At 35.5% G+C, this 560,859-nt stretch overlaps 2 protein-coding genes and 2 long non-coding RNA genes across 7 annotated transcripts; all 4 read left to right on the forward strand.

Annotated features, from left to right (window-relative positions):
* Nucleotides 1-20,212: 20,212 nt before the first annotated feature.
* On the forward strand, nucleotides 20,213-433,023 carry LOC149795516 (cGMP-specific 3',5'-cyclic phosphodiesterase-like). 3 transcript variants are annotated; one of them, XM_089965316.1, is made up of 21 exons: nucleotides 20,213-20,640; nucleotides 90,537-91,158; nucleotides 120,258-120,416; nucleotides 127,472-127,561; nucleotides 180,738-180,878; nucleotides 198,393-198,449; nucleotides 225,991-226,055; nucleotides 226,436-226,550; nucleotides 237,358-237,501; nucleotides 248,196-248,339; nucleotides 272,420-272,566; nucleotides 312,316-312,423; nucleotides 322,253-322,362; nucleotides 327,789-327,876; nucleotides 334,690-334,790; nucleotides 349,233-349,310; nucleotides 368,680-368,818; nucleotides 370,194-370,277; nucleotides 370,669-370,783; nucleotides 417,907-418,034; nucleotides 425,632-433,023. In XM_089965316.1, exons 2-21 carry the CDS (start codon nucleotides 90,580-90,582, stop codon nucleotides 425,710-425,712), a joined length of 2,673 nt encoding a protein of 890 aa, XP_089821442.1. In that variant the 5' UTR covers nucleotides 20,213-20,640; nucleotides 90,537-90,579; the 3' UTR covers nucleotides 425,713-433,023. The 3 variants fall into 3 exon arrangements, with proteins under 3 accessions (XP_089821442.1, XP_089821441.1, XP_089821443.1); XM_089965315.1 differs by lacking the exon at nucleotides 20,213-20,640 and adding an exon at nucleotides 68,156-68,232; XM_089965317.1 differs by lacking the exons at nucleotides 20,213-20,640; nucleotides 370,669-370,783 and adding exons at nucleotides 68,156-68,232; nucleotides 402,331-402,436.
* Nucleotides 127,638-138,176, forward strand: LOC149795517 (uncharacterized). The gene is made up of 3 exons (XR_016422341.1): nucleotides 127,638-129,702; nucleotides 134,125-134,270; nucleotides 137,942-138,176. It is a non-coding gene; the product is annotated as an uncharacterized LOC149795517 (long non-coding RNA).
* On the forward strand, nucleotides 162,652-164,827 carry LOC149795518 (uncharacterized). Its single transcript, XR_016422340.1, has 3 exons — nucleotides 162,652-162,865; nucleotides 163,642-163,738; nucleotides 164,590-164,827. It is a non-coding gene; the product is annotated as an uncharacterized LOC149795518 (long non-coding RNA).
* Nucleotides 433,024-500,824: 67,801 nt separating the features above from the next.
* LOC149795519 (ubiquitin thioesterase zranb1-like) lies at nucleotides 500,825-558,963 on the forward strand. 2 transcript variants are annotated; one of them, XM_089965318.1, is made up of 8 exons: nucleotides 500,825-501,101; nucleotides 511,640-513,023; nucleotides 514,146-514,217; nucleotides 514,955-515,150; nucleotides 516,782-516,900; nucleotides 541,997-542,122; nucleotides 546,255-546,484; nucleotides 558,334-558,963. In XM_089965318.1, exons 2-8 carry the CDS (start codon nucleotides 511,655-511,657, stop codon nucleotides 558,547-558,549), a joined length of 2,328 nt encoding a protein of 775 aa, XP_089821444.1. In that variant the 5' UTR covers nucleotides 500,825-501,101; nucleotides 511,640-511,654; the 3' UTR covers nucleotides 558,550-558,963. The 2 variants fall into 2 exon arrangements, with proteins under 2 accessions (XP_089821444.1, XP_089821445.1); XM_089965319.1 differs by having other exon boundaries at nucleotides 500,825-501,025.
* Nucleotides 558,964-560,859: the final 1,896 nt, after the last annotated feature.

Consider the following 560,859-nt stretch of genomic DNA (forward strand, 5'->3'; position numbering starts at 1 on the left):
CCATGTTAATTCCCCTTGTACGTAAAGTGGTATACGATTTTTCTCCATGTTAAATTTCCATTGTACGTAAAGTGGCCCAGGGTGTATTTTAATGCTAATTTCCATTATACGTAAGGTGGCCCCCCTTACTACTCTCGCCGTTCCTAGTAACCACAAGTCCCCGAAGGGCATACAGTTTTTATCCATTCAACTTAAAATATCGAAACCATCTTCAGAAACTGACATGCCTCTAATAAGCATTCTTCTCAATTAGTCTGCAGCTGCATCATTCGCATGTTCCGTGGCCTTTACATAGATATGAAACCAATCACAACGGTGAGTCCCAAAGGTAGTACCACTTAAAGCATTTTTTCAGATTTAATATTTCTTGGAATGTGTATAATATAATGATGTGTTGGATTAAAATGTTTTAAAGACACTATTGTGTTTATTTTTCTTGATGACGAGGAGCTGAAAATTTGCCAGGCTCCCGAACCTATTTATTTAGCTAAATTTCAAAGATATTTGTAATACAAATAAGTATTAAAATAAGTTGCATTGGCAATGAATACATATTTATAAGTTTATCAGAAAGTGGCTAAAACTCATTAACTTTAGGTTGCCTAGGTATCAATAAAAAGCACCAAGTTCTGCAAAAGAAAAAAGATCAGAAACATCTAAATTGTTTAAAATGTTAGTAATCAAACCTTTTCCCTGAATCTCCCATTCAGGTAGTCGAGTGACAGCTCTGTTTACCTTGACCCCATTAGATGTCTTCTGCAGTTCTGCTAAGCTTTATCGTGTGCTATTGGATCACATATGATAACAGACAATTAATTCATGTGTATTACATTAATACCTATTTATGTGTGTTTAGTTCAGTTCTACATATCAATATGTTTCATTATATTTTTCATTTAACTGTTTCAATCCAGCCACTTACTGCTAAAGTCTTTTTATACACTTTGATTTTGGATTTTTTCGATTATAAACTTTTCTTCCAGGTCAGTAAAATCAAAGGTTCATCGTTTCACACTTTATATAAGTCGTCAATGCTTCACACTTATATTATTTAATTGTTCTTAATCATCATTTTATAAAAGTCTGGTTTTGATTTTTGTAATCCAGCAGTAACTTCATTTTAAGACTTGGAAAAGTCTGATTATCTATCATCTTAATTGTATTGATTAAAATAGTGATAGATAATTCGTATGCAGTTGTCACTGAACTAATCATGATTTTGCTCATATTTATTTGATTTTGTCGGTTATTTCTGTAAAATCATTATTTTTATAAAACTTTGACATAGTATTACTTTAAACTCAGTAATTAAAATACATCAATTCTTGGGCATTTTACTATACTTCATGTTTTGTTATATAAGTCATTCATTAACTGTTGAAGAATCCGTGAATGTAATATACTAAAATATTGAAGAAATGTTTTTATTTGCTCCATGTCGCTCTCTACTTCAAATATCTCTGAATTTCTCTTTTGTTCGGTTGGTTGCAAATATTGTTCTATTGTTCTTGCAAATCCAATGTTAAAATTATATATTCCAAGTGTTACGAGTAGTAAAGGGGGATACATTAGCGACAATGGAAATTAGCATTACAGACCCCCCTGGGACAGATTAGCGACAAGGGAAATTTAACATGGAGAAAAATCGTGGGTCAGATTAGCGACAAGGGAAATTAACATGGGAATAAATCGTGGGTCACTCTAGCGACAAGGGGAATTTAACATGGAACTATAGTGTGGGTCTGTCTAGCGACAAGGGGAAATTAACATGGGAATAGGGGACTGTATAGCGTCAAAGGAATTTAAACAGGGTGGGTCTGTCTAGCGACAAGGGGAAATTAACATGGGGAATAGAGTTTGGGCTTTTGGGATTTTTTTTTAAAATTTAAATTTAAATTTAAAAAAAGGGGTAGGCAATGGAAAGGCTATCTCTTTTCGAGAAATATGGGGGCCCTGAAAAGGGCCTTTGGATTTATGTTAATATGCCCTTAACATAAAGGGCATCTGTGGCATCTTCTTGTCCTCAAGCTGCGTCTTACAGCAGGGCCATACATCAGAGTCCTCTTGAGGCAACCTTGTCTCTCTATGTAGACTCTTCGTATCCACAAACTGCTGGTGGTCCTGTGGACAACGGTCCACTTGGATCGGACATACATGAGCATGTCCGTCCTGAACATCATTGAAGACACGAAGGTGGAAGATTCAACGTCAGTCCACATCTTGCGGCTACGAGAATAGCTGAGTGAGTGATTGCACTGAACTGCGCTTATTTATAGGTACAGGTAGGATTGAAACGGATTGAGTTCATTCACCAATCCAAACACGCGTTACAAAATTCAGTCAGCCCGCATCCAATCCGAAGAGAGCAGTCTGTGACGTCACGTAGTCTATATAGATTTGCTAGCGCTTGTGTGCAGTCAATCTATGCGACAGTGATTCAACATGACGGAAACTCAGAAAACGATCCATTGGGGTGCACCAGCAGGGGAGACTGCCCAAGGGAACCCGGACTTACTTTCAGAAGAGGTACATTGGGATTTTGTGGATTTTCTTACCTCGCAAGAATTTGTTCCGGAACCTTCGTTACCATCTTCATTACCGCAAGTGGAGAATTTTAGACAGAGACAGAAAGAAGAATTGGAGAAATTTATGCAACGACAAAAGGAAGCGGAACAAGCTTTTCTCCTACAGCAACAGCAACAGCAACAAGAAGAGGTAAGAAAAAAACAACAGCAACAACAGCAAGAAGAAGTAGCAGCAAAGAAACAAGAGGGTGAAAATCAAACGGCTACGGTACTGTTGGACATTTTAGCGGAGTTAAGAAGTCTGAAACAAATGTATCAGACTTCTTTATCACGACCGAAGAGAATACGACCTTCCCGAGCTAAACACGCCAACCCTGTGACTAAGCCTATCGTACCACCCTTAGTGATTTCAACCCAATCATCAGAAGTAGGCCTTGGCCGTGGCAAAGGCTTAAGGCAGTTAAAGTTGATTGGTTAAACTCACCCCTACACCAAAATAAAAAGGCCCTTTTCAGGGCCACCCACATTTCTCGAAAAGAAATACAATTTCAATTTGCCAATCACTCAAAAATAAACCCCACCCATTTTACCTTATAGTACGTGTCTGTGTATGAGTGCGTGAGTGTAGCTTCTTATTTTAAAATCAAAACTCAAAGACACTTACCTTATATCATTCATGTATTCTTTTATCCATTTTTTTACAATCCAATTCACAATTCACCACAGAACACTTTAATTAAAAGTTCATTGACTTCTTCTTTCTCCTTGTTTAGTCTCTCTGTTTTTTGAATTTCTTCACCGTTTTTTCCTCATTTTCTTCCCTTCTTCTTTTCTTCTCCTGTTTCTTTGCTTCTTTTAAATAGAATTGTCTTCTTTCTTCCTCTTCTTCCTCTGAAGAATCCCTCTCTTCTTTCGAAGAATCCCTCTCTTCTTCTGAAGAATCCTTCTTTTCTTCTGACTCCTCTTGTTTCTTTTTTGGGCAATCTGGAGACCAATGTCCTTTTTCTTTACAATAATAACAGGTATCTTGACTTTTGTCTTTTTTAGCCCCTGTTTTTTTTCTTTTTTGACGGTCTGGACACTCTGAAGACCAATGCCCTTTCTTCTGACAGATATAGCAAGTATCTTGACTTTTATCTCGAAAGGAAGGAGAGTAGTCCGTCGGCTGGTCTGAAGAGAATTTTCTAATGACCCCTCGCAAAGCTCTGACGAAACGTTCCATCTGGGTAGTCTCTTCCATCGTTGTGCTCGGCTTGAGAGTGAAATGAATAGTGAAAGGACAAGACACACACCCTTTTTATATACGCTGGTTTGCCAAGACTATAAATTAGTCTATGGTGTTTAAACTTGAGTCATTTGACGTTTTGCACTCAAGATGAAACGATCCCATTCATTCGAGAAGAAAGAAGAAGAAGAAGAAAGTAAGAGGCAGAAACGTGATCTATCTCCTCGTACCAGGGCTGAAATCTTGGCACAAATTCATGCCAGTGATTTTGAAGAGGACATGAGTGAACCAGAATCCGAACCCTCTAAACCAAGTTCACCACCCTTAGTCAACCCTGAAAAGTACTATTCCATTCGAGAGACGGAAAAGCGCTCCTCTAGAAAATTTAGAACCACGGCTTACACCTACACGGTGAAGTTTAAAGATTTCAAGGCCGACGTACCCTTGGAGAAAGCAGAAGGGTTTATCACCGAGATGTGGGATTCTTTGCTCACCGCACTCAAGCGACAATGTCAAGCCAAAGAAGACGATCGCTTGACACTATCGATAGATCACGACGGTTTGAAATCCCCTGTTTGGATCGAGTTTAGCAGACCCGCAGAACTGACCCCTTCCAAAGTCATGGACAAGATTCAACACGTACAACAATCTAATGACCAGTTTGACATCACCGATGGTAAAGCCACACTGAAAATGGCCCACGTCTCTCCTCCTCAAGGAACTGGATGCAAAAAGATGTTATTGGTGGACGACCTTCGCAACACCAAAAAGAGTCTCGTCCGAATTAACAACCCTCAAGACCAGATGTGTTCAGCCCGTGCCATCGTGGTGGGACGAACCTATGCCAACAAGAACGACACGGTAGAATGGAAAAGAACCTGGAAAACTATTCAACGATGCGATCGAGCCAAACAACGAAATGAAGCAGAACTCCTGTTGCAACAAGCCGGACTGTCCAAAGACACACCCTGTGGCATTCCTGAGATGCAAAAATTGCAAGATGCCCTAGCTCCACGCTACACCTTGAAAGTGCACTCTCAAGAAATGCGCGGGTCTCTGTTGTTTCGAGGCCAAGACTTTAAGGACGGAAAATACATTCATGTCTATCATCACGATGACCATTTCGATACCATTACCAGTATCACTGGATTCCTGGGATACGGTTATTATTGTGAGAAATGTGATTATGGTTATAACAATCGAGAGCAACACAAGCATTGTGGATTGAAATGCCCAGGATGTTTGGCCTCTCCACCCTGTCTGAGCGAAGAACCAGTGCCTTGTTCAACTTGTCTGCGTACGTTTGTCAGCCCTGCCTGTTACCAGCAACATCTGAAGACGCAAGGTTCACAGAAGAAATGTGCTTGTCAACTCCTGAGATTGTGCTCTACGTGTGAACAAGTCATACGTACCAATAATACCAAGGCACACGTATGTTCAGGAAAGAAAAAATGTCACATTTTGTCACCACATCGTGGACTTGGAACACCAATGCTACGTGCAAAAATACCAACCCCCACCAGAGAAAGAGGACGGTCACAAGAAGAAAGGCAATTTCATCTTTTTCGATTTCGAATGCATGCAAGAGACTGGCATTCACATTCCTAATTTCTGCGTGGCTCATCGAGCGTGCGAGAAGTGTATTCAAGAACCTATCTTCAGTCATTGCCCTCACTGCAGCAAGATTCCTGGAGGACGTGAAAAAATCTTTCGGGGACCAAACACGTTAGCCGATTTTGCCCAATGGGTCTTAGACCCCATCGACAAGACGTGGAGCCAAGAGGACATCGAACGTTACGGAGATTGTCATCGTCATGCCACGGTGATGGCTCACAATTTCTCCGGATACGATGGACAGTTTCTTCTCAGATACTATACGGAACAAGGCACCGAACGTCCTAAAGTGACTTTGAACGGAGCCAAAATCATTTTCATGCAAGTGGGACAAGTACAGTTTAAAGATTCGATGAGTTACTTGGCCATGCCTTTGAGCCGAATGCCTAAAACGTTTGGAATGACAGAAATGGCTAAAGGGTACTTTCCACACTTTTTCAATACGGAAGCCAATCAACACGCCGTTCTACCCCATTTGCCTGAGGCTCACTATTACGACCCCGACAACATGCGTACCGAACAACGAGAAGCTTTCTACGCTTGGTACCAGGCTCACGCCTCGGACCCTTTCGACTTTCAGGAAGAAATGCTAAAGTATTGTCGTTCTGACGTGGACATTTTACGGCGTTGCTGTGGAAAATTTCGAGAACTGTTCATGGAACACGGAGGGGTCGATCCTTTGAAAGAAGCTTGCACCATTGCCAAAGCGTGTTCCTTAGTGTACCGCCAACGATTCATGCCTGAAAACACCGTGGCTGTCATCAGTCCTCAAACGACCCACTATGTCAAGCGTCAATACTCGGTCAAAGCCCTACGTTGGTTACATTACTTGTGCGACAAGGAAGACAAATGGATTCAGCATGCCCGCAACGGAGGAGGCGAAAAGACCATCGGAACGTATTCGGTCGATGGCTGGGACTTAGAAAACCCCAAGATCGTGTACGAGTTTAACGGTTGCTTATTTCACTTATGTCCCGTCTGCTACCCTGACCGTGACACTAAAAATCAGTTTTTGCAACGAACCATGGAAGACTTGTACCAGGACACTTGTCAGCGACGCCTAAAGTTAGAACAGCAAGGATACCAAGTGGTGGAAATGTGGGAACACGAGTACGATCACCGTTTGAAAACCGATCCCGAGTTTAAACGCCTCGTGGAAAGTTACCAGTTCATGGACCCGCTGAACCCGAGGGATAGTTTGTACGGAGGAAGGACCAATGCCACCTGTTTGCTGTACCAAGCCAACGAAGAGAAAGGAGAAGAAATCAAATACTTGGACGTGTGTTCGCTGTATCCCTACGTGTGCAGATATTGTCGCTTTCCTGTAGGGCACCCGCAATTGTTGACGGAACACATCGACCTGAAAAACATTCGACAATACGAAGGCTTGATCAAGTGCAAAGTTTTGCCTCCCACGAACCTATACCATCCCGTCTTACCTCACCATTGTCAAGGCAAACTGATGTTTCCCTTGTGCCGTACTTGTGCCGAAACGTGCAACCAGGACCAACCTTGCCATCACAGCCAGGAAGAACGTGCCTTGACGGGAACCTGGGTCAGCGTGGAATTATTCAAAGCTCTGGACATGGGATACCAACTGTTAGAAGTGTACGAAATTTGCCACTTTCCCAAGACACAACAGTACCACAAGGGTGACCCTACTCAGAAAGGCATTTTCGCCGACTACGTGGATGCCTTTTTGAAACTGAAGCAAGAAGCCAGCGGCTATCCTTCCTGGTGTCACACTCCCGAAGACCAAATACAATTCAAAGAGAAATACTATGCACAAGAAGGCATCTCTTTAGACCACATCGAAAAAAACGAAGGCAGGCGATCGTTTGCCAAAGTGATGTTAAATTGCTTGTGGGGTAAAATGGCACAACGACCGTGTTTACCCAAGACGGAATATTTGACAGAACCTTCCCGCTACTTCCAGATGATTCACGACAAAACCAAATACATGAAACACGTGGACGTCGTTCGAGAGGATTTGATCTTGGTCAATTACGAAGAAGATCTGGACTTTGTACAAGACGACCCTTTTGGAAATGTCATCATTGCGGCTTACGTGACAGCTCATGCTCGCTTAAAATTGTACGAAGCTTTAGAACTGTTAGAAGAACGCGTCCTGTACTTTGACACGGACAGTTGCATTTACATCCATCACCCGATTCAACAGCACCCTGACATCGAAGGAGACCGTTTAGGAGCCTGGACAGACGAGCATCCCGACGACAAGATTCTAAGTTTCGTCAGTGGCGGTCCCAAAAATTACGGCTACGAATACCGGGACAAACAAGGAGAAGTGCACACGACGTGCAAAGTGAAAGGACTGACTCTGAATCATCGTACCAGTCGAGTGGTCAACTTTGGGGTATTGAAAGAAGCCTTGCAATCGGGAGAGGATGGAAACTTTAAAGTGACCACCTATCAACCGAACAAGATTGTACGTTTACCCACTCACCACATCGTCAGTCGACCCTTGGAAAAAGTCTATCAAATTGTATACCAGAAGCGAGTGCGACTTCCCAATCACTTCACCTTACCGTACGGTCACGTCGGTATTGGTCTGTATATGAAAAGGAACCCTAGGCAAGATCGATAGTTCATTGTTCATTGAAGTAACTTACCATGTCGTTGACGAAGAAGAAACCAGATTGGTTAGGAGTCAAATGTTGGACATCACCGAGACCAGGGTTTTGAGGCTTGGACACAAGAGGTGGCTCAGTATGCACGAGAGTTATTCAAGGAAAAAAGTTACTTTTCAACCTGTGTTAGTGACGGTGCCAGAAGAACCCGTCACCCAGGACAGGACTGTCGTGGACAGGCCTGAAAGACCCTTTCGGGAGGACACTTGTGTGACCTTACCCCTACTGTAGAACTGGTTAGAACTTTACCCAAAACATGTTGTACAGACACTTGTGTTTATTCCACGTTCATGGTTATCATGTGCCTTTTATTCTTGTACTTAAGCCTTTGGCTTTTATGCATTTTTGTCTTTCGTATTCATGTTTGAAAAAAAAAATTCAATAAACGTATTCTGAAAAAGTATATAAACTCTTGTCTTGTTTGTTTTTTTCGTGTCACAAGTGACATTTCTCACACCATGGCTACCTCTGCTGTCTCTGCTCCCTCTTCCTCTACTGTCAAAGTCATCGACGAACACTTAGATCGTGCCAGTTGGGAGGCTTTGTATCTTCGCCATCCCTTTAACATGCTCATTGCTGGACCTAGCGGTTCAGGCAAAACCGAATTCGTCAAACGTTTGATCGAACATAAACATCATTTGATCGATCGACCCCCTCAACGAATCGTGTGGTGTTACAAAGAGTGGCAATCGGCGTACAGCCTCTTGCGAGAAAGTCAAGACGATTCCATCGTGTTTATGGAAGGCATTCCTAAAGAAGACGACGGCATCGTCTCTGACTCCCGTCTAACCCATTTGGTCATTTTCGACGACATGTTAGGAGAAGACGAAGAAGAAATTAAACTGTGGTTCACGCGCAAAGGGCATCACCGTAATGCCAGTGTCGTTTACATCACCCAAAATTTGTTTCAACAAAGTAAAGCCCATCGCACCATCAGTCTCAATGCGCATTACGTGGTCTTGTTTAAAAGCCCTCGAGATAAATCGCAAGTGCAAGTCTTAGCCAAACAGTTAGGAACGCCTTGGCTGACTCAGGCGTACGACGATGCCACTCAAACACCACACGCCTATTTACTCGTCGATTTGAAACCTACGACTCCCGAGGATTTGCGATTTCGTACCCACTTGTTTCACCACTGGTGCCAAGACGGAGGGCCTGTCCTGTACACGTCTCCGTCCTCGACTTCATTTCACTCCCCATAAAAAAATCTATAAAAACCTCAGACCCTTTTTCGTCTGTCTCACTCTCAGTGCGAACATGACGTCCCTTCAGTCGCATCTTCCCGTCAAATTGATTCGTGCCTTGTATGGCATCAGTCGAGAAAAAGATCCACAAACACGAGCTCGTGTCTTAGAAGCTAGTCTCAAAGAAGTCTTACGATGGTTCACGGTGACGGCACGTCAATTACTCCAAGGAATCATTCAGATTCCTCATCAAACCCAACGCTTTTTCGATCGAAACAAAGTCGCTTTGGTCCAACTGGCCGATCCCCGCATCGACACTCAAACCAAAAAACAAATCATTTTGAAACCTGGAGGGAGCGGTACTCTAGGAGGGGTCATCATTCGCTCACTTTTAAGATGGGATCCTAATGCCCCCAAAGTTATCCCCAAGACAAAAGTCCAAGGAAGCCCCAAGAAGAAAAAGAAAAAGACCAGGTCCCCAAGAAGAATAACTTCTCCAGTGGCAGGACCCTCCTCTGACCAGACACCACCACCCCGGAAAAAGAAAAGAAGCCCCCAGAAAAAGAAACAGAGAAAAAGTCCCCAGAAAAAGAAAAGTCCACAGAAGAAAACTAGTCGCAAGAGAGGCACCTATAGTCCCCATCGTGTAAAGATGGAAATTAATAACTTAAAAAAGGTAAAGGACAAGATTAGTGGTGTCATGAAAGAGATAAAGGAGGAGAAGGAGGATGAAGAGGAAAGAATAAGAATAAGCAAATGGAACGAAAAGATTGAAAAAGAAGAAGAAAATGAGAAGAGGAAGAAAGAAGAGGAGGAAGAGAAGAAGAAAGAAGAGCAGGAGAAAAAGAAAGAGAAGAAGAGAAAGAGTGTTGGAGATAAAATAAGAACTTGGTGGAGAAAAAGAAGAAATTAGAAGCAGAAGAAGAAGAAGAAAACCCAAAGGCCCTTTTCAGGGCCAGCCATATTTCTCGAAAAGAGATAGCCTTTCCATTGCCTACCCCTTTTTTAAATTTAAATTTAAATTTAAATTTAAAAAAAAAATCCCAAAAGCCCAAACTCTATTCCCCATGTTAATTTCCCCTTGTCGCTAGACAGACCCACCCTGTTTAAATTCCTTTGACGCTATACAGTCCCCTATTCCCATGTTAATTTCCCCTTGTCGCTAGACAGACCCACACTATAGTTCCATGTTAAATTCCCCTTGTCGCTAGAGTGACCCACGATTTATTCCCATGTTAATTTCCCTTGTCGCTAATCTGACCCACGATTTTTCTCCATGTTAAATTTCCCTTGTCGCTAATCTGTCCCAGGGGGGTCTGTAATGCTAATTCCCATTGTCGCTAATGTATCCCCCTTTACTACTGTTACGTGTTTATGTCTTTTGCACACACAGCTTAGTAGGGACATTTTTTATTTTATTATAAGTTTAAAGTATGACGTTTTCCTCGTTTGCTTTTCTCGGTAAAATTGAGAATAAAATCTCTCGGGGTTCATTGTAAATATTTGTCAAGTGATTTTATTTACTTAACATGAGACAACAATTTTCTGAGCTTACCCTCCCTTCTCAAACTACGCGAGAATTATGTTACGGCCAATGTAGAACGTGATTACTTTTCTATCCTAATCTTTAATCACGATGTTCAGGCTATTTATGATATATCTTTGTAATTTATTGAAATTATCATTAACATTGTATAAAAATGTACCAAGAAGATAGTCTAGTAAATTTGAATAATATCCTTTAGAATTTTGGTGACTTATTGATCCGCTCTAGAATTCAACCAAATATTAAAGTTTCAAACATCCGCAAATTAATAAATGTTTGTATAGACATGCACAAGACAGTAGATATATGTATATCGAGGCACAAAACATTCGATGTTTGCATAGACATCTGATTATTAATTGTTAGCAATTTAGAGCTGTACATGGCTAAATGCACTGTGTAATTAAAGTTCGAAATTTGATTATTAATTTCGTTTTATTGGGGGGGGGGGTTGGTCACCAGACAGATTTCCCCTTTCCAATTGCCGAGAAAAAAATTATGGTTTTTATGTGTTGGTGTGTACCCACTAAGGTCTGTAATGTTGTATGTTTTAAATAAACATAATTTTGAGACAAATTTGATTAAATATGTTTTCGAAGCGTGGTATTTGCTAGTCTTGAGGAACTCAGGGTGATTCCTCTATCTAAGGGGTTGTTCATCCGACGAGAGACTTTTGTCCAAGGCGAATTCCATTCCCCTGATTTTTACTTATCTTTGCCGGAGATTTCCTAAGTCCTGTGTTTGATATATATGTATTGGCTATATTGTCTGTGTGCTATAGATGTTCTTGTAAGGATAGCAATATGTCAAATTGTTCCCCACGTTGTATATTCATGCTTTATTATTATAAAAAAAATCAGTTGAAAAAATTGTCCTTTTTGGTTCAAATTTTCCTTAGTTTTTATCTTGAAAGAGAAAAAGTTGTAATTGCTACGAAAATGAAAATAAAGCCTAATTTTTGTTTTTATTTATGTTGAAGGGTTTCTCATTCTTTTGCTAACTTATTCGAGGGTACTTCAGCTACGCCTTATGTAAAGAACCGCATTAACTTTATTAATTCTTCATCATGCAACTCTTTATCTGTGGACATAGCCTTGTGTGTCGCCTCGAGCTTTCGTTTAGAAACATGTACACTAACTTGGCCTCCAAAATTTAGATGTTGAATTCCGTGGTTTCTCTGGAGTTAATGTCCGTCGAATTTTTCAGGTTATTGATTTCTTATGCCGTTTTCTTCCAGATAGGGGAAAACGAATCCAGTACTATGTCCCTCAGTAATGTTATTTCTTCTATCCGTCGCTTGTGCGACAGATTGCTCCAAATTGACGTGCGCCTCGTGCTTGCTGGGGATTTCATTCCACGCACTCAGGTATGCAATACGACCCATAGGCGTTATCTTCGAGTCATCTCTGGTGTCAATTCTTTCCATCAGAATTTGTTCCTTCACATCCCACCAATGTATTTTGTTGCCATTCTGGATTCAGATTGTCATATCTATATCTAGATGGGGTCTATTTAAATGGGGTTGGTAATAATTGGCTCTTTTTAAAAATTTTATTTTGTTTCAGGCCCTTCTTAATGTAGATGTTCGCATTATTCCAATGCTTATTATGTCTAAAACAAGGCCGAAAAATCAAACAAAGAATAAAATTGTGTGTATATGTGTAATTGTTTTAAGGAAACATGGGTTAATGTTAGTATTATGTTTTTGTATTCCATGTGCCCTTGCATTCTCTGTCCATGTGCTGCATCTGGGGTTTTCTAGAGCTCCCCCACGGGGCTGTTCACTTCGCGTTGATCCATGTGACATAGCTAAATGGTATCTACGTTCCATACTTCTCCCGGTAAGCATGTTCCTCGTGTCCCGTCTGTAACTCTTTTGTGTATAAATCTGAAGAGAGACGAGAAGAAGAAAAAAAGGGGAGAGCACATATTAGTTCTTACGATTAGCAATTACTGTTTTAAGTTACTAGAACATTTGAAGTGTGCTTTAAGGATTCAATATAAGTATTTTCTTCATTGTGGTTATTAGCTTTTTTGTTTGAGACTGTATAGTTGATTTAACACAATTCGTTGTTATCGTCATCTGAAAGGTCTTAATATCAAATTAAATCTATTTTCTGAAATGAACTGGATAATTTACGATCTCTTTCATCAACTGGATTTGTACACTATGTTTCTTTTTTATGTTGACCTTCCATTGTAATATAACGTTCCAAATGTAGCATAAGTAAAACAGTTGTCATTTAAACACGCATTAGATCTATATTTTCCAGTTGCACCCCATTACTTTACTGTAGCTATAAACTGTTGTACCATTTCTTTCTCTTTCGTTGTTTTTCCTCCTCCAAAAAGGCTTCTGAAGCTCATCGATCTATAAGTTTTTTATTTTACCAGTTTTCTACCTTATTGTATTTTTTATTTCCTTGTATCTGTTGTAAACATTAACTATCAAAATTAAATCCCTGGTTACTTTTCATTATTTCTCATTGTCTTACTCATCAGTACTATTTAAGTTACTTATGGTGAGTACCGTGATGTACAGTTTTGTGAACTTCAGAGATATTAACAATAAGATATATTTTCATTAATGTATCACCAACCATGATAATGATTGAATATTAAGATATTACAGGTGGTGTTTAATTGTTTTATATTCATATTATTATTTGCTGGTTTATATGCTTGACCAACATCAGATGGTATTCAGCAAACAGACAGCAGATTTCTTATAAAAAAAATTACTCGTGAAATACATATTGATTTCATTGCCTCTTTAATACTTTGATGAGATAAATGTCACATGATACATCATGTTGTTGTTATCAATGCAGCCGAATTGAACCGAAACTACCAAACCTTCATATATCACACCGTGTTCTGTATCTGTTCATTGAATTATCATTCTTTAATTTTAAACTATACGTATAAAAAATGCATATTTGTATCTCATAAGATGTTGTGTGATGTCGTTATTAAATGGAGCTTAAAATTGTATTTCAAGATATGAATAATTTGGTGTCCATACCACTTTTTCAAATCTCAAGTTTATTATTTATTTACAACAAATTTTAATGCCTTAATTAAATCAATAATCCATGTGTTCTAGCGTGAATTTCTTCTCTCATACTTTTGCAGGATTTCTTTTTCACGATGATTTCATGTGTCACGCATATTTTACATCGCTATAAAATATTTATGAAATGAGTATGGAGTATGAAAGTTAATATTGGTTAGATTTGTTAATATTTGTTAGATTATATAATCGAAATTGTAATTTCTTTTTGTAATAGTAAATGTAGTTTCTAAGTACCGGGTGTTGACATAGAGAATCAGGGTCGGGCAGAGGGCGTCACAATAACTATATCATAACAACAAAACTAATACTTTCATGTTATATTGTTTAATTTATTGGACCTTAATTAATATACTCTTATATTTGTATTAATACAGTAATACATCTAAATGTTTTATTTGTATTTTTATTTGTATATTTTCATTAATACACTTGTATGTTTTCACTGGCATGTTTTTATTTACATGCTATTTTATTATTTCTTAGTACGAATTAACTCTATCAGCCACCGGTGCATCAAATGTTTGGGGCGGTTCATGACTATTTCAACCAGAGCAGAATTGTTATGTTACTTTGCAAGAATAATTTCAAGACTATATCTTAAAATTGTACCTTCCGCTTTTTTAAACTATACTGCAAACAAACTACTGGCCTCAGTTAATATATTGTATTATTTTATTAATTTTTATTTCAGTATTTGGGTGGGGACAAATTTTTGTTTTCTTGCTTTTTTTTAAAGAATAGTTGTCGGGTTTTGGTGACCGAAGGACTTTGTAAAAAAAATGGTGGGTGCAAGGAAGAGATGAGGCCAATGAAGTTTCCAAGAAAAAATATTTGGGTCGAAATTAGCCGAGTGTTTGACAGGTCATATCTTATGGTGGTGAGATATACATGGAATGGAGATTTTTATTTCCCATATTGACTTCAGCATTTGGATGAAAATTTACCTTTCTTTTTACTGAAAACATTTTTATTCGGTCTGATTGTTTATATTAGTGTTCCAGAATAATATTATGGTCCATAATTTTCCGAGAGTTACAGTCAGAATGTTTTGTAAATATGCCTTTGTAGTGGCATTGGAATCAGGAGTAAGGGCATGAGGACTACAAATGAAATCACCTCTTCATCGAACATAATCATTTCCAATAGCGGTTTATTTGAATACCTTTGACTACGTATTGATAAAGTCGTTCATGATGTGTAGAAACCTGAGAATTAGGTTCATCATTGCCAATACCGCTGTACCGTTTGAATGATTTTTATTGAAACTTGGCATGCTAAATTGGTAGTTGGTGCGTTTAGTAATAAGGTTTGTTTTCTTCTTGCCACAAATGATATTTATTTAAAAATTTAAAAACAAGTAGGTATGTTTTGCAATTAGTTAGTCATCGCTTCTTTTCCCGTACTCCCTGACAAATTTCGCTGACACTTTCGATGCAAGATATGTGGTCGGCGTACATGAACTATACCATTTTAGTCTTTTTACTGTTTCGAATGTAGGTGAACATTCTTTCAAGAGGTTTTTTAATTCTTTTATTTTAATTTTTCAGTTTAAGTTATTTAATTATGCAACTCAATGCAGTATTACCGTTGGACATTCGCATATGTACAGGAAACATTCTAATATTGCAACACTCCTGAAGTCTTGAGATTAGGGTACTATAATTAGTTTGCCATTAACCCAAGCCACCCTCCCCGAGAAAAAAAAATATTACAACTCGACGGCTTAAAACTAAGTAACAGATAGACAAAAATACACAACATTTTGTAAAACATAACAAATTAATTATCAAAGCAATGAATGATAATGTATGGAACTTACAATATTATGAAGTTCGTCCAAATGATCTTGAAAAAGTTTTATTAAAGTCCAAAAGTTCAGAACCGGAAATTTTCTGGCCCGCCAAGAATCGTGCCGTTGTCAAAATGGCGTTGTCCAGAAGTCATTTAAATAATTCACAATAGTTCCAGAATAATAGTATAGTTCAAACGAGCACTTTCTATTTCTACTAAACAGTCCAAAAAATATTTTTCCTCTCAAACAATAACTAAGTTCATCATAAACGACGTGTGCAGACTTCGTGTTACAATAGGAACACGTTAAATAACAATGACTAAAAAAAGGAATGAATAGGATTGCTCAGTTCTCTCCTTATAAACACAGTGAATTGTCAGTTATGACTGTATGTTGCAATATATTCCACGTGACAACTATTACTCAACTTAATATTTCAAAGTACCAGTTAATCTGACCTAACTCCTTTAATATGAATTAATGTAATTCTTCTAAGATACCACCTAATCGAAATATCCAATGGGGAAAAGGTCGGGTCTCGTAAAGGTATTTACTAATAGTTCTATTATTAATAATTGTCAGCTGGAAGGTTATAATTTATTTATATATCTTTTATTTATATATCCTATTCAGTTTAACATCAGACCTTGTGCGCGTACACAATTTCAGCTAATGATGATCATTACAATTTACAGCCATCAGTACAAATAACAAAAATCAGATGAAATTATGTACCAGGACTTACAAAAAATATAGATATACATAACAAACAAAAAAGGCTTACTGTACAGGGATTTACATGTCTGTGACTCTAGGAACATCTAGTTTACTATGCTATGCAGCGTAATTTGTGTTTTCTACGAATAGCACAGAAATAAAAGGAAATTCCATTATTTATATTTTAAAACAGTCAGGTCTAATTTGTTTAGATTAAATTCCTATTCCGGAAGCAATTTTCACAAATCTTATTTAGACAGTTAGGTGGGTATACGAAAAATGTAATACAATGGAATCCACACAAAGGATTATAACTCACGCATCTCTAAGTTATCAGTGCAGTAACTATCTTTTGTTCCAAGCTTGCACGCATCCGAACAAATATAAAATTTTAATAATATAATAGGGCGAAAGTGAATAAATTTGACTAAATGAAAAAATGAAACATTTGGGCACTCTTATACATGTTTAAAAATGTCTGCCGAAAGGGATTTGCCTTTGACGCGAACATGAGCATATGACATTTTATCACAACGTTCTACAGCACACGCTGAAAATAAAACGTTTCTGAATTATTTACAACAATTTTAGTAGTCCTCATCTAAGTAACTTCATACACTCCCATAATGAATAGGCGTCAGTTTTATTGTGGTCATTTGTTCTTTCTCGGGAGCTATATTGAATGGCATAGATTTTGCATTTTATGAGTCATATATCAAGGAAACGGAATTTTCCTCTTCAGTGTTAAATCATACCGTGGAAATGGCATTAGTTAAAAGTACGTACATAATGAATAGAAATGATGAACATTCTGCTGAGTAAATTTTATGAATTTCTTTCAACCAATAACGTTACATTAATGTTTACCTTCTTCTTGACCGATCTGTTTTAGTGTTGTTAAAACTATGTTGAACAGCGTTATTTCTTAGATTTTATTGCGTCTTTTGTTAAATAACTGATTTGGTGTTTGATAATAATGATGACAAATCAGTAATCTTCTTTATCTCACAAACTGGAACAATAATAGTATGTTTCCACAAATGTTCCCGCGTGGAATCGAACTTGCTTAAGTCCTAACATGTTTTTGAATTTAATTTCGCAGTTGAGCGAAACGACATACAAAGACAGTACCAGAGAACAAAACCACATTCGTGTTTTTGTTCTGAATGAGGGAAAACAATGCATTTAATACATCGTATTAATAATAATATTATATCCGTATACCATACTAAACTCATTGTTTCCGTAGATTTAGAATAAAACAGGATTTACCACTGTGTTTCGTGTACAAATTTTAATTGTGTTACTTCTATAACCTGGTTACAAAACTTTGTGGATATGATTTATCCAGATTTGAATGAACAGTAACAATTCCGAACAAGAATGTAAAAAAGTTGTTTGAAAAGAATACTTGAACAAAGTGTTCATTTGTAAGTGCCTGACATACTTTCCTTCATGATGGACGGACACAAGATAAATACCATTTACCGACAAGATCATATCAACTGTCCATTTCAGGTAGCTACCCTTCTTTATGGAAAACGATTTCATTCCACAAAAGTACCAAATATAGGGCACAAGTAGATCAATCGGTTTGCAAATGGGTTCAATAAATACAGTGCCAAATCCGTAATCCGCGATTTTCTAGTTGTCTCTCCCGAATCGTCAATAGATGGCGCGCTGATAGTTGTTTCAGTTGCGCTTAGAGAAAAATATTTTTCATTAATGCGTCTGTCAGTTTGTCTATACCAAATGTAATTTCAAGCTCTAAAGCACCGACTAAATACTGGACACGGTACCTACATAACCATTATCTGGTTAATGGATTCGAACTGTAGTAGGGTGTGTTTGTTTATGTTCATCACATTCATTCCATTTCTGTTTGCTCTTTAGTCTGGTTTTATGTATAAAACATATATAACAAAATCCCTTATTTTAGATTGTAATGCCTGCGGGGATTTTTGGGGTGAGTAAACTTCAAAGTTCTGTGCTTTCTTCTCACCCTCTGAATAGTGCTGAACGTCCTGAAAGACGTTAATGATTAAGACGCCGTTATATGAATAGATAACTCTATTGTGGAGTTGACATTCCCATATGACGAGGACTAACGTATATGATGTTAAAGAGGAACAATTTAAACAGTGCATTCGAAGCAACACCTTGACTCGTAAACTTAAAGGACACCATTAAACAATTCATTCATTTAATCCTTGAAAAATATCGACCAAGATAGAAGATTTTTACTAAATTAATATGGCCATGGTTAACGTCACAAAAATAATTTGTACGCGTATATCCACATTTTAAAATTTGCGAAAGTGTATTACTTTCGACGGCAGTCAGTAACACCAAAACAGGTATATATAATCAGCCACCAGGTAAATGGCTTACGTAAGGCACGAATCACCGAGAAATCTGACTAAGGGAGATCTGAATCTCCACAACATATGAAAACTACTTTCAGATTGCAAGCACGCACAGAAGGAAACAACTACACGTGCTTGAAATGAAATTATAACTTCTTATCCATTTTATTTTAACTCTCTTTTATTTATCGATTAAATGTCAACTCACCATATCAGTTTATCAGTCGCAGCATCTGTCTTTCCAATCTAGGCAGGAAAAAATCTGAATCATAGAGCATATTGCTGCTCATCTTCCATTCGATTGGGGGGGGGGGGCAGGAGGGAAGAAAGAAACAAAAACAGTCTTATGGTTTCAACGATGTTTGTTCCAACGAACTTGGATAAAGCAAAAAAGAATTCCTTAAACTTTATCGAGTGAAGCAATCCTCAATCAGCTGGATGTAGCTTTTGAACTTGAAACATTGTTCTTATAGAAAACGTTTCGATATCATGTCAAGAGAGATGTTCTTTTTAGTCACGTGATCCTGGCACGTGATAGGATCCTCGTTGAAAGTGAGTTTTGAAATCGCTGCCTCTGTGAAATAAAGAGTTTATTCATGGGAATGCCGAGAATGCGTGGATTAGTCTTATTATAACTAAATAATTACGTTTGCAGCCATTGAGGTGAAGGTCTACTGAAGAAAAAAAAATGAAGCCACCAACCGATATAGGCAACTACAGTCTTTTGCACGTGTCTGCATAAGGAATCGATCCCGGAGCCAAAAAGGCGCACAGCTAATGTATTCATATCCAGACCCAAAGTTGAACATATTATGAAAATCTATAAGCAATAAAGGAAGACAACTTAATGAACAAAACTTCTAAATGATAGATTAAAGCTCAACGATATGTCATAGGAATATTTATTAATATGTACAAGTTATGACATTCACATAACATATTTTACTCTTGGATTTTATTTTCTTTATTAATTTTTCTTTCTTTTCGTTGTACAAAACAGAAAACATCTCATGCATGTTCGAGATTGTTTCCAGTACTAATATAGGGACTCAGATAGTTTGCTCAATACTTGAATCAAAGTTTTCTCTGTATGTCTATTAATGTGATGAAAATGAAGTTCACGAATAAGTCTTGCTATAATCATTAATTTTCTAATCATCAATCCAACAAAATGCTGTTCCTTCGGTTTCCTTTTCCTGATTAATTTATCTTATGTATTACTTTAGTATTTATGTTTTCAGCTGTCTACACAACCGCCATGTGTGTTTCCTTTTTGTGCTCGCACTTACCATTTTTCAATTTTCCATTAAAACTTTACTCACGTACAGTTCTAGTTAACCCTAAATCTTCTCTCTCATTCGAACTTAGTTGATATGAGAAACATTAGCGACGGCGTGATATTAAAATTGATTGATCAGGCCTGAAGCGCCATACACTTGGTTAGGCGTTGCTGTGTTGAGTTTCTCCACTACATATTGTCAATACTCGAGGTTAGCGCAGCGAGTTGTGGGAGCTACAAAGAGACTTAATTTCTCGTGGTATACTGTGCATTCGTATTCTAATAACATCCTGTTTTATTCTTCTGTTCTTCCTGCACTTGTTCTTATTCAGCAATCTCTATTCACGTTGGTACTTTGCCTTGGCATTCGGATTACATAAGACATTGTCCTAAAAATCTTGGTTGACCAAACTGTGCTGGATACTAGTAACATGTTCTTTGTAGAAGCACTTGGCCTACAAATTGTAGTGTAAAGTCATCACATTATTTTTTACGACATCTATGCGTGCTCGTTTTAACTTTATTGCATTGGCTTGTGTAAACCACTGTATATAAAGGTTGATTGAACTGCAACACATTATTCCTACTATCTGCAAAACTTATCTATTCTTGACTTTCGTCTGACTTGACTTTACCCAGACGGTTCCCAGACATGGACTTCTAGAATGGTAAGTAAACTTGTAATATTTTTTTAAACAAATGTATATCCTATACGATTATAGTTATTTTGAAACTCTTCAAAAGATTTGAGATTACAAGAACTAGTTTTGCTAAGAGAAGTGCTTTATCAGTTGTGAAAGATTAAAATTTCCGCAGTCTGACTTCTCTGACATTTATGCTCAATTTAACCTTTCAGTGATGCGCAGACTTTACAGTTGTCCCAGTTCTTGGATATGCAAAATAAACTGATTCTGCTATTATTGCTAAGACTAAAAGAAAATCCACTTAAGGCTAATGATTATATCCTAAGTTTTGCAATCTAGCCTTTTTCCCATTAGTAAAATGTCACTACATAAATTTTACACAAGAATATTGGACAATATTTAATGCATTAAACTACCTCTACCAACACCAGCGGCAATATTGTCGTCGTTGTCGTCGTCGTTGTAGTAGTAGTAGGAGTTGTAGTCGTAGAATATTTACAGTTACTTAGGTTATACTTGTGATAAATGTGTCTCTTGACCCAGATCAGAAGGCAAACCTGTTGTAAATTAAAATCTCGCTAGTAAAATACCCATCTGAGCTTGTGTTTTATGTTTTAAACATATGCACCGACTGTAAACAAATATTACTTGACTTAATAATATTTCTGCGACAAACACTTGTGTATATCTCAGACCAATCCAGTGATACTGTTTATAGTTAGAAACCAGGCAGGCCAAAATCTGTTCAGATTTATTGTTATTAGAGCAATAAATGTGTTGAAAACAGTACGTCCTTCGTTTGCATATATTGACTATAATTACACAGTCGCTTCAGACGAATAAGACACCCAGACAGTTTTCGTACGTTAGCTTTACCTCGAGACGGATAAATTGTATGACAAATTAGTTTAGCACTTTAAGGGACCTTTTCCTTATATGGCGTCGAAATAGCGCTAACAAAGAACTTACTATTTCAATTCAAAAGATTAAGAGTCTAGTGTGCATATCTTTGACCTTCTAATCGTTCACAATGATGTAGTGTTTTTAAGTTTGTTATCAAGGAATTTTTACATTTTTGACGCAAAAGGCATATTAGTGAAGATGGATAATGTGTATCTTTCAAAATCTATGCTATAAAGTCTGGAAATGACAATCAGTTCCCTTTAGTAAACGTTAAGTGATCGTGTATTGCGTACATCATTTGAATAACTGATACATAAACAAGTATATACTGTCAAGATGTACAAAGCTTTATAAAGTATTTATATTGTGGTCAGATGAAGTCATGGTAAGATATCACTGTCTGATTTATTGATATGTATATGTAAATGTATATAGCTTTTAACGGCATGTCATCACAATCATGGCTATATAATGCCAGTTAAAAGGTTAATTCCAAAAATGTAAAGAGGCAGACATTGCAAACATATTTATAAAATAAACCCTAAACCCTTCCAAATAAATGTAAATATTATTGATTCACGAAAAAAGATACAATGTAAAAATGTCAGCAGTGTTTATATATATATATATATATATATATATATATATATATATATATATATATATATATATATATACACACACACACACAAGATACAAAAAATTAAAAATATACAATCCAAAATTTTCGTTAGTGGTACATCGTCAAAATGAAAATCAATGCACTTGATAAGAACATGTCAGTGGATACTGGCATGGTATGTACTCTAGTCAAAGTTCATCCGTCTGGATGGTATGGCGCTTTGTCCGACGTGTCTTATGTGTGAGCGGCACAATACCGCCTGTTCTCTATGATTCGTTATAAAGGAGCGATAATATTTTTAGATGATGAGTTCCGAAGCTGTTTGAAGATATTTATTTCAACGTATTTATCCAGCAATATAGCATATGCCGATTTATATAATATTTGAAGTCATTATATGTAATTTGCTATTCAGAAACGAGTGATTACAGGGCACCTTCATTTATTTATCTGCGTTTTCATTGCCATTAGTACCAAAGTGACTAAGCGGATAACAGTACAGAACACATTTTCCTGTTCATATGAGTAACCCGTTTTCTTTGAAAGTATTAAAACTTTAACAGTAAAAGAAAAATTTATTTAAATTAGGCTATCTCACTTTACTTAAGAAAGCAAGGTAAGACCGACAAGATCAGGTCAACTGTCCATTTTATTTTGGACACACACACACACGCACGCACGCAGACACACACTCACATAAGCTAACTATTCATGTTAGGGACTGTATTGCAAACATGGGCACTTCCAATTTCTTCAGTGTCTTACTCATTGTATTGTTTCTCCCAAAGTCCTGTATTTATTCAATAAATACTCAAAATTCAATATTAATAAACTTTACATTTGAATATTGAACAAACATATTAAAATCTGCATTTTCTTTATTTCTATGATATTATTACTTTCACTAGTGCCCAATGATAGTTTTAAAATTTTTTTTAAAAAGTCTGTCATAATTTATTTGCCTCAGTATGCAATTATGCGTGACCAGAATACGAAAGATAGAACTGGGTATTTTTTGAAGTCAGCAGCCGATGGAAAAATCTATTTGAACCGGAATCTAGTATATCCTTAAATAATTAATTAATGAAGATCAATAGCTTCAAAATCTCTCCAAGGAAGAAATACATTTTTGCACCAAGATGTCAAGAAAGAAGGTATGAATGTAGTTTACGAAGAGATAATGAAAGGTCTAAAATATATATTAATTTGACAACCAGTATGCCCTTAATAACGCGATCAGGCTAGCACGCAAGCAAACAATTATAAAGAAAAGCAAGAAATTTCCAAAGTATAAATAAATATACAAAAGTTAATGAGGAATTAGGCACCGAAAGTATTGTGCAGAAAAAATTAGTAGCAACCAGTTCGATCGCTTCCAATTTTTATGATTGAACATACACACACGCACGGATTCACGCAAAACAAGAACAACAATATAGAACCACACACACACACACACACATTTCTTTACTTCTAAACAGACTGCCGTATTCGCCTGTGAAAAAGGCGCATCACCATAACCCCGAAAAGCAAAGTAGGCCTCCATCTATCAGCACATTATACGGCAAAGGCGAGTGGCGCATGCGGAGAAATGCTCCAGCGAATGCGGTATGAACATTTAAACGGAGAGATTTACATCATTATTAGAAGTAAATTTGCATCCACATTTTTTTGTTACACGCAAGGGTCCCATACTAAGCGAATCAAACACCTGAGGGAGTCTTGCCCATTTTCCCCTTATTTCCAGGGGCCTTAAAACTACCGTTAATGTCAACTGAAGGGTTCTTAAACTTGCAAACACTACAACAATTCAACCCTAATCACCTAATGACCACACATAACGTAATTTTAATAATTTCATAATTGCATGTTTTTTCTTGTTTCACATTTGTATAATTCATTAGTAACACTTTCCTAACATAATATTAGTAATTCAGGCAATGCAGTGTAAACCACGACCCAAACACCCAATACAAAGAATTATTCACGTCGCAGATTAGTAAACGTTTATACCTGAATATATCAAAAGAATTTCCTATGTTAAAAAAATGTATGATCCGTTTTAAAAAACTAATCCATACTGTCATAAAGCCTTGTGAATGCTCTACATTATGATGTCTGATCCAAGAAACTGGCTAATTTGTGGAGCTGATAAAATTGTGAACAGTCAGTATAGGTACCAGCTGCAGGACGTGATGTTTTCTAATGAATCACAGGTCACTATCCTTCCCCAAAGTATGTATCTGGAAAGGATATATTCTGTTGCATACATGAATATCAGAGTATGCCACTAATAGTTTCGGTGCATATTGTTTCCATTCATGCATCCACTGTAAGTTTCATATTCTTTCTTTTCCGAGACAGTATCGTGAGACATGTTTGTAAACAAGAGAAGAATCAAACAGCAAAAAATACAATATCGCCATCCCTAAAGTAATTTCTTGCAAAAACGTATTGTTTTCAGTTCCTTGCCAGTTGCTTTATACATTAGTATATATTCATGGTTTCACACCGAAGGAAAGACACACTAGCTAATAGTATTCGTTTTCGTTTCTTACCACAAAAGACCCAAACGGCTACAATTCTACTTACACTGATGATGATGATGATGATGATGATGATATAGTAGTAGTATTAAAACATTGATTTCACCTAAGTTGTGAGATTGTAAGATTTCCAGAGTTACTAATACCTTATCTTATGTTACGTGTTTAGACTCTAATAAACAGTAACAAAAGAAGAGTAAAAAAAAAAACAAGCTTTGAAAAATTTAACAACTAATTTATTTCCCTGGAAACACATTGTAAAAAGGAAAACATAACTTACGGTTTTAAGAATCAAAATCCAAAAGTAATCCAACAATAATCCACGAATTAAAATTTAGAAGTCCCAGTAGTAGTATATGGGGCCACCTTAGAAACAAGGGGACTTCAACGTTAAAATAGGGGTTTGCACTTTTGGCGTCAATGGGAATTGAACATGGGAATGTCACTTTGCACTTTGGCGTCAATGGGAATTTAACATGGGAATGTCACGTGGATGTCAATGGGAATTGAACATTGGGTGACGTCATGAGGTTTATAGGGTCAAAACATTTTAAAGGGATTTTAATGTATTTGTAAGGACAAAGGGTAGATAGGGACAAACATACAAATATACATTTAAACACACAGAAAAGACGACAGAAATGTTCTAAAGAAAACCTCACAGAGAGAAAAGAGACTCAAAAAAGAAAAGTATATTGTATGGGTTCACAACATTTATTCAAGTATATACATGGGCTCTCTGGCCTGTGCTTTGGTCTAAGCACTATCCATTTAATACATAAGCATTTCTACATTAAACAAACCTGTTTACTACTTATTTAATTCTTGGCTCTAGTAAACCTGTTTACATTTAATGTTCATTTATAAGAAAAAGCTAACACAAAACAAGTAACATGCAATCAAATAGGACACAGTTCATGTTTCTCTCTCTATTCGTCTCACACGTTGTCAAAAATCTGGTCAGCTGGCACTTGTGTCCCAGCGTAGATGTTTCCCATCACTTAATGCGTTTCATTTGTAAATCGGCTGTTATATCCATTGTGCTAGGTACACTTATCAGTAAACAGATCAAGTGCAGTCATCGTCTTCTTCCCGTGGAGGTACAACGTATGCCATATGAATGGTTACTTTTCCTTCGGTGATGTCAAATTTTCCTCTCATCGACTGCACGTCTTCAATAGCCCTCAAAAGTTTGGGAGAAGTTATTTCTGCAGGTGTGCTAAATCCGAGACATACAGGTGAGTTCAAACTGTCGTGATACATAGATGGGCTCACGCGACCTCGATCTTTGACTTGGCAATGACATTTGAATTCCTCTAACAGTGAGTCAAGTAGGTCCGTAATGAAACCTGCTACTTCCTCGGCTGAAATGTCAGACGCGAAGTCTCTAAATTTCACCGTGTAGATATAAGTTGTCGTTCTAAATTTTCTCGAGGCTGCTGTCTGAGTCATTTGGATGCTAAGATACTCCTTTAGATCTACTGAATCTTTTCCCTTCTTGGACGCACTTTGCTGTGACGGTATGGTAGTGAAAGAGGTCAATGATGTTTGTTCCTTCTCTTTTTTCATCTGTGTAGAGTTATTCATCTTTCTCGTTGCTTGTCCTCGCAATGAAGTGTCGTTCTTGGAAGTCGTCCCTTTTTATACTGGGTGATATCAGTATGTCCATAAGGTAAAGTTTTGTGGTCTGGAAGTTTCACTGGTTGCACGTAGTTTGTCATGGTGTTAGTACATAAATAACTAAGATGTGTTACTGCATTGGTGATGTGATAGTGAGGCATAGAAGCACACCCGAGTTTCTCGTTGGACTTGAGTCTTACGCTCTATACTTGCTGTTTGAAAGGATTCATTTTTCTCGATTGGTCTTAGTAGTGACAATGAACTATTGGTCTTGGACGTTGTCCTTTTTTATATGCTGACCAATATCGATGTGACCGTAAGGCAAAGTAAAGTGGTTGGGAAGTCGCACTCGCTTCTGGTACACGATTTGATAGACTTTTTCCAAGGCTCCACTGACGATTTGGTGAGTGGGTAAACGTACAATCTTGTTTGGCTAGTAGGTGGTCACTTTAAAGTTTTCATCCTCTCCAGATTGCAATGCTTCTTTCAATACGCCAAAGTTGACCACACGACTGGTACGATAATTCAGAGTCATTCCTTTCACTTTACACTCCGTGTGCACTTCTCCTTGTGGGTCCCGGTATCCGTAGCCGTAATTTTTGGGACCGCCACTAGTGAAACTTAAAATCTTGTCGTCAGGATGTTCGTCTCTCCAGGCTCCTAAACGGTCTCCTTCGATGTTAGGGTGTTGCTGACCCGTGCGCTCGATGTAGATGCAACAGTGCATGTCAAAGTACAAGACGCGATCCCCTAACAGTTCTAAAGCTTCGTACAATTTTAATGTTTTATGAATTTAGTTTTGTCGTGAATCATCTGGAAGTAGCGGGAAGGTTCTGTCAAGTATTCCGTCTTGGGTAAACACGGTCGTCGTGCCATTTTTCCCCACAAGCAATTTAACATCACTTTGGCAAACGATCGCCTGCCTTCGTTTTTCTCGATGTGGTCCTAAAGTGATGCCTTCTTGTTCCCAGTATTTCTCTTTGAATTTAATTTGGTCTTCGGGAGTGTGACACCAGGACGGATAACCACTGGCTTCTTGCTTCAGTTTCAAAAAGGCATCCACGTAGTCTGCCTTTCTGAGTGGGGTCACCCTTGTGGTATTGTTGTGTCTTGGGAAAGTGGCAAATTTCGTACACTTCTAACAGTTGGTATCCCATGTCCATAACTTTAAACAATTCTACGCTGACCCAGGTTCCCGTCAAAGCGCGTTCTTCTTGGGTGTGATGACAAGGTTGGTCTTGGTTGCACGTTTCAGCACATGTACGACACAAGGGAAACATCAGTTTGCCTTGACAATGGTGAGGTAAGACGGGATGGTACAAGTCGGTGGGAGGCAAAACTTTGCACTTGATCAAGCCTTCGTATTGTCGAATGTTGGCCAGGTCGATGTGTTTCGTCAACAATTGCGGGTGCCCTGAAGGAAAGCGACAATATCTGCACACGTAGGGATACAGCGAACACACGTCCAAGTATTTAATTTCTTCTCCTTTCTCTTCGTCGGCTTGGTACAGCAAACAGGTGGCATTGGTCCTTCCTCCGTACAAACTATCCCTCGGGTTCAGGGGGTCCATCAGCTTGTAACTTTCCACGACACGTTTAAACTCGGGATCGGTTTTCAAACGGTGATGGTATTCTTGTTCCCACATTTCCACCACTTGGTATCCTTGCTGTTCTAACTTCAAACGTCGCTGACAAGTGTACTGGTACAAGTCTTCCATGGTCCGTTGTAAAAAAAAACTGATTTTTAGTGTCGCGATTAGGGTAGCAGACGGGACATCTGTGAAATAAGCAACCGTTAAACTCGTACACGATCTTGGGGTTTTCTAAGTCCCAGCCATCCGCCGAATACGTTCCGATGGTCTTTTCACCCCCTCCGTTGCGGGCATGTTGGATCGATTTGTCTTCCTTGTCGCACAAGTAATGTAACCAGCGTAGGGCTTTGACCGAGTATTGCCGTTTGACAAAGTTGGTTGTTTGAGGGCTGATGACAGCCACGGTGTTTTCAGGCATGAATTGTTGGCGGTACACTAAGGAACACGCTTTGGCAATGGTGCAAGCTTCTTTCAAAGGATCGACCCCTCCGTGTTCCATGAACAGTTCTCGAAATGTTCCACAGCAACGTCGTAAAATGTCCACGTCGGAACGACAATACTTTAACATTTCTTCCTGAAAGTCGAAAGGGAGGCATGAGCCTGGTACCAAGCGTAGAAATCTTCTCGTTATTCGGTACGCATGTTGTCGGGGTCGTAATCTTGAGCCTCAGGCAAATTGGGTAGAATGGCATGTTGATTGGCTTCGGTATTGAAAAAGTGAGGAAAATAACCGTTAGACATTTCTGTCATTCCAAACATTTTAGGCATTCGGCTCAAAGGCATGGCCAAATAGCTCATGGAATCTTTAAACTGTACTTGTCCCACTTGCATGGAAATGATTTTGGCTCCGTTCAAAATCACTTTAGGACGTTCGGTGCCTTGTTCCGTATAGTACCTCAAAAGAAACTGTCCATCGTATCCCGAGAAATTGTGGGCTATGATTGTGGCATGGCGATGACAATCTCCGTAACGTTCGATGTCCTCTTGGCTCCACGTCTCGTCAATGGGGTCTAAGATCCATCGGGCAAAATCGGCTAACGTGTTCGGTCCTCGAAAGATTTTTTCACGTCCTCCAGGAATCTTGTTGCAGTGAGGGTAATAACTCAAGATAGGTTCTTGAATGCACTTTTCGCACGCTCGATGAACCACGCAGAAATTAGGAATGTGAATGCCGGTCTCTTGCATGCATTCGAAATCGAAAAAGATGAAATTGCCTTTCTTCTTCTTCTTGTGGTCCTCATCTTTCTCTTGTTGAGATTGGTATTTTTGCATGTGGCATTGATGTTCCAAGTCCACGATGTGGTGACAAATGTGACATTTTTTCTTTCCTGAACATACGTGTGCCTTGGCACTGTTGGTACGTATCCCTTGTCCCCAAGTAGGGCACAATCTCAGCAGTTGACAAGCATATTTCTTCTGTGAACCTTGCGTTACGGCTACGAATACCGGGACCCACAAGGAGAAGTGCACACGGAGTGTAAAGTGAAAGGAATGACTCTGAATTATCGTACCAGTCGTGTGGTCAACTTTGGCGTATTGAAAGAAGCATTGCAATCTGGAGAGGATGAAAACTTTAAAGTGACCACCTACTAGCCAAACAAGATTGTACGTTTACCCACTCACCAAATCGTCAGTGGAGCCTTGGAAAAAGTCTATCAAATCGTGTACCAGAAGCGAGTGCGACTTCCCAACCACTTTACTTTGCCTTACGGTCACATCGATATTGGTCAGCATATAAAAAAGGACAACGTCCAAGACCAATAGTTCATTGTCACTACTAAGACCAACCGAGAAAAATGAATCCTTTCAAACAGCAAGTATAGAGCGTAAGACTCAAGTCCAACGAGAAACTCGGGTGTGCTTCTATGCCTCACTATCACATCACCAATGCAGTAACACATCTTAGTTATTTATGTACTAACACCATGACAAACTACGTGCAACCAGTGAAACTTCCAGACCACAAAACTTTACCTTATGGACATACTGATATCACCCAGTATAAAAAGGGACGACTTCCAAGAACGACACTTCATTGCGAGGACAAGCAACGAGAAAGATGAATAACTCTACACAGATGAAAAAAGAGAAGGAACAAACATCATTGACCTCTTTCACTACCATACCGTCACAGCAAAGTGCGTCCAAGAAGGGAAAAGATTCAGTAGATCTAAAGGAGTATTTTAGCATCCAAATGACTCAGACAGCAGCCTCGAGAAAATTTAGAACGACAACTTACATCTACACGGTGAAATTTAGAGACTTCGCGTCTGACATTTCAGCCGAGGAAGTAGCAGGTTTCATTACGGACCTACTTGACTCACTGTTAGAGGAATTCAAATGTCATTGCCAAGTCAAAGATCGAGGTCGCGTGAGCCCATCTATGTATCACGACAGTTTGAACTCACCTGTATGTCTCGGATTTAGCACACCTGCAGAAATAACTTCTCCCAAACTTTTGAGGGCTATTGAAGACGTGCAGTCGATGAGAGGAAAATTTGACATCACCGAAGGAAAAGTAACCATTCATATGGCATACGTTGTACCTCCACGGGAAGAAGACGATGACTGCACTTGATCTGTTTACTGATAAGTGTACCTAGCACAATGGATATAACAGCCGATTTACGGATGAAACGGATTAAGTGATGGGAAACATCTACGCTGGGACACAAGTGCCAGCTGACCAGATTTTTGACAACGTGTGAGACGAATAGAGAGAGAAACATGAACTGTGTCCTATTTGATTGCATGTTACTTGTTTTGTGTTAACTTTTTCTTATAAATGAACATTAAATGTAAACAGGTTTACTAGAGCCAAGAACTAAATAACTAGTAAATAGGTTTGTTTGATGTAGAAATGCTTATGAATCAAATGGATAGTGCTTAGACCAAAGCACAGGCCAGAGAGCCCATGTATATACTTGAATAAATGTTGTGAACCCATACAATAGACTTTTCTTTTTTGAGTCTCTATTCTCTCTGTGAGGTTTTCTTTAGAACATTTCTGTCGTCTTTTCTGTGTGTTTAAATGTGTATTTGTATGTTTGTCCCTATCTACCCTTTGTCCTTACAAATACATTAAAATCCCTATAAAATGTTTTGACCCTATAAACCTCATGACGTCACCCAATGTTCAATTCCCATTGACATCCAGGTGACATTCACATGTTAAATTCCCACTGATAAAAAAAATTAAAAAATAACTCCAGCTGGTCACAAACACACACTTTCCAGTGTAAAAGTCCAACTGAGAATTTTTTTTATAAACAAATGTTATACAGTAACTGGAGACGCAAAACATATTGCCGGATAAGGGTCACGTGACCACATTCTAGAATGATTTAGAATGTATCTACGAGTCTAATGGCACGTAGCACAGTACAGCCTCGAGTTCACACACAAAAAATTAATTTTTAAAAAAATGTTATTTGCTTGCTTCTCAATCAAGGCTATGAACAAGGTCAAAAATAGAAACAGTGTTTCTATTATTATGCGTCTACGAAAAAAGTCAGGTCAAACTGAATTTGCTTTAAAATATCAAATTCCTAGTCAATAAAATTACATTATTTTGACATGTAATTAAACAAAATGATTTTAAAACTTACAAAGAATTTAATTAAATCAAATAGAAATTAAATTAAATATACATATCACTTATAAAAATATAACACTGAATCTTATATTGTTTAATATAGCCAATATCCTGGCGATCAACTGTTAAACTACCTACCTACCTACATACATACATACATACATACATACATACATACATACACAGACACACGCACATACATACATACATACATACATACATACACAGACACACGCACATACATACATACATACATACATACATACAGTGGCAGAAAGTGACTGAAACTTTATGACCCCGCCATCTGGTACGCTAGTGCAAGAAAGGTTAATAACCCTCGTCCCAAAGTAATTACAAGAACCCATTTACAGACTAATGGTATGAAGCAATTAATGTCATGTGTGATGCTAAAGATTACAATCAGGGCCGGCCGACCATTTAGACCAATGGTTCCCAAACTTTTTCGGGCCCTTCCCCCTTTGGTTATCCTCAGCTCCCCCATCTTACCACTTAAAAAAACAAACCATATTCAATATTTGAGCTACCCTCGGTAATCCCACCGCCCCACATGGGGCCGCACCACCCACATTGGGAACCATTGATCTAGAGCGCCATGTTTTAATGAGCGCCAAATTAGACGGAAGTATTGTTTGTTCTCGGGGGGTTGGGGTGGGTGACAGGCAAAATCTTAGTTCACATATGGTGCCAAAATCCTTTGAACAGGCCCTGGCTTAATACCAAATGGGCACGACTCGACTTGAAATCACGTTCCTGCAATCCTTGGTCTGAAGTGAAGAATTCTAGGCAACGCTGCTTTCATTTTAAATAAAATGAAATATTATTTAAATAAATGCAACTAATTGGTATAATTAACAGAGAATCGGACGAAAAGTAAAAATGTCTGACCTGTTTTAAATGTTCTAGTCGTGTATAAGGATGAATATCTCCTTCTAAAACGTATGATTGAGCATGTTCGTTTCTCTTCAGAAAGACAAGAACTGTTCCAAATGGCCATATCTGTCTTGCATAATAATATATCTTAAGCCATTTACAACATGTAAGTGGCAGCTAGTTGCAGGGCACCCATGTTGGAATTAAATCTATAAATACCGATGAATTAGTTCGATCAAGAGAAGAAGAAAAAATCAACACTATTATGTCACGTATATCTGATGTAATTTATATATCTTTTTATTGTTTCTTTGTCAGCTTTAAAAATTTATTTATATTGTACATGCTATTATAATATAATCTAAGTGATTTGGAAATTTTTCAAGAAAATAGTTTGACCTTGACTGTTCATTTGTTAACTCCGAAAGCTGACCTAGTTCCCGACCTTTATTCAAAATTAGTAACATTCACGTGAACAAGTTCTTTTGTTATTTACTTTTATTGTTGGAATAATAGGGGCGAGATCGAGGCTGTATTGAATTGTGACTCCAGGCTTGTAAATAAGTGTTGTGAATTAAACAACTTTTTTTTTTATTCTCGGAGTAAAATGATTGTTTTTTTTTATCAAGGTGATACTAGGGCTACGTGATTTTTTATATGTAAACACGATCACGTGACCCTCTATTTCGCAATTCAGGCATTTCCGAAATTAGTTTGAATAGTGATGCTAAGAGAGAAATAATCTCAGTCTCGGCTAAAAAAAAAAACTTGATGTCAATGTGTTCTTATTTGTGTCAGTTTAGAGTTATTTTAATGTTTATTCGAATTATTTGGATTCAAAAGGATTAAGTCTTTTTTCCTGTAAATATGTGCTCATACAGTATTCTTGAACAAAGACATTTCTTAAAAATCTTATTCGGATTTCCAACACCGGAGTGCTATTTCTTGCGTTTCTGCAAGGAACTGTATATAACAGTACAGTACAGGATACAGCATACGTCATCACCTTCCCTCTAGGTTTCTTCGTCGGGATTTGAATTCATTAAAACATTCCATTATTAGGACTTCTACAATTGTATTCGTGGATTATTCTTTGAATATTTTTGGATTTGATTCTTAAAACCGTAAGTCCTTATTTTTTCATTTTTTCAGTATTTTTCCAGGGAAATAAATAATTTATTAAATTTTCCAAAGCTTGTTGTTTTCACTCTTTCTTGTGTTACTGCTTATTCGAGCCTAAATACGTAACATAAGAACTGACTAATGAGAATCCGTTACAAATGTACAAGTACATCACCCATAGTTACAGACTTTATTATTGTTATTTTGGTTACTAATGTTTCTCCTTGAGGTTACAGAGCACCGCGGAAAGTGTGGAAGGCATAACGTGTGTGTGTGTGTGTGTGTGTGTGTGTGTGTGTGTGTGTATGTGCCTGTGTGTGTGTGTGTACATTATGTCCCACCTAGTCACATTATCGTGACACCAGGTCAACCAGTCCTAACACTAACCTCCTAATGCTGAGCGCCTAACGAGGCAACTGTTAGTACCATTTTTGTGAGTCTTTGGAATAACCTGGCCGGAGTTCGAACCCACGACCTCCCGCTTCCGAGGCGGACGCTCTAACCACTAGACCACCGGAGCGGTCGGAAGGCATAATGTAAAGTTGTCTCACGTTGCAGATAAATCTTAGATACCTTGCATGGTTTCACTTACTTAGACTGAAATTATTTTCTATCACTGTTGAAAAAGCCGTTTACTCTCTGAATAAGATAACTAATGAATTAGAGAGTATATCAAGGTGTTACGTGTTTAGGCTCGAATAAACAGTAACACAGAAAGAGTGAAAATAACAAGTTTTTTTTTTAATTTTAACAAATAACGTATTTTCCTGGAAAAATTAATTCTGTAAAAATAAAAAAGGAGAAGAACTTACGGTTTCAAAAATCAAATCCAAAAATAATCCAAGAATAATCCACGAATTAAATTGCAAAAGTCCTAGTAATAAATGTGCTAATAATCTGAAGTTCGAATCCTGATGGAAAATCCAAGATGGATGACGATGACGTATACTGTAGTCAGTATTGTGCTTATCTACATTTGGAAATCCAAATTAAGTTTGCATGCAATGTCTTTCCAAATGTTCTATGTGAGCAATCCTCAAAATAGTTCCAGAGTTAAAAAGAATTAATCCTTTTGAAATCCAACTGATCTGAAGAAAACTATAACTCAAAATCTGGCTACAACAAAATAACTTGACATCAGTGTAAAAATCCTAAAACTGAGGAATCTCTCTCTAAGCATCTCTATTAAAACTAACTAATCCGCAGTAATGGAAAAACCAGAATTGCGAAATCGAACGGGGGGGGGGGGGGCTTATCGTGTTTATGTCACGTACACCAAAAATAAATCTGACGAAAAACAATCATTTTCAAATAAAATAGAACTTGTTTATGAAGGTTGCTACAAATTCTGAAACAAGGTCAAGATTTAGATCAACACCTAGTGTTTATGAAAGAATGATTCAGGTCAACTAATTTTCTGGAAAAATATCATCTCCAGTGAATAAATTTACATTATAATAGCATATAATAGAATACAAAATTTAAAACTGACAAACATTTAAATTAAAATAAATATGAATTAAATCGGATATATGTAACACAAAGGAAGTATCAAACGATAAAAATGAGGCAATCCGCTATTTTAAGAAAGAATGATTAGTTTTAGTGTTATCAGATTAAGAAAGATTGTAACTGTTTACACGATTAAGCAAATGATCACTATTATTTAAATATTGCATAATATTATGCAATACCTATTATTCATACTTTAGCTTTCGAATTTGAACAATATCATATTTAATGACTTTGTCGTTATTTATTTTTAACACAAACATTGTACAATGAACTTTAGACCTCAGCAGAATAGTGCCATTTCATAAGTTCTAGCATGCTATACATGTTATACAATTTTAGGCATTTAATTGAAACACTTATAATAATTATCTCCCTCCACACTGTCCAGACTTCAGCAATTTCCACCCAGTATAGTATATTTGCCAAGGACTTTCCTTTTGTCTCAAGGTATGTTCAGGTACAGGACGTCTTTATTTATTTGCTTGCTGACAATTATTTAATTAATTGTGTACAATTTTGTAAAACGTGTTCAGAATATGGCCCATTCATTCTCCGTGAATTTCTATAAAATAATAGCATGCTGTTAAAGAAAATATTATCAAACTTTCCAACATAAACCCAGCTACATGTGTACCATAGGACAGAGTGAACCATCATGGTTAGCCAGTGGTCGTCGATCCCTGTCTAGTCAAGATAGGTGTATCTATGTATATAACTAAAAAACTTTATGAAAAAATGAAGGATGTGTTTTGGATAAAAATAGACTAATATCGATTATTCATTTTTATTTAGAACTGTGTTGCATTTAGAGTAGCAGATAATATTGATTTTTAAGGCATTGTATTAACGTTAGACTAGTTCCTTGTAGAAATATAAGATATATATATATAATTTATTGAGGTATCAAAGGCCATTGATGCAAAGTAATTTATTTTCTTTTTCCAGACACGTGTATTTTTATGTTTGTTCTGCATCTCTTTGAGATGGTAGTAACAAATGCCTCGTGACTTAATGATTAATAGTTGACAATAAGAGTTTCAAATCCAGGGTTCAGGTGTGTGTGGTGTGGGGGTGGAATGGGATGAGGTGGGGGGAACGACAAAAATGTAAAAAGTGCATATATTTCTGATGACACCCATTTTTACCATTACTTTTTCCAGAGGTTATCTTCGGGGATTAGTTTGCTCAACTGTTCTCCATTAATGATTCCTTAGAAAATACAGAAGGGTTTTACAGAATTGGGTTTGATGACTGCATGGTTGCTACTTCTAAATGAAGTTTTCACAAGGTTACCTCGTGAAGCAATTTTATTTTTCTGTTCTCCCTTTCTGTTCAAAGGAAAATATAGTACTGTATGAACTGTTTTAAAAATTGCCCTTTATTAATGATATATATATATATATATATATATATATATATATATATATATATATATATATATATATATATATATATATATATATATATCTCGATAGATAGATAGGAGTTCCTTCAGGGGTAACTTTGACTTTTCATTATCCATTACATGCTCTCTCAAAAATGATATTAGCTATTGTGTTTCGTTATTGTTATCTCAGTCCTGTATCTTTATGCAGAATTCTTACTACGTTTCCTTATGGGAACAAGTTGAGAAACTGTTCTTCATTAATCATTATTACTTCAGGAAATGTAGACAGTTTTTCCAGATTTACTTTTATGATTTCTTGTTCACTATATAAGTTTGGGTGGGTGGGCTCATAACTGAGTTTACAGATTGTATTGTTATTGTTTCTACATGAGAATTAGCAGAATAGATATTGGCGATTGCATTGTTAACTATTTATGTAAATTTTGTTACATAGTTCCTTTAGCAATCGATTGGAGATAATGTTTTTCCATTTATGTTTACTTAGGATGTATAGACGGTTTTCGCAAAATTCAGTTTGATACTAGAAATAGTTTCTGCTTCCTGTGAATTGTTGTACGGATTTTACAAAGGAAATAAATTCCTGTTCTATTTTCCATGTTTAAGCTCTAAGAAAAGTCGGTTGCTACTAAACTGAGTTTGATAATCGTGTGGCCACTCTTTTTACATGAAATTTCCTCATAGTTTTCACAGGAAATAATTTTAATATTCTTCATTGCTGGTCATGTAGTAGGTTTATGAAGAATGGAGTTACTTGACTATATGTTTACTGTCTTTATACGATACTTTCACATGATGGCATTATTTGCTGCTTTTGCAATGATTTCCTTGAGGGAACAAGTTGAAAAAGTTCTCTCTATTACTATTTTGTCAGGAAAACCAAAACCAATTAATCAATGTAAGCAATGCCTAATGTAAGTATTTGATAATGCCTTGGACACAATCACAACACGAAAAATAATTATTATCTTCTTTACTATTTGTTGTAAACGTGACGGGGGATGCAGTATGTCCTAGTTATGCAAAGCTACAAATGATTCCCAGGTGAATACTACCGTTTGGGAAACAACGTAGCTTTGGCTCTGTCGCGCAGTCGGAATATACGTTTGCTAAGAAAACAACTAAATAAAGATAATTTCATTTTATGATCTTTCTCAGTTTAAGGGCAATTTTCCTAATATTTCAGAAAAAAGGAAGAAAAAATCGTATTTTACTGATATAATTTTGTAGACACTCATTTGATCAATTTTGTGTTGATTTTCACTCGAGAAATTGAAATTATGAATTCCTTTTTCACACCTCTGATGCCAATTAGCACAACTATACAAAGAATACTCTTTCCTCTTCAAAATTGATAGCATTATTTGTATATTACCTTAGAAAGTCATGTGATGTTAATTTAAAAAGCTACTCTATTTTGTCACACATCTTAGACCAGTTTGACTGCAGGGCGGAAGTGAAGACATTGTCCATAGTCATGAATCTTGCATGATTGAAATGCACGCCTCTAATGGATTTATTTAAAAACCGTTCGACATTTAAAACCTTAGACAATAAAATTGTTGAGGTGAATTCAATAGACGATTTCAGAAGTACCAACGGTGGCGTTTCCTATTTGACTCTTCTGTAAGCATTGGTTACAGAGAGAGAGAGAGAGAGAGAGCATACGTTGTATTGGAGGGATTGAGTTCCCCTGAACGTATATAGACTATAGTACAGGTCAATAGAACATATTCAAGATAAGAAATATAGTGCCAATTTAAAGTAACAGTTTAGTGATTTGCAACAAAAAAACCCCACAACAACAAATTAATACTTTAGTTTTCATATACAGATTTACGTAGTATTTGTTAACCTAATTCCATCAAGTAATAGGTCTCTTCGCGTGATAGGTTTCTTCCCGTGAGTTGTTGCCTCTGCTACATTATTTGTAGCCTACGTTGTACAGGAACATCTAGTCCCGACAAAAATAGCTGTGACAGTGTTGTCGGCAAGATTTGAGCCTTGCGTTTATGTAGAAACTAAATCGTTCTCGATTTCTTTTCAAGCGACAACCATACGGACTCTTGTTTAAGATATTGATAATGATATTACGTATGGTGATGTTTATATTGTGTTCGTCTGACCACATGGACTGTTGAGTACATAGCACTCGCCGTCTCTCGAAAAACATTTGAAAATAAACATTCTGCATAAAATTGAAAATTTCTTCACTCATTAGGTTTTTGTAAGGTAATTTATCTATATTTTTCTCTATTGGAGATCGGCAGAACGCCCCAAGGTCCTCATCACCCCCACCAACTTTTCGAACTTTCATAGAGTAATCAGTACTATGTAATGGCGACGATTCAATAACAGAATTACTGTTTATTTCATTAATAACATGAGATTTTAAAATATTTTCAGCGGAAGATAAATATAAATGATAATACAGAGTGACAGAACGCCCTTAATCAAAAGCTTCTATTTAATATAGATGAGAGACATGCAGCATGTGTGATTATTTCCCCTATTGTAACAATAGCGGCGTTACACAGAGTTGTTTTTTAAAGTATTAAAAAAGGGAAGTAATTTAAAAATAATTTATTGAACTGCAAAGTTCCGACACCTTAGACGAAGCACTCTTGGCAGATCAGTTGCTGGTGGAAATCAGGTAAAACTGAGTGGAATTTCTCAGTCACCAATTTAATAGACTCTTTTAGCAGCACAGAGGCTGTTTTCCTCTCTCTGAATGAGTTACCTTCCCAATGCATTTTAGTTCTATTTTATATAAATACATAAATGTATGTGAACTATATGAAAACTATTTCTTTACAATCAGTTTGCACTCATAAAGTGCTCCTTCGAATATATAGTGCGTTCGCAACTTGAGGTCAATCCTACGGATCATACCTTGAATGTATACCGAGAGCTGCCATCAGCTGTACCTTTGTTACAAACTGTCATTTGCAAACCAAAGGTCTGCTGAGAAGTTGTGAATATATTGAACTAATTTTTTCACTCGCAACTTTCCGGTCATTCCTATTGTCTATCCAATTGTATAAACAGCCAAGGTGATCTGCATAGATTGCGGTTTCTTTTTCTGAGGTGGTCCGGATGCTGTATACTCTATAGGTGGCACTCGACAGTTTCCTGTTTCACATATGGTAAGAACTTGAAAGAAAAAATGAATTTCCCCAGTTTTCCTCACTGGTTATCTTGGCTATTTAAAAAGACTGTTTGTTTATCTTAGGTCCTGTTAAAGCAACTGTTTTAATCACCCTTTTTTGGTGCATGTTTGGTTGGTGTAATATGGGTTATAGTATTTACAGCTTTTCCTTGGTTGAGATGTGCTCTTATACAACAACAACAACAACAACAACAAAAAAAAAAAAAAAAATTATAGCTCCTCTTGGTCATTTTTCGCTTCCTGGATTTAGAGGTCAATTGTGAAGGGAAAAACAAGATATGAGAAAAGTCACTTTGGTTAGTTGTGTGCTTAGATCATGTATAATATCCACAAGTACAATATCTAAACAATTTTTAGCCACATTACATAAAACGTGACATAGACGTATGCTAACATTCTATAATGCAAATGCAAAAAAAACTTCATCCTACACCTGTAACTCTCTCGTCAGTTCTTAATATGTAGAGCGCTCCCATAACAGAATACGGAGAGGTAATACCTATACAAAAGGAAGGTAACTTATAATACACATACTGGGGAATTTTTTAGAGAAAAGATATGAATTATTTTTTAACATCTTTCTAACTGCTCTCATTCTTTTCAAATTTATATAACACATTGGTATAACTTTCACCCCTTTTCATGAAAACGTTTTTTATTGGTATGTCCCTGCGCCAATTTCTTGCTTGTAACGTTAGAGGCTTAGATACCACGGCAAAATACTAATGCACCAAAAAGAGTGCAAATGGGTTGAAATTAATCTATTTATTGTCTTACGAGCCTAGATGTGGTGCACCATTGCCCCCGTATATCAAAAGTTACATGTCATTCCTTCTTATGAAATCCGTACGAATAGATCGATTTTTACCTGCTTAAGATAAACAGGGGTAAAAGCTGTGACAGATGTTATTACAGACTTGGACCAATGCATTTTCAAGTAGCCAGGAGAATTTCCAGTTGTTAAGAATTGTAATGCTGATTGCCTGTTACCCTGAATCCACGACATTATTTAGTAGAACACCGATTATAGCAAAATAAACCCGGGGATCAGTCTGTTCTGTATGATAACATATTGTCTTCGACCTATTTCTCTAAAAAACTTATGGTACATGGTAGCAATGTCTATCCATGCATTTGATTTGTGAGTGTACACGTTCCTGTCAATATGTAGATTCGCTGATCTCCTCGCTGATAGAAATCCTGGGGATGTGGCTGGGGATATTTTTAAGGGGTTCATAATGGTGATGATAATTTTGAATATCGTACTGAGGTGGAAATTCGGGTGGAGCTACATGAAGCAGAAAGATTACTAATCACCACAAAAGTAGGAAGATATGCTAGTAGTATTGTGGATGCACTCGGCAGCAGCTTCTATCGTGCCGCATGGTCTCCATTGTGGATCAGATTTTGCAACACAGAATTTATTGAGACCCGGTCCAATTTGTGACCCAGTAATAGAGTGGAAACGAAGAGGTCTCTTAATAACTCAATCTGTCTCTAGTGGGGTTTGGTCGGAACCCAGAATGACATAAAGTTACGTAGCTGATGGCCTCATAGTGGCCTCAGGATGAAGGACGGAAACACACCATGGACATAGACATGGATAGACGAACAAACACACCTGTTTACAAAGACAGATAGACCGACACGAACACATCATTAAAGAAACACATATACTTCCTCGCATACGAAATTAAATCATCCTTACAGACCAACACTTGTCCTTACAGCCAACAGTACATAGAAGTACACACCTTTTTGTACCAAGTAACATCCTTAAAGACAAGCAGACATTATTACAGACCAACACTCGTATTTACATTACACAATACCCAGCGTTACAAATAAACGTATAATGGGAAAGGGGTTTATGGTAAGGTGACAACTTTGGTTTGGGTTTGGTTACTTTTTGAAAATAAATATGAAAATGTATTTTAATAAAATGAAGCTGATAGTAAACGGCTAGTTTTGTTTTATCGGGATCTAGTTGGAGATTCCCCTGGGTCTGTGATTCTTCCCACTTTTTCTGCCTTGTTCGTCCTTCACCATTTAAACTTGCCGACATGTATCATGTGATGAAAAAATGACGTTAAACCATAAACCACCACCACCAACAACAACAACACATATTCCATTTTCTCCATCTGATGGACAAGATTCGCCAAATCAAATAAAGAGAATGATTCTTTACCCTATGCTTTCTTTCCAAGTAGATATCGTTTTATTTTCTTTTATTTGTGTGAACTTACAGCATATTTAAAAGACTATGTCCCTTTGAATTCATCCGTAAATCATGTTTGTCTCTATACTGCACAAGTATATACTATGAATTTCTAGAGTGGTACTCGGTTTCAGAAAGGTTTGCCAATGTGCACCAAAACATTTGTTAGCAATTACATCGTGATGACAAAATGTCCAAGTGTACAATATTTTAGCCTGCTTTACTCCCGCAAACCAGTATATGCTTCTTGTTCATATTTCATAAATATACATTCAGTTTAAAATTATGTTTTAGTTAGGAGGAATATAATATTGTGTGAATACAAACAGTTTAAGATAGCAAATGAATTTATATTGTTTTCACGCAAAAAGATGTAACCACACATTGCTCTTTTGGATGATATATGTGCACTATAGACCGTTTGAATCCCTGTTTCATAACTTTTGCTAATGATATTTAACGTAAAATCTATTGACGCAAAGGCAATTTTATAAACAGCGAACGACTGTTAATTTTTTCCCCGATGAGTTTTGAAAGTTTGAAAGAAGCAGATTGTATTCATATCGAGATGTCACATTTGGTGTCGGAAGAAAACAATTCGGGGCCCCGTTGGCCAAGTGGTCTAAAGCGCATTGCATATGTGGGCATGTGAGAATGCTTGCCAGTAGCTTCCCGCGGGTCGGTGGTTCTTCCCGTTTCTTTTTTTCCTGTTCTTCCCCCACCGTTTAAACAGCCGTCATGTATAGCCTATCGGGTGCTGCAAAATGGCGTTAAACCCACAATAACAACAACAAATAACATTTCCTTTTCTCCAGTGAACCTTTTAATTGTCTGCCATCTTAGATGAAGTATATTCTGTACATATAAGTATTAATGCAATACAAGTCTAACATGATATTAATGCAAACTGTAGCGCAACCTGCATGATATGAAAAACGCGGTAGCTAATCCATGTATTGAGTCACCTTCATAACATGTTAGTCACTTTGAATTTTTTTTTCTCAGAAATATATCTGTTGAGAAGGAATAGTAATGATATTTCTGACTGTCGGTAAAATATGCTTTATTTTAGAGCCAGACATTTGTAAAAGGTGAAGTAAACTTCAATTCAATTTTTTTTAAACACCATTGGTTTTATAACTACGTTCAGCTTTACCTCTGAGAAAGGAAAGTAGCAATATCCACAGGTACTTACTAATTCTGAGGCTAATGAGAACCTACAATGTCATACATTTCAACTATGCAGTAGATATTATATTTAAAAAAAATGTAAACCGATGCCATTATTAGAAAGTTATTCGTATCCTTTGTAAATCGTTTGAATTGCATACTTATATAAACATTCACTAATAAGATCAATCCATTATGAACGTTCTTCGCGTACTTTTTAAGGATATTACGTCAATTATCCTTACTAATAGTTTGCAATGGAAACCTTGAAGTCAATACAATCTGGATATTTAGCTGAGTTGTATGATTCTTTTTTTTTTTTTTTTAAAAAAAAATGTTTTTGGGATTATGTTGTTTAAAGTGGTATTCCTAAAATTGAGTTCGTATACAAATAAGGTCTCGTATAGCTTTTCCTATCTAAGCTAACAAGAAATTTGTTTGGGTTGGCATAGTGTATTACTAGCGTACGAGAGGTTACCTGTCAACATTAGCACTAAAATGAATCCGGAATACATCGAGTCTTATTTCCTTGCCGGGGAGTGGATGGGTGGGTGAATACTTCTGAATATCTTTTTTTCCGAATGCTCATGAATATACAACATACAGAGTATTGAATTTAGATTAGTGAATGATCTCATAATTCAATATAAATTAGCTCGTGCGATGAATATTAATATCTTGAAATAACAAGAAATGGTGCAAAGATCTGTCACAGATTATATGAGCGGTATTCTGCATGATATGGTATGGATGTTGCAGTATTTATACCGTGCCATATAACTGAGATGGAATGGGGTTCAAGATAAAGGGAGCTATAAAGAACATATTCGGGACATGCAGTTAAACTTGTGCAAAAATGCCTCAATTTCCTTTAATATTATTTTATTTCACAGATGTAGTTGGAAATTAGAAGAGGTACGAAGAGGTACTGGGAAATAATTAGAATCAAAGCCAATGGCTTATGATGTTCCTGTCCTTTTACGATAATAAGTTGTAAATATATATAAACGATGATAATAAGTTTTAGTGACAAAAAAAGCTAAAACTTGTAATAGTAAAAGTGTAAAGTCACTTTATTAAACATTAGCGTTTAACCAATGTATAAAGGCAGGAGGATGAACAACGAGGGAGTATGTGAAAGACGAAGATAAAGAGGAAAAAAAAAGAAGCTAATATGAGAAAATGTCGGTTAAAATGTCAAAGATTTTGTAATCAGCTGGGAAATTAAGAATACACTGCAGGGGAGAGACAAAGATAAATAAATAAATAAATAAATAAAAAACAAACATCGAGAACAAAAGTGAACAGTGCTTGCTTGCAGAGCGAGTCGATGCGAAGGTTACAGCAAATTACTTGGGAAAATTGCTGTTTACAGATGTTCATGACATACGAGATACTAACAAATGCGCATCAGTAAATGTTCTTTTACTTTTCAATACATATATGAAGGGGATAAAAAATACTAATGTTTTCTTCATACAGAAGCATTGCATTACCAGACTAGAAGGAATCTGACGTTAGCTTCCCATACGGTGTGAGGGACTGAAACATTTCCATGCATCGTCCTTGGTGTAGCACTTCAATATATACTCATTTTTTGTACCAATCAAAATTTTGACTGCCTCCTTTTGTATTTTGTCGAGTTTTTTTTTCTCGATTAATGTGCAGTTTTCCCAAACTATAACACATATTCAATGATGGGCTATGTTCGAGAATACGTAAATATAATTTTTTTTTTAGGATTTCCTGTCAAGCTGAAATTTAAGCTTACCTTCTGATTTATATAATCTAATTGTTTGTGACATACGCAGTCATTTGGGATAAAAACTCCCAAGGTGTTTCTGGTGTCAACTTCTTTAATTCCTTGGTTGAGCATATATAGTGTTGGTTATCCATAATAATTGTCAGGGATTCGGTTTTAGAAGGGTTGAAAGATGCAAGCCAATGATTTGCCCACTGAGAAAAAATGTTCACGTCAGAGTTGAGATTATTAGCGATTAAGACGGGATTATCTCGGATTAGAAAAAAATTGCAACATCTGCAAACTGACGTATATTGGACTGTAGATCATATACAATAAAATTTATGTATATCAAGAAATATAAGGGACCTAAAACGGATCATTGAGGCACACCAGCTCTATTATACCTCAATTCTGAAACCACGCCAAAAGTAACACTCGTTGTCTTCTGCTTTTAAAATAGCAAGATAATCATTGTATAAGGCGATCTGTGTTACCAGTTGATTTCACTTCGTGAAAGAGTCTTTTATGCCACGCTCGGTCAATTGTTTACCTAAATCGCAAAACACAAAGATAATTTCCTAACCGAAATCTACTGCCTTGCACAACGCATTACATAAGTATGTTAATTCATTCACTGCAGAATAGCCTGGAAAGTTACTATACTGGAAACGTGTACGTGATATCTTCGTCGAAGTAATTAATTATGTGTTTGAAAAGGTCTTTAAAAACGTTGCCATAAGTACTGAGAAGCTATATTGGTAATGTAATGAGATATAATGGAATAATCGCTTTTCTTTAAAATCGGACAAACGTTTGCTTTTTTCCAGTTGTCAGGAAATGTCGATTCTCTAAAAGACTGGTTACAAAGTGAACAAAATGGATGTATGAGTTCATTACACAGCTTACGCATTTATCTAGACTATCAGGACCAGAAGTTTTACCAAGAGGAAGGTTTCTGAAAATATTTCGTACTTCGTCAGGCGTTACTTCTTAAAATGTTGACCTTACATCCATATGTAAAAGTATATCCAGAAGTTTAACACTAGTTTCATCCAGTGCAGTTTACTCTATAACATATACCGTTAAATAAATCAGCTTTTTCAACTTCATCGGAATTTATCTAACCATTAAATTTGAAGGTATGGAATAGAACACGCACGAGATGGGCTGACAACTACCTTTAAGAAATGACTACCAGTCTTTGGATGATGTAGTGCATAATTTCAGATTTGTGCTAATTTGTCAGTATGTTGGTGTTTGGGTTCTCGAATCAATGAGATTGTTTTGTTCCGCAGGGAACGAAATTTAATCCAATTAGACGATATGTTAGATTGCTTGACCTTTTAAAGTCTCTTACGTTTGCCTCTTGGCTACCGTTGTGATCCATGGAGGTTCTAATGGTTTGACTTTAATAATTCCTTTCATAATACATTGGTGATATATCAAGACTATGTAGTGAGCGATATTTATTTTCCATATTTGTCAATATCGTCACATTTCAATTAATCGGTAGTGGATGCTTTATGTCTCAGGTGATTATTGTCACCATGGCCGTATATAGAGGATCTTAAATGGGCAATGATTTAATAGTATATTTATGAAACGAGCTGAAGAATGTCTAGCTTTTGCGAGCCTTGGAGGGCACAAGCAGGACATTCAACGACTTTCATAAATTTAATACTGAATCATTGCACATTTAAGATTCTGTTTATCGCATAGTTTTTATTTTGATGGAAAAAGGAGCAAAAGAGAAGAAATAATTGCATTCATTCTGACTCATAAGATGCAGCTTTCATTTGTTGCGAGTAAAAAACGGCTCTGGAAATTTTGTTACGCTGTTCTATAACTAGAAAAGCTGATTAGTTTTACTTTTACCAATTTTAATCCAAAGAGTAAGTGTCCTTCGAAATAAATTAAATATTTGACGTAAACAACATATTTTATCAACACAGAATGTATATGCAAGTTCAGCATGATGTAAGATAGTTTAAGTTCGGTTAGTGAATTGTTTACAGCGAGAGCGTGACACTATCAGTTTTAAGCATTCAAATTGTTGGATAAAAGCATTGTTGTAGAATGTATCTTGAAGTTGAGAGAGAGAGGGGGTGAGGATGCGTAGACAAAACGAAAACGATGAAGAAGCGCTGAATATAAATAGACTATGCTAAAACCTGTTAATGCTTTAAAAATATAATCTTGTTGGACTGGCTACTGGAAACTAGAAAAAAAAATCAATACTAGGAAGAAGGCATCGTTTTCCATTCTAAAATTTGTTACATGAGTCATTGCTCAAAGAAAATTATACATAATGATCAAGTTAGCCGAGTAACAGCGAATGATTTATGCGTTTTGTGCGACACTCAGACACATTTATCAATGAAGTACCACTCCAAAAAGCGTGATCAGAACTACTAAAAAGGCATATTGTTAATCAGTAAAATGAACTAAGGTAGTATTTCTATAACCCTGTGCATGGTCTTCATGTAACTGTTCATATTCCCATTTATATTTAATTTCTTCGTCATGACAAATTTGCTAATGTTTACAAAATGCAAAATACACAGGGGAATAAAATGCCGTTCTACTGGAGAAGTTATTTTCACATATACGTCAGACCACCTGCAACACTAACGCTATGTCCAAATCGGAAAGAACGGTATAAACAGATATGTTGGTTACATTGCGTTGAGACATGAAATTTCTTATACCTACGAGATTGCTGAGAATTTATTCTCGTCTTATAAGATATAACCATTATTGAAGAACTTCCAGAACGTAATCTGAGTGTATCTGAAATAATCTGACCAGATCTAAGGTCATACAGAAGAATCTATTACACACAAAATGTTAGAACTGAGGTGCAAATTGTGTGGAAAAGGCCACAGCTGGCCTCCTATGGAGTGACAGTTTAATTTTTTTTTTCATTTTATGCCTCGTTTTATGTTTTTCTTGTCGAGAAAATACATATCTACCTGACCATCGACATCATCATCGTTTCATAGTCAGATACTGAAGTAGAACACTGGTCATCTGTCAAAGCATCAATTGACTGTTTGACCATCTCTAACAAAGCACGTAAAGTATAAATGAACACCAATCTACCACTGGATAGCTTCTTATTAAAATACATATCATAGTGATGATGATGACTGACACTGAAGCGAAAGTGTTGAGTGCCATTATTAACATCATGTCACTGGGATTAAAAACGCAGCAAGGCTTACAGTCAGTGTGAACAGGCAAACTTTCTCTTGCGAAAGATTAATTCCAGCAGTACAAATAAACGGTAATTTGCTAAGAAGCAGCAGAGAGGGTGAACAGACCACTTAAGGGAATGGTCACCCTTGTGTTTAGACCAAAAAAAAAATAGTGACCCTTCATAGAGGTCAATACCACGTCTACGATTATTGTTTGTCCCAAACAGAATTGTAGACGAACCCCCTCTGCTGCTCAATAATCTTGGGAATCTTCATCTGAATCCTGGGAATCTTCATCTGAATCATGAGAATCTTTTGTTTTGTTCTTCAAGTAATATTCAAGTTCTGATGGTGGTTTTTCTATTTTTGGATTTATGTTCTTTCTTTTTCTGTAATATATCATCAAACTTCTGTATCGATCTCCACCGCAATTTTTGCAAATCTGATATAATCCTCTAACGCCGTTGTTACATCCAACACAACTTCGTGGACCAGCATGAGGATTTTTCTTTAAAATATAATTATGTTTTTTGCAATATTCTCCACGGCACCTTTTGTTGCATTTATTTGTTGTTCCTTGAATTAACCACGCACAGTTGTTCATTATATTAATGATATCTGTTTAATTAAATTTACACCCCTTCTGCTGATATCAATTAAAAAATTGTTACATTAAAAATAATGGTATATCCAGAATCTCATACTGCAAGAATAGCACGAGAACGATGATATCTGTTTAATTAAATTTATCCAAATATTTTCTCAAGACCCACACGATATCTTGTTCTAGGATCAAGTAAATTTATTGTTATAAATCCATGCGGAGTAGCTTGCGCTCGTGAAAAGAAATTTCTGAATTTAATTATATCCATGTCACCGCTGCACCAAGTTTGATGAATATTTCGCAGCGTGTGTGTGTCTATGCCATTAAACACAACTAAAATATTACAGTTGTCCCTGATCACTTTTGGTATTTGTGTATATCGTTGAATAACATAGACCACATCTGTATTTTTATGTCTGCCGCGAGAAAATATTCTGGCTGGATTTGATTGTTTATCCAGCATCACATCATCATACACAACTAATTTATTAATAAATCCGTCTAAAACATCAACGGACGGTGCTTCATCAATATCTGTTATAAACTCTATAACATCATTATCTTCGTCCAGTAATCTTGCATTTTCGTTAAAATCTTTTAATACTTCATAACATCGTTGATCATCAACGGATGGTGCTACTAAATATAATTTATCCCATTTCAACCATCTCATTATCAGATTAAGTAATAACTGCGTCTTACCCGATCCAGATGGTCCTATGATAATCATTCTGATGGAATTCGGTAGCGCATGATGATGCTTAACAGGTTCTCGTTTTCTTGTCGCTGAGAAATCAATTATATCCATATATATTATAACATGAATTTATATTGTTTACGCTGTAGAGTTAAAACTCCAACTACTGATTTAGCTACAGTTATAACAAAAAATAAAAAATAGCGTATGGTGGAAAATGTTCTGTGTGCAGTAGAAAGAAATTTTCGTTTTTACCTAATAAGCGCGGTGGTGATATTGCTAATTTGATATCAAAGTTTCCAGGTACTCCATGGGCTAAATAGCCAGGAGAAAAACATCTACCAGGATATAATTATTGCGGTCCTGGTACTCGACAAGATATCAGGCTCGATAATCAAGATCAACCAACACCAGGCGAGGAACCAGTAAACGCTATTGATCGAGCTTGTCATATTCATGATGTAGCTTATAAAAGTAAAAATCTACAGGATAGGCATATTGCAGATGTGAAATTAATTCACGCGTTAAATTCCATAAAAAATAAAAATATCAGAGAATCATTAGCTAATTGGTTAGTAAGATCTGCGATGAAAAGCAAATTAGCGTTTGGGTCTGGTAATATATAAAGGAATTAATTTATTATTCACCAAGAGGATATTGGAGAGGCAAAGCAGCAATTGGTAAACTCGCTGATGCAGCAGCGGTTAAACATTCTACTGCTAGCGCGTGGTTATCCAAACAGGCAATATGGCAAATTTATCTACAACCACCGAAATGAATTCAGTACACGTGTTTCGATGTTAGTGTTCCTAATGAAGTTCATCAAGCTGATATTTTATTTTTACCACATGATACTGTGCGTGGAAAAACGTACAAGTACGCGTTAACTGTAGTTGATGTTGGAAGTAGATATAAAGAGGCAGAGCCGCTATCAACGAAAACATCATCTGAAGTAGCCGATGCGTTTGAACGAATTTATCAACGAGGTGGTGGACCACAAAGTGGTCTCCGATGGCCACAGCTGCTACAGGTTGATCCTGGTAAGGAATTTCTTGGTCCACTATCATCGTTGATGAAACGACATAATACCAAAATACGACGAGGTCATCCTGCAATTCACCGTGATCAGGCAATTGTTGAGCGATTTAATCGAACACTTGCTGAGCGGTTATTCGGATATCAATATGCTAAGGAATTTATTCAAGATAAAAGATCTCGTGAATGGGTTGCAAGATTACCAAGCGTGATAGCTGCATTAAATAGCGAGATCACACGAACAACCAACATGAAACCCATTAGCGCAGTCACAAAACAAAATATACCAACACAGCGAGAAGATACTGAAAAACAAAAAATATTGGGTGATGTTACAGTTAGATATTTATATGAACCGGATGAACTTGAAAGTGGTAGCGCGAGAGCAACTGATCCTATTTTGGAGTGCTACCACACACAAAATATCCACCGTGACAAGATCGCCAGGTAGACCTGCAATATACAGATTAGATTCGGCTGCTCCTCAACGTGGATTTGTACGTGAGCAACTACAAAAAATTCCCACGGATACACAATTACCACCGCGATCACTTAACTAGCGCCTCTACGTCGATTACACTCGAGACAGGTCAACATGATATTTTCTCGTGTATGACCGCGACTGTTATCTTTTCTGTCTACGGTAAATTGTCTTGAATCATTACTCGAATACCTCCACGGCATTATACAATTGCAACTTGCGCAATGATTATTCTGCTGCTGTTTTAATTCAATAATAAATTCAACATCAAGATCAAAGTCGCGTTTATTTTTTTTATCAGATTGTTTGTATCCGATTAATTTTTTTCTTATTATATCATCATCAAGACGTTAAATTTATTAACGATTTCAGGAATTATAATTCTACGTAATTGAGATATATTTCTCACCCTCGATACCGCTAAATAAACTAAATTTGACAACTCGGTGATCGTCTACAATCCAAACTCGTGTATAAGAAATAGTTAATCCCTGATACGAGTGGATCGTCATAGCGTATCCCAACACCCATGGAGATTTGTCAGCGCATAATGCATCTTCAACCACACTGATATCAACAGCGACAATATCATTTAATACGAGATTTTGATTCTCAGTCTGCCCTGGAATATCAACATTAATATTCTGTTTTCGTGTATCTGATGGTCTATAACACAACGGTACGGGTAATTCTGAATATATTTCTTTATGCAGCTGAAATAACTGCTGTTGTAAATCGTCTCTGATTATTTTTCTGCTTGCTACCATCAAATCGTTGGGTCTCCATAAATTTAAAAAATCACTGATTGAGGTATCTGAGATTACTCCGCGTATTATTTCACACTGAATTTTGTTTGATTGTAATCTGATTAATTTTTTAAATTCCTTTAAATTTGCATCGAGAGCTCTATGATCATCGTCTATTTCTTCGTAATAATCGACAACACTTTTTAACCAATCATGTGGAGATGTTCCAACAAAAGGCGGAGGTTGACCATGATCGCCACACATTATTATAGCGGTATTTTTCGTCAACAACCAATCAAGAAACATTTTTAATGTATCCAATGACACCACACATATCTCGTCCCAAATCATTATTTTAGGTATATACTTTTCTCCCATTCGTTCAGGAGTCCATGTATCCCCGCGCCACCGAAAGAAACTATGATACGTGCACGATTGTGCTTGCCGTTCTTTCATCTCGCGTGCAAGTCTATGTGTGGGTGTCAGCACGATCATATCTGAATTTCTAAAAACATTAATCGCTCGAGTCGTCTTGCCGCATCCACGAGGTCCATTGAGATATACTGTCTTATATCTAGTTATTGGATCACTCAACGATGGCGCTTTCGACATTTCTGATATTTTATTACACTTACGATAAAAATGTCTCATCGGAACATCTGCTGATTCTGTATAATTGTGTAATATTTCCTTTTTTATTCTCCACGAACTGCATCGTTCATCATTACTTGTAAATTTCATAATAGACTCTAAATATTTACTCGAAATATAAAACGAATCTGTTGCGACTCTGACTGCGGTCTCAGGAAATCTATTAATCATCGATAATAAATTTATGGAAACATAAGCCAACATGGAAGATCTTAGATGAGTATACTGTGGGGAGATATCATTTATGTAACTAACGATCGTATCCAATTTTGTTCCGTCGGATAAATAAACACTTTCTCGATTTACAAATATAGTTTTCGCTGTTGTATCAGCAATTATAAAATCGTACTGGGCATCATCTAAAATTAATCGTGTGTGATGTCTTTTATGATCATATGCACCGCCTTGAGTAAATTTACCTATGATTTTTCAACCGAGATCTTTTGCGGTTTTAAGTTTAATCTCGAGAATTTAAGGAGCTTCTTTGATAATATCATCTTCGGAAACATCAGGACATTTTTCCTTAAACTTGCTAATAACTTCATCAACACTGATAGAATCTGACATGGGCAACCAAACTTCGGTCTGCGCGTGATATGATATAATTGCCTCACTGACAACCAACGATGTCAGTACCGCACAATCTAGCATATATCGTAATAAAACTATAGGCGCCCAACGTTTTTCACAAAAATGTCTACCAAACCAAACATAACAAATCTTGTGAAGATTTTCCTTAAGCTCGAATGATTCAACACAAGCGAATCCAGTCAGATCACAAAATCAGGTAATGGTCCATTAATTGCCACTCGCGTCATCTCGTTTGTAGGGTGACCGAATCTTTTAAAGTATACAGAACAATCTCCGTATCCTAGAAAACTTCCTGGATAACATGCAACCATATCAACCGAAATAACATCGTTGTAATTATATTTGGTATTCCACAATCCGCCGTGTCCGTATTCGACGCAACTTGCGCGTACATCTTCAAGTAAATCAAATCGTGTTGGTTTCCATGAATTTCTTTCTCTAGCGAAATGAGCCGCAACAGATGGAACGGTAAAACAATTAGTTAGTAATTTGTCAGTATTTTCCGCGTGTTTTTACTTGGAAAACTTCTCCGTGAGATTTTTCATCTCGTCATGGAGAGATTCTGTTCGATATATTTCACCGTTTGGTCTAACAAACTGATCAAATCCACCTTCCTCATTACTTTTAAATAACCATACCGATACAGGATCGTTTTTACTTATTTCGTTAATAAAATCAAACATATCTGGGGAGTAAAATCTAATAGTTCGATCACGTGGAAATATTGTTACTGCGCTGGTCCATGCGTGCGCGTTATGATCAATAATATTTATTGAAGTTCCTTTCTATTTATATTTCGATTCGTACAGTATTTCTCCCGTTACTGTCGCTAGGGTTATTGGAAATTTTAATATTTTTCCTAACTCAGCAACATCTTTTATTGTAGCACCAGTATCCTTAACTGAATCAGCCCACGAGTTTATTTTTTTACGTCTTAAATCAGTTAATCCATTTCCACGCATCGCGTTTGTAAAGTGTTCTATTACTCGTTCGGCTACACAATTTAACCTTGAAAATTTCATGGGTGTCAGTTTATCAACGTTGGTTTTTTTTATTTATCTCATAGATTCCATAAATAACCGCTGTTACAGGATACACTCGCTCATAATACGGTTTGTCAATACCCGTCCATAGACCTGGTCTGGAATTTTTACTTAATATGTCGATTTTTTTATTACCAAGTACAGGATCATATTTGTCACGGATAATCCAACTACCTGTTTCTGTTAATACAATAAATTTTACTCTGAAGAAATATTTTTGATTGCCCTCATACTCAGCGATATAGTTAATGATAGTTGCCTCTCGCTTGTCATTCATTGTGGCGTCCTTGACAGTACTGCGTATAATCTTGAACGTTGACCATGTATGAGATGCACCATCCGTGTAAAATTCTTTCTTGGAGTCGTGAACTTTATTGATCAAACTTTTATTTTTCGGATCAACCAAATCTCGTACTGGTAAATCAAAAGATAGCCTGTCGATGTTGAATTTATATTTAACAGGCCTAGTTTGGGATAATCTCTCAAACTCATTCATATAATTAAAACAAATATTTAAATAAAGAAAATTATATATATACAATGTCTCAATGCAGATGGCTCATGATCGGCTCAGCAAATCGATGCAACAAATCCTGCAGAAAGGAATTTTGTTGGATGCACTTACAAAGTATACGACGAGGAAGTCTAGGACCAATACCGTGTCTGCGATGTGGTATTGGAGTGCGAGGAAAAACAGGATTATGTGGAAAGTGCGGTGGAAAACGGTTCAGAGAACTTAAAAGATATTATGACAAAAAAATTAATAATAGTGAAAACGCTATAAAATCCGTGGAGGATTATATATCAAGAGTTCAGACAAACAATGATTTAAACAAATAATATTATTGCATATATGGAGCAAAATATATTTGTCCCACATCCCACAATAACAAACTATGAATCAGATCGTAATGGCATGATCAGACACTGCAGGTTGAAGAGACCGGTTGGCGTTGTTTCTAATACTGGCTATCTTAGATTTACAGTTGAGAAGAAAAGATATCTGTGTCATCGATTCACGTATGAGCGTTTCTTCGGAGTGATCAAAGATGATCTTGTTATTGATCATGTTGACGGGGATCCTCAGAACAACTCCTTATCCAACCTTCGTGTTGTCACACAAAGCATGAACTCTGCACGTGGTGATACTGGAAGATGTAAAACTATCGGAAAGAGGGCGGTAAATTCCACAAACACAGAAACTGGCGAAGTAATTATATTTCGTTCGATACGTTCTGCTGCGAAATACTTTGATATTAATCCGTCTTCAGTACAAAGAGTAGCAGAAAATATAACCAGATCTGCTTTCTCAAAAAAATATAAGCAGAAACAGATCTGCTTTCTCAAAAAAATATAAGCAGAAAATCACATTTCAGTACTGTTAACTATCATCACCACCTCGAATTATATTTATTTTTTAGGGGTCAGAAATTGTCAGTATTATACTACTTATTTTTTTACTCATGAAAGGGAGGTAATTTATGGTCATAATCATATACAACATCCAAGGTCTGTGATGCCTGGTGGAGCAAGTTGAACAGTATGCATTACAGAGAGGATTTATGATTTCTAACTTACAAAAATATACAGTTCATGTATTTTTCTGCGCAACACATATACATTACATCTAACCTACAGAAAACCGACATGTATCTTCCAGCCTACTGAGTGCAGAATCCAGCGTCTAGTCTGTATCGTGTGGCGGGTTAATTTTAGATCCAATGTACAATGTACTGACTCGTAGGTCCACGATGGTGTTTGGAATTAAAAATCAGTTGCATTTTCCTTGTTCAGTGCAGAAATATAATGCGAGATTGTGTATGTATGTGTGATTATGTATTTATCGAGTAAACTCCCTTTGACCAGTCATGGGGGGGGGGATGAAAAAATCTGGCAATTAGATGATCTAGACCGGATGTTCTATCATACATGGCGTGGTATAGTAAATAGGAAATTCCTTAATTTAGCTTTGTTTGGTGAAAAGATATCATATAAACGTATTTCTTGAATTCAGAATTGTATTTTGAGTAAATATATTCGAAATTAGTTCCTTTTCAATGATTATTAGCTATATATTAACTTTCGAAACATATGTTTGTAACAAGATTTGATAGCTCATTCGGTATCGTATTGGACTGTGACGCTCGCGGTCCAGGATCGAATCCCCATGGCTGACACCATGTCGGTGGTTTGCGCATAATTGAGATTTTTATAATAATTGGGGGCTCCGCCAAATCCCCCCGCTCAGCAAAACTCAACCACGTATATTTTCGCATCACCCACGGGCTTGATTATTGTGGGTGGGATTTTTCTGAGCGTATGTCCTTCATTCATTATATGTTTGTACTGTCCTTCATTCATTATATGTTTGTAATGTCCTTCATTCATTTTACATACCCATTTCATTTTACATACCTATTTCATTGATACTTAATGAACTTGCTAAAAAACTCGAATAGAAGTTCATTTCATAATATATGTTTGTGCCCTCATTCATTCAGTGTATATATCCATTTCATTGTATATATCCATTTCATTGTATATATCCAATTCATTGTATATACCCATTTCATTGTATATATCCATTTCATTGTATATCTTCACCAAACACACCCTCTTGGGCCTCTAGACCGTTGTTTGACGGGTTAGGGGCTCTCATAGCGGGGTAGTGTTTCGTGTACCTGTACCTTGAACTCGCTAAAGACTCGATAGGGGTTCTAGGGATAATTTTTTGTTTATTTTAAAGATTTATATATTATATAATGAACCATGAAAATATCAAAGACATTATTTTTGCTATTAAAAAACTAGAAGAAAACGGAATTAATATATCTGATGAACTAAATCCTGAAAAAATAATATCTGATTTTGAAACGTTAGAAGAACTTAAAAATGAAAATAAGTATGTTCTATCATCTCAATATAAGTTCATAAAGCGGATTCAGGCAGCTATGTTTCAGTCACTGGCTATGGTGAACGATGATCAAGTAAATGAATTTATTCCTCTTTCTGTTGCAATAGAAAAGATCAGGTCGGGATTATCCAGTGAATACGAAACAAAAAAAAAAAAACAATCAGTACCCGCATAAGATACTTAAGAAAAATTATGTCAGCGAGTAACGACTGAGTAGTAGTATAATTTCCCTCACTGTATATCACAACAGAATTAATTTACATAAAAAAATATAATATTTCAGAATAATAATAAAATATTTTTTGGAAAACTGATTGATTTCATTACTTTTGAGTAGCAACCACCCCATCAAAATTACAAAACTGATTGATTTGTATACTTTTAAGTGGCAATCACCCCATCAGAATTAGCACACTGATTGATTTGCATACTTTTAAGTACCAATTACCGCATCAGATTGATTCACAAAAAAAAATATTTCAGAATAATAATTAAAATATTTCAGAATAATAATACAATATTTTTTTGTAGTATTTTTTGGAAAACTGATTAATTTGTATAATTTTCAGTACCAATTACCCCATCAGAATTAGCAAACTGATTGATTTGTATAATTTTCAGTACCAATTACCCCATCAGAATTAGCAAACTGATTGATTTTGTATAATTTTCAGTACCAATTACCCCATCAGATTGATTCATTTCAGAATTATTTCAGATTGTACAAAATTGATTAATTTGTGTAATTTATCCCATCAGTGATTATATTTATTTATTCTGAAATATTATTTTTTAAGTTGATCGAGTTTAATACAGGAGTGTGTATAATTTAGAATCTGATCTTTGCATCAGATTATCTCGATAATATGTTCTCGACGGAGCTCATCTAACTGTTCTTGTGTTAATAAGAAATCCTCGCTTCCGTATTCATCAAGAACTAAATTAACGCTAAATTGCTCTGTGTTTTGAAAACACTGTTCTGATGGCGTTTTTCAAGTGCTTCTTTGTCATGTATAAAAAACAATCACGTGCTGGTACATTATATAACATTTACTGGATTAATTAAGATTTCACATACAGATTTATCACAAGCTCTTCTCCACGCATGTCAATTAAGCGATTAAGGTGGTCTGTGAGCTTAAAATTTATTCGTGTTAACATATTATTGTGACACCGCAGATACACAGGATTAGTTGGTTCTTGCACGATTAAACTTCCAGGGGGAACTTGTAGTGTAAATGTATATAAAATATATCCTTGTTGAGCCTGATTTGATTTTCCGAGGTCTATTTGATAGCTGCCATCGACTACGTCACAAACCAGATTGACCACAATCGTGCTGGTTATATTAACGATTCCCGGAGAAACGTGCATGCCGCCGCCATGTCGATCATTATTACGTCTGAGAACAGTTGGAGGTGGTGTTAGTTTTTTCCACGCATCGAGTATTTTAGAAAAATATTCATCAATGACATCATTGACAGATTTTCTCCGAGCGTCCGGGTCATAATCGGGAAATTTGAACGTCGGTATATCAGATTCCTTGATTTTATATTTATCAATTAAAAACTTTTTTGGAGCAGGAGATGATTTTAAAATTATGTCTATAATTTTGTTGTGAGTGCGTTCCATAGCTTCTGCGATATAATTCAGAATTTCTATTTGTTTGATAATTTCCCCTCGTGTCTCGTGAGATGTTATATCGAAAAGATACTCAGTGAGACGTTCACGTAGTTTATTTAGTTGATCTTTATGATCAAGATTGGAAACGTCAATAGTTCTTTCAATTTCGTGTTCATGAATATGGCCAAGTGTTTTATCTTCTCGTAAAGCTGAAAATATGTCACCACCATACCCAATTAAATCATCGAAACTATCATCCCAAGTTCGAGGTCCACGCCACCACCACCAAAAATCTCTCATTGTAACTTCGTGAAGAGATCTATTTGTTGACGTAAAATCAGATTTTTTCGGTTCTGGTGGTCCTTCATACACCGGGGAAACATCCGGCCAACCTAGTACGGATCTTATCGTGGATTGATAAATATCAACGGCATAATCAGGAGAATGTATCTCAACCGTCGAGGACAGCGTCGGTTCATGAACGTTAATTGATATTTTTGCTTCTTTTCCGGTTATTGATTTTATTCTACGTTGAAATTCCTCATTGATTTGTTCGATCTCATAAGTACCAGTGGGTATTCCAACATCTATCCAGTCAGGAGTACCATTTGGTTTGTTCTTGTTAGCAAATACAAGCAAATTATTTGCTGGTGTACCATTAAATGATTTTGATCTGATATTTGGCCAGCTGTAATATACCCGTAATTGAGCCAGTGCTATTTCCTTTACTGGAATTGCAGTAGGAAAGTTAATACTAAATTCAGGATTAGTTGAACTTACCGAGATCATCGTTATCTTTGGCGGAGTTGTGTTAGTCACGATCTGCTGGAGTAATTCTGTCATTATTAGTATTTATGTCTTTAATACCGATACCTTCATCGTATATTTTAGTCATCATTGAAAACTCGAAATCAGATATAATTCCATCACTGAGACTCTCTGATAACAACGAGGACAATTTCGAGTATGCGACCGTCGCTGTATGTAATCTTATCATGTAATCGGATAATTTTTCATTCGTGCAGGTGCATATTTTTTTTGTGATGATATTAAGCACACCTGCAATCGTTGTTGCTGCTGAAATACAAATAGTTACGGCTGCTGGTGCCATCATTGTCACCGCTGATAATATAACACCGGTTCCAGCAACAACAGCGGATACTGAATAAACAATCACGTCCACGATAACTAATCGTCGTCGATATGTATTTACTTTTACTGTATATTGTTCGACTTGATCTTTTAGCGCCGCCTGCCATTCACGCGCTTGATTGTATCTGTATTGTGCACCGTCCATATATTTTTATGCAGTAACCAACTGAGGTGTTTCAGCTACAAATTCCAAACACCACCAGTAAGATGTTGCGGTTAATTTCTTATCATCTGCTTCCAGGATAAATATTTCTTCGGTTCCGCTATTTAATATAAAAGATACAACCCCGGAAAACCTATCCGTTGAATGACGCCATGGATACGTTGTAAATATCTCAAATCGCGCACCACTGAACACAGACAACCTGTACACGCCAGTGACTGTTGCGGTATATTTGATGGTTTTATTTTGCTGCGACCATGTTGCGAATCCCGATGATACAGTGTATACGATGTTTGTGATATGCCCAGGAGTTATTCCGGCTGGAATTTTAATCAAATTGGTTTTATTAACGATATCAGGGATCCCCGCTACGACTTTTTGCTGTGTTTGTTTGATCGTGAGTAGGTTAATTTTGATATCAGCGAGTTTTATGTCAACGACAAACGGAGTGCCGAAGAATTCTTCTGTGGTTCTTTGATGGTTTCTACGAAATCTTGCAAAAGCGCCCACGTGAACGTCATACTCGGCCCGCAGCGTGGATAATTTACCATCTACGGTGTCGACGTATTTTTTTGTTGCTGCATCTTCGTCGGATGTTGGATCTCTTAAAACTACTATTTTATTTCCGTTCATGCTGAGTTCACCCGTCATTGTGTCACCGGTATTTTTCACGCGATTAGCAACGCTTCTTGCAACTTCATCTCTAATTGTTGTAAACGATATACTTGAATCTTTTATTCTACCACCGTCAGTAAACACAGGAATATTATCTGTAACTGCACCAAGTACTCGTCGAACTATATCATTCCATCTGATATTGCTCGTTTTTAGTTTACCATATCGATCTTGAAAAATAACGACCTCATCTGGATCAACTCCAGCCAGGCTCATGATATCAGCAAGTTCATCTTTAGTCGCATACTTCGACAGATCATCATCGCCGGATTTTCTCTTAACGCGGGAAGATCTTCTTCCGTAAATATCAACCATTATATAAGATCCTTCGGATCCAAGATCTATTTAAAACGCTTTACACGCAACGAATCGGTTGCTTGTATAATCATGCACAACTTTATATGGCGGTTTGGATGATTTTGATATAGCGTCGAGTACATTAATTACTTCACGGCCGCATATTGGCGGATCTGTCATTGTTTGAGTGGGTAGCGTTGAATACCAAACTTGCGCGTGGAGTGGTGCGACATACTTGATAAATTCAGCAGGTGGAGCTAACCCGTATGAATCAAAATAAACGATTCCAGGTGGATCAACCGCGTATGATACCCAATGAGTACCGGGTCCGGAACGTTCGTCGAGATTAATAATACCTGTTTCGAGTTTATTCGGTTGTTTTGGTAATTGATCTCGCATAAAAAACCTCTAAAGGCTTTTATTTTTAATCGTTTAGCAGCATCAAGTAAATCAAAATTTGATGCTGGAACATCTAACGTGGGAGCCTCAGACCGCTTCCACAGCGAGATCCCGGTAATCTTAGACCGCGTCCCTTTTTTTGTACCCATTTCTTGTTGCTTTCTAACACCTAACGCGGCTGCCTTTGCTACGGCTGGAGCGGCAGCAGCTATTAACGCTGAAATAGCCGCGAGAAGTGGAAATATACTACCCGTTTTAACCATGTCTTTGATGGCGCTCGGAGAAAGACGTAATTGAACTCCAGTTTTTGATTCTAGGGCTTTATTGAAATGTTTAATCTGATTATTTGTCAACGATAATTTGTTTGGACCACCACCCATCTGATCTCGTTTTAGTGATATTTTAGTTCCGCATTTGCTGGTGGTTTTTGATTGAAGCTTTTTGACTATATATTTTTATATAAATAATATTTTTCTGAATAATTAAAGATTTTCCACTGGTGCATCAACGACTCTCATTCGACCACTACCACCTTCAAGTAACATGGCTTTATAGCTGAGTATGACCGCGATTGTTCTATAATTAGCACCACCTGTATTCAATGTTGCTTTAAGATGTACATCAACGACAGATTGTTTTGATAGATCAAGATGTTCCAGTGAAAAATAATAAATCGGATACAAAGTTCTGAAATCATATTGTGATATTTGCAATCCAGTATCAACATTTTGATCACGTCCCATGAATGACATTAAACGATGATATGCACGTCCTATACGATTCTGTTCATAATTTAGTTGTATATTTTCTGTTGGTTCTTGTTGTCCGTTTATCCGTAAAGAAATATCTGTGATACCTAGTTTATCAAATATCATATGAGAGTGAACTTGTGAGCCTAATCGATTAGTTTCCTGATCGCAACAAAAATATGTCGCGGTGCAGAAACACCCTGTTGTGATGCTATATGCCATGTGAACTGACCGTTAACGTTAGTGTGCATACTATCTGTGCTTGTTGTTAACCATGACAACAAGGATTTACCACCAGTGTCCATGAAAGAAATTAATTTTTGTTCTACTGCGATCGTTGGAGTCATTACCGGCATCCATAGTGAAAGTTTAGACAATATTACTTTACCAGCATCACCAACAGGTCTCCACAGAGCATCGTTATCATCACCTTTTCGCACAAGAACAACCGTGTGTCTAGCTCCAAAAATAACCTTTCTAAAATTTCTACAAAATCCAAAAATATGCGATAGTGGAATTGCACATGAAAATCTTCTATTGTCTCCTAGTAACATACTTCTATGTGCTGCAAATCCCAAGTTGAAATTTTCGCTAGAACCATGAACCACTGGGGCCACATCAGCATCAGCGTTATTGGCAAAATTTCTTGGTCGTCTTATATTATACGGATCGCTTTCAGGGTATTGGAGTTATCTTTCACAAACATCATTGTAGGACCTGCTGATCTTGTATAATCATCAGAATATCTTGCTAATCCTATTATTGTTGTAGCAACGTCTACATCTTTCTGAATCGATTCAATATTTGTTCCATCAATCATATAAGTGGCGCTATCAAACAACGCTATAATCCCATTGTTGACAAAACCAACTTTTACTGTACCTCCGTAATTAGTATCATCCTTTTTTATAATTGTACCTTCTATCTCAAGAAAAGCCGCAGCGGATAAAAAGTATCTACTTGTATCATGAACTTGTAGTTCAATTCTTCCACGTTGATCTGGTATTCGTGCCTCATAAGAATAAAACTGATAATCACGCACCGATTCATCTTTAAGGACAGGTGCCTCCATATCAAATGCTTCATCGGATTCACGTTTAAACATTTTATTATAATTATTTTCGTCTAACACGAAAACTGTGTTTGGAAACTCCACTTCCTGATATCATGCTTGAAATACTATTTCCTGATTCACTGAGTCTTTGATCTGCTATCAAATTTGATGTTATATTTCTTTCTGCCTCTTTAGATAATTCCGCTAGTTTTTGATTTGCAGCCTGATTTATTATTTTACTTACGTCTGCGGGCATAATTTCAGTACTTGCCAGTTTCACTGGTGGTTGTTGTTTTCGTCGCAATAATCGTGCTAGTCTTTCTTTGATTGCCGAGAACGCCTTACCAGCAACATTGACAATTGCTCCAGGAGCTTTTTCACGAACAATATCGATAGCTTTCATCGATATTTGTTTTGCAACGGGTGCTGCTTTTGGAGCTATCTATGTGAATAATCCCCGCACAACATCACCAAGTCCATCTCCGTAAGTAGCTCTGTACATTGGTAATCGTGAGTTTACCGCTCTGACCTGTACAGGTTTACGATGATTATTATGTATGATCATCTTTTTTAATTTACCATTTATTTAACAACTAGTCATCAACAAGTTCATCGATAAGTTCTCGGTAAACTCCGATATCCATGATACCACCTTGAAATAATCGCCGACAAATATCAGCTGCTTCATTAATTATTTCTGGTGAATTATTTCCAGCACGTTTTCCTCCTATGAGAACTTCTAACCGTGACACGTCATTGAGGATATTATCAGGACAAATAAAATTATTTCCTTCTGATGTAGTCAGGAACCCACTTCCTACAGCGCTTGGAGGATCATCGTCAGGATCTCTTTCTTTACCCAGTGAACGTAATTTCTCCTGTTGTTTAGTTTCTATATCTCTAAATATTTCTTCTTCTTGTTTCCATTTTTCTTCTCTTTTCGCTTCATTTCCTTTGCCATCTGCTTCCTTTTCTCTCTAGATGGTTTTAACATCAATTGCTGTTGTTCTATTTGTTGTAAAGGTGGAGGAAGTTTCTGCTGGGCGAGTTGTTCTTGTTTTTGTTGTTTCAGTCTCTCTCTCTATAAAGTCTTTTTACTTCTTCATTAATAATTTCATATTCTTGACCTCTAGCTTGTTTTTTGTTGTAATATACGCGATATATATATATTTAATAAGATTATCATCATTTACTTTTTCATAATGGGGTTTTAAAATACTAGATTTATTAAATATAATATTTAATATTGCTTCGGGTAATTGTTCTCTTTTAGTATTTCTAATTTCTTCAACAACCCCCTTCCTAAATTTTGCAATCAATTCTAAGTTTTTTTCTACTAGTTCGGGTTCAGGTGTATGTTCTTTTTGCACGTCGGCGACTTCAGTACGAAGTTTTCCAATACTTTCAAGTATTTCCTCACCAACAGGTGGAGGTTGAGCCGCAGCTATTTCCTTGGCTATGCCAGGTGGAAGATCTCGTAAAATCTTCTTTGTCTGTTTAGTTCTTCTTGCTATTTTTTCAGTTTGTTCTGCTGTTTGTTTTGATACCGGAAAAAGATCTTCTTTGATGACAGCTGTAACCTTTTCAGTAGCTGCAGTGACGGGTTTAAACAGTTTTTTAGTTTCTTCTTCGTATTCAACTTGTGCTTCTTGCTGCGCTTGTAGATTTTTTCTAAATGAGTCTCTGACAGGAAGAAATTTTTTAATTGCTTCTAATCGTTCTCGTGCTATTCTTGCAGTATGAGATTCTGGATATACCATTATTTTTAATATAACAATTTTTTAATTGATATCAGCAGAAGGGGTGTAATTTTAATTAAACAGATATCATTAATATAATGAACAACTGTGCGTGGTTAATTCAAGGAACAACAAATAAATGCAACAAAAGGTGCCGTGGAGAATATTGCAAAAAACATAATTATATTTTAAAGAAAAATCCTCATGCTGGTCCACGAAGTTGTGTTGGATGTAACAACGGCGTTAGAGGATTATATCAGATTTGCAAAAATTGCGGTGGAGATCGATACAGAAGTTTGATGATATATTACAGAAAAAGAAAGAACATAAATCCAAAAATAGAAAAACCACCATCAGAACTTGAATATTACTTGAAGAACAAAACAAAAGATTCCCATGATTCAGATGAAGATTCCCAAGATTCAGATGAAGATTCCCAAGATTACTGAGCAGCAGAGGGGGTTCGTCTACAATTCTGTTTGGGACAAACAATAATCGTAGACGTGGTATTGACCTCTATGAAGGGTCACTATTTTTTTTTTGGTCTAAACACAAGGGTGACCATTTCCTTAAGTGGTCTGTTCACCCTCTCTGCTGCTTAAGATCTTAATGAATTAGTATAGCCAGTATTGACGCAAATCAATGTCTTATGCTTTGAATAACGTAAATAGCAGCATTTTTCTTTGGCATTGAATACAATTTACTTTAACAAAATAAGCCGTCTTTGAAAGACTCGTTGCAGTAAGCCCTCCACACACACACACACACACGATACTAAATTTAGTCAGAAATGTATTTACAGACCTAATTCTGTGTGAAAGTCTAAATTTGAAATCTATAACAACTGAGGACATTGTAAACATAAATACGTATCATATGTATCTAAAAATAGTTTTCTAGTTTTTTCCATTATCTAGAAATCCGAATTTATTTCCCATTTTCTTTTGCTAAAAATGACATAAATTATTTTCTATCAACCAGTACTAATCCATTATAGAAAATTTACGTTTGGATTAAAAAAGTTTGTAAATTCTCATAGGGTACATGTTCAAGGTTGTCTACATCGTATGTAATGAAAAAACTTTTTTAAAAACTATAGCTTTTGGTTTTGACAGATGAAAATAGGTTAAAAGTAGGTGCGTTACATCAGTTTCCATTTGGCCAATGAAAGGGAAGTATTCCGTTCATTGAATTGCTCTTATATATTAAGCGGGCACGATCATGATCATGTCAGTGGTTGCGTGGGAAAATAGGCTGGTAAGCCTTAAAGGTGAGAATGTAAGCCAAACTTCAGCCAGGCACACAAAGTCGAACGCCTGAGCTAAATATCGGTATAAAATTTTATTACGCTACGCGAAATCTAGCTTGAAATATGTGTGTTGATTTTTAAATGAGTTGCGCGAGAAAGTAGTGAAGTGTACCCCCTTGTATTGTCATATAGTACATGATGAGAAGTATATTGTAAGCAAAGATACTGTGACGCTGAATAAATGCACAGCAGCCAATACGCACGCAACACGAGCCTCGAATTGTACTCGTTATTCTGTGTCGCTCGCTATTGATGACTTTGATGGAAACTTGGAAACTTTTGTTTTGTTTTTGTTTCTTTAAAAATATTATTAACGGTTATCCGGTGGCCCGTTTTATTATCCGGGTTATTATCAACGGTCGGGTACCCGGGTAATCGGGTACCCATTGACACCTTTAAAGAAATATTAGATAATGGAAGGTGAAACTGCCTGAACATATCACACTGATGGAAAAAAAACCCGATCATACCATTTTAAAACGTACTTGATACATTATATGACCGGTATGCCGACAGGAGAAATGATTTTCGTCGTTGGGACCATCACTGATTATTCGTGTTATGTGAAACAGAGATCGCAATAAAATCACCCATATACCAGTGAAGTTTACATATTTCTGCCTGTTTGTCACGTCTTTTCCCCCATTTCGTCTGTATTGGTTTTAAATGAAAGAGTCTGGAGATTACACATTATCGAGAGAATGAAACAATTATTAGGAAGATTGGCTATTTATTCTTTTCTTGTTATGATTTATTACGACTCTATGGTCTTAAAATAAGTAATAGAAAAGAGTGAGAAGCAACAAACTTTGTAAAATTCAGATAATGTATTTCTCTAGAGTATAAATTAAATGTGAATTAAACCCCAAAATAAATCCAGTAATTACATACACAGATCCAAATCATCTAAGTTCTGAATAAATTTTAGTGGAAATCCAAATTAAATCCAACAACAGAAGTGTTGATGTGCCTGTGGTGTCCAGTGTAGTGGTGCTGTGCCAATTCTGTTGTTGGATCACAAGAATAAAATCCAAGAATATATCCTTATTTGAAATTTCACGATAAATTAAAAAGCTTCTGTTTCCAAGAATGCTATTTTTGAAGAGAACTTTGTAGTTCCAGTGCATAAATAATTTGAATACGTCAAATTCCAACCCAAATAAATTAATGAACACAACAATAATACAATTGATTCTGCGCAGAACTTATAGCACGAATGCAGTTTTTTTTTTTTTTTTTTTTTTTTTTTTTTTAAATAAAAAACCCAAACAAGATTATATAGTCCTGTACTTGACCTCAGGTCACAATTAACATTTTCTAATAAAAATTATTACCTAATGGAAAATAACCTTCTAATGAAGAAGGTCCTAATGTTTACAAGATAGTTATAATTAGAATATCAAACATTGTAAAAACAATGCCCTTAACTCCGGCAAAAATAATAATCCTAATAGTTAAACCATACACAAAGGTAAACTATTAAGCTATGTGTTAGTTGTTTAAAAAATATAATTAAAATCAATGGTTTGGGTCAAATAGAAAACGCACTCGATTTTGGACAATGTCAATTCCAACATACGATGTTACATTACTAATAGCATATAATTAAATTTTAAAAAAAGAAACTATCAACAATGCAAATCAAATGAATATTTTTTTTTAAAGAAGGTTTTACTGAAATTTCGTTGCGCATCGCTTCTGCAGGTGAAACTTCACTCAGCATCGCCGGATGATATCAGTAAATAAATCATGCCATAAAACTGTAAATGCCTTTATTAAAATTTATTTTGGATAAATACCTGTTATTTATTTTAATCCAGCCGCCAAGGATATTCGTCCCGCCATCGACTCTGACGAACATTATTTTTAGGGGCTAATAAATATTTGTGCTAAATGTAATCAACAATTTATACTTTTTAAAATATTAATTTTGTTTATTTAAATACATTACAAATCGTCGTTATCCCGACCGATTTAACGACATGGTTCAATTGGAACAGCTTGGGTGTAAATCCTTCATGTTTGCATTTACACGGAAATGTATAGTGAAGATCTGAAACTGTTTATAGATAAATATTATTATTACGTTACGAACATGTTATTATCTTGATCTGAATAAAATGAAGAAATCATGACATATCCACTCCATTTCCGTCATTATATTCGTCTCATATCTGTTGGAAAATCGTTATTTGTGGTTTGATATTGTTTGTCGGTGAAGCATTGATTAAAACTAGTTTGTTTATGCTCGGCAGCGCGCTAGAACTCCGCGAAGAATTGCAGTTTTATGACGTAATTTCCTCTTCCTGGAGCGTCTACGTGCGATCAGATGGAGACCAGCCAAATATTGGGCGATTTTTACTTGATTTGTGGATTATTTAAGTATATTTTTTTTGCGTATCTATTGAAAATAACAATGTAGAAATAATTACTTTTAAGAGCCGTTATGGTTAACGTAGTAACACCGCACTAAGTTCTGTCGTCTGCAGGTGGTTTTATTAACTTTTTTTGGGGGTGGTGGTGTTCTTGTTAGGATTACTTGAGCAATATCCTAACTTATTTGTGTGATTCAGGTGTGTACAGTTGTGAATAGAGGTGGTCAAACTTGTGAAATAAGCACACATTGAAGGGTGAAAGTGTATAGTTGCTGCGAATCGTTATCGGTTCCAATCTGGTTATTAGAAACACCGAAATGCCCTAAAAAGCCGAAACACACCGAAAAACACTATCCAACAATGACCTATGGCAGAAAAATGAGAATACTTTTACACTGAAGATAGAAATAAAAACAAACTAATGATTTTTGTAGAAAGCATGGCAACCAAAGCAAATTTAAAATTTAAAATTTTATAATTATTTATCATTTTCAGTATGATTAGTATTTGTTCCTTATCAATGAACTATACAAGTGAATATAATTATATTTTATATGGAGAAAAGATTTTAATAATGTTATGTATATTTGATTTAATTATATCTGATTTAGTATATATTCATTTCAATTTAATTGTCAGTTTTAAATTTTTTATTTTTCATTACATGATATTGTAATGTAAATTTATTCACTAGAGGTGATATTTTTTTTAGAAAATAGTTTGACCATGACGGTGAGTTTATAGACACCAGGTGTTGATCTAAATCCTGACCTTGTTTCAGAATTTGTAGAACCTTCGTAAACAAGTTCTATTTTATTTTAAAATGATTGGTTGCTTCCAAGGTCATGATGGGACCTTGTCTTTGAGATATAAACAATTTTTTCTATTTTTTATTTCTTAGAGTAAAAATGATTGGTTTTTGTCAGGGTCACACTGGGTAAACGTGATTGTCTTCCATCTTGGATTTTTTGTTGTGATTTAGACGTGAAATCAGTAGAATATTTTGTTAATAGGACTACTAAAATTTTATTCTGATTATTTTTGGATCATTTTTGGTTTTGATTCTATAAAACCACAAGTTCATATTTTATTTTTACAGAATTTTTCCAGGGAAATAAATTATTGTATTTTTAAAAGCTTGTTGTTTTCTTGTGTTACTGTTTATTTGAGCCTAAACAAGTGACATAAGAATAATTACATAAATATTGCATCATGTAAATATTGTGACGTACTGAAATGTAGAGACATGTTTGAAAGTAAAGTTTTAATTATTTAGCATAGGCCTAAAAGTAATAAACTGAGGATATGTGATGTGTAGAAAAAAATTAACTGTCCATGAACACATTCAGAATAACTATATTTGATGGAAAAGCATACTATATTTGATCTTTTTTGGTCAGAAATTACTTTTTACCCATTTTCTCTATTTATTTGCTATGGTACCCATGAACTCACATCAATTTCACCAACATTTTTAGTGTTTGCAATCTGCATGCATATATGCATCCCTTTTTACAATTTCACATTAATCTGATTTTTAATAATAGTTCTAAGCTGTTATATGAATTTGGCCCAAAAAGTCTGTATTGTTCTGAAACAATTCAGCATGCACAGATGGTGCAGTTAGAAACAAATCAGCACTGGTTTCAAGGTCAAGCAAAACAACGCAGCACTACCAGTGTTAAAAGATTTGGTTTGTATTTTTTTTTTTAACGTAGCTTTAACAATTTATCAGTCATATTGCTATGATGTCTGCAGTGTGGCAGTTTATGGTGATGTCTAAGCACCAGGGCATTATGCCGCAGACATGTAGCATGATGTCCCACCCAGTCACATTATCCTGACACCAGGCCAACCAGTCCTAACACTAACCTCTTAATGCTGAGCGCCAAGCGAGGCAAGTGTTAGTACCATTTTTGTAAGTCTTTGGTATGATTCGGCCAGGGGATCAAACCCACGACCTCCCGCATCCGAGGCGGACGCTGTAACCACTAGACCACCGGAGCGGTTGGTTAATAGAAGAAGTATGTAAATATGTTTATTTGGGTCAAAGTTTTATGAATTTCCTAAGTGTAATCCAGGTTGTGGTTTTGATTTTGTAAACATTAGGATCATTCTCAAAGGTTATTTTTCATTAGATAATTTTTTTATATAGAAAATGGTAATTGTGAACTGAGGTCAAGTTGGGAACTGTATAATTTTTTGGTAATTGTGAGGACTTGGTCATTCATGCTGGAACATTTGGCACTTTTAAGTTGTATTATGCTGCGTCCAGTTCGGATGAATCTTTTTCTTCAAATTATTGAATTAAAGTGATTATTTTCTCTGGAAATACAAAAGTGCTCTGATAAAATTCTTGGATAGAGATGTTCACTAGAGTTTGTACTGAATTCAAACCTGGAGTGATATTTATGTGATTCAGCAAAAGGCTGTTGACACATCAATACTCTGTAAGCTATAACAGACACATCATCGCCTTCAGGTTTTGGATTTCTTAGGACTATTGCTGAATTTTATTTAGGACTTTAAATTATTAGGACTTGAGTCTGTAATTCTTGGATTATTTTGGGGATTTAATTTGCAATACCACAAGTTCTGTTTTTCTCATTTTCACTTTGTATTCTAGGGAAATAAATTCTTTGTTAAATTTTACAAAGCTTGCTATCCTTTCACTCTTTCCTGTTAGTTATTTTAGCATAGACTCGTAACAAATGAGATGGGTTCACACAGTCATATTGTCTCTCTTTCTCTCATAAAATAAAAGAATTAAGGACGAGCCTTCTGTCTGTATATTTATATCACAGACATATACTCATCCCAGTTTCACCCAAAGTGCAAGTTTAATGTTGATAAATGATGCTGTATGGGAGGTAATTTTAGCATGAAAAAGCTAAACAGTTTGATCCACTGACATAGATAGCAAAGTAAATCCCACATACTGCCATTTGCAGTCAATAATAATAATCAATAATAATAATAATAATAAAGACTGCTTAGAGAAGGTAACTCAGTTACAGAACTAATCCCGTACAAAATAATTAGACCAATTCCACCTGGAACTTAAGCAGACTCCAGGCGGAATCTGCCTAAAATGTTAAAAATCTGGTTAACCCTTTACATCATAGAGCATAGTAACAAAGTGCAGCGTGCTATAAATAGAACACCTGTTACCTATTCAACTCAAATGCATAGGCCTGCCTGTTAACTGTTAAGCAATGTAGTGTATGTTAGTTTAACAGTAATTTTAACCATTTTACATTTTTGGTACACATCTATTATGTGTGGAAAAATTTAAGAGTAAAGTCCGATTCTTATAGCTGTGTAATTTTTTTCATGAAAGAATTTTTTATGTGCTTTAAAATCTTGAGTGAACTTGTTCACCGTCAAGTCAGTGAGACTGCATGACTAGCTGCCATTTCTCATACTCAAAATTTACAAGATTTTCGTCTGCGTCTACATCACTAAGTCATCTGAATTTGATAATTTATAAAAACTAATTGTTGCCTACATCAATATCAGAGCCTTTACCTAAGTTATTGAATCTTTCATAGTTGTGATTCTGATCGTGAAAACTTCATAAGTACTGAATGAAATCTGCGGCCGCCATTTTGAAGAGTGGAGATTACGACCCAGTTACTTTAAATAGCAGCTATCGACCAGAGCATAAACAGTGACCACGTGATCTGATGTAATTGTCGTTCGCAGAAATGAATGTAGTATCTAATAGGGGTTTTTCCCTGAAGGTGGCCCTATGAAAAACCGGCTTAAAATGGCTGATGTTTACAGCAGATGTCAAAAGGCGCTTCCATGTGAATAGAGTAGAGGCATCCAAAGGTGCTTGCATGAGGTAAAGGGTTAATACAAAGGCGGACATGGAAAATTGGAGAAGTCAAAGATGAATCCATCTAGAGTCCGTCTAACTCTAAGATGGACTTTTGTCAAAATTCCTGCTATATAATATATCTTTGAGCATAATTTTGGACTTGGTTGATTTTCCACCCACCATCTAGGTGGAATTAGGAACTTAGTCACTGGCATCTATTATATGAAAGGAGGAATCTGGACTTAGTTTATTTTCTAACCAACATCTAGGCAGAATGAAGAACTTAGTCATTTACATCAGTTAAATTAAAATTAAAGGCAGCATTAGGACTTGGCTTTTGTGTGTCTGTAAATTAAATGACTGAAAATATAGTGTTATTTTGTGATTGTAATATCACTGACATTTCAATAAAAATATCAATAAGATATAAAAAAATTTATTGTTTCTTGTGCAATTTAAATGATTTTCAACAGCATTTATATTTCCTGTTTCTGATAGCTGTAATTTTATTGTTTATTTTGGGTACAATTTGTAACTTCTTTCCACATCTTTCCTTGTTAAATTTCTTTTTCAAATTTTTTGTTGTTGTTGTATTTTTGTTTAACTTCAGTTGGATTTAACTGCCCTGAAGCAAGCTTTCATCTTGTTTTCCGTTTTAAAATAGAATTTCGCTTTTCTCCTGACCCACATTTCCTCGATATGGACCCATTTTTTAATATCATCTCCGAAACCTTTTTAAAATAATAATACTCTATCCGGTCCCATTCCGCAATGAGCTTTCTAATAAGTATTTGTTCTGTCTATTGTTTAACAGATGATCATTGTAAAAAGCTTTCTGATTGGTCAAAATTTTGTTCTTGTCCAATGAATCATCGCGTAACAGAAACTGATGGGAATGAGCATGTTTGCTAAACGAAGCAATTCAAATTTTCTAGTGGCATAAGAGATTGAATAACCATTTGAAAAATGTGCGGCAATGAGAATAGCTTGAATGCAAAGTCAATGGGAACATAATTGGTCAATATGTATGAAAACTGACTGCCAGGACTAGCAGTTTGCTTTCTGTGCTATAAATAGCTTTACAGTAGTGGCTAATGTGCTAAATAGGACAAGGAATTGAACCAGGAATCAGGATCATTTCTAAGTTATACAAGTCCAGACTGATTAACTTCAGAATTTAAGGAGGGACAATGCATAAATCACTGGTGGGAATTGTTGCCAGATACCCATGTCTATCAAAGATAGTCATATCTTTGCGGAATTTTCTTGGCCGAAAAGTAGGATCTACATTCAATGTCATGAGGCAAAATATTCTAGGTGTGTTAGAATTCAGTGTAAAATAAGAGTAATTATATCATGGTAAATGTTTGTCATGGCTGCTCATGGAACAAGGACTAATTTAAGAGACCACAACAGCATCATAGTTTGTACAATCAAAAATCAAGTCTACAGTACAAGTGACATAAGGCAGGCTCCTAGCTTTTCTTCTTTTCATAATTAATGTTTCAAATGGGTGCTTTTCTGTAATTTTGCATTATTTTCACAACTGAATTTTCAATGCAGATTAATATTTTATATTTATTATATGTTTATGTGTTCACAGATGTCTGTGCATATGTTCCAGGCTTGATACTTTGATTTTTAAAATCACTTAATTATTTAGTGTCAAGCCAGATTCTTCATATATTGTATATACTGTATATAAATAAGTACATCACAGATAGAAGGCCTCAAGGTAGATTAGTTCTGTAACTAATTGAATTACCTTCTCTAAATAAAGTCTTTATTATTATTATTATTATTAACTCCCATATCTCTTGCCTTGGATGTCATATAATTACAACATCAATATATTTGTTTTCATGCACACTTAAATGTCACCTTGGTTAATAAAGTCCTGTTTTATTCATATCCATTATTTCTTTGAAACCTTCTGAAATGTCTGAAACACTATTGAAACTTCAGTAAAATACTATATAATGATCAAAATATAAGTGAAATCTTACAGAAGTTTTAGTCAAATTTTTGTGAAACCTCACAAATATTTCAGAGAAATTTTAGTGAGATCTCACCATAATTTCAGTGAAAGTTTTGGTCAAAATATTTGTTTAGTTTCACCAAACTTTAAAGTGAAATGAAAAAGACTTAAGCGATGCCATCATGGATTAGGTTTTGTATGCAAGAAAAAAGTGAGGACAAGAAAAACCTAAATCTTATTTGATAATGTCTGTCAAAATAAAATTTATGATCCATTTTAAAAATTACTGAATATTTATCATTGATTCCCAATAATGTCTAAAAAAATCATTAGGCAGTTTAATATAAATCTGAAGTATATTTTTTATGGTTAGGCAGAAAGTGCTTAAAAAACCTGTCTGAAATCTGTCTTGACATTTTCATTATTGGATGGGGTTTCTGCAGGTATTTCCATCTAATTAGGCAGAAGTAAAGATTCTGCCTAGTAACAGACAGTAATTTGCATATTTCAAGCTATATTCCACCCTGAATCTGCCCAAAAGTGATAATAAGGGGAATCAAGGCTAAATAAGCGGAATAAACAGATTCTGCCTAGTGGACGGAATAAACAAATCCTAGTAGGCGGATGAACATTCCTTCTAATAGACGGAGTAATTTGCATATTTCGGGCCATATTCCACCCTGAATCTGCCCTGAATCCACCTAAAATTTATAATAAGTGGAATCTAGGCTTTAGGTGAAATCCGCTTTAAAATTCCACCTGGAATCTGGTTAAAGTCAGGGCGGAAGTTTTCATACAGGATCTACCTTGAGGCCTTCGATCTGTTATGTACAATATATGCAGTATATACAACATGATGTGAAGAATCTGCCTTGACACTAGATAATTAAGTGATTTTAAACATCAAAGTATCAAGCCTGAAACATATGCACAGGCATCTGTGAATGCATGAATGTGTATGAAATATAAAATATCAGACTGTATATGAAACTAAGAATAGATTCCTTTCTGTAATGTGATAGGTTATGACTCCTTAGTTTTTGACCTAATTATAAGGCCTTTATCAGATGAATGACTTCTTGAATGGAGTCACATGACCAACTAAATGTTGACCAAGTGAAGAAACCCTTCTGTACAATTGCAGACTCTCCTACCATTATGCATGAATACATTGGTATTGAAGAATTCATGGAGCACTTCAGTTCCATTGATGAAAATATCCAGTTCACTTATAAAGTGTAAGAGGATGGGAAGTTGCCATTTCTGGATCCCAGTACTTGTGTTCACATTTTAGATGATGGGGGAACAAAAGTTGCCATTTACCACAAACCTACCCACACAGACCAGTATCTGAACTTCAGTCACCAGCTTGAATAAAAGACATCAGTGGTGTTACATCGGATGAACAGCACTGTTAGTGTTAAGGAAGACTGGGTGTTGTAGGTTGATTATATTAAGAAAGTGTTGAGGGTCAATGGTTAACGAAGAGTGAATGTTGGTGTTTCCAGATAAAGTATGGAGAAAAGAGGAACATTGCAAGGAGAAGAGAGACCAATGTTTAACTGTATATTGGTAGACTTAATGAAAAGATTAGAAAACTTCTTCCAAAAACATGGAAACCCTTTAATACCATCTGCTCAATATTGATACATTCAAAAGACTGAATTTCTTTGAAAAAGTCATCTATGAACTCCAGTGTGATGATTGTTAAAGCTGTACTGATTAATCAGCCATACTTATAATCGGGCTGATTATTAGAACAGTCAGTATAATCGGTATAGGCAGAAATAATTGTTGCATATGTAAACAAATTTCCAAAATATAAATTCAGTCATAACATTCATCTTGACATGACTTGAATTTTAAATCAGAATTAAATAATGGAAATCGAGGAATAAAAAATTGATTTGGGGGGTTAATTAAAAGACAATATTTTCTGAAAAGTAAATACTTTATAACACACTTGCTGTAAACTACCGCTGATTATCAGCACACATATTATCAATACCATTCATGCACTCATCCCAATCACAGCAGCCAACCAGCCAATGAGGCTTCGTGTGACTGTTGAACTTCCAGCATACTCATTAGCAGATAGCTAGGCAGATTAGATAGCTAGCGAAATTTCCAACTACTGCGAAACTATGACTCGCTATAGTTAATCTCTCTTTACCCAGTCCTGTAATGCTGCTAATCAATGAATAGCGGTCGCACACTGAAGCAGCTGAACGCTGACATAAAAATATTATGCGCGTGTGTGTGTGTGTGTGATTTGAATTTTTAATGTAGCTTTAACAGTTTTTCACTCGTATTGCTATGATGTCTGCAGTGTGACAGTTTATAGTGATGTCTAGCACTGGGGTATCATGCCGCAGACATGTAGCATGATGTCCCACCCAGTCACATTATATCCTGACACCAGGCCGAGCAGTCCTAACACTAACCTCTTAATGCTGAGCCCCAAGCGAGGCAGCTGTTAATACCATTTGTGGAAGTCTTTGGTATGACTCGGCCAATGATCGAACCCATGACGTCGCACATCTGAGGCATACGCTCTAACCACTAGGCCACGGAGCGGCTGTTAATGACAATACACATTCCAATTCTCATATGCAAGCTCAATGACAATGCACATTCCAATTATGCAGCATCAATATTGGTATGCCAGCGCTAGCGACGTTACCTCAGCTGCTGAGCTGCTTCAGTGCATGACTCGCAGCATGGCTTGTGGATCCATCCAGCCACGTGGACAACTTATTAGTAACTTACTTGATTTAAAACATTATTTCAAAAGCACTAATTGATTGGATTATTACTATTGACTAGCAGTTGTACACTGTTAAATATACTACCAAGCCTATGCATAATTTCAAACTCGAAACACTCAAATTTACTCTGGAATTACTTAAAAGTAAATGCAGTCGAAGAATCTAAAGCAAATTGCACATTTTGCAAAGCATGCATTTCCAGAGGTGGAAAGAATTCTAAAAACTATATGACATCAAATCTTGTCCACCACATGTGCAGCAAGCACATCATCGAACGTGGCCTGTTTCTAGCAGATAAAAAAGAAAAGGATGCTGCGCAGTTAACCTCTGCAGCTGCAGCAACTCCTCATACTCTATTGATGCCATGCTGGACCGGAAGCAACCATTTGCATCTGACGACCCAAGAGATATTAGTTTACACCAAGCTATTGCAAAGTTCATGGCAGTAGATGTGCAGTCATTTTCCATTGTTGAAGACATTGGATTTCGAGGTCCGATAGCCAAGGCAGGACTGTGCTATAAATTTCCAAGTCAGAAGTACTTTTCCACATCTTTGAAACCTGACATGCACAAGACAATACAAGGCAAGATGTGTGATTTAGTTTCTGCTGAATCTGACCTTAGTTTAATCTCTGATGCGTGGTCAGACCTGCCCATTGGCGTAGCCTTGTTGAGTCTAATAGCATACAGTCTGAGGGAAGACTTTCAGTGGAAACATTTGATTTTAGCAGCAACGCCTCTCTATGAATCACACACAAGATAATATTTGGCAAGCAAACTGGACAAATAATGCGAGGTATACAACATTCCCAAAACTCGCATTCATATTTTTCTGCAGGACGGAGGTGCAAACATGGTTAAAGCAATGCGTCTGGCTGAACTCGACAGCATCAGCATTTTTGCACATGCTGCAACTTGTTCTCTGATGTCATTCTGTCGCAACGAGCTGTCAGAGATGTTTTGGCAATCTCGCAATCCATAGTCGGCAAGTTCTGGCACTCCATCCTTGCACAACAGCAGCTTGAAGAGCAGCAGGAAACATTTGGTGTTGTCCATGAGAAACTCGTAGATATCCAGACATGCTGAAACTCTGCATACAATATGTTGGTTTCATTATATGAACAGACCCAAGTCATGGGGGATTACGCTACTCTATAACCTGCCTAGTCTAAGAACCCAACAGTGGGTCTTAATTAACAATATTATGAACATGTTAGGCCCATTCGCAGACATTATCAAGGAAGTAATTGATAGCCACACATCAGTATCCTTCATTCATCCTATGCTGAAAATGCTCTGAATGTTGCTGGCTCGAGGGCATAAAGCGATTCAAGGTATTCAGACAATTCGCCGTGATATGTTGACGTCACTGAACACACGCTTTGCTGACTTTGCCAGCAACAAGAGGCTTGTCTTGGCCACCATCTTAGAACCACAATTCAAACAACATCTATTCAGCGAAGAATTACTTGTGACCAGATCCAAAGAATGGCTTAGAGCAGAATGCATAATAGTTGCATCAGCTGTCAAGTAGGAGGAACCCCTGACCAAGATAAAGAAAAACTGAAACTGAAACAAACGCCAATGGACCATCACCATCTCATCTCTGGAATTTGTTTTTTGTGGCTGTGATGAGCCTGTCCATACCGGCAATGAAACAGCCCACGTAGCTGACGCCGTTGGTGTGATGTTTGAATTGTATCTGGCCAGCCGTCTGTTGCCAGAAGAAGAAGACATGTATGGCTGGTGGAATGTTCACAGGTTTCAGTTCCCCTACTTGGCCAAATTAGCTAGACGCTCTTTGTCTGCACCAACTTCAAGCGTTCTAAGCAAGCATCTGTTTAGTGGCACAGGCCAGATTTTTTGGGATCGTCGTGGATCGTTACTTGGCGAGAAGGGAGAAATGTTAATGCTGCTTAATCCTTTACCTCATGCAAGCACCTTTGGATGCCTGTACTCCATTCGAATGGAAGTGCCTTTAGATGCCTCTACTCCATTTGCATGGAAGCGCTTTTTGACGCCTCTATTCCATTCGCATGGAAGCGCCTTTTGATGCCTGCTGTAGACATTGGCCATTTTTAGCGGGTTTTTGTATTGCCACCTTAGGGGAAAACCCCAATTAGTTACCACATTTATTGCTATGGATGACCTTTACATCAGATCATGTGGTTGCTGTTTATGCTCTGGTCGCAATCTGCTATTTAAAATAACTGGGTTGTATTCTCCACTTTCCAAAATGGAGGTCATGGATTTTGTTCAGTACTTTTCACAATTAGAATCACAACAGTTACTATGAAAGCTTCAATAACTTAGGTAAAAGCTCTGATATTGAAGTAAGTAGCAATTAGTTTTTATAAAATATCAAATTCAGATGACTTAGTGATGTAGACGCAGACAAATAAATTTCGAGTATGAGAAATGACAGCTACGGTTGGTCACGTGGCTTCACTGACTTGATGGTGAACAAGTTCTCTCAAGATTTTAAAGCACATAAAAAATTCTTCTGTGAAAAATAATTACACAGCTATAATGATCGGACTTTACTCTTAAATTTTTCCATACATGATAGATGTGTACCAAAATTGAAACTGGCTAAAATTGCTGTTAAACGTAACCTACAGTACACTGCTTAACACTTAGCAGGTAGGCCTATGTTTATGGAGTCAAATAGGTAACAGGTGTTCTATTTATAGTGCACTGTACTGGGTAACTTAGCTACATGTGTATTGGAGGGCTAAAAAGATATACAATCTGGTAAAGGGTTAAATACAACCTACCTCAACTAGGCTTTCAGTATTAGTTGCAGCCAGCATACATTGACATCTAACTTTAATCTTAAAGGATGCATATTATTAATTTTAATTATTATTAGGCTATTGTTATTAATACTTTCTAGTCATTTATTGAAATCTAGTAATGGCGAACTGTATCACTGAACATAAGTTAAAAGACTAGCTTAAAACATTTTCATTCATTTATATCTTGAATTGGCAGACCTAAGTTTTGACAGTGTTAGTTTGAACGTTTTTCAAGTTTTATGTTTGTGTGATTGTTGCTTTCTATAAATAGCAATGTACTTCTTATCCGGTTTCTGTTTGTTTTTGTATAGAAGTTCAAATTCACTTGCTGCTTAAACAACCTTGCTACAAATCATACAGCAAAATACCTGCTTACATTACACTAATAGGTTTATGTCTCTGAACCAGTCATTGTTATGAAACGAATAATAATGAAATAATCAGTCTCATAATCGGTAGTGGAAATTTTAAGAATCGGCTATACGTGGTATCTGCATAATCAGCAAAAAGTGACATCGGTACAGCTTTAATGATTGTGGAAAAGAGTACATTGAGGAAGTTGCCTGAAACCTTGAAACAAGTTTTAAAGAACACTTGTACACCAACAGAGAATCCCTGACAGTTATTAATGAACATTGCAAAGAATATGGGTTTGGTAGAGAGAACAATACCCTTAGGAGGAAAATAAGAGAAGTCATCGGGGTGGGGTGGGGGGGACCAGCGTTGAACTATGATTTGGATTAGAACTTCAGCCAGCCATTGTATAGAAGGGTTTTGTCAGTTGCTGAATATTTAGCTGATCATGTGACTCTAGTCCAGAAGTAATTCCACTGATGAAAGCTTTGTGATAAGGTTAAAAGCTAAGGAGTCATATCCTATTATGTCAAAGAAAGGTACATGTTGTTAGTTTCATCAATGGAAATATTTTGAAGAGATCAAAATTCTTTACTCTTTCCAGAAAGTATAATGAATTATCAGTGGGATAAACAAAACATACTTTCAAAAAACAAAACAAGTATGACTTGTTAAGCTTTGTTTGAATTAGCAGTAAAGAAAATTTAAATGTCAGCTGAGATTAAGCTTGGTACAGAGATTTTTTTTCTCTCCTGGTTGCATTAAACTCAAGGACTGTGAATTTAATTTGTGGTAAAAGAGCAGGTTATATCCATTTATATTAGTTGAAAAGAATTTAGATTTCTTGAGGTAATATAGAACAATATTTTTGGCTTGAAAATAATTCCAAGGTGCCCCCTGGAGGTGGAAAAGTTATGTTCCTCACTTGGCTATCATGGGTTCCAAGATACATTTCTTTGTAGATTATGACATCTCCAATACCTTGATAAAAATGTTTCAGGTTTTTTTTTTTTTTTGAGATGTGAAAACACATTTCTGCTTGGTTGCTATGAAGTTTTAATGGTTGCTATGGAAAGTTAAAAAAAAAAAACTTTCCTAAATATACTCCTTGAATGTTTAACTAAATATCATTCTTTATTTAGATGACAAAGTGTATTTTTGATATGATTGTTATGGGAACTAAAATGTTGTCACATATGTTAATGCAGGACAGATGATAAATTAATAATGTGGTATAACCAGTGAGGAAAGCCAGGGAAAATCTTTTTCTTTAAAATTCTAACCCTATGCAAAATGTGAAACTGTAGAGCGCCACCTTTAGTGGACAGCAAATGGATGTATTGTCTGCTAATTGCATGCAAGTGGTCTCCCTTTTACATGTGAGCTTGGGTTATACTCTCTGCTTGTCATAGTGTTTATTAATGGACAGAAATAGTTCAGAATAAACCTAAAACAATACAGAGTGAATACTTAATATAAAAAACTGCTAACTGCAAACAAGATGGATACAATGCACAGCCTGCACTTTAACATTTCGTAATTTTAGCACAATAAAATACAAATGATGAAACAGAGTAAAAGAGTAGAAGCATTATAAACTTTTTAAATTATGATTATTGCCTGCTTTCCCTCACATGTAAAGTGCTCTTCAAATGTAAGAATGGAATGGCTCGAGGTGTTGGCCTTCCAAAGTTAAGAGGAGGAATGCCAGAAGCTTTGGCGAGTTTGGTGGGGAATTCATGTGAGTGCCCTATCAGGCACTGCATTTGATCACTCTTTCAATCAGTTGTAACAAACACCCATTGGTCAGTACCCATTTACTTGACAACACACTAGACAGCAAATATAAATATTGGAACAGAACATATGTGAACTAAATATTACTCACAAAAGTGCAATATGGTGAAAGTTTGTATCCACCAACTATAAATTGGTATGTAACACCCGACCAGGATGACATGATTGTGTTGTTTGCTAATTGCATGCGAGTGGTCTCCCTGAAAACAACATCCGAGAACGTGCATTTTGGGAGTACAGCTTTTTTATTTCATCAAGGGTGTACCAAATGTTCATTTACTGTCAGATAACTGTTTTAAAAAGGGCCAGAAAGTTAACCAAAATGACTGATCAGTCATGAGCTGTCACTATAGATGGTGTTCTTGTTGCTTTCACAAAACATGGCTTGAAAGGGAGGAATATAGAGATTGGCTTAGAAAAAGCAACAAAGGTACTATGGAAGCATACTTCTTTCATTACATCATTCCCCCTCTTGAACGGTCCCCCACTCCTAACGACCAGAACCAACGAGTTTGTGTTCAGAAGTACCCCTTGCGAAAGGCTACCCGGCTAACGCGACCAGCAGCCAGCATATTAGTGCAATAATATAAAATTTACCCCTCACAAGCGGCCGCATTTTATTTGAATATGTATCCAGAACCAGTATTTTATTCATAACGTGTGTTAAGTAATCCGGTTTCTGTTTCCCCGATGTCAGGTTTTCGTTACTGAAAGAAGTATTGAGTAAAGTACCACTAAGATTAATATTATATAATTTACGCCTCACAAGAAGCCAAATTTATTCCATAAAAACCGGGAAAGGCTCAAATTTAATCCATACAAAAGGGTAAGTACATGTAATCCAATTAGCCTTACTGCTGTGTTATCATAAGATGTCCGGTTTAGTCACTGATAATTGTTAAGGTTACAATTATTGAACAGTAGTAACAGCTGAGAAGTGGCAGTATCGATGTACAATACCCAAGTCAGCAGGAAAATGGTTTGATAGCCTGTATGGCTTCCCTTAGTAAGATGTTGAGCTTGTTCACTTTGATAATCAGTGGCTATTACTACTAACAATAATTGTCAAAATTACGAATCCTAACGGCTGCGAGGTCAGATCTGCATGATGTTAATGGTACCTATCGAAGCCGGTTTGGCTTCTCTCACTTAATGTAAAGAAATGTATAAAAACAATAGGGTACCAGACTGCGACTAGCGAATCACATGACAAGATCACTTCCTTTAAAAACATGGCAATTTGTTTAGATGCATTCAAAATTGTTTTATCAGTACTGTAGTTGGCAACATGAATAACTTACTGCAAAAAGATCAACATGTCATCGAGGAAAAGAAAAATTCTCAGTTTAGAAGAGAAAAGTGAAAGTAATTCAACTGATGGGGGGGGGCGTCGAGGATCCTTGCAGAAAACTAATGTCGGGGAGACTGAGATAAACAATATCGTGAAAGATAATGAAACAATTCTGCAGAAGTGGGAAGGTGAAATGGACGGAGAAAGGAAGATTGTTTGAGCCAGGAGATGTTTGAATCCTGATTTGAATGACAAGAAAAGGCAACAATTTTGTCATTTGAAATGGGATATGACGACTTTACTGCAAGTAACGGATGGTTGCAAAGATTTCAAGTGTGACGCAATATTAAGTGCTCTGTCCTTAGTGGAGAATCAGCTGATGTTAATAATGAAGTTGTCGAAGATTGGAATAAAAGACTAAACGATATATGCAGGGGATATGACAGCAAGGATATTTTTAATGTGACGAGACTGGTTTGTTTCTTAGACTGTTACCAACAAAGTGACAGATGATGTGATCTGTAACATAATTATAAAGACAATTTTAAAACTATATCAATGGTTATTGATAGCATTCTTTTGAAAATGATGACACAGTTTGTTTTACATTTATTTCACATCATACATGAGATTTTTTAATGAAAATATTAAATATTTAAAATTAAATGTACTTGTGACTTATTTCATATGTATTAACTATTCGCATTTGTCATCCCCCTCTAGGAAGGCCACCCGCATTATAAGGTCACTTCCCTGCTGCATTAGGGGTGGCCTTATAAGATGGGGACTACTGTATATGAAGTTAGTTCTCCCCCCACCACATCATTCTTTTCCCTTTATATTTTCAGGACTTGAACAGGTTTTTGTCTAGTTTTCTGCTGTGGTACGGGTGTTGTACGCCATATCAGTTTGGATTACAGTATTTTTTATGACTTGTGGTTCCACTGAATTAATGGCAAAAAACAATTTGCGTTCCTGCATGAACCCTATATAACTTCATGCACAGAAAATTGATGAAAATTCAATGACAAAGGTTGCCAAGTTGCACATGCTGAAAGCACCCACTATTTCACACAATAGTGACTGGTAAGATGTTACTGCTATTAAAATGTATTTTTGGGGGGTTAAAACTAATGATGTGATACCCATTTCTAATGCTGAATGCCCGCTCACTCCACTCTGATCTGGCATAATAGTCTGTGAAAAAGATGACTGTTCTGTGCAAATCTTCATCATTGTAAATATCCAAGTAAAAGAATAATAACTAAGTATCATCCACTTTAAGTCATTGTATACCACAATCCTTTTAACTGAAATACCAATTTCTCCCCCAAATTGTTTATATTTTGATCAAAATCTGCATCTACATCACTGCTATCACTTGCTTTTTCATTACTAACTGCCATTTCGATCTCCCCATGAGAAGTTGAGTTTTGAAATAAAATTTCTGCTAACAATTTTGTCATGACCTGGATACATTTTGGCAAAGTGAAGATAACAATACCCAGTGCCTAAAATGTCAATTACCACATGAAAATGTCATGAGATTCAGCATGCATATTACTAGGGGTGATATAATTCATCGGTATATTGATGCATCAATACTTTGGCTGTAATGATACACATATTGAAACAAGAGATGGAGAATCAACACAATGCTTTTTCTACCGTATGCAAGTTATTTTAGTCTTCAACAGCCATGAATAATTATTGTTTGCCTAGTTATTCTTTAAATATAGAATTCATCTGAAACAGCATTTGCAGTCATAGGCACACATTTTTATTAATAAAAACGAAAAAGACTATTTAGAATAGATGCTTATCATCTGCAAATTAACTCGGTGATGTGTTTCATAATCTGACCCCCCCACCATTCCATACTAATTAGCTTAACGCAGCAGCATGTTTAGCTTATAGGTTACAATCCAAACATGTTCCACATGTACACCTCTCCCTCGATAACTCGCGCACAAAGGGGTCCACAAACATAGACCGCACTATAAGTGAGGTGTGAGTTACTGAGGGACCTCCAAATTTTGAAGAACGAAAAAATCGCTTTCTTGACATCGAGAAAACCATGGGGGGGGGGGGATGGCATTGGGGAACTGGGCTTTTTATTGACTAAATCACCATTATACAATCACGTCAATAAAAAGTTTTAATAATGTGCTTTTACTAACGAAGTTGTTCATTATTTTGTTTAAATAAAACTTATTTTCAAAATGTCCAACATATGAAAGATAGTTCCAACTGGTTTCAACAACTATCATGTGTAGGGAAGAAAAACCTGTGTATTATGTCACTGCTTTTTGTTTTCTTGTTGAGTCTGGTTCCCATAGTGGTGTTTAATATTATCCTGCCAAATAGGGAGTCCACAGTGCAGGGAACTAGTCTGTTGATACACCACCAAACAAGATTCCTTTTTTCAAAAACACGCGACATTTATTTCGTGAGACAATAGTCTACGTTGAAACTCAGTGTATTGCTCAATTAGTACACTATTGATGTCATGAATTAATTAATTGGAATTAATAATGAAACTTGTTATCATCTTTGAGAATATCTCTATGTGCCAGCTCAAGAATTCTCTGAAACTCGCTTGCCCACAATGGTCTGTAACTGAAATCAAACTCTTTATTTTACAAAGTATTTGTTTTGCTTGGCTGCCATGTTATCTTTAATCACAGTTATCAAAGAGTCGGTTAATTTAAGGTAGTTTATGTTACATACACATTAACATTTATAAGTGTTTGATCAAATGAAGCGAGTTCACCCGACATTCGATCAAGGCTGCTAGATTTTAAGTTTGTTGGATTTTTGCGCCGTTTTACTTTTTTTTTATTCCACCTCCTTTATTTGATTCAAAAGACATAATTAACATGCCAATACAAACGAGGCCATCTTTTAATTCAGTACAACAATACAACAAATACTTCCAGAAGTCAGTTATCAAAACAGTCCGCACTTAATTAGGTTCTCAGAGAAACGCTAGCAGACATAGCTGTTACGGTAGATTAACGCATTTTACGTTTAATTACAAGAGGAGACGTTGCATTTATGACGATTACACTTAAAAGGAACTGAAATATAGAACTAGACCCAAGTTTCAGTTGATAAAAACATTATTTAATTTGTACTTCTTAAAGTACTGCCTCCACTCGGTGTGAGTGACATTTTCATTGATCGAAATTTCCATACGTGTCGTTAATTGCGGTGTACTAGGAATGTCATTTGGAAAGAAAATGTAAAAAAAAATATTCGCCTATTTTTAAATGTGATATTTCATAGTGTTGATTACAATTTCTAGGTCTTATCTACCGTTTTTGACAATAAAATGAGCATTACATCAAAGTTTCCGTTGCCCATTTTGATCGCAATTTTCTTCAAGTTCAACAAATAGGGATCAATTTTTGGGGTATTTTCTGGTTTAAAAAATAGGATTAATGCCTGACCCTGCATTATAAGTGGGTTTGCGAGTTGTCAGGGTGCGAGTTATTGAGGGAGTGGTGTATAATGAAGGACTTGACTCGTCATTTGATAACCAATTTTACAAAACGTTTCTACATTGAATTTCATCTGGTCTACTATGGTCGATTTGAAAGTTACACTATGGGTGTGTCACACAGTGAAATATGTACAGTGAAATCTCATTGGTGGTTATTGCTTGTTCTGGTCAAGGTTAAATAATAACTACCAATCAAGAATTAGTGTAGCGTATTCCCTGCATGACAAACAGGAAATGCTAGCAAAGCAACAAATTGTGCACAAAAGCCATTGATATGTAGTTCTTAAAGAGACTGTCAGGGTGTGCGATTGCACGAATCATGCACAATTTGTACGAATTTGCATGCTTGGAGAACAATGATGAACAAGAACTCCAACAAATTTATTGAAAGTCCCACATGTGAAAATATGCTCAGCGAAGAATACAATTTTTATTTAATCTTTCTTGTTGCGACATCTTTTTTTCGGTTATGCTACTGTTTACACATCTGGGTATTTCAAGCATGACATGACTGATCACTAACCTAAATTTGATTGGCAGGTTGTGCCCTGGGATAATCATTATGGCACAGAATGTATGAGCATTTAGAGTATGGGTTACCTAGTAAATCCAAAATATCTGATTCTTGGAGAGGTTCATTATGTTTTCATTCAGCAAATACTGGCTGGTGATAGTGATGATGCCAACAGTTTTAAAATTATAAAGTATATTGGATTATTGGGGCTGGGAAATTGTTAATGGAGATAACAATGATTTTGAGCCAGAAAAGTTTGTTTTATACGAGTTAGCTATACATGTTTGATAGACAAAAATAGACAGTATGATGGTCAATCTCCTGTTCAGCGGTATGTGGAAATGTAGAAAGGGCAGAATATTGAGCATATTTAAAATACAGACAATTTAAAAGCAGAATGCAATTTTCATTTTTTTATCTTTCAGTTTAGCCCTGTAGATCATATGCTGCAGAACCATATATCCATACCAGGGTTAAGATAAACTGAATAAATAAGGATGGGAAAAAAATGCGCTTAAGAAATAAAGATATTTATCAGAATACCTCTGTCTGCACAAGCAGAGTATGGCATTGATAGGCTAAAAATCCTAATACAGCATTATGGAACAGATAAGAAATCTGGCATGGTACTCAGTAAACTACTGAGTCAAGGAAGTAAGTTTATCTCGATGACAAATCCTATTTTGGAGCAGATGTATCCAAAAGATAATATCTGTGAGCTCTGGATAGTTGTAAATAACAGCCATCTTCAAGCTGACAAGGCTAGATATGCATACACCCTCAGAAGGAAGCACAGAAAAATATTCATACACAGATAAGGAACAGAGTATGCTCAGAAATAATTAACATATTAATACTTATACAACTGGATATGAAATCTTTTAAAGATTTTGATTTCATTAGAGTTCAAAAAAAGTGGAGCAGGAAGAGCAAGACAGAGATTGAAGTGCTAGGTGAATATTGAACTAGGTTTGTTTCCTCCCCCTCCTTTTCTACTCTCCCATTCTTTCAGTGACAAAGTTGAAGTCCCCCCTCTGGATACAATCCAAGCAGCATCTCTCCTTAAATTGTACATGGGGAACAAATTTGGAATTTCTATTTTTTGCAGAGATATTTAATCAGTGAATGAAGCTGCTGACGGAATAAATAAAATTAGCACAGAATCAGCAAGGGGGCAGATTTTAAACTGCTCAAGTTTATCACCTTGTGTAATATTTTAAAAGAAATATGGAATAGGACTCGGTGTTGTCATTAGTTTTCCTTCTTCACTAACAAATACAAGTACCTGTGGCCACATCAGTCTTTAGCATCTGCAGGAAGTACAGTGTGATAGATTTTGTTGGCATTCATACTCATTCCCATGCCCAGATTTGTTCTGGATTAGATTTTCTTTGCATAAGGAAATTGCTTTATTTCTTCTGTTTTGAAGATAACATTGTAATGTCTTCCAAGTTTAAGTGAGAGATGAAATTGGTATTAAGGTGTCTTCAAAGCATTCATGAAGTCCAGAATAAAGGGCCTGGTGGCTAAAGTGCGTTATAGAGAGCCACCATTAAATGGCCTAAAACTTTGAATAAAACTCGCCGACAACCAACATGTAGTCTGTTTGAAAGTTTTTTTGTTTTCTTGTCATTGATGAGAATTGCATGTAAATATATGATAACTATATCTCGATCAATAATGTGCATACTTGAAATAGAACCAGTATGTCAACATACATAAAGGGGCACCACCTACCTTCCTAAGATGGAAAAACTGTCAAGTTCATATGTATGTGAACATGTAACATATTGCAGGTTGTGTTTCGTGAATCATATTGATATACGACACAGGTGTATCGTTTCACCCTCACACATTACTACCATTCATTGTGTCTAAAGTGCTGTGTATCATTTTGATCTCCATAAGTTAAAACTCCGGCTTTTATTTGAATTTTCACCATTTTTTCCTTCTTTTTTTAAAACTCATGGTATCACTGCAAGATGTAGCATTTGATGACCTTCTTTTATTTCCTTGGTTTCAAAGGAGTACACATAAAGTGATGATACACATAAAATAATGATGTATTACACAGCTAAAATAACAATTACACAAAATTCTTGAGGGAATTTAATGTGTGATCTGAATCACCCTGAATGAAAAGTTTAGGTACTACTGGAATCTCATTCCATATCAAATGGGTAAATTAGGATTGCATAAATGTATTTGGGTATTGCCATTACAGTTGTCTTTTTTTTACATTATTGATGATTACATTAAAACGGGTAAAAAAATGAATTTCATATAATGACACTTTTTTAATTGTAATTTATTTCGTAGTGTTGCAACCATGAGGCATTTTCATAGATCAGTTTTTCATCAGATATTGTAATATTTATTAGAAAAAATATATTTTTGAACCAAATCATAAAAGATATAATTTCTTAATAAAAATTTGTGAATTTCACATGTAATTCTGTGCACTAATCACTGTTCTTAATTTCATAATGAATGACAGAGCTTTTATTTATCAATTTTGATGAGGAGTTTTGGATGTTCAGCAAATGGGCGCCTATATATTTTGCCATTTCTATACAAGAAATAGTGAGAACCGCACTGGCCTCTAAATTATAAGTGGGTTTGCAAATTTTCAGTACATGCTTATTTGAGGATGCAGTTTAAGTGACCAGAGTATTTTCATGGATACTTGTGGTAAAAACAGTTTTATCTGTCAGACTTATTGCAACAAGGGTTTGTGCCAAAAGTGGGCCACAACTGTGCTGCTTCTGGAACATCTATCACACTAATTTGTGTGCTGCAACATTGTGTAACACTTCTCATGAAAGGACTGCATTTTAGCAGGTTGTGCTTGCATCTTTCATGCTTTAAATGTTAGTTCTAGAAGACAGCTTTCATGATTTTAAATTATGTTATTGATAGGTAAATCAGACAGGTTGAGTCCAAACAATTGGTAGATTTAGCTTTGCCTATTGACTGTAGAGGAAACAGATAGGTACTGTTAGGTACCTAGGGACTGGTTTGGAAACTTTATCTATGCGTGTATTTACACGTATTTTAACATTCTGTAACAATGGGGCTTCTGTCCTAACACCAGAGTTTGTGCAATCAGTCTGCTAATCACTGCCTTTGATTATAAGTTTCATCATATTTATTTTTCATGTGATGGAAGATGAAAAATTATCCTCTAAACATATTTAGAATTTCAGTGGTCTACATGTACAAGTCAAACAAGATTTTGCCCAGTGAATTCAATTTGTATGATACTGAAATGCTATAAATAAAAAAGTATGTTTAGAACCATCTTCATGTTCTACAGAATCTAATTTTTAATGGAATTGGATTGAAGGCATAAAATATTGTACATGTTGGTATTCTTGCTACTTGTGTCTGATTTGCAAAAACTTCTATACTATCTCAAATAAAATCTGTATTATTGCTGAGTCATATTTGGCTGTTCAGTAATAACTTGTTGCTTTATTTCAGGAATGAATGTTCTTGCTGAATAGTTTGTGCAGAATCTGCAACAATGGGGTCAGTGACTGAAGAGGCTGTTGCCCAATTCCTGCAGGGCAATCATCACTTTTTACAAAAATGGCTGAAGAACCAGGCATCTGAAAATATGAGAAAAGACATCATCAATTGGGCTATCCCACCCAACCCTGAACCAGATGAAACCTCTAAAATTTCACTGGATGCTAGGAATTCTATCTCGTCAAGCTATTTCAAAAGCTACGTGGATGGGGTGGCAAGAAAGCCGAAAGTTGTTGACAAGAACAGAAATAAATTGCTTGAGATGTCAGATAATGAGTTATTAATGGAGTTAATCAGGGACATTGCAAGTGAATTAGATGTTAGTGTTTTGTGCCATAAAATTTTACAGAATGTTAATATACTTACAGGGAGTGATAGGGGCAGTCTTTTTCTTGTAAGAGGAACCAAGGAGAATAAAATTCTTGTTTCAAAGCTGTTTGATGTGACAAACACATCAACACTTGAAGAATCTCTCCACACAGCTGCAAATGAAATTAAAGTGCCATTTGGGAGAGGGATAGTGGGATACGTTGCACAAACAAAAGGAACAGTGAATATTAAAGAGGCTTATGAGGTAATGTATATTTGTTAAAAAGTTAAAGTCAGTATACATGTAATATGTTGTTTTGTGCAGTCCAAGAATTTTTCTATTTGCGAAAAAAGTACCTAAGATTTTTTCTTTTGTTGTATTGTTTACAAACGAGTAAAAGAAAAGGATCATTTGATTTTATCAAAGGATATCAGAAAACAGTTGCCAGTTTTATATTTTGTCATGTCAAGGGAACGTTTCAATGCATCATAAAAGAATTCTGTCTTAGCAGCAGTACATCACCCATTGCTAATCCGCAGCTTATTTATGCTTTTTCATTACATTATATGATGATAACATTTTGTGCTGATAACATTTTTTTCCATTTTGGAAATTAGGTTTTTCAGTGACATACAGAACTACTGTCTCCACCAATTAGTGATTTGAGTACACCATCTTAATTTTAAAGATGCAACTAAGGTTTCTGGTAAATTCTTGTGTTTAAAGATCAGCAGCACGAATTGCCAGACATTGAAGGGCAAGGAGAGTTTTGTGTATTATTCTTTCTTCTTTCAAAAGCATCTTCTTGTCATTGTTATTGTTTCCCTCAACATATTGTTATTATTTCCTTTTGTTTCTAAAAATCTGAATAATGTCAGGACAGTCTGTAGGGCAGTGTGGCCACAAGAAGGGCCCTTGGGACATTCACCCAGACTGCATCTATTGGTCAAAGTACAAGATGGAAAAAATTGATGTGCACATTGCAGATTTTGGCGGTCTGAAACTTGGAATCAACTGATAACAGCCATACCTATGGGTAGCAGAGGAAACATTGTTCTGGGTGTCTGTGTGTGTGTGGATGTGAGAGTACTTAGCTCGTCAGCCCAGAAGAGCAGTCCAAGATCCAAGGGTCCCAGCCCTTTATGGCACTAACTTTGGTAGTATGTGAGGACCCTCCAAAAGAGCAACTGAATGTTCAAGGTGTTCACGGCCTGTTCCCAAAAAGGTGTACATGTTGAACAATCCTCGCATTCAGGACACTCGTGAGGAGTTGGTGTAACACTCACCTTGTGCCTCTTGAAACAATTGCATCCTTCTGTTATGGGAGTGGAGAACTGTACAAGTGTATTGCTGCTCTGGATAAGGAGAGATGGAGCCATAGCTGCCATACGTCCCTTTTTTCCTGTATATGTCCCGTTTTGGAGCTGAATATGAGTGTATATTTTTTGTGTTACAAATCTGTTTTTTTTAAAATAAATAAAAAATTTAAGATAAATTTCCTTGCACTTTTCTGTTTAGAAAGGGCAACTGGTTCCATTCAGAGGGTAAATGTATCATATAGGTATTAAAGCTGTACCGATTAATCAGCCATACTTATAATCAGTCCGATTATTAAAACAATTGGTATATTCTGTATTGGCAGAAATAATTGTTGCCGATGTAAACAAATTCCCAAAATATAAATTCAGTCAAAACATTCATCTTGACATGGTTTTAATTTTAAATCAGAATTAAATAGTGGTAAATAAGGAAAAAAAGTTGATTTGGGGGTTAATTGAAAGACAATATATTCTTAAAAGTAAATACTTTTTAACACATTTGCTGTAAACTACTGCTGGCTGCACACAAAAAATCATCAATACCATTCATGCATTTGTCCCAATCGCAGCAGCCAAGCAACCAATGAGGACTCGGGTGGCTATTGAACTTCAAGCATACACATTAGCAGATAGCTAAGCAGATTAGATAGCATGCGAAATTTCCAACTACTGTGAAACTATGACTCACTATAGTTAATCTGTTCTTAGCCTGTCATGCAGTCGCACGCTGAAGCAGCTGAATGCTGACATACACATATTATGCAGCATTGATATTGGCATGCCAGCGCCAGTAATGTTACCCCTGAATACCCCAAATGCAGAGCTGCTTCAGCACGTGACTCGCAGCATGGTGTGTGCAGCCATCCAGCTACGTGGACAACTTAGTAGGAACTTACTTGAGTTTAAACACTGTTTCAAGAGCGCGAATCAATTGGATTATCAATATTGACTAGTGTTTGTACGCTATTAAATATACTACCAAGCCTATGCATAATGTCGAACTCGAAATGCTCAAGTTTAGTCTGGAATTACTTCAAAGTAAATGCAGTCGACAAGTCCAAAGCAAATTGCATACTTTGCAAAGCTTGCATTTCCAGAGGTGGAAAAGATTCTAAAAACTATACAACATCAAATCTTGTCCAGCACTTGCACTGCAAGCACATTGTCAAACTTGGCCTGTTTCTGGCAGATAAAAAAGAAAAGGATGCTGCACAGTTAACCTCAGCAGCTCCTTTTACTCTGACTATTGACGCTGTGCAGAACCAAAAGCAGCCAATTGCATTTGATGACCCGAGAACTATTAGTTGGCACAAAGTTTTTGCAGAGTTCATGGCAGTAGATGTGCAAACATTATGCGTTGTTGAAGACATTGTATTTCGATGTCTGATGGTCAAGGCAGAAACGTGCTTTAAAATTCCAAGTCTGAAGTACTTTTCCATATCTTTGATAACTGACATGCATAAGGCGATAAAAAGCAAGATGCGTGATTTAGTTTCTGCCCAATCTGACGTAAGTTCGTTGAGTCTTACGGCCCACTGGCTGAGGGAAGACTTTCAGCGGAAACAAGTCATTTTATCAGCAATGCCTCTCGATGAATCACACACAGGATAAAATTTGGTGAGCAAACTGGACAAATTATGCGAGGTATACAACATTCCCAAAACTCATATCCATGTTCTTCTGCGTGACAGAGGTGCATACTAGCTTAAAGCAATGTGTCTGGCTGTAAATCAACAGCATTGGCAGTTTTGCACATGCTGCAGCTCGTTGTCAGTGATGGCATTCTGTTGCAGCGAGCTGTCAAAGATGGTTTTGGCGATCTCCCGATCCATAGTCAGCAAGTTCCGGCACTCCATCCTGGCACAACAGCAGCTCAAAGAGCAGCAGGAAACATTTGACGTTGTCCATAAAAAACTTGTCCAGGATGTCCAAACATGTTGGTTTCGTTATAGTTACTCTCTATTGACATGCCTAGCCTAACAGCTGAACAGTGGGTCTTGATTAACAATGTTGTGGACACTTTAGGCCCATTCGTGGACATTACCAAGGAAGTATGTGATAGCCAAACATTAGTATCATCATTCTTCCTATACTGAAAATGTTCCAAATGTTGCTGGCTCGAGAGGATGAAGCGAGTCAAGGTATTTAGACAATGCACTGTGATATGTTGACGTCCCTGAACACACACTTTGCTGACTTTCCAGCAACAAGAAGCTTGTGTTGGGCACCATCTCGGATCCACGATTCAAATATCGCCTATTCAGCGAAAAATTACTTGTGACCAGATCCAAAGAATGGCTTAGAACAGAATTCATCATAGTTGCATCAGCTGACAAACAGGAGGAACCCTGACCGAAAAAAAACAACTGATGCTGAAACATATGCCACTAGACCATCAACGTCGCTTCTCTGGGATTCGTTTTCTGTGGCTGTGACAATCCTGTCCATACCGTCAACAAAACAACCCACGTGGATGACACCATTGATGTGATGCTTGAATTGTATCTGGCCAGCCTTCTGTTGCCACAAAAAGAAGATGCGTACGGCTGGTGGAACGCTCACAGGTTTCAGTTCCCCTACCTGGCCAAATTAGCTAGATGCTATTTGTCTGTACCAGCTTCTAGCATTCCGAGTGAGCAGCTGTTTAGTGGCGTATTATTAATTTTAATTATTATTGGGCTATCATTATTAACATTCTTTAGTCACTTATTGAAATCTAGTAATGGCGACCTGCATCATTGAATGTAAGTTAAAAGACTAAGTTCAATACATTTTCATTCATTTATATCTTGAATTGGCAAACCATAAGTTTTATCAGTGTTAGTTTTAAAGTTTTTCAAGTTTTATGTTTGTGTGATCGTTGTTTTGTATAAATAGCAATGTATTTCTTATCCGGTTTCTGTTTGTTTTTGTATAGAAGTTCAAATTCACTTGCCGCATAGACAACCTTGTTATAACTCACACGGCAAAATACCTGCTTGCATTACACTAATAGGTTTATGTTTTGAACCAGTCATTGTTATAAAACAAATAATAATGAAATAATCGGTATCGGCAATTTTAATAATTAGCTGTACATGGTATTGGCATAATCAGCAAAAAGTGACATCAGTACAGCTTTAATAGGTATACAGAGTTCTAAAATTGATTGGTTCATTCAGAATTGAGGCTACCATGGCAGTCTTGAACCACTATATTGAATTGCACAAAGCAATTGCTGCTATCTCATCTTTGTAATATTCAACTTCTAGGAATGTGAAATAGGATAGTAGAAGATTCAGAATTTTCTCTGGTAAAGAAAAGAAAACAGAACTGGAAGGACAATTAAGATGCCATGTTTAGGTTTGTGAAACCATCCAGTAAAGGAGAACACTTTACATTTTGCAAATTGTGATTTTGCTATTGGGCATGGAATTGTCTATGACAAAAAACAGCTGGAAAAAGGTAATAAACATCAGCTTTCTGCTTCGTCATCAACAACACAGCCTGAACTTGCAACATTTTTAAATACCAGAGAGAACCTTGATGTAATTCAATCAGAAGTTTGTTTTACTAAATTTCTTTTCAAAATGAACCTTCCTCTTTAATTTGCTAGTGATTTATTTCGCATACTTTTCACAGACAGTAAAATTGCAAAGGTAAACAATATTGCACAGAATTCAGATCATCAATGAAAGATGGTACATTGGAATCAATAATGATTGAAAAAAACAAAATGTGGAAAAGGCTCCTATAAATAGCCTGGGTCTCAGGGGAAGTGTGTTGCACTCTTGCACCTTCTGAATGGGCACCCAAATGGAACAGGGTGCTCATTCAGAAGTGGCAAGAGTGCAAGATTTACATTTTTGACATTGAATAGTTATGTTACTTTCCTACTTTACTGATTTTTGTTGTAAATAGTTCCATATGCACTAAAGTTTTAAAATCAGTATTTGTTCCTGACAATACATTTGTCATAAGCAGTCTGTATTTTTGTACTCTGGGGTTGGCATCTATGTGGAGCTGTGAATAAGCATTTTGTTCTCTTCTGTTAGAAACATGGAGCACTACACAAGCCTGTTGCTCCCTTGCATTAGGAAGTGGTTTACTGCATACATCAAACCCACTGCCACAGCATATTGCTCCCTCATGTAAGGGTGGTAGTGCACCTCTCGTGTCTAGGGAAATATGTTTCGCCATCCCACATCGGAGATGGATCACTGCTTCCAACATTTTTAAGGGTAGTGTGTTGCACCCCACAGAAAGGAAGGACCAGCACTGCACCCATCTGAGAGATGAATCGGGGGACTGTAAACCCCACTTCTACTGTCTCATCATGTACACAACTGGGAGTCTGCCCACCAGAGTACGCTGATGCCCAAACAATCCCTGGTTTAGAGTATGCTAGTTGATAAAGATGATCTCTATCCTTGTAGGCAAGAATACTAATAATGACTTTATTTAAAAAAGCTAATTTGGGCAACTGACCAATCTTCCATGAGGCCTTTGACAATGACATTTATACAAATATATATACATGTATATAATGCTCAATTTTTACAAGATGAGGTGTCTTTACACAATAAATGCTGATAAAAACTAGATAGTTTGCTACCATAAAATATGTACGAGGCTTCAAGGATGAGTGCATACAGGATTCCTAAAAATTGTAGTAGCAAACGTGTAAAACTTAGGTGAGTACATGATAACAGTGTGGTAAAAAGTAGTGGTACTGAACTAAGCAAAATCATACAAATGATTGTTTCTGTAGATGTTGACTAAGAAACTTTTTAAAACCTCGGCACGAGTCAGCTGACTTTATATAAGGTGGTATGGAATTCCATATTTTGGCTCCATAAAACTGAAAACTCCTCTTTTAAAATTCTGAATTTGGCTTAGGTAAAATATAACTTGTTGTTTGACATGAATCTTAGTTATACGTATGTGCATTTTTAACAAATTTAAAATTACGTTTAAGATAATCAGGAGCCAAACCATATAAGGATTTTTAGACTAGTAAATTCTTCTGAAATTGAGTTCTCTGCTGAAATGGAAGCCACTTTAGGGTTTACAAAAGATTTGTTGATGGAGTATCTAAATCAGCATCAAGAACAACTTGAAATTTCAGTAATCTTTATTGATTTTCTGTACCATTCTACCCCCTCACCAAAAGAACAACAATATTCTAGGTGTGGCATGATATATGCATTGTATAATATCTTTCTCTGTTCTTGGGGGAGATAAGATTTTATTCTGTTTAAGAGATGAAGCAGTGAATTCACTTTTTTTTAATGACCTTATCAACTTGCATTTTCCAACACAAGATATTGTTTATCATGATGCAGTTTTTCATTTTCAGACTGTTGTATATCCATTCCTTTTATCATTTCTTTGAAATCATTTTTCTCAGCTTTTACTCTTGCTCGACTATTTATGATGATATGATGATGGCTTTTGATTTGACTGCATTTATCTTTGTACCATTGTGTTCACAACAGTTTTTTTTTTTTGCCAAATGTTTATTTAATTTAGTGCTAATCTCATGGCCTGTTGGTCCAATGTTATATAATGTATCATCTTCAAACATGTTGGTACTGGATAGCTCAGTGTGATATGGTAAATCGTTGACTTACAGCAGGAAGTAAAATGGTCCAAGGACTGATCCTTGTGGAACACCTGACATTATCACTTTCTTAAGTGAAAGTTTATATAAAATAGAAACTTTTGGTCTGCCTTCAAGATAGGACCAAAACCAAATCAAGCTTTCATGGTTAACTTCATATATTCTGCGCTTTTCCAGAAGGATTTTGTGATTTAGAAGGTCAGAAGGCTTTGTAAGGTTAAGAAACACTGTGTCTATAAGGTTACCTTGATTTATTGCTGTTAACCAATCAACCATCATTCTAGTTAGTGTAGTCTGGCATGAATGTCCTTCACGGAGGCCTGATTATTGTGAATGTACCAAATTAAATGATTCTAGCTAGTGTCTAAATTCATTGCAGTGTCTTCCTAATATCTTTGAAAGTGATGATGAAACTATTATAGAGCCATAGTTATTCATAGAAAGATTTCCCTTCTTATGTATTGGAGTTACTTTTGCAAGTTTTAGCCTGTTACGAAAAATACCCGTGGAAATACTAATATTCAAGATATACATAAATGAGGGCGCAATTTTATTTTCTAAGCCTATTGCTGTTTTGACATCAAGTTGGTCTAATTCATTTAAAGTGAATTTAAGACTTATTTTATGTATTTTGAAGCAATCTTCTCTGCTAAGTTTTGAAGAAATAAGTTCAATTAATTCATCACATTAGAATCTTTTATGAGTTGTGAGTTTCTCGTTTATATTCACAAAGTAATCATTGAGTGAATTTGCATTGCAAGAGTTTTTGCTAATCACCATTTTCATCGCTAATACATGTAAATGACAGTTTATTGATTGATTTGCCTCTGAAGTCATTGAAGGTTTTCCAGAATTTCAAGTATTGTCAATGCTTGCTGGTCTATATACACAGCCTAATCCAAATGGTTTTTGGACATTATGTCTCATTTGTAGCCAAATTTTTTCGATATTAATTTCCTCAAGATCATATCAACGTTTGAAAGAAATGCCATCTATAATGTAAACAAGAAGTCGACCACCCTTTTGGACAAGTTGGTATTTTCTGTGAAAACTATAGTTAGGAATTTCAAGTTTCAGTCGTTGAAATAAATGCAGTTTCACAAGAATTATCTTTTTGAAAGCCAATTTGATTTTCATTAAGTAGATTGTGATGATTTATATGAATTTGCTTAATTCAGTAATACTACCTTTTAAAATATGGCTATATCATGTACTCCCATGTTTTACACATGTTCACTACTAATCTTGATTTCTTTGATTGATTACTTGGGTTTACATTGCGTGCGCCCAAAAGGGCAGCATGTGTGACAGGTTTATTCCCGGACAGTGGGATGCTAAATGTTCCTGGGGGAAGGAATTAGTGCCACATCCCAAAGGCGTTTATGTGCTCAAGGAGCACTGCTAATTTAGCGATCAGGTCGTGGGACTATATGTCCCTAACGACCTGAATGAAGGGCTTTCATGAGTGGGAATGGGCCCAACACACACTCGTGTTAACAGAGAGTTGATTTCAGTCTGCTATTGACTGTACTAAGTGTCGACCCAAGCAGTATGTAATGCCTATTGCAATTGGTTGCAATGATGACATCACATTGGGACACCTAGCTTTAGGTAGATGGAAATTGTTCCACATCTCCGCTGTTATACGATGTCTGAGAGAGGCAAGAGGGCAAGGAACTTTGCAAGCCAGCCATGGATGTCATGCACTTCCAAGAACGCCAGCCCGTACTTAGTCAAATTTAGTCTAGTTGTACTAATGGACAATAAAAAATAATGTGTTAGCCACCTGTGCAATTGGGTCAAATCAGAACAAGTTGTAAAATTTTCCTACATCCTAACAATTGGAAAATTTCTAGTACATAGGGTATGTTGTAGATGCCCTACAAATTTTTAATTAATATGCCCGAGCGACATATAAAAAGTTTGGTCACTGTTAGATCATACAAGTTTTCAAGGATCAAGATAGTGTACATAATAGTTTTATCAAAATGGGATACCAAGCCAAAATGGTTCCTTGGATAAGAGGTAATATTGGTAGCCCTTAGAAAGGCTTTTTAAGCAAAAGTTCCCTGTTTTTCTTCTGCTTCTTTACATTTCTTCGCAGTCCTTTTTCCTCTCAGGTAATTTCGGGGAAACGGCAGCTGTGTAGCGTATAAATGTAGTTTGCTGCTTCTACTAGCTGCTGGACTTGGTAGTTCTTGTAGGCCTCTTGATAGAATTGTTTAAGGATTCTGACACCATAGTGCCACTCACTATTCACTTATATTTGCTTTGATTTATGTTAGGTGTTTCATGTGCGCATTGCATGCTTATTTGTGTCTGACTGAGGCAAGGGAGGAAGTGACCAGGAAGGCAGGCAACCATCTGCAGGCAGGGGTCCGCTCATTCCAGGGTACTGGTCTAAATGGATGTACTTGCACAAATTTTGAGTTTTGGTTCTTGTGTCCGAAATTGTTCTAAAGATGTGCTAAGTTGGATTCGATGGAAAACTCCGTGCTGCTTTAGTGTTAGTATGGTCTGTATCACAGAAGTAGGCCGCAGTATTACCTTGGCTGTCTTTCATGACAGGGATAGGTAGAGAGCAATATTGTTGATTTCAAAGGATATATTTGGGATTTAAGAAGACGGGAACCTTTGCTGAGTATTCAGGTCCCTAGGGACGTATGAAAAGCGCCCATCTGTTTATGTATATTAATCTGGTTTTAGAGAGTATTTGGGTGGGTTATATCTGTTTTACAGGTTGTTAGTTTTGAGCTAGAAAACACCCTTGCTGAGTACTTAGGTCCCCCAGGACATGTCGGGGGTGACAATTTGCTAGTGTAAATTTATTTTTAAGTGAGGTCGGTTTGTTTATTTTATGTTTTTAAAGTGTTTTATATTTTTTCTTTTAGCTTGGATGTGTCTAGGAATTTAAGTATAATTTGGTCAGTCAGATTTATGCTGGGGTTGTTATTTTTAAGGAAATCTGGGCAAGTGGTCGGGGTTTCAATTGGGGCTGGGGGTGCTTTTTGAAATTCCGTTCTAGCTACCTGATGTTTTGAGCAGCTATTGAATATATGTGGCAGGTCTTCATTGGTTTTGCAGTGATAGCAGTTGATATTAGCAGGCTTGTGTCCTAGATGTTTGCCAAAACTTCCTGCTAATTTTGTTTTTTCTGGTTATGATGCGATTGATAATTTTTTGGTCCAAGCTGTTTACTTTGGGTGGTTTGATGGACATATTGGTTTCTTTTATAATGGAGTAGAGTGTCCTGCCTTTGGTAGTGGAATTCAATGCTACTTCCATTTCTGGTTAATATAATTTCTTGTTATGCTTTGGGCTTCTGTTATGCTATATCTGAGTGGGGCAGGTTTAGTGTTCCCTAAAATGTTTTTTGCGATTTTGTTGGCTAGCTCATTACCAGGGATTCCTATATGCGAGGGTATCCACATGAATTCAACTATCCGATCCGCTGTGGATTATATATAATTCCTTAAGCATATAGAAAGCTCTAGCCAAGAATTGCTCTCTTGATTTGGTGCTGTGAGATTTGATGGATTCTATTACACTAAGCAAGTTGCTGATGATAACTGCTTTTGGAACTTTTGGTCTTTAATCCATTTTAATGATTCTGAACTCTGTGGTGAAAGTTGAGCAGTGGTCTGGTAATCTGGATTCCAGTTGTATGTTGAATTTAGGAATAACCACTACAGCTGCAGTTCTGGGGGTAATTCGGTTGTTTTGGACCCGTCAGTGAAAATTTTTACGAAACCAGAGTAGGTGTATTGTATTTTCATTGCTACGATGGTTTTGAGTTTAGATTCTTGTTTCAATTTGTGTCCATAATTGGTGACTCTAGTGTTGTTCCTAAGGATAGGGTTTGTCCAAGGGGCGGGGGCGGGGGAGTGAGTGTACTCTTCTTTTAGAGCAAGTGTTGGCAGCTTTTCCCCGAGTTCTAGGATTTGTTTGCCACCTGTTGGGTTAGGAACTAGTTTGCGGCTAAATGGTTTGTTGCAGTTGCTAATGGTTACTTTTGTAGGATGCAAGTCGGGGCAATTTGTTAATCGATTGGAGTATCGGAGGAGCATTTCCTGTCTTCTTATTTTTAATGGCAGTTTACCGGTGAGGACTTGAAGTTCGTCCAATGATGTCGATGGTAGAGCACCAATGCAACAGATAATGATTTCCTTTAGATGGTATCCAGTTTGTTCAGTAATGTTTGTTTTGCTGCATTTAGGGGAGAAGATTATTGCTACCGTTTTTTCATGTGAGATCTTAAAACCCCATTTATCTGCCCATCTCACTGTGTTATTTAGGCTTTTCTGGATTTCTTTGACTACTTGATTGCTAGCAGGGTTTCCTGCCCTCCAGATGCCGCTGTCATCAGCAAATTGGGAAATGTTGACCCGTTTTGTCACTAGGTTGAGGTGAAGGTCATTAATCATGATGTTGAATAGCATAGGATTGAGTACACTCCCTTGTGGGGTACCATTTTTTAGTGATTATTCTGCGACCTGTTAGGAAGTTTTCGATCCAGTTAAACATGTGTCCAGTAATTCTGAAATTGAGTTTTGCAATCAATCCTTTGGTCCAGACAAGAACAAATGCTTTTTCAAGGTCAAGAAAGACTGTTATAAGTTGTCTGTCGGATTTTCTTCTGGAGTTGAAAGCTAGTTTGATATCCGCTTCTAGTTTTAAAAGTTGATCGGTGGTGGAGCGCCTGTTACAGAAGACACATTGGTTTTCTGATAGGAGTTTGTTACTTTCTAGGTGGTGTTTTAATCTGTTGGCTAGGATTGTTTCCATCATTTTACATATGTTATTAGTAAGAGAGAAGGGAGGATATGAGTTAATATTATTAGGGCCTTTACCTGGTTTAGGGATTGGGATGACAATTGTTTCCAGCTGAGTGGTAGTTTTCCACTTTACCAAATTTGGTTGAGCAGTTTTATAATGGTTGTTGTAATGTTGTTTGGAAGATTTTTGTATATGATATATCCAATTTGATGTTTCCCAGGTGAGGTTTTTTTTTTTAGACCCTAGCGCTATTTTCCATTTGTATAGGGTGATTTCGGAATTTAAACCTGAGTTCTTGAACCCTAGGTCTTTAACTCATTCGGCCCCAGCACTGTTATCAGTATTTCTGCTGCTATGCCCCAGAAGCTCTAAGCTGTGTCTAGCTGCTTGTGCCTCAGAGTTTGTACCTGTTTGAAAATTTTTGGAAACATCGTGCACATGCATTCACTCTTACCTTAATTTCTCTTCTTATATCCAATTAAAATCCACAAAATTTTCACCATTTATTACAAATGAATTTGGCTACACAGTGATATATTTTTTTTCCTATTTGTCCAAGACTTTCACAACTTATACACTATTTACAAAATTATGTGCAACATTTATCCGCAAGAACTCTATCATCATCACTGTCAGCATCTTCAACTTCTGACGATTCAGTCTCAGAAACTTCTGTGTCCAAATATAAATCTCGCAAAATATCCAAAAGCCAAACATATCTCTCCTCAGCTTGCTCAGTATTTTCGAGATCAAACCAGAGAAACTCCTCATTTTTGCTCTTATCAAAAATCACTTTTACATCCACCGTCATTAACGATTTTTCATGAACAGAACATGTGTAGTGAAACTGCTCTCAAACAGTTACCCTTGGCTTCTGAACAATTCAAATTTCCACAAATGAAAGTAAAATCATTTCTGATTGGTTTAATAGTTATTTATATCTTGGAAAAAAGACCCATTTCTAACCAATCAGATACATTGTACCTAACACACATTCATCATGCCTGGAGACAGTATTGGCCATTGAATGCAGTAAACAATCCACGACTACAGGTGAAATCAGCCAATGAATGCAGAAACCGTAGACGGGATCGAGGCCGAATGAGTTAAAGAGGTTAGGAAGCGTGGTTTCAGTTTTCTGTCTGTTCTTGGAAGTTCCTAATATGGTTGGTATTACTGCTCATGGCCGAGAAGTTATTCAGCTTTGTCATGGTTGGTTGTAGCATTTTTCAGCTTAGGTGCTAAGTTAATAGCTTTCCCCTGGATAGATTTTATTTTGTCCCATACTTGTTTAGAGTTAGATTTGTGGTTCAATTTGGAGCAAAAGTGTGGCCATGTTTTTCTTTGGCTAGTTTTATGAGCCATTTAAGGTATTTTTCTTTGTCTTTATATTGGATGAAATCTGTTGAGTCCCTTGTTCGTTTATATTTGTTAAGTGCTTTTTAAAAAAATTTCTATGTGCTTTTTGACATTGATCATCTCACCATGGCACTGATTGTTTAGTTTGAGTGTTTGCTTTTTTGGGGAATATTTAGAGTACACCGCTCCCTCGATAACTCGCGCCCGGATAACTCGCGATCCTGCTTATAACGCAGTGTCTATCTTGGCTCCCGATTTTTTCCAGAGAAAATGTATTTAAAATATCTTTAAAATGTGCTGAACATGAAAAAATTACGATAAGAATTGATAAATTAAACCTTGATACATTGCTCATTTTATCATCGAAAATGGTGATTAATGCCCGTAAAAATTATAATTTGCAAGTTCTAAAGAATAACTAACTTCAGAGATCTCGAAAATGCTTAATTACGCGTATTTGGATGCCAGTTTTTGATCTGGGACGCAGAAAATCACTGAGGCAGGAGTCCTCCGTACGCATGTAATAGGTGCGCGGGAAAATTCAAAGATTTGCCGGTCCTGTTTCAGCCACCTGCTTTGTGGGAAAATGTGTTGATCAGTTAACTGTGCTGATATTTACAATGACAGAATTCAGTGACTGAAAGACTCTTTGATGTACTGTTGCCATTTTATAAGAGTACATTAAAAAAAAAAAGAACATGAAGCAAAAGCTAGGCGGCTAGTTCAAAGGCTTTGACTGGCGGCCGAGTGAGAAAATGTACTGATATTTAGTGATTGAATTCAGAGGCAGAAAATCCTAGCGAGACCGCTGTTTAAGGATATCATATATTATGTAAGTTTTTATGATAAATAGTTGTCAGTATACTGTAAATAAACAGTCTGGTGAAATAGCGATCAATGAAAACTTCTGATAAATGCTAACAGGTGGCAACAGAGAATGAAATAAACACCAATTAAACGTCTTCCTGTGTGAAAGTCACGTTCTAATCCTTTAATTCCGTTTCAATGTAAACATTATAATCACAACATATTCTGTTCATTGAAAACATGAAAAGAGTCAATCGACCATCACATCGAAACCCGTGAGTACTTCTGTGAGAACCTAATTACATGTACATTCCGGCTTTCTTTTGATCAACAACTTGGGGAAGTGTTTGTTGCATTAAAAAAAAAATCGATTACAAGAGACCTGGGGTGCTGGATTAAGGGTCTTGGAGCTGCCTTTGACGTAAAGCAAAACAGTAACAGAGACAGTGACGATGATAGTGACTTCGAATGTTTCAGTGAAACTGATGTCATTAATGCCGAGGCTGTTTGGGAGAAATTCGTACAGATTCATGGTCCTGAGATGGGCGTTTCTCTTGATGATATGGAGGAGTGGATTTGTGCTGACATTGATTGCCTCACAGCCGAATACATGTCAGATGAAACTACAATTAATTCTATAACGAACAAATTTGCAGCAGAAGACGATTCTAACTGGAGTAACACAAGTGTTGAAAGTGATGCAGACACAGATGTTGCACCCCCCCCCCCTGCACAGGAAGCAATCAAATATTTTGATATTGCCATAAGGTGGCTGGAGACCCAAAATGTTGACTACGTAAAGCTCATGCAGTTGAGAAATCTGAGGGATTTTGCTCAGCGGCAGAGAAACCAAGGAGTAACACACACAAAAAAAATTAACTGATTTTTTCAAAAAGTGAATTGATATTTGTCAAGCATGGCACAAACGGCAAGTATTAACTTGTTCTAATTTACGTTGTTTTAAATTTGTAGACCAATTAAATATGTTAGTACTGATTAACCCTTGTTTTTTTTGTTTTCCATTTTACTTCTATTGCATTCAAATATACCTATCTATCTATCGTTCGATCGACACTGTTTCTCAAAAAGAGTCGATCTTTTGTATATAAAAAAATGTCTAATTTGGATCAAACAATAAAACTAGAATGTTTCCAGTTCAACATAAAAATTAGTGACGTAGTACACAATGTGTGAAGTGGTACACATATTAAGCGAACGGAAACCACATGGAATAATGTTTTCGATGATCGCCTCAATATACTGTAATTTATCCTGAAATTAATGTTGTCCTATGAGGAAATAATAAAGTACACCGTTATGAAGAGATATTTATTCACAGTTAATCTCAGAACGATTATAAAGTGAGTATTCAACAGTATAATCTGCCTAGCCCCCCCCCCCCATATTTTTCCGTTAAGTCATTAATCACTTTATTGGTTTTGGGTTTATTTTATAGGTCCCTCGATAACTCGCGCCTCACTTATAGTGCGGTCGATGTTTCTGGACCCCGATGTGCACGAATTATCGAGGGAGTGGTGTAGTTGCATTAAGTACAGTATTAATTATGCTGTCATGGAATATTGTTATATCTGGATCTTCGAACTCTTTGGTATTAATAGCTGCTAGGGTGTTTCTAAAGTTATCCTGATCAGCTTTATCGTATCTCCATTTGGGTGGGGCTTCATGGGGATTGTGCTGAACTGATATTTAGAGGGAGATTATGATGGGGAAATGGTCGCTACCTAATGTGTTATCTTGATCAACCCACTAAGTTGATTGGGTTGTCATTGCCCCCTGGGTCATATATATTAGTTATTATGATATTATTTGATCCAATGTTGACTAATACAGTTTGAATTTCAATTTTGTTATTGATGTCTATTGGCATTGGAATCGTTAATGTTTCAGAGTAGGACAGGGAGTCAATTAGAAATATTGCAAGTCCTCCTCCCTTTTTCCCATTGCTAAGACTTTTGAATATGCATGGTGAGTATCCAGAAATTTTGGGTACATGTTTCGGATTCTCTGGTAAGTGTTTCCTGGAGGCAGATTATGTCGGGTTTATTGATTGCATTACGGATTTTGTGTATTAATTAGGTAGGATTTTGGATAGGCCCCTGCAATTCCATTGCCAGATAGTAAGTTTTTTTTAAGTTGTGTTATCCATTGATATTGGTAGTGGTTGTGGTTATGATGGTGGACTGAGGAGGAATTGTGAGTTTAGCATGATAATGTTTGGTAACACTTGAGTTCATATGTTCTGTTTTCTAATGTGGTTGGTCTGGTGCTGTTAGATTTAATTATCTCTTTGAACAGTTCAATCCACATCTGCCATGTGATGATGTTTTGATACCCTTGGTGGTGGGGTGTATGACTGTTTTTTTTGTGTATTGTTATGGCTTTGATTTTTTTCCTATTTGCATTCCTGCTGATTTGGTTTCAGATTTTGGTATAGTTTGGGACGGATTAGTTTTTTGTGGAGGTGTATTTTTTTAATTGTGGTTGGAGTTGAGAGGTGACTTTCTTTGTTCCAATTTGATGGAAGTTTTGTATCTGTTATCAATTTTTTTTTTTTTGCTGCCTGATATGTCAAATGTTTGGCATTCATGAGGTTAATTATTTGATTTTCTTTGATAGTATAGAGGCATTCAGATGCTCCGGGGTGGTGTGGTTCTCTGCAGTTGGGGCATTTGATAATTCTCTTTTTACATGTCTATGTTGGCCCCTGCAGCGGCCACATCTATATCTGTATTGACATTTGTTGGCTTAGTTTCCCCAATGTTGGCGCAGAATCGGGGTTAGTTGACAAAGATTCAGTCTGTGTCTTACTCCGGAGGGACCTAATTTTATCAAGGTTGTAAGTGGTTCTTTTGATATTATAACTGCTTTTGTGGGTGGTAGTCCTTTATGATTTTTAATTCGGTATGCTTTTTCTATTTTTGTACCATTCTTATTGAGTTTTTTAAGAAGTGTTCGGCCATTTAGATCCTTATTATATCCTTTGAGGGTTAGTACTGCTTTGAAGTTCATAATTAGGGGTGGTTTGGTAGTTTTTGTTGTCTGTTTTGGATTCAGAGGGGTTTTTGCCGTCAGGTTTAGTAGGTTTATTTTGTATTTTGTGGTGCCTTTCTATTTTCACTCTAATGTGGTATAGGTTTTCCAGTTGCAGGAATTTTTCCACTTGGTTGAGCGTGCTGCAGTGAACAGTTATGTAGTCAGTTTTTGGTCTAATTAACCTAAATTGCCCACAGTGTTCTCGGGAAAGGGCGCCTATAATGCCATTATTGCTTAGGTGGAGCAGTTGCTTGTCCCCACTGCTTATGTACAACTTATGTTCCAGTGAATGAAATCTTGGTTTACTTCCTGGTTGTTGCCTAGGGGAGAGTGTTAGTACTTGTATCCTGTTTCCCATTTTGGTTGGAGTGGTGGTGGGTTTTTTTTTTCCATTGGAAGCTTTCCTTTGCCTAAATAGGTTACTTGTTCCCTGTTGCTGTCTATAGTAGATGGGTAGTTGGGTTTATGGGCTTTAATTTTAGATGGTTGGCTGTTCGTTTTACTACCTTGATTGATCGCTGAGGGGCCTGGAGTTTGGCTGTTGTGGATATTTTATTTTTTTTTTGTTTATTCTATGAGACGTCCTGTTTTCCATTATTGCTGGATTTTGCTGTGTTGAGTGTGGAGGCGAGGGTAGTAGTTTGCTGTGTAGTTGTAGTTGGAGCTGTTCATTTAGATCGGTTGCTGGGTCATTTACATTGGGTTGGTTTAGCTATGGTTTGGGTGGGGTAATAGTCGTTTTTGGTTCTTTGCTTATCAGGATGCCAGTTGGTGTTTTGGATTGGGGAATTTTAAGTAGTTTGTATGTTGGTAGTGTTGTTTTGACATCTAAGTGTTGGTCCAATTCGGGGGAGGGTTTACGATTGTGTGTTCCACATATAATGTGGGTATTGTGTCATTTAATTCCTCATTTTTGTTTGTCTGATCAGGGCACTTGAAATCTCTAGGTGAGGTCGGGTCCAGGCTGTTTATTGCTGCGATTAACAGATTGTATGGGGGCTGGTAGTGAATGTTAGTTGTCTATCTTGTTTTTTTCTGGTGTTGAGCACCATTTTGTTTGTATACTTGTTTCGAGTCATATTGTCCCGTTGTTTGACTATGTGGGAATAATGATTTGTTACTATTAAGTTGAGACCTTTCTTTTGTCAATTCCTTAGGTTTGGATAGTTATAAATTTAGGTTAACTTTGTGTATAGATTGATTTCAGTTGAGGGTTTTAATTGTAAATTTGGTTTTATGGTATTGTTTTATTTAATTTCCAATGCAAGTTGGATTGCTTTTTAATACCCCGTACGAAATAATTAGGCAGATTCCACCTGGAACTTAAGCAGACTCCAGGCGGAATCTGCCTAAAATTTTAAAAATCTGGTTAATACAAAGGCGGACATGGAAAATTGGAGAAGCCCAAGATGAATCCATCTAAGAGTCTGTCTAACTCTAAGATGGACTTTTGTCAAATTCCTGCTATAAATACATCTTTCGGCATAATTTTGGACTTGGTTGATTTTCCACCCACCATCTAGGTGGAATTAGGAACTTAGTCACTGGCATCTATTATATGAAAGGAGGAATCTGGACTTAGTTTATTTTCTAACCAACATCTAGGCGGAATGAAGAACTTAGTCATTTACATCAGTTAAATAAAGGCATAATTAGGACTTGGCTTTTGTGTGTCTGTAAAGTTAAATGACCGAAAATATAGTGATATTTTGTGATTGTAATATCACTGACAGTTCAATAAAAATATCAATAAGATATAATAAAAATTATTGTTTCTGGTACAATTTGAATGATTTTCAGCAGCATTTATATTTCCTGTTTCTGATAGCTGTAAATTTTTATTGTTATTTTTGGCACAATTTATAACTTCTTTCCACAGCTTTCCTTGTTAAATTTCTTCTTTAAATTTGTTGTTGTTGTATTTTTATAAACTTCAATTGGATTTAACTGCCCTCAAACAAGTTTTCATCTTGTTTTCCATTTTAAAACATAATTTCGCTTTTCTCCTGACCTGAATTTCCTCGATATGGACCCATTTTTTAATATCGTCTCCGAAACTTTATTTAAAAATAATTCTCTATCCGGTCCCATTCCACAACGAGCTTTCAAATAAGTATTTGTTCCGTTTATTGTTTAACAGAGGATCGTTGTATAAAGCTTTCTGATTGGTCAACATTTTGTAATTGCCCAATGAATCGTCGCGTAACAGAAACTGGTGGGAAAGAGCATGTTTGCTAAACATGGTGATTCGAATTTTCGAGCGGGACGAGAGATTGAATAACCATTTGAAAAATGTGTGGCAATGAGAATACCTTGAACGCAAATTTGATGGGAACATAACTAGTCAATCTGTATGAAAACTGAACGCCAGGACAAGCATTTTGCTTTTTGTGCCATAAAGAGCTTTACAGTAGCGGCTAACATGTTAAATAGGACAGTGAATTGAATCAGGATGATTTCGAAGTAATATACAACTCCAAACTGATTAACTTCAGAATTTAAGGAGAGACAACGTGTAGATCACTGGTGGGAATTGTTGCCAGATATCCATGTCTATCAAAGATAGTCATATCTTTGCGGAATTTTCTTGGCTGAAAAGTAGAATCTACTTTCAATCTCGTGAGGCATTATTGTGTATATTATCAAAACATTCATGGTCTGTTGGAATTCAGTGTAAAATAAGAGTAATTATATCATGATAAACGTTTGTCATGGCTGCTTATGGAACAAGGACTAATTTGAGAGACCACAACAGCATCATAGTTTGTGCAATCAAAAATCCAGTCTACAGTACCAGTGACATATGGCAGGCTCCTAGCTTTTCTTCTTCTCATAAACAAATTGTCTCAAATGGATGCTTTTCTGTAATTTTGCATTATTTTCACGGCTGAATTTTTCAATGCAGATTAATATGTTATATTCTGTACATGTTAAATGTGTTCACAGATGCCTGTGCATATATGTTCCAGGCTTGATACTTTCATTTTTAAAACCACTTAATTATTTAGTGTCAGATACTTCACATCATGTTGTATATACTGTATATGTTGTACATCACAGATAGAAGGCCTCAAGGTAGATTAGTTCTGTAACTAATTGAATTACCTTCTCTAAATAAAGTCATTATTATTAGTATTAGTATTAACTCCCATTTCTCTTCCCTTGGATGTCATATAATTACAACATCAGTATAATTGTTTTCATGCACACTTAAATATCACCTTGGTTGATAAAGTCCTGTTTAATTCATATCCATTATTTCTTTGAAACCTGCTGAAATGTCTGAAACACTAAAAAAAACTTCAGTAAAATACTACATAATGATCAAAATTTTAGTGAAATCTTACAAAAGTTTTAGTCATTTTTTTTTGTGAAACCTCACAAATATTTCAAAGAAATTTGAGTTAGACCTCAACATAATTTCAGTGAAAGTTTTGGTCAAAATATGTGTGAAATCTCACCAAACTTTAAAGTGAAATGAAAAATACTAAGTGATGCCATGTTGGATTAGATTTTGTATGCAAGAAAGAAAACGGCATTCCCCCTTAGGACAAGTAAAACCTAAATCTTATTTGATAATGTCTGTCAAAATAAAATTTATGATCCATTTTAAATATTACTGTGAATATTTATCATTGATTCCCAATAATATCTAAAAATCATTAGACAGTTTAATACATAATTGAAATCTGAAGTATATTTTTTATGGTTTAGGCAGAAAATGCTTAAAAAACCTGTCTGAAATCTGCATTGACATTTTCATTATTGGATGGGGTTTCTGCAGGTATTTCCAAGTAATTAGGCAGAAATAAAGATTCCGCCTAGTAACAGTAATTTCAAGCAATATTCCACCCTAAATCTTCCTAAAAGTGATAATACGGGGAATCTAGGCTAAATAAGCTAAATAAACAGATTCCGCCTAGTAGACGGAATAAACATATTTCACCTAGTAATAGACGGACTAATTTGAATATTTCGGGCTGTATTCCACCCTGACTCCGCCCTGAACCCACCTAAAATTTATAATAAGTGGACTCTAGGCTTTAACCCTTTAAGCCCCGATCCCGTCTGTAGTCGTGATCCGGTTTCTGCATTCAATGGCCGATCCCGCCTGTACTCGTGATTTTTTTACTGCATTCAATGGCCGATCCCGTCTCCAGGCGTGATGAATGTGTGTTAGATTCAACGTCTCTAATTGGTTACAAATGTTGTTTATCCAAGAAGTAAACAACTATTAAACCAATAAGAAATGATTTTACTTTCATCTGTGTAAATTTGAATTGTTCAGAAGCCAAGGGTTACCGCTTGAGAGCAGTTTAACGCGGTCTGTTCATGAAAAGTCGAAAATGATGGCAGACGTAAGAGTAATTTTTGATGATGATGAGAGCGAAAATGAGGAGTTTCTCGGGTTTGATCTCGAAAATATTGAGCAAGCAGAGGAACGTTATGCTCGGCAGTTGGATATTTTGCGAAATGTAGATTTAGAATCGGATATAGAAATTTCTGAGATTGAATCGTCAGAAGAGGAGGATGCTGATAGCGATGATGATATATTTCTTGCTGATCTAGCAAATTGGAACGATCATCTTCGACCTGTCCAAATTGTTGATTTTATTGGGCCAAATCCCGGACCTACAACAAAAATGGACAAGGAAAAAAGAGAAATTGATTTTTTTCATTTGTTATTTCCAGAGGAACTGTACTCCGACATTGCAAATGAAACTAACGCATATGCCCAAAAATGCATATTAGTGTCACCAAACAAAACGTGGTATCCAACAACACCAGGCGAGATAAAAGCTTTGATTGGGGCTCATGTTGTTATGGGAGTTCTTCCAGCACCAGCCCAAGATATGTATTGGTTTAAGGATAAACTTTTCCATCCTTCCTGCATTGAACTGAAATTTAGTCGTACAAGATTTGAAAATCTGCAAAAATATTTTCATGTGACTGACACCAGCAGCAACCCACCACGAAGAGCACCTGGTTACGACAAACTGGCCCATGTTCGACCAATATTGGAGTGTATTCGCAAAACATGTGCTAGAGAATACAACCCACATCGTGAGGTGTCCATTGATGAAGCAATGATTGGATTTTCAGGACGACTGGGATTTAAGCAGTATGTTCCTTTAAAACCGACCAAGAGAGGCATCAAAGTATGGGTTCGAGCGGATCCTCATAATGGTTATGTTGGGGACTTTCAGGTTTACACTGGAAGGAATGACAACAATCCAGAATTGAATCTTGGACAAAGGGTTGTTCTTGATTTGATGGAGCCTTTGTTTCATCTTGGACATCATGTCTACATTGACAGTTTTTTTACATCTCCAGACCTATTTCTTGAGCTTCGACAAAAAGGTACGTATGGCTGCGGAACAGTTCGATCAAATCGAAAGGGTCTTCCATCTGGATTACACAAAATAAAGCTGAAGGAGCAGGGCCAAAGCATAATCAAACAGAAAGGAGACATGACAGTTACAGTTTGGCGTGACAAGAAGAATATCACTATACTGTGTACCAACTGTGACGGCGAGGCCACATCTGTTAGTCGGAAGCAGAAAGATGGTTCCATCAAGGATATTCCATGTCCACTGCCAGTCCGACTGTACAACATGTACATGAATGGAGTAGACCATGCGGATCAAATGCGAGCAACTTACAACACTGGTAGAAAGTCCATGAAATGGTGGAAGTATCTGTTTTTCTTCCTTTTTGACACTTCAATAGTAAATTCATATTTGCTGATGAAAGAATCAGGAAACCATAATATCGTCACCAAAAACAACAAGGAAAGAGCTAGAACCCAGTTGGATTTTAGAATGAATCTGGCACATCAACTACTTGGAGACTTTGTAGGTAAAAGGAAAAGGGAAGTATTAGTTCAATCCCCAATTCAGCAAGGTCAACATTGGCCAGTGGTCATGCCAAAGAAAAAAACCTGCAAAATGTGTACCCTTAACAAAATTCGATCTGAACCAACAACTGGATGTGAACAGTGCCAAATAAATTTATGTGCAAAATGTTTCAAACCATATCACAGTTTAAATTTTCCAGGTTTATTTCAATGAAATTAAGGGCTGGTGACGTGATATTTCTAAAAATGTGGCACATAATTTTGTAAATAGTATATAAATAAGTTGTGAAAGACCTGGACAAATCAGAAAGAAATAATCACTGTGTAGACAAATTCATTGGGAATAATTTGTGAAAATTGTTTGGATTTTTATTCGATACAAGAAGAGAAATTAAGGTAAGAGTGAATACATGTGCATGATATTTACAAAAAATACATCACTGTGTAGACAAATTCATTTGGAATAATTGGTGAAAATTTCATGGATTTGGATTGGATAGAAGAAGAGAAATTAAGGTAAGAGTGAATGCATGTGCATGATGTTTACACAATTTTCCAAACAGGTAAAATCTCTCTGGGGCACAAGCAGCTAGACACAGCTTAGTGCTGCTGGGGCATAGCAGCAGTGATACTGATAACAGGTCTGGGGCTGAATGAGTTAAGTGAAATCCGCTTTAAAATTCCACCTGGAATCTGGTTCAAGTCAGGGCGGAAGTTTTCGTACAGGACTGTAGTAAGGTAGAGCTATCAGTAATATGCTGTAGGTATTGATTGATTTTGTTTATTTAAGTAGATTTTAACTCTTGATTAAATACTTTATTTTTGCTTAGTGGAGATGAGGAAAAGTAGACTTGTTTTAGGATAATGGCGCCAATAGAATAAGATTGTTTGTTGTTAGTTAAGAGAAAATAGAAAGACATAAGGGTAGTGTTAACAGTAATGAGTTTAAATACTTCAAAACAGCACAGAGAATGCAATTGCCGTGGGCTTAAATTATATTACTATCTTACCGTGTGTTCCTATCGTTCCTTTGTTCGAGAGTTCCTTTGTTCTGTGCACTTGCTTTATTCACAGTTTGGCAGGTTGCTAATCTTTTCCTCCTCTTAGTATTATTTCTTTGTACTTGTTTTCCTGTTTCTTTATTCTAATTTTGGTAATTGGTGATTGTGGTGGCTGCATTCAGTAGAACTTTTAACATTGTACACCAAGCCGGTTTTACAGAGTAAACAAATCAAGCAAATTCAGAGATAGTGTTCAAACTTGACGTTGTGGGAATAACGTCACTAAAAAAAAAAACGTTAGTTTACATATGATAGTTTTCCATTCTATGTAATTCTGATTATATTTAAAGCATATTGAAACAATTGTCACAAAAACCCTACACAATTCTCTCTCGGCAACATGGTGTAATATTCGATAACAGAACTGTATCCATTTGTGAAGCAACTTAAATAAAATTTGCAAAAATGTCAGAGCTAAAATATACGTTTGTTCGCTGTGACATCAGAAACGAGACATCCTACTACTATTCTTTGTATGAATCTTTTATATACTAATTCTTTAAGTCCTGTGCATTTTAATTGTAGCAGTAGATCAGTTGTTCTTTTTTTTAAAAAAGAATTTGTTGTCCAAAGACATCTATCTTATATAAATTTTGCATTATGTATTTGTAGAAGGCTTAATGGAAGATTGGTCAGCTGACCAAATGAGCTTCTTTTAAGTCATCATTCTTATTCTTCTTCTTATTAATTCTGATAGTTCATAAAATAACTGTGTACATGCTTTTCTAGTAATTTGGAATGGAAGAATCGATATTGATCTATAATTATTTACATCCTCTTTTGATCGAGCCTTATGTAGGGATATTACATTGGCAGTTTTCCAAGATTTGGGCAACTGACTAGTTCTCAAACAGATAAATTGGCATTTTGTGAGTTCATTTCAGCATGGTATGCCTGATCTGACATGTTTTTGCTACTAAATACAATTTTCTTTTGATTTTCTTCTTTCATGTGCCTCAGATGTTAGGCAGCATGTGATTTCCTACATGTAATAAATCACAAACATCCCAGTAAATGCCTCATTCTTTAATTAGAAAAAAATTGGGCTTATCGTTATTTCAGTAAATCTATCACATTTACCAATGCAGTAGGGAATTTTGACATGGGTTAGCAAGTTTTGCAAATAACTGGTCTGTCTAACCAGAAGAATTAAGAAAATTATTTCTATCATTGCATGTATTATAATTATCCACAGCAGTGTTGTTTTTTTAAGGCAGAAATACTTCATTGTTACTGGCAAGTGCATGAACTCGTATTGTACCATAAATAATTTGATAAACTTAACTTTTTAAAGTTTTGTTTAAGGACATTAATTAGTCTTCATATTATTTAAAATATTATCCAAGAATCTTCGTTGTGGAAACCTCTGTTTTTTTATAACATAATATTTATTGAGCCCACTTTGATGATCACTTTGGCAGCAATGTTTGCCAGTCCTTCCATATATTTTCAATATGACCCGTACAAAATTTTCCACATGGAATGAATATGGAATCCATACGTACTTTTACAGAAATATCCATATGGACATTTCTATTCTATAGTTGAAATACTCTTATGGATTTCAGTGTATCCATATGGAAATGTTATGGACTCCGTACATACACCGTATGGAAAATCTCATGGAATATGCTAATTAGTCCATGAGATCTATAGCTTGTCCATTTGGAATAAAATTAAAATTCCATATGGAATCTGGGAATAATCCATATGGAATTTGTGAATAATTCATATGGAATTTGGCAATACTCCATATGGAATTTGTGAATAGTCCATATGGAATTGGCAAATATACCATATGGAATTTGTAAATAGTTCATATGGAATTTGGTAATAGTTCATTCCATAACAAAATTTCGAGGCCTACTTAACCCTTTACCTCATAGAGCATAGTGACAAAGTGCAGCACGCTATAAATAGAACACCTGTTACATTGTCGACAGCATATGCATAGGCCTGCCTGTGAACTATTAAGCAATGTAGTATATGTTACGTTTAACAGCAATTTGAACCATTTTACATTTTTGGTACACATCTATTATATGTGGAAAAATTTAAGAGTAAAGTCTGATTGTTATAGCTGTGCAATTATTTTTCACGGAAGAATTTTTTATGTGCTTTAAGATCTTGAGAGAACTCGTTCACCGTCATGTCAGTCAAGCTGCGTGACCAACCGTAGCTGCCATTTCCCATACTTGAAATTTACATGGTTTTCGTCTGCATCTACATCACTAAGTCATCTGAATTTGATAATTAATAAAAACTGATTGCTGTCTACATCAATATCAGAGCCTTTACCAAAGTTATTGAATCTTTCATAGTTGTGATTCTAATCGTGAAAACTTCGTAAGTACTGAATGAAATCCACGACCACCATTTTGGAGAGTGGAGATTACAACCCAGTTACTTTAAATAGCAGATATCGACCAGTGAATAAACAGCGACCACGTGATCTGGTGTAATTGTCATTCACAGAAATGATTGTAGTATATAATAGGGGGGTTTTCCCCAAAGGTGGCGCTATGAAAACCAACTCAAAATGGCTGATGTTTACAGCAGGCATCAAAAGTCGCTTCCATGTGAATGGAGTAGAGGCGTCAAAAGGTGCTTACATGCAAATGGAATAGAGGCGTCCAAAGACGCTTGCATGAGGTAAAAGGTTAAGGCGATTTCAAACGGGTTTTTTTTAAGCGTTTTGTCTAAGCCATAAAAAAATCTGCTTCAGTTTCTATTAAACTGCCTAATGATTCTTAGACATTATTGGGAATCAGTGATGAATATTCACCACAATTTTTAAAATGGATGATAAATTTTGACAGACATTATCAAATAAGATTTAGGTTTTTCTTGTCCTCATTTTCTTTCTCGCATACAAAGCCTAATCCATGATGGCATCACTTAAGTCTTTTTTTTATTTCAATGAAAAGGCTGGTGAGATTTCACAAATATTTGACTAAAACATTTGTGAGATTTCACTACAATTTTGATCATTATATAGTATTTTACTGAAGTTTCAGAAGTTTTTCATACATTTCAGAAGGTTTCAGATCAATAATGAAAATATGACTTAAACAGGACTTCACTAACCAAAGTGATATTAAATTTGCATGAATTTTTTTTACAGATGATGTAATTATATGACATCCAAGGCTAGAGATATGGGAGTTAATAATAATAATAAAAATAATAATAATGACTTTATTTAGAGAAGGTAACTTAATTACAGAACTAATCTACCTTGAGGTCTTCTATCTGTTATGTACAATATTTACAGTATATACAACATGTGAAGAATCAGGCTTGACACAAAAAAATTAAGTGATTTTAAAAATCAAAGTATCAAGCCTGGAATACATACACAGGCATCTGTGAACACATAAACATATATAAAATAATAATCTCCATTTAAAAATTCAACTGTGAAAATAATGCAAAATTACAGAAAAGCATCCGTTTGAGACATGAAAAGAAGAAATTCAAAAAGCCTGCCATGTCACTTGTACTGCAACTTGATTTTTGATTAATGATACTGTTGTGGTCTCTTGAATTAGTCCTTGTTCCATAAGCAGCCCTGACAAATGTTTATCATGATATAAGTACTCATATTTTACACTGAATTCCAACACACGTAGAATATTTTGATAATATACACAATAATGCCTCACAATACTGAACGATGATTTTAGGTGTGGACCAAGAAAATTCCGCAAAGATATAACAATCTTTGATAGACATGGGTATTTCGCAAGAATTCCCACCAGTGATCTATATGTTGTCCTCCTTAAATTCATCCTGGAAGTTAATCAGTTTTGAGTTATTGAAATCATCCTGGTTCAATTCCTTGTCCTATTTAGCACATTAGCCGCTACTGTAGAGCTGTTTATGGCACAAAAAGCAAAATGCTAGTCCTGGCGTTCACTTTTCATACAGACTGACTAATTTACGCTCCCATCGACTTTGCATTCAAGTTATTCTCTTTGCCGCACATTTTTTCAAATGGTTATTCAAACTCGTATCCTGCTCAAATCGCCATGTTTAGCATTCCCGTCAGTTTCCGTTAAGCAATGATTCATTGGGCAAGTACAAAATTTTGACCAATCAGAAAGCTCTTTACAACTATCATCCTTTAAATAATAAACGGAACAAATACTTATTAGAAAGCTTGTTGCGGAATGGGACCGGATAGAGCATTATTTCAAAAAAGTTTCGGAGACGATATTAAAAAAAGGGTCCATATTGAGGAAAATCAGATTCAGGTCAGGAGAAAAGCGAAATTCTGATTCAAAACAGAAAACAAGAACACTCGTTTTAGGGCAATTAAATCCAGTTGTAAGGTTTAAAAAAATACAACAACAATAACAAAATTTGATAAAGAAATATAATACACAAAGATGTGGAAAGAAGTTATTGTTCCCAAAATAAACAATACAATTACAGCTATCAGAAACAGGGAATATAAATGCTGCTGAAAATCAATCAAATTATACAAGAAACAAAAATAAATTTTATATCTTATTTATAATTTTTTACTAAAATGTCAGTGATATTACAATCACAAAATATCACTATATTTTTAGAATTGTTGACATGCTGTCAGTGAAATTTCAATCACAAATTCCCACTGATATTTTCAGAAATGTTGGCAGAGTCAGTGAAATTTCAATCACAAAATTTCACAGATATTTTCAGAAATTTTGGTAAAATCTCCTAAAATACCATAATTTTAGTGAAAAAGGACCTTTAAGAGAATGTCAAGAAATGTTCATTGATTTTGCTGAAATTTAAGTCACATTTTCACAAGGGTATGATTTTTGTAGAGCATATTGTAATAGGAAGCCAAGAAAATTACTTTTCAGCATAAACATTAGATCAAGCCCAAAATCCACCTTGCACCAAATTTTCTAAGTCCAAAGATTCATCTATACTTATACTACCAGATATTAATTTTCTGATCATGTTTACATTTTCCCTACTTTTTTGGTCATGTCTTTGTTTTTAAACATCTGTTGAAATAAATTAAAGAAAACTGACATTCATTTGTTTCTCCAAATTTGTACGAGTATATAGTCATCCTTCCACATCAGCTACACTGACATATACATGTGCTTTAACTCTCACCAATATTTCTATTTGAATCAGATAGTTTAGGTTATTAATTCTTCAGAGAGTATTTTCCATGATGCTGTAATACATGAGCCTGCTTTCCATATGGAAAAAAGTGCTTATGGATTAAAGTTGCAACTTTATTCCATATGGAATTTTCACTTGCTGTGAAGTACTTATGGAATTGATAGGGAATAAATTGTCTGATTCCATAAGTTTTTCAGTCCATATCTCTTCCATACGGATTCCGTAAGTATTCCATATGGAGTCCATGAGAAATTCCTGTACGGGGACAGATTAACCTCAAAATTGCATTTTTATTTTTAGTTTCCACTTTTGCTTTTTCTATTTAAATACTTACATTACTGGCTTGACAAAAGGAGGCCTTTTTGTGCACTACAACTCATTTACCTAATCATTTTTAGGATTCAAGGTTTAACCAAGACGTAGACAAGAGGACTGGGTATAGAACACACAGTATTCTTTGCATGCCAATTGTGAACCATGAGAATGAGGTAGTTGGTGTGGCACAAATAATCAACAAAACCAGTGGAACTCATGAGTTTACTGCACAGGATGAACAGGTACCATTAGTGATTAGTGATGAATTTGTATTATATTGATCACATATATAGGATACATGTATCTGGGTTGTAAAATCAGCTAAAACGACCCAGTCAGGTGAGTACTAAAAGTTTTACTCTCTCAAAATAAAAATTTCCTTGACCAGCAAGAAAGTTAAAGTTTGTGATGTTAATCAATGAAAGGACTAGGTTCCCTTTCCATTAAAACTAGTCCTGCATCAGGTTTTAATATTTTTCAAAAATGTATCTGCCTTGGTACTTGATAGAACTTATATATATATATATATATATATATATATATATATATATATATATAGAGAGAGAGATATTAGCCTATGCTGTATTTATTTGTGTGCAAAATGATGAATTACATAAAGTGGAAAAACTCAAGTGAGACACAAAAACCAATGTGTTTCCCATTGCACTGGTTTTAAGGTATTTAAAAAAAAAATGTTACATATATTTTAACATATATAATTTACATACAACCTCTAAATACTGAGCAAAACTGGCTCAAGTAGATGCAAAGATTAATTTCAGCAATGTTTTGTTGTTTTATTATGTTTTATTTCGAGCTTGGTGGAGATTAAAGGGTGGGTAATGAGAAATGGGGAGTCAGCCAGCCAGAAACACAGTATTTGTTTGCCCTGATGTGCATCATTGTTCTGTATACAGTGGTCCCCCCCCCCCCATGAAAGCCACCTCCTCTCAGACTAGTGGCCACCCACTTTTATGGCTAGAATCCCTTGTCTGACAAGTTTATGTTCACATTCAGTACCCTTCAAAAAAGGCTACCCCTGTAATGTGACCAGCAGGTCAGGATATTGGCACAAAACTATAAAATGTACCCCTTATAAGCAGCTATATTTTATTTTAGTACGTGTCCAGAACCAGTATTTAATTCATATGGTAAGGTAAGTAATCTTTACTGCTGTCTATTTCCTGATGTCAGGTTTTCGTTATTGAGGTGGTACTCTACAGTTGCGTGTTTTGCAGAGGGTTAGAATTATAAAGAAAAAGAATGTCCCTGGGTTTCCCCATTGGTTATACTGGCTATTAAAAAAGACGTGTCTCTTAGGTAATATTGTTCAAAGAACCTTTAATTCTCTTTGTTTTGGTGTATGATTGTTGGGTATAATATTGGTTATAGAGTATACAGCTTGGCCTTACGCAAGATGTGCACCTTTCAAAATTGCTAGCTCCGCTTGGTTGTTTTCACTTCCTTGATTTTATAGGTAAATTGTATATGAAAAAGCCAATAACTTTTTCACATTTGATATATTTAGTAATTCATCCATTGCACTTTCAGAACCTTGTATTGTTTAGTTGGGCAAAATTCATTTTCCTTATTTTTTAACAAGTGCTACAGATTGTGTACTTTAGAGTTATTCAGGCTGATTTTTTTTAGCATCAGGGAGCAGTCATTTTAGTTAGCAGTGTACTTAAATCATGTACAGTTTCCATAAGTACAATATCCAAAGAAATGTCAGCCACATTAAATCAAAGTAGCATAGAGGTATGCCAACATTCTCTCCAATGTGTATGTTTCAAATGCAAACAAATTCACCTTACATATGTCACCCTCTCAAAAGTACATAATAACTGGTGAGTGCCCCCTGAACCACTAAGGTTATATCATTAACCCTTACCTCATACAACCGTCTTTGGACGCCTCTACAAAAGTTGCATCGAAGCGACTTTTGACGCTTCTACAAAAGTCCCATAGAAGCGCCTTTTGACGTCTGCTGTAAACATCAGCCATTTTAAGCCGGTTTTCATAGCGCCACCTTTGGGGAAAACCCCTTATTAGATACTACATTCATTTCTGTGAATGACAATTACGTCAGATCACGTGGTCACTGTTTATGTACTGGTCGATATCTGCTATTTAAAGTAACTGGGTCGTAATCTCCACTCTCCAAAATGGCGGTCGCGGATTTCATTCAGTACTTACGAAGTTTTCATGATTAGAATCACAACTATGAAAGATTCAATAACCTAGGTAAAGGCTCTGATATTGATATAGGCTGCAATTAGTTTTTATAAATGATCAAATTTAGATGACTTAGTGATGTAGACACAGATGAAAAACGTAAATTTCGAGTATGAGAAATGGCAGCTCTACGGTTGGTGACACGGCCTCACTGACATGACGGTGAACGAATTCTCTCCAGATTTTAAAGCACATAACAAATTCTTCCGTGATAAATAATTACACAGCTATAACAATCGGACTTTACTCTTAAATTGTTCCACATGTAATAGATGTGTACCAAAAATGTAAAATGGTTAAAATTGCTGTTAAACGTAACATACACTACATTGCTTAATAGTTCACAGGCAAGCTATGCGTATGCGGTCGACTAGGTAACCTGTGTTCTATGTATAGCAAGTTGCACTTTGTCACTATGCTCTATGAGGTAAAGGGTTAATGCCAATGTGTACTGGAAATGGGGTCTGCAATGTTGTGATAGAGTTTGGGGCTTCACACAGTCAAGATTATAACATGGTCAACATAGGCTAAATATAGATATCAAAATGCTAGCCCTGGCGTTCAGTTTTCATACAGACTGACCACTTATGTTCCCATCGACTTTGCATTCAAGCTATTCTCATTGCCGCACATTTTTCAAATGGTTATTCAAACTCGTATCCTGCTTGAATCACCATGTTTAGCATTCCCATCAGTTTCCGTTACACAACGATTCATTAGGCAAGTACAAAATTTTGACAAATAAGAAAGCTCTTTACAGCAATCATCCTTTAAATAATAAACGTATCAAATACTTATAAGAAAGCTCGTTGTGCAATGGGACCGGATAAAGCATTAATTTTTTTAAAAATGTTTCATAGACGATATTCAAAAAAGGGTCTGTATCGAGAAAAATCAGATGGTCAGGTGAAAAGCAAAATTCTGATTTAAAACCAGTTTTAAATTAAACAAAAATACAACAACATTTAACAAAATTTGGTAAAGAAATGTAATAGAAAGATGTGGAAAGAAGTTACTGTGCCCAAAAATAAACAATAAAATTACAGCTATCAGAAACAAGGAATATAAATGCTGCTGAAAATCATTCAAATTTTACAAGAAACAAAAAATAAATTTTAATATATCTTATTGATACTTTTTACTGAATGTGAGTTATATTTCAATCACAAAATATCACTATATTTTTAGAAGGAGGTTCTCTGTGTTTGAGAAGCCATTCAACTTCCCCATTTAGGGAGATGATGGAAAGGTCCCTAACAGCATTCATGCTCAGGTAGTGGGTTGCTTCTTCCTGTTGGCAAGGTAGAGCACTGTAACCATGGTTTTGCTCCCTCCTGTTAAGGAGGTAGAGCACCATGATGACGTGTTGTGCCCTCCCATCAGGGAAGTAGTGCACTGCAATAGCAGGTTGCGCCCTCCCTCTAAGGAGGTTGGGTAATGTAATTGTTGGGTGCAACCTCCCTGTTGTTTTACTGCCCAAAATAACTACATAGTCACAGCTGCTCGCATGGCGTACATAATTAAGAGATTAGTGTAAGGAGTGGCTGGCTTTTTTGTCATGGTAATATGACTGGGTGGGACATCGAGCTACATGTCTGTAGCATGATGCCGAGTGTTGGACATTGCTTTAAACTGCCAAACTGCAGACATATCGATATGACTGAAAAATTGTTAAAGCTTTGTTATAATTCCTAATTACATACACACATGTACATCAGATTGCTATTTAACCCTTTACCTCATACCTTAACAGTGTTTCCCTTTACGCACATTTGTGCATCAGGGACACATGCATCAGAAAGTTGATGCACACGTTTTGTTGCGATGTGTTTTTTTTTGTGCAAAGGGTTCACATAATGTGATCAGGATTTATTTAATATCCAATGCTTTGGATGATGGATGGCATTGTGTATACTTCGAGCATAGGCATAGTCTGGTTCCCTGCTTTGTATGCTTTCAGCATTGCACTCTGCTATTCATAAGGCGGAGTGCAGTACAGGGAATATATAAAACATGTATGCTGCAGACTATCATAGGCAATGTTATGATGGAATAGCTTCCCCTAATCTCGCGAGCTCTCATGCAATTTCCATCGAGCTCAGCAAGATGTCGTCCAGATGTTCAGTCTCAATGCTTGTTGCACTAGATTGTGATCTCCAGATTAAAATGACGTGCACTAAGAATCATTAGCAAAGAAAGTGAAAGAAGCAGAACACAAAACGTTTTTCATAATCATGCTGGTTTTACTGAGAATTCTAACTAGAATATTTTGCTAATATAAACAACAACATTCACATCATTGAAGGATGAGTGTTCTTGTGGGCCATGACAACAACTCGGCAAAGCTATGACCATCATTTAAATATTGCTGCCTCATCTGTCACCAAAATTTGGGAAACTGCAGAAGTAACTCTTATTCACAAATCTGTTTGTAAGGATGAAGCTAATAACTACCAGCCAATCTCAATACTACCAAACTTGTCAAAATTGATTGAAAAACATGTCCATGACTCATTCATGTCATATTTAACCAAACACAATTGCTGTTGCACCCTAATCAATATAGCTTTATACAGAAACATTCATGTGAGCTTGCCTTGATCTACCTAACAGATAAATGGCTTCAAGCACTTGACCAAGCTAGAATAATAGGATCTGTATTTGTAGATTTCAGGAAAGCTTTTGACATGGTGGATCATGAAATTCTTTTGAAGAGACTGAAAATCTACTAATGTGATGAAAACACAGATGGTTTACTTCATACTTAAGTGAGAGAACACAACATGTATATATAAATAATGTTCTGTCTGAACCTGGAACAATTAGAGATGGAGTTACCACAAGGCTCAATTCTAGGTCCATTACTATTTATTTTATTGATTAATGACCTACCGCTTTTACTAAGCGACTCGATATCATCTACAGATCTCTATGCAGAGGACACAAAATTGTCAGACATCCAAAACAATTATGCATAACTTGAAATTTCTTTACAGAATGCACTAAACAAACTGTTTGGACAACTGGTGCACATGCAGTGGCATGGTGGTAACTGGTCAAACTAAAATATAACTTATCTCAACATAGCATAAAAAGGACAAATCTTGATAGTGATGGGCTATGTTTGACATGGAAGGATAAAAATTTGCAAATGGTCTGTCATGATAGACTACTTGGTGTTTTGGTAGATAAAAACCTATCCTCAATTGACTGAACATATCAAACATGTCATTAAAAAAAAGTCAATTCAAGTTTATGGCTTCTTGGTAGGATAATACATTTTCTCACTGAAAGGCACAGAAAACAATTTTATAACAATTACATACAACACTATTTAGATAACTGTAATACAGTATGGGGTAATTCAGATGATAACAACAGCAAAGCTGGCACATTTTCAAAAAAGAGCTTTTGGGCTAATATCAATCCAGAAAGAAAGCAATGAAAATTTACCTATTTAAGACCAAATCCATTTGAGAAAAGCCAAATTAATGTACAGGATATTCAATAATAGTGCTCCTGAATATGTATAATCACTATTCCAGTTCAGGCTACTTGGCAATACTCCCCACCTGTGATCCAAGTCTACCAAACAGCATAAAATTCCCAGAGCAAATAAGGAATTGTTTATAAAAAGTTTCCATACTATGGAACATTGTTCTGGAATTGTATTCCAGTTGAAATTAAAAATGCCCACTCTCTTTCCTTCTTCCAAACCCAACACATCCAGTGGCTTCAGAGATGCAGCTAAAATACATTAATGCCTTTGTATGAGGGCCTCAAGGTATATAGTTCTCAGCTAATTGTGTTAATCTCTTTACATAAAGTCATTATTATTATTATTATTATTATTATATACATGGGTATCTGGCAAAAATATCATCACTTCCCCAGCAGTGAGCTGTACATTGTCCCTCTTTAAATTTTAGAAGGGAATCAGTTTTGAATTGTATAACTTCCAAATTATTCTGGTCTAATTGCATCTCATTTGGTATCAGGCTGGTAATAGTAGTTAAATCTTAATGGGGAAAAGTCACAAAATGTTAGTCCTGGTATTCATTTTTCTGGTGTTCATTTTACTTAAAAATTGACAAATTACATTCCTATCAGCTTTGCATCATACCATTCTCATTTCCACACAGTATTCCGTGTCCTGCTTCAACATTTGAAATGCCATGATTGACAATCATGCTCATTCACATCAGTTTCCATTACATGAATATTCTTTGGGCAGATTCAAACTTTGACCACTTACTTATTGAAAGGCATTTATAGTGACCATTGGTTAAGTAATATATATTTGGGAATAATACTATTATAATGATCATAGCAATATGGTATGGACAGACTATTATTTGAAAACATGATGAGAGACAATATAAAAAATCAGTTCATATTGTGGAAAATTGGATTCAGGGCAAGGGAAAAATGGAATTCTGCTTCAAAATGGGAAACAGTTTTATACTTGGAGGGCAGTTAAATCCAATTCAAGTTAGGAAAAGGGGAAATGTAGAAACAACAATAAAATTGGAGCCATTGGAAATGAGAAATGTTAAGTTTTGCTGAAAATAGTTCAGAATCTACTAGAAACAAAAAATAAATTCTGTTAAGATGAATTTAAGTTATTTTTATATCATTAAAGTGCTGTTTCTAACTCGTACTTTTTCAGTGAAATTTCGTTGAAATTTTTATCCCAAAAATCAGTGATATTTTCAGAAATTTTGGCAGAAACTTTGAGAAACTTAGCTGAAATGTATTCACATTTTGAACTAAGGTAAGAAATATAAATACCCACTGCTATTCTCTGCTTTTTCACGGTGAATTTTCAGTAGAATATATTTTGTTTATTTGTATGTGCTCACTTTATGCTTATGCAATTACTGCAAGCTTGAAACTCTGATTATAAAATAAATCCTTCTTTCTAATTGAACTCGGATTGTGCATCATATACTGTAGATATTATACAAAACAGAAGGTCTCGTCGTTGATTGCTTTAACAAATGCAGTGACCATCTCTAAATAAATTTATTAATGTTATTATTATTGTTATTATTATTTTCAGGTCTTCAGGCAGTACCTAATGTTCTGTGGTATTGGATTAACTAATGCACAGTTGTTTGAAATGTCAGTCCAAGAGTACAAAAGAAATAAGGTAATCTTTGTAATAAAATTTTCTATCTTGAGCACCTGGCAAATAGAACATGCTTACAGCCCTTAACCCAAGTGAAATTTTATTGAAGGTTTTGGGCAAGATATTAGTGAGATTTCTCTGAAGTATTTGGTGAGAATTCAGAAAAGTATTGTAATATTTTTTGAGATTTCACTAAAATTATGGTGAGATTTCATAAATTTTGACCAGAACTTTCATTAAAAGTATGGTGAGATCTCAGAAAATTTTCACTGAAATTTTGGTGAGATTTTAAGGAGATTTCGGTGAGATCTCACTAACATTTTGACCAAAACATCCACTGAAATTTCAGTACTTTATTTCATTCAGTTTTGGGAGATGTGTTGAATATTTAGTTTGATTACTTGCATACCTCTTTTAATTCAAATTGATTCAAATTTGGATTTTCTCATGTGAGTTATCACATGAGCAATTTGGACTTAAATATTTTGTGCATATGTTGAATGTCGAGCATCCCGATTATTGTCAAATAGACATAATTTCTGTTTTGCACTTGCTGTTGCTTTTTTTTATTTTTTTTATTTTAAAACATCTGTCAATTTATTTTCTCATAGTGAGTTTTAGTCTTATTTTGACCCAACAGTCTCCTTGTATTTGAACATATTAAGGTTCATTTCACTGTTCATAAAATGAAACAATTCAGCATTAACATCTTGTATAACCAGATTACCCAATAAACGTTAACAGCTGTCCAAGAAAAGAGTTAATACCTTGCATAACTGATCATGGTTAATGTTTAATTCAGTAATCATAAAAGGTTTCTCTCCCAAAAATATGCAGTTTACAAATATAAAAAAGGAAATAAACTTTTTTTCCCAAAATGAATGCTATAATAAACTCATATCCTTTTCCAGAATATTTGGAGAACTACATATACTACATCATTTTCTTCCATACCTAACATCCATACAAAAGTCAATTAAATCTTTTCCTGACTAAATTGTGTAATTTGGCTTATTACAGGCAACGATGTGCTCCTTTAGTCTTTTTTCAGTGAATTTATTGTATGGAAATGCGATTCCAAATTCTCTATTAGCTGTCAGTGGATTCACTATTGCTAAAACTAAATTATCATTGCCATTGAACGATATGTACTGTACATAAAATTTCATAAATCTGTAAGAAACTGCCTAATCCTGTCGTGTTTGATTGTGTAGCTGTTTCGCACTCTATTGCACGTCTATATTCTTGGCAATGGGAAATCTTGTTTATTTGCAGACTTTTATATTCTCTGATTGAGTCATTTACAAGTTTATAAAAGAAGTTTGCTACTGAAATGATCACGAGACAAATCACTGACATTTCCATTAACTTGTCTGTGACCCAGGTTATCAGAGTACATGGTGGAAGAATCGGCTTGTTCGAACTATTAGAGTGTTCTGTGGGGCATGGCTCAGCCCAAGCTACTGTAAAAACATCAAAATGAACTAGATCTATATTAGTTAAATTATCAATAATATGATTTCACTTATAGCTCAGTTTTTATGAAACACCTGATAATAAAAATACCATTTGTTTGGTAATAAAAATATAACATTAAGAAATACATGAGTAAATATGTACAAAGGAGTGTAAAACCACAGGGGCTCATATCACTGCTTACAGTTTAACTGTTAGCCATACATTAGTATAAAATAATAAATATTATTTTATACTACATGTGTGAGTGACATTTATATTGTAATCAATGTAATCAATAATACCGGTACAAGCCCCTGTGCGTACAAGAAAATGTTTAGTAATAATTCACTCTTTTTGGCGCCTCAAATGAACTCAACAGATGCTGTATGCTGACCTACAATGTACATGTAGAATAGCACTTTAAAACCCAACAGGCAGAAATTTGCATGCAGGCCATGTTCACTTAGCAAGGACCATGCTATTTAGGAAGAAAGTTGTTTAATATTCTCCTGCAACATGTTTGCTGTTACATATTTCTGTTTCCACATGAGTGTGGACATTGTTAAGAAAAAGAAACCAATATCAAGATCTAGTGATGTCCACATTGATACTGATGTTAATGTCCAGTACGGAACAGAAGACATCGACGTGCGGTTATGGAAGATTCATGGATTATGAAGGACTGGTTCTTTGCCAAGAAAGAGGTAAGTTACATTTACTTTTTTTTCTTTTCAAAATTTTTGCATATGGAATGATCAAAGTGGATAGCCTGAATCATTGACATTATAAATGTAAGCATGCATTTGGTATAAGCCAAGGTTTTGCTTCAGATTTTACTTAAAGATATAATTCAACCTCATGTTGCTAAAAATGATATCTACACCACACAATCATCAAATACTTATTTATGCCTTCCACAATTCAACTGTGCAACCATGTCTGCCTCCCCCCCTCCCCAATAATTCTGTGGGCGCCTTAATTAGGAGCACTTGCATTACCAATTGAAACAATTAGTAACCCAGCCACTGAGAATTTTAAATCCTATCTGAATTTGGACAAACATAAATGTTCTTTGTATTATTTTATTGCTGATTGGGTGGAGCAACTTCAGCATACACGACTGAGAACCAAATGCAGTAGCTTAATTCATGATTTCATTCCTTAAAGACATTTGCCCTATCTGTCAAGTCTTTTCATTGGTAGATTTAAAATACCCAAACCAAAATTGCAAGCTTGTTTTAAAGCTTGCAGCAAGCTTGCCACAAGCTTATTTATAAAGCTTGCGGCAAGCTTGTATTTGGAACATTGCAGCAAGCTTGCGCAAGCTTATTTATAAAGCTTGCGGCAAGCTTGTATTTGGAACATTGCAGCAAGCTTGCGCAAGCTTATTTAACAAAAGTGTCATAAGCATGCACAAGCTTGCGAAAGCTTAAGCTTGCACAAGCTTGCGCAAGCTTAAGCTTGCACAAGCATGCGCAAGCTTGTTATTTATTTACCTAGTACAATAAGCATACACAAGCTTGTGCAAGCTTGTTACTAGCTTGCGCAAGCTTGTTACTAGCTTGTTGCAAGCTTGCAGAGATTTCTTGCTACAAGCATCTGGGCTTTCAAAAATCAGACATGATTGTGTTTTCCCCCCTTCCAAAAAACCCCCTGAAAATGTGAAAAAGGGGGGGGGGAGTCTGGGAGTCCGAAGGCCCCTGTCCAAAAATGCATTTTAGACTCAACTGCTCCTGGTGGACCAAATTATCATAATATATTGCAAAGTTTTACTTCATTCCAATGAAGTAATCTGCATATTTAATGATTAAATAATGCAATCTTATAGTTGCAATGCAGTGGAAAACAAATCTGTTCCGCCAAAACATTAAGTTTAATTCCATTGTTCAAGTTTATTCATTCACCGCAAGCTTACCCAAGGCTGCAGAAGCTTTATGTGTTCCCCTAGCTGCAAGTGTCACGCCCCTATGAAATGATCATGAATAATGAATGAACTGTTCATGAACTTGGTTCAAGAACCATTCATGAAAGTTCATCAAAAGGTTCATGAATTATTCTAGAATGTGCATGAATTGAAAACAGTCCACAAATTGGATCATCATCATTCATGAACAAGTGCATGAACATATTCATGAACTATGATGAACAAAGTTTCTCAATGATTCATGACTTCATGAACAGTGCCTATAAAACAAATATGATTACCTGACAAGTCACAAATACCTATTTATCCTGAATCATACAATAACCTTAGATGGGGGATGGGGTTAATACAGTATAAAATGCAACATATTATCTTAAAAACTGTATTTGATTTCAGATAAATTTAAACTAACAAGTGATATTCTTTTTTTTTACCCTTAGCAACACTTTTTGTATGTTCTGTAATTTTTCTTTGAAAAATGTTCAAGAGATATTGGGGCAGTTGCCTGCAATCAACTGTTGAAGCATATTTCATTGTCATGGGGCTGTCTTTCAGCTGGGGTTTCTCCTGACCAATCTTCTTCCAGAGACTGACCTGTCTGATAACTCTTTTGTGAAGATGTTCAGGGTCTATAATTTAATCAAATCCTGTCCATTGTCACTACTGAATGTCTCCTTCTGCAACTTAAGCTGTTCCATCTGATTACTGTTTGGATCTTTAACACTGTTGCAGCAGTCACAATTTAATGTCTCTTCCATCTTGAATCCTCCAGTTTTCAAATTTTCCTCCTTAACCTACAAACTTCATCCTCTAACAATTTTACTTTTCTGCTGTCTGGTCTGAAAAAAAGGTAAAGTTAGTTAATTACAGATAATCTCTGATCAACATTGTTTTTAGCTTTTAGCACATTATCATTGTACCCCACTTTACTTACTGGAATAATATGATCCAACTCAAAAATGATTTAATCCCTTACACATAATACTGAGCATTTATATTATTGCAGAATTTTGTCACTGTTTTATATTAACTGAATCTGTCTAGCCATAGGTATAGTCACAGGAGACGGATGTTTTATTCAGTAAAATATGACATTTGTTTTGACAACATCGTTACTAAATAACCGTATATATTACAGATAACGGTTATTTCATGCTTTCAAATATTTTCGCCATTTTTTATTGATAAAACGCCAGACTTGTGTGGTATAGGCCCTTAGTATGTCACTAATGCATCCACTCAGACTCCGCATGTTGCGTATAGCTGCTTCCGGTTTCATCACGTTGTTATTTGCACTTTTATTGTGAACAGTTTCACGCATTAACTATTTTCATAAGGTTTTTTTTTTTTAAATTACCAAATTACATCAGATTATAGAAATAGTGATGTCATGTAAAAGAAAACGATCTCGAACATCTCAACTCCTATCGATATCGAACCACGTCTGGTATCGAGAACTGGGGGGTGGGGGTGATAATGTTTAGTGATTTTCAAAACTTTGATGAGCAAGTTTAAATTAGGTCTGAACAAAATCGTGTCATTAGCTTGGTTATAAATAATATGATGACATATATAAACCAATAAAATATCCATATAACTTCTACTGAAATAATCACGAATGACCAAGAAAAAGATACTCACCGTAATTTTGGTCATCCGGGCTTGGTACGCTTTTCCGCCTAATTCTGCTCTCACCAAATCATTTCCTTCACATTCTTCAAAGTCGCTTCTCTGCACTTCTACTTACTTTAAAAAAATGATATTGAAAATATTCTCATCTGTCCATTCCACGGAGTCCACGGTTTTTGTTCGAGGTTTTTGCCTAACCATCTGCATGATCTTTGGTTTCTGAGGAAGCTTAACTGTTGAAATCGCGCGCGTATATTAACCAATCATATCACGTCTTTTTTCAAAGGCATCCAATCAGAATAATCGTTGTTAATATATTTCGGTTTTTACTGCAAATTGGCAACCAGTGACTAAGTCAGTAGAATATGCAGTTTATAACAGTAATGGAGAGAAGAAAAAAAACGTTAGGACAAAGTCATTGAAAGCTTTTTAAAGCAGATACATTTTGTTGATGCTGGCCAGAAAATATTTTCCCATATTAATCCAGAAATACTCAGGTTAAGTAAACAAGTATTGAATTAAAGATCTGTATGAACATTTATACAGTATATCATTTTAAAAAAAGAAGAAAAAATTTACCTTTATTTAAATTTCACTAATATTGTGAGAAGTTGGTATGACAAATTTTCATGAACATTTTATGAATATAATGATATAGATATTTAATATACATTTTTTTAAGAAATACCATGGTATTGCATCAAAGTACTTGAATTGTTCATGAACCATTAGTTCATGACATTTCAGGAACTTCAAAGATATTATAATAGTTCATAAAAATTCATCAGTGTGTTCATGAACTTCAAGTACATGATTCATCAAAATTCTTGAAGTTCATGAACTTACTTGAGGAACTTTCATGAACACTTCACGATTGTTCATAAAGTCATGAATTTGTTTTCATAGGGGCGTGACAGTGATGGTACCTGCTACTTGGATACATGGTCTCAAACTTTCACAAGCAATGGATATATATATATATATATATATATATATATATATATATATATATATATATATATGAAGAAACTTGTTGCAAGCTAGTTTAAATTTACTTTCTGAAACATACAAGAAAGCTTGCGCAAGCTAGTTTTACTTTCTGAAGAAAACAAGCTTGCGCAAGCTAATTTTACTTTCTGAAGAAAACAAGTAAGCTTGCGCAAGCTAGTTTTACTTTATGAAACGAACAAGAAAGCTTGTGCAAGCTAGTTTTAATTTCTGAAGCAAACAAGAAAGCTTGTACAAGCTTGCGCAAGCTTGTGCAAGCTTGCGGTTATATCCAGCTATCTTGCCTAAGCCTGCACTTGCTTGTACAAGCTTGCGCAAGCATCCATGTTAGCTTATAAACATCAAACTAGCTTATCGCAAGCTTACCGCAAGCTTGCCACAAGCTTTTAGCAAGGATGCATTTTGGTTTGGGTAAAGATTTAACTGGATAAGGATTACAGCTTTTCTTACTTATGTACACTAGGACTCTTTTGCCAACCAAATCTTTTCTTCATCTCATTGCATTCTTTATGTTCTGTATAGATTAGAAAAAGATCAGTTATACTAATCTCTGATCCTTTTACAGATTAAACTTCTTGAAGGTAACAAAATTTGAATCAACACAACAAAGTTAGCAGTCATTTGAAAGAAGTGCAAAACATCGACAGTAACACGAAGAAGTCAGACAAAACCCCATTGCCATGCCAGAGGAAATTCCAACTACAGTAAAGAGTATGTATAAGATGCTTCAACTTCTTTTTATGTAATAAACATGATACATATGCATTTCTGACTCTACATTTCGACCCCTAATACATTTTAAAAAAATAAAAATAAAAATTGGAAACCAGATTTTGAATTTCATTATATATTGCAAATGTCCATATTTTGGAAAAATGTATCCCAAAAGTTCTGGAGAAATCTCCCTGAGGACTGTTCCAGAAGTAGAGATGTAAATGTTTTGGGAAGTTTCTACTGGGTAACCATCATTCCTAATGATTGGTTACCAAGGTACATGATCAAAAGGAAATTGTATTAAATGTGAACCTGAACTGCATTGTAGTAGGTTCACAACTACTATGCCAACCCTGAAAATAGCTGTAAGTGTAATTATTACTAATATTGGTGGGAAAAAGCATAATCTGAGCATAAAAAGAGTATATATTATGTGCCACTATTTCAGAAAACTGATGGAAAATGTACATGTAGTAAAAAAATTTGTTAGAAATTGGCTAAATTCATGTGGATTAGTAGTAATTATGAGAATAGACAAAAGAAATTGATAAATTATTTGTGCATAACACTCACTTTGACTAGTGTACATGTCAACAGTAACTTTCGCGAGTAGTTGTAAAGTCCACAAATGATGATTGTTGTATTACGCTCAACCTGCCATGTTTCATCCCATAATGACGGTTGAGTGGAGCAGGTTTTTAAGCTTAACAAAATCCCTCTTTTCTAGCATTTTTCAGTCATATAACTTACGTCAGTTACATCAATACATCCTGGGGTTTCTTTTCTTGTCTTTTTTTTGTTGTTGTGTTTTTTTGGTTATTTTTTTTTTAAATGATATCTGGCGCCTTTTATTTATGTATGTAGTATCATAATAGAATGAGTCTAGGGCAAGCGGTTTCATATTCAAGAAGCCATCTGTTTCTTGGAACTGTTTCATGTAAAATTCATGCAGAAGTTACCACATTTGCACACGTTAATTTTTATTCAATTTTTTTTATATATAATGTTATCAAGTAACAAATGTTTTTTCCTTTATAATTAAATATTTCATTAAAAAAATGTCATTCTGTACAGTTGTCCATTTTGTTCATTTTTTTCCAACATGGTATAAAAAGTGTATGTTACGGTAGCCAAGTTTTTGTGTTGAATATGCATGACAAAAAATGTCTTGGGTTTCCCGCTAATAAAATGGGTCCAGTAAACAATCATGTGAACAGCGGCCCTGACTTGAACAGCAAACACTCGTTCCAGGGCCACAAACTGGAGGCAAAACTGGCATTAGTTAAACCGGATAATTATATTGTGCTTTCTTTTATTTGAATTGTAGTATGTATTTAAATTTTATTTTGTTGAATATTTTATAATCTGTACTTACTGTCACTGTTGACAAAAGGTATTGACCCAGTTAATGTCATCAGGATCTCAAAATGGGTGTTTTTAAGTCATGAGATAATTGGCACATGAACCATGGACAGGCACAAAGTTAGGACGATCAAGCTTGAAATATCGTCGATTCTTAAATAGGTCACTCGAGAAAGGATTGTACACCACTCCCTCGATAATTTTGCTTATAACACGGGGTCAGGCATGGATTCCATTTTTTGAACCAGAAAATACCAAAAAAATTGATCCCTATTTGTTGAACTTGAAGAAAATCGCGAACAAAATTGGTAACAAAAACTTTGATATATCGCTTGTTTTATCATCGAAAACGGTAGATAGGAACAGGAAATTTTAATCAACACTATGAAATATCAAATTTAAAAATAGGTCATACAGTTTTGTTACATGTTTTTTTCAAGCGACATTCTAGTACACTACAATTAACAATAAATAAGGAAATTTCGCTCATTGAAAATGTCACTTATACTGAACGGTTGCACTACTTTAGTAAATAAATGCAAATTAAATTTAACAAAATTATCAATTGAAATTTGTGTTCTAGATCTATCTTTTCATTCCTTTTAAGTGTATTCATCATAAATGCAATGGGTCCTCTTGTAATTAAACGTAAAATGCGTCAATCTACCATAACAGCTATGTCCACAAGTGTTTTTCTGAGAACCTAATTAAGTGCCGACTGTTTTGATAACTGACTTCTGGATGTATTTGTTGCATTGTTGCATTGAATTAAAAGCTGGCCTCATTTGTATTATCACTTTAATTATGTCTTTTGAATCAAAGAAAGGAGGTGGAATTTAAATAAAGTTAAAAGGCATGAAAATCTTACAAACTTAAAATCTAGCGGCCCTAGTTGTATGTCAGGTGAATTCACTTCATTTGATCAATCAAACACTGTTATAAATGTTATTGTGCATGTAACATAAACTACTTAAATTAACCGACTCTTTCATAAATGTGATGAAAGATAACAAGGCAGCCAAGCGAAATGAATACTTTGTAAAATAAAGAGCTTGATCTCACAGATACGGACCAATGTGGGCAAACGAGTTTTAGAGAATTCTTGAACTGGCACTTAGAGATATCCTCAATGATGATAAGAAATTTCATCCTTACTTCCAATGAAATCACGACATCAATATTGTACTAATTGAACAAATCAGAAATTGAGTTTCAGTGTAGATGATTGTCTCAGGAAATAAATGTTGCCTGTTTTTGAAAAAAATGAATCTTTTTTGGTGCTGTATCAACAGTTGGTCTAGTTTCTTGCTCTCTGGACTCCTGATTTGGCAAGATACTATTAAACACCTCTACAGGAACCAGACTTATCAAGAAAACAAAAAGCAGTGATGTAATACACAGATTTTTTGCGTACAGGTAATGGCTTTGAAAACAGTTGGAACGATCTTTCATATGTTGGAAATTTTGAAAATAAATGTTAATTAAACTGAATAACAAACAACTTCATTAGAAAAGGATAGTTATTAAAAATTATTATTGACATAATTGTAAAATGAGCATTCAGTCATTAAACAGCCCAGTTCCTTAATGCCGATCCCCCCCCCCATGGTTTTCTCGATGTTAAAGTGATTTTTTCAATTTGTGGAGGTCCCTTAGTAACTTGCGCCTCACTTATAGTGCGGTCTATGTTAGTGGACCCCGTTGTGCATGAGTTATCGAGGGAGAGGTGTATTATTATATAAAACACGTATGACAAGTAAATTGTAAGCAACCATATGAGCCCCTGTGATGATGAATAAATGCATACATGACATGAGCCTCGATCTGTAATCATTAGTCTTTCTCAATCTGAATTTGGAATACGTTTTTTAACGGGTACCTGATTGTTTGTTTTATTACCTGGGTTATTGTCAACGTGAAAATACCCGGGTACCCACTGGCATTTTTACCCAGAAGTATTCAAATTAGGAATATGCGGTGTGACTTCCAGGTATCTCATCAATAGTGCAGTTTATATGTTTGCTACTCAACTGTGGTGGCTCTATTGGTAGAGCAATTAGACTCGTAGTCCAAGGGATGCAATTTCAGGCTCGGTTGGCTGCCTAAGTGTGTCCTTGGGAAGATGGTTGGTTCCTATTTTCACAATGTGAGACAGACACTGTGTTAAACGTGCCATCTAATCCAAGCTACAATTATGTATTTTGTCTTTACCTTGTCAAATGAATCTACAAAAATCCACCTTACAGAATATCTCAAATGCCGTGATCAGAAATAAACTTCTACCAACTTTATCATTTCCATTTCAGGTTTCATTTTTCAACAGTTCAAAACAGAGCCTGCTAACTTAAATTCAGTGGTCAACAGGAAGTGCATTGATTCAAAGAGAACAATCTCTAAGTGAAATCCAGAAGCAGTAATGTTAATTACACATTTTGTTTGCTTTGAATATTCTGGAACAATGAAGAATGGTCTTCATGTGAAGCAAATTTCCTGCCGTATCTTTCATCATGACCTTAAAGTTTGTAGAATGAATGTGATGTATTAAATATAACAGGCATATACACACATACACTAGTTGTCTTTTTCTCATGAGAAACCTTATTGAAAGATCAATAATTGAACTCAAATATGCTTATGATTACTAGATTTGAATATCATCATATTCTGTTTAATTCATGTAAAAGTTGTTTGTATTTAATAAAAACTAAATACTATAGTTGTTACTTGTTGTTTTTGCCGAGTGGTCTAAAGCGCTCTTCGTTACGGATCACTGCCATCTCACCTCTGTCTGCGGTGGTTCGAGTCTAAGATTCAGCCAATGTGGGTATGTGAGAAAGCTTGCCAGTAGCTTCTCGTGGGTCGGTGGTTCTTTCCGAGGTTTTCCGGGTTCTTCCTCCATCATTAATACTGGCCGCCATGTATAGCCTATCGTGCTGAAAAATGGCGTTAAACCCCACAACAACAACAACAACAACGTACATTGCAACCCTTGAAAAATCCACATGGACATAAGAAATCAGCATGACTAAGAGGTGGCTTATTGACTGAAATATTTAAATTAGCCCATATGGGTTTCTAAAACCAGTTTCTTTATATGCTCAATGAATATAGACATTGATTCTGTTTGGACATGATTCTGTGTGAGCATGGGTTCCATTTAGACATGGATTCTTTGTCCATAAGATTTTCTTGCAGACTTTATGTTCTTGGCGATGTGATGGGTTCCTGTACCTGGCATGAATGAATTTCCTGTATTTGTAAATTTGTTGGACATCATACCAAGATGATAACGAAATTTAATGATATCGTATTTTACCTTTAGATAATAGATTCAGCTATATTCAACCTCTAAGGAATTGTAAAGTAGGTATATCACAGAATTCAATGCATTAGTTATTTTTGTTTAATGTGTCAACGAAAATCAAATTGCAACAATCTAAATTAATGGATTATATGTTAAAAATGACTCAGCACATACAATAAAAAGTCCATTTGCATTATTTTGTCTGCAGACTCTTTTTAACTATCTTTCTTGCATAACTGACTTACTGTCTCATTTATTTCTGTACCAGGGGCCTACTCTCTCATTTATTTCTGTACCAGGGGCCTTCAGGTTGTAAGTTTTGCACCAATATCTTATATATGGAACATGTTGCAATATGCATGTTTACTTGGGTAGATTTACCTGTACATGTATCATGAAAGATTTACCTGTACATGTATCATGAAAGTCAAGTCCCTTGTGAAAATGTGACCAAAAATTCATTGATATTTTTTTCTACTACTTCAATGTAATTGGGTGAGATTTCACAGGATTTTGCAGAAAGTTTGGCATGATTTTAATAAAAGTTTGATCATAACTTTTGCTGAAATTTTAGTGAGATTTCACTGAAATTTTCACAACTTTCACTGAATGTTTAGTTAGATCTCACTCAAATTTCATTGACAAATTGTTGAGAATTCTTAGAAATTTTCACAAAAACTTTGAAATCTCATTGAATTACCAGTGAATTTCAAGTAAAATAATGAAATTTCAGAGTTACTATTGAATATTTCAATGAAATTTTAGTACATTTTCAGACATTTCAAAAGGTTTCAAGTGAAATAATGGTTATGAATTATGCAGCACTTTATTAACCATAATACTGTTTCAATATAAATGATACAAAATTATACATCTGTCATGACATGAGATGTTGGAGGTTGTAGACTGACTTTTGAATGCTTCAACTGTGATTCTTTTGTGATTGCCTGAAGTTTAATGAGCCTTTGATCCATAAACAGCAGTGAAAAATGTTTATTGTAATATAATTACACTGATTTTTCCCAGAATTCTATCATAAGAAGAGTATTTTGCTAATATAAACAATTTTTAATGCCACTCATATCATGGATGATTCTAATTGTTGGCCATGAAAATAACTCAACAATGAAATGACCATCTTTGGTAGACATGGGTATTGAAGTTAAAATGCCATTACTTCCACACCAGTAATCTATATTTTGTTCCTTCTTAAGTTCTGGAAGGGAATCAATTTCATATTGTATAACTTCCAAATCGGATCCAATTCCTTTTACAAGAGTAGTTTACCAATTTTCGGTTATATATGGTAATGAAACAGCCCAAAATGCCAGTGTGCTACAAAGTTAGCACTTTGATCTTTACTGTCAAGTGAGGCGAAATAACAGTAGGAACACACTGAGATGGAGTTTAAAAACACTTGGGAGCTATTGTGTCCGGTACACATGTATGATAGTGGTATTGGTTATCAGGTATTCTTTAAAGTGGAGCTGTACATTTGAGAGGCCTGAAGGCATTATTATGAAAATTAAGATAAATATTTCTCATTGATTATAAATTATAGAGCAAGAGTTGTGAGGTTTTCAATGATAATTAATAATTGCGCTTGCCAAAAATATTTGAAATTAAATTTCTCAGCAACAATCTTAACATATCTTAACTTCTATGTTGTCAGACATTTGAGGGGAGATAAAAAAAAGAGATCAACCTTTTTATTCTCTTTGGCCTACCTCAGAAACTAGCTCTGTTAAAACGAAACAAAATGAACTGATGAGAAAGAAAAAAAGATTTCTACCGGGTCGAAAGTTCAAATGTTGGATGAAGGCCTTGATTATTACATTCAAAGACGCATACATTTCACATTGCTGTTGTAAGAGTGAGTTAAATTAAGAAGTGAATCTTTCTCTCTCTCTCTCTCTCTCTCGTCCATTTCTTTTTCAACTTGATGGTTGAGAGAGAGAGAGATAAAGAAGCAGAGCAAAAGGAACTTTATAATGCGATAGAAACATTGTGATTTTTTTCTTTTTAAATGATAGGCAAGGAAGGAATATATTGGAGTTGACACTCGACACCCCACCCAGCCTGTAAAATGAATGGTTGGTCCGTTTCAAGCTAGTCCAGTTCTCACTCCTGATGATAAAATGTATCACCCAATATAAGAAAAGGCTCTGCACATGACAGACTTCTTGATAAACTTTGCTACTACATAGTTTAAGCTCAATTTAGTGGAACTTTAAGTTGTTACTGAATGAGATGGCCATGTTAAAGCACTTGTATATCAACACACAATAGTGTCAGAGCACTTTCATATCAACATGTGGGATATTCCTGCATAAAATTCTCAAATTTGGAAAACTCTGCGTATTGCTATTTCTTCCTCAACAGAAAGCCCTAACAAACTTTATTCTAATTTGTACTATCCGATACATATATACAGTAATCAGCGCCAACTGAGAATGGGACAGCTGCGAGACTGCAACTACTTAACAGCCACCATATTGTTTACATCAACGTCCACTGTTGACAACATACTTTACTGGGCAAAAAAGTCTGTTTGAATATTTGTTTCACTTAAGTCTGTTACAGTGATACAGAGCAATGATCTTCGAGACAATTACATATGATATCTTACTGTTATTATTATTAGTATGCGATTAATGATTGGCCTAGATTGGACATCCATAGAATTCACTTCCCTGTGCCATTAAAATATGGTATCCGCACACAGAGCTAGGTGACATTTGACCATAAATATATAGTTCCCGCACACAGCCAGGTAACATCACCCATAAATATAAGGCTTCTGCACTACCAGGGTTAAAAGGATCATTACAGAATGGGACCAAAGAGACCATTATTTAAAAACCTATTCAAAAATGAAAAATATCCATATCGAGAAAATTGGATTCAGTTCAGGAGAAAAGCAGACTTCTGCTTTAAAAGATTAGATAATGTTTTCATCTGAGTGTAATTAAACCCAACTGATTTTATAATAAAGGAAACATAAGAAAAAATGTAGAAAGAAGTTATTGTTCCAAAAATGAACAATACATTTAATAACAGCAATAGCTTACTGGTGGCTAAACCTTTTTTGTGCTGAAAGAATGCACAGTCCATTTGATGTGCGTACATCATCCCTTAGGGTGAAGAATTGTCTGTACAACACAGTTCCTCTTGCAACTCACTTGTCCTCGGTATGTTATGTCCAAAACAAGCACAACTAGCTAGCTCATCTTTTTCAAGGATATTGATGCACTTAGATGTGTGCCAAACACCAGTGAAAATTTGTCTGTTGCAGAGCTTTTTAACTGCAATTGCAAACTGATCTACAATAATTATGTCTAATGGCCATAGAACACAATTAATTTTACTATATGTTCTCTACATTTGTTTCTCAGTACTGACCTTTCCACTGTGTGACAATCAATACAAATAGTATGTTAATCAAAAATACCTTCAAAGATGACTTCACGGTGTAGTTCTTGTCAAAGGATGACCTGCTCTTTTTTGAGATGCTGGACTGTCAACAGAGCAGCATGTAAACAAAACACAGATTGTACTTCTGGATCATCAGCAAGGCCTTATTATTCACTGTGCACCGTCGCCGAAATACACACGGACAACCACACCCTGAGCTCATATTCTCAAGAATAAACACTTTTAAACCCCTACCAAAAATGCATAAATAAAACTCCTATCACCACCAAAATGAGAGAGGAAAAAATGTTCTAAAAATAGACTAGAACTACATTCGTGGGTTCTGAACTGGAAGTACTAATTGTTGCCTGATTCCTGAAAGGCCCAATTTTTTATGACCAATTTTAGTCAAACTTTTATATTTGCATGCCACACCTATTTCAACTTTATACATGAAGTCTTTTTGAATTTCATTGCAAACAAGACATGACACCTGCCAGAAAGTGTGTAGTGCTGGTGTTCCACAGGGTGCAAGTTTTGGTCCAAGTGCTCTTGAGAAACCAAAACTAAATTTGCTATATCTTCCTTAATTATAGGAATATTTCAATGCAGTAAAAACCTAATTGTCATCCAAAATAAAGCCTGTCTGAAAATGTGTTTGAAATATTAAAATATTGATAAATTAACTTTTTAATGGAAATTTAAATAAACATTTAATTTTTAAAAACTGAATTATATTGATAAATTATATTTTCATACAAGTTTAAAAAAAAGGTTTGACATATTTCAGACAGAAAAGTTGACTAATGAATGGTATTTAAAACAAATTTTAGTTCGGGTCTGTACAACTGATAAAATTTTTCCCAGAGGTAGTGAAGTAACATAGGTCAGAGTAACTTTGGCAGCAAACTGCAATATGCCTGTCCAGATGGATATAGGTGTACACACTAAAGAAACAATGACAGATGCTATGTTCCACATTTATTGTGTCAGGTACTTAGACAGTTGTTTGCATAACTAATAGCACACTCAGATTTAAATTTCTGATGGGACCACTACCATGTTTTATAGCAAAAATGCATTCCATTTCAATGTCAGTAGCTACAAAAGGTGACAGTGGGATAGGGAGGCTCTACCTTACTGAAAAATGGTGCTAATCTCTCTTATGAAGACCTAAGCCATGTCTTTGAGGTGCTATATATCAGTTTGGTGATATTAACTAATCTTGGTCACTTATGGCAGTACACTGCACATGCCCTTATGAAACCTTGCTACTACCTCCAGACTATTGGAGAGCTTCCAAGCTGATCCAACTCTAAAACATTGTTCCAGATACCAGGCTAGAAATGAAAAGATACAATATGTTTCACTTAATTTTAGAAAACAGTAAGATATAGGTAAATGAATGTGTTACCCAAACCAAGATTGCAAGCTTGTTTTAAAGCTTGCAGCAAGCTTGCTGCAAGCTTATTTATAAAGCTTGTGGCAAGCTTGTATTTGAAACATTGCAGCAAGCTTATTTAACAAAAGTGTCATAAGCATGTACAAGCAATGTGCAATGTTCCAAATACAAGCTTGCTGCAGGCTTTATAAATATGCTTGTGGCAAGCTTGCTGCAAGCTTTAAAACAAGCTTGCAATTTTGGTTTGGGTAACACATTCATTTACCTATATCTTACTGTTTTCTAAAATGGAACATTGCAGCAAGCTTGCGCAAGCTTATTTATCAAGAGTGTCATAAGCATGCACAAGCTTGCGAAAGCTTAAGCTTGCACAAGCTTGCGCAAGCTTAAGCTTGCACAAGCATGCGCAAGCTTGTTATTTATTTATTTACCTAGTACAATAAGTATACACAAGCTTGTTACTAGCTTGCGCAAGCTTGTTACTAGCTTGTTGCAAGCTTGCAGAGATTTCTTGCTACAGGCATCTGGGCTTTCAAAAATCAGACATGATTGTGTTTTCCCCCCTTCCAAAAAAAACCCTGAAAATGTGAAGTGGGGGTCTGGGAGTCCGAAGGCCCCTGTCCAAAAATGCATTTTAGACTCAACTGCTCCTGGTGGACCATATTATCATAATATATTGCAAAGTTTAACTTCATTCCAATGAAGTAATCTGCATATTTAATGATTAAATAATGTAATCTTATAGTTGCAGTGCAGTAGAAAACAAATCTGTTCCACCAAAACAGTAAGTTTAATTCCATTGTTCAAGTTTATTCATTCACTGCAAGCTTACCCAAGGCTGCAGAAGCTTTATGTGTTCCCCTAGCTGCAAGTGTCACGCCCCTATGAAATGATCATGAATAATGAATGAACTGGCATGAACTGTTCATGAACTTGGTTCAAGAACCATTCATGAAAGTTCATCAAAAGGTTCGTGAATTATTCTAGAATGTGCATGAATTGAAAACAGTCCACAAATTGGATCATCATCATTCATGAACAAGTGCATGAACATATTCATGAACTATGATGAACAAAGTTTCTCAATGATTCATGACTTCATGAACAGTGCCTATAAAACAAAATATGATTACCTGACAAGTCACAAATACCTATTTCATCCTGAATCATACAATAACCTTTGATGGGGGATGGGGTTAATACAGTATAAAATGCAACATATTATCTTAAAAACTGTATTTGATTTCAGATAAATTTAAACTGACAAGTGATATTCTTTTTTTTTTCACCCTTAGCAACACTTTTTGTATGTTCTGTAATTTTTCTTTGAAAAATGTTCAAGAGATATTGGGGCAGTTGCCTGCAATCAACTGTTGAAGCATATTTCATCGTCATGGGGCTGTCTTTCAGCTGGGGTTTCTCCTGACCAATCTTCTTCCAGAGACTGACCTGTCTGATAACTCTTTTGTGAAGATGTTCAGGGTCTATAATTTAATCAAATCCTGTCCATTGTCACTACTGAATGTCTCCTTCTGCAACTTAAGCTGTTCCATCTGATTACTGTTTGGATCTTTAACACTGTTGCAGCAGTCACAATTTAATGTCTCTTCCATCTTGAATCCTCCAGTTTTCAAATTTTCCTCCTTAACCTACAAACTTCATCCTCTAACAATTTTACTTTTCTGCTGTCTGGTCTGAAAAAAAGGTAAAGATTGTTAATTACAGATAATCTCTGATCAACATTGTTTTTAGCTTTTAGCACATTATCATTGTACCCCACTTACTGGAATAATATGATCCAACTCAAAAATGATTTAATCCCTTACACATAATACTGAGCATTTATATTATTGCAGAATTTTGTCACTGTTTTATATTAATTGAATCTGTCTAGCCATAGGTATAGTCACAGGAGACGGAGGTTTTATTCAGTAAAATATGACAATTTTTTTTACAACATCGTTACACTAAATAACCGTATATATTACAGATAAGTTATTTCATGCTTTCAAATATTTTCGCCATTTTTTATTGATAAAACGCCAGACTTGTGTGGTATAGGTCCTTAGTATGTCACTAATGCATCCACTCCAACTCCGCATGTTGCGTATAGCTGCTTCCGGTTTCATCATGTTGTTATTTGCACTTTTATTGTGAACAGTTTCATGCATTAACTATTTTCTTAAGTTTTTTTTTTAAATTACCATATTACATCAGATTATAGAAATAGTGATGTCATGTAAAAGAAAACGATCTCGAACATCTCAACTCCTATCGATATCGTACCTCGTCTGGTATCGAGAACTGGGGGGTGGGTGTGATAATGTTTAGTGATTTTCAAAACTTCGATGAGCAAGTTTAAATTAGCTCTGAACAAAATCGTGTCATTAGCTTGGTTATAAATAATATGATGACATATATAAACCAATAAAATATCCATATAACTTCTACTGAAATAATCACGAATGACCAAGAAAAAGATACTCACCGTAATTTTGGTCATCCAGGCTTGGTACGCTTTTCCGCCTAATTTTGCTCTCACCAAATCATTTCCGTCATATTCTTCAAAATTGGTTCTCTGCACTTCTACTTACTTTAAAAAAATGATAATGAAAATATTCTCATCTGTCCATTCCACGGAGTCCACGGTTTTTGTTCGAGGTTTTTGCCTAACCATCTGCATGATCTTTGGTTTCTGAGGAAGCTTAACTGTTGAAATCGCGCACGTATATTAACCAATCATATCACATCTTTTTTCATAGTCATCCAATCAGGATAATCGCTGTTAATATATTTCTGTTTTTACTGCAAATTGGCAACCAGTGACTAAGTCAATAGAATATGCAGTTTATAACAGTAATGGAGAGAAGAAAAAAAACGTTAGGACAAAGTCATTGAAAGCTTTTTAAAGCAAATACATTTTGTTGATGCTGGCCAGAAAATATTTTCCCTTATTAATCCAGAAATACTCTGGTTAAGTACAAGTGTTGAATTAAAGATCTGTATGAACATTTAACCAGTATATCATTTTAAAAAAAGAAGAAAAAATTCACCTTTATCTAAATTTCACTAATATTGTGAGAAGTTTATATGGTAAATTTTCATGAACATTTTATGAATATAATGATATAGATATTTAATATACATTTTTTAAAGAAATACCATGGTATTGCATCAAAGTACTTGAATTGTTCATGAACCATTAGTTCATGACATTTCAGAAACTTCAAAGATATTATAATAGTTCATAAAAATTCATCAGTGTGTTCATGAACTTCAAGTACATGATTCATCAAAATTAGTTGAGGAACTTTCATGAACCCTTCATGATTGTTCATAAAGTCATGAATTTGTTTTCGTAGGGGCGTGACAGTGATGGTCAGTGCTACTTGGATACATGGTCTCAAACTTTAACAAGCAATGTGTATATATATATATATATATATATATATATGAAGAAACTTGTTGCAAGCTAGTTTAAATTTACTTTCTGAAACATACAAGAAAGCTTGCTCAAGCAAGTTTTACTTTCTGAAGAAAACAAGCTTGCGCAAGCTAATTTTACTTTCTGAAGAAAACAAGTAAGCTTGCGCAGGCTATTTTTACTTTATGAAACAAACAAGAAAGCTTGTGCAAGCTAGTTTTAATTTTTGAAGCAAACAAGAAAGCTTGCGAAAGCTTGCGCAAGCTTGTGCAAGCCTGCGGTTATATCCAGCTATCTTGCCTAAGCCTGCACTTGCTTGTACAAGCTTGCACAAGCAACTATGTTAGCTTATAAACATCAAACTAGGTTATCGCAAGCTTACCGCAAGCTTGCCACAAGCTTTCAGCAAGGATGCATTTTGGTTTGGGTAGATAGGGTGATATCAAAATAACATTAAGGTTGCAAGCATGGGAAAAAATATTAAACTTGAGAGAGTGACGCTCAGAAATGTGAAGCAATGGCCATGTATTAAAGTGATAAACTCATCCAAAAAATATATGAGGTTTCTAGAAGCATATTTAGCCATTTACAGGTTAAATAACTAATCAGGTAGTCCACCGATGTTGAATGTCGGGCTGCTTCAAAGAAATAAGCTGCGTAACTTTAAATAGTCTAGTGTCCACTATAATTCAAATGCCGACTGATCCCAGTCGAAATGGTTACATATTATCGAGGTTTCACCCCCTCCTGTTTTCTGTGCATATTTACATTATCAGTAGACTGCCCCATATGCAAACATATGCATTTGGGTTACCCCCCTTAATGTGTACATAGTAAATGTACAACCCCTTAGTGGGAATACCAATTCTCCAGTATTTTAACAATGTTCTTATCAACGATGTTCAAATCCAGTCCCTTTTGAGTATTTGTACCACTGTTGGTCTGTGGTAACTCAGTTGGGCCTTTTGCCTAACATAAAAAAATTGGAACTCATTCCATTGCAAGATTTTGTTTACATGGTAATGAATTTCCTCACAAACCAGAACTTAGAGTTCCACATAATCAATTAGATCGAATCCTGGCCTGCTTAGAAATGCTACAAGGAATAATGTCATTGTCTGCTTGACTGTATCTGTTCCTTTTGGACAACTTGAACACTTTTGCCGACATGGTTCTATTAGGATGTATTCATATGTGATCTCTACATGTCCTCCTTTTCGCAAACTGTTTGTCCATTATGGCTACACGATTTACATTTTGTACCCTAATGAAGTCTTAATATCAGTTTGATGGAACACGAAACAATGATGTTGTTTTGAGCTAATTGCAAACGGTCAGTTTAAAAAAAAAATGCCTTTACACCATTCTCATGGTAGCGCCGCCTTTGTGATGTGATTTGGATTTTTAACGTAGCTCTAACAATTTTTCAGTCATATTGCTACGATGTCTGCAGTGTGGGAGTTCATAGTGATGTCTAGCACTGGGGCATCATGTCGCACATGTGTAGCATGATGTCCCACCCAGTCGCATTATTCTGACACCAGGCCAACCAGTCCTAACACTAACCTCTTAATGCTGAGTGCCAAGCGAGGCAGCTTTTAGTACAATTTTTATAAGTCTTTGGTATGACTCGGTTGGGGATCTAACCCACGGCCTCCCTCATCCGAGGCGGTCACTCTAACCACTAGGCCACTGGAGCAGTATGCGCGCCACCTTTGTGTAACACCCCTATTTGATACTACATACATTGATGTGAAGGACCATTACGTCCGATCATACTGATGTAGCCAACATTTAGTTTTTGTAAATTATCAGATTAAGATGATTTATTGATGTAGATATTGATAAAGAAATTGTAAATTTCGAGTATGAGAAATGGTTGGTCACATGGCTTCAATGGCTTGATGGTGAATGAGTTGTCTCTAAAGATTTTAAAAGGCAAAAAAATTTCTTCCGTGAAAAATAATTATAAGCTATAACAGCCAGATTGTACTCTTAAATCTTTCTGTATATAATGTATACCAAATATATAAAATGATTAAAATCGATGTTAAATGTAACAGATACTATATACTGCTTAAGAGTTTACAGGCAGGCCAATGTGTGTGGGTTCAAAAGTATCAGGTGTTCTATTTATATTGCACTGCACTATGTAATTATGGTACATGTATATCTACTGGCTAAAAAGTCATACACTATGAGGTAGAGGGTTATTTATGAAAACAGACAATGTAATGATGAAGTATTTCAGAGACACATCATTGTCTGCCATTATAAGTTCACTTACAGATTGAAACTGATTTTATAAAGAAAATAATGCAAACACAGGGTTAAAATGTTTACTTTAGCAAAAAATAAGAAAGAAAGTGCTCTTCACCAATTATATTCTTATAAAAAGTTAGTATTTATACACAGTGATGTTTAAATTTTGAAACAGGAGTAGGTACATTTTCATCATTAAATAGAACACTAGTCCTAACTTAGGAATCGAGCATTGATATCCCGCTCAAGAAAGGGTTAATGGTTTAGCTATTCAAACATGCATATGAACCTGGAAGAGTTTGTTGATGTAATTAGTATCAAAAACACTTAAATATATTTCTTTTGCTACAGTACAATACTGTCAAAAATTGCTAGCCAGAATGAGTGAGCGTCTCAAAGATCATAAACTACTGTCATTGTACATGTAATAAAAATTGCAGGGCATAGTTGTTTCCACTTTCCTGACAGAAAGCTAGCAATGTGGCTCCTGCTATTTATGTTAAGTATATTGTCTACTTGTTTAACGTACCATTTCATGTAACCATTGTGTAGCATCCTTAAGGACATCCTTGGCAAGCATCCTGATGAACTGTAAACAACCTGTGATCTGTTCCATGATAGGTTTTTTTACAACAGGATAGGAAGTGTGCCATGTGTAAACTGGATGTTGTGTGCAACTGTTTGGGGTTTCGTTAAAATAAACCCAAACATTTAGTCTTGTAATGGTGAATGCGGATAGACACAGATGGTTTTTCTTCAAGTTTGTAAATTTGTCAACTGTTGAATATATAAAAGTATTTAAGTTAATTTATTCAAGCATAATATAAAAGGACTCCACATTGAACATCTTATTATATATTTTATTGAAAGTATTATGACAGGTCAAGTCGTTTGTCATCATGTAACTGGTCGGACAGATGCGTCACTTTCCCAACCAGCAAGACAATTTTTATAGGTTAGAAATAAGAATACATGAGTTACTACCAATCAACATTAGTATTATCTACTTGCAATGATTAAAAAAATGCTATTGTAGTCTTTTTTTAATTTAGATGAGCAAAGTCACATTTTTATCCGTCTGGAATATAATGTATTGGAAATGACAGGATTTCTGCCTAACAGTTGGAATCCTGTTCAGGGTGAAACACCAGAAATCTGTGTTTAAATTATGTGTCCTGCTCATGCACATCCAGGTTTATAAACTTTTATTAAAAATCCACACAGATTCCTTGTAAATGCCATGCCATAGCCAGTCAGGTTCCTGTTGATGATTTTGTATGGGGTGGAACTAAACTTTTCTGACCCTCCTAGTAGTATTTACTTCAAGAACATATAAGGTGTAGGAATTAAAGGAAAAAGTCTTCACATGAGGCATATAAATACACAAGGTATGAATAATCAGTTAGACCAATTGCATTTATTATCATCTAAGGTCAGTAATGTTTGTATTTTTGGTTTAACAGAAACAAAGTTAAAGGATAATCATGCAGATGATTTGTTTATTGATGGTTCTGACATGCCAATCAGACTTGATAGAGATTCAGGGGGCCGAGGTGTTTGTTCTTATGTAAGCAATGGTTTATCAGTTGAATGTAGAAATGATCTAATAATAATAATAATAATAATATAATAATAATAATAATGCTTTATTTATAGAGGGTGACTCATTAGTCAAGGACTATTCTCCCTTGAGGCCCTCTTAAGGAGAGTATAACAATGCACATTATATGAAGATAGCAATAATTTGTGTTTATTTTAACATGTTTAGTATTTAAATAATAAATTCCATTATCTATTAGAAACACATACGTGCTCATGATATCTTTTCTTAAATACTCTAATATTTTCAGCAGATTTTACATGTAGTGTAAGCTTATTCCAGAGAACTGTACCAGAGTATCGAAAACTCTTTTTAAATTGCTCTGTTCTTGGTTTTGGTATTAGAAGGTTTCCATGTGATATTGATCTCAACTGGTATTGTGTTGAAAAAGGCCTGATTAAGTCCTGAAGATACTCTGGTGCAGTTCCATGTAGACATTTATATAAACGAACTGCCATGTAAAAATCTATCCTGTCATATATTGTGAACTATTTGAGTTCTGTAAATAATGCTTTTGAGGGATGATCAACAGATGCATCTAAAATTACATGTGCTGCTCGTTTCTGAAGTTTATAAATCCTGTCAAGCTCAGATTTAGCACAGTTTCCCCATACATTAAAACAATAATCCATTGTTGGAAGAATATATGACTTGTAGTATAGATTGCGAGTTTCCATAGGTAAATATTTCTTGATTCTGCCGAGAAGGACAATTTTGGATGACAGTGTTTTACAAAGCTTATCAATATGGTCATTCCATAATAAATTATTATCTACAGACACACCTACAAGCCTTTCATGTTTGACATTTTCTAATGGATGATTATTTATTGCAAGCAATAGTTTGGGGTTCCCTGACTTGTGTAGCTTTTGTGATGTCCCCAAAATCATACATTTTGTTTTACCTTCATTAATTACCATCCTATTCTGTTGTGCCCAGTTTTGGACTCTAATAAGGTCTGAGTTATCATCTGCAAACAAATCTGTGTTTGTGGATTCATTATTTAATGGTAGATCGTTGATATAGATAAGGAAGAGGAGAGGGCCCAAAACTGAGCCTTGAGGGTCTCCTGAATGAATAGTGCGAGTTTGAGAGCTAATATTGCCAATGCTTACTTGTTAAGACCTTTGGTTTAGGTATGATCTATACTAGTTTAAAGAAGGATTGTCAAACCTGTAACAGTTCAACTTTTGCAGCAGAATTTCATGATCAACAAGATCAAAGGCTTTCTTGAAGTCAAGGAAAACAATCCCAGTCATATGTCCATTATCCATTTCCTTCAGCCAAAGATCAATTAATTTGGTAAGTTCTGTTTGGCACGAGTGGTACTTTCTAAATCCTGATTGAGCTTTATGAAATAGAGAGTATGTTTCGAAAAATTTATAGACCTGAATGGCTACATGCTTTTCAAATAGTTTTGACAATACAGGTAGAATTGATATTGGTCTGTAATTTCCTGGATCCTCCTTTTCTCCTTTCTTAAAGATAGGTGTAACCTTTGCACATTTCAATGTTTCTGGAAAATTACCACTCATTATACTTAAATTTATGATATGCGTTAGTGACTTTGTTATTACTGGTGCAGCAATTTTAAGAATTCGTGGACCAATACCATCCAATCCAGAGGATTTATTAATATTAACCTTAATTAGCATATCAAAAACATCCACTTCGCTAACATTAGCTATTGAAAAATAATTATAAGCAGGAATTTTAGCTCTTATAAATAATAGAAGAGCATCAAGTTCAATTGGGATGTTAGTCAGGTTCTGAATACTCTTACTGGAGATGCTTATGAAGAAATTGTTGAACATTTCCCCAATGTTTTGTACAGATGTTGCTATATCATCATTTTGCTTAAGTCTGGGGGGAAGACAACTGTTCTTGGGTGGGTTCAGCTCTTTTAGATGCTTCCACAATGTTTTGGTACTCTTACTTTCATTAATAGCCTGTTTATAGTAGTTCTCTTTAGCCTTATCTTTCAGGTGCTTAGTTTTATTTCTCCACTTTCTATAGCTTTTCATGTCTTTTTTCTTGTGGAAATTATCTCTTAGGTGCCTAGCCTCATTGATCTTAGGGGTAATCCACTTGGGTGTAATTTGGTGTTTGGTGAATCAGATGTGAAATTGAAGCAATATGGATCCATGTAAATCAGCCAAATAGAAAACCATTCCCAGTTGCACTTTGTTGATACAATGGTCCCCCTCTTGAACGGCCCCCCTGGCCAGCGGCCACCTGCTCCTTATGGCCAGAATCTGTTGGCACCGACGAGTTTGTGTTAAAAAGTACCCCTCACGAAAGGCCACCCGGCTAACGTGACCAGTGGCCAGCATATTAGTGCAATAATATAAAATTTACCCCTCACAAGCGGCTGCATTTTATTTGAATATGTATCCAGAACCAGTATTTTATCCATAGTGTGTGTTAAGTAATCTGATTTCTGTTTCCCGATGTCAGGTTTTCGTTACTGAAAGAAGTGTTGAGTAAAGTACATGTACCAATAAGGTTAATATTATATCATTTACGCCTCATGAGAAGCCAAATTTATTCTATAAAAACCGAGAAAGACTCAAATTTTAATCCATACAAACGGGTAAGTACATGTAATCCAATTAGCCTTACTGCTGTGTTATCATAAGATGTCTGGTTTAGTCACTCTGATAATTGTTAAGATTACAATTATTGAACAGTAGTAACAGCTGAGAAGTGGCAGTATCGATGTACAATACCCAAGTCAGCAGGAAAATGGTTTGGTAGCCTTTATGGCTTCCCTTAAGATGTTGAGCTTGTTCATTTGATAATCAGTGGCTATTACTACTGACAATAATTGTCAAAATTACGAATCCTAACGTCCACAAGGTCAAATCTGCATGATATTAATGGTACATATCTAAGCCGTTTTGGCTTCTCTCACTTAGTGTAAAGAAATGTATAAAAACAATAGGGTACCAGACTGCGACTAATGAATCACGTGACAAGATCACTTCCTTTAAAAACACATGGCAATTTGTTTATATGCATACAAAATTGTTTTATCAGTATTGTAGTTGGCAACATGAATAACTTGCTGCAAAAAGATCAACATGTCATCGAGGAAAAGAAAAATTCTCAGTTTAGAAGAGAAAGTGAAATTAATTACCGGACTGAAGGGGGGGGGGGTCGAGGATCCTTGCAGAAAACTGATGTCGGAAAGACTCAGTTGAACAATATCGTGAAAGATAATGAAACAGTTCTGCAGAAGTGGGAAGGTGAAATGGATGGAGAAAGGAAAATTGTTTGAGCCAGGAGACATTTGTATCCTGATTTGAATGACAAGAAAAAGCAACAATCTCGTCAGTTGAATTGGGATATGACAACTTTACTGCAAGTAACGGATGGTTGCACAGATTTTAAGTGCGACACAATATTAAGTATTCTGTCCTTAGTGGATAAGCAGCTGATGTTAATAATGAAGTTGTCGAAGATTGGAACAAAAGACTAAACAATATATGCAGGGAATATGACAGCAAGGATATTTTTAATTGTGACGAGACTGGTTTATGTTTTAGACTGTTACCAACGAAGTGAGAGATGATGTGATTTGTAACATAATTATAAAGACAGTTTTAAAACTATATCAATGGTTATTCATAGCATTCTTTTGAAAATGATGACACAGTTTGTTTTATATTTATTTCACAACATGCATGTGATTTTTTAATGAAAATATTAAATGTTTTAGAATTAAATGTACTTGTGACTTTCTTCATATGTATTTACTATTCGCATTTGTCATCCCCCTCTAGAAAGGCCACCCTCATTATAAGGCCACTTCCCTGCTGCATTAGGGGTAGCCTAATAAGAGGGGGACTACTGTAGGTCCCATTTGGCAAAGGTTGAAAAGTTACCCCCCAAGCACAAGTCTTGCAGCAAAGACGATGTCAGTAACTACAGACCCATATCTATCTTACCAACTCTGTCCAAACTACTTGAAATAATTTTCATGACAATCTTTTGATATGCCTATCAACTATAACTTAATTCATAAAATCCAATTTGGGTTCAGAGAAAACTCCATGATACATGGATTACTTCCTTTAGATCAAGGAAAATTGGTTGTGTCCGTACAAGAGATTTCAGAACAGCTTTTGACTTTGTTAGTCATGATATTCTTAGCAACAAATTGATCATTTATCAATGTGACACATCAACTATTGATTGGTTTGCATGATATGTGACAATGAGATAATAGTGTGTCAAAATAATTGAGAATTTATCTAAAAAAGAACCAATTACATGTGGAGTACCACAGGGATCAATCCTAGGTCCACTTCTTTTCTCATTTTCATAAACAATCTACCATTATATGTATGCAACTGTATTTCATCTACCGCATTGTATGCAGATGTTACCATACTATTAGATTTTAAATGGCTAAAACGAGGCATAGAGTTCTCCTTTGAATTCCTAGTATATGGAAAATGGCATGAAAGTAAACATAGATAAAACTAAAGTATTAATGATTACTGCAGATTTTAGAAAATAGTAATTTAAATCTTAGGTTGAATGAAAGTTGCCTACAAATGGTTACCTATGACAAAATCCTTAGAGTGATATTTGACATAATTTGAATGTAATGAACAAAGGTCATGTCATAAATTCAGTAGTTTTTTTGCAAGATAAGGCATAGGTTAATATATTACAAATGCTTTATACAACCTAGACTACTTTATTTCTATCTAGGGAAACACTTCTGACAAGAATATTTACAAATAGTTCCACTTGCAAAAAATAGCTTTGCTGACTCGGCTTAGATAATGCTGGAAACATCTCAAGTGCAATGAATGATACTAAAATGTTAACAATAAGTGAATTAATATTTCAGAGAAAAGCTAGGCTTATGCAAAAGATTTCAAACAACATGACACCAATTTATATATCGATGATATTTTGTGCTAGCAAATGAGGCAGCAATCACAATTTAAGAGAACCAATCTACAGTGCACTATAGATCATGTCAAATGGCATTTGTACAAGAATATAATAGACCCTCGCGTATTTGATAATGCATTGAAGAAACATCACATAAGTTGGCAGAACTGCATGGGATTTTCAGCTGATAATGCATCAATGATTGCAATTCATAAAGAAGTTGTTTCCTGTATTTTGAAAAAATGTCTCTATTAGTGTACATAAAAGGTTGTCCCTGTCATTTGATGCACCTTGTTGCAAGAAAGTCTGCTAATAAATTAGAAGTAGATATTGGTCATTTGCTAAATGACATGTACTGTTATTTGGAGAAAAGAAGTATAAAGAAACAAGCTCTAAAGTTGTTGCAAGACAAGTTTGACCTTGGCGACTATGAAGCTTAAAATATGTGTGTACAAAATGGTTATTCCTTGGCAAATGTGTTAGCCATTTACTTGAGTTTTTGACAGCACTACAAGCTTGCTTTTGAACTGACAATGAGTCTGCAGAGAGAAATTGGATATAAAATGTAAAGAAGAGTAGCACTAAAGATGAGTCTGTTATTAGAAGTCAGAAGAGAAAAAGAGATGATTATATAGGTAGAAATACTAATCTGGTTCGAAGGATGATGTTGATAACTACCTGCCAATCTCAGAACTACCAAACTTGTCAAAATATATTGGAAAACATTTCCAGGACTCGTTCATGTCATATTTAACCAAACACTTGCTGTTACACTGTAATCAGTATGGCTTTAGACTGAATCATTAATGTGAGACTGTCTTAATCTCACTAACTGATAAATGGCTTCAAGCACTTGAGCAAGGTAGAATAATAGGATCAGTATTTGTAGATTTCAGGAAAGCTTTTGACATGGTGGATCATTAAATCCTTTTGAAGAAACTGAAAATCTACCAATGTGATGAAAGAACAGGTTTACAATATACTTAACCCTTTAAGCCCCGATCCCGTCTGTAGGCGTGATCCGGTTTCTGCATTCAATGGCCGATCCCGCCTGTAGTCGTGATTTTTTTACTGCATTCAATGGCCAATCCCGTCTCCAAGCGTGATGAATGTGTGTTAGATTCAACGTCTCAGATTGGTTAGAAATGGGTTTATTCCAAGAACTAACAACTATTTAACCAATCAGAAATGATTTTACTTTCATTTGTGGAAATTTGAATTGTTCAGAAGCTAAGGGCTCCTGTTTTGAAAGCGGTTTAACTACACGTGTTCTGGTCATGAAAAATCGTCAATGATGGCGGACATAAGAGTGATTTTTGATGAGAGCAAAAATGAGGAGTTTCTCAGGTTTGATCTTGAAAATACTGAGCAAGCTGAGGAAAGATATGTTCGGCAGTTGGATATTTTGTGAGATTTCGATTCGGACATAGAAGTTTCTGAGATTGAATCGTCCGAAGATGAGGATGCTGACAGCGATGATGATCGAGTTCTTATGGATGAACGTTGCACATAATTTTGTAAATTCTGTATAAATAAGTTGTGAAAGACTTGGACAAATAGGGAAAAAAAATACATCACTGTGTAGACAAATTCATTTGCAATAAATGGTGAAACTTTCTTGGATTTTAATTGGATATAAAAAGAAATTAAGGTAAGAGTGAATGCATGTGCACAATGTTTACAAAATTTTTCAAACAGGTAAAATCTCTGGGGCACACGCAGCTAGACACAGCTTAGCGCTGCTGGGGCATAGCAGCAGTGATACTGATAATGGGTCTGGGGCTGAATGAGTTAAGCGAGAGAATACTAACATGTTTATATAAATAATGTTCTGTCTGAACCTGGAACAATTAGATATGGAGTACCACAAGGCTCAATTCTAGGTCCATTACTATTTATTTTATTTATTAATGACCTACCACTTTTACTAAGGGACTCAATATCATCTACAGATCTCTGTGCAGAGGACACAAAATTGTCTGACATCCAAAAGAAAGCATGAACTTGAAATTTCTTTACAGAATGCCTTAAAAAAACTGGAAAACTGGTGCACATGCAATGGGATGGTGGTAAATACTGGTAAAATTAAAATATTACCCATCTCAAGAGGGCAGAAAAGGACAAATCTTGATAGTGATGAACTATGTCTGACATGGAGGGATAAAAATTTGCAAATGGTCTGTCATGATAGACTACTTGGTGTTTTGGTAGATAATAACCTATCCTGGACTGAACATATCAAACATATCAATAAAAAATTAATTTAAGTTTATGGCGTCTCAGTAGGATAATACATTTTCTCACTGAAAGACACAGAAAACTATTTTATAACAGTTACATACAACCCTATTTAGACTACCCGGCTGTAGATTTTCCATCATAATCCATGAAAAACGATGGAAAACGCTGGAAAATTCTAGCATGGAAAATGCTGGAGTATTTGGACTAATATTCCAGCCTCTGTCCAGGGTAGGATGGAAAACCCTGAACAATTCTTGCATGGAAAACGCTGGACAATTCTAGCATGGAAAACGCTGGAGTATATGGACTATTATTCCAGGCTATGTCCAGGGTAGGCTGGAAAACCCTATACATTTCTAGCATGGAAAACGCTGGAAAATTCTAGCAAGGAAAATGCTGGAGTATTTGGACTAATATTCCAGCCTATGTCCAAGGTAGGCTGGAAAACCCTGGACAATTCTAGCATGGAAAACGCTGGAAAATGCTGGAGTATTTGGACTAATATTCCAGCCTATGTCCAGGGTAGGCTGGAAAACCCTGGACAATTCTAGCATGGAAAACGATGGAAAAACCCTGGACAATTCTAGCATGGAAAATGCTGGAGCATTTGGACTAATATTCCAGTCTTTATCCAGGGTAGGCTGGAAAACCCTGGACAACACTAAAATTTAGCTGAAAATTGTTGAAATATTTTATGAAAATGAGATTTTTAACAGTGATGCTACTTTTATTTGATGATAATTTCAAGAAGAACATGATCCAAATTACCCCAACCAACTCCTTGTATGGACTGAGGTGTTTAGTAACTTTTGAACTTGTCATTGGTAGCTTAATAGGTTGTGCACTAGTATTCAGTAGATAACATGGCTTAAGTTGTCATAAATGTCGCTTCACTTTACTGGTGTGTCATAAAATCCAGATTATTGGCTCTCATCAGAGTTTCTAAAAATATGTTCTCTTACTCTAGTTATAGTTTGAATTTATTCTGAAGCAATCTTAACAACAAAATAACAGAAATTCACATTAATTTCTATCTCAATTTTAATTAAAAAATTTAAAATATTTTTTACAAGTGTTGTTTCATAGTTCATTCACCACATTTCTTATTTTTCTGTTGTCACCACTGGAGTCTGTGGAAGTGATGGTACTCTTGATGGTTTAAACAAATCAAAAAGCTTCTGCCTCGCCATCACCTTCCCAATGTTATACTTCTTGATGGTTTCTGAAATACAAATCATTGTATATTAATAAATAGAATCAAACAAGATTTCAATCCTATATATATATATGGGGGGGGGGAGTGAGAGAATGAGAGAGAGAGTTATGCCTGAAACATTTCATGCAATTACAGTACTTTTACAATCCCTGAGGTTGGTAATTTTAATGAGGCACTTGGCTTGATGACTAACATAATAGGCTTAAAAACCTGTGGTTTCCATCACAAATTAAACTGGCTACCTAACTGCTCCTGTGGCCTAAGTCTAAGTAGTTAGAGCACCTGCTGCGGGTATGAGAGGTCACAGGTTTGAACCCTTAACCGAGTCATACCAAAGAGTTATAAAAAAATGGTACTATTAGCTGCCTCGCTTGGTACTCAGCATTAACCCTTTACCTCATGCAAGCCTCTTTTGATGTCTCTGCTCCATTGACGTTGAAGCACCTTTTGATGCCTGCTGTAAACATCAGCCATTTTAAGCCGGTTTTTTAGCGCCATCTTCGGGGAAAAACCCCTATTAGATACTACATACATTTCGGTGAATGACAATTACATCAGATCACTTGGTCACTGTTTATGCCCTGGTCAATATCTGCTATTTAAAGTAACTGGGTCATAATCTCCACTCTCCAAAATGGAGGTCGCGGATTTCATTCAGTACTTACGAAGGTTTCATGATTAGAATCACAGCTACGGAAGATTCAATAACTTAGATAAAGGCTCAATATTGATGTAGGCAGCAATTAGTTTTTATAAATTATCAAATTCAGATGACTTAGTGATGCAGATGCAGACGAAATTGTAAATTTCAAGTATGAGAAATGGCAGCTATGATTGGTCACACAGCCTCACTGACATGACGATGAATGAGTCCTCTCAAGATTTTGAAGCACATAAAAAATTCTTCAGTGAAAAATAATTATGCAGCTGTAACAATCAGACTTTAATCTTAAATTTTTCCACACATAATAGATGTGTACCAAAAATGTAAAATGGTTACAATTGCTGTTAAACGTAACATACACTACAGTAACATACACTACATTGCTTAACAGTTAACAGGCAGGCCTATGCGTATGGAGTTGAATAGGTAACAGGTACTCTATTTATAGCATGCTGCACTTTGTAATATAAGGTAAACAGTTAAGAGGTTAGTGTTAGGACGGGTCAATCTGGTGTCAAGATAATGTGACTGGGTGGGAGACATTATGCTACAGGTCTGTGGCATGATATCCCAGTGCTAGACATCGCTGTAAATTGCTACACTGCAGACATCATTACAGCGATGTGACTAAATATTTGTTAAAGCTATGTTACTAAACATCTGAATCACGCACACACAAACTGGCTACCATATACATGCAGTTGTGATTATACTATTTAAACTGAAAGTAGATTTACATTGTCCATTTGAATATTGCCTGTCTACACTATAATGTTTCAAGTAGTATTTGTGTATATATTTAAATTTCACAATAATGTTCCAGCCTTAGTTCATAAAAGAAATCTGTTACAATTTGGCATATATTTTGTCATAGGTTAACAAAGTTTAAAACGCATGGTTAATAATTTAAAATATACCATAAAATTATTTGAATTCTGGACTGGTCTTGGAGAGGTTGCCTTGTGTGTACTTATTATTGGCTCTTGCCCCAGTTAGCGTCTTGCCAATATATTCGCCAGAACTGTACAGCATTCTGAATATTTATTTAGCAGCTTGGTTAAAATTCTAAATTTCACATATTTCTGCCTCATGCTGGGTGTGAAGAAAAAAATTTAATCCAAATTTTCACCATGATGATTCATATGCACTAAGTTTCTGATGTATTTACTTATGTACATACACAACTCCATGTTACAGCTAATTTTCTAGACATTTGAATTTGAAACAAATGTGGTATTACCTCTCGCTTGCTTGATTCAAATTAAAAGATCAAAGAATTTCAATGAAGCTGTCGCCATCAAGTTGTTTACATAACTGTGCCTTGCAACTTTTTTTCTGAAATTAAAGGACACAAACTAAACAAGTATTTTTGGTGAGGAAAATTGATAATCATTTGCAAGAGTTTACAGCTGTATATTCTAATTAATTATTCAATAAGTTACTATTAAATATTACTGAAATGGCTGTCTATAAATTGGATAGACAGAAACAAGCCATAATCTGAATCGAAGAATAATTGGAAAAGAGATCTACTGGTATATTTCTGAGTCACAGTCTGAAATTAATTAAAACAAATATAACTTATTGCTACAAATAGTACAATGTCTGGAAAATAATAACGAAAAGGTAAAAAATACAAATACCAGTCAGATCATTAATAATATCATGTGTGAATAAAATTTAAAGTGAAATTTACAATTTGGAAATGTATATTCGCAAGGCCGGCATGTATCAACTTTTAGAAAGACAGCCATGAGATGACTGGTCATTGTGCATTAGGGATAAGTAAAAAATATTGCCAATTATGTAAACAAAGCTTAAAACATAACACATACCTTTCAATACCCTTACAAGTTTGATGTTTAATTTATGTCTTCAAACAGCATAAAAACAAGAAATTGTTCCATAGGATATATTTCTTAATAGCTTTCCGTAAATTTACGTCACGCGAAGTCTTTCGCAGCTAAGGTACTTGGTGGCCATGCAAATAATTTTGCTACATTTGGACTGAGAAATGACTTACCTGCAATTTTCGCAATAATACACTGATGGTATCCCTTGAATCCACGACAAACTGTCATCACTTTCGCTCCCGTGCGATATTCCTTCATTTCTTTTCGTGGCGATTGAACATCAGCCATACAGATTATGCCTTCCTGAATGGGACGATCATTCACCCGTATAACCAGGGATATTTCGGGTTCAGTGGTCATCTTAAAATCCTGGGATATTTTATATTGTACAATTTCAATGACACTCTAATCGAAAATTGCGCCCAAATTCTAGACTGGTTATCCAAAGTCTTTTACGGTGTCAAATTTAGAACCAAAATTTACAGAAACGGTTTTTTCTTCCTTTGTTTTTTCTTCTTCTTTTTGCAGAATATTTTGTTCTAACGCATGAAATCGAAATATGCCGGCTTTTTCAATGTAGTAATTGGTTTAAAAAAAATAAGTTCATAATTTTAAATCCCATCATAGTCAGCTTCATCAGCCAACATCATACGGAACAACCTCGGCTATTTCTGCATGACAAAAACATGACTCCGATAGGTGAAGGCGAATACTTGACAGAAAAATCAGACATTTTGTTCTCTTTTGATTTATGATTTATCTAAAGAGTTAATATGTATACATCGGATACCAACGCCATGATTTGGATATATTGGGGAATGGATCGGTTTACAGGAAAGTGGTTTTAGAAGACAAAGTTTACGACCAAGAGGCAATATCGTGTCGAGGTGTGGAACACAAATGGAAAGACAACACAAATTGGACACCCAAATATTATAGGTGAGTATGAAATAAACGGATTCTCAACTTTATCTCGTTTTCCCAAGTATAAACTGACTATATGATTAACCACCCAGCACTATATATGTATGACTGGTAATTAAATTGTAAGCAAGTATAGAAGCCCATGTGATACAAGCATAGTCATTGGTTAGCATCGGCTTTTGGCACTAATTATTTAGTCCTGGTATTAGTATAAATTGACAAATGTGTTCGAAGCTGTGCAGTTGAAATTCATTATATAATTGTAATACAAAATAGTTGTTAAAAGAATTGACTGATTTAATTTCAATAAATGTAAAAAGATATACAAGGTCAAAAACAAGTTTCCTCTTGCACCAGTTTTAAAATTAGAGTAGGCATTTTTGTTTTTCAATATATATATAACTTTCAAAGCAACCTAATTTGTGCAATTTTATTTTAGCAGCCATAACCTTGTAATTGTCAGTCTTGGTAATGTTAACTCCAGTGATACATGTAAGCCCAAACAGGGACTGCTCTGGTATTATGATAAAGATGTGAATTTCTTGAGTATTTGTAGATCTAGTCCAAAAAGGTCTTTAGGTTACTGCTAAATTTTCAGACTGCTACATATATAAGTAAAATCATAACTTAAGTCCTGGAAAAAGACATTTTGAAAAATTTCACATTAATCTTAGCAAGATTAAAATATACCCAAGTTTTACCATGAAGATGAATTTTGAATGATATGTTTATGTTTTAATCAGTCTGACTGTACAGTCTGTAAACGTTTTAATGCTGTTTGTGTATTACAGGTACTGGTGTTCAGGACAAAATATATAAGCAGTATGAAGTTAATTCCACAAAGTCCATTCCTAAAAGTACCATGTACTGGAGGAAGAGAAAACAATGGTAATTCCAGGAGTAGTATAGAGTTTTTTTCACATTTTAAATAATATCTGCAGCTGTCTCTCACAACATTATTTTTGTGAAGATAAGCATTATTCTTTATACATTTGTTCTTACCTAGTACATTCACAGCTTAACATGGCTTATATCTTAAACACAGTTTCATTACCATATCAATAATTTACGGAATAAACAAATTTCACTATACAACACAAAATGGAACAAAATCTGAGTATATGGTGAAATCATTTAGTATTTACAGACAAAATGTGCGTGTTTGAACAGAACATTCACTCTATGGGTTATCCAACACACCATACACAATATATGCACAATGTACACCATATACAACCAAATCAGCCAATTACAGAAATTCCAGGAAATATCTGATCAGTATTGATTCTTGCAGAACAAGATATAATAATTTATTGTTATGCATTGTCATTTAATCATACTTCAGTTTTTAATTATTTAAAATGTTAATTATAATTTTTACTTTCATTTTTCTTATAACGCCCTAAAACGTTATGAAACTTGAGTTGTGTTTCTAAAAACACATAAATTTATGAAGTGTATGTTGTATCACATGTACTTTGTATGATTGAGTATATTATTGTGTATCAATTACTTGTCATTTACATGCATTCATTGTGTATCATGTTTGCATTACCAATGTTTAAATGATGCATGCATTGACATTGGATTTGTCGAACTAAACTACTTTAACAGTGTAATATTAACTGTACATATTCAATTCCCACAACAAAACAGTAATGTTTGAATGTTAAGATTTTAATATTAATTATACATGTTCACTAAAATTTTTATTTCTCACTACAGTTTTGCTGATCTAGGTGAATCCAGTTCTGTTGGTCTTGGAGATTATGAAATTGGTGACTGTACGAGTGCAAGTAATACTAACTCTTCAAATATAATGAGCATATCAACAGATGAACCAACTAGATACGGTGACAGTGACATGAGTTTTTCATCTGACTCAGAAGAAAGTATAGAGTTTTAATCAAGTTCAGACGATGAACAGTATCATCAGGTGAATGAAGCAACTCAGTCTTACCCATCCTATGTCACAGATCCCCCACTTATGTCATAGCCCCATGATAAAATATATATTGTAGTGAAATCACAAAGTCTGAACATGTTATAGCCCTTGGGGCTTTGCCAACAAGGCATAATTTGTCAAATGCTAAATAGGTGACGTTTTGGACTTGATTCAGTTGCATCTTCCTTCAGCAAACACAGGATTGACAATTGTCAAAGATTTGAAGGAAAAATGTGAATTCAGTAAGGAGTATCTCAAATACAATTTTTATTTTGATATCTGCAAAAAATTATACTCAGATAAAGAAGAAATGTGTGAAACTGCGGGCTGTATAGGTGCAACTAATAAGTATGAGCAAACATCTCTTTGGAATGAAGTTGGCTCTGACAAGAAAGAAGACTTCCTTTCGTCATCAAAAATAGGATCAAGTGTCTTTGAGAACCTATTAATGTTGTTGAGATTGGAAATGCCATTTATGGTGCTGTTCTCCACAGTCATCATGAAAAGGACTAAAATGGCTCTCACCATTGCACAGAAGAATTTCATACTTATACACTGTAGTGTCAAGCTCATGTGGTGAACAGATTTGGACATATTTATGATTTTATATGCACCAGATATTTTCTGGTCAGGATTTAACTAATTTTTCAGGATATCTTTTCATACATGTATAGTTTGTGTTACACCAACATTTTTGTATAGTGATGTTCTTTTGATAATGAACATTTAATTAAATATGTGGTACATACAATAAATGATGTACTACTTCAACACTTGCGGTTTGTCTTTTTAAAGCAGGGGTCAAGTATGTGTTTGTGTGTATGGTTTAGTTTGTTTATTTGACTTGTGTCCTCTATTTCTCAGTATATACTTATCATAGGTTTGAAATAATAGTTTAGTTTCAAGTTCAAAAATCTGTGTTACAGCGCAGTTTAGTCATGATTGCTCTTTCTTTAGGCAATTAAAAATAATTCTTAGTACCAATCTTGAAAATTGACTAAGTTCTTTTCCAGGGTTTTCCTTGCTGAAATTTATCCAAAAAATTCTAAGTCCAAACTGTCCATGCTTTTCCAGGGTTTTCCATGCTGAAAAAAATTCAGAGTCCAAAATGTCCATCGTTTTCAAGGTTTTTCCATGCTGAAAAATTTCAAAGTCCAAAATGTCCAGCATTTTCCATGCACAATGTCCAGGGTTTCCATGATAAATTCTGCAGAATATTTCATTTTTCCATCATTTTCCAAGGTTTTCCATGTTTTTCCATCGTATTCCAGCCTTTTCCAGAGTATACGATGGAAAAAGTACAGCCGGGTAGTGTAATACAGTATGGGGTAATTCAAATGGTAAAAACATAACAAATCTGGCACATTTTCAAAAAAGAGCGTTTATGCTAATATCATTCCAGAAAGAAAGCAAGGAAAATTTAGCTGGTATGTTAAAAATATTACATATTAAAGACCAAATCTGTTTGAGAAAAGCCAAATTAATGTACAGGATATCAAATAATAGTGCTCCTGAATATTTACACTCACTATTCCAGTATATAGGCTACCTGGTAATACTTCCCACCTGCGATCCATGTCTGCCAGATGGTATAAAATTCCCAGAGCAGGGAATTTTAAAAAAAAATGTTTCCAAGACTCTGGAACTTTGCTCTGGAATAGTATTCCAGTTGATGCCCACTCTGTTTCCTTTTCCAAATTCCTTTGCATGAGGGCCTCAAGGTAGATTAGTTCTTAGCTAATTGTGTTACCCTCTTTAAATAAGGTCATTGTTATTATTATTTATATTATTATTAATATTATTATTATTATTACCAATAAAGAGGATGGGATATCAGGAAGGAAAAAAATTTAGAAACATGATTTTTTTTTGGGAGAAGCTTATATCCATCCAGCGTGAGGGTCTCCAGGCTCAGTCAGACATTGGGAAAAGATAAAAATGACAGAAAACTCCAACCCACTGTTAGTAAAGTAAATCAGCCAACTGAATCTGGTTCTTCAGAACAAGTTTACTACAAATATAGTTAGTACAGGGTTCCCACGCTACCGGGAAATTGGGGAAAAAGTCGAGAGAAATGATAATTTTATTCCCGACCATGAAAAGTCCTTGAATTTTGCAAATATTGACGAAAGTTGGGAAAAACCCAGGAATTTACCTCCATAATGTGACGCACAAAACAGTTACGTAATTGAGTCGTAACTGAGTTTAATTTATCGATTTCTAACCAGAATATTAGGAGGTTGCAGTATGGATCATTTGGGTGCTTGTCATAAATATATTTTTTGAGACAGTCCAAATGCTCAGTGGATTAGATTTCAACTAGTAAACTTTTTGTTTCACAGACAGATATCCATATTTTTTTTATTATTATCAGAGATGGTCCTGGCTTTTAAAAAGTTGTTGCCCCAAAAATCGCCAACAGCAATATTTTGTCGCCAATTTTCAAAAAATGTTGGCAGAACAAGTAGTGAATATTTTTCCAAGTGTATTAATGTAATAGGCAATGAAAATTGCAAAACATGGGATAGTTATTACTTTATTATCAACAAGCAATACAGCTATAAAATTACAAAACCATTACATGGCTGTTTTGTACTATTAAAATGTTGTAGAAAGTCACATGATGATCCGTAACAATTTTATGGCTACCCACTTGTTGAATGCATATGATGTTTGCATATCTACTCTAAGGTCTGAGAGTTAGGTGGTGCCCTGAAATGGAAATAATCATTCATTTTTTATGCCATGAATATTTCATTTATGATTATACATGTTCTGATTAAATATATATAATTAACAAGAAGTTGGCATTAATGCAGCAATCACAGTGTACCACAGATTAACATCACAATAAATATTTTAAGATTGTACACGTTTTTCCCCATATTAGTCATTTAAATCCATAGAATACTAGAGTTAATACATTAACCCCTGGAGGTTTTTGTTGTTTTTGCCTGAAATTCAAGTAGAAAACACATTTTGAAAGCCATTTCTGAATAGATGCAAAAACACCAAATCCCAGGTGATTTTTCAAGAACATATTGCCAAGTTGTGTTAGAAACATCGTTTTTCATTGGCTATTTGGCTTGCATATGAGCAGAAGGGTACAAGTTGGATTTTTTTTAATTATTTGTTTGTTGCTAAACGGAGCCATTATTTTTGTATTGAGACCACTCTTTATTCCAAATGCCCATCTTATCCTACTTTTGGCAAAGGTTCATCCGTCTGTTTGCAGTTGATACTGGTTTACCTTAGATCTGAGACCAAAAAGTCTAAAATACACACACAAAATCGGATCCCGACCACAAGGCAATTTTGGGTAGAAAAAAATCGGGTCCAAAAAATGAGGTTTTTCCCTCTGTAATTTGTAGTGCAAATAGAAACTCCAGATTATTTGGTATCATTGTAGAGCTACATCTGTCTACCTTTCTGTAATACCACCCACTTTAGTGTATTGTGCATGACCATGATGCTACAGAGCTCGGCAGTAGGCTACTACCTCCTGCCACATTTACTCGTCGCTAGGGGTTAATGTGTTAACAAGCTATAATATAATATTCTCAATACCTGTGTGATACACAACTGGTGCAGCTTTGGAACAGTTATGGTAGTAGTAAGCCGCAAAGAAAGTGTTCCTCATGGCACTGATATAGCATTTTTACTTTTACTGATAGCAATGATTTTGGCTACTTCCATGGTCTTTGCATCCCGCATCACCGTTAGTGCATAGGTATGACTGCTGTCACCTGAAAAAAATGCATTATCAAAATGTAAAATATCTACTTTCCTGACATATACATTATCTCACTCATTTATTTTAAATAGAAGCATCAGATATTAAGCAAGTCTATATTGTGTATATTATTTTTCAAATAATAGTTTTGTAAGGAATTTTAGTTAATAACATGTTAATTATAAAAACCTATGATCATACCTTGCAGTGTAAGATAAATGACGTATAATGGGACCGTCGATTTCATGCATTCAGTAATTAAATGCTCCACCCACCTTTTTATGGCTAGCTTCACAAAGTACATCTCCATCAACCAGGAGTTTCTGAAATTTATTTTTGCTGCGCTTTACATACTTTGCTTGTAGTGAATTGCTTCCTAAATCCCAAGAATGATCACTGAAAGCTGTAGAATGTTTCTCAACAAGCAAACTGTGATCTCCTTTTCCACCAATGAAACTTACAAGAGTCAACACCTGGCATTAATGTACCATATATATAAGCATAAATTCACACACATTTTAAGGATTTTTTGATATAACAAAAAAGGGCATGGTTTATTTGTCAATCAATTGCAGGTGTTTTCACTCACTGTAGAACAGGTGGTTTCTTTGTAGTATGTCGAATAGGTTTAAGTCTAACCTTAAGCTATTGGATAGAATATGAAATGGGGAGACGTTTGGGGGGGGGGGGAGGAATAAGGCACTCCACAAGGAGAAACAGCATGTCCTTTTTGAAAATTTCACGTGTATTGGAAAAATTGGAGAATATTTAGTGAAAATAATGCTTAATTATGCCTCAAAAACTTCCCGCTGGTAGGTTCCAATCTGCTTGGTTTTGGATTCAATCTCCCAACTTGGCTTTTGAAAAGATTTATTTTTTGCATGACACGCTAGAATAACTACTGTACGGTACTTTATTAACTAAATTTATTTAATGACTATTTGAATATCTTGGAAATTAATGAATTCTTTATGTACATTTGAAACTTCAGCACTGTCATTTTTCGTTCGTTGGAACTTTTTCAGATTTCTTGCAACTATTGGCATTGATAGGGCTTTTAGGAGCTCCCTGATTATGGAAGGTATTAAAACCAGTCTAGCATCACAAGCAGACATCATGGTGGCATTAAAGCATATCCCCTTAGCAGATGGGCTAGCAAACTTAAACGTTGTTAAATTGAGTTATACCTGCATGAAATCGATACGAAAATTATTTATTTTGTCAGAAATTGCGAGAGTATTAAAATTGTTGTGTCTTAAATCTGCTGAAAGATGAAGAAACTAATGCATTGAGAAATTTGAGCTGGTACTAGTGATTTCGATAGCATGTCGCACGAGCCCACAGAATCTCACAACCATCATTTTGAAATATTGTAGAAAAAAATATTAAATGAAAGATGTATGGTGGTTGTAATAAAAATACAAAATCAAAAGTGCATAACATTCTCTATTTATTCCAAGACCAACTTCGGAGTTTTGTTGTATCACATGATTACTACGTTGACATGTGCTCTCTCACATATGGAGCATATGAAGCAGGTAACCAGACTACTCTGCTTAACGAATCAGACTGGCCCAGTTTTTTGTAGTTATTCTCGAAATAAATATGTTGAGAATTATATGTTCTTTCTGCTTTTTACAAAAGGTATCAGACTTTCATTTAATATAATTGAAATGTTATACAACAACACTAAAAGTGAGTTTGTTGTTGATATCACATGCCTATTGGACTTCCAATGTCATTGTTTGAGATTTGTGAAGTAATGTGACTATTAACACAAATGGCGAGTACCAGGTCAGGTTTCATCTATGCCGAGTTTCGTCTAGTCTGTCAGCCGATTAAAGACATAATGATTATAATACTTGCCATTTTTGAGAAAATAAAAAAAATTCGTATTAATTTCATGCATGTATAAGTCGATATAACCTAGTTTAAATTTGCTAGGCCCACTGGTAAGCTATCTTACAGTGGCGGCAGATTCCAAATTTGATATGTAATTGCTCTGAAACCACACTCCATCCAAAATGTCCAAATGTGAAAATTGGGGTTGGAATATTTGGCAGAAACCCAGATTAGAAAATTTTTGAATCTCTGAGCTGAACTTTGGTGCGAAACTATTACACAGTGACATATAGCTTGAAGCATTGGTTTCAGATCTTAAATAGAACGCAGGAAAAATGTGAAATTGTCGTTCCTTTTATTATATATTAAGAAACGATAATAGCTCATGTATCAATACAGGTTTGGGGACTGGTTCATTGAACTACAGGAAGATGTTGATTTTACAGAAAATTCAGTCCTTGTTTATACAAAAATATATAATTTTGAAGATCTTTTGTCAAAATTTAAATCAACCCTTTTGTAAATGTCCTTAAATGATGGAATTTTTAACCAAATCTTCTTAAGAAGTTTAGGTTTGTTGAAAAATCTTGTTTGAGATTTTATTGGCATACATGATTATCGTTTCTGACATGTATGTTTTGGAGAGTCTTGAAAGAGAAACATCTTTGGATTTGGAAAATGCATGTTTTACAATCCAAAATGTTCTTTAATTCCATTCAGTAATGATCATATGTTAACCTTGAAATTTTTTATTTCATCCTGGAAGAAACCTGGAAATTTATATTTGGAAAAGCGTGGGAACCATGTTAGTAAGAAGCATACTGGATCTTCTCATTCTTGTCAGGGCAAAACTAGCAAAAAATGGATACTAAAATGTCACAGAAAGAAACAGTCTCTTTACTGTTTTGCAGAATCAAAGTGTGAGATGGTTTTCAGAAAGTTTAGTGATCAAGATACAGTGTACTAAGCGGTATTGCTTGCTAATAAAGAGTACCATTGCAATGTTTGATGCAGGAAATAGTGTCTTAGAGAAAGAAGAACTATGCATTCATGTTATGCAGAAGATTCTGTAAAACCAGTTGACATTTGCTAATAAGGTTTTTATTTCCCCTGTAAGTACCTCAGGATCCCTTGAGATGGAATGGGTGATGAGCCAGGGAATGGTCCAGCATCAAGGAATCAGTACTTCGTGTTTCTCTCGAGTTCTGCAATTTTGCGATTCCAGTAATTTACAGCTGATATTTCATGTAAATTTGAAATCACCACGGGGCAGAAACTTCCTCTACCATTTTAACTGCTTTATACAGTCATAACTGTAATGTACTTCATTGTTTCATCGTTTTTGAGTGTGTTGTCTCTTGCACAGCTTTGCACAATGGCAGAATTGGGACAAAGCCAAAGGTATCCTGTCAGTATGGGTCATGGACTATTGCAAGAAATATTGCAAAATAGAGCCAAGCAGCATTTAGCTGATAAGGCCAAAGATTTCTCCATCACAGTTGCAACAAAGCACAAATATTCCCAATATGCTAAATGATAGCCCTGTTGTGGCAGTAAAATCAAAGAGAAATCCTGCATCTACATATAATGGGACTATGCCATTAACGATAACGAGTTCATCATGTGACCGGGAAATCTTAAGAGAGTCAGTGACAGAAAACATGACTTCTGCACAACAATGGTGGCGCCAAGATGAGTCTTATTGAATGGCAAGCGACACACAATCAAGTGATGTGGGACCGTCAGCTTGAATTATTGACAAATTTGTCAGCTACGGTAACAATTTGAAGTCACAAGTTGAAGGTCTTGGCATAAAAAACCCATGGCTGATATGCCTGTAGTAGTGGATTGTTTACTGCATTCAATGGCCGATCCCGATCCCATCTCCAGGCATGATGAATGAGTGTTTGATACAACTACTCTGATTGGTTACAAATGTTTTTTTCCAAGAACTAAACAACTATTAAACCAATCAGAAATGATTTTACTTTTATTTGTGGAAATTTGAATTGTTCAGAAGCCAAGGGTTACTGTTTGAGAGCAGTTTCACTACACATGTTCTGTTCATGAAAAATTGTAAATGATGGTGGACTTAAGAGTAATTTTTTTTGAGAGCAAAAATAAGGACTTTCTCTGGTTTGATCTAAAAAAATACTGAGCAAGCTGAGGAAAGATATGTTCGGCAGTTAGATATTTTGCAAGATTTAGATTCGGACATAGAAGTTTTTTAGATTGAATCATCAGAAGATGAGGATGCTGACAGTGATGATGATAGAGTTCTTGCGGATAAACGTTGCACATAATTTTGTAAATACTGTATAAATAAGTTGTGAAAGACTTGGACAAATAGGAAAAAAAAATGCATCACTTCAGACAAATTCATTTGGAATAAATGGTGAAAATTTTATTTCACTTTAATTGGATATAAAAAGAGAAATTAAGGTAAGAGTGAATGCATGTGCATAATGTTTTCAAAAATTTCAAACAGGTAAAAGCTCTGGAGCACAAACAGCTAGATACAACTTAGTGCTTCTGGGGCATAGCAGCAGAGATACTGATAACAGTACTGGGGCTGAATGAGTTAAGGCCACAAAATTGCCAAAATTTAAGTGTGCCTAAAGTAAATCCGGACATTGGGCAGAAGTGAACAAAGCTACAAAACAAATGGATGCCAAGCTCCAAAAGTTCAAAGGAACTGTTGCTAAAGCTAGTGTTTCCTTTCCCAGGTTCATGGATGAATTACTACATAATAAGTAAGACGGTACATCTGCAAATGTAAATAAACTGCTTGTAGATGCTGGTGATGTATTGCGGATGCTTTCTTCTGCATTTTGTGACGTGTATATAAGAGGAAAGAACTGATCAGGCTTGATCTCCATTACAGTTAACAGTCTCTCTCTGCAACCCAAAATAAAGTAACTGACCTCCTGCTTGGAGATGATCTGCCTAGAAAAGTTAAAAGTATTGCAGATGCTCAGCAGATGGGGAACAAAGTGTCTGGAAAGCTTTTGACTTCAAACACTGGAAGATACTCAAATTATAAAGGTGTCCAGCAGGACCCAAGTCTTTTTTATTCAAGATGGGGGCCAGGTCCTAGCCCTATCAATGCAGCCATACCAACGGGGACCACAGAACCTCAATAAAAGGAGATCTTACAACCCTCGTCAAGATTTGTGAACAGAGGCAGTGTTGCATCTTCCATAAAAACTAAAAGTAGCAATTTTCCCATTCATGAGATCTGTTTCTTTCCCAGCCTTATATAATACGCCAGAAAATTTTGTTGCTGGTGAAGTTAGTTCATGTGCTGAAAAATGGCAGAAGATGACCTCTGGTGCATAGATTTTATCTAATCTGAAAGGTTATAGACTTGAACTTTTGATAGCAGCCCAGTCCAAACTTGTATTCCAAAACAGAAAATTCTCCGACAATGAATCCACTGTAATTAAAACTGAAATTGATAAACTGCTGAAAAAGGGTGTATTGGAGAGAATAAACTTTGACTGTGTAAAGTACTTGTCTAACATTTTCAGTAGAGAAAACCGTGATGGGAGCATACGGGTTCCTGCTTGCTTTCAATGCACATGTGGTACATCACCATTTTAAAATGGAGACATTAAAAACAGCACTGACCATGGTTTGCAAAGATTCTTATTTTGCTTCTATTGACCTGAAAGATACATATTACTCTTCCAGTTGACATTGCTCTTCAGAAATATTTATGCTTTCAATGAAAGGAGAATTTTATCAGTATACCTTTTTACCAAATGACTGGCATCTGCACCATGATTATACAACAAAATTATGAAGCCTGTTTTTTCTTCCTTGCATAAGATGGGTTATCTCAATGTTGTCTATCTGGACGATAGTCTTCTTCAAGGTTCAACATACACCGCTCCCTCGATAACTCGTGCCTGGATAACTCGCGGTCCCGTTTATAACGCGGTGTCTGTCTTGGCTCCCGATTTTTTCCAGAGAAAATGTATTTAAAATATCTTTAAAATATGCTGAACATGAAAAAATTACGATAAGAATTGATAAATTAAACCTTGACACATTGCTCATTTTATCATCGAAAATGGTGATTAATGCCCGTAAAAATATAATCCATATTTTGAAATTTTTAAGTTCTAAAGAAGAATTAATTTCAGAGATCTCGAAAACGCTTAGTTACGCGTATTTGGACGCCAATTTTTGATCTGGGATGCAGAAAATCACTGAGGCGGGAGTCCTCCGTACACATGTAATAGGTGCTCGGGAAAATTCAAAGATTTGCCGGTCCTGTTTCAGCCACCTGCTTTGTGGGAAAATGTGTTGATCAGTTAACTGTGCTGATATTTACAATGACAGAATTCAGTGACTGAAAGACTCTTTGATGTACTGTTGCCATTTTATAAGAGTACATTAAGAACATGATGCAACAGCTAGGCGGCTAGTTCAAAGGCTTTGACTAGCGGCCGAGTGAGAAAATGTACTGATATTTAGTGATTGAATTCAGAGGCAGAAAGACCCTGTTTTAAAATCCTAGCGAGACCTCTGTTTAAAGATATCATATATTATGTAAGTTTTTATGATAAATAGTTGTCAGTATACTGTAAATAAACAGTCTGGTGAAATAGCGATCAATGAAAACTTCTGATAAATGGTAACAGGTGGCAACAGAGAATGAAATAAACACCAATTAAACGTCTTCTTTTTGAAAGTCACGTTCTAATCCTTTAATTCTGTTTCAATGTAAACATTATAATCACAACATATTCTGTTCATTGAAAACATGAAAAGAGTCAATCGACCGTCACAACGAAACCCGTGAGTACTTCTGTGAGAACCTAATTACATGTACATGCCGGCTTTGTTTTGATCAACAACTTGGGGAAGTGTTTGTTGCATTAAAAAAATTCGATTACAAGAGACCTCGGGTGCTGGATTATGGGTCTTGGAGCTGCCTTTGACGTAAAGCAAAACAGTAACAGAGACAACGGCGATGATAGTGACTAAGAATGTTTCAGTGAAACTGAGTCATTAATGCCGAGGCTGTTTGGGAGAAATTCGTACAGACTCATGGTCCTGAGATGGGCGTTTGTCTTGATGATATGGAGGAGTGGATTTGTGCTGACAATGATTGCCCCACAGCCGAATACATCTCAGATGAAACTATAATTATTTCTATAGCGAACAAATTTGCAGCAGAAGACGATCCTAACTGGAGTAACACAAGTGTTGAAAGTGATGCAGACGCAGATGTTGCACCCCCACCCCTCTGCACAGGAAGCAATCAAATATTTTGATATTGCCATAAGGTGGCTGGAGACCCAAAATGTTGACTACGTAAAGCTCATGCAGTTGAGAAATCTGAGAGATTTTGCTCGGCGGCAGAGAAACCAAGGAGTAACACACACACACAAAAAAAATAACTGATTTTTTCAAAAAGTGAATTGATATTTGTCAAGCGTGGCACAAACGGCAAGTATTAACTTGTTCTAATTTACGTTGTTTTAAATTTGTAGACCAATTAAATACGTCTGTACTGATTAACCCTTGTTTTTTTTGTTTTCCATTTTACTTCTATCACATTCAGAAATATTTATCTATCTATCGTTCGATCAACACTGTTTCTCGAAAAGAGTCGATCTTTTGTATATAAAAAAACGTCTAATTTGGATCAAACAATAAAACTACAATGTATCCAATTCAACATAAATATTAGTGACGTAGTACACAATATGTGAAGTGGTACACATGTTAAGCGAACAGAAACCACGTGGAATAATGTTTTTGATGATCACCTCAATATACTGTAATTTATCCTGAAATTAATGTTGTCCTATGAGGAAATAATAAAGTACACCGTTATGAAGAGATATTTATTACTATTTAATCTCAGAACGATTAACAGTATAATCTGCCTACCCCCCCCTTTATTTCTCCGTTATGTTGTCAATCACTTTATTGCTTTTGGGCTTTTTTTATAGGTCCCTCGATAACTCGCACCTCACTTATAGTGCGGTCGATGTTTCTGGACCCCGATGTGCACGAGTTATCGAGGGAGTGGTGTACTTAGAATGTCAAAACAATGTGTACCATACTGCTGCATTGTTGGATGATTTAGGATTTACAATACACCCAACTAAATCCATTTTGCAACCTACGCAAACTATCAGCTTTATGGGATTTCTCATTAATTTAGTTAATATGACTGTTAGATTGACTGAGGGAAAGGCACAGACATTGATTGAGTTTTGTGAAACAGTCTTGAAGCAGAAACATTTGACTAATCGTGAATTAGCACAATTAATAGGCACAATGGTTGCTATTGAGCCAGGCTTATAATATGCCTCTCACTACTACAAACCTTTGGAAAGGGAAAAAGACACATTACTGAAAATGTACAAGGGCAATTATGATGCATCAATTTCTCTTTCCAGCAATACTAAAGATACAATTGAATGATGGATCCAAATGTTAAAATCAGTTTTAAGCCAGTTTGCAGAGGTAACCCAGACATTATTATCGAAAGTGACAGTTCTCTTATAGGATCAAGAGGGGTTAATGAGACAGACGATGTTAAAACTGGTGGTTGTTGGAGTAGTACTGAGAAAATGAGTCATATCAATGTTTTAGAATTGCAGGTCTGCTTCCTGAAATTAAAGTCTCTGTGGATACAAATATAACTTACACATAATACTGTAGCTGTTGCCTTCATTAACAAAATGGGAGGTAGGATAAGATTACTAGATCAAATGGCCTGTGATGCTTGGTTTTGGTGTATAGAAAGACAGATTTGGTTGAGTGCTTGCCATCTTCTTGGAAAGAATAATGTAGAAGCAGATCACCTATCTAGGAATTTCAATGATGCTGCAGAGTGGATGTTAAAGCAATCTTTAATAAAAATTCATGCAATATTTGGACAGTTTGATATTGATATGTTTGCCTCTAGATTGATTCATCAAATTCACAGATACGTGTCATATAGACCATACCCACATGTGTGGGCCATTGATGCTTTCTCTATGACATGGTCAGACCTAATTTTACATATGTTCCCACCTTTCAGCCTGGTGGGGGGGACATGTTCTGAAGACGGTAGACGACTGTACAGAAGTGGTTCTTGTAGAACCATTGTGGACAACACAACCCTGGTTTCTCTGCCTTTTGTGACAAATTGTTCAGCAATCGTACATTCTTCCACAGATTTGCTTCCTGTTGACCTTGCCTCAGGATCCACTCAAGGAACATCAACTGCGGAAAACCCAGCTGTGTTTCACTTATCAGGAAAGCCTTGTTCTGTAAAGGCATATGAGGTCACTTTTCATTTGGGAAACATATTGATCCCCTTGACCCACCTATAAATTTGGTCCTGGCTTTCCTGACAGAGCTGTTTGACTTTGTTTTATGTTACAGCTCAATCAACACTTCCATATCGGCTATATCTAGTTTAGTTAAATTGAGTAGTAATGATGGCCTAGGTAATAATGTGCTCATAAAAAGATTTTTGAGAGTTTTTATACGTAGGCCATGATTGCCAAGATCTGGCATAACCTGGGATGTGAGAACTGTGCTTCAGCATCTGGAAAAATTGTTTCTCTTGGGGAACATTTCTTTGAAACGAGTGACTCAGAAACTAGTGGTCCTGTTGGCATTACATAGTGGCCAGAGATGCCAAACTTTGCATGTCATAAATATTGATGATATTACTATTAGAGTTGTCAGAATTAGGGACCTTTTGAAGCAAAGTAAACCTAGTCAACATCTATCACAAATGACTTTCTGCATATCATGATCAAAGACTATGTATAGTTGAAACCTTACAAGAATACATCAGTATAGAACTTCTTCCCTTTGGCGAAATGAGAAATTTTTTTTGATAACCACACAACCACCTTTTAGAGCTGTTGCTAAAAGCACCATAGCAAGATGGATCAAGACTGTTACATACATTTTTGAGGCCCACTGCACTAGAGCTGCATCAAGCAGTTATGATTGTACTTACTGCAAGTTTTGTCATAAACCTCTATCGGATAGCTTAGATTTCACTGACAGAGTAACATGCTTTGTATACATGCTCAGCCTTAACAAATGCATGGATGAGGGGTTAATTTTTCAGTACAGGATGGGCTACACATTGCAGCCAGTATAAATGGTGGAGGCAGAACCCGGGAAAATCCCCCCAAAAGAACACAGACCCACGAGAAGCTACTGGCAAGCTTTCTCACGTACCCACATTGGCCTAAGCCAAGACTCGAACCCATGCAGACAGAAGTGAGATGGCAGTGATCTGTAATGGTGAGTGCTTTAGACCACACAGCCACTTGGGAGTTCTGGTATAGTGTTTGAAGTTGACACGAGGCAGCCAGGCAGCAAAAGGTATTTATGGATTATTCATTGACCATGTGACCTTTGTTTGAGTGGTTAGCTTCAAGGTATATTCGCTTGCTTGGCCACTCAAGCATCCAAGGTATTGAAGCTTTGGAGCTTATAACCCTGGTTACCATAGCTTCACACTTTGATATCTTTATGATGGTCCCTGTTAACCTTTCAGGAAGGAGTGTCTTTCAACAGCTATCTTGCAGAGATATTTGGGAGCTGACTCCAAAACAATGAGATGCTTAATCCCAGTGTCACTAGCATTTTTTGCAGAGCTTTTCCACATCTGTAGAGATGCCAACTTAGATACTTAAAATGCATTTTGGAAGTCAGCAAGGATCTGTTGAGGGCAAGTCCATATTCATTTTAATCCCTAACTGATCCTCCCAATATTATAAGTATTAAAAACACTGGCTATTTTCTCTGGTTTCAGGTCAGGCTAAAATGGTGAAGTGTCCTGAGCCTGAGAGATCTATATGTGTTCCCTGCTTAAACAATTTGGCAAAGTTTTTAATGGAGCCACCAAATCCCTTTGAAACTACTTTTCATCCTTTATTCATCTGGGTGGTCAAATAGGGCAGAAGCAAATGGTCTGCAAACCATCATCAATGAGAAAGACTTTTCTAAGGAGTCACACCATCTCATGTTAAGTTCCCTATCCTGACATCCAAGTAGGTTCCAGGCTATAAAGTTTATAGAGGTCAGCAAATATGGTAGTCAAGGAGAGCTTTTAATTTCAGGCTCTTTTCTTTGGCCCAGGTTCCCTGCTAGAGCCTTTATAAGGGTGATGGAGCAATGATGACTCACTCAAAATTGTTGGGCATTTGTGTTGGCCAGTATATCAGCTCTGGTTGATGCTCATTGTTCTTAGAATCTTGGCCTATCAGCTTTCTGCTACTAGCAAATTGGTTACCCATATTGAAGATTCTTTCAGTTCAAATTCCGTTGGGATAAAAATTTTATCATGCGAGCTGGTGCTTAAATTGTGTCAGGTTTCTGGCTGGAGTTACAATTCAAAACCCAGAACCTTATTCTTTACTGCATACTGATGCCTTGGATTTATGCTGGGGTACTCACCAAGAACAGTACGGGGTAATTCTTCAGGTCTTGTGATTTATGGAAGAATCTTCTTGATATTGACAGCCTAAAAATGTTGGTTGTGTTTTTGGTACAGCAGGGTGCATCAATCACGGAAGACGTGTCTGTGTTATGATGTTCATAGGCAGCTAGTCATGAGTCAGTTAGCTTCCCTTAGGTTGGTCATTTCAGGAATGTAATAATAGGAACAGGTAAGAGTTTATTTAATGTAGTTTTGGGTGGTAAAAATTAATTTAATTGTTTTCCTTCCTGTTAATATTTGACAAATTTCCTCCTCCCTTCTTGTGGTCAAAGTCAGAGACTTTTATTCAGAATTTCTATTTATAGTTTCCCACCATCTTTGGTTATCATTGTTCAGAATCACTGTCAGAATTACATGTATATTCTGCTTTTTTTGTGTAACAAAGTATGTGCACATTTATATTTACAGCATTTAGAAATTACAATATCTTTACAAATCATTATGAATTAGAGTCAGTGCTATTTTTTTCAAACAGTTTGGCTGAAAATAACAACGATCACCTTTGTTGATAAAGTCTCCTACTAAACATATTCCTGTTGTTCTAAGACTTGTCAGATGTCAACATTAGGGTACTGTAGTAGTCATTGAACATTGTTATGGAAGAGAAGGTTTGTTGTTCCTAGGTGAATGAGAAAAGCATCTCGTCATCAGATCATAAGGACTTGAGAATGAGCTACCATGTACTTTCCCATCAACTTGTCTTGAGTGCAGATTTGTATATTATGATTACATTTCGATGAATTCAGTTTTCAAACACAGGTTCAGTAGCTTGAAATTAACTGTACTTTTTATTTGACAGGTCATGACTTTGCAAAAATATATGCAACCCTGCCTAAGTGGACCTATCATGTATGTTTTAGTGAAAAAGTAAATTGTTTTTTTCCAGTTACTGCTTCAGTTAGCAAAGGGTGTATTTGAGGAGCAGTCAAACCTTGAAAAGCTTGTACAGAAGATTATGTTGGATTCGCAGGACCTGTTGAAGTGTGAAAGGTGCAGTGTCTATCTCGTTGACAACACATCAATGCATGTAAGTACCAAATCAAAAATACTTGAGTAAAGTTAACTTGTATCGTTAAGTAGGGTTGAAATGAAACTTCTCACCATGTATCAATCTGATGCACTATACACTGCCAGCAATACAATACATTATTGATACACATATCAACTTGATGGTCTTTTTATCAGTTGAAGGTCTGTTAGTGGCAGGGTGATGCTATTTCATGTGACAACTTCTTGGTAAATTTCCAGTATGCAGATTAAACAGAAAGACAGAGACCTGTCATCTCTTATTGTCATTCTCTTCCTTAACAAGATAACAAAATTATACTTCCAAACACTGAACACTAGTTGTTGGTGATTTTAATTAACCTTAAAGGTCATTTTAGGTTGCTTTGATTTCATCCAATGCAGAATTCTTGTGGTTACTAGACTTATTGGTTTGCACTGCATAAATCAGGCGCTCGCATCTGTTAATGAAGAAAATTATTGACAACACCCATTTCCCTTCTTCAAATTAACAAAAAAGTGACTATAACACGTGATATTTGGAATCTCCTACTCGCCAGGTCTGTGCTAAATATTTTTGTCTCATCAGCGCATTTAGTCCTTGATTACATGTATCATCATAAAAGATGACATTTCAAACTTGCTCTCCATGTATGACTTAAGTACTTAATATATAATAGCCACTTTTGTGCAGAACTTATCTGTTGCTTCATTTCTATAGAGTTTTGCTGCAGTGCTTCTGATTTGTCATGCAGAGAATAAATCACAGTTCTGATTGGTGGTTATTGTTTTACCCTGGACTTAAACTATAAGTCCAGTCAGAATTGAAAGTTACATATTTAATTTTGTATGCCACACTGGAAGTGTAGCTTCAAATTCAATCCAAGCAAGCAAGATACAAAGCAACAGAGCAGCTTTGTGTAAAAGTGGTTATTTACTGAAGTATTTAAATCGTAAGTGAAGAAGTCTGGAATGTCAACTTTGTGTTGATATATGTGATCAGTGGCTGAATGTGCTAATGGGTTAAAATAATTAGCATGTAATTGGCAGGGGTTGGTGGGTGGTGTTACGTATATCTATATTGTTTACTTAATTTTTGTGTATAATTGAACTTTTAGCTAATGTTCATTTGTGGATAACATGTTGACATAAATAACGTATGTCCAGGATTGTAAGTTGCAAGTAAGATGTTGATGGAAGTTTCCAATAATAAATGACTAGATCTAGGGAATTCCAGAACATTTTAGTATGTCTTTATAGATAGATGTTTTCTAAACAAATATTTATTCCTGTTTCATTCCTGTTTTATGAGCAGTCTCTAGAATCATTTGTGGTTGTGTTCATATATCATTCAAGAGGAATTATTTAAATCATTTATTTGAAGTACTAAAGTGCTTATGAGACGAGATGTTTAAATATTCATTTGTATTACATATGTTATTGAAGGGTTAGATTTATACACACTACTAATTGGTTTATTTGAAGACATATTGAAAATACTCTGGATTACATCATTGAGGTACATCAGGACATTCAGGACTAACACTCTGGATTACATCAGTATGGTACATGAGGACATTCAAAAGTAATTAAATTCATTCAGAATATCAGAACATTCAGGACTATTGGAATTCACACAGAAAATTCTATACTCTTTGGGACTGGATAGTACTAATGGGATTAACCTGTATTAAAGTGTTTCTTAAATAATAACTTTGTAACTTGGAAAAGAAAATTACCTCTTGATTTTTACTTAAATTGTTGGTTTGCATGGAAAAGTAAATAACTGATTTTTGGCTTAAATTGTTGGTTTACCTTCTGTTACTTGTTTTAAGAGTCTTTGTAGTACATAGATTTCAAACCCTTTGAGTTAGTCCCTTTGTATTAATTTGTAGATTGAAGTCAATTCAGTGTTGTCAATAGTTTTTTTTTATATATAAATCTCATGGAAATGAGTGTACATGCTGCAACAGCTGTCTTAGATGATTTCTCAACTTGAAAGACAAAAAGGCAAACAACTGATACTTTTTCATAACAATTGAAGAGTAAAACAACTTCTCCTGTATCAATATGGGTATCAATATGGAAAAAGTATTTATGCATTGATATATTGATTAATCCTTTATCCCAATTGATAAGTGCTCTGTATTACTGTAAGTTAATAAAACATATCTAGTGAAAGACTCCGGTGATTTTCTAATATAAAGGTCACTAATACTGAAAATTTTGTGCAATTATTTTTCAGGGTTCTCCGATTTACCATAATCCGATTACCCACCCCCATTTTTAAGTTTGGATGCATGAAAATTCCAATAGCTGAGTCCTCAGAACATAAATAAATTGTTTGGCAAACATGTATTATATTTGATCTGTTTCTACAATGTGAGTAGAAGTCATGTAGTGTCAAGGTTATGAAACAGAGTCAAAGTTTTTGTAAAAGGAATAGATGAAATCTCATATTGGATCTTAGTAGATAAAATTAAAACCTCTAACAATTGTCATGGCCTTATCATAATCAGCACCATTCAGCAGAGTATTTTAAATCCTGCTGTAATGTTAGAAATGCTCCAAAAAAAACTTGGTGTACATTTTTTTTAAAAAGTACTGAAGGCTATTCCACTAAAACATATACCCTCCCCCCCCCGGGAGAAGGTACTTTCAATAACATCCAACCCATAACAGAAGCAGTTTAAAAAAATTATGATCCACCATTAGATATGTTTTAGTCAAAAAAACACTGCCGCCTACAGGAGCATATTTTTTTTTTTTACATAATTTCTGGCTGTGGGTTGGTGGGCAGCAGAAGCGATTTTAATATTGGGTTGGGGACAGAAGCGATTTACATGACAGCTGAATGGAGGTAATCTACTAAATTCTTACAGATCATATAATCTGCTTCATATTTTTATTTGTATTCATTCATTATAATCAATCTTGTATTTGTCTGTCAGCCATGTATGTTTCTGATACTGTGAAATCACAGATTTTCTTGGTGGCTTTTTATTTGTAGATGTCATTGATCAGACCCTTAATACCTACTAATTTATTGTAGATGTCATTGATCAGACCTGTAACACCTATGAATTATAGACGTCATTGATCAAACCCTTAATACCTACTAATGTCCATGAATATAGATTTTATAATAGGAATTTCTATTCTAATACACAAATCATGAATTTGTATCCTTACTGAACTGATGTATCCTTACTGAACTGAGTTTACTAAAGTGATCAATATGTTTTGCTATTTTCATTTGTTCACATGCATGCTGCTTTTGGTTTAAATAGTAGTTAAATCTTGTATTGCTTTAAATGTGTGGTCAGATGCATATATTTTCTGCATATTTTTACATTTTTTCGTTTCTTCTAAGAACATATTTCAGTTACCTGACATCTTTATTTTTATGCCTTGTTGCAAGACTAATATAAGTTTTTAAAGAAATAGAATTGTAGGAAGTTAAATATTTTTATATCATAAATTAGATTTTTAAAATTGGATGAAAGTCAAGGAATCATTTTTTCCCAGAGTACTCATAAGGTCAACATCATTGCAGTTAATTGTATTGTCAACAGCATCATCATCACTGATGTTCTAGCAGTAACATTCTGCACTTTCAATCCAGTTGTCTCAGGTTCTATCTCCCACTTCTAGTCTTTCATAGGGAGACTTATACCAATGGTCTGAGGGGCTTTCCTGGCAAAGTGGTACAAAATGCTTGTCATGTGATTACTTGCCTCCATTGTGTACAGGAGAATGTTGCCAGTGCAGTGTGACCCTGCTATAACATGGTAATTGGGAGATTTAGAACCCCACCATGTTACCAAAACCAAAATTGCAAGCTTGTTTTAAAGCTCGTAGCAAGCTTGCCACAAGCTAATTTATAAAGCTTGCAGCAAGCTTGTATTTGGAACATTGCAGCAAGCTTGCACATGCTTAATTTTGCAAGCTTATTTAACAAGATAGTGTCATAAGCATGCACAAGTTTGCGCGAGCTTAAGCTTGCACAAGCTTGTTACTTATTTACCTAGTACAATAAGTATGCACAAGCTTGTTGCTTGCTTACTCAAGCTTGTTACTAGCTTGTGGCAAGCTTGCACAGATTTCTTGCTACAAGCATCTGGGCTTTCAAAAATCACACGATTATGGTTCCTCCCCCCCCGAAAATGTGAAGGGGGGGTCTGTGAGTCCGAAGGCCCCTGTCCAAAAATGCATTTTAGACTCAACTGCTCCTGGTGGACCATATTATCATAATATATTGCAAAGTTTTACTTCATTCCAACAAAATAATCTGCATATTTAATGATTAAATAATGTAATCTTATAGTTGCAATGCACTGGAAAAAAAAAATCTGTTACGCCAAAACATTAAGTTTATGTTCAAGTTTATTCATTCACTGCAAGCTTACCCAAGGCTGCAGAAGCTTTATGTGTTCCCCTAGCTGCAAGTGTCACGCCCCTACGAAATGATCATGAATAATTCATAAAATGTTTTTGAATGGTTCATGAACTTGGTTCAAGAACCATTCATGAAAGTTCATCAAAAGGTTCATGAACTATTCATGAATGTGCATGAACTGAAAATGGTCAGTTCTTGAAATAATGACTTCATGAACTGTTCATGAACCAACAGTTCACAACCTGTTCTTGAACAGTTCATGAACTATTCATGAACTGAATTCATTAACAGTTCATAAAAGTCCACAAATTGGATCATCATCATTCATGAACAAGTGCATGAACATATTCATGAACTTTGATGAACAAAGTTTCTCAATGATTCATGACTTCATGAACAGTGCCTATAAAAAAAAAATTGATTACCTTACAAGTCACAAATACCCATTTCATCCTGACTCATAAAATAACCTTAGATGTGGGGGGTTTTAATACAGTATAAGATGCAGCATATTATATTAAAAACTGTATTTAATTTCAGATAAATTTTAATATGCAACAAAGTACATGTAAACTAACAAGTGATATTCTTTTTTTTTTCACCCTTAGCAACACTTTTTGTATGTTTTGTAATTTTTCTTTGAAAAATTTTCAAGTGATATTGGGGCAGTTGTGTGCAATCAGCATATTTCATCGTCATGGGGCTGTCTTTCAGTGGGGTTTCTCCTGATCAATCTTCTTCCAGAGATTGACCTGTCTGATACTACTCTTTTGTGAAGTTGTTCAGGGCCTATAATTTAATCAAATCCTGTCCATTGTCACTGCTGAATGTCTCCATCTGCAACTTAAGCCATTCCATCTGATTACTTTGTGGATCTTTAACATTGCTGCAGCAGTCACAATTTAATGTCTCTTCCATCTTGGCCATAGGATCCTCCAGTTTTCAAATTTTCCTCCTTAACCTACAGACTTCATCCTCTAATAATTTTACTTTTCTGCTGTCCACTCTGAAGAAAAAAGGTAAAGTTTGTTAATTACAGATAATCTCTGATCAACATTGTTTTTAGCTTTTAGCACATTATCATTGTACCCCACTTTACTTACTGGAATAATATGATCCATCTCAATACACATAATACATAGCTTACTGAGCATTTATATTATTGCAGAATTTTGTCACTAGTTCTATATTAGTCAAAGCTGTCCAGCCATAGGTATAGTCACAGGAGTCAGATGTTTTAATCAGTAAAATGTGACAGTTTATTTTGACAACATCGTTACACTAAATAACCGTATCTGTGTGCATGTGTGTGTGTGTGTGTGTATATATATATATAACGGTTATTTCGTTCTTTCAAATATTGTTGCCACTTTTTATTGATAAAATGTCAGACTTGTGTGGTATAGGCCCTTAGTATGTTACTAGTGCATTGACTCCGACTCTGCATGTTGCATATAGCTGCTTTGGGTTTCATCACGTTTTTATTTGCACCTGTATTGTGTACAGCTTTACACATTAACTATTTTGTTATTTGTTTTTTTTTAAATTACCAAATTACATCAGATTATAGAAATATTGATGTTATGTCAAAGAAAATGATCTCGAACATCTCAGTTCCTATCGATGTCGTACCACGTCTGGTATCAAGAACTGGGGGGTGGGGGTGATGATGTTTAGTGATTTTCAAAACTTTGATGAGCAAGTTTAAATTAGGTCTGAACAAAATCGTGTATCATTAGCTTGGTTATAAATAATATGATGACATATAAAAACCAGTAAAATATCCATATAATTTCTATTGAAATAATCATGAATGATCAAGAAAAAGATACTCACCATAATATTGGTCATCCAGGCTTGGTACGCTTTTCTGCCTAAGTTTGCTCTCACCAAATCATTTCCTTCATATTCTTCAAAATCGCTTCTCTGCACATCTACTTACTGAAAAATGATATTGAAAATATTCTCATCTGTCCATTCCACGGAGTCCACGGTTTTTGTTCGAGGTTTTTGCCTAACCATCTGCATGCTCTTTCGTTTCTGGGGAAAAAGATATTTAACTGTTGAAATCTCGTGCGTATATTAACCAATCGTATCACGTCTTCTTTCACAGTCATCCAATCAGGATAATCGGTTTTTATGGCAAATTGGCAACCAGTGACTAAGTCAATAGAATATGCAGTTTATAACAGTAATAGAAAAAAACGTTAGGACAAAGTCATTGAAAGCTTTTTAAAACAAATACATTTTGTTCATGCTGGCCAGAAAATATTTTCCCATATTAATGCAGAACTACTCGGGTTAAGTACACGAGTATTGAATTAAAGATGTGTGTGAACATTTATACAGTATCATATCATTTAAAAAAGAAAAAAAATATTCACTTTTATTTAAATTTCACTAATATTGTGAGAAGTTTGTATGATGAATTTTCATGAACATTTTATGAATATAATGATATAGATATTTAATATACATTTTGTTAAGAAATATCTTGGTATTGCATCAAAGTATTTGAATTGTTCATGAACCAAGTTCATGACATTTTAGGAACTTGAAAGATATAATAGTTCATAAAAGTTCATCAGTGTGTTCATGAACTTCAAGTACATGATTCATCAAAATTCTTGAAGTGTTCATGAACTTGGTTGAGGAACTTTCATGAACAGTTCATGATTGTTCATGAAGTCATGAATTTGTTTTCGTAGGGGTGATGGTGATGGTGCATGCTAGTTGGATACATGGTCTGACACTTTCACATGCAATGGATATATATATATATATATATATATATATATATATATATATATATATATATATATGAATGAAGAAACTTGTTGCAAGCTAGTTTAAATTTACTTTCTGAAACATACAAGAAAGCTTGCGCAAGCCAGTTTTACTTTCTGAAGAAAACAAGTAAGCTTGTTTTACTTTTTGAAGCAAACAAGAAAGCTTGCGCAAGCTAGTTTTAACTTTTGAAGCAAAAAAGAAAGCTTGTGGTTATATCCTACTATCTTGCCTAAGCCTGCACTTGCTTGTACAAGCTTGCGCAAGCATCCTAGTTAAGTTATAAACATTAAACTAGCTTATTGTAAGCTTACCACAAGCTTTCAGCAAGGATGCATTTTGGTTTGGGATATAGACCGAACTGTGTTATAAGCAACCAGGTCACTTAGCTAAAAAAAAAATGATGCATATACCCCAAAAGCTTTGCCGGGGGTGGGCTAGATAATAACTGCGGGCAGTAAAATACGTCCTTCATCGGCAGAGTTATCATCTTAAATCGATGCATATTAAATGAGTAATACACCTGTAATGAAAACAGTGAAGGCCTATATAATAGTTTACTTTATTTAGACAACCACGAATTCGTACATAAACGTGAATACTGTTTTTGTGTATATATATATATATACACACATGTCTAATGCAGAGTATGAACAATCCACAATACAAGTGATTCCATCGAAAATATGCACACACACACATTTAAAATATTCATTAATTTTGTCAGAGTGGAAAAATATAGTACAATCACGTAACGAATGATGAAGCACATTTACTTTTCAGTACGTCCCAAGTCGGTAAAAGTTAGTTTGCGTTTTAAGCCATGGTTGGTAGCATTTGTAAGCATAAACTTTTTCCCTGCAAAAATGAATCTTTCACAGCACAGTTGACGTGTTCAGTCACATTAGAAAATGAAAAAATCCATCAGATTCCAATACTTTTATTTAAGTTTGGTAATGACTTCCTTTGAAGAAATGTTTTTTTTTTTTTTGTTTTTATGGAAGACTGTAGTGGGCTTTCTTTAATGAAGTGTGCATGCGTTATTGAAGTCACCGCTAAAGGCCAGCTGTGGAGAACCAAACTAACGCCCATTTTTTACTGTGGCAGCAACATCAAATAATTGTATTGCATGATTGAGACTGATTTTTTTGCATTTGCTGAATATGTTTTCATAACAATCGGTTCTTCACAGGTAATCTCTTTCCTTTGAATTTTAAGCAAACTATTTCAGAAGGAATTGGCCATCATTTTGGTCTATTCAAGTAACTGTTCCTCCCTGGATATTGAATAAACCAACAAGTAAGATGTGTTTTTGTTTTTTTTACATTTGTGGTAGCAGCGTGATGCTGCCTTCCATGCATGCATCAGAAATTTAACAAAGGGTCAATGGACAATAGAGATGCAGATGTTCTGGTTTGATGACTGGGATTATTACAGAAAATGTGAGTGTTCTGAAGGATTTAATTCTGAGTAAAAAGAAGATGAATTTTACTTACCATCCATATACATATGTCAGTCTATGTAAATATATTAATTATAAGCAAGCAGCTGAAAATCTGACGAAAGATAGATTACGAGATCATGTGTCATTGGGTGGATCTCCGTTACCAGAAATGTCAGCAACAAAAATGAAGATATCTCACAACATACTGTACTCATGCTAGATGTCAATATAAGCAGATTATGATATAACAATGCACTGTTTAGATGGTTTGTCAATATGGACAAAGAATTTTGTTTATGTAACAGTAGATAAATTTCAGCGCATTTTACAGCAGGTTTGTGGCTTCCTTTCATGGGGCCTCTGAATTTCTCCACTCCAGAACAGTGGTTGTATTTACAAGTTTAAACAGCCAACAATGTTGCCAATACAAAAAATCGCCAGATATTATATTTTGCAATGAATAAAGGTAAAAAATCGAAGTTTGCGACATTGGCGAAGCACTACGCAATCCCAGAATAAACATTTTACATGTTTTTTTTTCATACTTCTGAGATGAAAAAGCTATTTTTTGTGTACGAGAAAAATACGTATAGAATTTCAGGAGTCACACCATGATCCTGTTGTATTATTCATATGTGATTTCATCCCCACAACAAAAATACATGTATATGAAACTCTGGGATCCACAGCACAACCATGTTATATCCAAATTCGTGTTATAGCCGAGTGTCCTATAGCAGGGTCACAATGTACTTGGATTTTCTTCAGCAGTAAAACTGGCTGTCATATACAGATTCTTTTGATCTGAAAATGGTGCAATGGACATAATGATCTACTGAAACATGAGGTCTCGTGTCTAAATGATTTTGGCTGTCAGAGATAAACATCAAAACAATAGAGGTTCCATGTGCCCAAGTGTACTAGGGTGCATGCTTTTACAGATCACTTGAACATCTCACTGAGTGATTTTTTGTCAAAGATCAACCAATTTGGGTTGGTGTTCTTTCGGGTTCTTCCTCCACCTAGTATATTGGCTGCCATTTTGTAACATGGCATTATAAACACCCAAAGAAACGAAACAAACTGAACTAAATCAGTCAAATAATCAGCAGTCGCAACAGCAGCAAAGGTACTAGTCCATTATTTTTGCCACCACCGGTATGAGCTTATCAACTTTGTAGACCTCAGAAAATCATCAATTATGCCTTTCTGACAGTTGCATAAAAGTCATCGTCAGTTGGTACAAATGGTTTTTTCCTTGGTGATCATATGAGATGGAGAAGTCTTGAGCTATCCTGAATCACACACTGCCAAAACGTTTACATTTTAGCCCACTTAGGTTTCTCTAACAATGTCCATTGTTCCAGCCAGAACAGTAATTACGTATTCAAGCCATATTCACCGATATCTGGAGATGTGCATGTGTAATAAGTATCTGTAGCAGACAAAGCATAAGAGTGGATCAGTGTTTTTTAATGATGCATTTGAATTGAGCGACAACCAGAATCAACAAACCAAGAAATGAAATTATTCACATCTCTGTGGCAGAAGTATAGTGTATAACCATAATCTGCCAAAAGATTTTTCAATCTTTAAATTTGCCAAAAAAAATTCCAGCCATACTAATTAACACATTAACCCCTGAGCCAAACAGCTAGGCAGTCCCCTGAAGCATACTTGCAGAGATCACCTAGAGCAGTGTTAGCCTTTCCAGTGCCTGTATCCCTGAGACTAGCTGACAGCAATTGGATTGCAGATTTTTATAGAGGGGGCTTCTTACAATAAAATTATTATTTTATTTGCATTCATTTAATTCAGCTGAAATTTGGCACGGCAGTTCTCAATAAACTTACATACATAATGGTATAAATTTCCTGCTACATGCAGAAATAAAACTAATGCATGATGGTGAAAACAAATGATGTACTTGCCAATTTGCTTCTCTTGCCGTGAATAATCGATAAAATCCATTATGAATTCACAAAGAATTATTAACACCATCAACACATGAAATAATTATATTTTATGTACACAAAAATTCCACTTGTCGTCTCTTGTAAACTAAACATCCTGTGAATACTGTACACAAATGGGCATATTTTACTTGCTCTTTACTTACCTTTCTTCCTAAGAATTCTCACTGAAATTTTTAAAACTAATAAAACATTTAACAAACCTTGAACTATGAACACTCATGTTAACAACGTATATTTCCCAAACATTTATTTAACGATTATTCAAAAGAAAAAGAAGCTCCACGAAATCAAATGCATTTGCACCAGGGTCTAAATCCATTGCTGGTCCTTGGTAAGTTGGTATAGCCTCTTGTCAATGTGTGTTTTATCATTTACGATCATCGATCAGCTCTACTTTCATTTTCTTCTTCTTCTTCAACATAATCATTTTTGTCACTACCGCTGTTATTTTCAGTAGCTTTTTCGATGTCACTATCAATCTCGTCTGATTAAAATCCAGAAAATTATCCATCAGAATCCGTCAAGAAAAAGTCTGCTCCTAGAGGCTGATTCTCATCAATTTGCATCATTTTAAAATCGAAATATTTTCACTAAATCAACTGATATCGAAGTGAAAAAAATTTCCCGCTGTTCAGCAATGTGCGCTCTATCTATGTAAGCTAAAATTTGATTGGTTAAACTGCCTGCATTAGTAGGAAATGGCTTTAAATCAACCAATGGTTTGCGCAGAGTTAACTCGTCGTGCGGGAGAAAGGCCTTGCTAAATACTGCCTCTTAAACTCGGTGCTCGGGAGACAAGCTATGCAAACTCAGCCACTTTAGCGAGGCTCGCGGGAGATCAGGGGTGTAAAGTACAACGAGTATACTCGTCGCCAGGGGTTAATGTGTTAAGTGGACATAATCACCAGAATGGACAGGAACAGACCACAAAAGATATAAGCAGGTGGTTAACTCATTAACCCATGAGGTTTTTGTTGTTTTCCCCAGAAATGCAAGTAGTAAACACATTTTGGGGGCTATTTCTGAATACATTCTAATACATCCACTTCAACATATTTTCCGTTAGCCTAATGGCTAGTTGTGTTAGAAACATCCTTTTCCATTGGTTAACAAGTGAACATGGCCCACACGCAAATTTCTGTCTGTTGGGTTTTGAAGTGCTTTCTACTTGTACACTGTAGGTCAGCATGCAGCATCTGTTGAGTTCATTTGAGGTGCCAAAAAGGGTGAATTATTACTAAACATTTTGTTATACACGCAGGTGATTGTATCATTGATTATAATATAAATGTCAGTCATAAGTCATGCATGCATTATAAAATAATACTTTTATTATTTTATGCTAATGTAAGACTGACAGATAACCTGTAAGCAGCAATATGAGCCCCTGTAGTTTTACACTCCTTTGTACATATTTATTCATGCATTTCTTAATGTTATATTTTATATATCAAATAAATGGTATTTTTATTATCAGGTGTTTTGTAAAAACTGAGCTACAAGTGAATTCATATAATTGATAAGTCAATTAATATAGACGTAGTTAATTTTGATGTTTTTACAGTAGCTTCGGCTGAGCTATGCCCCATAGGACACTAATGGTTCTAACAAGCTGATTCTTTTGCAGTGTAATCTGATAACCTGGGTCACAGACAAGTTAATGGATGTCTCATGATCATTTCAGTTGCAAACTTCTTTTATAAACTTTTAAATGACAAAAGCAGAACATTTAAAAGGCTGCAAATAAACAAAATTTTCCATTGCCAAGAATATACACATGCAAAAGAGTGCGAAACAGCTACACAATCAAACACGACAGGATTAGGCAGTTTCTTACAGATTTATGAAATTTTATGTACAGTACATATCGTTCAATGCAATGATAATTTAGTTTTAGCAATAGTGAATCCACTGACAGCTAAAAGAGAATTTGGGTTCACATTTCTATACAATAAATTCGCTGAAAAAATACTTAAGGAGCATATCGTTGCCTGTAATAAGCCAAATTACACAATTTAGTCAGGATAAGATTTTATTGATTTTTGTGTGAATGTTAGGCATGGAAGAAAACGTATATGTAGTTCTCCAGATCTTTTGGAAAAGGACTTGAGAGTTTATTAAGCCAAAAGGATTGCACATCATTGTTTATCTTTTCCAGATATGTGGCTATGTATTTCTTTTACAATTTTATATTGGAGTTTGAGAAGTTTGATAAATTCTGAATCAAGGAGTTGCTTCATATGTTTATTTTATATAGCATTCATTTTGTTGCCAGAAAGTTTATTTCCTTTTAATATTTATAAACTGCATATTTTTGGCAGAGAAAAGTTTTATGGATTACTGAATTAAACATAAACCACGAACAGTTATGCAAGGTATTAACTCTTTTCTTTGACAGCTGTTAAAGTTTAATGGGTAGTCTGGTTATATGAGACTTTAATGCTGAATTGTTTCGTTTTATGAACAGTGAAATGAACCTTAATATCTTCAAATACAAGGATCCGGATGCTTGACATTCAACATTTGCACAAAATATCCAAGTCCAACTTTGAATAAATTTGAAATAAGTGTTTAGTCAAAATCAAAGTCCAAGTTTCTCACATGATAACTAACAAGAGAAATTAGAACTGTCTTATTTTCAAACATGGTATATGTAATGGAAAAGAATGTTTTCTAAGTTCTGCTTTCTCATGTGAAAATTAAGATTCTCATGTGAGCAAAATCTACACGTGAAAATCGGGTTAGTTTTTCCTTGGCTCAAAAGATTTAACAAACTGCACACATCAGCTTCGAAAATAAGGTTCTCGTATGCAAAATCTTGTCCTTCTATGTCAGACATAGTTCATCACTATCAATTTTTGTCCTTTTTTGCCATGTTGAGATGAATAATATTTTAGTTTTAACGGTATTTACCACCATGCCACTGCATGTGCACCAGTTGTTCAGTTTGTTGTAAAGAAATTTCAGGTTCATGCTTTGTGTTTTGGATGTCTGACAATGTTGTGTCCTCTGCATAGAGATCTGTAGATGATATTGAGTCCCTTAGTAAAAGTGGTAGGTCATTAATAAATAAAATAAATAGTAATGGACCTAGAATTGAGCCTTGTGGTACTCCATATCTAATTGTTCCAGGTTCAGACAGAACATTATTTATATAAATATGTTGTGTACTCTCACTTAAGTATGAAGTAAACCATCTAACTGTGCTTTCAATATTTTAATCTAATTTATAAGTATAGTAAAACCTTGGATTTTGAGAATAATTCATTACGGAAACATGTTTGTAATCCAATGCATTTGTATATCAAAGCGAATTTCCCGATAGGAAATAATGGAAACTCGAAGATTCGTTCCACAACCCAAAAATATTCATATAAAAATGATTAATACAAAATACCTTTCTTTATTTTATGCTAAGCAGTGACTTACTTGATTTGCTAATTAAAATAATATTGATATAACAATATTTTTTCACTACAGGAACTACTTTTTTGGGTCAGAACATACTTACCTCCCTTTGATTTTCTGTCGGTGAACTACTTGTTCACAATTACTTGTGATTGTTTTGTTATTAATAATCCCTGTCTGTTATCCTTGAAACTTGTAGTTTGTTATTCTGGAAGTATCAGTTAATTTTTATCACTCTGATGTGGAACTAATTTTGTGCGCAGGTACACATTGCACAGCAGAACATGTACTATAAACAGCTGACATTACCTTAAGAAATCTGCTAATTCACTGTGTCACAAACTTTAGGTAGCCAACGTATCTGAGCATAAAATAAAAAGAATATTTTCTTGAAACGAGTGAATAACGGATACATTTCATCTCATGGGTGGAAAACTCTAGTATTTTCAATCGTGGCTTTGCCTGTCGTGAAAATAGTCGGTTTTTCATCCACTTGATGAAATATATCCGTTATTCACTCGTTTCAAGCAAATATCCTCTATATATTTTTATTATTTAAATTTAATTGTGGCTGGTGTGAGGGAGACGAGAGAGAGGAGAGGAGGCAGAGGAGGTTTAATGTGTAGGACGACTTTCACTGTCACTAACAGAATCGCTGCTATCTGTTGGCTCACTGGAATCTTTTTCTTTCTGTGCGACTTTAATAAGGAACCTATCCAATGACACTTGCTTTTTGCCTCCTTTTGAGGATTTTGCAGAAACGTAACATTGCATTGTTGTTAAAAAGATTCATCACTTGCACTGCTACAGCCGTATTCAGGTGGTGTTTTTCTACAAAATTTTGCACAGTTTGCCACATTTTACACATCTCCCAAATCTCATTTGAAGTGAGGGATTCCGCCATCTTTTTCTCCTCCTCTGATGATGAGATCTGCTTTATAACCTTTTGCTGTTGCTCGCAATGCAGATTCATCAGTTTGTTGGTGGTCAGCTCCTGGCCATGTTCCTCCACCAGCTCTTGAATGTTGTCCTCATTCACCTCCAGTCCCATGTTCTTCCCCAAGGACACAATGTCATCGACAACTGCTGGCTCCTTTTCATGAGCAAACCCCTCAACGTAATCAGGCCACAGTTTTCTCCAAGCAGAATTGAGGGTTCTCTTGGTGACCCCATCCCAGGTTTTATCAATGATCTTGAGGCAGTTTATGATGTGGAAATGATTTTTCCAAAACTCTGGGAGGGTAAGGTTTGTTCCTTCAATCACCTTGAAGCATCGCTGAAATAGTGCTTTGGTGTAAAGCTTTTTAAAGTTCGAAATGACCTGATCCATGGGCTGGATTAATGGATTGGTGCTGGGTGGAAGGAACTTGACGATAATGAATTTGAATTCCTCCAGTAAGTCGTCCTCAAGGCCTGGAGGATGAGCAGGAGCATTATCCTTAGTCAGCAAGACTTTGAGTGGCAATTTCTTTTCTAAAAGGTATTTCTTCACTGCAGGACCGAAAACCTCATTGATCCACTCAATGAACAAGATACAAGTGACCCAAGCCTTGTTGTTGGACCTCCACATAATGTTTAACTGGCTCTTCTGCACCTTTCATTTCTTGAAGGCTTGCGGATTTTTCGGAATGATATATGAGCAGGGGCTTGACTTTGAAACCACCGCTTGCATTAGCACACAACAAGAGGGTGAGACGGTCTTTCATGGGCTTGTGACTGGGCATTGCATTCTCTTCTGCTGTAATGTAGGTCGTCTTTGGCATCTTTTTCCAAAAATGCCCCGTCTCATTGCAGTTGAAAACTTGCTGCAACAGGTAACACTTGGAAATCATGAGCTTCTGGAATTCGGTAGCAAACACCTCAGCTGCCTAAGCGTCTGATCTCGCAGCCTATGTATGCCACTTCTCCTCTTAAAGTTATCAAACCATCCCCTGCTCGCCTTGAAACCTTATTCATTTTCTGTCGACATACCTGCAGTTTACTTAACGAGGTTGGCATGCAAGGCCTTTGCCTTCTCGCAGATAATGTTCTCGGTCACAGTATCACCTGCTAGTTGCTTCTCATTTATCCACATAAGAAGCAACTTTTCTACATCTTCCAGAACACGTGGCCGTTGCTTTGATACTCTCGTGACTCCTTTTCCTGCATCCAGCCCCCTTATTCTTTCTTCTTTAATGCTGAGCAAATCGTCGACATAGACTTGTTATAAAATCTTGCGATGTCGGCCACTTACATACCTCGTTCGTGCTTCTTGATGATTTCCTTCTTAACTTCCACCGTAATCATCTCCTTCTTCTTACCGCCTTCCTTTCAACCATTTTCTTCATGGTGGCCATTGTTGCAGTACAGTTACTAAAGAACTGTCAATATACTTGGACACAAAATAAAAAAAATGCTTTACGCACACATGTGGTCACAACACTATAGTATACATTATACGCTCACACGAATGTTGACTATACAAGTGAGGCACGCCGGCTGAGACCAAGCATGGGAGACGATTACCCACAATCCCACAGTGAGAGAGAGAAGAACCATTGGCTTAGTTGTGATCATGTGACGCTTGGCAGACAAAGCATATACGTACACTTGTATTGCAAGACCTCGCTCATTTATCAAGTTAAAATTTATTAAAAAAATTTGCTCATCTTGCGAAACACTCGCAGACCAAGATACTCGCAATCCAAGGTTTTACTGTACTGTGTTCACTCCACCCCTCCCAATGAATTTCATTTCCTCCAGACTGGTTTTGTGGAAGACAAGATAATTTCACTTAGATTTCAACCAAATGTGCAATGCGGCTTTCGATTGATGAGAAATATTTTTTAAAAATTTACTGGGGTTGTATCTGCTTAGTCAGGTTTGCTGCATTTCAGTCACATTGGATGTGCAACTTTATTTTGATGAGGCCATTAATTAATTTTATTTTCAGCAAGAGTGTCATTTACAGAGTTGTGAACCCTGATTTTCCATCCTCTTGACTGCATAACTTTGCTAAGATTTGCAGGATTTTGGCCCGATTTGTCCTGCATCTTTATGTTCATGAGACTGTGAAGAAGTTTAATTTCAGGTGTTTAATGGAGGAGTGGCAGGTCTAGAGTACCCATGCTTCCACCTTTGCATTACCACATTATAACTTTACTATGGAATTTCACAACCTTACTGAAGATGAAGAATCAATATTTCAGCTAAAGTTTGTCATGCACCTTTAAATTCATGAGACAATGGACAACTTGGATTTCTAGTATTCTACTTCAACATTTAAAAAATTTAAATGTGTCTCTGAACACTGATCTTGTCCCAACTTTATTTTTCCCAACATAATTTTGTTTTATTTCAAGGGTTTACCAATCACATTATAGAGAGCTGGGCCATCTGCATTGCTCTCATCATAGCTAGCTCTAGTATCTGCCAAAGTCATGTACTTTTTGTATTTTGAAGTTTCTACATTTTTAGTGAGTCGTGGAAAATCTCATTAGTTTTTATTGCTAAATGCTCTTGTTTTAATTGTATATTATTCAGGATCCATCGAACCAAATGAAGAACAAGCCTGAATTTCTGAAGTACCACAGTACAAAGGTAATTAATTTTAGTCGATGAACCACAATAAGTTTCATTTTCTCTTTTCGTCATAGTTGTTAGTTTATATGACAATGTGCTTGTATGATCTAAATTTCCCCTTTGGGTCTTGTTGCAAGTATGGGGGCAATTTGATTTGATTATGTCAATTCCATCCAGTTTGTTATCCAGACTGCATACAAACCACTCAATGTAGACAGAAGAAACTTTGTTGGCATATTTATATCCATATGTAGATGACCTTTTGCTTATCAGGCATTACAGCAGTCATTAGCTCTAATTGTTGATGAGCAGAAGAACTTGTGTGATTGGCCTGTTTCCATTGTTTTTCTATTGTTTCATCATCCATTCATAGCTTGTTATCACAACTCCTTTGAGACTACAGGGAGGACACTGATGAAGCTTGGTATGTATAGGTCTTTCCAAAATGAAATTAGGATACCCCACAAACATCAGAATAGTCCATAATGCATTTTCTTATCGTAGTTAATATTCTGGGTCTTTGTGAAACGTTTCTCTCTGTTGAAACTGATGATTTGGCTCTCCAACTACAGGGGTTCAACACTGAAAGAAAAAATAAGGTATCCATGGGTGGTGGGGGTGTTCTTCTCTATGTAGACAGTTCCATTAGTTAAAACACACTTGATGATCTGGAGCCCCTTGGGGTGGTAAGTATCTGAATTGAAGTAACCCTTGCCCAGTCAAACCCAATTCTCCTATGAGCAGTTTACAGGCTGCCTAGTTATACAGCTGATTGGATGGGTAGATTTGAGGAGCAAATTCAGAACACATCCTTACTTAAGGAAGATTGAGAAACTTTCATATTAGGTGATTTTAACATTGACTACATGAAAACTCCACCATTAACATGGATAAGTAACTTTGAAACTTACAACTTAACTCAATTAATTAACACCCCAACAAAAGTAACAGATAAAAGTGCTACAATCATTTATAATGTTTATACTAATAAACCTGAGAACATAAATGAAATTAATGTGCCAGTTTATGCATTATTAGTGACCACTATCCTGTCTGTACAACAGGACATGTTCCCAAATTGTCTAAAAATGCTCACCACATTGAAATACAAACAGGGACTTTCAACAGTTTGATGAGGAAAAGTTCTTCAATGATTTAATTTTCAAACCCTTCCACTCAGTTTGCAACAGAGCTGATGTCAACACTGCCTTAAACAAATGGTATGGATGGATGTTCATTGCAGCCTGAGATCAATGAGGCTAGGCATCTAAGAGATAATTTCCACAACAAAAAAAAAAGACATGAAAAACTACAGAAAATGGGGGAATAAAGCAAAGTATCTGATAGATAAGGCAAAAGAAGAATACTGTAAACAGGTTATTGATGAAAGTAAGATTACTAATACATTGTTACACCGGTCTTTAATAGAGGAGAAAAGGAAGATCATGGGAATTAGAGATCAATATCAATTCTACCCGACTGTACATGTATTGTCAAAGTTATCTGAAAAGCAAATAGCTATGCAGATCTATGAATTTTTTGAGTAGAGTAAAATAGGGTGGTACTTACTGAAGGTAGATCAAAATGTGTGATTTTAGGGAGATCACAAAAGCAACATAAGTTAGGGAACCCACTTTTTCTTACAATAAATACCGGTAATCATGAATTAGAAACTTTCAAACATGTAAAGTTTTTAGTTGTCTGTAGGTAATAATTTACATTGGGATGGCCATATTGATAGGCTTTGTAAAACACCATCATCCAAAATCACCCTACTCAGTAGATACAAGAATTATTGACCTATAGAAATCTATACTGCAAGTGATGTATTCTTCCAACAATGGATTTCTGTTCATCTTTATGGGGAAACCATGCCGTATCTCAGCTTGATAAGATTTATAAACTTCAGAAACGGGTAGCATGCATTATTTTAGATGCATCTATTGATCATCCGTCAAAAGCACTGTTTACAGAAGTAAAATGGTTCACAGCATATGAAAGGATATTTTCTCACAAGGCAGTTCTTGTATATAAATGTCTACATGGAACTTCACCAGAGTATCTGAATAATTTTTGGCCTTTTTCAACAGAATACTTTTGATATCACTGTCACATGGATACCTTCTAGCACAAAAACTAAGAACAGAACAATATTTTAAAAAAGCTTCCAGTACTCTGGTACATTTCTGTCAAACAAGCTTCAACTATATGTAGTATCTGCTGAAAATATTAGAGTATTTAAGAGGAGATATCATGAGTATGTATGTGTTTCTCATAGATAATAGAATTTAATATTTTAATACTGAACACATTAAAATGAACAGTAATTGCTGTTATCTCTCATATAATGCACATTATTATATTCTCCTTAAGAGGGCCTCAATGGAGAAAAGTCCTTGAGGAAACGAGTCACCTGTAAATAAAGTATTATTATTTCTATTAATTTTTATTATTAAACATCCAGTTTGACCACCAATGTGGACAAGGTGAAAATCGTGTTATTAATTGCTACTTCTTCTGGATACATGGTCCTCAATGAAAATGTTGCCAGTCTGATATTTTCTTCTACTTCTTCTGGCATGTGTGAACTGGTCTTGCTCAAAGTGATTACTAATGTTTACCAAGACATGCTTTATGAGAACTGTGTTTGCGTTCGGTTCCTTGAGAAAGATCTTCTCTGCAATTTCTGAGCTAATTTTTTTAAAATCAGAATGGGTAGGAATGTGTCCAGGTATAGAACAGTAAAATTGTCTGGTATGCTTTCCTTAACAACCAGGAGGAAAACCTAGTTTTGACATCTTTTCAAAGAGTGGCTTATCGGAGCCAAGTGTGATCAGAATAGTTTGATTGTCTCATGGGATATACGCTTCAGATATTTTTTTCTGGGTAGCTTGCCAAGCAAAGGTATGACGTTCTTAGTAATTGGGTAGAATACCTATTTTTATACTATCTAAAATAGCAAACCAGATTTTAATCAAACTTGGTATGAATGTTTCATGGAATATTTGAATTAACTTTGGAATGGCTCCATTGGCAAAGTTTTAGGTTCCTTGACAGCAGTAAATACTTATTTTTAACTTCTACAGAATGACTGAGCCAATTTTTACATCAAAATTAGTAGGATTGTTTCTTATGCACAGTAAAGTTTGTGTGCAGTTTAGCTGCCAAAGCAACACCAGTTTTCATAGCAGCCCTGTGGAAACCTGTTTTGGGCTTCAAACTTCTTTAGAGTGGTTTGAGACAATTTGATTAATCTTGGTAGGTATATTTAGTATGACATATCTTTTCAGCAGGATTACCTTGTTATTATGAAATTGGCAAAAATTGGGAGAAATGGTATATTCTTTTCCCAACTCTGAAAAGTCATTAAATATTGCAAATATTGATGAGACTTGTGAAAAACCCTGAATTTTTTGCCACCACTTGATGACAAACATTCACATAATGAACTAATCTGGAGTTAAATTTATCTAGTTCTGACAAGAATATTCATATATTGCAGTATATAGATCATTTGGGTTCAAGCATTTAAGATGGGGTAAGAGTCAGTTGCCTACTGAAAAGTTGGATTTTACCAGCAACATGCAGTGGTAGCATAGGGTAGCCACCTACCAGCGGGCCTAGCAATATTAAACAATGTTACATTGTCACAACTGCATCAAATCTATAGGAAAATGATTTAGTTTCTGAGAAATTGTGATTATTTCAATCATTATATCTTTAATCCACTGACATAAATCAAACTACAGCATTGATGAAATTAATCATATTAATTGCTAATCACATAACTACATAAATCATGCAGCCTACATCACTATGACATCAGAGGTCAAATATTCACATGATAACAAAAAATATCCACTTACCAATGTTAATATCCACTTACCAATGTTGTTACATGAGAATTGCATTGGAAGACAAAGGAGTCAAATATGTAGCATATATTGGTTGACTCTATGAAAGATTTCAGAAAAATCTTCTGCAAACATCTGGCTAATCTGATCTACAAACCCTATAACAGCATATGATCAATCTTGGTATATAAAAAAAACCCAGACTTCTTTGAACAAGAAGTGCTCAGTCGTCTATAAATTCCAGAGTGGAAAAAACTACATTGGAGAAACCACTAGAATCCTTGAAACAAGAGTTAAAGAACACTTGTAAACCAACAGAAAATCCCTGTCAGAAGTTGGTGAATATCACAGAGAATTAGGACATACTACAGTCATCCCACCTATCCTGACCTTGTTTATCTCGAGAAACTGTTTATCTTGAGCATTTTGGGCCGGTCCTGAAAAAATCCTTTGTTAATGCTAATTTTTTCCTCATTTTATCTTAACCCCTGTTACAGACATGACAACCCTTAAAATTTTGCTGCAAGTCTTATAAAAATTACTCTTAAAATAGGGACTTAAGGCATAAAAACATAAACTACAGAAAAATGATCACTGCGAAAAAATTCAGATAACTGGTTCATCCATGTCTGATTTTGAGCTGGGTTTCATATTAGAATTAGTGAAATAAGTCAGGGAACAAGACTGTTTTAAACTACACTTATTTTTTCATGTGAAGTGTCTGCGTGATCAACCTGTTAATTACCAAATTTTAAAAAAATGGCATCCCACATGTGCAATATTTATATATTCTGAGAACAACTTTTGGAGTTTTGTTTTATCATGGTACTACCACATTGACATGTGCTCTCTGCTTGATATATCAGACTGGCCAGATTGCTGGTTTTTACTAAATGTATCTGACTTTAATTTATTATAATTAATTTTCTTTACAACAACATTATAAATGAGTTTGTTGTTGATATCACGTGACTATTGGACTTCGCTGTGAAGTCATGCAGCTAGTAATGCAAATGGTGAGTACTGGGTCAGGTTTCATCTACGCCATAGTTTCATCTTATCTGTCAGTGGATTAGTGACATAACGATTATAATACTTGCAATTTCTGAGGAAATAAATAATTTTTCTATCGATTTCATGCAGGTATGAGTTGACATAAGAAAATCTAAAATTTGTTAGGCCCACTGGTAAGTGACTACCATATATCGCTACTGCACGGTGGCGGCAATTCCCGATTTTTGATATGCAGTTGCAATGACCCCACAGCCCAACATAAATGTCCAAATATAAAAAATGGGTTGGGAATATTCGGCAGAAACTCGCATTAGAAAACGGACTGCTATTCGTTTTAAGCCAAATTTGTAGCCCAAATTGTTGAATCTTGGAGCTGAAATGAGAAATTATTGTCCCTTGTATTATATATTAAAAAATGATATGAGCCCCTGTGTCAGTACAGGTTTGTTTACTTGTTTAACAAATTAAAAGAAGACGTGATTATACAGAAAATTCAGTCCTTGTTTATACACAAGTATATAATTTTGAAGGTCTTTTGTCAAAATTTAAATCAACCCTTTTGAAAATGTTTTTTAAATGATGGATTTTTAACCAGATCATCAGGAGATTAGGTTGTTTGAAAAATCTTGTTTGGGATTTTATTGGCACAGATTAATTCAGGGTTAAACTTATTTTGTTACAAGACAAAATTCTAATTCTTTGCGTTTATGTTTCTTTTTATACTGTAATAGGAAATGTTACTTTCTATGAGATACATATATATATTGCTATAGAATTCTTTAGAATTAAAGGTTTGAAAGGAAACAAAACATAATTTATGTTCATTATGTTGTTCCCACTTAGCAACATAATGCAGCAAAATAAAGTTAGAATTTATTTTTATTCTGTACATTGAAAAGACTACATGCCAATTTATAGGAATATAATCAAACTTGTTTTGTGTGATACATTTTGTGGTTTGGTTCATGATCATCTTTTCTGACTTAGATGTTTTTGGAGAGCCTTGAAAGAGAAACATCTTTAGATTAGAAAATGCATGTTTTATGATCTAAAATGTTCTTTAATTCCATTCAGGAATGGTCATGTGTGAACCTTAAAAAGTAATTTCATCCTGGAAAAACTCTGGAAATGACCTGGAAATTTATCTTTTGGAACCATGTGTTTGAGATGGATCTTAGTTCATAGATGTGTATATTTTTTAACAAATGTAAAATTACATTTAAGGTAATAAGGAGTCGAACCATATAAAGATTTATAGACAAATTAACCTTTCTGAAACCAAGTTCTCTGCTGGAAAGGAAGCCACTTTAGGGTGTACAAAAGATTTGTTGATGGTGTGTCTAATTCAGCATCAAGAATAACTCTAGCTGCTTTGTTTTGGAATTTCAGTAATCTTTCCACATTTTCTATACCACTGTTACCCCAGAGAGAACAAAAATATTCTAGGTGTGGCATGATATATGCATTATAGAATATCTTTCTCTTTTCTTGAGGGAGACAAGATTTTATTCTGTTAAATAGATAATGCAATGAATTAACTTTTTTGATGACTTATCAACTTGTATTATCCAGCACAAGATATGGTCTGTCATAATGCCAAGTAGTTTTTCATTTTCAGACTGTTGTATATCCATTCCTTTTATCATTACTATAAAATCATTTTTCTCAACTTTTATTCTTGCTCAACTACCTATGATCATGGCTTTTAATTTGGCTGCATTTATCTTCATATAATTGTGTTCACACCAGTTATTTATTTTTAGCAAATCTTTATTTAATCTAGTGCTCATCTCATGGCCTGTTGATCCAATAATGTATAAAGGCAGTATCATCTGCAAACATGTTGGTGGTGGATAGCTCAATGTGATATGGTAAATCATTGATGTACAACAAGAAAAAGAATAATTTTCCAAGAACTGATCCTTGTGTAACACCTTACTGTATCAGTTGCTTATCTGAAAGTTTATTTTAAATAGAAACTTGTCATTGTCTGCCTTCAAGATGGGATCAAAACCAGGTTGAGCTTTCATAGTTAACCCTTTACTCCCCAGGTACGCTTTTCTATGTCTTTATCTTTGCCCTCCCCATCTACATATAACTATGATTTTACCTTTTCCCCCATCTATGCATTTCTACCCATTACACACCCAAACCAAAATGAATGCTTACGAGAAGCTTGCAGCAAGCTGATGACAAGCTTGTTGAGCTTGTGCAAGCTAGTAAGGTTGCTCACACAAACTTGCGCAAGCTTGCAAAAGGAATTTTTTGAAGTCTGCAACCTTACAAAATTTTATGTTCAAGCTTGCGCAAGATATAATAACCTCAGAACTTTGATGCTAGTTTCATTGTTGCCAACAAAACATTAGTTTTTCATTGACGATGAAAGGAATCAATGAAGTCCATCCTTGCATGAAATAGAGTGTTATTTCCAACAGAATCACACTATGGTCAAGAGTATAAGGGCACCATGCATGCCATATGGGTGCATCTGTTTTATCTTTTTTTAGAAACTGGGATTTTCTTAATATGACCACACACGTTTTAGCTATGTTTAAAAAATGTATTGATATTATAGTTTGTAATAATTAGTATGTACTGTTTATACGGTATTATGGTGACTAATTAGTCAAGGACTATTCTCCCTTGATGCCCTCTTAAGGAGAGTATAAAAATATGCATTATATGAAAGATAGCAATAATTACTGTTTATTTTAACATGTTTAGCATTAAAACATTAAATTCCATTATCTTTTAGAAACACATACATGCTCATGATGTCTGTTATTAAACACTAATATTTTCAGCAGATTTTACATGTAGTGGAAGCTTGTTCCACAGAACTGTACCAGAGTGTTGGAAGTATTGCTCTGTTCTTGGTTTTGGTGCTAGAAGATTTCCATGTGATATTGATCTCAACTGGTATTGAGTTGAAAAGGCCTGAATAAGCCCTAAAGATAATCTGGCGCAGTTCCATGTAGACATTTATATACAAGAACTGCCTTGTGAAAATCTTTTGCGAACCATTTGACTTCTGTAAACAGTGCTTTTGAGGGATGATCAATAGATGCATCAAAAAATTATGCATGCTGCTTGTTTCTGAGTTTAAAAATCCTGTCAAGCTGAGATTTAGCAGTTTCTTTTTTCATTTATATTCACCAAGTAATCATTGAGTGCTTTTGCAATTTCAAGAGGTTCTTGCTTAATATCACCATTTGCATCACTAATACATGTAAATGGCAGGTTATTGACAGATTTGCCTCTCAAGTCATTGAAGGTTTTCCAGAGTTTTCTAGGATTCTTTTTTGTAATAATATCTGATAATAAATTTTCTTTGCCTTCTGAATCATTGACTTAACTATGTTTCTCCATAATCTGTAAGTGTCCGTATTTTTTTAATTTATTAAATCAATCCCTGACCGTAATAGCATTCAATATATCACCTGTAATCCAGTTTGGTTGATTTTGTTGGAGTGTCTTGAAATTAAATGAAGCACGAGTGCTCAGGGTGTCAGTAACATATCTATCCGAATGTCAAGAGCATCTGATAGTTCATCAGAACATTAACTTACTAACCAAAGGGATATCTTTCAGTTCTTTAAGGAATATTTGTGAATTGAATCTTCTCATTATTCAGTACCCGTTACCCAATATATTGTGATCACAAGTTTTGCTTTTTTTACTTAAGTTTTGTGTACAGCATATATGACAATGATCACTTATTGTGTATTAAGAGTAAGCATGATCGAGCTCCCAAACCAAAATTGCAAGCTTGTTTTAAAGCTTGCAGCAAGCTTGCCACAAGCTAATTTATAAAGCTTGCAGTAAGCTTGCACATGCTTATTTTTGTAAGCTTGCGCAATCTTATTTAACAAGATAGTGTCAAAAGCATGTACAAGCTTGCACAAGCTTTTGCAAGCTTGTTATTTATTTACCTAGTACAATAAGTATGCACAAGCTTGCATAAGCTTGTTACTTGCTTACACAAGCTTGTTACTAGCTTGTGCAAGCTTATTACTAGCTTGTGGCAAGCTTGCACGGATTTCTTGCTACAAGCATCTGGGCTTTCAAAAATCAGATGTGATTGTGGTTCCCCCCCCAACCCTCCCCTCCGAAAATGTGAAGGGGTGTCCAGGAGTCCGAAGGCCCCTGTCCAAATATGCATTTTAGACTCAACTGCTCCTGGTGGACCATATTATCGTAATATATTGCAAAGTTTTACTTCATTCCAACAAAATAATCTGCATATTTAATGATAAATGTAATCTTACAGTTGCAATGCAGTGGAAAACAAATCTGTTCTGCCAAAACATTAAGTTTAATTTCATCGTTCAAGTTTATTTATTCACTGCAAGCTTACCCAAGGTTGCAGAAGTTTTATGTTTCCCCTAGCTGCAAGTGTCATGCCCCTATGAAATGATCATGAATAATTCATGAACTTTTCTTGAACGGTTCATGAACTTGGTTCAAGAATCATTCATGAAAGTTCATCAAAAGGTTCATGAACTATTCATGAATGTGCATGAACTGAAAATGGTCAGTTCATGAAATAATGAATTCATGAACTGAATTCATGAACAGTTCATAAAAGTCCACAAATTGGATCATCATCATTCATGAACAGTGCCTATAAAAAAAAAAATTATTACCTGATAAGTCACAAAGACCTATTTCATCCTGAATCATAAAATAACCTTAGAAGTGGGGGGTTTTAATAAGTATAAAATGCAACATATTATCTTAAAAACTATTTAATTTCAGATAAATTTTAACTGACAAGCGATATTCTTTTTTTTTACCCTTAGCAACACTTTTTGTATGTTTTGTAATTTGTCTTTGAAAATTTTTCAAGAGATATTGGGGCATTGTCTGCAATCAACTGTTGAAGCATATTTCATTGTCATGGGGCTGTCTTTCAATGGGGTTTCTCCTGACCAATCTTCTTCCAGAGACTGACCTGTCTGATAACTCTTTTGTGAAGATGTTCAGGGCCTATAATTTAATCAAATCCTGTCCATTGTCACTACTGAATGTCTCCATCTGCAACTTAAGCTGTTCCATCCGATTACTGTTTGGATCTTTAACGTTGCTGCAGCAGTCACTATTTAATGTCTATTCCAACTTGGCCATAGGATCCTCCAGTTTTCAAATTTTCCTCCTTAACCTACAAACTTCATCCTCTATTAATTTTACTTTTCTGCTGTCTGGTCTGAAAAAAAAGGTAAAGTTAGTTAATTACAGATAATCTCTGTTCAACATTGTTTTTAGCTTTTAGCACATTATCATTGTACCCAACTTTACTTGCTGGAATAATATGATCCAACTCAAAAATGATTTAATCCCTTACACATAATACTGAGCATTTACATTATTGCAGAATTTTGTCACTAGTTTTATATTAACTGAAGCTGTCTAGCCATAGGTATAGTCACAGGAGTCAGATGTTTTAATCAATAAAATATGAAAAAAAATTTTGACAACATTGTTACATTAAATAATTGTATCTGTGTGCGTATATATATATATATATATATATATATATATATATATATATATATATATATATATATATATATATATTACAGATAACGGTTATTTCTTGCTTTCAAATATTTTTGCCATTTTTTACTGATAAAAATTAAAATGTCAGACTTGTGTGGTATAGGCCCTTAGTATGTCACTAATGCATCCACTTCGACTCCGCATGTTGCATATAGCTGCTTCCGGTTTCATCACGTTATTTGCACCTGTATTGTGTACAGTTTCACACATTAACTATTTTGTTGTTTGTTTTTTTTTTTTTTTTTTTTAATTATCAAAATTACATCAGATTATAGAAATAGTGATGTCGTGGAAAAGAAAATGATCTCGAACATCTCAATTCCTATCGATGTCGTACCACATCTGGTATCGAGAACTGGAGGGTAGGGGTGATGATGTTTAGTGATTTCAAAACTTCGATGAGCAAGTTTAAATTAGGTCTGAACAAAATCGTGTATCATTAGCTTGGTTATAAATAATATGATGACATATATAAAGCAATAAAATATCCATATAACTTCTACTGAAATAATCACGAACGACCAAGAAAAAGATACTCACCGTAATTTTGGTCATCCAGGCTTGATATGCTTTTCTGCCTAATTTTGCTCTCACCAAATCATTTCCTTCATATTCTTCAAAATTGCTTCTCTGCACTTCTACTTACTTAAAAAAAAATGATATTGAAAATATTCTCATCTGTCCATTCTATGGAGTCCACGGTTTTTGTTCGAGGTTTTTGCCTAACCATCTGCATGATCTTTCGTTTCTGAGGATGCTTAACTTCTGAAATCTTGCGCATATATTAACCAATCATATCACGTCTTATTTCACAGTCATCCAGTCAGGATAATCGTTGTTAATATATTTCGGTTTTTGCGATAAATTGGCAACCAGTGACTAAGTCATTAGAATATGCAGCTTATAACAGTAATGGAAAAAAACAGGACAAAGTCATTGAAAGCTTTTTAAAGCAAATACATTTTGTTCATGCTGGCCAGAAAATATTTTCCCATATTAATCCAGAACTACTCAGGTTAAGTACATAAGTATTGAATTAAAAGATCTGTGTGAACATTTATACAGTATCATATCATTTAAAAGAAGAAAAAAAATATTCACCTTTATTTAAATTTCAATAATAATGTAAGAAGTTTGTATGAAAAAATGTTCATGAACATTTTATGAATATAATGATATATATATTTAATATACATTTTGTTAAGAAATATCTTGGTATTGCATCAAAGTACTTGAATTGTTCAAGTTCATGATATTTCAGGAACTTCAAAGATATAATAATTCATAAAAGTTCATCAGTTTGTTCATGAACTTCAGGTACATGATTCATCAAAATTCTTGAAGTGTTCATGAACTTAGTTGAGGAACTTTCATGAACAGTTCATGATTGTTCATGAAGTTACGAAGAAACTTGCTGCAAGCTAGTTTAAATTTACTTTCTGAAACATGCAAGAAAGCTTGCGCAAGCTAGTTTTACTTTCTGAAGAAAACAAGTAAGCTTGCGCAAGCTAGTTTTAATTTCTGAAGCAAACAAGAAAGCTTGTGCAAGCTTGCACAAGCTTGTGGTTATATCCAGCTATCTTGCCTAAGCCTGCACTTGCTTGTACAAGCTTGCGCAAGCATCCATGTTAGCTTATAAACATCAAACTAGCTTATCGTAAGCTTGCCACAAGCTTTCAGCAAGGATGCATTTTGGTTTGGGGAGAAACAATGCCGGATAAGGTCAAAAAATTCAACAAACACTGGAGATCAGTTCTGTTCACTGATCTAGTGTTATTGGAAACATAAACACCAAAAGTCCTGCACATGTTGTGTGAAAATAGCATCAACTGTGATGCCACGGGGGCACACAGATGGAGTTTGGACTGCCTGGTGCACCAAGTGACAGAATATTTCATTCTGGAATTTAAAAAAGCATCAGCTATTAGGTTATCCCTACCAGGTATATGGCGGGCCTGAATAATGAATTGTCCTTTGGCAGCACACCATGTTAGTCTTTGAATAAATTTCATTAAAGGAGTTATTTTGGATTAGCCTTTGTTAATAATTTCAACAGTCACAGAATTGTCACGTTTCACCAAAATTCTTTTCTTGGGCCACTGACTTCCCCATAACACAGCAGAGACTACTACAATTGGATACAGTTCAAATGGATCCATCGATGCTGAATTACCTTGTGGAATGGGATTTGAGGGAATATTTTCTTGAAACTACTTCCTATTGAAATAGACCTCGAAACCTTAAGGGGTAGCGTCTGTAAAGAATTGCCTGTTATCAGCTGGGGTTACTGTGTCATTTGAGAAGAATGAAATACCATTCCATTGTAATAAGAAGAGCAACCATGTCTTCAAGTCTGCTCTGCATTCTACATTCAAATGTACATGATGGTGTAAATCTGTAACAGAAGTGGACAGAGAAATCAAGTATGAAACAAAAGCTTGAACAGGGTAGATCACTCTGCCATTAAAAATTCAAGTGTCACAGCAAATTTAGTAGCTCCCTTATTGTATACGATTTCCTATGAAGAAAGGACTGCACGATACTGGATATACATGGTATCTTTTCAACAGGTAACCTACCCTCCATGCTGTTAGAGTCTGAAATAATACCCAAATATTGAAGCTGCACAGTTGGTCCAACAATTCTGGTTGTTGACAGTGGCACATTGAGTTTGTTAAAGACCGGGGAGAGAATTGTAATTGTTTTAAATGTTCAATTGTAAGAAAGTCATCTAACAAATGCAGAACATACCGAACTTCTTAGATATTCTGTAAATTCCATTAAATTGTCTCAGAGGTAGAATCAAAGTTTTTTGTGCTAGACCTACTGCCAAAAACCACTCGTGTATAGAAATAATATTTATTGTCCCTCTTCACACCATTGTAGGACCAAAGTGAATCGTTAATGGGTACCAGTTCAAACATATCATTTATATTGGTTTTACACATGCAGCTACCAAAGCTGAGGTTTTTATGATACAGATAGCATGGTCAATGGTGACGTAGGAGAGCCAGTATTCATCCTTGTCTATCAGGGCACCAAGATTAGGGTGTACCAATTTGTCATGAGGAGCAGACAAGTCTACTACAAGACTCTTCTTACTGGAATATTTGCATATATGCAGTGCCCAGTGGACTAATACAATACAGATGATATGGTAGTTATTCAAAGAGCCCAATGACATAACCATTATCCAGTTCATATTGAAATAGGTTTGAAATTATGTCTGGCTCCCTCAACGCTGAGTTTTTACATTCAAGAGGCATAGTGGGCAACTCTCTCACCTGTGCCGAAACTATTGACAAATGCTGCTAACAACCATTTAACAAATTGATTATTAGGGTGAGACATCAGCTCTAACTCCAACTGGAGTATATTCACCGGGCCTCTAGTCGGGGCTATGTTTGTTCCTGCAATTTTTTGAGGTCTTGCAAGTACTTGCAAGTACTCGCAGAGTGCCCACCTCTTCAAGTTAAGCAAACATGGATGTTCCCATAGCAGATCAAATGAGATCCTTTTGGAGTATTGAAACTGTTGCTAATTGCTCTGCCATTATGTCTAACCCTAGCCCTACCAAAGACATTGGTGTTTGAAGTCTTGGTTGGAAATGCCAATCTGGGGAACTCTGAGAGTTTGGTCTCATCTTTAAAATTTGGATACAGAGTTGAAAAATACAGCATGCTGTTGCAGAGTGTATAAGCAGTTGCTCTACAATTTGTGAATATAGAACAAAACAATATATTGTTTCTCACTTACCAATCAACTTTCACATTGTTATATCGGAGATGTGCTGCAGCTTGGGCTGAAAACATCTTATGATGTTCATAAAATCTTTGCCACCGTATCTGGATGCCATATCAATAATATCTTGCTCATACAAGTCTAGTTCTGGGTGCATATGTGATGCGCTTGACACATGGTACTCTTGTAAATGCCAAATGCTTGAAAAAATTGTGGCAAGCAAGAGAAGTGTTAAGCGAGGGCCGTGTTTTCTTTTGGTGAGGTAGAGGTGTCGGAGTGTGAACCAACATAAGGGATTAATACGGTGGCCAGGTTAACGTCTTTACCTTCATGAATTTGTTTGCAAGGATTTGGATACACTATCTCCATGAATCCATAGGTCATTTTGACAAAATTGGTAGAAGTTTGCTCAAATGGATCGGAGATTATGTTGCCAATGCCACTGAAGTGATGGAAGTTGTCTTCCTCTAGAGCTGCATTGTTTTCCAAGAGGGGGAGATCTGGCGGCAATGATTCTGCTTGCCCTTAAGAATAGCATGTTGCTTTGTTTGTGCTAATATTCAAAGAGTCAATCAAGTAGCGATCACTTTCAGCTAATGTAGCTATAAATAGAACATATGTTACCTATCCAACTCCATACACATAGGCCTGCCAGTTAACTGTTAAGCATGTAGTATATGTTATGTTTAACATTAATTTTAACCATTTTACATTTTTGGTACACATAAATTACGTATAGAAAGATTTAAGAGAGAGTCTGATTGTTATTGCTGTAATTATTTTTCACAGAAGAACTTTTTATATGCTTTAAAATCTTGAGAGAACAAATTCACCGTCAAGCCAGTGAAGCCACGTGACCAACCCTAGCTGCCATTTCTCAAGTTCTTTGCGTGTACATCACTGAATCATCAGAGTTTAATATTGTATAAAAACTATTTGCTGCCTACGTCAATATCAGAGCCTTTATTTAAGTTATTGAAGCCTTCATAGTTGTGATTCTAATCATTAAAGCTCACGTAAGTACTGAACAAAATCCGTGGCCTCCTTTTTGAGTGGAGAATACAACCCAGTTACTATTGATAGCAGATTTTGACAAGATCTTAAACAGCGATCACATGATTTGACATAATGGTCATTGACACCAATAAATGAAGTATCTAACTGGGATTTTTCTCTGAAGGTGGCACTATGAAAACTCACTCAAAATGGTTGATGTTTACAGCAGGTGTTGAAAGGTTCTTCCATGAGAATGGTGTAGAGGTGTCAAAAAGCTCTTAAGTTTGAATGGGGTAGTGGCATCCAAAAGCACTTCCATGAGAATGGAGTAGAGGCTTCCAAAGGCACTTGCATGAGATAAAGGGTTAAACCATGACATGAATGTTTATTAACTCTTTACCTTCTGCTAATGCATATATGCGACCATAAAAATAGCCTTGTAACCCCAGAGACGCATATACAAGCTGCTAATAATACTCTCTCTGTCCTGGCTGGCTCATACATGCATTTCCGGCCAAGGGTTGAGAAACCCCAGATACGCATATACACGTTTCATACTAAAGCTTTGTATTGGATGAAATTACAAACATCCGTTCTCTTTTATAATATTTAGCCAATGAAAATAATCCTTACATAAAATGATGAACGTATTCTATTAGTAGTTTTACAGCATATAAGCTGGAAATTCTATTGAAAACGAGGTCAATATTGACCGTAAAACAAAACGTCAACATTCACGTATTCCGATGATGATTCTGAGGGAAGTTTTGAAGGATTTGAAAGTGATGATATTGATTTTAACCAGATTCAAGATGAAGGATTGGACATTAGTATAAGTCCTGTTTCCACACCTGACATTTCAGATTTATCTGAATCCAAGGATGAAACGCGAGACAATCAAATCTGGTTGGAACACGTGAGACTGGTAAATGTGGACGACTTTATAGCAGTCTCAGGGCCAACATTTATTTTACAAGAAAAAGCAAGGGATAGATTTCTTTATACGTGCTTCAGGCAGTATCATAAAAAATTACCAAATCTGCAATAAAATAGTGGACACATTGGTGTGCAAAATAGTGGTGAGAAAAGTAGTCTAATATACATTTTAAACACAGTTATATTGAGATATAATTTTTTCAATTATAAATATGTGAATATAAACATTGATTCCTGTGGATTATATGTACTTGGTGGTGGAAATGAGTGGCACAAAACATAGGTAAGTGTTTAAAATTTTTATTTTTTATTAAATTACATAGTTTGCATGGGACAAAATTGATACAGAAAATGTAGACAGCATGTAAATAACTCAAGAAGTTCTCACTCGGGCAGCTATTATGATGCTCTGGCGTTCAGCCTACAAACAGCTGCTAGAAGGCAGGCGCTTATCAGGCTTAGTAGGTAGCGCAGCAAGTACTTGAAGAAGGTAAAGAGTTAAACTAAATTTGATTGGCAGATTGTGCCCTGGAATGAGCATTATGATGTAGTTTTAACCTTTCATGAAGAAAGTTACACAAATGCATGTTTTAAATATGAGCTACGTTGAAAACCCAAATGTCTTTTTCCCATCATGGTTCATAAAGTTTTCATTTTGCAAGTGTTGGCTGATGATAGTAATGATGACAATAATTTTAAAAGTTATGAAGTGTATATTATTGGAGCTGGTAGATTGTTAATGGAGATACCAGTTAGTGATTTTGAGCCCAAAAATGTGTTAAAAGCAAGTCAGATGTACATGTTGGATGGATAAAAATAGGTGGCATTACAGTCAATCTCTCTTTCAACAGTATTTTGAAATTAAATGTAGAAAGAACAGAATGCTGAGCCTAACCAAAATACATAAATATATAAAAGTAGAATGCAGTTTTCTTTATTTTTATCAATCATCTTAGCCCTGCGGTTAATATACTACAAAAGCATATATACATATCAGTGTTATGATAAACTGAATAAATAAGTTTTTTTAAAAATGGAATTAAGAAGTAAAGTTATGTGAATACCTCTGTCTGCACAAGCAGACTATGGCATTCATGGACTATAAACCCTAATACAGCTTTATGAAACGGATACAAAATCTGGCATGGCAGGCAGTAAATGACCAATTCAAAAAAATAAGTTTATGTTAGTGAAAAACCTATTTTTGAGCAGATGTATCCCGAAGATAATATGTGAGCTCTGGAAAATTGTACATAGTGGCCAAAAAGATCAGTTTCCCAACATCGTTTTATGCAGAGATATTTAACCAGTGAAAGAAGGTGCCTATGGAATAGCTCAGATTAGCATAGAATCAGTGTGGGGTGCTGATTTCGAGTAGCTCAAGTTTGTGACTTTGTGTAAGTTGAGAAAAAGAATTATAGAGTAGGACTGAGTGTTGTCAGTAGTTTTCATTCTTTATTAACAAATACAAGTACCTGTGGCCACAGCAGTCTTTTGCATCTGCAGGAAGTACAGTGTGATAGATTTTGTTGGTATTCATCCTCATTCCCTGCTCAGATTTGTTCTGGAAGAGAATTTCCTTGCACAAGAAACTTGCTTTGTTTCTTCTGTTTTGAAAATAACATTGTAATTTCTTCTAACTTTAAGTGAGACATGAAATTGGTAATAAGATTTTTTCAAAGCATTGATGCCATGCAAAATAAAGGGCCTGGTAGCTAAAATGAGTTAAATGGAGCCACCATTAAACGACGTAAAACATGGAATAAAACTCACTGACATCCAGCATGTAGTCTTTTTGAAAGTATTTTTGTTTATGTCTACGTACATAAAAGGGCTCAAACTACTTTTTAAAGATTGAAAGACCTTCAAGTTCATATGGGTATTGATATGTATAATATTGCAGGGTGTGTATTGTGAAATATATCAATAAACGACACAGGTGTATCATTTCATCCATACTGGGTTTAACATTTCATTGTTTAGAGTCACAATGACCTAAAGACAATTGGTTTTACATGGTTGTGTTGCAACCATCAATTTTCAGTAATATTCATGAATGGTTTGCTTTTTGAGCAAGGAATAAATTTGCTCTTTGTAGGTTCAAAAATTAAGGTTAATGTCCCACTGACAGTTTTGATCAATGTCTAGTTGCATAAACTTAAGTAACAAGGCAAGATGAACCCAACAAGCATTAAATTTTCCAAAATATAAATTTATTTAAATAAAATTAAAAATCAAACAAGGTGAAAGAATTAAAAATAACTCACATTGTTTGAATTCCTAAATAGTACCATCAATTTCTCACTAATTTGCAAACTGTCCAAAGGTATTCTGAATGATGGATCTAATGTGTATATATGTTAACATGCTAGCACCAGTGAAGAACCAGTTCTAAATCCTTATGTTTTTACTTCACTGCATTCCTTTTAACATAGAATATCATTGAAGCTCTCAATAGTTTCACACAAACAGAGTTATTTAAATATTCAATTTCTTAAATAAATTCAGCTAATAAGTATGATTAAAGATGCAAAAAAAAACTTATTATCAATCAGTGCTTGAAGACAAAAAGAGCAACTCAAATTCTGTTTGGAACACTTTCAAAGAACTTGTTTGGGGAACATACAGTGCTCAGATAAATAAAATTGACTCACTTCTGGTAAATTACACTATTGTCACTGATGACATCGACTTTACAACTATTTTGAATTGTTTTTTCACTTACATTACCACAAAATAAAAGGAACCAGTAATAAAAAAGCAACTTTAATGAACTGAGAGGTTCTGCATGAGCAGAATCCTTTGAGAGGTATGTTTCTCTATTCTGTCAGTATCAAAAACTTTGTTAACAAAATGTCTCATTAAATTTTATATGAAAGCTAAAGGCTTGATCAGATTGGTCCATGAGTCATTCAGTATCTGCCTCAACTTTTTCAGATAGTATAACATTCATAATCAGTTTAAGTATTGCAGCCTTATCTGTTCCAAAATATGGAAAACTGTAGTAGTAATGCCTAGTCACAAATCGGGTTCTAAGGATGATGCTGTTAATTACCAGCCAATCTCAGTTCTTCCAAACTTTCATACATACCAACCATTACTCTTTCAGCATAATCATATGCTTTTTTTCCCCACCAAATTACATATTACACTGACTGTATATAGATTATGCCATTTTGGTACAGTAAAAAAGAAAGCTTTAAAAAGTCGTATTTGTAATTTTTATGATCATCTCTTTAATTCCATTCATATAAATTTGAGACATGTTTGAAAAGGTGACTGCTGCATAAGAATAGCATAAAAGTACTTTTCTTATTTGATCTTTATAGGAACTATAGATGACACATTTCTAAGAAAACAGAGGGTTTCTTCAAATATGAACTTTGCCTTACAGATTCATTTTAGGGGCCCTGGTTGCCAAGTGGTCTAAAGCGCTCTCTGTTACGGATCACTGCCATCTCACCTCTGTCTGCGTGGGTTTGAGTCTCCGATTCGGCCAGTGTGGGTATGTGAGAAAGCTTGCCAGTAGCTTCTCGTGTGTCGGTGGTTCTTTCTGGGATTTTCCCGGGTTCTTCCTCCACCATTAATACTGGCCGCCATGTATAGCCTATCGTGTGCTGAAAAATGGCGTTAAACCCTACAACAACAACAACAACAACAGATTAATTTTACTGATAAGCTAGTTAAGTTGTGAACCAGTCTGTACTTTTAAAGATAATGACACCAGATGTTATTTGAAACTCTTTATGCTGTGAGCTGTGGATGTTATATGATGGAAAATGTTAGAGCAGATGGATCTTTTCAAACTTCAAAACATATCAGATCAGAAAAAGGTCAACTCAACACTGCTTTACAAACCTTACACATTTTGAATGCTATTTCTGAATAGATCCAAAAACATCAAATCCCAGGTGATCTTTCAATAACATACTGCCTAGTTGTGTTAGAAACATTGTTTTTCATTGGCTATTTGGCTTGCGCATGAGCAGAAGGGTAAAAGTTGGAGTTCTTTTTTTTTTTTTTTCTAAATGGAGCCATTATTTTTGTATTGAGACCACTCTTTATTCCAAATGCCCATCTTATCCTACTTTTTGCAAAGGTTCATCTGTCTGTTTGCAGTTCATACCGGTTTGCCTTAGATCTGAGACCAAAAAGCCTAAAATCCAGACGCAAAATCGGATTCCGACCACAGGTGAATTTTGGGTAGAAAAAAGTCTGGTACAAATAATGAGGTTTTTTTATCAGTATTTGTAGTGCAACTAAATATTCCAGATTATTTGGTATCATTGTAGATCTACATCTGTCTACCTTTCTATAATACCATCCACTTTAGTGTATCATGCATGACTATGACACTACAGAGCTCAGCAGTAGGCTACTACCTCCTGTCATGTTAACTCTTCGCTAGGGGTTAATGTGTTAAAAGAAGTATACAAGAATAATGTAATACAGAAATTATGAGCACCTGACCTCATTGTAGATTTCCTGTTTATGATCATTCAGTGAAAGTTACACATAGACTAGTTAATGAATGCTGAATATAAATAATTTTAAAGTATAGTCTGTGCTTGTAATCTGGTTTATGAAAAGAATTTTGACCAGCTGCAAAACGAGGTTAGTAGTAGAAATGTATTTTATTCAATAGATATGATACTTTTTACACTCAAATTGTGCTTTTTTGGCTTGTGCAATAGCAATAATTATGCTTATACCTCAAAGAGGGGGGGTGTTGGCAGGTATCAATTTGTCAAAATAGATTGAAAAAGATGTCCATGACTTTGTCATGTCAAATTTAACCAAATACTTGCTGTTGCACCCAAAATATCTAGGCTTTAGCTAGAAACATGGGAGACTGCCTTTATCTCCAAAAGTGATAAATGGCACTTCATCATGGTATAATAATAGGAGCTGTATTTGTAGATTTATGGAAAGTTTTTGACATAGTGGATTATGAAAGCCTTTTGACAAAATGGAAAATTTACCAATGTGATGAAAACACAATTAGATGGTTTACTTCGTAATTAAAAACACATCATGTTTATATGAATAATGCTCTGTCTGAACCTGGAACAATTTGACAAGGAGTACGACAAGGCTCACATCTAGGTCCATTACGATTTATGGTATTTATTAATGATCTACCACTTTTACTGGGAGATTCTATTTCATCTATAGATGTCTATGGTAATGACCGAACATTATCCAAAACACACCAGGTATGAACTGGAAATTTGTTTACAGGATGCCCTAAACAAACTGGACAACAGGTGCACATGCAATGACATGGAGGCAAATACTGATAAAACTAAAATATTACTGGCCTCAACATGCCAAAAAAGAACAAATCTTGATATTGATGAACTATGACGTAGAAGGATAAAATTTTGCATGTGATTAGTCATGATAGACTACTTACTGTTTTGGTAGAAAATAACCTATCATGGACTGAACATTTATAACATGTTACTAAAAAGTTAATTCAAGTTTATGGCTTCTCAGTAGGATAAGACATTTCTTCCCTGAAAAGCACAAAATACTATTTTATAACAGTTACATACAACCCTATTTAGATCAGTAAAATATAGGGTAATTTAAATGATAAAAACATGGCAAAGCTAGCATATCTTAAAGAAAGAGTATTTGGGCTTATATTAATCCAGAAAGCATGGAAAATTTAGCTAGCAAGTTAAACCTATTAAAGACTGAATCCAGCTGAGAAAAGCCAAATTAACGTACAGGATATCCAATAATAGTGCTCTTGAATATTTACAATCATCATTCCAGCATAGGCTACCTGATAATACTTTCCACATGCGATCTGTGTCTACCAAACAGTATAAATTTCAGAAACCAAATAAGGAATTGATAAAAATAGTTTTCCAGTCCTCTAGAATTTTGGACTGGAATAGTATTCCACTTGAGATTAGAAATGCCCACTCTATTTCCTTCTTCCAAACCCAGTATATCCAGTGACTTCAGAGATGTAGTTAAAATGAGAAGGACAGCAACTGCATTTTGTATTCTTGAATGCCTTTGGTCATCATTAAATATACTAATTATATATTTTGTCACTATTTGCATATTGCATGTATATTGACTATGAGGGTTCAAAATGTATGGGCGAGTATCCATCTAGTCACAAAAAATAAGAAAGTAAATATATTGTTGTCTACATATATGCATATATAAATAAGTTCCCTTGTATGATGGCATCAAGGTAGATTAGTTCTTTAGTTATTTGTGTTACCCTCTTTAATTAAAGTCATTATTATTATTATTTTTATTAATAAATTGTTTTTGACTTGACCTTAGTGATTAGCTTTGGCTTATGAATGAGGTTCCTATAATGCTGTGTACATGTACATTATTATAGTGGTCAGCCACAGAATTATAGAAGTAAAAATTTAAATGTCGTATACTCAAATGACCAAAATAAAACAATATTATAAATTAAATAGATGATACAAATATTACATAGCTGTATATATATATATGCAATAAACCGACAACGAACAGGGCGAAGCTAGTCTCTAACTAGCCTGAGTGCTTTTGACTCTCTAATGAGTCTTTTTTAAAGGCAAATACAAAACATAAGACAAACAAATAAAACGAAAAAATGGTTATGTTTGCAAAACTTTACATTGCTGTTTCAACAGGAATTAAACCTTTTGACTTCATTATGTTTCAGCTAGTTAATTTCAGCTTGTTGCTGATACTGGAAATTTATCTTAATCTGACACGTGATCCCTTGCTGGATCCAGTGCACTTGAAAGGACTGTTATTTGCCATATATAAAACCAAGATCAGTTGTAAAATGAATTGTTTAAGGTAATTATTCAGTATATTAGGAAATCTAGACATGAATAGCTTATATAATAAATTTCAATAGGAAGGGTATTTTAGTCTCACTTGTCATCAGTTACAATTCAGATTTGTGACATTTAGCGTGTTCCATATCCCCATCTTGATTGTTTTCTCTAATTCAAGTCTAAGTGATTTTGCCTTATTCACAAAAGTTGTCACATCTTGGAATAAATTTACTTTATTTTCTTTCTCCTACTGGTCTTGTCACCTATTTTTGAATGTAATGAAACATTGCTGTTATTTTTAAGTTCAGTGACAAATTGTCCATCAACAACTTAAATCGGTACATTTTTGTAGTTAAAGTGACTTGTGCCTTGAATGGACAATTTGGCATACAAAAGAGCAGGGGTGAAATGATACACCTGTGCTGTGTATTGATATGATTCAATACATGATATTGATACACATATTAATTTGATAATCTTTCCATCTTTGGAAGGTAGGTAGTGCCTTTTTATATATGATGACATTCTTCTTGTGTTTCTAATATGCAGTTTACAGAAAGACACATAGTTATCATATATTTATATGCAATTCTCATTGATGAGCAAGTAACACAAATGCTTTCAAACAGACTATGTATTGGTTCTCAGTGAGTTTTATCCAGTTATTTGGGCCATTTAATGGTAGCTTCATTTAACTCATTTTTGCCAACATGCCTTTTGTTTTGCACAACATAAATGCTTTGAAAACATCTTATCACAAATTTCATGTCTCACTTACACTTGGAAGACATTATGATGTTATCTTCAAAACAGAAGAAATAATGCACTTTTTTGGTACAAACAAATTCTCTTCAAGAAATCCAGGCATGGGAATGAGGATACTAACAAAATCTATCACATTGTACTTCTTGCAGATGCAAAAGACTGCTGTGGCCACAGGTAATTGTTTTTATTAGAGTAAAAGGAAAGCTATTGACAACATCCAGTCCTATTCTATAATTATTTAAAACTTACACAAGTTTGAAATCTGCCCCTGCGCCAATTCTGTGCAAATTTTATTTATTCCATCAGCACCTTTATTCAGATGTTAAATAGCTCTATATAAAAAGAGAAATTCCAAAATTGTTCCCCATGCACAATTTAACCCTTTACCTCATGCAAGCATCTTTGGACGCCTCTACTCCATTCGCATGGAAGCGCCTTTTGACACCTCTACAAGATTCGCATGGAAGCGCCTTTTGACGCCTGCTGTAAACATCAGTCATTTTGAGCTGGTTTTCTTAGCACCACCTTCATGGAAAACCCCCTTATTAGATACTAAATTCATTACTGCGAATGACAATTACGTCAGATCATGTGGTCGGTATTCATGCACTGGTCAATATCTGCTATTTAAAGTAACTGGGTCATAATCTCCACTCTCCAAAATGGCGGCCACAGATTTCATTCAGTACATACGAAGTTTTCACGATTAGAATCACAACCACGAAAGATTCAATAAATCAGGTAAAGTCTCTGATATTGATGTAGGCAGCAATTAGTTTTTATAAATGATCAAATTCAGATTACTTAAGTGATGTAGATGCACACGAAAACCTTGTAAATTTTGAATATCGAAAATGGCAGCTACGGTTGGTCATGCGGCCTCAATAGCATGACGGTGAATGAGTTCTCTTTTGATTTTAAAGCACATAAAATATTCTTCCGTGAAAAATAATTACACAGCTATAACAATCGGACTTTACTCTTAAATTTTTCCACATATAGTATATGTGTACCAAAAATGTTAAATGGTTAAAATTGCTGTTAAATGTAACATACACTATATTGCTTAACATTTCACAGGCAGGATTTCATTCAGTACTTACAAAGTTTTCACGATTAGAATCACAACTATGAAAGATTCAGACCTTAGGTAAAGGCTCTGATAATTATGTAGGCAGCAATTAGTTTTTATTGATTATCAAATTCAGATGACTTAGTGATGTAGACGCAGACGAAAACCATGTAAATTTCGAGTATGAGAAATGGCAGCTACGGTTGGTCACGCGGCCTCCCTGACATGACGGTGAACGATTTCTCTCTCGAATTTAAAGCACATAAAAAATTCTTTCATGAAAAATAATTACACTGCTATAACAATCGGACTTTACTCTTAAATTTTTCCACATATAATAGATGTATACCAAAAATGTAAAATGGTTAAAACTGCTATTAAATGTAACATCACTACATTGCTTAACAATTCACAGGCAGGCATATGCGCATGCTGTCGACTAGGCAACAGGTGTTCTGTTTATAGCTTGCTGCACTTTGTCACTATGCTCTATGAGGTAAAGGGTTAATGAGAGATGCTGCCAGAATTTCATCTTGAGGAAGATGTCCTCTTTGTCAAAGAAAAAAGTGGGAGTGCAGAAAAGAAGTGGAGGAAGAAACCACCATCTCTCTTTCTTCCTGCTCCACTTTCTTAGAGGTCTGCTGAAATCAACATCACCTCTGGTTGTATAAAAATTAATCTGTTAATTATTTCTGAGCATACTCTGCCCTTTAACTCTGTATAATATTGTTCTGGACTTTTTTCTAAAGGGGCATATATCATTGTCAGCTTGAATATGTTGGGAAAAGGATCCTAATGAATTATGTACAATTTTCCAGTGCTCACAGATATTATCTTTTTGATACACTTGCTCCAAAATAGGATTTTTCACTAACATAAACTTACTTTGTTAAATCACTAGTTTACTGACTACTATGCCAAATAACTTATCTTTTTCATAATGCTGTATAATGTACTTTAGTCCATCAATGCTTGTGCAGATAGATTTTCAAATAACATGTTTGCTTCTTAATTTTGTTTTTTTACCCTTATTTATTCATTTATCTTGACCCAGATTTGGATATATGCTTTCGTAGCATATGATCCACAGGGCTAAATTGATTGATAAAAAAAATTGCATTATACTTTAAAATTGTCAATATATAAAAAGGCTCATTATTCTGCCCTTTTTAAATTTAATTTCGAAATGCCACTGAAAAGGTCATGACGTCTATTTTTGTCTATCTAACATGTACATCTGACTCGTATTTAGCACTATTTTCAGGCTCAAAATCACTCACTGGTAACTCCTTTAAGACTTTCCCAGCTTCAGTAATGTGATATACTTCATAACGTTAAAAATTGTAATCATTATCACTATCATCAGCAAGTATTTGCTGAACGAAATCGTAATGAACCACACTGGAAATCAGACATTTTGTTTGTTCTAGGGAGCCTGTATTTTAAACACTTCCTACATGAAAAGTTCAAACTATGCCATAATGTTTATTCCTGGGCATGTTGTGCTAATCAAATTTAGTTTAACAATCATTCATGTCATACTTGAAAACCCCAGATATTTAAACAGTTGCTACCTGAAAAACAGATGTTGCGACAAGACTGGTTAAATAAAAATTGTATTCTTTGCTGAGAACATTTTCATGTGCAGGACTTGCACTAATTTGCGGGAGTTCTCATGTTTCACTGTTCTCCAAGTGCCGAAATGTGTACAAATTTTACACAATTCACACAGTCACTCACTCTGATAGCATCTTTATTTAAGTACTTGATAATATCAGTTAATGACTTTTGCACGAAGTGTCTTTGTTGCTTTGCCAGTACTTCCTGTTTGTCACCAGGGAATAAGCTAAATTAATTTCAGAATGGGGTTATTGTTTAACCTGGATCGGAACAAACAATGATCAACGATGAGAATTCAGTGTAATATAATTCACCTTGTGACACACTGGTATTGGAGCTTTCAAATTGACCAAAAGAGACAAGATACAAGTCAAAGTAGAAACTTCACATAAAAGTGGTTATGAAATGATGAGTAAATTACTTCATTATACATGTAGAACACATTTGGAATGTATAGTATATGTTGAACATGCTGCTGGGTTAAGATAAGAACAGATTATGTCCTTTTTGCTTTTGCTAATAAAAATGAGTGCCTATGTATGCAGATGCTGTTTCAGATGAATTATCATTTTACAGAATAACAAGGCAGACTAATAATAAATATTCATGACTGCTGAAGACTAAAATAACTTGCATATGATAATTATCGTTTGTATCTATTCTTCATCTCTTACATCAATACGTGTGTCATTACAGCAAACCTGTCGATGCATCAATATATCGATGAATCATTAAACTCTTACAAAAGAGGATATTTGCTTGAAACAAGTGTATAACAGATTTAAGAAGCATATTTCTTACTGGATCCTGTGTGATGTCTAACAGTTTACTATCTTATGTTCTGTTTTTCATTATTATTCACACAGAAAATATGAACAGTAACATAATTCTCCATCCCAATTGAAAGGAAAGCATATTAAGAAAAAATAAATAGCTGCTTGATGGATTTAAACTAGAGTTGTCTTTAACAAGAGGCAGGCTATTTTGACCTTGATTATGTACGCAGATTGAATAGCTTAGAATTTCTTGGTTATAATGTTATCCAAATCTTTTGATGGCCCGTGAAAGATTATTATTCCATTGAAATAATAGAAATTTCTGTATCTAAGAAAATCCATTAATTCACAGCCTAATCTGAAATAAAATCTTGTAAGCAGGCCAGTGATAGCTTGATTTTGTTTTTTTTTTCCAAGGAGGTGGTATTTACAAAAGTATTTGAACTGTTTGCAAAAGATGGTGCTAGCATCAATGTTCCAAGGTACGTAACTTATTCCAGTATTTCATTCATCCATTCATGTAATATGCAAGGTGCTGCACAATTTTTGCAATAATCTTTTTATATCCATTTAATGAGGACAACCTGCTTTTATAGGAGATCATTAAGGCATTTGTCGTAATATGTTAAAATGTCATGAAATGTAAAAGCTTGTGCAAGATTCATATTTTCTGTTTAAGTTTGATCAGCTGCCACAAGCATTTCCCTGTTTATTTCTTCCAATCACTTCATGATAGATTTTGGTTATGATAGACATTATATGCATCTTGAAGTTATTTTTATGTCAGTCAATAATTAATAAAATCGAACCTTTCAGTTAATGTCACCCTTGATATATTTACAATTTTTTTTTGTTCCTTCAGTGCTCAAGAGTTGGAACGCTCAAGAAATACAGAAATTGCAAAACATGTGGTGGTGAATGGGCAACCAATCTCAGTACCAGATTTAGAGCTGGATGGTCGCTTTGGAAAGGGACCGGTTGGTACAATTTGATACCTTTGATTTCATAATCTCATTCCAGCTTGCAGACACCATGGCGTGCATGCTTGCCTGTACATTACATGCTCGTGTGTTTGTGGGGGTGGGTGGGGTGGATTCATCTGTCCATTTATCCATCTCATTTTCATGTCCTTTGTTCCAAAGACCTTTGTGAAGAAGGGATGAAACCTACAATACCAGTATGTCATAATTGGTTCCAGCTTCAAAGTGAAATTGGTGACATTACCAATTGCTCTGTGCATGCTCAGTAAAATCCAAGCAATCCAGAATAGGGAAATAGAACTCTATGTTAATTTTAAATTTGCCATTTACTACATTTTGATCCTGCTCATTTTCTTGAAATATAGGAGACTGTGCGTTCACAGTGTGTATCAACTGGTCTGTTACATTTTGTTTCTTCTCTAGAATTTTGAGATATATGAATGAAACTTTTTATGCTGGTATATGTGTACTAGAAGATATCATATGGCACATTGGGGTTCTATCTAACTGTCAAGATTACAGTAGTTTTATTTGTTCATCAGCTTTTGGGTGGAGTGTATGAAAATATATCATTTGTCTGCCCATTGACCCAACTGTTGTATGTTTCAGCACAATAACTTTTAAATAAAGTTTTAAACTTTATACATCAACCATATTTCATTGATGACTTGCACACAGGGATAATAACAGAGAAGCGAGATATTTCTATGGTTTGTACCATCTTGAGAAACCATTAAATTTTTGCTTTGAAAACCTTTTGAAAATTGACAAAGTTGGAAAAGGTCATTGAAAAATTCATAAATTTACATTGCCAACCTTATAATGACCTTGAAATTTGTTTATATTTGACTTGTTGCTTTTAAGGGTTACCTTTTTATTCTTGGGGAAATTGAGTATTAAAGATTGTTTTAATTCTTAATTTTTTCTCAAGTTAATTCTTTATACAGTGGTCATTTTAAAGGCTAGACTAACCTAATTCTTGTTTTGTTAATGTAACCAACATCACCCTTTTAAAAGTTTAGATTATGAATGTGAAATGCTATATAATGCATATTGGTAATCTGTGTAAAAGAATTATTATGTAGAATTTGCATTCTTAGCAGTACCACCAGTCTTGGAAATTATTCATATATACTGAGGTGAATTCATTTTTTTAATTTAAATATTAGTTGGAATTACAGTGCTTGAAATATTTTAGATTCATTGGAATAATAGCTGTACCGGACTACTTTGAGTTAATTGAAAGACAATTTGGAATTATATGATGGTACTGTTGATACATCCGTATGTTACTGACCATCATTCAGAATACATTTGGAACTCATTCGAAATACGTTTGAAACTCATTCAGCTTAATTGATAATTTTGGAATTGACATGACATTTAGGACTCCTTCACCATACTGTAAGCTATTTCTAATTCTTTCACTTTGTATTTTAGGGAATAAATTTATATTTTCAATTTATTATTATTTTTTGGTCTTAAACTATGTAATAGAAAGGAGTGAAAAAACCAAGTTTTGTAAAATTCATGAAATAATTAATTTCCCCAGAATACAGTGTGAAAAATGTTAAAAGAACTTGCAGTATTGTAAATTAAATTTGAAATAATCCTAGAATTATGGACTCAAGTCCTAATGATTAAAGTTCTGATTAAGCTTTAGTGGTATTTCAAACTAAGTCCAGTTGTTGGTGTGTCTGTGATGGCCTATGTCACAGAGATGTGCTCTTGTTGAATCACAATAATGCAACAAGACAAATATATATCTTTATTCAGATTTTACTATAAATCCAAGTCTTTATTTCGAAGATTGTTATTTTTTTAGCACTTTGTAGTTCTTGAAAAGAATAACTTGAATAATTTGAATAAATAAATTCGGGCCCAAATGAAATATTGGACACAGCAATAATACAACTGATTCTGCTGAAATCTTACAGCACAAATAAATAATTTCTTGATAAACAAGATTATGTAGTCCTCTCTTGACCTCAGGTCACAGTAGGCATTTTCTTTTTTAAAAAAGCATATTTTCTAATGGAAACTTTCATTTTGGAATTTCCAGATGTTAACAAGATAAAATCTTAGTTTTAATTAGAAGGTCTGTTACTAAAATTATGACATGGTATACAACTGGTAGACCCGACATTTTAAATTGAATTTCCAGTGCTCTGGTTTCAGATTGGGATAAACATGTTGTTTACAAAACCAAAATCAATGATTCAAGTCTGGTAGAAAATGAACTTGATTTTGGAGAAGGTCAGATCCAAATAAAACTAACCAAAGCATATAATGATTAAAAAATGAACCAATGCAAATTAAATATACATAACAAATTAAACTAAACTTGTTGGTTTTCACCTTTTCTTGTTACTTTTTTAAAGACCATGAAGATGTAATACCTCCTAGACCAATGGGTTAATATTGGGGTTCCATTTTATTGCAAATTTGGCCCCTCAGTATTTGGAGGTTGTGGGTTTCGACCCCCCCCCCGAGTCATACCAAAGATTTAACAACAACGGTACTAACAGCTGCCTTGCTTGGCGCTCAGGATTAAGAGGTTAGTGCTAGGACTGGTCAGCCTGCTGTCAGGATAATGTGACTGGGTGGGACATCATGCTACATGTCTGCAGCATGAGATTCTAGAATTGTAGCAATATGACTGAAAAATTGTGAAAGCGTCATTAAAAATCCTAATCACACACAACTTTGACCATGGTACATTTGCTCAGTTTAGTTTGTACATACACTGCCCGGTTGCAGCAATGTTGATCAGCTCAATTGAGGACTGTTAAAAAAAATTTATTTGAAACTAGCCCTTCTAGCACATCATTGACTGTATTATGCAGAGGAAATGGGAATCAAGTTCTCAAAAAAAAGTTTAAAAGAATCCATTACATCAAAAACTATGATCATTGTTAACTTTCTTATTAGAGTTCATATCAGACAGTTTTCATTTTGAATTCCAGCCTGATTTATATTTTTAGGCAACTCCAAGGTCAGTTTTGGAGTTTGGCAAAAATATTATTGGGCACAGCATGAATATTTTCACCCAAATGGTGAAATCATGACTGTGATCCTGTCACATAGTTTCCATGTCACAACTATCAATCTACAGCAGCATGCTTATCAGATGTGCTATCTATTTATAGGGGCAGATAATGCATGCAAAGGTGGTATATTTCCAGGGTTCAATTTATTCAGTTGAATAAAGCTCAGTTCTGACCTTTTTCGGTGGATAAGCTTAAGCCTACTCTGCACATTTACTGGCCATACACAATATTATGCCTGGAAGACTTGTGTGCCTTTCCAAGTGCCTTTATCTTTTGTCAACAACTGACTTGACCTTGGATGTGTGCTTTGCTCTTTTCCTTCTTTGCACAGGTGCCAGTTGTATTAAACCTTGCAAAGTCTGACATCCCAAACTCAGGCTGAACAGCGAAATTTATTCCCCATTGTCAGTTGTAAGTCTCATTGTGCAAAGGCTTGTATAAATTGATCTGAACAGCATTTGTGGGTCAGCTGCTTTAGTAAAAGCATTGAAGAATATAATGAACAGTATCAACATTGTAATACACAAGTTTATTATTTATTTTGAAAATACTGCCCAGAGTGGAAAATAAGATTCCATACTCTGTATAGTTAACAAGTCTTGATTGTGAAATATGGTGTGGAGTGGGAACATCGGCTTTTAAATTGCATATAATCACAATGTTTTATTGATCTTTAAGGAGGACCTCTCAAACTAGCCTTTGGGTGAAAATCCTCATTTATACACACGAGGCCAAAGATTTACACAAAATTATGTTCTACTCAAGCTACTGGCATTATTATTATGAGAATGAAGATGGGGCCGTCAGTTTAAAAATCAGACCCAGATTTTAAGAAACTTCAGAACAGACTAGATAACTGACTGGGTGATGATGCCTATGGAGTTTCCTCTGGGCGCAATCCCATTAACTGTTTCTGTCAATCATGAGTGATCATTATTAATATGTTAACTGTTGCTGAAATAACTGCTGAAATGTAGTTCTTTTGTGGTGAGAGTAAAACTAACTTTTATTATGCAATTAACCCTTTACCTGATGTAAGCACCTTTGGATACCTCTACCCCATTCTCATGGAAGCTACGCCTTTGGACATCTCTACCCCATACACATAGAAGTGAGTTTTAGGTCAGATTTTCCATTCTCCAGAATTAAATCTGGGGGTTTCATTCACTACTTTATGGAGTTGGCATGATTAGAATCATGGCTATAATAGCTTTAATAATTTGGGTAAAGGCTCTAATACTGATGTAGGCAACAGTGAGGTTTTATAATATCTCAAATTTAGGTGATTTAACAATGTTGACATAGACAGAGAGCTGGTAAATTTTGAGTATAAGAAATGGCAGCTATGGTTGGTCACACAGCTTCAGTGGCTTGATGGTGAATGATTTCTCTCAAGATTTTGAAGCATATAAAAAAAAAATCTTCCATATAAAATAATTGTAAAGCTTTAATAAACAGATTTTACTCTTAAATCATTCTATACTTAATAGATGTGTACCCATAATGTAAAATGGCTCAAATTGATGTTCAACCTAACATGTACTATACTGCTGTAACACTTAACAGGAAGGCCTATGTGTATGGGGTCAAATAAGTAACAGGTGTTTTATTTATAGCGCACTACACTGTGTTTCTTCAGTACTTGTATATCAACTAGCTAAAAAGCCATACACTCTATGAGGTAAAGGGTTAATGACAAATCTTGTTTTGTAGTATCCAAAAGATACCTATGAGCTGTGGAAAATTATATATAACACCCATAAAGAACAGTTTCCAAACTTGTTCAGGCTGGCTAAGCTAGCTATGGATATTCTCCTTTAGACAGCAAACTTTGAAAGGTGGATCTCTGCAAAGAACAATATTCATGCCTAGGTAAAGCATAGTTTAAGATCAGAAACAATCTACAGAATAATGCTTATATACCTGGAGGCAAAATCTTGAGAAAGAATTTGATGAACTTGGACAGAGTGGAGCAGGAAGAAGAGAGATATTGAAACGTTAGGTAAATATGGAACTTTGTTTCTCTTGCTTTTTCCTACTACACCATTATTTTTGTGACAAAGGAGGATATTGCTCCTCTAGATAAAATGCTGGCAATGTCTGCACCTGTGTCATCACACAATGCATGAATCTTGCTGCATCTTCTCGCAGATGCTAAAGAGAGTAAAAATACAATCATGAATGTGAGTACCAGAAAGGAAGCCCCTCTGATTGGTTCATATGGGGTTTTGGTTAAGGAGCATAATAAAACAACATAGAATACATATGAGTAATAATGAGTTGAAGACAGGTCCCTGAACTAATTGCTGAGCCTGAGAAAATTTAATTGTGTTGGAAATGGTAGCTCAATAACCTTCGATAGTTGATACTGAGCATCTTTTGTTTTGAAGAAGGACCAAAATGAAATCAGCAACAGAGAACTAGCATGTTTCCTACTGCACCAGTCGCAGAAGATTCTCCACCTGCTATGATCATAGATTTGAGATATTGAGGCTCTCCTGGTTTGAATGATGCATCTGACAACCCAGCCCAAAAACTGGTTCTGGCAGAATGCTTTCTTGAGATGATTCACGTGTGAAGATGGAGAATCTGCACTATTGTGTAGGAGGGAGTTGCTGTGTTGAGAGAGAAAATCCCTTCTGTGAGGAAGAGACCTGGTTGATCCTTTAGCAGGTCTCGAGGCTACAGCTAGGCATGGTCATGATTATGCCTCTTGATATGCAAGTGTAATGCACTGAATGGAATACTGCCAATTAATGGTCAACTGAATCTCAGGTTATCATTAGGTGCAGAATGTCATGTTTGGTCAACCAATGATTACCATTCTTATGTTACGTGTTTAGGCTCGAATAAACAGTAACAAAAGAAAGAGTGAAACAACAAGCTTTGAAAAATTTAACAAATAATTTATTTCCCTAGAAAAACACTATAAAAAAATGAAAAAATAAGAACTTATGGTTTTAAGGATCAAATCAAAAACTAATCCAAGAATAGTCCACAAATTAAATTTTAGAAGCCACAGTAATGAAAGGTTCTAATGAATTCAAGTTTGAGCCCTGATGAAAAATCCAAAGTGGAAGGCGATGACGTATGCTGTAGCCTTTATGGTGCTGTATCATCTACGGTTCTTTTTTTTTTAATTCCACAGACAATAATATTCTGGTGTTTGAATTTCTGAATAAAATTTAAAGAAATGTCTTTGTTCAAGAATTCTGTATGAGCACTCAGATATTTCCAGGAAAAAGAATTAATCTTTAAGAATCCAGATAACTTGAATAAAAATTAAATTATAACTCCAATCTGACACAACAGACACTTTCCAGTGTAAAGAAAAAGCCCCAACTGAGAAATATCTCTATAAACAAAGATTATACAGTAACTTGAAATGCAAAACAGATTTTCTGGATGAGGGTCAACTCTCCAGAATTTTTGAGAAGTATTTGTCTAAAAGCACGTAGTCTCAGTATTACCTTGACAAAAGCCAATCATTTTACTCAAAGAATAAGATAAAAGTAAAAAGTTGTTTACTTGTCTCTGATTTCTGAATTAAGGTCGGGAGCTAGGTCAGCATAAGATACAAAGTTCAGTGTTTATGATTAGAGTCAGGTCAAACTGAATTTTCTGGCAAAAATCAAATTCCTAGTAAACAAAATTACATTACAAGTAATGAAAGTTAAAAAAAAAAAATTAAAAACTTGCAAACAATTAAATTAAATCAAATATACATAACACCATATAAAGTAATATCATAGGAAAATGGTCTGGCTGTCCTAAATTTATAATAGTTAGTCAAACTTTGTGTAGGTATACCAATTTCTAATGCCTGAACTAAACAACAGTAACAAATTTATTACCATGTTATGAGTGTAGCTTGAACTATAAGCACTGATTCTTAAATAGGTCGTGCAAGAAAAGAGATGTGTACTGTTACACGTTTCATTTGTATTTTTTTATATCTATGATTACACACAATTTAACTATCAGTCATACATATAGTATATAGTAATACAAGGAGGACACATCTCTCCTTACACATGCAACCTATTTAAGAATCAACACTGATATTTCAAGCTACATTTCACATAGCTTAATAAATTTGTACCAGTGTTTAGCTCAGGCATTCAACTTTTTATGCATATCCGAAGTTTGGCTTACTGTCATATCTTTAAGGAATGCCAGACCATCTTAACTGTGTTAATGCTTGACATTTAGTGCCTGCTTTTGCCTTTGACCCTATTTTTACCTGAACTGTGGTTACAGACCATGGTGATATAATTCTGTTGCAAATTATCCTAGCCAGACCAGACTTCTTTTCTAATCTACCCCGCAACTCTATGCAGTTGTTTGCATAATCTATCTTTGCTTAGGTTTTGTAAGAAATCAGTGCTTAATATGACTTGGCATTTGTTGTTTCACTTACTTGAAATTTTGTATCAAGTCGAAGTGACATGCCAATATAGGTAGTATCACCTGTCCATTAGTAGTGATAACCCCTTCCATCAGCACCCCACAAATTTACTAAATCTGAAATTTCCAAAGAATGCTTGTTAGTTAACTTTGAATGTCTGTATGTCCTCTCCAAAATATATTACCCCCCCACCCCCCACAAGCCTGTATCTATTACGTCCTTAATTATATCCTTGTTTACCTATTCTAATATTTATCTTGCTTCTGACTAAGATACTATTATATAAAGTATTTCATTTACCATTATGCATACATTTTCCTCAATGTTAGCAAAATTTGACTTGGAATATTTGTACAATGCCCTGGAATAGGCACATGACCCAATCTGGATTTTATTTTTGGTAGTGTATTTGGTGCAGACAACATGCAGCCTTGCCTTGATGTGCCTTAATTTGTTGCATTTCAAGTACCTTGCATTTTGGAGTCTATAATCTGATACTTGATGGCAGTACTTGCCACATTGTTAACATGGGATTTTCATTTCCCTAGAATCCCCTGCAGTTTCGACCTTCTTGCTGCTCCTTTCATTCTGTAGGACATTAAGAGAATTGTTTTTGAGCTTAAGTTGTTGAATTTCAGCTTTCAAGTTCAAGATATCTCCCATTAACCTTTGTGAATTTATTGTCTCCATCAAATGAGCTCTGCTGCCATATTTGGCATCATCCTCCATTGTTTTTGCATCCTGAGCCAAGACAAATGATCAAACACTTGGATGCAGTCCATTTATGGCAAGGTCTGAGATTTCACTTCCCAGAACTAGTGAATAAAGATCTCTCACTCGATTGTGCCATGAGATGTCTGATGGGAAGAATCTCTTCTTCACCTTTGGTGATGGTGCTGTATAATCAGTCTGAATGTCCTATGGGAGTGAATATAACCAGTTTTCTGCTTCACCAGATATGCTCAGTTACAGATGTAATGTTTTGCCTCTTCTTTTAACCACTTGATTTTGCTAAATTTATCAGATTTTGATTACTAGACTTTTACACTGTCCCTGTCCCCTGAAAAGTCTGGTAGGGTGATGAAATCTTGCCCTGAAGCCTTTTGTCGTTTCAGTTCCATTTGATCTGAAAAGTTGGCTACCCAGAATATTTTCCACCATATCTGACCCAATGTGTTCTCATCGTCTGACCAAAGGTCTTTTGTTGCCCATATGACCCTATGGGTTCTTGTTGAGGGTACTTCAGTGGTATATTTAAAACACCATGCCATTAGGGTACACTACTGTTTATACATGCACATGATCTCTCCACCTCTTCTAGTGCTATGTTACAATTTAGCTACATGTTTTTGATGATATGTTTGTCTGATCTAACTATATACAGTATTTATTTCTGCATTATCTATCTATATCTTTTATGTCTTTTATCACCTATTCTATTATCATGTCTTCATCTTGTACCTGTCTCTATATATTTCCCTATCTCTTACTTCTCTCTCTTTCTTTCTCTCTCTCTCAGATAATCCAGCTTTTAGGGTAAATTATTAATTAAATATTTTTGGGCAAGTCATTTGAGAAGGATTGTTTATTTACTTATTATCTACTGCTCTGGTGGCCTAGTGGTTAGAGCATCCACCTCGGATGTGGAAGGTCATGATTCGAACCCTGGGCAAGTCATACCAAAGACTTGTAAAAATGGTATTAACAGATGCCTTGCTTGGCACTCTGCATTAAGAGGTTAGTGTTAGGAGTGGTTCACCTGGTGTCAGGATAATGTGACTGTGTGGGACATCATGATACATGTCTGTGGCGTGATGCCCCAGTGCTAGACATCACTGTAAACTGCCACACTGCAGACATCATAGTGATATGACTGCAAGATTGTTAACGTTACGTTAAAAATCCAAATCACACATACACACTTATTATATAATTGCAATTGATGCAACCCATTGATATAATTGATCACTAAGACATTTTTTGTTTAGTTTTTTTTTTTTTAAATACCTGGGCATCATTTACCATACATGCAGCATTTGCTTTCGATGCTGTGCTGATAAGGACTGACAAAACAGTATCCTAGGAGTCAGAGTGACTCAACTGATTTTTGCAGGAGAAAAATCATTACATGTATTTAAGTTGTTGTTGTTGTTGTTGTTGTTTTTGTAGGGTTTAACGCCATTTTTCAGCACATGATAGGCTCTACATGGTGGCCAGTATTAATGGTGGAGGAAGAACCCAGGAAAACCCCGGAAAGAACCACTGATGCACGAGAAGCTGCTGGCAAGCTTTCTCACATGCCCACATTGGCTGAATCCGAGACTCGAACCTACGCAGACAGGGGTGAGATGGCAGTGATCCGTAACGGAGAGCGCTTTAGACCACTCGGCCACTTGGAGCCCCTGTATTCAAGTAACCATGACGGTTATTTGTCTTGAGTCTCATGTTAAGATAGATATTTGTCTTGACTCTCATGTTGAAATATACTTCCAGGATAGAGTTAGTCTGTTCAAAGAGTATGAATCTGCCAAACCTATGTTGAAGAAACATGGGGAAAAATTACCAAAGGAACAATATGAAATATATGGAATATTTAAATTTTATGGATAATCATAATTCTAATGAACTTAATACTAAGGCTATAAAGATATCTAGCCCATTAAATATTCCTGAGACAAAGTTTCTGTGTAAAACAACTGCATTTATTCACTTGACTAGACTTTTTTATCCAAGAAGTAACATAAATTGTTAAGTTAGTTCTGTTTCATCACATTTTAAACCTCTTTCATGTGCACACGTATGTTCTCTAATTACATCCTCTATTTAAAGTCACAGAAGTACAGATTTATGGCATATTTTGTTCTTATGTCTAGAACCCTCAGTAAACCAAAAGCCTCTGAAAATCAACAAGTAAATTCTTTTGCAAGGGTTTTAAATCTTTGAGAGGTTTCATTGTTGTTATTGTTTTGGCCAAAAATGTTGAAAAACTTCAAGGTCCTGCACTTGGAGGAATGGAGACACCTTTTATTCTCATTGGACATTAATTGTTACTGTATTCAGTTATGTATAGGTTTGTAGGAAGATGCAATATGATTATGTTGATTTTGCTGTTTGTTTGACAGATGAGTTGTCCTTCTGGACTGGCTGTCTGGATTCTTAAAATTTGATGTGGGGATTCAAGATAAGCATTCTTATGGGCTGGCATTACCAATAAAGATGCTTGTTGATTTTTTTATTGCCGGTACTGCAAGTCAAATGAAAGAAAAAGGGCATACTGTGTAACTCACTTTCTTCTTTGTTCCACTGATATTGTATAACTTGAACTATATATATTTTTCATCATTAGTTTGTAGATGCAGATGGATTCAAGACGAAGAGCATTCTTTGCATGCCAATCTTCACCAGTGATAGGACTGTCATAGGAGTGACACATTTTATCAACAAACTGAATGGACAGCCTTTTGATGAAAGTGATGTCAGTATTTTAGAGGTAGGAAGATGGAATAATTAGGCATAGCCAGGATTATTTTAATGTGTTGGGATGGTTTGATTTATTTCCTTGAATTAACCATACATGTATTTCTTTATTTTTAAACCCTGTCATATGGTTGGGGTATCCTCATGCCTACAATGACATTAGTGCAACTAATCACACTGTATTTTGATGGATTGCTATGAAAATCAGTAAATACTGTGATCATTACTTGATGATGTGCATATTGTCAAATCTCTTCACTCACAAAGATTTATTTCCCTTTTTGTCGTTTTGCATTCTCTTTTAACCAGTCTACATGTTTAACTTTTGCTGAAAGGTTGTAAAGTCAAAATTTTGAATGCTTGTATTACATCACTGTAGAATTCCTCTTTCAAAACTTGTAAAGCACTATTGATTTCTCTTTTTCCTGTTGCAACATGTCCTTCAATTTAACAAATTCCCTATCCTTTAAGATTTTTAGTCATATTATATCCACGAGCCACATCAAAATTTTCACTTAATATTTGACATCATATTTTTTTTTCTTCAATAGACTGGTCTGCTACCTAAGTGTGTATCAGCATATAATGAATCTGTGAATCATTGTTTCAAATTCAAAAAACCCATATGTTTTCTTGGAAACATGTACAGTTACTATAAATAGAAAGTGTATGTGTGTGAGATTTGGACTTTAACATAGGTTTAAAAAAAGTTCAGTCATATTGCTATGATGTTTGCAATGTGGCAGTTTATAGTGATGTCTAGCACTGGGGCATTATGCAACCAGTCACATTATCCTGACACCAGGCCAACTATTGTTCTAACACTAACCGCTCTTGATGCTGAGCACCTAGCATGTCCCACCCAGTCACTTTACCCTGGCACCAGACCTACTAGTTCTAACGCTATCCTCTAACCCTTTACCTCATAGAGCATAGTTACAAAGTGCAGCACGCTATAAATAGAACACCTGTTACCTATTTGACTCCATAGGCATAGGCCTGCCTGTTAATTATTAAGCAGTGAAATGTATGTTATGTTTAACAGCAATTTTAACCATTTTACATTTTTGGTATACGTCTGTTATGTGTGGAAAAATTTAAGAGTAAAGTCCGATTGTTATAGCTGTGTAATTATTTTTCACAGAAGAATTTTTTACGTGCTTTAAAATCTTGAGAGAACTCGTTCACCGTCAAGTCAGTGAGACCGCATGACCAACTGTAGCTGCCATTTCTCATACTCGAAATTTACAAGTTTTTCATCTGCGTCTACATCACAAAGTCATCTGAATTTGATAATTTATAAAAACTAATTGCTACCTACATCAATATCAGAGCCTTTACCTAAGTTATTGAATCTTTCATAGTTGTGATTATATTGATGAAAACTTCGTAAGTACTGAATGAAATCTGTGACCTCTATTTTGGAGAGTGGAGATTACGAACCAATTACTTTAACCCTTTAGCTACGACTACCTCATCTAAGCATCACCTGTAAATAGCTCCTGAACCCCACTGACGCATATATGCAGTGCTGATAAGCCTAGTTTACTACCCCAGTGTCGCTTATGTGCGTAAAATACAGCAGTATTCGAAACCCCAGTGTCGCATCTATGCGGACGTGACCGCTATGTTAACTAAACGTTGATTGGTTGAAAATACAGAAGTTTACATATCTTTGATTATCATAACCAATGAGAGGACTGGTTACTCAACATTTTGATACAAGTTTGAAAGCTGAGAGGTTAAATTTAGACACACTGTAAGCGGTTTTCTGCACTGTACGAAACACGTGTAGTTGATATAAACAAAAATGGATTCCGATTCAGATATGAGCGACTTTGAACGGTTCAGTGTGAGCGATATTGAAGAATTTAATGGAGCATTCTTAGAAAATGGATCTGATATTGATATAAGTCCGGTTTCAACACCTGATGTAAGTGACTTTGAATCGAATGACGAGGAGGACAGTCTCACTTGCACAATGTGTGTTGATCCAACAATCGAGCTTGGACCACTAAGCAACGAGAAAGATTTTTTCCTCAAGTTTTTTCCTGAAAGTCTGGTGGAAAAACTTGTGAAAGAAACAAACGATTATGCAAAGAAAATGTTGGGCCAAAAACAAGACCAGAAATGGTATGAAATCAGCATCACGGAGATGTGGGCATATCTTGCAATATACATCGTCATGAGTATTATGCAAATACCTAAATATTCCATTGCCTGGATGACATCTGTATATTTTGGGATCCCAGGAATACCAGAAATCATGACAAGAGAGAGGTTTGAAAAAATAGGGAAATATTTCCATGCCAACTACACAAGCATCAACCCACCCAGAGGCCAACCAGGACATGACAAGATTTTCCATATAAGACCTTTCTATGACAGTTTTGCATCAATGCCTGGAAAATTTTGACCCTCCCAAAAACCAGTCAATTGATGAAGGCATAATTGCTTATAAAGGAAGACTGTCATTTAAGCAATATCTGCCAGCCAAACCCACAAAATTTGGCATTGAAGTCTGGGAAAGAACCCATCCTCAAACCGGCTATGCCCATGAATTTCAAGTATATGTTGGAAAGCCCAATGGACAGAGAGTGAGAGTGAGAGAAGAAGGGTTAGGATCTAGAGTGGTGAAAGACCTTACCAGAAAAATAATAAATAGAAACCACCACATCTATATGGACAATTTCTTTTCAAATCCCCAATTATTTGAAGATTTACGTCGAGATGGACTCTTCTGTTGTGGTACTGTCCAAGGAAATAGGAAGGGAATGCCAGAACCTTTAAAAAAAACCAGTGGTTTAAAAAGCCAGGGGGATATGAAAATTTTGCAGAAAGAGACTCTGGTCTGTGTTGCCTGGAAAGACAAGAAAATTGTCCATATTTTATATAACAACATGGATCCCACACAGCTGTCCAGTGTAACTCGAAGAGAAAAAATTGGCCGACGAAAAGAAGTAACTTGCCCAAAAGTTGCAGATGTGTATTCCAAAAACAAAGGGGGAGCAGATATTGCAGACCAAAACAGAATGCAATACAGTTCTTGTCGTAAAGCAAAGAAATGGTGGAAATATCTTTTTTGGTTTCTCATTGATACAGCAGTATGTAATGCCCTGATGTGTATGAAAGAGTCACCAAACCACCAGATCAAAACCAAGTCCAGAAAAGAAAAGAAATGAACACAGCTTGAATTTAGAATGAACTTGGCCAAATGTATGGTTGCTGGCTTTCAGGGAAGTAGGAAAAGAAAAGCTCTGTCCAATGTTGATGCTGAAGGTTTAAGGCACTGGCCAGGATGGTTCCCAAAACGTGGGAGATGCAAGATGTGTGTTAGGGAAGGGAGAAGACATGAAGTTTTCATAGGATGCAAACAATGCCAAGTACATTTGTATGTGGATAATGACTGTTTTGAGAGGTACCACTCTCATCTTTTTAATTAGAGTGTGGATATCATTCATGTTTTTATATGTACATATGTAAATATTGGATTTATTTTGTGTGATTAAATACAGTTTATATGACGGATTTCTTGTATGATGGGATGTAGGAGTATATGTAGTGAAAATATATGAATAACAGACACTATACAAGGTAAGCTGTTTTTTATTTCACTGAAATCCTCCAAAAAATAATGAAATAATGAATATAAATGTAACCATGTTTTTATTGTCAGTTTCTGTAGTCAGCCATGATGATGCTCTAGTATTCAGCCTAGCAACCAGCCTCAGTAGTCTCAGTAACTGATATGATAGCACTCAGCAGTAGTGATACTGCACAACAGCTTTAGTAGGTAAAGGGTTAAATAGCAGATATCGACCAGAGCACAAACAGTGACCACGTGATCTGATGTAATTGTCATTTGCAGAAATGAATGTAGTATTTAATAAGGGGTTTTCCCCAAAGGTGGCACTATGAAAACTGGCTTTAATGGCTGATGTTTACAGCAGACGTCAAAAGGCACTTCCATGCGAATGGAGTAGAGACGTCAAAAGGCAATTTCAAGCAAATGGAGTAAAGGTGTCCAAAGGCGCTTGCATGAGGTAAAGGATTAATGCTGAGCATGAAGCGAGGCAGCTGTTAGTACCATTTTTATAAGTCTTTGTTATGACTCGGCCAGGATTCAAACCCGCTGCATCCTAGGCGGACATTCTAACAACTTAGGCCACCAGAGCGATCTGAGAATATATATAGAACCATGAACATTTCTAAATCAGTATAAAATTTGTACCTTTTGTCCTCGTGTTTTACTTATTTAAAGTAAACCAGTGTATTACTTATAATCTTATAATCTTAAGTATCATTTAAAATGTTTTATTCAGTCACGTGACTAATATTTTTTTTATAGGTACAGTGACTCTGCCAAGCCCCCCAGTTTCTCCAGAAAAGAAATATTAGTCAATGCCATTACAATATCATTTCCGATAGATCTAGATTACACACACACACACACACACACACACACACACACACACACACGCATATGTATATATAAGCCAGAGCGATGTCAAACCCTGGCGTGAATCCCTTGATTCCAAATACTTCCATACAACTACTTTTGTAAAGTGGAAATACCAAACACATCATAACTATGAATAATTTTACTTTAATAATACATTACCACAGATCTCACAACTTCCCAATCGCCGGGTCAGCCTCACAACTGCATGGTTTCTCTTCGTTAACTTTCCCTAATGTACTGCCAATATTTCATGCCATGAAACTACACAACTCAACCAACTTATACAGGCAACTATTTGTACTACGCCACCTTAGGCCAGTCAAATCATGATTTTAAGGCACATTATGCCTGTAATTCTACACTATGGAACTGTCCCTTCTCATTTATTATGTTGTATAATTTACCAGTCTGCAGTCATAAATACTGCACCTGGAGTCACACAATTAATTTACACAATTAGATGTTAAAAGGGATTACAGAGTGACAGGGACACTCAAGCAGTTCTGATCTGAATTTACCAAGCTGTACCATTTTTATAAATATTTGTTATGACTTGGCTGTGGTTCGATCCCACAAACTGTTTGGTGCACTTGGCCAACTGGTGGCATATGTCAAAACTATAAGATAAATAGACAGAGGTCTACTTGGATTTGACAGAGGTCTACATGGATCAGTATCACATGACATGAGCCTGAAACTGTACTTGTTATTTTGTGTGTCGCTCACTCCTGACGTTGCCAGATATAATTTTTGATCAAAACATGGAAACTTTTTGTTTTTTGTTTTTACATGAACTTAACGGTTACCCTATGGCCAGTTTTATTAGCTGGGCAGATAGCATCCTGTGTACCTGTTGACACCTTTAACACTGGATCAGCCCTACATGAGAACCCCATACATCTTGGGCATGTGTGAAAAGCCCTCCTCTTTTGCCATGTTTGTCTCCCTTTCATCACAATATAATGTTCAACATGGTTTATATAAAGATTAGTCACCTCTTTGTGGGTCAGTGAGAGAATTACTAATCGTCTTGTGTTATTTTTTCATGAACTTGGGATTAAACTCTGACCGAATTTTTATCTGTTTATTTAAGCTTCCTTGAGAGGTTTTTTTAGAAATTTTTTTCTGTGCATGTGTACATATTGGCAATATGTTTTTTTTTTTTCCATCTTAATAATGTTGTTATTGTTTTAATGATTAATCTTAAACAGAAATGCCAAAGATGGTTAAGTATAGCCCTGTAGATACATGTGAAATGCTTCAAACTGAATTTCACCTTTGCTTTTGCTATCAGTGATATTGATGTCGTTTATACCAATGATTTTAGAATACCATTGTTCGGTTTGATACACATCATTGTTCACCAGACTAAATGTTGGTTAATACTGTTAACTGACCTCATCAACTATAATAGATATCATAAATATGATCCAGACTTGGGCACTGTTAAATTGTGAAATGTAAGTTTATCAAAACCATGCATATTTTCAAAAACAATTTGACTACTTGTTTTTTATTTTTACTTCACTTAATTACTTGATCAACAGTTTTAAGTCTCGTGTAAATAACTTTCTACATGTGATGGGTGGGTGGGGGGCACATTTGCGATCTGTTCATCCACCTATTATATTAGTGCACCATTTGCAGTATGAACATAGTCTTTGATGAACTCATCTGACACACCAATGTCTCTGATTCCACTGTTTTCAGATATTTCAACCAGGTTCTTTGCAATAGTGCCTCTGAACCTGATGGTAACATCATAAAGTCCAATGTTAGGTGTTGAAAAGAATCACGAACTCACCAGGGTCAATACTAACATTAACATGACTTGTAAACTTGGTCAGATGCACTTTGGTGGCAAACCTGCTTAGATCCACATCAATATTGCATCTAGTTTAGTACTGTTTGTAAATATTGATAGACATTTTATATAATACTAAACATACTTTAATGTAAAATCAATCCAGTGTTTGTGGGGTTGGTGAATACTCCAGGGCACGATATGCTTTAACAACAAGATGACCACATGGGGGGCCATACAAGTTTGTATTAATACAGTGTGACCCTAATGTAGCGTGCTCTATTATAACACAAATTTGGATATAAAACAGTTGTGGCATGGCTCCTGCAATGTCATATAAATGTATTTTTCTTGTACATGAAAAAAGAATTTTCTTCTTTATAGTATGAATGAAAACATGCAAAATCTTCATATCATTTTGGGGAAGAGTTAGTGTATAAATTTAAATGCAAGATGATTGTGGCATGGATCCAGAAAATTTCTTTTAGATATTTTTCTCGTAAATGAGAAAAAAAATATTCTTAAAAGCACAAAAATGACGTTAAGGTTCATCATTTTGGGGAAGAGATTGTGTATGAATTCACATATAAAACAAATGTGGTGCAGCTCCTGAAATTTAAAATTTCATCAAGTTCTTGAAGTTTTGTGCTAAAATAAACGTCAGAAATATGAGTATCTGAACCAGCACTAGGCCTTTTAAGTTTATTGTTGAAAGATGTGTTATGTGTATTTAATTCCTGATATCACGCAGAGAAATATATTATCTTGTGACTGTGAGGATTTTACCAGTCGTGCTTTAACATCTAGCACTTTAAGTTGTATTATGTTGTAACCAGTTTGGGCTGGATTTTATTTTCTTCAAATTATTGAATTCAAGTGATTATTTTCTCTGGAAATACAAAAGTGCTCTGACAAAATTCTTGGATAAAGACATTCATTGGAATTTATACTGAAATCAAACCTGGAATAATATTTCTGTGATTCAGAAAGAGACTGCTGATATATCAGTACCTCATAGGCTACAACAGACACGTCATTGCCTTCAATTTTGGATCTCTTTGGGACTTGAACTGAGTTTCATTTAGGACTTTTTATTACTAGGACTTGTGTCTTTAATTCTTGGATTATTTTGGGGTTTAATTTGCAATACCATAAGTTCTTTTTTCTCATTTTTCACTTTGTGTTTGAGGGAAATAAAGTATTTGTCAAATTTTACAAAGCTTGTCTTCACTCTTTTCTGTTACTTTTTTTAAGAGCATAGACTCATAACAAATGTCAGCTCAGAAGTATTAATCTTGTTATTACTGATCCAAGAACAATAAAGCCATTAAGTCCTTGAGTTTGTCTTCAATGCATTCTCTATACAATCGCTGCTCAAACAATATCCAACATGTTTGTTCTTTAAAGTGCTTACACAACCAAGAACCAAACAATCTGGTGGTTGATAATATTCATACCAGAATTTTGAAAGTAATTAATTTAAGTATGTTGCTAATCATCAAAGTCAATAGCAGAGCCAAAACTTGCTTAAATTATGGTGCAACCATTCATTAATCATTAAAAAAAAAGATGGCCACCGACATGTTTGTTGGCTCAGCATTGTTGTTAGACAATCAGTTGACCAGTGAATAATATCATCCATTTCCAAGAAAAATAACCAGATTGTTGATTGACAATTATTTTTGCTGTAGTCATTCAAACAAATAGAGTATAACTGTTAATTAGTGGACTTTTAATTGGATAAAGGGACATAGAAACATAAAGCTTTTACTGTTAAAGAGAAGAATGAGGCCCAGTGTTTGAATTTTTCAGTTTAGGAATATGATAGACTTTGCCAAGAGTAAACATGACAGTAAGAGAAAGTTAAAAATCAAGGGTTATTGCTTAAAAAAACAACTAAATACAATACATTATTATGATTTGCAGATGAGAAAATGTTACTTGTATGAAATTTATTCAGACACTGTTTCTTAACCTTGGGACATAGTAAACTGTAAATGTGCTTCACCTATGACAGTTATTGTATATTTTAAACCTGTGTGCATATTTTTGAGATAATTGCTTTTATTTTTGATTCACTGCATGTGGCAAAATCAGCAGTTCAAGATGGTGTTGATACTTTATTCATGCTATATCATAGCTGCCAAGTGTCCCGTTTTGTCTGTCTTTATCCATATTTTGGACAGGTGTATGTTTTTCTTGCTTTAAATATGTTTTTTAATATTAAGTAATTAAAAATTTCCTTGCAATGTTCTGTTTAGAATGGGCATTTGGTTCCATTCTGATAGAAATGTATCACATGTATATAGGAATAGAGTTCAAAAATATGATTGGTTCGTTCGAAATCGAGGTTACTATGCCTGTCATTAACTGCCATATTGGATTGCACAAACAGTTGCCACTATAAATATATCTTGTCTTCATAATAATCAGCTTCTAATTATGTCAAAAAGGAAAGCAAAATATTCAGAATTTTCTCCAGGAAAGAAAAGAAAACAGAACCGGAAGGATGATGTGCCATCTTGTTTAAATTTGTGAAACCATCTAGTACAGGAGAAAGCTTTACATCTTGCAAATTGTGTAATGTGATTTCGCTATTGAGCATGGAGGCACCCATGACATACAAGAGCATGAAAAAGCTAATAAACATCAGCTTAATGCTTCATCATCAACAACTCAACCTGAACTTGCAACGTATATAAATACAGAGAGAACCTTGTTTTAATTCTATCAAAATTCTATTTATTAAATTTCTTTTGAAAAGGAACCTTTCTGTTTCAGTTATTAGTGTTGCTGGTAATTTGTTTTGCCCACATTTTCCAGACAGTAAAATCACAAAGGATTACTTGTATGCTAGAACAAAAATAGTTCGGTAAGAAAATCACACAGAATTCAGATCCTCATTGAAAAATGGTACATTGGAATCGATAATGATAAATAAAAATATAATGTGTGGAAAATGCTCCCATAAAGAGCCTGTGTCTGAGTGAATGTGTTGCACTCTTGCACCTTCTAAATGCAGACGCAAATTGAATGAGCGCCCTTTCAGAAAATGCAAGAGTGCAACACATTTCAGCTAGTCCTTAATAGCAGTTTCATTTACATTGAATCATGCACTCACAAGTTACTCATTTTCAATGATATAAGCTATCCTACAAATTTAAGTAATATTTTTAAAAAGATGCACACATTTGTTTGTACAAGGCACATAAACATCAAAATTTTCATGTTCGTGAAGAGTTTTAATAATAACGGCTATAATTATCATAGAGATCAACTAAGATCAACATCAGTCAATTTTACTTTTGTGTTTTAGCTGAACAAACATAACTTTCCACACAATGGAAAGCTTGATGTTTCGGTGTCTCCTATGTTGATAGTCGGCAAATTTGTCTTTCGTTTTGCGACAGCAATACAGGCCAGATAATCATTAAAACCCTGAAACTAGCTTGTGATAAGAGGGAATTTTGACCGGTAACTATACCAGTTTATCATTGGTATATACGGTATAAAAATGCCAGGTGTTCACTTGTGTAAGTTTCTTTCGTGGGAATGGAGCTATAGCATATGGAGTTACAGCATTCCTAGTGATCATTCTTGGGAGTAGACAAAATGCCTTGTTTATAAATATCTATCTCATGAATTCTCATTCTTAGCTGGTACCCTGTTTCATTCAAGGTTCCTTTCTCTTTGTGAATCCACAAATACTATATATGGCCTATGTTGACCATGTTATCATCTTGAAAGTTGTAATCATGAGATTGAAGAACTCACAAGCAGTGTGAAGCCAAAAACTAAATCACAATATTGTTTAGCCCATTTCCTGTAAAGATTGGTGTTTGTAGATAATGATATAATATTAGGTGTAGTACATGTTATAATGTACTTCAGCCAACTCAGTAACGAAAAAAAATGATACTTGGAAACAGACATCAGAGACGATTGGATTACATGTCCTACCATATGAAGTATATATTGATTTTGGACAGAACGAAAATATGGCCACATATGGGTAAATCTGACATATTTGGCCTAAAATGCTTGACACAGCCACATCAGAGGGGTGGTTGTCAATGGGGCTACTTTAATACACAAACTTGCCAGTGCTGAGAAAACTGGCAATGTAGAGGAGGTGGTCACTGGTGTGAGGGTCTGTACAAGAGGTGGACCACTGTGTGCCATGTTTGGATGCCTTCATCATTATGCACAAAGTCTTTCATGAATACTCACAATCATCTTAGTTGTAAGAGATGTTTAGTAAAAAATACATGGGGCCCAAGAAAGCATCATCACCGTATAGTCACCCATAGATGCTGTTTAGAATTCTGTATCACCATAGAGTATAGTCTCCAATAGATCATGTTTAGAATTTTTTAACTTTTTCACGGTCCTAATTATACCATCAGTATAAATAATTAATTTGCTCTCTGCTTTATTTCAGGCTTTTTCTATTTTCACCGGCCTTGGGATTCACAATTGTCAGATGTATGAAAATGCATGTCGGTTAATGGCAAAGCAGACTGTTGCCTTAGAAATCATGTCCTATCATGCAACTGCACAACATGAGGAAACGGACAAAATAATGGTAACTTGTTATCTGGAAATTTGCAAATTGTGGAATAGAAAATTGTTATGACTCTATGATCTTAAACTAAGTAACAGAAAGAAGCAAAACCAAAAAGTTAATTTAAAGTCAGAATCAAGAAATAAATTTATTTCTCTCAGTTGCAAAGTAAAAATTTAAGAGGAACTTAGTATTATGAATTAAATCCCAAATAATCCTAAAAATTCTAAGTCCAAAAGTACAGAGCATTCAGTATGGATTCCAATATTGAATGTGCTGATATACCAATCGTCCTGATGTATCACAATAATATAATTCAGAATGTTTTTGAATGAATTCACAATAATCCCAAAATATTGATTTTGTTCAAGATATCAAAAAGCAGTAATTCAAATAAATAATTTTTATTTAAATGATTTTGCTCAAATTATATCTGAACACAACTGAAAATGATTCCAGAGATTGATCTTAAGAAAGGAATGAAGATTTGTTTACAAAAACCCCGTCATATATGTCCCAACTTGACCTACTGTATTTCATGTTATTTTTCATAACCTTTAATTTTTCGTACACCATCAAGCCATAAAATAATAATTAATTAATTCAATCATATTTTTTTGTACACAAAATTTAATATTTTTTCGGTCATCCTATTATTTTTTGTACATAAAATGATGTACTGTGCAGATTTACTTTTGCCAAAGTGATAAAAAAGTATGGCCCTTTAAATTTTACAGCTAAGAATAAGAGATAAAATCATTGTTTTAGTTGCATTTTTATTTATCTATTATTTTTATTTCATTTTGTTAAAATTGAAGACAGGTTCCCATTTCAAACGGATTCAAAAATACACCAAAGTTAGATTTAGGTACATCAAATGACCAGGGTATTGTTTTGCTAAGCAGGTTATGAGTAGTGACTAACTTTGGGCATGTTCTTAACTGAGGCATTGAATAGTGAAATGAGAGATTAACGCAATATAACAATCATCGTTTATAATCATGCATGTAGGTCATTGATAATTTCTTTCTTTTATTATTGTATTTCACTACATATTTTTGTTTTTATTTGCATCATGTTTCAAACGGCGTCAGAAAAAAATTCTGATGTATCACTTAGATATGCAAAATGACCAATTTATTCTTTGCCGAGTATATTTGGTATAATCCCATATGAGAAATATAAATATTTTTTTCCTCAATGAAACACAAACTCGAATTATCTGTTATCTTCGTGTAAATGTGTATCTGAGGCATCTAATAATGCAAAAAAAACACAAAAAAAACTAAAGACTTATTTACCAATTATAAGTGTGTAGAAAGCCCTTTGCTCAGCTTATTTGGAAAGGGCAGCTGTTTTGTTAACTGAGAATCTATTCACATTCATTTTATTGCCCTTCTTCGTCTTTTGTATTGGCAAGAAAATATAATGATTGATGTATTTGTTCTGTTGTTGTCATTACAGTATATACCGCTATTCATTAACAGCTGGACAACGTTGTTAATGAGTGTTCTTGATTACATTAGTCGTCAGTGTAACAAAGAAACGCACGCATTTAAAAATGAGTTCAGAAGCCATTTGAGTTTATTTATCCAGTAAAAATAACATCTCAGTACAGGAAGACACAAAGACCACAGACCATTGGGTAATTAATCTTATTGTCTCAATATAGTAATGCAGTAAAACTATAAAACCCAGTTAGTTTTAATCATAAATGTAAAAGTCATTGACTCCGTGAGTTCACACATATATATATATATATATATATATATATATATATATATATATCTTCAAAGATCTTGGTCTGTTTGTGTTTGGGCATGGCTTCGTTATTAAGTTTCTTCAAACCCCTGCCAAAGGGAGAGACTTTTATGCAACCACCACCTAAATGCACTGAACCACCAAACAAAAGGCAGGAAATTGGACCTGGACGGCCCAGAAAAGACAAAGGTGAAGTCCATCACCTGCTCGTTACTTCAGTTACCGAGATCACCAATGCTGCAGATAATGCCATCATACCAAAAAATACTATTGAAAAGGTGCCCATTGTTGCTGAAAAATTTCCTGAGCCTGCATTAGACAAGCTGGACTACAGCAAAGATATGAGGGATATAAGTCAGTTTCCTGGTACTGCAAAGTCACCAGTAAGAGGAAAGTATAAGAAATGGGACATTAACGATAAAACAAGAATTATTGAGGAGGCAAAACTATGGGAATAAGGCCCATAGCTGCAGAGTACCACCTTAAACCATGTACTTCATCAAGCTGGATGAAAATGGATTTTTTGAAAAATATTTAATGGACAAAGAAAGGATCTATCCCAGGTGCTGGCCAACCCTTGACGTATTTGCATGAGAAGGAGCAGGAAATTTTATCCTGGTTACTCTGTATACGGGACCATTACGTGCCTGTAACAATTGAGATGTTACAAAATTATGCTACTGCAGTTATTCAGGAGGAAAATCTAAAGTTTCAGGGCTCAAGAGGATGTGTTGATTTTTCAAGCAAAATGGACTTGCACTGAGGTGTAGAACTTCAATATCTCAAAAACTATGTCGAGACCTAGAAGAAAAAATAGACTGCTTTACAAGATATATAAGAAGGCTGTGGGAGGATGAAGAATTTGATGAACATTTAATTGGAAATACAGACAAAACACCAGTATATTTTGATTTGGTTCCAGGGAAGATAATTGATAAAGTTGGAACGAGAGAGGTGCGTATTAGAGGTACTGGCAGTGACAAGCGCCATTTAACTTGTGTATTGACATGCCTGGCATCTGGTGACTTGTTGCCGCCCATGATAATCTTTTGGGGGAAAAGAAACTTAAAAAATAAAAAAATCTTAAAGTGAGTTGTAGTGAAAGTTCAACAGAAAGCATGGATGGATGAACACCTAATGTTGGATTATATTGATGAAGTTTGGAAAATGTTGGATTCTTTCCATGGCCATTTGACTGATGGAGTAAAAAACTCCATGAAAAAATCCAGAACAATGGCAGTAATCCCCGGTGGATGCACAAGTAAACTTCAGCCACTGGATGTATATCTAAATAAGCCTTTCAAGGGACTGCTGTGGAAAAAAATGGTCAACATACATGAAGGACCAGGCTTCCAAAAATATTGCAACCAGGGAAGCTGGTGAGGAGGCAACCGAAAAAAGCAGCAGATGATTAATTGGATTTTTTAAGCCAGTGAAGAATTATTAAGAAGAAAAATGACATGATAATCAGTAGCTTCAAAGTTACTGACCTTTCAAATGTAATAAATGGTAGAGAGGACCACTACATAAGGAGTGACAATGCAGCTCCATTGGAAAGTCTTTCTAGTGACGAAGAATGTGAATGGTTTGAGGGTTTTGAGCTGGAAGACTTGTAAAACTCTTGAAAATTACAGATTATATCCTTGAAAATAACATGCTGTGTTTATAATACAAAAATATCTTTTATACGTGTCGCTTTGTTGTTCTCTCTCTCTCTCGTAAATTCATTTGCCTTTTTTTTTTTCAACTTGCTTCAGAACAAGTATCAGTAGATTAGTATTGTTCTTGAGCTAATGGGCTTGTCGTACATATTTTCAATACCCCATGGATAGCCTCATTTCCCTACGTAGATCCTCCTTAATTTGATCTGTAGAGGTGAATCTGGTCTTCAATCTAGTATTTACTGGAAAAGATCAAGGTAAAGGTCAAGCGTATTTAATTAGCATGCATATTACATCTGCATAGCCATGTGGCACAGTGACAATGGATCTCATAATTACAAACAAAACGATTTATTTATTCAGGTTTTAATTGCCAATGGAATATAGTAGGGCCCTTGTAGTTTTTACATAAGGAATAACAACTGACAGGTAATTAAACAATAAAGAGTATTCTCTCTCTCTCTGTCTCTCTCTCTCTCATAACAACAACCAAATTGTTGATTTGAGAGCAGAATGAGACCGGATTTGTACACAAGTTTTGTACGTTAGGTTGTCGAGTGTCATGTGTTCCGCAGGCCTTGTCCGGTATGATCTCTTCATTTTTTGTACACAGACATTACCACAAAATGAAATTATTTATTTTACATATAATTTTTTGTACACTAAAATTAATAATTATTTTTTCATGTACGAAAAATAACATGAAATACGGTATGTCTTAATAACATTTTCTGAAGAAAAGAAAACAACTCATTTCATCTTTTGAAAATTGAAACAACCTTTCAAGCTCATAATCAAGGTTAGGCCTTGAACTCAAATTCAAGTAAACATCTTTTTAAAAAAAATTACATTAGTCTGGTAAGCTCAAACTTCTACCCTCAAATATGGACTAAGATAAAGCAAACTTTACAAATCAAATATATTTAACATCTCTCCTCCTAAATAAAAAGAAAGATTTTTACAAGAAAGCTTTATTTTCCATTTTAGTCAAATATACATATGATACTGTACTAATTAAAATTATATATGAAGCTGTATTATGATTGACACAAAAGATTGTAGTACTTCTATACAAATCAAAGTGCATCTACAATCAAGTTATTTTTCCCTTGATGTGCCTGACATCAGTGTTGTATTACTGCAACATTAAACTCCACCTCAGCAATCTATATTTGTTTTTCATTTTTAATGAAAGTAAGGGGGTTGTAATTACTGAATAAAATAATTGGAGATTAGGCTAACTAATATCAAGGTTCGAAGTGGACCTAAAAAACCTCAAGAAAACCCTAAAATTTTATTTTGACTGTAGAAACCTAAAAAGGCCTCTAAAAAATTGCATTCTTACTGTGTGGGACAGCTGTTTGGGTCAGGAGTTAATGAGTTAAAGATACTTAGTGCACTCCCCAAACCAAAATTGCAAGCTTATTTTTAATGGTTGCAGCAAGCTTGTTATGTAAGCTTGCAGCAAGCTTAGATTTGAAACCGCAGCAAGCTTGCCTAATTGCAAGCTTATGCAAGCTTAAGTAACAGGGAAGCTTGCTATTGGCAAGCTTGCTTGAGCATGTCATGTAAGCTTGCGGCAAGCTTGTGCAAGCTAGTAATAGGCTTGCTATTGGGCAAGCTTGTCATGTAAGCTTGTGGCAAGCTTGCGCAAGCTAGTCATAGGCTTGCTATTCACAAGCTTGCGCGAGCTTGTCATGTAAGCTTGTGCAAGTATACTGATTACAAGCTTACACAAGCTTGCAAACAAAGCTGACCTAGGTAGCTGCATCAGAAGAAATGATATGGCATCGATTAAATTATTCTATAGATGGTCACATACCTCCATTTTTCTAGCCCTTGATGTGCAAAAAGTATGTAATATTAAATATTGAAATGAAAATATTAATATATGGTGAACATTAATTAGCATGAGATCTTACTGTCACAATGAAAGAAAAGAATGAAGTCATCAAATCATTTAATATTTAATCAGATAAAAATATAAGAGCATATAAATATGTGTGAGGAAACTATATTTTTGTTCTGTATGGCTTTAGAAAATGTTTTACTAATTTACTTCTATGAAGAAATCCATTGGGGGGAGGCTGGTGTCAAAATGATAAACTATTAGGTGAAAACAAGAATGTTTGCCATTTGAATTACTCTGAACAACCTCTTCTAAACAAAATCCTCAGAATAAAATTCTGCATCTTCCTGTGCTTCTGGTGTGATTCAGGTATCATCCACTGAAATGGATTACAGCAACATGTACTATGTAACCGGGAAAAAAACCCAGAGTATTTACCTCTTTGGCAAAAGCATTTCATTTTTAGTTCCAAGATCACTTATCAAGTCCAAAAAATATCAGTAAATGTTATTCAAGATACTGAGCTCCTAAATTTTAGTTTTACCATCCATTTTGAAAGGCACGTTAAACAAATGGCATTTCAGAGCTTTAAACAACAACAACAAAAATCTCATGAAACTGATTAGGTTCCTTATGAAATTTTGAAATAAAAATAATACCATCTTCTTTGAGAATGAAAAGAATTAAATGTAACAACCTCTGAACAATTGTTGAATCTGATATGCAAGAGGAAAGAAAGACCCTAAGAATAACGGAAATGAGATTCACAAGCGTGCCTTTAATTTTATAATCACATAACCCTATTGTCGATAACTGACGGCACTGCATTGATTACTGCAGTTTGGCAAGCGCAGCAATAAATAATAATGATCTTCAGAGTTGTCATCTCAATCATTGGATGAAGCAACATTACAAAGTCATATTTTGACGTATTGTAAAAGTGAATCAGAACGCTACTGCCAATCTACAGTCCTGAAAACTGGCAAAATACAACACACTCTTGAGTTTACTCACCAACATGGTAACTCCGTGACTTCAAATTATCGCTTTGGTTATATGATCAGTTGCTGCACAAATATTGCTTCAGTGGGCAATGAAATTTACAGAACTAATGTGCTAAATTGTGACAGTTCAACTTTGAAAATTGCGCCTAATTTTTTAATGCAATGCTACAGTGGTTGTTTTGTGTTCTTGCGACTCAAATATGTTGTGTGTATATTTAGAGTTCGTAAACCAGTCTGCTGACCATAAACAGGGGAAGTAACCATCTTTAATGACTCATTACCGAATTAAGCCTCGGTCATGGAAAACCACATTTCATCTTCCATGGTTTGTATTGATTTCTTTTTAAACAAGCAAAATTCACAAAGCTCAATTCTTTTTAGAATGTTGGCAGAATGGGATGCGTCTCTCTTAAAGAAAAACATATTACAAATATTTTATAATTTTTATTTAGTAAGTAAATAACTAACAATTATTTTTTTCTTCTGGCAGCAGATTGCCATTGAAACAAATACATGACATTTCTTTCAAAACCTCATTGCCAGAAGTTAATATTACAAGAGTTATTGAGACTATATTTGGTGGTGCAGTCGGTAAATAGCATTTACAAGTACTTGACATCAAATATCTTGCTGTATTAAGCTTGGAATCAGCAATTACTATCTATTTTACAGGATTTTACTAAATGGAATTCTTTATTCAGTCTTCCATATATGTTCTACATTAAAGTTTATCCACTGTGCTGCTGCTTGATGAATGACTGCAGATGCACTCCTTCATTCTTTGCAATTGTAAATAAATTCACAAAAGATGAAAAATGTGCATTTGTAGATGAAACCACATTGGTTCATGCATGTTTGATTCACATTTATACTGGGAAATTGTCTGATCATTTTGTAGCCATACCTCTTGAAAACATTGTTGGTCTGGGTTTATTTATTAATTTTGTAAAAGATAAGAGCTGTATCATACTAAGACCTAATACTGTGGAAAGTGAACAAGTTCTATAGTAAACATTGTATGGGATGACTTTGATAATATACTGGTTATGTGGATTTTAAGGACAAGTTTTTATATAGTTTAAAACTGTTTTACCTGTAGATTGAAATATTTGTATTTTTAGGAACATAAACAGATTAAAGACACCCAATAGTTATTTTATGATTATAATCTATGTCACTCACTGACAAAATAGCCAATTAAGCATACAATCTCTTAAAGAATTTCTTTTATATGCAAAAAGCTCAGTTGTTTATCTAACCTGGCTGATATTTTAAACAAGCTATATCATTAAATTGGAAAAAAGATATTTGTAGAAATAAATTACATTTTATATTGAACAAGGACAAGAAATCAGTTTGATTTGAAATATATATTAATAATGTTCCTATTTAAGTTCAAACTAAGAAATGTTGGAATAATACATTTTATACATGTAGCAGCTAAGTACAAATGTTTAGTATTTCTGCAAGAACAGAAAATATATATACATATATTTAACTAGAGTTCATTATCAGATTCTATGAATCAAAAACAAAATAACATTTAAATTTGACTTGTTTCTTACTGCACATGATATATAGTTAAAATGTATATTCAACATTTCAACAGGTACTGCGTGATCTCATGAAGGAGCTATAGCTAGCTGCCAACTTTCAACTTTCATGACTGATTAAATTTTACTGCAAGTTTGCGTGCAGGCTTATGTAGAATTTTAGATTTTGCAATCTTGCAGACTTGACGAGAAAAATTCCTTTTGCAAGCTTGAATTTTAGATTTTCCATGCTTGCCGACTTGGAAAATTTCCTTCTGCAAGCTTGAATTTTAGATTTTGCAAGCTTGCAGACTTGGAGAAATTCCTTTTGCAAGCGTGAACTTTAGATTTTGCAACTATTCGGATTACGCGTTTTCGGTATATCCCCATCCCAAAAAGATTAATAATTTGTTTTGTCATTTTTATTAACAGCCCATTAATCCCACAGACCGTATTCTAAAAAAGACGACTTCTGTGTAACTATGACATAAGAGTATGCTTGTCCAAAGACTTGCATGCACTTTCCTAACATTATTATGTTCTATTTATAGCAGTTACCCTATTTCCAAGAAACATGCTGGTTTCTACTTTTGACCTCAGTTTCTATTTATAGCAGCTGTATGGCTTAGTTAGGAGAGAACAGAATTGTTTTCTAACTTTTGATCTTTGCTCGCTGATTCTTTGTTCTAATTCATATCTTGTACAGAACCAGTCTAGAGGTATTTGGCGCTAAAAGTAAAGTCAGATTTATTGTAGTCAATGTGTGTGCAAAAGCAAAAATAATTTTCAAATAATTTCACAGATGGATTAAGAAAAGACAAAATACCGATTCAGAGATGAATACATGAATTACACAATACAGCGTTCCATTCTAGGGCAGCTTCACGCCCCTTGCAGCCGCCGTGGAAAGGATTTTAATATTGGTCATGATGGTAAAACAAAGAAACCTTGAATTAACTCATTTTACTAACTCCAGTACTAAAGTAACTTCTTTTTTACAGCAGAACTTAATTGTAGACATGAATTTTATAAATGCAGAGGTGTTAACTACCAAGTTCTTAATAGAACATGGACTATTCATAGCCATAGAAGACTACATTGGTCCTTTGTTCAAACGGATGTTTCCTGATTCCAAAATTGCAGTGCATGTGCAAGAAAAAATCATCTAATACTGTTACGTGTTTAGCAGAAGATACTTCACTTCAAATTGCAGAAGCTATGAAAATTGGGCTGTTTAGTATTGCAACAGACAGGAATAGTGATTATGACAAAAAGTTGTACCCAGTCTGTGTAAGAGACTTTGACAATGACAAGGGCAAAGTCAGAGTGGTCTTCTTTCACTACCACAATTAACAGTAGAGTCAACTGGAGAAAACATTTTGTTGTTTGCTTGATAATGCTTTGAATAAACATAAGTTGGCAGAACGGTATGGGGTTTTCAACTAATACTGCATCAGTGATGACTGAAATTCAAAAGGAGTTGCATTATATATTTTGAAAAATATCTCCATCATTGTACTTAATAGATTGTCTCTGTCATATGATGCACCATGCTGCAGGAAAGGCTGCTGATAAATTAGAAGGAGAACTCTTGAAGTATCAAGTTGGCACTCTACCTGACAATGTACTTCATGCGGACAGAGTTGATTTTTTTCATCTTATTTCCCAGCTAAAAGGCCCAATAACTGTAAGATATAAATTTTCTCTTCTTTGTCTGGTTATGAAAGGAATATTGGTTCTTTACCATTCTAATGCTGACTGAGAGATTGTTCCATATTGTTAACAAAAATAGAACTGAATTCAGATCCAGGCTTTTTAACCCAGCACTTAGTGCTCAACTGGTGTGCAAAATATTCATAGTCTCAGCTGGTACAAAGTGTTTAGAAATGCAATGAGAGTCTGTTGTTTTCTAAAGCTCAAAGCATTTAATATAAGCAAACTTGAAGCAGTAATTTATGTTAAAAGTCCAGAGGGATAAATAAATCATTTTCTACATATGCTCATTTAATTTTTATCATGTTATATGTGGATTGCTCTTTTTCTGCTCGGATTACTCTTTTTGTCCACTTGGACTACACCTTTTCCTTGCCAGGGGTTGACATGTATGGTTAAGTGAGAAGTAAACCAATTTAGGGAGTATTCATTGCATTGATAGATTTTCAGTTTTTCAAGCAAAATTTCATGGTCTACAAGATCAAAAGCTTTACAAAAATTAACCATAATCGTGCCTACCATTTCTCCTTTATTTAACTCACAAACCCCTGAGCCAAACCCAGAACTTCATGTGATCATCTAGGATTCAAACATTTTTGTGCTAAAAAACTACAAAACAATATAAAGTTTGAAATTCCTGAAATGTGTCCAGAATTTGTGTTGAAATATGTTTAAAACATGGATGATTGTAAACCTACAGGACTTGATATGAATGGACCAAGGCTACTAAAGGTAGCTGCACCTGCAATTGTAGAGAGTATAGCTTTCATTTGCAATGAAAGTATTGGGTCTAATACATTTCCACAAACATGGAAAACTGCCAATGTTACACCATTGTATAAAGCGGGAGCAAAAGATGATGTAAATAACTACAGACAGATCTCTATCCCTCCTTGTCTCTCCAAATTACTAGAAAAAACATGTACATGATTCTTTTCTCACATATTTGAGCACTTGTGATCTTATTCATGATAATCAGTCTTGCTTTCAACAGAATCACTCCTGTGAAATTGCAATTGTATCTTTGATTGAAAAATGGCTGAAAGCATTAGATCGAGGAGAAATGGTAGGCACTATTTTGATTGATTTTCGTAAAGCTTTTGATCTTGTCAACTATGAAATTTTGCTTGAAAAACTAAAAATCCATCACTGCAGTGAAAACTCCTTAATCTGATTTACTTCTTACTTAACCAGTAGAGTGCATAAAGTATCTTTAAATGGTCAACTTTCTCCAAGTAAAAATATTAATTGTGGAGTACCACAGGGCTCTATCCTTGGACCTTTGTTATTCATTCAGTTTATCAATGATTTGCCTCTTAAGATTGGAACTTAAATTTCTTCCACTGACCTGCAGATGATACTACACTGTCTGAGATGGGTAAAACCAAAACAGTACTTGATAATAACTTACAAGATGCTCTTAGCAGACTTCCAAGTATGGTGAAAGAAAAACAGTATGATCATAAATATAGAAAAAATGAAAGGCCTATTAGTTGCACAATGCAACAAAAATGAGCAAGGCTAGATAGTAACAAACTCCAAGTTCTATTTGACAATGTGAGCTTTAATGTGACCTCTCATGATAAAATTCTTGGTGTATTAGAAGATAACAATCTTGGTCTATTCACATTAAACACATTTCAGAAAAGGTTAATTCTTACCTTTTGCTACTGAGGAAAATCAAAGGATACATTCCTTGTCAGTATAGGGTCAACTTTTATAAAAGTTATATTCAGCCATATCTGGACTATTTTAATGTAATTTGGGGTAATACCTCTAATTCAAAAATAACAAAAATATTAAGGCTCCAAAAGAGGGCCTGCCATTTAATTCTAGATCAATGTATAGACAATTTCCAGGATGCAGTGAATAATATAAAGATTTTAACAATACACGAAAGAATATTTCTTAGAAAGGCCAAATTGATGTATAAAGTATCCAGAAGCCATTCCTGTTTATCTAAGCAATATCTTTCACCAAAGAAATGCTGATGGTACTCCAAATTTAAGGTCCGTAAGAAGTGAAAATTACAGATAAATAGAATGAATAACAGAGGTCCAATGATAGAGCCCTGTGGTACTCCATAGTTAATATTTTTACTTTGAGAAAGTTGACCATTTAAAGAAAGTTTTAGCACTCTATCGGTTCAGTATGAAGTAAACCAGTTTAGAGAGTTTTCACTGCATTGATAGATTTTTAGTTTTTCAAGCAAAATTTCATGGTCTACAAGATCAAAAGCTTTACAAAAATGAACCATAATAGAAGATGTGAGATTCATGCCTTGTCTATTGACACTGGCTGTTTCTGGTTTCTAGTGGGTTGCACTCTCCCATTAGGTAGGTTGGGTATGGCAATGGCGAGTCACTCCATCCATCCCATGATGGAGGTAGAGCACTGCAACACATTTTCATATTTGTGTTTCTCTCTGGGGCCCATTGTTACAACACAGTATAGGGCTCAGAGAGACATCAACCTTATATAGATGGACCTCTTCCTCTATGATGAGTGCAACTCAGTTTCTCTAGTTTTGATCAGTTTGAATAGAGGATCAACTTACCCTCCTAACTGACAAAGTCGGCTAAGCAATAGCAGGAGGACAAGTCAGCTGATATTAAAATGTAGTGGGGGGATCAAACTAATTTTAATTATGCAATACCTGCCTGCCGCTAGTATCAATTGCCCTCCTAATGTCTTGTGTAATTGTCATTCATGAAAAGTTGGAGAAAAAATATCTCTCTTTTGCATATAACCGCGTGACATATAGAGTGATATGCAAAATAAGAGAGTGGAGTGCCAAAGGTGATTCCATCTTTTTCTCCTCTCTTTGGGAGGATATATTCATATTGAACAGATTGTGAGTTTTGGGCACAAAAATAGGTTAGCAATGCAAAAGCGTCAGGTAAGTTTTGCATAATCAAAATTAGTTTTACCCCCCACCCAAAACCACATTTCAGAGTAACTTTTTGCTGTTCATTCTGTCCTTATATATAGCACAAGCATCAGAGATGTGCCAGGATGTGGGAATCAAGCAAAATTTGTATGAATTTGCACAAATTAGTTTAAAGTTGTGCGTATACAAATGTATTCTGTGCAGTATATAAATTTTATTTAACTGTTAACTGTAGAAGTGCATGTCATGACACAAGTGGTGCTGGCAGTAGAGGTATCTTAGCACTTGCCACTTATCGCAATGTCTGTCCCATTTCAGTTATGCAACTGTTTGCACACCTGTGTTTTTTGGCTTGACATGAATGGTTATTAAACTAAAGGGGTAGGTACTATAGGCCTTTTTGAGGGGCCCAGAAATTCAAAACTTTTCAAAACCTAGTTGAACTGATAATACCATGGCAACAAATATATCAACATTTGAAAAACTTTAACTTGCAATTGATTTTTAGAAATTACTTCTTATGATGTGATTGGCATGCGCTCGTGACATTACATTTGGCTTTACAATTTTGAGCTAAAATGTTGACTATTTATACCAATTTAATGTGGACCACATGCAAGAACCAGATTTATATTTTTACTGAATATAAAGGTATGCTTCAGTAACCTTTAACTACAGTATCATTTTGGTTGTGGCATGCCGACCATGTAAAAAGTGAGGAAATTTAAGTCCATCAGCATTCATTGGTACCTTGGAAATAAACATTTAATTTTTTGCCTAAGTAAATAGTTGAAAACCACAGCTTTTGCCATATTTTTGCATATTCAGAAGACCTCAAAAACTGCCAGCACATTTGTGAACATGTTTTATGTTTTGACAGAGGATACTTTTTAAAACCATTTAACATGTGGAAATTTCAAACATATTCTCATTTGCACGCCCCTGAATGGAAAGAAGTATGAAGACAAGCTATGTTCTTATCTCAAACAAGTGTCTTTTGCCATATTGTTAACATAATTTAAGTACAGAGTACCACAAAAATGCCTTTTTTCTCCCCTTTGTTAAGAGAAAAATATTTGACATTAAAATACTGCTTGTCATTTGTATTATTTTGTCTTTTTCTCTGATCATGTGTTCGGGACATTCTTTGTATTGTGACAAGTGTAGTTAAATATAGAAGATGCTCATGAAGGAAGTTGATCCACAAGATCAGCAAAAGAAATGGTATTATTTTATTAGTGGGATCTAACGAATTAGGAATGATAGAAATAATGATTACATTGCATCTTTTCCTTGGGGATGTAACAGTAAAACATACAAGGGAAGGCACATTTAATGTGGGGTACTCAATCATACTTGTAATTTAGAATTTTCTTTTGATTTTAATATGAATTCTGTGCAGTCAAAGTACCCTGCCATATAATTTTCAAAAGCTGCCTTTCCTGAGAACCATGTATGTTTAAATGGAACAGTCTTTACCATGATTGTGTTAAATGCAATTGAATTACTTAATTCATTTTGTATTTAATGAACAATCATGAACTCTAACACACCTCTTCATAGTAAGAAATAATAATGTGAATTGTACACATGCAAGCTAAATGTACTGAAATGAACATTGATCAAATTTAAAATGTAATACATGTTAGCATTATTGTTCATTTGTTCCCCATTTGATGAATTAGTTCAGTACACGACTTCACAAATTGCTTTGCTGAAGAATAGATTTTAGTCTCCAACTAACAATAAGGAGGAAAATAAAAACTGCGTGTAATAGTCCTCGAAGAAGTATTTATTGAAGAAAGGGACTATATTGCAGTGTTGTGAATATTACCCTACTTGTAATGCATTGATGTGTATAAAATAAATATTTTTCTCACAAAGGAAAACAATGTTTGAGATATAATTGCTCTTTCCTAAAAGAGCCCCACACAGCAGCAGGTTATCTGTGTACTGTATAATAATCAGAATGTCAGCGATTTTAAGGAACTTGAGTGGTATCGTAAGACTGCTTGCAGATTCCATTAAACAGTAAATCGGCAGTTTTAGCCTCATAGGGGCAGATTTTTTTCTTTAACACATACACACACATTAGCTTGGCATCCATTAGTCTCGAGAGATGATAGAAGTGCGCTCATAAGAAATGTCCCGATTGGTGGTTGTGCAGCGTTTGCTGTGGCTGTGTAGCCCAACATGGGAGTGGCAGTACTTGTTGCACTTGAAGGTTGAGTATGGTGTGTGTTGGAGCTGCTGCTGCTTCTTCTGCGATCGCTTTTCATCAGCCAGCAAGTGTAGCTTGTCCTCAATGGCTTTCAGACCAGTGATCAGAACATGTCACCAGTTGGACCTGTCTAGAGCAAGCTCTTCCCAGGAGTTCACATCGATGTAAAGGGCTTTCATGTTGCACTTGCAGACATCCTTGAAGCGGGGATGTGGCCATCTGATTGACCGTTTGCCAGAGGCATGTTTCAAATAAAGAAAGTCTTTGGGGATATGTCCATCATCCATCCAACGTACATGGCCCAGCCATTTGAAGCAACTTTGGCGGAGGAGTGTGACCATGCTGGGGATCATGGCATGTTCAAGCACCTCATTGTTTGTTACTCGATCGATCCATGTAATCCTGAGTATGCATATGAGGCATCACATGTGAAAGGTGCTCAGTTTTTTCTCTTGTGAGGCATACAGAGTCCAGGTTTTACTTTCATACAGGAGAGTGCTTAGCACGCAAGTACAGTACACGGAGATCTTATTGTTTAGGGTCAACATGCTGTTGTTCCACACTCTCTGTGACAACCTGGAGAGAGTTGTTGATGCCTTTCCAATCCACTTGTTGAGCTCAGCATCGAGCGAAAAGTTGGTGGTGATGGTAGAGCCAAGGTATGTGAACTGACTGACTACCTCAAGTTCATAGTTGTTGATGATGATGCTTGGGGGGGTCTGCATCTTGAGCCATCACGTTTGTTTTCTTTAGGTTGATTGTCAGCCCAAACCAAACTCATTGCATGCTTTAGAAAAGTGATCCATCAGGCACTGTAGCTCAGCTTCTGTGTGAATGGCTGTAGCATCATCATCTGCGAAGATCATGTTCCTGATGGTTGCTTCACACACTTTGCTCTTTGCCTTCAGTTGTGCCAGGTTGAACAGTCTGCCATATGATCACACGTGCAGGTAGATCCCTTCTGTGGACATCTCTAAGGCATGCTTGAGCAGGACAGCGAAGAAGATGCCAGAGAGTATAGCGGCAAGGATGCAACCCTGTTTCACACAGCTGCGGATGTCAAAGGGGTCGGACATTGAGCCATTACAATGCACTGTGCCTTTCATGTCATGGTGGAAGGACTGGATCATGCTTAGCAGCTTTGGAGGGCAACTAATCTTTGCCAGGATTGTGTCAGTCCGTCTCTGCTGACCAGATTTAGTGCCTTGGTGAGGTCTATACAGGCCAGGAAGAGGGGTCTGTGTTGTTCTCTGTATTTCTCCTGCAGTTGCCTGGCGGAGAAGATTATGTCAATTGTGACCTCTCTGCAACTCTGGATACACTCTGTCAGCAAGTGTCTGTGGTCTGTTCAGGATGACGCATGCGAAGACTTTTCCCCAGATGCTGAGAAGGGATATGCCCCTGTAGTTTTTGCAGTCACTTCCATTGCCCTTGTTCTTGTACAGGGTTATGATGTTGTCATCTCATGTCCTGAGGCACTGCACCCTCATCCCTGGCAGAGGAGGTCATGCAGGTGTGTGAGCAGCATGCTACAGCCACACTTGATGACTTCTGCTGGGATGCCATCCTTCTCTGGGGGCTTTACCTAAGGACAGTTTTTCTACGGCCTTCTTTAGTTTGACTACATAGGTTTATCGTCCAGTTCGGCCATGAGAGGGAGGTTTTCAATGGTGTTAAGGGCATTGTTGGTCACGTGGTCCTCTCTGGAATACAGTTCAGAGTAGTACTCGACCCAATGCTCCATCTGCTTGTTCTTGTTGTGGATGGTATCACCTGCAGCAGACGCTAAACTTGCCAGGACAGGAAGTCCAAGAGTCATGGTCGGCACCCACTCTAGTGTTGTTGTCGCCCAGTAATACCATGTTATCTTCCTTGGGAATTTTGTCAATGAGCGAGTCTAACTCATTGTAGCCTTGGTATCTGCGGTGGCACTTAGTGTGGGAGCATAAAACCTGATCAGGTTGACAGACCCGGTTTTGGTGTGGAGGCAGAGGGATAGCAGTCTTCATTTCCTTGTTGGCTGGGTTCTATCATTCCCTGTCAGAATGTTCCAACACCAAACTCTATGGCTTCATCGGCGCTCTTTCCTTGCCAGAAGAACATGTAGTTCTTTTCTCTGAGGGACTAGGAATCTGATAGCCATGTCTCCTGTAGTGAGGCAGTGATGACCTGGATTCCTTCAAGTTCGTTGTTAATGACTGAAGTCTTTCAAACATTGCAGATTGCCTAGATATCATCTGAGACCCCAGTCAGCATGGTATGGACATTCCAGGTACCTAGCTTGAGGACTGAAGGTTTTCTTGTTGGTTTTCTTTTGTTATATCTTGGTGCAGCAGTTGCAGTCTGCTTGTCAGGTACTCGTGTACCTTAAGCCTTCTGCACCCAGCAAGGCAATTGAACTGTGGCAGGATGGCACCTTATTGTCTAGAGGCTGCCCAGCTTGAGGCGGGCAGTAGCTGTCCACTGAGACCTGTTGGTCTCTCCCACCGTCTGAAGCAACCCCTGGCATCTGACTCTATACCAATTGAGCGGTGACTTATAACCAGTAAACTGCTGCATCCTGTGTTTTGTTGATGCTGTAGAGCAAAGCCGGAGTGTCCTCTCAAGGATGCAAGCCTGGGCAGGGTCATATAGAGAATCAGCTGTTGCCCATGCAGCTGATTCCACCACTCCACGCAGCTGATGGATCCAAGGGAATAGACAAGCCGAAACGTCATGGCACCAGCATAACAGGAGTTGCCGAGATGACACTGAAAGCAGTGCCCAAGTCGCCTTAGGGACTCCGTCTCCAGATTTTCTGTTGGGGTTTACTCCCTTAGCCTTTCCCATGAGAGGGTATAGTGACAAGGCAACGAAGGTTTGAAATCAAAGTTTACCTTCTCCTAGATGGGCGGCCACCCAAGGTTAATGAGCCCCATCTGTCCAAAGCATCTGGTTTTGATGTGCCAGAAATTCGCCTGTCATCCCTTCTCCAGTTTAAACAGGTACTGCCACTCGTGATGGCCTGGAGCTGGATATGGTTGTCAGAGGTTCTATCAGATGCAAGACATATATATATATATATATATATATATATATATATATATATATATATATATACACACACACACACACACACATCACACATTCCTTTAGTGATTTGATTTTGTTTCGCTTGCATTATTTCTTTGTTTCTGTCTCCCTTTTTCATGTCCTCTATCCAATGAATTGATAACACTGAAAGCAGTTTGTTTCTAAATACTGCTAATTTAACTGGTTGATTATGTTTGTCATTATCTAGCTTATGGTTTATCATTCCACTGTTTCCTGAAACTGATTAGTGTAAATCTTTTGCTCGTGGCCATTCATGTGTGTGAGAGAGAGAGAGATGGGGCCAAAGAACAATAACAAAGGCAAAGACAACTTTACTACATGGAACCTTTTTGAGGCTATCTTTAATATCTTGACTAGTGTTCAGTTACTGGAATCTGAATGTTACTTGTGACCATATATGTGTGTGTGTGTGACTGCAAGAGAGTGATGAAAAGAAGGCCATATTGAGAGAAAAAACTGGTGAGATCAGAATCCTTACCTGTGTTCAGTTGCTAAATTTTGAATGTTATATACTTGTCTTCTTTTATCTTATAACTTACAAAGTATATATGTCTGATATATGTACTTTTGTATAATCAAATCTAGTGATATGGTCAACCATAGGCATAGCTGCTCCATTTTTCAAAATCAGATTATAAACAAACAGTTGGATTGTGGGCCTCATCACAGGCAGAAAACTATCCTTGAGTAAACAGACTCGTTTAAAAGGTCTTGATGACCCTGGATTCATGTGTGATGTGAATATGCAGATGTACAAATGTGCATGTCTTCACGATCAAGTGGGAATGTGCAAACTTGTCTACATAGAAGTTTTCTTATATTTGAACTCCCTACTGATGCACATGTAAAATATTCTGCTCATTTTTCACATTAGAGATTTTGCTGGGGTTTCCTGTTTATAAATTCTAGCATTAATACAATACATAGGTGGTGTACGTCTTTCCATGGTTATTTTCTGTGCTAACATGCATACAAGAAGATAAATTATACCATTGTCTACATCAAATTCAATGCCATATCACTGTTTTTATTTGAAGTACAAGGGTTTGGGAATACAACTTCATAAAGAGAGGATGCTAGGTGTACATCTGGATATTTATAATTTACCATCTATAATATCCATGCTATTTTAATTTAAAATTTTAAAATGTGGGAATATAAATTCAATAACATGGCATGATTTTCTCCAAAAACGAACTCTAGAGCCATTTCCTGATGATATTAATCACTAAATATAGGAGTTTAAGAGATAAATACCATGAATTTGAAAAAGAAATAAAAAATGAAGAGATGATTTTGAGTTTTGATGTGTTATAATACAGTAATGATGTTAAGATCATTATAAGGTAGGGGGAGCATTGCACACTGGAAGATATACACTTGTATTAATCTGTCTTACCAAGTTGTTTTTTTTTTATTCTTTATTCCATCTATTCTGGAGTCCCATATGATATATACGGTAATGAGAAAAACTGCCTGATCACCCATCCTCTTTACAATAAATGTGTCGAAACATATCTTCAGTCAGTGGAGTAATTAAACTATGCTATATATGTTGAATGAGTGTCTCACACACTCTGTGTTTACAGCTATTGTACTCATTCTCATAAAAATGATAGATATGCATCAAAATTTAGGATCAGTCATCATCACAAGGAATTTTTTTTTCTTCTTCAAATTATTAACTTGGCCTTTTTCCCCCAACAAAACAGTTTTCATCACCGTTTCAAACATTTTCAATTCTTCTCTATACACAGTATTTAAGTAAGAGTGAGGGGTATAATTTGTCTGTGTTTCATCTGGATCCACTTATGGGCCAAAAACGACTCTTACAGTACCCATATCTTTGTTAGAAATCATATTGGCATAATGTTCAATAGCAGCAATCGCTTATTCTGTTGTTATTGCTTAGCTGTCTCTTTTCATGCCAAAAATATACTGTCCATATGATGTGAATACGTCCTCCCAGAGGAGAGAAAAGGTTTGTATGACCTTTTGCACACCACTCTGCCGCAGATCATGCACAGAAAGTAGATGTACCTTTGTGTCATCCTTTTCACTGACATCATGCTGTATAGACATCTGAAGCTGTTGTGACCGAGAAATTAATGCCTGTGGACAACTGATATACCACAGTTAGTGTTCTCTCCTTCTCCACAGTGTTTTCAATTCTCAGTGTTGCTACTGTCTGTTGATTTCTAAAAACCGTATTGTAGCTTTTTGTTTTTCCACTTAGAACTTCATTCTTTGCAGGAATTTGGAAGCTACCAGTGTTCTTCCCGTGGTGGTAGACACCTTTAAATATTAATTAAATGGTGCGGGCAAGTCCCTATATTCTAGGAACAACAACAGGCCTGCTCAGATGTTGAGGACATTGTTTCCTCCACTTTTTATTTTCAATTCAATAAAATAAGTTATAACTTCATACAGTGCTTGCATTGACATTCATGTATTTGCATGTTACTACAATACTCAAATCTTCAGAACTGGAATATCTTGTTTCTTTCAATAAATAAGGAAATACTTTAACGATAATTTCCATCTTTTGTTTATTCATGGAAAGTCAAGTTTGGCAACATGGAACCACACCATTACCAAGAAAAATGTCAGCAAAACAGTCTGTGGGGCAGTGTGTCCACATGAAGGCCTCATGGGATACACAGACTGTATTGAGTACTGTAGGTGCACTTGGATAAAATGTTTCACAATTTGTAATTTGTGGTCTTCCAACATACCTATCAAAGTTGGAAGAAAATTCCCTCTTCTTGATCTGAATTTTCTGGTTTTTCTTTCATATCTCACAATTTAGGAGAAACATCTTCAGAGGTTGTTGAAACCTCTCCAGAAGGAGGGTCTCAAACATTCAAGAAGCTGTTCAACTTCTTTTGAAGTGTTCACGCTTCAGGTAGTGGATTGCTCCTTCCTGTTGGGGAGGTAGAGCACTGCTAGTGCAGGTTGCACCCTCCCATTGGGGAGGTAGAGCATTACAATAGGGTTTTGCTCTCTCCCTTTGGGGGGGGGGTAAAACTAATTTAAATTATGCAGTACTTAGCTGTCACTATTGCTGAATACCCTTCTCCCACCCTGCTCTGATATCTCGTGTAATTGTCATCTGTAAAAAGATGAGATATAGGTACATATATCTTCTGCACATGACCTGCAGCAGAGTGGTTTGCAAAAGGTCAAAGGGTCATAGTGACTTTTTCTCCACTCTGGGAGGATGTATTCACATCATACAGATGGTATATTTTCAGCATGAGAATAGATAGCTAATCAATAGCAACAGGGTAAATATTGCATAATTAAAATTAGTTTTACTCCACACACAAAACTGCATTTTAAATGTGCACAAATGAAAAACATTTAGGCAACCCCAATGAAATCTGAGTGAAAGCATCCTGGATTGCAGATTTTTTAAATTATTATCTGCATGCTTTAGCAGCATTGGAGTGTTTTGTTATTCTTCTTGTATTCATATGGCCATAATAGCTGAAATTCACCAAACTTAGTACATAGCTTGTACATAATTAACCATCTGCAAGAGGAGCAAGGTTTTTGTTTCTCTTCTATTGTGTTCCAGAAAGTAGGTCAGAAGTCAGAGATACCAAAAATTGCATGTTCAGTGACATTGGTTTTAGTATCTTTTGTTTAAATGAACTTGAAATGAAACATGAACTTGTGGCATTAGGACACGAGCATTCATGGGTTTTGGGTTCTGATCCCTAGGTCAAAGTCGGGTTGGCCATTTGTGTCCAGATAGAGGAGTTTAGAAATATTTAGTATCAGTTTTCCCATGCTACCAGGAAATCGTGTAGTCAGGACAAATGATTTTTTTTTCCGACCATGAAAAATCCTTGAATTTTGTAAACGTTGATGAAAGTCATGAAAAACTCCAAAAAATTTTCTCCAATACTTGATGCCATAAACAATTACATAATAATTGAGTCATAACTAAACTGATAGTTTGTTGAATTTATTGAATTCTGACCAGAATATTCAGAGGTTGCAATATGAATCATTTAGGTGCTTGCCATAAACATTTGTTGAGTCAATCTGAATGCTCAGTGGATTGGATTCATCTAGTAGACTGGTTATTTCACAGACAAGTCGATATCAGCATCCTTTCTTACATAAAATTTTGAAAACCAGTCTGTTGTCACTAAAAACCACCATTGTAACACCAGATTGGATAGCAAACTTAAATGCTGTTACAGCAAGTCATACCTGCATGAAATTGATACTAAAATCATTTATTTTCTCAGAAATTATGAGTTTTACATTGTTACGTCTTTAATCTGCTGAAAGAGAGAATGAAACTACAACGTTGATGAAATTTGACCTGTTACTCACAATTTGCATCGTTAGTTACACGAGTACACTAATCTCACAACCCACATGTTCATTACATCATAGATCATTCATCATATGATATCAGTAATAAACCGTTTGAAATGATGAAGAAAAAAATTAAAAATATTAAATGAAAGTCATATACTGTTTTTAATTCAAAAAAAAACAAAAACGAAAAAAAAAAAATTCTCTATACATGTATATCTATTCAGAGAACAACTGCACTTGTTTTGTTGTATCCATGTTCCTAACACATTGATATGTGCTCTGAGCTTGATCAGTCTGATTGTCCAGATTGCTGCTATAGCGACAGGTTTCTGGTCATTGTTCTTGAAATAAATATTTTGAGAATTATATGTTTTTTCTGGTTTTCACAAAAGGTTTATGACTTTCATTTAATATATTTGATTTTTTGTACAACAGCATTAGGAGTTTGTTGTTAATATCATGTGACTATTGGATGTTGTAGTCTGAGATTTGTGTAGTCATGTGACTAGTAATACAAATGATCAATACCAGGTCAGGTTTCATGTAAGCTGTAGTAATGTTTCATCTTGTCTGTCGGTGGATTAAAGACTTAATGATTATAATACTTGCCATTTCTGGGAAAATAAATCATTTTCCTATATATTTCATGCAAGTATGACATGATGTAACATCGTTTAAGTTTGCCAGGCCCACTGGTAGGCAACTATCATATGCTATTACTGCACCATGGTGGCCGATTCACATTTTTGAATAGGCAACTGCTCTGACCCCACCTCCTGACCTAATTGTCCAAAACAGGAACATTGTGATGGGGATATTCAGAGGAAACCCAGATTAGAAAAGGAACTGCCATTTGTCGTAAGTCAGATTTGTTCAAAATGTCAAATCTCAAGAGCTGAACTTTGGTTCTAAACAATTGCACTGTGACATGTAGCTTGATGCTTTGGTGTCAAATCTTAATTAGGTCACAGGAGAAATGGGAGATTGTCGTCCCTTGTATTGTATATTGCAAAACAATACAAGCTCCTATGAATATCAATACAGATTTTATGACTGGTTTATCACATTATAAGCAGACATATGTTAATTTTCCAGATAAATCGGTCATTGTTTATATAGTAGTATATATTTTTGAAGATCTTTTTACCAAAATTTAAATCACTAATTTTGTAAATGATTTTTAAATCATGGACTTTAACCATATAATCTTAAGAAGTTTAGGTTCTTTACAAAAGAAGAATCTAATACCTTCCATTTATTGTTTTTTTTAATTCTGTAATGGGAAATTTTTATTTTGTATAACATGCATATAGATTGTTATCTTGATTTATAACTGATTATTCAGATTTGTTTAGAATGAAATGTTTGAAAGGAAACAAAGCAAATTTCTGTTTGTTAATTGTGTTGTTTCCTCATACCAACATAATGAACATCAGCAAAGTAAAGTTAGAATTTTTATTATGTACATTGCAATGACTTTACATACCAATTTATAGGAATATACAGTAGTCAAACCTGTTTCATGTGATAGATTTTGTTGTTTAGTGCATGATCATCTTTTCTGACTTAGATGTTTTGGCAGTCTCAAAATAGAAACATCTTTCATTTTATAAATGCGTGTTTCATAAACTGAAATATTTTTTTCTTCCATTCAATAATGGTCATTTGGGAACCTTGAAAAAATTAATTTCATCCTGGAAATGACCTGTTAATTTATCTTCAAAAAAAAAGTAGGAACCATGTAGTATGGCTCTGATTTGCCATGATAGTGTAGTCACTGAGGCATAAAGTGGGCTGATCTGACATAAAATATGGCTCATGGGGAACTAAGAGTAGGGATACTTTAAGACAACTTCCTTCTTAACCAATTAATTTAAGACATTTTGCCAGGAAGCATCCTGTTAACCCTGATTTCTTTGTCACTTGTAATTCCATTTTACTTGAGGGTGGGTGTCATCCAGATGAGCAATCAGTCTACTTAGGCATCACTTTTAATAGTTGTGCTCTACTAATAAATTAATGTCTTTTACTATTTGCAGCAATCTAAGATTCCATCAGCAAAAGAGATTGGGCTCTACAAATTTGATTTTAATGACATTCCCATGAGTGATGATGACACTGTGAGAGCGGTGATTTCAATGTTCCAGGATGCTGGAATCATAGAGAAATATAAAGTTCCTTATGATGTAAGTTTGAGTTATTCAGTTATGATAATACTTGATAGAAGCTAAGCTGCACTGCAGTTGTAGTAGCCTAAGGGTTCCAGCATGTGGACATTTTTGGATGAGATCATGCAATATTACCCAGATTGAATAATCATGCTGTGATGTCAGAATGAAAGCACATTGTGTTGAAAAAATGTTATTTACCCTGCTATTGATTATGATTAGACCCGATGTCCTCTTTTCTTGACCCATTCTATTACCTGCTGCCATTGTAAAATTCCATAGTGATCAATAATTTTTGTCAGGATTAATTTTGAAGGTGCAGAGCATTCAGCAAGCTAAGATTAATAGCCTTGGTTAAGTTACATTAGTTTTGAATTTTAGTATTTTTATTTAAGATGAGTATATGTTCCTACATAACCACATACACATCAGCACAAAACATTTATAAGATACACTTGGATGGTTTGGTTTGGTATTGTGGGGTTTAGGAAAAAATTTCAGTACATGATGGGCTATACACGATGGCCAGAATATATGATAGAGAAAGAAACTGGATAAAAAACATCGACCTACAGAAAACTACTGGCACGTTTTCAAACTTGCACACCCACACTGATAGAAGTTGCATACCACTTTTTACATTACATATATATCACAGACCAAACAACCCTTGCAATTTGACCTTAAGTATTGCAGAAATGACCCCTTAAATATAGGCTTCTGGAAGAAAAAGCAAAAATTATGGCAATGTGCTTGTTGTGATAGAATCCAGATAATGGCTTGTCAGTGTTGATTGGAATCCTGGTTTCATATTAGAGTAGTGGAGTTGGTCAGGAAACTAAACTAACTTTACAGGAACACATTGGACACTTTAAACTGCATGTATTTTTTCATACAAAATGTTTTAAACTGCATGTATTGTTTCATGCAGAGTTTTTGCATGGTTAAGCTTTTGCGTTACATTTAAGATGAACAGGAAAATGAGCCTCTTAAAAAGTTTTATTTGTCAGTGCAGAAGAATTAAAAGGAGTATTCAGATTCTTGGGGAGGGGGGAAACAGGAATTAAGTTTATTGGATCTCTTGTCTTGATTTGAGTATGTCTCATGGTGAGAGATAACTGCCACAGCCATATGAAATGAGGAAAAAAGTTAATGATTACGTCAAGTTGAGGGATGGCAAGAAGCCTTTGAGTTCCATAGGGTTTGGAACAGTAGTTTATGAAACTGTACTGGAAATAAATGAGGTCTAAGTGTACTTTACAAACCTTTTAGTGGAACATAATGTTTATTATGTGCATTAGCCTTGAATCACTCTGCTGAACTTTTTAAATGCACGTTTTTCAACTTTATAGCAGTACACCACTCCCTCAATAATTCGCACCCTGATAACTTACAAACCCGCTTTTAATGTGGGGTCAGGTGTGGATCCTATTTTTTTTAAACCAGAAAATACCAAGAATTCATCTGTATTTATTGAACTTGAAGAAAATTGCAGTCAAAATTTGTAACTGAAACATTATATATCACCCATTTTATGGTCGAAAATGGTAGATAGGACCTGGAAATTTTAATCAACATTTTGAAATTATCAAATTTTAATAAGAATTACATAATTTGATTACATTTTCTTTCCAAACACAATTTTCAGTACACCGTAATTAAAGCTATTCATGGAAATTTTGATGAATGAAAATGTAACTTACACCTAGTAGGCAGTACTTAATATTTAAATGCCAATTAAAAAATTGTATTAAGTGAAATTTGTTTTTTAATTCTATCTTTAAGTTCCTCTTAAGTGTAATCATCATAAATACAATGTGTATTTAAAATGTAAAATATGTCCATCTATCGTAACAGCTTTGTCCACAAGCATTTCTCTGAGAAACCAATTAAAAGCTTGTCTCCTTTGTATTATCATGTTAATTATGTTTTCTGAATCAAATAAAGCGGGTGGAATAAAAGAAGAGTTAAAAGATATGCGAATCCTACATACTTAAACTATAGCTACCCTGGTCGTATGTCGGGTAAACTCACTTCACTTTATCAGTTGAATACTGTTATAAATGTTTTTGTGTAACATAATTAAACTACCTTAAATTAACCAACTCATTCATATCTGTGATGAAAGAGAGCTAGGCAACCAAGAGAAATGAATACTTTGTAAAATAAAGAGCTTGGTTTCACAGAGAAGAACCATTGTGGGCAAGTAAATTTCAGAGAATTCCTGAACTGGCGCTTGGAGATATCCTCAGGGATGATAAGAAGTTTCACTATTACTTGCAATGAAATTACAACATCAATATTATACTAAGTGAACAATACAAAAATGAGTTTCAATGTAGACGATTGTCTCTTGAAATAAATTTTGCTAGTTTTTGAAGAAAAAGGAATCTTCTTTGGTGGTGTATTGATCGTTTGTCTAGTTCCCTGCTACTTTGACTCCTGACCTGGCATTATACTATTAAATACCACTCTGGGAAGCAGACTAATCAATAAAACAAAAAGTGGTGACAATACACGTTTTTGTGCACACATGATGGTTGTTGAAACCAGTTGGAACAATCGTTTACACTTTGGACATTTTAAAAATAAATGTTATTTATGCAGAAAAACAAACAACTTCATTAGAAAAAGCACGCTAGTAACAGCTGTTATCAACATCATTGTAAAACGAGGATTCAGTCATTAAACATCCTAGTTCCCTAACCCACTCCATGCGGTTTTCTCGATGTCTAAGCTGATGTTTTTAATTTTTAGGGATCCCTTGAGGGAGAGTTGTATTACCTTACTGAGGAGGTCTTAATAGGATTGGCAGATCTAATCTGGTTTTTGAACTGGTTCTTTGTCTATTTAAGCTCTGGACAGCCCTGCTGACTCACTCCATCTCCAGAAGAGCATTAATCTTTCTTTGGTTCCTGTTGGTGCCAGACTAAACTTGTTTTCACAGGCTTGGCCTCATGTAATGGTATGTGGCTGGGTCGATTCTGTAATAAAAGCGTTTACTGTCTTAGGTTCCAGGATCTCCTTTCTTTTGTAAGGTCCTCTGTTTATTTGAGCAGTTAAATCTGGTGCAATTAAAGAATGGATGGATGGAGTTGAGAAGGTGTTAAAATACCAATCTCTGGCTTAATTCTTCTCCTGGATCCAAAGACTGGGTGATAATGTCCCATCTAATTATAGACCTTCCCTTCCTCAATAAATCTATGCTGTAGGAACCATTCAAAGTGGAGATCACAAACTCAGTCAGGAGTGCCATAACATCTGAGTAGTGGGTTGACTTTATCGATCTTCCGGATGCATTGTCATATCCTTATATTCCCTCCAGACAGTAAGTACCTTCAGTTTTCCTTAGATGGGGAGGTCTTCCAATTTTGAGCTGTGCCATTCGGCCTATCATCCATACCCAGAGCTTTTCCCAGGGTCATGGGAGTAGTTGAAGCCCATTTAAGGTTTGGTATACCAATCCTTCAGCATTTCAATGATTGGTTGATTCACATTGGCTGAATAGAATCCCTCGGGCTAGATCTGTTTTGCAGATGGTCCATAATGACAAGGCTAGGTCTTCTGCCAAGCTTAGAGAAATTGGAGTTCACTCTATCTCGAGGACTGCTCTGATGGCCTAGTGGTTAGAGCATCAGCCTCAGATGTGGTAGGTTGCGGGTTCAAACCATGGCCGAGTCATAGTGACGACTTTAAAAAATGGTACTAACAGCTGCTCTATTGGTGCTGAGCATTAAGAGGTTAGTGTTAGGACTAGTCGGCCTGTTGTCAGGATAAACTGCCACACTGCAGACATTGTAGCATTATGACTGAACAGTTGTTAAAGTTTTGTTAAAAATCCAAATCACACACTCCACTCTTGAGATTTTGTTTACAGGATGATGAATTTGGTCACAAAGAATTAGTCTTATGTCCCTCAGGATAGAGTAGACAAGATTCTATCCCATTTGGAAGTGCTGAGAGTAAAGACCCAATCATCAGCTCTTGACCTTGAACTCTACCATAAACCTGGTTCCACTAGGAAGACTGCACTTACAGCCTCCAGTTTCTACTTTTAGCAGCATGGAAGCCACACAGTGACCCCTCGAATGCTCTGATTTATCTAAGTCGGGATTTCACCATCATCAGATTTGGTGCATAAATCAGGACTGGTTTCTGGCTGGAGTCCCAATGCACCACACAAACTCTAATCTAAAATGATGGATCAGATTCAGGGTGAGGCATCCATCTGATTCTTCAGTGTTCATGGTCCTGGGAAGATTCTGCCCTCCACATGAACCATTTGAAAATGAGGGCAGTGTTCTTAGGCCTTCATATGTGTGCTCACCAATTATGAGGTTGCTTTGTGATGGCCTACCCAAAACAAAAACACATCAGTGGTAGCCTGTGTCAGGAAACAAGGAGATATGCATGCACCTTCTTTCTGCATGGAGGTTTGGAAACTCCATCACTGGGCAGTTCCACAAGGAATTACTCCCAGTTTGCCACATTCTCAGCTGGAAGAATATTTTGCAGACCTGACAACGCTATTGAAAAGATCAGGGGAAAATCCAGGTTTATGGACCTATCTCCCCATTCCCCAATTTTTAAGAAAAAGTCCTGATTTTTCATCTTCTGAGAAAAAGAAAACATATTTGTTTTCACAAAAACATCATTTTCCGTTTCCCTATTTCTGTTTCTGGTTTTTCTGTGTTGGGTATGTTTCTTAATACTTAACCATATCCAGTTTGATTTCTGGTTTTCATCTGCAAATACAAAGAAATTGTCTCAAAGTGGTTCTCTTTATCTGACCCCATCAGCAAATCTCAGCATCATGATGGATAAGTTTCTCAGCAAGAAGCAAAAAAAAAGAAGAAAAGGAAGTTACTGATGATTTTTCACCAGCCAAGAAAAAAAATGGGAACAAAAATACAGGAGTGATTGGGAGAAGCAATTTGCTTTCATTCATCCATCGACTCACGAGGCCTGTCATGCATTCTGCCACTGATGATCGGCTGTTTTCACATTCAGTTATGCATCAGAATTGTAGATTTGGTAAAGTTGAAACTCTCTATGCAGATCATCAGTGTTGATACCTTCCATTTGGTTGGAGAAAAAGGCCAGGTCATTAAATGATACTACAGATTGTTTAAACACATATGCATTGCTTGCATGAATAAGCAAGTCATCCTGTAGTGGGTTGCACACAGGAAAAAAAAAGGGATGGATATGGCCAACTGTTATTGTCAGCCCTTGGGAGAGTAATGCTATCAATACTTTCAATACCACACAGCAACAGCAATGCTGAGAGAGCATTCTCAATGGTCAGAAAAAAACAGAACCAGTCAAAGAGCCAGCCTGCCAGCATCAATCCTGGAAGCTGTTCTTGTTAGCAAATTTGGCACCCAAGGACAAATAAATGATGAACTTTTGCAGAAATGCAAATCTGCAACATAAAATGGACTGAAATAACAAATGCAAACATCTTTATCATGATATATACACCTTGCTCTTATACCCCCTCATTTTTTACCCTGCCTCCTGATTTTTAATGGTGATTAGGGGGCAAATTCCTGATTTTGATTTTTTCAATATTGGCAGGTCTGGTTTTGGCATATAGTCCATCAGGAAAGGAAAAGAAATCGCAATGGAATGGTTGCTCTACCAGCCCATATCAGACTCTCTTTTATCAGCTTTGGGGAACTCCCTTGGTGGACTTGTTTGCCACCAAGCTAAACAACAAGTTCTATTTTACATGTCCCCAGCTCAAGGCAGTGGATGTTTTCAGCTTGAAATGGTATCATATGTTTTTTATACCTTTTAGGATGATCTCATAGGACTTACATGATCAGGCTCTCCACTGCTCAGTTTATTTTGATTGCCTGGGACTTACTGCCACAGCATAGTTCAACACTTGGCTCATCTCAGACAATATCTCCACACAAAAAGGAAAGGTTTTGATCAATGTTGCCAGCTGCACCATTTGGCGTAGGAGAAGATTGATGCTTAAGGTTTATAATACCAAGTGGAGAATCTTCAGTGATTGGTGTAGTAGAAAACATGTTAATCCTAGTTGTCTCTCTTTGTTGAAAGTGGCTGAATTTTTTCTCTTCCTTTTCCAAGAGACACAATGCTCAGATTTTACTTTTAAGGGCTATTGAGCATTTGTTTGTCAGGAAGTAGTACACTATTTCCGAGCTCTGTAGCATCAAGGTCACCAAAATGGGTGGTATTACGGAAAAGTAGACTGACGTAGCTCTGCAAGGATACCAAATAATCTGGACTTTCAGCTTGCATTACAGAATACAGACAGAAAAACACTGTTTTGTGACCCGATTTTTTTAAACACCAAACTTCGCCCATCATTGGAATTGGGTTTTGTGTCTGGATTTTAGACTTTTTGGTCTCAGTTCTAGGGTAGACCAGTCTCAACTGCACACAGACAGGAAAACCTTTGCAAAAAATAGGATTTGGGATTTGAAGGCAGAAGTGTCCAGGACATGAAAAAAAAAATGGGTCCAAAAGCAACAAAAAACCCCAAAAACTCCAATTTGTACCCTTTTGCATAATGCATGAGCAAAATACCCAATGAAAAATGGTGTTTCTAACACAGCTTAAAAATTTATTTGGATGTAGTCAGAAGCAGCCCCCAAAATGTGTTTCCTTCAAGTATTTCAGGCAAAAATTACAAAAATGTCCAGGAGTTAATGAGTTAAAAATTAAACTGATATTTCAGCCTCCACTGTTTCTTGGTGAGCATCAGCAGGGGAGGTGAACAGACCACTTTTTAGAAGAATTCATTCACGAAAGTAAAGTTTCCTATAGAAAATGAAAATACAAGGTCAATAACACCAAACCAAAGCCTCTAACTGACTGAGAGTTCTATTTCTATAATTGGGTTAGCTCATTTTTTTACTTTATCTTTGATGCTCATGTTTTCAAATTTGTATGCGTGTTTGATTACCGATGAAAGTAGCTGAATTATTCTCTTCCTTTTCCAAGAGGCATAATGCTCAGATTTTACTTTTAAGGACTATTGAGCAGCCCTTTCCAATGCTCTCATATTTTCAAAGGCCCAGTCATTGGGACAGATTCTCACTTAGCAGACCTGAACAGGTATTTTAAACCACAAAAACCAATGTCTCACTCTCTAATGCCTAAATAGTCTTGTGTTTTGTGGTCTTTTAATTATTACACACACACACACACACCCGATGATGAACCTTTGGTTTCCCTGCTGGCCTCATAATCTGCAAGACAAAAGAGTGAGCTTCAAGTCCCATCCACAGAACAGGGCAGCATCAGATTTTACTCCATTGCCAACCAGAAGGTTTTTTTAAGCAAAAGAAGACAACTTCCATCATTGGCTCCATTCACGATTGAAATCAATAGTCTTGACCATATTGGTTCTGGGAATGATCAAGAAAGTCTTTTATATTTTGTTAGGGCTCAACATTTTTACTTGGCATCCTCTAAAGGAAAAAGGAAGGATATGAAACATTTTTCCATCTTCATTAACTCATTAACTCCTGACACCACATTCGTTTGTTAGGATGTAGTACACTATTTCCGAGCTCTGTAGCGTCAAGGTCACCAAAATGGGTGGTATTACGGAAAAGTAGACTGACGTAGCTCTGCAAGGATACCAAATAATCTGGACTTTCAGCTTGCATTACAGAATACAGACAGAAAAACACTGTTTTGAGACTCAATTTTTTTTTAAACACCAAACTTCGCCCATCATTGGAATTGGGTTTTGTGTCTGGATTTTAGACTTTTTGGCCTCAGTTCTAGGGTAGACCAGTCTCAACTGCACACAGACAGGAAAACCTTTGCAAAAAGTAGGATTTGGAATTTCAAGGCAGAAGTGGCCAGGACATGAAAAAAATGGGTCCAAAAAGCAACCAAAAAAAAAAAATGTATCGTTTTTGCACATGCATGAGCAAAATACCCAATGAAAAATAGCGTTTCTAACACAACTTGCAAATTAAACTTATATTTCAGCCTCCACCGTTTCTTGGTGAGCATTGGGGGGTGGGGGTGGGGTGAACAGACCACTTTTTAGAAGAATTCATTCACGAAAGTAAAATTTCCTACAGAAAAAGGAAAATACAAGGTCAGTAACACCAAACCAAAGCCTCAAACTGACTGAGATTTCTATTTCTATAATTGGGTTAGCTCATTATGTTACTTTTTATTCGATGCTCGTGTGTTCAAATTTGTATGCATGTCTGTTTACTGGACAATCATTGTTGGTCATCAGCCAGCCCCCCCCCCCCAGCTGCTGTGGTGTGTGCGTAAGTAAATCATTATTATATCAATAATGGAATCTCACACATCTAAATTAGCTCAACAGTGACCCGGAGGCAACTAAGAAATATCTTCTAGTCTGTGATTCTGTCAAGCAACAACTACAAGCATGTCAAGAACCTGGTGGAATTTGCAGAAGGTGCAGAACAATTATTTAAATCAGTTACAAAGGCTACCGAACGAGTTACAAAGGCTACAAAAGATCTTCTTCCCACATTGGAGCAAATCGCTAAAGCAACTGGAAAAATAGCAGAAAGAACTATATTTAAAAAAAAAGATTCTACAAGAATTTCCAGGTGAATTAACTGCTGTTGAACCACAATTACAAGAAAAAATACAACAAGTACTTGAGAGTATTGACAAAGTTTATGAGGAGGTTGGTGATGTCAGGATCTTGTTGGGCCAAAACCAAATCCAAAACCACCAGCCCACTTTACTGAAGAAGGTCGTAGACTACTTCGAGAAAATGATGTAATAAGTTGCTGCAACAGGATATTCACATCATAATAAATGATTAGATCTAAATACCACCAGTGTTTCAGGAAAGAATGGGGTTACTTTTGTGTTTTGAAAGTCTCATGGTATACCTAGAATCACTGGTAAATATAAGGATAAATTGGTTATGTTGGAGCAAAATGATGAGAAAGCATTTGTGGTGGAACCCAAAGAAAAAAAACTCGCCTTGATTTTCTATTGATTTTCAATTGATTTTCTATTGGTGTCTTAAATTAGTCGCTAAAATGCCACCTATTTAAAATATAATGAACTCCCTGATCAGCGTTGTGACCGACAAATCAAATTGAAAAATATTGCTGACGAGTATACAGTATAAGTAAAAAAATATCGCAGACATGTATTTGTCACTGACATAATTGTGTTTTTGACGTCTGTTTTTATTGCTGGAACCAGTGTATTACTATCAAAAATTACAATGATATTGCCATCAGTTGTAACAATTTGGGTTTCAGCTGCAACAACAATTACTGGTGTTCTTAATATCATCACCAAAAGAATACGTACACAAATACAAAATTACCAGGATTTAATGCTGACGAGTTAAAAAAAAGTCATTGATAGCATCAATGAATACTACCCAACAATTATTACATCATGGGGAAAAATAGCCCCACCGGCAGGTATTCTCACATATAACTGATCCATACGGCAGCATCAGGCATAATTAAACAGGAATTGCCAATATCACATCAACAATCGCAGTCAGTCTTGTATGTGATGCAATAGATGGCAGTTATCAAGTAGATCTTGAAAAATCCAGTCAGGCCCAGCAGGGATATATTTTTCATATATTCATCCCTCAAACACCCCCTGGAATTTTGATTGTATTAGAACCTGTTAATCCAGTTTATCTACGATGTCATAATCCCCTATTGTCTCAGATACATTTCAAGCTTACTGACCAGACCAGACACCTTCTTGATTTGCTACATGAAGTTTTTAATATAAATCTGTGTGTTTGTAGATCTTCAAGCTCGTGACAGAGTCAAGGAAAGTAATAAAAAATGTTTCAGAGTTATATATGTATCAACATGCGAGAATTTTTGTATGCAAGAAGGAGGTACTCGAAAGTGCTGTCAGAATATCGACACTTCCACACAGAAAAATTTAGTGTTAATATAATTATTAATGAATACAGTGATGAAGAATTTTTGTTAACGCATGAACAGGTAAATAGCTGCAGCGAGAACATATTATTACAATTGTTTGTTAAAGAGATCAGGTTCTGAATTATGCACATTTTTGTATTGAATTTGATCAGCTTAAAAATATCATCAGATTCCGATAAAAATAAATATTATCAGAATAAAAATAAATATTATCAGAATAAAAATAAATATTATAATCTGAACAAATATTATTATCAGAATAAAATTAAAAAATAGATATTATCAGAATAAAAATAAATGTTATAATCTGAATAAATATTATCAGAATAAAAATAAAATTCTTCACTGATTATTGGCAACATTTTATAATTTGCTGGGGTAAATGGTACTCAAAATTGTGATTATCGACCACATTTATAATATGCTGGGGTAAATGGTACTTAATAATTATAGGACAGATTTCATAATTTGCTAGGTATAATATTTCTCAAAATTGTGAAAATCTCATCGGAAACAAAATTATATAATAATAAATTCATAAATCTTGTAGATTTGTAATAGAATTTACTTTGCTGATTTTTGTTATTTTTATAGGGTAAATGATATTCAAAATAATGAAAATCAGTCAGATTTCATAATTTGATGGGGTAAATGGTACTCAAAATAGTGAAATTTTCATCCCCTTGATAAAGTCAAGTCATAAAATATAAAAATTACATAAAATAATAATTTCACAAATAACAAATAATATAACAGAATTTATTTTTTATGCTGATTTTCGTCAATTTGCTGGGTCCTCAAAATTGTAATTATCAGTAAGATTTCATAATTTGCTGAGGTAAATGGTACTGAAAATAATAAAAATCCCATCACCTTGACAAAGTCAAGGCAGACAAAAGTAAAAAATTACATACAATAATAATTTCACAAATAACAAATAATCTGAATCAGAATAAATATTACGTGTGTTATTATTTGGTGTTAACACTTTCACTTTCACACTCGCTTTCATTTTTTTAATTTGTTTACAATGGTATGTTTCACAATCTGACATAATCTGTCTCAACTGTCTTGCTCATATTCACAATCTTTTTCGTTTTGTATTCGTGAGACAATTCTGATCTCATTTTTTCAATTGTGCGTGTGAGTGAAACAAATTGTTCAACTTGTCTATCTTTGACTGTTGCCAGGGATTGTAACATAGACTGTTGAATCAGCTTATTGAATCAGTTTTCTGCTGGTAATGTATATTTATCTTCAAATTTTCATTGTTGTACTGATTCAAAATCACAAATAATTTTTTCAGGAATAAGTTGATCAGATGTAGCATATTTACAGCATTATATCAAGCTATTCGAAGCATTATATATAATCTTAGATGTAAAACATTCTAGCAGGTCCAGAGAGCGATGCAAAATATTTACTGTATATAAAATCTTAGCTCTAAGGATGGCACAACTCCCATGTGAAATCCTAGATTACCAAATGATATTCTAGCAAAGGGTACATATTTACAGTATATATAATCTTAATTCTATGGACAGTACAACATTAACTTAATTCTGTGGATTGCACAACACTTACTTAATTCTAAAAATAGCACAGCAAAAACACGGGGGCTTTTTCCACGTTCAACAGATTTCTGCACACCCTTCCACATAATCAAATAATCAACCCCAGGAGAATGCACCTACCACATGGTGACATGGTGGGAATGTGTACTTTTTTCTGTTTAACTTTGAGTTCGAGCAAATGGGGAAGGCCCCAACTTTTTAATGAAAATTTGTAAAATGTTCACCGTCCTCGACATTTGTCAGACACAGTATTGGAATGCCAGACCTCAAGTATGAGAATCTGCCATGCTAACATTGTGCCACAGAACATCCTTGTGGAATTTGTTTCAGAAATTGTTTTGAAGTTACCTGTGCTGGATTCCTACAAGTGATAATGAAATACTGAAATAATAATTGTTGTAAACTGCATCGTTGATTTTATTTCAAGTCTAAACATGCCGTATAAAATAATCACATGTTTTTGCCGGATGTCATTGGAAGTTAAAGTATATGCTGGTCTATGCAGAGCTATCTTACGTAGAGCTCTAAAATTAACTTAGCTGTATTACACATGTAGTTGAGGCCTGACTTACTATTTTTATAAATTTATCAGGGATGAAGTTAAAAGGTTTAAATATCCTTTTGTCTAATTTGCACTGTTCAAAATTACGCTGCTCCACTGACAGCCACGCAGTTAAATTTCTGAATATGATAATTACGATGTCACACAAAAAAATCGCGGTAGTCATTATAATATTATGCATTTACAATTGGGGTAACTGCTTAATTACTCTACTGGAGACAGCTTTGTTTGACAGAGTTACCTCCCTTTATCCAGAGTGTCTGCATCTAACACAATCGGGAGATACTGAAATATTATTTTTTTTATTCATATTTCTTGGAATACACTGATTTGGTTATATTATATGTGGCAAAATATATTGAACTCTGCAAATATCGAAATATTTGCTAGCTGTATTGATTGATTACATCACACTGGAAATATTGTAAAATTAAATAAAAATTCCAAACCAGGAATGTTGACCGGTATTGACAAACCATATTATGAATGAGCGTATCCTGTGATTGCAGTTGTTTATGCAGTATATCCGCTAAATGATGAACCTAGTATTTATGATCTCAAACCGATGAAACTGTCAGGCTAAATTGTATAGCTGAGCAAGTTACAGAACACTTCATAAACGGGATACATGGAAACGGTTTAATGGATCTAAGATGTTAAAAAAAAAAAAAATGAGTGGACAGAATCAGTTAAAGGTACCTGGGCATCTATCAGAGATGTCGCTGAACTGGGAAAGAAATTAGAATTTCCAATAATGGTAAAAACAATAACTGGAGAGATATTGTACGAGTCAAAATATAAATTGAAAGGAGCTCCGATAAATCTTTTTGATCATAATGCGCATGCGTGGACTTCGGATTTAACAATATTTCCACAAAATCGTACTGTTGTGCTCTATAATGGATTTTGTTTGATTTTATCAGAAATATCAGTAAAAATATGGTTGTTTCAAAGTTCAGATGATGGAAACTATGAACAGTTTTCCAGCCTAACGGAGATATTTATCATACACAATCTCTCCACAAAGAAATGAAACAATCTTGCTTTGAAATATACCCCTGACAGTGACAGGACTGAACAGTTACTGAGCAATTGTTTTACCATTCCATTAGTTGCTGCTCATTTTGCTCAGAAGTAAAATTCATGGAAACCAACATGGTTGGAATTTCTTGAAGAAATATAATGCAGTTGTGTTAAATATGGACACAGCGGATTGTGGAATACTAAATATAGTTATCAGGATGTTGTCTGGGTTGGTATGGTTGCATGTTATCCAGTTTTCTTGGAATGAGAGTGTGTTCTTCATATTTTAAAACATCTGGACATCCAAGATATGAGATGACCAGAGTTGCGATAAACAGACCCTTAACAAATTTTGACTTGACTGGATTCGCTTGTATTGAGTCATTCGAGTTTGCTTCGAAAAATCTTCATCCGATTGTTGCCGTTTGATTTGGAAAACATTGTAGCTAATGTGGTTGGGCTTCAGTAGTTTTATTGCAATATGTGCTTGATGTAAAAATATTGTTTAATTGTAAGTTTAGCAGTTATACAGTATGCAGAAACAAGTTTGGTTACTACAACAAAAGAAAAATTCTGATGATGAAAATCCTGATATAAATGATTTTGAGAATAAAATCGCAAAAGATCTTAGCAGAAAAAATAATTGGTAAATTCACGCAAGGAGGATCATGTGATTATAAATGACATTGTACAAGATTAATTATAGACAATGCTGAGCTTGATTTTATAATTGCTGATACAGTGGAGAGAAACACATTTATAAGTTGATGTAATGCTTGCTAGATGGAACGAAATCAGGTACGATTGTGAGTTACACTGATGGTGAGTCCCCCCAGTTTACTTATTTAAGATCTTTAATGCTTGCATATGTTTCTATAAAAATTTATTATTGATGATAAACAGATTTCCTGATGCCGCTGTTAGAGTAGCCACATATTTATTTTATATCAATAAGAAAAGAGAATAAAACAAGAAAAGATACTTAGTTATTCTGAATCTACCGATGTTGAAATAAAAGATTTATTATTACGATAAAAATCAAATATCAAAATTGTCATCTGCACCACCAGTATTTGATCCTGTGACCAGATATAAGACCGTTTATCTCTGGACTGGAAGGTTCTGGTAAAACAACACGTGTGATTGAATTATTCCTGAACAGCTGTTCAGAAATGGTTGTTTTGACACACACACAGACACGCCAGAGAAATGAACGAACAAGGAGTTAAATCTCATTCTTGTCACAGCTTCTTTGGTGGAAGGGAGATATATGGACTCCTGAACAAATGGGTGAAAAATATATTCCAAACATTATTATCTGGGATGAAATATGTAGTGTCACTGGAGACATTGAAAATATTTATTGATTGGTTGTGGACAAAAAATACTGCTGTTATCTTTTGTGGCAATCATGGTCAACCATCACCTTCTGTTGGATTGTCTCCACATAAATGGCTGAAAATGTTATTATGTGGAAACAACTGATGATCATAGAGCGCTTAATCCAGAATTAAGAGAGCTTAAGATATTAATCAGACTAAAACCAAATAAAGTTCAGTGTGAAATGATGCATGAGACAAGTTGAGAAACTCCTATGAATGATTTTATGAATATGTGGAGACCAGATGATAGTTTCAAGTAGAAAGATAGTGAAACACTTGAACAACAATTATTTCTGTTACATAAAAAAAAGTTTTGTACCATTTTGTCATCGTCCAGCAGATACTCGACTGCAAAATATCAGTGTTGAAATTCCATGTTGCTATAGTAAGGAAAATCTTGTTAAATGATATTGTTTTAGTACCGATGAGTGTTGCTGAGAGTGCGTTAACAATGGACAAAACTCCATGGATGCTAGGATATGCTATAATGATTCATTCATCACAAGGATTAACTATTTCAGATACTAATATTTGTATAGTGATGATCATATTGAATGGTCAAATTTAGTTTATCTCGCAGTGTCTCAAGTCAAAAGAATATCTCATTTCTGGAGGGTTATCATAGACTTAACAGAAAATAATCAAACTGCTAGCAATGGCGACAATTTAATAAAAAAATTAGTTACAAACAGTGTGAGAAAAAAATAAACAACTTTGATATCAATGAATGCTGAATTTATGACACTGAAACAACAACAGAATAATCATTGTGTGATCTGTAACACTAATATTGTGGCAATATTCAAACAATAATCTGAGACAGTTTGCTGTAGATAGAATTATTAGTAGTCTTGGTCACACACATGAAAATGTGATGCTGACCTGTCTTGAAGGGGCCCCGAGTGGCTGAGTGGTCTAAAGCGCTGTCTGTTATGGATCACTGCCATCTCACCTCTGTCTGTGTGGGTTCGAGTCTAGGATTCAGCCAATGTGGGTATGTGAGAAAGCTTGCCAGTAGCTTCTCGTGAGTCAGTGGTTCTTCCCGGGGTTTTCCCGGGTTCTTCCTCCACCATTAATACTGGCTGCCATGCATACATAGCCTATCGTGTGCTGAAAAATGGCATTAAACCCCAGAACAACAACAACAACCTGTCTTGAATATAATCGACATCAAGGCACTAGCTCACAAAAGTGAACGCAGTGGTAATTGTGTGTCTTCAGAATGTACTTGTAATTGTTCACATACAAATCCACATTGAGAAGCAGTTGAGTCTAGTCTGTAGATTATAGGTCTACCGTGGATCTTACCACGCTGGAAATTGTATTTGTCGTCTTACTCCAAATAGGATCAGTTGCTCTTGTTTTACCTCCTTAAAGTTCACCAGGTTCATATTAATATCTTACAGTCACGTTACCTCATACTGGTTGTTTTGAGAATGAGTCATGTCATGTCATATTGGTATGGTTTTTTTTGTGATTGCATTGGTAGATTTCATTGAAATTGCAAGAGTAAATTCATTGTTTAATGCTGCTATTACACTTGGTAGTCTTCCAACCCATTCCCGAGATCTCATGTCTTTTTGAAATTTGTTCAAGGACATGTCTTGCACATACAGATACCGAAGTAACTGCTCAGCAAGTGTTCAATTAAATCATTCAACAATTGCCTGATCGCAATGAATTGTGTTATGTCCTAGTCTGATTTCGACATTGTGTTTTTCATCAAAGATGTTACTGCACCAAGAAATTCCTTGCCAAGATCAACCTGTAGCAACTGTGGCCATCGCAATGGTCCTTGATATATTCATTCAAATGCAGATGCAACTTCACTTTCTGTTTTAGTTGATAGTGGTTCTGCTTCTTTATACCCACTTGCAACGTCAACAACAGTCAACACGTATTTGTATGTGAGTGATTGATGTCTACGTGTTTTAATAGTATCGTGTGAATAAAACATAATATATGACTGATGAACTTCATTGGGAGTGCTGACATCAAAATGTGCATGCTGAATCTGTTTAGGTGGTGATAGATAAATTTACCATATTGCCTTCATGCTAACCGATTTGCAGCAACAGAACATGTGACATTTGCTGCATCAGCAAGTTTACTAATCGCTGCTCTACTCCAGTATCCTCTTGGGCTGTAATAAATTGATTCCATTGTAATAATAATCGGTTGATTAATTACAGGCTCCTAATATTAGTTTACCTTTCATCACTGATTTTACTAGGAAGCTAGCAAGTTTTTGAGAGATTTATTTTGTATGGAATTTAACGAGTGAATCAACTTGATATTTGCAATATGCCATTGTTGTAAATGTTTAGTTTTATATGCTACATCATGAATGTGACATGCTTGATTAATCACTTTTAATAGATACTCTCCAGGTCTTGGTTGACCTCGCCAAGTTGGATATCAAGTTGGGTTCCAGAACCACATTAAATATATCCAGGAAGATGTTTTTCTCCTGGATACTTAGCGCATAGAGCTCCTGGTAATTGTCCTAATGAAGCAGCAATATCACCACCTGTTTTCCTTGACTTGTCAAGGGTGATAAATTTATATTTTTTATCTGTAAGCGCATGCTTTTTATTTTTATATATATTTTTGTTGTTAATCCACTTGTGGGGGTGGATGCTCTGTATCAAACACAATACAAATTCATATTATTTATTATATTTGTATACCACTGATATCACTGATTTTTCAGCAACATGAAACCAAGAGCCATTCAGACATCATCCATCGCTACCAAATTCTATCAGAGCAATTATCATAGGTCCATCTGGGCTTGGTAAGATGCAATTGTTGCTTAATCTGATAATGAGAAGACTCAAGTGGAATAAGTTATATTTAATGGCACCATCCGTAGTTGAACAGAGATCCTATGATGTGTTTAAAGATTTTAAGGAAAACGCAAAATTGTTGGATGAGGACGGCAATGACATTATTGATTTTATCACCGATATTGATGAAGCCCCACCTGTAGATGACCTCAATGGATTTATTAATAATCTCACATATGATGATGTGATGGTGGACAAACAATCAAATCCAGCTCAAATATTTTCTCAAGGCAGATAAAAAAACAGACTTGATTTATGTTACTCAGCAATATACACAAATACCTCAGGTGATCAGAGATAACTGCAATATAGTTGTGTTTTATGGAGTCGATACACATACTCTACAAAATATTCATCAGGGGATATGATTAAGTTCAAAAACTTTTTTTTCACATGCGCAAGCTACCCCACATGGATTTATGACAAAAATTTACACAATCCTCAGTTGCGATATCGCGTAGGTCTTGATAAAATTTTTGAATAAGAGATGGCAGCGGGGAGTGGGGTGATGGCAAGTGTTCGATGGGTAAATAAACATGCATACAAATTGGAAAACACGAGCATCAAAGATAAAGTAACAAAATGAGCTAACCCAATTAGAGAAATCTCTGTCAGTTAGAGGCTTTGGTTTGGTATTATTGACCTTCTATCTTCATTTTTTGTAGGAAGCTTTTGCGATTGGACTCTTCTAAAAAGTGGTCTCCCTCCCACCACCCCACCCACCCCCGCTTGGTGAATTGCATTAACTCATTCAGCCCCAGACCCGTTATCAGTATCACTGCTGCTATGCCCCAGCAGCGCTAAGCTGTGTCTAGCTGCGTGTGCCCCAGAGTTTTTACCTGTTTGAAAAATTTTGTAAACATCGTGCACATGCATTCACTCTTACCTTAATTTCTCTGCTTATATCCAATTAAAATCCAAGAAAGTTTCACCATTTATTGCAAATAAATTTGTCTACACAGTGATGTATTTTTTTCCCCTATTTGTCCAAGTCTTTCACGACTTATTTATACAGAATTTACAAAATTATGTGCAACGTTTATCCGCAAGAACTCGATCATCATCGCTGTCAGCATCCTCATCTTCGGACGATTCAATCTCAGAAACTTCTATGTCCGAATCGAAATCTCACAAAATATCCAACTGCCGAACATATCTTTCCTCAGCTTGCTCAGTATTTTCAAGATCAAACCCGAGAAACTCCTCATTTTTGCTCTCATCAAAAATCACTCTTACATCCGCCATCATTTACGATTTTTCATGACCAGAACACGTGTAGTTAAACCGCTTTCAAAACAGGAGCCCTTAGCTTCTGAACAATTCAAATTTCCGCAAATGAAAGTAAAATCATTTCTGATTGGTTTAATAGTTGTTAGTTCTTGGAATAAACCCATTTCTAACCAATCAGAGACGTTGAATCTAACACACATTCATCACGCTTGGAGACGGGATCGGCCATTGAATGCAGTAAAAAAATCACGACTACAGGCGGGATCGGCCATTGAATGCAGAAACTGGATCACGCCTACAGACGGGATCGGGGTTTAAAGGGTTAACTATCAAGAGATCTTACCAGTCCCTTAATGATAGGGAGCTGTTTTTTATGTGTACATGGACATGTGGTTTGAGCCATTGCTGCCTCTTGGGTCTATCCAACTCGTTCAGTTTTGGAGGATGTAATGAAAGCTGCATTTTTGGCACTCACGCACTACCTTTTTTTTCCTTCAATCTTTGTTTGTTAACTCACAGAAATGAAGACATTTTCTTTTTGGACCAATTTGTCATCACTCACAAAGTGGCCCATGTGGATATGTAGTCTCCTGCTCTTCAGTAAGGGTGAGTATTCCCTGTGGGTTATTTTTTTATTTTTGGTGCTATCATTCCCCCCCACCACACACAAAGTTGACAAATGCTATTATGCAGCAGCAACAGGTGCAGTATTAATGATATTAAAATGTAATTTTCATGGTGGAGATGGGGGGGGGTCAAACTAATTTTAATGTTAAAATACTTACCTGTTGCTTTTGACAGAGTCCCTCTTCCTGCCATGTTCTGACTGCACGAAGTTCAGCTGCTCTCTCAAAAACAAGGAAGAGCAGCTGTAAGTCTTTAGCAAACATAACTGCTGTAAAATTGCAGTTTGATACAGTTTCTATCAGACCAGTTAAATAGTACTTAAACTAGTAGCTACTAATTAATTTGAAATATAGCTGTATTTCTAGCAGTTTTCAGTTTTAATATACACTGAAAATATAGTGAAAAGCAGTGAAATTGACCTGAGATAACAAGTTTTATGATGTCATAACAAACAACAGGAAACTGATTACATTGGGATGACCTTGAAACCAGTGCTGGTTTGTTTCTAACTGCCCTCTTTGTGTATGCTGAACTTTTCAGATCAATACAGACTTTTTGTGCCAAATCCATATAACAACTACTAAACTAGTATTTATAATCAGATTGCTGTGAAATTGTACAGAGTGATGCATATATGCATGCAGATTTCTAACACTAAAAATATCAGTGAAAATGATGTGTGTTCATGGTTACATAGCAACCAAATAGAGAAAAAGGATGAAAAGGTATTTTGTAACAAAAATTCGAACATAATCTAAACATTTCCATCAAATATAGTTATTCTGAATGTGTACATGGTCAGTTAATTTTTTTCTACATATCAGATATCCTTAGTTCATTACGTTTAGGCCTTTGCTAGATAATTAAAACTTTACTTTTAAACATGTCTCTTCGTTCCAGTTTGTTTCCTGGTATGTTTCAGTAATTTTTTGGATGATACAATATTTATGCTGTGTTATTATTCACAAATTTTCTCCATTTAAAATATAATTCTATTCACTTATAGTTTATTGATAAGGAAACAATACTAATCATTCTGACAATGATACATAATTATAGATTTACTTTGGTTGCCATAGCAACTAAAGAGTAATGCTAGTGTTTGAAAGGTTTAAAAGACTTTTTAAAATAATATTGTTGGCAGAATCTTTTATTCAACTAAATACAGCATTCATTTTTCAAAGAAATCAATGTTATCGAGCTGTTTTAATTATGAAGGTAAAGTAATAATTGTCTTGATGTAGAACAGTTATATTAGTCATGTTTTAGGATGAAGAGAATACTGTTTATGCACTGAAGTCAGACTAACAGAAAGCTACTTTTCTCATTTGAAAATTGTTGGAAGGCAGATGACTTACACATTTTTATATAAACATATCTAGAAGCAATTACTGTTGCTTGCAATAATAAATTTGACAAATACAAGTATCTCGATACATGTGACAAATGTAATAACTGACACAAAATCCATCTGCAGATTTGTCATGAACTGCAGTGGGCGCTATTTTTTCATCACACTATGTGAAATGAAACGAACATAAATGTTTCTTTCAAAATAAAAAATGTGATTGAAAACGTTAGGATTTCATTCATGGATTTAAAGACTTTTAGAGTTTTTTTCTAGAATCATAATACATAAAATTTTATATTTGACAGCTTCACTGCTGAATCTTATGTATGTCAACTTTCCTTTACTATCTGTTAACATGCAAACTGATTTCATATCAATAGTACAAAATAGATTATGCCTTTGATTTCTTGAATAGCTTTTATAATTAATGCCTTCTTTAATATATGACAGCACTTTTAATTTCCCAATATCTTTTTTACAACTCAAGTTGTTTTAAAATCTTACTTTTAATACATCTTCTGTTGTTCAGCTAGTTTGAGCACAACTGTCAATGACCACCAGATATCATCAGGTAGAGCAATATTATCACATTCATTGGTTTGGGTCTTCTCAAGATGCTATTTTTTGGTTACGTATGGTAATAAAACGTTATAAGAGAAATGCCATTGTGTTACCAAGCCAACTGAGCTCTTTGATCTTTACTGCCAAGTGAAGCAGAAATAAATAACAGTATGAGCTCCGAGATGCGAATTTGCAACACTTGCTGGAAGCTCTCATGTCCAGTACACGTGTGATAGTGACATTGGTTGTAAGGTATTCTTCTGAATGGAGCTGTATATTTGAGAGGCCTGAAAGTCATTATTGCCGAAAATTAACGTAATTATTTCTCATTGATTGTAAATTATAGAGCAATATAGTTGTGAGGTTTTCAGTAATAATTATTAATTGCAAACTGACAAGAATATTTGAAATAGATTTCTCAGCAACAATCTTAACATATTATAACTTCTATGTTGTCAGACATTTGATAAAAATAATAAAGAACAAGCTTTATATGTTCATTTTCCTACCTCTGAAACAAGCTCTGTAAAAAGGAAACAAAACATAACTGATGAGAAAACCAAAACAAAGACAAAAAAATATAAAAAAAGAGATTTCCACCAGGTCGGAAGTTAAGCTCTTGTATGAAGGTCTTGATTATTAGACTCCCAAGTCACATACATTTCACATTGCTGTCCATTTCCTTCCTTTTCAACTTCATTGTTGAGAGAGAGAGAGCAAAATGAACTATGTAACCCAAGAAGAGTATTGTGCTTTTTTCTTTTAAAAAAGTAGTAATTTAAAAAATCAGATAGACAATGAAAGGAATACCTCGTAGACAAAACCTGGCACATCTCTGATAAATGGTTGGTCCCTTTCCAGTTTGTACAGTTCTCACTCGTGATGATACAATGTATCCCCCAATATAAGAAAAGCTTCTGTATATCGTCACTATATGACAGACTTGTTGATAAACTTGGCTACTAGTTTAAGCTCGATTTAGTGGAATTTGAAGTTGTTTCTTAATGTGATAGCCATGTCATGCACTTGTATATCAACACATGATAGCGTCAAAGCACTTTCATTATCAACACGTACAGAAAATTAATTCTCAAATTTGGAAAACTGCATATTGCTATTTATACCTGTACACACACAAAGCCCTAACAAACCTTATTATACTTCGGACAATCTTGCACATATATACAGTAATCAGCGGCAACTGGCAATGAGACAGTTACAAGACTGCAACTACTTCACGGCCACCATATTGTTTACGTCAACGTTCACTGTTTACAACAGACTTTACTGGGAAAATAAGTCTGTTGTAATATTTGTTTTACTGATGTTCTGTTACAGTGACGCAGAACTGTGATGTATTGGATGATGACGTGTGCTATCTCTCAGTTATTACTAGCACACGATTAATGACTGGCCTACACTGGATATCTACAGACGTCACTGTCCTGTGCCATACAAATATGGTATCGGTACACAGAGCTAGGTGACGTTTGACAATAAATATATGGTTCCCGCATACAAAGCCAGGTGCTGTCATCCATAAATATATGGCTGCCGCACTACAAGGGTTAATACTCCTGTTTAATGATGTTATAAAATACCATAGAAAAAAATTCAAAAATAGTTTCCAAATAAATGCAGCTTGTGATGTCACAGAAAACTCCAGAACTAATGCTAAAAAAACTTCCATTTTAATTAAATACTACAAGAAAAAGAAAGCAAGAACATTTTTACAAATAGGGAAAACAGTAATGTCTCACTCATTTCATAAGCATGTACACCAGTGAAATGAATTCACAAAAATCTAAACGTTTAAAATATACATAACATTTGAAGTCCTATTCATTTCATTGTCTTCAATTAAAACAACATATATTTAATTGACTTGTACAAACAAAATACAGTAGAAACTCAGTCATGATCATATTCAATGAACCTAATCTATGTCATACTAAAAATCAAACTTTTGGAAATCATCACCATCATATATAAATAAACTGGTTTTACATGAAACATTTAATTGGGAAAGATGAAACATTAACATTGATATCATTAAAATGAAACTTCTCAATGGGTTACCATGATAGACTCATATTCTGTTCAAATTCTTTTGTAACAGCACTTTGTATACAAAATATATTTCATGAGCAGTTAAATTGTTTTTTCTAATTGAAGTAGATAGAGCAAATGGAGAATTGGCAGATGTGTGATGTAGATCATATCCATTGTATTATTAAAAGAAACTTCCAGAAATTCAAGCTGCTATACAGAAAGGCAAACTATTTCAGTCAAAAGAATCTTGCAGTCATCTTCTCAAATATGAGGGAAATTCTTTACAGTTTTGCTTTGTATGGCTTCAGAAACTTGTTACTTTACTTTAGTATAGAAATCCATTTTGGGGAGGTTGGTGTCAGATGGAAAAATGTTAGATATATATACGAATTACACTGATCCACCTCTTCTAAAATCCACTGAGTATAAAATCTGTATCCTCTCCTGCTTCTTGTATGATTTAGGTACCATCCACTGAAATAGATTACAGCAACATCTAATAGATGACCTTGAGAAAAAAATCTTGACTAGTTATCTGTTTGACAATTGCATTAATTTTTTTAGTTCAGCATTCGAAAATTACTTAACGAGCCTTAATAGCATCTAGTGTTATTGATGACCATCCTTTAAGGAGATCCTAAACTTGAGTTAACTGTCATTCTTAAAAGGCTACTTTTATGTATATTTAATTTAACTGTTTATCTGTTAGTTTTAATTTTTTTATGTTACTGTAATGAAACATCGTTTGCTGGAATTGAACTTGTCCAAAATTGAGTTCATTTCTGCTTGACCTGATTGACTTTTTAAAAAAAATCTTATTATTTCATTTATGTAAACAATTAAAAATAGCTTGATTATTCTCTTTGTGCATGAGCTTATTAACCAAATTATTCAGGTAAACAAGAAGTGGTAAATGTTGACCAAAGTCAGGGTTTTGGAAATTCCCAAGTAAATTTTATAGGCTATTGTGTTATAAATAAACAAGGCTCATTAGATCATTCTAGAAGGTTATTTTCCATTAGGTAATGGTTGTTTTTAGAAAATGCTAATGTGACCAGAGGTCAAACAGAACTATATTATCTTGTGACTGAGGATTTCACCAGTCGTGCTTTAACATCTAGCACTTTAAATTGTATTATGTTGTGACCAGTTCAGGCTGAATTTTATTTTCTTCAAATTATTGAATTCAAGTGATTATTTTCTCTGGAAATACAAAAGTTCTGTGACAAAAGTCTTGGATAAAGACATTCATTGGAATTTATACTGAATTCACACCTGGAATAATATTTCTGTGATTCAACATTAGACTGTTGACACATCAGTACTTTGCAGGACATAACAGACACATCATCGCCTTCAATTTTGGATCTCATCGGACTAGAACTGAGTTTTATTCAGGACTTTTTATTACTAGGACTCGTGTCTTTAATTCTTGGATCAGTTTTGGGTTTAATTCGCAATACTGTAATTTTTTTTTCTTCTCATTTTTCACTTTGTATTCTAGGGAAATAAATTATTTGTTAAATTTTACAAAATTACTTATTTTAAGAGCATAGACTCATAACAGAAAATTATGGGCTCATCAGGGATACAAATTTTACTAAAATATTTCAGAAAACTTTGTTTTTGAAATTTAAATTCCACTATTTTCTGCATTTTTTTAAATCCCAAGTATTATTTAACATTTTAGAAATCTTCAGTGAAATCAGCAAGATTTTTTATGATGTCATCAAAAGTGGAGATGTTTTTTTTCAAATCCTACCTGGGATTAGTTAGACTGTTTGAAAAAAGATGAATTACTTCAACTTGCCAGAAAATATGAGCTTTCTGAGGCAAGAGCTTCTTTAACTAAGCAAGAGAAGAAAAAATATTTTGGTCCAATGTTTGGTGGAAAAGAATGTTCTGGATAAAAGTGGTTTGGTTTTGATTAGTAGTCTGTATCAGACTCTAACATAAAAGGAAATAAAATTAAAATACAAGATGGAATTAGAGTTAAGAGAGCTTGATTTTCAGAAAGATAAAGTGGAAAATCAAATGCAACTGGAGAAAGAAGAGAAACAAATAACATTAATAAAGAGGACATAGAGGAGAATGCAACTGGAGAAGGAGGAGAAGCAGATGCAATTAGACAAGGAGAAAAGAGAGAGGAAAATGCTATTTGAGAAAGAGGAGAGAGAGAGAAGCAAATGCACTTACAGAAAGAAGAAAGTAAGAAAGGGAATTTCAAATTAGGTTAAAACTATTAAAGTTGGCAAGTGAAAGGCATGCATCTTAAGGGGTTATAAGTTAATCCCTGATGCTTATTGGCAAAAATTCAGGAACAATAAAAAACAGAAGCTGGACAAACTCGTGTCGAAGTTGCAAGAGAAAAAGAGCAGTTATTCAATGGGTGGTGCTTAGCCAAGAAAGTTGATCAAGATTACGAAAATCTAGAACAACTTGTATTACTTGAAGAGTGCAAGAATTGCATCCATAGTGATATTAAGACTTACCTTGATGAGCATAAGATCAAAACCTTGGAAAATGTTGCTTGTACTGCTGACGATTATTCTTTAGCTCATAAAGTTTTTTTTTTGTAAGTAAGCCTCTACTTGGCAGTCTTTTGATAAAAAGAGTATTTCAGCCTAATACAAGCCCAACTAAATTTTGATCTGGCACAACTTTTAGAAATCAAGTTTCAAATGAGAATGATCAGAAATTCTTATTTCTCCCTACATGTACCTTTTGCAAGAGGAAAGGACACATTATTTCTGATTGCTACAAATTGAAAAATAAGATCAGAGTCACGACAGACCTGTTCCAAACGTTCTTATTTCTAGAAGGTCAAGATCACAGTGGTGTATTGAAAGCAATACATTTGTTGGGTCTAATAAACCCCAGTCTGAGTTTATTATGGAGAATTATGAACCATTCATGTTGAAGTGTTCTATATCACTCAAGTGATTCAGCCAATCCCCATCCATATTAAATTTTAAGGAGTCTTTTATTATCAGGTACTTTGCTTTTTTCTGAGAAGTTGTCTTCTGATGAGAGTGTTCTTTTTCAAGGATTAGAGTGCAGCTTTGTTAATGTTCCTCACCATTGTGTAAATTTGTCATCAGACTTAGTCTCAGGACCCATGACAGACAGAATACTGTCCGCTTTACCCATTGAGGGCATTTATTTATCACTTGGCAAAGATCTGGCTGGTGGTAAGGTTGTGGTTAATCCACTTGTTACTGACAAGGCTAGTTTGGATCCAAATAGTCAATCCTATAGAAAAATAATTCCATAATTTATACTCCGCTTGTGACGTTGCTAGAGCTGTTTTAAAGAAAGCTATTGAGAATGATGTTGTTCAGGAAAGTATACCTTTAGCTGACATATATTGGTCAGGTTTTTAATGAGGTCACTTTCACCTCTTGTTTGGATCAATCAAAAGGTATTGATCACAGCGATCCTCTTTTTACTACTCATTCTCTTTATTCTAATCAGGGTGACAAACAACAATCACTTGTTGTCAAACAGGAAAAAGATCCTGAAATCTCCTGTTTGTTTTAAAGGGCCATTAGTGATAATGAAGCCACAGAAGTACCTGTTTGTTATTTCATTAAAAATGGGATTCTTTTGAGAAAATGGAGACCTCTTGAGGTACCTGCTGGTGACAAGTGGTCAGTGACCTATCAAATTGTAGTTCCAAAATGATACAGATAGGAAATTCTTAGCCTGGCCCATGAAACTCTTTTGGCTGGTCATTTAGGGATTAATAAGACTTATCACAAGATCTTGAATCTCTTCTATTGGCCAAAAATTAAAAGTGATGTTTGTAAATACTGTTGATCTTGTCATATTTGTCAAATAGTAGGAAAACCCAATCAAAAGATACCTAAGGCTCATCTGCAGTCTATTCCTGCATTTGACAAACCATTTAGCAGAACAGTGGTAGATTGTGTTGGTCTCTTACCTAAGACCAAGTCAGGTAACCAATACTTGTTGACCATAATATGTGTATCAACAAAATTCCCACAGGCAATTCCTTTGAGGAATATTAAAACTAAAACAAAAGTAAAAGTTTTCATAAAGTTTTTTTACTCAATTTGGCCTTTCCAGATCTGTCCAATCTGATCAAGTGTCAAATTTGATATCTGGAATTTTCCAGCTAATTATGCTTGAATTTGCATTCATCAGTGCAAGTAAAAAGTGAAATTATGGTTCGACAGAACTTCAGTGGAGAGAACATTTGAGTCTGGTAATAGAGTTCTGTCTCGCTTGCTTCATTTTTTTCGGAATTTTCTTTAGAGTAGGTATTACAGCCTGACAAAGTTGTGAAGAAAATGAATGAGCTAAATATAATAATAGTACTCCTGGGATGTAAATAATTTAAAGGAGTATGTTGAGAGAGATAGCCAGGTTAATCATGCAATTAATTTCATTGAAACTGTCCCACTCAGTGATGATTTAAGTAGAGGAATGCAATCGGACTCAACTGATTTTGGAAAAGTATCTTCGGAATTTAGAAATTATGAATAGTCTGGACCGGAAACTTTCACATTTGCAACAAGAAAGGAATGAACCTTAACAGTTAATGCTTGAATATGAGCACTTTTTTCTTCAGATGTTCCTGCAATAACAAACAAAATTTACCGTGACGTTGAAGTTGTAAACTCCAGACTTGTGAAACAACACCCATATAGCATGAACCCTCTCAAACAGGAATACTTGAGAAACAAAAATCAGTATTTGCTGGAGAATGGCTTCATAGAGCCGAGTAAATGTGACTAGACCTCACCATGTATACTTGTTCCAAAACCAGATAAAACTGTCCACATGTGCACTGATTATAGAAAGGTTAACTGTGTGATTAAAACAGGTTCATTTCCATTACCAAGAATCAAAGACTGCATTGATTAAATTGGAAATGCCAAGTATGCCACCAAATTTGACCTTCGGAAAAGATTTTGGCAAATTCCACTGACAGAAGGGGCAAAGTTAATATTGGCATTCATGACTCCCGAGTCCAGATAGGCTTTATCAATATAAAGTGATGCCATTTGGGATGAAGGGCTCACCAAGTACTGTTCACCATTTAATGAACATGATTACATCTGGTCTAGATAATTGTGATGCTTACATCGATGATGTCATCATCTACAATTACACCTGGAAAGAACATTTAGCAACAATTCGGAAATTCTTTGACAGACTCACTGATGCAAGTTTGACAATAAATTTATCCAAAAGAGAGTTTTGCCAAGTTTCTTGTGTAACATTTCCAGGACATATCGTGGAACATGGACAAGTTCAACCTGTTGATACTAAGGTCAAGGCTATCTCTGAATTCCCTGTCTATTAGTAAAATGCAACTGATGCCATTTTTGGGTATGGCTGGATACTCTCAGAAATTTTGTTCCAATTTTTGCATGATTGCTGAACCCCTGACATATTTATTGAGCAAGGAAACCAAGTTTCATTGGACAGAAAAATATCAGGAGGCTTTTGATAAGTTAAAGTCATACTTAAGAGTGCACCGGTTCTTACAGCTCCAAATTTCAGCCAGTCATTTATAATGTCTGTTGATGAAAGTGATGTTGGGGTTGGAGCAGTATTGATTCAACAAGATAAAAATGGTGTTGATCATTCCGTGTGCTGTTTTTCTAAGAAATTAGATACCATATATATCCGCTTATAAGCTGAATAATTTAGGAAAAAATAAAGGCCTGGAAGAAGGTGGGGGGTGGACTTATCTGAGGGCCAATGTCTAAACTTGACTGTTTTTAGGTCTTTTTGTTGACTACTGTAATGGCTGTAAATCTTGGGACACTAAACAATATTTTTGTCCTTGTCCTAAAACATAGGCATCTAAAAAAGAGTAAATTTCGATGACCCAACAATTATTAATCTGTTATACAGTACTATGATTGATTTTGTTATTATTTTGCACGTGCATATTTTATGATTTCTCCAACACAAAGTTAAATAAAGGTAAATACAGACTTCATAATTCGTGGGCTGGTTGAGTTTACAAGGGAGACCATGCTGAACTATAATGTACAGTACTTACACAGTGCAAAGCATGCATAGCATCACTTATATCGTTACATATTCCCAAACATATTAGATGCAGATTTTTCTTTATTCATTATTTCAACCAAATTGCATTTTCCAGATATCATTTCAGCTAGTTTTTAATAGCTGTTTCATTTACATTGAATCTCACACTCACAAGTTACTCATTTTCAGTGATATAAGCGATCCTACAGATTGAGGTGATATTTTACAAGGCACATAATCATCATAATTTACATGTTCACGAATAGTGGTAATAATAAAGGCTAAAAGTCTCATATAGTTAAACTAAGATCAACATCAATTTTAGTTTTATCTGACCAAACATCATAACTTTCCACACAATGGAGAGCTTCATGTTTCAACATCTCCTATGTTGATGGTCATTGAATTTCTTTCATTTTGCGATGAAAGTACAGGCCAGTTAATCATTAAAACCTTGAAACTGGCTTGTCATGAGAGGGAATTCTGACTGGTAACTATATAAGTACATTGATATGTAATTGCCTTTTATTCCTTAATGTCAGCATGATTTCCATAGTTTAGTAAAATGGGGTCAAAGACATGCCTGTGAATTTTTCAAAAGCCAAGTAGGGAGACTGGAAAAAAACAGATTGGGACCTGAAATCGGGAGATGTTTCATGGCATTTTTAAAGCCTTGTTTTCACTAAATATTGATCGATCTTCCTGGTCCAACATGTGTGAAATTCGCAAAAAGACTCACTGTTTCTCCCTGTGATGTGCCCTATTTTCATATTCTGGTCAGCTGTGGTCAAACTGCACAATAGCTAAAGATTAGTCTTAAATAAACAAGCAAGAAAGCCAGCGCAGCTAATTAAAAGTTAATCCTTATCCATGCAACTATTTTGGTGAAAACAATTGGCCCTCCGTTGTAATTCAAAGAAACCACGTTTTACACTATTGTGCGTTATGCAAGCACCAGCAATTCATTGGCAAATAAAAGATTCCCAGTTTTTGTTGAACTACAGGTACCAAAATAGCCAGCCTCGTGGTACAGTACGTGAGGCAGCTATTTTCCCCTCTTTCTATATCCAACCTTATTCTCTTATTTTCAACTCGTAAAGCATTTAATATTGTTTATTATAAAGCATGTTTTCTGAGTTTTTTGAGGACACTTTTGCTGATTGGCATGTATTTTCATTCATTCTTTTAATTTAACAATTGTAATTATCATTGGTATATACAGTATAAAAATGCCAGGTGTTCACTTGTGTAAGTTTCTTTCACGGGAATGGCTCTATAGCATATGGCGTTACAGCATTCGTAGTGATCATTCTTGACATTGAAACTAATTGTGGATGATTTTATTGTTTTGGTTTACTTTTTTGTTCTGGTTTATATTTTTATTTTTCTATTATTGTAGAGGTAAAAAAAATCATTAATTTATGTGAATAATATATAAACATAACCTTCTATTTAGCGAAGAAGCCAGTTCTTTATAGTAAAGTAATTATTTCATCACAACAATAATTCACAGGTGATACAACAGAACATGTAGGACTTTTCTTGTTTAGAAGAAATGAAAATCGAAGACAAAATGTAATAATCGGGAGTTCTCTGCAAAAATTGGAAGATATTATGAAATTGGGAGGTAGGGGTGGAGCGACCCCAGCAGGAGATTTTTTTTCTCCTCCCGGCATGAAAGTTGACAGGTATGGTGTAAGGTTGCTTACATCAAAGCAAACTACAACTCAGCTTTTAGGGTATTTGCATCGAACCATATTGTTTGTTCATTGTGTTGTCATACTGGGATTACATTTTAATAAGTTAGGTATTTACAATTTCAAAGCAATGTAAAAATGTAACTACTGGTGCACTGATATAGTATGTCCAATGCAATAATGCATAAACAAACTATAATCGAGTTAAAATGGAGAGGTAGTGTTACAGCAACTTATGAATGCTAAATTCTTGTCAGCGTTCAATCAAATTATACACAAAACTAAATTAGCTGAAACAATAAGAAAACAGAAAATTAAAAAAATTACTTTTCAAACAAGTATATACCATTTCTTTTTAATAATCATGCACGCCAACCTTGAGATAAGTATACATGAAATTTTTTTAAAATATAACTTAGCTTAAATAAATGCATTTAGAACTTACCTTGTGCATCTTGAGATGTCTCTGGGTTGTAAGTTGGCTTATATGCGGGTCATGCACTTTTTAGTGTTTTTACCTGTTCAGTTTGGGAGTTGGCTTATACACAAACGGGCTTATACATGAGTATATACAGTAGTACCAGAGAAAGTATTCCACAATCAATAAGGAATGTTTGGCTTTGATATTGGTATTACAACACTTTGAAGTTTACATTAGTTCAGCTCCTTCTCCAATTATTGTGTTTAGTGATCACAAACCCCCTTTATTATTAAGGTAGAGTTTGTTGTTACAGGAGTATAATGTATATTAATATATATATATTGACATCAGGTACATCAAGGGAAAAGATAATTTAATAGCAGATGCACTGTTTAGAAATTTATTGTTTCATGTATACTTCGTGAGTTTCATAAGATTTCATCTGTTATTTTACTACATGCATATTTGATTTGTGGTAAAAAGAATGTTTTATTATATAAATCTTTATTATTTTTCTTTATGAGGGGAAGTGTTATTTATATTTAACATAATTATTTGTCTGCTAGTTTTAAAAGTTGTTAATTCCATTACATGCAGTTGTAATCTAACATTGTTTACTGGACTTAACCGTGTCCAAATCTGAGTTGACTTCTCCTTGATCTGATTTACTTTTTTTATTATTTCGTTAAGGTAAACATGTTGATTTGGGCCAGGGTTTTGGAGAAACCAAAGGGAATTTTATAGGCTATTATAATTTTAAATAATCAGGGCTCATTAAATCATGCTAGAAAGTTATTTTCCATTAGGTAATGGTTGTTTTTAGAAAATGCTGATTTGTGTCTTGAGGTCGAACAGAGAACTATATTATCTTGTGACTGTCAGAATTTAGTCAGTGTGTGCCTTATCATCTGACACATTAAATTGTATTATGTTGTGAACAGTTTCGGCTGAATTTTTAATTAATTCAAATTACTTGATTTCAACTGATTATTTTCCCTGGAAATAAAAAAAATGCTCGAAATTAATTCGTTGACAAAGATATTCACTGGAATTTATACTGAGTTCAAAACTGGAATAATCCCGGCTGTACATTTTCCGAGGTTTCCTAGGAAACCTTGGACAAATGTTCCTAGGAAAAACCTCGGAGTATTGGTTACTGTCCAAGGTAAAAGTCCACTGACAAAAACTTTTTGATACCTGAGGTCCAAGGATTTTATACTTGGATGTCCGAGCTTGTCCTAGGAATAGTGTCCGAGGTGACCTTGGATGTACTGTCCGAGGTGTCCTCGGACGCACTGGCCAAGGTGTCCTCGGGCATAGTCCGAGGTTTCCTAGGACACCCACTAGCATAAAGAACCAGCAGGTCAACAATTTATATCATGAAGCAAATGATTACATTAATATATTTTAAATTTTGTTCATCACAAATGAAATGTTCAAAAATATCCAGAATGCCCATTATGTTTTTAAAATGCTAAATTTTACATTTTAGTTTTTGAAATATTCATCCATTTCCATACTTACTAACCCCCAAGAGGTATAATTACTTATTGCTATTATAAATGGCAAAAAAAGTATAAGCAATATATTAAATGCCAGAATTACAGCTCAGAGTGCTGTATATCATAACTCTCATGTTCTTTTTAAGTTTGTAATGCAGTGTTGATTTGTCCTTTCTCCTGATTAGACATGTTTTTAAGTTTGAAAAGATCCATTTGCTGTAATATAACATCCACAACTCAAACTGTAAAGTGTTTCTCTCTCTTTTCTTTAAAAATATAGACTGGTTTTCAAACTGACTAGCTCATGAATAAAATGAATCAGTGCTTAAGGCAAAGTTCACTTAGGAAGTAAGCCATGTTTTCTTGGAAATGGGTTGTAGACAGTTGCTAATAGCTAATAAGGAAGGTACTCTTGTGCTGTTATTATGCAGCAGTCACCTTTTGAAGAATATTCTCAATTTTTAAAGTGGAAGTTAAGAGATGATAATAAAAATGACCAAATTTTTTTACTGCTTTATGTTAAGTTTATTTTTTAATTTAGCAAAAAAAGCGTAATCCATAAGAGTCTAGCAGTAAACATAATTTGCTGGAAAAAAGCATAATGGTTGGCATCTATGCATTTCAATCCCGGTTTCTTGAAGGCTTCGGTACTTCGCTGATTTTATTGTTAATCATTGCATCCTTTACACATGGCCATTTCTTTTGGATCAGTTCTGTAAATAAAAAAGTAAATATATATAATGTCAATTGATAAAACAATTAGTACACATAGCATTATTGTAACTGTTGTAGCCTTTAATTTATAAATCATGTTAGGAATCTTTTAGTTTTGAATTTAATTTTTTTTAAAAGAAAATAAGGTATTAACCCTTAAAACACTTTTGTTAAAAAGTCTACTTTTGGCATTTGGGAAAATCATTTGAAATTGTTAATACAAAATATACTCAAGGTTATATTCTGTACCTGACTAAATGCCTTACAAGTTCATCTCAAAATTACAAATACTTACCATAAATAACCTGGAGTTTTGTTTGATCCTCTGACCTAGCAAGTGATGTTCTGTTTGCTGTAGATCCTGTCAAACTCCTTCCTTTGATTTCCTCCACAGTATACAATTTTCGGAAAAGGAGTTTGGCTACTTTCCCAAAGTCATCTGCAGCCTCAACATAGCTCCAGAATTGATCCTAAAAAAGTAGCTTAACTTAACAGAAATGGAAATTTTTCAACAAAAAAATACTTCATCAGTTACAAATATCTACATATTTTTTAAGTCTTGGGGATATTCATACTTCATGAAATTTAAATGCACCTTTGTAACACTGTGGTTATGCAGGATGTTACAATATGGTATCTAAACCAACAATTACTTTTTGCATGTGAGTGAAAATACAGGTCTAACCTACTAAAACTGATCTCAAATCAGGTAACTGACGACTTCAATCAGGTGGCTAGTACAGGCCTAATCTACCATAGCTTACCACTTATTAAGTGACATATAGAAGTGACATATAGAACTTAAGGAAAGTAACTGGTGCAGGTCACATTTAAATTTCATATGAAGGGAAATTTTGAAAACTTACTAATACTTGGGTGACCACTAACACGGGCTAGTGTTCAGACAAAAGCACATCCGCGCGCGCACGCATAAATAAAACCTTTTTATACTTTCTACAAGCATCACTTGTAATTACCATGCTAGAACAAATACTGGAATGACTGCATGCTTGACTATTTGAAAACTGGGATCGGTGGGCCTAAGTACAAAATAGGGGGATAATTATGTTCAAATCAAGAAATTGTGAAGCATGTGCAATTGTCATGATGTCTGATGATGGGGAAAACTTGTGTAAAGTATCCTTCATTTACGTACCGATTACAAAAAAATTTCTCATGCTGCATTCCAAATACCATCTCATTACTTTTTTCTTTAAATATTGAAACAGTTAATTACTCAAAACCTGTTAACAAAATTCTTACTAAAATGCATACCTTTCGATCGTTTTTAATGATTGCAAAATAGATCTAGATCAAAATAATAGCTCTATAATTTTTTTTTAAAAATTGCGTTTTAAAATGCACTTTCTTTTTCACGCACGTTAGGATGGTAGACAATATACGAAAGCCAATAAAAGTACATGTCTTTTTCTAATTTAATGTAATACAATAAAACGGAAATGAACTTACCCCCAATCTTTCCAATGATCCCTTCCGTTATTCCAAAACTCTGCAACTTCACAGACACCAAATCCCCGACTTTGTATTCTTCTATTGCTTTTCTCGGCTCAACAATACTTTGAAGGCTGAGTACATTTCCGGTAATCGGATTGTCATTTTTCCATATGAATAACCCAAACAACTTCATGGTAAATCTACTTTTCAATGCAAATTATAACTCGTATGCTTTGAATGAATTGCTTTCAAATTTATATGAAGGCGCGAATGAGATTTATGATTCGGACAATCGGCTGCTGCGATTGGATAGTTCCAGCCCCTGTAACCAATCGAAGACTGTGAAAGAAATATTTCCAGGAACTTTCCACAACTTCGGTAAGATTTCCTATTAATATTTTAAAAATTTAAAACCAGTAAGTAGATAAGAACCTGCTGTGAGTATTAAGTGGGGTCCTTATAATAATCTCAATATTAATAATTTAAAATAAAATTATCTCGCAGCTTCCGATCGTTGCAGACCGGAAGTGCCATATCAAGAGCACATAAACAAAGGAGACCTTTAACTGAGTACAGACATTTTACGTCGTTTTAAAATATATTTACCACAATGCAGTGTTTTGGCGAACTCTACTAACTTAACTACAAATAAGGAAATAAATTAGGAAATCATGTAAGTAAATAAGTAAAGCTGATAAATATGAACTTTACTCCAAACTAAGGGATTGGAATGAAACTTGATTAGTTAAACTTGAAATATGTTATTGCTTTTGAACTTCATCGAAGAAACCCGATATTGATAGTGACACAAATTAGTTTTCTCAAACCATCCATTTCTGGGAGCTTTCATTATTTCTACTGTCATATTCTAGCTTTCAGACTCAAAAACTGTCATTTACAGCACATTATTTGTCTACATTTGATGAATACCTAAGTTTTATTAGAATTTAATGAATTAATTGTAAATAAAAAATCTTATACAGGTTTAAACTCTAAGTGAAAACAGTCGTTGTTCAAATTTATGTTGTCAATAACTTTGAAGGTCATTTTTCATTTTATTTAAGCATCAAAAAAGCAGTAACATCATTGAAATGTTTACTATTCTTAAACTCCCAAATGTATTTTATGTTTTTCAGAGATGGAATCAGTGTTATACCAGCAGAGTACTTAAAAGAACCCCTTTTTGTTGTCAGAAAACAGGATCAAGTGTTTGGTGCATTCTTCCCAAATCATTTTGAAAGGGATTAAATTTCACTGTAACTGTGCATCTTACCAGCTGTCATATGAGAAATGACTATTAAAAATGGTGTCATGCCAATTCCATGCAATTTTATGTATTTTTCATTATTTTTCTGAAAACTAATGTGTCAGATAAACAGTGACATACCCTAATTTATTATCTATTTCCACTAGTATTTTCAATTATCCCTGATGTAACTAACATACAAATTCAAATTGTCAGATAAATGACATATGTACTTTTAAGCACTGAAGACTTTACTTTAGATTCAGTTGCTAGAAAATATATTTTTACAATCGTCCAGTGTGGTTACAGGGCATTGGAATTGGAACCACTGTGTTATACTAACATAACTGTTAGTGAAGTGATTAAAAGTCTATGAATGGGTAGAATTTATCTAACTTTGGGATTCCAGCGTGTGTGTACGATTTGGTTCTGTATCTGATATTGTTATCTCAATGTAAATTGTAAATAAGATGTGAAAGCAAAATCTGTATTCCTGTTTGGCGCCATGTTGCCTGATCTGAGATGGTGAACTCTTATTTCTAAAATAAATCGATTGTCAATAATTGATATTGATTTTATAATTCAAATTGTAGACTCATTAGTTTTTGGGATGACAAACATCATTCATTTTAATAAACTGTAAACAAAATTCTGAATAAATATTCAGAAATCTCTAAGTACACAGTTAAAACACACCAAGTCCATGTCCGAGCTGAAAAATTTCTAAGTCCACACTTCTGAGCTATGTCCGAGATAAAAAATGACTAAGTTCTTATTTCCTAGGTTTTTCCGAGCTAAAAATATACTAAGTTCTCATGTCCAAGGTTTTGTCCAAGGTATTTCCTAGGTGTATTTATAATGTACGAGATCATGTCCAAGGTTGTTTAGAAAACCTTGGACAAAATATCAGCAAAACCTTGGACGTCCGAGGTTTTTCCAAGGTCTTCCTAGGAAAACCTTGGAAAAACCTTGGACGTCCGAGGTTTTTTGGTTACATTTTCAAGTAAACCTCGGAAAATGTACAGCCGGGATATTTTCTGTCATCAACTTCCGTCTTGAATTTCATCAGGATTTGAGCTAAGATTTGCTTAGAACTTTTCATTGATAGGACTTGTGGTTTTTTTTCTTGGATTACAGTTTGGATTTAATTCGCAATACCATAAGTTCTTTTTTTCTCATTTTTCACTTTTGTATTTTAGGGGAATAAATTATTTGTTAAATTTTACATAGCTTGTTGTCTTCAAATTTTTCTGTTATTTATTTTAAGAGCATAGACTCGTAACAGAGGTTAGTATTAGGACTGGTTGACCTGGTGTCAGGATAATGACTGGGTGGGTCATCATGCTACATGTTGGTGGCATGATGCCCCATTGCTAGGCATCACCATAAACTGCCACATTGCAGACATTGTAGCGATATGACTGAAATTTATTTTAAGCTACATTAAAAATCCAAATCACACACGCACACACACAAATACAGGTTGTTAGGACTTGCATGAAAATGGAATCAATATACTTGCTAGTAAACACCTCCAGTCAGCAACATTGATGGAGACTTTACCTTGCAGTAAGTTGTATTTAATTTACTGAATGAAACATAAATATGCTACATGCCATATACACAGTTTTGAATGGGAATAGTGGCATGAAAACATAAAGATGTTTGAATTGACTATTTTTTTGTGTACTGCTGACATTTAGAGTTGCAAAATTACCCCTAGGTTTATCAAATAATTTTGTATATCACACTTAAAAAATGGACCCTACACTACCTGAATATAATTTTCAGTTAAAACAAATTTCACTTATAAGCAAGTATATACAGGAAGTGTCAGTTTTGAAATGGCGCAAGAGATTTTTTTGTCAGCAGTGTTATGATTGTGTTTGAAAGTTTTTAATGTCACATGATTTCTACATAAGTTGCATTATGTTGCATTACCATGTGTATGAATTTAGTAGATATATTATCTAGCAGGGTTCCTACACTTTCCAAAAAGTCACTGAATTTAGATTTTTAAATTCAAAGTGTTGAAATCTTTGAAAATTGACATTTTAGTTTAAAAGTCTGAAAATTATTTTTGCTTCCTCATGAATTATTTTGGACCATTTGTAGTCACATGGTTCCTGGACTATTGTCATGATTGGTTTATCATTTATCTTACTCGGTTGTATTGCTGATTTCCAGTGTTTCTGTTTTCTTCATTTGTATAGTTCATCATTCCAGATACGATTTTCACTTTTACTGTCTACACAATAATGCCACACATCCAGGTTCTGCCCTACAGCAGTGGTTTCCAACCTGTGGGCCATTGGCTTATTCCAGGGGTATATATTTCCTTAATTAACAGAGCCTAAAATGTACAGCTATTAGTTTCTGGAACTCTGAGTGTTTGAAGTTTAGAAGGACATTTTAAATCATCTCTTGTGTATAAATTTTGTTGGTTGCTTGGATTGTTGTGAATCAGTTTGGTCATAAATAGGCTAGAAATTTCACATTTGTGGACATTTATCCTTCAACTGTTTCATACAAAGACAGACTCAAAATCTAGTCAAAATATAGGACATAGTGGGTTTGTCAAAACCATTTTGATGTAGCTAGTGTGTGAGAGTCATTATTGAAATGTTATGAGCAGTAAAAAGAAAAGCTTACTTGATTATATGAAAAACCAAGAAGGCAATTACAGGAACAAAAATCACTTTCTTACTCACCATGCTGAATTAAATGATCATACTAATAACTCTGGTAGTAGGCCTACTTCATTGACAGTGTGCGATAAGAAACAACTAAAAGCACTGTTTATTTTGTGGGGTATAAAGGGACACCATTCATATTATTTAAATATTGACACTAATAAAATATTTATGTATATGTTCCCAGACATGTTTAGTTCACTTTGCAATGTAAACAGTTTTTCATTCAACTGCTCCAGTGGCTTAGTGGTTAGAGCGTTCACCTTGAATGCATGAGGTCATGGTTTTGATCCCCAGCCGAGTCATACCAAAGATTGGTAAAAATGGTAATAACAGTTGCCTCGCTTGGCACTCAGCATTAAGAGGCTAGTGTTATTACTGGTCGGCCTTGTGTCAGGATAATGTGACTGGAAGGGACATCATGCTACATGTCTACGGCATGATGTCCCAGTACTAGACATCACTATAAACTGTCACACTGCAGATATCGTAGCGATATGACTGAAACTTTTTTAAAGCTATGTTAAAAATCCAAATCAAACACACAGAGTTTTTCATTCAAAATAGAATTATAACAACCTTGTTTATTTCTGCAAATATTGCCTTTAGTATTTAAAGATCTATGGGTCATGTGGTGGTTCGTCTGATTTCAGGCAACTGGATTCAAAGGGCATGCTGTACAGTATCCTTTGTTTTAGCAGATTTAGGTCCTTGAAATTTATTTGAGGTACTGGAAGGTCATGAAAAAGATTTTGAATTTCACATGAGTGAAAGTATACGAACCACTTGAGTCAGCTGTATTAAATGCATTAGCACAAAGCTTGTTTTTCAGCCAATACTTAGTGTTCTACTGAATGCATTAGATATTTTTTCAAAATTTGTAGGTAATGGTCAGATGGACCTGTAGTGTGAAGAAAAATTACCGCCCTGTCACATACCACAACTGGAGGCATGCTTTCAATGTGACACAGACCATGTTCACCATGCTTTATGTAAGTTTTGTTGGTTTTACTGTTTTGTATGCGAGAAAAAGATGTATCTTCACTATTTAAAACTTTTAATTGACACTGTTTAGCTAAGTACTGTGTTGACATGACATTAAATGCTATATATATAGAGAAAGAATTAGTTGCAGAATTATTTTTGTCATTATCTTTGCTAAAAATTATGCTTTTGATAATGCAGAGATCATCATCTTATGACATCCATCCATCTGTTCCCTGTTTCTTTTCCACACAATAAATTAAGTTCTCTGCCATCCATCTACCAGTAACAAACATTGTAAATAGCATGTACATGTATTGTGGTAAGGGTCAACTCAGTTAATTTTTGGTTAAAGAGGTTTTTGTATCTTGAAGAATTAATGGTTTCTACAAAACATCTTTACTTCTACATCACATATCAGGTCTGAACTTTGTGGGTTGATTTCACTTGGAGTAAGGTAGAAACCAATTGGTTTTGGGTCACTGGTTGAAAAATATTTTAAAAAATTCATTACTAAAATTGCAGTATTCAAACAGTTTACCTAAGCAAAGTTGTGGACAGCATACACTTTCATTAAGAATGTAGCCTGTTGACTCTGGGGTCAAAGGTTATGATCACTATGGCTTGAAGAAAATAAGATTTTATTTTTGTTTTCTTGCATAGTATTTTTAGTTTTACATGGTTTCACAATGTTGAAAAGCACATGAATTCTAGTGGTTAACTTGAAAAGTATTTGAACTTGAGGTTGACTCAAAAGAAGTACAATAAAAGTGCTTGTAAATACTTCATAGTTCTTGGCTTGAAAATACTCCATTGTTATTTAAAAATGGTTGATTTTTAAGATCAGTGTATTGCAGTGGAGAAAAATATTTACTTATATAAATATTGAGAAAAAAATAAAAGATGCATTAACACATTAACCCCTAGCGACGAGTTATCGTGGCAGGAGGTAGTAGCCTACTGCTGAGCTCTGTAGCATCATGGTCATGCATGATACACTATAGTGGGTGGTATTATAAAAGGTAGACAGATGTAGCTCTACAATGATACCAAATAATCTGGAATTTCTAGTTGCACTTCAAAATGCAGAGGGAAAAACCTCAATTTTTGGAATCAGTTTTTTTTTTTCTATCCAAAATTGGCCCATGGCTGGGATCCGATTTTGTGTCTGGATTTTAGACTTTTTGGTCTCAGATCTAAGGCAAACCGGTATGAACTGCAAACAGACAGAAAGTGGTCTTGATACAAAATCAATGCAAAATAGCCAATGAAAAACAATGTTTATAACACATCTATGCAGTATGTTATTGAAAGATCACCTGGGATTTGGTGTTTTCGGATGCATTCAGAAATAGCTTTCAAAATGCATTTCTTACTTGAATTTCCGGCGAAAATGACAAAAACCTCAAGGGGTTAATGTGTTAAACAAAATTTGTAGAAATCCAATCTTCCTAACTATACTTTTATTGGGTTGCTTATATATTCAATAAGACTTTGCCTATTTACTTGTTATTACACATGCTGGCTACTACTCTTTGTATGAATCATGTCTGTACTTGTCCTTAAAGCCTTGTGCATATTGTATTATAGCAGTAGATCAATTTGATAATTTTAATAGCATTTGTTTTCTAAAGACACCTTATCTTGTAAAAATTAAGTGTTTTATATCATTTTTATTATTATTATTATTATTATTATTATTATTATTATTATTATTTAGCCTGATTTGGAATTGTAAGCATTGTGTTGTTAAATGTTCCAGTGTTCAGTTGAGCCATTAAAGTTGATAAGCATAAGTCAATCAATTATTTAGCGATTGAAAGCATACATTTTAAGAAGATTGCCATGAGCACTATACATGCTTTATATATTGGTAGGGCCAGGTGATAAGTTATGTGTCTTGTGTTTGTTGAAAGACACAGGATCAGCATTAGCTGAGGTTATTTTAGCTTTGAAAGTCACAAAGTTTTACCAATAGTCTGGACAATACCATAAGCTAATCAGCTATTGCACAGAATGAAAAAGAAGGTCTCAAGATCGTATGTTTCTGGCTTTTTGAGCCTAAAATTTGCACAGAATGAGTAGAAAATTGGTTATGTGTCACAGTATTTGTTTTTATCTCTGCTGGACTTTATGGAATGGCCTGATGTCCATTATCCAATTTTAAATGTCCATCCATTCTTCAGGACAAATTTGTTATGGCTACTCCCCCTAAACTACTTGCAGAATTGTCATGAAAATGTACACTGGTTTATCTCAGGGTCTATTTGGTATGGCTGCCACCACAGGCATCTTGAAAATCTTGTCACTATTCACGCCCTGAATGACATCAGCATGAAGTTTTCATCCAGAGACTTCTCTTGATGTCTAGTTGGTTCCAACTGAAAATGACATCCCTGCCATCCCTTCAGTTTGACCATAGTAGCAAAAAAATATATGAAATACACATGTTGCAGTCAAATTCATCAAAGGTTTGGTTTGGATCTGGATTTTCACATTAGATTCAGAGGATTTGGTCGGAGAACCAGACAACTTTACAGGAGTACCTCACATGACACAAGATTTAATATGCCCATGTTTTCCATACGGAATATCTTCAAGATCAATTTGTTGCTTATTGCTTACAGTGTTTTCCAGAAATGTCATCCCACAAACAAAACATGAAATCTTGTTATGACTACTACTAAATGGAAAGTTACGGTGATATGGGTTTTTCACAAGAAGGTGAGTTATATCTAGTTGTTCCTGGATGAAAAGGTCGCTAATTGAACCATAGATATAGCTGGCACAATGAACCTGTTGAAAATCTTGTCACTATTTTTTCCAAAATGGATAGTTAAATCAACAGTCAACATCGGGTTTTCTTCAAAAGTCAGATGATGCTGGCTAATGTGTCCTAAATGAAAATGTGCCAATTAATGCCATTATTCTGGTGACAACAGCCGATGACACATGTACAACAATGTCAATAACAACAATGCATCTGCAATATTATTTCGTTTCACTGTGTGATCGTTGATATTTTTCAGCGGGCCCCGAGTGGCCGAGTGGTCTAAAGCGCTCTCCGTTACGGATCACTGCCATCTCACCTCTGTCTGCGTAGGTTTGAGTCTCGGATTCGGCCAATGTGGGTATGTGAGAAAGCTTGCCAGTAGCTTCTCGAGGGTCGGTGGTTCTTTCTGGGGTTTTCCCGGGTTCTTCCTCCACCATTAATACTGGCCGCCATGTATAGCCTATCTTGTGCTGTAAAATGGCATTTAACCCTACAACAACGATATTTTTCAGCAATGCCTGCCATGAACTCGCTTGTTCAAACCTATAGGATTGTGAGACATGGTAAACATCGCGCATTATATTAATGCTAATTAATTAATTGAAGCATTTTTGTGACAAGTTCCAGACACCACCAGTAAGTTGTTGTGGTTAAGTCTTTATCTGCTGAAAAATATTTCCTCAGCATTTTGATTTAACAAAACTGATGCGGTTCTAGAAAATCTATCAGTGGAATGATGCCATGGAAATCTAAATATCCTAAATCACACAGTGTTAACATGGAGAGCCTGTTCACCTTAGCGGTATGTTTGATGGAGTTGTTTTTGTTGTGACTTTGTTGCTGATCCTGACCCTACTGTTTATATCACATTGATGAATGAAGTCATTTGAATTACATTATCATGAATCTTTTTTATTTTTTTCTTAGATTTCTGTAAGCTTAACACTGGCGACCATTAGATTTCCAAAGAAATCAGTAGAGACTCTGCTTTTGTTTCTGCAAAAATTCGTAAACGAGGTTACATGATTCAGATAAGAATATGTCCAATCTATAACTGATTGTTATTAACGAGGTCCTTATTGCGATGTCATTGTTGTTCACATATTTGTTTGTTCATCTGAATATGGTTCTCTCAAATTAGGAATTCTATTTCTGCTCATGTAGAGTTCACCAGTCATTGTATCGCCAGAACTTGCGGGATAATATTGACCCACTTGATATTGCTCATCTTCAGCCATCCATGCTGATCCAGAAAAATAATACCTCATTCTGGTCAACCTCAGCGAGGCACATCATCAGGATTCTTAACTTGAGTGAGAGCTCTTCCATAAATATCTACCATCATGAACTCCTATCCTTTTGAAAATGACTGCTAGTGTACTCGTGCATTGCTTAATGTGATGTTTCTGATGAGTCTGACCTTATTATAGCATTGAGTACAGCATTTGCTACTGGACCGTATATAGGTTAATCTGTTATATCTGGTATATTTCTTAATTTCTGTGTTGGCAATATTCAGTACCAGATGGAATCGCTAGCAATGCTGCTGATATATTTTTAAAATTCCTTTGGTGGTACCAGTCCATACAAATCAGAATAAACAACACTATTTAGATGAACAGCATATGCAATCCAGTGAGTACCTGGACTGGAATTTCCATCAAGATTAATGATACCCGTTTCAACATGATTTGGTTGTTTTGGAAATTGATCATGCATGAAAACTCCTTTTGATCAATCAATGAGCAGCCTCGGTATATCAGAATTAGACCTGGGAAGCTTGCTTAGCACCATCGTTAACAATGGATTCCTGGTAGTCTCAGACCTGAGCCACAAGTGGCTTGACCGCACCAAAACTGGGGGTTTCCTGGCAGTCTTAGACCCTGTACCTGCTTTCTTTTTTTTCGAGGTCTTTAGGCTGTGTCTTGACGCTTTCTTCAATGTCATCCTGGCAGCAGTTTCGACAGCACCAAGTGCAGCTACCTTTGCAACAGGTGGGGCTGCACCGCTATCAGCGTTGGTATAGCTGGAGTAAGTGGAAATTTACCACCAGTCATATCTATATCATTAACGGCACCCAGAGAAAGATCAAGTTCCACACCAGTCTTTGATTTCTTGATGTCACTGTTTTGAGCTGATGTTCTGTTGGTGATAATTTATTTGGGCCTTGCAATGCTGTTGATCTCAATAAGATTTTTATTCCAGAATTCTTCAATGATGCTGATTGTAACTTTTTAATCCGACCAGGAGTCAGAGTAACATTCATGTGATAACATGACATTTATACAGCATTGTGAATGATCCAATTGCTTTGCAAGGATCACTTGCGATTCAATTGCTTTCAATCAGATTACATATTTTCCTTTGATGCGTCACTGACTTTCATTCGTCCACCAACGCCTTTGAGCAGCATTGCTTAGTCTGACAGTATAACAGTGATTGCTCTGTAATTTATAATCAATAACAGCTGTTCATGCTACACAACCTTGGAAGTGCATGTCGACAACTGATTGACTGAACAAATCCAAGTGTTCCAGCAAGAAGTAATTGATCGGATACAATGATGTAAAATCCTGCCGAGATACCTGCAAACCAGATTCAACATTCTGATTATTCCCCATGAATGTCATCAACCGATTATATGCATGTACATCACGATTGTTTTCAAAATTGAATAACACTTATATCAAACACTATTGGGTTTCGTGTCTGTGAATTTACTCTGGTGTTATCCTGAAACGCTATGAATATACGTCATAGGGCTGAAACCCCTTGTTGTGATGCAGTCTGCCATGTAAATATTAAGAACAACAACATAGATTTGCTGCCACTATCCATGAAAGAGAGCAGCCGTTATTCAGTCAGCGATGGTATCATTGTTGGCATCCACAACGAAAGTTTTGTCAGTATTACTTGGCTAACATCAGTTGCATTGGGGTGCCAGATTGCATCATTGTCAGTGGATTTTCTGACAAGCACCACAGTGTCTTTGACGCCAAAGATAACTTTTCTGACACTCATGAAGAACTCAAAAATGTGTGACACTGAAATTACACAAAAAAATTATTCATTGTCGTTTAACATTGATTGACGTGTTGTGAATCATTGGTTTAAATCTTCATTCATCAGTGTGACCTCAGTTCCAGTGGCGTTTATTCTCACATTGCTGCCCTCAGGGGGATCAGTGGTATCCTTTGTGAACATTAGTGATGGACAAGTCCCTGAATAATCATCAGAATATCGTGCCAGACCCAGTATCATCATGGCAGCATCAACATTTTTGAGACTTGATTCAATATTCTTTCATATCAATCATGTATGTGGCACTGTTGAACAATGCCATAAGATCATTATTAACAGAACCAGCTCAATCTAAAAGTTAGTATGCTGTATCATCTGCTTTCAAAAGTTGACCTTCTATCTCATTGAATGCCTCAGCAGGCAAAAACTATCTGCTTGGACTTGTAGTTCAATTCGTCCACGTGCATCAGGTTCATGTGCATCAATAAATAGTAATAATGATAATCATGCACTGATTCATCCTTAAGACCTGGTGTGTCCACATCAGATGCATTATCAGATATATGCTTGAACATTTTATTTTTATTCACCTTTATTTAAAACAGTGTTGAGCTAGACCACTTCTTGCTATCAGACTTGCTGTTATACTCCTTTCTCTCTTGCAGACAGTTTGTTTTGTCAGTGGCACACCAGCTAATATGTTTAGTCATTTATTAGCAACTCGATTTTATTATTTTACTGGCACTTGCTGGCATCACTTCGGCGCTGGGAAGTTGTACTGGCTGAAATTGGACTGCTTGTAGTCTGCATATTAATCATACAAGTCTTTGTTTGATTTCTGGGAATGCTTTACCATCAACATCACCAACAGTGCCTATAGCCTTGACATGAAGAACATCAATGGCTTTCGTTCCTTATTGCTTTGCAATCAGAATCATTTTTGGATCTACCATTAAGAATATACCTTGAACAACATCACCAAGTCCATCTCCGTAGGTAACTTTATATATTGGTAATTGTGAAAAGATTACCTGACCAATTCAGGTCTACGTTGAGCATTGTTTATGTCATATTATTTATTCATCACTGATCTAATTGCATACCTGATCTCTGTCGAGATTGTCACTGAAGTGACCCTCACTGTCGAGATTAGTCACTGTAGTACCCAATAAACATTGATATTTATGATACCACCTGTAAATAGTCACTGACAAATAGCAGCTTCTTCATCGATGATTTCTGAGGAATTATTGCCAACTTGTTTTCCACCAATAAGAATTTATAGTCAATCAACATTGACAAGGACATTATTGGCACAAAGTTTATCCCAGGTATTTGTTTTTATGAAGTTGAGATAACCCACCAGTGGCAAGACCACTTCCAGCTGTTTTGTCTTCCTCAATACGAGGTGGGCAAAACTGATTTTTCAGGTGATAATGTGTCTCCACATAATGGCACTTTTGTAACTTCTTTGACTTGTTTCTCAAAATCTTTTAATTCATTCTTGTGTTCACCAGTGATTCTAGTTATACCATGGAACTTTAAAAATACAAATGGAACCCATTTTTTTTTCTGAAACACTGTGGTGTTTGGATCTAGTAATTTATCACGATTTGAATGGTGCAAATAATCTAGTTCTCTCTTGAAGTAGTTTATGACCTTCAGTAAATTGGGCTGGTGGTTGTGGCTCTGGTTTTGGTTTTGGTGCAGCAGTATCCTTCACATTGCCAATCTCAACACAAGCTTGGTCAATAAGTACTTCTTGTAATTATGGTTGAACAGCAGCTATTTCAGCTAAAGTTCCCAATTACCATCTTTTTTTTGTAGTTTTGGTTCTTTCTGTGATTTTCCCAGTTGCTTAAGTGGTTTGCTCTAACATGGGAAAATACCTTTAGTAAAATTAGTAGCCTCTTTGACTGGTTTAAACAACGCTGCTGCACTTTCTGCAAATCCCTCTCAGGCCTCCTAATGCTGTTGTAGTTGCTGTTTGGCAGAATTACAATAGGGAGATATGTTTTCAAGTCAATGTTGAGCTAATTTATCTGAATGATATTCCATGATTAGCACAGAATCACTCATTATTATTACAACAATGATTTAATTACGGACCTGTGACCAGCAGCTACTAATTTTTTGCTCATGGTCCAGCACCCCCATTGTAAACAGTGGCGCATATGATCAACAACGTTCTGCCACTGGTTGTTCCCCTATCATCTACATCAGCAGGAAGGGACAGCGCACTAATCTACAGTCCAGCCTCCTTGACGTGTTAGAGGCCTCAATTTATCCTTCTCGACCTTGTATGTCCATTTTTGCCTCCTTCTCTAATTGTGTTATCTAATTTGTAGACCTATTGGTCTGTCCAGCTATCCTGCTTCTCTTTAACAAGACCAAAGTCCTCTTTTATCCTGAATTAATTTTTACCCATGATTTAACATTGACCAACTCAGTTCTCATTTAATTGTATATATGTATGTATACCATGTGCTGAGATCTGCCACTGAAAATAGGATAATGTATTTCATCTGCTGGTATGCAGAAGATAACACACATCGGATTTCAAAGAGCTAAAATTAGACCTTGAGGTCTCCCTTCAGGAAGTCTTACTTAGAATAGATTACTGGTATAATATGAAAAATGGCATGAAAATGAATGCAGACAAGACTAGAATATTAATAATTGCTACCAAACAAATGAGAGTGAAATTGGAGAATAACTATTTGAATCTCAGGTTGAATGAAATTTGCCCTCAAATGTTTACCCATGGCTAAATCCTTGGGGTGATAGTTGACAACAATTTGCAATTGAATGAACATATTCAGATCATATGTAATGAAGTCATTTCATGTCTGTGGTTATTTAGCATGATAAGGCCATATTTATCAACTAAACATAGGTTAATATATTGTAGATGCTATATACATAGAACACCATAATGTTATCTGGGGAAATGCTTCTGACAAGTATATTTAGCAATTATTCCACTTGAAAAAAAGAGCTTGCAAACTCATCTTAGATAATGCTGAAAACATTCCAAATGCAGTGTATGGTAACGGTAAGTGAATGAATATTTTTGAGAAACTTGGGCTAGACTTGAGCACAAAGTTTCTAACAATATGGCCCCATTATATCTCGAGGAACTATTTCATGCTAGAAAACAAGGCAACACTATCAGTTTAAAATCATTTTCACCAAACCACCTTTCCTTCCTAGAACCTTACAGAGAATCTTTAATGAAAGTTTTCAGTATTCAGGATCACTAATTTGGAAAGAAATTGGAGAAAGTACAAATAGAATTGCATTTAATTTTGATCGAATTCAAAGAATGAAAAGTGGAACCTGTTTGATTTGACAAATACATTACAACATAAAATATAAATTCATTAACTTTCCACTTTGTTCCCTCACTACTTTGCCTATTGTACTTTGTTAGAACATGCTCATTTAAATTTTATGTAATTATGTTCATATATAAATATAGCTTATTATCAATGTTGTACCTTTGGGAAACTGTGTGTGTATGTATGTATGTGTGTGTGTGTGTGTGTATATATATATATATATATATATATATATATATATATATATATATATATATATACACACACACATACACACACACACACACACTTGGAATGTAAATATGCATATAAGGGAGAGCCACAAGGAGGATTCATTTCATGCAGCTAATTATGTCACCCTCTTTACTTATTATTATTATTATATGAAGGGATTTATGTTTGTGCTTTAGATAATTCCATGTTGTGCTGCTTTCTAGCCTTTGTAAGGTAACACAATCGTAGATAGATCACCTTTTTCTGTGAACATGTTTTTATCAGCCAGTTTGATTTTTCCTGCATTCCAAACTTAGTTCATATTGTTGGTCACATGCTTTATTTAAGTAGAATAATTTGTACACATTTACATGAGAAATAAAATTTTGTTGTTTATATGAGTAAACATGGCAGGCTTACTTATTTACACTAACTTTCTAAAGCATGTAACTTTTTTTTTTTAAATTGATGAATGTTTCTTCTGTTCAGACAGGTGGGCTGAGACCAATTTTTGAAGATCTAGAAGAATTTGCAATGCTGGTAGCATGTCTTTGTCATGACTTGGATCACAGAGGCACAAATAATGCTTTTCAAGTGAAGTAAGTATATGAATTTCAGGCAGAAGCAATGTGAGTGTTGACCTGTGATTCACATTAATCCTTTGGAAATATTTCATGGGTTATGAAGACATTTTCTAAATTTAAATTTGTTTACAGCAGTTCATATTTTTTAATAATCCTTCAGGGTTTGACATCTTTGGCATTTGGTACTCAAACAAATAATAAATAAAGGGATGCTTCTGCCATATTTGCCTCTAATGCTCTTTGCTATGCCCATTCTAGCATCCCTCCCCCATTGTCTAGATCACTGTGAAACCTAGTTAGAACTGTATTATGCTCCATTAATTTCATATATTATTATGCTTTATTTAATATAGAATACTTTTATAAGTGGTGAAGACACGTTTGTTCTTTATTTTTAAAATGACATCCAAAATACTGACCAAGGATGTTTGAAAAATAATTATATCACATGCCCTATTTGATATGTTTGAAAAATTGCACCTCTGCTATAAAAAATGTGCCACTTTTGTAAAATGTGTCCTTATTTTCATACACCTGTAATTTGATTTTCATTTAATTTTAATTTTGGATGATTTCAGTGTTCATTAAGGAGATATTTTTGATTGCACATGTCATGCTTTTCAAATAATGCATGCAGAAACATCTAATGGAATGGCATGTTTAAACTGTGTTGGGTTAATTTTCTTTTGTAGAATTTTAAAAATAAGCAACAGATTTAACAGAGGAACACACTTGGATTTTGAGGATTGTTCAGTAACTTTTATATAAAAAAAATTGTATGTAAGCTTAGTATTCGCCATAAAATCTGCTTGCTTCCATGATGCACGACAATAAATCCTTAATTTTATACAGTAATTCACACTTACCTACACCTTGCAACAACAGGAAAATCTTGTAATACATTAAAAACTATTTGGTTTTATCACAACTATATGATCTTAAATTAATAGAAAGAAAAAAACCAACAAGTTTTTTAAATTTCAGCAAATAATTTATTTCTGTAAAATACAAAGTGAAAATATAAAAAAACTTACAAAATAATTCTAGAATTTCTAACACAAGTCCTAATGAATAAAGTTCTGAATAAACTTAAGTGGTATTTCAAATAATTTCTAATGTTGAAGTTGTTCAAGTGCCTAGTTGTGGCCTGCAATCTCTGATGTACTAATGGCCTGAATTGTAGGGATGTGCCATGTCTTTTCTTGAATCACAGTGATATAATCCAAGGTTTCTTTGTTTGAATTCACTACAATTCCAATTTAAAATCTCTGTCCAAGAATATTGTAGATCAGCACTTTGTATTTACAGTGAATAAATAACTAAATAAATGAATTCCAGCCAGGATGAAAAACCGAACACAAAAATAAGACTGATTCTGCTTCAAGATCTTGCAGCATAAATTAATAATTTTTCCAGTAAATAAGATTACAAAGCACTTTACTTGTCCTAGGTCACAATTAGTTTTGTCTATATAAAAAAAACCTATTAATGTCACATTCTGTTCTAGAAGATTCTGTTACTAAATTTAAAATAAAGACCATGGTAAACACAATGTCCTTGACAAAGATAAATATGTTTACTTCTGTTGATAACGATCCAGATGTTAAACCCATGCTCATAGAGAAAATATTAGTTATGTATTATTTGTATACAGAATTTTTTTTACAAATCATTGATTCTGGTCAGGTAGACAACGAACTTAATTTTAGACAACATCAGCTTTACAAAACCCATAGCAGATAGTAAATTAAGAAAAAACCCTAACAAACAATGCACATTAAAAATACATACCAAAATATAAAGACAATATAGTGTCAGAGTTTATAAAATATAAACTTCAGTCTCTTTAAATGTTAAAGATCTCACATGATATCCCTAAGGGTAGAAAGGTTGCTTCCATTAGCAGGTGAGAGTACTGGGCTATTCAACCAATCCAGGCCTGCAAGCAGGAAAGGGTTTTGAGCTGTGCATGCAAGTGTCTCAGAGGCGTAGCTATGATATTTTGCGCCCGGCGACGAACTATAAAATTGGCACACCAGCCCCCTCCCCGTTTAATCACATTTTTGAATATTACCCTTGTTTACTTATTATAATGTAATGTTGTAAGCCTCATTTTGGCGCCCCTGTACCTTGGCGCCCGGGGACATATGTACCCCCCTGCCCCCGCCCCCCCACCAAAGCTACGCCTCTGAAGTGTCTTGTTTGGTCAGATCACACTTAACAGCCAAACAGCATTACCAATCATGTCATGGATAGCCCAGATCCAAAAAGTTCACGTACTTTTTAGCTCTAATGGTTTATGACCAGTAGATCTTCTGTGATAGCCTGTTGTTCATGTATGGTGTCCATCCCGTTATTGACACTAGCTTGTTGTTGCTACTCTGCCTAAATTTTTGCTTGCAGGATTACCATGAAACTTTACACACACACATTCATGATCTAAGAGCTAGTTGGTCTTAATTGAAAATGGTGCCCCTCTGATTTCAATATGGTCACCAGAATAGCTATCTTGAGAATCTAGTTATAACTGCTTCTCTCCTGTTAAGATTTGTTATGATGTCTAGGTTTGGTCCTTAATGTAATTGTTGCTAAGCTGAAAACCAATATGGCAGCCATCTTGAAATCTTGTTTTCACTACTTTACTGTATGGAAAGTCTAAGCAACATGGGGTTTTAAACAGAAGATAACTTAAGATTATAGTTGGTCATAAATCAAAATACACCTCTTCCTCGATAAGTCGTGCACAACGGGGTCCACAAACATAGACCGCACTATAAGCGAGGTGCGAGTTACCGAGGGACCTCCAAAAATTGAAAAAGAATCGCTTTGACATCGAGAATACCATGGGGGTGGGGTGCGTTAGGGAACTGGGCTGTTTAATGACTGAATCCTCATTTTACAATCACATCAATAATAATTTTTAATAATGCGCTTTTGCTAATGAAGTTGTTTGTTATTCTATTTAAATAACATTTTGTTTCTCTCAAAATATCCAACATATGAAAGAATGTTCCAACTGGTTTGAACAACCATCATGTGTACGCGAAAAATCTGTGTATTACATCACTGATTTTTGTTTCCTTGATGAGTCTGGTTCCCGTAGTGGTATTTAATAGTATCTTGCCAAATCGATAGTCCACAATTTGGGAACTAGACTACCTGTTGATACACCACCAAAACAAGATTCTTTTTTTTCTTCTTCAAGACGTGACATTTATTTAGAGACACATCTACGTCAAAACTCAATTATTTATTTTTCAGTTAGTACAGTGTTAATGTCGTGATTTCACTGGAAGTAATAATGAAAGTTCTTATCATCCCTGAGGATATCTCTATATGCCAGTTCAAGAATTCTCTGAAACTCACTTGCCCACAATGGTCCATATCTGTGAAATAAAGCTCTTTATTTTACGAAGTATTCTTTTCGCTTTGCTGCCTTGTTATCTTTGATCACAGTTATGAAAAGGTCGATTAATTTAAGGTAGTTTCTGTTACATACACAATAACGTTTATTACAGTGTTCGATTGATCAAATGAAGTGAGTTCACCCGACATACGACCGAGGCCGCTAGATTTTAAGTTAGTCTGATTGTTGTGCCTTTTAACTTTTCTTTTATTCCACCTCCTTTTTTTTACTTCCAAAGACATAATTAACGTGATAATATAAAGGAGGCCAGCTTTTAATTCAGTGCAACAATGCAACAAATACTCACGCAAGTCAGTTATCAAAACAAATTCAGCACTTAATTAGGTTCTCAGAGAAACGCTCGCGGACATAGCTGTTACGGTAGATTGGCGCATTTTACGTTTAATTATAAGAGGACACATTGAACTTATGATGATTACACTTAAAAGTAACTAAAAGATGGAACTAGAACACAAATTTCAATTGATAAAAAAATTATTTAATTTGTGTTTATGTATTAAAGTACTGCCTCCACTCGGCGTAAGTGACATTTTCATTGATCAAAATTTCCTTACATATCGTTAATTGTGGTGTACTAGGAATTTCATTTGGAAAGAAAATGTAAAAATTGTATGAGTTATTTTTAAATTTGATATTTCATAGTGTTGATTAAAATTTCCAACAAATAGGGATAATTTTTGGGCGCATTTTCGGTTTAAAAAATGGGATCCACGCCTGACACCAAGTTATAAGCGGGTTCGCGAGTTATCAGGGCGCAAGTTATCAAGGGAGTGGTGTAGTGCCAGTTTAAAATCCGGTATGGCCATAAAAGCTGGCATCTTGAAAATTTTGTTATTGCTGCTTCTCTGAGTGGAAAGTTGTATAGGCATGGATTGTCACTGGAAGACTTCTTATGGTGTTAAGATCTTAAATATTGTGTCAGTCTGATATCCACAGTTATCATTTTTGTAATCTTATGGCTACTTCTAGATGTAAAGGCATATTGACAATGGGTTTTTACCTAAGAAAATAGCACTTACTTGACAACCATTATGGCCACCATGCCAGTCATCTTGAAAATTTTATTATTGATGCTCCTTTTAACTGGAAAGTCCTATTGAAATGGGTTTTACACCAGATGATAAAATCTAGTTGTTCCTGAATGAAAGTGGTGCTAATCTGAAATTGGTTATGACAGCTGTCTTGAAAATCTTTTTGTCAATACTCAGCCTAAATGGAGAAATTGTATTGATATGAGATTTTCACAAAAAATCTTATTGTATATATATTATTGGTTATGAATGTCAGTGATGCCATTCTCGCATCCAATATGGCCACCATGATGCCCATCTTAAAAATCTGTTATTATTACTTGTACTGAATTGATTGTCACATGAACAGGGTTTCATCAAAAGTATGTGGATGGTTCTAAACAAAAATGGTACCCTGCAGACATCCAGTATAGCTGCCATAATGAACATTTGTATGTCTTGTCATTTATTCATATTGGCATGGAGTTTCTCCAAAAGTCTTCTAAGAATGCCTAATTTGACCTAAATGAAAAATGGTGCTGACCTTCCATCCACTATGTCTGCCAGAGTAATTTAAAAATCTTAATGCTCATTAATTTTAGAGAGGGTTTTAACTTTTGCCAGTAAAATAGAAAATAATTGTCCTGAATTCCTGCAAATTTTTTTCTTTAGACAATGTCGGTCTATTTGAAGGACTTTTGATTATTTGTTGTTTTTCTTAAACTGAGTTTTTATACTTTGACTGGAGGGTTTGAAAGCATTGTACTGTCCACTACTTATACAGCTGTTGTCAGTATTGGTATGTTACATGTTATTTTGTATGTGATGATGTAATGTATATACATTGATAACGTTGTCATTCCTTTCAGGAATATTCTGTGTTAAGTCGTCTTGTTATCTTCAAAGCAGACTTTTGACATGCACATCAGTTTTAAAAGAATTTTACAAATATTTTTAATGAATTTATAATCATTTTATCATTGATATTTTTATTTCCTATTCAGAGTTGCATCTCCATTGGCTGTGTTGTACAGTACATCTGTAATGGAGCACCACCATTTTGACCATTGCATCATGATTTTAAACAACCAGGTCAGGTTTGAAGCTTATACTATTCTTTAAAAATTGTTTCAGTTAAAACAAAAATAACTTAAAGGGTGAAAGTGTCCAAACATTAGGAAATTATTATAAGGAGACCCTTGTGCTGTTGAAGAATATATACCATATCATATGATCATCCTATCCTAGGATAAATGCATGTTCAAGATCAAGATGTACTCGCAACAAAATAATGAAACAATCTTGTTTGCATGGCTAATTTCAATTTTTTTTTTATTGCCTTGAATATTATGGTCATTGCCCTGAAGATGTACCTGTCAACAAATTACTTTTCTTGCACAATTTTTCTTAGAATTATTGCCTGTAACTTCGCTGTCTTAGTAAGAGGGGTGGTTAATTGGATTTGGCTGGTGTTATCTAGGGAATGACCTCCCTTGATTTTACAGCCTGGTGGGAGTGGAAAGATGGAATATCTACAGAGAACTGAGCAAGACTATTGGGAAGAAATAATGCAATACAAGGCCCCCCTTGACAAGAAAAATAACAAAATTTAATCAATAACAATTAATAGCAGCATCTCCAATTCAATCTAAGTTATCGCAACATAATTTAATAGCAGTGTCTTATTTGGATTTATTTCATCATAATAACGAGCAGTGAAAAAAGCGCAATGTCCATGAATGATTGCATCACCTTCCTCCCTTGACCATGTATTAGCATCTTCCTATTTCCTCAAGTCTTCCTATCCCGAACGATTCACCTTTTCTGGACTTCCTAGTCCTTTATTCTGAACTCGTCACTTCCTTTTTTGGACTTCCATCTTCAGACTGTCCAGTCTCTCCCCAGAAAGCTGTTCCATAAAGGACAAAATTTCCCCATAATCTCTATACATATCACTTTCTGTATGTACATAAAATTCCCTCACTTGTTACTCAGAAGCATAAATAACTGTTAAAACATTGCACAAATTCTGAACTAATCTGATAGAACATCACCCTTGCTTCACAGCGACCTACCCTAATTTAACACATGAGTGGTATATCTAGCATTACCATATCTCTTTACACTACCACATGCTCGATTACTATTGCATAAAATTCACAAAATTCTAGCTCATGGCAATCTCTAACTTAAAGATTATTTAAACATTACAAAATCAGATATAAATATACGATTATCATTAACTCACAATAATCAGTATCATCCTAACAGACAAAGGAAATTATTTCATACAACACTATAAAATCCCACACATATGAAAATTTGGATAGCATGCAATTGTCAGTTCTTTCAATGAGCTAGTAATGTAAAGTTAACGAGATAAATTGCATAACAACTTTAGCATCAACAGATTTCTATGAAACTGAATAAATGATACATATATGGATCCTAGTCATATCAAACACATTTGCACAAAACAAACAATCAAAAATAAAAATTTATATGAAAGTTAAAATTGCATACCTTAATGCTGTTTTCTTTCAGAAATTGTGTGTCCTAGCACTAAACCCTGTCTTTTCTTACAAGGCAGCCACCTGGTCCCCTTTTCTTGTTTAACGAGAAAAGCACTATTCTTTTTAGGCTTCCTCGGAGCCAACATTCTCCTCTCTCAGGAAATTTAAAACTAGAGAATTGGACCAAGGTCGTCACTTTAAATTCACATTACTTTCAAAGGTAACAATTATAGACAGCATGTTGTGTTGATCTGAGTATGTCTCATGGCAGAAGATGTATGCTATTACCACTTTCATTTTGAATAATAATTACCTTAAAAAAAAGCAAAGCTAAAAATAAGACCAATTTTGTAGATCTTGCAAGAAGCCTCTAAGCTCCATGGGGTTTAGAACCGCATTGTTTGAACTGAATTAGAGGTTATTGAGGTTTAAGTGTACTTCACTAACTTTTTTAGCTGAACATGTTTGCCTTTGCTGTACTCAGATAACACTTAAGAATTTTTTTAAATACATGTTGACAATAGTAGTACATGATATTTCATTACACCTTCCTGAAATGTGATCTACAGGGTTCCCACACTACCAAGAAATCGAGAAAAAGTCAGGAGAATTGATGACTTTTGCCCGACCATGAAAAGTCCTTGAATTTTGCAAATATTGATGAAAGTCAGGAAAACCCCGGGAATTTTCTGCCAACATTTGATGCCAGAAACCATTATGTAATTGAGTTATAACTGAACTGATCATGAGTTAAATTTATCTAGTTCTGACCAGAATATTCTGAGATTGCAGAATGGATCATTTAGGTGCTTGCCATAAACATATTTGTTGAGCCAATCCAAATATTTCAGTGGATTAGATTCAGCTAGTATACTTGCTGTTGCACAGACAGCTTGATTATTGGTATCCTTTCTTAAATGTAAAGTTGAAAGCCAGTCTATTATCACTAGATGCCAACATGGTGTCGACAAAGCATTGTTGCTTATCAGATGTCCTAGCAAACTTAAATGCTGTCATCATGTTATATCTGCTTGAAATCGATATGAAAATGATATATTTTCTGAGAAAGTTTACATCGTTACATTTTGAAAGACAAGATGAAACTATGACGCTGATGAAATTTTACCTGGTAATCGCGATATGCACTGTTAAGCCTAATCGCACAAGTACACATATTTTGCAACCCACATGTTCATGACATCATAGATCCAGTAGTCACCTGATATCAATAATAACCTGTTTCAAATGTTGTAGAAAAAGAAAAAAATTAAATGAAAGTCATATACTGTTTGTAATAATAAAGAACACAAAACAAAAAAATCACACAATTCTTTATATATTTATTCCAAAATCAGCTACACTTGTTTTATTGTAACACGTGACTAACGGGTCTGACATGTGCTATATGCTTGATGAATATGACTTTCGAGATTGCGGCTACAGCGACAAGTTTCTGGTCATTCTCGAAATAAATATTTTGAGAATTATATGTTCTTTCTGGTTTTTACAAAAGGTTTCAGACTTTCATTTAATATATTTTAATTTTTCTACAGCAACATTAGGTGTTTGCTCTAATATCACACGACTATTGGATCTCCAATATCATAGTCATTTGACTACAGTAGTCCCCCTCTTGAATGGCCCCTATGACCAGCGGCCACCCGCTCCTTATGGCCAGAATCCGTTGGCACTGACAAGTTTGTGTTCAAAATTACCCCTCACGAAAGGCCACCCGGCTATTGTGACCAGCGGCCAGCATATTAGTGCAATAATATAAAATGTATCCCACACAAGCGGTCACATTTTATTTTAATATGTATCCAGAAACAGTATTTTATTCATAATGTGTGTTAAGTAATCCGATTTCTGTTTCCTGATGTCAGGTTTTCATTACTGAAAGAAGTGTTAAAAGTATTTGTACAACTAAGTAAATATTATATCATTTAAGCCTCACAAGAAGCCACATTTATTCCATAAAGCTGAGAAAGACTCAGATTTTAATCCATACAAAAGGGTAAGTACATGTAATCCAATTAGCCTTGCTGCTGTGTTATCATAAGATGTCCGGTTTAGTCACTCTGATTATTGTTAAGATTACAATTATTGAACAGTAGTAACAGCTGAGAAGTGGAGCATCAATGTACAATACACAAGTCAGCAGGAAAATGGTTTGATAGCCTTTATGGATTCCCTTAGTAAGATGTTGAGCTTGTTCACTTTGATAATTAGTGGCTATTACTACTGACAATAATTGTCAAAATTACAAATCCTAACGACCGCAAGGTCAAATCTGCGTGATGTTAATGGTACATATCGAAGCCGTTTTGGCTTCTCTCACTTAGTGTAAAGAAATGTATAAAAACAATAGGGTACCAGACTACGACTAATTTATCACGTGACAAGATCACTTCCTTTAAAAACACGGAAATTTGTTTAGATGCATAAAAAAATTGTTTTATCAGTATTGTAGTTGGCAACATGAATAACTTACTGCAGAAAGTTCAACATGTCATTGAGGAAAAGAAAAATTCTCAGTTTAGAAGAAAAAGTGAAAGTAATTCAACTGACCGGGAGGTGGGGGGAGTCGAGGATCCTTGCAGAAAACTAATGTTGGAAATACTCGGATAAACAATATCATGAAAGATAAGGAAACAATTCTGCATAAGTGGGAAGGTGAAATGGACGGAGAAAGGAAGATTGTTTGAGCCAGGAGATGTTGTATCCTGATTTGAATGACAAGAAAAGCAACAAGTTTGTCAGTTGAATTGGGATATGACAACTTTACCGCAGGTAACGGATGGTTGCACAGATTTCAAGTGCAACACAATATTAAGTGTTCTGTCCTTAGTGGAGAATCAGCTGATGTTAATAATGAAGTTGTTGAAGATTGGAACAAAAGACTAAACGATATATGCAGGGGATATGACAGCAAGGATACTTTTATTTGTGACGAGACTGGTTTGTTTTTTAGACTGTTACCAACAAAGTGACAGATGATGTGATCTGTAACATAATTATAAAGACAGTTTTAAAACTATATCAATGGTCATTCATAACATTCTTTTGAAAATGATGAAACAGTTTGTTTTACATTTATTTCATAACATGCATGTGATTTTTTAATGAAAATATTAAACGTTTTAGAATTAAATGTACTTGTGACTTTCTTCATATGTATTTACTATTCGCATTTGTCATCCCCCTCTAGAAAGGCCACCCTCATTATAAGGCCACTTCCCTGCTGCAATAAGGGTGGCCTTATAAGATGGGGACTACTGTAGTAATATAGATGGCAAATACTGGGTAAGGTTTCATCTTTACTGTAGTTTTGTATAGTCTGTCAGTGGATTAAAGACATAACGAATACTTGTCATTTCTCAGAAATAAATAATTTTTCCTGTTGGTTTCATGCAGGTATGACTCAGTGTAACATCATTTAAGTTTGCAAGGCCCGTTGGTAAGCTACTACCATATGCCATTACTGCACCGTGGTGGCAAATTCCAATTTTTGTTTATAGTATTGGCAATTTATCTGACCTCACATTCCAACCTAGATGTCCGAATGGGATAAAATTTGGTGGGGATATTCAGAGTAAACCCAGATTAGAAAATGGACACATTTGTTTTAAGTTATATTTGTTGTCCAGAATGTTGAATCTATGAGTTGAACTTTGGTGCTAAACCTTTACACTGCAACATGGAGCTTGAAGCATTGGTTTTAAATATGATTTAGGTCGCAGGAGAAATGGGAGATTGACATATCTTGTATTAATAATAATAATAATAATAATAAAGACTTTATTTAAAGAAGGTAACTCACAGTTAGTTACAGAAATAATCTACCCTGAGGCCTTCTATCTGTCATGTACAATATATACAGTATATACAACATGATGTGAAGAATCTGGCTTGACACTAAATAATTAGGTAATTTTAAAAATCAAAGTATCAAGCCTGGAACATATGCACAGGCATCTGTGAACACATAAACATATATAAAATATCCTGCATTGAAAAATTCAACTGTGAAAATGATTCAAAATTACAGAAAAGCAGGTGGTATTTATTGTTCTAGAACTGTTCTATTGTCTAAAGATTTCATCCATTTGAGACATTGATTATGAAAAGAAGAAATGATAGGAGCCTTTTGAATATTACAAGACAATACAAGCTCCTGTGAGTATCAATACAGGTTTTTGGGACTGGTTTATCGCTCTACAATCCGATATTTCACTGAAAATTAGTCCCTTTTTTTATATAGTATATAATTTTGAAGGTCTTTTTGTCAAAATTTAATCAACTCTTTTTGTAAATGATATTTTAAATCATGGATTTTACCAAATTGTCTTAAGGAGTTTAGGTTGTTTTTTATAATCTTGTTTTGGGTTTTATTGAGACTGATTTATTCAAGGCATAATTATTATTTTTTTTGCAAGATAATAGTTTAATACTTTCCATTTATTTTTATTTTTCTTCATACTGCGATAAAAAAAGTTTATTTTGTATAACATGCATATAGACTGTTATCTTGATTTACAACTGATTATTCTGATCTATTTAAAATTAAATGTTTGAAAGGAAACAAAAGTAATTTATGTTCATTATATTCCCTCATCCCAACATAATGCAGGTCAGCCAAGTGAAAATAGAACTTTTATTATGTACATTGAAATGACTTACATGCTAATTTACAGGAATATAAAGTAATCAAATTTGTTTGATGTTGTACATTTTGTGGTGTAGTGCATTATCTTCTTTCTGACTTGGATGTACTGGCAATCTCGAAATAGAAACATCTTTAACTTAAATTTTCAAAAATACTTTTTTTATAGGTTAAAATGTTCTTTAATTCTATTCAGTAAACATCATATGTGAACCTTCAACAAATTAATTTCACCCTGGAAAAATGCTGGAAATGACCTGGAAATGTATCTTTAAAAAGTGGGGGAACCATGAATCTAACTTAAACAAAAATTGTTGACTGCCTTACTGAGAAAGTCTTGCTAGTGTTGGCAGTTTAATCTTGTTAGCGCATGTCCAGCTGTTTCATGAAACTACATGAGCATTATGTTCATCACCTGATGATGGACATATTGGCAAACCACTGCAGATTTGCTAGCTTTTGCCCATTTTGTCTTTTAGAATAATGCATTGTAAAATTTAGAGATGTCATTAAACTTAAATGATTGTATTAAGTGAACAGGGTAGAACTCCTTCATCAGTAATAAGGATTAAAAGACTTCTTTAATTAGCATGGCAAACAGTTTGAAATCTTTTGAACATATCAGCCAGGACAACATTACATCACACATGCACAACCACAAATCTAGTAAAAACCGAAATACTTTTTAAAAAAACTTGCTAGCAATTTAAATGTGGTCTCTTTCAACAGGGCAATAACATCTTGCAGCATTTATCTGCAGAGGAGTACAAGTCATGCATCAAAACACTGGAACATTGCATTCTGTCGACAGATTTAGCCCTTTACTTTAAGTAAGTAATCCTACTCTGGATCTTGTGGATGATCTAGCATATTTTCTTCAAGATATCAGTGTAAGTAATCATGCTTTGCATCTTGTGAATGATCTATCATATTTACCTTTCTTTAACATAACAGTGTAAGTGATCATACTCTGAATCTTGTAGATGATCTATCATATTTCCTTTTCTTCATAATACCAGTATTTCATCATCTTACTGTGGGAGATTAAAATTCTAATTTTGCTGTTATTGATGCACATTAAACATTACATTTTCATCTTCTGCCTGTTCATTAGCACAAGTTGTCACTACTCCTCACTACATGGAGGATTGCCATGAAACTTTATACCTACATTCATCCCAAGGTTAAGTTGGTCTTAAGGTCTCACTGGACAGTTTATCTGGTGAATTTTCATCTGACAATGACCTATTGCAGAAAAATGAGATTACTTTTACACTGAAGATACAAATAAAAACAAACTAATGGTTTTTGTAGAAAGCATACGTGCAAGATTTTGACTGGCAATCAGGTTAATTCCTGATGCAACTGGTGGCTTTTATACTGAACCAACACAGACACTAACCCCTAAAGAGCTATTTTGAATATTTTCCTTTGACAAGGCAGCTAAAAGAATCGGTATGTTCCTTATGAATAAAGTTCACTAGTACTATAACAAATTAGCATACTTTTCATCACCCCTTAACCATCTAGATTTGTAGTTTTAGGTATTTACCTCTGTAGCAGAGGCACATAAATACATAAGCCAAGTCGGCTGCTCATTTGCAGCCCATGGTATGCATTTGATCTTCAATGCCCCTCTAACTGTGACAGGCAGTCACCAACTAGCCAACCCATTTCCAAGGTTAACTCAAAGTAAATCTGGACCAAATTACAGATTTAGCTTTTGTGTGAATTTATAAATGCTAGGCTTGTGATAATTAGGTTCATGCCTTCTACTTTAAAAATTAGGAAGGTGTCAAAATATGAAACTATCCAGTGAGACCTAAATGAAAGTGGCACTGCTTAGAAATACAATATGGCCACCACAGTAGTCATCCTGAAAATGTTATTGCTACTTCTTCTAAATTGATGAGTATATCAACATGGCAGTTTACTAAAAGACTTGTGAGTTATGATGTCTAATTGCTCCAAAATGAAAATGGTGCAAATCTGACATCCTTTATGGCTATCATGGCAGCCATCTTGAAAAAATCACTACCCCCAGAATAGATTCATATCAACATTGAGTTTTCACCAAAAGAGTATGTATAGTGTCTAGTTGGTCCTAGTGTGCGAAACTGACAGCCTGCCATTCCAAAGCCACCTAATTTCATGGCAGACTGGAGAAAGAAATGATTAACCAGTCCATTTGATTAGTTGGATATTTTTAGGTATACCAAGTAACTGTCATCTACAAATTGTATATGTTGTGATATTACAAGCAGTATTATAAAAAAAAGTGAAAAATAAATAACAGTTAATTGTTTATGATGACCACTATTGAATCTGGGTGATATGAGAAGATAAATAACTCTCATAGTCTTCATTCAATAGATGCTTGCTACTCTAAATAAGAGCTCTTCTGCATCTATACAATGTCTGATAACACATGTAGCCTCCTATTATCAAAGTCATCGTCTAGAAATATTTGGAGGTCTGGACAACTCTTGATATTAATTTAACTCCCACAGAGTGGGCCCAGAGTTGGCTGACTGGTCTAGGGCACATGCCTCTACAGGTCCTTGAAATCTCGCCTGTTTGCATGGGTTCAAATCTCAGTTCGGACAATGGAACATGTGAGAAAGCTTGCCAATAGCAATGATCAAACCTATATTTTTCAATATAGATCAATCCTTCATGCAAGCTTCTGTATGAAGAAAACCCACTGTCCATCTGCCTTTTATTTTTTATCTAGATATGTTTGAAATGTATTTTCAGTTTTGCACCAAAAGAATCAGGTGCTAATTTCAGTAATACATGTTTAAAATGAAGTCTCTGAAGGGACTGACATTTCATCTGTAAAACATTGTTTTTCAGTGGCGAAAAGGGTAAGCTGTCAAATGATTCTTTATCTAAATTTTACTGTTAGATATCAAAAAGTTGTGGCCAATCAAACCTATACATACTCTCTCTTATCTTCACCCATTTCCTGTCTGGTTCCCATTCTTCCATATTAGAACCAAGAGTCCTGGAAGCCATCAGAGGTTCAAAAACCAATACACTCTAGGGACCGAGAACTGGTCAAAAGGAATATGACTCTATCAAATGAAAATTATATTTTAGAAATAGTTTAGTTACAGAATTCCCTTGGAATTTGAAAACAGGATGCATGCTAAGTGTTATTAAATAGCTGATAGGATGCATTCTACATGTCATAGACTACCAGATAATGAAGGTGACAAATTTGATACACTATTTTTTTTAATTTCTTTATTTTATTCTTTTAATAACATTGACATATAAATGAAGTTGCTCAAGTCATCTATGCAGCACATGTGAAATACCACATGTGGCTGCATGTTTAAGCATTAGGTGTAATTACTGCAGATACTATGGTAGGGGTGGGGTATTTCATGCATAGCTGTCAGTGTGACTATATTAGGGTGGAAGTCTTCTAGTTCAAGTCAGCAGGTGGGGTGAATTATGTTTCATATTATTATATTTGAAATTGTTGGACTCGTGTCCAGTTTTATAATATATAGCACTGTTGTTATGTAGGTTTGCACTGGTGGTTCATTCTCGACAATTACTACCATATTTTCAATAACATTCAACGAGTATGTTTGGTTTATGTAGCTTGGTTATGGTTATGTGTATGGTTCTATTAATGATAAATATGGATATGTGCACCTATGCAATGCACCTGAATATAGTTTATGATCATTAGTAATTTCCCATACTTAGAACATAAATATCTTAAGAGTTTGAAATTTATGGCAATATCACACTCCCTTCATCAGCAACTAATGTTGATCATGTGACCTGTAATAATCACTTGATACTAGGAGACTGGTGTAGATGGGTGGTAATTCAAGCCCATCATCCATGTTGGCTTCGCTGTCATATTTTGATCGCTTCCTTCACCTTCCTTTTCCATATAATGTCTTCTGATGTGATTACATTGGTTTATTGGGGACAATGGAATGTCCCATATTGCTACAATGTCCATGCATGACCAATGACTCACTACTGATGTGGTCCTTAATCCTGGTTCCTAGAACTGCCTGTTGCCTGATGTAATCCTTCTTCTCACAATCATTACATTTGATATAATACAACCACATCAAATTTTTTCATATTTTCAGTTTTGTCTTTCACAATGCAAGTTTTGTCTTAACTCATTCAGCCCCAGCACTGTTATCAGTATCAATACTGCTATGCCCCAGCAGCACTAAGCTGTGTCTAGCTGCTTGTGCCCCAGAGAGTTATTACCTGTTTGGAAAATTCTCTAAACATCATGCACATGCATTCACTCTTACCTTAATTTCTCTTCTTATATCCAAAAAAAATCCATGAAATTTTCACCAATTATTCCAAATGAATTTGTCTACACAGTGATGTTTTTTTTTTTCTTTTTCCTATTTGTCCAAGTTTTTCACAACTTATTTATACACTATTTACAGAATTATGTGCAACATGTTTAGAAATATCATGTCACCAGCCCTTAATTTCATTGAATTAAACCAGCAAAATATAATCTGTGATATGGTTTGAAACATTTTGCACATAAATTTACTTGGCATTGTTCACATCCAGTTATTGGTCCAGATCGCACTTTGTTCAGTGAACACATTTTGCAGGTTTTTTTCTTTGGCATGGCCAATGGCCAATGTTGGCCATGCTGAATCGGGGGTTAAACTTCTACCTCTCTTTTTCTTTTACCTACAAATCCTCCAAGTAGTTGATGTGCAAGATTCATTCTAAACTCCAACTGGGTTCTAGCTTTTTCCCTGTTGTTTATAGTGACGATAATATGGTTCAATGATTCTTTTATCAGCAAATATGAATTTACTATTGAAATGTCGAAAAGGAAAAAAAACCCAGATACTTCACCATTTCAAGGACTTTCTGCCAGTGCTGCAAGTTGCTCACATTTGAGCCACATGGTCTACTCCATTCATGTACATGTTGTATAGTTCGACTGGGAGTGGACATGGAATTTCCTTGATGGAACCATCATTTTGCTTCTGGCTAACAGATGTGGCCTCACCATCAGTTGGTACACAGTATAGTGATATTCTTCTTGTCACGCCAAACTGTAGCTCTCGTGTCTCTTTTCTGTTTAATTATGCTTTGGCCCTGCTCTTCAGCTTTACTTTTTGTAATCCAGATGGAAGACCCTATTTGATTTGATCAAACTGTTCCACAGCCATACATACCCTTTTTTCAAAGCTGAAGAAATGGGTCTGGAGAGGTAAAAAAAAAAACTGGCGGTCTAGACATGGTGTCCAAGATGAATCAAAGGTTCTATCAATTCAAGAACAACCCTTTATCCAAGATTCAATTCTGGATTGTTATCAGTTCTTCTAGTATAAACCAGAAAGTCTCCAACATATCCATTATGAGGATCTGCTCAAACCCATACTTTGATGCCTCCCTTGGTCAGTTTTAAAGGCACGTACTGCTTAAAGCCCAGTCATCCTGAAAATCCAATCATTGATTCATCAGTGGACACCTCACAATGTGGGTTGTATTCTCTAGTGCATGTGTTGCAAATACGCTCCAATATTGGTTGAATGTGAGCCAGTTTGTCGTGATCAAATGTTCTTCGAGGTTGGTTGTTGCTGGTGTCAGTCACATGAAAATATTTTGTAGATTTTCAAATCTTGCATGACTAAATTTCATTTCAATGCAGAAAGGATGGAAACGTTTGTCCTTACACCAATACATATCTTGGGCTGGTGCTGGAAGGACTCCCATAACAACATGAGACCTAATCAGAGCTTTTATCTCACCTGGTGTTGTTGGATACCAAGATGCATTTTTGGGCATATGCTTTGGTTTCATCTGCAATGTTGAAGTATAGTTCCTCTTGAAATAACAAATAAAAAAATCAATTTCTCTTTTATCCTTGTCCATGTTCATTGTAGGTCCAGGATTTGGTCCACTAAAATCATTAGTTTGGACAGGTTGAAGATGATCGCTCCAGTCTGCTAGATCCACAAGAAATCTATCATCATCACATCAACTGCCAAACATATCTCTGCTTGCTCAATATTTTCAAGATCAAACCCAATTAACTCCTCATTTTTGCTCTCATCGTAATCAAAAATCACTCTTACATCTGCCATCATTTACGATTTTTCATGAACAGAACACAGGTAGTGAAACTGCTCTCAATAAGTAACCCATGGTTTCTGAACAATTCAAATGTGCACGAAGGAAAGTAAAATCATTTCTGATTGGTTTAATATTAGTCTGATTCTTGGAAAAAACCCTTTTGTAACCAGTCAGAGATGTATCTAACACAAATTCACCACAACTGGAGATGGGATCGGCCATTTAATGGAGGAAACAAACCATGACTACAGGCAGGATCAGCCATTGAATGCAGAAACCGGATCACGCGTACAGACAGGATCGGGGGTTGAATGAGTTAAAGAGTTGTATGTTGTATGGTTTTTGATATACATGTATGTTGATCACATGTTGTCTGAATACTCTGCTAGGACTTAGATATACCATGGATATATGGCATGCCAATGTTGGTTCTATTCAGGCTACTTCTGCTTTTGTGTGGTGGGTTTTATTTCTTCCACATTTCTGGAATTTTGAAAACACACTCTGAATAGCCTTTACCCTTAGTGTTGATAACAGATGCTCTACTTCCTCCAGTCAGTCTGTCTCATCAAAGACTAGGGAGTTAGCTCAGTGTGTTAAAGATACTAACCTCTTGTGTTACAGATCATGATTGGAAAAATGGTTCAGGTACTGGTCAGTGTGGGTTAGTTTTCTATACACAGTGACTCCGTTTGATTCATCATCATTTACATGTATACACATGTCCAAGAAGTGTAGCTTGCCATTTTCTTCTTGCTCTAATGTGTATTGGATATATGGGTCGTTGGAACTCCTGAACATGGTACTCGTGTAGTTCAGTCAAAATATCATCCACATATCTGAACCACATTGACGATGGGTTCTTGGCCTATTTTTGGGGCCTTTTTCTAAAAGAAAACCTTCATGTATAGATTGGCAACTATTGGTGAGATTGGGGATCCCATTGCCATTCCCTGTTTCTGTTGGCAAAACTGACCATTATAGATGAAGTATGTTCTGTCCAAACAGTTTCAATAAGGCACAGATAAGTTCAGTTGGGAGGTCACATCTAGATTTCAGAGTAATATCTGCCTCTAATTTCTCTCTGATCACACCAATAGTTTTATCCACTGGATGCTGGTGAAAAGTGCTGATACATCATAAGGAGACCAGTTTTCTACATGGTGTTACTGCTAAGTCCTTGATCTTTTGGCTTGGCGCTCAGCATTAAGAGGTTAGTATTAGGACTGGTCGACCTGGTGTCAGGATAATGTGACTGGGTGGGTCATCATGCTACATGTTTGCGGCAAGATGCCCAAATGCTTGACATCACTATAAACTGTCACACTGCAGACATTGTAGCGATATGACTAATTTTTTTTTAAAGTTACGTTACAAATCCAAATCACACACACACACACACATTGATTTTTTGGACAAAGTGAATGCTGTTGATGATATGTTGTTCTATTTTGTCCACTAGAGGATCTTTGATAGAAATTAGATACATGGCCAAAGCATAAAGTACCTGCCCAAACTAGATACTATGGGACAGAGTGGGGCATCCTTCTTGTGAATTTTTGGTAACCCATACAGCTTTGAGATGTTTTCTTCAGTGTGGTAGAGATGGTGGTACAATGATATAATTTGGTCTTTCTTCTGATGTTTAAACATAGTAATCAGTTTTTTTAATGTTGATTTTGCAGATCCTCTCTTTAATTTCTGATATGTGTCTTTTCATTAATCAGCAGTTCCATTTTCCTGGCATAATCAGCCCTGTTGAGTAACACCATAGTGGGTCATTTGTTGGCTGGCAGGATCATTGTACTTTTATCTTTTGCTAAACTCCCTAGATTTGATCATGAGCACTTGGAAATTTAAAGTTGTTGAATTTTTAATATCATGGTTTAGGTTTACAATGAGAATTGAATTAGTACCACCAGTCCTGAAAGGGGCTAATCACAGCACAGAACAATATTTATGCTTAGGTAAGAAACAAATTAAGCTCAGAAACAATTACCAGCTTAAAAATTATACAGCTGGCAACAACATCTTTTAAATATTCTGACTTCATTAGGACTCTAACACAGTGAAAAGCAGACAGAAAGAGAGTTGGATATTAAAGTTGTAGGTAAATATTGAAATAGGAATGTTTCCTCCTTCTGCTTTTTTCTACTCCTTCATTATTTTTGTGACAAGGGAGGAGCTCCCCCACACTTAGATAAAATCCTGGCAGCATCTTTGAATATTTGTATATTTGGACTTTCAGAGATGAAGGTATGTACTGGATTTTTTGTTCCATTAATATACCATATTCTCAGAAAAGTAAATTTCATTTTCAATTTTGCTTAAATTGCATGTTATACACGATAAATATGTTTGTATCTTGATATATTTGGTCTTAAGAGTAAGTCCCCTGCTGTTAATATAGTTGCATATTACCTAAAAAGATATTGCCAAAGGCATCTAAATATGTTTTATTTGTAAAGACATCTTTTATGTACTTATGAAGGCTTAATCTATCCAAATAATTTATTCCACCACTTGTATGAAAATGTGTTTACATCATCATCTTAACATTTATGTAAATTCTAATTCATTGCCAATGTATTGTCATGTCATACCATAATTATCAAAGCCAGAGTTACAAAGTAATTTGACACAATTTCTCCAGCAATCACAGACTAGGGGCGATCCATTTAGTATGTATGCAAAAATATGGCAAAGCTTGACCCGTCACCCCTCTCTGTACAGATGCATACTTTTTTACACACACACCCACCTGCATATGTATGCTTGGCACAAACAAACAGACACACACACACACCCAAAATTCCATAGAATGGCCTGTATTAATCCACACAGAAACGATCAAGAATTAATAGTATTAACATGTTTAATAAAACAAGTCCCCCAACATTGAATGGCTGGATGTATCAAAGAATAAGCTGCATAACTTTAAAAAGTTTGTCTGGTGTCAGCTAAAATTCAAATGCTGACTGAACCCAGTCAAACAGGTTACATATTAGACATTATTATTGAGGTTTCACCCACACCCACTTGTTTCCTGTGCATACATACATTATTAATAGACCCCCCTATGCAAGTGTATGCATTTGGGTTTAACCCCCCCTCCATGCGTACATACTAAATGGACGGCCCCTACACTCTATTTCAGTCTGAAGATTATATTTATAAAAATGTGTGAATCTGTTACTTTTCATTTTTATAAATGAAAAATCATGTTTCTGTATCCAAATATATGTAAAATTTCTCATAAAAATTCTATCCAGTTCATTATAAACGGAGACTTTCAGAGCAGAATATTGTAATCTTCGTATGCATTTTCAAAATGAAATGAACCTTTTCTATATCTGGTGCTTCATGGATATCCCACAATCTGATCTCTGGTTACTAATTTATACAACTTGAGTGTCAGAAATATGCAGCAAAATTTTGATAGGTTATGTTCTAAATCTTGATGATATACTTTTTAAAGTGCTCAGCTCCTGAAATTTTAGAGGTTAGTATTTTCTGACATATGTACCTTAAGTTTATGGAAGAAAATATGCATCCTAAAAAAATACAGTGTGATCTAGTTATAATCTTTGTAGAACTGTATAGTCATTTCTTACATGTTCGAAGATAACCTGCCCTACAAAATACAGATTGCTCTAGTATTTGTTTTATTTTTTTTAAACATTAACTGATAATTTCCATTTTAAGCAATCATTTTTCAAACTATTTAAAATCTTGTGAGCTTGGTAAGAGGTATCTGCAGAAGTATTGAATCATCTGCATAAAATAATAAATAAAATAACTCCATAATTTGTAGATACATGTATTCTTAAGTTGAATCTTTGTTCATTATAGGATTAAATGATCATGGTTGGGTATTTATCGATGTGTAAATTTTACCTATCACTCACAAAGTAAATAAAGTCCGAAGGACTTTCATGATTATGGTTGGGTATTTATCAATGTGTAAATTTTACCTAATCACTCACAAAGTAAATAAAGTCCGAAGGACTTTATGTAAACTTTATGAGTGATTAAGTAAAATTTACACATCGATAAATACCCAACCATGATCATTTAATCCTTGTAATTCCAATTTAACCAATAAAACATTTACTTTTATGTACATCAAAGTTTTCTTTCATTAGCCTCTTAACTGTGGTAGAATACATAGCCCTATCTTCGCTAGCCTAGTTTCCTCGATTCTTTATACAGTGATATGGGGTAGAATGTCATTGCGGGTCATGCTAGTGATATACTGTTATGATCAATATTTTAAAATGGTTGTTGCAGTTAAACTAGGAATATTTCCTTTTTTTGAAAATTACGTTTGCGTATGGCATGTGTTGTTATAGCAACGTCGTTGTTACTTTCTACGCATTTCGATCTTTCAAAAGCAAAATCGTGTCCATTTTTAGTGACATCCCTTGGTTGACATATGACTCTGACCTTTAATATCCACTGCTGTAACATGTTGTCAAGGTGAAATGCAATAATTTCTGAAGATTGGCTTCTAAAGCCTGCCATATGCCTTCTTCGGCAAAAGGGGTCAGTGTTGGAGTGCAGGAAGGTCTGTGCAATTATATTGTTTTAACTTCTAATGATCGATTTTAAGCTGTGGCTTATCATTTTTGATCGGAAATCAGAAGAGTGGGTGGGTGGGCGTTTGTTGTTATTATTATTAGGGTGTAAGGCGTTGCTATAGATAAAACTTCACATCAAATGATCTGGTAATAGGGAACCAAAAGTAGTCCGCAGAATTTATTGATGTGTAAAAAATTTCAGATCAGTATCATGTGACCATTTACATCCAATCAGAGCGTGGAAAGTACAGTCTATTTATAAAAATTAGAATTATAGGGTCATTAGATTCATTGTTTGGAAAAATTTACCCAAAAAATGAAATTTCGCAGTACATTTAACTTCACAACTGACTGTGATTTCACTCATGCTCTTGATAAATGAAGATTTTCTTAACTCTTTACCTGCTGCATATGCAAGTACTTACTGCCCTGCCTACTAAGCCTGATAAGCAGCCTGCCTTCTAGCTGCTGTTTGTAGGCTGAAACCCAGAGCATCATAATGGCTGCCTGAGTGAGAGCTTCTTGAGTTAGTAGTACACATCTTGTCCTCATCTTCTATATCAACCCGTACGAAATTTTCCACATGGAATGGATATGGAATCCATACGTACTTTTACAGAAATATCCATATGGACATTTCTATTCTATAGTTAAAGCACTCTTATGGATTTCAGTGTATCCATATGGAAATGTTATGGACTCCGTACGTACTCCGTATGGAAAATTTCATGGAATATGCTAATTAGTCTATGAGATCTGTAGGTTGTCCTTATGGAATAAAATTAAAATTCCATATGGAATTTGGCAATAATCCATATGGAATTTGTGAATAATCCATATGGAATTTGGCAATACTCCATATGGAATTTGTGAATAGTCCATATGGAGTTGGCAAATATACCATATGGAATTTGTAAATGGTCCATATGGAATTTGTAAATAGTTGATATGGAATTTGGTAATAGTTCATCCTGTACAAAAATTTCCAGGCATACTTAAGGCGGATTTCAGATGGGTTTTTTAAAGCAATTTCTGTCTAAACCATAAAAAAAATCTGCTTCAGATTTCTATTAAACTGCCTAATGATTCTTAGACATTATTGGGAATCAATGATGAATATTCACCATAATTTTTAAAATGGATATAAATTTTATTTTGACAGACATTATCAAATAAGATTTAGGTTTTTCTTGTCCTCATTTTCTTTCTTGCATGCAAAGCCTAATCCATAATGGCATCACTTAAGTCTTTTTCATTTATATGAAAAGTCTGGTGAGATTTCACAAATATTTGACTAAAACGTTTGTGAGATTTCACTACAATTTTGATCATTGTATAGTATTTTACTGAAGTTTCAGAAGTTTTTCATACATTTCAGAAGGTTTCAGATTAATAATGAATATGACTTAAACAGAACTTTATTAACCAAGGTGATATTAAGTTTGCATGATTTTTTTTACAGATGTTGTAATTATATGACATCCAAGGCAAGAGATATGGGAGTTAATAATAAAAATAAAATTGATAATAATAATGACTTTATTTAGAGAAGGTAACCTAATTGCAGAACTGATCTACCTTGAGGTCTATCTGTTGTGTACAATATTTATAGTATATACAACATGATGTGAAGAATCTGGCTTGACACTAAATAATTAAGTGATTTTAAAAATCAAAATATCAAGCCTAGAATATATGCACAGGCATCTGTGAACACTAAAACATATATAAAATATTAATCTGCATTGAAAAATTCAACTGTGAAAATCATGCAAAATTACAGAAAAGCATCCATTTGAGACATGAAAAGAAATGCTAAAAGCCTGCCATGTCACTTGTACTGCAGGTTGATTATTAATGTACAAACTATGATGCTGTTGTGGTCTCTTGAATTAGTCCTTGTTCAATAAGCAGCGTGACAAACGTTTATCATGATAGAAGTACTCTTATTTTACATTGAATTCCAACACACCTAGAATATTTAGATAATATACACAATAATGCCTCACGATATTGAACGATGATTCTACGTGTGGGCCAAGAAAATTCCGCAAAGATATGACCATTTTTGATAGACATGGGTATTTTGCAAGAATTCCCACCAGTGATCTATACTTTGTCCTCCTTAAATTCATCCTGGAAGTTAATCAGTTTTGAGTAATATAACTTCGAAATCATCCTGGTTCAATTCCTTGTCCTATTTAGCACGTTAGCCTCTAATGTAGAGCTGTTATGGCACAAAAAGCGAAATGCTAATCCTGGCGTTCAGTTTTCATACACACTGACCAATTACGCTCCCATCGACTTTGATTCAAGCTATTTTCTTTGCTGCAAATTTTTCAAATGGTTATTCAAACTCATATCCCGCTCGAATCACCATGTTTAGCATTACCATCAGTTTCCGTTATGCAACGACTCATTGGACAAGTACAAAATTTTGACCAATCAAAAGCTCTTTACAATGATCATCCTTTAAATAATAAACGGAACAAATACTTATTAGAAAGCCCATTGCGGAATGAGACCGGATAGAGCATTATTTTAAAAAAGTTTCGGAGACGATATTTAAAAAAGGGTCCATATCGAGGAAAATCAGATTCAGGTCAGGAGAAAAGCGAAATTCTGATTCAAAACAGAAAACAAGAAAACTTGTTTGAGGACAGTTAAATCCAGTTTAAGTTGAGAAAAATACAACAACAACAATAACAAAATTTGATAAAGAAATATAATACAGAAAGATGTGGAAAAAAGCTATTGTTCCCAAAATAAATAATACAATTACAGCTATCAGAAACAGGGAATATAAATGCTGCTGAAAATCAATCAAATTGTACAAGAAACAAAAAAAAATTTATTATATCTTATTTATATTTTTTGCAACTAAAATTTCAGTGATATTGCAATCACAAAATATCACTATATTTTTAGAATTTTTGACAAACTCTCAGTGAAATTTCAATCAAAAATTCCCACTGATATTTTCAGAAATGTTGGCAGAATCAGTGAAATTTCAATCACAAAATTTCACTGATATTTTCTTAAATTTTGGTAAAATCTCCTAAAATACCATGATTTTAGTGAAAATGGACATTTGAGTGAATGTCAAGAAATGTTCATTGGTTTTGCTGAAATTTAAGTCACATTTTCACTATGGTATGATTTTTGTAGAGCATATTTTAATAGGAAGCCAAAAAAATTACTTTTCAGAATAAACATTAGATCAAGCCCAAAATCCACCTTGCACCAAAGATTCATCTATGCTTGTATTTTAATACTAAATTTCTAATCATGTTTACATTTTCCCTGCTATTTTGGTCATGTCTTTGTTTTTAAACATCTGTGGAAATAAATTAAAGAAAAACTGACATACATGTGTTTCTTAAAATTTTTGAGTATATATTCATCCTTCCACATCAGCTACACTGACATATACATGTACTCAAACTCCCACCAATATTTCTATTTTAATCAGATAGTTTAGGTTATTAATTCTTCAAAGAGTATTTTCCATGATGCTATAATACATGAGCCTGCTTTCGATATGGAAAAAAGTGCTTATGGATTAAAGTTGCAACTTTATTCCATATGGAATTTTCACTTGCTGTGAAGTACTTATGGAATTGATATGGAATAAATTGTCTGATTCCATAAGTTTTTCAGTCCATATCTATTCCATACGGATTCCATAAGTATTCCATACGGAATCCATAAGAAATTTCTGTACGGGAATCTTATCCTATGCAAACTATGTAATTAGAATTAAACTAATTTTTTAAACACTTTCCCAAGTTTTGTGCCACTAATTTCCACCAACAAGTACATAATCCTCAGGAATTAATGTTTATATTCACATATTCATGACAAAAGATATACATCATAATATCTGTTGTGTTTATAATAAATATTAAACTAGTTTTCTCACTACTATTTTGCACAACTGGAATATTTCTTCAGGAAAAAACTGCAAAAAGAAATCTATCTCCCCTGCATTTTCATCTAAATTAAATGTTGGCCCTGAATCTACTGTAAAGTCATCCACATGTAACGGTCCCTCATGTTTTAGAATAGATTATCACGCATTTTATCCTCAGATGAAATGTCAGGTGTCAAAACAGGACTTGAACTAATGTCTGATCCTTCGTCTTTAATCAGATCATTAAAGGCAGTGTCATTTGCAATGTCATCAATTTCAAATCCTTCAAAACTTTTGCTGGAATCGTCTTTGTATACATGAATGTTGCCATTTTGTTTCACTTTAACAATTGACCTCGTTTTTAAAGGAAATTCCTGCATTTATGCTGTACAACTACTAATAGAACACTTTCATCATTTTATGTAAGGAATTTTATCATTGGCTAAATATTGATAAAAACACCAGTTGCTTACGATTTCATCCAATGCAATCCTTGTCTTTAAATGCATGTGTGAGCCAGCCGGGACCAAGAGAGTATTATTAGAAGTTTGTATATGCATCTCGGGGGTTACTAGGCTATTTTTAGCATCACATACATTCGTTACCAGAAGATAAAGAGTTTAAGCTGTTTGTAGTGAAAAGACAAATTGTTAACAAACTTATCAATACTATCTTTACAGAAAGAGGGGAGATTTCAAGAAAATGATAGAAAGTGGAGAACCAGATTTCAAGAACAAGACACATAGATATCTGTTAATGTAAGATATACGTCTGATAATTTATCTGTGAACATTCTGTTTACTGTAATTACCAATGTACCAATACCTCTACATCCTTTGCAGAGAATATGGCATATAATAATCTTGGGACAATTTTCACCTCTGAAGAATTGTAAACTTAGTGTGTATTTTAACATTTGTCAACTGCTATCAAGTATTTCTGTAAAAGCTATTCTTAGAAGTCTATGGACATTAAGTAACAGAAGGAAGCAAAACCATCAAGTTTTGTAAAATTTAAATAAATTAATTATTAATGTTCTTAAATAAAAATTTAAGAGGAACTTTATGAATTGAATCCAACATGATCCTCAAAAGTTCTAATCAGGTCCAAAACAATTGAATATTCTGAGTGAAGTTTAGAGCCTCGAATACTCTGGTCTGCCAGTAGACCTGATGTATCAAAATGGCATTGTCCAGAACTCCTTTAAATAGTTCACAATAGTCCCAGAGTTAATATTTTAGTATAGAAGCATAAGGGGCGAAAACACATTTAGCTAGTACTAGCTACATGACTTTTTGCAAGAATCCCACATTATAAGAAAGAGAACCCACCTGACCCCACTCACCAATGAGAAATTATCCCTGAGTTGTCAACATGTTTTATTATTAACATTATTATTAATGAGTTTAAACACCTATGTCACCAATCATTGATATCTCCTTTGTAGTCTACACCCGATAACTTGAAATAGAACTTTATACATGTGTAAAAAATTTAACTATCAAATATCTTGATTATAGATGATCATTACAAATTACATATAATCTAGACCTCGCTATAACACAATGGTTGGGGTCCATAGAACTCAACGAACTTGTGTACCGAACTGGGTCGTAACCGACTAAGTCAGCTAAAGAAAATTATGCTTGTGTGGAGGGGTAATAAAAGTGGGTGCAAAAATACTTTAATTTGATTCGACAAAGACAAAATTGTCTGAAATACACTTGTATATTGATAACTTACATTTGTGTAGTACAAGCCATGATGCATTAGGTACTGTATACGTATAGTAAAAATCCATAAATTTGAGCATTGATCACATGTTATAAAATTCATGTATCAGTAACATCCCATTAAAAAAACACAAACAACACATATTTAAAAATGGTAGTCCTCATTTGATCTATATCCCATTGTCAGCAAACATGTGTCACTAAACATTTCACTATGATATTCATTATCGAAAATAGCATGTGGCTATTGTTTAGATGCTACATGTAAATGTACTTAAACTGGCCTAGATTTTGGTCAGCTGGAGGAAGCTATTGTCTTGCAGAGGCTATCAAGAGGATGGGACTATCCATGAAAACATAAACAAATTAAAAAGTTTAACAAACATCTTTGAGAGATGCCTCACATCCAGTTAGCTTGACAGCAAGATGTCTGTGGTTTTGAAATGTTGAAAATTTGATTTGCTTTTTATGCCACCACTGGTAGCAATCATAAGCATAAACATCTTTTCCTGTGGAAAGGAAGCTTTAACAGTACAATAATCATGTTCCAGTCACTTTGGAAAATGCAGCAATCCATTATATTCCATTGCTTTTATTGATGATTGTTGTTGGCTTGCTTTGATGAAAGGTCCATCCCATATGAAATTTTCCACATGGAATGGATATGGAATCCATACATACTTTTACAGAAATATCCATATGGACATTCCTATTCTATAGTTAAAGCACTCTTATGGATTTCAATGTATCCATATGGAAATGTTATGGATTCCATACGTACTATGTATGGAAAATCTCATGGAATATGCTAATTAGTCCATGAGATCTGTAGTTTGTCCATATGGAATAAAATTAAAATTCCATATGGAATTTGTGAATAATCCAGATGGAATTTGGCAATACTCCATATGGAGTTGGCAAATATACCATATGGAATTTGTAAATGGTCCATATGGAATTTGTAAATAGTTCATATGGAATTTGGTAATAGTTCATCCCGTACAAAAATTTCCATGCATACTTAAGGCGGATTTCAGATGGGTTTTTTAAGCAATTTCTGTCTAAACCATAAAAAAAATCTGCTTCAGATTTCTATTAAACTGCCTAATGATTGTTAGACATTATTGGGAATCAATGATGAATATTCACCATAATTTTTAAAATGGATATAAATTTTATTTTGACAGACATTATCAAATAAGATTTAGGTTTTTCTTGTCCTCATTTTCTTTCTTGCATGCAAAGCCTAATCCATAACGGCATCACTTAAGTCTTTTTCATTTCGCTTTAAAGCCTGGTGAGATTTCACAAATATTTGACTAAGACTTTTGTGAGATTTCACTACAGTTTTGATCATTATATAGTATTTTACTGAAGTTTCAGAAGTTTTTCATACGTTTCAGAAGGTTTCAGATTAATAATGAATATGACTTAAACAGGACTTTATTAACCAAGGTGATATTAAGTTTGCATGATTTTTTTTTACAGATGTTGTAATTATATGACATCCAAGGCAAGAGATATGGGAGTTAATAATAATAATAAAATTAATAATAATAATGACTTTATTTAGAGAAGGTAACTTAATTACAGAACTGATCTACCTTCAGGCCTATCTGTTATGTACAATATTTATAGTATATACAACATGATGTGAAGAATCAGGCTTGACACTAAATAATTAAGTGATTTTAAAAATCAAAGTATCAAGCCTTGAATATATGCACAGGCATCTGTGAACACATAAACATATATAAAATATTAATCTGCATTGAAAAATTCAACTGTGAAAATAATGCAAAATTACAGAAAAGCATCCATTTGAGACATGAAAAGAAATGCTAAAAGCCTGCCATGTCACTTGTACTGCAACTTGATTTTTGATTAATGTACAAACTATGATGCTGTTGTGGTCTCTTGAATTAGTCCTTGTTCAATAAGCAGCGTGACAAACGTTTATCATGATAGAAGTACTCTTATTTTACACTGAATTCCAACACATCTAGAATGTTTAGATAATATACATAATAATGCCTCACAATATTGAACGATGATTCTACGTGTGGGCCAAGAAAATTCCGCAAAGATATGACCATTTTTGATAGACATGGGTATTTTGCAAGAATTCCCACCAGTGATCTATACTTTGTCCTCTTTAAATTCATCCTGGAAGTTAATCAGTTTTGAGTTATATAACTTCGAAATCATCCTGGTTCAATTCCTTGTCCTATTTAGCACGTTAGCCGTTACTGTTGAGCTGTTACGGCACAAAAAGCAAAATGCTAGTCCTGGCGTTCAGTTTTCATACACACTGACCAATTATGCTCCCATCGACTTTGATTCAGGTTATTCTCTTTGCCGCACATTTTTCAAATGGTTATTCAAACTCCCGCTCGAATCGCCATGTTTAGCATTCCCATCAGTTTCCGTTACGCAACGACTCATTGGACAAGTACAAAATTTTGACCAATCAGAAAGCTCTTTACAACTTTCATCCTTTAAATAATAAACGGAACAAATACTTATTAGAAAGCCCGTTGCGGAATGGGACCGGATAAAGCATTATTTCAAAAAAGTTTCAGAGACAATATTAAAAAAAAGAGTCCGTATCGAGGAAAATCAGATTCAGGTCAGGAGAAAAGCGAAATTCTGATTCAGAACAGAAAACAAGAAAACTTGTTTGAGGGCAGTTAAATCCAGTTTAAGTTTAAAAAAATACAAGAACAATAATAACAAAATTTGACAAGAAAATATAATACAGAAAGATGTGGAAAGAAGTTATTGTTCCCAAAATAAACAATACAATTACAGCTATCAGAAACAGGGAATATAAATGCTGCTGAAAATCAATCAAATTGTACAAGAAACAAAAAAAAATTTATTATATCTTATTTATATTTTTTTAAACTAAAATTTCAGTGATATTACAATCACAAAATATCACTATATTTTTAGAATTTTTGACAAACTCTCAGTGAAATTTCAATCAAAAATTCCCACTGATATTTTCAGAAATGTTGGCAGAATCAGTGAAATTTCAATCACAAAATTTCACTGATATTTTCTTAAATTTTGGTAAAATCTCCTAAAATACCATGATTTTAGTGAAAATGGACATTTGAGTGAATGTCAAGAAATGTTCATTGGTTTTGCTGAAATTTAAGTCACATTTTCACTAAGGTATGATTTTTGTTGAGCATATTTTAATAGGAAGCCAAAAAAATTACTTTTCAGAATAAACATTAGATCAAGCCCAAAATCCACCTTGCACCAAAGATTCATCTATGCTTGTATTTTAATATTAAATTTCTGATCATGTTTACATTTTCCCTACTTTTTTGGTCATGTCTTTGTTTTTAAACATCTGTGGAAATAAATTAAAGAAAACTGACATAACATGTCTTTCTTCAAATTTATGAGTATATATATTCATCCTTCCACATCAGCTACACTGACATATACATGTACTCAAACTCCCACCAATATTTCTATTTTAATCAGATAGGTTATTAATTCTTCAAAGAGTATTTTCCATGATGCTATAATACATGAGCCTGCTTTCGATATGGAAAAAAGTGCTCATGGATTAAAGTTGCAACTTTATTCCATATGGAATTTTCACTTGCTGTGAAGTACTTATGGAATTGATATGGAATAAATTGTCTGATTCCATAAGTTTTTCAGTCCATATCTATTCCATACGAATTTCATAAGTATTCCATACGGAATCCATGAGAAATTTCTGTATGGGATGTGTTATTGAAGACCAATAGGCCAATCTGAAAGACCAAACAAATGCCCATTTGTTATTGCAGCATCAACATCAAATAATTGTAAAACATTGGCACTGAAAATATTTTTTTGCTTTGTATTTGTACAGAATGATCAGTGCTTCATAGGTGATCAGTTCTCTTTGAAGTTTCAGCAAAACTGTCTTTTCAGGGTACATTTTAAAGAATGTAAGCCATTCACCATCATTTGATCAACTGTAGCCATTCCTCTTCCTGCCTTCAGAGGTAGCTAGTAGCTAGTCAGGTAGCAGGACAATCTGAGTGTATCACATCATACAGTACTCAGGCCATATGTCAGCATATACGAATTGTGATATAAAAATGCACTGTTAAGATGGTTTGTCAATCTGAACAAAGGATTTGTTTATGCACAAGCAGATAGTGTTATGTATATTTAATTTGCATTGGGTTTTTTTGTTTGTTGTTTTTTTTTGTTCTTTTATATTTCATTATATGCTAATGATAATACAACATTGTACTTTGGACTTAACAATCTGCAAAATCAAGTTCATTTTCTACCTGACATGAATCAGTGATTTTGGTTTTGTAAACAGGTTTAAATAACACACAATACACAGGTTCAATAGACACTTTATTATACATATAAAATAATCTTTGGCATAACGGGGACAAGTCCTGTCACAGCACACTGCACCAGCCTAGCTCTGAATTGTTTGTTCTATAAGAATGACAGCACTTGTGGGAGTTTGTAGGGTTGTGAAGTGTGTCCGACACCTGTATGTGGAGCCGCAAGGGGCTGATACGAGGTATATAGGGACACTGATAACCGAAACTCAATAAATCTGATCCTGAGGATGCCATGATAACAAACATCAGCTGATACTCCATACAGGCACCTTGGGAAGTGGGTATGAAGTATATATGGGCATAATAGTTGAGTACATTTAAGTACTGACACAAATTGGGGGTTCAGAAGCAAAGTTGTGAATGCCAGAAACTTGGCAATGGCCCTTTGTTCCATAGGAATACCTCAGAAAGAGATACTCAGGGGAGTTTGTAGGGTTGTGCAGACTGTCCAACACCTGTATGTGGAGCCGCAAGCAGCTGTTACAAGGTATATGGGGACAAATAACCGAAACTCGATAAGTCTGATCCCGAGGATTGCTATGATAACAAACATCAGGCGATACTGCATACATGCACCACAGAAAATGTGTATGAAGTGTATATAGCCTAAAGTATATTCAAGTACTGACAAACTGGGGATCAAGCAAGTTATGAATGCATGGACTTGGGCAATAAGCTTGAGATCAGAACTGGAACAGTATGCAGGTAATGCCCCAAAATGAATGACATGGTGGAAGGAGGGGAGGCAGGTGGTTCTTTCTGCAGATAATTGTTTAAGTTTAATGGAGCATCGACACTGAAAAGTACACATCTCCGCAGGCATCCCAGTTGTTGACTGAATGCCTCATACAACAGACAATGTTTTTTCACATGCTCCAGCTTGGTCGTCTGATTGGTTCTGCATGAAAATATCTAAATTTAGTTTTTAGTTTATTAACATACCAACTGCACCGACCTCATGTCTGGCAGAGTAACCATAGTAAACAAAGAGGGGCCCAACAAGGGGCCAGAGAATGATGCACTGTGTGTTACTCAAACTATATTTAATCAATTAAATTACAATTTATCTCAGTATGAGTCTAGAACTTTGACAATCCCCCAGAATTGCCAGGTCTACCTGTTGTTTACAACATTTTATATTATAATGTTAGTATTGTAATTATAACTAAGGTTTTATTTGTAAACATTATGAACTTTCCAGAAGGAAACTTTCCATTAGGTAATAGTTTTTTTAGAAAATGCTAATTAGTACCCGAGGTCAGGTAGAGGACTGTATTGTCTTGTTTTTCTTGAAATTTATTAATCGCACTGTAAGGTCTTGGGCAGAATCAGTTGTATTATTGTGTTCAGTAGCTCATTTGGGCTGGATTTTTTAAAATTAAAATTATTTATTCACCAGAAATACAAAGTGCTCTTCAAAAATAACATTCTTAATAACAGAAACTTGAATTTATAGTGAAATTTCAAATAAGGCTATATTCTTTGATTGAATTGTGATACAACAAAAGACTGTTGGTGCATCACCACTACATTGGCAATCATAGGTACATGAACACTTCAGTATTGGATTTAATTTGGATTGTCATGAAAGTTCATTCAAAACTTTCATCATTAGGACTTGTGTCCATAATTCTAGGATTATTTGGGATTTAATTTGTAATACCGTTAAGTTCCCTTTTCTTAAATTTTCACTTTGTATTCTTGGAGATAAATTATTTGTTGAATTTTACAAAGCTTGTTGCTTCTCACTGTTTTCTATTACTTATTGTAAGACTACAGTCATAAATATCAGTGCATTTGATAACTAATTTTGCAAGTTACTTTCATGGTGCCTATGAATTTCTCCACTCCAAACCCAAAGTTGTATGAGCAAGTTTAAACAATGTTTTTTGCAACAAAAGAAAATGCCAGATGGTATATTTTGTCACCATTAAGGAAACAGAATCACAATGTTGACAAATCCCAATGCAATCTCTGAACACTTATTATATTTCAGACTTTTTAGAACACACAATGATTATTTTATATTAGAATTCATAAATGACATCTTCTCGAAATGATAATTAACTTTCTACACATTATTTTTTGTAGTTTTAAATAAAAAATTATTTTTTGTATACAGGAAAAATACATGTATATGAAATTTTGGAAGCCATACCACGATCATGTTATAGCCAAATTTGTATTATAATGGAGCTTGCTATAGCTGGGTCACACTATACATAACACCTCCCCTCATAAAGAAAAGGTGGCCGAGTTGTCTAAAGCGCTCTCAATTACAGGTCATTGTCATCTCACCTCTGTCTGCATGGGATTGAGTCTCGGATTTGGCCAATATGTGTATGTAAGAAAGCTTGCCAGTAGCTTCTCGGGGGTCAGTGGTTCTTTCCGGGGATTTCCTGGGTTCTTCCTCCACCATTAATACTGGCCGCCATGTATAGCCTATCGTGTGCTGCAAAATGGCGTTAAAACCTACAACAACAACAACAACAACATAAAGAAAAGAAAGATTTATGCAGTAAAGCTTTCTTTTTTATATCAATCAAGCAATATGTCTTATAAATGTAACACAACCTCAACAGAACTTGCTTTTATTTAAATTGTCAAATTTGCCTCGTTCAAATGAAGAATTTCCAAAAGGTTTTCGTGTGAACTTTCCATGTGTCCCTGTATATCATATCATTGATGTATGCATCATGTTCATTAAATGTTGGAATGTTGAGGGAGAATTTTTTATACCAAAAGTCATTACTTTATATTGATAGAACCCATCTAGAGTTGCAAAGGCTGAAGTTGAAGTTTTTTGCTCTATTCATAAGTGGAATCTGAGTAAATGATAAATTAAACTAGACTTATAAAGTAGAAGTTTGATTGTAATTTCATGAATCCCATAGGTGCCTTAGTGATCACATAAGATGACACTTGTCACGCGGCAATTAGTCGTGAGAGTAAAGAAATGGAAGCCTCAGTGTCTTATTGGGTTGGAAGTATTAAGGGTGGGCATGTGATCACTAAATTACAATCAAACTTTGACTTGGTAAGTCTAGTTTAATTTGTAAATTTCACTTTCCCCATGAGTGCCCCGTGATCCAATGAGATTTCAGAGCGAGGATTCCATTTATGGAATAGATTAACAACAACTAGAAGAAAAAGAAAACTTTTATATGTTGGTATTAAACCAGATAACCCAAAATAACATTGTACATTACATGAGCATTATAAAATTCTGTATGCTGACAAGACCTTTGTACTGAATTCAGTCTGGTCTGTAATGGGCTTGTTATAGAATTTACAGGCACTAGCCCAACCAGCCGCCTTCAAGATTGTACCCAATTGTACCCCTTTAGCACAAGCTGCAGAAACAGAAGCAGCCCTTGTGCTATGATCCTGGAAGACTGAGGTATCAATACCAGACTTTCTCATAACAGTCTTTATCCAGTTTGATATTTTGCTTTTAGTAACTTTTTTATGTGGAGATTGTGTGCTGATAAATAAATGAGTTTCAAACTTTCTAAAAAGTTTGGTCCGTTGCAAATAACACTGTAAACAAGACACAACACACAATTTTGTCATAGGGATAAGATTAAAAAACAAAGGGCTCCACATTTTTACCTGGTTTAAATTTTTTACTTATAATCTACTGAGAGAAAGTCCTATTGACAAATGAAACTTTGTGAATAAAGAAATATTTGTCAGCTTATGAGCAGCGTTTTCCAAAGTGTCTTTGTATTGTTCATTAAGGTAAGTCTTGATATCACTATGGATGCAGTTCTTGAACTCTTCTACTAGTGTGAAATTTCTAATTTGTATCAATCTTTTTGAGGCACACCACCTGTCAAATAGTTGTTCTTTTTTCTCTAGAAAACTTGGCATATGTTTGGGTGTTTTCTTTCTGGCCATTCTGAATCCTGTCAGTATCACTTGGGTACCAACTCATAACCCTTAAAGCTACATTCATTAACTAAATCATAATCAGCACATGCTTTTGCTGTTAGTGAAGTATAAACTTAACGTGCTTTACTGATAAGTACACTGTACAAAGTCCACTGCACATTTGGCCACTTAAGATTATCAGCTCATTGTACAGATTGCGGAAAATATTTATTTACATCTTTTTCTTTTAAAGGGTTTCTGACTTGATATTTTTTTACATCAAAAACTGAAGCTTCTTAAATGGATTACATACCTCTTGCCAGTTCCAATTATTTTCATTTTTAATTCTCCTCTTTTTGTATTTGCAATTTCATTTGCATCTCTCTTTCATTTTACATTTCATCTGCATTTGCCACTCTTCCCCTTTCTTCCTTCTGCATTTTTATTTTTATTTCCTCTCTTTATCTTCTTCTTTTTTGTTACTTTATTTCCATCATTTCTTTTTGAAGCTGAAATTTTCTTAATTCTATTTCCACCTGATTTTTAATTTCAATTTTTGTTGCTTTCATTTCCGAGTCAGATAAGGTTTACTAATTAAACTTAAAGCACTTGTATCAAAAATAGTCTTTTCTACCTAATATTTTATCAAAATATTTTTAATACCCTGTTTTAACAAAGATGCATGCATGTTTTACAATCTAAAGAGAATAGTACTTCATAAGCACCAGCAACTCCTCTTTCCTAAACACTCCAACCCTTCTGGGTCAGATTGGAAACAAATACTCTCAAATCTAGTAGTGGCAGTCTCGCAGCTATCTCCTATATATGGGATAGTTTCAATTAGAATAAAGTTCATTGGGGATTTGTGTGGAAGTGAAGAGCTATAAATAGTAATACGATGAGTTTTCCAAATATGAGAATTAATTTTCAACAGGAATCGGCAGTATTGCTTTGAAAGTGCTCTGACACTATCATGTGTTGTAATGCAAGTGCTATGACATGGCCATCCCATTCAGTAACAATGTAAAGTTCCACTAAATCGAGATTAAAATAGTAGCCAAGTTTATCAATGAGTCTGACATATACAAAGCCTTTTATTATATTGTGGAATACATTGTATCATCAAGAGTGAGAACTGTACATACTTGCAAGGAACCAACCATTCATTTTTGGGGGGTGTCGGGTGTTGACTCTCCAAGGTAAACCTTTTCTTGCCTATCTGACTCTTTTTTAAAGTAACTCTCTCTTGCTCTTTTTGTAAAATTTTTATTTTAATAAAGAAAAAGCACAATATTCTTACTGTAAAGTTCATTATGCTCTACTTTTCTTTTTCTCTCTCTCTCTTTCTCAACAATAAGTTGAATAGGAAATGGACCAGAGAGAGAATTCTTAATTAACCCACTCTTATGAAAACAGTGTGAAATGTATGCGACAGGGGAATCTATTAATCAGGACCTTTGTTCAATAGCTGAACTTTCAGCCTGGTGGAAATCTTTTTTTTTTCTCCTCATCAGTTTCATTTTATTTCATATTTACAGAGCTAGTTCAGAGGTAGACCAATGAAAGCTTGTTCTCTTTTTTTTTTTTTCTCAAATGTTGGACAGCATATTAGTTGTAATATGTTAAGATTACTGTTGAGAAATCTATTTTATTTCAAATATTTTTGCCAGGATGCAATTAATAATTATTACTGAAAACCTCGCAACTCTTAATCAGTGAGAAGTAATTATTTCAGTTTTCGGTAATAATGACTTTCATGCCTCTCATACTGCTACAGTCAAAATAATACCTGACAAACAATGCCTCTATCATTCATGTGTACTGGACACATGAGCTCCTATGCAGAGTTGCAAACTCGCATCTGGCTATGATAATATTGTTCTACCAGATAATATTACATTAATATCATTCAGATGTAGACACTACAATGGTAATTAAGTCTGTTTGGTAGGCCACTTACAGTTGTGCTCAGACTAGGTGAACATTGGAAGATGTATTAAAATTAAGATTTTACAACAACTTGAGTTGTAAAGAAAGTTGTTCTAAGCTGTATGTGCTAGTGTCTTATACCACCATGTCGGGCACTTCTACAAGGCGGGTAATTCTGTGCAACGGTACATCATTTGTGTAAACATTGGATTACACGATATTTTGGGTCAAAAATGTCACACATTTCGACTCGAAAGGAGAATGAAAATGATTTCTAAATGACAGCATGAAGACCCACTCCATGACCTTCTTAAACCTGTAACTCAAAAATTCCTATTTACTATGTATATTTCAGAATCATACAAATAAATACATTATATAAAAGATGGAAATGTATACCTTAAAAAATTCTGCATCTTAATCCAAGTTTCCAGTTTTGCAAGAAGTTATTCCACACGTACAATATCGTCTGCTATCCAGTGTCAACTTGCCACTAGAACTGCATTCTCAAGAAATTCCCAGGATTATAATCTGTTTCAAAATTCTTTACTAATTCTTCCCCATAAACAAGATGTTGTAAACACATAACATCCTATTCATTGTTGTTTCTCTTCCACATAATAGCTTTTTAAAATTAATAAAATGTTAAACTTTACTAATTTTTGTACAAGATCGGTTTAGTTTGCTTAATATCTCTTGCAATTTATTTTCATTGTTATGTTGAATTTTGTAAAACTGGCTTTAAACCTGACCTAATTACTCAACTGAAATGCAGACGGAAACAGTCGAAAATAATGTATTTCATTTTTATAGCTGAAGGATAAACATATCTTGTCAAAGCCGTGCGCAGAATAGGCAGACATATCACAAGTCATGAAAACACAGGGGTGGTATCCCATGTGTCCAAAATTATTATTATTTTGAACAGAATATTCTGGCGACAATTGCCTCTTTTCAAATGGTAAGCATTGCAGTATTTTATTTATGTCAATCATTTGAATTCGATAAGTGTTTTGCTTCAGTATTGGAGAAGGAAACCTTAGGTGCGCAGAAATGCTTGACAGCATTGTATTAAATCTTTTAAAGAAATCAAAGATAAAATGTATCCCTTACTCTTGATAGGCATTCAGTTTGCATGTTAATAGATAGTAAAGGAAAGTTAAGACAGACACATAAGATTTAGTAGTGAAGCTGGCTAAAATAAATTGAATGTATTATGAGTTTAGAAATAACTCCATAAGTCATGAAATCCTAACTCTTTCAACAGTATCTTTTTTTTGGAAAGAAAAAATGTATATTTGTTTCATTTTACATGATGTGATGAAGAAAGAAAAAAAAAAGTCCAATGCAGTCGATGACAAACCTGCAGATGGATTTTGTGTCAGTTATTACATATGTAATGTGTATTGAGATACATGTATTCATCAGATTTATTCTTTCAAGCAATTGTAACTGATTATAGATGTGTTTACATAAAAGTCTGTAAGACATCATCTGCCTTTCAGCAATTTTCAAATGAAAACACTGGTTTTCCATTAATTTGACTTCATTGCATAAACAGTATTCTTTTCACACTAAAATAAGAACAATATAATTGTTCTACATTATGATAATTAGTATTTTACCTCCATAATTAAAATTGTTGGATAACATTGAGTTTGTTAAAAAATGACTGCTGTATTTAGTTGGATAAAAGAGTCTGTGAAAAGTCTTTTAAGCCTTTCAAATACTAACATTACTTTTTTGGTTGATATGGCAACCAAAGTAAATCTATAATTATTTATATTTTCATTATGATTATTATTGGTTCCTTATGAATGAACTCTATGTGAAAATTATTACATTTTGTATGGAGAAAATTTAAATATTGTAACATACTGAAATGTAAAGACCTGTTTGAAAGTAAACGTTTAATGAACTAGCATAAGCCTAAAAGTAATCAACTGAGACTATGTGATTTGTACACATTCAGAATAGCTATATTTGGAAATGTATACACTATATTCAATTTTTTGTGAAAATAAACTTTTCTACCCGTTTTCTCAATTTGGTTGCTGTGGTAACCATGAACACGTGTCAGTTTTACTGACATCTTTTAGTGTTAGCATTCTACATGCACATATGCATCACTCTGTACAATTTCCCAGCAACCTGATTATAAATAATAGTTCTGAAGCTATTATGTGGATTTGGCTCAAAAAGGTATATACTGTTCTGAAACAATTCAACATACACAGACGGGTCAGTTAGAAACAAATCAGTACTGGTTTCAAGGTCAAGCAAAACAACACAGCAGTACCAGGGTTGACAATAAGGAAATAAGGTGTGATATATAATGGAAGAAAATAGTTGTCACATGTTCGGTACTGTGAGACTGCCTATTTAGGCACCTTTAGTTGCAACAAAATAGGGCATCCTTTATTTGCCAATTAATTCAAATTGCTGGTGATTATATAACACACTGTAGAACATAGTTTCTTTGAATTATGTTGGAAGGCCCATTGTTTTCACATGATAGCAGTCATTTTCGCTAGATAGTTGTATCAATAAGGATACATTAGTCATGCTGTCTTTCTTGATTGTTTACTTAAGATTAACCATTAGCTGTTGTGCAGCTTGGTCAGAGTTGACCAGAATATGAAAATAGGGCATGTCCTGGAGGGAGGGGGGAATAAGGCACATGACAGGGAGAAATGGCAGGTTCTTTGAGAAATTCATGCATATTGGACCCAAAAGATCAGTCAGCATTTAGTGAAAACGATGCTTAAAAAATGCACAAAAAACCTCCCTACTTGGCTGTTGAAAACTTGACAGTTATGCAACAATCCTGATGTACCAAAATGACATTGTCTGGAACTCCTTTGAAAAATTCACAGTATCCCAGAATAATATTCTAGTCCAATGAGCACTTTGTAGTTCCAATGACTATTATAAACAAATGTTTAATCTCAAATAATATCTGAAGACTGATGTTATAACAAGAACATAACAAATAAAAATGACCAAATTGTCCAGCTCCACGTAAGTGTATTCAAGCATAAGGGGTGAAAACAAATTTGGCTACTACTAGCTATGTGACTTTTTGCAAATGTCCTACATTATAAAGGAACCCACCTGACCTATTCCATCCAGAAGGAAATAGCTTAATTCCTCTATATAAAAAAATCATCTGACCCCATCAGCCAATGAGAAATCACACAAAGGTTGTCAGCAGGTTTTATTAATATTATGATTTTGAACATCTACTTGAAAAGCTATTTATTGAGCCTATGCCATCTTCATCTTCACCTTCACTTATGTATATTTTCAGTCTAATTATTTCCATACATGCTAAATCTGGCACAAGCAGCTTCATTACATAAGATGGGAGATCTTTCTGATCTGAATATTATAGGCCTATTATCAATTTTATCATGACATTCAAAGATATTAGAAAGACTTGATTGTGATGAATGTAGAAACTACCTGGAAGTATTTAATTTACTACATTCACAAATTCTTTGAAGGACATTGATGTCAGACTACATGAGCTAGAATGGTGGATGAATGATTAAGAGCAATACTAGATCAAGTTAACCTTGTAGGCATGTGGTTTCTTGACCTTACAAAGGCTTTTGACCTTGTAAATCACAAAATCTGCTGGAAAAGCTCAGCATGCCCAGTATATCAAGTTAAGCGTGAAAGCTTAACTTGGTTTCAAACTTATCTTTAAGGCAGACAACAAGAAGTTTCCATTTTAATTAAACTTTCAGATAAGAAACTGATAAAGTCAGGTGTTTCACAAGGATCAGTCCTTGGACCATTACTTTTTCTGCTGTGCATCAATGATTTACCATATCACATTGAGCTATCCACCACCACCATGTTTGCAGATGGCACAACATTGGATCAACAGGTCATGAGATTAGCACTAAATTACTAAAGATTTTGTATAAATAAATAATGTGTGAGCACAATGGTATGAAGATAAATACAGCAAAATTAAAAGTTGTGGTTATAGGTAATTGAGCAAATTTAAGAGTAAAAGCTGAGAAAAATGATTTCCAAGTAATAGTGAAATAAATGGATATACAACTGTCTGAAAATGTAAAACTACTTGACATCATGATGGACAGTATCTTGTGCTGGAAAATAAAAGTTTATAAAGTCATTGAAAAATTTAACCGTGCTGCTTGATCTCTTGGACAGTATAGAATCTTATCTCTCAAGAGAACCAAGAAAGATATTCTACAATGCAAATATAATGTCACACATAGAATATTTATTTATCTGGGGTAATAGTGGTACAGAAAATCAGGAATGATTATAAAAATTTCAGAAAGAGTAGCTAGAATTATTCTTGATGCTGATTTAGATACACCATCAACAAATCTTTTTAAAACCCTAAAGTGGCTTCCATTTCAGCAGAGAACTCTGTTTCAGAGGTGTTTAATAGTCTAGAAATCCTTACGTGGATTGGCTCCTGATTATCTTAAACTTAACTCTAAATTTGTTGAAAATGTGCACATATATGAACTAAAATCAATCTTAAAAACAACAAGTTATATTTACCTAAACCAAATTCCGAGTTTTATAAGAAGAGTTTTGCTTTTTCTGGAGTCAAACTGTAGAATTGCATACTACCTCATATAAAGTCAGATGACATGTGCCAAGCTTTCAGAAAACTTTTTAGTCATGTATATCTATATTTTTAGTAACTCTTGGTACATGATTTGTGTAATTTTTATAATTTTATTTATCTGTAAATGGCTTTAAATGATAGTGATTATAGCTGGATTTCATATGTGCATCACGTCAGTTTTAAGATATTAAAGAACGTTGAATAGGATCTGTAAAAAGATGCTTATGTGTGTGTAGACAGTTACTAATAAAAGTATTAGTAAATCTTTTACGAGATTCTGTCTTTTTTCAATTGGACAGTGGTATCTTTGAAGATTTAAGTTAATTCCTATTGGATGGAGTTAGGTTAAATGAATAGGTATTTTGAAATGTTAGATGAGTAAAAAGGTCTGTCACGTTGGGTTTATTGTAGCATGTAGTCATAATAGACTCTTGAAAGTGTATATAGAGAAATGAGCTATCGGATTCATCCCTATTTTGGAGTCATTCTTATTTCTTGTGTTCTTGTAAAATCAAGTCTGCAGATGTGTTTGATTTCAAAATTGGATATTATTTGATAGGAAAAAAACATTTTTTTGGATTGTTCACTGGAAATAGAAAGTAGTCATTGGACTGGAATATTATTTTGGAACTACAGTGAATTATTCAAAGGAGTTCTGGACAATGCCATTTTGACAGTGTCGTGATTCTTGGCAGACCAGTACATTTCCAGTTCTGAAATGTATACATGACTTTTCATTCTTTTGGACTTTGACAGAACTTTTTCAGGAATATTTCAGATTCACTACGTAATACTGCAAGTTCTTCTTACATTTTCATTTATAATTTTGACAGTTAAATTATGCACCAAGTCTTACAAAACTTTATGGTTTTGCTTCTTTCAGTTGCTTAGTTTTAAAGGTGTCAGAATGTTAGGAAATTTCTACTGGGTACCCAATGATCCTAACGATCAGGTACCCAATGAAAGGGAAATTGTTTAACTCTGAACCTGAACTGCTTTGTTGTAGGTTCACACAAGCCAGCCCCTAAGAGAGGTATAAGTGCAATTATTACTAATAATACTGGGGGAAGAGTGTAATCTGAACACAAAAAGGCTATCTTTATATTACTTACCGTAATTACAAAAAAAACCTATGAAAAATGTACATTTATTGCTGCTACTTACCTGGATCTGTAGTTAAAATTCTTGTCACAAATTGGCTAAATCCATGTGGATTAGTAGTTGATACAAGAGTATAGACGCAATAGAAATTGATAAATTATTTCTGCATAACACTCACTTTAAATAGTCCAAATTGTCCACAGTAACCTTTGCAAATAGTCATAAAGTCCACAAATAATGACTGCTGTATTAGATCACTGTCAGAGACCTGCCAACTCTTATGAGTTTGCTGTAAGTCTTGCGAAAATTACCCTTAAAATATGGACTTACGGCATACTAGCAAAAACTACGGAAAAATTATTGTTTTAAAAAAAAAGTCCAGATAATTGGTTCATCCATGTTTTATTTGGATCCAGGTTTCATCTTAGAATTAGTAAAATTAGTCAGGGAACCAGGCTAACTTTACAAAAGCACACCAGATGCTTTCAGCTGCACTTATTTGTTCATGTGAAGCGTCTGCATGATCAAACTGTTGATTATAGGATTTTTGAAAATGGCATCCAGAAAGCGATGCATGTTCAAGGGGAAAATGAGCTTCTCAAAAAGTGTTACTAATCAACACAGAAGAATGAAAAGGAGTACTCAGATTTTTGTGAATAAAAGCTGGAAAGGAAACAATTATGAAAATTAAACATCACATGTCAATTTGAGTATGTCTCGTGGTGGGAGATATGATTGCTGTCGTCATGTGAAATGAAAAACAATTTCCAAGAATTATGTCAAGTTGAGAGATAGCAACAAGCCATTGAGCTGCAAAGGGTTTGGAACTAGAGTTATGCAACTGTACTAGTGATAAAGTCCACGCGTACTTTTCAGTTGACCATAATGTTTCTCGTCGATGCATCAGACTTTTAATTACATTTTCCAGCTTTACAATAGCAGTTACTGATATTTTCTTACACCTTACTGAAAACTGGTAAATCTTATGGAAAAAATCAGCTGCCTTACTGAGATGGACTCGTCAGGGTTGGCAGGTCTGCTGTCAAATTCTTATTTCAGAATTTTTAAAGTGCTATCAATTTGTCATTTTCCAGATGCAACATGTTTTTAAGCTTAACCAAAATTCCTCTTCTATAACATTTTTCAGTTATATGACATCCATCATCACAACGATAGAGCCCATTTATTATCTTTATTTGGTGCCATTTATTTTCAATTTAGACTGGTCCACTACTTATGTGGGTATCAAATTAGAATGAATCTGACACATGGTTTCAAGTTCAAGAAACGTGTCTGTTTTCTTGGAACTGTTCTATGTAATACTATAAATAGAAAATAATAAGTTGGATTGAGGTCGAATGATGAGCACAGGGCTCATAATGTTGTTTACAATTTAACAATAAGTCAATAAATGTACTATATAATAATAAAAATAAATTATAAATAGGTGCAATACATCATTTTCCTATGGCCAATGAGAGGGCAGTATTCCATTCAGTGTCTTATTGTACTTGCATCTTGTGCAGGTGCAATCATGGCATTGTTGAGCAGTACTGTATTTTGGGAAAATGGTCTGGCTTTCCTTAAAGGTATGATAGTAAGCCAAACTTTAGACAGGCATACAAAGCCAAATGCCTGAGCTTAAAGTCAGTAAAAAATTTATTACACTGTGCAAAATCTATTTTGAAATGTCAGTGTTGATTCTTAAATAGGTTGTGCGAGAAAGGAGAGAAGTGTTCTCCCTCATATTATTATGTTGTACATGTATAAAAAGTTAATTGCAAGCAACAATGCAAGCACCTGTGACAATGGATAAATGTGCGCATGACAAAAGTCTTGAACTGTAATCTTTATTCTGTCTCAATTTGAACTTGGATACATGGGGGGTTTTTTTTTTGTTTTTTTAGGGGGTACCCAGTTATATTGAACAGGCAAGAACCTGGGTACCTGATTGCATCTTTCCTTAGTTTATGACCATAGAATTGGAACAGTCAACATCTGCATAAACAATAATTTGTTTGATTTTAACTCAGTGCTACTACTCTTTAAAACATTGTTAACTCATTTACTCTCCTATATTGTTTTGTACATGTTCACTACTACTCTTTGTATGAATCCTGTATGTATTTGTACTACTTAAACCTTTGTGCACATTACAGTTGATCAGTGGTTTGTGTTTTATTAATATTTGTTGTCAGAATACACCTCATCTTGTTATATGTATCATGACAATTTACACTCTCGAACAAAAATGACACATAGATACAATCATGTCCTAGAAGTTACAGACAAATACAGGTATACAGATGAATAGTGCCAGGAAAAGCGATAGCAGTGTGATAGAAGGAGGTGAATGTGACAGAATTAACATTAGTTTTAGATAGTCATATGAGGGGATGGTACATCATAGTATTGTTGTTCAGCAAGAAGTAGAAGTTCCAAGGCAACATTTTTTTTATTCTATGTTTGATTGCTACATAATATTTTCTAGAGCTATGATGATGACAGCATGTGATGTGGCTGCCATTACCAAACCTTGGGAGATTCAACATCAGACTGCACAACTGGTGGCCAATGAGTTCTTTGAGCAAGGGGATATTGAAAAGAAACAGCTTGGGCAAACACCAATAGTAAGTCATAAGACAGCAATATAGTCTTCTAGTTCAACTGGTCATAAGACCAAGTGAGCAAAGGGTCGGTCATGCATCTGTCAACATTTGCTTTTTTACCACACTGGAGGCAATATTTCAGACCCAAAATTGATCAAGGTTGGAATATGGGTTTGTATCATCAAGATCTCGAATGAATTTGATGATGAACTGGATATATGCATATTAAGGAAGTGATCTTGCATTTGATTGGCTGAGCTTGTTACCACTGTTGACCATATTTCAGATCTAGTTTTGATCAGACTTTTATATGGACTTATATCATCAAGATCTCAAATGAGCTCAATAATAAGAATGATACACACATTTTAAACTTGATAGATTGCTGTATAAACAATTGTTGTACAAAGCACTATATGCCATACTAATGTCATGGTGCAGCAACACACACAAAATGTCTTTCTTTAAAATCCATCATCAAACAATAGAAGTTTTATTATTATCCACGTTCCATCATTTATGATTTACCAGAGACAAGAATGTTAACATTGCAGATGCTGGTTTTGCTGCTCTCTATGTTTTGTTCTAGAGTAGGTGATGTAAGTTTTATTAGTGTTAATCTTTGCACTCATTAGAGACCAGAAGGTACTCTTGTTCAGACTTCTGCAAAGAACTTGCTGAATTTTTCTGAGCACTAAAAATTATATTTGTGCATCTTCATTGTCTTCACCAGAAGTCTTCTAATGGTATCTGCTTTGTCCTGGATGAAAATGGTGCTGATGAAACGAAAAATATAGCTGCCACAATTGTTAATTCTAAATAGTTTCAGTAAAGAATATTATAGATCATTTTATTGCTCAGCAGTTAAAATGAAGAAATAGTCATACCTTGATTTTCTGGAAGCTCATAGGGACACTCATATCACTTTCAGACTTTTCTTTTCGTGCAAAACTGTGTAGTATAATTAAAGAAAAACCACTAGAGGTAGAAGCAACTGTGTTAGCATATTTGTAATAATTTTCCAATGATTCTATTAGAGCAGTTTTTCATACCTAAATGCTTTGAACAAATGGAAAACTTTTTAGCATGTTTTAGCAAAATATGCTTGAGGTGGACAAGTGAAATTTAGGTTGCATATGTAAATGACCTAATTAGATTTTTATGTGATTAGAGAAATTCTTCAAATTTATTTTCATTTATTTGTGTTTTGGTGTTTTAAAATTTTTGCCCACTGTTTTAAGAACTCAAATCTAGTTTCACATTATTTTAAATGTTTGACATTCAATTAAGTTTAATGGTGAAATTAGGTCTTCTACTTAAGTACATTGTTCATACTGCTAGTAATATTTCCAAACATGCAGGGTATAGTCAGATATAGACGCTTTTTATGTTATAGGCAATGATGGACCGAGAAAAGCAACACGAACTACCAAAGATGCAAGTGGGTTTCATTGATGCAATATGTTTACCTGTCTATGAGGTATTTATCACTACTGCATTAATTATATTTGCTTCTGTGTCTTCTAAAATTGATCAAATAGATACTTAAAAATGCTTACTAAATGTTTTGTGTTTCAATATTTCTCACAGATATTCTACTGCAGTTTGTCAACACTGAGATGTAGCACTTGGTCACAGTAAATTTAACAGCCAAATTATGATTATGTTTTTCAGTATTTTTAAAATTGTCATTACACCTATTTTAATCATTACAAACGTAACATGGATTAAATAATATTGTAGCACATTATATATATATATATATATATATATATATATATATATATATATATATATATATATATATATATATATATGTATGTATGTATGTATATATGTATATGTATGTTTCCATCATTTATCTTGACAAGCTTTTTTCTGGCTTGTGGAAAGAGCTGACTCCAATGTATGGGGGCTGTATGAATAATAGGAAGCACTGGAAGAAGATGGCAGATGCCAATGAGCAGCAACAGAAAGCAGATACTGGTTCATAAGTTAATACTTACTCTAGAAGTGAAATTTTCTTCCCTTTTCTTGTTGTCATAAATCAATATTGTCTGCATCTGTTATATAATGTTGTGTTGTGCATTCAGCTCTCAAAACTTCAATTTTCTGCTTGTAATTCTCTTGCTTGAACCTTTGAACTGGCTTGTTGGCTTCTGCATCAGATCTGCTCCAATCACTGTCTAGAGTAGTCTAGAATAAAATAAATATTTAGTAATTAGGGCCACACATTGATATGGTTCATACAACCTTGAAAAATCCTTGAATATAGTTGGTTGTCTTGAGAACTCCTTGATTTTTTTTTAAACATTTTTTCTTTCTATTAATTCCATTACAAGTCCCTGAAAAACTATTACTTGCATTTGCCAAAAACTCTTTCAATCTATCTGAGGGAATACAGACTATTGTGACTGGACAAAAGATACTCTTTTTAAATCAGTATTTTTCACTATTGTGTGTATTTCCAAAAATGATAAGTAAATAAAGATGTATATAATTGGATCTTTCAAAAACACTTGACTCTGTCGGCAGCCAGATGAAGTAGCTGTATCATCACAGTTGTGTGTTTATCTATAATCTTTTGCATTGATTAACAAAATAAGATATGAAAAATTTATTTTCCATTTGACAAAAGATACTATTGAAAACTTTTGGAGATCCATGAAAACTAAAAACTACATGAAAAAAACTTTCAAGGGCTGTATGATCCATGAGTGAGATGCTTGAATCCTACAGAAATAACCTTTTCTCTGTTTCTGTCCTACTGTTCACACTATTTGTAACCTGCAAAGCTTTGCAGCTGTTGCATATACAGGTAGTTGGCTGCTGTATGGTGGGCAAATTGCCTTTTATATCTAAGGCTGCAGCATTTTCACGTGTAAACAAACCTGCATGTGATACATCTGGTGTTGGCTGAAGCACATGTTGAGGCAGTACATCTTTTTGCATGATCAATTTTTTCATCATGTATTTATATGTAGCTGTATGTTTTACTTTAATTTTTATATATATTTAATGAAAACTTTGTCAGAGAAACTGAATCTTGTCATAATAAGAAGTAAAGTATGTACAGCAAATGAAACAATTGCAAGTTTAGAAAGGTATGGCATGTACAGTCAATGGCTTTCATATAAATGCAGGGAAACTCCTCGATAATGCACTTAGTTAAAACACTGAATCAGATTTAATAGTCCTGGTGGTGTTCTTGAATTTTCATAACCTTCTCACTGATTAATCCTGGCTGATTTTTCAAGTACAACAAATATTTATTGCCAGAGTAACTGAAATTTTGATTTGTTAATCTGGAAAGATATGATTTATTCTTGATGAGAAAAGTTTTTCTTTCTTCAAATGAATAAATATATTAAAAGTTTTTCTTATGAATATTCATGTAAAATCCGTATCAGTATAGTCTCTCATCACACTTTGTAGTTGTAAAAAAAATTACCAGTAGAGCTTATGGGACAGTTTGTTGTCTGTTTATCTTTTGACCATATTTCCTTTAGAAGAAGTCTGTAATCACAACTCTTAAACTACTTAGAGGATTGCCATGAAACTTTACACATTCATCCCATGGTCTAATTGGTCCTAATGAAAATGGTGACAATTGGATATCCAAGATGACCACCATAGCAGTATCTTGAATGGCTAGTCATATCGTGGGTTTTTTTCTCAAAAAGACTTGCAGTTTCTAGTTGGTCCTAAATAAAATTTTACATATCTGATATCCAATATGGTCACAATAGAAGCCAGCTTGAGAACCTTATTGTTCCTGCTCCTTCAGAATAGAAAGGCATATTAACAAGGAGATTACTACAGAATATTTCTTGTGGTTATATGATCTAATATCTAATACGGCGGTCAGAGTGGCCATCTTGAAAATTTTGCTATCACTATTCCTTCTGAATGGATGATCATATGAAAATGGGGTTTTCACTAAAAGAAATATGATGTCAACATGGTCATAAATGAAGATGGTGTGAATCTGATGCCCAATATGGCCACTACAGCAGTCATCTTGAAAATTCATTATTGCTGCTCTTGAACCAAAAAGTCCTATTGGTAGTGAGTTTTCATCAGAATCCTTGTGATATCTGGGTGGTCATAAATCAAATTGGTACTGCTGTCACATCCATTGTGGCTGACAATGCTGCTATCTTGGAAAACTTGTTGCCACTACTCCACTTGAATGGATGGTTGTATCAAAATGCATTTTTTCTAAAAAAAAACCTCTTATGGTCATCTTATTACTACTTCAGAATAAATGGTCATAGCAGCATGGTGTTTTCACCGAAAGACTTTAGATGATGTCTAATTGGATGTAAATGAAAATGGCATCAATCTGTTGTCCCATATGGCCATCATGCCAGCCATCTTCAAAATGTTGTTGCTACTCCTCCTGAATGAAGTTGTACTGTCATGGAGTTTTAACTAGAGGATTTCATATGATGTCTGCTTGGTGCTGCATGAAAATGTGCTGAGCTGATGTCCAATATGGCCATCATGGAAGCCATGTTAAAAATGTTGTTATTGTTGCTCCTCTAAAAGGAAAGTCATATTGACATGGAGATTTCACCAGAGGGCAACCACCAAGGACATTTTTAAAATCTTTTAATTACTTCTCCTCTGACTAAATGATAATATCAGCATGGGGTTTCACTGAAAGACTTCTTATGATGTCTGGTTGGTCATAAATGACAATAGTTCTAATCTGACCTCCAATATAGCCACCATGACCATCAGGGAAATGTTATCATTGCTTTTCTTAGATGGCTAGTCATATTGACATTTTGCTGTCACCAGAAAATTTGTATGATGTCTAGTTGGTTCTAAATGGAAATCATAATGGCTGATATCCTTATGGGCATCATGGCAGTCATCTTGAAAATACTATTGTTACTTCTCCCAAACAGAAAACCGTATCAAGATGGGGTTGTCACCAGAAGACTTTTTGTAATGTCTTATTGGTCCTAGATTAAAATGGTGCTGATCTAACATTTGCTATGGCCACCTTGGTGACCATCTTGAAGTTTTGATTCTAGTTGGCCCTAAATTAAATGATGCAAATTGACCTTCACTATGGTCACCATGGTAGCCATCATGAAAATGTCTCTTCTCCAAATGGATGGTTCTATCAAAATGGGGTTTTCACCTCTAGATTTCTTTTGAAACCTGGCTGGTCCCAATGAAAAATGTTATTTATCATTCATTTGGTGTGGCTGCCATGATGGCTGTCTTGAAAATCTTCCTGTCACTACTACCCTTGAATGGTTTGTCATATTAACATAGTGTTTTATTAGAAGACTTTTAATTGTGTATAATTAGTTCTAACTGGAAATGATGCCAATGTGGCATCCATTTTGATAGAGGGTCAGTTGTGGATCCCATCTGTTTTTACTAAAAGTAACCAAAATAATTTTATCCCTATTTGTTGAGTGTGTGTGTGTGTGTGTGTGATTTGGATTTTTAACGTAGCTTTACAAAAAAAAATCAGTCATATCACTATGATGTCTGCAGTGTGACAGTTTATAGTGATGTCTAGCACTGGGACATCATGATACAGACATGTAGCATGATGTCCCACCCAGTCACATAACCTGACACCAGGCCAACCAGTCCTAACACTAACCACTTAATGCTGAGTGCCAAGCGAGGCAGCTGTTAGTACCATTTTTGTAAGTCTTTGGTTAGATTTGACGGGGATCGAACCCATGACATCCCGCATCCAAGGTGGACGCTCTAACCACTAGGCCACCAGAGCGGTCTGTTGAAGATGAAGAAAATCACAACAAAAATTGATAACTGAAACCCTTATAGTCAAAATCAGGTTACGTAACCTGCGAATTTGAATCAACATTATGAAATTATCAACTTATAATAAGAAATCATGTATTTTGTTGAAATTAATTTTCAAACAACAACAAGTTGTGGGACACCATTAAAATCATTAAAAAAATGACATGTCAAAAATGCACTCAAACGTACATTTTATTATAAAAAAGAACATTAAAAAAATTGCTGTTAGTGTTGCTTGTTTACACTTTCCTTCCTTGATGCAAATTTGCTAAGAACAAGAGCTCTGGTAAGAAAGAATTGTTTGAGTCTATGAGAACGAGTTCCAACTTTTTCTGTTCTAATTTATGCATCAGCAAAGTTTTTTATATATATTAAATGCCAAGGTTTATTTGTCATTACATGACTTATTTAGGCAAAATGGCTTTTAATGAGCACAGTAGAAACTATACATTGTAATTCTGTAAAAATATATCCCAAGAGAGACATACCTGTAGATGGTGATGGTACAGAGTGATTGATAACCATGCTAATTCCAAAAGAAGTATGCATCGTTAAGACCTACTGAGGTGAAGAACTCACCTTGTTCTACAGAGTCAAGAATAATATTAAAAAAATGTCTTGTTTAAATGCACATATTTCACACGCTTGGTTTGAATGTGAAAAGGATTAATTTAATTGATTTGAGTCTCAGGAGGTTGAATGGGCAATTAAGAATGTGGACAGATTGAAGGATTTAAATTAAATATATTAGTGGCATTCAAGCTTGTTCAGCAGTACTTGGATTATGTCAGATATCACTGCTGTGTAAATAAAAGATGCTTGGTTTCGGAATTAGCATGAGATCACAAAGAGATCTGGCAAGATTCCTGACCAGTGAATCGTCTATATAGTAAGATGACATAATGCCTCTGCTCCTCAAAAATGCAAAAATGAGTTTTAAAATCTTAGTGAACACCCTAGGACTGGATGCCAGGCCAAAAGGTAAAGAAATCAACGGAACAATTTTCTACCCTAAATAAACTTCAAAATTTTTTCAATTATAGATTCTCAGAATTCACTGGACAGGAATCTTGCCAGATCTCTTTGTGAGAACAATACACAAGCTCTGTTGCATGTCATGTGAAATGCAGGTTTGCAAATAAATCCTGAGAAATTGATCCTGACCCTTACTCAGGTTATAGTTAATTTGGGTTTATTCCTCAGTTCCATTGAGTTGACCCTATCTTTGCCACATGAGAAAGTTGACAAGATCATAAACAGCTGTAAAAGGGTTTTATCTTCCTCAGCATGTAAAGTTAGACGGGTTTCACTTCTCTTTGACCTGTTCACTTCTTCTGTTTAATTGGTTCTGCCTGGTCCTCATTTTTGTACAGAAATTTAGAGTGGGAGAGAAATTTTTCTAAAGTCAACAAATGGCATCTATGATCATCCTCTGGAAGTAAAGAGGACATTCATTGGTGGGTTCAGAACCTCACATCATGAATGTGACATATATACAATCAGCAGACCCAGCAGTTTACTTGGAAACAGATGCATCTATGTTTGGATGGGGTGCTAATGTTACAGTTCCAGCGACTGGAGAACTCCAGTCTGCCAAAGAGTCAGGCCATCATACAAATCTACTTGAGCAGAAAGCAATTTTTTATGGTTTACAGAGTATCTGTCTTTCTCAAAACAATGTTCACATTTTTATTAAAACTGACAGTACAACATCTGTTTCTTACATAAATAATAAAGATGAATCTAAGAGAGATCTTTCACTTCTGGCCAAATATATTTGGCTCTGGGCATTTGAACACAACATTTTGTCTTTCTTCTGCAACTCATATGCTAATACACACCACCATTCTTGCAAATTTATTGTCTAAAAATTTTACTGATTCAACTGAATGGAATCTCAATCCCAAGATTTTTGGCAGACCAAGTAATGTTCTTTTCAAGCCAAACAGATTTGTTTGCTTCTAGTTTGAATTTCCAAATTAAACCATACATGTCCTTGCAACCTGATCCAGAAGCTGTAGTGATGGATGCTTTTTGATTACCCTGGAGAGATTTCTCACCATATAATTTCCATCCTTTCGGAATCCTGCCAAGGGTCCTAGCAACAATTGCACAAGATCAAGTACAGGAGGCAGTTCAAGTAGCTCCCTTGTGGCCAACACAGATTTGGTTCCCAATATTACTACAATGAATATGTCAAATTCCAGTCCTTCTCCCAAAGCAGAAAAATCTGCTATATCTTTCTCAGTCAATAAAGTCATCTGTTGCTTCACCAAATGCTCTTGATAGGCTGTATTATATCAGTGTTGAATTGGAAAGTCATGGACTTTAAAAAAACAGTTACAAATTTTGTCCATGTCTTCAAGACTATCAACTAGCAAACAGTACAACATGGCTTTAAAAAAATTGGTTTTTGCAGTGTAGTAAATGGAAGGCTATTCCAATTAAACCAACTGTGAACCAAATTATTTTATAGCTTGTTTCTCTTTGTAGGCACTGGTCCTCTTACAGTGTTGTAATCGCTCATGAATCAGTGCTGGCACAGACTCTGGCATGTATTTGGAATTCAGATTCAATTGATAATAACCTGTTCAGCAGTCATGAGGGGTATTTTCATGCCAGACCTCCAAAATGCAGATATTCCTTTACTCGGGATGTTAAGGTTTTAGATTTTGTGGGCAGTTTGATCCCTTTGCAAGCTCTAAATATGAGAATGTTAACTTTAAAATCGATCTTTCTGTTTGCTTTGACAACTGCACAGAGCATTCAAACTCTTGCTTAAATTACTTTGGACCACATGGTTATTCAGAATGATCAGATCATCTTTACTGGATTCCTGTTGTATTTGGATGGATAGAGAGGGAGAGAGAGAAAATAAATTCTGATGAGATGTCTATCTTGTTTTGTATCCTTATGGTTTGGTTTAAATTTGTTGTCCTCTTTAAACATGCAATTTCAATCAGACATGCTTTTGGCCTAATATGGGAAAAGAACCCCGCTCCCCTCATCAAAGCATTTGAAATATTTGTCGAAAGCTGGAAGATTGAAGTTCTTAACCTGGTTTTACCTTCCCACCCTGTTTGGGTTTATGTGGACAACAAATTCTTTTTCTTTTTCAGATTACACTAAGGCACCAGTAGCACAAACTTTTTAAGTATGGGTGACAGGTCAAATGGTTAAACCATGTTTTGTCTTATGATCTATAAATAGAGCTAATTAGTCAATGCTTTCAGCAATATGCAACTTCAGTCCTCCAGCCTTTAGCTAATATTTGAAAGAATCCTCATCCATCACAACAAATGCATGGATGGGGGTGGGTAATATTTTACATGGTCCAAATATACCTGGCACTATGTCTGATTTTTTGGGTCAGATCGGCCCATACTTCGAGCTAAATAAGCATGGTTTGAATCAGTGTTACCTTGTTACAACCCATGAGACCAATTTTTGTGATTTAGTTTTGATCACACTTGCAATACACCTATTCCTTAAACTGCAAATCTGTGCAGAACTTTTGTCCACACATAAGTGTACATTTTAGACCGGTATTTCTTGCAGCTCTTGGGGTACAGTAAGGTAAAGGGTTTTGTAGCAATTATTACAGAATATATCCTGATCAAATCCTATGTTTGAAAATTTGTAGATGCACATGAAATTTTCCAACCCTACCTAATGTTGTAATTTTAAATTTTGTGTTGATGTTGGACAGCAACTTGGAGTAGGCCTTGTCTTGGAATGCTGAGCAGTTGCAGACCTGCCAGCCATTACAGTTTTGCTGCAAGTCATATAGAAATGACTCTTAAAATATGGACTCTGGGATTAATAGCACAGATTATGGAAACACTTTTGTTTGCTGTAATGTCCTTGTCTGTGTTGAATTTGGATCCTGGTTTCATATTAGTCAGCAGAATTGGTCAGGGAACCTGATTAACTTTTGAGGACTACCTCAGATGCTTTAAACTGCATATATTTTGTGATGCAAATCTTTGCCATGTTCAGTGTTTGCCTTTTTTTCTCCTAACATTACATCCAACAAATGACTGATTTCCAGGATGCAGTGGATAGGTTGTTTTTGCACAGATGTAATGCTGCATACACCTGAGGTAAAAAAACGTCCATATTTTGGGGATAGTTATAATAAAGCAAAACATATCATTCACTTGACCTGACAAGGCAATGGAAATTTGTAGATTGAAAGTGTTTGCACCCACCCCCAATTTACACATGCATTTTTCTTGTCCAGAGGACATTTTTGACAACATGTGTTGCTCAGTGTACCATGCAGGCAATTTCTCTGGGTGATAATTTTGAAAATCATTGTGTACTTGACTCACTAAACCCTGGAGGTTTTTGTCGTTTTCGTCTGAAATTCGAGTAGGAAACAATTTTGAAAGCTATTTCTGAATACTTCTTAATACATCAAGTTCCAACAGATTTTCCATTAGCCTAATACCTAGTTGTGTTAGAAGTATCATTTTCCATTGGTTATTTTGCTTGCGCATGAGCAGAAGGGTAAAAGTTGAATATTTTTATATAAAAAAATTATTTTTGTTTTTGCTTAACAGACTCATCATTTTCCTATCAGGACCACTCTTTATTCCTAATGCCCACCTTAACCTTATCCTGACCACTCCGGTGGCCTAGTGGTTAGAGCGTCCACCTCGGATGCGGGAGGTCGTGGGTTCGAGCCCCAGCCAAGTCATACCAAAGACTTACAAAAATGATACTAATGGCTGCCTCGCTTGGTGCTCAGCATTAAGAGGTTAGTGTTAGGACTGCTGTGCCTGGTGTCAGGATAATGTGACAGGGCGGGACATCATGCTATGTGTCTGCGGCATGATGCCACATCACTATAACTGCCATACTGCAGACATCGTAGCGATATGACTGAAAAATTGTTAAAATCTATGTTAAAAATCCTAATCACACACACTAACCGTATCCTACTTTTTGCAAAGTTTCACCTGTCTATGTGCAGTTCAGACCGGTCTGCCATAGATCTAGTCTAAAATCCGGATTCCGACCACGGGCGAATTTTGGGTGGAAAAAAACCCAGGTCCAAAACATTTGGTTTTTCTTTCTGTATTTTGTAGTAGAAATGTAAAATAGTTAAAACTGATGTTAAATGTAATGTATACTACACTACTTATAGTACAGGTCGCACGGGTCATATAGGCATTCAACACCGACTATTTCAGTAATGGGTGTCATTTTTTAGAATTTGATTCTACATACCTTGAAGAGACAAGTACTCACTTCATTTGGATTTGTATACATCCATATTCCTTTGGAAGGTCATTATATAGACGCCCTGGGAAGTGCATATGGCAAAATCATTATTAAAGTACATAGACATTTATGGAAGAAATGAACCTTTAAGGTGAAATCCATTACAATCCAGATTCAATGCCATGCATTGTGATGTCAAAATGAAAGCTACACATATTGATAAACGAATTCATACTACCTCAATTGTGATGATTCCATTCGATGCGCTCTTATTGTGACCCAAGCTTACTACATGGCCACCATTGTAAAAGTCTATAGCGATAAATAATTTTCACCTGAAGTTTCGTGGTGACACTTAAGGTGCAGAGCATTCAATAATCAGGATTGAATAGACTTTGTTTAAAGAAAATCAGTGTAAAATTTTAAAAGAATAATTTATATTTAATTTAAAATGAGTAAATGCACATTCATGACCCATGTGACTTGAACTATAACAGTTAACAGGCAAGCCTATGTTTATGGAGTTAAATAAGTCACAGGTGTTCTGTTTATAGTGCACTGCACTGGGCAACTTTGCTTCGTATATATTGAAGGCTAAAATGCCATACACTCTATGAGGTAAAGGGTGAACTAAATCAGTTAGTAGAACATACTACATTGAACTGTGATCCATGTGAACAGCTACCTGGCTTCCTCTGGAAAATTACTTATGGTGGATCAGGCTGCCAAGCAGATGTGCTCATCAGCAGTGGAACTTGGCACATCCAAGGTAAATGAGCTGCCCCTTTTAGGATCATGGTGCTCACCTCCTTAGCATGAGGGATCAGCTAGAAAAGAACTGTCCTAAACATTGCCTGTTTCACCATAACCCTAGTCAGCACACCATGGCTGATGGGGATCCCATCTTAGCAGTCAAAAACTTTATGAGACAATGGTGGAATGTACACTAATGATGAACACATCAGCAGATAGACCAGAGAGAAGAACAGCTTTAGTTGGTAGAGAACTGGCTGGATTCATGATCCAAACAGCAGCCCTGAGTGAAAATAGAATCACTGAGGAATGATAACTCTACTGAGTAGGACCCGGCTACACCTTCTTCTTGAGTGACTAAAGTAAAAAAAGAATGTTGTGAAGCTGAATTTGGTTTTGCCATCAAATCACAGCTAGTGAGCAAGCTCACAAATCCCCCAAAGGGTGTGAATGATACAAATGTAAATGAGGATCTCACAATTAAACAAGACTTGCCAAAGTCGCAGTTTGATTGGGATTTTATAAACCTCTAAGTGCCTAAGGGATCACATGAGATGGAATTGGTCATGTGATGAGTCGGTCTTTAGAGCATGATCAGCCTGGATGCCTCAGAGAACAACAGTAGGGTGGGATATGCATGAGGATAATTAATTTGCATAATGGGTGGGCATGTGATCCCTCAGACACTTACCGGTTCATAAAATCCCAATCAAACTGCGACTTTGGTAAGTCTTATTGTGAAATTTTTTTTCCCCTGTAAGTGCTTTGGGGTCCCATGAGATTTCAGAGTTTATGCATCCAAGCACAACAATGATGAAAAAAATAAAGTAAAATGTATATTTGTGATACTAGATAAAACTATAAAGAACAATATATAAGCATCTGAGATTGAATCAAACGTCTTTATAGCTGGGACTTCCCAAGCACAGCACTGCTGAAATCGAAGCAATCCGATATAGGTCTGTGATAAAACTTGCGGAAAGTGCAGTCATTACTCCATCCTACAGCCTTAATAATAGTATGCAAAGACAGTTTCATTTTAGCTGCAGCAGTGATTGATGCAGCTTTAGCGCTGTGTGCCCCAAAAATGGATGTGTCAATCCCTGCCACCTTCATAACAGTAAAGATCCATCTAGCTATGGTGATTTTAGCAACAGCTGTATAAAGAGGTTGTGTGGTTTATCAATAATTTTTTCTCATTTCCCCAAAGGGAAGAAGTTCTACTGAAGCATTCTTGTAAGGTTTCAACTATACATAGTCTTTTATCATGATATGCAGAAAAAGTCATTTGTGACTAGGTTTACTTTGCTTCAAAAGGTCCCTAATTCTGACAACAACTCTATCAGAAAAAATAGTAATATCATCAATATTTACGACATGCAAAGTTTGGCATCTCTGGCCACTAAATAAGGCCAACAATATCACTAGTTTCTGAGTCAGATGCTGAAGCACAGTTCTCACATCCCAGGTTATGCCATACTTGGCAAATATGGCCCACATAGAAAAACTCCTCTCAAAAATCTTTTTATGAGGACATTATTACCTAGGTCAACATTACTACCCAGTTTAACTAAACTAGATGCAGCAGATCTGGCAGTGTTGATGGAGCTGTAACCTAAACCAGAGTCAAACAGCTCTGTCAGGAAAGCCAGGACCAAATTTACAGGTGGATCAAGGGGATCAATATGTTTCCCAACCGAAAAGTGCAACCATTTCTGGATACGTGTCCAATATTGTTTCCTTGTAGATTCCCTCCATGAGTCGAGTATGACACTGGCAGCTTGTCCTGATAAGCCTTTACGGAACAAGGCTTTCCTGATAAGCGAAGCAAACCTAGGCAGGCTTTCCACAGTTGATGTTCCTTGAGTGGATCCTGAGGCAAGGTCAACAGGAAGCGAATCTGGAAGACTGTACGATTGCTGAACAATTTGTCACAAAAGGCAGGGAAATCAGGGCTGTGTTGTCCACAATGGTGTTACAAGGACCACTTCTGCACAGTCATCTACTATCATCTGAAGAACACATCCCACCAGACTGAAATGTGGGAACATATATAAAATTAGGTCTAACCACATCATAGAGAAAGCATCAATGGCCCACACATGTGGGTCTGGTCTATATGACATGTATTTGTGAATTTGATGATTCAATCTAGAGGCAAACATATCAATATCAAACTGTCCAAATATTGCATGAATTTTATTAAAGATTGCTTTGTTTAACATCCACTCTGCATCATCATTGAAATTCCTTGATAGGTGATTTGCTTCAACATTATTCTTCCAAGGAAGATGGCAAGCTTTCAACCAGTATTATCCATGAAGATCCTAATGTGTAAGTTATATTTGTATCCACAAAGAGACTTTAATGTCAGGAAGCAGGCCTGCAATTCTAAAACATTGATGTGGCTCATTTTCTCAGTACTACTCCAGCAACCACCAGTTTAACATCGTCTGTCTCATTTACCCCTCCCCATCCTATAAGAGCACTGTCACTCATGATAATAATGTCTGGGTTACCTCTGCAAATAGGCTTAAGACTGATTTTAACATTTTGGATCCACCATTTAATTGTATCTTTAGCATTAGAAATGCAGATATATTTCCACATATATGTAGTGTTTTAGTTTTATATTGCGATCTTGATATAGTGTAGTATTGATGGTCAAAGTAGATGGAGTTATTGTCATGGTATTTTTCACTGACGTGTCCAAATTCACAACTTTTATCCCTATTTTCACTAATTGTGAGCCTGGAAGGTTGGCAGCTATGCATTTTCAGTAATCTGTCTTTTTCCCTTTCCAAAGGTTTGTAGTAGAGAGGGGCATATTCTAAGCCTGTCTCACTAGCAACCATTGTGCCTATTAATTGCACTAATTCACAAGTAGTCAAATGTTTTCGCTTCAGCACTGTTTCACAAAAGTCACAAAATAAAATCCTACTGGAAGAAGCTAGGCAACTATCATAGTGGCTGTGCACCTACAATGATCAGTCCAGATGAGATCAAGGATAGATTTTATGAAGACGGAGTCTCGTATTGCAGAAGTACCAAATGCAGACAAGCCCTTTATCCTTGGTTACTTCAGTGCTTGAGTTTGTACAGATCACTAGACATGGTCACTTGTCATTGGCAAAAATGGATTTGGCAAATGCAAGAGCAGCAGACTCATCCTATTGAGAAAATGCATTAAACATGACTACTAATCACCAACATAGTATTCTTCCTGCTTAAAATGAAAGCCATTGATCTGCTTTCAAATGGCAAAACACTTGGACCTGGAGCAGATGCTATACCAGCAGAGATTTACAAAGCCAGAGGCTCAAACATGGCACAGAAACTGACTGAACTCTTCTAATAATGTGGACTCTGGAAACTACCCCAGGAGTGCCTCCATCCTCTACTTCTACAAGCAGAAAGGCAACAGACAAACCTCTGAAAATCACTGGAGCATCGCTTTGCTGTCAATAGCTGGGAAAATCAGAATTTGGCTGAATCTTCTTGTGCACAACATTGATCAAGGGCTCCTGCCAGAGAGTGAGTTTGACTTCAGAAAGGACAAGGGACCACAGACATGGTGTTTGCAACTCATGAACTCCAGCTGAAATGCCAGGAACAAAACACCAGCCTGTACATGAAATTCATTGATCTGACAAAATCCTCTGACACAGACAGCCAAGGGACTTATTGAAGATTATTGCAAAATTGTGTTGCCCAGAAAAATTCATTGTAATGGTTTGCCAGTTCCATGATGGCATGCTTGCTTATGTTTTGTATGGCAGTGAGTCATCTGAAGACTTCCCATTCACCAATGGACTCAAGTAAGTCTCTGTATTGTCCCCAGCCCTCTTCAGTATAATGTTCTCTGCCATACTTAATGCTACCTCCTATGACTATGACATTGGGATCAACATCAGATACCTGACTGAAAGCAAGGTTTTCAATCAGAGAAATTTAAGGCTAAGACAAAGTGACAGGAAGTGCATGACTGTTCATGATCTCCTATTTGCTGACAACTGTTCTCTGAATTCCAAATCTGAGCATGACATGCAACACAGTAAGGACCACTTCTTTTTAGCTTGTGACAATTTTAGTCTTGCAATCAGTATCAAGAAAATAGCAGTGATGCATGAGGCACCAACCTGCTCCAGAAAAGCCTTGTATAGGACCTATCATTGCGTAAATGGTCAAATCCTAGTGGCAGTGGATAAGTTCATCTCTCATCAGCACGCTGTCATGTGCAGTCCACTTTGATGATGAACACCGGAATTGCTAAAGTATATGTGGGAGCAGTGTGTGTGTGTGTGAGATTTGGATTTTTTAATGTAGCTTTAACAATTTTTCAGTCATATTGCTGTGATGTCTGCAGTGTGGCAGTTTATAGTGATGCCTAGCACTGGGGCATCATGTCGCAGACATGTAGCATGTTGTCTCACCCAGTCACATATCCTGACACCAGGCCAACCAGTCTTAACACTAACCTCTTAATGCGAGTGCCAAGCGAGGCAGCTGTTAGTACCATTTTTGTAAGATCCTAGGTGGACGCTCTAACACTTGGCCACCAGAGTGGCCATGACGAAACTCAAATAAGCTGAGTGTGGGAGCAGAGGTATCAGCCTACAAATAGAACTTAAGGTCTACAAAGCCATTGTGTTGCCAGCCCTGCTGTATGATTGCAAAACCTGGATGGTTTACAGATGCTGTGCCGAGAAGCTGAACCATATGCATATGGGCTGCCTGAGGAAACTGATGAGGATAAGACATGGCAGGAAGGGTCCCAGTAAAGGAACAGTAAATATCTTACAAGGTTTTAATATTACAAAAGAATAAAAGGAATATTCAGATTCTTAGAGGGTAAACTGAAAGACATTTACATATAGTATACATGTGGATTTGACTATGTCTCATGGTGGAAAGATGATTGCCATCATCATGGCCCGTGTGAAATTTACTTTTTTCTTAAAGGATTATGTCAAGTTTAAAGATGGCAAGAAGCCACTAAGCCCCATAGGGTTTGGAACTGGCAGTTTGTGAATTTGGACTGGAGGTAATTAAGGTTCAATTATACTTTACAGACAATGTTTGCTGTTGCTGCATCAGTATTGAATTATACTTCTGGTGTTCTAAATGCATGTTTTCCAGCTTGATAATAGCAGTACTTGATATTTTGTTGCACTTTCCAGAAAACTGTCTAATTTGCATGGGAACAAACTTACTGCCTTGCCAAGAATGTCTTATTAGGGTTAAGAGGTTTGACACTCTATGAAGTTGCAGTTGAGATGGGCAGACCACATTTCCAGGTTTTTTGATAAGGTGGTAAATAAAGTTAACCCAGGAACTTGTGCCAAAAACCATCTGGTGCACAACCCAAGAAGATCCTTTCCATTTTGTCAAAGGTCTCTGGTACCAACCGCAGCCAGATCTGCTTCTTCCTCATTCCTCTACAAGTGTGGAAATAGAAGAGGATCTCCTCAGGCTAAGACATTGCTCAATGGTTTAAAGGGTGCTCCTTTCCCTCCTTCTTCCTTGAGACCTATCTTCTCTGCCTCTGGTTAGCAGGTTCATTTTCCAAAATGACCCATAAAACTTTTCTTTTTTGCTGCAGGAGCCTTGCCATTAAAACAATTGAAACTAGTGAGCAGAAATTCCAGATTTTGGTCACAATAGCTTCCTATGCTGACCTCTTCTTAGCTACACCGCTCCCTTGATAACTCGCGCCTGGATAACTCGCGATCCCGCTTATAACGCAGTGTCCGTCTTGGCTCCTGATTTTTTCCAGAGAAAATGTATTTAAAATATCTTTAAAATATGCTGAACATGAAAAAATTACGATAAGAATTGATAAATTAAACCTTGATACATTGCTCGTTTTATCATCGAAAATGGTGATTAATGCCCGTAAAAATGTAATCCATATTTTGAAATTTGCAAGTTCTAAAGAAGAATTAATTTCAGAGATCTCGAAAACGCTTAATTACGCGTATTTGGATGCCAATTTTTTATCTGGGACGCAGAAAATCACTGAGGCGGGAGTCCTCCATACGCATGTAATAGGTGCGCGGGAAAATTCAAAGATTTGCCGGTCCTGTTTCAGCCACCTGCTTTGTGGGAAAATGTGTTGATCAGTTAACTGTGCTGATATTTACAATGACAGAATTCAGTGACTGAAAGACTCTTTGATGTACTGTTGCCATTTTATAAGAGTACATTAAAAAAAAAAAGAACATGATGTAACAGCTAGGCGGCTAGTTCAAAGGCTTTGACTAGTGCCCGAGTGAGAAAATGTACTGATTTTTAGTGACTGAATTCAGAGGCAGAAAGACCAAGTTTTAAAATCCTAGCGAGACCTCTGTTTAAAGATATCATATATTATGTAAGTTTTTATGATAAATAGTTGTCAGTATACTGTAAATAAACAGTCTGGTGAAATAGCGATCAATGAAAACTTCTGGTAAATGCTAACAGGTGGCAACAGAGAATGAAATAAACACCAATTAAACGTCTTCCTGTGTGAAAGTCACGTTCTAATCCTTTAATTCCGTTTCAGTGTAAACATTATAATCACAACATATTCTGTTCATTGAAAACAAGAAAAGAGTCAATCGACCATCACATCGAAACCCGTGAGTACTTCTGTGAGAACCTAATTACATGTACGTGCCAGCTTTGTTTTGATCAACAACTTGGGGAAGTGTTTGTTGCATTGGAGCTGTCTTTGACGTAAAGCAAAACAGTAACAGAGACAACAACAATGATAGTGACTTCAATGTTTCAGTGAAACTGATGTCATTAATGCCGAGGCTGTTTGGGAGAAATTCGTACAGACTCATGGTCCTGAGATGGGCGTTTCTCTTGATGATATGGAGGAGTGGATTTGTGATGACAATGATTGCCCCACAGCCGAATACATGTCAGATGAAACTATAATTATTTTCTATAGCAAACAAATTTGCAGCAGAAGACAATTCTAACTGGAGTAACACAAGTGTTGAAAGTGATGCAGACGCAGATGTTGCACCCCCACCCCCTGCACAGGAGGCAATGAAATATTTTGATATTGCCATAAGGTGGCTGGAGACCCAAAATGTTGACTACGTAAAGCTCATGCAGTTGAGAAATCTGAGGGATTTTGCTCGGCGGCAGAGAAACCAAGAGTAACACACACACACAAAAATAACTGATTTTTTCAAAAAGTGAATTGATATTTGTCAAGCGTGGCACAAACGGCAAGTATTAACTGTTCTAATTTATGTTGTTTTAAATTTGTAGACAAATTAAATATGTTAGTACTGATTAACCCATGTTTTTATTGTTTTCCATTTTACTTCTATCACATTCAAATCTATTTATCTATCTATCGTTCAATCGACACTTTCTCGAAAAGAGTCGATCTTTTGTATATAAAAAAAATGTCTAATTTGGATCAAACAATAAAACTAGAATGTATCCAATTCAACATAAAAATTAGTGACGTAGTACACAATGTGTGAAGTGGTACACATGTTAAGCGAACGGAAACCACATGGAATAATGTTTTCAATGATCACCGCAATATATTGTTGTCCTATGAGGATATAATAAAGTACACCGTTATGAAGAGATATTTATTAACAGTTAATCTCAGAATGATTATAAAGTGAGTATTCAACAGTAAAATATGCCTACCCCCCCCCCCTTATTTCTCCATTATGTCGTCAATCATTTTATTGGTTTTGGGCTTATTTTATAGGTCCCTCGATAACTCGCGTCTCACTTATAGTGCGGTCGATGTTTCTGGACCCCGATGTGCGCGAGTTATCAAGGGAGTGGTGTACTTCATTTTTTATGCTGAAGGAGGTCACTCTGAACCCAGCTACATTACAATGCATGCTGGAAACTGGCAAAGACACCCCAGCATTCACTTTCTGCCACATCTTTTTCAGTGGAACTTCTACACTGGACTCCTTGAAGGTCTTTCTTAACCATCACAAAGAATTTTTAAAGGCTACTCCATTCAAAGCTGAGACCCTCATCAGATTACACACACACACACACACACACACCGCTACTTCACAATATTTGAAGGATTATCAACATGAATCCTTCACAACTGCTCCCGGCCTATTGCAATTAAGTAAGTAGCATACTCATGTGGGCTGCCCCAAGGGGTCACTTGCTGAATTCTTGAAACAGATGCGGATCCATTCCAATGCATTAACCTCAGATGGGACCTCATCATCAGTCAGGTCCTTGGTATGGAAATCACTGAAGAGCTCTTAGGAGGAAATTCTCCAACCTGCCTTCCTTTCCCACGGGGTCACCCCTAGGTGCTCATCTAGATCTCTTGTTAATAATAATAATAATAATAATAATGACCTTATTTAAAGAGGGTAACACAATTAGCTAAGAACTAATCTACCTTGAGGCCCTCATACAAAGGAATTTATTTATTTTAGCTGCCTCTCTGAAGCCACTGGATATATTGGGTTTGGAAGAAGGAAGTAGAGTGGGCATTTCTAATCTCAACTGGAATACTATTCCAGAGCAAAGTTCCAGAGTATTGGAAACTTTTTTTAAATAACTCCTCATTTGGTTTGTGAATTTTATACTGTTTGGTAGACATGGATTGCAGGTGGCGAGTATTTAAAATAGGTAGCCTATACTGGAATAGTGATTGTAAATATTCAGGAGCACTATTGTGGGACATCCTGTACATTAATTTGGCTTTTCTCAAACAGATTCAGTCTTTGATAGGTAATATTTTTAACTTACCAGCTAAATTTTCAATGCATTCTTTTTGGATTGATATTAGCCCTAATGCTCTTTTTTGAAGATGTGCCAGCTTTGCTATGTTTTTGTCATTTGAATTACCCCATACTGTATTACAGTAGTCTAAATAGGGTTGTATGTAACTGTTATAAAATAGTTTTCTGTGCCTTTCAGGAAGAAAATATTTTATCCTACTGAGAAGCCATAATCTTGAATTAACTTTTTACTGATATGTTTGATATGTTCAGTCCATGATAGGTTATTATCTACCAGAACACTAAGTAGTCTATCATGATGGACCATTTGCAAATTTTTATCCTTCCATGTCAGACTAGTTCATCTTGTCTTACAGTAGGAAAATGAACTGAATAATCAGAACATTTCTATCAAACAATGATCTTTTTAGGAGGAAAAAAAGAGAAATAGTAAGCTTAACTATTAGACGGGTTCAGTCTGTCACCTTAGCAGTATTCCCAGTCTGCCTAAGTCCATCTGAAATTTGGATTTTTTAAGTGGAATACACCCTGAATCCACTTAAAATCCAAGTGGAATCTGCTTAAAATTTTTTTTACAGAACTTAGTAACAATCCATGGTGTTTCTCTAATCACTCAACAGTTGTGTTTTGAAAATGAAAGAACTCCTATAAGTACTTCCTTTGGCGATTATAATGTTCAAACCATGCCGACCCATTAATCTAGAATTCTGGATTGTTAAAAAAATTATGTTGCCAGTAGTATGACATTACTGTAATTCAGATTATGTGAGTCTAATTACAGATTTCAGAGTGTGCATGCGTGTGTATGTGCTGATCTTTAAAATAATTGAGTACCACTATGTGTTTGTGTGAGATAAAATGAAAAGAATAGAAGAGAACAATGACTGCATATCACCTAGGTGTATTTATGTCTTGTATTTTTGAGTTAACCACTGTACAAAGGCTGTAATAGAGCTTTTGAGCATTAAGAAGCTTGTCTTGTGGTAATATCAATCTCTTTCTTTATCAGTAAGTCTGCACTTTATTGTTCCTTAACGCAAAATAAAGTAGTGTACTAAGGTAGGATGTGGCCAATTGTGTTACTCTCCTTGATAACAGATACAACATGTTTGTTGCTGAAATTCACATCATCATGATATTACTTTGTTCTCTTTTGTTTTTCATCATGTGGTCTAATTACAAGCACTGTGCACATGAAAAATTCACAGACATGGAAAGGTACTTGATATGCATCTTTCACAAAACACAGATGTTCTGTAATGATCTATTTACTTGACACATTTGTAGCCAGATTTTTTTGAAACAAAAGTTACATCTATGGAAATGACACTTGTAATTTGGAGAATTTCATACACGCTATCACTAATTTTCAGGAATATGCAAATAGTTCAAAATATAAATTGCTGTACTGGACATAGTAATGTTATATATAAATTTTAAAAATTTAAAAAGCATGTCAGGCAGTCAAAGATCTGTTCTAATTAATATTATCAGCTTCAGTGGATTGTCTATTTCATAGGTATTTTCTGTGGTGGCAGTTTAGTTTGATATGGATAAGTGTTACTTAATCAGACTTGACAGTGGTTTTTTTCTTGAGCAATCTGAAACACCTAGTTCAGCTGAGGACTCAAGAAGGTGTGAATGTTAAATTGATAAATGCTTTTGGTTCACTGTTTGGGCAGTGAGGTTCATGATTAATTGGGGGTAAGCACACATTTAGGGCATCTCTCAACATGTCATGTGAGGTGATTTCAACAATTTTGTTAATAATTGCCTGAACTAATCTCTCTCTCTCTCTCTCTCTCTCTCTTAGATGTTATGAAATACAAACAGTGCATGCCAAACTGTCATTATTATCAGTGGGTTTACTATATCACAATAGACATTCCTCTCCGAATTTGTTTATAAACAACTGGACTGGAAAATGTGCGGGTTATATCGCCAAAAAGTTGAATATCTCTTTCTCAAGCTTTGAAAATGCAGTTGTGGATAGAAAATTTTTTTGTCACTCAGTCAGCAAGCATGATTAACAGGATAAGCCAGTTTGAAGCTAAATGAGTTCTCATGAGAAATGTATGTACAGAACAGTATGGAACCACTGTGACTCATTTATCAGCATGCCAGACTAAAAAAGGAAAAGATGTGGGTTCTTATCCTACCACTGGAACAGTCTGGATTAGCTACTATGGTGTGTTTTTGGGTAAGGCACTTTCCTGTCGGCACTAAATAATCTATTTGTGTTGCTGTGCTGTAAAGCACCAAACAAAACCAATACCAAGCAGTAATATGAATAGGGACTATAAAAGCAGTTGTAGCTGAGAAGACTGTCTTGAATGTTTGGACAACTAAAGATGTATAGAAAGTGAGCAAATAAAAATATTTCAATTGATACATGACTGTTACATTCGGGTTCAAAGGACACACAAACACCTAGTAAGGGTTCTGCAATTTTATGTAAAATTAATCTGAGATCTTCACATAAACTAGAAAACCATTGTTGCTTACAGTACCAAGTCCAACTAAAAACTACCTGCTTTACCACTCTGCTCTTGTTTTAGTAAGGATTAGAGAAAAGGGATCCTAATTAAATTAACATTTGTGCATTATCCAGGCTCAGTTACCCGTACAAAATTTTCCACATAGATTCAATATGGAATCCATACGTACTTTTTTCAGAAATATCCATATGGACATTTTTATTCTATAGATGAAGCACTCTTATGGATTTCAGTGTATCCATATGGAATTGTTACGGATTCCTTACATACTCCGTATGGAAAATCTCATGGAACATGCAAATTAGTCCATGAGATCTATAGCTTGTCCATTTGGAATAAAATTAAAATTCCATATGGAATTTGGCAATAATCCCTATGGAATTTATGAATAATCCATATGGAATTTGGCAATACTCCCTATGAAATTTGTGAATAGTCCATATGGAATTGGCAAATATACCATATGGAATGTGTAATTGGTCCATATGGAATTTGTAAATAGTTCATATGGAATTTGGTAATAGTTCATCCCATACGAAACTTTCCAGGCATACTTGAGGCGGATTTCAGACGGGTTTTTTAAGCGCTTTCTATCTAAACCATAAAAAAATCTGCTTCAGATTTCTGATAAACTGCCTAATGATTCTTAGACATTATTGGGAATCAATGATAAATATTCACCATAATTTTTAAAATGGATCATAAATTTTATTTTGACATTATCAAATAAGATTTAGGTTTTTCTTGTCTTCATTTTCTTTCTCGCATACAAAGCCTAATCCATGATGGCATCACTTAAGTCTTTTTCATTTCTCTGAAAAGTCTGGTGAGATTTCACAAATATTTGACTAAAACTTTTGTGAGATTTCACTAAAATTTTGATCATTATATAGTATTTTACTGAAGTTTCAGAAGTTTTACATACATTTCAGAAGGTTTCAGATTAATAATGAATATGAATTAAACGGGACTTTATTAACCAAGGTGATATTAAGTTTGTATGAATTTTTTTTACAGATGTAATTATATGACATCCAAGGCAAAAGATATGGGAGTTAATAATAATAATGATAATAATGACTTTATTTAGAGAAGGTAACTTAGTTAATTACAGAACTAATCTATCTTGAGGCCTTCTATCTGTTACGGACAATATATACAGTATATACAACATTACTTGAAGAATCTGGCATGACACTAAATAATTAAGTGATTTTAAAAATCAAAGTATCAAGCCTGGAATATATGCACAGGTATCTGTGAACACATAAACATATATAAAATATAAAATACTAATCTGCATTGAAAAATTCAACTGTGAAAATAAGCCAAAATTGCAGAAAAGCATCCATTTGAGACATGAAAAGAAGAAATGCTAGAGGCCTGCCATGTCACTTGTACTGAAACTTGATTTTTGACTAATGTACAAACTATGATGCTGTTGTGGTCTCTTGAATTAGTCCTTGTTCCAAAAGCAGCCATGACAAACGTTTATCATGATATAAGTACTCTTATTTTACAGTGAATTCCAACACACCTAGAATATTTTGATAATATACACAATAATGCCTCACAATATTGAACGATGATTCTACGTGTGGGCCAAGAAAATTCTGCAAAGATATGACGATCTTTGATAGACGTGGGTATTTCGCAACAATTCCCACCAGTGATCTACACGTTGTCCTCCTTAAATTCATCCTGGAAGTTAATCAGTTTTGAGTTATATAACTTTGAAATCATCCTGGTTCAATTCCTTGTCCTATTTAGCACGTTAGCCACTACTGTAGAGCTGTTTATGGCACAAAAGCAAAATGCTAGTCCTGGCGTTCAGTTTTCATACAGACTGATCAATTAGGTCCCCATCAACTTTGCATTCAAGCTATTCTCATTGCCGCACATTTTTCAAATGGTTATTCAAACTCGTATCCCGCTCGAATCACCATGTTTAGCATTCCCATCAGTTTCCGTTACGCAATGATTCATTGGGCAAGTACAAAATTTTGACCAATCAAAAAGCTCTTTACAACGATCATCCTTTAAATAATAAACAGAACAAATACTTGTTAGAAAGCACGTCACAGAATGGGACCGGATAGAGCATTATTTAAAAAAAAAGTTTCAGAGACGATATTGAAAAAAGGGTCTGTATCAAGGAAAATCAGATTCAGGTCAGGAGAAAAGCGAAATTCTGATTTAAAACAGAAAACAAGAAAACTTGTTTGAGGGCAGTTAAATCCAGTTTAAGTTTTAAAAAAATACAACAACAATAACAAAATTTGATAAAGAAATATAATACAGAAAGATGTGGAAAGAAGTTATTGTGCCCAAAATAAACAATACAATTACAGCTATCAGAAACGGGGAATATAAATGCTGCTGAAAATCATTCAAATTGTACAAGAAACAAAAAATAAATTTTGTTAATATTGATATTTTTTACTTAAATGTCAGCGATATTACAATCACAAAATATCACTATATTTTTAGAATTTTTGACAAACTCTGAAATTTCAATCACAAATTCCCATTGATATTTTCAGAAATATTGGCAGAGTCAGTGAAATTTCAATTACAAAATTTCACTGATATTTTCAGAAATTTTGGTAAAATCTAAAATACCATGATTTAAGTGAAAAAGGACATTTGAGTGAATGTCAAGAAATGTTCATTGATTTTGCTGAAATTTAAGTCAAATTTTGACTAAGGTATGTTTTTTTAGAGCATATTTTAATAGGAGGCCAACAAAATCACTTTTCAGAATAAACATCAGATCAAGCCCCAAATCCACATTGCACCAACTTTTCTAAGTCTAAAGATTCATCTATGCTTGTACTGCCAGATATTAATTTTCTGATCATGTTTACATTTTCTCTATTTTTTGGTCATGTCTTTGTTTTTAAACATTGGAAATAAATTAAAGAAAACTGACATACATGTGTTTCTTCAAATTAATATGAGTATATACTTATCCTTCCACATCATCTACACTGATATATACATGTACTCTAACTCCCACCAATATTTCTATTTGAATCAGATAGTTTAGGTTATTAATTCTTCAGAGAGTATTTTCCGTGATGCTATAATACATGACCCTGCTTTCCATATGGAAAAAAGTGCTTATGGATTAAAGTTGCAACTTTATTCCATATGGAATTTTCACTTGCTGTGAAGTACTTATGGGATTGATATGGAGTAAATTGTCTGATTCCATAAGTTTTTCAGTCCATATCTCTTCCATATGGATTCCATAAGTATTCTATATGGAATCCATGAGAAATTTATGTACGGGTAGCCATGAAAAGATAAACAACAGCACCAAACCTGTTGACAGTCTCTGGTATCAAATATCCAGAATGCTGGGATTAATGTTCTGGTGTCACTACTAACAGTTAGAATCTGTTAGAATCATATAGGCACTGAGCATAAAATCATAGTTATAACAATGAAGTCCATAATTAGAAAATTATCTCAAATTCTTTGGTGGGCACAATTCTGATGGTTGCTGTTATAGTAGGAGAAAATTACTTACCCATCCCTATTGTGCAACTTTATGCTTTAGTGGTACCAACAAACAATTTTCCAGTGTCAGTAATCCTCCCTTTTGTCAGTTCTCTTGTGCACCTGGCCTGGGACTTGCGTAAAATAATCATGTTTGAAGGATGCAGTGTTGTAGGGACATTACTACCAGAGAGAAAATGTGCCTGTATTCCACTATCCATTTGTATTTAAATATTTTTTACCAGTAACTTTTTCTTCCTTTAGAATTACAGTTCATTAACTCGTTCGGCCCTGGAGGTTTTTGTCGTTTTCGCTTGAAATGCGAGTAGGAAAGACATTTTGGTAACTATTTCTGGATACATCATAATACATCGACTTTCAACAGATTTTCCATTAGACTAATGCCTAGTTGTATTAGAAATATTGTTTTCCATTGGTTATTTTGCTTGCGCATGAGCAGAAGGGTAAAAGTTGGATTACTTTTATTTATTTATTTTAAATTTTTTCTTTGCTTAATGAACCCATCATTTTCATATGGAGACCACTCTTTATTTCAAATGTCCACCTTATCCTAGTTTTTGCAAAGGTTCACCTGTCTGTGTGCGGTTCAGAACAGTTTGACTTAGATCTGAGGCCAAAAGGTTTAAAATTCAGACACTAAGTCAGATTCCAACCACAAGCGAATTTTGGGTTTTAAAAAAAAACAGGTCCAAAAAATTAGGTTTTTCCCTCTGTATTTTGTAGTGCAACTAGAACATCCAGATTATTTGGTATCATTGTAGAGCTATATCTGTCTGCTTTTTTGTAATACCACCCACTTTGGTATATTTTAAATGACCTTGATGCTGCAGAGCTCAAAAGTAGGGTACAGCCTCATCACGCCTACAGGCAGGACTGGGGCTGAATGAGTTAAGGGGAATAAGAGATACCTTGTGTATAATTTATAACAACAACAACCTGACTAACATTAAAGGGCAATGAGAGACTGGCATATTCCATTTTCTCAATTGAAAATAAACCAGGAGAGTGTCTGTGTGACATTTAAAATATATTGTCATTATTTCAGTTTATTTTCAAAATAATGTCAGAGCAGTTGACTAGGGTGAGCCACATGAAGGGCCATTGGGACACTCACCTGGACTGCTTTTATTGTTCCAGATGTGCTAAAAAAAATCAGTTGTGCACATTACAAATCATGGCCTTCAGAAACCTGGAATCTAGATTATTCCAGCCATATATATATATATATATATATATATATATATATATATATATATATATATATAGGTAGTACTGGAAACTTCCCTCCCCCTCGTGGTCAGAATTTTTGACTTTTTCTCTCTGTTATGCATATTTAATTTGTATTTGGTAGTTTTTTTTTCCATGATATATGTTATGTATAATCGTATTTTGGACTTTATCCAAAACCATCTGGCACACAGTCCAAGAAGATTCTTTCTATTGTTTAAAAGATCTCCGGTGTGCAACCTCAACCAGACCCCTTGCTTCTTGCTCATTCCTCCACGATCAAGGAAATCTCTGAGAGGTTCTTGGCAGGCCAAAATTTTGCTCATTACATTGAGGCTCATCCATCCCTCCCTCAGCATTGAGAACTGCTCCGGTGGCCTAGTGGTTAGAGCATCTGCCCCAGATGTGGGAGGTCATGGGTTCGAACCCCAGCCAAGACATACCAAAGACTTCTAAAACTGATACTAACAGCAGCTACGCTTGGCGCTCAGCATTAAGAGGTTAGTGTTAGGACTGGTCGGCCTGGTGTCAGGATAAAGTGACTGGGTGGGACATCCAACATTCCCTCTAAGCAAATGGTAGATGTGCATGCTATGCACGCTTCATTGTGCAAGCAATATGGTGACTTGAGCATTAATGATGAATTGAATATTTGGTAATTTTGATCTGCTGCGTGGAGAACAATTCAGCTGTGTGGGGATGTCTGAGTAGCTGCGCATGCTACATGTCTGTGGTATGATGCCCCAGTGCTAGGCATCACTTTAAACTGCTACACTGCAGACATCAAAGCAGTATGACTGGAAAAAATGTTCAAGCTACGTAAAAAGTTTAAATCACACACACACCCACCCTCAACGTTGAGATTCGAGGTCTCTCCTGCCATTTACGGGGTACATTTCCTGGACTAGCATACTAAGCCTTCCCAGCTGGACACTGATCATCCAGAGTGAATATTTCAACTGGAGCCTGAGCAGTCCTCTCCATCAAAACAATTGAAGCCATGGAACAAAAAAAAAAACAGGCTACTTGTCACCTTAGCTTCACATGTTGACATCTTGGCTACATCTTTCAGTATGCTTTAAGAGCCAGAGGACATAATTCTTCAGGGTTTTGACTTGCGCCAAATCATTTCTCCACATCAAGAACCAAGATATGAAAGCAGTATCTCTAGAGGTTGAAGGATGCATTGACATAATAAGGGGTCGATGTGTCATGGTTTCCTTAGACATGTCTGTCATAGTGTATCTCAGTGTCAGAGAAGCATATATGCCCCTTGTCTTTGCATGGACGTCTGGAACCTCCTCCACTTGGTCACCTCAGAGAACATCACCCTCCAAGTCTGACACATTCCAGGAAGGAAGATACTGGTATTAGCAGATAGACTTTACAGGAATGGCAAAGCTATCCTCATGGAGTGGTCTCTTCATCAGTCCATAACAAAGTCTCATTTTGCGCTGTGGAGAAGACCCCTGGAGGATCTGTTTGTGATCAGACTCAACAACAGACTTCCTTTATGTTTCTCCTGTACCAGATCAGGGAGCATGGACAGTGGATGTCTTAGTGTGATCTATTATTTACATACCTTCCCACCATTCTGTCTGCTACCTTAGTTCCGCAAAAAGTCTGAACTTCACTACTCAGATCATTCTCATCACCCCATTGTGGCCCCAGCTGCCACGAATTTAACAACCATTCAGATCTGTTGATTAATTGACCCAGGTTCCCTACCTTACAGGACAGATCTAGTACTGTTGCAACACAGGAGATTGCTATTCCACTACAGTCCACAGATTCTCTACCTTCACACTTGAATCATCTCAAGCAATCTCTCTGCCAGAACAAGTTTTTATGCTGAATCACCAGTCATACTATTTAAGCCAGGGGAGCTTCAACCTGTGAGGTTTATGATGCCTGGTAGAGGATCTTCTGTAATTGAAGCAGTTGGAAACGCATTGATCTCCCTCTTTGACTTATGTTGCTGATTTCCTTTTGTTCCTCTTTTGAGAACAAAAGATGTTCAGTATCCACTATCATGATCTATTGAGCTTTAATCTCCATCACACATAAATTCTCTCAGAGTGTGGCAATCAGTTCAGATTCCATGGCAATCAGTTCAGATTCACATCTTGTCGATCTAGATGTAATCTTGTGTTTTATTGTCTTTGACCAAACCAGTCTGTGCACCTTATGTGAGGGCTCCTTTCAGGACCACACACTGAAGACTATTAACATAATAATAATAATAATAATAATAATAAAGAATTGATTAGGAGAAGGTAATCATAGATGACACTTGAAAATAATGATAAAAGGTATTAATAGTCCCAGTTTTCTAAACAAAATTAAAATGGTACACAGTTTCATCGGAATCCTTTTTTTTATTTCCGCTTTCCTCTCTCATGCATAAGGGACAAAGTAAACAAAAATCTGGGGTGAAAGAGAAAAACAATGTGCTGGATGAAAACATTAAAACTAAACTGTACCAAGTAACCTACTGTAATCTAGTTCGTCATAACTATGTTTACTCTTTCTTTGGGATCTGTCTACTGTGTTCATAATATTAGTGATATGTAGTTGCAATAGCCAGTCGACACTATGCCTCCATTTTAAATTTGTCAGTTATGAGGCACGCATACTTTAGTGTATTTAATGCTTTGTTGTTTCTTAAACCTATTATAATGTTCTAAAAATGAATTGTTAATCCTTTACCTCAAGCAAGCGCCCTTGGACGCCTCTACTCCATTCGCATGGAAGTGCCTTTTGACGCCTGCTGTAAACATGAGCCATGTTAAGCTGGTTTTTCATAGTGCCACCTTCAGGGAAAAACCCTTATTAGATACTACATTCATTTCTGCGAATGACAATTACATCAGATCACATGGTCACTGTTTATGCTCTGGTCGATATCTGCTATTTAAAGTAACTTGGTCGTAATCTCCACTATCCAAAATGGAGGTCGCGGATTTCATTCAGTACTTACAAATTTTTCATGATTAGAATCACAACTATGAAAGATTCAATAACTTAGGTAAAGGCTCTGATATTGATGTAGGCAGCAATTAGTTTTTATAAATTATCAAATTCAGATGACTTAGTGATGCAGATGCAGACGAAAAACTTGTCAATTTCGAGTATGAGAAATGGTAGCTATGGTTAGTCATGCGGCCTTACTGAGATGATGGTGAACGAGTTCTCTCAAGATTTTAAAGCACATAACAAAATTCTTCCGTGAAAAATAATTACACAGCTATAACAATCGGACTTTACTCTTCAATTTTTCCACACATAATAGATGTGTACCAAAAATGTCAAATGGTTAAAATTGCTGTTAAACGTAACATACACTACATTGCTTAACAGTTAACAGGCAGGCCTATGCGTATGGAGTTGAATAGGTAACAGGTGTTCTATTTATAGCGCGCTGCACTTTGTAACTATGCTCTAAGAGGTAAAGGGTTAATTAAATACAAAAATGTCCAAATGGTTGCCCCCACCCCACCCCTCTCTCTGTCTCTCTCTCTCTCTCTCTCTCTGCTTAGCTAGATGCAGACAAAAGTCCATGAAAATATGACTGTTGGGGATTTTCACTTGTGTCTTACAACGATGTCTCTGGACCTATGAATGCTGGTAAAGTTTAGTCAAACCATCCAAAGGAGAAAAAAAGGATAGAGAGATCATGAGAAAATTTTGTAGTCTTTAGAAATGTTAATTAAAGTAGAATAATGACTTAGATGAACTGTCAGTATATTAAAATATTTAAATTGCCTCATGTTGGTTCGTCATTTTGCTTAGTTTCTTTTCCATGCTAATTTCCATATGCCAACATGTGAATGCCTGACAGTTCAGGTTCAGTGTACAAGAAGCTAAACGTGTTTGTAGAGCACTACTTTCTTCATAAAAACCGAATCTTATGTATAAATGAAGAGTGAATCATATTGATTTAATAAATGTGAATGAAAATAGAAACTCAAAAAAAAAACAATTAACTTACCAATTTGCATATGTGACTGTGAAGAACAAGAAAAATCGTAGAACTACATTTTGTAGCGGATGCACTTGCAGGGATGTGAGGAGTTCATTCACTTGGTCAATACACAGTTGTCCGGAGCGTATTGTAACTCCATTCAGAGTGCAAATATATGTATTTGAACGTGATAGGAATAAAATATATGTATAGTATGTACACCGTATCAAGGATATACCACTTGATGTATAAATTTTAAATTAAAGGAAACTATGCAAGACTTGTTTCCTTTTAATGAAAAATGTATACATCTCATGGTATACCATTGATACAGCATACATACTATATATATATATATATATATATATATATATATATATATATATATACACACAGTGTATCTATTGAAATAAATCCTGATTTATAATGTTTCAAATGAATTTTATGTTTAGCTCCTGAATTTTCATATTTACAGAGTATTAATAGAAAAAAGTGTGTTGAGACAGGAAGCACTTTATAAAAAAAAATTTAATGGAAATTTGTGTATTAGTTTTGGATTGCTGAACAACATTTTTCATGCAAAAATATATCAAAATTTCATGCAAAAAATATGTCTAAATTACCCTTTTTTGCTTTCGGGGGCTCTGCCCCCAACCCACCACCAGAGCTTTTCCCTGGACCCGCAAAGGTGGTCCTCCCTTAATGCCCAACTTTCTTTCTAGCATTGATGTTTTTCCCCACTTTCACCCATGGGATTGTGTCATCCTGACAATTACCCACTCTGGAGGAGGATGTAATTACATCAAATAGGTTGGTTTTTCAGGCCATAAAACAAAGCTGCACAATAGCAGCATGTAAGTCTTTCATCATTAAAAATTAGTTTTATCCCCACCTGCACCCCCAAAATTACTCAACTTCACATTGCCATATCTTCTAATGAGTAATTACTTTGCTTACTTTATACAGTACCTTTCGTGCAGTTGAGTATGCAGTTGATTGTACTGTTGGGTCATTACCAAGAACAAAATGCTAACATGTCTTAAGCAAACCAAACCCATACTGACATGTGATTGCAAGCTAGCTTTCTATTTGGCAGAATGCTGACAAATAATTAATTCAAATACTACCACACATAATTTGGCTAATAAATTGTAACAATGGAATAGTCCTGCGAGAGAAAATAATTTCCAAGACTTTACTAATTATGTTCTTGTAGGCAAAACCATTTGTAGTGTTTTTACACCACCACTTGTGTGTTTGTGTGTGTGTGTGTGTGTGTGTAAAGAGAAATATAATGTCTGTCTACTTTTCCATCTTGCCATTCAGCATGCAATCTTGTGATTACAGCTAGTCATGCAGTTTCTGATGATTGCTATGAAACTTGGTAAACTTTATGTTATGGTCGTCACCTTTTTCAGTGGATTTCCATGAAACTTGGTGAATATCATGGTCATTATATGAAGATGTGCATAGCAAGAACTCGCTGCTGCCACAATTTTTATTTAAATTGTTATAGATCATTTTTTGTCTGTAGCTGAATGCAGACTGTATGACAGAATCTTGAGAACACACTAGTATAAGAGTTTCTGATGAATCACTATGAAACTTGGAAGATAGATATGGTCATCATCTGAAGATATGGATGTTGACCAGTGATAGCACTATTTTTGGACAGCGAGGCTGGGGTAAATAAGCAAATTGTTCACCATTCCTCTAGTTTTAACTGTGTCATATGTTAACATGCAATATTAACATTTTTATTTCACCCATTTCTCTTCTCTCTCATTGTATGGGCAGATTTTTGCAAAACTCTCCCATAAGTTGAATCCTCTTTATGAGGGTGTCCTGAATAACAAGAAGAACTGGCAAGCTATGGCAGAAGGAAAAGAAACCACAGATAAGGGTTAGACCATTTATGTATGTTTATCTTTTTTGACTATTTTCTTGTCTAAATATCATCCATAGAACCTATTCTATTCAGTTAAAACTTTTTGCATTTTGTTTAAATTGTTCAGAAATTTTGACACTTGTTTCTGTGTTAAATTAATATTCATTGAAATAATTATGTTTTATTTTAACATGACAGGATGACCACCCGTTCTCATTTTATTACTACCTGTAGGACACAAACATTTAAAAAAGAGATAAAAGCAAACACTAGTCAAACTTGTGATGTAAAGCAGATAATTGAATTATTGTCCATATATAAATACAAGACTTCAGAAGACAAATAAGAAAGCTTTATGATCATATTTAGCCACAAAATGAATTAGCTTAATAAAATAAATATCTGTATATTTCATAATGGAATCAAACAGGCATTACTTAAGATTTCAGTATAAATACTTGATGTTCATCAGCATTTTTATGAGTAGGCAAGGTATTCTCTTGGCACGAAAGATTTTTATTATGATGGAAAAGGCTGTAAGGTTAGAGATCTCATGAAAACTGTTCTTGTAACCAAAAAATATTCAGAGATGCTGATAGCATGTGTGTCTCTGTATTTTACTCATTTTGGGAGATAAAAATAAGTTCTGCCAGAACTACGTGTGCCAAATTATGCATCACTTGTATGGATATACCCAGTACATATAAAGATCAGTTGTATTCTTTAATATATGCTGAACAGTAAAAAATATATGTTCTCACCAATTGATTATCCACTGCACTGGATCATTCAGACAGTTCTGTAAACAGATTTGTCTGATTAGACGATTACAAACTAGTAGCCAGGCAGCATATCATTTAGAAAAGGGCTGGTTCTCAACATTAATAAAGTTTGCTATTCATTGATGGAAATACTGTACAGAGATCTGTGTCTGATAGTCTTGTGCTATCAACTCTTTCCACAGAAAGAAAAATCAAACCTATTATTATAGTAGCCTTAAGTAAACTTATTTTTCAAAAATGTGTGAAATTCACAACTTGAGATTGTTTCTTGAGTTTTTTTTAAATTTTATTTCGGCTCTTGTTGTGATGAGAGAGTGTTTGTACCTATCCATTTTCTGCATGGAACCAATTACTGCACAGTCAGTACTTTTGATTTTGTGCAGAACTTTTAATATGTATGGTAAAAAGTTGTTAAACACAAAAGTTAAGAAACTGTGAAAATGTTCTGCCACTTCCAGAATCATTTCACACAGAACACAGAGTGGTGTGCAGACCCTCTAGACAAACATGTACTACCCGGTACTTAATACGATCCAGCTTTTTCATTAATTGTATCTGAGAACAATACAGATCTCTTCAAGATTAGTGAAGTAGTTCACACACCCCAACCCCTGCAAAAACTTTATTAAAATACCCCAGAAAATTTTATCTGAGATATAATGTCAGTGTGGTCATGCAGCTGCATTTACACATTTTAAATTTAATGCTAAATGTTGTGATATAATTGAATACTTATACAATATAATCAGAGTCTATCCAATCCTGATTATTGAATGCTCTGCACATTAAATGTCAACAAATTTTTGATAGCTATGGACTTTTACAGTGGTGACCTGGTACTAAGCTGGGTCTGATAAAGAGCACATTGGGTCTTATCATCATAGGGTAGTAGTATAGATTTTTATATTGTAAGATGCATAACTTTTTAATATGACATCACTGTGTGTGACATTCAATCCATGTAAATGTACTTCAGCATTGACTTTTGCCATATGTGTTTGTTGAGCATATAAATAATTACCTTCTTAAGGAATATGGATGTAGATGGATCTAAATACCATTTGATGGTACATGTAATCTACTACACCACCCATTACTGAATTAGTTAGTAATGAACAGACATGACCTCTTAAGACTATTGATTTGAAGAAGTTTAATTTGTTCATTTATACTAGAGAAGTCATACAGCATGTGTTTCAGAAGGTACATTGTTGCATCTAGTCTTTATTTTGTTAGTTTTAGTTTTAATTGCTGTATTAAGCTACAGCTTAATAAAGGAAAATATTGATTTTTGTTTTAATATGCTGTTTTTCAAATAAAAATGAAGGATATTTTTGTTTCTAAAGACTCTGTCAGAACAAACTCTTCAAGACTATATCAAAATCTTTTTTTCAAATACCAGTGCCTTTTTCATTTCTTAATTTCTTGAAAGAGTGTGCATTTCCCTGGTACAGTTGGAGCTCTCAGCTGGTAAAACTGAATTAATGATCCATGCTTAGTTCAACCTACTGACATGTTACAACACCAAAAGCATACATAGGTGATTAACGGTGCAAGTTGTAAACAACAATATAACATTCAGTTATTATGATATGCCTTTACTGTCTAGTAGAGAACAAAAAAAGAAGCTTTCTGTGAAGGAAAAACAGACAATTTAAGCCAAATTACAGACTTTATGATACATTCTTGAAGCCTTACTTAAATGAAAAATAACTGTTACAAGTCTCTGCTCTTAAAATAAGTAACAAAAAAGAGTGAAGACAAAGCTTTGTAAACTTTAACAAATAATTTATTTCCCTAGAATACAAAGTGAAATATGAGAAGAATGAACATAATGGTATAGCGAATTAAATCCAGAAGTAATCCAAGAATTAAAGACACAAGTCCTAGTAATAAAAAGTCCTGAATAAAACTTAGTTCAAGTCCCTGAAGAGATCCAAAATTGAAGGCAATGACATGTCTGTTATGGCCCGTGAAGTGCTGATGTGTCAAGCCTCATTGAACACAGAAATATTATTCCATTTTTAAATTCAGTATTAATTCCAATGAATGTCTTTATTCAAGAATTTTGTCAGAGCACTTTTCTGTTTGCAAAGAAATAAATCACTTACATTCAGTAATTTGAAGAAAATAAAATTCAGCCCAAACTGGTCACAATATAATACATCTTAAAGTGCTAGATGTTAAAGCATGACTGGTAAAATCTTCACATTCACAAGATAATATAGTTCTTTGTTTGACCTCAGGTCACAATTAGCATTTTCTAAAAACGATCATTACCTAACGAAAAATAACCTTCTAGAATGAGCTAATGAGCCTTGTTTATTTACAGCATAATAGCCTACAAAATTCACTTAGGAATCTCTAAAACCTTGTCTCTGATCAACATATTTACTCCTTCTTTGTTTACCTGAATAATATTTCTGATATTAAGCTCATACACATAGAGAATAATGAAGCTTTTATTAGTTGTTTACATAAATGAAATTATATTAATAAAAGGTCAGTCAGCTCAAGCAGAAATGAACTCAGTTTTGGACAAGGTCAAGTCCAGCAAACAATGTTACATTACACTAACAAAATAATACAAATATTTAAAACTGACAGACATACAATTAAATTAAATATACATAACATAACAAACATAATAATTGCACAGCTGTACCATTCCAAAGGGTATGTTGACAATAGCAAACAAGTATGAACCAGGGATTTGAAGTATAATGAGCTTGAAACAGTGTTTACCATAGTAATGAGATATCAAAATGATGTGTATTTTATTCATTTGACAGAAGTAATTATCAGGAGCTCTGAATTTACTTTCCATAGAAAACTGCAAAACATAAAGCAGAGTCATCAGTGAAGCAAAAACAGACAATTTAAGACACAGTACACACTTTTTGATGCATTCGTGAAGCCTTTACTTAAATGAAAAATAACAAAAGTAATAATTGCACATCTGTACTATTTCAAAGGGTATGTTGACAATAACAAGCAAGTGTGAACCATAGATTTGAAGCACGAGTTCGAAACAATGTTTACCATATGAATGGATAATTGTTGGTAACTGAGATATCAAAATGATGATTATTTTGTTCATTTGAAAGAAGTAATTATCTTGAGCTCTGAATTTGCTTTCCTTAGAAAACTGAAGAAGATAAAAAAAAAGAATACCATGCATGTTTAAATGATTAGGCAGCATCTTACTTATTGGTGGGGAAGTGTTTTGTTTTTACCTGTGGGCGTGCTAGGGTTAGCAATGAGAAATGACAGCTGACTAGAACATACTTTTTTATAATATTTTTCCCTTAAGGATGAAACTTCCTATACTTTTGCAGCGTTAGTAGCATTTTCATACTTTCTTTTCAGCTGTATCAAATTCAGACCGTTTGAGATTAAAGGATCAAAGATAATTAAAACTCATTATATGGAAGGTCTGTCAAGAACTACATTGGATGGCTTATCTTCAGGTTTTGGTAAATTATTTACCCTGCACTTTTCCATTCCACTGTAGGTTTTGCACAATATTGAAAAGTGCTTGCATTTTAGTACCATATATACTCGCGTATAAGCCAAAAAATTTTGGAAAAAAAAGTCTGAAATTTTTAATGCTTTTTTCCCTAGATTTTTAGTATTTATTGTTTTTGTCGATTGCCGAAGATGAGATCACATGCCTAATGATGCCACATGGCTCGTAAGACTTGTGCTGTCGTGAAGTGAAACAAATATTTCATTTCTAACTTAAGTGGTAGGATAAGGAATGAAAAACATGTTTGAACATATTGACGTCTATTTGACAGATGTCCATCCACCAGAAAATGCAGCCATACGTGTTATTTGAGCCACAGTGGTGCATGTATTTTCCAAAAGAACCGCCATATTAGTAATCTCCAGTCAAGTATTTAACCCTCAGCTAATCAGTAATCATTGAACTCTACGGTATCGTACAAATACACGCTAGCTTATTTCAGTGTAAATATGAAAAGAATCTATGTAAAAAAATAAAAGAATTACGATGCTGAAGGTATATACGACAAACATTTTGATCGAGAGTAGAAATACAATATTGAGAGGCTCCATAGGGGTTTGTTGCGCGCACGCTTAGGAAGGGTAAATAACGGCAATATACGAGTCGGCGTGAATAATTGTAAAACAATATAATTTGTGGAATTTCTTTGACAGGTACTGTTTTAGAAGTAATTGGCAGCCACAGTTTATATACTACTGTTGTTTAGTTAATAGTAAAGCAAAGTGGTTTGTTAGCGGTTGAATGTTGTACAATAGCTACCATATGGTTAATCTATGGTAAATGCCTCGGGGATAATATGCAGAGATCGCGCTAGGATTTTAAAACTAGGAGTCCATGACTCCTATTTTGGTAAAAATAGGAATCCCACCATCAAAAGTTGCAGTCCCTTCTTTCCTACAGAATCAACATAAATGTACGTGCATCTATTTTTAGAAGGAGAGGTTTTCATAATGTAATCACTCACTATAATATAGCTTCATTACAAATGGTCCATTGACATGATCGCAATTTTTTTGGTTTATTTATTTGTCTACGTCATTGTAGTAATTTTAGGCAATTATTAAATAGTATCTTATTTGCTGTTTTTTTCTCCATATTTTCGCAAATACGTGTCAGGTCGGAAAACAGATTAGACCTTAAAGCGCATCTCACGAATTACACAACATAGCATTGTCCCATACGTTTTCTGACATACATAATTTTCAATTTAAAGTTAAATCTTTAATAAAATAATACCTTGGCTTTGCTTTCAATGATCTGTATATTTTTCTGAAAATAGTTGCCTGATGGTTTAAAAAACAGACTATCTAATAAACTGGTACATCCCAGACTTAGCGAAGTCCGCCATTATTTCCCGTTAGGTCTAATGGTTCACTTAAAGTTTCAAACTAATTTTATGACGAAATAGTGTACACGAGGCAGTTAATAATCACTGATTCTGATCTTAAAACACAAGTTCGTGTGTTTTATCATTTAAAGGGTATCATGCAGGAAATTGGTAGTTGCTACTTTGCTCGGAAAAGTACCGGTTAATGGTCAATCAGCTATCAAAACATATGCTTGTGAATGGGTAAGAATTTGTTTGTCAATGTAATTGATATCAAAACTAGGCCTAGCTACTGATGTATTGATAAATATATTTTGCTACAACACTAGAACTAACCCGGCTAAGGCGAGCTGCATTTTAAAAAAAGTATGGTCAGTCAGTGTACCTCTTAAATATCTCTTGTTCGTCCATCAGTGATACTGAATTTTGTCAATCCAAGTCAGGACTTATTCCAAACACTAAGCTAGGCATCACACACTTTCTTACAATTGGCTACTGTCCTATCCGAACTATCAATGCTAGCAGCTTTAGCACTCTTCTGAATCTCGTTACAATCTTCGTAAGTTTGCCGTTTAACCCCAAAATACTTATCCAAATTACAAATGGCATTTTGTCTAAGTCTCAACATGTCTTGATTCTCGTGCACTACTTATTCCGATACATTCGGAAATGAACACAGTAACGAAAGATAAAGTTGTTTATTTGATGTACTTTTATAAGTGACCACATGTACATCTCTGGGTCTTTCTGACTCTGAATTCAATGACTGTAAATATCTACATTTTCGCATCCAGCCGCCAGTCAAACAAAGCCTTTGATCTGGCCGCACAGCTATTGCATCATGTTCTTTTTGATGTACTCTTATAATGGCAACATGTATGTACATCAAGGGGTCTTTCAGTCACTGAATTCTGCCATTGTAAATATCAGCATAGCTAATTAATCATCACATTTTCCCACAAAGCAGGTGGCTGAAGTAGGACTGGCAAGTCTTTGAAATTTGCCGCACACCTATAACATGCATACAGAGGACTTCAGCCTCAGGGATTTTCTGCGTCCCAGATCAAAAATTGGTGTCCAAATACGTGTAATTAAGCGTTTCCGAGATCTCTGATAGTTTTGTTTTGTTGCACAATGCCAATGACTTTACTAATCAGATGTATTGTTTAATGAGATATGGTTGTGGATATGGTTTCTGCTCAAAGTTATAAACTGTCACAATGCTTGAACAATGTCCACGCTGAAACCAATCATATTTTGATCAATTGAATCACACTATCGGATGACCATGATGACAGTGACGACGTATATGATGAAAGCACTCCCGTAACAGAAGCCGAGTTTCGTGAACTGTTTGGCGAGTCTGATACAGAGCCAGATTTTGAAGGATTCTAAAAGTGATAGAACTTTTATAATTCATGATTTTAGAATGAGGATTAATTAAATTTCCATTAAGACTTAACACTTTAGAATTGTTTTTATTTCAACATATAAATTAGCTTTCTTACTTTCATTTTATTTAATAATGTGATTTGCTGAAATAAACATATTCAGAACTCACTTTGTGCATCTTGTGATGTACCAGTAGTCCAGAAATTATGGGTCGGCTTATACGTGGGTCATGCACTTTATAACAGTTTTACCACTTCAGTTTGGAGGGGTCGGCTTATATGTGAACAGGCTTATACGCGAGTATATACGGTAGTTTTACCTTGAAAAGTATTTGATTTTTTTAGGTCTACTCCAAAAGTACTGGAAATGTTCTTGAAACTACTCATTAATTAGTTCTTGAAAAGTGTCTAAATTTCTAGACAAATGCATCTTGCTTATTATAAATATAATTTAAAAATTAGAGATCATTTGGAAAAAAAAGTTAAAATTTTACTTTTTGTTGGGTCACTTGCATATTCAGTAAGACTACTTTGTTGGGTCTTTTACGTACTCATTTGTACTTAATACTTAGCCCTATTTGAGATTGTAACGACTTGCTTTGTAAAATGAATTAATGAATTCACTGGGCCAGTAACAAACAAACTTTGGTTGAGTACTCGGCTATAGGAAGTGTATTTTCTTCAGATTACCACAAATGCTAAACATGTATACATGAGTAAGGCCAAATAATAAACCGAGTGTTGTGTCGTATTTATTGAAAAACATTGGATCAACAGTGGTTTAAGTTAATTTAGATCAATGTAGCCCCAAGTATTTCTAATGGAGGGGACAATAACATTGCCTTACCATGAATAAAAAGTTTCAGAGTAGTACTTTTCTGGTCCAAAATGAGTGGAAAATTGTTTATACAATACAGTATTATTTTTGGGTTCTGTTAATTAAGAAATCTGATCTGTCAAGAAATATGATGAAAGTAGCACAAAATGTTTGATGGCTAGGATGTGATGATTCTGCTTAAAATGTTGATGCTTCTGTCAGTTTTGAAGAATCTACCATCAGTATAACCAGAAATTTATAGAGCTGCAAAGTCCATTGAACATCAGTGTCCTCTACTAGGCCTAGTTTTAAAAAAATTCTTTTACTATTCAAGAATGAAACACCAATTTCAAGCAGCTATCAAAGACTTTTCAGTGACATTTTTTTTAATTTTCAAGCATTATATTGAATGCATATTAACGTAGCAAAATTGTTGATTGTGGTATGAAAAGTCCATAGAGATTTCTGAATTTGGTGTTTATCATCCGAAACTATCACCAGAGAAATTATGCCAGTTGTAATTTACCACAGATAAGTAGTCTTCTTCTGCAGTTTTTAATTAGTCTTGGTGTTACAACTGTCTGTTCCATTTTGAAAGAATCCTTTTTTAGCCTTTTCCCATTTGAACTTGGTTCTTTAGAGGGCTTCCTGGGCTACCTCATGTTAATCTTTTAGGTGGACATGCATTCCTTATATACACACACACACACATATATATATATATATATATATATATATATATATATACACAGTCAAACCCGGTTATCTCGATTACGTCGGGGGTGTAAAAAAATCGTCGACATAACCGGGTCCCGAGATATCCGGGTTCATAAAAACCGGTAATTTTAAAAATGTCCTTGAGCATTACTCCTGTCTCTTGCTGGTGTTTACTGGAATCCCCTCCCACTGCATGTTACAATAAAATAAACAAAACGCTTAATTGATAATAAAATGAAATGAACTAACCTGGTGTTGTTATCATTTATTCCTTTTTTATCATCATAAGTAATTTATTAAAGAAAAAATATATCTATGAACTCCTTATATCACATGTAGCGTATGCATCCATTACTGTAGTGTGCATCACTTATGTCAGATAACACACGACGCATTTTTATAATTGATGTGAATATTGAAAAAGAAATCATGTTTGGTTGTACTCAGAGGTTTGAATATGTTATCAGATTGAAAAATGGATCAAAGAAAATCACAAACGAGAGAGTGAGAGAGAAACATCCACCGATTGCTTTCAGGCACCCGCCATTCACGCATAACGCGGTGTTAGGTGCAAATTAACCAAGATTGTATTATATCCAGGTTAATATATGACAGTATCTCGCAGATAAAGATCAATAAATGTTTTTGAAAATACATGTACATGTACATGTACATTGACTGTGAGTGCAAATGACACTCCTTTCGCTAGCATGGGTTACAAAGAGTATTTATTAAAGCAAGTTAATGTTGAGTAGACTACTTACCCCGCAGGCATCAATGTGAGTTTGTATCAATTATGATTCCAGATGGCAAATAAATAGATGCGCGGGTGGTGAATAAACACATCCGGTAGCGAGCAGTAAACTAATTCTTTGAACTTACCGGCAGGATATCAAATACAAATGATAAAATACACATGTAGCTGACATCTAAGATTCTGCGTTTTCGTAAAATAAAGTTACATTGTAATTTGTACACACTCTTGTCTTTGTGAATCCTTGAATATTTTATGTAGTGAACATGATATATTCTTAATAAACTAATCGATTAAGCTACTCTTACGAACCAAAAATAGAAAGAATATGAAATAAACATGTGACTACTGCCGTAACGGACCAAAATTGTGCCTGAAAATCGATCGCTTTTGCTGACTATTTCTTGTACAATTTCTGTGAGATTGACGTTAAAAAGTTGCATTTCGTCGAATTAAGCGGGTCCACATGTTACTTCGGACCGAAACTTATGCCCGACATAACCGGGTTATCGACTTAACAGAGGTCGAGATAAGCGGGTAAAAAATAGCATAACAAAGAAGAATTTTTTCGGGACCGGACCAAAATGCTCGACATAAGCGGGTTGTCGAGATAACCGAGGTCGAGATAAGTGGGTTTGACTGTGTATATATATATATATATATATATATATATATATATATATATATATATATATATATATATATATATAAAAAATACTGTAAAGGTTACAGGCAAGTCCTTGTGTTCTAAGGAAAATAACCATAGAAACTGCTCGTTGTTGAGGACATCATTTCCTCAGCCTTCAATTCGCATCATATACTTTTTATGTTTGCCCACATTAATGTGTTGACATTGCATATGTATTTGAATGTTGCTTTGATAAACAAAGTTCACATGTGAATTTTGCTTTTATTTTTATCCTAAAAAACTACAGGTAATTTTCAAGAGGTCAACTCTGTTGTTTACTTGATGCATACATTGTTCTTAGTGCCTACACAGGGGTGTACATGGTACAACATTGCATGCAACCAGGTTAGTTATGGGAACAACAAGTGATTTCAGATGACATTCATTATTTCTTTTTTACAAGATAATGTCAGAACAGTGTATGGGGCAGTGTGGCCACAAAAAGGATCCTTGGGATACTTGCACAGACTGCATAAGTGCTCAATGTACACAAGGAGAGATCTTTTCACTTCTTCAAATTATGGTCCATTTCTTACCCTTCTTCTTCTTCTGCTCCCCATTTTTTTTGTTTATTAAGCAGGTGCAACCCTGGTCCAAATGCCCAAACTCCTGCTAGACCATCTTGTCAGGTCCATGGTGCCCAGGTCACGGCAGATCCAAGAGAAAGTTCTCTAACCCTCCTTCCTTTCCTACTGCAAGGGGGAGCACCCTAGCAAATTAATTGCTCTCCTTCTTTGAATCCTTTTCTCACTTGTCACTGTAAGTGCTCACCTATGCTTCTTCTTATGGACTTGGTCAAGCCTCACAGACTATGAATGGGTCCTCTCGTAAAGAGGGTTATCAACTCCAGTTTCAGATCACAGCCCCCTCAATCAAGGACCCTATCTTCCTTCCCCAGTCCAGTTTGGCGAAATTGAGGGAAGAGTTGCACACTCCTTTGCAGAAAGAGGCAGTTGAGAGGGTCTTGAACGATCAGTCTACCCTCCTACTCAATTATCCTGGTCACCAAGAAATACAGGAATGTTTTAATTATATCAATCTCTCCCCACTCAACCTGGAATCCTTCAAGTTGGAGACAACCTCCACAATCCAAATCTCTCTTCATCCTTTTGATTGGGCCATCTCCATTGACCTTCAGGATGCTTACTTACACATCCTGATTGATTTCCTCCACACTACAAATGTCTCTGATTTCACCTAGAACAGAAAGTTTCTCAATTCCAGGTTCTGCCATTCAGAATCTCTTCAACACCCATAGTCTTCACATGGATCATGGGAGTGGTAGCAGCCTACCTCCAAATACTGGGAACATCGATTCTCCAGTAATTCAATGACCGGCTGATTCACAGTATCCAAGTTTTATTACCTCATTAGGCTCATTTCTGCTCTTTGTCAACCATAAATTAATTGGGTCTCTTACCCAACCTTGAGAAGTTGGAACTTGTTCCATCTTAGGGCTTTGTTTTATGGGGATGAACTTCCTCATGAACCTACTTCGCCTGGGTTCCTCTGGATTGGGTAGATCAAATCCTGGCACTCCTAGAGATGCTACGAGCACAACCCTGTAATCTACTAACCTTGTTCTTCCCTACTGAGAACCTTGAATGTTGGTTCTTTGGGATGTCTTCATATGCATCCTCCACAGTTCCTCCTCCTTGCAAGGTGGAAACCACACAGATTCTCTATCAACCCCACCCAGTTCCTCTAGGAATGGATTACACTAACATTTGCTTTGGTGGATGAATTAAGACAGATTCCTGGTTGGAGTTCCCATGCACACACCCAATCGCCACTCCTATCTGAACATTGATGAGTCAGATTGGGGTTGGGGTGCTTAATGTAGCCAGAGGGCATAAATTCTCCATGTTTCTTGGACTCTGGCTAAATTGTCCCTCCACTTCTTCACTCTAGAAACGAAAGCAGTATTTCTAGCATTACAAGGGTGCATTAACACAATAAGGGGCCATGCTGTTTTGGTCTCCTCAGACACATCCATCATTTGAGACCAGGCTCAACAAACTTCCTTTTTACATGACTTCTGTCCTGGATCAGACTGCATAGGTAACAGATGCATTCAGCTTCCAGTGGGATTGCCTATTTGCTTATGCCTTCCCAACTTTCCAACTGTTATCACACGCTCTGCAAAGTTGGAACTTCCACTGCACAGATCAACTTCATTGCCACCATGTGGCCCCAGAGATCATGGTGTAACGATTGATCTGTTGATCAATCAAACCAGGTCTCTACCTCACAGGAAGGGTCTCCTGTTGCAACACCAGGATCTCTCCACCTGAACAAGTTTTCAAGTCAAGTTGCGAGTTGCATCATTCAGGGCAGGTGAGCTTCTACATCCAGGGTCTGTAATGCCAGGTGGAGAATTTTCTCTGATTGGTGCAGTAGGAACAGTTTGATACTAGATTCCCCTCTGTAACTTCCATTGCTGATTTCGCTATGTTCCTTTGTAAGATGCAGAGATGTTCAGTATCTGTTATCAATGGTTATCAAGCTGCCATCACATTGTATTTTGAGTTCCAGAGACCTGTCTTCTTCCCTCTTGTGCCAAGATGGAATCTTGTGTTTTATGTTCATTAACAGAGCCCTTTCTGAACCATTGAGTGAAGCTTCTTTTCAAAACCTCACACTGAAATCGTATTCCTACTCACTCTTGCTTATGCAAGACAAGAAAGTGAGATTAATGCCTTGTCTATTGACACTGGCTGTCTCAAGTTTTTTTCCAACAGGTTGCTCACTTCCATTAGGGAGGTGCACTGCAGCACATCTTGTGTTTTTGTTTCTCTCTGGGGTCCATTATTACAGCACAAAGAGACATCAACTTTCTGTAATTGGACCTCTTCCTCTATAGTGCATCTTCACTAGCCGAAATTCCGATGTGTTAAGCCTATCTACAGCTTGGCAGATCTTTCTGATATTTTGGTGCTTCAGGTCTGCGAATTTCATTTTGATGCTGGGCCCCAGTACCCAATCAAAATCAAGTTCTTCAGGTTTGTTCATACAAGATCGAGACAAGTGGAGCACACAACTGTAATGTTCTCATAAATAAAGTTTTCCACTGCCGTTCCATGTTGATACAAATACATCCTTTCCTTCAAATACACATGAAATGGCTTCTCTCTGGGTATATAGCCATACTTTCAATATTAAACTTACAAAAGTATCCTCTTAAAGTCAGTTGCCTCCATTGTTACACGCTATTGGTTAGTTGTTATATTACATACTGAGGGAGACAACTCATTAAATCCAATAGATGTTGCTAGGACAAAGCTCTGAAATATATGTAGGATCCACCAAGGTGTAGATATTGTTATGGCATTGAAACCTTGACTAGCGAAGATGTCTGCGGTTAGTACAACTCAATTCCTGTTTTTGATCAGTTTGATGAGAGCAGCAGCCTATCCACCTAACTGACAAATTCAGCAATGCAGTAGTGGAGGGAGGGGGGGCAGACCTAATTTCAGTTATGCAATATTTACCTTCTGCTATTGCCAAATGCCCTTCTCCCACCCAGCTCTGATGTCTTGCATAATCATCCACTGACAGATAATATTTGCTGTCTGCACATGACCATGCGACATACATAGTTGTGTACAAAAGGTCATTCTGACTGTTTTCCACTCATTCTCTTTGTAGACAGATTTTGGCACAAAAATGGGTAGCTACACAATAGCGGCAAGTAAGTATTGCACAATTAAAATTGGTTTTATCCACACAAAAAACTACATTTTAACTTATTTTTCAATAGTAATGAAAATCCGGTATTTGTTGTTTACAAATGATAATGTTTAAAAGTATGATCTTAACAAAATTTGGTGCAGGTATTGCTTCCTCTGATATTTTTGTGGCAGTCACCTATTAAGACAAAGAACTGGCTAATGTAGTGATTATACTCTAGGGATTTTGTGATTTTTAAGGTTATGAAATGAACAGAGGTCCTTTGGAAATTTAAAAAATTTGAGATATTAATGCTAAACCTATGGTTGGGGGTTGGGGAGGAAAACAGTTGATGAATTACAGAAGTATTGTGTATTCAAATGCAGAAGTAAGATCTCAGTATATTTTTAAAACATTATATATGCCACAATGAGAAAATAATTACATCCGATTTGTAATCATATTATTGGCAATTATTCCTTGGCAATTGCAGTTCTATGAAATCATACATGGGAAACCACACCCTCATTCCCTTTATTTTTTTTACATAATATTACACCATATTCAGCTTGATATTTGCTGCTTTTATGTATCCATCACAAATCTGTAAAGCAAAAGTTTAATAAATATGATTGTTTGCAGTTCAGGTTTCCATACCTTCTGAAAGGGAACAAATTATTTTTCAGTATTCTCTCTCTCTCTCTCTCTCTCTCTCTCTCTCTTTCTGGTTTGCTTATTTTCCCCTTAAGTGTGTCTAAATAATATGTCTAAATCCCTTTTTTTTTTAAATATGTCAAGAAAGATTTATGATGATCCAATTGTCAAAATTAACAGTAGGGTCTACTGTGAAAGTTCTTTAATACTTTCTGGTTTCACACACTATAATTGGTTATCCCTATTTGCTGCATCTTTCTTAATTTACAACATTGAACACAAAATAGAAAATGAATAGCCCTTTTTTATTTCTTTTTTTTTTTTCTTCTTTTTTTTTTAAATATAGCTATTTGTGGCTTTGTGCACAAAATCTGTCATTTTTACTTGGAATGACTGTCCAATTAATTGACTATATTAATAACTGGTTCACTTGTTCTAGAATGGCATCACACCTTAGCAGCAAACCTCACATTACCTAGCCAAGGAAGGTATTGTAGCCTGTAATTTTGAACAATCTAATGCTTCATTATTTTTTAGCAGTAAAATTAGGGAATTCATTAGGACTATTGTGTTTGTCATAATTGACCTTTGGTCTAACTTCCCCATACTCTCTCTTTCTCTCTCTCTCTCTCTCTCTCTCTCTCTCTCTCTCTCTCTCTATATATATATATATATATATATATATATTTTCCATACAAAATGCAGTAAAATTAATAAAACTGGTTTTAATTTCTAATACATTAACAAATATAATATGTTTAAAATAACGGGGAAAAAAATTATATGCACTTTTTCAAAGCTTGAACATGTTTGCAAATCATTATTTACCACAGCTTAAACTAAGAATGAAGCATTTTCTTTGTACACAAAAAGTTCATAAAAGGACTCAGCATTTGTAAAGTTTACATCTGTTATCGATTTAAACTACATGTAATTGATATCTCTACATTGGTTTTCAGTATACTGCTATGGTAATAAATATTTTTATTTTAAACAATTATCTACATTTTGTACTCCAGCATAAGTCTGAAATTCATTTTCTTAAACATTGCAATACCGCTGTAATGTGTAAATATTTTTCCATCTGTTACTCTTATAAAGATAATAATTATTCAGTTAATTTTTTGCATTTATGATTTTGCTTCTCAAAATTTCAGAGAACAAAAACATTGTATTATCCCAGATAGAGTCAGAAAAAGAGAAATCAAATGCTGCTAAACCTAGTGAAAAGAAAGAGACCAAAGACCAAACAAAAGAGCAAGACAGTCAGTTGAAGTCAGGAAAAGTATGTAGTTTCCTTATACTAGTTATTATACACCTATTTCAAAAAGGGACAATATCTGGCATTTGCTTTGTTAATCGATTTTTTCATATGTCCATCCTCATTCCTACTTAACTCTTGTATTAAAACACCTTTTCACACCAAACTTAAAATATTGTTGCATAATTACTAAGGATGTGTGTAGTTGACCAAAATCTGGTTGCTCTGGCCTACTTTGTAGATTGATTGAAACATAGACTAAAAATGAGAATGTATATTCTGATATATTAGTGTCCCTTTTCATGTAAGTAATATCAGTCTGTCTTTCTGTCAATTTTTTTTTGGCCACAAGTAGCAAAGAAATTGAGGGTTGTATATACAAATGACTGCTTGATAGAATAAGATGTACATACAGCAGAAGTCTACATTAAGCAGGACACCAGCATCAGGAAGCAGGGTGGTGAGATTAGGGATATGTCATCTCTAAATGACTTTTGTTTCTTCTTGCCACCAATTTAGCAGCATGGGTCTATCTTGGAGCAAATGGTGTGTCACATCAAACTGGAATAATCTGACTTGCTGTGTCTCTCTGCCCCAAAGGTGGGAGACATATTTGTTTTAAGCTGTTTTTCTGTCTATTAAACTTGTAAGCAAGATATCTTGGACCAAATTGGTTTTTGTTTAGACATCTTAAGTTGGTTCCAAGACCTGATTAGGTGTTGGTGTATTGGTGACTGACCTTACTTTCAAGGTCAGAGGACAGTAGCCTGTGTTAATTGAAGGACATCGGCATGTCAGCAATATAGACCCAATATGATGTGGCCACACAGAACCAAGTTTGTTTTGCAGATACTTTAGAGGAATCACGTGGGCTATTTCGAATGTGTTGGTCTTGACCCATCTTTCAGGGTCACAGTGGGGGAGGGGGGCTTACACCAACCTTGCAAACAAGATATCTACAAATGAAAATTATTGAACCATACTAACTGGATTTTTTAATGATTTGGAGGTTTAAGAACCTGTTCAAGGTGACAGCAAGATAATTTGTTTTTAGCAAAGGAATCGGCTTGTAAGCAATTAAAAGACCTCAGTTTGAAAGCAAGCCATCTCCAAACTGGATGATATTTAATATGCCTATGCTGTTGATAGGTTCTATGACCTGGTTAGCTTTTGTGACCTTGAGGAAATTTAATGATTACTTGATTGATTACATTCTATATGCAGTGAGGGTTTATGTATTGTGGGTAGTTTAGGTAGGCCTTCTTACGTGGATACTATTCATCCTATACTATGTATAATTTTGATGAAAACTTTAAAGTTTAGTTCTGTTGATTGATAGAAAATTGAAACTGTTAGCACAAAAATGAATATACATTTGTAATTTTTTTTCCTTTTATGCTTTGTTTGCAATAAATGGTAGGCATAATGGACAGCTGCAAGGTGAGGTGTGAATTGACTTGGTGTTGAAGGCACATCAACACAGGTAGGTTAAGTAGTGCAGCACCAAACTAAAAGAAGGTACTCTGCCAATGGACACACTTTGTTAGCTTATACGGGCTGGTCTAATGGTAGGATTCAGACACACACCCTTTGGGGTTTGAGTCTGGCATGCTGAGTCACCTGGATGGCTCCTGACCCCAATAGTCACCTCTGATGAGATGCAGTGCACATTGAGTCTATCCTACCTCCCTGAGTTTTGAGGGGTTTGGGGTTGTAAATTGTCCTGTATTTCAAGTCAGAAACACCTATTTGTCAATTTTTTTTATGATAGTAGTGAGTATAATCCATTTACATAATATATAATATGTAAGCAATATATGCTGAGAACAATGAAACAAACTGACTGAACTGAATATTTACATTCCATCAAAGGAAATCAAGACCTAATAAGGTTTGCAGATCATGAATAAACATAATATCACAGGAAATTTTTTGATTAAATTGACTTCATTTTTAGTATTCCTTCATATTTTAAGTATCTCATTAATGTTTGTTTTCCCTAATTTTTGTTAACTACACATGTCCAGTATAGGACAGTTACAAATGGTCCTTTAGTGTTGTTTGTATACAGGTTTCACTGTTACCAGTATTAGTTTTCCTTGACACTATTGTCTACACCAGAAGATAAATCGTTTGTCATCACAGATGAGATGATTTACTTGATATCTTGCAAACAGGCCAATTGATGCACATTTGCATGAATCTTAACTAGTGACCGCAGAAATATCTAAGATCACAGAACCAAAATTTAGTCATGTGTCGACCAATGATTCTAGGAATGTCTTTGTCACATAATGACTTCATTTCCAGGTCTTTGTTTCATTTATGCTTTTATTATTTTGGGTCCTCATGTTGCAATTTATAGTTGGTCCTAAATGAAAATGGTGCTGCTCAGAAAGCCAGTATGGCTACCACAGCAGCCATCTTGAAAATCACATCACTACTTGTGGATGGAAAGCTATAGCAGTGTTGAGTTTTCATTAGAAGACATGCTGCAAAAATGGTCCTAAATGAAAATGGTACCAAACTGGGACATGCAATATATCCACCATAGCAGTCATCTTGAAAATATTATTTGTACACATCCTGAACAGAAAGTCATGTTAGCATGTGAGTTTCACCATAAGACTTCTTATGGTGTCTAGGTGGTTTTAAATATTGTGGCAATTTGATGTCCAAAATGGCCACCACAGCAACCATCTTAATAATCTTGTCACTAGTTCTCCTAGATGAAAAATCTTATTAGTATTGAGTTTCCATGAGAAGAAATGTTATGCTGTCAAGTTGGTACTAACTGAAAATAGTGCTGATCTGATACTGATGATATCTGCTACGGCAACCATCTTGATAATCTTGTTATTGCTACTTTGCTGAAATGGAAAGTCATATTTACATATGGTTTCACCAGAAGACAAAATTATTGTATCTAGTTGGTCCAGATCTGACCTAAAATATTGCGTCCACAATAAACATATTACAGATCTTGTCACTTACTTTTCTGAATGGATGGTCATATCAACAAGGGGTTTTAACCAAAAGTCTTCTAATGGTCTTTAGTTTGTCCTAACTGAAAATTGTGTTAATTAGAAAATCTTGTTTCTCCAGAATATCAAAGATGGTTTCAGCAGTTAAAAAGTAGAAATGGTCTTGTCATGAATTCCTGGAATGTTTTTTAAAACATTTAAGTATTAGTTCCTTTGAACACATTGCAGGACTCTTATTATTAGAGTTATTGCCATTTTTGTCATGCAACTTAATGCCATGAGACTTTGTAAATATTATGCTCATGACTTGAACATCCACATATTTATTGGAGTTAATACTCTTTTTATATGCCCAACCTAAGACAAAGATATTATGGCATGATGTTGTCCATTGGTCTATTACCAGTTTTGTGGATGGCTTACATTTGGAGTAAGAAATAAATATTATCAATTTTGGGGGTCACAAGGTACAAGTCCAAGGTCACTGAAATAAGAAAAATGGTTTCCAGACAAAAACTTGAGTTATCTGCCATCTACAGCTACCAAACATTGTGGATGGCCTGTTCATAGGATAAGGAAGAACAATAATAATATAATACTACTACTTTATTTATAGAGGATGGCTCATTTAGTTAAGGACTGTTCTCCCTTGATGCCCTCTTAGCTATTATTCCTTGGTGACAAGTTTACATGGCAGGAGGTAGTAGCCTACTGCCGAGCTCTGTAGTGTCAGGGTCATGCATGATACACTGAAGTGGGTGGTATATAGAAAGGTAGACAGACATAGCTCTACAATGATACCAAATAATCTGGAAGTTCTAGTTGCATTACAAAATATAGAGGGTAAAACCTCATTTTTAGGCCCCGATTTTTTTTCCACCCAAAATTTGCTCATGGTCAGAATCTGATTTTGTGACTGGATTTTAGGCTTTTTGGTCTCAGATCTAAGGCAGACTGGTATGAACTGCAAACATACAGATGAACCTTTGCAAAAAGTAGGATACGATGGGCATTGAAATAAAGAGTTGTCTTGATACGAAAATAATGGGTCCGTTAAGCAAAAGAAAAAGAAAAAAGAACTCCGACTTTTACCCCTTCTGCTCATGCGCGAGCTAAATAGCCAATGAAAAACAATGTTTCTAACACAACTAGGCATTATATTATTGGAAAATCACCTGGAAGTTGATTTATTAGGATTTATTCAGAAATAGCTTTCAAAATGTGTTTCCTACTTGAATTTCAGGCAAAAACGACAAAAACCTCCAGGGTTTAATGTGTTAAGAAATGTACAACAAACTATATAATACAAAAGATAATAGTAATTATTATTTATTTCATCATGTTTTTAGTATTATAGATACTACATTGTTTTATAATTTATTAGTAACACTTAAATAATCAACAGAAATGTACCAGAGTATTTCTCTGTTCTAAATACAGAACTGTACCAGAGTATTGTTCTGTTCTTAGTTTTTGTGGATGAAGGTTTCGATGTGATGTTGATCTCAACTGGTAATGTATTAAAATAATGCCAGAATTAATCCTGAAGATACTCTGGTGCAGCTCCATGAGACATTTATATACAAGAACTGCTTCGTGGAAATCGATCCTTTCATAGACTGTAAATAATTTTAATGTTGTAAACAATGCTGTTGATGAATAGTCAATGCATCTCAAACAATGTGTGCTGCCCAGAAATCCTGTAAAGTTGAGGTTTGACGGTTTCCCCATACAATTGAACAATAATCTTTTGCTGGAAGAATGTATGAATTGCGGCATAAAATGCAAGTTTCTGTACGCAAATATTTCTCGATTCTGCAAATCATAGAAATTTTGAATGACTGCTTTACAAAGTTTGTCAATATGGTCCTCCCATTATAAATTATTGTCTTCAGGCACACCTACAAGCTTTTCATGTTTGACATCTTCTGATGATTATTTATTGTAAGAGATAATTATGGGTTCCCTAACTTGTATAGTTTTAGTGATGTCCCCAAAACATACATTTTGTTTTGCCTACATTAATTACCATCTTATTTTGTCATGCTCATCCTTGAACTCTAATAAGGTCTGAGTCTAATTTTATTTGGACAAGTTCAGTACCATGTTGATTTTGGGGTTAAATGGTCAATGGCTATGGTCACTGTGACTGAAAAGAATCTGGGTTTTGCATAATAACACAAGTAATATGAGACATATCGGGACCAAATTTTATGAATGTCTGGAACTTGGCATAAGGAAGAAGCCTATTGATTTAGGGTTTTTTAAAAAAAGGGTCAAATTTCAGGGTTACTGTTACTGGACATTTGCATATTCAGGGTTCCCACGCTACCAGGAAATCGGGAAAAAGTCTGAAGAAATTATGGTTTTTTCCCAACCGTGAAAAACCCTTGAATTTCACAAATATTGTTGAAAGTCAGGAAAAAACCGAGAATATTCTCCCACCACATGACACCCAAAACAATCATGTAATTGAGTCATAACTAAACTGATCTTGAGTTAAATTTATCAAGTTTTAAGCAGAATATTTGGAGGTGCAGTATGGATTATTTGGGTGCTTGCAGTAAACATACATGCAGAGTCCATCCAACTGTTCAATGGATTAGACTCTTCTAATAGACTTTTATTTTCAAAGTCAGCTTGATGTCCACATCTTTCTTGAAAGGTATGAAAACCAGTCTAGCATCACAAGAGGCCAATATTGTAGCAGCAAAGCATAACTGCTTACCAGATGGCCTAACAAACTTTAAATGTTTTTCAATCAAGTGATACATGCATGAAATCGATATGAAAATTACTTATTTTCTCAGAAATTGTGAGTATTAAAATCATTATGCCTTTAATCTGCTGATAGACTAGATAACACTACGGTGTTGATGAAATGTCCTGGTACTCGCGATTTGCTTTACTAGTAGCATGAGTACAAATCTAATAACCCACATTTGAAAATGTTGTAGAAAAAAAAATAAAAATAAGTTTAAATGAAAGTTGTATACTGGTTTTAATAAAAATACAACAATGAAAGAACACAAAATTTGCAATATTTATATATTCTGAGAACAACTTCTGGAGTTTTGTTTTATCATGGTACTACCACATTGACAAGTGCTCTCTGCTTGATAAATCAGACTGATGCGATTGCTGGTTTTTACAAAAAGTATCTGACTTTCATTTGACATAATTGAATTTCTGTACAACAACATTTAAAAGGAGTTTTTGTTGATATCACGTGACTATTGGACTTCCAATATCATCATTTGAGATTTGTGAAGTAATGTGACTAGTAATGCAAATGGCAAGTACCAGGTCAGGTTTCATCTATGCCTTACTTTTGTCAAGTCTGTAAGAGAATTAAAGACATAACGATTATAATACTTGCCATTTCTGAGAAAATAAATAATTTTCCTATTGATTTTATGCAGGTACAAGTCTATATATATATTAAGTTTAAATTTTACCATATATTGGTACCACACAGTGGTGGCAAATTCCAAATTTTCAATATGCAATTGCAATATGACCCCACACTCCAACCTGAATGTCCAAATATGAAAAAATGGGGTGGGAATATTCAGAGGAAACCTGGATTAGAAAATGGAATGCTATTCATTTTAAGCCAAATTTGTAGTCCAAATTGTTGAATTTTAGAGCTGAAATGAGAAATTGTCGTCCCTTGTATTATGTATTCAAAACAATATGAGCCCCTGTATCAGTACAGGTTTGGGGACTGATTTAACATATTCCAAGAAGACAAGTTGATTTTACAAAAAATTCAGTCCTTGTTTATGCAGTAGTATATAATTTTGAAGGTCTTCTGTCAAAATTTAAATCAATCATTTTTGAAAATCTTGTTTGGGATTTTATTTGCACAAATAAATTCAGGGTTAAACTCTTCGTTACAGGACAAGATTCTAATTATTTGTGTGTTTTTTGGTGTTTTTTTTTACTGTAATAGGAAATGTTACTTTCAATGAGATGCATATAAAATTGCCATAGAATTCTTTAGAATTACAAGTTTGAAAGGAAACAAAACTAATTTATGTTCATTATGTTGTTCCCACTTAGCAACATAATGCAGATCAGCAAAAAAAAAGTTAGAATTTTTATTCTGTACATTGAAATGACTTTATATGCCAATTTATAGGAATATAATAAACTTGTTTCATGTGATACCTTTTGTCATTTTGTACATGATCGTCTTTTCTAACTTAGGTGTTTTTTTTAGTCTTGAAATAGAAAAATTTTAGATTTAGAAACCGCATGTTTTATAATCTAAAATGTTAATTCCATTCAGTAATGGTCATATGTGAACCTTGAAAAAACTAATTTCATCCTGAAAAAAACCTGTAAATGCATGGGAACCATGTGTGAAATTTGTTCCACATCATGATCTAGAAATAAGATTGAGGTTGGCTTGAAGTTTTTAATGATTTCTTTAGCACCTCTTCCGATGGAGAATTCTTCAAACAAATCTCTGGTAGATCTTTAAAATGTACTTTCCTTGAGTTCAAGTCAAGCTTTCTCATATTTGGGACATCGAAATAATTCATTAATGCCAAAAGTAATATGTTCAGACATATCTTTACTTAATTTCATGGAATTGTGTTAAATTAAAAAATAATTTGGTTTCTTTTCAGACTTCCAAAACGGGATCCAGATCATTCAGGAAGAAAGGTCCAAAAAGTGACAAGAAAACTGCTGTCTGTTCTTTAGTATGATAAATCAGAGATTCTGTTGATCAATTTACACATTGTTTTGCAATACATTATACCATAGCTGATGGTATATTAAAACAATATTTTATGCAGTATTTCCATGATGCCAACTGTTGATGCGGCCATTAGTTCAGTTGTGATAGAAATTAATATGCATGATGTGATGGAAAAGTTTTGTGCTAGGAAATGACAGAAGTACTTTATCTTCTAGGATTTCATTGATCACAAGGTGAAATCATTGATACTTGAAAAACAAAACTTGCGTGCTTGAGCAGATTACTCAAGATTCAGGTGGTAGTTTCATAGAGTTATTTTCTATTAAAACTACTTGTTTGATGGCCTCAGATATACCCCTATATAAATGAATGAGCTCTCCAATGATTCCTCTTTTTCTTGTGAGGTAGTGTGCAGCCTTATTGCAGTGAATGAGTTCCTGGATGCCAAAGTAAATGAATAATTGCAGTGTTTGAGATTACTAAGAATGCCTTTTTTCACATTTATTTGAACTTAACTAAAATTTCCAAATGTGAGTACCAATACATAATTTGTTGCATTTATTATAGAGCTGGATATCAAGAAAAGGTTTGTACTGTGATATAACTAAATGTAACATGATACATACCAGGGTAGAATGCAGTTATACACCACTCCCTCGATAACTCGCACCCTGATAACTCAACAAATATAATGAGGGGTTAGGCATGGCTTCTATTTTTATACCAGAAAATACCCTAAAAATTGATTCCAATTTGTTGAACTTGAAGAAAATCGCAATCAAAAATGGTAATGGAAACTTTGAAGTACCGCTAGTTTAATCATCAAAAACAGTAGATGGGACCTGGAAATTTCAATAAATGCATTGAAATATAAAATTTAAAAATAGGTCATACAGTTTTTTTCCATTTTCTTTCCAAACAACATTCCTAGTACACCACAATTAACGATGTGTAGGGAAATTTCGATCAATGAAAATGTCACTTATGCTGAGTGGAGGCAGTACTGTAATAAATAAGTACAAATTAAATAATTTTTTTATCAATTGAAATTTGTGTTCTAGTTCTATCTTTTAGTTCCTTTTAAGTGTAATCATCATAAATGCAATGTGTCCTCATGTATTTAACGTAAATTGCGTCAATCTGCCACAACAGCTATGTCCACGAGCTTTTCTCTGAGAACCTAATTGAGTGCAGACCGTGTATTGATAACTAACTTTCGGAAGTATTTGTTGTATTGTTGCACTGAATTAAAAGCTGGCCTCCTTTGTATTACCATGTTAATTATGTCTTTTGAATCAAATAAAGGAGGTGGAATAAAAGAAAATTTCAAAGACACGAAAATCCTACAAGCTTAAAATCTAGCAGCCCCGGGTGAACTCACTTCATTTGATCAATCGAACATTTATAACTGTTATTGTATATGTAACATAAACTACCTTAAATTAACAGACTCTTTCATAACTGTGATCAAAGATAACAAGGCATCCAAGCAAAATGAATACTTCGTAAAATAAAGAGCTTGATTTCACAGATATGGACCATTGTGGGCAAGCAAGTTTCAGAGAATTCTTAAACTGGCACTTGGAGATATCTTCAGGGATGATAAGAAGTTTTGTTATTAATTCCAATTAATAATTCACAACATCAGTAATATGGTAATCATGTGATTTTCAATGTAGACGATTGTTTCATTAAATAAATGTTGCACGTTTTGGAAAAAATGAATCTTGTTTGGTGCTGTATCAACAGTTAGTCTAGTTTCCTGCTCTCTGGGCTCCTGATTTGGCAGGATATTATTAAACACCACTATGGGAACTGGACTCGTCAAGAAAAGAAAAAGTAGTGATGTAATATGCAGATTTTTTTTACGCATACATGTGATGTTTGTTGAATCCAGTTGGAATGATCTTTCATATGTTGGACATTTTGAAAATAAATGTTATTTAAAAAGAATAACAAACAACTTAATTAGGAAAAGCACATTTTTAAAAATTATTATCGACATGATTGTAAAATGAGGATTCAGTCAATAAACAGCCCAGTTCTCTAACGCCATCCCCCCCCCCCGTTTTCTTGATGTCAAATTGATTTTATTTTTCTTCAATATTTGGAGGTCCCTCGGTAAATTGCGCCTTGCTTATAGTGCAGTCTATGTTTGTGGACCCCGTTGTGCGCAGGTTATTGAGGGAGAGGTGTATTGAGGACCAACAATTCAGTGGTTCAGGGTGGGATCACAATCTTTTTTGTTTAATTTCCATCAGTCAATAGCTGGATAAATATTTTGCTCTGATTTATACCAAAATAATGCCGTATTATTTACATGATATTTTATTTGGGAACAATATTATCTTAAGATGAAAGAAGAAAAAAATATTTTGCTTGAAAAAAAATAACAGCCCCCCTCCTTCCCCAAAAATTAAATGGCCAGTAACTTAAAGTAGATGAATTTGTGATTTTGTGTATTTTAATGGTTGTATAAGATGTAATCTGAAAGATGTAACTAAAGCGGGCTGATTAAGCTTACACTATAGCTGATACTGTGAAAGACATTATGCGGACATTAGAGAGACTGTTGGTAAAAATGGGAAGTATTGATATTGAAGCCTACGATTTTCTAGCCACACTGTTGTTATAATAGGCAGGAAAACTTGGACTGGAGGATGATTCGCAGTCTTATAAAGGAATACATATACTTAGCAAATTCACACACTCTAATAAATAGCAAAACATTTTGGTTTTCTTTTTTTCTTTTATTTATTTAAATTATTCTGAAAAGTTGGATTAGACCCAAAATGGTTTTAGAATACTTAACTTTAAGACTGCATATGTGAAACATGTCAAACATGATTAAAGGATCATAAATATATTTGTAATATTCACCATTATTTTGTGACAGATGCATCATTTTTATATATATAAAAAGTTAAAAAATTATATTTTGAACTATTTTGTCATGAATAATGAAAACATGCTGCTAATATCATTGAAATCATAACAGGATTCCTCAGGAATTTCTCTATAATTCTTACTGACAGAAACAAACAATGTACCAGTGCAGCAAAAAAGTATCGCGGTAGGTACCACCAGAACAAATACTGTGGTATACCGGTAATACAACACACCTCTAATTTATTATATGCCTAAAAATATATATAAAAAAAGTTATTGGTTCAAAATGGGAACTTGAAGATCACAGTTGTTTATTTTTTGTATTGTGACCACAGCATCAAAAAGCATGCATCTTCAAATGATGAAAACAATCTCCAATTACTATGTACAGATTGAAGTTCTTTAATGATGATACTATTAATGGCAACAGTTGAGAAATGTACCTGAATCATCATGAAGTTTCACCTTCAATCTTTGTTTTATGCTTTATGAGGTATGGAGCTTAATATAGTGTCACTGTATATATGATTAGTGACATGGTTTGCATTTTGGTTGACCTGCTGTTTTGCTGGATGCAATTGTCATTGTCAAAATCCACTTCCTTTCTTGTGTGGATATATTGTGATCTGTTGTCAATCTATGTGTTTGTGCACCTCTCCATCCATTCACTGACTCTGTCTTTTAACACAGCTCTACTCTCTTAATCTCAAAAATAGGTAGGCAGACAAGTTTGTTGGTTCAATGTTCACTTTTATGGATAAAACAGTACACAGGAGATTTGTTTTCTCACCATTCTTGTATTTTGTTTTTATTTGGATTGCAGTATTCTTATATAACACATGTATTTCTACTATAGCTTTTCATGCATTAGAATCTGTTCATTTTTCATTTCTTTAGAACTTTTTATACTGTGATCTGATCATAACAATTTAAATTTCATTTGTCCATTGCTCAGTAGAATTTTGCTGATATTAGTTTTATCAGTAAAGAATAAATAATTTTAAATCTTAAAGTTTGAGTGACATATTTATACATTTTATTGTTGAAGTTATATTGTGCATACAAGATTCGCTCAGTCACTATTCTTTTTTTTCTTCAAATATCAATCATATTGTTGGTTTCAATGCATGCACAGAAGCATACATTGAAGACACATGCACTATCCAGAACGCCAAACTTGGTGCTATTTGGGAGCCACACTAGCCAAGTTAGTAGACCATCAGACTCGTAACTTAATGATTAAAGATTCAGTACCATCCCAGACCATTTCCTGCAATGATAGAGCAAATAAAGTGCAAAAATGCTATTAAAAACCAACTAACTAATATGATATCAAATAACATAGCTTCATATTATAGTTTTATGAACAGAGTGCATTCTTATTTCTATTTATGAATAATACATTTGTTAATCATTTTCTTTTGCCAGTTTACAATTTTTTATATGCCCACCAAAAGGAAGAACATTTATTGTTCTGATGTAGTATATGCACCATTGGTCTTGTACCTTTTTAACTTCTGCACAGTAACTTAACTTTTGTACCATCTGCTTTTATCAAACTTTGTTAATGGCTTACACTTGAGACAAGGAAGACCTATTTATTTGAGATTTGGCAAGAACAAGGGAAAGGTAACTGATCGAAAATAAAAAAATTGTTTTTAGACAATAACTTGAGCCCTACCTCACATGCTTTTGACCAAACTTCATGAAATGCTTGCACTTGAGGCAAGAAAGACACCAATTTGTATTTTTTAACAGGTGCTTAATGATCAACATCATAATGACTTAAAAACACAAAACCATTTCCACAACAAACTACATAGAAAGCTTTCACCAGCAACCAGAAGGATGTATTGCACTTAGGATAAAAAATGTAGAGGTGAAAGTTACTATGATGTTTGTCAAGGATTGGTGGTTTCCACACACAGACACAAAATGGAGTTCTGCATTTTGTTTCTTGAGCAAGCCTTGTTAATTTTTAAATCATTAAAAAAGAAAGGAACAAAGTCAATTAACAGGTCATGATCACAATGACTTGAAAAATGGTTTAGGTCCAAGAGTGAGAAAAGAGTAAACAATATATAAAAACTGTCTATATTTGTGCATTTATATAGATGCAGTTTTAATTCAATTGATTGACAGTTGGTTCTTTGAAATCATTTTAAACTTGGATAAATGCTATTTCAGCTACATATTGTACAAGATAACTACTACAGGGTGCAGTATCATGTCAGAAAGGCCAGTTATATCTGAAATACATATATTGGGAATTCCCTCAATACATAACATCATATATTGAGTGGATGTATAATGCATCAGTCACAGTACAGTACTCGTGCTCCTACAACTGTTGTGATTATTTGTTCGTGTTAATTCTTTTCACTGGATGTGGCAACGCAGGTTTTAATTGAATTTGAATTTTCTATGGGGGAATATAAATATGTACACTGAAATCTTTATATGCATACCAAAGGCAGAATATATCATATTACTATGTTCAACTTTCCATCTGTCTGCTCCTAGTTTGTTTCTGCATAGTAACTATAGTTATCTGCTTCTACCATTAACAAGCTTTGTTAATAGCTTGCATCTCAGATACCATGATTAAACTTGGTATATGGCTTACACTAGAGATAAGTAAGACACGTATTTTCTTCTTGGTTAGAGGTCAAGGTCAAAGAAATAGTTTTTATGTGATATCTCAAGGTCTTGAACACTTTTCTTGATCACACTTTGTGGATGGCTTGCATTCACAACAAGGAAGACCTATTCATTTTGAGATCACAGGTCAAAATCACAGGACAGAGAGAAGCAAACGATGTCCACAAAACTATTTTGCCTCATGCCTTGTCTGACCATTGTAGCAAGCTTGCATTTGAGATATGAAAGACACCTATTGATTTGGATTTTAAAAGGTCAATAGTCAGGATCAGGGGCACATTGAGAAGGACAAAAGTTTTCACAAAACAATTCGAGTTCTAAGCTATAAACCATGACCAAGGCAAACATTGTGGCTGGCCTGCATTTGAGATATCAAAGCACCTCTGGTTGATGCTCTTTTTATGCTAAAGATGCGTTCTTGAGGTTATGGTCTAAATTGAAAGTAATATATATGTTTAAAAAATGTGTGTATGTGAGCTGCAGACATGTTGCAACACATAATGCCAGTGATGACATAAAATGGGCACTGGTGCAAGTTGAATGTTATTTCTTTATTATCAATTGTGTTAAAAAGAAAATGCATAAATCAAGCATTACCTTATTGATTTTTGTTGTCAATAGATGAATGGTCAGAATTACTGAGACTAAAAGAAGAAATTGGTTGCTACAAAATGACTCCAGTTTTTTGTTGCCCTGAGCAGATTTTATGGTTGACTTGTGTTTACAATGGAAGACATGTTGATTTTGGATTCAAAAGGCAAAATATCTTACCAAAGAAAGAGTTGTATGTAAAATAAGTATAATAATAATATTTATTAGATAGTGGGCATGCACTGTACCATTTACAGGTTTTTTGTTTTATGCATAAACATTGATCTCCATTAATATGTCCTTCATTGTACCAGTAACTGTATAAAGGTTTTTATGAAAATGAAGATGGCATTTGTTCATTGTTGTCCACTTTATGCAGAAAAGTGGGGGCATTAACTTGGGCTTGCCCTTGCATCCATTCATCTCACTTTTGTTTCTGTAAATAAACTCCCTTAGACTGGTGTGCTAAGGTATCACAGGTCTTAATATTTGTGATATTGTCTATCAACAAATAAACAGACTTGCCAGCATGCTTTTGTCATGTCTCTCTTGTTGTTCCTTGCCCGTTTTCTTTTCAAATCACATGATAATGAGAACTGACTGATCATGTGGGTGCCTTATAGAATCCTTTCGAGCATTAGTGGATACTATGATAATCAGAAAAATTCCTGTATGGTGGCACTTGTCATGAATTTTTAAATTGAGACTAATGTATCAGTGTGGCTCATCATGAAACAACTAATTGTGAAACAAATATATCAGTTAAAGATCAAGACAATGCCAAAGAAATGTGTCATATAGTAGTGGTTACTAGCACGTGGAGGGCATTTACATAAATAATGGAGTGACAACACCTTGTTACTTTAGGTTGCCCATCATGACAAGCACAGCATTTTTCAGTGTCATTATTAAAAGTGGAAAATTCTTTCTTCCAGTGCAGAATCCAAAGATCCCACTTTTTTGTTTCTTCACAAATTACTAAGTATTGTTTTATTGCTTTGCATGGTATGTTCAGTCTTTTTGTTCTTGCTTTTCTTTTGAATGTTAATTTCACTTTCAGCTGCAGAGATAAGTACACATTTTTTCATCATACTAGTGTAAATGTTTTTGCAGCAGACTGGAGAATGTTGGTGTTGGACTTTCTTTATCAAATTCCCGTATAAAAATGGTAAAACAATTCCTTTTTTTGTGTTTCTTTTTAATAGCTTTTGTATTTTGTGTTTCTTTTTAATAGTTTTTGTAACTATTCTTGAAGAAATGATAAGGACTTGATGGAATTGGTAGTGCCTGAAATTTGCCATCTGCTTTTGGTTTATTGGTTAATCTCGTGTTTAGTGTGACATCATTCACTATCAGTAATCAAATTTTGGATCCATCAACTTCTTCATTATTATGTACATAATGGATGGGGCAAATTTCACATCTGATATAACCTAAAGGGTGAATACCTTTGATCTTTTGTGATGTTAAGACTTGGAATATTTTTTAGACATGTTTGGCATTCTTTGTTGTATAAAACTTTCAAGGACCTAGATAACCCAATATATAAAGGCTGTATCAAAACTGTGGTGTGTGGTGCTAAAATAAAGAGTATGAAGCATATAGCTTTTGTAGTCCAGTCAACAAGTGTTAATGAAATGTGAGATATGTGCCCATCATACAATAGTTTTAAAATCTAATAGCAACATAAACCAGGACTTTTCCACATCTTCTGTTCCTCAGAGTTGACAGTGAAGCATATCTTTTCTCTGACTTCAGAGAGCTGTTTGAAGGTAGCTCCATCATAGTGGAGCTTTTGTGGCTTTGAATTGATGACCTGAAAAAATGGTAAGAAAGATAAAATAGATATTCGAAAGTATCTCAGTTTATAAGCCTGTACTTTGTTATTTTCTGTTATCAATTAATGCATAGACTAAAAAAAATTACTTTAAAAATAAACAGCACTTGCCTGATAAATGCTTTCAAGTAATTCTCATTTATTTTCTTGCTTACAGACAAAGAGAACAAGTTTTTAGACCCATATGTTTTATTTTATTTTAATCATAAATAGTACACCATTACATCTTTCAAAATGAATTCCATTACAATATTTCATTTTTTTTTATACTTTATTAGCTTCAGATTCCATTCATCACTACCAAATAAATATGGTAATCATGTGATCTAAACTGTGTATTCATATACAGTGATTGTAATTTCGGGGGGCGGGTATAGGCTATTTATTATAAATCTGGGGATCATGCCATGTTTTGATATTGACAATATTCATTCAAGTATACTGAAACATGTACTCACAAATGGGTTAGACATTTTACAAAAGTGGCCAGCAGTAAGAATTAGAGATGCAATGATAATGTTATCCATGAGAAAAAAAGATCGCAAATGCAAACATAGTTTAGCACACATCGCTTTGTAGAAGTGGAGCATGTAGTTCGAACAGTCTTGAAATTTGCATGAATTTGAACGGTTACGTTGAAAACTTGCCATGAAAAAATTGATTTATCTGAAAAAATACAAAATGTTAACAACTAAAATACATAACTTCTTAAAGAGTTTTATTTATTTGAATACTTTCCAAAACTAATGAATGATATTTTGTTAAAACTTAAACTAGAGTAAATCAGATGACATGCTCTACTAGTTACTAGGTTGAGTAGCATCCCTTTGCTGTAGTGGCACAGTTTGCAGTTGTAGGAATGTGACCTAATTAGGATTGAGCTTTGTTTACAATCAAAAGAGTAGCCTGGCCCACTATATAGTTAAGGGAAAAGCAATTGAGGGGAGCAAACAAAGTGATGTTCAAGACTGGTAAAAAAGTTATATACATTTACAGCTAGAGAGAAAGTGCGTTAAAGTCGAATATGAAAAAATGACAAACACATGAGAAAAACATTGCTAAATCTGTCTGCTGTCACCAAGTACTTGTATTTCTGATCATCAACAACATTTTGAAGAATTCATTGTATTTGGTATGTTACTTTTCTAATTTTGCATCTGTTTATGCAGTAATAAATAACAGACAAATAAGGTTAATTCTCCATTTTAAAAATATGCCATGAAAAGTTCCTGGTGAAATACACTCCAGGGTTTTATTAACTATGCTATTGGATTTCATTGTGGTCATATTCAATTGTCAGCATTCTGCTTCATCAATTGTTGCCCCACATACTTCGATCCACCCAATTTCATTTTCACAAAAGCTCTATTTATTATTGGATTCCAACCAAATTTGGTATGCAGCTTCATTTTTCAAGAGGCCTTGGCTGAGTTGTCAGTACCCTGCATCATTTAGTCGACTTAAAACCATTGATTTTTGGACCAGCCATTTTGATTCATGATACAGTCATGTTTCAAAAAACAGTATTTCAGCAATCATGGCTTTAAAAAGTGAAATAAATCCTTTTACCACCACTATATACATATTGCAACCAAATTTTATATCATAAATCAATGCTTAGAGCCCACCTAAAACTACCATCAGAGCAGTTTATGCAATATGTTATTATCGATGCAGATGAAAGTATGATCACAAATAAGCAGCCTCCATTTCAATACTGCTGAGAGAGCCCATTGGGCATTTTGCATAGGGTAAAGTGGAACAACCCAATTTCTTAACTCAATTCTCTCCATCTTTCCCTGTTTTCTCAGCTGTTTTTGGGAATCTCCATATTCCATGCCTGTCCTCTCCATAATATTGTCTTCCCACCTCTTTTTCTGTCTGCCTCTTCTTCTGCACCATTGCCCTGTGCCTTGCAAGATTGTTTTTGCCAGTCCAGATGATCTTGAGACATGACCATACCACTTCAGTTGACACTTTTTACAGTGGTCAAGAGGTTGTGGACTTCTTTTTTGGTTACATGGTCAGTGTATGAGATGCCCAAGATCTTGTGGTAGCATCTCATTTCAAATGTTTGAATCCTTCTTTGTAGATCTGATGTGAGTGTCCATGTTTCACAAGCATACAGAAAGATGGATAATACAATCGAGTGCATCAGCCTTATTTCTGCACTGATGCTATTGGTGTTGTTTGTCATTTGTTTAGGTTTTTCAGCGTTAATCTCCATACCATATGATTTAGAGTTTGTGTCAATGCACTCAAATAAGTCTGCTAGTTCTTTTTCATCTCTTGCTAAACCATCAATATCATCTGCAACACTAATGTTGATGATTGTTCTTCCCCCAATACTGACAGTGCCCTTGTGGTCATAAAAGGCATCCCCATGATCCTTTCCAGGATAATGTTGAAGAGTGTAGGTGACAGTATACATCCCTGTCTGACTCCAACTGTTGTTTGAAACCAATTTCCTCTGCTGCCATTGATGAGGACAACATTTGGTGGCTTTGTCATAGAGGTGCTCAGCAACCTGCACCAGGTTTGAGCTGATGTTTACTTCCTCATAATTGCCCATAAGGCTGCATACTGTACCCTATTAAAGGCCTTTTTGAAATCTATAAAGACATGGTATAGATTCTGCTGATGTTGAATGTATTTCTTGCAAAGGAGTCTGAGATTGAAGATTTGTTCTGTGGTGCTCCTTCCTGCTTGGAAGCCTGCCTGCTTTTCAGCAATAATTGTCTCTGCTTGAGACTTTAGTCTGTTGAGAATCACCTTCAATATGAATTTACCCAGGTGACTGATCAGACTGATGGGGAGATCAGTGCATATTTATTAGGTACCTTTTAGCTGATTGACTGAGCTTGTTATCTTTCTTGATCCAGTGACTCTTCTTCCTGTCCAGTTGTTTTATTTAAAAAAACTTTTTTAATGAGTCTATATGATGAAGTTCTTTCCTGATTTAGATTATGCACAAGAAACTATGCATGTTATTTATGCCTTTATATTTTAGAAAGAATTTTTAGAAGAATATAATAAAATACATAAAATCAATATACTATTTAATTTGGGAGAGTGTATAGGCTGTGTTATAACAAGGCTGCGCAGTTAAATGGATGGTCAACTCGGTTGTGTGAACAGGTAAGGGTTATTTTGACTACTTGAGCCTCGTATTTCTACAAATTTCAATCTAAAGATGATTTAGTGATCATATTGTTGATGATTTCATTGGAGATTAAAGTTCTGCCATTTTAGTCGAAATCCAAATGCTTAAATCCATTTTACTTGCTATACACCCTGAACATTCAGATGTAAAAGTAATGACAAGCTGAGATAATTTGATTTGCACCATTTTCAGGCAGAAAATATCACTTCATATGCACATTTCTGAAGAAAATAATTTTAAATGGCCAATTCCTTGGTAGAAGATCTCGTGAACTTTTCTTTCCGATAACAGACAAAATATTTATTATGTGTTGTTAGTTTGCTTTTATCAAAAAAAAAGTATTTGAAGCAAGTTTATCTAGCTTTCTTGAAAGCAGTTCTGCTTTAATTGTAAGTTTTCTGTATCTTTGAATTAAAGTGATTTTTAGATCAAGAAGAGGTTGTGTGATGGGACAGTGTCAGTCATCCATTAGTATTTATCATGATATCTAAACTACCGGTACTTGGGGGAAAAGTCGTGAGACTTGGTGCACAGATTTGTCCTAAGATTAGTCTAAAGTGAAAATAATGCCCCTCAAATGTCCAGTATGGTCACTATTTCAGCCATCTTGAAAACCCTGTCTGCACATCACCTTAGAGACGATAAGTTTTCCTAGTTTTGAATACAGCAATTCTACGATAGACGTCTATTTTAACTGATTTGTGCCCAAACGATATTATCGATCGATGTCTTGGACTCTCGCTGTGATGTGAAAGAGGATCGTGGGGAGGTTGAGGGGCACCAATGGATAAAGAAGCAGTTTGTACATGAAGCACACGCTGGAAACAGAAATAAGTTTGCAAATTCTTATTATACATTATGTGATTTGCTGAAAGGTTGGGATTCAAGAGTAATAGATTTACAAATGCACAAAGTTGGTAATTTTCGAAACAAAAAGTTATCAGCTGTTTTGACACCTCAAGACCTCTGCCGCCCAAGCAACAACCTATCCATCCCACCACCACTCCATTTTAGCCTGCAGATTAACAATGGACTCGCCCACTACAATCTTAAAATACTAAACACATCACAATAGCTATTGTCAGCCAGTTAAATAATATTTTGAAATGAATGCTAGCTGATTTGGCCCAAACGCCATGCTGAATAGGACTATGTGAAATATTAAAAGAAAAACAACCGATTTATTTTTGTAGTTATTACTGTTTTCTTATTCATGTTAACAGCATGTAAAAGGTTGATATTTAGCTCTTAAATTTACAACAGATAATTATCAGCAAATTTCTTGTCAAAATCAAAAGTAAATAAAAGCTGTCGCATTTAGACTTAACCAAATTAAATTTCCATTGTATCAATAAAGAAATATTAAGTTAACTTTCCTTAAGTCAGATTAGTATCAACACTATAAAACAGTAATGCATATACATTTACCCGATGTATTTATTGATTTCACTTGCAAATAATGCTTTCTTCACATGATATTTTTACAAAATATTTTATAAAGAGGTAATGATGAGTAAAACGATAGTATAATGTACATTGCTGTTATCATTAAATTTGTATATTACTGTTATCGTTAAATTGTTCTTTTGAATAAATCTCGAACCATTAAACCAACTTATTTTCATTTTAACCTTTGAAACATTTCATCTATTTAATTTAAAGCACGTATTAAATCGATTCAATGTTGATTTCTGAATTTATATTTTTTGTATATTAATACATATAAAATATAATAACACATCATGTAATCGATTCATCGCAAAGTTATTTCAAGTCAAGTCAGCATTATATTTTTGTTCTAGAATGGTAATACACTAAGTAAATTGGCAAATGACATCAAAAGTATTTTAATTATAGTGGCGTTGGTCAAACGGGTTTTGCCAATTCAAGATATGACTATGTTGACAGAGACCAACCCATAAGCTGTGTGTGAAACTTTATAAAAAGAACCTGCAAGCCCACAGGACATGTAACCTAAAAATACTACTGGTCCTGTCCATAACCAAATGGTCCTAGATTTCATCATACATGAAGACTAAATGCAGTCAATGACTTGAATGTAAATTCAGGTAGAGGTGAATATAAGCCCTTAGTAAGGTTATAACGAAAAAAGGAACATGAAGAAAACCACAAAATAGAACATTTATATCGTATATCAGATTTATTAAATTTGGCATAAAATGTCAACCATTTACTGACCAGGACAATGATGCTTAGTGTCCAGATACTTACATAACACATCTAGAGGCTTACTGTCCAAATTCACATATAACGCGTTTAGAATCTGGGTATCATAATCAAACCATTGAAAACAAGAGTGATTTATTGTCTGAATAAGAATCAGGATTGATTCATCATTAATCTGAGTATCGGATATAGACCCTTCCTCCAAAGATGAGCCTGTGATATTCGTCGTAATTTGCTCATGAAATTAGGTCTGCAGAATGTGTTCCACACCTGATTGCTGGATCAAATGCATCCACATCAGAAGAATGCAGTTTAACAGTTATCTTTCGTTCAGCTCAGCACCGTGAATTATATATATGTCTTCAGCTCAGTGAATAGTAGATAAATTATTCTTGTGATATAATTTGTTTAATGAGTAAACCCTGTGTGTGTACATGTGACACACTACGGTTCCCATTAATGCTTAGTCCTATATAAAAATGAACTATTCCATAAATCTAGGGAAAACATGGCTAATTACATGTACAGATATTAACGTTTTCAGGACATGGAACGAGTACTGTTGCTCTGTATGTTCATACAACTGGTGTTGAAGTCATTCGTGCCAAAAACGAATCTTGCAACTTTACCTAAATCAATAAAGATTATGTGAAATCCACTGAGGTACAGTCTCGGATATCATTTGCGATGCTGAGCAAACTATAACCACAGGTACAGGATGTGAGCTTTATTTTAAACAAAATCAATAACCTAGAGGTAAAACAAAAAAAAAAATCATACCGAGTGACAAAAGTTCCTCAGGTTAGCCCCCATCACCCGTTTTGATATGGGACCCAGTATATCATACTGTAATACTATAATTTTGTCACTCGTTATATTTTTTCTTTCAGGTTGTTGGTTTTCTTTTCAACATTATGCTCGCGTCCAGCATCTTGGACTATAACAACATTGTCATGGTCTTGGCATGCATCCTGTTTCCATATTTAAAGCGAATTATGTAACCCAGCTAGCATTTTTGTTTCATAGTATCGTATTCCTTTTTAGCAGTTCTTTTCTTTCCCCCAAGGCTGTGATTTTTGTTTCTCACCCTTTAGTGATTTCCAGGCATCCAGAGAATCCCACATGTCATTTTAGTTTATTAGGAGCGCTAGTATACGGCTACTCAATACAGCCACCGCCCGGCAAATTTCATACGTTCAATAGCCAATTGTCTCTGACCCCACACCCTAACATAAATGTCAAAAACTGGGTGGCACTGGTTAGATGTATGTGTTGAACAAACAACAAATATTTTTCGTAAGCCTTGGTCCTCACATGAATAAAGTTTCACCCCAACGCTTGCTTGAGAGGTGTTTTCTAAAGAACAATCATATCACATGACACCTGCATTATAAGACCAGTTGTAACCAGTCCTTACCATATTTCACTTTGCATTAATGAGAGGCATGATGTATATTGAGTGTGCAGACTGAGATTTTCAATCGTGTGGTCAGTATTTTGGTCAAGTTTTGTTTCAAAAACAAAATGAAAAAATATACTTGCTGCATAGAAGGGCCATCCATATATAACATCACGCAATTTGATCGATTTTTTACTCATCATATTTCGTATGAAAAAAGAACTCTGCCCCCCCCCCCATGATGTCACATAGATTTGACACCTCCCCTTACACACACACACGCACATGCATACACAGTCTCAAAACTAAGAGTGGTTTGAAATCACTTCATTGCAAAAACACAACAATACAACACAATGTTCAAAATTAACTTATACTTAGAAAAAAAAATATTTTGATCAATCCGGGTTTAAACCTTGGTAAACCTATACTAACGAGAACAATTATGGTTATGAACGATATAAAACCAAATAATAAAGTTGTAGACCTCTCATCTCATGAATTTATTTTTTAGCGTTCTCTTCCTCTCATGGCAATTAAAAATGCTCCTTTATGGATCAACTTGGAAAACATTGCCCACTGGGATCGTTGTCCTTTCGGATGAATATTCCATTTAAATCAAGTACCTTCTCATCAAGCCATTCCGTATTCCAGTCTCCTCATTCGCAATTATGACCATCATCTCGCATAGCTTATAAACAGCCACTCTCAGAGCCGGATGATCATCAACAGAACTTGTACCTGTTTGTGCTGGACAGAGTGGCTGAGCAGCATGACCAAAGATGCGAAGTACATGCAAATCCTGTCACTAAGCATGGCTTGAACTGACGGGCAGTACAGGTTGTATGGAATCTACCGAAAGGTATTTTTAGACCATGAAAAATGTCGTCCACTCTCAGACTTTGAGATGTAAAATAGGATGGAAACTCCCCGACTCTTTTTCTTTCCGAAACTGTATGTCCCTGACCTGTTTGAACGAGAGCTAAAAGAGGAGGAAAAAGCTTGACTATAACCACGCTGAAATACGCTTCTTGACTTTGAACAGCATTTGTCGTCAGGACACATTATAATTTCAGTAAAATGATGGTCTGATTGCCCGTGGAGATCATGCCACGATTTTCGATCTCTGAACAATTATTGCCGTTCTAAGAATTGTTTGGCTCGATGTATTCAGTAATAGCTTGAAATTGCCCGAATTCTTCTTCTCCATCTCAGCATTGATTATGTTACCTCTTTTGTCTAATTAACTACTGCCTTAATGGTCGTGAGGTGAAATTAATCCACTCGTTTCCTTACTCTATGGTACCATCTTCCACTTAGTTCCATTAAAGGCATTTTATCTAACTGCATGTGTTGCAGTGCGCACCATGTGGAGATCATGTTGAAGAAGGTGGTGGATCACAACCTTGATGTCGGTATCGCGGACTTTCATCCAGACAACCATCAACAGTGAATGCAAGAATTGGTCTGATCACTCAGTCAATACAGTTCCTGGTAATGGTGTCGAACTCCTTGAGATTCAACAACTTTTCGAAGTCAAGCTGATGGCTGAATGTTTTCAACGACGAGAGCTTTCCTGATATCATTGCAATACACGTTGGACCCAAATAACCAACAACTTCTCGGTTTCCAATACTCTTGGACTGAATCAGGATTCTGACATAGTCATGGGGAAATGGATTATGTCGGGCAGCAATAACCTAGTCATGATCAGGGAGGCTGACTCAATATTCCTCATGCATCAGCAATGCACTGTATATTGGTAGCAAACATAACCGATTTGGACGCAAAACTCATTGTCTTGACTTGCATACTGGTCATTCTGTGCTCAGATCATCTTTACTGGGCCGGTAACAAATGGCGTTGGCATTCCAGGTATGAAATGCGCTTTGGCAAAAGACGAAGGTAAAACCACCCATATTCAACTGTTCAGTCATTCTGTTGACACTGCGCTGTCTTTTCTCTTGAGAAGCAGCTCCATGCATGTCCAGAATAGCTTTCACTAGCAACGGTTGATCATGTTCAATTCTTGGTAGGTCTTGTCTTTCTTCCCTTTAACTTGATCTCAAATTCAATCTTTATTTTTTTTTCTTTTTCTTTCAGCTCTCTATCTTGTTCTTTTGTAAGTAGCCATTGTTTCTGTTGTTCATAGAAGCTGACCAGATCAGATTTCAAGACATCAGTCTGCAACTGCAATTAGACTGCATCAATTCTTGTCTCTGCTGAATTACTAGTGTTCGGAGTGGAATTATCAGCAACAATAACCCTGTCATTGGTCAATTGCTCAAAATTCTGTTAAGTTCCGAACTGTGGTCTTTTCGATATTTAACACACGGGGTGCTACAATATATACCACATACATTAAAAATAACATGACTTTTGAAGTGTTGGTATAAAGCAACTTGATATACCAATAGTACTGATATATCAAATTGTGATTTGCCCATGGCGTATCAATACGCATAATGATCATGTTATTTTAACTATTATACTCTCTAAACATGGATATGAATTTCTTGGAATATTACATTTAAAAAGAAGGAAATAATAAGAAAATTGTTTTCATTCAACGAGCATTTTGATACAACATCAAAAACAACCATACTCAATCCAGGAAATAAATATTATTGGCTCCACTCTGTGTCGTCTGCTGCCATCTCCATCAACATTGCTCTTTCCAGTCTCTCTCTCTCTCTCTCTCTCTCTCTCTCGCAAAAATCAAACATTGTGCAACTATGTGAAAAAGGAAAACAATGACATCAGATAAGGATCAAGATGACGAAGCAACATTTAATCTACTAAACTGTGCGTTAATTGGAGCGTTTGATAGACACATGGCTGAGACATTTGTAAATGAAAATGATCATTGTGTGTCAAAATATATGCTTGTTAGGGAAGACAGATTTGTAAACTATGAGCCTGATGATATACTGAAATTTATAGAAAGTAAGCAGAATGCAAAAACTTTGAAAAAGACACTTTTTCATGTAAGGCTAGTGACAGAATTCTTGCAGTCAAAAAATGAATTGAGAAATTTACACAAGATACCCCATCTGATTTGGATCTGCATCTGGCTAGTTTTAGATTCTCAGTGTTAGGAGAAAAGATGGATCTGAGTTTGAACTGAACGGCTTATGAAGCATCATCAGCTCCATTGATCACCACCTTAAAATAAAAAAAAATATGCACATACAATCATGAGAGGAAAAAAGAAATTTTGCATTAACAAGTCAAGCTCTTTGGGCTAAGCTATATGATTTAAAATCTAATGAAAAAGGAAATAAACACAATCGGAGTCAACCGATCACAGACGAAAAAATAAATGCCTTGTATAGCAAAAACATAATGGGGATGGAAACACCTGAAGGCCATTGTTAACGCATTGTGGCTGAACAACTCTGTGCATTTTGGTTTGAGTGGAGTGACTGAACATTACAATCTGAAATGATAATAATAATGAGGCCTTTGTATAGCGCCTAATCTTTAGAAGCTCTAAGCGCTTTACAACATTAGACAACATATATAAGATAAAAAAACATAATGATATGATTACAAAAACAAACACCATGAAATTAGAAAACAAAAAACATGCTGAGAATATTTAAGGTAGGAAACATTATTAGGTCTTGAAGTTTGTTCTTGCAGTCGAAATAAGTCAGTTTTGAGAGCATTCTTGAATGGGATCACTGTGTCTTTGTGTCTAAGTTCAGTGGGCAATTCATCCCACGTTGCTGGGCCCTGGTGTGCAAAAGAAATGCGGGGTATGTTTCATTAAAGAACGATGAGAATGACTTCAATTATTGTTAACTCAATAAAAGGCAGACAAAAACAAGAACAGGACACAATGTCAAGGACATCAAGTTGGTGGACTCATTGAACCTGAAGGACAGTTTGTACGGAGGAAATACAAATGCCAGCTGTTTGCTGTACCAAGCCAACGAAGAGAAAGGAGAAGAAATCAGATGCGTGTTCGCTGTATCCTTACGTGTGCAAATATTGTCACTTTTCCGCAAGGCACCCGCAATTGCTGGCAGAATACATCGACCTTGACAACATTAGACAATACGAAGGATTGATCAAGTGCAACGTCTTTCTTCCCACGGACTTGTGCTATCCCGTTTTATCTCACCATTGCCAAGGAAAACTGAAATAATTACAGGAAAATGGTGGGGTGGGGTGGTCAGTGCGTGTGACAAAAAAGTGGTCGGCAGTCGAAAATAAGATATCAGTTTATGTAAGCATATCAAAGATTACTGGGAATTCAAAGTTGAGTTAGACAAAAAAAATAATGTTTCCTTTGAAGCATTTGATACACTTTAAAACAAACAAAAAATTTATAGATTTAGCACTGTCAAATATCATCAACTCTCTCCCTTCCCCCTGTCCCCCCCCCACTCTCGCACACACACACGCACACACACACACACACACACACACACACATAATAAATAAATTAATACACCAATTTGTTTTCTTCTTATTGATTAATTCATTGGACAGTGGAGTACCACCTTGACTGGATGCAGACTTTTGCTTTATGGTGAAATTGCAAGAAAGCACTTAGGCCCTTGTGGATTGGACTGTTGATTGGTTAAACAGGGAAGTTTCTGTTGGGGTTTGTATTTGACTGTTGTCCCAATGTTGGGTGGTTTTGCAATGTAAATGAATGTCATACCCTCCAGAATGACTTACCATTTTATGTGGAGACCCGATGTTTGTGTGCGTGCGTGCATGCGTGTGTGTTTGCGTCCCTAATTTTGATATGGTATGTGCAGTATGTGCACATCATAATGTCAAATCAGACTATATCTGAATTTTAGTTGTTCATCGCTTCGCTCACTTTGTATCTGGCTCACTCTTTTTTGCATCACAGCTGTGTTTCAACATTTTACGTTAAACATCTTAACCACACTTCCTCACTATTCCAACTGCCAAACTAATCGTGCTTTGCGTTGTATATATTGAGTATAAATCTGACTTCATAGAAACATCGCCACATTGCAAACTAGCCAATAATGTATTTACAGATGGTTTAAACATTCTCATTCATGGAAATGAAGTGTAAATAAGTTTTTTCTTCTTCAACATGCATCTTATTTTATTTACCTAACTTAAATCAGTTAGGTTCGTTCTACTTTGTGTACTTTACCTATGCAAATTAGGCTAACGGGCTTTCTCACATTAGTATTCAACAGGTTCTCAACACCCTAATTATTATCAATGAGTTAAATGACCTGCGCAGTGCTAGTTGCTTACATACTACCTCCGTTACCTTCAAATTGCTTCTGTGGCAATTAACTCCATAAACGTTCCCGTAGTGATAGTTTTACGTGAGTATTATGTTTATATATGTTATGGGCATATAACATGGTATAAAGAAATCTCTCTCTCTCTCTCTCTCTCTCAGATCTACTGGACACACGTTTGCATAAACACAACGCGAAAGGGGGTAACAAAACTTAAAGGCAGGTATCACATGTACACGTTAATGTTGTAGTCCGCAATCCAACGAATGGTGATGAATAATTCATGACAAACTCATACTTGATTGAAGCTGGGCGATAACTGAGTTCTAACGCACATTTCGAGTTTTCTTTTATGGCTGTGTGGCTGTGAGTGGTGATGATATTTGAAAATGTGAAGTTTGCTAACTTGTTTTATTTGGATTTTGTATTAAATTATTCAAAGTTGAAAATGTAACTTCAAAATGAAACTTGCAGTCATTCTCTACAGGCGTGTATGACTTTATATTAATTTATCAATTACACAGCATTGCTTATTTTGGTCACATTCACTGACCCCTTTTGGGACTTCAAAACCCAGTTTTCGAGCCTGTAAAGAAACCACCCCTCTCTGGAAGGTCAGCAGGTATATAAAAGACTTGATATGACGTTTAGATTTTCTGAAATAAAATGGTGCCAATCGTACATCCGACAAGGTTGCCTTGAAAATCTTGTGAAAACGTCTCCTAAGGATCATATCTACATAGGGTTTTCAGTGTTAGAAATTTGACAGTTATTTTGCATGGTACATAATCTTGCATTCATGACATCTCACTACGGCTTCCACAGTAATTATCATATGACGCTTATATTTTTATATAATGTAAAACACTAATATTTATTTATTTACCGAGAATAAAAATCATTTCAATTTTGTCAAGAATAAAAATGCACGTTATAACAATATAAACTGCGTTTTATAAAAATCTCTAAAAAATTCACCAGTAATACATATTTTGCAATCTATCAAACAATAATGTAACATTATTTATCACCTTAGCAATGACCTTAAATTCACACGCTATCCTCTACAATGTGATCTGTTCTCTGGGGTATCAAAGTATATCAAGCAGGAAATAAGAGAAAGGTGATACTGACAAGAGAATAAAGCAACCAGAAAGTTTAGTTTAGAGACATGTATATTAAGTTCAATGACACCAGGACACGATACATGTAGAGGTGTATGCCCTGGAACCAGGAAATTTGCAACAGAGCATTTCCTTTGCCTGTTTATTTTACCAAATGAGTCTCTGCACAGTCTATAATTCTACATAGATACTTAATAATGGCGCATGTATAATCTTAAGCTATACAGACACCGATATCATCAATGGTGAAATCGACGTTTTACGCAACGATAATCAAGAAAAATATTCCAGAGGAGGTACAGGATGGATGCTATTCAGATGTTTACAAGTTCAGCTTCATATTTCCCAGTACGTGACTTTCCATGGATAAACTTACATTCCAACGTCTTTGTATTTTAATTGGTTGAAACTCTGACATATTATGTAAAAACATACAATCATGCTCACATGCACTTCGCGAATTTCGAAAAGTTAAGTCAAGCATGAGAGTTCACCGAGTGCCTTTGAAAATCCATCCCATCGCCTTTTCTATAGTTACAACTAATTTCCATTGTTTAAATGTATTTATTTTCATAGCAAAACTGTATTAAATTTAAAATGTAAATCCTGGTGGTTTATAAATAATTGGATATCGATGATATTGTCTGCGACATTTCTGATGAATTTTACCATTTTCATTTTATGTTCCATAAGAATGATGCCCGACTGAACTGAACTTATAATATATTTGTCAAATGTTTCTTTACATTTTCATGCATTGAATGAATTTGTATAAATACTGCATACATTAATTTATATTGCTTTGTAGTGTCATTATTATACAATATTGAGAATAGGGATTCCGTAATCGCTATTTTCGAATAAACTTTCGTTTAACGACAATAGAACGTTAATAGAATCTGAATGCTTCTTTTTGTCGTAATTTAATTGTATTATCCTTATATCATACACTTTAATACTTGCTTTCTATCATAATCATTATTGTCATTACAGTATATTCTGGTAAATATCTATATCCTTTAATGATTATGGTCAATTCTAAAAAAATATACAAAAGTAAAGCGCAATATCATCTTTTCCATTCAATAGTAATATAATATAAATGAAGGATTACAACTTGCCTGCATTTGTTTAACAAATCTGGTAAAAATCATGCTTGATTCTCATTAAATTAAGGTTAGAGGATAAGTGTGTCAAAGATGATTGAGAAGTTACTATATGATAAATGTCTGATCTTCACTTCAACCGAATTTTGTTGTTTAGCACTGAAGAAATAAGCACGAGTAATCTGCGTAAATTAACTGATGTCATCAAAGTTTGTTTTGATTCTGTCTTTCGCCTTCCTCTGTCATGATCAATAAAAAAAAATTAACCTGTCACAGCTTATTAGCCGGTATGGATTGTTAAGGATAATCAAAGGTATGTTTGTTACTTGCTTACTTAATAACAATGCATCTGTTTTGCAGTACACTGTACGTAATTTATATACTTATATCTGTATATGTCTGAAGGCAACAGAATGATATGGCAGTATGGAAGATTATGTACCTTTCATTCAGCTCTATTATAAGTCCTTTCCTTCTCCACCACACAACTTCTTACGAACTCCACAGGGTACGTCATAAGAATGAAATACGAATTTAGTACAATTACAAAGCCACAAACACTAGATCTGTTTTTAAGCAAGTGCTGATGAAATATCCCAGCAGGGTCGGTTCTAGAACTAAAACTTATGAGTATAACACCCCTCTTTCCTTACCCATTTTCAACAGGGGGTGACAATTTTCTAAATACAGCGGAGATTTCACAAAGAAATAAAGCTAATGTTTGAAAAATTGATGCATGATTTTCATTGATTTGAATGATTGTTCTTCAAAGTTTAGAGAAATACGTTTGAAGCTTTTAATTTTGGGTACTAGTCTAAATTGTTGTTGTTGTGGGGTTTAACGCCATTTTTCAGCACACGATATGCTATACATGGCGGCCAGTATTAATGGTGGAGGAAGAACCCGGAAAGAACCACCGACCCACGAGAAGCTATTGGCAAGCTTTCTCACATACCAACATTGGCCGAATCCAAGACTCGAACCCACGCAGACAGAGATGAGATGGCAGTGATCCGTAACGGAGAGCGCTTTAGACCACTCGGCCACTCGGGGACCCTCCTAGTCTAAAAGCAATAATCTGAACAAGCTAATTATTTCATGTGACATAATATTTTGACTTGCTGCAAATGCATACCAAGTTGCATGAAGAAGTATGAAAGAGCTTAGAAGACATTTAAGCAGAGTGTGCTGATAAATGGACTGATGGAGAAACACAATTGATAATATAAATTGGGACAACTCTTAAAATGCTGATCAGACAGACTCCATGTTTCAGATGACAGTGTCTAGTCATGTTAAAAAAACATAATGAGTATCATGCAGACATCTCAAAGAGTTCCTGATATATCAGGTAGTCAAGTGTTTGATAGAAGGATTGACAAAGTTAACCAAAGTAACCCCCCCCCCTCAACTTTATTTGCAGGGGGATAAGATAGGTAGTCACTGACATACTGATTATACCGTTATGTAGGTGTTACACCTTGACTTTCTGTAACATGAAAAGGCATCAAAGAGACAGGACAATTCTACAAAAACCTGAGTAATGAATGATCACAAAGCTCACTACAAGGGATCTTTTGATAATCTCAAGCAGCAATTGTAAGTATCAAATATCGTATTTTAAATAAGTTCGTGATAAAGTAATCTTGACAATGAGATGTGCTAAATAAATTATTTTTGCAATTCATTCTCTATAAATTTTCATGTTATATCTTTTTAAATTTTTAATTTAAACTTTTTGTCCAGTACTGTACTGACATATTGTTAAACAATCTACCTACCTACATGTATCAACCTATCTCTCTGTCTACTTACTTGCCTACCTGTCAAACTGTCTACCATTCTATATGGAATTAAAAAACAGTAGAGAGACATTCTTGTCTACACCAGAAAAGCGAAGATACTATAATGCACTAAAAAACGACCGAAAATCAATGTTCGTGTGGAGATTTTTTAATAATTGTTCTTAAAATCTGTTAACGTTAAACTGCATCTAATAAATCAAACTTTAGCACAAAGAACCACAAAAGTCAATGAAGCATAAATCAAAGAGACCGCCCATTGCAATAAGGCTGTAGAACCTGTCAAGATGCATTCACTATCAGGTAGAATAGTATGCATATAACATGCCCCATGAGCTAAATGCAAAAGGAAACCAAACTATTAAAGGACAAAATACGGATCGCAATGAGCTTCTTTTGTTGTAAGAATATGTTAAAAACAGAGATGCATAATACCGTCAAGTATGGTTCTGGCATGAGCAGTGCCTGAGGAATGAACATCAAACACAAAATAAAACCCATGTTTGTGAAACATAAAATATAGGGCCTAATGAGCTACTTCTGCCGCGATGAGGTCGGGCTTATCAAGATACGTCCTCTCAACAGTTTTCTTGATTCTGTATAGGATAGTCTGTAGTAGCATGCCAAAAATATATGTGGTCATGAACTAAACACAGAAATATAACCTATTCCAGTATCATGCGAAAAATAGGTCACACTGACCTTTCTTGTAGAGTGTAATATTACGATATTATACGATCTAGTTTGATGAGTATGGTATGGATACTGCATTAGACTGAACCAGAGTCAATGATGTGTGAAATATGGGCCACCCTGTTGTGATGAGGGTATCATGTTCTATACCATGAGAGTGTAGTAAGACAGTCATCGTGACATTGGGTGTATGACTGGCACCATTTTCATTTAAGACCAACATTAGAAGCCTAATGTGAAAATTCCATGTCGATATTGCCATTCATTGGGAGGTGAAGACATAACAATATTTTAAAGATGGCTACAATGGTGGCCATGCTGAGGATTAGTTATTTTCATTTAGGACCAATGCGACGCCTTAAGAATTCTTCTGATGAATACCCCATGTCAAAATGACTTTCCCTTTAGTAGGAGTAGCGAAAACAAGAGGGTAGCATGTTGTATCAGCACCATTTTAATTTTAGATCAATAAAATATTGTAAGAAATATTTAATAGCGAAACCCTATGCTGATAAGTCCATCCATTCGGAAGTATTTTACAGAGAAACATGCTGGTAAGTCCATTCATTCGGAAGTATTTTATAGGGAAAACCCTATGCTGATAAGTCCATTCTTTCGGAAGTATTTTATAGAGAAACCCCAAGCAGATAAGACCATTTATTCGGAAGTATTTAATGGAGAAACCCCATGCTGATAAGACCATTCATTCGGAAGTATTTTATAGAGAAACCCCAAGCTGATAAGACCATTTATTCGGAAGTATTTAATGGAGAAACCCCATGCTGATAAGACCATTCATTCGGAAGTATTTTATAGAGAAACCCCAAGCTGATAAGTCCATCCATTCGGAAGTATTTTACAGAGAAACATGCTGGTAAGTCCATTCATTCGGAAGTATTTTATAGGGAAAACCCTATGCTGATAAGTCCATTCTTTCGGAAGTATTTTATAGAGAAACTCCAAGCAGATAAGACCATTTATTCGGAAGTATTTAATGGAGAAACCCCATGCTGATAAGACCATTCATTCGGAAGTACTTTATAGAAAAACCCCAAGCTGATAAAACCATTTATTCGGAAGTATTTAATGGAGAAACCCCATGCTGATAAGACCATTCATTCGGAAGTATTTTATAGAGAAACCCCAAGCTGATAAGACCATTTATTCGGAAGTATTTAATGGAGAAACCCCATGCTGATAAGACCATTCATTCGGAAGTATTTTATAGAGAAACCCTATGCTGATAAGACCATTCATTCTGAAGTATTTTATAGAGAAACCTCATACTGATAAGACCATTCATTCGGAAGTAATTTTATAGAGGAATCCCATGCTTATAAGACCATTCATTCGGAAGTATTTAATGGAGAAACCCCATGCTGATAAGACCAATCATTCTGAAGTATTTTATAGAGAAACCCTATGTTGATAAGACCATTCATTCTGAAGTATTTTTTAGAGAAACCTCATACTGATTAGACCATTCATTCGGAAGTATTTTTATAGAGGAATCCCATGCTTACAAGACCATTCATTCGGAAGTATTTAATAGAGAAATCCTATGCTGATAAGACCATTCATTCGGAAGTATTTTATAGTGAAACATGCTGGTAAGTCCATTCTTTCGGAAGTATTTTATAGAGAAACCCCAAGCAGATAAGACCATTTATTCGGAAGTATTTAATGGAGAAACCCCATGCTGATAAGACCATTCATTCGGAAGTATTTTATAGAGAAACCCCAAGCTGATAAGACCATTTATTCGGAAGTATTTAATGGAGAAACCCCATGCTGATAAGACCATTCATTCGGAAGTATTTTATAGAGAAACCCCAAGCTGATAAGACCATTTATTCGGAAGTATTTAATGGAGAAACCCCATGCTGATAAGACCATTCATTCGGAAGTACTTTATAGAGAAACCCCAAGCTGATAAAACCATTTATTCGGAAGTATTTAATGGAGAAACCCCATGCTGATAAGACCATTCATTCGGAAGTATTTTATAGAGAAACCCCAAGCTGATAAGACCATTTATTCGGAAGTATTTAATGGAGAAACCCCATGCTGATAAGACCATTCATTCGGAAGTATTTTATAGAGAAACCCTATGCTGATAAGACCATTCATTCTGAAGTATTTTATAGAGAAACCTCATACTGATAAGACCATTCATTCGGAAGTAATTTTATAGAGGAATCCCATGCTTATAAGACCATTCATTCGGAAGTATTTAATGGAGAAACCCCATGCTGATAAGACCAATCATTCTGAAGTATTTTATAGAGAAACCCTATGCTGATAAGACCATTCATTCTGAAGTATTTTATAGAGAAACCTCATACTGATAAGACCATTCATTCGGAAGCAATTTTATAGAGGAATCCCATGCTTATAAGACCATTCATTCGGAAGTATTTAATGGAGAAACCCCATGCTGATAAGACCAATCATTCTGAAGTATTTTATAGAGAAACCCTATGCTGACAAGACCATTCATTCTGAAGTATTTTATAGAGAAACCTCATACTGATTAGACCATTCATTCGGAAGTATTTTTATAGAGGAATCCCATGCTTATAAGACCATTCATTCGGAAGTATTTAATAGAGAAATCCTATGCTGATAAGACCATTCATTCGGAAGTATTTTATAGTGAAACATGCTGGTAAGTCCATTCTTTCGGAAGTATTTTATAGAGAAACCCCAAGCAGATAAGACCATTTATTCGGAAGTATTTAATGGAGAAACCCCATGCTGATAAGACCATTCATTCGGAAGTATTTTATAGAGAAACCCTATGCTGATAAGACCATTCATTCTGAAGTATTTTATAGAGAAACCTCATACTGATAAGACCATTCATTCGGAAGTATTTTTATAGAGGAACCCCATGCTTATAAGATAATTCATTCGGAAGTATTTATTAGAGAAATCCTATGCTGACAAGACCATTCATTCGGAAGTATTTTATAGAGAAACCTCATGTTGATAAGACCATTCATGCAGGTGAGTTATTGATAACAAGATTTTTAAGCAAACTATGTTAGACATCAGATCTGTGCCATTTTCATTTATGACTAACTGGACATCACTGGAAGTCTTCAGGGGAAAATATCATGTCAATATGACTTTTCAGTACTGTTATCACTTCCCTTCTACAAGCTCCCATAAGGAAATGGCGATTTTCAAAAGTCCTATGTACAACATATCTCATTTCATTGATTACGTTTGGAGTTTTGAGTATGGGAAAAGGGTCCATTATTTTGAGAAGAAAACAATTAGAACACCTGGGAGTAATATTTTCAGAAATAAATTTCTAAAATTGGAATTCTGCAAATTTTTGAAATATTTTAATGTACTAATAAATTAGAACGAATTACTAATCCATTATAACGATTTAATTGTAAATGTAAAAAAAAAAATATTAATCCGTATGATCGCTTGGTTTATCGGTTGTAATTATTTAATCGTTGAAAATATTTATTAATCTATTATAATTAGAAATCCACTCAGACTTGTTAGTAATCCATTAGAAAGATTTAATTTTTGTCCAGTGGCACTTATTCGGTTTTGGTGTGCTTAGTGTGTATGCCAAAGTGACCCAAACAAAGTATCAGCATTCAGTTCAATTCTAGTTATTGGAATAAATACCAATTATGTAATTTTCACTAAGAAAACAAATGTTTTCAAGTACATGAACGTCGGGTAAACTAGTCAATATTTAAATCATACAAAAGGTCACTCACACACACACACACACACACAGATATATATATATATATATATATATATATATATATATATATATATATATATATATATATATATATATATATATATATATATATATATATATATATATATATATATAATACTGTCGGGTATTTCTGTGAACGTAAGGTTTCCGTCTCCAATATTAAAGCAAAACGAATACCGAGTTCGACCGATTGACGAAAATAAAATACTGCAATGATTACCATTGGAAAAGAGGCAATTTTCACCAGAATATTCTTTTCAAAATAATAATAATTTGGACACACGGGATACCACCCATGTGTTTTCATAACTCGCGAAATGTCGGCCTATGTGCGCACAGCTTTGAAAAGATGTAATGTTTATCCATTTCAGTCAATTAATTAGGTCAGGTTTATAGCTAGTTTTACAAAATTCAACGTAACAATGCCTATAAATAGCAAACTAAACCGATCTTATGGAGAAAAAATATAGTAAAGTTCAACATTTTATATGAAAAATAAGATAATATGTGGAAGAGAAACAACAATGAATATGGTATAATATATTTACAACGTCTTGTTTATGGGGAAAAATTACTAAACAATTTAGAAACAGACTATAGGCATGGGAATTTCTTGAGAATCCCGTTCTAGCGGCAAGTTGACACGTTGGGTAGGAGACGATTTTGTAAGTGTGGGACAACTTCGTGCAAAAATGGAACTTAAGATGCAGAATTGTTTTAAGGTATACATTTCCATATTTTATATAATGTATATATTTGTATGATTCTAACACATATGATTTTCTGGGTTACAGGTTCAAGAAGGTCATGGAGTTGGTTTTCATGTTGACATTTAGAAATCACATTTTTATATGCATTTCGAGTCGAAATGTGGGGTAATTTTGTACATTTTATGAATACCACTTTCCTTAATTAAAGTACGATCGTTTCTTTCTTAATAAAGAATGGTTATTTGGCCCAAAAAAAACCACGTGATCCAATGTTTACAGAACTGACGTATCGTTGCGCAGAATTAACCGACGCGCAGAACTGGCCGACATGGTGGTATACCACATACATTAAAAATAACATGGCATTTAAAGTGTTGGTATAAAGCAAATTGATATACGGCATTTAAAGTGTTGGTATAAAGCAAATTGATATACCAATATTATTGGTATATCAGATTGTGATCCGCCCATGGAGCAATAATACAAATATATAAACTTTCTTTCTCTTTCAACTGCAGGCCTATAGATCAATGATGAATTTCTACTCATTTATTAATCATAACTGACAAAAGTAGTAAATGGGGATACTCTAGAAATCGCCTCAAAAAGGTCGTGGGAACATCAAGGGACGATGGGAATTTGACATGGGGAATTTTAACATGGGTGGGACTATAGAGGGACAAACAAAAAAAGTATTGTGACTGTCTAGGGACAATAGGAATGGAACAGGGTAGGTGACGTCACTGTACAGACTATTAGCAACAATGTAGAAAGGTATTGACCTCAATCAGACCAAAGAGTGGGAAAAACCATAGAACGTTTAGCGGGGCAGATACATAGATAACACATACAACATACAAACACAAACAACTATATAACCGACTAAAAAAAATTTAGGCCAGAAAGCAATCTTTTCGAGGCATATGAGTGGCCCTGAAAAGGGCCTTTGGGTTCTCCTATTTTCTCCAGTTCTTCCACCATTTCCTCACTTACTCAATAATTCCTTTCTTCTTCTTCTTTTCCGTCTCTGGAATCCAGTTAGGATGTCCCATTGATCTAAATTTCTCCTGCACCTTCATACAGTTTTCATTAATTCTTTCAAACTCCTTTTTTATTTCTGTTTTCTTTGTCCATTCTTCTTTACCCCAACTGTCTGTTATCTTCTTCACTTCTTCTTGCATCACTTTTCTCATTATTTCTTCTCCTTTCTTTAGTTGGTCCGCCCCCACTTCACAAAGGACCACTCTGTCCAATATATCTTCTAAAAAACACCTGTCTTTAATCACAGTATCAAAAGCCTCCTTCAAGGTTCCCACTCTCACATACGGAGGTTGAATGAAACCTGTTAACTTTTCTACTTCCTCCTCTATCATACCTTGTACCAGGTCCCTGGCTACTTTCAGGCTGGTCACTTGACTTGTCAAAAAGTCTTTGGTAACTGGATACCTCCATTCATGTTCTAGCCTTTCCACCACATAGGAGGCATCCACCATCTAGTACCAACTGTCCTTCAATTTGTTGAACAACTCTATTGTCATCTTCGTTTATTCAATGCTAAACGGCGCAAACGACTAACTAACTAATTTAATTTAAGTCGTATGTCGCCCTTTCGGGCATACACGACTGTTTTATTTTTCATTTGGGAATGTTGGGTTTTTTCGAGAGGGAGGGAATAGTGCCACCTCCCTCAACGCATTTATGCACTCTTCGAGTGCTGATTGATTAGCCGACAGGTCGTGGGACAATAAATCCCTTTCGACCTGTATGTAGGGCTAACTAGAATGGGATTGGACCCAACACCCACTCAAGTTAAGTAAGTAGATGTATGTTTTTGAAGGTATAACAGGATAAGACGTCTCACAGGATTGGGCACTGATCTTATGACGTCACCCAGGCTCCGTGTTTACACGCTCATCGGGGCACCTGATTATAGACGAGTGGGAATCGTCCCACACACTCGTCTTTTAATGTCCGAGCTGGTAGGGAGGAAAGGGACTCTGGTAGGGAGGAAAGGGACTCAGATGAGAGGTCCAAACGCCGCCGGAAGTACCTGAAATGCCAAAATTAATATTTGTCAAATTCAACCCAGTTACTTATATAATTATCAATTACCAATTTTGTGTTAGTCACAATCGCAATTAGAGTCTCGTATTTGAGTATTTAATTTTCCTATCTTGATAAATTCCAAATGCACAATATGTGCATTAATTTCAAAAGAAAATTTAGGTCTAAGTGACCAAATAAATATTTTTGAATGTCAAGTTTGTTACTGTGGTTTAAATTTAGAACGGTGGTCAAAGGATCATATCAGATATCGTAGTATTATCAAATCGAAATTTCAAGCCAAATTGAAATCTCTTAATAAAATGACAAATTTTGTTAGCCCTGAAAAGGGCTGAGGGCTACCCCTCGGATAATGGATACAGGAACGGCTTGATGTTTGATGGAGGGTTGAAGCTTTCCCTTCTACGTCCTGTGTATCCATCTAGACCGCATGGATCTCCCAGGACTAGGAGTTTCCATTGATGTCGTCGTTTGATTGGATTGGTCTGCACTCCGTAGATTTTCAGAAGCTCATTTATCAGCATCGTCAAGATTGGTATTGGCCAGTCATAAAATTCTTCGCCCGTGGTGCTGATATCGACAATGGCTTCCTTAGCGTCTTCAAACTTTTTGAGGTTTTTCTTTCCTAGTGCTCCATTATAATAGATTTTATTGATGGGCCTCGAGTATAGTCTGCAGTGCATCTGTAAAATAGGTGGCTGCGTTGTTGTTTTGTAGTTGGTAGGAAAGGCCCCATGCATCAAGTTGGTCGGCCACATAATTTTGTACATCTGTTTGAATTGTGGCTTGGTAGGTCTTGGTTTGGCCACTTCTTGTTTTTGTTTCCTTAGCGTCATTTGTATCTTTTTCGCGGCTTGTAGTAGTTTCTTTTTATAACTTTCTGGTGGTGTACAAGTTTTGGTTTTGCACCAGTAATTGCCAACTTGGTTGTAGTTGATGTTGTTGCTTCAATTGGAAATGTAGTGGGTTGTTGTTTCTTGGTACTCTCAATGGTTTTAGTTGTTGTGGTTGTTGTAAGTTTCCCAGGATCGGTAGCAATTTTCCCGCTAGTTAGCTTAGGGGGTATTGCAGTAAAAGATATCAGTGAGTCTGCTACTCGAGTTGTTGATGTTGTTCCAGTTTTTGGTTTAGCAACAACAGTTATTGAAGTTGTTGTTGTTGTTGTTAGACCCGTGTCCGTTAGTTGGGCTAAGTGGAGTGTGGCTGCTACATTTCTCCTTAATTGGTATTGGTCCTTAATTTCGTGTGGCGGTACTGGGATAGTAAAAGGAATTTTTTCCTTGTTTTCCTCCTCCCTTGGGGTTCCCTCAATTGCCATTGACTCCTTTCCACTAATTGGTAAACTTGATTTCACCTCCGTGCCTCTCTCTTGAGCCTCTTTTCCATTTCTGGTTATAGTTTCAACTCTTATTGTTACCAGTTGAATATTTGAAGGAGATTTGATAGATGTTCGCATCATTCCGTGGGTAGGAGTTGTTAAATTACCGACAATGGGAGTCACTTGCAGTTGGGTGTGTAAATTCTGCTGTTGTAAGTCGTGCTCCCTCTGCGGTGCCTCGTTTTCTCTTCTTGTTGTCGGTCTTCTTGGGGGCGTGTTTCTCCAGTTTCTTCTATTGGTACTTCTCCAGTTGCATCTACTATCTACTTCCCATATCAGCAAAAGTGTAATTTGCATTGCTTATGCACGAAGGCTCCACCCTGTTGCAACTTGGAAGCTTAACACCCTTATCGCGCTCAAGGCTTGTATAGGGAAAATGGCTTCCATCGCTGACTCTTTTAATAAATCTCGTGCTTCTTGCTGCTTCGTTAGTCGTCGACTGAATGAGAATGCGAATGTGGCGCTAACGACGAACGGTTTGACTTTATATTTGTCAAGCATGGACGTGAAGGAAAACATCCCTTACACTCACTTCACATATTATCTACTATCCATACAAAAGGAAAGGTAAAAACTAGTATATATTATCAAAAAACCAAAAATATACTATCAACACAGAGGTGAGGCGCATAAACAAACCAAAATATACTATCCACACACGAGGAGAAAAACAATCCCAAATTATACTAAAATACCCAATATCTACTATCCTCACACGGTAAGGAGAAAAAACAAACACAAACTATACTATCAAAAACCAAAATATATATTATCCATACACGGGAAGGAGAAAAAACAATCCCTTACTATACTATCCAAAAACCACAAATATGATTATCAGCACAAAGATGAGAAGCAAAAACAAACCCAAAATATACTATCAAAAACCACAATATCTACTATCCACACACGGGAAGGAGGAAAAACAAACCCTTACTATACTATCCACAAACTACAAATATACTATCAACACAAAGGTGAGGAGCAAGAACAAACCAAAATATACTCTCCACACGGAAGGAGAAAAAAAAACAGACCTTTACTATACTATCCATAAGGGGCCCCGAGTGGCCGAGTGGTCTAAAGCGCTCACCTTTCTGGACCACTGCCATCTCACCTCTGTCTGCGTGGGTTTGAGTCCAAGGCTCGGCTAACGTGGGTACGTGGGAAAGCCTGCCAGTAGCTTCTCGTGGGTCGGTGGTTCTTCTCTGGGTTTTCCAGGGTTCTTCCTCCACCAGTTATACTGGCCGCCATGTATAGCCTATCTTGTGCTGAAAAATGGCGTTAAACCCTAGAACAACAACAACTATCCACAAAACCAAAATATACTATCCATGCACGGGAAGGAGAAAAAACAAACCTAAATATACCATCCACACAGAAGGGACGGGAAGAAAGACACACTCTACTATCCACACAAACGTACGCGATCGCTTACGAACCCCAAAATCTACTATCCACAAAAACTTAGGCTAGCTCATTCCAACACACACACACAAACACACGCACACACACGCACACACACACACACACAGACACACACACACACACACACACACACACAATCACATCAGTAAAGGAGTGAGAGTTTATAATTACACTACTCCTCATCCATACAAACTGGCAAACTTCAGATGCACCTGTTAGTGATTACATCTCCCAGGTCGGGTCCCAATACATCGCCCACTCACTGACTATTTGACAAGCTACTGAAACGAAGTGATTATAGACACACTTCTAAGAAAACCAAACGAACGAAGTGCTTATAGACACACTTCTAACGAAGCCAAACCAACGAAGTGCTTATAGACACACTTCTATGTTTTTTAACTTACTAACATACCATTGACGATTCAATTAGTATCTCTTTCCTAGAGTATTGGGATAGACAATTGCTGTTATTTTGTGGACAAGGAGTTATGGCAATATTTTATCGTCTAAGATTGCGTCTTCGTCTGGCGGCAGGCTTTCCCACAGGATATGGTCTGCTTCTTCGGAAAGAGAAGGAGAACTCTTTCGTGTCTACACGGCAGTGGAGAAAAACCTCTGTCTGGTTCCTGCTGCTGCTGTTCTTGCTGCTGCTCTCTCTCTCCTTCCGAAGTCTGTACTTCTTCGTCCATTTTTCCTTTTCTTTCTAGATTTCCTCTCTCAAGAGCTCTTCTATTAGGTCTTCAGTCTCTTTCAACATTTTGACATTCTCTCTCTTCAGGTTTCGGTATCAGGCTTTGCCTCACAGGATGTAAATTCACGTAAGCTTCGTTCAGCTTGGCTAGCCTTGAGCACATCTTGATAAGAGAATGAGTCAACAATGGATGGTCCGACTGACTGATTGATTGATTTCTTGGATTATAGAGGCGTTCGCACGGATTGCATGTGCCTCTGGTTTATTCCTACACAGCAGGATGCTAATTGTTCCTGGGGAAAGGCATTGGAGCCACATCCCCTGGTGTTTATGCACTCAATGAGTGCTGATAATTAATCCGTCAGTTAGCGAGACATATTGTCTCATGCTATCTGAATGTTGAGCTGTCATGGGTGGGAATGAACCCAACACGCACTCATGTTTAAGTAAGTTAGTACCAATTGTGTGGATGAGTGGGATTGGAACCGACACTCACTCATGATTTTTATTGGCAAAAAGGTGTCTGTTGATGAGTCCGGGTGTTGATCTAAAGTTGTCGTCTTGCATGAATTTTGAGTTTAGAATGAGTGAACTTAATTCCGAATGGTTCTAATAATTTGCTGAATTGAGAGAGATTCTGTGCTGTTTAATGCTTTTAGTAATGAGAGAGGAAACATCGTAGGTTTGAGAGTGTTAGTAACAGGTAGATGAGATATTTTTCCCCTTCCTCCCCCATCCCATTTATGTTCCTGTTGCCTTATTTATAGGATGTTTTTTATTTGTTTTTATTTCCAGGCTAAATCTATTTTGTTAAGACAGATATCCCTGCCGAATACTCGGGTCGCTAAGACATGTCAAGGACATCTAATCTTATGTTATCTAATTTTAATTTTTTGTTAGCCTGCCTCCTACTTTATTTTGATTATGTTCCTATCTTGTGGTTAAAGTTATTAATGTGGGGTTATTTTTTTCAGGCTAAATGTATTTAGATAAGACAGATATCTTTGATGAATAATCGGGTCGCTAAGACATGTCAAAGACATCTGATCTTATGGTTCCTTAGATTTAGTTTGTTAGCCTGTCTCCTAGCTATAATTAATTCAATGGTATTTATTTACTTAATTTTCTAGTTCCTAGTTTAATGTCAGGTGAAATATATTTGGTAAGGCCTATTTGCAGTGTTTAGTGGGTCATTCATTCCTGATAACCCAGGGTGCCACAGTGGGTGATAAGTGCAGGTGCAGCATCAGCCCGCACTTGACGGTACACACCCCTACTTGGGTGGTAAACCGTATGCTACCCCCGCACCTACTTCCCCACCCGGTTACACCAAGAGGGGAGTCCGGTTGTGACCGGCTGTATGATGTAAATATTAGTGAGGGAGGGTATTTTACTGATTGTTTCGAAGACGAAACCTAGTTTAATGGGTGTGTGTGTTAGGTTTAGTTATTTGATATGGTATGTTTTAAGATGCTAGATGCCTGACAGGGAGTGTTGGGATTTTATATTTCATTTTGTAGTCCTGTTGTTTCTAGGTAACTTAGGATGTTACAAAATATTAAATTTAAACTGGGATTGCAATTGTCTGGTATGTCTAGGTAGGTATAAGGCAATCCAATTGTTTTTGTTCTTTTATGAATTTTCTTGCCAGTTGATATTTAACGCAATTTTTGAATACGTGTTGCAGGTTCTCAATAGCATGACAATGATAACAGTTGATACTAGCTGGTTGGGGTACTAAGAGTTTACCAAAACTGGCAGCTAATTTTGTTTTTCCTGTCATTATACGATTTATTAATTTTTTGTCCACTTTAACTTTCGGTGGTTTAATGGACCTGTTGCCTGTTTTTAGAATGGAGTAAAGTTTTCTGTCTTTGGGGGTGGAATTCCAATGATCCTGCCATTTGTTTTCAGTATAGATTTTTGTGAAGCTCTGTGCTTCTGTAATGCTATTTTTAAATAGGACAGGATCGAGGTCTCCTAACTTGCATTTGGATACCGTATTCGGGGATAACTATTGCAGCTGCTGTTCTGGGAGGTTCAGCTATTTTTGATCCGTCTGTGAATATTTCTTTACGAAGCCAGTGTAGGTGTCCTGAATATCCTTTGCAATGATGGATTTTATCACAATTTCTTGTTCCAATTTGTTCCCGTATTTGGTTGCTTTTGTGTTTATCCTTGATTTGTGTTGCAGCCAGGGGATGGGTCACGTGGTTTTGTGAATTCCTCCTGTTGTTCTAGGATTGGAAAGGATCTTTTAAGTTCTATGAATTGTTTTGTACCTGGAGGGTTTTGAACTAGTTTGTGACTACATTTGGTGTTACATTTGTCAATGGCAATTTTGGTGGGATGCGTATTGGGATGTTTGGCTAATCGTATTGCATATCTGAGTAGCAATTCCTGTCTTTCCAGTTTTAGTGGAAGTTCTCCAGTGAATATCTGGAATTCGTCCAATGAAGTCGAGGGGAGGGTGCCAGTGCATACGATTATGGCTTTTCTTTGGATAGCATCAAGCTTGTTCAGGAGCGTTTGATTTGCCGAGTTAAATACTTGGCAACCATAGTATAGTTTCGATCTGATTATTGCTCTATTAATTGTGAGCATAGTTTCTTCATTGGATCCCCATGTGGTCCCTTTAAGGTTTCTTAAAACGTTGATGTCTTTGTTACAACTTTGTATTAAGAGATAGATATGGTGTTTCCAGGACAAGTGGTTATCAAAATGCATACCTAAAAACCTTACGACTTTAGCATATTTGATGATTTGATTTTGGATATAGAGGTTTGGGAGAGTTGGACGATTTCTTCGTTTTGGGGAGAAAATGATAGCTACAGTTTTTTCGTGTGAAATTTTAAATTTTCTGGATTTCAGATATGACTAGATTGCTGGCGGGAATTCTTGCCCTCCAGATGCCGCTATCGTCGGCGAATTGCGAGATATTCACTTGTTTGGTGGCAAGGTTAAGGTCAAGGTCGTTGATCATAATGTTGAAGAGCGTGGGGCTGAGCACGCTCCCTTGTGGAGTGCCGTTTTCAATGGAATATTCTTTTGAGTGAGTGTTCCCTACTCTGGTGAGAAATTTACGACCTGATAGAAAGTTTTCAATCCAGTTAAACATGCGCCCAGTAACTCCAAAATGGCTTTGCAATCAATCCTTTAGTCCAAACTAAGTCAAAGGCTTTTTCGAGGTCAAGAAAGATGGCTATGAGGCGCCTGTCTGTTTTCCTCTTCGAGTTGAAAGCCAGTTTGATATCTGCTTTTAACCATAGTAATTTTCAGTGGTGGAACGCTTGTTTCGAAAGCCACATTGGTTTTCTGATAGTAGGTTGTTGCTTTCGAGATGGTGCTTTAATCTGTTTCCAAGTATAGTTTCCATGAGCTTTCAGATATTATTGGTGATTGAGATGGGACGGTACGAGTTTATTTTACTTGGGTCTTTGACAGGTTCAGGGATGGAGATACAAATGGCGTGTTTCCAGCTTTCATGTATTTTCCCGCTAAACCAGATTAAATTGAGTAGTTTGAGTATTGTTGTTGTTAAATTATGGGGAGGCTTTTATAAATTAATACCCAATTTGATCTTTTCCAGGGGATATTTCTTTCTTTTTCCCTAATGCTATTTCCCATTTATACAAGGTGATTTTGCTATTTAAATCTGAGTTCTTAGTTCCTAGGTCTTTAAAGAGGTGCTGATGAGAGTTTTCTACTTTGCATCTATGTTCTTGAAAGTTTTTTGTATGGTTTTTATTGCTGCTCGTGTAAGTGAAGTGACTGGCGAGCATATTAGCTTTGTCTTGATTGGTTCTAGCGCCTCTCAGTTTATGGGTTAAATTGGTTGTTTTTCCCCTGATGTTTTTTTTTTTGTTTTTTTTATCTTATCCCAGACTTGTTTAGAGTTGGATTTTTAATTTAGTTTTTAGCAGAAATATTGCCATGCTTTTTCTTTAGCTTGCTTTATAGATATTTTAAGTTTTTTTTTCTCTTTATAATGGATAAAATCTTGGGAGTTTCCTGTATGCTTAAATTTATTTAGGGCTCTTTTTTATCTTTATGTGCTTTCTGGCATAGGTCGTTCCACCAGGGTACTGATTGTTTAGTTTGTGTATTGGTGGTTTTTGGAATACTTAATTTGGTTACATCTTGAATAGTTTTAATTATATTATCATAGAAGAGATTAATATCTGCATTTTCTAAATCCTTTTTAATTCAGTTTATTAAGATTTTTCTAAATTTATCCCAATCTGCTTTATCATATTTCCATCTAGGTGGGGCTTCAAGGGGGTTATGTTGTACTGACAGCTGGATAGTTACGATAAATGGGAAGTGGTCACTACCAAGTGAGTAATCTTGAACCACCCACCAATTAGTTTTTTGTGCTTGTTTGGGGGTGCAGCTGGTAAGGTCAGTAGCTGAGAGGGAACCGTCCTCCGGATTTAATCTTGTTTTAGATCCGTCGTTGAGTATGATCATATTGGATTCAACTGTCCATTCTTCTACCAATTTTCCCTTACATCTATCCTATCCACACACCCCCCCACCCCCATAATTCATTATGAGCATTGAAGTCGCCACAACTGATAAAGTTGTTTGTTAAATTTTGAGAGATTTGGTGATAAAAATAAATATGTTGGCTGGGTTATCATTGCCTCCTGAGTCATATATGTTAACAATATGATTCTTAGTTGAGCCAGTGATGGTCAGACTTAGTTAATTTAGATTTAAGTGGTTTTCGCATGTACCACTTTTTATGTTTAATTACTCCTAGCGGAAGGAATTCGAACCACTTCCCCCAGGCTTTTATGTACTCGTGGAGCACTGTTTGATTGAAGCCGTCAAGCAGTGGGACTAAGATTAGTCCCTAACTGTCTCAATGGAGGGCTTGAAGGCGAATGGGAATAGACCCAACACACACTCGACCTATTCAGTTGTTCCTACTTAGCTGCATTTAGGTATGTATGAGTGGGAATGGACCCAACACACACACATATGTTGGTACTGAATTTTCAGTAGTATTAAGGCCGTGCGCTGCACGATATTTATTTTGATGTCTGGCCGTGGAAAGGGAGGAGACGATGGAAAGGCGGTTCCAAGATCACAGGTCGGTGCTCCTAGACTTTAGGGTATCGGGTCTAAATTGTCGTCCTACGCAATTTAAAAAAAAAAACTGTGTTGTTTTAAGTTTAGAATTCAGCTTAGGAGAGGTATCTTAGGTGACAGTTTTTAGTAAAGTTTGCCACCTTGTGTGGCGTCCTGATGATCTTGGACTTTTGAGACCATATTATATGTAGGATTCGGTTTTTAGGGTCTTACGTGTCTAAATTATCGTTGTTTATTTGCAGCCTTGTGCTGCTGCTGGGCCTGATGGTCGTTGGTGTTTTAGACCACCTTATGGGTGCTAATTTGAGTTCTTTCTTTTTCTAAAGTTGTTTGTAGGTTTGCCACTTTGTGCGGCGGGCCCTGATGCTCTTCGACCACCTTATATGCTCTAATTTTGCAGGCCTAGAATTTCTCGTGGTATAGATAGTACTGTCTCCTCCAGCTAGAGTGTTAAATTCTCATATATATATATATATATATATATATATATATATATATATATATATATATATATATATATATATATATATATATATATATATTAAAAGAGAATTATTTATAAGAATCTTTTTAAAATAAATAAAACTAAATTTTATATTTTTCTCTCTTCTGTTCCAAGTTGCCTTATTTGTCAGGTGTTATTTTATGTGGTTAGATTTGTTTGGTGTTATTTTATTTTCAGGCTAAATCTATTTGATTAAGACAGATATCTTTGCAGATTAATCGGGTCGCTAAAGACGTGTCAAAGTCATCTGATCTTATTCCCCCCCCCCCCCAAATTTGAGTTTCTTAGCCTTCATACTAGTCATGTGATGTTTATTTTCAGGCTAAATCTATTTGGATAAGACAGATATCTTTCCAAATAATCTGGTCGCGAAGACGTGTCAAAGACATCTGAACCTATTTGTTCCCCATGTTTAAGTTTGTTAGCCTGTACTAGTTGTGTAATGTTATTTTCTGGCTAAAACTTTTTGGATAAGATAGATTTCTTTGCCGAATGCTCGGGTCGCTAAGACATGTCAAACGCATCTGATCTTATAGGTCCTTACATTTGGTTTGTTATCCAGTCTAGAAGATAATAATTTAATTATGTAATTTTCATTTTATATTTTGTTTTGTAACCCAGATTCATGTATCATCATCATTTAAATTAAAGACGTTTTCGCCCATACGAGTATGTACGTCTGTGATTCATGTATAAAGTTAATTATATTTATATATGTGAGATTGAGGTTAGGGTTGTTATTCATTAAAAATGTGGAGTATGTTTCCGTGCATCCAATCTTATTTTGCTCTATTTTTAGTTTGGTTCTTTCTTTCTTTAGTTTGTGGCAGGTGTTGAAAATATGTGATAGGTCTTCTGGAACCCAGCAGTGGTAGCAGTTTGGGTTGTGGGGTTGGGGTCCTATGTATTGTCCAAAGCTGCTGACCAATTTGGATTTTCCTGTGTAAATTCTATTTATGATCCTTTGATCGTTATTGTTCACTTTTGGTGGTTTCCTAGATCTGGTGACGTTTTTCATGATGGAGTATAGTTGTCTGCCTGTAGTATTTCGGTTCCAGTTTTCTTGCCATATCCTACTGATATAATGTTTGGTTATACTTATTAATTCACTGACACTGTAGTGGAGGTTAATATAGGTTGGATCAAGTAGTTTTTGCTTCGCTACTTGGTCAGCCAATTCATTTACTTTGATGTCAATGTGGGATGGTGACCACATAAAGTCAACTATTTGATGGTTATTATTATGCTCTTTAATTGATAGATAAGTTTGTTTAAGAAAATTTTCTCTTGAGTCGGTGTTATTGTTGAGGATAGACGAAATGACGCTTAGCGAGTCACTTAATATTACTGCCTGTTTTTGATATTATTTTCTTTAATCCATCTTTGGGCTTCCATGGTGGACCAGAATTCAGATGTGTATATGTAGCAATGATCCGGTAGTCTATTTCCCATTTTAATGTTCAATTCAGGAATTACTACTGCTGCTGCTGTTGGGGGGGGAGGGGGTCTGCTATTTTGGATCCATCAGTGTAAATTTTGACTGAATTAGGTTATTTAGCCATTATTTCTATTGTGGAAATTGATTTTACCTTAAGCTCCTGTTCATTTTTGTTGCCATGTTTCGTTAATCGTGTGTTGATTGATGGTTTGATGTTAGTCCATGACACTGTGTCATAGATTTTAGTGATTTCAGCTTGGAAGTTGGCTATTGGTAATCGTCCAATTAGTTGAGGTACGTGTTTCCCTGCAGGTACGTTGGGTACTAATTTATTGCTGAATGGTTTATTACATTAATTGATGGCTACCCGGGTGTGGTGTGAATTGGGGTGGGTTGAAAATCTAGCTGCGTATCTTAAGGTTAACTCCTGCCTTCTTAAATGCAGTGGTAATTCTCCAGTTAGAATTTGGAGCTCAGCTAGGGATACAGACGGCAGAGTGCCGGTGCATATTATTAGTGCTTTTCTTTGAATCGATACTAATTTCTTAAGCTGTTTATGTGGTGCCGAGTTATAGATTTGATACCCGTAGTCTAATTTAGATCTTATTAACGCCCTGTAGAGTGTTAATAGAATTTCCTGGTTGGATTCCCATGTGGTCCCTTTCAGATTTTTAAATAAGTTTAGATCTTTATTACAACTGTTAACTAGTTGTTCTACATGATGTCCCCAGTTTAGATGTTCGTCATAGTACATACCCAGAAATCTAGCAACTTTAACAAATTTAATGGTTTTATTTTGTATGGTAAGTTTAGGGTATTTTAATTTGATTTGACGTTTGGGGGAGAATAGGTTTGTTTAGACTATTTTGGATTTCATTGATAATTGTGTGACTTTCAGGGTTTCCTGATCGCCAGAGTCCACTGTCGTCCGCAAATTGTGACATTTCAATTCGGTTAGAAGTTAGATTTAGGTCGAGGTCATTTATCATGATCTTAAAGAGTGTGGGGCTGAGTACGCTCCCTTGCCGAGATCGTTTTCAAGTGAGCAAAGTTAAGAACAAGTGTCCCCCACTCTAGTTATTATTCTGCGATTAGTAGTGAAGTGGGGCACCCTAGCGTCAATGGGAATTAGCATTACAGAGACCCCTGGGCAACTCTAGCGTCAAGGGAAATTTAACATGGAGAAAAATCGTGGGCAACTCTAGCGGCAAGGGGAATTGAACATGGAGAAAAATCGTGGGCAACTCTAGCGTCAAGGGGAATTGAACATGGAGAAAAATCGTGGGCAACTCTAGCGTCAAGGGGAATTGAACATGGTGGGAATAAAGTGTGGGTCTATCTAGGGACAAGGGGAATTTAACATATAGAAATTGAACATGGTGGGTCTGTATAGCGTCAAGGGGAATTGAACATGGTGGGATTGTCTAGGGACAATGATGGTCGAGGGTCAAACACAACAGAGGCAGAGACATACATACACTAGTACAAGCGTGAGATTTATATATAAAGCATTACCAAGACCTGAATTCTTGCTGGGATGTTCAAAAATTTGCATAACTGTAATGATGCTATAAATAGCTATAATCACGGAAATGCTCAACGACAAAATGGATGTGACTAAAAGTAACGCTAAAATGACGAAATTGTCCTAGAATTTAAAGGAAAATAAACATATCCCCGAAAATTAAGTTACAATGGTTTAGACTAAAATGGATAAAATTAGTAACTACTTACAATAGCAACTAGTGTGACGATCGTGGATAAACACCTATGTATCTATTTATAGCTATAATCAGCTAAAATTCCTATGAAATCCCACTATCTATTTATACTACAACTTGTGGGTTATTCCTTTGGAAAATCCCACTATCTTTTTATAGCCTCAGCTTGAGTGACGTTCCTGTTTATGAACTCTAATACATATGTATAGCTACAACCTATGGAAATCCCCAAGTCCATATTTATAGTCTCGAAATTTCCAGCGTCAGTGACGTCACTGTACTGAACACTAGGGGATAAATGTCAACAGTGTTGCAAGTGGCTGACCTGAATACGTGCTACTGCAGGTAGGTAGGTAGAGTGTATTTGATAGGGATAAAGTGAGTTTTATAGGAACAAACAGAGACCAATACACACACACACATACACACACACACACACACACACACACACTATAAAATTGATAAAATTAGTAACTACTTACAATATCAACTTGTGTAACGACCGTGGATAAATACCTATGTATCTATAATCAGCTGAAATTCCTATGAAATCCCACTATCTATTTATACTACAACTTGTGGGTTATTCCTTTGGAAAATCCCACTATCTTTTTATAGCCTCAGCTTGAGTGACGTTCCTGTTTATGAACTCTAATACATATGTATAGCTACAACCTGTGGAAATCCACAAGTCCATATTTATAGTATCGAAATTTCCAGCGTCAGTGACGTCACTGTACTGAACACTAGGGGATAAATGTCAACAGTGTTGCAAGTGGCTGACCTGAATACACGCTACTGCAGGTAGGTAGGTAGAGTGTATCTGATAGGGATAAAGTGAGTTTTATAGGGACAAACAAGACCAATACACACACACACACACACACACAACGTACGCGCGCAGACATACGCACACACACACACACACAGAGGGAAGAGGAAAAAACAAACCCCAAATATACTATCAACACAGAAGGGAGATAATACAAACCCCAAATAAACTATCCACACAAACGTACGCGAACGCACACAAACCCCAAATATACCATCAACACAGAAGGGAGATAATACAAACCCCAAATAAACTATCCACACAAACGTTCGCGAACGCATACAAACCCCAAATATACTATCCACACAAACGTACGCAAACGCATACAAACCCCAAATATACTTTCCATACAAACGTACCCGAACGCATACAATTCCCAAATATACTATCCACACAACGTCGCTTACGCGGACAAACCCCAAATATACGATCTACACTCGGGAGGAAGAAGAAAAAAAACAACCACATATACGATCTACGCAACGTACGCGAATACACACACACACACAAACACACACACACACAGAGGGAAGAGGAAAAAAACAAACCCCAAATATACTATCAACACAGAAGGGAGATAATACAAACCCCAAATAAACTATCCACACAAACGTACGCGAACGCATACAAACCCCAAATATACTATCCACACAAACGTACGCAAACGCATACAAACCCCAAAATATACTATCCACACTCGGGAGGAAGAAGAAGAAAAAAACAACCAAATATACGATCTACACGACGTACGCGAACACACACACACACACACACACACACAGAGGGAAGAAGAAGAAAACCATTATACACTATCCACACGGAGTGAAGAAATAACCCTTTATATATACTATCAACAGAGAGTGAAGAAAATAACCCATTATATTCCATCAACACAGAGTGAAGAAGAAAAAGTTTTTTGAAAGCACCTAAGCCCTCACCTGTAATGAGCAACTCTGCCAAACACCTACACCCCACCCCACCCCACTCCCAACACTACAAAACCCATTTAACCCGTTATTTTATGGCATTAGTATGTGATTTAGGAAACATCAAGACACAAAATGATGGATGAATAGACTGACTATTGTTTACCGACTTGCATGCCTAAAGAGCGTGCGTGAAGGAAAACATCCTTCCATTTCAATTCTAACTAAAACATGATCCAGAGAGACAGAGAGAGGTGAAAGAGCACAATTTCATAAAGTGTGAGTAAAAAACAAAACACACCATCCTTATTATACAATGTCAAGACCAAGAGACACTTACGTTTTCTTTCTGGTCTATTCTCTTTTAGAAGGTAGTATGAAATTTCACATCAGGGCCAACGCATCGGCTCACATTGTCAATTTTTCCATTTCCATGTCTTTACTGGCACAAGTTCTTCATCATCTTCAATTTCTTCTTCTTCTGAATCCCTCTTCTCTGTTTCGTCTTGTTTTTGTTTCTTCTCTTTTCTCGTAGGGCACTCTGAATTCCAGTGTCCTTTCTCCTGACAACGATATTAGGTATCTTGACTTTTGTCTCTCTTTCTTAGACGAAGCAGGTATTCTGGAGACAAATACCCATTTACCTTTGCAGATATAGCAAACTTCATTAGCACTTACACACTTTCGTATGACTCTCATCAAATCAACCACCAAAAGAGTAAGTTTTGTTGCCACTTTCGCATGTGAATTATGCTTTCGTATGACTTTTAGCAAATATTTGACCAGCAGGTCGATCTGTGCTGACTCTTCCATCTTCTTGATCGTTTGAGAGCGGAATGAATACTCTGACGCTAAGATACTCTCCTTATATACAGGGACCTGCTGCGTATGAAACCTAGTCAAATGTAATTTTGCAATAAGATGAAACGATTTCATTGAGGAAGTAAAAGGCAATGATGTACCGTATCGCCTCACACAAAACCTGAAGTGTTAGTTCAAATCCGTGTCAGTGATTTCGAAGACGACATAACTGGGCTTTAATCAATGCTCTCCAATTATGCCACAAAACCACGAGTCCTGATTCACGCCAAAAGAAATTTCGTTCGGTCCATAAAAAATAGTATCACATCTGAGAAACGCGAAAACGAACTTCCAGAAAACTGAGAACGACGGCTTACACCTACAACGTAAATGTATGAGTTCAAGTAGTGCGTAAAACTTAGACAAATTAAATTTTTATAGTCAAGACGAAACGATCTCTTTTCGAACAAGAAAGCAGACACCAAGCGACAATGGCGATCCGTGTCACACAACACTTTTCAAAATGTGTATTATCAGAGGTTTGTTCTAGCGATCTGCACGGTTAAATTAAATGTTGATGTATTTTGCAATAAGACGGACACAATTTCCATGGGATCGCCCATGATACGATTGTTCGTGCATTAGTTTAATTTTTAAAAATATTTTTTTATATAAATCGCCTATAGGATAGACCCAGTAAAGCATGGCCATTCTCGTCACTGTCTGAATAGCTACTCAAGTCAATTCGAAGCGAACGCGGTAAGAAAATAAGTATAGCCAATGAAATGGCTGACAACGGGGGATGCATTGTTTTGTTCTAGGACTGTGTGGCATAATAATCCCTATGTTCTTGCGTTGTTACCATTACAGTGCAGACACTGAAATGTGAACTTACAAGCCCTCTTTGTGTGTGTGTGTTGTACCATTTCCTCTTACCACATCAAAATACTGAGCGTCACAGTATTGGTTCGCGTTTTCAAGCTGACCATTTTTTTTATATCTCACTTAAACATTTCGACATAAACACTCACACTCACATCGGTAGAGTCAGAACAGACGTGTTACAGTATTGAGGGGCATGTTATCTTTTTTTTTCAAACTAATAAATTTGGGGTTTGTATGAAGTAAAGAACCGAAAGTACAGTGAAACTCAAGGATGATGACCCAATCTGTCTGTCTATTGATGCGTGTATTTACTTAAGAAGAAATATGACCTCTAAAACACAAAGAGATACGGCAAGCATGATTAGATTAAACAGAACGATGTTTTCCTTCACGCCCGTGTAATTTAGAGTTTCAATCGTCTTTGAAGACAAACTTGGTCTCCTTTTGTAGGGCTTGAAATAATAAAAAAAACTGAAAAATCTTAAGCACTTTGCTATAGATAATTTCATCAACAGACTAAACAACATAAATACCGTTACAACAATAGAAAGCCTTAAATCTTCTATCAAAAAGAAATGCATAAAAAAAATTAAAGATTAACGATAACTAACCAATGAAACCGAATTTAACAAAGGCAATGACATGTGAAGAAATGCCTCTCACTTTGGAAAGGTAGGCGAATGTACTCTGTCATGCACCATCAACTTGAAAAATATTATAAACAGAGAGAAACCTGAATTCAAAATTCAGTTGTTTTTTTTTTCTTCAAAATTATTTCGTTTCTTTTTTCTTTTTTTTTTTTTGGAACAAATCTAAGCACTAATATAGAGTGGAAAAGGGAAAATGCACATACAAGCTTTGATATTTCTGAAAAAATGAGGGGATATTCCTAACGTTCATAACCACCTATATATGCTTGGACTTGTCTGTGACTTATCCACAAAACAAGATGTACATATTTCTGGTCAAGCTGCAAGTGTGTGCGTGTTTTTGAAAATGGTAAAACTTGGATATACAATTTTCTCGTGACACTTATAAAGTGAAGAGTCTGTGCAAGTGTCAAAAGCCAAAGTCATATAAGTTTTGTATTTTGTACGGCTTGTAAAGATTTCCACTTTAGAAAATGTGAAGTATCACAAGTTATTATCACAAACAGAAGTGGAACATAGGGGCTTGCAAGAAAGAAAATAACCCAGACAGTTGGTGTCATCAAGAGTGCTAGAGACGGTACCCGAACTTGCTTGCTTGCTTACTTGAATTAAAGTGATTTTCGCTCTAATGGAGCATGTATCACTGGTTTAATAACGCACCGCGTGATTTTTAATTACTCCTGGGGAAGGAAAGAGAGCCTCATCCCCCAGGCTTTTATGTACTCACAGACTATTTTTAAATTTAGCCACTCAGGTGTAGGACTAACTAGTCCTTAACAACCTGACTGAAAGGCTTTAAACATGAGTGGGAATTGTCTCACCACACACTCATTTTTCTGTCCGAGCGTGGTAAAGGAGGAAAAAGGTGCTCAGCATGGCAGCCATGGATGTTAAGTACTCACCAAAACGCTAGCCCGTACTTATTTCTAATCAAGTCCCGTTTTTTGCTAATCGACAATAATAAGTACCAATAATGTGTTAACCACCTGTGCAATTAGTTCAAATCTAACGAGTCTGTTAAATTTCCTAACATATCTGTCTAATATTAGTACTTAGTGTACATAAAAATAGCCATACTGATCTTAATTAAATTATTATATCTAAGCAACATATACCAGTTTTGTCACTATTAGGTTTAAAAAGTTAAGTTTCTTGCGGTGTTCCAATGGGTCAAGTTTGTTTCGAGAATAGTTTAGTCAAGGAGGGATACTAAGCCAAATATGGTTCCCTATTTAATAAAAAGGAATCTTTTGGAGCCCTAAAAAAAGTCTGTTTTTTCTGTTAGAAGGTAACACGTCTCTCTTTTGCTTTCACGTTCTTTCCCGCACTCCTAGTCTCATGATTCTTGATATCAGGAAATGCGTAGCCATGATGGGCGGTAATGTAAGCAGCGGCTTCTACCAGTTGACTGAGGGGGAATCCAGTGTAGGCTTGTCTGTAGAATTGGGGAAGAACTCTGACCCCTAATCCCCATTGAGAAGGTCTTGGTTTAAAGGTGTCTAGAGATCTGTAGGCAACGTATTGTATGGTTCTAATAAACTGCCCTGCTATGTTGACGTCATACAATGCTTGATCTAGCCCCATTGCGGTGTACTTTTCAACGAGGGTCAGCGTCCCCCTCCTCCTCCTCAACCGCCTCAATTTCCTCTTCTGGTTCTGATACTAATTCTTCAGTTGAGGTAGATAGTTTCAAATCCGCTGCTATGGTGTCTGTCGCTGTTATTGTTGTTGTGGTTGTTATTTCAGCTGAGATTGCCTGTAGTATAAGAGTGAGAAAAGAACGTAGTGCCTCCGATAATTACATTTGAGTTTGCCATACCGTTTGTCTAACATAATTGGACCTTTGTTTTGCCACCACTCTTTCCGGGACGGGTTGTTTGTTAGGTATAGTCGGCTGTTGACTAGATGTTATTTGTGTTCTCGAGGTGGGTGGAGTGCTAACTGGCAGAAACCGTAAAGTGGGGAAAACGACGTGTCAAAGAAGTCAAAGTACGTTGGAAAGGATATCCGACCAGTTATCATTCTTGGATCGACGCTTCGCAAGTCATCGACTATAAAAAGAAGTGACCATCATTCCCTTTCACACAGATTCAGCTACTGCGATCACTCCTTCACCCAATTCTTCTCTGCAAGATTTACAAAAACAACCCTTGTGGGAGAGGTATAGAGAACGTGTGCCTAAAAGGCAAATCGTCTTTTTCTGCCAAATCTTCGTGGTGCATTGTGTCATCGGGGCAGCCATTGCCAATTTGAGTTTGCAACAAGGAGACAAACAATTGTGGACCATTTTATTGAGCAGTTGCATCGGTTATCTGCTTCCTAATCCCTCCCTGAAATTATCCTCGAACGGGAACCACGGGAACCTTGTGTCCAGTGCCAGTCCCAGCCACCACTCCAAGAACAACTCCATTTTGGGCGGAGACACTCCTCTGACTTCCAGTAACACCTCGGAGAGCCACAGAACTCTGGAATTATGAGCAATAACAACCAATTTTACTTAACCTTACCCAGTGACAGTTCCATGGAGGTGTTTCCCAACAACACGTTGTGCTGTTACACGGTCAAATTACCTCAGACCATCCCCTTAGATCACGATGCCCATTGGGAAGTGGCTTTAGTGGAAATCATTCACCCAACACAAATCAAAAACATCACCGAAAAGCAAAACACTTTCGAGGTGGAAATCCTGAATGCCCAACTGGAGGAAGAAATCAATAAAATCGGGTTTTTAAGGGACACAAGACCAGCCAGCAATCCAGCCTTCATTATCTACACCTTGAAAATTCCTTCAGGTTATTATTTTAGTGGTGAACATTTGGTGGACACTATTGCGGACAGGTTCAACTTAGCCTTTGGCAAAGCACTGAACAGAGCCAAAAAAAGTGTGAAGATTGAGTACCATAAGGTGGCTCATCGTCTCGTGATCAAATTTCAAGATACGGGCACATTGTCTCTCAGGTTCAATGGTAGTTTGTTTGAAATTTTGGATGGACATGCAGAAATGGTCGCAAACAATTGGAGCCCCAAGATCAACAGTAATATGGATTTTTACAGAGCTTTTGGAAACCCGGTAGAACTGAACCAAGGACTTAATTTGATCTTTGTGTATTCCAATGTGGTGGAGTACAACGTGGTGGGACACACCTCTGTGCCGTTACTGCGTGTCATTCCTTTCAAAGTGGATAGTACCACAAACAATGACCAGGAAGGTGCAAACACCTATCACGTACACCGTGAATTTGTACATCCTCACTATTTGCCCGTCAGTAAGTCGTATTTAGACACGGTCAACATTGCTATAAAAGGAGATCTGGGACAAAATATTCCATTCTCCAAAGGGAAAGTTACAGTGAAACTCCATTTTCGAAAACGGTTCTCTAACGAATTGTAAGTCAAGACAGCGACGAGTGACATTTTCACCCTATAAAATCCGGCAAGATGCGTGTAGAATTTCATTTTGCAGAAAATCTACTCGCAGATAATACGGTGAACGTCCTCCTGTATGCTGAATACGATATAAACCAACAGTTTGAGAGAAGTCATTCTACACTATTAGAAGTCATGGAAGACTTTTATCAATGTTTATATAGTAGGGATTCTTTGGACATGGAATGTGAAGATCCTGAGGAAGGAGAAACCCAAGACAAAGACGAAGAAGTCATCATGATGAAGTCTAGATGGCCAGAACAAGAATCACATTTAGTTTCCTGTTATGCTATAGTCTTGACAGAAAAAAATTAAGGAATTGATCAAGAAAGATTGCTATGGATGTCAAAACGATCAACCCAGTCAAATTCAACACGATAAATGCCTAATGCTGAGTCAAGTAGAAAAATTGGACGAGTATCTGGACGAAGCTTGGAGTCTCATCTCGGACGAAGACGTGTTACAACAGTGGTATAAAGGCTTGCGTGAACATTCTTGTCCTCCATTAACCACTCAAGAGATCCATCGCATCGAAGCTCTGTTGGATCAGAGTTGGGAGACAAGGCGGAGAAACGGTTACTTGTCAGACATTTTCAAGCAAAAAGTCAGGATCGAACTGATGACTTATCATTACCTGTGAAGAAAAAAAAAAAATGGATACCTGAGAACTGTATTACCTTTTGAACCACAGTTCGTACACTGCTTCTTGGAATCCTGTCGTCTGTGCTAAAGATGAACTCCCTCATCGCAAACCTAAAATCCATCAAGCTTATATGATCAACACGGACGACAGTCATCTCCCAGGAACCCACTGAGTAGCCGTTTACTTTCCTCAAGAAGGATGTGTGAAATATTTTGATTCGTACGGATTGCCCCCTTTGGAAGACGATATCATCGACTTTATGAGAAGAAATGCTCAGACCACCCGATTCAATAATGTGAAATTACAAGGCACAGATTCCTTGGTGTGCGGACAGTACTGGGTGTATTTTCTGCATCATCGCAGCCTGGGCTATTCCTTAGAACATTTAGTGACTCATTTTGATCCTCGTTCTTCTTCCAGAAACGATGTGAAAGTAGATCGATGGTTTTGTGACCAGTATGCTTATCTTTTGTCTCAAGCTAGGAAACGTAGTGTCCATCAATGGCCTAATGATTTCCAACAGTGGAAATCACAATTTCATTCACAACGTTGTCAGCCCTGTTTAAAGTAGAGTGTGAATTGAAACAATGTTTGGTATTTGAAAAAAATGTTTGATGTTATATGGTTGGATTATTGTTAAAAAATGTTAGAGTTGTTGGTTAGTGTTAAGTGATTTTGAATAAAAAAATCCTGATTCATGCTCTTTGACTTCTCTCTATCCCTCCCATAACACTATTTGAACGGTTCGACTAGAAAACCGTGTAGTAATGTTTTCCTTCACGTCCGCGCTTTGACAATAAAAACGGGGCACTCTACAGTCTGCCCATCCATTGTTAACCTATCTTCCTACGAAGATGTGCTCAAGATTAGCCAAGTTGAACGAAGCCTATGTGAATTTGCATAGGGTCATGTCAAGACTAATACCGAGACCTGAAGAGATAAACAATATCATAATGTTGAAAGTCACTGAAGACCTGAAAGAAGAGCTCTTCAAGGAGGAATTCAAGAAGGAGAAAGAAGAATGGATGGAGAAGTACAGACTTCATAAACAGCAGAGAGAGCAGCAACAGCAGCATGAACCTAAAAGAGGCTTTGTCAACGGTTGAATCGACACCAAAGAGTTCTTCTTCTTTTTTCCGAAGAAGCAGACCTTATCCTGTGAGAAAGCCTGTCGTCAGAGGAGGCCGTCATCTTATAACCTAAGCGATCGCCATAGCTTCAAGTTCCCAAAAAAATTTCAGGGATACCCCATACTCTCGAAAAGAAATAACATTCCATTACCTATGATATGTTAGTCAGTTAGAAGAAAAAATACAGAAGTGAGTCTATCAGCACATGATTTCTTTATCTTGGTTAGAAAGTGTGACTCTAAGTTGTTCGTTTCCGTCGCTTATCAAACTTTTAAAAATAGTAATGTTCTGTAAAAAGTGAGTGAGTGTTTCTTTAAGGTCTGTGCGTTTTTGTTTTTTTTTTGTTGGTGATAACATGGATAATGTAAGTTCGGGTACAACGAAATTTAAAGAATTAGGCCCAGAACTCGGTGTGGAGGGAAGAAATATACGCAACAGCAGCGGGAGCAAGAAATGCAGACCTAGCGAGTTAGCATTGAGGCATTCTGCGTTTGACAATGCCTTTGATGTCGTACACGTCGTCTTTTTTGGTGACACGACTTGATATGAAATAAGTACGGGCTAGCGTTTTGGTGAGTACTTAACATCCATGGCTGCCATGCTGAGCACCTTTTTCCTCCTTTACCACGCTCGGACAGAAAAATGAGTGTGTGGTGAGACAATTCCCACTCATGTTTAAAGCCTTTCAGTCAGGTTGTTAAGGACTAGTTAGTCCTACACCTGAGTGGCTAAATTTAAAAATAGTCTGTGAGTACATAAAAGCCTGGGGGATGAGGCTCTCTTTCCTTCCCCAGGAGTAATTAAAAATCACGCGGTGCGTTATTAAACCAGTGATACATGCTCCATTAGAGCGAAAATCACTTTAATTCAAGTAAGCAAGCAAGCAAGTTCGGGTACCGTCTCTAGCACTCTTGATGACACCAACTGTCTGGGTTATTTTCTTTCTTGCAAGCCCCTATGTTCCACTTCTGTTTGTGATAATAACTTGTGATACTTCACATTTTCTAAAGTGGAAATCTTTACAAGCCGTACAAAATACAAAACTTATATGACTTTGGCTTTTGACACTTGCACAGACTCTTCACTTTATAAGTGTCACGAGAAAATTGTATATCCAAGTTTTACCATTTTCAAAAACACGCACACACTTGCAGCTTGACCAGAAATATGTACATCTTGTTTTGTGGATAAGTCACAGACAAGTCCAAGCATATATAGGTGGTTATGAACGTTAGGAATATCCCCTCATTTTTTCAGAAATATCAAAGCTTGTATGTGCATTTTCCCTTTTCCACTCTATATTAGTGCTTAGATTTGTTCCAAAAAAAAAAAGAAAAAAGAAACGAAATAATTTTGAAGAAAAAACAAAACAACTGAATTTTGAATTCAGGTTTCTCTCTGTTTATAATATTTTTCAAGTTGATGGTGCATGACAGAGTACATTCGCCTACCTTTCCAAAGTGAGAGGCATTTCTTCACATGTCATTGCCTTTGTTAAATTCGGTTTCATTGGTTAGTTATCGTTAATCTTTAATTTTTTTTATGCATTTCTTTTTGATAGAAGATTTAAGGCTTTCTATTGTTGTAACGGTATTTATGTTGTTTAGTCTGTTGATGAAATTATCTATAGCAAAGTGCTTAAGATTTTTCAGTTTTTTTTATTATTTCAAGCCCTACAAAAGGAGACCAAGTTTGTCTTCAAAGACGATTGAAACTCTAAATTACACGGGCGTGAAGGAAAACATCGTTCTGTTTAATCTAATCATGCTTGCCGTATCTCTTTGTGTTTTAGAGGTCATATTTCTTCTTAAGTAAATACACGCATCAATAGACAGACAGATTGGGTCATCATCCTTGAGTTTCACTGTACTTTCGGTTCTTTACTTCATACAAACCCCAAATTTATTAGTTTGAAAAAAAAAGATAACATGCCCCTCAATACTGTAACACGTCTGTTCTGACTCTACCGATGTGAGTGTGAGTGTTTATGTCGAAATGTTTAAGTGAGATATAAAAAAAATGGTCAGCTTGAAAACGCGAACCAATACTGTGACGCTCAGTATTTTGATGTGGTAAGAGGAAATGGTACAACACACACACACAAAGAGGGCTTGTAAGTTCACATTTCAGTGTCTGCACTGTAATGGTAACAACGCAAGAACATAGGGATTATTATGCCACACAGTCCTAGAACAAAACAATGCATCCCCCGTTGTAAGCCATTTCATTGGCTATACTTATTTTCTTACCGCGTTCGCTTCGAATTGACTTGAGTAGCTATTCAGACAGTGACGAGAATGGCCATGCTTTACTGGGTCTATCCTATAGGCGATTTATATAAAAAAATATTTTTAAAAATTAAACTAATGCACGAACAATCGTATCATGGGCGATCCCATGGAAATTGTGTCCGTCTTATTGCAAAATACATCAACATTTAATTTAACCGTGCAGATCGCTAGAACAAACCTCTGATAATACACATTTTGAAAAGTGTTGTGTGACACGGATCGCCATTGTCGCTTGGTGTCTGCTTTCTTGTTCGAAAAGAGATCGTTTCGTCTTGACTATAAAAATTTAATTTGTCTAAGTTTTACGCACTACTTGAACTCATACATTTACGTTGTAGGTGTAAGCCGTCGTTCTCAGTTTTCTGGAAGTTCGTTTTCGCATTTCTCAGATGTGATACTATTTTTTATGGACCGAACGAAATTTCTTTTGGCGTGAATCAGGACTCGTGGTTTTGTGGCATAATTGGAGAGCATTGATTAAAGCCCAGTTATGTCGTCTTCGAAATCACTGACACGGATTTGAACTAACACTTCAGGTTTTGTGTGAGGCGATACGGTACATCATTGCCTTTTACTTCCTCAATGAAATCGTTTCATCTTATTGCAAAATTACATTTGACTAGGTTTCATACGCAGCAGGTCCCTGTATATAAGGAGAGTATCTTAGCGTCAGAGTATTCATTCCGCTCTCAAACGATCAAGAAGATGGAAGAGTCAGCACAGATCGACCTGCTGGTCAAATATTTGCTAAAAGTCATACGAAAGCATAATTCACATGCGAAAGTGGCAACAAAACTTACTCTTTTGGTGGTTGATTTGATGAGAGTCATACGAAAGTGTGTAAGTGCTAATGAAGTTTGCTATATCTGCAAAGGTAAATGGGTATTTGTCTCCAGAATACCTGCTTCGTCTAAGAAAGAGAGACAAAAGTCAAGATACCTAATATCGTTGTCAGGAGAAAGGACACTGGAATTCAGAGTGCCCTACGAGAAAAGAGAAGAAACAAAAACAAGACGAAACAGAGAAGAGGGATTCAGAAGAAGAAGAAATTGAAGATGATGAAGAACTTGTGCCAGTAAAGACATGGAAATGGAAAAATTGACAATGTGAGCCGATGCGTTGGCCCTGATGTGAAATTTCATACTACCTTCTAAAAGAGAATAGACCAGAAAGAAAACGTAAGTGTCTCTTGGTCTTGACATTGTATAATAAGGATGGTGTGTTTTGTTTTTTACTCACACTTTATGAAATTGTGCTCTTTCACCTCTCTCTATCTCTCTGGATCATGTTTTAGTTAGAATTGAAATGGAAGGATGTTTTCCTTCACGCACGCTCTTTAGGCATGCAAGTCGGTAAACAATAGTCAGTCTATTCATCCATCATTTTGTGTCTTGATGTTTCCTAAATTACACACTGATGCCATAAAATAACGGGTTAAATGGGTTTTGTAGTGTTGGGAGTGGGGTGGGGTGGGGTGTAGGTGTTTGGCAGAGTTGCTCATTGCAGGTGAGGGCTTAGGTGCTTTCAAAAAACTTTTTCTTCTTCACTCTGTGTTGATGGAATATAATGGGTTATTTTCTTCACTCTCTGTTGATAGTATATATAAAGGGTTATTTCTTCACTCCGTGTGGATAGTGTATAATGGTTTTCTTCTTCTTCCCTTTGTGTGTGTGTGTGTGTGTGTGTTCGCGTACGTCGTGTAGATCGTATATTTGGTTGTTTTTTTCTTCTTCTTCTTCCTCCCGAGTGTGGATAGTATATTTTGGGGTTTGTATGCGTTTGCGTACGTTTGTGTGGATAGTATATTTGGGGCTTGTATGCGTTCGCGTACGTTTGTGTGGATAGTTTATTTGGGGTTTGTATTATCTCCCTTCTGTGTTGATAGTATATTTGGGGTTTGTTTTTTTTCCTCTTCCCTCTGCGTGTGTGTGTGTGTATTCGCGTACGTTGCGTAGATCGTTTATTTGGTTGTTTTTTTCTTCTTCCTCCCGAGTGTAGATCGTATATTTGGGGTTTGTCCGCGTAAGCGACGTTGTGTGGATAGTATATTTGGGAATTGTATGCGTTCGGGTACGTTTGTATGGAAAGTATATTTGGGGTTTGTATGCGTTTGCGTACGTTTGTGTGGATAGTATATTTGGGGTTTGTATGCGTTCGCGTACGTTTGTGTGGATAGTTTATTTGGGGTTTGTATTATCTCCCTTCTGTGTTGATAGTATATTTGGGGTTTGTTTTTTCCTCTTCCCTCTGTGTGTGTGTGTGTGTGTGTGTGTGTGTGCGCGCGTATGTCTGCGCGCGTACGTTGTGTGTGTGTGTGTGTGTATTGGTCTCTGTTTGTCCCTTTAAAACTCACTTTATCCCTATCAGATACACTCTGCCTACCTACCTGCAGTAGCGTGTATTCAGGTCAGCCACTTGCAACACTGTTGACATTTATCCCCTAGTGTTCAGTACAGTGACGTCACTGACGCTGGAAATTTCGAGACTATAAATATGGACTTGTGGATTTCCACAGGTTGTAGCTATACATATGTATTAGAGTTCATAAACAGGAACGTCACTCAAGCTGAGGCTATAAAAAGATAGTGGGATTTTCCAAAGGAATAACCCACAAGTTGTAGTATAAATAGATAGTGGGATTTCATAGGAATTTCAGCTGATTATAGATACATAGGTATTTATCCACGATTGTCACACAAGTTGATATTGTAAGTAGTTACTAATTTTATCAATTTTATAGTGTGTGTGTGTGTGTGTGTGTGTGTGTGTGTGTGTGTATTGGTCTCTGTTTGTTCCTATAAAACTCACTTTATCCCTATCAAATACACTCTACCTACCTACCTACAGTAGCACGTATTCAGGTCAGCCACTTGCAACACTGTTGACATTTATCCCCTAGTGTTCAGTACAGTGACGTCACTGACGCTGGAAATTTCGAGACTATAAATATGGACTTGGGGATTTCCATAGGTTGTAGCTATACATATGTACTAGAGTTCATAAACAGGAACGTCACTCAAGCTGAGGCTATAAAAAGATAGTGGGATTTTCCAAAGGAATAACCCACAAGTTGTAGTATAAATAGATAGTGGGATTTCATAGGAATTTTAGCTGATTATAGCTATAAATAGATACATAGGTGTTTATCCACGATCGTCACACTAGTTGCTATTGTAAGTAGTTACTAATTTTATCCATTTTAGTCTAAACCATTGTAACTTAATTTTCGGGGATATGTTTATTTTCCTTTAAATTCTAGGACAATTTCGTCATTTTAGCGTTACTTTTAGTCACATCCATTTTGTCGTTGAGCATTTCCGTGATTATAGCTATTTACAGCATCATTACAATTATGCAAATTTTTGAACACCCCAGCAAGATTTCAGATCTTGGCAATGCTTTATATATAAATCTCACGCTGGTACTAGTGAATGTATGTCTCTGTCTCTGTTGTGTTTGACCCTCGACCATCATTGTCCCTAGACAATCCCACCATGTTCAATTCCCCTTGACGCTATACAGACCCACCATGTTCAATTTCTATATGTTAAATTCCCCTTGTCCCTAGATAGACCCACACTTTATTCCCCCCGTGTTCAATTCCCCTTGACGCTAGAGTTGCCCACGATTTTTCTCCATGTTCAATTCCCCTTGACGCTAGAGTTGCCCACGATTTTTCTCCATGTTAAATTTCCCTTGACGCTAGAGTTGCCCAGGGGTCTCTGTAATGCTAATTCCCATTGACGCTAGGGTGCCCCACTTCACTACTGCGTTTGGTTAGAAAGTTTTCGATAAAGTTGAACATTCGTCCGGTGATTCCAAAATGATTTAGTTTGGCTATCAGTTCTTTAGTCCAGACGAGGTCAGAAACTTTTCTAGATCTAGGAATAATGCTATTAATTTCTGTCTACTTTGCGGTGGGAGGTTAGTGCTATTTGATTGCCGCTTCTAACAGAATGAGTAGATCCGTAGTGGACCTTCTATTTCTAAATCCACACTGATTTTCAGAGGATAGATTGTTACTTTCCAAGAGGTTTTTAAGGCGATTTGTTATAATTGTCTCCATAATTTTACAGATGTTGTTAGTTAGGGAAATGGGTCTATAAGAATTAATATCATTTCGGTCTTTTCCTTGTTTAGAGATTGGGAATGCTATGGCGTGTTTCCATTTATCAGGTAGTTTACCTACAGCCCAAATTTTATTAAATAGCTTTAGTATATAGTTGGTAATATTTTCAGACAAGCGTTTGTATATAATATAACCTATTTGATCTTCCCCTGGCGATGTTTCCTTTTTAGATCCTAAGGCTATTACGCACTCATATAAGGATGTTTCACAATTTAGGTTGGATTCCTTTGTCATTAGGTCTTTAAAGAGGTGTGAATGTTTCTTTTTCACTACTTTATCCCTATGTTGTTGAAAGGCTGGGGTGTGTTTAAGGTTACTACTCATTGCAGTTAAATAGTTGTTGAGTTTGTCTGCCTTTTCCTTGTTTGTGGTGGTACCTGCTATTTTTGGGTAGGTGTTTACTGTTTTTCCTTTAATTGATTTTATTGTGTCCCATACTTGCTTGGAGCTAGTTTTGATATTAATTTTAGAGTAGAAATTTTGCCAAGATCTTTCCTTTTCCTGCTTAATTATTTATTTTAAGTTTTTTCCCTATCTTTATATGTTGAGAAATCGAAAGAGTTTCCTGGTCGTTTGAAGTATTTGAGGGCCTTTCGTTTTTCCTTATGCGCCTGCTTGCATAGGTTATTCCACCATGGTACAGTTTCTTTGGTTTGTGTACCACTGGTTTTTGGGATGTTGGAGGTATCAGCTGCTTGGATTGTCTTAGTTACATTTTCACAGAATATATTTACATCCTCATTTTCTAGGTTTTTCGTGTTAATTTTGGTTAATTGTATTCTAAAGGATTCCCAATCAGCTTGGTCATATTTCCATCTAGGGTGTTTGTCGGTGGGGTTATTTTGAACCGCCATCTGCAGAGTGATGATGATTGGAAAGTGGTCACTACCTAGCGAGTCAGTTTGTTCCACTCTCCAGTCTGTCATCTGTGCTAGTTTAGGTGAGCATGTGGTTAGGTCGATGGCAGACAGAGATCCATCCTCCTGGTTTAAGCGAGTTTTTGTCCTGTCATTCAGGATGGTCAGGTTGGATTCGGCAGCCCATGCCTCAACCAACCTGCCTCTCTTATCCTTTCTGTTCCCCCCTCCCCACAGCTCGTTGTGTGCATTGAAATCTCCTCAGATGATGATGTTATTTTCTACTTATTTTTCGTTATTTGCCTAAGGGTTGCCAAATTAAAGGCGTTGGTGTTTCCGCCCAGGTCGTATGTGTTAAAAATGTAAAGGCTTCCCCTCCCCGTATGGATTATTAGGGATTGCATTTCAAAGCTTTCATTACTACCTGGGGAGTGAGTTATATTAACTGGTGTAATATTAGGTAGGTTTTCTATGATGAAAATGACTAGACCTCCCCCCATGTCCCATGTTACGATTTTTAAAGTGGCCTGGGGATTAAACAGGGAGTTTAGGTAGTTGCTTAGTTTTTTTCTGTGATCTTACTTTCTTTTATACAAATACTATCTGACTTTGGAACTTGGTCTTGGAATTTGATTTTTAATTCATTGATATTACTTGTTATACCCCTACAGTTCCATTTTCATATTATTAATTTATTCATGGGTTTTTTTTATTCATAGTGGTGCGTGGTCATTTAATTTGTAGGTTAGCTTGGCTAATATTAGTTTGAGTTTGCCTAGATATTGCTCTATGTTGTTTTTACATGGAGTTTGGCTATTCATGGTTAATTTAATTATTTCATGAATAACCTATTCAATTGGGGACGCTGCTGTGTTTCCCATATTTGTGTTTGGATTTTCTTTAACTGCTGGTGGGTGGGGTAAGTGTTTATACTATTCCTGATTGGGTGACACTGTTATTTTTCCTATAGGTTTTTGTGGGCTTCGTTTTTAATTTGCTTGTGTAGTTGCTTTAATTTGGTTTGAATTTCGACTCACTGTTTTGATTTGAGTAGTGTATTTCTTGCCTTGTTCTAGACTGGTACTTACTTAGTTGGATTAAAGTGATTTTCGCTCCAATGGAGCATGGAGCATGTATCACTGTTTTATGCACGCACAGCGTGCTATTTAAATACTCCTGGGGGAAGGAATGAGAGCCACATCCCCCAGGCTTTTATGTGTTCATGGAACACTTATTAATTAGGCCGCCAGGTCGAGGTACTATTTAGTTCCTAGCGATCTGGATGTATGGCCGAGGTGAGTGGGATTAGACCCAGCACGCACTCATTGCTTAGGTTGCATTGCTTTGTTAATTGAGACGAATGGGATTGGACCCAACGCGCACTCGTGTATATTGCTATGGGGGCGTGCACTGCACGCGTGATGTTTTGATGTCCGGTCGTGGTAGAGGAGGAAGAGGCTTATGGGTCGGGAGGCGGTTCATGGCACATCTTCTTGACTCAGCATCATACAGTTGTCGTGTTGAATTTGACTGGAGTGATCGTTTTGACATCCATAACAATCTTTCTTGATCAATTCCGTAATTTTTTCTGCCAAGTGTTTGGAAAAACAGGAGATTAAATGTTGTTCTTGTTCTGGCCATCTGGACTTCAGGACTATGTCCTTTTCGTCTTGGCAAGGGGTTTTGCTTCCACAGTATCCTCCCATTTCAAAGCTTCTCCACTATTCAAAGAGGGATAACAGTCTTCCGTAGCTTCTAATAATCTAGAATGACTTCTCTCAAACTGCTGATTTATATGGTATTAACGAATACGGCATACAGTATGACGTTCACCATGTTGTTTATGGTTACTGGCTTTGCAAATTGAAGTTCCACACGAATCTGGTCAGATTTTATAGGGTAGAAAGGTCCCTCGTCGCTACCTTGGTCTGGGGTGAAATCAAAGGCCCACAAAGTGTAACCTTCTGCATAATCCTCTTACGTAATGCCGTGACTAGTGATGGTCCCTAACTGCTCTGTGGCTTTGTACAGGGACAAATACGATCTCAAGTAATTCTTCTTCTCGTCACTTAAGTCACGTTCGAAAGGTCTGATGCACAAGGTTTTGCCATCTTGACAGACTTCGATCTTGGACGCAATGTAGTGCTGCAACTCAAAAGGATTTTCCTCGAAGGCTCCATTGAAAACTGTATTTTTGACGATACCAATGATCAAACGATTGGGTAAGTGCCCTTTGAACAAATGATCTTCGATCATGGATTGATGCCCAGCGGGAACGGTGAAAAGTTTCACTTCCACGCGTCGTATCGGATTCTTGGCGGTCGTTCTGCTCAAAGTGTGACTGATGTCATTTCCCACTTTGGGTAATACTTTTTCAAAGTCGCACGTAGAGTCTGATTTCTTGGATGATGGTTTTGTAATAGACATCATCACTTATCAAATGGAAAGCGGGACTGCTACTGTTTGAACCATAGGCGAACACCCACTCCGTTCAGCAAATAATTCTCTTGCAACCACATGTCTGAATGCAAACGATCCGTCAGTTCTAAATTTTTGTTGGGTCCTTTGATTTTGTTTCTTTGGGCGTTGAATCCCACATTGTGGTTGGGGTCTTTATCTGTAAACAAATCGGAATCGTCAAACCGCCGTGTCAGATTTCCATACCACGTAGGCATCCAGATAGGTGTTCTTGGCTTCTTTTCCGTACGTCAAGAGATTTTCCAGGTACTTCGGTAAGGGTAAGTGTCCATGCTGCTACTGACTAGTTTGTTATTCAAATACAAATCCACTCCACTGAATAAGGAATGCATGAAATTGTTAACTGGGGGCTACTTTATCTTCGTCCTTTATATCGGGACCGTCCGTCGATGTGTCGATCACTTTCACTTTCAAGTACAAGTAACTGCTATTCAGATCAATGTAATCTTCAGGTTGTCCTTTGATTTCAAACTCAGTGGGAGCTGATCCTGAGTCCTTGACAGAAAAGACGGGATGAAATTCAACCCATTGGGATTCTTGTATAACCATTATAGTAGGCGGCATGAGAAACAGATCCAGTTCCAACTTGAAACAGGAGCAAGACTCTCGGTGCATCATTTTTTTGTCGCTATGATTTAATAATCAAAAAGGTCTAAGTCTCGAGCAGATCTTCTTTTCTTAGTCTTTCTAGCTTTATGAGTGTGAAGTCTTCTAAAGGGGTGTTTTCGTCGTCTCTTTCTGCCTTGCCCTTGCTGTGGCGTCAGGGAAGCGGAAATACTTGACTAGGGAGCGTCCAGGGCATTTATAGGAGTTTCTCGTCGGCCCAAAATGTCCTTGCCCGTATGAAGCAAGACATTTTTGCCTGCTCTCAAGAAAGCTTCTTTGGGGTTTTGTTTGCCGATGATGACATTTTGGAGAAATTCTTTGTCCTGCGTCAATGCGGCATCTTTCAAGGCGTGCAGTCCTCGTGTCACCATCAACACGGGAGCCACCGAACGAAAGGCCGATTTCAACATATCTCCTTAACCACGTCCTCGCTGCTGAGCGACACATCGGTACACTGGATACATGTCTTACAACTCTTTAGAGAATCGTTTTCGAAAATGTAGTTTCACCGTGACTTTTCCTTTGGAGAATGGAATATTTTGTCCCTGGCCTCATTTTATAGTAATGTAGACAGTGTCGAAATACGACATACTGACGGTAAATAGTGAGAATGTATAAATTTGAGGTCAACATGGTAGATGTTTCCACCTTCCTTTTCATTGACCGTTGTAGAATCCACTTTGAATGGAATGACACGCAGTAAGGTACGGAGGTGTGTACCACCACGTTGTACTCCTCCACATCGGAGTACACAAAGATCAAATTGAGTCCTTCGTTTAGTTCTAACGGGGATCCAAAAGCCCTGTAAAAATCCATATTACTGTTGATCTTTGGGCCCAGATTGTGTGCTACAATCTGTGAATGTCCACCCAAAATTTCAAACAACCATACATTAAACCTGCGGGATAACGTGTCGGTATCCTGAAATTTTATCAGTAGGCGACGAGCCACTTTATGATACTCAATCTTAACACTTCTTTTGGCTCTATTCAGGGCTTTGCCAAATGCTAACTCGAACCGGTCAGCAATTGTGTCCAACAAATGTTCACCGCTAAAATAATAGCCTGACGAAGTTTTCGGTGCTGCATGTTAGATTGCTTGCTGACTTCGTGTCACCTGAAAACCCGATTATATTTATTTCTTCTTGCAATTGGGCGTACAGGATTTCGACCTGGAAAGTGTTTTGCTTTTCAGTGATGTTTTTCATTTGTGTTAGGTAAATCATTTCCACCATAGCAACTTCCGAATGGGCTTCGTGATCTAATTGGATGGCCTGAGGTCATTTGGCCGAGAAACAACACAAAGTGTTATTGGGAAACACCTACATGGAACTGTCACTAGGTAATGTTAAATAAATTTAGTTGTTTTAGTTCTGCTGCTATCCGAGGGGTCATCGAAGACAGAAAAGCGTCTCCCCCAACATATTGTTGCTGTGATGACTGACGCTGGACGCAATATTCCCGTTGTTCCCGTTCGAGGAGAATTTCAAGGAAGGTTTGGGAAGAAGGTAACCGATGAAACTGCTCAATAAAATGGTCCACAATTGTTTGTCCCCTTGTTGCAAACTCAAAGTGGCAATGGTCGCACCGGTGAAACAATACACTCCAAAGGTTTGGGAGAAAAAGACGATTTGCGTTTTAGTCATACATTCTCCACACCACACCCACAAGGGTTGTTTTTGTAGATCTTGCAGAGAAGATCTGGGTAAAAGAGTGATCACGTTGGTAGCAGTAGCTTAGGCTGTGTAGCTTAGGTCACGATGGTCACTTCTTTTTATAGTCGATGACTTGCGATGCGTCGATCTCAGAATCAAAACTGGGAGGATATCCTGTACAACACACTTTGATTTCTTTAACACGGCTTTTCCCCACTTTACGGGTTCTTCGTTCGAGAATGCTTTTGATGTCGTATAGGTCGTCTTCTTTTTTGGTCACGCGTTGTAACTCAGGCAAGTGAAACGTTTCTTTTAACACTTCCCCGTTCATGTCTTCCAATTTATAGACGAAAGGGTGACGGCCACGCACTCGTCCAGTGACACGAAATAATTCGGTGATTCATTTGGGTGAGTAACCTTTGCCGAAAGTGGGTTTGGTTTCGCCAATGCGCACCCAATCTCCTACTGTCAACGCTCCACTTTTCTTGCGAACAGACACCGTCGTGGACATTCAAACAGACGCTCAGAAACGATCACTTCCGATCACGTCCGATCCTTCGATGGTAAGATTGATTGTATGCTTGAAACAAGTGTGGTAAGACGTCATTGTACTTGAGAGTGTATTGATGCGTAAAATGCATCCACACGCGTTCTTTCAAGGTACGTTGAAAACGTTCCACGATGCTGGCGTTGGTTTCGGGATTCTCGTGGTGAAAAATGAATGTCACGTTTCATTAATTCTTTTTGGAAATCTTGGTTCAGAAATTCGGTGCCTTTGTCCGTTTGCCATCGAAGTGGGTGACAACCGCTTTGTTTCAACACTAGTTGGAGGGCACGCACTACCTCCCTGCTCGATTTGGAAGTCAATGGCAAGACCCAGGCAAATTTAGAAAAGACGTCGATAACTCAAAACAAAGATTTGTAGCCCCGATTGTAGGTGGCCAAGTGAGAGACATCTGCTAAATCGGCTTGCGACTTCTGGAAAATTTTCGTCGAATGAGTTTGTGTAAAGTATAAATGGCTTATTCTTGCAACCATCGTTGCACTTGAGGTAAACGGAGGTTTTTCAGTCGAGTTTTGACAGCACGGTACAATTTCTGAAGTCCTCCGTAACCTTCAGGATGGGATGGATGGTAGTAAATGCTGCCTGAGACCTTCTCCATTTTTTAATAAGTCACCAACTCTTTGCTGATGCTACTTTGGATTGGGCGAGATGGTGGTTTGGAAACGGCTTTACGTGTCCGTTGTACCACCGGAGTAGAAGTCGAAGGTAGTGGTGGCGGTGGAGGTGGTAATGGGATGGCTTTGGTCTTCTTTTCTTTTTCACTTCTGGTTTCCCTTCTTTCTTTTTCACTTCTATCGAAGGATTAGTGGACATCATCTTTTTAGCTCAAGCTTTCAGTTCTTCTCGTTGGGGAGTGGGGGAAGCGGTCAACAAGGACGCTGCAATCTTACAAGGAATGAGAGCTGCTGACAGTGTTTGAAAGAGTCCTCGTACCTCTTCTTCCTCAGGCATTCGTGCGTCTTTACCGCTGGGGGTGGTGGTGGTGATGGTGATGGACTTTTCATCAAGGCCTTAAAATCTTTCAGAGTGGGTAGAGCTGTTTCGTCTAAAGTTTTCTGGTGAAAGAGTTGTAGTCCTTGCAAGAGTTGACCGTACTTTTGCAATTTTTCTGTTTCGGACAAATCGTTGCGATCCATCAACGAAAGCAATTCGTGTTGTAACTGAGACATCTCGGTCAAACTCGGACTGGGTGGAAAATGCGGGGTTTGTTGCTCTTGCCAATGATGGTATTTCATCCATCTTTTGTAAGACACTAATATCAGTTTTCGTACTTTCATTCGATTTCAATGGTCACGTCTGAGATCTTTGGACTCCGGATGTCCCTTTTATCTTCTTGGGCCCTTTTTATCTTTTTCCCATGAGTCCTCCCAGCATTGTTCCCAATACTTCTTTCAGCAAGAGTCCTAACAACAGGGACAAAATTCCTCCCCGCTGTACCAACATCTTCTTTTGATGAAAGGGGATTCTCTTTTGAACCATTTGGCGAAGAACGTTACGATGTTTGGCTAAGCATTTTTTGTTGTGTTTAGACAAATGTATCGTGCCTTGCAAGACGTTCAAACAAAATTCGCACTAGGTATCGATGACATCTTTGGAGGCAGTTTGAATGAGTTTTTCCGCATGGGTGGATAAGCTTTGGCAGGACGGACAACACGCCCTCATGTTTGACTAAACGAGGAGGCAGTCCTTTCCTTTTCTTTCCTTTGGGGTTGGAAGAGGGATGACTTCTGGGGTGACATCGTTGGGTGATCAGGAGAATAAAAACACTGATTCCCATTCTTTGCCTTATGTCTTTTTTATACTGGAACGCACCGCCACTTATTGTCTTTACGTCGTATCAACTTGATGACAGGCATCACGCGTCGTGGAGAGGTTCGCAACGGACTAACTTGGGATAATTCTTCCTTGGACAAATCCAGTAAACTCTGTAACATGCCAGATCTCTCTTGGACTTTGATTTTGGGAGCAGGTACTTTGTAAGCAGATGTCACTGCAGCTAAACAGAAGCAGGGTATCACCGTTGGAGTAGAAGTTCTTGGAGACGTGGGTATCCATTGTTTCATCAACTGAGGAATAACGGGTGCCATATTGGGCTTGGCAGGCGGAATCACCAACAACGGAGAAGTAGAAGAACTTGAGGCTATTGGAGACGCGACCACCGTCGCTGCAGGTCGAGGTTTGCGAATGTAAGGTTGCGTACTGACCGAAGTGTCTCTCTTCCGTGAAAAAGATGTTTTCTTGAGTGCTTTTCTATTTGTGCAGACTTTTCTTTATCTTTTTGTGTGGATTTTTTTGTGGGTTGTGACCAGGTCTTGACACCGTTGCTCTTTTTCTTTTTTGGGGTTGGTTTGACCTTTTGGCGAGTGAAGTTTTCTTGGGGAGGACTTTGGGGGCATTAAAATCCCATTTTAAGAGGGAGCGAATGATGACACCTCCAAGTGAACCGCTACCTCCAGGTTTCAAAATGATTTGCTTTTTGGTTTGAATATCGATGCGGAGATCGGCCAGTTGCGTCAAGGCTGCATTGTTTCTCTCAGAAAAACGTCCGGTTTGATGAGGAATGTGAATAATGCCTTGCAGTAATTGACGTGCTGTCACCATAAGCCTTCGTAAGACTTCTTTGAGACTGTCGTCTAAAACACGATCACGTATTTGTGGATTTTTTTCACAACTGATTCTGTACAAAGCAAGAATCAATTTGACGGGAAGATGAAACTGAATTGACGAGATTTTGACAGTGTATGAGGCAGATCCAAAGTGTCCGAGGTTTTTATAGATTTTTTTGTTAAGTCGACGACGAGGAAGTGTACACGACATGCCCTCCGTCTTTGCACTAGTGGTGAAACAAATGGGTACGAAATCGCAAATAGTCGGGGGTGGTGGGGTTTAAAACCACGAGTAAATAGGCGTTTGTGGTTTGAGCGTCATCTTCGTACGCATGAGTCAGACAAAGGCGTACCTAACTGTTTGGCTGAGATTTGCACTTGCGATTTATCTATAGGGCTTTTAAACAAGATCACGTAATGAGCATTGAGACTAATGATGAGATGGTCTTTACTTTGTTGAAACAAATTTTGAGTAATGTAAATGACACTGGCATTACGATGATGCCCTTTGAGCGTAAATTACAGTTTTATTTATTCTTCATCTTCTCCTAACATTACATCGAAAATGACCAGATGGGTTTGACTGTGGTCAGACAGGATTACGTCGTCTTCGCTAGGAATGCCTTCCACAAACACGATGGAATCGCCTTGACTTTCTCGTAAGAGGCTGTACGCCGATTGCCACTCTTTGTAACACCACACGATCCGTTGAGGTCAAATGATGTTTATGTTCGATCAAACGTATGACGAATTCGGTTTTGCCTGAAACACTATTTCCAGCAATTGATATATTAAAGGCATGTTGATGATATAAGGCCTCCCAACTGGCATGATCTAAGTGTTTGTCGATGAAAGTGGAGACAGAGGGAGCAGAGACAGCATATGTAGCCATAGTGCAAGGAATGTCACTTTTGACACGAAGACAGACAAGACAAGAGTTTTTTATACTTTGTCAGGACACGTATATTGCAAGTTAAAATGGAACAACACGAAAGACAAAAATGCATAAAGGCCAAATGGTTAAGTACAGCAATAAAAAGAAACATCAAAACGATCAAAGTGGAATATAAAGTCACTGTACAACACGTTTTTGGTAACTAAAGTGTCCTAGGGACAGTGTGGAATGTTCCTACATTCTCTACATTGGGTAATGTCACATAGATGTCCTCCCGGAATGATTTTTCGGGAATGTCCATGACAGTCCTGTCCTGAAGGGAGTGGTTGTCTTCGGTGACGGGTTCTTCTAGCACTTTCACTAAGACAGGTTTGAAAATTGCTTTTTTCCTTGGACGTTTGAATTGAGGATCGCAACTCTTAGGCATAATTGGCCACTTCTCTGGTCCAAGCCTCGGTCATAACACCAAGTTTTCCAGTCACGTACATCTGTCCAATGAGGGTGTAAGTCACAAGCTACCCACACATCGTCATACACATCTTCGGGGCCTAAAACTTTACGAATCTTTTTTTCCCCGTAAAGGTCGAGAAGTATCAAGATGAAAATGCAAGGTTTTGAACGAATTCAGTTTCTCGTGCTCATTTAAATGGATCACTTTCGTGTTTGGTGGTAAGTGAAGAGTCCACAAGGAATCGGCCGGTAAACGAAATCCCAGAAACGAAGTCACTAAGACACACCACAGTCGACCCCAATTCAATGGACACAGTTCCCGTAGTAAGTGTTGGTAATCCTCCACTGTCTGAATAATGTCATTGATTTCCTTCCACGGAATCTGTTTTATCACGAGTGAAAAATGTGGAATGGTAGCCCGTTTTCATACCCTCTTTTGTCGGAGGTAATAAGTGTAATTTCTACACAGAGCTGATCGTATGACCAGAGATGATCCAGTGGCGAATATAAATGATTTAGTCACTATCTTTCGTTCAGAATTTCCTCTTGAACTAAATTTACGTTGTGTGAAACATTTTGGTAACCCTCTAACTCTTCTTCTGGAATTCGTTTCAGTAAGTCTACCTTGTAGCAAATAGAATCAGTAGTAACAAAAACCAATCCTTCGTGCCAATGGTTAGTTGATCAATGTCTGACCGCTGGAACACTTTCATCTGAATCAGTCCTCTTATACCATACAGGTACGAGTGGTTTAAACACCGGAGATGTAATGGATGCAATTGCTTTTTGCGTTTCACTTGTATTTTTACCAGCTCTCGGTAAATGCGTTCTCTCAACTCCACAAACAAACCACGAATATTCTCTTGTAAAGTATCCATGATCATGTCAGTCAGTGTTATTTTATTTAAAATCTTCTTCTAGAGCGAATGTAATGGACATAGTGAGTAATATCTGACCACTGCCATTCAGGGTAATGGTCAAGAATGTCAATAAATCGTCCGATGTAAACGGTCTAAAGCGGGATAATAGGATGAACGCACACTTGATCCAGAGAAATCTGACAAGCTTGTTGACGTTTTTCACTTTCCTCTTGTGAATTTCTCGACACATAAGATCTACAGTCACAAAATGAGATTTTGCTCTGGCAAGTCCCTGCCAAACTTCCTTGTAGATCTTCTCTTGCAATTCGTTTGGTAATCCTTCAATATTATTTTTAAATGGGGTTTATATACTTTTCTAGGTGTTGTCCAATGTTTGCCAAGCTGGTTTCTTAAACGACATGGTATGTCACTTCAATGACTCGGTCCCACTGAAGGTAGGTATTGATAATCCGGAGACCATCGAGCATGTTCCAGGTGAGCTGAATCTTTCTGCTGACACTGGTGTAGTGACACACCACAACTAAAGCACTTGATTTTATCCCTTCGCCCAAGTTAAAAATTCCGTCTCTGGCTAATTCCTCGAGGGTAGGTCCTCCTAGATAATTAGGCTATCTTCCTTGGAAGGTTTGGAATCGACTTTCAAAGTTGCAGTATTCAGGTAAACGCACGGGTTCATTTCGATGAGGGTAGGGTGAAAACCGCGGAGATTTACTCAGTTTTGGATGACATAGGTAGGGTGGTAGCTGCATGGTTTTACGTGAAGGATAACATTGACCATGAAAACCAGTAAACAGCCCACGATAATGAGTGTCAGGTTTGACACGGACATCATCCCTTTCCATGGTAGTTGTAGTGGTAGTAGTAGTAGATATAGCAAAATTCCCATGATGATCAACTGTATCGTTGAGGTCACATTTTACGGCATTAATCTCTTCGCAAGGCACAGCATCGAGCTCCACTTGAGAATTCCCTAACTTTAATGATGTATGTTTAAAAGACTTAGCACTTGAAGGACTCGTATTGTCGAATGTTTTCCAGGTCAATGTGTTACGTAAGCAATTGCTGGTACCCTGCAGGAAAGCGAAAACATTTGCACACATATGGATACAGCGAACACGCGTCCAAGTATTTGATTTCCTCTCCTTTCTCCTCGTCGGCTTGGTATGGCAAACAGGTTGTATTTGTCCGTCCTCCGTACAAACTATCTCGCGGGTTCGGTGGGTCCACCAACATGTAACTTTCCACGATGCGTTTAAACTCAGGATCGGTTTTCAAACGGTGATCCTACTAGTGTTCCCACATTTCCACCACTTGGTATCCTTGCTGTTCTAACTTCAAGCTCCGTTGACAAGTGGCCTGGTACAAGTCTTCCATGGTCCGTTGCAAAAACTGATTTTTAGTGTCACGTTCATGGCAGCAGAGGGGACATCCATGAAATAAGCAACCGCTAAACTCGTACACGATCTTGGGATTTTCTAAGTTCCAACCATCCACTGAATACGTTCCGATGGTCTTTTTCCCTACCCCGTTGCGAGCATATTGGATCCATTTGTCTTCCTTGTCGTACAAGTAATATAGCCAGCGTAGGGCTTTGACCGAGTATTGACGTTTGATAAAGTTGGTCGTTTGAGGGCAGATGACAGCCAGGGTGTTTTCAGGTATGAATCGTTGGCGGTACATTAAAGAACATGCTTTGGCAATGGTGCAGACTTCTTTCAAAGGTTCCATGAACAGTTCTCGAAATTTCCACAGCAACGCAGTAACATGTCCACGTCTGGATGACAATACTTTAACATTTTTTCCTGAAAGTCGGAGGAGTCCGAGGCATGAGCCTGGTACCAAGCATAGAAGGCTTCTCGTTGTGAGGTACGCATGTTGTCGGGGTCGTAATTATGAGCTTCAAGCAATTGGGGTAGAACGGCGTGTTGATTGGCTTAGGTATTGAAAAACTGCGGCAAATAACCTTTGGCCATTTCTGTAATTCCAAACGTTTTAGGCATTCAACTCAAAGGCATGGTCAAGTAATTCATTGTATCTTTACACTGCACTTGTACCACTTGCATAGAAATGATTTCGGCTCCGTTCAAAAATCACTTTCGGACGTTCGGTGCCTTGTTCCGTATATTATCATAAAAGAAACTGTCCATCGTATCCCGAGAAATTGTGAGCTATCACCGTGGCATGGCGATGACAATCAATCTCCGTAAAGTTCGATGTCCTCTTGGCTCCACGTCTCATCGATGGGATCTAAGATCCATTGGGCGAAATCGGCTAGAGTGTTCAATCTCCGAAAGATTTTTTCACGTCCTCCAGGAATCTTGCTGCAGTGAGGGCAATGACTAAAGATAGGTTCTTGGATGCATTTCTCGCACGCTCGATGACCCACGCAGAAATTAGGAATGTGAATGCCAGTCTCTTGCATGCATTCGAAACTGAAAAAGATGACAGTCCCTTTCTTCTGGTCATCTTCCTTCTCCTCCTGTTTGGAATGGTAGTTTTGAATGTAGCATTCGTGTTCCAAGTCTACGATTTGGCGACAAATGTGACATCGTTTGTTTCCTCGACATACCTGTAACTTGGCACTGTTGGTACGTATGCCTTGTCCACAAGTAGGGCACAAACTCAGCAGCTGACAAGCACTTTTCTGCTGTGAACCTTGCGTCTTCAGATATTGTTGGTAACAGGCAGGGCTGACAAACGTTCGCTGACAAGCATGACAATGCACGCGAATTTGTCCTTCGTCAAGACAGGGTGGAGAGACCAAACATCCCTCACATTTCGATCCACAATGCTTGTGTTGCTCTCGATTTTTATATCCATAGTCACGTTTCTCACAGTAATAACCGTATCCCAAGAATCCAGTGATACTGGTGATGGCATCGAAATGTTCATCTTGATAATAGACGTGAATGTCTTTTCCGTCTTTGAAATCTTTGGCTCGAAACAATAGACGTCCGCGCATTTGTTGAGGGTGTACTTTTAAAGTGTAGCGTGGAGCTAGAACATCTTGCAATTCTTGCATTTCAGGAATTCCACAGGTTGTGTCTTTGGATAGCCCCGCTTGCTGTAACAGGAGTTCTGCTTCTCTTTGTTGTTTGGCTCGGTTCCATTTTCGAATGTTCTCCCAGGCTCTTTTCCATTCTACCGTGTCGTTCTTGTCAGCATAGGTTCGTCCCACCACGATGGCACGGGATAAACACATCTAATCTTGAGGGTTGTTAATTCGGACGAAACTCATTTTGGTGCTATGAAGGTCGTCCACCAATAACACCTTTTTGCGTCCGGTCCCTTGGGGAAGAAACACGTGGGTCATGAACAGTGTTGCTTTTCCATCGGTGATGTGAAACTTGTCGTTGGATTGTTGTACGTGTTGAATCGTGTCGATGATTTTTTTTAAGGTGTCAATTCTGATGTGCTGCTTAATTCGGTCCAGACGGGGAACTTAAACTGTCGTGATGAATTGGAAGTCTCAAGCAATCGTCTTCTTTGGCTTTACATTGCCGTTTAAGTGTCGTTAACAAAGAATCCCACACCTCGGTGATGAAGCCCTCTGCTTTCTCCAGCGGTACGTTGGTCTTGAAATCTTTAAACTTCACCGTGTAAGTGTTCTAACTTTTCTAGAGGAGCGCTTGCCCGTCTCTAGAATGTGGTAGTACTTTTCAGGATTTACTAATGGTGGTGAACTTTGGCTGTGTGTAGAATCTCTAGGTCTGGATTCTGGTTCATTCATGTCATCTTCAAAATCACTGGCATGAATTTGTGCCAAGACTTCAGCTACTGTACGAGGCGATAAATCACGTTTCTGCCTTTTACTTTCTTCTCCTTTCTCCACGACATGATGCTATCGTTTCATCTTGACCACGAAAAGTCAAATGACTACATTTTAAACGCCATGGTTCACTTTATATCCATGTCAGACCAGCGTATATATAAAGGGTGTGTGTCTTGCCTTCCAATATTCATTTCACTCTCAAACCGAGCAGAACGATGGAAGGGCCGACACAAGTCAAACTTCTGATCAGAGCTTTGCGAGGTGTCATAAGAAAATTTTCTTCAGACAAGCCGACGGACTACTCCCCTCCTTTCGAGATAAAAGTCAAGATACTTGCTATATCTGTAAGAAGAAAGGGCATTGGACTACAGAGTGTCCAGACCGTCAAAAAAAGCAAGACAGGTGTCAGAAGAGACAAAAGTTAAGATACCTGTTATCATTGTCAAAAGAAAGGACATTGGTCTTCAGAATGCCCTGAGAAACAACAGGAGCAAGAGGAAGAGAGCGGTTCCGAAGAGGTACCCTCCCCAAAGGAAGAACTCAGAGACGTGCAGAAACAGAAAAAAAAGATAAGAAAAGAAGACGAGGAGAAAGTGAGGAAGAAGAGGAGGAAAATCCTATGAAAGTGAAGAAATTCAACACAGAAAAAAAAATAGAGAGTGAACAAGACACAGAAGAAGTCTATGTCCTTTTAAAAGTGTTGTGTTGTGATATTGAATTGTAAAATTTGTACCAGAATAGACCAGCCAGAAAACGTAAGTTTAAAATCCTCGACGTGTGGTAAAGAAGGAGAAGGTGTTTATGAGCTTACCCATTCAGTAAGGTTTCTCTCAATATGTAGAACATGGAAAAATATATCTTGTTAATATACTAATGGGAATTACTATATATAATTGTTTCATTGTCATTCGTTTATCTGAAAAATGGTACTACATCAGCTAGTTTGATTACGAAAGAAATTTTGTGTGCATGAGTGAAGAAGATGAAAGCATCTGCTGTTAGTGCTGTTTATTATTATTATTATTATTATTATTATTATTATTTAATTCTTTTTAATGCAAAATTTTGGCTACGTACATAAACAGCTTTTACTGGCCCAAGGGAAGTAACTCAAAAAGTTCCCAGCTTCATTATAATGATGACGTCACGATCAACAAACATGGAGGATTTGTTATGATTTTGTTTGTGTTTATTAACAAATTTGGGTCGCGAACTGCCGTTTATAAGAATTATGTAAATTGCAGAACACCTCCAGTATGCAACTTTGGTGGAGACCTGAGAGTGGGAACAAATATAATTCCCATCAAAACTACTGACGATACAAAACTTTCTCAACAACACGGACACCTGGTACGAACCGATGCGTCAGAATGAATAGTTAGGGATTGGATAAACGCAATTCTTCAGCAGAAGTGAAAAAGCAAAGGTGTGCATTCATAACCGATTACATGACTACATGCTCTGGTATAGTTTTCCTACTGTCTGTTCATATCATGCGAAAGTCAGTAAAGCCATTGCTATACCTGCAAATCGTGCAGAGGCCCCCCCCCCTCCCCCCAGGAAACTACTGTTCCTGACAGAGTAAATTCGGGATTGAGAAAATGTAAAAGCTGATTGTATCATTACCATAAATTAATAAACTGAATGGGCATGTAGTTCTTTCCTTTTCTTTTATGTTTTAAAGTTTGGGTATCTGACTTTTGTCTTGGGGGTGGGGTATCATTGGAGAATAAAGTGATGTCACGTAGGCGTATTTACGCAAAATAAATCTTATGATAATATAGTTTAACCAAAGTCTTATCAATCCTAATTGCTGAATGTATTTGAATCACCTTAAATGTCATCAAAAAGCTGCAAGATGATTGCTGTGGAACAGTAGCCAGATTAGTCTGATTATGAAGAGATGAAAACATACCATGACACCCTTTTACCTGTGCCTTTCCAATCATTACTTTTCTGTCTGTCTTATCGCTAACTTTTTTCTACACACCACCTGTTGCTTAAAAGTCGCACGTGACCATGTCAGTGTATTTATGGATAGACAGACTTTTACAAAGGTGGTCAGATACTAAACATGGTTAAGAAAAGGATATTTAGTCAGTCATAACAGTATGTTTGTGTGTGATTTTGATTTTTAACATAGCTTTAACAATTTTTCAGTCATATTGCTACAATGTCTGCAGTGTGACAGTTTATAGCGATGTCTAGCACTGGGGCATTATGCCGTAGACATGGATCATGATGTCCCACCCAGTCACATTATTCTGACACCAGGCAGACCAGTCCTAACACTGACCTCTTAATGCTGAGCATCAAGCAAGGCAGCTGTTTGTACCATTTTTGTAAGTCTTTGGTATGACTTGTCTGGGGATCGAACCCACGATCTCCCGCATCCAAGGTCAGTCGGTCATAACAAATAAGATGGTAGCACAAATGTTTTCAACATGCACTGCTTTCATTGTAAAATGACATTTTCAATCAGGTTTGTTCTGGATCACACTTTTAAGATGGCCTAGTCCAAAAATGTCAGCATATTTTAACATTGATTTTAACCATATGTGTGGTTCGAGTCCAAGGCTCGGCAAATGTGGATATGTGAGAAAGCTTGCCGGTAGCTTCTCGTGGGTCGGTGGTTCTTTCCGGGGTTTTTCCGGTTCTTCCTCCACCATTAATACTGGCTGCCATGTATAGCCTATCTTGTGCTGAAAAATGGCGTTAAACCCTATAACAACATAACCATATGTGTATCTTGAGGCCTGTGACTAATGACTTCAAGAGGAATGTAGATGTATGAGGATCCAAATGAAGTAAATTGTCATTTAAAGGTATGTGTAATAAAATTCTACAAAATGACACCCATTACAGAAATATTTGGTACTGAAACAGAATGTTTTTGAAAGAAGAGTGAAAACCAAAAACTTTTGTAAAATTCAACAGATAATTTATTTGCCCGGAATACAAAGTGAAAATCTAAAAAGAATTTATGGTATTGTAATTAAATATCAATTTTCCTAGAATTACTACCACAATGAATAAAACTTTAGTGGTTTTCCAAATAATTTAAAATGCTGAAATTGTTGATTTGCCATGTAATGGCCTGTAATCTCAAATGTACAAATGCCCTGAATTTTAACGATGTGCCAAGTTTGTTGTTGACTCAGTAACATAATCGAAGGTTTCCTTGTTTGAATTCACCATAATTCCAAATTAATGCCTCTTTACAAGAATATTACAGATGAGCACTTTGTATTTCCAGTGAATAAATAATTTGAATAGATAAATTCTGGCCTAAATGAAATACTGAATGCTAAAATAAAACTGATTCTCCTTCAAGATCTTTTAGCATGAATGAATAATTTCAAGATAAACAAGATTATATAAACAACTAAGGCACAAAACAAGAGCCAGGATGTTGGATAAAGGTTAATTTCCAGAAGAATCCAAGGTATAATTAGACATGGTGTGTTACTAAAATTATAAGAACATGGTAAATACAATGTCCTGGACTCAGACTATGATAAATATGTTTGTTTCTATGGATAATGATCCTGATATTAAATATACACTAATAGAGAAAATGTTATCTATATATTAGTTGTTTACAGAATTTTAAATGAGACAGTGAACTTGATTTTGGACAATGTTAAATGCATTGAGATTAAAATAAAGGTGATAAATATAAAAGTTTCAGATATGCTTGTTTTGGAAGCCTATTGCAGTGTTACCTGTGTTGTGACTTCTGCATGTGATCCAGAAAATATAAGATGTTTGTAAACTTGGCATGAAGACATGTGAAGTACATCCATATGAAGTTCAGTGCTTTTTTTAAATATTCATTGCCTGTTACTTTTGTAAACGAAGTGGGGCTTTGGAGATGACGAAATTGCTCTCACATACCGCCATGTCTTTTATGATCAAATAACCAATTATACCTTTGCTAGAATAAACAATTTTTATCAGCCACTTAAGTTGATAATTTTGTTGAAGAGATATTCCCCATATTTATGTCTCTTAATGAAATTTTACTCTGGTTTCTTAATTATATCAAAATGGCTGATATTTACAGCAGGCATCAAAAGGCACTTCTATGCGAATCTTGCAGAGGCGTCAAAAGGCGCTTGCATGCGAATGGAGTAGAGGCATCCAAAGATGCTTGTATGAAGTAAAGGGTTAATGAAATTTTACTCTGGTTTCTTAATTATGTCATATCATTTTAAAAGTATGTTCCTAAGGTCCATTTTAAGAGGATTCGATTAATAGCTAACAGCTAATGGAGTTACTCTTCCTTGTTTAGTATGGTATTTTATTAAGTTAATTTCATAACAGAACAGTTATAGATATATTCAAGGAACTGATTGTTTGAGAACATGGTAAGTCAGTAGTTATTCTACAGAGTCAAGTGTTATTGTTTATGAAAGGGGTGATGATGTTTAAAAAAAGAATACTTATTATATGAAAATGCAGAATGTATTTTTTTCAAAATTTAATTTACATGATTTGATATTGGCATGTCTCATATATTTATGAATGTAATTTTTGAGCATACCATTCCATTTGAATGTAAATCAGGTGACAGTGAGAATTGTGTTAACCAAAGTGCTGGCATTATTGTCTCTGTAAAACCTTTTCTATTACCCAGTTTTGTTCTGATTTTTTTCATTATGTTTGAAAACTAATGAGTAACTGGGACATTTTTATTCCCACACATTCATAGAAGCATAGGGATATGATAATGTGGTCCATCCATTTATTGATATGTACGTGTGTATTGCCTTTGAAGGCATCCTACTACTGGAAAATGTTTTACCTCTTGCCTAAAAAGACATAGAAGCCATGTGATCTTTTAAAGCTATGATGAACATATGAATATCAATCATTTTTAATCCACACATTGAAATATATTGAACTAGTTTTTTCCTTTAACCTTAATCTATTTTAGAATTCTGGGTTTTTTAAAATTTATTTTAGGAATGAAATACATAAATAGTTCAAGATGGCGATTACCAAAATTTTCAACACTATTATTTTTCCAATGTGTGTGAAGCCTCTTCTGAAATGTAGATTAAGAAGAATTTTATTTGTTTCAATCTATTCTTACATTTAGTCAAATAATATAAATATTATTTAACCAAATAATATAAATTGCCAGAATATAATGTAAATTGGATTATCCAGAGTTAAGCTTGTGGTGAAATGTTTTATCACCGTCCTTTCTATTAGTGCACACAAAAAAGTAAATAAAATGTATCATAATTTTAATTCAGAACTTTTGTTATCAACATATTTTTCAAAATGAATAACTAAATAGACTGAGGAAAATATTGGGTGGATAAAATTACACCTGACATGGAAAGTTAACAGATGGAATAGAGTCCATTTTGATGTAATGGCTTGCTAGATTAGAAAGGCCATTCAGTTGGCCAACTGTCCCTGTTTCTTGTTGCTGACCTGAGCACCTTCCCCCCCCCATGTTAAATAAAAATCACATTGTATATACATTATGTTTTTAAAAAATTACACATAATGTTAAAAAAGCAAAAAAATAACAAAACCAACCTGCCTACCATAATTGTAAAACCAGTGCAATAGGACACACACAATTTTTTGCCAGATGTGTTTATTTGTTTACTTTTGTAACTGTATAAGCTAATTAATATATGGAGAAAGCTTAGTTTTGGTAAGTAGAAATATTTTTTTGAAACTTTTGGAAGTCCTTGAAAATCAACTTTCTAGGGATGTACAACCATGTATTTTCTCCCTTCCAAAATTAACTTATCATCACGATTGATGAAGATGTGATGTTCACCAGTGAGTGGACTAAGTGCTTAAAATTAAATTTCTTTGAACACATTAAAAAAACATCTTCATGCGTTTTAGTTGATTAGTTTTGATAAAATATGCAAATACACTACTTGCCTAGGGCACTGATTGTACATATGTACAGTATGTGTACAAAAAATGGCAGCTCATTGAAGGGGAATAGAATCATGAAGTAGAGTATGGAATATATAAATGTTCATAAAATATTGGAAAATGTCTAAATATGTTGCAGAATTATTACAGGTGATTATAATAATAATTTGTGCAAATCTGGCATATATACATAAGATGTCTGTCAGGAAACTGAAGCAAAAAATACTGAGAATACACAAAACCAGTTGTAATTGCCTGAAATTGTAATGTCTGTGATAATAACAAATTTCTTTTCAGCATAATATAGTTTGATCACTTCTCGGTAGAAATATCAGTTGAGAGCCATTCAGATCTTAACAAAAAGAATATTGTAAATTCATGGTCATGTTCTTCTGTTGCATTTCTTATTTTGTTACAGAATGGTTTGCAGTGGGATGCAGTCAAAATATATTTTGTAATAAACCTGCTTTATTGTAGGTGTAAATTCAGAGGTCTGGAAAAACTGAACTATGGTCTGATAGTTGAGCTATCAGAGGCATAATCCCAACTTTCATCTTACCTTGATAAGGGATTGACCATTTGTTATGTATATTTGATTTAATTTATATTTGATTTAATTTAATTGTTTGTTTGTTAGTTTTAATTTTTTTTACTATTCCATTACATGCTATTGTAATGTAATTTTATTTGCTGGAATTTGACATTTTCCAGAAATTAGTTTGACCTGACTGTTTTTTTCGTAAACACCTAATAATAGAACTTTGTGTCTAAAAGCTGAGCTAGTTCCTGACCTTGATTCAGAATCAGTAAACAATGTCTTTTTTATTCTTTCTCAGAGTAAAATCATTGGTTTTAGTAAAGGCCATACTGGGAGATATGCTGTAAAGCTTCTATCTTATTTTAGAAAGTGATCACGTGACCCTCATATGGGAATCTGTTTTGCATCTTAAATTAGTGTATAACCTTTTTCTATAGGGAATTTAGTCAGTTGGGCTTTTAAACACATAGACATAAGGTGTTTTTTTTGTTGTTGTGACCAGTTGGAGTTAAATTTAAATTTTTCTTCAAAATTATTTGGATTCTAAGAGATTAATTCTTTTCCCTGGGAATATTTAAGTGCTCATTCAGAATTCTTGGACAAAGACATTTATTGAAATTTTATTTGGAATTGAGAACTGGAATATTATTTTCTGTGGTTCAACAAAGAACTAGACACATCAGTACTACACTGACTATAGCATACGTCATCGCCTTCCATTTTGGATTTTCATCGGGACTCAGACTTAGATTCATTAGAACATTTTATTACTAGGACTTCTAATTTTTAATTCTTGGATTATTTTTGGATTTGATTCTTAAAACCATAAGTTCTTTTCCTCATTTTTGCCTTGTTTTCTGGGGAAATGAATTATTTGTTAAGTTTTACAAAGCTTGTTGTCTTCACTTTTTCTTGTTGCTGTTTAAGAGAGCCTAAACACGTAACATATTTAATTTTTTATTGGTGGAAGTGCTGGGATTTTTATGAAAACAATTTTCCAGCCCCTTGTTAGGCTGAAAATAATACTGTTGCTCAGATTTTTGAATAAGGTACTAATTCTATTCATCATATTGTTTGAAAATATAATATTTGAAATAAAAACTCAGACAAATTCCAGGTTGGTTAGAAAAATGTTACCCCACCACCACCACCAAAAATGAAATGGCAAGTCATATGTTTAATCTTTTATTAAAGTTTCCAAATCATTATACAGCTATAGAATTACTATAATAATTGTTTTCATACAATTTTGAGCTCGGCTTTGATCACTTGGATGTACATGTGCAAGTTGACACTATTGTTGAAGACTTGATAACATGTCCTGTAGCTAGTTGGACTCGGAACATTGGTACATAACCATTTATGTTGTATTGGATGGAAAGGTTGGGTTTGCAAGCAGACTTCTTACTCCTAATTTTTTATGCACAGCACAAAACCATAGTTGCCATCATAGTTTATAATTTTATTTTTTTAAACATGTACATTTAAGGTGATAATGACAACACATGCATTGGACATTCTGTGTTGAAAACTGATTTTGTATGTGTAAAATGTTTTGTTTATTCGGAAAGACATTAGCTCTTTGATTTATAATTTGTGAGAGAAAAAATCTACAATTTCCATTAAAATAAAACTATCAAAATGGGTAATGATTTAACATTAAATTTATGAAACTTGTTGAATAATATCCAGGCTTTGCTCACCAAGGCTGGATGTTATTCAACTCATTTCATAAATTCAATATTAGATCATTGCCCATATGAGATCCTTAACATGTGTTCCAGCCAGAAATAAATATGATAGAACTCAGTTTCACTCCTCAAATGGCCCACCCATCTACTCCCACTGTGTGCCCCTTTGCACCTTTCATTGAGCCCATATTAAACTGTAAAATTAGTGTGTATATAAGACTGTGTCAATTTCTACATGCTTGATTAGTTTAAATGGGTTGTTTAAATTCCTTTTCAGACATGAATATCTAGCTTAATTCTACTCAGATCCAAGTCCAGGTGACAGTCTTTACCTGTTCCCTCCTTGACAAAGACTCAGCCAAGACTCATAGTCTGCCAGGGAAGTCCAAGAAAAAAACCAATGCAAATAGAAACTTTACCATTTTGTAATGGTTGCTTGAGGGATTTACACATGTGGTACAGCCATACAGGCTGAAAAAAATGTCAATTTTCCTACTTGAAATATTGCAAAGCATAGTCATTAAGTAACCCACTGTCTGGAAAAGAACATGAAGGCATTTTTAGTTGCCATTTCTTTACAAAAGTGATACTGTCACTATTTGTCACTACCAGTCATATTACCTGATACATGACTATGTGGTCAGCCTCATTTTAACATGGAATGAATAAGAGGCTTGGCAGGTATTATATTAAAGACTTCATGGATAAATATACAAAAAAGATACACTGACATCAGTTGTTATTAAGCTGGAAATGGAATAAACCCAAAGTGGATAACGTGCCATATCACTTACTCCATAAAATATTTTGTTTATGATCATGGTATATTGTAACCTTTGACAGTGTCGATTAGATGATGTTCTTGAGTTAAGAATATTTCCTGTGTGGATACCTATTATGACATTGTACAATTTTTCATAGTTTATCATCAGTAACAACATTACACCCACCCTACCTTTCTGTTTTCTGTTTGATTAAGAAGTAGTTATGCTGGCACTTTATTTCCATTTTATAGATGTAGTTAGTAAATACATGAGGTATATTGTCATTCTTGAAAGCTTGCCCTTTATCTCCATCCCCCAACCCTTACCACAAAGAATGTCTCTACATTTCACATTTCAGAGGTTTAGGTTAAGTTTTTGCATCAATTCATGACCAAATAGGATTTGTGTACCCTTTATGAATAATGTTATATCTAAATTCATGAAACTTGGTAAGGGGACGCAGGTTGATGAATACTACACCTCCATCACAGACTTAGGTCACTGTGATCCATATTTCATGTTTCACAGATTTGGTATCAATCCATGCTTGGATCAGTAAACTAGATGGTTGTATACATCTATTTTTTTTACATCCATTCCAAAATAGGTCACAGACCTACATTTTGTATATTGTAGTTTAGGCTACATTTTTACATTTAGCTCATGACTATGTACCAGTCTGACTAAAATCAGATCTCCACTGTCCTATGTGAAGATCTGAGAGTGAATGCTTAGAAGTAAAGTTCTGATGACCAGTATTATTACCATAATTCCTAATTTTATCAACCAACCAGATGGAAACTTGTATCATCATGTTTGGGAGAGTGAGCAGTACAGCTGAAAAGCGTCAGAGTGTGCTGAACAATTTAATTCACTTTCCGATTTGTGAAAGCTGCATTTCTGTTGGCAGATACAAAGGTCACTAGAACATGACCCCTAAGCATTTGCTGTCAGATCTTCACATAGGACAGTGGAGATGTTATTTTAATTGGATTGGACCAAATACAATCCCTTGGAAGGTGGATATATCTTGATGACCCATACTGCCTCATTCAGTACTAGGTCATTATGGCCCTTATTTTGCACTTCACTGACTTGGGTTAAAAACAAATTTTTTATATTTCTCATGCACACACTCTTACAACAAAAGAAGCTCATAGTGACCTTTATTTCATATTTTGCTGGCTTTGGTTAAGGTTTTGCATTTGGCTCATAACCATGAGTTATTGGCATGTTATATGCATACTTTCTTGCCTAGAATGATGAAACTTGGTGAGTGGGTGAATCATGATATGTTCTACTTGGTTATTGCAAGAAGAGGTAGCCTACTAATATGGGCTTATCTGATCAGTGCAATTGGAAGTATGAATATATTTATTCAGTGGTATTCTTTCAAATACTAATGATAATACATTGTATATTATGATAGATTACTGTGTATTGTGTGTGCTAATGTGTATGGGAGATAGATGAGCAGTCTGAATGCTGTATGTTTGTTACTCAAAGCCTGTGACTTTCATCCAGTCAAATTTGGTGTTATGGGGTGAACAATAATAATAGATCCTTGAGCAGATTTTAAGGAAAGTAACTTAAAATAATACAGAAAAATGGATCTCTGGTTTTTATTAACTCTTTTATTATTTTACCTCTGTTATAGAAAATAATGATCATTTTTAATTATTTTCAGTAAGTATATAGGTGGATGGGTGGGTAGGTAGGCATTGTAGGTGGATGGGTGGGTAGGTGGGCATTATAGATGGATGGGTGGGTAGGTAGGCATTGTAGGTAGATGGGTGGGTAGGTAGGCATTATAGGTGGAAGGGTGGGTAGGTAGGCATTATAGTTGGAAGGGTAGGTAGGTAGGTATTGTAGATGGGTGGGTGGGTAGGTAGATATTATAGATGGAAGGGTGGGAAGTTAGGTATTATAGATGGAAGGGTGGGTAAGTAGGTATTATAGGTGGAAGGGTGGGTAGGTAGGTATTGTTGGTGGATGGGTGGATAGGTAGGCATTATAGATGGAAGGGTGGGTAGGTAGGTATTATATATGGAAGGGTGGGTAAGTAGGTATTATAGGTGGAAGGATGGGTAGGTAGGTATTGTTGGTGGATGGGTGGGTAGGTAGGCATTATAGGTGGATGGGTGGGTAGGTAGGCATTATAGGTGGATGGGTGGGTAGGTTGGCATTATAAGTGGGAAAGATGGGTAGATATGTATTGTAGGTGGATGGGTGGGTAGATAGGCATTATAAATGGATGGGTGGTAGGTAGTACAAAGACAATGGTTTGTCTGTTTTATTTGTTTGTCTCGTCTATGTTTTGTATTTGCCTTTGAAAAAGACTCATTTTGAGTCAAAAGCACTTAGGCTAGCTAGATACTAGTTTTGCACTGTTCATGTCAGCTTATTACATTTATCTTAATCAATCCCTGACAAAAATGATTCCTTGCTGGATCCAGTGCACTTGAAAGTACTGTTATTCGCCATATGATTTTTATTCTTTATATATATATATATATATATATATATATATATATATATATATATATATATATTTATGCAATCTGATTGGAATGAGATCTCCACAATCTTGCAAGGTGTTCTGATGGACACCAATAAGTCGTCATATTCTGTTGACTTCACCAATCAAATCGCAACTTTCAGATGCCTAAAAGTGATGCACATTATTCATAATTACTAGCAATAACTCTCCCTTGCTTACATTTGCAATGATTTATCTGATAGGACATTCAAATTAAGTAGACTGGAAATTTCAGAGTTCACCAAAACATCATCTTTTATTGATGTCTGTCATCATCTTTTATTGGTGTCTGTCAGATCTACACTTAGGACTGTGGATTTTAATCAGATTGATGTCTTTTGTGATTGTGTGATATTTACTCATGCATATTTAATTCTTTTTCATTAGTTTTTTAAATACAGTTTCCTAGGAAATCCTATCTAATTTTTCTTTGGAGATCATTGATTTGCACCAGATGAAACATGAAATTTTGATTTTGTAACATTTCATATTTTCTGAAGCTTTGTTTCATTATTTTAGGGTTGAGCTGTAAAGATGAATGAAGGGAAATGGTCTTGTGAGTACTGCACATATGCCAATTTTCCAGCATCCAAAGAATGTGTAATGTGTTTTGGTCCCAGGCCTTTGCAAGTAATAACAGATTTGGAAAACTCTGAGCAGGATATCTACAAAATGGCTGAACTTTCTCTGGTAGCTCCAAAGAAATTGAAAACTGAAGCCCCAGTTTGTGATGAAGATAAGTGGTCATGTCAGAAGTGCACTTATCTAAACTCTCGCCAGTCCAAGAGATGTGGTCAGTGTAGCGGACACAGAAATTCACCCAGAACTTCATCCCAACCAGACTTTCCGAAGAAGACTCTAAGTATACAGATTAGTCAGGCAAAAAGTGGCATTTCAGGGAAAACATCACCAAATCGGTATTCCCCAAAGTCACCCGAGTCCAGTTCACAATTAGCTAACAAACAAACAACAGCTTGTGTTAGAAATACAGTCAAGTGGGTGTGCAAAGCATGCACATATGAAAATTGGCCCAAGTCACAAAAATGTATTATATGTGGCACACCACGTTTGAAAAAATCAAATTCTCCAAGTGGAAACGAACTTTGTAGTAGTAATTTAGAAGTACAACCAGTATCAAGCAACATTCAAGATTCTCAAAGCAGCACATCAGGGCAAAATTCACCAAATGGTAATTCTGGATCAAATTCTCCAAACAACAACAGGGCATCACCAAATAACAATCAATCGAGAAAGACCTCTCCTGTTAATAATAGAAATAGTCATGCATCTGTACATGGTAATAAATCTGGTCAGAATTCACCAAATTCAGGTTCAGGGGCACATCAAAATAGATCGAGGCAGAGTTCACCAAACTCACTGAGAGCTCGAGAAAACAATGACTCTAATAGAACCAGAGCCAAGGGAGATAACTCTGATCACAGAATTGAGGAAGGTGCCTCAGCTATGGAAGATAACAAAACAAAAGAAAATAAATTGCAAAAATTACGTAAGTGTCTGCGTGATATGGATCATCTATGGCTTCAGGCATGTGAAGGGGTTGTAGTTGGTGATCTTCATGCTGTAGAAACATATTTGACAAACGGTGGTGACCCAGGACGAGCTTTGACCAAAGAAGAGGTTTTACTTATGGATCGTCCAAGTGCTTTTGAAGTAGGATACACCCTTGTTCATTTAGCATTGAGGTTTAAAACCGAGGATATTTTGGCTGTTTTGCTTACAGTCCCAGAAATATCTGCAAAAGGTTTCAAGAGATTGCCATCATACTCATGTCCTGACTTGGACACTAAAATTCGTCGTGAGATTTCTATGTCTATAAGGCAACGGAAAGGCGAGTTTCAATGTTCCTACATGACAGACTGTGTTACATTTGCTCTTCCGGCTGGTTAGTACACCATTCATTTGAATTCATAATTTTAATCCCATTACAGTAAAATTGTTGTGTATAGACCACTCAGATAGTAATGTCCTTTTTCAGGACAAATTTGTAAAATAAAACAAAAATATCATTTGTACTTTCCCAAAACTGATACTCATGAAACATCATTAAAACCTTAAATCTTCCTGTGTATGTAACACAAAGGTTTGGACATTTAGTGTGAAATTTCATTGTGTTGTTTTATAAATACAGCATTGTTATTACAATCAAACTTTCTTAACTAAGACATCAGAAAACTCAACAGTCCAGACCCTAGCCAAAAATAATGTGCCTACAGTATTTTGACTTTTCAAAGTTCTGTTGTATTATGAACTTATGAAATCAGATTTGTACATGTAGACATCGAGAGTTTTAAAAATACCATTACATGACCTTAATGTGGTATGACTGATGAGGTGTGGGAAAACTGGACGACTAAGAAACAGTTGTGGAGCTTGTCTGGTTGGCCATAAACCATGGCATATGCCAGCAAATTTAACCTGATATGTCAGGTGGAAAAGGTTCATACCTGCTGGGCATATCTGGCTTAAAATGGCTATTAAGGTGCAAGAAGGAAAGTTATCAGTGGAGACTCATCAGCTGTAGCTGACTGATATATAAACCCTTGCACAGTATCAAACTTTGGACCACAAAGGTGGAGAGAGATTGATATAATAATGTATTGTAGTAAGTCATCTAACAGTAGGATACTTATATCTTTAATTGACTCATTCTGCACTATATTTTTTTCAGAAATGACAAACATTGGTCAATGTTGCTTTTGAAAAGAGAGACATATATAAGACTTGAATCAAAATAGCAATGAATTTTGATCTTGGTGTTGTGTAATATAACCTTCTTTGATGAATACATTTTTTCTTGACAGCATTATCATTTACTTAAGAAGACTTAATTATTTCAAACACAATAGGTCGAGTTGGCAGTAGCTTTCCTTGACTCATAGTTTGAGTAAGTAAAATTTCAACCCCTGTTAATGCAACATAAACAGAAATCATCTAGCAATTGTATTTCTTGTCAAAAAAATCTTGCATGAAAATATTTTGTGCTTATTTTCTTTTTTTCTTTCAGAAATTGAAGACCTTCCCAGGGATGTAACTGTAGTCCTTTTTGAAGAACTTTTGGATGGAGATGTCGAAAAAGGTTATTTGGATAAAATAAATAAATTTGAATTGTCAAATCATGCCCATCTTTCAAAAAGAAACAAATAAAGTCTAAATATTTTTCAGTGGATTGGTGAGGAGGCAGGAAGACAATATGCAAATTTATTATTTACATGAGTACAAAATACTAAAAATTTCTCACCATAGTTTCTCATCATTTTACTTAGTGATTTTCTTAAAGTAATTTCCTGGTCAGTTATAGGTAGCATAATGGCTGTCATAATGGCTGTCATAATTGTGCTTGTTCTGGTGGAATGTAGGAGGGGTTTTGTACACATCATTTTCATCATGGTACAACTTTATTGTATCATGATTATATTACAGCGTGCGGGCTTTTACCTTTCTCCATTACGACTTTAGATATTGAATATCCACCATAGGCAGAGCATATTATGTTATGATGATCCATGTCTGTCTGTCTGTCCATTGCCAGTTTTGTTGATCTCCAAAATATACCATTATCAAAGTTTGTACTTGGGTGTGTTAGCAAGAATAACAGCGTTAATTTACACAGTGAAAACTATCTGCAAGAATATCAAACTCATGTGATGTCTTGTTTGTGCACCATATATATTTCTGTGGCACAGGTGTACTTACGTAAATGTTGGAATTTTGAACACTCTATTCTCAACTTTTGTCCTAGAAACTTCACAGTAAACCTGTAAATTTGTAGTTTGAAAACAATTTCCAGAATAGTTAAGATTTTTTAAATTCTAGAGTTGACTGAAGAAGGGATCATCAACTGGAACATCGACTTAATTGAGAGACTAGGGAGTCGGCTCTATGCACTGTGGAATAGGACAGCAGGTGACTGTCTGCTTGACTCAGTACTTCAGGCAACATGGGGTGTGCTAGATGTGGAGAATATGTTGCGACAAACTCTGTCAGACACCTTGAAGGATACTGAAATGAGGTATGCATAGTTATAGAATAATACTGTTACACAGCTCAGACTAGGCAAGTGGAATTGTGTGTGTTGTTTAGGTGCTTGTACCATAAAAAAGTAACAGTTTTGTATGGTAAAGGATGTTTCTCTTCCTTAGGATATTTTCATATATGGTATAACTTTGAAAACTCAAAGGACAGGGCGCCCTAACTGTTTTTAAAGGTTTGTTTGTTTAAAGTTTTTAAGGCCACAGGCAGGACAGCATGATGCTAGTGCTGATAGGAGTTATGCAGAGTATATTTGTCATGGATGGATTGCAGTACCTGAACGATTAAAGCTTAGTATCCTTTCTCTTTTACCAAAAACAGTTTTTTGTTACTAATAATAGTAAAAAATCTTTGAAGCCTTGCTAAAATTAGTAACAGTGTATAAATCCAGTAATCTTTCAAGTCAGTTTTATCTGTCAAGGCTCAAATTAGGATAAATTAGGATAAATGATTAGACATGAGGGTAGTCAGTCTGTCAAGGCTCAAATTAGGATAAATGATTAGACATGAGGGTAGTCAATCTGTCAAGGCTTAAATTAGGATAAATGATTAGACATGAGGGTAGTCAGTCTGTCAAGGCTCAAATTAGGATAAATGATTAGACATGAGGGTAGTCAATCTGTGAAGGCTCAAATTAGGATAAATGATTAGACATGAGGGTAGTCAGTCTGTCAAGGCTTAAATTAGGATAAATGATTAGACATGAGGGTAGTCAGTCTGTCAAGGCTTAAATTAGGATAAATGATTAGACATGAGGGTAGTCAATGTGTTTTGAATAACCATTTCATCATTGTTCATGTATTACTATAACTGATAGAACATTGTATCTTTCTCCACTTACTGTCACCTTAGTTCATGAAATCCTGAGTGTTTCATCATGGGTTGACCAGCTACATTTTGTCTATTAATACAATAAACAGACTGACTCAAAGGAAGTAACAAAAAAGAGCTTGATTGACATGCAATTATCTGACATTTTACACATCACTTTGTTTATTGCAGAGCAGGCAATTTTAACAATCTAGATAGTTTTGTAAACTCTGAGGTTTATATTTTTTTAATCAGCATACCTTGTAACATTTAGAAAAAGTAAGCTATGAAGCAACCTTCAAACTTGGTACTATTTTTTCAGAATATCTTTCTGATTTTGGTCAACTGTGATGGAGCTAATTGTGGTCTGAGGCAAGTTATCCCCTTTGGATATTGATTGTTCCAATGATGGTAGTACTTGAAACAATAGTAGGAAAAAAAGCTTCTTATTAAGGAAGTCACAACAGTAAATAAGGAATTCATCAAATAATGTTTCAGATGTAAGATATTGTAGTCCTTGAGTGTTTTGAAATGGCTCTGGAAAAGTTTTTGAAAAGTTACGGAATTTGTTTTTGTTGATTATGCATGAACCCTGTGTAAATATAAATTCTCTTGTGACGTATAAAGAACATAACATCGAGAAAATATTATCAAGACTAGAGCCATATGTTTACATTAGTGACCAGGACCATGAGTATCACTATCTCTGGAACTGTGTTCTTCCATTCATCTTGTGGTGTTTTTGTACCTCTTGAACCCTGCACGCTGTCAGTATTCCCAGTACTTTGATTTCATTTGCAGTTTTTACCCAAGGTGGAAGGAGTATGAGAGCATGCAAGCCAACATGCTGAACTACAGCCTTGATGAGAATCAGTGGCAGAAGGATTGGGCCATGCTAGTCAATCTAGCTGCACAACCAGGTAGTTTCATCTCACTCTTTTATACAGAGCTCACAAACTTAATAGTTTTGAAAACTATTGAATTTCAGTTCTGGCATTTAAAAGTTTTAGAAGTTTGACCATAGTCTTGAAAAATTAAAAGTCCTTCAGTTTCATACCTCTAATTCTCGATTTTCTTGGTCTGTACACATAGGTCACAGATGGGTTCAGTAAGGAGTAGAGGCATATGATGTAAGTTAATACGCAGGAAGCAAATAGATGAAAAGTTTGGCAAAAATACAATAGAAGATACAAATCTATTATACAGCCTGACAAATTTTGATCAGCTATTTGTATATACTAAAAGTCCCAAAATGGCCATATTTGCCAGGCATGACCAGCAAATGAATTCAGATGGGCATTTACTAAGGTGGCGCTCACCAGATAATATGTACTTTTGAGAGAGTGACGTATGTAAGGTGAAGTAGTTCGCATTTAAAACATGCACAGTGGAGAGAACGTTTGCATACCTCTATGCTACATTAATGTAATGTGGATGATATTTCTTTTGGATATTGTACTTTTGGAAATTTTACATGATTTAAGCACACTGCTAACTAAAATGACTGCTCCCTTGTGTTAAAAAATCAGTCTGAATTAGTCTAAAGTACACTATACATAGCAGCTATTAAAATAGGGAAAATGAATTTTGCCAGACTAGACAATACCAGCTTCTGAAAGTGCAATGAATGAATTACCAAATATATAAAATGTAAAAAAAGTTATCGGCTCTTTTTTATACAGTTGACCTCTGAAGTTCAGGAAGTGAAAATGACCAAGTAGAGCTAGCACTATTTTGAAAGGTGCACATTTGAAGTAAGGCCAAGCTGTATACTCTATAACCCATAGTACACCCATCAATCATACACCAAAATAAAGGGAATTAAAGGTTCTTTGCATTATACCTAAGATATACAAGGTCTTTTTTAAATAGCCAGTATAACCAGTGAAGAAAGCCGGGGACATTCTTTTTCTTTAAATTCCTAACCCTATGCAAAATGCGAAACTGTATAGCGCCACCTAACTTGACATGCATTATTACCTCATGCAGTTTTGGGTCATTATGTTTTCCTAATTGTTTAAATTCACTATAGCCAAAAAGCACAAGAGAATACATGTGAAAGCATTTCACCTGACAATTGCCTTAGGGTTTGTACTATAGACATTACATCAGTCTCTCTTACCAGTTGCTACTTCACTATATCATGTGATGGTGTGTTAGCACATATATGACCTTTCAGACAAAATGTGCGTGGCCAAGGCCCTAATTAAAATAAAGATACAAGCAACTTTTATTAGAATCCTCCATCACTTATTCGAAGGCCTTAAAATACTTTAGCATTGGATGTGACCAGAAATGCCTGTCATTGTGTATTTTCAAGGTAGTAAATCTGCTTGTTGTCAATAAATATTTAAGTTTTAAAAGCTGTTGGATGTGACCAGAAATGTCTGTCAGTCATTGTGCATTTCCAAGATGGTAAGTCTGCTTGTTTTCAGTTAATATTTAAGTTTTAAAAGCATTTCCAAGATGGTAAGTCTGCTTGTTTTCAGTTAATATTTAAGTTTTAAAAGCCATCGGATGTGACCAGAAATTACTGTCAGTTGTTGTGTATTTTCAAGGTAGTAAGTCTGCTTGTTGTCAGTTAATACTTAAGTTTTAAAAGCTGTCGGATGTGACCAGAAATGCCTGTCAGTTGTTGTGTATTTTCAAGGTAGTAAGACTGCTTGTTGTCAGTTAATATTTAAGTTTTAAAAGCCATTGGATGTGACCAGAAATGCCTGTCAGTTGTTGTGTATTTTCAAGGTAGTAAGTCTGCTTGTTGTCAGTTAATAGTTAAGTTTTAAAAGCAGTAGAGTGCAATACAGTTCTGATGGTGGTGTAACAGGATAGACATAAATGGATGCTTGGATCGAATGACAACACAACACAGTGTGATGAAAGATGACAATGTATATATATATATATATATATATATATATATATATATATACTACAAATATAGTGATTATTTCATGCTCCAAACATACGTCTCATTCAAATACTCTATCCAAACATTCACAAATTGGTAAACTAAAAATGATTCATGTATTCTCATGTATGACTAAGATTCAGATAATCTTATGTAACCTCATGGAATGAAAATAAGATTCAAATAATCTTATGGAATGAAAGTGAGATTTACATAATTTCATATAATGTTGTTGTTGTTGGGTTTAACGCCATTTTTCAGCACACGATAGGCTATACATGGCGGCCAATATTAATGGTGGAGGAAGAACCCGGGAAAACCCCGGTAAGAACCACCGACCTACAAGAAGCTACTGGCAAGCTTTCTCACATACCCACATTGGCTGAATCCGAGACTCGATCCCACGCAGACAGAGGTGAGATGGCAGTGATCCGTAAGGGAGAACGCTTTAGACCACTTGGCCACTCAGGGCCCCCTAATCTCATATAATCAAAATGACTTAATTGTACTCAATTGAAACAACAATCAATTGAAACAAACATGACTCAGTCATTTGTACAGACATATGATTCATAAATATTTGTAAAACTTGCAAATGTGTCCACTGACAAACCACATAGCTCTCCCGAATTCTCGGGTTGGCCCTCACTTGTATTGGCTGTACACTCCCTTCATGGATCCACCAGTGTGTAGAAGTTTACAAACTAGTGGTTTCATCTTCGTATGGCCTTGATAGTTACATCATCTTCCATATCAACGCACAGACTGCCAGGCAGATAGCCTGAGATACCCGCACACACATATGCACCAACAGCACACAGTTCTCCTAAATTGGGTTGGCACACTTGTATTGGCCATGCCCAACCTTCGTGGATCCACCATGCACACAGACATACATATAGACATATATACAGACAGCTACAGACAGCTTCAGACAGCCCTAAACAGCTTCAGACAGCCCTAAACAGCTACAATAAAACCAAACTGGTCATAATAATAGCTTCAGAATTAAAATCTATAGATATGTGCTACTAAATTAGACCCTAATAGCAACTTGTAATTCAAAAGTTCACAAAGTTTCAAATCTGCATCGTAGTATAGGCATCATTTCATGATACGACATTATAAACTGAATATGCTTCACATATCAAATAAAATACAAATGTACCACTTACCCCTAAGGCTGGAGAACACAAATGGAGAATGTCCACTCCTTGACAAGATCCATAGACCAGTGTGTCAGTTAGAAATGGAACTTGCCTTAAATCCACAGGAGAGTATTAGGGTAAAATACCCATGCATACCGTGCTTTTGGTAACTCTTGCCGCAAGCGATCTTTGACAAGGTACATGCTAGTTCAGTTGCTTACCTAGAAAAACAATTATTCACCCTAGGTAACGTTGTATGCATGTAACACGAAAATGGTTCAAATCGTTCTAAGGTGAAAGCAAGTTATTTCTTGCCTTATTCTGTGACAGTTGAGAAAAATTATATAGTATAATTTTATGAAAGAAAAAAAAACATTTTTCTAAATAAATAGTTTGAATGAAAAGTAGTGAAGCATGAATGGATAGTACTGGAACTTAAGCAACAGCAGCTCTGGTACTGAAATATGTATTTTGTGCTACATTAAAAAATTAGTCAATAAATGTTTCTTTTTGTGTTAACTTGTTATGCTTCCTGTTCAAATTTTTATATCAAATTTCACAAATATTTGGGCAACATTTTTATGTTCACATATATCTCTCTATAAACTTTATTAAATTTTACAAATATTTGGCTATTAACAATTTTATATTAAATTTTACAAATATTTGACTGTTAATATTTTTATATTAAACTTCACAACATGTGGCTGCAATGTTAATTTTCAGAGAAAATATTTGGTAAGGGACGTTAGAATTTTGGGATCCCTGATACATGCTTGTGTGAACAGGATATTTTGAAAGAAGGAATCATCATGACTTGATGTTGACAGTATGAAAGTGATCATAGGTATCTTCAGCTATCAGCTAGGGTAAAGTATGCAGGCATTTACTGTCATTTTTCTACTATCAGCTAGGGTAAAGTATGCAGGCATTTACTGTCATTCTTCAACTATCAGCTAGGGTAAAGTATGCAGGCATTTACTGTCATTCTTCAACTATCAGCTAGGGTAAAGTATGCAGGCATTTACTGTCATTCTTCAGCTATCAGCTAGGGTAAAGTATGCAGGCATTTACTGTCATTCTGCTACTATCAGCTAGGGTAAAGTATGCAGGCATTTACTGTCATTCTTCTACTATCAGCTAGGGTAAGGTATGCAGGCATTTACTGTCATTCTTCTACTTGAAATTTACCACTAAATTAACTATGAAATACCAACTTTTTTGTATGAAATATATTTGTAGCATTTTAGAGGGTTTTTTTTCTTATGATGAAAATATTTAGTTATGTAACAGACTGCAATGCAGACAGGAACTTTGACTTCCATACCATTATATTCAGAATCTTTCGAAAACTAGTGTTAAGAAACAAACAAAAGATAAAATGAGAATTCTATATTTCAGACTACATAGTCCATACATCTACATTAAAATACAGATATAAAGTAAAAACATTGTAAACATAAAAGAACATATATCATACGTACAAGTATACAGATACATCTACACAATTAACTGCGCCCTGCATTGTTATGAATGAAATTATGTGGCACATTTAAAGAGTAATTTGTTCCATCTGCTAACAATATTAGAAAGTAAATGAATGTCATAATTCCAAAGAGATTTCATTATACAGTTCTTACTACTAGATATTCTTGTCATCATTGAGAATTCATACTTTCTCATTATTTCATCAGAACTAAATACATTATAATTTACAAACATGTTGGAGGCACTGTTCCATCTAGGAAGACCTAACTAAAAATGAAGACTAATATTATAACCAATAACTAGTTTTCTTTTCATACATTCACTAAAGTTTGTCCACAGAGGAGCACAATACATGGTGCAGCAATAAGATTTTAATAATCTAATTTTGATAATGAGCAAGTACACAAAAATTGGTAATGTCTTATCATATCTTCATTATCTGACTGATTGGATTTCAAAATATGACCCAAATACGTATAACTGTTGACATACGTAAGAGCATTGTCGTTAAGATGTACAGGGGGAGGAGATGGTAATATCTTTAATGATTTCCTTAAACCAGTGATAGAAGGACTTATCAGATAATTTCTTTTAGTGATCTTTTTGATTATTCACTCTTTATTCTCATGTAGAGTATGTACTCTATAGAAGAGTAAAATCTAGTTTTGCACTTATTTTTGCCTGAAACATTGATCTTTGTACATAGAACCATCCTACATCTCTGATGTCAAATGCTCACCACTCAACCTGTATTTAGTGATGTGAATGATTACAATAACAAACAACAGCAGCAGCTACAGTAAGGATAACATCAACAGCAGTAACAAAAAAGTCTTAATAAAACAACAGTAATAACAGCAAGAGAAACACCATCATCAGTCACAATAACAACAGCAATGATAATGATATTAATTATTAGAGGTATCCTGTATTGTTTTTCTGGCAGTATGTACCACGGTACTTTTTCACATCAATAGTTTGTGTCAGTAAGGAATGTATGAAAATTAACAAGAAATCTTGTTACAATCTAATTGATATTATCCTATGTTTTCAATATTGATGACAAAATAGTTCAGCAAATTGACCCTTTGCTTCCCGTATAAAAATCTAGCCCTCTTACCTGTGCCTTCCATATGACTTTCACGATGTCATACTCTTGGTCCCCATGAAAAACCACATAAACTGTAAAGAAACGTCATCTTCAAAAAATTATATATTTACGCATTGCTGGAATAGACTCCAATAACCTAATCATTTCCACCGCAAATCAGCATTTGTTATTAATGCTGGATTACTGTAAGTTATTATTCGTCATCATTTTGTGAAAAAAACAACTACCGATGCACAAGTTGCTTTGTTTTAATCACTGCAACTTGTGCTTCGAAACTTTAAACATCAGTATGTAAACACCATCATGATTTTAATCAACATACCTGGTGACATTATGTTTGAAAATATTTAACTAAAACTTTTCACTGCCTTTTTCTCATTATATCTTCATAATATCAGTTATAAGTCACAAGTGAATCTGACAAGAGGCAGAAACGTAATAATGGCAGACATCGCAGTATCTAGGCAGTACCCGTTCATTAGACAGGCCGTAATTGTAATTCATTTGGCGTATACATTAAGGAATATATAAAATTCGTAAGAAACATAATATGAACATTCTGTGATTAAATATTTAGCTATTTAAAAAATTATAGTCTGAAGTATATTACACATTGCGATGTTGGATAAATCAATTTGGTATATAAGGTCAGGGTTGTTTTCTTATATCACTCATTTTGTAATGATAATAACAAAACATGGCCAAGAAAATCATATCTGACAAATAGAAAATAATATTACCAGTACATGCTAATTATTACATACTGTAATTATCAATAATTTCTTTATAACATAATTAAAACGTGAGTGATCAATATCACTGTTTCTAAAAGTAGATGCACCTACTGGGCATGTGTGGCACCATTTTACTTGTGGCCGTAGTTTGATTCAGTTGGATATAGGACTCTGTTTCATGCAAGGATGTACTTTAATGATTCATTTCATTGTAGATGAAAAACTCAGGTACTGTTTTGTCGGCAACAAGGAAAATAAGCATCAAAACATAAATGTATCTTTGGAGCTTGAAATTATTCGTACTTTACATGTGACTAATATTCTAGATTTTTCAGGCGCACTTCAATGGCCTTCACAAAAACATATTGTATAAAGTTATTCATTCACTTGGCCTACTTTCTGTACACGGGCTTATTAAAGGTTATTAAAAATATTTCATAGTGAGTTCTTGTTATTGGCATTAGTGATGTGGTTAAGGATACGTAAATGTATCTGGTAGGCCTATACATGTTGTTGTTGTTGTGGGGTTTAACGCCATTTTTCAGCACACGATAGGTTATGTATGGCGGCCAGTATTAATGGTGGAGGAAGAACCCGGGAAAACCCCGGGAAGTACCACCGACCCATGAGAAGCTACTGGCAAGCTTTCTCACATACCCACATTGGCCAAATCCTAGACTCGAACCCACGCATACAGAGGTGAGATGGCAGTGATCCATAACGGAGAGCTCTTTAGACCACTAGGCCACTCAGGTCTCCACCTATACATGTGAGAGAGAAAAAAAATGATCTTACCTAATGATGTTTCATTTCATTGAAGAACTGATTTCAGATATAAATATCAACTATTTAGCAAATCACTTGTTCTCAGACTTTCATGTTGAGGAACAAAACAAAGAAACATGAGAATAAGAAAAAACTATCTACAGTTGTATTGGAGCACATCACAGCTACTCCTCTATCGTGCCCTATTTTGATGAAACAGGCTGTGACATTCTGTGCAGCATAGATGAACGTTGCAAATGACACAGCCAGATTTGGGTTTTTTTCGTCTCTTTACTCCATGCTTGGTACAGTACAGGTGGATTTTTTCCTTTAAAGTGTCTGCAGTCTGTGTGTCTCAGTATTGTCCAGTGTCACAGGCTACAGATTTTCAATGCATGGCAACCTTGCTGCACTTGAAACTTCCTATGAGCTGCTTCGCCAAATTAATTTGAAAATATGACTGTCTGAATCATTTTCTTCTTTCCTGACTCTCAGGATGACTCTCCATCATTGTTATAAAACCATTGATTATGTAGATATTTATAATGAAATGAAACATATATTGCCACCATTTCTTTGAATGATTGTCCAGCTGGATATTTGGCCCTGACTTGGTCACATATGTCACCCCCTCGATAGTACTGTTGGTAATTTGTGACAACCTTTGGACAGTTAACCTGTCACACTGTTCCATCTTTCTGTTTCCGGTTAGCAATATCAATGATGGTTGGATCTGCTGTTGTGGATAGGGCTGTCACTGGTTTCTTGATCTTTCATAGTGTGGCTGTCATGTTTCCATCCTGTCGTATTAAATGGTCTCCTTGCTCCTTTCATGGTGGATATTTAAATTCCTCTGGGAAGTCTTTACGGTTTTTCCTCACAGTGCTACAGGCATATATACCATGTCTCAAACTTTGTACCAGTTGAATGGATATAAAAAAGTTAACAAAATACACAATAAAATTTTCCTCTCAAAGGCATAGTAAGCTTTTGCACAACTTGATAGCCGAGACCCTTCATGCTCTCATTCACTTCATCTGTCTCTTCCTTCCCCTAGTAAAACTCAAACTGATGACAGAAACAGACAAACTATCACAACGCATCCATACTTTCAGGCCCCACTTGACTGGCTTTGAAGGAAGATACTGCTTGGCCTTGTGTTGTCCCTTGAATGCAGTCATTCCTGTAAAGTGCATTATCTTTTTGATAAATCATTTAATGAAGTATTGTATGAAATTTTAATCAAAACTTTAAACACGATCATTGAATGAAAAGTTATTTTTTAAAATTATTTTTATTTCATTTATATTATTATGAAAAGGTATGGAATATAATATCGGATATTCATGAGTCTAATTTTTAGATTTATGTATGGAGATGTGATAGATTGTAGTTGTGTGGTTATGGATATCTAATGTATGTTTTTGTGTGTATATGATACACACATGTTGAGTGGTTTATATTGGATATACAATTTAAAATTATCACATTAATGCAAAGATAAAAGACAATACAATGTGTATGTATGCATGTATATATGTGTATTTCTTCATTTTATGATCTCTATATGTGAGAGTGTGTCTCCTGTGCAATTAACTGTTCAAAGAAATATATTTTTTGTAATGAATGTATAAAAACCTCCATCAGTAGTTTGATGTTGGCGAGGCTTGTATTTCTTCTTGCTGTTGGCCAGAACTTCATCTAGTATTGGACACATTTTGTGAAGTTTGTCATGGTTAGGGTGGTCTGCAGGAAAATCTATGTTATCATTTAGATGTAGGTACTTGCGGAGTTTTTCAAACCTTGTGCATGGCATTACATTTTTGATTCCTTTGTTGGAGAGAAGCTTGTCATTTGACCAGTAAAAATTATAGTCAGGAGGACTGATTATCCCCATCATGATCAACATGCCAATAAAGGAAGACATCTCAGGTACACTGGTCTCTGTCCAGTTTGCATAACTGATTTCATGATCCACATGTTGTTCAGCTGCAAATTTGTTTGCTTCACTTACAATCTTTTCAAAAAGTCCAACTGGAAAATATAAATGGAAATAGTCTAGTTCTGGTGCTGTTTCCTGCAAATTATGTGATGGTCCTGACTGCTGAGTAAATGGACTTATGTCAACATCTTGCACTTCTGCAAACCAATTGGCTGATCATCATCATTGTCACTCAAGTCTGATGTCATTTCAATGTTGATATCTGACAATATAATTTTAGATCCTTTGTCATTAAAGGCATCATTGTTTATAAAATCTGGTATTTCGTTGGAACTGAATCCAGAAAAATCATTTTCACTTCCAGACAGATCACTGTAATCAACAGACGAGGATGACATCACCATGACAAGATCAGGGAATTCCTTTTGTAAATAAACAATTTCACTTCTGGTATCATCTGTTATACGATTTGATTGAAACTTGCATATTGAAATGAATGGAAGAAACGAACAACACAAACTTTCTTAATTTTATTATTTTATTTTATATGATCTGCAATTGTAGCAGATTTTGTGTTTTAAACATGTTAAAGCTACATTATACATTAAAGTGTATGGAAGAAGACTTTCTGTATTTGCTGTGCATTCTAAGAATGTGATTTTCCACATAAATAACATGATGACATTAGGAATTTATACTTGTAAACTTCAGCATTATATTCGGAAAAATTACAATTATGAGTAACTTAACATATGTTGAAAAGGCCATAATATTTACATTGAATTGAGGTAATACAATCGGCCAATGACTCTGTTTCAGATGCGGCTGTGGAAAACACCCCTACATATAATTGGTTGGTTAAATTTAGATTTATATGTTCTAATGCAGTGCTGTCCAACCTGTGGCCCGCCAGAGCTCGAGCATCTATATAGTCGTTGCTTTTCAGTTTTCTGCTGCGGCCCTTGGCTTCAAGAAAAACATTTTTCAGTGGCCCATGGTGTCAAAAAGGTTGAACAGTACTGTTCTAATGTTAGGAAATACGTCATTAAAGGAGACTAGAAATCAAAATTTTCCTTTTATGTATGTAATTCTCCACAGATTTTAATTCGACTGCAATGTTTATAAATGAAATATCGTAAGCGGGTAGTGATTATATTGCGTGGAAGATACCACGATTCCGTAAATTGCCGAGTTTTTCCGAGTTTTAATGAGACGACAGATCACGTGGTACCGTGACGCTATACTAGCGAGTCCTCGAATACAAACATAAACATTGGCGAGCGAGGCAGACAGGAGACCACATTTGGGTTGCACATTCAAAAGTTGAATCTGCAGTCTGATATAATAGTTTATGTACTGTACTGATAAGTACTAAAAGAAATTTGTTAGGCACAGGCCCCGGGCTGGTGACTTAAATAAACTAAAGTCCTGAATGAAATTCCACAAGCCCGGACAGTTCATACCTGTCAACTCTCAAGCCGGGAGAAAAACCTCCCGATTTTGGGGGTATTTCCTCATCTACATCCCGATCTCGTAATATCTCTCAATTTTGTGCAGCGAAGTCCCGATTATTACATTATGTCTGTCAATTTTCATTTGTCAGAAGAAAAAACCCAACCCCAAACCATTTTTAAATATAACGTATGCCATCCACAGTCTAAACTGCCACACTGCTGACATCGTAGCGATATGACTGAAAAATTGTTAAAGCTACGTTAAAAATTCAAATCACATGCACACACGTCTAAACCCGGCACTGGACGAAATAATTAATATCATACAACAGTTTTTTTCTTTTTTTTTTCTTCTTCAGTAAATAGAACATGAAGATTAAACATTATTCAAGTAAATTTCAGATTTTTTAAACAACTACAACAGTACTATAGTAAAAAAAAAATAATTAAAAGAATAAAATTGTCACCAATTAGCTTAAATGAATGATCACGTTGAAATTTTCTCTGCAAACAGAATCGCATCTCCATTTCCGCCAAAGAAACTCGGCCAGTTAACACCTGACATTCCTCTACCGTATATGAAAAGTTTAATTACCATGATTAAATTACAAGGAATAAAACAAAATATACCATGCAGTATATGTGGCCCTAAAGAACTAATTCTGAATAAATATTTTAATCAGCAAACAGTGTTACATGCATTAAGACTTAAACCTAAGAAAATAAGGTGGGGCATAAAACTTGAGAAAAACAGTTGCCAGATGTACGGTAACTTGTGACTGCAGATTTGAACTGTTAAAATGAAGTCCATGGCATCGTAAGTAACAACAAAATAGGCATCGTTTATTTGGTAATCAATTGCTGGTGCTTATACATACACACACTGTCGAACATGGTTTCTTTGAAGTATGTCCGAAGGGCAGTCCTTTTCACAAGATCAATGTAAGGATAAGGATTCTGTTCATTAGTCACACAGGCTTTATTGTTTGCGTACTTAAATCAAAACTTTAGCTATTTTGCAATTTAGCCAGAACTGACCAGAGTATGCAAAAGGGGCTTGTCATGGGGGAATAATAAGGCGTATCACAGTGAGAAAAGGCACGTCAAATGGGCGGTCGCACATTGGGGCAAGGGGGGGGGGTCAATAGTCCCTCCCCCGTTCTATTGTCAGACAGTTAATGTGAAACTTTTACCTTTTTTTTTAATCGCTCCTTTTTAAACTGCCCAAGGAATAGTTTTATATCAGTTCCAATTAATACAGATTACCGTTTATGCATACTACATGTATACAATGCATTTTTTTTTAAATTTAATTTTTATAAGATTACTGAAAATTGTGTTTTCTTGAAACACGACAGGTTTAGAATCTTATTTTTAGCAAAGCTTCGATTTGATTAAAATCAAATCTAAATTTCACCTACGACAGTGGTGATTTGATTTAGATTGTGCCGTGTTAAGGCATGTATGTCAACATCTTGAAAATACATTTACTCATTTCACCAGCGCGATCAAAGTTTCCTCAGGCAAACACTTTTTGTTTCGACAAGCCTGACGGGCACCTCACTTTGAATACAGGATGGGCCGGAACTAAAACCAGAAGGGGCCCAGGGTGTCGGGCTATCAGATTTGTTTTTAGCACTGCTGTTTTAGATAAAAGATAAGTGGATTGATTGTTGCATAATGTGGTCACTTACTCGTCCTTCTGCCCATTTTCGTAACTCACACGTTTAACGCTTTTCCCAGGATTTAAAATGTTCAAAGGTATGTCTGGAACAGCGCCAACTTTTAGTCTAGGCCTAGCATTTGCGTATCTTTGAGCTGCTATTTTTTCATGATCCCTCTCGTAACATTCCTTTGAGAAATGTAACGTGCACATAGTGCTGTATGGTGTTGCTTTGAAATCGACTCGTTTGTAATAATGTACCCATTCTTTCATGATGCCTTTATCTTTCGGAAAAGAAAAAAAAATATGTTCACAGGCTTTTCTTAATGTTCTATTACACCCGTAAGCAACGCAAAACGGTATTGTCTTTTACTCTGGCAACTCCCACTTGGGTTGCTGGAGTCGCTACTATGACGTCACATCCCGAAAGTAACCGAATAGGCGCGGAAATTTTGCATACGAGGTCACGGAAATTCAGCTCCTAGAAGATAGGCCAATATTTAAATATTGGCATTACAGTCGCAGATGATACTTCAGAATAAGGTTTTCTGCTATAGTACTTTTATTATTATTCTATATTTCCATTGGTTTCTGGTCTCCTTTAAAATCAAATGTTAGTAAACATGATTTTTTCAAATCAGCGTTTGGTTACTCTGCAGATAATCAACATTTAAATGGAAGATGTAACATATTCATAGTAGATACTGTGTAGTGCATAGAAATGCGTTGATGGGGGGGCAAAGGTAAAAGTGTAGTTATGTGTAGACAGGGGGCAAAGGTAGTCAGCCACCTTATCTGGAACAGCATTGCTATACATATTACATCCTTTAACACATTAACCCCTAGTGATGACTTAACGGGGCAGGAGGTAGTAGCCTACTACCAAGCTCTGTAGCATCATTCTCATGCATGATACACTGAAGTGGGTGGTATTATAGAAAGGTAGACAGATGTAGCTCTACAATAATACCAAATAATCTGGAATATCTAGTTGCACTACGAAATACAGATAGAAAAACCTCATTTTTTGGACCCAACTTTTTTTAACCCACAATTCGCCCGTGGTCGGAATCCGATTTTGTGTCCAATTTTATACTTTTTGGTCTCAGATCTAAGGCAAACCGGTATGAACTGCGAACAGACAGATGTGCCTTTGCAAAAAGTAGGATAAGATGGGCATTTGCTCATGCGCGAGTCAAATAGCCAAAGAAAAACAATGTTTCTAACACAACTAGGCAGTATGTTATTGAAAGATGACCGGGGATTTGGTGTTTTCAAGTCTATTGAGAAATAGCTTTCAAAATGTGTTTCCTACTCAATTTTCAGGCAAAAATGACAAAAAGCTCCAGGGTTTAATGTGTTAAAGAGTGTAAGCGTAAATGTTCTGTTTCGTTGATAGTCTAGAATGTGACTGTATTTGGAATGTAACAGTATTAAAATACAAAACTGAGATGGTTGTGGTGGGAATGAAACTAATTGAAGGATGCAAGTTAAGACTTGTACAGAATGTTCTTTATGACACTTTATGGCTTGGCTCTACACTGCTGTGGGAATGTCAAGGTAATTACATTTCCCATCCATCCATTTTCCTGTCTGTCCTTAAGTTCATGCTTTTTTCAAGCTAGCATTGGTCTTGATCTTTATTTTGGTGAACTGCCTTACACATATTATATTATGCCTTTTAAGGCTGGTCTTTTCAACTCCAACTTGAACAAAGGAACAGTCCTTTTTTTACGGTGCATAGAAACACCGAAACGCCGGAATACAATAGAAACACCGAAACGCAATATTGTATATACCTTAGCTGGAAATTGTGAAACGCCGACTTGGAAATTATGAATAAAGGTGTGCATATTATTATTAATGTTTGCGTTTATAATGCACTAAAAATGAAAATCTTTGAATTATTTACATTATTCATTAAGTTTGGATTATGAAATTCATAGTTACCATATAGCAATCAACACATTTTCCTAATAAACACAATTAATGACCATTTGGTATTCGTAAGCACAAAAGGCCAAAATGATTAAGGCCTGCTGAACCATGGTCTTTATAATTTTATAACAGAAATATTATTAATTCGCTTTGCTTCGCTACGTAATGTAGCATACTGTCCAGTAGACTCAAGAATGGCAACATCTGTGTTGATTAAACCGTCCACGCACATGACCTGCTTTATATAAGATGGTTGACGTTTTAATGCTGTGTAGTTCCCGTCAAATTTCTTTAACAGTTAATTTTGCAAAAAAGTTGTACAAAAAATGTATAATGCAAAAAAGATGTATAATTTCAATTCACTACTTTATTACATTAATCATAACGAACACCAATTTCTTTACATAAATATATAGATGCATGCAAATATATACAAATAATTTTAAAAAATATACAGACTTTGTCTAACTTTTCGATGTTTAGTAAGACCGACATGCAAATGACGCTATGGATCTACAACAGGGAAAGTGGCCGCTTTATATTCATCAATTACTGAATAAAAACCATACCACCAAAGATATATTTAATGGGTATATTTTGAGTATATTCGAGTGTATTTGAGTAAAAAGACCCGCAATACAAGTCCAACATGATTAGCTGATTAAATATGTATGATAGTGTATTGAACTCCAATGGCTACTGGTTAAATAATCTTTATTTCAATGCAGGAACGCAAGAATGAATGCTGACTGATTTGTAAAGGTTGAATTTCCGCGATTAGTGGACGAAAGCGAAAATAATATAGGAATAGTCATTTCTTGTACCACTTGGAAGACATGCTTCTCGATATGTAGGTTTTGTTGGTCACTAATAGTGTTTAATAAAATATTCATGATAAAGATACATTATCATAAATCTAACAAAGCATTTTCATTCTCCAGCTAATACTATTAATTTATTATATAACTAATATTAAATGTCAGAGATATGAATTATACATTTACAACCAATATACACTATGGTATATATAATATAAATGAAGTGCTTTTCAGTGTTTCAAATGTGTTCTGGCATTTCGGTGCATTCCGGTGTTTCTGTGTTTCTATGCACCCCTTTTTTTAAACAGTATTAGTAGACTGCATTCATTTTCCTACCTCCACTGATGCTACTTTCCACTTTTTGTAAGGTAAGACATGGTTTGATAATGATGGGGCATTGTTCCAGCAAATCCTGTTGAGTGAATGAGTAAAGTAAATGAATGAAGAAAAATATGTTTTACCAAAATCACAAATGTTTTATAAGTGAAAAAACTTTCAAACAAATAAAAGATGGCACAAATGGGTTGTATGCAGTTGAAGAGAAATGATATATTTCATTGGGAATCTTTTTGATCAAAATTATGCTTGATCACTTGAAAAAAAATTGTTTTAATACTTTCACTGGCTTGGATTGAATAAATGGAAGTAAGTGATTTTACATGTGCCAGTAATATGGTATAAAGAACATTCGAAAAAAGTCTTTGAATATTCATCAGATTAGTAGTATGACTTGACCATTAGCCAAATGAACAGTGTGACCTGACCATTCATCAGATAACAGTATGACTTGACCATTCATCTGATGAACAGTATGGCTTGACTATTCATCAAATGAACAGTATGACTTGACCATTCATCAAATGAACAGTATGACTTGACCATCAATGAAAAGTGTGACTTGACCATTCGTCAAATGAACAGTTTGACTTGGCAATCCTATGGACATTATATGACTGGACAATTCATAAACAGTATGTCTCATCCCAAAGAAAACTTGCACATAATGCTGTTTTGTTTACTAACCAGGAAAGTTTGAAGATATTGCATTTTTAATGGACTTCTAAAAATTGTTGGCTACCTCCTCATAAATGTATCATTCTTTGTGAGAAATTTTCTCTTATTGTTAAAAACCATTTTCATTTAAGGAAAGAGAACATTTTTGAAGCCAAATCTTTTATGTTATAATAAAACTGAGTTGGCCCGGCTAAACATTATTTATGTGGAGAGAGCAGGGGAGGGAAAACAGCATTTATGCAGAATTACTTTATAAAATGTTGAGATTTCCTGGGATATATTTTTATGAATAATTTTGCAGCTAAGATAATTCATTAACTTACATGTTTGCTCGTCCCATTGGTCTCGGAATCAAGGTCACAGTCATAGAAAGTTTGAATAAAACTTATGATTAAATTTATTTTCATTTGCTTATACATGTATTACCTAAACTCGTGTATGTATTTTCTTAATATTCTGGATACATCATAAATAATTCATTCAGCAAAATGCTCAACCATTTGACCTTGGTATCAAGGTCACACACTTTCCATCAGTATTTTTATAGGAGGCTCGACATGCAGACCATTGTCTTCTTGTTTCTGAATGATTTTAACTTAAAATTCTACGTAACCTTTTTCAGTGATGAATAAGAATGGCTGCAGAAACATTGTTTCTTAGTTATGTAGAGAGAGAGAAAGAGAATGCTAAAAATGGATAATTTTAAATTGATTCCCTTTGCATATTTTCTTATGAAGTATTCTTCAGCAATCCCTTTGTCTTGAAGTATCAGTTTAATTATCACTGTGCTCAGTTTTTTTATACAATTGATGATCATTCTGTGCTCAGTTTTTATTTTTACAATTAATATTTTACTGAATAATTTTAGCATAGACTGTCATTATTAATCTAATTAACTAAGTTTGTAATTTCACTGTCATCCTTAAAGTTGTTTTGAAGTTTTAAAGGAAGAAAGTGAGTGTATATGGGCGAGAGAGAGCAAACGTAACAGCATATAAAAGTATGAAAGAACAAATAAATGACAAGAAAAGACACAAAGAGAATTGCGGAATATATGACTTCTGAACCAAATGAGATTAAACAAGAGGATGAAGAATATTAAATCAAATTGAAATTAATCTTCATAGTTTTCATTCCCTGAGTGACACTTTGTTTCACATATGGACATTTTAACTGTGCTGAAACTAGGAAGGATTAATTTCATTTTTGTAAAATTAGTTCTACTGGTAATAGACCAGATGAGCTAATGGGTTGGTCTATTCATTGTCATTCATCCATATGGTTGTTAGCACGCATTTGTATTCACTACTCCTAAACTACTTGGAAAACTGCCTTGAAATTTTACAAACACATTCATTCCATGGCTATAAATAAAAATGGTGCTGCTTGGACATCCATTATGACTGTCACAATAACCATCTTGAAAATTGTATTATCATTGCTTTTCCTGAATGGATGGTTATATCAAGACGGCATTTTCACTAAAAGACTTTATACGATGGCTATTTGGTCCCAAATTGTGCTGATATGAGTGACATCCAGTATGTCTGTCACAGCTGACATCTTGAAAATGTTGTTATTACTATTCCATGTAATTGGATGGTTATACCTGCACTGGGTTCTTACAAAAGATTTATCATGATGTCTATTTGGTCCTAACAGAAAATATTGCTAATCTGACAACCAATATGACCATCACAGCAGCCATTTTGAAAATCTTGTTATCACTACTCCTTCTGAATGGAATGTCATATCAACATGCAGTCTTTATTTAAAGATTTTTATCATATCTAGTTGGTATGTAATATAAATGGTGCTGATGTGATATCCAGTATGGTCACCATGACAGCCATCATGAAAATCTTGTTACTGCTAAACCTCCTGAATGGAAGGGCTTATCATCAACGGGTTTTCACTTAATGACTTATTTTGTATTTAGTTAGTTGTCAATAAACATTATGCCAATCTGACATCCAGTATGGCCAACATGGCAGCCATCTTAAAAATCATGTTATCACATCTTTATTTGAGCAATGGGCCAAGGCAGCTGAGTGGTCTGAGGTGCTTGCCTTTACAGATCTCTGACATTTCATCTTTGTCTGAGTTGGCACAAGTCTCATTCCAGCCAAAGTGGATAATTGAGAAAGCTGCCAATAGCTTCCCAAGAATCAGAGGTTCTTCACAGGTTGGTGGGGGGGGGGGGGTCTTCCTCCACCAAATATACTGGCTATGTTTCAAAGCTTATCAAGTGCTGAAAAATGATGTAAAACCCACATTATGTACTACTTCTTTTTTTAACAGAAAGTCATATTGACAATGGGTTTTTACCAGAAGACTTCTTATGATGTCCAGTTGGTCTTAAATGAAAATGTTGCCAATTTGATGTCCATTATTACCACCACAGCATCCATCTTAAAAATTTTATTTTTGCTACTCCTTAATTTAGTGTCACATTTGAAAACTAGTATTTCCACTCCTGTCCAAATGGATGGATATAATAGACTTGTTAGGATAGGTAGTTGGTCCTAAATGAAAATGGTGCCATTCATACATGCAGTGTGGCTGCCAAGATGATTGTCTTCAAGATCGTGGTGATACTAATCCCACAGAATGGATGATCATTATGATATGGGGTGTGCGCCAGAAAACTTCTAACGATGTTCACTTTTTCCTAAATAAAAATGCTGCAAAGCTGACATCCAGTATGTGTAACACAGTAGCTAATTTGAAAATCTTGTTATTGCTGAAGAATATCAGATATGGTTTCAACAGACAGCAGTTAATATAAAGAAATGGTCATGTTTTGAATTCCTTTAAGTTCTTTTCATCCAGTAGATTGTCAGTCCCTTCAAAGGTCTCTTATTAAGTGTAAATTGCAAGATTGACATGTTACTTTTAAAGGAGAGTTTAATGGTTTGGTTATATTGGTCAATAAAGCAATTATCTTCTTCAGTGGTCACCCTCCAGTTCAGGCAAAATATTTTCACCATAACCTGCAAGATACTAATCTTCCATAGTCTTTTATTTAATCTGTCATGCCTGATTTAATTTGTCATGCCTGGTGTTTATTTTAACCTTGTGTCTTTTTTTGTACAAATTGAAAAATAGCTGTCTTTGGATAAAGACACCTTAAATAAAATTAAAACTTGTTAATCTTTAATAAATCAAGGATCCATATCTTTGTATGTTTAATGAAGGCATATGTCATCTAGCATGATGTCCCTCCCAGTCACATTATCCTGACACCAGGCCGACCAGTCCTAACACTAACCTCTTAATGCTGAGCATGAAGCGATGCAGCTGTTAGTACCATTTTTGTAAGTCTTTGGTATGACTTGGCCAGGGTTCAAACCCACGACCTCATGCTTCCAAGGCGGACGCTTTAACCACTAGGCCACCAGAGCGGTCCTGGCATGTAATACATAGATTACTCTTTTTGCACTTATAATACCAATTTTGCTTAAGCCTCTGTGATGGGTGGCATGATAAACAACTTTCATTTTTATTAATCCTTAGGGAATACACAACCATATGCAAATAAGCCACAAACAAAAGTACAGATGTGAATTCAGATGCAGAAAGCACCATGAACTTGGTAAAATGCTGCACACATGTTGTGCTGCATGACTTAGTGCAGAAATGCTGCACAGTTCTTACAGTTTTTCATGAATGGAGAAAAAAATATGATTTTGTACATCTCCATTGTGGAGGGGTTAAGAGATGTCAGAGTGATTAACAGTTGAATAGTGATTGGAACAAAGTCTACCATGTAAAGACTGAGACATCAGAATGATTCAAAATTGGATGCCAATTAAAGATTGGTCTTTTTGTTGATTATATGAGTGTTTAAAAAGGTTGGGCTGCATCTAGTGATTTTTTGTTTGTCTTTAGTTTATTTGAAATAAATCTGAACTTGTGTACAGACTTTACATGAGGACTTGCTGTTTACTCTGACAGTGACTTAAGTTATACACATACAAGGGCCTGCCATGCACTGTGACGAGGACCACATTTAAGTTCTTTACAAATCCATCATTGCCAGCACTGTTATAAAACACTGACCTAATTAGCTCAGAAAAGGATCTCAGTATCAGATCCTGGCATGGGAACAGTGTAACTTAATAAGCGATGCATGGATGAATAATTATTCTGGCTCAGTAACAAAGGGAGGGGTAATGTTCTCCATGACTAAAGAATCTGTGTAAAACCTTTTTTCAGTGAACTTTTCTTTTGTTTGATCTGTGTCTACAAGTGAGTATCAGCTGGGTTATTAAAATGAATCTAAGTGATTATAAAAGAGTTAAGTAAAGTCACAAAGTCAAGACATTGATAGATAAGGAAGCTAACCTTACCTACAAATACAAGGCTGCAGATGAACCTGATTTTAATAAGATTGGCCAATAAATCCATCTTGTTGGTTTAATAGTATAATAATAAAACTGAGTTAAGTTTATTGTTGAGGTGAATAATAAAAGCTTATTTGTCCAGCATAAAGAAGAAGAAACATCATTAATTATTGATTACTTCATTGCATTTACAGAACCTTGTTGGTTCAATGGTCAGTTTGCTGGACTCAGATCAGAGAGGGAAGCAGGTTCAAATCCTATATCAGACCAGCATGTGTCACCTACTGTAGTGTGTCCCTGGGCAAAGTACTTTACTCCAGTTGCATGGGCACTAAATAATATTTTTGTGTTGCTCTCTTTTCTCCTTCGATATCACCATTTTTTTCTTCTCAGTTAACCAAAACCCCTCTTCTCTGAATACCGAAACAAATTTTGATCCATTTTATGCATACCCCTCCAACTAAATTCATACTTGGAAATGTATTTAAGCTGCTTGATTCCTGACATACTGGGCATGATTAATTATGGTTAGCAACTACTGTAGTAGGCTTATCTAAAAGGCAACAACCTGGAAAATGTGCAAGGGGCACGTGAGGTTAGAAAAATACTTGACACATGAACCAGCACAGATTAGTGCTGACAGAAGGCTATTCTAAAGTCTTTGCACCATAAAAGGAACCCACCATTAAGGTAAATTATTAATAACTAAATACTTGTTGATAAGGCATTTGAAAAAGTATGTCTATCTGCATTTTGCTTGTGTTTGTTTCTAATAGCTGCAATATCTTACCTTTTGCTATTGTACAGCTTTTACTTTTCATGTAAAAGATTTTATATGTTCGATGTGAATACAGCCTTCCACAGAGTAGAGAATTGTTAATAAGATATGGTATGTTTGTGCAACTTGGATGCCTATGCACAGAACAGTCATCTTTTTTAAGGACATCATGTTAATGCATTTAGGGATTAGATGGAGGAGCTACACCACATCCTGAATGGGATGAGCAGCACTGTACCTTCATGAGTGATGAAGATGAACTAGGCATTGACATATCCATGTCGCCTGACCGGTGACTGGTAACAGTCACCCATCATTGAGAACCAATCACCAACTTTACACTGGTCATCATTCGGGGCCTCATTATATGGGGATAGCAATTGGTGTGAGATCATCACCGTCCTCCTCAGTTTACCATCATACCCTTTACAGGATTAGAGAGTCAGAACAGACATGGGGAGGGAATCAGATTGGTATCCTAACTACCTTTACTATTATCCCAATGAATCCATATGGGCTTTGGGGCTCTCCACCTAAGTGTAATTGATCCCTTATGCCCCCTTGGTCTGCTGGACTCTGGACCCAGATTAGAGGTGTCCTGCCATCGGCTGATCAGGTGGTATCCTTCAGGAAGGCTAGAGGCATAGCATCATCCAGGAAATACAAATGGTCTCATCTTCATCCTGGAACTTATAAAACCCATAGAGCCCCTACTCATCATGACAGCAAGTATGGGAAATGGTGCAGATTGCTCCTGTGTCATTTCTTACAAAGTGCATAGTGATGCCCAGCCACTATCCTGCTTGGAGTGTTCTAGATTATGATGCATTATCTATCCTCGTCGACTCCAGTGAGTCCTTTCAAACCCACCAGCTCCCAGTGAGTTCTATCAATCCCACCATTTGGATGATGAGGAGATCTGGTCCTTTGATAAGGTAGGAAATAAAGTTTACCAACTTCTACTCAGAGATTTGTGCCAGAAACCATCTGGCGCTCAGACCAAGAAGATACTTTCCATTTTGCCAAAGATCTCCAGGATCCAACCAAAGCCAGATGTCTAGCTTCTTCCTTGTTCCTGTATGATCAAAGAAATACCACAGGTTCTCCACAAGCAAAGACATTGCTCGATGACATAGAGTGTTTTCTGTTCCTCCCTCTACATTGAGATCTATGGTCTTTTGGGTACATTCTCCACGTGGCCCATTTTACCTCCACAGTCAGACACACGTTGATTCCAAGTGTGATATGTGTGATTTTGATTTTTAACGTAGCTTTAACAATTTTTCAGTCATGTCGCTACGATGTCTGCAATGTGGCAGTTTATAGTGTTGTCTAGCACTGAGGCATCATGCTGCAGACATGTAGCATGATGTCCCACCCAGTCACATTATCCTGACACCAGGCCGACCAGTCCTAACACTAACCTCTTAATGCTGAACGCCAAGCAAGGCAGCTGTTAGTACCATTTTTGTAAGTCTCTGGTATGACTCGGCCGGGGATCAAACCCACGACCTCCCGCATCCGAGGTTGATTCCAAGTAGGTATTACAACTGGAACCTGGACATGCATTCCCATTAAAATAATGGAAGTCAATAAGCAGAAAGTTCTGCTTCATATCACCACAGCTTCCGATGCTGACCTCTTCTTGGCAAATTCGTTCAGTACGCTGAAGAAGTCTGTTCTGATCCCAGCCACATTAAAATGCATCATGGAAGCTGTGGTCAAAACAGCTTTGCATTCAGTTTCTGCATTAACTGTTTTATTAGTGGAACTTCTTCATGTCCAGTATGATGTTGCACTGGACTAATCAAAGGTTTTTCTTAGCCATAGTAAAGACCTTTTACGGGCTGCTTCATTGGAAGACAAGTCCTTTTCAGATTGATCTTCAAGACCTTTTGATGGATCAACCCAGGTTTCTACCTAAAAGGAGGGATGTTCTGTTGCACCAGGACTCCCTCCTACACAACAACCCACACATTCTCCACCATCATGCTTGGCTCATATCGGGCAATCTATCTGTCAGATCAAGTTTTCATGTGGGGATGCCAGTTGCATCATTCAGGCCAGGAAGAACTTTGACATCCCAGGTCTGTGTTGCTAAGTGGAGAATAGGATTGATGCAGTAGGAAACATTTATTCAAGCTGTCTGTCTGTAACTTCCATTGTAGACTCGCTTTTGTTCCTTTTTGAAAACAAAAAATGTTTAGTATGAACTATCAAGGGTTGTAGACTTGCCATTTCCAACACTCTCCCATTTTCTCAGGGCTCAGTAATCGGTTCGGATTTGCACCCTGTTGATCTCATTATGTTTTTTTTAGCTGCAGAGATCTGTCTCCTGTTCTCTTACACCCAGATGGAAACTCTCTTGTCTTTTATGGTCCTCAACCAAAAGCCAGGACCTCACACTCAAGACTATATTTCTACTTGGCATCTGTGAGAAGACACAGTGAGACTCATGCATTGTTTCTTGACACTGGGTGTCCTTGGTTTAGTGGCTTATATTAAAAAAAATTCTTCTCCTTTTTCAGTCCTGAATTTTTAGCCAAAATTTACTTACCTTAGGTAGCTCCATCACGCAATTTCAGTCACATCTGTGTTGGAGATGATCAAGATTGGATTTTGATGCCCAGTTATGGCACTGCATTTATATCTAAATGCCTCAAAATGGAAATGGAAAGGTGTGAAATGTCTTTTCCATCCTCATAAGAGCTCCATTGATACTTTTGCTTCAACCATTTCTTAGTGGATTGTCACTATAATCTTAAGAGCTTATCAGTCTCTTACTAATAGCAACCTCTTTTATGAAACTAAAAACCCATGAGGTTCAACAGCACATGTATCCCAGAGGGACACCAACAATTTGTTAAGTAGATCACATTAGTGATGTGTGTGAAATTGCTGCTGCTAAAATGTAGTGGGGGGGGGAGGGTAAAACTACAGATAATTTTATTTGTGCAATACTTAGTTGTTGCTATTGGCAAATAACCTCCTCCCACCCGATTCTGATGTCCTTGTATAATGTCTTTTGTAATAAAAAGGACTGTTCTGTGCATGGGTAGGAGACATGCTCAAGTGGACTTTGTCTTATTGACAATTTTCCACTTCGTGGAGAATGTATTCACATTCAGTGGATGAGATTTTTTGACATGAAAAAGTTAAAGCTGCACCATAGTGATGAATAAGTATTGCATAATTAAAATTAGTTACACCCACCCTCACTACATTTTAATTTGATATCAGGACTTTATTAACCAGGCTTGATGATCTGCAGACAGAGACCAACAACACTGTATTCTAAAAGCCAGAATCACTCAATTGATTTTCAATGGAGAAAAATCCTTATATAAATGTATTTAAGTAGTTGTGACTATCATTTGTCCTTACTTATATAAAAATGTCAGGTAAGCGTCATAAGATTCAACTATTTTTACAGGATGAAATTAGTCTGATCCACATGTGTAAAACTTTGTGAAAACTTACTTTGAGAAACTAGGGGAAAAGTTCAGTATACTGTTCTAAAGAAAATAGAATTCTACAAGAATGAATTTGAAAGCAGTGAAGCAGACAAGCATTGTTTCAGCAATGCCTGCAAATACTTAATTATCTTATGTGGCAATGGATTAAGCAGTCAAGGACCAAAAACATTTCAGTCTTGTTCTTTATAATATATAATTTCTCACTTTCTCGTATCACCAAAGTGCTTAGAAAAAGACATTTTTTTCACAGCTGTGTGAATAACAGTAAACCATAAACTAAAATTTTGGGGTGGTCCCAGGGTTTTCAGTTTTGAGATGTTTCACTGTGTGTGTGTGTGTGTGTGTGTGTATGTATATATGTGTGTGTGTGTGTGTGTGTATATATATATATATATATATATATATATATATATATATATTTCTTACTTTTCAGGGTCCTCACTGGATCAGCTACATATCTTTGCACTGGCTCACATCCTCAGGAGACCCATCATAGTGTATGGAGTCAAGGTCATCAAGAGTTTCCGTGGTGAAAATATTGGTTATGTCCGATTTGAAGGTACCGTACATAGTCTGAGGTTTATAAGCATGGTGAGATCTAGGGATCTCATTTTTCCTGCCACATTAACAATGTTTAAGCTTTTCTGTTTATGGCTTTGCAAGTATTACACAGTAAATGGATGATAGTTTAGATGTGAGCCTCAGGGATAATTTTTCCAATGGATGCATTGTTGGCATTACTATGTTAAGATTTTGCATTTAGATTTTGTATTAAAGATAAGAAAGCTGGTTCATTGAAACTCTTTTGCAGTGAAAACCTTGTTTACCAGGGAATATCTGTATTTTGATATTTTATACAGATTTTCAGTTTTAAATTATCAGACAACAAATGGGTGTTTTACTGTCACAAACAAAGTTTTACCATCTTCCCTGATGTGTCACAGTAAAATGGATAATTCCAGCAACAAAACCAGCATGAATGTCCTTCTAAATTCTGAACAAGAAACATATTCCCATTTTAGTCCAATCGATTTTTTAAACAAATCTGTGAGTATGTAATAGTCTTTGACACTGTATCACTGTAAAGAAATGATACACATAGTGGCATCAAAATGTTTAGGGAATACATTTCTATAGGTGTATTGGTCATGGACCAGAAGAGCTTACGACTTGATGGTCTTCCATCGATTGTCAGTTAGCACAAATTTGTTGTTGCTGAATTCCTACTAAACTGCTGGAAAGATTTTAAATGGAAATGTACACATGCATTTATACCAGGATCCAGCTCATGTCATTGTGACATCACTTGTGTTTAAATGCAAAACTATGAAAAAAGAAATTATACCAAATGAAGTTGTTATAATCGTTAACCCTAAGAGATGGATTTGTTTGGTTTGGATTGAAAGTATGGAACACTAGACCAGGTACATTGTTGAAACATCAGGCATTGCTTGTGTGGGACATGTTTCTGGCACATTGATGCGTCACATATGCCAAGCCCTGATACCTGGCAGCACGAAGTTAGTATTGAAACCAATGGAGGTTTGCCTAAACAAGCCATTCAAGGCAAATATGCATAAACAGACGCATAAGTGGATTGTATATAGGCTCAAAGAATTTACAAAGGCAGGAAAAGTGAAGCATCCAGGGATTGAGTTAGTACCTCATTGGTTGTGTAATGCATGGGAGGGATGACATGGCAGTCAAATCATGTAAGAAATGCGGTTTTTCCAATGCTTTGGATGGTACGGAGGATGATGAACCTTTCAGTGATTTCATTCTAGATAAGACCAACACCAGAGCACCTACAGATGACAATCCAACACTACACTGGTTTTAAAAATCTCATTATTGCCAATCACTCTGAACAGACGGTCATATAAGCGTGACATTTTTAGTTAAAGACTATGAAGTCTAGTTGATACTAAATGAAAATGGTTCCTATCTGACCTCCAAGGTAGTGGCCATTGTCAAAATCTTGTTATCACTACTTGAACAGATGGTCATACTGACACAGGTTTTTTACTGAAAGACTTCTTATGATATGAAGTTGGTCCTGCTGATCATTAGGGCACCGGTATAATGAATTATAGATTTAAGCAGACTTAACATGTGGGTATGTCTTCAGTAACCTTCAATCTGTGATATCAAGTTCAAGGGCTTCTAGACTTGTGTCCTGCACTTAAGGTGTCTTGTGAACATGCTAGCCTTGGCATGTAAGAAAATATTTTTGTTATTGAATTTGGTGTGTTGATATATCAGAGATGGTTTCAGTAATCAGCAGTTAAAAAGAATATAAGGATAGAAGAAACAGACTTATCTTGGATTCCTTTTCCACCAGTAGAACATTAATTAGTTCCTTCATGGGATTCTTATTCTCTTTATATCTGTATGTTTACTACCATTTGTAAATAGATAACAGATAGAAACTTAAAGATGCACAAAATTAACAACATTTGCTAAAGTTTTTGAAGTCTGCACCACATTATGGTTCATAGCAGAATACAAATTTAGGTTATATTTAGATCCTTATCCACTATTCAGGATAACCATTTCCCTCTAGACTGTTTATTGACATTTGTGTCCGTATTGTTATCTTCCCATTTACTGCTTTGAAAATGAATGCAGCACTGGTCTTTGGAAGTAAATGCAGCAGTGTACTTCATGATGATTTCATTTTCTCTTAGAGTTTCTATGAATGATCATTGACCATTTGCTCTCAGTTTATAGCCAAGCTACTTAAAATCATTAAGACATTACTGTCAGCCAATGAAATAGTCTTTCTCATACTACTTGTTGATGCATGCATTCTGTTCCATGAGCATGGCATGTGCTTGATTCAGTCAGTCAGTCAGTCAACCATAATGATCTTTTATGTTTATTTTCTTGGGCCCTTTTAATTCTCCCTACAGGCAGCATAGAGGGAAAGTTTTTGAACCAAAAATGAAAAATAAGGGTCTTTGGTGCAAGGGCACAGTCTAAAATAAACCATTGGCTAATCATTGCCATTAGTAATTTCCCATACTCAGAGCATAAATATGTTTGAACTTTGTGGCAGTATCACACTGCCTTCTTCAGCGACTAATGTTGACCATGTGACTTATAATGGTCATGTGATATTCAGAGACTGTTGTAGATTGGTGGTAATTCAATTCCCTCATCCCTGTTTATAGTGTTGGCCTTTGCTGTCATATTTCAATTACCTCTTTCACCTTTCCTTTTCCATGTGTTGTCCTCAGATGTGATGACCTTGGTCTGATTGGGAATGATGGAATGGCCCATATTGATGCAATGTTCTAGCATGACAAATGACTATATACTGATGTGTTCCATAATTATTATTTCTAACACTGCCCGTTTCACTGATGTAGTCATTCTCACAATCACTAGAATTAATATATATGAGAAATCACACCACATTTTTTCAAATTTTCTGTTTTGTCCTTCACATCGGTAAGTTGTTGTCTTAAAAAACTGTATCCAGGTTTGTGATAATATTAATCCCATGTTGTCTGAATAGTCTAGCTAGAACTTGTGATGTATCATGGATATATGGCATACCGATGCTGGTTATATTTGGGCCACTACTGGGTTGTTTTTGGTGTTTTTCCTTTTTCCTGGAAGTTTGGAAATCCTCTCAGGATAGCCATTTTCCTTTAGTGCTGATTTCACATGTTCTGTTTTCTCCAGTCGACCTGTCTCATTTGTGACTAGGGAGTCAGCTTGGTGCTTTAAAGATCTTACTACTGACCTCTTGTGTTCCAGATGATGATTGGAAAAAAGTTGAGCCACTGGTCAGTGTGGGTTGGTTTTCTATTCACAGTGACTTTGGTTGATCCATCATCGTTTACGTGTGTACATGTGTTCAAGAATGGTAGTTTGCCATTTTCTTCTTGTTCTGAAATGAACTGAATATGTGGGTCAATGGAGCTGAGATGATCAGAGAATTCCTGAACATGGCCCTCATGTAGTTCAATCAAGGTATCATCCACATATCTGAACCACATAGTCTCCTTGTAACATGTGATCATTATAAGTCACATGATCAACATTAGTCACTGATGAAGGCATTACTATATTACCAAAAAAATTTAACTTTAAAGATATTTATGCTCTGAGTATGGGAAATTACTAATGATCATAACATATCCAGGGAAACTCAGCAACCTTTTCAGTTGTGTTGGCTAATCAAATCCATTACTGAAGCACTTAATGTCCCTTTCAGATTTGAAATTCAAGTATTTAGTGTCATGCCCAGAAGTTTTTAATTGTAATGAACTGTGGATAAATAAAATTAAGAAAATCAATTTGGTGATAATTCTTGTTGAAAGGGAAGATGTATTAACCAGTAAGTAAGATTTGTGCTGGAATTCTTTTGTGGATTTGCTTCCACTGGTTGGTATGGAATGGGATGGTGCTGCTCATTTTAATAATTAAGGAAGTGTATTACAAAATTTTGTTTATAACCAGATATAATTGTTGTCATAACAAACCATGCCCAGATTGTAAAGTTACAGACATGGCATTTTTAGACTTCTAATGTATATAGTTATGGGTAAACCGGTCCGATTTCAAAAGGATTCAATTTTAGCAATAACTTTGATATCATTAGTCACCTCTCCAGAGAAATCAGCATAATCTCCTTGTATGTTTTCCAAATGGCTCCATTATCACCTATCATTGTTTTCCAGGAGTTTATCTTCCCTTTCTCTGGGAAAGAAGCTTTTGTTACAAGACTCCCATTTCTCTGGGCTATACTAGGGGCCATTTCTCATCTCTTGTTCCCATGGAAATGGTGACAGATATTCCTGTAGGGGCTGGAGCCAATATTGACAGTAATGGAGAAGATCAGATCACTTATCTGCCCCTGGTGGACCACGAGGGATCATTTCTTCCAATACATTTTATCAAGGAGTCAGAGGTAAAGTATTCAATTTATTTACTCTGCAGCTTCTTTTAAACAGACATTAGTGGGAATGAGCAAAATTGGGTGTAAAAGAGAGGTGATTTCTTTGTGTGGGGTAAAATATTCAGATGATATGAAAAACAGAAAATTAGTACCTAGCTGGATATGGGAGGTAGTTTGTTTAACTCATTTACCCCTGCCGCTGTGTTTTTATGTGGCAGAATGTAGTAGCCTGCTTCCGAGCTCTGTAGCATCAAGGTCATGTATGATACACCAAAGTGGTGGTATTATAGAAAGGTAGACAGATGTAGCTCTACAATGATACCAGATAATCTGGACGTTCTAGTTGCACTACAAAATACAGAGGGAAAAATACAAAAAAAAATTTTTCACCCAAAATTCAACTGTGGTCAGAATCTGATTTTGTGTCCGGATTTAGACTTTTTGGGCTCAGATCTAAGGCAGACTGGTCTCCACTGCACACAGACAGGTGAATCTTTGCAAAAATTAGGATAAGATAAAGAGTGGTTTTGATACAAAAATGATGGGTCCGTTTCATGACAGTTTGTAAAAAAATTCCAAAATCTTTGTTAACTCATTAACCTCTGGTGCCTCATTTACATGGCAGGAGGTAGTAGCCTACTGTTGAGCTCTGTAATGTCGAGGTCATGTATGATACACTAAAGTGGTTGGTATTATAGAAAGGTAGACAGATGTAGCTCTACAATGATACCAAATAATCTGGATGTTCTAATTCGCCCATGCTTGGAATCTGATTTTTGTGTCCAGATTTTAGACTATAAGGCCTCAGATCTAAGGCAGACCGGTCTCCTCAACTGCACACAGACAGGTGAACCTTTGCAAAAAGTAGGATACGGTGGGCATGTGGAATAAGGAATGGTCTAAATATAAAAATGTCCATTAAGCAAACAAAAAACAACAACTTTTACCCTTCTGCTTATGTGTGAGCGAAATAGCCAATGGAAAATTATGTTTCTAACACATCTAGGCATTAGGTTAATGGGAAATCTCTTGGAAGTCAATGTACACCTCTCCCTCGATAACTCGCACACATCGGCGTCCAAAAACATATACCGCCTTATAAGTGAGGCGTGAGTTATTGAGGGACCTATAAAAAAAATGCCAAAACCAATAAAGGGATCAACGTGAAGGCAAAAGGGGGGTGGGTGGGTTGGCAGGTTATAGTGTTGAATACTCAATATACAAATGTACTGAGATTAACTGTGAATAAATGTCTCTTCATAATGGTGTACTTTGTTTATTTTTTTCTCATTGAGCAACATTAATTTCAGGATTAATTACGGATCATCATAAACATTATTCCACATGGTTTCCGATTACTTAACAAGTGTACCACTTCACACATTGTGTACTATGTCACTAATTTGTGTGTTGAATTTGATACATTCTAGTTTTATTATTTGATCTAAATTAGACTGTTTTTTTTTAATACAAAAGATCAACTTTCTTTTCGAGAAACATTGTCGATCGAACATACGAATGAATGATAGATAGATACATTTAATTGTGGTAGAAGTAAAATGAAGAAAAAAATCACAAGGGTTAATCATTACCAACATGAATTTAATGGGGGTCTACAGATTTAAAACAAAGTAAATTTGAACATGATAATACTTGCCGTTTGTGACACGCTTGACAAATATACAATGCTGTCAGGCATTTCAGCACACTTAAGGTTTCCATCTCCAATATTGAAGCAAAACGCATACTGAATTCGACCAATTGACAAAAGTAAAATACAGCAGTGCTTACCATTTGAAAAGAGGCAGTTGTCACCAGAATATTCTGTTCAAAATAATATTAATTTTGGACACAAGAGATACCACCCCTGTGTTTTCCTGACTAGCGATATATCAGCCTTTTCTGTGCACAGCATTGAAAACATGTAATGTTTATCCATCGGGCTATAGAAATGAAATACATTACTTTGGACTGTTTCTGTCAGCAGTTCAGTCAAGTAATTAGATCAGGTTAATTTTATTTTTACAAAACTCGAGGTAAAAATGCCAATAAATGGCAAGAGATATTAAGCAAACTAAACCAATCTTGTAAAGAAGTTAGTAAAGTTCAACGTTTTATAAAAAAAAATAAGCTATTATGTGGAAGAGAAACAACAATGAATAGGATGTAATGTGTTTACAATGTCTTATTGATGGTGAAAAAATTACTAAAGAATTTAGGAACTGACTATACGCTGGGGAATTTCTTGAGAATTTATGTTCTAGCGGCAAGTTGACACATTGGGTAGCAGACGATTTTGTACATGTGGGACAACTTCTTGCAAAATTGGAAACTTGGATTAAAATGCAGTATTGTTTTAAGGTATACAGTTCCCTCTTTTATATTATGTATTTATTTGTATGATTCTAAAAGATACATAGTAAATCGGATTTTCTGGGTTACCGGTTCAAGAAGGTCATGGGGTGGGTCTCCATGTTGACATTTAGAAGTCACGATTTCATATGCATTTCAAGTCAAAATGCGGGATATTTTTGTACACTTTATGAATATCACTTTCCTTAATTAAAGTACGATCATTCTTTCTGGATACAAAATGGATTTTTTAAGAAAAATAACACCTGATTCAGTGTTTACAGAAATGACATATCGTTGCACAGAATTACCCGCTCGCAGAATTAGCCAACATGGTGGTAACTTCACATTTAGAAAAAAATAGTTAATTTTTTTTTACTCCTTGATTTCTCTGCCATCGAGAAAAATTCTGCAGATATCTCAACTGTATGCTCTTACATAGTCAACATTTTGTGTCTCCAGCCACCATATAAAAATGTGAAACCGTTTTTGATTGGTCAAATAAAATGAATTTTGATAACGGTAGTGACCACAAGAACTTATGCTCAGATTTGTATGCCTTTGAATTTTTTCGTTGTGCCTCCTTTGCTTGATTTGATACAAAAGACATATTCAAGGTGATAAAACAACACAGGTCTCATTTATTTGATCTTTTTATGCAACAAACACTTCCCCAAGTTGTTGATCAAAACAAAGCTGGCATGTAATTAGGTTCTCATGGGTTTCGTTGTGACGGTCAATTGACTCTTTTCATGTTTTCATAGATCAGAATATGTTGCGATTATAATGTTTACACTGAAATGGAATTAAATGATTAGAACTTGACTGTCACATAGCAAGACATTTAATTGGTGTTTATTTGATTCTCTGTTGTCACCTGTTAGCATTTACCAGAAGTTTTCACTGATCGCTATTTCACCAGACTGTTTATTTACAGTTTATTGCCACCTATTTATCATAAAAAACTTACATAATATATAATATCTTATTTAGAACTTACGGATTTCACAATATTGATTCTATCTTCACGGGCATTTAATCACCATTTTCGATGATAAAACGAGCAATGTATCAAGGTTTAATTTACCAATTCTTATCGTATTTTCTTCACGTTCAGCATATTTTAAAGATATTTAAAAATATATTTTCTTTGGAAAAAATCAGGAGCCAAGCCGGACACTGCATTATAAGCGAGATTGCAAGTTATCCGGACGCAAGATATCGAGGGAGTGGTGTATAAGGATGTATTCAGAAATAGCCCCCAAAATGTGTTTCCTACTCGCATTTCAGGCAAAAATGACAGAAACCTCCAGGGGTTAATGAGTTAAGGAAGATAACTGCTATGTGTGGTAGAGCTGAAATGAATGCAAAATTTTCCTGTTTCAGTATTCATTGAATTTATTTGGATAAAATTTATATATTTGTCATATAGCTATTTTTTTGGTTTACTTTGGTCTTTATTGACTCCCATCCCCACCAAGCAACATTGAAAACACTTAACTCAATCAAGCGATATAATTAGATGACATTTTAGAGATCCTGAGTACATTTTGGGAGATTCAGACTACCGTATTTCGTGTTATTTTTTGTACATGAAAAAATAATTATTAATTTCAGTGTATGTAAAATTATATGTAAAATAAATAATTATCATTTTTTGGTACTGATTGTGTACGACAAATAAGGGGATCATAATCAAATAAGTTCTACAGAACACACACTACTCGACAACTTAATGGTACAAATGTACAAAGTAAGCATATATTTTCTCTCATTCTGCTCTTAACTCAAGAATCTGATTATAATAAAAATAAAAGCACTCAAAAAGAACCGCTCCGGTGGCCTAGTGGCTAGAGCATCCGCCTCGGATGTGGAAGGTCGTGGGTTCGATCCCTGACTGAGTCATACCAAAGACTTACAAAAATGGTACTAACAGCTGCCTCGCTTGGCACTCAGCATTAAGAGGTTAGTGTTAGGAATTTTTGTAAAAACAAAATGGCAATATGGTATTTTTTATCTTTTTTGCAAATGTAAATCTTCTTAGTAGAAATTTTATGTCCAATAATTTAATGGATTTTTGGAAAAATACAAAGTGATATGTACAAAAAAAAATATTATACATTTAAAAAATTATTATTTTGATAACTGGATTGTGTACGAAAATTTAAAGGGTACGAAAAATACATGAAATATGGTAAAAATCAAATAAATGTTCCTTTAGTGGTGAAGATAGGCTCTGTAAAAAAAAAAAAGTAATTCTTGCTTGATTCTTCAGTTAAATGCAGGGACAATCTCAGACAATTTCTCTGGAAAGTGATTTGTTTAAAATGGAAATTGCCTAAAGATAGGACCAGTCTAATTAAATGAAATTTAGATACCTTGGTTGATATGTAAATGCTTTGTTTTGATACCAAAGTCCTATACCATGTTTGCCATATTATATGTTATTTCTTCAAGAAGACCTGAATGACAAAGAATAGAAATGGCAATGTTGCAATTACTGTGACTATTTTAAATTTCGATATTAGGATTACTTTGTTGATGGGAGTTTGAATTTCCGATGGTTGACAGACCTGCCAACCCTTATGATTTTGCCATAAGTCTTATGAAAATTACCCTTAAAATACAGACAAATGATTATTGCCTCAAAATCTGATAATTGGTTCATCCGTATTTAATGTGGAACCTGGTTTCATAATAGAATTAGTTGAATTAGCCAGGAAACCAGACTAACTTTACAGCAGTACCTCAGATGCTTTAAACTGCACATATTTTTTCTTGCAAAGCATCTACATGATAAAACTGTTGAATATAGAACTTTTTTTTAAATGGCATCCAGCATGCAGTGTATGTAGGAGATTAAATGGAAACCAAGCCTCTTAAAAGATTTTAATAATCAGCACAGAAGAATTAAAAGGAATATTCAAATTCTTGTAAATAAAATCTGGAATGGACATAATTATGTTTATTGGACATCACATGTCAATTTGAGTATGTCTTGTGGTGGGAGATATGATTGAGTTGAGAAAGAGCAACAAGCCACTGAGCTGCATAGGATTTGAAACTGAAGTTTGTGCACCTGTACTAGTGGTAAATAAGCCCTATGTGTACTTTACTAACTTTTCAGTTGAATATAGCAGTTTATGATATTTTGTTACACCTTCCTGAAAACTGGTCAGACTTACATAAAAAATCAACAGCCTTACTGAGACAATCTCACCCAGGTTGGCAGGTCAGGGTTTAGCAAGTTTGAAATTGTTACCTTTTAAACTAACATTTTGTCTTCGTTTCTTTTACACTATCAGAATGGTACATGTGATATGGCTTATTTAATACAAAACAAACTGATGCCTTCTGTTGTGATATGGCTTATTTAATACAAAACAAACTGACACCTTCTGTTGTGATATGGATTATTTAATACAAAACAAACTGATGCCTTCTGTTGTGATATGGATTATTTAATACAAAACAAATTGATGCCTTCTGTTGTGATATGGCTTATTTAATACAAAACAGACTGATGCCTTCTGTTGTGATATGGATTATTTAACACAAAACAAACTGATGCCGTCTGTTGTGATATGGATTATTTAATACAAAACAAACTGATGCCTTCTGTTGTGATATGGCTTATTTAATACAAAACAAACTGATGCGTTCTGTTTGTTCAGCTTACTTAACCCTGGTAGTGCTGGAGCCTTATATTTGTGGATGATGTCACCTGGCAGGAACTATATATTTATGGTCAAACGTCATCTAGTTCTGTGTGCCGATACCATATTTTTATGGCACAGGACAGTGACATCTATGGATGTCCAATCTAGGCCAATCATTTATCGTCTGCTAATAATAGCTGAGAGATAGCACATGTAATCGTCCAATAGATCATGGCTCTGCATCACTGTAACAGAATATCAGTAAACAAATATTACAGCATACTTATTTTCCCAGTAAAGTCTGTGTAAACAATGAACATTGACGTAAACAATATGGTTGCTGTGAAGTAGTTGCAGTCTTGTAACTGTCTCATTGCCAGTTGCCGCTGATTACCATATATATGTGTGGGATTGTCCAAAGTAGAATAAAGTTCGTTAGGGCTTTGTGTGTGTGGAGAGGTATAAATAGCAATACGCAATTTTCCAAATTTGAGAATTAATTTTCTGCATGAATATGCCACGTGTTAATATGAAAGTGCTCCGACACTATCACATGTACAAGTGCTCTGACATGGCCATCCCATTCAGTAACAACTTCAAATTCCACCTTATCAAACTTAAACTAGTAGCCAAGTTTATCAATGAGTCTGTCATGTACAGAACCTTTTCTTATATTGGGGGATACATTGTATCGTCAAGAGTGAGAACTGTACAAGGGTCCAACAATTTATTTTTGGGGGTTGTTAGGTGTTCACTCTGAGGTATTCCTTTATTTTTCCTTGCCTATCCAATTTTTGAAATTATTAATTTTTGAAAAGAAAAAGCACAATACTCTTTTTGTATTATAAAGTTCATTTTGCTCTTTCTCTGTCTCTCTCTCTCTCTCTCTCTCAACCATCAAGTTGAAAAGGAAATGGATGAGAGAGACAGAAAGAGAGAGATCCACTTCTTTATTATACAACTCTTACGACAGCAGTGTGAAATGTATGTGACTTCGGAATCTAATAATCAAGATCTTCATTCAATAGCTGAACTTTCGACATGGGGGAAATCTGTTTTTTTTTCTTTTTTTCTTTTCAGTTTTGTTTTGTTTCCATTTTACAGTCTAGTTTCAGAGATAGGCCAATGAATATATGAAGCTTGTTCTTTTTTCTTCTTTTATTTTTCTTTTTCTCAGACATCTGACAATGTAGATGTTACAATTTATTAACTTTGTTGCTGAGAAATCTGTTTTATTTCAGATATTTTTGGCAGGTTGCAATTAATAATTATCATTGAAAACTCTTGCTCCATAATTTATAATCAATGAGAAATAATTATTTAAATTTTCGGTAATAATGACTTTCATGGTGCTCAGCGGTACAGCTCCACTCAAAACAATACCCGACAACCAGTGTCGCTATCAAACATGTGTACTGGACACAAGAGCTCCCATCCAATTGCAAACTCACATCTCTGTGTTCATAGTGTAGTTTATTTCTGCTTCACTTGGTGGTAAAGATCAAAGAGCTCAGTTGGCTTGGTAACACATTGGCATTTCTCAGCTGAAGTTTCATTACTATATATAACTGAAAAATATGACACTACTCTATTGTGTCTAGAGAAGACCCAAACCAATGAATGTGATAATATTGCTCTACCTGATGATATTACATCTGTTTGGTGGTCGTTGAAACTAAAAGTGCTGTCATATATTAAAGAAAACATTAATTATAAAAGCTATTAAATTAATCAAAGACATAATGTACCCCTAGCTATTGATATGCATTCAGTTTGCATGTCAATAGATAATAAAGGAAAGTTAAGACAGACACATAAGATTTAGTAGTGAAGGTGGCTAAAATAAAATTTAATGTAATTTGAGTTTAGAAATAACTCCATAAGTCATTAAATCCATGAATGAAATCATAACTTTTTCAACAGTATTTTTTGGGGGGGAAAGAAAAAATTATATTTGTTTCATTATACATTTTGTGATAAAAGAAATGAGTCCAATGCAGTAGACAACAAACCTGCAGATGAATTTTGTGTCATCTATTATATATGTCACATGTGTAGAGATACTTGTACTCATGAGATTTATTCTTTCAAGCAACAGTAATTGCTTTAAGATTTGTTTAGATCAAAATCTGTAAGACGTCTGCCATTCAGCAATTTTCAAATAAGAAAACTAGTTTTCCATTAGTTTGACTTCACTGCATAAACATTATTCTCGTAACACTAAAACATGACCCAAATAATTGTTTTACATTATGATAATTAGTATTTTACCTTCATAATTAAAACACTTGATAATGAGTTCTTTGAAAAATGAATACTGTATTTAGTTGGATAAAGATTCTGCAAACAATATTATTTTAATAAGTCTTGTAAACCTTTCAAATGCTAACATTACTTTTTGGGTGCAATGGCAACCAAAGTAAATCTATAATTATGTATCATTTTCAGTATGATTATAATTGGTTCCTTATCAATGAACTATAAATGAATAGAATTATATTTTTAATGGAGAAAATTTGCAAATAATTACATAAATATTGCATCATCTAAATATTGGAACATACTAAAATGCAGAGACATGTTTGAAAGTAAAGTTTTAATTATTTAGCGTAAGCCTAAAAGTAATAAACTGAGGATATGTGATCTGTAGAATAAAAAGTAACTGTCCATGTACACATTCAGAATAACTATATTTGATGGAAAAGAATACACTATTTTCAATTTTTGTCAAAAATTACTTTTCCACCCTTTTTCTCTATTTGGTTGCTATGGTAACCATAAACTGAATGTCATTTTCACTGACATTTTTAGTGATAGCAATCTGCATGCATATATGCATCACTCTGTACATTTTCACAGCAATCTGATTATAAATACTAGTTTAGTAGTTGTTATATGGATTTGACCCAAAAAGTCTGTATTGTTCTGAAACAATTCAGCATGCACAAACAGGGCAATTCCCCACACATGATAGCTCATTTTTTTATATTAAACTCTATCTGCCATGTGTGACTCCATTTTACCAATGTTCTGAGATCTTTATGTTGAATCAGGTGATTATTGTAGTTATTTATTTGTTGGTACACTGTACAGTAACCAAAGTGGCAAACAGTTGCATTTAGGTTGTTGGGAGTGTCATTTCTCTTAATCAGAGATTGAGTAGGATGAGGAAATAGTGTCTACAGGAAAGTGCCCAATTATATGGCAGTGGTTGTTGATCCAACACTTGATTTAGAATGGCTTGTTGCCATTGGCATTGTAGCAATGAATCAATCCAGCAATGGTTCTGTCCTGTGACTCCATAATGTAAGATTGTGTGACAGTATCTGGTATAAGACTTCTGTCAGAGTCTTTGGTAAAATCTGACATAGCTATATAAACTTGAATCTGTTTGTCCAAATTCCTGGCAAATGTCATCCATGGTTATGAGGAATTGTGTTTCAGATGACCTTTTGGAAACATATCAATACAAGTTTTAATGTAGGATGTTCTGGCTATGTAGGTGGTCCATTATTTCAGACACTATTATTCATTCTGTCATTTTTTATGCATCAGCAGTTAATCATACAGGATGGTTTGGATGCCATTCTTGGACATTCAGTACTCTAAGGCTGTGAATCTTGTGGACTCGCTGCCATAGAACCTAAATTTTGTAAACTTTGAATTCAGTTATACATTTTCTCTAAAAGGCTGTAACCCCCTACTTACCCACCCATTTGGCAAGAAAGATAATTAAATGAACAGAAATAAAGAAATTCTTACATAACAATGTAAAAGATTAGTTGAAATGTAAATGAGATTTAAAACAATAGAATTTTTTTGTCCTTGATAAAATTTTGAACCTTGAAATTTTATTAATTTTACTTTAATGATTTTGTGCCAGTTAATGGATTCCCATTTCCATGACCATAACTTTTCCTATCAGAATTGCCAATGTTTAGAGACCACCTGTCATTTCTGACCACATTCGTAATGCACGGATTGATTTTATTGTATAAACGCTGTTATGAGCGACCACCTGCTCAATGCGACCAGCAACCACAATGTCTTGGCAAAATATGCATTTCGACACTGCTATTTATATAAAAAATTTAAATATTTTTTTTAAAAACTAGGCTGGCTACCAATGTCTGAATTTTTTTAGCTATGCCTATAGTGTTTTATAGGTTCTGTCATTAACCTTTCTAAAGTATATGTAGATTATTTCCTAGTCTGGTTCCCTGCTTTGTACGCTCCCTGTGTTGTTCTCTGCTGTTCATATAGGGGTGATCAACGCAGGGAGCATAAAAAGCAGGGAACCAGACTAATTATTCCCGCACTTAACCTGCTTCCTGGCCTTATCGTAGGACCTGCCATCCCTATCAACGACCATATTGCGAGAACAGACACCACTGACCTATATGTAATCTACTGTTACAATGACTGCTTGATTAGTAATGATTGTTCTGATAAAAAACAAACATAAAAGGAATATTTAAAAAAAAAGGATTGTTGCTACCAGTGATAGATGTTACAGTCCAGAAAACCAGGCTAAGGTATGTCACAAATTGCTGTTGTTGTGCCAAAGTTGACATGGTGGTCATGTATATTGTTTGTCTATAGTGTTAATCCGTTTTGCCAAGGGGTGAATAAGGTCATTGTCGATTAAACCAGCAAGAGAGAATCATTTGCGATATTTGATTATGTTCAAGACTTGTGATGTTTGTTGTATTTCCCCCCGATGTTAAGTGATTACATCCCAATCACAAAGCTGATGTCTATTCAAGTTGGTGTGTCCGGGTTGCACACTTTGCTTATAGAGTTAATCCCTGTATGTCATCTTTGAATGAAGCTGTTGACTTGTGTCTCTGAGTAAATGGTTCTGTTTCTGGATGAGATAATTGTTTCTTTTTACTTCATTAGTTGTTAGATATGCAATGCACATCATAGGTTTTTCATATTTTCCCACTCCCAGTCAAAACCGTCTTTATGTTTGATATTACAATTGAGCACTAATAATTGTAACACTTAAACCTTAATAACAATGGACAAACCTCCAACTAAAAAGAGACAAATTTTAAGGCTGGAGAAAATAATTACTGTAACTGAAAGAAGTGAAAAAGAGAAGACCACTCGCAAAAAGGGGTTTAAACATTGGTAAAACTAATTTAGGTTGTTATAAAGGAAAATGAGTAATTCAGAAACAATTTCATATGCTAAAATATGTGATCTTCAGATGTAATTGTGATTTCATGTTTAATGATAGAAGTATGTCTTTATTGCTATATAATTTTGTTTTTAGATGAATGCATACAATATTTTAGCAGGAACTATTAATAAAGAATGGAATGTATGTACAGTGATTGTGTTTAATTTTCTTGAAATTGTTCTGAAACTGGACCTTGGAAACTGGTCTTTTTGTACAAATCTGCTATGAGAGACCGCTTTTTGTTGGCAGAACGGGCAGTCTCTCATAACAGGTTTTATTGTACACATATAGATGCATTGGTTTGTAATATAATGAATCTCATTCTGCACTATGGTGATACGTGAACTTTGTGGTATAATTGAAATAAGCTTGTGAAATGAATTTATGCAATCTAAGTATTATGAGGATCTGAGTAGATAGGGTGTAAGAAAGAAGGAAGGAATTAGATGGAAAATTAAGAAAAGCCTAATGCCATGGACATCTTATTGTAAATTTCACATATGACCAATGCAGTGGATGTAGTCCAAATGTTTTATTCATTTCATTTAAAATAACCAATATTGTGGCATAAATTTATTTTTTAAAATAATTTTAAAAATATGATTCTTACAACTGGGATGTTATAAGCAATTATTTTAACGTAATTCCTTGTACTACTTCAGATTGGACAGGAGGAGACAATAATGAGACGATGGATGGACTGCTGTGTGACAGATGATGGGCTGCTGGTAGCTGTTCAGAACATTGGCAAGCGACCACCACTTGTAAAAGAGATGATTGAAAAGTGGCTTGATCATTACAGACAGCAGAGTAGTCAACTTACAGACACACTTCCAACACAGACATTCACCAGTGATTGGGAGAGTGACCAAGAATGAATGGCAGGCACTAGGAATGTCTCTGTTTAACTATTATCATATACGTTGCTATTTTAAATAATTGGTTGTGATTATGAGAGATCAATAATTAATTAATATTACTTTTTTTCCCCAAGAACCTTCATCTGTGATGTTTTGGAGAGAGTGGGAGACATAGCAAACACTGTATTTCTCTGATGATAAAGTCCTAGGGAAAAAGAAGTCTCTGAAACAGATCCACTTTCTCACTTCAGGCCCCAATTTGTTTGTCTGTTTGTTTTAGATGCAAGATGCAAGACCTACAGTATTTCATTGGTGTAAAATTTGTATGTTGTAATTCTTTCGAAATTAAGTATTAATTGCTTTTCAATAAATTTCTGAGCTTTTTGGGATCACTGTCTAATTCATATTACCATTAAACAAGCTCTTCAACTTTGCCTGTCTTTCTCATAATTAAACTGTAGAAATTTTTTGTATTTGTCTTGACCCAATAAAATCCCCACCTTTATTTTAGAAAAGGTTTTTTGATTCTTCCTGCTAATAGGACTTATCATTGGAAAATATAATAAATTCCAGAAGTAGCTCTGAGATAACAGTGACAGACAAAATTTGATTGTTCATTGGTGTAACCACCTTTAGAACTCGAGGATCTCTTAGATAAAAGTAGACAAAAATCACAAACAGATTCTATGCAGATTAGAACATATTAAAATGATGTATTTATCTCATAAATATCTTTGCAGTTATTCTTTTTTCTATTATCAAATCCATCAAAACTTATGTTGATCATTTTGTAATACATCTACATATAAAAATGAAAGCTGTAGCATATTTGCAAATTTCCATGGGATTCTTCATTACCCACCTTATTGTAATTTAATCTACGGCTAAAACAAGCCATTTCTCCACAGTGTACATTACATATCACATTAACATTTGAAATTAACTTCCGCTACCTCTTGTGTCAATCCATTACAGAAGTAACTCTTCCAAGATACTATATAATGACCTCCCCATTGCCACTGCTTGGTGTTTACACTTATAGTATAAGCTTTTACTGCAGTACTTTCAACATACCTCTTGAAGTCTTGCATGCAGAGGTTGTATTATACTACTGTATATTAGTAACATTTCTTAAATCATTGCTAACAGTAAAAAAAAAATCCACTGGAATTTTTCGATATATTTTCCCCTATCGTGGACTTTGTCTTTGACCAAGTAGTCACACACATTATCATTGATGATAGCATTAATACTGTTTATTTTAATAACACTGCTGTTATTTATGTATGTAATATACTTTGGTGCTTTACTCAACATAGATTACACCATGTCATTTTCAGTACTAAGTGGTTACTAAATGCACTAAGTTTAAAAGGGTCATGGTTACAGAGGACATGCATCATACATGTTTTGCATGTACCAAATATATGATGTTATCTAATCCATATACTATTTGCTCCGGTTGGTCAGAGGGGCTTGGTATACATTTCTGCACAAACATCTGAAAGGTAAAAAGAGATTTTGAGTCAGGATTATGCAAAACTGGTGTTTTGAATTTGCATTCAAAACCTCGGTGGCCAGTATGGGGGGGTGATGTGTCTTTAGCCCCTCTCTGTCCAAGATCCCTTGGACTCAGTCTTTGGCTACCATTTTTTTTTTAGAGTCCCCAAAATTTAATGCACATGCGGTTCTGTTCCAACTGTGCTGATTTAGCTATGAGTCACACCACTCATCCTATTTGCTGCTGTCCAAGCTTCTAAATAGCCCATCTATGCATTGCTGTTGATGACCACAGATTGCTTGTTATGCTGAGTCTGCCTTGGTCACTAAGCTTGATTCCCAGATGGGTTTTGGCATGGCTTAACTGCCCTATATATATACGATTATTCAGAATATCGTATAAGACATGTATCTTTGATCATTGGCACAGTGAGTGAATGCCATGCCCTGTCTGTTGATCTGAACTATGTCCAGTTCCATTCAGATCATTCCAGGTTGTAGCCAAGATTAGGTTACCATCTGCAGATAATCAGAAAGTGATAATTTTCTCACCCTCTTTGATGGATCTTTCAAGAGAGGAAGCTCGGCAAGACCCAGTCAGTAGTATCAGATGCTACTTAAAATGGAAAGCATTTGTGCTGTATGACAATAAATTTTTCTCCAGTGAAGTGGGGAGCAAGACAATACCCTAAGCTTTGGCTTCTTGGATGCATGTGGATAATCTGTTGTGTACTGAAACATCTAATGGGATAAAATACTCATTTTGAAAATTTCTGCTAATAAAATTCCATCTTTGAGAGCCTTACTTTTGAACTCAGTGTTTCTATC

Source organism: Sinohyriopsis cumingii, chromosome 7 (genome assembly GCF_028554795.1).
Source record: "Sinohyriopsis cumingii isolate HCF-2022 chromosome 7, ASM2855479v2, whole genome shotgun sequence".
NCBI lineage: Eukaryota > Metazoa > Mollusca > Bivalvia > Unionida > Unionidae > Sinohyriopsis > Sinohyriopsis cumingii.

What these genes read in the sequence shown, in the direction of transcription:
- LOC149795519 (XM_089965318.1), top strand. Translation starts at nt 511,655, where the DNA reads ATGAATGAAGGGAAATGGTCTTGTGAGTACTGCACATATGCCAATTTT. An exon ending in GGATGGAGATGTCGAAAAAG is followed by an intron (nt 514,218 to 514,954) that starts GTTATTTGGATA and finishes TTTAAATTCTAG; the next exon opens with AGTTGACTGAAGAAGGGATC. An exon ending in CAATCTAGCTGCACAACCAG is followed by an intron (nt 516,901 to 541,996) that starts GTAGTTTCATCT and finishes CTTACTTTTCAG; the next exon opens with GGTCCTCACTGGATCAGCTA.
- LOC149795516 (XM_089965316.1), top strand. Translation starts at nt 90,580, where the DNA reads ATGGGGTCAGTGACTGAAGAGGCTGTTGCCCAATTCCTGCAGGGCAAT. An exon ending in TTACTGCACAGGATGAACAG is followed by an intron (nt 120,417 to 127,471) that starts GTACCATTAGTG and finishes TATTATTTTCAG; the next exon opens with GTCTTCAGGCAGTACCTAAT. An exon ending in CCATGTTCACCATGCTTTAT is followed by an intron (nt 312,424 to 322,252) that starts GTAAGTTTTGTT and finishes TCTTCTGTTCAG; the next exon opens with ACAGGTGGGCTGAGACCAAT.